At 38.2% G+C, this 445,166-nt stretch overlaps 3 protein-coding genes across 3 annotated transcripts; all 3 read left to right on the forward strand.

Moving 5' to 3' along the window:
• Positions 1-10,636: 10,636 nt before the first annotated feature.
• mRpL38 (mitochondrial ribosomal protein L38) lies at positions 10,637-106,118 on the forward strand. Its single transcript, XM_090380865.1, has 8 exons — positions 10,637-10,777; positions 14,133-14,288; positions 27,616-27,824; positions 32,395-32,513; positions 55,002-55,160; positions 84,246-84,382; positions 88,964-89,051; positions 105,812-106,118. Exons 1-8 carry the CDS (start codon positions 10,642-10,644, stop codon positions 106,116-106,118), a joined length of 1,311 nt encoding a protein of 436 aa, XP_090236991.1. The 5' UTR covers positions 10,637-10,641.
• Positions 106,119-118,790: 12,672 nt separating this feature from the next.
• On the forward strand, positions 118,791-146,206 carry LOC150080958 (general transcription factor II-I repeat domain-containing protein 2B-like). Its single transcript, XM_090380866.1, has 2 exons — positions 118,791-118,977; positions 145,722-146,206. Exons 1-2 carry the CDS (start codon positions 118,791-118,793, stop codon positions 146,204-146,206), a joined length of 672 nt encoding a protein of 223 aa, XP_090236992.1.
• Positions 146,207-147,909: 1,703 nt separating this feature from the next.
• LOC150080959 (adenylate cyclase type 2-like) lies at positions 147,910-375,666 on the forward strand. Its single transcript, XM_090381289.1, has 25 exons — positions 147,910-148,202; positions 205,681-205,899; positions 239,829-239,969; positions 240,676-241,041; positions 244,922-245,077; positions 247,324-247,466; positions 253,579-253,690; positions 262,649-262,776; positions 282,105-282,263; positions 285,084-285,222; positions 285,340-285,450; positions 285,740-285,798; positions 292,419-292,502; positions 299,803-299,970; positions 301,409-301,514; positions 306,153-306,293; positions 311,714-311,812; positions 314,198-314,367; positions 315,833-315,917; positions 316,281-316,442; positions 318,741-318,890; positions 320,938-321,051; positions 363,671-363,797; positions 368,863-368,987; positions 375,144-375,666. Exons 2-25 carry the CDS (start codon positions 205,771-205,773, stop codon positions 375,276-375,278), a joined length of 3,309 nt encoding a protein of 1,102 aa, XP_090237415.1. The 5' UTR covers positions 147,910-148,202; positions 205,681-205,770; the 3' UTR covers positions 375,279-375,666.
• Positions 375,667-445,166: the final 69,500 nt, after the last annotated feature.

The following is a 445,166-nucleotide window of genomic DNA, read 5'->3' on the forward strand; positions in this document are numbered from 1 at the left end:
CAGTTTATCTCTAGTTAATTTATACAGTAACCGTCATGGGTTAGCATTCCCAGATTCCTGAACAAATAAACGCCAGTAGAAGTAATGCAACAGGAAGATAATTGAATGGGAGGGATTTGTCACCCTTTTTAGGAACTGGCTGGATATGAACAAATTTCCAAGCAGAAGGAAAAACACCTTATAAATAATATTGATGATGGTATATCAAGCTTAATGTCCAAGTTTGCAGATGATACAAAGGTTGGCAGGGTTGTTACGGACACTACTTACGCTATGCTGCTACAATAGGATCTGGAAAGGTTGAGAAGATGGCCTGAGAGGTGGCAAATGAAGTTGAACATTGACAAATGTAAAGTACTACATATGGGAAATAGCAAACCCAGAGAAACTGGGTTTGCTATTTCCTATCAACTCTGTGGTACTACACTGACGGTAGTAGAGAATGAAAAGGACCTGGGGGTAATTGTGCAGGCAGATATGAAGTTCTCTGAGCAGTGCAGACGGGCAGCAAGAGTAGCTCATGGTGTATTGTGAATGATATACAGGAATTTTTCTAGCAGGGGCAGGGAGGTGATTATTCCCTTGTATAAGGCAATGGTCAGGCCACAGCTTGAGTACTGTATACAGGTCTGGAGGCCTCATTTCAAGGGCCGACCGGGCTAGCCGAGTGGGTAAAGTACCTGCCCGGCAACCCCAAGGTCGCGGGTTCGATTCCCGCCTCGGGCTTGGATCAAAGTACTGCAAAAACCTTGGGAGGTGCAATATGGCCACAGAAGCCGATGCGCCAACAACTACCAAATCAAAATCAAATCAACCTCATTTCAAGAAGGATGTAGCGCTGCTGGAACAAGTACAGAGAAGGGCAACAAGATTAGTGAATGGAACAAAGGGTTGCTCTTTTGAAGAAAGGCTTAAGTTTTGCAAATTACAGTGTCTGGAGACTAGGCACCAGCAAGGTGATCTGATAGAGGAGTATAAAGCCTTGAATGGTTTGAACATGCTTACAGCTGATGGGATTCTTCCTCTTGCTCAGAATAATCACCTGAGAGGGCATAAATTCCAATTGAGGAAAGACAGATGTAGGATATATGTGCGGAAATTGCCATTAGCCAGCGGGTAGTTGGTTGGTGGAACAGACTTCCGTCCCTTGTTGTGGAAGTTGATAGCCTAAATAAATTTAAGGCTCAGCTGGACAGGTATTTCGAACGAACGGAGGAGTTGAAGTGGAAGTTTTTTTTGGCTGTTGCTGCATTAGCTTGCTTTCTTGCATCATATGCCTCTACTAATGCTAATGCCATGCGGCATGCTTCCTATCTGCAATTTTCTTCCTGTATGTTGGCTTCATGCAGCCGAATCACTAAAAGACAAGTTTCTCTGACTTTGATATCGGTTTACAGAATTTCGAAAAACAGTTAGTTCTCTTGAACACCATGAAGGATATTTTGAAATAATAACTTTCGTTTTAGCAGATTTATAAGCTGTTCGTAAAATCGATGTTTCTACAAAACTCACTAACTCAACTAGAGAGATTTCTACCAACTGATTTTGCTTATACATAGGAAAATCAAGACGAATAGAATCATCAAATGAAGAACCAATGAATTATCTTAATTGAGAACCTAATGAGTTCGGGTAGACGGGACTGCCCAACTGAAGACTGTGAAAAAATATAAAATAAAATAGTCAAATGGTCACTCGACGTCCAGTCCGCTATTGTTCGCCGATCTCGTACCTGCCGTCTCAGTCCCCCAGTTATTATGGTTACATCAACATTCGGCTCTCCCTTTGGACCATAGAATGTAGACATTTAATTAGGTGTATTAATCACATGTAGATTGTAATCCTAATTAATTCTTCAAGTCGTAAACTATGCATATCCGTTATTCGGATATGCCATAACTTTACTTTCTTTGCATTGGCAATAACAGTGATAACAATATTGCTGGACCTGAAACAACTTAATGCATACTCCAAATTAACCCAAGCACGGTACTAAGTACTATAGGTTCTAATACCTCTCGTGTTTGGGGTTCACATAAAAAAAAATAAATAAAAAAAATAATTAAGTGAATCATTAAAGTCCGTTGATGGAGCACAATAAAATTATATTAAGTAAAATGACAAAAAAATTGACCGTATCCATTACACAGGCTGAACAACAACAACTACATCCATATCCTGATTTATAATTACTATTCCCGCCTTAGGACCTGATTTATAATTACTATTCCGGCCAGGAAATGGAGAAATCATACTGTTCTGATGAGGAATCTTGATATCAAACTAAATTCCAGAAGACTGCTCGGTAAAAAATTATAACGATGACATTACTTTTAATTGATGACAGCAATTTTTTCTTGAACAGTTTGTATTACTCTAGAGAACAAAAAATAACCTACTATCTTAGTTGATTGATCGAATACAGCTCTTGCAGTGTCACTATATCAGGGTATCCTCCTCAAATCCTTGTACAAAAGAAGACAGATTAAAATCTCTGGCAGACATTGCAACTCAAATATCTAGGAATGTAACTTTTGACTCACATGTTAACATTCTTACCTCATCTTAACTACCTCTCCAAGAAAATACAGTCTGTACCTCGTATAGCACGATAGTTGTGTTCCTAGAAACCCTCGTGCAATGCAAAATCGTGCAATATAAACAACAGGCCCTATGGGAAAAGTGGGGTTAAGTGCCGACCCCCAATATTGAACACACATTTGGAACCAAAACATTACCAAACACAATAAATAATCGGGTAATTTTAATCGTTATAAAATACTTACGTATTTTATAACGATTAAAATACGTAATAAAAAATAATATTATAATATTTTTTATTTTTATTATAATATAATAAATAATAAAAAATATTTATTTTTATTATAAAAAAGTATTTTTTACGAATAAAATAGTCGAATATTACGAATAGTCGTAATAAAATACGTAAGTATTTTATTACGACTATTTTACGCATTACGCATTACGCATTATTTTACGCATTTACGACTATTTTACGTAATAAAATACGTAAGTATTTTATTACGTAATATTAGTAAATTAATAAGAGGAGTTTACCTCAATATAGTACGTGGAACACTTCCTATGATACCCTCCAGAAATTAAAACAGAAAAAACGAAAAAATCGCCAACTTACCGGTACATTAAAGTAAAATATAAATAATTAAAGTAAAATATAAATAATTAAATAATCAATTTAACACAATTCAAAACAATTAAAATTCAAATTAACGCAATTAAAAGAATCTAACGAAAATATTCAAAACGATTTTTCTTCCTGAAGCTTTTTATTTAACGAGGCCAAAATACTTAACGTTCAACGTTTTTATACGCGACTATTAATTGCAGAAACCGTTGAAATTAAATTACACGAGAATTCTGTTAATGTTCGGCGGCCATATTTGATCTCCGATGCGTGGACCTTTACGCGCATGCGCGAAGACACATAATCACTATTTAAGTTGCAGGTTTAGCCTGATTCGGTAATTTTCATTCCTGTGATCACGACAGTCGGTCGAAAAGCTTTGTCAGCTTCAGGAAGAAAAATCGTTTTGAATATTTTCGTTAGATTATTTTAATTGCGTTAATTTGAATTTTAATTGTTTTGAATTGTGTTAAAATTGATTATTTAATTATTTATATTTTACTTTAATTATTTATATTTTACTTTAATGTACCGGTAAGTTGTCGATTTTTTCGTTTTTTCCGTTTTAATTTCTGGAGGGTATCATACGGAAGTGTTCCACGTACTATATTGAGGTAAACTCCTCTTATTAATTTACTAATATTATTATCAACGTAGAACATATTGAGTATTACAGCTCTGATTCATACTATCAAATTTATTACGTAATAAAATATTGCTAATGCTTTTGCTTCTATCGTAAGCAAACTTGTTTTTTGTTTGATTTTTTATCCAAACAGATGACAGCCGTTCCATCTCTTCCAATTCTTGTCTTAATCTAATGGATTTTAATTACACTTTGAGTTGTTCCCGCTATGAAAGTTGTTTTTATTTTCTCCGCATTCTTTGTAATTCTCGGCGTTGCCTCATTTAGGTCTGTAGCACGTGCAATATCACACGGTCTTTCATTTCGCTCAAAGCGTTTCACAATTTCATATTTTTTCTCTATCGACAGAGGCGGTCTGGCCATAAGCCTTACCCGGGAAATCCCGGTGGGCCGGAGGCCGGTGTGATTTTGGCCATAAACCGTAGTATGAGGCCACTATAAATTTTCCCGGGTAAGAATTTTTGATCCAGTCCGCCTCTGTTTATCGATGTTTTGCTTTTATTTTTCCTCTCTGAATATGCAGTGTCTTCACCAGGACGCTTCCTTTTCACACCTTTTAAGTATTTTACTCATTTTTAGGGAATAAAGCACAATCACAAAACGAGGAGGCACGCTTGATACACATAAACAAAGCTGCGCGCGTGTAGCAACTGAATAAACAACACGGTAAAGGCCGAGATACGCTATTAACACCTCACATTTTACTAAAGCACATTTCTGGGGGTTACTACCATAAAACAATAAAAACAATTTCCAGTTGCGTTTCTGCTAGTGGAATCTGTTATAACCTGGTAGTAAACTCCATCTAATTGCATTTGCGATTATACCGATAGCTGAATTGTGTTAGTTTTTACGTTATTATGGTGAAATGTGTTTCCCCTTCGCTGATAAAAAAACAAAAAACAAATACATTTTCAGAATCTTCTTCATTCCTATCGTGTTGCGTTCAGTTGGGGTGATTTCGCATTTGACCGCCATTTCTTGTAAACACAAAGGCGAATCGTGCATAAGTGAATTCGGTTCGTGCTATATAAGATAACGTTCCCCTATTTATAAATCGTGTATGATCGAATTCGTGTGATGTAAACACGTGTTATACGAGGACCGACTGTACTTAATTATACCATCATGATCGTCAGAATAAGCCGGACTGGGGATTGGAGAGGGACTCCATGCCTGCTATACAAAACCATCTTCTTACAAGCTGTGTGCTGTGGAGCAGGCATATGCTTCCTTCGTGCCTTATTGCTCCTAATAAAGCAAAGCTGCATACAGCACAATGCAATATCTTACTCACTCTGACCACAGCGTCCCTCACGGTCTGTAATCCTGCTCTCCAGGTCTTAGCAGCTATTCTCCCTCCAGACTTGGGAGATAATCCACCATGGCCTTGCATACTGCATAAAGAGAGGAATTCCCAGCACCATCTTGGACATAACGCTTGACTTAGCTAATGATGTTAAAAACGAAATGAAACTGATTGCCTCAAAGCTCTTCCAACATTGGCAACGATCTTGGCAGCAAACACTCAAAGGCAAGATAAAAAGATTTCTTCCAGAAGTTATGATCACTGCAACTGAACCTCTGCTGTGGTACTGATAAGGCCTTCACCTCTCGTCTCGTTCTTCTTTACTGGTCATGAATCATTCTGAGCCAAGCTGCATGCCCTGGATCTCACCAGTTCCCCTCTCTGCCCTTTCAGCAGCTATGAAGACTAGAGTCATCTCGTGTGCCCTCTTTATGATATACCTAGAAGTCTCGTAATTTCCAGAACTAGAAATATATCCCGCGGGTAGGAAAATCTTTATGTTATCGATGAAACTAACTAAAAAGCCTTCACTACTTTTGATCAGACAGTATTTGAAATGCGTCAAGCCCACCTTCAGCAGGCTATACAGCATACTCCCATCTTGTAATGGACCTAAACCCCACTTACAGAACATCTTCTGAATGGAAACAAACAAACTACTAACAGGATACTAATTTTATCTTGCCACAGTAGCAAACTCTTTCTACGTTCATATAAGGAAATAATCTTACAAGCCTACCAACCCAGAAGGACTTCTCTACAATTGGAAACAAGAACTGCAAACAATCCTTGAGTTTCAATAATCTCTGTGCCTCTACTGATCCTCTAATACATTGAGAAGATCACTGAAATCCCCTCCTCAGTGAGGATCACTGCTTACTGCCCATGAATTCCCCATGGCTGACGAAGATTTATTGCTGACACTGGGCTCTTGCCCTGTTTGAGATCCATTCACGTGCTGGCGCCTCTACTTTCGAGGTGCGGGATAATATCTGCCAACTCTCTCAGGGTAGGATCTTCTTACCTGAATACTCCTCCGGGGGGGGGGCAGGTATTGCTGTCATTTGGCTTCGACAAATGCGGGATCATGCTACTAGGCTACCTGACTTCACAATCGTTCCTCCTTTCCTGAGGCTGATTGGGTTCCCTATCTCAGGAACCTCATCTTTATTCCCTATCTATCTTCCTGTAACTGGAGGATACAGTTACAGGAAGTCTTTCCTCATCCTCCTTCCACCCCCAACTCGACTTTTCACTCCATCTATCTCCCTCATTTCCCACCCACCTGTTCTCTCATAGGATGCTTTCCTTCTGCATACGTTTTTTCCCTTTACCATAACTCCAACTTTTAAGGCTGTCACTCCTTACTCTTCTTTTAATTTTTATTTATTTTAGTTTATTATTGTTTATATTTTTTTATTTTAGTTTATTATTGTTTATATTTTTTATTTTAGTTTATTATTGTTTATATTTTTTTATTTTAATTTAGTTTTTTTTATGGGCCTCCCTGGGAAGCTCAGGCTAACCCTTGGGTTGACAGCCAGTTTTCTCCTACAGCTCTGGTCCGGCATCTTGTGCCGGTGACTAGTGGTCTGTACTGCTCCATGAACTCTAGGCTAAGTGGCCATATGAACAAGATAACTCACACTAAGCAAACACGAACGTACAGAATGGCCATAATTACAGTATCCCTATTCAGAGCTCTATGTAACTCTAAGTAATAAGCGGAATGCTACAAAAATTAGTAAGTAAACTATTCAAGGCATGGGGCATCAATCTGAGTTAATTTAATTTTCCCAGCAGCAGAGAGCTGTAAAGACACAATGTGAACATCGTAACCAATAGTGTTACCAATGCGTCTCACTCTGCCTGATGCTTTAATTGCGAATTCTTCTACGTTAATGTATGCACTGCATCACCCGTCTGCGTGAATTCAGATTCTGTAAGAACTCATGTCAAGGTCCTTTATCAGCTGCGGAATTTAGAAGGATAATTAACAAATTTGGGGAAACTGGGTCCTTTGTTGTTAAGACGTGTAGAGGAAGGAAGTCTGTTTCAGGTAGCAGAGGAAGTTGCAATGACTATCGTTGACCGATCCATGGATACAGCTGCTGGAACTAGTAGTAGCGCACGGGAAGTAGCGAGGCAATTGGATGTCCCATATTCCACTGTGTGTAAATTCTTCGGAAACTAATCCACTATTATCCAAAAAAGATCAGTTGCCAGCAGCAGCTGCAAAGAGATGATTCTGAAAAACGAATGGCATTTGCTCTAACATTTTTGGCCAGAATGGAAGTGGATGATGCCTGGCCATGGAACATTATTTGGGGGGGATGAGGCCCATTTTTATCTCGATGGGACTGTCAACACTCAAAACTGTCGAATATTGGCTTCAGAAGCACCGCATGCTCTTCAGAAAATCCCACTGTACTCGTTGAAAATCACCCTCTGGTTTGGTGTGACTTCAAATTTCATCTTTGGGCCATACTTTTTCATGGAATTGCACCCAGCAGGAGCAGCCGCCTGTTCCGTTACAGCACAAAGATATCATCACATGCTGAGTAGTTTCATTATTCCTCAACTGCAGCAAAGAGGATGTCTGGATGAGAAAATTTTTGTGCATGCTGCTGTACTGATCTATTGCACGACCAGTACAGCAGCATCTCCGGCTCACTTTACTGCAGAAGAGTCATTAGTCGTTTGTTTCCCATTGCATGGCACTACGTTCGCCTGACCTTACACTGTGTGATTTTTGGCTGTGGGGTCACCTCAAGACCAATGTCTATCAGGGAAGTGTCCCTAACCTGGCTGTCTTAAAGGACAATGTAACGCAGCATGTGGGGAACATTACTCTGGAGATGCTGCATTCTGCAGTGGAGAACACTGTGCATCGAATTCAATTTCTGGTCCAGAAAAATGGTAATCACATCGAAAACTACTCCACCATCAGCCACATCATCGACCATCCAGAGTAAAATTCCTCTGCCAATTTAGTTCAGTTTGTTTTTCTTTTTTTGCAAAGAGGACAAATAAATTTGTAATTTCATTAAGGTTTGTCTTAGTTATTTATTTGTTGGTACTTTGTCATGCTTTTCCTCTTGCGCCATATTATCCCCTATCGGCAGAGTTTGGAATTAATTTTTTTTTCACGGGATCCTTCTCCCCATGTCTTGAATAGTTTACTTACTAATTTTGGTGCTTATTATTTAGAGCTACATAGAGCTCTGAATAGCGATACTTTCATTATGACCACCCGTACATTATCTGGCCTTGACAGCATTAGCATTAGTAGAGGCATATGATGCAAGAAAGCAAGCTTATTCAGCATCAGCCAAAAAAAAAAAAAAAAAAACACACCACTCCCATTTCACCCCTCCGTTCTCTCGAAATACCTGTCCAGTTGAGTCTTAAATTTGTTTAGGCTATCAACTTCAACAACAAGTGATGGAAGTCGGTTCCACCAGCCAACCACCCGCTGGCCAAAGACAGAGTACTGTTTTGCTTCACAAGAGATCCAAAAGCTGAGTTGTGGGAAAACACGGGCGCCTCTTGTCAAATAACACTATGTCACACTATGTTATTAGTTGAGCAAGAAATGAACATTGGGAAAGAAAGTGTGGCAACAAGACAGTATGCGACCAGTTTCAAATAACATTAAATACGCGCCACTAGAAGATCGAAACGAAGTTACTGTTACCCCCTCTGCATATAAATATTTAATACAACAATTAAAGATTCATATGCCGAGATTTAATAAAACAGTTCGTCCAAACTTTCATTAAGAAATTTCTTTCTTATGCACTAAATGCACAATATGCATTAATGCACTAAATTTCCATCGCTTTCTTAAGAAAAAATCAAAGCAAGTAATTTTTGTTGGGTTTTAAATCCGAAAGCTGTTGTTAGACTCTTAGAAGAATCCATGAACGAAACTTAAAGTAACCGCTGAACTTACTTTAAAAATGTAGTGCGCAATTTTTTCTGGTGAAGTATATTGGAAAACAAGGATGAAATATGTGTGTGTGTTAAGGTACACTTCTTGCACTCTTATCTCAAGTGTTTCCCAGAAAATGTAGGTAGTCTAATTGATGAGCAGCAGGGGAGAATATTACATCAAGATATAAAATATATAGGGGAAAGAGGTACCAACAGGGATGGTATGTCAATATAGTAACCGACTACTACTGGATTACCGTTGAAAAGAAAAATTCGCCGAAACTAGCTGCGTGAGGAAGTCAAAAATTTTCAAGTTTAACTCAGTTTAGTATAAGAAATCTATACCTGACAGGAGGCCGTAACCAATATTTTCGTTTTTTCTTACATTTGTAAAAAATTCTGATCTGATAGAGCATATTTAAATCACTTTCGAAAAAAACGTAGTTCAGATTTCTTATCAGTAAAACATCAGAGAATGTTTCTTAAAATGCAGATCGGTGTTATTAATGATATATTAACGATTACGAAATTACCGAAGCAACACAAATTGAAAAGCCAAGAGATGCTAAGTTACTCGGCCACTCACCGATTTATTACCCTCTTTCATGCAAATAGAGCGAAAAACAGTATAATGTTTTCACTAATGAATAGCTTTCGAATGCTTATTTTTTATTTACCCAAAATAATAATTTATTGATTTTCGAAAGTTCGCATGATATAGCCCACTGGAAATCGTAAATAACTGGCATTTTGACCTCAGCTACTGGACTGGCTTGTAAAATACTGCTCGCTGAGTTGGGTTTCTTAATTACCATGGCAAGCGTGTTTGGTTATGATCCAGGCATTCATTAAGTTCTACATACAGTGCAGACAGGCGGGCCTATGATATCACGTCGATTTATTGAACAAACTGCAATTGGAAGATTCCACTTTTAAGACACTCGTTAAACTGCATTTGTATCATTCTGTCTGAAGATTTGTATTATTAACCATATGGTGCAAAGAAGACTGAGGCTTATGCACCAGCCAAAAAAAATTTTCTGAATTACCCTGTGAGAGAGAGAGAGAGTCAGAAGTAGAAGGGAATCACCAAGAAAGGGAAGAATGATGACATCCAGCTCAGGACCCTGGGTGTGCCAAACCCATACTCACTAGATGTAAGCCCCTGGGGTTAAATGTGGAGGCGCTTCTTCAAAATTTTTAATGACAGGCATAGCGCTTGATGCGATTGTCAATCCTTGAAAGACACAGTCCAATGATCCTAAAACAAAGAACTGGCAGTTCACCCTCATAACCGCTAGCCTGACTTGTAAAATGATAATCGCCAAGCAGGTTTCTTAGTAGCCATGATGTCCGCATTTGTCGAGCTCTGCTAATGCGAGCTCTCTTAGGGTAACTCGGGGAAGTTTTTTTTTTTTTTTTTGGCTGATGCAGCATAAGCCTTGGGCTTCCTTGCACCATGTAGCTAATAATAATAATAATAATAATAATAATAAAAAGCTCCTCATTTTGTCATGTTATTTGTGTATGCTCTATGTTTCATACTACCCAATACAGATGGCGCTTCATTGCAATAAACTAAACATGGCCATATGGTTGCGGATGCTTATATCGAATTTGAATAAAAATAATGCTTTTTGTGCTTGTAGGTTGTCTCATGTTGCTGTGGTGGAGGTAAAACCCCCTGGAGAGGAAAGAACTTTTGAACAATTAATCGATGGTGAGGAGAAATTTATGTACCATGTTAAAATTTAGCTTTATTGGCTTTTTTTTTTTGGTTACATTCGTGAGTTAAAAATGACCTCGTGCAGAAATGTATTTATTGTTCAACTAGTAAGCCGTAAATCGCAACATAGTAGTAGTGGCATGTGATGCAAGAAAGCAATTGTATGAGCTTATGCAGCATCAGCCATAAAAAAAAAAATATATATATATATTACACCATTTCCTCCAAATGCCTGTCCAGTTCCTCCTTAAATTTATTCAACCTATCAACTTCCACAACGACAGATGGAAGTTTTTTCCAGCAATTAACCACCCACTGGCTAAAGGCAAATTTCCGCACATCTATTCTACATCTGTCCTTTCTTAATTTGAATTTATTCCCCCTTAGGTTCGTAATCTGAACAAGTGGAAGGATCCCATCAGAATTCAGCGTGCTCAACCCATTCAAGGCCTTATACGCTTCAATCAGATCACCGCGCAGGTGCCTAGTCTCCAGCCAATGCAATTTGCAGAACTTAAGCCTCTCTTGATAAGAGGATCCCTTCATTCCCCTCACCAATCTTGTTGCCCTTCTCTGTACACACTCAAGTAAATCTACATCCTTCCTAAAATGAGGCCTCCAGACCTGTACGCAGTACTCAAGGCATGGCCTGACTGTTGCCTTATACAGAGGGATAATCACCTCCTTTTCCCTGCTAGCAAAATTCCTATATATCATTGACAAAACCCTATGACCTGCCCTGGCAGCCTGTCTGCATTGCTCAGAAAACTTCATATCTGACTGCACAATTACTACCAGATCTTTTTCATTTTCTACCACCTTAAGTGTAGTACCACACAGTTGGTACGTTTCTCTGGGGTTACTTAATGCAGTTCTTTGCATTTGTCAACTTCAGTTGCCACTTCTTAGCCCATCTGCCCAAATTATCTAGATCCTGTTGCAGTAGCACACTGCCATTACTGTCATTAAGTACCCTGCCAACCTTTGTATCATCTGCAAACTTCGATACTAAGCCTGATATACCTTCATCAATATCATTGATAAATATACAAAACAACAGTGGACCCAACACCGAACCCCGTGGGACTCCACTAATAACATTAGTCCACGAAGAGCAGCACCCATTGATTACCACCCTCTGTCTTCTCCCACTTAACCATCCTTTTATCCATTGTAGCAACTTACCCTTAATACCATTCTGCTCCAATTTGTACAATAGTCTTTTATGCGCAACAGTGTCAAAAGCTTTCTTGAAATCCAAATATATGATATCAAAATTATTTTTTGCATCCAGTTCCTTTGTAACCACATCATAATATCCTATCAAATTTGTCAGACAAGACTTTCCCTTAACAAACCCATGCTGTGTTTGAATTATTGCTGCAGTCTTGTCTAGATGATCCTGCAATGCATCTTTAACCAGCGACTCCATTATTTTACCCGGAACAGAAGTTAAACTAACTGGTCTGTAATTACTCGTGTCACCCTTCGATCCCCCTTTGTGAATTGGGGATACATTTGCACATCTCCAGTCTGTGGGAACCTCCCCTGAGTCCAAGGATGCTCTCATAATTATGGCTAAGGTTTTGCTTAGTTGCTTTCCCGCCTCCTTTAATATAACTGGATAGATCCCATCCACCCCAGGTGCTTTTCTTACGTTTAACTTCAACAGTTTCTCTTCCACGTTGCTCCCAGTTATTACAAAATCATTAAGTATCCTGCTACAATTTGATAACCTTCTGCCATTTTCAAACCTTAATAATTCCTCACGTGTGAATGTAGATGCAAAATACTCATTGTTTGTTTGCTATCTGAGCAGGATCATCAACAGTCGAACCATCGACGATGTGAAGTGGACCAATCAGATTCATCCCCTTCTTGTTAGAGTTTATATAAGTAAAGAAATCCTTGCTGTTTTTCTTAGCATCTTTTGCCAAGGATTTCTCGTAATCTGCCTTCGCCTGCCAAACCTCCTTTGTGACCTGATTACAGATTAACTTATATCTGCCATAGGCTTCTGAGCTTCTTACGTATACAGTGTATCAAAAATATATGCACATTGTGTAAAAAATAATAAAATTAATTACCCAAAGAATTATTATTGGATATGTACAGAAGCAACAGTCTGTGTCCAGTAGGATTGAAATTTTAAAATCAAAAAGAAAAATAATGATAAAAAAACAGAAAAGCTAAATTTTTCTTTTCTCCACTTGAATTGTCAAGATCCAATCCACACAAAGATTAGATCTGGACAGTTCAGTCTTGCTAGAAGAGCAAGAATGCAAAATTTTAACTTGCTTGAAACATCTTGAACCTTTTAATGATTAGAGGTAAGCATTCGTTGAAGAATTTAAATTGCAAGTACTGGAAAAATGATGACAAATGCTTTATTATTGTTTAATGCACTAAAAGCAGTTAACAGCTCATTGAATGAGAGAAAGTTTTTTTAATGCTTCTGATCTGTTTTTTTTTTTTTTTTTTTTTTTGTAAAAGAGCATCAAGTCATTCACTAATGCATTTTGATTTTTAAAAAAAAATGTTTTGGAACGTTAATTATTTTAATGAATTAATTATTGTGATTCTGGAATACATGTTTCTTTTTACTTTTTTTCGTATGTACAGTAAATAAGAAGTAGTAAAAAATTCAGAGCTACAGGGCTCAATAACTTCCACAATATTTTAATATATTAAAATATATGCTGCGGTGGTTTGATGTGCTTCGGGGTCGGGTTGGGCTCTCATCTTTCGATTCTGTTGTGCTTCGGATTTGGTTGTCTCTCTATGAGACAACCAAAGGGAATTCATTAATTAGTGAGGGAATTCATTAATTAGTTGTTTTTTTTCATCTTATTTCATTCATTACATTTGGGAAAGAACTGACTTGAAGCATTCCACGAAAAAGATTAAGGCAATCTCTTATTTTTTTAATATAGTAAATAAGAAGAACTGGAACATCAAGAATTCCTGAAAAATTAAAAAAAAAAACTATTTCCAATACCCAAGAGTAAAAAAAGACACCTTGTAATCCAAACCACTAGAAAACTGTAAATGAAAAAGAAAGGGGGAAAAAAAAACAAACAAACCATAATGTTAACCCCAGGTGTTAATTCCATACACATCTGGTGAGTGTGGGCTTGGCACACCCAGGGTCCTGAGCTGGATATCATCATTGTTCTCTCTCAGGGTAACTCAGAAATTTTTTTAAATTTCTCAGTGGCTATTTATTAATAATAATAAATTTTGGCCTTTTCAAAATCTGAATGTTAAAAGTGATGTTTACACAGTTTATTGTATTTATCTTTTTTGACATTTGTTTCTTCTTTACTTTGTTTTTTGTGATTGAATCTAGAATTAAAATCATCCGAGGATTCACAGTTCCGTGCTCGTGTGGATATCGGATTGCCAAAACCGAAAGATTTGATATTTGGACATAAGGAAAGATTGGAATTTAGAAAACAGGAGCATAAAAGTCGTGAGCTTGCAAAGAAAGCTATTCAAAGGTCATGTAAGTATAATTTATCAGATTTTGAAGTAATAGGTTTTGATATCAATTCATCAGATAACAGGGCGCCTCCGTAGGCAGGTGGACTACGGAGGCGCCCTGTTATCTGATGGAATTCGCGGGTTCGAATTTCACCTCGGGCTTGGATCAGAGTAGTGCAAAAAAACTTTGGGAGGTGCATTATAGCCACAGAAGCCGATGCGCCAACAAAAAAAAAAAAAAAATACACACTAATAAAATAAATGCAACAAGGCATAATATTGGTGAAGCTCTATTGATACTACTTTCGTAGTTTTTTCATTACGGATAGATATATGGTGATATTTCACTGCTATCTTTATAATATATATATATATACAGGACGACCATTACTAATCCGGCCACTAGTAATCTGGTTCCACCGCTAATTTGGATATAAGTCGGCACACCGACTTGCCACTACTGTTTTGGTGGAGTTGGTTGCAGCATCAGCTGTTGTCGGGAACTCATTGGCACGAAAACACTGGCAAGCCATTCCCACTTGTTTTTCTGCATTTATTATTATAACCTGCTCACATTTAGCCGCAGCCATGGTTCCAATGCATAAAGGAAGTGCCTCTCGTGGTGGAAAGCGCAAACACCGTACGTTGTCCATAATAGATAAAGTTGAACTTCTGAAAAAACTCGACAGCGGTGTGTCTGTGAGAAGTTTAACTCTGCTTAATTGTAAATTCGAGCAATTTCTCTCAGTTCCTCTTATTTTAGTAATTTTCCTTTAGCCATTCCTTTTTTTTAGATTTTTTTTTTTTTTTTTTTACAACACACTTGTACAAACTTGTGGAAAAACACAACACAATATGATGGATAATACAGCGCCCTAACAAACTTGTTTTCACAAAATCTCTAACAATACTGACAAACTTATTGACATGTTTGAGAGTTTATTTTATCATAATTAGTTTTATTGCAGCGCTTGCTGCGTGTGCAATAAACTAATCACAAATGACCTTTATATGTATGCCGTAAAAGCATCATACGTACGTGTCCGACACAGCTTCTCAAGAAATAACGTAACCAACATATGTGACCATGTTGGCCACATATATGTGATATAAAAAAATACTTTTTTTTTTTTTTTTTTATATTTTAAGCGAAAAAACGACAACACTGACATTACAATATTTATTTTAGAATTACTAATCAAATTATTTGCTGGGGAATTTTTTCTTAAACTAGCTTGGCAGTCAATGTGTTAAAGGTAGGAGGAGGTGGTTAGCTGTTAGGTAAACTGTATGTGCTAAAATAACCACTGGTGATCCAGCAAACTCGTTAATCTGGTACCCCACAGGTCCCAGCGCTGCCCTATTAGTGATGGTTAACCTGTATATATATATTATAAATATATATAGCTTCCATATAGCAAATTTTTCTATGTAGCAAACATTTTTGATTTCCCCTTGGTCATTACATTGAAAACAGTTTCCGTTAACAAAGAAAACTTCCATATAATGAACTGATTTCAAGGGACCTGGGTACGCATTATTCGCACCTCTGGCCTTTAGGCAATAGAGCTGATGCTGTAGAAAGCACAAATTAAGAGGATTAAGAAGCAATCCCTTTAGCTTTTAATAGCTAAAGGTGTTAATTCCACGAATTAAGAGCTAAAACATTTTTTAATTTAATGGTGGCTATAAAACTCTGAAAAACCCTGTAAAACCCTACTGGCCAACCACGGCGTAGGATAGAAAAAGATGGAAGGTTCTGGGAGAGGCCTTTGGCCAGCAGAGGGTCAGAAATGGCTAAAAAGAAGTAAAACCCATACAACTTATACACTACTATACAAGAAGTCCTGCCGGTCAGCTATGCACAGCCATTGGCAAAGATTAAGGAAAAATTCCAACGCGGGAATTGGCTCTGGTCAACCTATTTTCTACTGTAAGCATCCTATTAGAGAATTAGGAGAGATTGGATCTGGACAACCTATTTTCTACCGTAAGCATTCTATTGGAGCAGAGGTTCCCAACCTTTCTCGGTTCACGGTGCCCTTACTGTCCCAGTAATTTTTTCACGGCACCTCTAGTCCAAAATAAATACCTAACACAGTGGTTTTCGACCTTTTAATATATACCTATGTAATGATTTTATTCTTTATATAGAGGTACTAAATAAAGATCAATTATAAATCACCACAAAATTAAAAAGATAGGTTACAATGGATATTGTACCGTACCCTTTATATTGTACCCTTTTTTATAATGAAATAAATATATAAATTTCAAAAAAATAATAATAACTTTAAGTAACTTAAATCCAAATTATACGGCACCCCAAAAATGTTGTTGCGGCGCTCTAGTGTGCCGCGGCACTCCGGTTGAAAACCACTGTATTAGAGAATTAGGAGAGAGTGATTTTCCTGTATCTTAGAAATTCATCTGTTGTTTCAAAGAAATGAATCATCCACACTTTCACTAAATTTCACCTGTCTCTGTTTACATGACAGCTACAAGTGGTCCCTAATTTCAGCTTTGTTTTAACTGCCATGCAAGTAACCTTACAGTGTCTAAGAGGAAATCCTTGGAGTGTAGTGTGAAAAAGTGGAAGTGCTTAATAGTGTAGATCGGAGTGTTAAAGAAAAAGAAATTGCTTTAAAATTTGGTATCACTGCCAGTAGTGTATCAACCATTCTGAAAAACCGTGTTTCGATTTTCAAACTGTTTGAAGAAACTGGACCCAGTCGGAAGCGTGTGAAATTATACCTGTATGAAGGTGTAGATGAAGCAGTTTTAAGTGGATGAGATTCGAGACCAAAACATGCCAATATCAGGGCAATTAATAAAAGAAAAGGCTATGGAGTATGCATCTTTTCTGGAGCACAAAACATTTCAAGCCAATTCTGGTTGGCTGGGCAAATTTAAAGAGCGTCATGGCTTACTCGAAAAAAAATTATGGAGGACTGCGAGTCCAAAGACATATTCAATGTTGATGACACATGTCTATTTTTTAATGTTTGCCAAACAAGACATTGACTTTTAAAGATGATAAATGTTTAGGTGGTAAAAATAGTTAGGAGAGAATTACACTCTTGGTTGCAAATATGGCTGGTAATGAAAAACTGAAGCTTTTGGTAATAGACAAAAGTAAATAAACTCTATGTTTCAAAGGAGTAAAGTCGTTAGAATTGGACTACAACAAAAAATCTTGAATGACAAGCAAAATTTTTGAGCAGTGGATTTTAAATTTCGAGAGAAAGATGACAAAAGAAAACAGAAAAATTGCACCGATTGTCGACAACTGCCCTGCCCACCTTCACTGGGTAATTAGTATTAGTATTAGTAATGGCCACATGGTGCAAGAAAGCCTATGGCTTATGCTGCACCAGCCAAAAAAAAAAAAAAAAAAACCGAACAAAACAATGATAAAAACAAAACAAAAAAAATAATAAATAAATAAATAAAATAAATAACTAAATAATAATAATTAATAAATAAAATAAAGTAAAATAAAAAATAAATAAAAAGAAAATTAAACCTATCATCCTATGCGCTTCCCTTACCTGAAAGTACTATCCAGATGACCTTTGAATTTCCCCAAACTGTCGGCCTCTACCACCCATGAAAGCAACTTATTCCAGTAATTTATAACTCGCTGGCTAAAATAAAACTTCCTGCAGTCCAATCTAAACATTTCCCCCTGTAACTTGAATTTATGTCCCCTAGTTCTAGCATCATTTATAATCTTGAAAATTTTGTCCTCATTCATTTTACTGATACCTCTCAGCCTTAAACACCTCAATCAAATCTCCTCTAAGGCGTCTAGTTTCCAAATTCTGCAACCCACATATTCCAAGTCTTTCTTCATAAGGACGCCCTTTTGCCGATCTCACCAGGCGAGTTACCCTTCTTTGCACCCTTTCAAGAAGCTCGATGTCTTTCTTTAGGTGCGGTCTCCTACTTGAACACAGTATTCCAAGTGTGGTCTAACATAAGCCTTATATAATGGGATTATCACGTCCCTATCTCTACTTGCAAAAGTTCGATAGATCATCGATAGGACACCATGGGCCTTCCTTGCAACCTGTTTACAATGCTCAGAGAATTTCATGTCTGACCGTATCGTAACACCCAAGTCCCTTTCCTCCAGTACTGGGTTTAGTTGAACTCCACCGTTTCTGTTTCCCAGGTGTAATACCTTACACTTTGTTGGATTAAAGCACAGCTGCCATTTTTCTGACCATTCTTGAAGTCTATCTAGGTCTCTCTGAAGAAGCTCAGCTTGACAGTGATCATTAACTACTCTACCAATTTTAACATCATCTGCAAATTTAGACATCACGCCCTCTATCCCTTCATCAATGTCGTTTATGAAAATTAAAAACAACAGTGGTCCTAATACTGATCCTTGGGGAACCCCACTTCTTACATCAACCCAATCTGAGGAATAGCCATTTATCACAACGCTCTGCCTCCTGCCATGAAGCCATCCTTCTATCCATCTAAGGATTTTCCCAGTGATTCCAACCTGTTCCAGCTTATAAAGCAACCGCTCATGTGGGACTGAGTCGAAAGCTTTGCTGAAATCTAGATAAACAATGTCGAAATTATTCCCTAAATCCAACTCGTGAGTGACCCTTTCGAAATAGCGAACCAGATTTGTTAAATATGATTTTTCCATATTATTTGTAATGTGCTTGTGCAATATTTGTAATGTGCTTGTGCCAAGAGAGAGATTAGAAGTCAGGGTAATCCCCAAAAGAGATATATCATTTTGCCTGGAAATCGGAGTGTCACTGAAGATAAGAATAGGAGCAGAAGAATCTGTTTTGCGAGATATAAGAGAAGACTGAGTTTTAGAAGGGTTGAAATCAACTAAGTTGTCTTTGCCCCACTGGAGAATTACCTGAAGATTGGCATTTAAGGAACTGGTAGCAGATTTTCGAGAAGTTGAAGCTGATTGAGCAGGACAAGGTTTCTCAAAATGGAAAGTGGAATGCAATGTGCTATCATCGGCAAAACTATGGATAGGATTTCCAGTCAATGGAAGAAGGTCATTAATATACAAGAGGAAAAGAGTGGGGGAAAGAACTGAACCTTGGGGGACACCGGCATTAGTGGAGAAGTTAGAAGACAGAGAGCCATCTACCATCACCTTCAGTGAGCGATCAGAGAAAAAACTGGATAACCAATTACTAAAAACAGTTGGAAAACCATAAGATGGAAGCTTTTTTAGAAGACCTTTATGCCAAACACGATCGAAAGCATTTGAGATGTCAAGAGCAACTACTTGGGTTTCACCGAACCTTTCCATTGAATTAGTCCATAAATGGGTAACATAAGCCAGATTATCACCAGTGGATCGACACTGACGGAATCCATACTGGCGATCGTTGATCAGACGGAAGGTTTCTAGGTAGTTTAAAATTTGGCGGTTAATTGATTTCTCCATTACTTTAGAAAGAGTAGAAGTAATTGCAATGGGATGATAATTGGATGGGAGGGATTTGTCACCCTTTTTAGGAACTGGCTGGATATGAGCAAATTTCCAAGCAGAAGGAAAAACACTTTTGGAATAAGAAAGTGAAAAAAGGCAGCAAAGAATAGGAGTAAGTTCAGGAGCACAGGTTTTGAGAACAAATGGAGAAATACCATCAGGACCTGGAGCTTTCTTAGCATCAAGATTCATCAAAATCCTTCTGATATCCTTTTGATGGAAGACCACAGGAGGCATTGAATGGAGCGTGTTGGGAATAGTGGATCGTTAATGCATGAGTTGAAAGAAAAATGGGATGCTAGCAGGTCAGCTTTATTCTTGGCTAAAGTGACAACGGAACCATCGGTTTGGACAGAAGTGGGAGCAGAGATGGGCAAAAGTTGCAGCCAATAGCTTTGGCAAGAGACCAGAATGCTTGGCTACCATTAGGGCAAGAAGCAAGTTTTCTACTCTTAGCCTGTTCAAACTCTAGTTTGGACTGGTTAATAACTGCTTTACAATTATTGCGAGCTTTGGTGTAGGCAAAAAATGAAACTGAAGAATTAGAAACAAGCCAATTACGATATGCTACATTCTTCTCTTGAACAGCCTTAGCACATTTATTGGAAAACCAAGGTGGTAGTAGTACTAGCAGTGACATTTAATGCAAGAAAGCAAGTGTATGAGCTTATGCAGCATCAGCCAAAAAAAAAAAAAAAAAATCACACCATTCCCTCCAAATGCCTGTCCAGTTCCTCCTTAAATTTATTCAACCTATCAACTTCCACAACGACAGATGGAAGTTTGTTCCAGCAATTAACCACCCGCTGGCTAAAGGCAAATTTCCGCACATCTAATCTACATCTGTCTTTTCTTAATTTGAATTTATCATTGATAAATTCAAATTAAGAAAAGATGTGCGTAATCTGAACAAGTGGAAGGATCCTATCAGAATTCAGCCTGCTCAACCCATTCAAGACCTTATATACCTCAATCAGATCACCGCACAGGTGCCCAGTCTCCAGCCACTGCAATTTGCAGAACTTAAGCCTCTCTTGGTAAGAGGATCCCTTCATTCCCCTCACCAATCTTGTTGCCCTTCTCTGTACACGCTCAAGTAAATCTACATCCTTCCTAAAATGAGGCCTCCAGACCTGTACGCAGTACTCAAGGCGTGGCCTGACCATTGCCTTATACAGAGGGATAATCACCTCCTTTTCCCTGCTAGCAAAATTCCTATATATCATTGACAAAACCCCATGACCTGCCCTGACAGCCTGTCTGCATTGCTCAGAAAACTTCATATCTGACTGCACAATTACTCCCAGGCCTTTTTCATTTTCTACCACCTTAAGTGTAGTACCACACAGTTGGTACGTTTCTCTGGGGTTACTTCTACCCATATGCAGTACTTTGCATTTGTCAAGGTTAAACTTCATTTGCCACTTCTTAGCCCATCTGCCCAAATTATCTAGATCCTGTTTCAGTAGCACACTGTCATTAACAACCCTGCCAACCTTTGTATCATCTGCAAACTTTGACATTAAGCCTGATATACCTTCATCAATATCATTGATAAATATACAAAACAACAGTGGCTCTAACACCGAACCCTGTGGGACTCCACTAATAACATTAGTCCAAGAAGAGCAGCACCCATTGATTACCACCCTCTTCTCCCACTTAACCATCCTTTTATCCATTGTAGCAACTTACCCTTAATACCATTCTGCTCCAATTTGTACAATAGTCTTTTATGCGCAACAGTGTCAAAAGCTTTCCTGAAATCCAAATATATGATATCAAAATTATTTTTTGCATCCAGTTCCTTTGTAACCACATCATAATATCCTATCAAATTTGTCAGACAAGACTTTTCCTTAACAAACCCATGCTGTGTCTGAATTATTGCTGCAGTCTTGTCTAGATGATCCTGCAATGCATCTTTAACCAGTGACTCCATTATTTTACCTGGAACAGAAGTTAAACTAACTGGTCTGTAATTACTCGTGTCACCCTTCCATCCCCCTTTGTGAATTGGGGATACATTTGCACATCTCCAGTCTGTGGGAACCTCCCCTGAGTCCAAGGACGCTCTCATAATTATGGCTAAGGGTTTGCTTAGTTGCTTTGCCGCCTCCTTTAATATAACTGGATAGATCCCATCCACCCCCAGGTGCTTTTCTTATGTTTAACATCAACAATTTCTCCTCCACTTTGCTTTCAGTTATTACAAAATCATTATGTATCCTGCTACAATTTGATAACCTTCTGCCATTTTCAAACCTTAATTATTCCTCATGTGTGAATGTAGATGCAAAATACTCATTCAGTTTGTTTGCTGTCTGTGCAGGATCATCAACAGTCGAACCATCGATGACAAGTGAACCAATCAGATTCATCCCCTTCCTTTTAGAGTTTATATAAATAAAGAAATCCTTGCTGTTTTTCTTAGCATCTTTTGCCAAGGATTTCTCGTAATCTGCCTTCGCCTGCCTAACCTCCTTTGTCACCTGATTACAGACTAGCCTATATCTGCCATAGGCTTCTGAGTCGCTTCATAATTTATATGCATCCCATGCATTTTTCTTCTCTGTTACGAGTCTCATGAGTTCATTTGATAACCATTTAGGCCTAAACCTTGAACAATATTTCTTAATAGATACGAAACTTTTAGTAGCATCCACGATTAATTTCTTGAATACTTTCCCACTTAGAATTTACTGTTGGTAACATCGTCAGTTGATTCCACTGTTCAGAATTTAAAACTGTCTGAGACCACTGTACTCACCTTTACGGAAGCAAAAACCCTTTCCTTTACCCCTGATGGTAATTATATTTTTAAGTAAATCCCACATCAGTACACTGTGATCACTGCCACCTAGTGGTTCCTTTATCTGCAAATTCTTAATACACGAATGATCACTGCTGATAACCAGATCAAGAGTATTACTCTCTCTCTGGTTGCCTCTCGAACATGCTGCTGCAGAAAACAATCATCCAATAAATCCACAAAATCTGACTAGTGTGTGAGTGACCAACACACAAATTCCAGTCAAGATCTGGGCAATTAAAATCTCCCATTATAAGACTCTCTGATTTACTGGTCCATTCTATTTCCCTGTGCAGTATCTTATTATACTCATCAGAGTCATTAGGCCTATAAAGCACTCCTACTCTTATTTTTGCTTTTGCAAAAATAAGAATAGTCATTGTTATATATTGCATCCCATGTTTTCCTGACATTTAGATCACATTAGACCAACTCAGTAATATTTTGGCACTTCTCATTTGTAGAATATATTCTTGAATTGATATGGTTTGCAATTATAAACTTCTCTGTCTTCCCTGTGCAGATTGTATTACTGTATTCAGATTCTGCATCTGGTATATGAGAATATCACTGTTTCTGATATTACTATTGTATTGGCATTAGTTGATCAGAGTTAACAGATGAGTGATTTTTCATTCTCAGGGCCGTTTTGAAGTCGGGGGGGAGCATGTTCAAGTTTAGCTTAGAAAACAAAAGTTTTAATTAATCATTTATAATATTAATGAAAACCACTCAGTATAGCCCCTGATATTGATTGAAAAAATTACAATTCCTTAGACATCCAAGCCTATCCATCTTCCCACCACTAGCAGAAAGATGGATTGATTCAGAGGTGATCCTTCACCCATTTGGTTAGGTTAGGTTTACAAGTCAGTACAGCCACTCCCTGACTTTGATTGAAGCAAAAAAGAAATGTTCGAAGAACGTGTAAATAGAATTATTTATTAATTTTTTTTTTATCTCATGTGCTGGAAAAATTACAAAGTGTACAAAATTACAAGTGTGCAATTACAAAAATTTCAAAATTATAAAATTTCAAAAAAAGAGGGGACAGGCAGAATGTCAGCAAGTTTTAACTTTTGAGCATCATTGCCAGAATCAACATCTCCAGCTGATAAGTATGCCACTGTGGAGATTTAGAAGGGGTTTTTTCCAACACATCACAAAATTTCTCTGCAGCTGCAGCTGCAGAATCGGCACTGGTGACTTCACTGCATGCTTTATGTGTTGTGAAACCAACACGACGCTTGAATCTATTAAACCACCCATTGCTTGCCACAAACTTGGCTTTGGGTTTGCCATACTTATCCTTAATATCTTCATAAATACTTCTTGCTTTTTCTTGAATGGCCATTAGACTCAGGTGTACTCGCTTCTGAATCTGATTTTCCATCCATATTATTAATAGCTTTTCCATCTTCAATATAGCACCTGACACTCTTTTGTGATCACTGTTGATCTTAAATGTATTGATCTTTTAACATGTTCTTTTCTACATGCATTGTCCTTTAAAATATTATTCACTGTTGAAACAGCAAAACCTAATTCCCTTGCAGTAGATGACAAACTTTGTCCTGCTTCGTACTTCTTAATAATTTTCATTTTCATTTCTAAATCAATTTTGTTTCGTTTCCTAGCATTGCCACCACTTGCACTTTCTTTGGTCGCTTTCCCTTCATTATTGTAAGTAAATAGGAATGAAGAGAAGATTCTGAATGTCTATATATGTTTTTTCTTTGAGTGAAGATTTCAGTGAAGGGGAAACACATTTCACCATAATAACGTAAAAACCCACACAATTCCAGTTATCAGTTTTATTGCAAATGCAATAAGAGATTGAGTTTACTACCCATTTATAATAGATTGCACTAACAGAAAAGCCCAATAAACTGGAAACTGCAAATTGTTTTATGGTCATGACCTCCAGAAATGTACTTTAGAAAAATATCACAGAGGCATTCAAAATTGATTTTTATAACTGAACATATGATAATGATGAAAGTATAGTGCAATTTCCATTATAAATATGACCTTTTATAGAGATAAATAGCTTAGTTATATAGCGAAAATTTCAACTTCCAAGGTCTTGGAATTACCAAAAAAACAATGTGTTATTGGGTTCACATTATGATATTTTCACAATACCTCCATTTATACCTATGGGATGCAAAATACGTTTCAACAATTTTTTTAAGTTTTCGCTGGCCGGCAAAAACCTATGTAAAGTCAAATTTATCTAAGTTGAGTATTACGCAAGTTGGGGAGTGCCTGTTTAACCTAATAGTGACGTTAGGGTGGTGATGTTCCTGCTGGAAGGAGGATAATTAACAAGTACCTGATAGTCATTTTCTTATGCATTTTATGTTTGGTCAACCCCAAAAGAGTATCATGACGATATGCTTCATTTATTTTATGTTTTTATTTGACAGATGAGTGTTATTTATATAGGTATGTTACCTGCACTATAACAATAATGCTCATATGACATTATTTTTATGGCTGCCTATCCTATTAGAATGTAATGTCAGGCATAATGTGAAGTTCTTAGCCACACTAATGTATATGCTGTGCTTTCATTAGGCTTAATTTTAAAATACTTCTTTTCATTCTACTTATCACTGATTGTGCTTTTATATCATAAATTATTGAAAAGCCAAAGCTCTTACTCCTTCATAGGTACTTTACAATTTTCACTTTTTTTTCTGGTCTTCTACAAATATCTAGTTTCTGTTTTAAAATAAACACAACACATTGGTGTTTTTCACCACGTTTCTGATCCTCTTGTACACCATAATAAAATAATAATAATTATTATTATTATTATTCACATCCATTTATTTCCGCAGAGAAACCACTCCAGTGTTATATACATTCCAGGTCACAAGGTACTACTGGCACAGTGGGCTACATATACTGCATATATAGGTTCTTTCCAAAATACTGCATAAACAGACTTTATGTTAAATATATATTTTCCTATTATGATATAGACGTATTAAGAATATATTTACACCTATTAATGAATGCATAACTACATTATTTTTCTTAAAGTAGGAATTTTAAGTTCATGATATTTGAAGTACAGTTTTATTCTGTCGTAGTTCAATTTGGTATATTGTCACAGTCCACTTAGATTATTATCAAGTCTATTAGAATTCTGGAAGAGCTCTTCTTTGCTTTGCATCTTTCAAGAATTTTTCAGCATCTATCTGCACGGAGTTGAACATTTTTATTACATTTTACAGTAAGAATTTTTGAAGGCCTATGAGATTGTTAACAATCGTGTGAAGTGGGGGATTTGCCCCACGATTTTGTATATCTATGGAATGCAGTTTAGTAACATCTTCCAAGACTGGCACATCTAATCTCCCCGTGAGCATTTGTGCAATTGTGTATATTTCTATTGATTATCTTTGCATCCAGATTTTAATGCTAAGGTTTGAGATAGTGAACAGGTAGCCAGCAACTCTCTTAAGTTATTTCAATCATCAATACTTGATCCCAAGGATGGTCTTACAATGCAAATCAGGAGCAGAGGACCCGATTTGAGAGGCATACATCAGAATAGGAAGGATACACTTTAAAAGTATTGGGTTGCTAGGAGCAGATACCTAATTCCTACAAGTCCTTGTCTAGTAACCCATAAAGTAGCATATTTTTGGCTTTGTGTGGCATACTATCCACTAGGCTAAGAGGTTGATTACCCAGCGCAAACAACAACACAACTCAATACTATATTGCATAAACATATTCACTATATTGATTAGCTTTTACTAGGTAAAGTACCTTCATATGAATACAGTGGAGTTTCTGTATTCTGGCTCAGGAACGAATGAACGAACGAACACACACACACACACACACTCTCTCTCTCTCTCTCTCTCTCTCTCTCTCTCTCTCTCTCTCTCTCTCTCTCTCTCTCTCTCTCTCTCTCTCTCTCTCTCTCTCTTTGCTACCAGTTAGTTAGGTGGTACAGCTGTTCTTTTTTTTAATCTGTGATTCTTAAAATGTGCTGGTTGCATGAGCTTTCCAGATGGATGGAAAGTTAGAAGTTTATGCTACACTGTGTGTGTTTACACATATATGTAAATTAAATTAAGAATGTTGTTGTTGTTTGGTTTTTAGGAGCATTAGCAACTAAGGCCATATTGCTCCGGTGATATGCGGTGGTCATTCCCTGACCTTTCCGTATTTGGTGGGCACGGGCTCGAACCCCGGTCTAATCAAGAAGTGTGTGCTATGCACTGCTGCTCCTGCCCACCTGGCTACGGAGGCGGCCTAAATTAAGAATAGGCAAGAAGAGGGGGTAAGCCAAGTAAGATGCAAATATAATGAAAACCACTACCATATAGAAACAGTGAAGAAATGGGGAGGGGATAAATTAAGAATAAGGGTATTTAAGAGGGAATATATATCTAATATCAATTTAGAGTATGCTAATGGAAATGCTAATAGAGTACAGCAAATTTAAAAACAGATTATAAATTAAGACTAGCATCCCATGATAATGCTGAAGCTGAATTTGTGAAATATCACTATTAATGATACTAAAAACCAACTGCAACAGCGTGACTAGTGTGTGAAAAAAATAAATTAAAGTGAAGACAACAATGGTTACACCATTGTAGTTAAAATGTTACATATCAGTATCACTGCAGTTGACAAATAATCTAATCCGTATTCTGAATAATCTGATAACCTAATTGTTATCATAATCATGTGTCCTTGTGCAGTGATTTATTCTTAATTTACATTGTGACAGTATGATCGAATATGCTTTACAACCATCTTTTCTTGTTTGCTTTCATTCCTTTTTATTATTTATTATTTATTATTTTTTCAAGTTAATTTAAATTTTTGTGTGTGTGTGTGTGTGTGTGTGTGTGTGTGTGTGTGTGTGTGTGTGTGTGTGTGTGTGTGTGTGTGTGTGTGTGTGTGTGTGTGTGTGTGTGTGTGTGTGTATAATATATATATATATATATATTTTTTTTTTATATTATTGTATAAAAATAATAATATGTAAAACTTATTATTATTTTTAAAAAAATAAAGTAAAAATACCATTGGATGATGTGAAGAAGGAATGGAAAAAAAGCATTGGTCCAGCACACATTCGAGAAGTTGCAGATCATTATGGAATTTTTATAGACCTTTATAAACATGGATACTTTACACCTTATGTGGCGTTGGATGTGCATTATGATTATGATGAGGAAACCGTTACTCCAGTTCACAGGGGGAATGTCATTCTTCCATCTGAGGTAGGGCATTTTTCATTCGATTGTGTGAGAATGCATGTGTTCACTTATGTGTTTTTATATAAACTTGTAAGGTATACATAAATTTTGGCAGCCAAAGTTGTAACTAAGCATTTTGCAAGAGAAGTTTCTGGGATGACAGTTTTTTTTGCAAATTTATTGATAGTGAATTAATTTCGATATCAACAAATTGGTTACATCATTGTAGATACATATGGTGATATACTGGTATAATAAGGCAAAAAAACCCAAAAAACATCACCTTTGTTTTAGTGTAATTTTTAAGTGTTCTTCACTTTGACTACGTGTTTGAATAAAGGTAATGAGTCGTCCAGCAGATATGTCCTCTAAAAGTATGCCCAAGTAAAATATTGCCAAATAAAGTATTGCCTGTTAAATCAGTCCCGACTGCCAAGCGAGTGACTAGAGATTCCTGAGTGATTTTGAAAGCGATTTACTTAAAAGAGCGATTGATTATAGTATAACATTATTTTTGTAAAGTTATTTAATTTTGCTCTTCTAAAGTAAAGAAGTTAGCTCAGTTAACAGAAAGGCAAGACACCTTTCTTTTTTGTATATAGGACTAACTTGTTAACACACTAACAACTAATCTTCCCTTATTGCTTGGTCACTGGTGGCACCACTCCTGACTCCATGTGGTGGGGCTGAAAACCTGGGAGAAGAAATCCACTCTCCCAGAAGTTCTTGAAATATATGATTTATCGCTATAAATGGATGTTTTGATCGAGGATTCCAGAATTTTTGGATGGCATCTTCAATGATGTGTTGAAGTTGTAAGTTCATTTTGTTTAAGATGTTTGAGTTCAGTCATTAGGTCTTTTGGTTGGGAATGTATATCAACATTTTAGCAGGCAGGCATTTAAAAAAAAAAGAAAGAAAATCCAAGAGAAGGTGCACAGTGTGTTTAATGGTGATTTGTTCTAAAAAGATATGCAGGATTCAAGCTTCCTAAGAAAATAGTCACTGGAGATGAGAGTTGGGTGTTTGCTTACAACCCAAGAACAAGATGGAATCGTCCAAATGGCAAATAAAAATATCCCTATGGCCCACAAGGTCTTGTGCAGCAAAATGCAGTTAGTTATGCTGATAATTTTTTACAATGATGAAGGCATAGTTCACCATGAATTTGTGACTACAGCGCGAAGTATTACTGCTGCTTACCACACTGAGGTTTCGACATATATGTGTGGGAATGTGAGGTGAGGACTTTGCTTACAACCCAAGAACAAGATGGAATCGTCCAAATGGCAAATAAAAATATCCCTATGGCCCACAAGGTCTTGTGCAGCAAAATGCAGTTAGTTATGCTGATAATTTTTTACAATGATGAAGGCATAGTTCACCATGAATTTGTGACTACAGCGCGAAGTATTACTGCTGCTTACCACACTGAGGTTTCGACATATATGTGTGGGAATGTGAGGTGAGGACAACCTCAAAACATGGAAGGGATGGCTGGATCTTGAACCTTGGCAATGTGCCTGATCACACGACAATGGCAGTTCAGCAGTTCTTGGCTGCAATGAAAACCACACTTGCGCAGCAGCCGCCCAGCTCCCCGAACCTTGTATTATCTGACTTCTGGCTGTTCTCTAAACTGAAAATGGAACTTTTGGGCCATCTTTGTGCCCAGATGATATCAAAGAAAACACTATGTATGCTAAAAAAACATGATTTTTAATAATGTTTCAAGGCTGAACATCATTAATTTTGTGCATGTGGATAACAGGCAAGAAATATATTGAAAATAGTGGCTTTATAATTTTATTCTGATACTATATTGGATAATAATATATTTAAATGATATCTTTAGTGACAGCAGTCTTGTTATCCAGATTATTTTCCACTTGCACTGTGTCCTCCAACACAGCAATGCAGAAGAAGAAAAACTGAGCTGAAACCAGAACTCTGTGGAAATTCAACATGGGATGAATTTGTGGCACATACATCCACTACTATGTTAATAATGCAGATTGAAACCCTATACAGTATTGTACTGGAGGAATACCGAAATTAGCACTAAGGTAATTCTATTAGCTTTTTTTTTTAAGAGGATACAGCAGTGTGCTCACTCTGAGGGAGGGGGCAATTCATGATGCATAGTGAATAAACCCCAAAATTGTCCATAGATTTCTGTTAAAAACCTTGGTATGAATTATATAATCTGACCTAGTTAGAAGAACATCAAAAAATGGTTACTGATTTTTAAAAATGAAATCAGTTGTTTTATGAGTTTGAGGGACTGATGGAATTTGTTAAGATTATCCTCATTGCATTTTCAGATTTAAAAAATATTGTCCACTTAGCAGGTGGAAGTGATGGCTTCTTGAAGTGTATGGTCTTCGAACACTGACATAAACACATTTGTAAAGAAAAATGAAAGTGAATTGCATTCTCAAACCCAAAATTGGCCAACAAACTGTTCATAAAAAAAAAGAAAGAATGCATGTCCAAGTGTGACTGGCTGTCATCCCATTCTATTCACTATATTTTTTTTGTTCTGCAATTTCTTTATGCTATCTCAAGATTATTTTCATGCCTTTATGGAGCAAGTGTGTGTGTGTGTATACAGTAAACCCCCACTATTCGCAGTTTCGTGTATTCACGGTCACTGATTTAATATAAAATGAAACCTAAAAAAATGTGAATTTTAAAGCGCCTTGAACATTTTCCGCCATAAAAAAACATGAGCGTGGCTAAAATTATCTTTCCCAGTCAAAACAGTGCTCAGTGGATGGGGGGAGAAAGGGGTGACAAAATCGCGAGCGTGGATGTTTCTCGCTAATTCTTGTTCGGTATGTGTTATGCGCTTGTCATGGAAGGTTTTGTCGTTTGCTTTTAATTTATATGCTTATAAATTGAATAAATTTATCAATTTATAAATTGATAAATTTATAAATTGATATGCTTACAAAAGTGATAAATCTACAGTTTTGCAGGGTAAAACAGACTTTTTCGAGTGTGTTAATGGAAGAAAGTGACTTTATTGTGGACAAGTTCTTTCTAACCCGTACAAAAATATGGCTACGAATAACAAGGGAAATGTGAAAAGGTCAAAGAAGGTGATGACATTAGCGAATAAAATTGAGTTATTAGATAAAATTTCTAATGGTGAAAGTGTCTCCTCAGTGGCAAAACATTATAAAATCAATGAGTCAATGGTACGATCAATCAAGAAATCGGAAGAAAAAATCCGCCGTAATGTCCTTGAAAACGTGTTAATTGCTTCAAAAATTTGCTTTGTAACTCGTGATGTTAAATCAGAAAAAATGTAAAAGGCTTTAAATCTGTGGATAGAAGACCGAACTCAAAATAAAATTCCGTTAAGTTCACTCATCATTCATGAAAAGGCAAAACTCCTTTATCAACACTTTAGCAAAACTGGTAATAGCACTGGCGGGATAAGTTTTTTAGCTAGCAAAGGTGCTAGTTTGATAGATTTGTTTGAAATTTATTATAAATATTATATTTAATATTAAATTGTTTCTTATTTTCATTTTGATTCCATATGCTTGCATTTCACTATGTACTGTCTATATACATAGTCATATTATGAAGGTACATATAATACATACATAGACAATAATATAATTTTAAGTATTTTTCACCAACCGTATGTTGAAATGACAAAATAAAACGAAAGCCAAAGTTTTTGATAACTTTATAATTAAGCTTACGATAAATTACTATTTACAGTGGATATAAAACACTTAAAATATCATAAAATACAATAAAATATACCAGGTTAAAAGCTATAAAATATCCGTAAAACAAATGAAGTATCATAAAATACAATAAAATATACCAGGTTAAAAGCGATATAATATCCGTAAAACAAAGCCTTCGAAAGCTTCAGATATTTTATCACTTTTAACCTGGTATATTTTATTGTATTTTATGATATTTTAATTGTTTTATATCCACTGTAAATAGTAATTTATCATAAGCTTAATTATAAAGTTATCAAAAATTTTGGCTTTCATTTTATTTTGTCATTTCAACATACGGTTGGTGAAAAATACTTAAAATTATATTATGAATATACCCAACCCCAGAGGCCTATTTGGAGCATACATAGACAAAATTTTAGACTAGTTTTTCTTATATATTTCATACTTTGGAACGCAACCCCTTTATTACTATGGGAGCCATAACTCAGTATTCGCGTTTTCGATATTCGTGGCATTTCTCAAGAACATAACCTCTGCGAATAGCGGGGGTTTACTGTATTTTCTAATTTTTAGTATAGCCTATATCATAATATTAGAGTTATCTTTCTGGATCTTTACTTCAGTTACATATAGGATGATAGGTTTCATTTCCTTTTTTTTTATTAATTATTATTATTTATTTATTTTATTTTTTATCATTGTTTTGTTCGGTTTTTTTTTTTTTTTTTGGCTGGTGCAGCATAAGCCATAGGCTTTCTTGCGCCATGCAGCCATTACTAATACTAATATTGTTCTCTGAACATTTACTAAGCAAGAGTATAATGCATCTGCTGTGCTGTAGCTCTTAGGTAATTAAATTTTTCTTGTTACTTTTTTTTAAGGCCCAAAATGCCCCTTGTTTTATTTTTGAAAGTAAGCCTGAAGAACTGTGGACACTCACATTGACTAATCCTGATGGTCACCTTGAAAATAGTGAATTGGAATACATACACTGGTTTGTGTAAGTATATGATGCATTTTATTACTAGAACCACAGACTCTCGTTGCCTTATTGTATAACGTAATTTGATTTACCCTTTAATTAAATGCTCCAAGTGCCATTTGATTTTTGTGATAAGCTGCTGTTGGCAATTTATATTAAGCCTGTTTGTACAATAAAGACTGGGTGACCACAATTAAAGTTTCCTTATTTAGAGCTGTCTGGAGCATAGTCTAATGAAGGAAATGCAATCAAATATGGCAGGTATGTTGGAGAATGTGGAAGAGAATTACACGAAAAACAAAATTAGTTGCAAACTCACTACCAGGATGTGAAAAGCGTAAAGATTAACCTGTTATGTGATCTCTATGAGTCTGCATTCTGAAAATGAAGAACACTCTGTTAACACTGGTATAGTAACAGTCTCATTATATCTTGACATTTTCATGTAGCAGCATTATTGGCAACATGCATGAGTAGTATGATTGTTGTCAAGGGCATGATGTGATTTTACATGAAGTGCATGGCCTTAGTCTGCACATAGCATTAAGCAAGCAAAGTTTACTATGTAGCGCATCAAGCTCATATTGTGGCAGCACTCTTCCATGAGTTGCCTTGATATTGCACTACTGTAAATTGAACATTTCTCTGGTGGAGAAGTATGCTGTTTTATTTAAAATGTGTGCCCTTACTGGACTTAGGCAGGGAGTCTATAATTCTGTATAGTGATGGAGAGCTATTTGTGGCCATACTTTAGGGAGTTGGTCATACAAAACATGAATATTTTATTATGTCATTCTTTCATAACTCTTCTATGAATTATGTGCTGGCTCAGTACTGGATTGTTTATTTAACTCACGCGTCCTTAATGCAGGTATCATACTGCACCCCCCTATCATACACTAATATTTTTCAGTTCCGTTGCCAAAGGAATTTATTGCAGGTTTTTTTTTTTTTTTCTGATAGTTCACAAAAAATTAAAGCATTTCTGATATTTTCCACTATTAAATCAACATATTGATAACCAGTGGGATGGTACACAAAGGTACAGTGTACCGACACCTTTATTAACAGTGACGTGTGACATTTGGATGCAATGCACTTTGAAATTTGTAATATTCTGTAAATTTTTTTTAAGTTTACCTACTATTCAAATAAGCTTAAAATGATTTAACTAAATTTGCATTTTTTACTGTCTATTATTGTTAAGATATTTTCTATATAAAACTATAACCATTTTTATAATTCTAAATTACTCAGTTGGACCTCTGTTAAATTATTTTGAATTACTCTTGGAAGATACATTTAAAATAGTTTCCGTTGTGCGAAGAAAGTTTTCATATAGCAAACAGATTAGGAGAGAATTAACTCGGTATGCACCGTTTGCATTTGTGGCCTTCAGGCAATTTAGACAATTAGTGCTACTGCGCAAATTAAGAGAGCTAAAGGGATTAGCATTCTACAACTTAGTGGTCCCTGGTAAAACCTATCCGACCACCTGTCCCACATACGGAGAAGTCATGCTGGTCAAGAGTGAGCAGATCAAGGTGTATTCCCAATGGGTTCTGGCCCACCTTCTACTGCAGCGGTGTCCAACCTTTTCCCATATAGGGGCCATATTCAAAAAAAATTCAAAGTTAGATTTCTTTGGTGTGTTACATTTTCTATATCTTGTTGCATGTAAAAGTAAAGTTGAAAATATTAAAAAATTTTATTAAGTACAATACACAATTACATTTACTGAAAAAAACATTTAATTAGAAAATGTTTTTGATAATTAACAAAATTTAAAATGTTTTAGTTCACTTTCCTCGCGGGCTGTAGGTTGGACACTGCTATGAATCAGCTGTAAGTGCCCTGTTCGAGAATTAGAAAAGTGATTTTCTTTTACTGCAACAAATAATCATCTGTTGTTTCGCAGAACTGCGTTATCCACATTTTACCGTAAATTTTCCTTATCTCTGTTTACATGGTCACAGCACCTGAATATCCGAATGACACCAATATTTTGGACAGTTTCAAAAAGAAGAAAAAAAAAAAAAAGAAAAGAAAAAATTCAAATTTAAGAACTAGTGTCAATACCGATGATGAGAGAAGGACAACAAAGGTATTAATCCTTCTAAACATGAATTGTTGGCATTTCGTGAAAATGAAGTTAGAAAATTGTCAATTACAGTTAAATGCAATTCGTCGATACCTAATTGATAAGAAGGTTTTGGAAGAATTGAAGCATTTGATGAATGCTCTGAGCACGATACCAATTTCACCGAGTGAATGTGAACGAGGATTTTCACAAATGAATCTGATCGCCAGCACTTTATTGATGACAAAACAGTTTCTTCACTACTGTTTCTTAAATCTGTAGGCCCACTGCTGACCCGTTTCGATCCAGTAAAATATGCCGATTCGTGGCTGCTTCGGAAACTTCATTCAGCAACCGACACACAAAGAGGAGGAAAAGAAGTCGGCATAGGGTGTTGGATGAGAACTTAAAATAAATTTTCTGTTTATACTCCGGAACGACAACCAAGTCAGTAGAGTTTACAATAAATCGTCAATACAAATATTTATCGTATTCAGTAGTCACGGGCTTGAACCCCGGTCCACTCAAAGAACTTAATAAAAATTGGAATATTCTACAAAAACTTTATTATGAAATTATTTTTACTTATTTTACTCAGTTTACTTATTTTTTTATATACTTGAATAATAAATTTATGCTTAATAAACTGTGTAAATATACTTAATTTCTTGTTCTTATTCTAAAAACATTACTATTAAAGTAATATTAGGGGAAAAAATTTTTTGAGTACTTTTCATATCCTTTTAACCATATCCCTGTCCGTTGGGTTACTTACCAGCCCCAACTGGGTTTAGCAAGTTAATTCTATAATTTTTACTCTAATTACAGAGCTGAAACTCGCTATAGTTGGAGCCAGAACTGTTTTCTTGAATTTTCCCACTTAAATTTTCAAAACCGTCTATTGAATTTCACGCAAATGACAAAAATGTGACATCAAGTATGCATTTTTTTAGGCCTTTTCAATTAATTTTTTTACCCCCGCCCTAACCAGCCTAGAGCTTATGAAACCAGACACTTGATTCGTTTCTTGGTGTAAAGTGCGCAAATTTCTTTTTACAGAGAGGAGCAGTTCTGATAAACAACTCCGCCTGAATACGAGCGAAGCATGGGAAGTATATATCACGTCACCCGTACCGCTACATCGAGACGGAAAGGGAGAAGTGTAAATAAACAAAAGACGAACAGGAGCTACTGTTTTTGACATAAGAAGCAATAAAGCGATACAGTAGCAATAACAGTTTATGGAAGGTGAACAGATCGTATATCCTATCTTCAACATGTATTGCTCCTACGAACAGAAGATCAAGGAAATTCATCTGTTGGAAACGGGAAAAACTGGTGTAAAACTGATAACACTGCAATGCGCATTTGATAAAAAAAAAAAGTTTGCTTTATTGTAATTGTTTTTAGTAAACAATATCGGAACAGCAGTTTCCTGGGTTTGATCTTCTAACCAAATTTCGAGAAAATATTTCTATTTATAGTTACGTTATAAACTTCGAAACTGGTGCATCAAAAGAAAGAAAAAAAATTATCCGCTATGAATAACGTTCTTTCTTGAAGTGTGTATTCTTCACATAACTGCAATATTTCTAACAATACAAAGCTAACAGATTGCGACTAACGGCTGCTCAAAAAGTATCGTTAGAAGATATTTGCTTGTTACGCTTTGATGTCATCGCAAAGGGAGAAATTCTGTTTTAGTTCAGAAGCCGAATAAATTCACTATCCACGGTCATAATGCTGTTCTGAGCTGCAATAAACAGATAAACTCCACTGACAAATAGACTTACTCCCCATCACTTTTATTGTTTTACTGTGGTTTTTGGCAGATGAGTCGGTGACTGCTAAATGCAGTGCGGTTTCTTGTATTCTCCTCTTTCTCTATTTCGGGATCTCTGACCGTGTGGTCATCCCGGAGTATAAACAGAAAATTTGTTTGTCGGAATGCTGCCCACCAATTATCAACCCTTTTACCGACCTTCTAATGTATGTTGTGTTCAAATAATCCACTTTGCGAAATTCGAAAGTGCTACATCAATTAGGAGCAAAAACGGTTTTCCCCCAACATAATGAATTACTTTATAGGTATAATAATGACTTTACTGACTGGAAGAAAGTGTCCACAATAAAACAATTGTACAAGGCGAAAACATGCGGTCACTCAAAGGATAAGCAATACAGCGATGTTTGAAATTTATAATGCAGTTCACTAGCTAATATTTCCAGAGCAATTATTCTGGATTTTTTATCAAATGAGTGCCAGACCAAAATCAGGCTAATTAGTACTTCCGCATCCTAGGATGAACTGACTAATTAGAACTCCAGAATCTGTGATGAAACGTCATGCACACCGATATCGTTTGCTACAGCAATAATGTAAAGAAACGAAGCAAAATATTGTAACAGAGCTATAAAGCAAAATAATGTTAGAAAGTAAAAATGCAAAATATTGTTCTCTAAAACAATTGCAGTTTCGCCATCCTAGGATGAAGCTGACTTAGAGCTGCAATGCTATTTTTTTTTATTATTTTTATTTATTATTATTTTTTTTTTGTGTGTGTTTTTGTATGGGCGGCTCCTAGAACAAAAGTTCATCTCCGCCTCTTTGCTCTGTTCAGTTTTTGCGCACTGTCAAGGTAAGGCCAGTGTGTGTGTTGTGTCGTGAGAAACAAAAAAAAAAAAAATCATCCCGCTTAGGAATATCCCATGTTGGATGAAGACAGATGAAAAGGAAGGCGAGAGAGAGAGAAGTTTTTCATCCCGCACGGGAGAAAGTGACAGGAAAAAAAAACTGTGTTTGTGAGCTTATGTGTGTGTTCTGTATTGTGATGTGATGTTATGTTTTGGCATTTTGGCTACCTGGAAGCAGTGATCACCTGAATGACTGCCTCCAGGTACTGCTCCCTAGCAGGAGGGCAAAGCCTTCCCTACTAATCTGCACGCCCTCCTCCCTGGGGAACGAGTTTCCCAGGGAGGAAAGAAAAACTTGTATAAGATGAAGAGAGGGAAGGAGAAAAGAGAAGAACTATCCCGGCCCAGGAAAGCCCCAATCCAGGATCGAGTGCTATAACAACACAAGAAAAAAAACAATTAAAAAAAATAATAAAATAAATAAATAATAATAACAAATAAAACAAATGAAAGTTAGTGCACTGGACCTTTGACAATCTCTTGGCCTTCTCCCCACCAAAAGGGTATTTTTTATTTCTCTCTCTCCACGGTCGGACTAGAAAGGGTGGACTCCCTCCCCTAAGGAGTTTTTTTCCCTCAAGTGAAAGAAGGGAATTGGAAATTTCCTGAAAATGAACCCTGTTTTTCTTCATTCGGTGAACGGCTACTCTGTCAGCGCAAGAGAAGTGAAATTACATTTGCAGCTCAGAATGGAATTCAAACATTGAAACACATGACATTTTATGGTGAATTTTTTGGGCGTTGTGTGATAATGAAAATTCAATTTTTCTCTGGAAATTTTTTGATGGTATCAAATGCATATCAAGGAAATATCGAAGTATTCAATAACAATTACTTAAAATTTCCCAATCCCTCACTACGAGTAACGGATTGTTCTCACAATCTGTTACTAGCTGTGCATTTTTTTTTTCGTTTGTACACCAGGTGAGATGCATGTGAAGTTCCTTCGATATCAGTTTTCAAAGTTTATAACACAGCTATGAATAGAAATATTTTCTTGAAATATCGTAAGAAGATCAAATATACATCCATGAAACTGCTGTTCTGATTTAGTCCTCTAGAAACAATTACAATAAAGCGAACTTATTTTTTTTTTATGAAATGCGCATTGTAGTGATCAGTTTTATGACAGTTTTTTTCTTTCCGTTTCCAGTATAGCTTCCAGTAGATGAATTTCCTTGATTTTTTGTTAGTAGATAATACATATTGAAGAAAGGAAATGCAATATTTTAGTTTTTCAAAACCAATTTGTTGCAATTCTTTCGTACAATTAGAAAAGCAATAAAGCAACTGTTGTAAGTGAGCCATGCAAATTAGTGTTCGCAAGTAATGATGCTCAACTGTTTGTTTTCCATGAAAGTTGTTTACAGTTTCATTTTCTTCTTGGATCACCTTGGTAACGCTAATGATGTAAGCTTGACCAGTCAATTATCTCTCTGCGTGCGTTGATTCGTTTTAGCCAGAGGCACCGAGCTGATGCGCAAATTTTTGAACTAATGCTGTAACACGTTTTATTTTCAAAGCTTGGACCTTGTTTTGCCAACATCAAAATTTAATAAATTGAAATGTGATCGTACATTTTTGCTGTTTTAGAGTGAATTAATAGTTTTTGCTGAGCGCTAAAGGTAGAAATCAAAGAATATACTTCTGTTTATGTATATTGAGAGTTTCAATTTTGTAAATTGAGTAGAAATTATGAAAATTATTAGTTTTCTTCGGGGGGGAGCAACTTTCAAGTTAGGGTTAAAAATTAGACAAAAACAGGGCGGACTTAGACCGGGTTAATTTTCAATTTTTTCTGATACCAAAGAATGAGTATTGGCACCTATTATTTTACAAAAAAAGCACTGCTGATAACCAACTTTAAATAAAGGAATGGTTAACAGGTAGAAGACAAAGAATGGTTATAAATGGGTAATGCTCAGATGGACTGATGCTAGTGGATCATTAATATTAGTCTACCTGAGTCCAGTTAAGCTTCATGTCAATGATATTTGACATGAATCTTAATACAGTCAGTCCTCGTATAGCACGATAGTTGTGTTCCTAGAAACCCTCGTGCAATAGTTGTAATAAAATACTTACGTATTTTATTACGTAATAAAATATTGCTAATTCTTTTGCTTCTATCGTAAGCAAACTTGTTTTTTGTTTGGGTTTCTATCCAAACAGATGACAGCCGTTCCATCTTTTCCAATTCTTTGTGTCTTAATCTAATGGATTTTAATTACACTTTGAGTTGTTCCTGCTATGAAAGTTGTTTTTATTTTCTCTGCATTCTTTGTAATTCTCGGCTTTGCCTCATTTAGGTCTGTAGCACGTGCAGTATCACACGGTCTTTCATTTCGCTCAAAACGTTTCACAATTTCATATTTTTTCTCTATCGATAGAGGCGGACTGGCCATAAGCCTTACCAGGGAAACCTCGGTGGGCCGGAGGCCGGTGTGATTTTGGCCATAAACCATAGTATGAGGCCACTACAAATTTTCCCTGGTGAGAATTTTTGATCCAGTCTGCCTCTGTTTGTCGATATTGCTTTTCTTTTCTCTCTGAATCTGCAGTGTCTTCATCAGGACGCTTCCTTTTCACACCCTTTAAGTATTTTACTCATTTTTAGGGAATAAAGCACAATTACAAAACGAAGAGGCACGCTTGATACACGTAAACAAAGCTGCACGCGTGTCAACTGAATAAACAACACCGTAAAGGCAGGGATACACTATTAATACCTCACATTTTACTAAAGCACATTTCTAGGGGTTATTACCATAAAATAATAAAAATTTCCAGTTGCGTTTCTGCTAGTGGAATCTGTTATAAACTGGTAGGAAACTTGATCTAATTGCATTTGTGATTATACCGATAGCTGGAATTGTGTTGGTTTTTACGTTATTATGGTGAAATGTGTTTCCCCTTCACTGATATAAAAACATAAATACATTTTCAGAATCTTCTCTTCATTCCTATCGTGTTGCGTTCGGTTGGGGTGATTCTGCATTCTACTGCCATTTTTTTGTAAACACAAAGGCGAATCGTGCATAAGTGAATTCGGTTTGTGTTTTATAAGATATCGTTCCCCCATTTATAAATCGTGTATGATTGAATTCGTGTAGTGTAAACACGTATTATATACGAGGACAGACTGTATTACAAGTTTCATATCAAAATATAACTGATGACAGTAAGGTGGGTAGGGTTATTAACAGTGATAATCAAGGAATATATTTCTACAACAAGAATTAGAAAAAATTTACAACAAATCTAAAAAAATAACTCATTTACTAGTGTTATTTTTAACACTAGTAAATGTTCAGGGACCCCAACAAGTCCATACTAGAAAACTATACCAGTTTCAAAGAAATGTTACCTCAGCAAAAAAATAGATCCAGAACCAAAGCCATATCAGGTACAACACCTCGGTGTGTGACAGTATGACAGAAAAATGGTTTGGAAGGCCTGGTAAGCTTCCCATAAACAGTCAAACTGCTTTGTGCTGATGACATCCTTGTTGACCAAAAACGATAAGAATTTAGAACAGCTTCTGTGAGCAACATCTATTGGGATAATTCTGATTCTAGTAACACCCCACAAGATACTAAACTCATCCCGAGGTGTAATCTTGGAATGGAATCTTCTCTGACGAGGATATCTGTTCCAAATTAAAAACTTTGAGTGACAGTTGCAAAACGAATATTTGTATATAGAGATGGGAACATACACCTGAACTGCAGTGGATACCTGTGCGACAAATTGGAGCAGCAGATTAGGCTGCAGAAAAGATGGCTTTCTTCAGAAGTGGTACAAGTGTTTTTCTAGAGGATTGGATGTAAGTTTTGACCAATGCCTACCAGATTATCCTGAAAGAGGCCTCTGAGGTCGGGAAAACTCATGTCTAAGAATATATAAATTCATACACCGACCATTGAATAAAATTTAAAATTTAAAATTTTATTTTAAATTTTAAATTTTATTCAATGGTCGGTGTATGAATTTATATATTCTTAGACATGCCTACCAGATGTTGGTAGAAATATACCTGGAAAGGTTGAGACTGTCATACTGGCCAAAGGTGACCCTACTGTGTATTATATTTTTGAATTAAAAGCCAAAGTCCTTTTTTGCAATAGCATGTCTGAATACTTTTGGTCATATGAAGTGAACTGCAGCTATTATCAACCCACTGCAGGATGGAAGCCTCCTCAGCAATTCATGTTGAGGGAAATGGACCATAATCTGCCACGCTGGTCCAGTGTGGGTTGGCAGATCAACCATATTTAGCAATTGGGCTTGAACCCCAGTCTACTCAAGGAGCATGTGCTACTGCACTCCCGCTCATGACCACTCAGCTACGGAGGCTCCTTTGGTCATATAGTATACTTCATATATTTTTTTGTTACATACACATACTGTTTTGTTATTTTGTATTACACTTCAAATTTTTAAAACAGATTGCCATATTTTCTAAAAAAATTAAGAGTTTAGTTTGGTGTATTTAGCCAGAAAATTATGTCAATCGTGTTTATGAAAAACATAATTATGAAAATTATGTTTTTGGAGAACTGAAAATCAGTTCTCTAAACTTTTTGGAGAACTGATATTATGAGAGTTTAGAATTGATTAAAGGGGTTTTTTTTTTTTTTTGAACAGCCACTTAATTCTGCTAATTTTCTTAGTTCCAAAAAATTAATGTTTGGAACTCAGAAAATTACAAAAATCGCCAGAGCACTCATGAGAAATGAGTTAACATAAGGTGTTATAATTTCATTTCTTTATAAACTAAAGAAAGTACAGTTATTTTAAAAAATACTATGGGCTAAAAACTATTTAGTTCTCTCCTTTACCCTCCGTGTGTGTGTGTTTTAACAATTGCAACTCTTGCATTAGCATTAGCAGAGGCATTTGATGCAAGAAAGCAAGCTTATGCAGCATCAGCCAAAAAAAAAAAAAGTAACATAAATAAATAAAAATAACCACTTCCACTTCACCCCTCTGTTCGTTCGAAATACCTGTCCAGCTGAGCCTTAAACTTATTTAGGCTATCAACTTCCACGACAAGGGATGGAAGTCTGTTCCACCTACCAACCACCCGCTGGCTAAAGGCAAATTTCCGCACATCTATCCTACATCTGTCTTTCCTCAATTTGAATTTATGCCCTCTCAGGTGATTACTCTGAGCAAGAGGAAGAATCCCATCAGCATTGAGCATGCTCAAACCATTCAAGGCTTTGTACACCTCTATCAGATCACCTCGCTGGTGCCTAGTTTCCAGACACTGTAATTCGCAAAACTTAAGCCTTTCTTCATAAGAGCACCCCTTTGTCCCATTCACCAATCTTGTTGCCCTTCTCTGTACTCGTTCCAGCAGTTCTACATCCTTCTTGAAATGAGGCCTCCAGGCCTGTATACAGTACTCTAGGTGTGGCCTGACCATTGCCTTATACAAGGGAATAATCACCTCCTTATCCCTGCTAGAAAAATTCCTATATATCATTGACAATACACCATGAGCTACTCTTGCAGCCCGTCTGCACTGCTCAGAGAACTTCATATCTGCTTGCACAACCACCCCCAGGTCCCTTTCATTCTCTACCACTGTCAGTGTAGTACCACAGAGTTGATACGTTGCTCTGGGGTTGCTGTTTCCCATATGTAGTACTTTACATTTGTCAATGTTAAACTTCATTTGCCACCTCGAAGCCCATCTGCTCAACCTTTCCAAATCCTGTTGCAGCAGCAGCATAGTGTCAGTAGTGTCCTTGACAACCCTGCCAACCTTCGTATCGTCTGCAAACTTGGACATTAAGCCTGATATACCATCATCAATATCATTTATAAATACAGAAAACAATAAAGGACCCAATACTGAACCCTGAGGGACTCCACTAATAACATTAGTCCACGATGAGCAGTGTCCATTGATTACCACTCTCTGTCTTCTCCCCCTCAACCACCCCTTTATCCATAGCAGCAATTGGCCTCCAATGCCACACTGCTCCAATTTGTGCAGCAGTCTTCCATGTGCAACAGTATCAAAAGCCTTTCTAAGATCCAAGTATATAATATCAAAGTTATTCCCTGCATCCAGTTCTTTTGTGACTGCATCATAGTATCCAATCAAATTGGTCAGGCAAGACTTCCCCTTAACAAAACCATGCTGTGTCCTAGCTATAACTGAAGTCTTGTCTAGATGATCCTGCAGTGCTTCTTTAACCAGTGCCTCCATTAATTTTCCGGGAACAGAAGTTAAACTCACAGGTCTATAATTACTTGTGTCAGCCTTTGATCCCCCTTTGTGAATTGGGGTCACATTTGCACATCTCCAGTCCATGGGTACCTCCCCTGAGTCCAAGGAAGCTCTCATGATTATGGCTAAGGGTTTGCTTACTTCCTTTGCTGCCTCCTTTAATATAACTGGATAGATCCCATCCACCCCAGGTGCCTTTCTTGTGTTTATCTTCAACAATTTCTCCTCCACTTTGCTCTCAGTTATTACAAGATTCTCTAGCTTACTGCTAGAGTTGAATACACCTCTGGCATTCCCCTCGCTGAATAACTCCTCATGTGTGAATGTCGATGCAAAATATTCATTTAGTTTGTTAGCTACCTGAGCAGGGTCATCAACAGTTGACCCATCGATCTCAAGTGGACCAATCTGATTCATCCCCTTCCTTCTAGAGTTTACATAACTAAAGAACTCTTTGCTGTTTTTCTTCGCATCCCTTGCCAAGGATCTCTCGTAATCTGCCTTCGCCTGCCTAACCTCCTTTGTAACCTGGTTACAGATCAACTTGTATCTATCATAGGCTTCTGTGTCACGTGTTAATTTGTAAGTATCCCATGCATTTTTCTTCTCTGCCATATGCCTCATTAGTTCATCTGACATCCATTTAGGCCTAAACCTTGAACAATATTTCTTAGTTGGTATGTAAAGCCTAGTAGCTTCCAAGATAAGTTCTTTGAATGCTTCCCATTTTGAATTTGCTGTTGGCAATATCATCAGTTGATCCCACTGTATAGAATTTAAATACTGTCTCAGTCCATTGTAGTCGCCTTTACGAAAGCAATACCCCTTTCCTTTACCCCTAATGGTAGTTACCTCTTTGAGTAACTCCCACTTCAGCACACTGTGATCACTGCCACCTAGTGGTTCATTTATCTGCAGATTCTTAATGCATTAAGAATCACTACTGATAATCAATCAAGAGAATTACTCCCTCTAGTTGCCTCCCGAACATGCTGATGTAGAAAACAATCATCCAATAAATCCACAAAAGCCTTGCTACTGTGTGAGTGACCAGCCCCCAAATTCCAGTCAATATCTGGGAAATTAAAATCCCCCATTATAAGACTCTCTGATTTACTGGCCCACTCTATTTCTCTGAACAGTTTCTTATTATACTCATCAGAGTCATTAGGCCTATAGCACACTCCTACTCTCAATTTTGATCTCCCAATGCTTATGTCACACCAAACTGACTCGACACTGCACTGTCCAGCGATGTCGACTGGCTTCACTTCCTTGGATTTTATGTGTTTTTTAACTAATAGCACAACCCCTCCTTCCTTCCTATCCTTTCTGTAGACATTGTACTCCCCAAATTCCAGTTCTGCATTCCTTATATCTGTGTGACACCATGTCTCTGATATCCCAACAATATCTGCCTTTGATGTTTTGAGCAATACCTCAAATTCATCAAATTTATTTACTAAACTCCTAGCATTAGTGTACACGCAAATATACATGCACCTGTTCTTTTTCTTAGCTACCCTAACACAACCCATGTGTTTACTTGTACCCCAATGATTCCCAGCAGTCTCTGAAATATCCTGCATCTTATTTTCCAGGCTGCGGCTCATTTCAATAGAAGCAGTGCAAGAATCAGTTTCACCTCTGCCAGTGGCTACTGTTAATCTATTAGTCCTTGTATCCCCCCAATCTAGCAGCTTTCCGACCCACCTAACACTGCCTCGATAGCATCAGCAAACATTGTTGCACCCTTTCTATTTAAGTGTATCCCATCCCTGTAGAAGCAGTCTCTCCTGTTAACAAGTACAGACCAGGCTGAAAAAAATTCTACCCCTTGAGCCCTGCACAATCTTTCCAGGGCCGAATTGATTGACAGGGCTCTCATCATATACTCCCTCCTATCGTGTCTGGGCAGAATTGCAGACACTTTCAATTTCAACCCTAATTTACGGCTTTTTTTCATCAGTGACCTGTACTTGTCAAGTAATTCCGCCGGTCTCCTACTCTTTATATCATTAGTGCCAACGTGTACAACTATATCACCTTTTGTGCCCTTAAAAGATGATATCCGCTCTACAACGTCATCAACTTTTGCCCCTGGCAGACATACCCTGGTCCTGTTCCACCTATCCTTTTTACAAAGCACGTTTCCCGTTTCCCTGACAATAGAGTCACCAACAACTACTAGTTCCTTTGGGACCAGCGCATTCTTCCTTGGGGGTTGCCGCTGTGTTGCGCAATGACCAAGTGCAACTCTGGCATTGGTGTGGGCAGCTGAGAGCTTGATGGGCCCCTCACTTGTAATCCTTCGAGGGCATCCACCCTGTCCTTCAAGCTCTCATATAGGCCCATAACAACGCTGAGTTGTCGCCTGATCTCCTTACACTCCTTGCATCGCACACATACAAAGACATCCCCCATGGCAGTATCATGTCCCATACTTGACTGCTCCGCAAACATCAAGCAAATAGTGCATCTTAAAAAGCTGTGATTCAGAGGACAACTGCCCCCCCCTCAGTTCTCCCCTGGGCCACAGCATTCCCATTAGCTTGAGCCTTTTGCTTTGCTGCTCTGGTTTGAGTCATGATTTAGATTTACTTTCAATAAAATTTCAATTTCTGTACAAAATTAAATCGTAAACTTGTATCCAAACACAGTTATAACGCTATATTTATGTTTCAGTAACGAGTGTTATCTACGAAATATTTACGTTTCAGTAACGAGTGTTATCTATGAAATATTTATGTTTCAGTAACGAGTGTTATCTACGAAATCCCTTTATATAACTTCCGTATCAAGTTATGTATTAATTATTTATTTTTACTAATTATTTATGTTACGTAACCTAAGTGGTTATATGTATAGTTAAAAGTACAATTTAATTGCCAATGAAGTTCGACAAGATTAATAGATTTTACTGATTAATTTTCCCGTAACAATGGCGGATATTTACGAACGGTAAACACGTGTATTTGATACCCTTTCCGATACTAAGTAATACCTACAAAATCTCTAAGTTACTTTAAACTTAAGTACCGTAATAGGAATATAAAGCTACTCTAAAAAATAAGTTAATATGTCAATTTAAACTAATAAAGCAGAAAATAAATCAGAAAAAAACTTCTCTGTTCCGAGAGCAGCAGAAAGGCACGTCCGCACTGGCAACCTCGTCCTCAGAATATCGTCCTCAGAGCATCTAGCAGCATAGCCAATTCAAGAGCACAACCAACCCCCTGGAGCTGCAAATTTTATATTACATAAAACTAGAAGTGTAAATAATTATGATAGTTACTCTATATTGTTGCAGATAGCAATGTATGTAGTAAAATGTATGCACTCTGTATCTTACAATGCATTTCCTTATTCATGCATTGTAAGATATAAACACTAACAACAAGTGTTAAAATTGAGATACTTATTGACTTTGCTGTATAAACTTACCATGTTTCAAATATCTCAATACTGCTTGGTGTAGTTGCATTGCTGTAAATGGTTAATTATTATGAATGCGTTTCTGTAGCTATATTTTACAGTTACTGATAAGCACTAAAAGATTTTAAATTCTATGAATAAATTATTTCAGAAGTGAAAGTTTTTGCAAAAGAGCTTGCAGATGAGCCCAGAAGAAGCAATTTTCACATCAATTAGAAAACGAAAATGTTCACATTCCAGAATAAAAATTTTAACTGGTTTCATTAATTTAATTTACACGGGTCAGTTTATATTGCCAATAAATAAAGTTTTAGCAATTGCAAATGTGCTGCAAAAATTTTGGCTTCATGTTTTGTTTCAAATCTCGAAACTAAAAGATATGCCTGGCCAAGATCTATTAAAATATTTCAAAATTTGCAATTATTGTTATTTAATAAACAAGATAGGCATGCAAGTGATATAAATAAATGCTCTTTATTGTTATGCAGGGTGTCTCAAAAATATTGGTTCAAACATTTAGGGGAGGTAGGTAACATCTAAAGGAATGTGAATCGCATAGGAACCCATAACCGGAAATGTCACCGTAAGCCAGTAGACGGTGCGGTAGTCGCCACATGCAGAGCATGCATCGATATACAAACTGTGAGCTGGCAGACATGCATCTAGTGTATGGATTAGCAGGAGCAATGGATGTGCCACTCAACGAATTTATGGAGAACACTTCCCAGACAGACATGTACCGGACCACTATTTGTTTGTGCGTGTGCATCAAAATTTGTGCAATTATGGGTCATTTAGAGGTAACAGGAGTAGTGCGGGCTGACCACATTTGACGCAAACTCCCGCCATGGAAGAAAGTATGTTGAAATCCGTCCAGAATAATCCTACTACCATCACACGTGCCGTTGACTCTGCCTTAGGAGTGTCTCGTTGCAGTGTACAGTGTATCTGGCACGACGATTCCTTACACCCCTTTCATCTCCAAAGGGTTCAGTTACTGCTCCCCCCAATCATCCAGCACGTGTGGCTTTTTCGCAGTGGTTTCTCCAAGAAAGTGTTCAAGACTTGAATTTTCCATCCTATGTTTTGTTCACTGATGAGGCTTATTTCACTCGGGAAGGCTTATTCAATCAGCACAATGTTCATGTGTGGGCTCATGACAACCCACACGGTGTGCACCCCCATGCGGCACAACATCTCTTCGCAATAAATGTGTGGACAGGTATGGTCGGTGACTGCTTAGTCGACCCATACCTGTTACCATCCCTCATGAACTCTGCTAAATATCGGATCTTTCTTGAACAAGTTCTACCAGTGTTACTTGACGATGTTCCAGCAAATGTGAGACACAACATTTGGTTTCAACATGATGGGGCGCCTGCCCATTATGGAAGGTGTGTTCGTGACCATTTGAACAGGCGTTTTGGGCATCGATGGATTGGCCGTGGTGGACCCATTGCCTGGCCCCCACGCTCACCTGATTTATCGAGCCTTAATTTCTTTCTGTGGGGGGGGGCCCTCAAATCTATCGCCTGTGGAGATGGAAATGGATCTCATGGCGAGACTCGTCTGCACTGCTGCTACTGTCAAAGAAACTCCAGGTGTGTTCGACCGTGTCCGCCAATCCATGCTGCGTTGGTGTCATGCATGCATCGCGTCTCATGGTGGAATCTTCGAGCATCTGTTGTAACATCATGAAATGCATCCATCTCGTACTCCATTGTTAATATTATGTCAAATAAATGTTTGCTACTAATTACTATCTTGTGTCATTTCTGCTTCTTGTGCCTCTGCTACTACTTTCCCGTGATGTTTCTGGTTATGGGTTTCTATGCGATTCGCATTCCTTTAGATGTTACCTACCTTCCCTAAACGTTTGTACCAATATTTTTGAGACACCCTGTATAGACAACAAATATGTTTACAATAGCAGTAGCAGTGCACAATCTTGTCACAGCAAAATTGCTGGGAGTTAATATAGTCATAGAGATTACAAATACAATCAGACCTCTCTTTAACAAACTTCCATATAGCAAATTTTTCTATTTGGCGAATTTTTTTGATTTCCCCTTGGTCATTACATTGAAAATAGTTGCTGTGTAACAAATAAAATTTCCATATAATGATTTCGAGACACCTGGGTACACATTGTTCGCACCTCTGGCCTTTAGGCAATACAGTGGACCAAGGCATGATGCTGTACATAGCAAGAATTAACAGCTAAAAGGATTAAGAATTAATCCCTTTAGATTTTAAGAGCTAAAACATTCCACAATTTAGTGGTGCCTGTAAAACCTATTAAACCACCGCCACCTTAAAAACAAGGTGGCAGTGATTGTATAGGTTTTACAGGCAACCGCGTCTACTATATGGAAAGGTCGTGCTGGTCAACTGCTATCTATGTGTCCACAGCCGTTGGCAAAGATTAAGGCATATTCCCAACTCGGACATTGGCTCTGGTCAACCTATTTTCTACTGTAAGCACCCTGTTATAGAATTAGGAGAGAGTGATTTTCCTTTATCCCGGAAATTCATCTGTTGTTTGGCAAAAATTAATAATCCACACTTTCACTAAATTTCTCCTGTCTCTGTTTACATGGCAGGTACAAGTGGTATCTAAATCAGTTTTGTTTTAGCTGCTGTGTGAATAATCTTACAATATCTAAGAGGAACTCTTTGAATGTAGTGGAAAAAGTGGAAGTGCTTAATAGTGTAGATTGGGGCATTAAAAAAAAAGAAATCGCTTTAAAATTTGGTATCCCTGCCAGTAGTGTGTCAACCATTCTGAAAAACCATGTTTCAATTTTCTCAAACTGTTTGAGGAAATGGGACTCAGTTGGAAGCGTGCAAAATTATGCATGTATGAAGATGTAGATGAAGCTGATTTTAAGTGGGTGAAGTTGATTCAAGACCAAACTATGCCAATATCAGGGCCATTAATAAAAGAAAGAGCTATGGAGTAAGCATCTTTTCTAGGCCATAAAACATTCCAAGCCAGTTCTGGTTGGCTGGACAAATTTAAAAAGTGCCAAACGGAAAAAGTTTTTTCTGGTGAAAGTGGAGTTGTAATCAAAGAAGACTGTACCCATTTAAAAGAAACAGTTTTAAAAAAAATTATGGAGAACTATGAGCCCAAAGGCATATTCAACATTGATGAAACAGGTCTATTTTTTAAATGTTTTCTGAACAAGACACTGACTTTTAAAGGTGATAAAATAGTAAGGAGAGAATACAGTCTTGGTTGATGCAAATATGGCTAGTAATGAAAAACTTAAGCTTCTGGTAATAGGCAAAAGTAAACAACCGCGATGTTTCAAAGGGGTAAAGTCATTAGAGTTGGACTACAACTATAAAAAAAACCTTGGGTGACAAGTGAAATTTTTGAACAGTGGATGTTAAAATTCAATAGAAAGATGACAAAAGAAAATAAAAATTGCATTGATTGTCAACAACTGCCCCACCAAACTTAATTTACAAGTGTGAAGCTTGTTTTCTTCCCCTGAATACCTCGTCTAAACTGCAGGCAGTGGACCAAGGCATTACCAAGAATTTGAATATACACTACCTAAGTTACATAATAAAAAATTATGCTGAGAATAGAAACCAACCAACCAACCAACCAACCTATAGATTCTATTATAGATTTGCAGATGTGCATATTAGAGTTGACAAAGGTGTAGGGTCAAGATGTGACAGAAACAACAATTAAGAATTGTTTTGCTAAAACGACAATTAACAGTGATGAACTACTACATGATATTGAGCAATCTTGGGAAGAACTCCAAGTGAGAGGTTTGATCAGTGGAGAAATTGTTCTTGACGAATTTTTAGTAGTTGATAATGATCTCATAGTAGCTGAATATCCAAGTGACTCCAACATTTTGGAGAGATTCAAAGAACTAGTGACAATATCGACGATGAGTTGGGTGAAAATGAGGGCAACCTTCCAAACATGAAATGTTGGCAGCATTTGAAACTTTGCATCAAGGCCTTCAGTGTGAAGAAAACATGCCAGAAAATATATTTGAGTGTTTAAACAAATGCGAACATTTTTATAGACGATGAAATATCCAGTGTACAACAAAAAATAACCAAATATTTTATGAAATAATTCTTGAAAGTGTACTAATATATTGTGCACATCATCTAAGTGGTCATTTCTTATGTATGTATTAATAAATTAATTGTTTTAAAATGTTAGAAAATTTATTCATTCCTAATTATTTCTAATTTATTTCCTATCTTTTACTATATTTCTGAATATTAACAGTTGTTGTAAAGGTCATATTTCTTTATAATGGAATTTCTGTTTAACGAATTTTTTCAAGCGAATGATTGATTTCGTTATATAGAGGTCCGACTGTATATAGAGGACCCACTGGCTAAAGGCAACAGTTGTCTGGCTACAGTTGTCTTTCCTCAATTTGAATTTATGTCCCAACAGATGCGTAATCTGAGCAAGAGGAAGAATCCCATCAGCATTGAACTTGCTCAAACCATTCAAAGCCTTATACACCTCATTTAGGTCTCCTCGCAAGTGCCTAGTTTCCAGACGCAAGTCTTTCTTGGTTAGAGCAACCCTTTGTTCCACTCACCAATCTCATTGCCCTTCTCTGTACTCGTTCCAGCAGCTCTACATCCTTCCTAAAATGAAGCCTCCAGACTGGTATGCAGTACTTAAGGTGTGGTCTGACCATTGGCTCATACAAGGGGATGATCACCTCCTTATTGCTGCTAGCAAAATTTCTGTATATCATTGCCGACCGGGCTAGCCGAGTGGGTAAAGTACCTGCCCGGCAACCCAAAGGTCGCGGGTTCGATTCCCGCCTCGGGCTTGGATCAAAGTACTGCAAAAAACCTTGGGAGGTGCAATATGGCCACAGAAGCCGATGCGCCAACAACTACCAAATCAAAAAAAAAAAAAAAAAAAAAATGTATATCATTGACAAGACACCATGAGCTACTCTTGCAGCCTGTATGCACTTCTCAGAAAACTTCATATCTGACTACACAACTACCCCAGGTCCTTTTCATTCTCATTTACCTCAAGTGTAATACCAAACAGTAGGTTACTGCCACCCACATATACAGTACTTGACATTTGTCAATGTTAAACTTACTTCAGTTGCCGCCTCTTTAGCTCATCTGCTCAACTTTTCCAGATTCTTTTGCAGTAGCGTACTATCATTACTGTCATTAACAACCCAGGCAACCTTCATATCATCTGCAAACTTAGACATTAACCCTGATATACCTTCATTAATCACTCTTCTTGATTAGACTCGGGGTTCGAGCTCATCACCACCAAATACGGAGGATACGGAAAGGTCAGGGAATGACCACCGCATATCCCGGAGCAATATGGCCTTAGATGCTCCTAAAAACCAAATAACAAACAATAACAAACCTTCATTAATATCATTGATAAATACAGAAAACAACACTGGGCCCAACACCGAACTCTGGGGGACTCCACTAATACATTAGTCCACAAAGAGCAGTGTCCCTTAATTACCACTCTCTGTCTTCTCCCACTCAACCATCCTTTTATCCATTGCAACAACTTGGCCTTAATTTTTTTTTTTTTTTTTTTATGAAAACCCCAAACACGAAAGGTATCAAAACCTATAGTATTTAGTACCGTGCATGGGTTGAAGGAGAAGTATGGGGGGAGGGGGATGCTGGAAACTTTGCTCTAGAGACTAAACATGGGTTTCACCACTTCAAGCCTCCAATAAGCAAAGTGGTGGTATTTCACCGGTTGATGAAAGTCATCTACCACCTACAAATACCATACTGCTCCAATTTGTACAGTAGTCTTCCATGTGCAACAGTACCAAAAGCTTTCCTAAAATTCAAATACAGCAGACTCTAGATTTATTGGGATCAGATTAACTGGGACAGTTCAAGACTCCAAAGTAAAAAAAAAAAAAAAAAAAAAAAAAAGATCCACCGGAAATCATAAAATTCAAGTAATAAAATTCAAACAAATGTTTTCCAATTCGTAAATAACCGGTGTTATAAGTCGTGATCGGGAGATAAATGTACCTATTATCCTGTAACCCCCTGTTGTCCTCACACCCGCTGCTCAAAAAAAAAAAAAAAAAAAAACAATAGAAAGAGAACAAATGTTTAGTTTGTTTTAGTGCGTTGTGTGGATTGTTGTGTTCATCACACTGCAAAAAGACAAATTTTGTTTTGCCGTTTATGTCGAGAGTATCAAATTTTTTTTGTAGTAAATATTTTTTTTTTTTTTTTTTTTTTTTTTATAAACCATGAAAAGATGGATTCAATTTAAAGCACAACTCTCTTGCGTTTTCAAGAGAGTTGTGCTTTAAATTGAACAAAAATGTCAAATTATTCAAAAGTTTGAAAACAGTGTGGTATGTTTTTTGTTTTTTTATATATCACCATTTAGGTATGTTGCTGAAATTTTTCGATATTTTTGAATTAACCAGGAAATCGATTATCCGGGATTTTATTTTTATCATCTATCCTGGAAAATCGAGGAAAATGATATGAAAATTATTTTTTGTATCCAGTTCCTTTCTGACCACATTATAGTATCCTGTCAAATTTGTCAGACAAGACTACTCCTTAACAAATCCATGCTGTGTCTGAACTATAACTGCAGTCTTGTCTAGCTGATTGTGCAGTGCTTCTTTAACTATTGACTCCATTATTTTCCCTGGAACAGAAGTTAAACTAACAGATCTGTAATTACTCTTGTCACCCTTTGATCCCCCTTTGTGAATTAGGGGTGCATTTTCACATCTCCAGTCCATGGGGACCTCCCCTGAGACCAAGGAAGCTTTCATAATTATGGTTAAGGGTTTGCTTACTTACTTTGCTGCCTCCTTTAATATAACTTGATAGATCCCATCCACCCCGGGTGCCTTTTTTATGTTCAATTTCAACAATTTCTCCTCCACTTTGCTCTCAGTTATTACAAAATCATTTAGCTTCCTGCTAGAGTTTGATAAGCTTCTGGCCTCCACTTCCCTGCAGACATTCCTCATTTGTGAATGTAGATGCAAAATTCAGTTTGTCAGTTACCTCAGCAGGTTCATCATCAATTGAACCGTCAATATTAATTGGACTAATCTGATTCATCTCCTTCCTTCTAAAGTTTATATAAGTAAAGAAGTCATTGCTGTTTTCTAACAGCAAAGGCTTCTCTTCTTTTCTGTTTTTTTTTACAGAAATAATGTTAATATTTCTTATTTTTTTTTTAGAGTTTATAGTGATCTTGACGTATCCAGCTTATCAAGTAGGCATGTTACGTACAAAATACGTGCCATGCCTACTTGGTAAGCTTCACCATCACCATTCAGTTTCATCTTTTGGATACAAAAACAGGAATAAAGCAATCAGTTTGCAATAAAGAGATTGTTTGTTCTTAATTTAATTTTTCATGCAAATTTTTTTTAAAAATAAAGTTAGTCTGCTCAAAAAAAAAGTTGAGTTTGGCATATTTTTTGCATGAACAGTAAGAGAACTTAGTGTTTTTTGGCATACCTCCCAAAATTCAAAGTAAAATCCAAAAAAGTGCTCAGAAGGAAAAATAGGTGGACATGTTTTCATTTGTACAGATAAGTATAAAAAAATTATTATTTTTTGTGGTTAACATATATATGCTGAACCATGATGTAAAATGCCAGAAGGTGGATACCATACAGGAAAGAGAGATGACCAAGTTAAAGAGGGTTGGTCAGGCATAAATTAATATAACTATGCCACTTATGTGAAACTGTAGCAAATGAGGATAGATGGCTGACGTTGAGGGTAGCCAACTTCACAAGTTTTATTATAAATAGGAACTTGAAAAATCTGATTGAATTACGAATACTGTGGGTCTTTCAAAAAATTAAGTTGCTTCTCTGATATTGATAACTTTCTGCACTATTTTTCTATCTGTTAGAAGAATGATATCTTGTTATTTATATTTTACTAAACATCTCATTGTAAATAAAATGAGTATCTTGCCCAAAGCAGTTTCTTTTGCCAGAGTATACCATAAAGACTATATATCTAATATTTATTTTAATGACAGTGGAAACATAAAGGGAAATAATATCAGCAGTGGACAGGTCCTCTATGACTACCTTCAACCATTTCCTCCTTCAGGTACAGGCTATCACAGATATATCTTTATCCTTTACAAGCAGAAATGTGAAATAGATTTTTCTGCATTCAAGAAAACTCTCCCTTGGTAAGTAATTAAATCATTTGCACTTCTATTAGTTGCTGACAGCCTGAAACAAATTATAAGCAGTTAATTGCTTAAATATAAGGAAATTTAGTTTAGATGTAGTACATATACATCATACTAAATGTAGCCATAATGGCAATCCAAATTTGCACAATAAAGCTTCATACATCTGATGTGAAGCAAATCACAACAAATTACCTCACTCTTAACCTTTGAATAAATAGTGCTTCCCCACAAAGTGAAGTATATTGCCATTTGGTCTCAGTGAGCAGTTAATACCAGATGGATAATTTCAAAGATTATGGTTTCCGTATCTATCAGTAACTGGGCATCTTCAAAGTGTAAGGGCTGACAACACAGCTCTAATGTTTCCACAATATGATGTATGATGCCTTTATGTAAACTTTGGTTGGATGTTATAGCTGTGCGCAGAATGATGCACTTGCATTATACATATAATAGTTATATATCTTCCAAAGCTTGAATAGGAGTAGTAGTAGTGGCATGTGATGCAAGAAAGCAAGTGTATGAGCTTATGCAGCATCAGCCAAAAAACAAAAAAAATCACACCATTCCCTCCAAATGCCTGTCCAGTTCTTCCTTAAATTTATTTAACCTATCAACTTCCACAACGACAGATGGAAGTTTGTTCCAGCAATTAACCACCCGCTTGTAAAGGCAAATTTCTGCACATCTTATTCTACATTTGTCTTTTCTTAATTTGAATTTATGCCCCCTTAGGTTCGTAATCTGAACAAGTGGAAGGATCCCATCAGAATTCAGCGTGCTCAACCCATTCAAGGCCTTATACACCTCAATCAGATCGCCATGCAAGTGCCTAGTCTCCAGCCACTTCAATTTGCAGAACTTAAGCCTCTCTTGGTAAGAGGATGCCTTCATTCCCCTCACCAATCTTGTTGCCCTTCTCTGTACATGCTCAAGCAAATCTACATCCTTCCTAAAAGGAGGCCTCCAGACCTGTACGCAGTACTCAAGGCGTGACCTGACTATTGCCTTATACAGAGGGACAATCACCTCCTTTTCTCTGCTAGCAAAATTCCTATATATCATTGACTAAACCCCATGACCAGCCCTGGCAGCCTGTCTGCATTGCTCAGAAAACTTCTTATCTGCCTGTACAATTACTGCCAGGTCTTTTTCATTTTCTACCACCTTAAGTGTAGTACCACACAGTTGGTACGTTTCTCTGGGGTTACTTCTACTCATATACAGTACTTTGCATTTTCCAAGGTTAAATTTCAGTTGCCACTTCTTAGCCCATCTGCCCAAATTATCTAGATCCCGTTGCAGTAGCACACTGCCATTACTGTCATTAACAACCCTGGCAACCTTTGTATCATCTGCAAACTTCGACACTAAGCCTGATATACCTTCATCAATATCAACGATAAATATACAAAACAACAGAGGACCCAACACCGAACCCTGTGGGACTCCACTAATATAACATTAGTCCACAAAGAGCAGCACCCATTAATTACCACCCTCTGTCTTCTCCCACTCAACCATCCTTTTATCCTTTGTAGCAACATACCCTTAATACCATTCTGCTCCAATTTGTGCAATAGTCTTCCATGCACAACAGTGTCAAAAGCTTTCCTGAAATCCAAATATATGATATCAAAATTATTTTTTGCATCCAGTTCCTTTGTAACTACATCATAATATTCTATCAAATTTGTCAGACAAGACCTTCCCTTAACAAACCCATGCTGTGTCTGAATTATTGCTGCAGTCTTGTCTAGATGATCCTGCAATGCATCTTTAACCAGTGACTCCATTATTTTACCTGGAAAGAAGTTAAACTAACTGGTCTGTAATTACTCGTGTCACCCTTCGATCCCCCTTTGTGAATTGGGGATACATTTGCACATCTCCAGTCCATGGGGACCTCCCCTGAGTGCAACGATGCTCTCATAATTATGGCTAAAGGTTTGCATAGTTGCTTTGCCGCCTCCTTTAATATAACTGGATAGATCCCATCCACTCCAGATTCCTTTCTTATGTTTAACTTCAACAATTTCTCCTCCACTTTGCTCTCAGTTATTACAAAATCATTAAGCACCCTGCTACAATTTGATAACCTTCTGCCATTTTCAAACCTTAGCACATGCTCACCTAAGCTTAAACAACTTCTTGCTCAGTCCACCTACAAATAATATTTAGTTGCCTGTATACACCATTTCCCACCATCAGAGTACTATGGTGAGAGCGGAAGGTGAGCTGACAGAGGAATTTATGATAAGGAGAGGCGGTGCAGTTTATCTCCATTACTGTTCAATCTCTATTCTGAAAAAATTTATGAACAAGGCAGTAGAAGATAGAACAGAAGGAATTGCTTTAAATGGAGTAGTCATCAATAATATATGCTATGCTAATGACACAGTCATCATTTCAGGAAGTGATTCTGATCTTCAAACACTCATTGAGATAATTAATGCAGAAAGTAATAAAACTGGTCTTCAGATAAAATCCTAGTAAGACTGGGATTAATTACCATCCATTTACTAGTAATACTAGTAAATGGATGGTAATTGGCCCCAAGAATTATACAAATTTCACACTTATGGTCAATGGGAGACTGATTGAAAAAAGTCAACAGTAATGACATAGGGGATTCAACTGAAATTAAATGAATGGTTAAAATTGCAAGGTCGGTCTTTTGCAAAATGAAAAGTATTTTATGTAATCTGCAATTGGATCTAAATCTTCGATTAAGAGTAATCGAGTGCTACATCTGGTCCACACTACTCTATGGTGTAGCGTGGACCAGATGTAGCACTCAAAACTTGGACATTAAAGAAAGCAAAAATCAAGAAGTTGGAGGCATTTGAGATGTACATGTATAGAAGAATATTACGTATTCCATGGACATCTAAAGTTACAAATGTGAAAGTGTTGAGATCTGTCAGCAGAGAAAGGAGACTGCATAAACAAAAAACTTCTTTTTTTGTTTATGCAGTGCAAGAAGAATATGCAGTTCCACAAATCATTTTGACTGGAAGAATTAATGGTGAGAGGAAGAAGAAGAATATCATGGCTAGATAATTAGAAGGAATGGACAAGCAAAAATGTAGAACAATTATTTCATGATGTTTTCAACAGGTGCTGATCGCCGACACCAAGCAGTATGGGATGGGATGGCAAAATACCATCATAGGCTGCCGTCCCATACTGTTTTAATCATTAAAATATATATAGTAGACTAACTAAAAGTTGAAGGGAGAAGAAAGAAAATAACTTCAGGTTACTGAAAATTTAAAATATACTGCTTTTCTGTTAAAAAAATAATTGCTACATACAAAAAACAGCAAATATTTATCCTCCATACTTTCTACAATGGAACTTTCTATTGGAAATTCAGCTGACCTGAAACAACTTGTATTTTCACTAAGAGTGTGCTGTGCTTTTCTTTCTATTCTCATAGCTTGTAGTCATTTAATTCCAAGAGCATTCCATCCTCTGTCTCAAATTCACTTCTGTATGACTTGCTTACAATGGAACTCTCTAAACCAGTGGTTTTCAACTCGGGTGCCACGTAATATGGGTTCAAGTTACTTAAACTTATTTTTTTAAAAATTTATATATTTATTTCATTGTAAAAAGATGTACAGTTTCTTTTTAATTTTGTGGTGATCTAAAATTGGTGTTTATTTAGTACCTCTATATAAAGAAAAATTATTTATATATATATATATATAATTTGTATTATGAATTGTAATTTTGTTTGTAGTTATATTATTGTAATAACTATTATATATACAGTGGATTCCGGTTATTTGGGCCACCGGTTAATCGCGTCAGCCATTTATTTGGGGTAAATCTTAAAAAACAGAACCCAATCGAGAAAATAGCCAGGGTTTACTTCGCTTAATTGGGATAACATGGTGTTTAATTGGGGCAGGAGACCGCAGCACTGGAAATTACCCTACGATTGTCTCCGACCGAACCACATGGTACGGTCGGATTTCTGGAGGTCACAACCATAAAACAACTAGCAGTTACCTGTTTATTGGGCTTTTCTGTTAGTGCAATCTATCATAAATGGATAGTAAACTTGATCTTATTGAATTTGCGATAATACCGACAGCTGGAATTCTGTGGGTTATTATAGTGAAATATGTTTACACTTCCATGGAATCTTCAATCATATAAAAAAAATTAATTTTCAGAATCTTCTCTTCATTCCTATTTTTAAAGCTTTGTAACTCATTACTCCGTTCTCACTTGCACGTATCATGTTACTTGCAATTTGTGTGTGCCGTGTTCTTTGTTATTGATTGCTTATCTTTTTACTGTTTTAAATTTTACGCCCCCCCTCCCCCGCCCACAAATGTCAACTAGTTCGTATGTACATATTACAGTACGTATTAATTATTCCAATTATCACATATATTCTTCTTCCGATTTTCACATATCATTTAATTTTTTAATTGGTAAAGTAATAAAGGGTAAATCTCTGCTTAATATATCTTTTCTTTTATAGCATGTGGATAATATTCCTATTTTCACTAATTAGAATTGCTGTTTAATATAATTAAAATTCAATTCACAAAAGTGATCACAATGACCGGCGCTTACTACACATCGTATAGTGAATGGTATTTTACTATGGTGAGTCCATTGTAACATGATTTTATTGTACAGTGAACCAATTGTAAAGCGGGAGTCCACCGTAGTTTTAACTATTTACTTAAAACTTCGGATAATTGGGGCAGCTGCTTAACCGGGCCAAAATGCACTAGCATTAGCATTAGTAGAAGCATTTGATGCAAGAAAGCAAGCTTATGCAGCATCAGCCAAAAAAAAAAAAAAACCACTTCCACTTCATCCCTCTGTTCGTTCAAAATATCTGTCCAGCTGAGCCTTAAACTTATTTAGGCTATCAACTTCCACGACAAGGGATGGAAGTCTGTTCCACCAACCACCCGTTGGCTAAAGGCAAATTTCCGCATGTCTATCCTACATCTGTCTTTCCTCAATTTGAATTTATGCCCTCTCAGGTGATTATTCTGAGCGAGAGGAAGAATCCCATCAGCATTGAGCATGCTCAAACCATTCAAGGCTTTATAAACCTCTATCAGAACACCTTGCTGGTGCCTAGTCTCCAGACACTGTAATTTGCAAAACTTAAGCCTTTCTTCATAAGAGCACCCCTTTGTTCCATTCACTAATCTTGTTGCCCTTCTCTGTACTCGTTCCAGCAGCTCCACATTCTTCTTGAAATGAGGCCTCCAGACCTGTATATAGTACTCTAGGTGTGGCCTGACCATTGCCTTATACAAGGGAATAATCACTTCCTTATCCCTGCTAGAAAAATTCCTATATATCATTGACAATACACCATGAGCTACTCTAACAGCCCGTCTGCACTGCTCAGAGAACTTCATATTTGCCTGCACAACGACCCCCAGTTCCCTTTCATTCTCTACCACTGTCAGTGTAGTACCACAGAGTTGATACGTTGCCCTGGGGTTGCTGTTTCCCATGTGTAATACTTTACATTTGTCAATGTTAAACTTCATTTGCCATCTCTCAGCCCATCTGCTCAACCTTTCCAGATCGTGTTGCAGCAGCATAGTGTCAGTAGTGTCCTTGACAACCCTGCCTACCTTTGTATCGTCTGCAAACTTCGACATTAAGCTTGATATACCTTCATCAATATCATTTATGAATACAGAAAACAATAATGGACCCAACACTGAACCCAGAAGACTCCACTAATAACATTAGTCCACGATGAGCAGTGTCCATTGATTACCACCCTCTGTCTTCTTCCCCTCAACCACCCCTTTATCCATAGCAGCAATTTGCTTCCAATGCCACACTGCTCCAATTTGTGCAGCAGTCTTCCATGTCCAACAGTATCAAAAGCCTTTCTGAGATCAAAGTATATAATATCAAAGTTATTCCCTGCATCCAGTTCTTTTGTGACTGCATCATAGTAATCCAATCAAATTGGTCAGGCAAGACTTCCTCTTAACAAAACCATGCTGTGTCCAAGCTATAGCTGAAGTTGTGTCTAAATGATCCTGCAGTGCTTCTTTAACTAGTGCCTCCATTAATTTTCCTGGAACAGAAGTTAAAATCACAGGTCTATAATTACTTGTGTCAGCCTTTGATCCTCCTTTGTGAATTGGGGTGACATTTGCACATCTCCAGTCTGTGGGTACCTCCCCTGAGTCCAAGGAAACTCTCATAATTATGGCTAAGGGTTTGCTTACTTCCTTTGCTGCCTCCTTTAATATGACTGGATAGATCCCATCCACCCCGGGTGCCTTTCTTGTGTTTATCTTCAACAATTTCTCCTCCATTTTACTCTCAGTTATTACAAGATTCTCTAGCTTACTGCTAGAGTTAAATACACCTCTGGCTTTCCCCTCGCTAAATAACTCCTCATGTGTGAATGTCAATGCAAAATATTCATTTAGTTTGTTAGCTACCTGAGCAGGATCATCAACAGTTGACCCATCGATATCAAGTGGACCAATCTGATTCATCCCCTTCCTTCTAGAGTTTACATATTGCTGTTTTTCTTTGCATCCCTTGCCAAAGATTTCTCATAATCTGCCTTCGCCTGCCTAACCTCCTTTGTAACTTGGTTACAGATCAACTTGTATCTATCACAGGCTTCTGTGTCATGTGTTAATTTGTATGTATCCCATGCATGTTTCTTCTCTGCCATATGCCTCATCAGTTCATCTGACATCCATTTAGGCCTAAACCTTGAACAGTATTTCTTAGTTGGTATGTATAGCCTAGTAGCTTCCAAGATAAGTTCTTTGAATGCTTCCCATTTTGCATTTGCTGTTAGTAACATCATCAGTTGGTCCCACTGTATAGAATTTAAATACTGTCTCAGTCTATCGTAGTCGCCTTTACAAAAGCAATAACCCTTCCCTTTACCCCTAATGGTAGTTACCTCTTTGAGTAAATCCCACTTCAGCACACTGTGATCACTGCCACCTAGTGGTTCATTTATCTGCAGATTCTTAATGCACGAAGAATCACTGCTGATAATCAAATCAAGAGTATTCTTCCCTCTAGTTGCCTCCTGAACATTCTGATGTAGAAAACAATCATCCAATAAATCCACAAAAGCCTTGCTAGTGTGTGAGTGACCAGCACCCAAATTCCAGTCAATATCTGGGAAATTAAAATCTCCCATTATAAGACTCTCTGATTTACTGGCCCACTCTATTTCCCTGTACAGTATCTTATTATACTCATCAGAGTCATTAGGCCTATAGCACACTCCTACTCTCAATTTTGATCTCCCAATGCTTATGTCACACCAAACCGACTCGACACTGCACTGTCCAGCGATGTCCACTGCCTTCACTTCCTTGGATTTTATGTATTTCTTAACTAATAGCATAACCCCTCCTCCCTTCCTATCCAGTCTATCCTTTCTGTAGACATTGTACTCCCCAAATTCCAGTTCTGCATTCCTTATATCTGTGTGACACCAAGTCTCTGATATCCCAACAATATCTGCCTTTGATGTTTTGAGCAATACCTCAAATTCATCAAATTTATTTACTATACTCCTAGCATTGGTGTACACGCAAGTATACATGCACCTATTTCTATTCTTAGCTACCCTAACACAACCCATGTGTTTACTTGTACCACAGTGACTCCCGGCAGTCTCTGAAATATCCTGCATCTTGTTTTTCAGGCTTCTGCTCATTCCAATAGAAGCAGTGCAAGAATCTCTTTCACCTCTGCCAGTGGCTACTGTTAATCTATTCGTCTTTGTCTCCCCCCAAGCTAGCAGTTTTCTGACCCACCTAACACTGCCTCGATAGCATCAGCAAATATTCTTGCACCCTTTCTATTTAAGTGTATCCCATCCCTGTAGAAGCAATCTCTCCTGTTAACAAGCACAGTCCAGGCTGAAAAAAATTCTACCCCTTGAGCCTTGCACAATCTTTCCAGGGCCGAATTGATCGACAAGGCTCTCATCATATACTCCCTCCTGTCGTGTCTGGGCCTAGTCCCGATGTGTCCCAAATAACCGGAATAAACTGTATATACACAGAGAGAGGATCGGATCTAACAAGCAGAAAATTGAGAAAATTGGGTCCCATTATTAAAAAAAGGTTGAAAACCACTGCTCTAAACAGTGGTTATAATGTTAATTTCTTAGCTATTTTTAAAAAATAAAAGCTGTAAGACAAAGCCTATTGAACTCTTTACAGTCAAAAAATTTAATTAAAAAAAAAAAAAAAACATTTCTTCGAGCCAGAGCTTGATTGTATTACAAATTTAATACAAAAGAGAGGTTGCCACTATTCATTATTGCAAAGATGTTTTATAGGTCCACTCATTCTATAAATTTAAGTAGATGAGAAATAACATTGCTCACAAGTCTGTAGCAGTGTCTGAAAAATCACATTGAATGATATTCTTTAAAAACTCTAAAAAACGGGTTTATCTCTATAAACACAGCCTTTAAAAAAATACCAGTAGCCAAAAATATTCAAGAATCAAGTCCAGAAAATGTGAATGTCAAGCACTGGAGAAATTCCTACAAATCATTTTATCAGGTGCGAATGTTTCATACAATAGAGGAGAAAATGATCAAGCGATATGTGGTGGCATTCCATTGTGAATGAAGGTTGTCTTGAAGGCTTTGCCATTCATGTAAATGCAATATAGTCTCCTCTTGTAATAGTTGTGGATTACATTTCATCAGAAATGGAAGGGGGGAGATCTGGCGATAAATGAAGCAGAAAACTGTCCCAGTCACTTTTTGCAGAATGGAGAGAGAGAGAGAGAGAGAGAGACATTCTACAAAAAGCTACCCCTTTCAATGAAAAATTGCTTCATCAGTCCAGAACATGTTTTTGCTAACCAGGATGTCGTCTTATATTTCCATTTTATTCAGCACCCATTGAGAAGTAAAAGAGATTGGGGCCTGAGGAATCTCTTTGGTCTACATCTCAGTTTAGGGAAGATAACAGTTTGTGGAGGTAAATCTGTTTGTTGTTGGTGTTTGAACCTGGCTGTTTTGGAGGGCCCAGGTTCAAACATTAATAGAAACACTAGCAGATTTACAGGCTATGGAACACAATGTTGCTTCTCCTCTCCAAGTTATCCCACTGCTATGTGGGTGCCCTAGTATGACTGCCTGATAACTAAAACGTCTGCTGGCATAATAAACATGCCAGCAGTCATTCTTGTAGACCATGTTTACCAGTGAAGTGTATTTTATGATTGATTTGCTTACACACAGATGGTAAGGGAAGGTGAAACGAGAGAGGGAGTATGTTTGTAGATTCCACTCATAACAAAAAAATTTTAAAATTTATAAAAATTGGTATCCCAATTAAATACTCAAATCATGGTTATATCATGGATGAACAGTCACCTTGAGAACTACCGCTATACAGGTCTGTCGGGTGACCATAATTCTTTGTTTTACAATCACTGGTCTGCATTTTGCAAGGATTGGGTTTTTGACATTAAAAACGAAAAGCATTACATTACCTAGAAATCGTCATGAAACCCAATGCACATGTGTTGTACTTGTTGCTGCAGTGACACAACAAGTACAATACATGTACCCAAGAAAACTCAATTGTATGCAACAAGTGCAGTGACACAACAAGTACAATTGAGCAGTGACGTGCTATGTTATATCAGCATAATGATTGTGCAAGTGACTGTGCCAAAATCTACAGCCCAGGGTTCGAAGGAATATCATGAAAGAAAGAAAGGGAAGTTGGACGGAAATGTGAATCCAGATGAAATTCAAAAAGAGTGTTTCGTTATGCCTGCGAGTTCTCAAACTGCACCCAAAAAAATTCAAGCTGAAATAATGAAGGAATATTGTGAATGGAAGAAAAGGAAATTAGAAATTCAAACTATTCCGAATCATAGTGAAATTCAACCACAGAGTTCTACTATGCTTGATACGTATCAGGAATCTAAAACTCCAGCAGAACGAATGAAGGAATGTCGTGCATGAAAAAAAGTGAAATTATACAAAAAAGTATACAAAAACCCATTTGGATTTAGTTGTAATGTTTGCAATTGTTTATGGTTTCAATTAGATTTGAAACCATTTCTAACAACTTCTTATGAATTACTTCAAAATGAATTTCATTTACAAGAAGTGAGTACTTTCATGACGTGTAATACATTTCATACTTCATTAAAAGAGGGATGGATACAAACTATAGCCACGTCAAATGGATTTATATATCCAACATATCCTACGCATTTTCCTCCACTGGATATTGTAACTGAGCATTTGATATCACCCTTTATGCAAATTTGTCATTTATGTTATGAACATGGACAATATGGGATCATTGGACAAGAAATAAATGTACCATTTAATGTAAATAGAGAATTAGATGACGATTATGCCATTAATGTACATATAAAATTAAGACTCATACATAAATCATCATATCTACAAGGATGTGTGCAGAAGAAAATAGTGAAAATATGGTTATGGTATTTGATAAATTCACCTTTGTATAAATTAAAAGTGAGTGACTATTTCTTGGGGACAAATGATGATAGTGAACAGGAATTCAGATGAAACTGTGTAACCTTGTCAGTAATGATGATGAACTATTGTTAATTCAACAACAAACATTATGGTCTGAAGATAAATATTTCTCTATAGCACCAGGTCAGAAATCATCTCCAAATATGAAACCATATTTGATATACATGCAGAACTTTCTTTTCCAGCTATTTATATGGGACATGCACGAAAATTTAAAAATGAATTGAAAATTACTCCCTTTATGATGGCATCGAGTGAAATTCATAGATCTGATCGTCATGGAGTAACTTCTCAACATATGCTATATATGGCAATGAAAATTATGTGAATGCGTATACCGCAGAAAATTTGTAAATTGCATTTGAATCAGTAGGAATAACAGCTAACATTACTCGTTCTATATTGGAATCGAAAGAATTTATAAACAAGTCATTAGAGTCTAACTTGGCATTTCTAAAATCAATTCCCAATTCAGCATATTATTAGATTCAACTTAAATGAGATGTGTTTGCCATGATTCGTCAGTTAGGAAAACCTACAATGTTCTTGATGTTGAGTGCGTGTGAACCAACGTGGCCCGTATCACTATGTATGTTATACAAATTCAGATATAAATGAGAAATTACAATTAACGAAGTTATGGATCTACCTTACATGGAAAGAGCTACATTAATAAATGAAGACTCCGTAACATGTGCCATTATACTTTAATAAAATTGTTGATAGTATACTCAAAAACCTAGTCCTTTTGGGAAATATGTTGTGAATTTCTTTAAACGCATTGAATTTCAGCATCAAGGAAATTCACAAGCACATATATTATTATGGATGAACAATGCACCCTCTGCACCATTAGAAGAAAAAGAAGATGGAATGGAAGAAGCAATCCAAATGATAGATGCATTATGTTCTATAGAAAAATTTCAGATTATTCAAATTTACAGCAACATAACATACTTTTACCTGTTATAAAAATAATAACGCGAACTGACGCGAATGTCGATTTGAAGCGCCTTTTTGGCCAATGTCACAAACTCGTATATTGATACCGATGGCCACAGATGACAATCAAAGATTAGCTTATCGCAAAAAATATCGTAAAATGCGCGACTCATTAGAATTGGATAATTGTGTTAATTTCGAAGAATATCAGAAGAAGAATATCTAAATATTTTGAGGGCTGGTATCAAACGACCACGTGTATTTCTTAAATGCAAGATAGAAGAGAAATTTATGAATAATTACAATCCTTGGATTTTAGGCATGCTCAAGTCTAATTTGGATTTACAATTTATCATAGAAGAATATTCATGTGCAGCATATGTAGTTGAATATGTGAATAAAACTAACAAAGGAATAAGCAACCTGCAAAGGAAAATTATAGAGCTACAAGAAAAATATCCTGATATGGATATAACTGATCTAACACGAGCATAAAGTGTAGCGGTACCGAATTCTGTGGAGATGAGTTCACAAGAGGCAGCTTGGTATTTATTACAATACCCAATGTCCATGTCTTCAAGAGCAATTGAATACGTGCCAACAGTATGGCTATGTGAGTGTCAGAAATTATGTAAATGAAAAGCTGAACTGGATGAACAAGTTGATAGCAAGTCTTTGGATACACGGAAAGATAGTATTTTTGATAAATATGAAAAACGGGGCGAAACATTAAAAGATATATGTCTTGCACAATTTACTGCTCATTATCGAAAATGAAATGAGGGATAGGTGAAAAGACAATTTCCTAAAATAATTTGGTATCAGAATTATAATACAGCGTCTTCATGAACATATACACGAAATGGTAACTTTATACATACCATTTATCAATGAGGAGAATGAAATTTTGAACTTTATGAAACCAACAAAGGGATAATTATAATACAGCCTTGAGAAGAAGAAAAGAGTTCAAATTTGATATTGAAAAGATGCTAGCAATTTGAAGGCAACTTTGTATTGAACTTGATGAGAATGATGAAAATAGACTGGCAATGAAAAAAAAAATGAAGAATTTCTTAAATCAAAAGAAATTGATGAGGAGATGAGAATGGCGATGATGGATAAATTATTATCTGTTGTTAGGAAGTGAGAGAATGTCTTACCATCTGAAGAATACTGTCGTTTGATGAGTAGTACTAATAAAGAACAACACACATTATTACTTGAAGCTATCTGTCAACAAATTGATAATCAGATACATGAACCGATACAAGTATTTCTCACTGGACCTGCTGGCTGTGGAAAGACATTTACTCTTAAATTATTGATGGAAACATATAACTTTTGTAATGTATGAAATATTCACAACACATATGTTACTTGTGCCTCCGTGGGCAACGCCGCTGTGGCAATCGATGGTACAACAGTGCATTCTGCTTTCCGTATATATATGTCTATCAAGTAATCTTCAACTTAGTAGTGAAATTCTTCAACAATATAGAACTGCATTTGAACATGTATGTACTATTATAATTGATGAAGTTAGTATGATTAGTGTAGAACTATTATCAATTATAGATATGTGTTTAAAGCTGATAACTGGTGTTCATGAAATACTATTTGGAGGTATGAATATATACTTCATTGGAGATTTACTGCAATTGCCTCCAGTGCATGCTACACCTATATATAAACTCCTGAAGAACTCATTGATTGCTCCAGAATTACAGCATTCACTACAATTTCTTGAATTAGTACAAGTTGTCCGACAGTCCAATAGTAAATTTTCTAAAATTCCTACAAAAATAGGCAGTGGAGAAGCGCTATTACCAGATGAACCTAAAATTATAGAATCGAGATTTGTTACCAAAGAAGATGCTACTAATTTATGTCCGCAAGGGATTCGACGATTTTTAAGAAAGTGATGTAAATGCCTATAATACAAATGCTTTAGTTTCAGATGAAACCCATGAAGTGGTTGCACAAGATTTATACCACGGATATCATTCTGAATAACAATTAGCAAGTATGCGAAATACAATTCATTAAATGTCAGTGACTGAAACTGCAGGACTTCCATACATTTTACAATTATTGAAAGGAAAACCGTACATGATTACTACAAATATAGATGTGGTCGATGGATTGGTAAACAGTGCAATTGGTACTTTAGTATATTTCGAATTTTTGAGGACGACGAAACAGTTAAACGAGTATGGATGAAATTTTCTGAGTCAAAAATAGGACATAACCTTCAATCTCGTTATAGATATGCATTTATATTTTGCCATTTAGATCTCAAGTGTTTATTGTTCACATATAAACAATATGTGAACAATAAACATTTACCTAGTCAATCCGTATCTATTATAAAACGATCAACTAAGATTCCATTCAAGAACAATAGGAAATTAACATGTAGAAGTACACAATTTCCTTTAGTATGTGCTTGTGCTTTGACCATACATAAATCTCAAGGAGGGACCTTCGATAAAGTTGTATATAATTATGAGAAAGATCATCAACAGCAACTTATATAGGTCGCGTTATCTCGAGTGACCTCATTGCAAGGTTTATATACTGTATTACGAATCCCCACGGCAAAGCTACTAGTAATGTAGAACTTCATGCTGAACCAGATCGCTTGGAAAAATAATAAGCTCTATAGGATGAACTGCAAGATTTCATACAAAGTGGTACATCTATATTGTCAACGGACATACAAAGTTTACGGGCCCATGTTCGAGATATCGAAATGGACACGATCTTACAGCAATCCAAAATATTGATATTAAGTGAAACATGGTTGGATAATGATGAACGTATATTACTTAAACCATTCCAATGTGTGACTCAATTTAAAAGGTTGGATGTTTGGTGTGGTGGTGTTGCGATATATCAACATGAAGCTTCAACTACCATCAGTGCACCACATATCATTGCACAACACAATAGCAGCAATGCGACAGGTTTTTTTTTTGATAGTTGCCGCATCAGCTTCTGTGGCCATAATGCACCTCCCAAGGTTTTTTTGCAGTACTTTGATCCAAGCCCGAGGCGGGATTCGAACCCGCGACCTTTAGGTTGCCAGGCAGGCACTTTACCCACCCGGCTAGCCTAGTCGGCAATGCGACAGTGGTATCAGATGAAATTAGAGACATTTGTGGATCTTTGTGCAAATTCAGTAGTGAATCTATTTTCATTGTTGCCATATACATCACTCCAGGGATGTCATTAGATATAATTCAAAAATTCATAAACAAGAATTTGATGCCATATTCCATTGAAGGTGCAAAATTATTGGAAGAGCCACTGGATCGTATACCTATAGTTCTCACTGGTGATTTCAATCTAGAATTAAATTCTATTCTGAGGCTGGAAAGAAGTTTTGTAAATTTATGAAAGATGTCTTCAATTTAGATATTAAGTCAAATACTTTAGTAAATACTACATAATGGAATGACAATCGATGGATAACTGAACCCTTTCATCTCCAAAGGGTTCAGTTACTACTCCCCCAAGATCATCCTGCATGTGTGGCTTTTTCGCAGTGGTTTCTCCAAGAAAGCGTTCAAGACTTGAATTTTCCAGCCTATGTTTTGGTCACGGATGAGGCTTATTTCACTCGGGAAGGCTTATTCAATCAGCACAATGCTCATGTGTGGGCACACAACAACCCACACGGTGTGCGCCCCCATGCGGCACAACATCGCTTCGCAATAAATGTGTGGGCAGGTATGGTCGGTGACGCTTAGTCGGCCCATACCTGTTACCCTCCTGCATGAACTCCGCTAAATATCGGATCTTTCTTGAACAAATTCTACCAGGGTTACTTGAAAATGTCCAGCAAATGTGAGACGCAACATTTGGTTTTAACATGACGGGGCGCCTGCCCATTATGGAAGGTGTGTTCATGACCATTTGAACAGGCGTTTTGGGCATCGATGGATTGGCCCTGGTGGACCCGTTGCCTGGCCCCCACGCTCACCTGATTTATCGAGCCTTGATTTCTTTCTGTGGGGGGGCCCCTCAAATCTATCGTGTATGAATCGCCTGTGGAGATGGAAATGGATCTCGCGGCGAGACTCGTCTGCGCTGCTGCTACTGTCAAAGAAACTCCAGGTGTGTTGACTGTGTCCGCCAATCCATGCTGCGTAGGTGTCACGCATGCATCGCGTCTAATGGTGGAATTTTCGAGCATCTGTTGTAACATCATGAAATGCATCCATCTCGTACTCCGTTGTTAATATTATGTCAAATAAATGTTTGCCACTAATTACTCTCTTGTGTCATTTCTGCTTCTTGTGCCTCTGCTACTACTTTCCCGTGACATTTCCGATTATGGGTTCCTTTGCGATTCACATTCCTTTAGATGTTACCTACCTTCCCTAAACGTTTGCCAATATTTTTTAGACACCCTGTATATATGAATTATTTCATTGTACACCAGTACAATGAAAAATTCTATTCATTGTACTGAAATTATTTTTTCAATAAAAATAATGCGGCAATGCTTTTTTTATTTGTTTTACTGTACCAGTTTCATAATGATTTCCTGCAGTAAAGATGTTTTTAACGGCTGCCGCTGTGACATTATCAGTGACACTATCAATCACAGAGTAGAGTGGCAGCAATTCATTATGTACCTGGTACATAATTTTTTGGATGGGATGGTATTTAAAAGTGAGTGGGGCTTACATTTTTTTTTTTTTTTTTTTTACACGGTACAGTGCACTTTTGTTATTGGTGCTGAATTATCAGCAGCATTATTTTACAGATTGAACCAGTAATGTTTGGCTTTCTTCAGGATAGTGACAAATATTAAAGTTAAATAGAAATTATTTCATAATTAGTTTCTTATTAAAGAAAGAAAGCAAACATTAATATTTCCACTTCATTGTGTCACTCTAATTTACTTCCATTCCAAGTTTTTTTTTAGTATGCCTTCACCTCCAGCTGGCAGCTAACTTTTAACAATGCCATTTAGATCTCGAGTGAATTTGTTGAGGTTTAGGTTGTATTAATCAAAACTTTTACTTTGGAAAATTTAAAAAATACTAATGGCTTTTCTTCAAATAGGCCTCTGGGGTTGGGTATACTCACACTATGATTTTTAGTGTTTTCCACCAACCATGGAATAAAACGAAAGACGAAAAACCCAAATTTTTTAAAATATTAATATTTACAATAAATTATTTACAAACAAAATATTACTGATAGTAATTTTAAAATAAAACAACTGTGATATACAGGATAATAATAAAATGCCGAATTTAAAATGCAATAAAATATACTGGGTTAAAAGCGCTAAAATACTAACTGAAGCTTTCAAAGGCTTCTGCCTTCTTTCTCAACAGTGTAATTTCTGTTCTGCGGTGCATCATTAAATACCAGCAGGTTCACGGTGCATCTCACGTGAACGTGTACTGTTCCCGTCAGAACCGGAAGTGTTTCAGGCAAAAACGTTCATCCCCTCCAAGGATTACCGCCTCAAATCTCCCCTGATGAAGCGGTCATCACTGATCGGGCGCATAGATTTTGGGACCGCAAGTGGCTCAAGAGCTTGCGAATTAGTTCTACTGAGAAAAATATAAATAGAGATAGGGGCACACGCATTCATCCCCTCTTTGAGGTGGTAATCCTTGGAGGGGATGAACGTTTTTGCCTGAAACGCTCCCGAGCCACTTCCGGTTCTGACGGGAACAGTACACGTTCACGTGAGATGCACCGTGAACCTGCTGGTATTTAATGATGCACCCACCGCAGAACAGAAATTACACTGTTGAGAAAGAAGGCAGAAGCCTTTGAAAGCTTCAGTTAGTATTTTAGCGCTTTTAACCCAGTATATTTTATTGCATTTTAAATTCGGCATTTTATCATTATCCTGTATATCACAGTTGTTTTATTTTAAAATTACTATCAGTAATATTTTGTTTGTAAATAATTTATTGTAAATATTAAATATTTTAAAAAATTTGGGTTTTTCGTCTTTCGTTTTATTCCATGGTTGGTGGAAAACACTAAAAATCATAGTACTAATGGCTTTATTCCAGTAAAAATTGGTATTAAAATTGCTGTTTGCATATTGCTACTTTCTTGGTTTATATTTATCACAGAAGCCTTTCAGATAAAACATTTCATTTGCTCTCTGAGACAAGGCTTATAACTCACTGATTATACAGACATTTTAAGTAGGTAGCCTGGGGAGTTCTAACATTATGCTGCAACAATTACGTTGCATAAATGTAGGTATGCCAGTACATGTATCATGGGCCGACCGGGTTAGCCGAGTGGGTAAAGTACCTGCCCGGCAACCCAATGGTCGCGGGTTCGATTCCCGCCTCGGGCTTGGATCAAAGTACTGCAAAAACCTTGGGAGGTGCAATATGGCCACAGAAGCCGATGCGCCAACTACCAAATCAAAAAAAAAAAAAAAAAAAACCATGTATCATGGCCAGGAAGTGACATTTTTCATAATTTAATATGGATGCTGAACTTGCCTCATGGCACATGAAGCCTGTCTTACAAAAAAAAAAAAAAAAAAAAACCCTTCTTTGAAATACTTTATATAACCATTATGTATATAAAATCCATTGAATATTACTGTTAGCAGTTAAGCACAGACAGTATATTAGTAAGGCTAAATGATGCAAAAAAAGCAAACTTGTTTAGTTTGTGCTAAATGTGATAAGGAAAAATCAGTCATTATTTCAGTGTATTTTATTAATTGTGAAAGAGGTAGTTTTTATTTTATCTCTAAATGCTATTTAAGGATGTGTCGCACAGTAGACATGCTGCTGAGGAAGGAGACTGCTGCCTCCGAAAGCTACAGCAAATTTTTATCGCTTTTAAAGATTTTAATATATTTTATCAGTGTTATTTGTATATTTTTAATTTTTATTGTAAATATATATTTTATACTTATTTTATTGTAAATAAAGTTTTTAGTTACAGTATTCAATTTATTTATCTTCTGGCTGGTGTGAAGCTTAATCATCAACAAAGTTTTTATTTTATCTTCTGAAATTATCCAAGTGTTAGATTTAGAGTAAGGAAATTTGCCAAAATCATTCACAATTGAAGCATTATGTTTTGATGAAATAGGTAGTTTTTTTATACATATAATGCAGGGGGGTTGAAGGTAATTCTTCACACTGCTAAATTGAACCAAAAGGCAAATCTCATGGCTAATTGGAACCAGAAACGTCCATATTATAGAGTTTTTCAGGAAGTGCAGAGACCACTTTTCACAGATGAGCTACTTACTCAGGCAGTTTCCATTTCTTTACTGAATTAATCAGTTTATTTTGATCTAGATGGTAGGAACAATAACTCATTAAAGGTTGGTTCTGTTTCATTATGTGACTTAAGTTTACTTCTGTTCCAGAAATGTGTGTTTTTTTTTAGTATGCCACTTATCAACTAAAACAATAACCTTTAAACATTGGTTGATTGGGTATTTTATGGTGCAGTTACATCTTATGTTATATTCATATTGCATCAGCTCTCAGAAATCTCTGTCATTTTTTTTTTTGTTGTCTAGCTATCATCTTTATGCAGTTAGATACATAAAATTTAAGTTAGTTATAGCATGTATATAGGGTTGTTCTCAAAGGCATCTTCAGGAGCAGTTTTGAGTAAAAAGAAGTTCATGTGAATATGGTTTTAATTCTGAATAATTACAGAGTCAGGTGACATTCAACACAAAGTGTTCCTAAACTTTCCTAAAAATAACAGTGACACATAAATTAAAGTTTTATCAGTTAATGTTAGTCTATTGTTGTTATTTTTATTTTATATCACAATTGTTTTGTTTTTTCCTAAGATTTAAATAGCCACAGCTCTGTTAATCTTTCAGAATCAGACTCTTGTTTTTATGCATTTTTTAACTAAAAATTGTGCAGAAATCAGCTCCTGAAGTTATGGCATATATATATATATATATATATATATATATATATATATATATATATATTAATTACCCTGTATATGGAATCAAAGACTGCTACTACCTGTTCATCATCCAGATTGTCTCAAAAACAATCTGGATGATGAACATTTGGAACATGACTTTCTAACATAGGAAACATTTTCTTTCTTTGCCTTTCATATGCTGAGTTCCATTAGGTTGGTGATGATGTCTCCATTCTACTTAAACATATGGAATGATCTGTTTCTAAATCACCTATTCATTTTGTGTATTTTATTCCATATATTTTGAGTGAGTACTGTACCCAGTAATTCACTCCTAGTGTTGGTAGTGTTCCTCCATCCACCAAGACTTTGAATATAATGGCAGCCAGGTTGAAATTTATGGATTCATTTGTCTGCTTTATTGCTTGAATAAGAGTGTCTCAGACTGATTTTTATTGCATGGCTCAGTTTAATTTTAATCTAAACTGGCTAAAACTTTTCCCAGTTTGCTTTATTCATCTTTGGTGGCAGTTTTTCCTGGTTCTGCAGGAAACTTAATTGTATGCACCTTCAGTGACATTCCAAGATAACTGTAGAAGAAAAGGGAGAGGAAATTCACATAGTGTGGTCACTTGCTGGTTGTGTAAGTGAAGAAATAAAAATGTGTGCATGCCATTATTTGGGGGTGGGGGGGGTGAAGAGAAAGAGAAATTGTATCAGTTTTTGTGATTTTGCCCTTTTGTTTGGTTTTGTTTAATTGGAAATCTGAATGGATTTCCCATTAACATCTTCGGTGCCACCTAAATGTGAGTAAACTTGTTCAGTTGCTGTAATATTTTGGAATGTTGGGGAAAAAATCAACATCTGACATCTCCATCATTCCAAAAATTCTTACATAATGGTTGAAAATTAAAAGTTTGGAATTCATTGCTAAAAGTGAACACTTGTGTTGAGCCGTAAATCAGAACAGATCTTGAATTTTTATAAAAGGTTCATTTGTGTACATAAACTAACATCAGCACAAGCAAAAAACAATTAAAATTGTGTGCAAGTCTATAAACAAATGTCAAGCATTAGTGCAACATGTTCAATCAGTGTTGTTAATTTCGTATATCTTTATGTTTATGTTTTTAAGCAGCCACTTGCTGAGTGCCTGCTTAAGAATGACTGCATTCAAAATGCTTGAGTGCATTTTGAATGCAGTTATGCATTGAGGAAACCAATGTGTTAAACAATTGGTACTGGAAGTTAGAGAATAAGTGTGTCCACCTCAGTGTATGAGTTATGTGGTTCTGATAGAAGGTATATTGGACAGGTGATTACTTAAAACTGGTATCATTCTTATTATCTCTAAGTTACTGTCTAAAGGGATTTGAATTTTAAATCCTTTCACCAGGGGTTTCTGGCCATATGCATGATGCAGAATATTATTTCTGTTTCTGAATTCCAGAGAACTTTAATTTTTTCTTGAAGCTAGTTAAAACAGTCATACCATCTTGCACAGATGATTTTCAAAACTATTCTAAATATAAAAACAGTTATAATTATATATAATATAATTATATGTATTTATATATAATATACGTACTCAGTGTAGTTATCAAATTAAATGTAATTTAATTTGATACTACCCAATATAGTATCAAATTAAATGTAATTTGATACTATATTGGGAACCCTGACAAAAAGTATGTGCATAGTTGTGAAAGGATTAAAGGTATATAAATAGCTTCTAGAGGTATTTCTTCAAGCATTTTCTATTTAGCATTTTACTTGTTATATTTACCAACTGTTCCCATCAAATAAATCTCACATAATGTCAGAATTCCATTGTAAAAGTTGAAACCTCTTCATGCACCTGTGGACAGTAGTCATTTCTTTAGATATATCCCACATTAATATGCTGTGATTGTATTATTATTATTAGCCATATGGTGCAAGGAAGCCTGAGGCTTATGCTGCACCAGCCAAAAAAAAAAAAAATTCCCGAATTACCCTGTGAGTGAGGAAAGAGAGAGAGTTAGAAATAGAAGGGAATCACCAAGAAAGAGAAGAATGATATCCTGCTGAGGACCCTGAGTGTGCCAAGCCCATACTCACCAGGTGTAAGCACCGTTGCATGACCACAGTTGTGGATATAAATGCAGCAGAACAACCTTTCTAGTTTCAGTTAAGCGTACAAACCGTAGCAAGAATGGGGAAAAGGAGTGTTCTAATGGACTTTGAACGTGGCATGGTAGTAGGTGCAAGACGTGCTCGACAAAGCATCTCTGAAACAGCAGTTCTGCTGAACTTTTCACGCACCACAGTTTCATGGATGTATCGAGAATGGTGCACCAAACAGAAAACGTCCTCTCAACGGCACTCCTTTGGAAGAAAATCGCTTGTTGATGAGAGAGGTCAGAGGAGTATGGCTAGAACTGTGCAAGCAAACAGACGGGCCACAATGTCGCACATCACGTCAGAATACAACCTTGGTGTGCAGAACAAAATATTGCAATGGACCACTAGTCGCACTTTGTTGCGAATGGGCTACAACAGCCGACGGCCATATCGTGGACCTTTGTTATCAGTGAAGAACAAGAGAACACACCTCCTGTGGGCACAGCGACACCTCTAGCACTGGACTATAGAGGATTGGAAAACAGTTGCTTGGTGTGACGAGTCAAAGTTCCTGGTGCATCATGTTGATGGAAGGCTCAGAATTTGGCGAAAACAACATGAATCCATGGACCCGTCATGTCTGACGACTACTGTGCAAGGTGATGGGGCAGTGTGATGGTGTGGGGAATGTTTTCTTGGGACACGTTGGGTCCAATGATACCTATATATTTGTGTCTGAATGCCACATCGTACCTAAACATCGTTGCTGACCAAGTGCATCTGTTCATGTTGACAGTTTATTCTCAGTCAGATGGTTACTTCCAGCAGGATGATGCGCCGGTGCACAAAGCCCGAATCACTATGGAATGGTTCCAGGAACATGACAATGACTTTTCTTTGCTGCAGTGGCCCGCTCAGTTCCCTGGATCTCAAGCCTATTGAACATCTTTGGGATGAGCTGGAAAGGGTTTTCGAAGAGCAACTGTTTCGTTTATCCAGCTATTCCACCTCATCTGCCTCGATTGGATTTAGTGACAGGGGGGCTCATTTCTCTTCATATACCATTCATGCAAATTAGAAGACTAAGACATGGTTTCGGCCAATAGGAATTTTGGGCAAAATTATAAATGTTAATGCGATTATCTATTATTTCCCCCTGAGAATAGATGACGATTATTGCGTTAACGTTCATATCAAACGTAAGAAAAAATTCAGAAATTGGGTAATTTAAAGGGCTTGGTTCGTAAATGAGATTTAAGGGTTATGTGAAAGTATCTACTTGTATCGTCTGTATGATATCAAGATTGGCGAAACATTCTTCGATGAAGACATGGAACACCATCATGCTCTTACACGTGGTGAATTGAGTGAAACTGTACCTATTGAAGAAAGTCCAAACTCATAAACATACTTTTACTTGTTTATGAGTTTGGAGTTTTGAAGCTCCATTTATGCCATCAGGATCCACGATGATTGTAATTCCCATGCCAAAAGTGGACACTCAACGAGTCAAATATAATGCTGAATACAAGAAATCGTGGAAGAATCTAGAGGACAACGAATATACTAGCATTGATCACTTCTTTAAAGAAAATCGCATTCATTCAGAATTATAATATATCGATTTACTTCGAGCTAGCATCACTCGGGCAAAAGTCTTTCTGAAACGAGAACCTCATCAAAAATTTCATAACCTCTTCAATCCTTTTATGTTTATCGTTTTATAGTCTAACATGGACATTCAATTCACCACGGAAGAACATTCTTATGCTGCTTATTTCGTTGAATACGTAAATAAGACAATCGCGGGATTAGCAATTTGCAACGTAAAATTATTGAAATTATAAATGAGTATCCTGAGTTTGGAAACGAGTATCCATCATTGAAATTACAAGAAATTAAGCATTGATATGCGCTCAACTCTGAGCTTATTTTGCTTCCTCAACCGATTGCTGCTTCCTTTACTTGAAAATTTTAGATATACAGGGTAAAAACAAAATGATACAATGGTCTACATTTTAAGGAAAGTTCTGAGGTTTTACTGTTGATAAGAAATTTGAACTACATGTTTATGGGAATTTTGAAAGTTACTTAAATTTTTCTCTATCGCATCAGAACTTTTTACAAAGAAAAAATGAAAATATTAGTGGAGGTGCACCTGGTTTATTTTGTATAAAAATACCAATGAAAATATGTAAAAACATCAAAGTGAAAAAATGAAAATATCAAAGGCTGACCTGCTGTCATGCATAATGGGCCCTACTGGATTTTTTATACACTAGACTTTTGATAACAACTACATGGAAATTTTGAAAGTTACTTGAAATTTGCTCACATCAGAATTTTTTACAAATAAAAAAATTAATAGAGGGCCTTCTGGTTTCTTCTGTATTTTTACAGATTTCACAAATGGGTTATCTTTGTATGAAAATATATAAAAACAGAAATACCAAAGGCTGCAAACTAGTTGTCTTATAGACTAGGTTAAACTTGCAACTTTTTGAATTTCTGGTAACTAGCTTCTGATGGGATATGAAATATGCCATCTGGCTTTGCAAGGCAAGTTGTGTAGTGATTCTTTTCTGTTGAAAAAAAAAAAGAGTTGTATGTTATGAATAGGAAGTGATTGTAGCAAAATTGATAATGTATACCACTGATATTTGCTATTCAAAAACCTGTATTCATCTCCAAATAAAATTATTTGGATTTTATAGATAATAGGGAAGTGATCACTACTCTGTGGTTCATTCAGTACAGACCACTCCATACTTGGATATGTAGAGAGTATAATGAGTTCCAAAAGAAGAGGTGGTACTTGTTGGTAAATTAATATAGTTATGAGATCTTGTGTTCAGCAGCATAGGTTGGTAAACATCAAGAAACAATTCTATTAGCCAGTTCCTGCTATTCATATAAGAGAATTCTGTGACAGATGATGGTCATTCAGATCTCCCAAGGTACACAGCAGAAGTTGAAGGTCGGGTCACCACATAACCAAAATCAGAACATGAAAATTTTGCGGAATGTATATAGAAGCCAGAGTTAAAGTGATCCAAATAACAATGCATAGTGCCATTACATCTAACCAAAATAAGAACTCCTTTACATGACAGTAACCCTGTTGCATCTTTAAATAGTGCAATCTGAAATTTCGGAGGTACCTGAGATTTTAGTACCACAGGGTCAAATTAGATCTAATTTGTCTCTATTGCTGGCAAGCCATGCAATTTCATCTTATCAAGGTCTGCATTACTTGATTTCCGTTTTGTTGTTATATGATGTGACTGTGTTGTAGAGGAAGCAAGTTTATATTAGTCCTATTTTTCTTTGGTCTTCATATATTTTGATTCTTTACACTGTTAATTTCCATATTGGTGGAATGCAATTGTTTTTTGTCATTAATGACAGTGTTCCTTGTTTTAGTCAATTCTCATGAGGTTGACTGTCAAGTGCTACAGTTATCCTGGTGTGCATTTTCTCAACTGCGTTTGAGGATATTCTTGTCTTGATGGAAGAAAGTACATTGGGCCCACAGCAGTAGAGATGTTTGGAGAAACTAGGACATCTGCCTGGCTAGCAATTCTTCTGTAGTTGCATATGAGGGGCAGGCATACTTCAATGGTATTTTTTTTCTTGTTTCAAGATACACATTACTTTGGTTTTGACTGTGTATTGGGGGGGGGGCAAGTTTCTCTAAGACATATGAATTATGGATAATTTCCTTCGCAATTTGGACAGAGAGAGTTGGTGGCAATACTCTATGTTCTTTGGCTCTCTACAGTGAAGGCAGATTGCATTGCCTTGACACGTTACTTGCAAATGGCCATTTTTTTTTTTTTTTTTTTTTTTTACATTTGTAACACCTGCAGTGTTTGGTATGTATGAATGGATTTGACATGACAAAGATTTTGCTTGAACTATTTGTGGTAGAATTAAGTTGCTAAAAGTATAATGCTCAGTGTAGGAATAAGGTTGTCATAATATGTTTTGCTTGCAGAACTTGCTGGTCTCTAAGCTTTGGGGCTATTTCTTCCTCAAAGATAGTTAATAAATCCCACTCCATTTTAAAGGGAATGGGCAGGATAGCACGAAGAGAGACTGTAATTGTGGGTGTCCATAAAGGTTGTTTGTTTTAACACCTATTCTGAGTGTCTTGGTGAGATGTCTCTATCAAAAGATCCATGAAACCTTTTAACCATTTTGGAAAAATCTGCAATTGTCTCAGTACTTTTTCTTAGGAGGAATGATGAAACCATGCTTAAAGATTGGATCTCAAGTGATTAATAAAAGATGGGATGGCTTTTTTATATATATATATATATATATATATATGGATTATGAATACCCCAAACACGAGAGGTATTGAAACCTATGGTACTTAATACCTGCACGGGTTGGAGGTTGAAAGAGAAATTCGTTGATCAGACTTGAACTTCTGTAGATTGCAATTTTCAGAAAATACATATGAAGAAGGCTTGTTCCAGAAAACAGAAGTTGAATGAATAAATGAGGAAGAAGAAAAGTTGGTTCTCTGAGTTTGAAGTTGGACAGTAAAAGGATGTTGACTGGTTGTGGCATGTGTTCGGACTGCTTTGAAAGAGAGAGCGAATAATAGATGCCAATTCAGAAGAATAGTGCCCACTTTGCTATTGCTCACTAATCTATAGAAAAGGCATGCAACAGAAACAGAACATCTATGAGACAGAAAGCGGAGAGACTCTGTTAGAAATAGTCATTAATTAACCTAACTGCCCTCTTTTGAATGGAATCTAGAAGGCTGAGAGAGGTTTTGGGGGCATTGTCCCAGATGTGGGAACAATATTCCATGGTAGGGCAGATTTGCGATTTGTACAGAGTAAACAGCTCTTTGGAAGAAAAGTAATGCCGAGAGCAAAAGAGAAAACCCAGATTTTTAAATACAGAGGAAGCAATATTTTTAATGTGCTTATGCCAAGAGAGATTAGAAGTCAAGGTAATCCTAATAGAGATATCTTGCCTAGAAATCAGAGTGTCATTGAAGATAAGTATAGGAGCAGAAGAATCCTTTTTTGCAAGATATAAGAGAACTGAGTTTTAGAAGGGTTGAAATAAACTAAGTTATCTTTGCCCCACTGGAGAATTACCTAGAGATCAATATTTAAGGAATTGGTAGTGGATATTCCAGAAGCTGAAGCTGTTTGAGCAGGGCAAGGTTTCTCAAACTGGAAAGTGGAATGCAAAGTACTATCGTCAGCAAAACTATGGATTGGATTTCTGGTCAATGGAAGAAGGTCATTAATATGCAAGAGGAAAAGAGTGGGGGAAAGAACTGAACCTTGGGGAACACCTACATTAATGGAGAAGTTAGAAGACAGAGAGCCATCTACCATCACCTGCAGTGAGCTGTCAGAGAGAAAACAGCTTGTGAAAAAGTAATTTTTAATCCTTTTGGGTTGAGAAAGTTCATGTTTTTTTCATTGGTGTCACGATTAGAGCATTCTAGCTGTATTCATGGAATAGTTGTGTAGTCAATTTTTATACTCCTATTTGTCCTGAGGGTTAATTTCCCACCTGATGTCATTACTCCTGCCTTTGGGAGGCAAAAGTAATACCATCAGTGGCCAAGCAATGTTAAGTTAGTTATGTTAGTGAATTCAGTCTTGTAAGTAGTCACTTATTACGTGTAAGATTGAACTTCATAACTTAATGAACTAACTATTAAATTAAAGAGAAAATGCTTTAGAAATTACTTTAGATAATGCACAGAGATTGGAATGCATGTTATCTGGGGGCTTCACAAGAGTTATAGACGCTTATGAACATATCAGCAGGATTTGATTTGGTTCTGAAATTACAGTGTATACAATTACTTTATCACTTTTACAAATTTTGATTAATAAAAAATATATGCATAATAAAAGCTGAATCTTATTGGTGGCAGAGCTGCATTCTTTGTCATACATGAAGAAGGCAAGGAAACTGTTAGTGAACCTGAACAACATATGGAAATTACTTGGACAGATAGAGATTAGAAAATCTCTATCTATCCAAGTTTATTAGATCTATGTTTATTAGAAAAACTTTGAATCTGAAGGAAAGTCCATATGGAGTAGATGATATATGTCCAGACAGCATGCTTACTCTCAGAATAATGGCATATGCCATTATTCTGGGAGTAAGCATGAAAATTCACTAATTGAACAAGAGAAGATTCTCTTGGATTGGAGATGCCAATCCATAAAAAATTGCCAGTTCATAAAAGTGGCTCTAAGAATGAAGTAGGTAACTACAGACCAGACTTCCATATCATAAATTTTTCCACAAAAAGTGTTTAATGTGAGTTTTTTGTTTCCCCAAAAAGGAAATTCATTAAAAATAATTATGAAAACTGGATGACAGAAGTTAAAGAAAACTGGGACAAAAATTTTTAAGGAATAGATATTGATAACTAAAGTCAACACAAAGACACAAGAAAATTTCTCTTTAAATAAACCTTGTTGTTTTATTAGTAGGGAATAACCTCATTCAATACATATCAGTAAGCAAACCTAGTTTTCTAATTGATACTTAGTGCATCAATCTCATATTTAGATATCCTGTGCCATGAATTCTTTAGTACATATTGCACTACTGTAATAAAAAAATAAAAAAATACTGCCCTGGTGGAGAGGTATATTGCTATTTATTTAATGTGTACACCCAGACTTCAACCTTTTTTTTGTGGGATATTATCACTGGGTGAGTAGATAACATATGGACCTGAACAATCCAGGTCAGATATATTCATAATGTGTAAGATGCAATATAGTGGAATAGGTAAAATAAACTAAAATAAAAAAAAAAAAATTGCAGAAGCTCATTCTGTAGGGTAATACTCGTTGCTACCTACAAATGCATATTGCATGACATATCTCACTGTTGTTAGGGTCCTCAACAGTGCCTACTTAACCACCAATGAGACTCCAAAAAAAAAAAAAAAAAAAAAAGTAACAGCATATACTTTAGATAAATAACAATATACTTCTCCATTGGAGGAGCACTTTTTTATTTAGAGTGGTGCAAGTCAGGGCAAAGTAACAATATGAGATAGAGGAACTAAGGAGCAAACCTACAAAATGGGGCTTTTGCCATAAATTTACTTCAGTTTTTAATCCTGAGAAAAAGGATTAAAGTATGAGAAAAAGATTTGTCACTTTCTTTATATGGTTCCCTAAAAAACAGTTCACTAGAGATTTAAATCACACAGACCTGCCCCCTCTACAATCATTTTAGGTAAATATGAGAAGTCTTTTGTTCAAGTGATAGAATTTGAAACTAATATTTCAAAGCACTTATTTTTTATACTATGTATTTTTTGTTACGATGACTAAATTTTGAGTAAAATAATGGGGGAGGGGCTCAACCTGAGGTTTCTGTGGTTTACAGAAGTTTCCTACCAGAATCACTAATGCAGTCTCATTAAATAGCTGCAAAACTTTAAACATAGTTTAACTTTAGATTTCAGTTTTTATTTAGATTATAAATAGATATTTCATATAAGCAAGGAGAAGCTGTGAATGAATAAAATGAATGTTATAGTTCTGCTTTTCCCTTCACAGTTATAACCTAAAAGAAAGAACCTTCAACACATATAACTTCTTTGAAGCACATCAAGATGTTCTGACTCCAGCTGGCTTGGCATTTTTTCAAAGTAAATGGGATGACAGCTTGACGAAATTCTTCCATAATACACTTAGTAAGTAATTTTGTTCTTGTTTTTATAGTATGATTTGCAGTGAGCATTTTTATTAAAAAATATAAATGGATATTACGTATATAAACTTCGAAAGTAGTGTAGTGTTAATTTAATATTAATTGATACCACATAGTTGATAGTAGTAATGAAAATTGATACTGGTATCAGTTAAGTATTAATTGATACCACATCCCCTTTCTTAATTGATATGTATATGACAGCAGTTCATATTATTGATGTCATTTATTTTTTCATGTTGCCACAAACATGAAAGGCATGGGAATCTTCACTACTGTAAGTAATATGTGTGTGAGTTTGAAGGATTGAATAAGATAACTGAATGTGTACTGTAATTTTCAGGAAATACATATGAAGGAAGATTGTTCCAATGAACAGAAGTAGAAGGGATGAGGAAAAATAGGTGTTCAATGAATTTGGATTTGAACTGTGAACTAGTTATTGCACATGTTTGAACTGGTTTGGAAAAAAAGAGGTGAAATATTAGTATTGGTAGTGGCAAATGATGCAAGAAAGTAAGATTACCCAGCATCATCTGAATGGGGGGGAAGGAAACTTCCCACATAACCTGTCCATCCACTCTAACAGCATGTGATGGATGTGTTCCAACAATCAACTATCTGCTGGCTGAAGGCAAACTTCACTACATCTGTTTGAGCTTGCTCAATCCATCCAAAGCCTTAAACACCTCAATCAAATCACCTTGATGGTGCCTAGTCACCAGCCACTGCAATTTGCAGAACTGAAACTTTACTTGGTAAGAGCATTCATTTGTTCCCCAAATTCCTGTATATCATGAACAAAATCCCCATGAGCTGTTTTGGTGGCCTGTCTGCACTGCTCAGAAAATTTCATATCGGACTGTGCAGTTACCCCCAGGTCGTTTTTTCATTTTCCATTACCCCAGTGCAGTACCTCTCATATTCAGTTGCCATTTCTCAGCCTGTCTGCCTAATTTTTCTAAATCTTTTTGCAGTAGCAAACTTTGATGGCTGTCATTAATGACCCTGCAAACTTTTATCAGTGATCTGTCAATATTACAAGCTGAGCTTACTACCTGGGAGTCTAATGGAACTGATATTTGGGTGACACATAGGTCAAGTGGTCCAAATTTTGCCAAAGTCCAATCATTCTACAACATCCAAACACTCTGCTTACACCTTCATGTTAATAACCCTGAGTATCCCCCCCCCCTCATGTAAGCTCCATATTAAGCATTCCACATTCAAATGCTTCATCAGAAAGAATTTTCAGCTTAATGAAAACTGCTTTTCGGAAAGAGAGAAACCGTCTTTTATTAGAAAATTTAGAAGCCGAATTTATGGTGAAAGAAAACTATAACATCCTGTTCAGAATTTAAAACTTTTTGAAATTTTCGGAAGGAGAAGAAATTTTAAAACTAGTGAAATCTGAAGAAAAATATATAAAGTAAAAGTAGTCTTCCTTGCTATTTTTAAAATAACTGTTATAAATAATATTATAGTTTATATAAGACAAATACATATTAACAACAACCATATAACAAATAAATACCATGATAGATTGATAAAAAAATATATTTTAATTGTAATTTTATATTTTTCTTTTACTTTTTGAAGGAAAAAATGCTATACTACACCTTTCGTTTCAAGTTTTACTGCTTACCAATTTTCAAAATATGGCCACCCTGCACATAAGTTAAAGATAATTTTAAGTACTATTTTAGAATTTATAATTATTTTACTCTGCCTATGGGAAACATTTTTAAACTGAGGATTTCTAATTGCTTAACATTCTGTTCATTAAACTCATTACCAAGTTGGAAGAATGAGCTCCTTTGGAGTTTCAACATAACTTAAAAGGTCACAATTACAATAAGACATAGCAACAATCCACTAAGTAATTCCAAACTGCTCACAACCATCAGAACTTAATGCTTAACGTGGTCTACTTATCAAATTATGGATATCGATGAAAACAATTGCAATATGTCACTTCCATTACATCAAAAGGTTTTAGTGCTGAAAGCCTCAGACTATGGAAAATTCACTAATCGCACAAGTTAGTGCCAAGCGTCATTTCAGTATGTAGAAAATCACCAAAGTAGGTTAAATGGCATCATTTTTGTGATATCTCATATTGTGAATGCCTTCACAACAAGTTTCCTGATAATGAACTACCTCGAATAGGCAACACTTCGCCAGTAGATTCTCAGCAGATACCACCACTCCTGGGTGGTATCTGCCGAGAATAAATAACATTAGTCTTCTCCATTGACAAAACGTTGCTTATTGGAGGTAGTGTAATATCAGGGCAACTTGTTGTGAAGGCATTCATAATATGAGATAGTGTATATCAAAAACGATGTTATTTCATCTGCTTCGGTGATTTACTGTGAACTAAAGTGATACTTGGCACTAACTTGTTCGATTACTAAAATGTTTATATTGTTTAATATCTTTTTAATATTAAAAATAAAGAATTTGTATATTTAAAAAAATGTATTAAGTGGGAAAACATCATTATAATAATACACTGTGTATTCTTTATCATGAACTTTTTATGTAGGAAAACCTTTTACCCCGGGAAACTTCTTATGCTGGAAAATAATACATTAAAATATATAGAGTTGAAACTGTGACTTAAGAAACCAAACCTAAACAGGGGAAAACTTCTTATCCGAGTTCTACTGTATATCATTAAATCAATGACGATGGTGCATTACCATGTGCTATGACATATCTATTCTACACTAACATGTACTGATCAGTCTGTTGAAAATTGAAGCCTTTGTTAGAACCATACTTTTCTGATGATGATTATTATTAGGATTCTTTATTGTCAATTTGGCATAACAAATAGGAGAAATTTATTTATGTGTATGCCAGTGTCATCCTTCCCATGCATGTCTAAAACTCCATAATGTACCAGAGGCAAGAAAATAAATAAAATATTATCTACCAGAGCAACAATTTTAGCATTCCGCAATTATTGCAATTGTTTTGTTAATGAAGAAGTTTGGATTTCTGTCCAATTTTGACAGCGTGCTATTGTCAGCAGCTTTAGAAGCAGCTTGAATAGTTCATGAGTACAGGTCGACCATCACTAATCCGGCCACCTGTAATTCGGACATAATTTAAAATATCCCGGGTCGGCACACCGACCTGCCGGTACTGTTTTGGTGGTGTTGGTTGCAGCATCAGCTGCTGGCACGAACTCTTAAACACTGGCAAGCCATTCCTACTTCTTTTTCTGCATTTATTATAACTTGCTCACATTTAGCCCCAGCCATGGTTCCAATGCATAAAGGAAGTGCCTCTTGTGGTGTAAGCGCAAACACCATACATTGTCCATAGCAGATAAAGTTGAACTTCTGAAAAAACTTGACAGCGGTGTGTCTGTGAGAAGTTTAACTCTGCTTAGTTGTAAATTCCATAAATTTCTCTCAGTTCCTCTTATTTAGTAATTTTCTTTTAGCCATTCCTTTTTTTAGATTTTTTTTTTTTACAATAAACTTGCGGAAAAACAACACAATATGATGGATAATAGAGCACTAACAAACTTGTTTTCACAAAATCTCTAACAATACTGACAAACTTATTGCAACGTTTGAGAGTTCATTTTATTGCAGCGCTCTTTGTGCGTGCAATAAACTAATCACAAATGAGCTTCATATGTATGCCGTAATAGCATCAAATGTATGTGGCCGACATGGCTTCTCAAAAAATAAAGTAACCTACTGAGCCATGTCGGCCACATATATGCAACATAAAAAAACTTTTTTTTTTTTTTTTGATATTTTAAGTGAAAAAACGACAACACTGACATTACAATATTTATTTTAGAATTACTAATCAAATTATTTGCTAAATATTTTTTGGCCCCTGGTAAATTTTTTTTTCTTTAACTAGCTTGGCAATCAACGTGTTAAAGGTAGGATGAAGTAGTTAGGTAAACGGTATGTGCTAAAATAACCACCGGCGATCCGGCAAACTCACTAATCCAGTACTCTACAGGTCCCAACGATGCTGGATTAGTGACAGTCAACCTGTACCAATAATGAAGAATGCTAATGTGTATCATTTTCATAAGTTTTCACAAGGGGATGTTCAATATATAAACAAATCAGGCAACCAATAATAAGGGAAACAAAGTTTTGTTTTCACAAGTGCTGCAATCTGCTATCTCAGCAGTACAAGCTTTAGCTATGTATATTAATTCCCCTAGCAACAAATTACATCATGCTCAAAGTACAATGTACTTGTCCCAAGGGTTTTATTTTAAAAATATACATTGTTGTATATATATATATATAAAAAAATGTTCACAGTTGTATTTAAAACAGATTTAAAATTTAGGGCAACATTAAAAAGTGAACAAATTTGAATTGTTTCTTGCCAATAAAAGCTTCTCATAAGGTACTGCTTGGGGTGGGTGGGGGGGAGGAATGCACACTCTCTAATGTTAAAGAGTGTAGAGCCAGTTCAGGAGTTAATGATGTCTATTATACTAGATTGCAAATTTAGTTTTAAGTACAAACACAGTTTATTTCATTCCTTTGTATGTTATTTTTGCCATCATTAGATATGAAAGAACCTGTTTATGAATATATACAGCCTGCGCAGTATTTCAGGCCAGAAGAAAAATATCCCAAAAAGCAGCCATTCAATCTGTAAGTACTTAAATTTTTTTGAGGTAAGTTTTAATTAATATACACTATATTATTCATTGTATTGCTTTGTCTATTGTGTTAGGCTTCTGAAAATTGGATCATATTATTTTAGATCAGTACTGCACATGCATGCATGCACTTAAACAGCCACCAACTCTCTTGATTTACAATGGAGAATCAGGTGTTTTTGACTATTTAGCCCAGTGGTTTTCAACCAGGGTGCCACAGCACCTTAGAGTACTACAACAACATTGCAGGGGTGCCACGTAATTTGGGCTTAAACTTATTATTTTTTTAATTTATGTATTTATTTCATAAATATTCCACCTAATATCAAAAGGTTCTGCAAATCACACCAGGCACAAATATCTCATTAAAAAATTACAAAAACCAAGTGTTTAAATACCTTCCATTGTATGGTATCTTTTTAATTTTGTAGTGATCTGTAATTGATTTTTATTTAGTACTTCTATATAAAGAATAAAATTATTATCTAAGTATATATAATTTGTATTATGAATTGTAATTATGTTTATAATTATATTATTATAATAACTATAATATAACATTTTTTTTAATATTAGATATACGGTAAGCACTGGTTATAGTGATCACTGGTTATTAGAATCAGCCACTCAATAGAATCAAATTTTGAAGAACCGATCCAAATGACCGATCCACTTGCAGTCTGCCAAATCCCATATACTTTTTCTGACAGAATCTCAGTTATTGGTTGATTCAACTACTGCTCACATCTCAGATGCCCAAATTATTTGCTGTACGATTCCTTTCGCCTCAAAGGTGGTACTTGTGCATATGTCTGTTCTGATATTCCCTGTCAGAGACTTGGCAATTTGGAATCTCCTCTCTTTGATTTCTCTGGCTTAAAATCTCTCTACCTCATTGTATCAAATTCATCTGTTGTCTCTACCGTTCTCCCAACTCCACTAATCACTTGGAGCTCTTTGACTTCCTCTCTTTGCAACTTGACTTTCTCCAGTCCAACTTTCCTAACAGTTTGGTGATTTTAATGCTCACAACTCCAGCTGGCTTCCGTTTTCTAGTCACACCGACCCAGCTGGTTGAGATGCTGAGGCTTTTGCAATTACTTAATGACCTTGAACAGATTGTTCATTTACCTACAAGAATACCAGACAATCCTAATCATACAGCCAATAGGCTTGATCTTTTTCTCACAAACAATGTGCCTAAAGGACCTCTCACGGTCGAAGTGAGAAGTCCTTTCAGCACTTCAGATCACAACTTAGTGTTTGTCTCTCCTCCAATGGAACCTTTATCTCGTGGCTATTCCCAACCTCGTGTTGTTTGGCATTACAAGAATGCAAAATGGGATGACCTGCGAGACTTCTTTCTTCTTTTCCCTGATCGGATTACTGTTTCAAAACTTCTGATGTCAACATTTGCTCAGATCATGTCAGTGAAATTATTCTTGCAGGAATGGAATCCTTTATCCCACACTCTACTTTAAAATCTCGTCCTTTATCTAAACCTTGGTTTTCCAATAAATGTGCTAAGGCTGTTTAAGAGAAGAATGTTGCATATCGTAATTGGCTTGTTTTTAATTCTCAGTTTCATTTTTTGCCTACACCAAAGCTAGCAATAATTGTAAAGCAGTTATTAATCAGTCCAAACTATAGTCTAAGAGTAGAAAACTTGCTTCTTGCCCTAATGGTAGCCGAGCATTCTGGTCTCTTGCCAAAGCTATTAGCCGCAACTTTTGCCCATCTCTGCTCCCACCTCTGTCCAAACCAGATGGTTCTGTTGTCACTTCAGCCAAGGATAAAGCTGACCTTCTAGCATCCCATTTTTCTTCCAACTCATGTATTAATGATCTTGGTAAAACACCTCCCACCATTCCCAACACACTCCATTCAATGCCTCCTGTGGTCTTCCATCAAAAGGATGTCAGAAGGATTTTGACGAATCTTGATGCTAAGAAAGCTCCAGGTCCCGATGGTATTTCTCCACTTGTTCTCAAAACCTGTGCTCCTGAACTTACTCTATTCTTTGTCGCCTTTTTTCACTTTCTTATTCCAAAGGTGTTTTTCCTTCTGCTTGAAAATTTGTTCATATCCATCCAGTTTCTAAAAAGGGCGACAAATCCCTCCCATCCAATTATCGTCCCATTGCAATTACTTGTACTCTTTGTAAAGTAATGGAGAAATCAATTAACCACCAACTCTTAAACTACCTAGAAACCTTCCGTCTGATCAATGATCACCAGTATTGATTCCATCAGTGTCGATCTACTGGTGATATTCTGGCTTATGTTACCCATTTATGGACTAATTCAATGGAAAGGTTCGGTGAAACACAAGTAGTTGCTCTTGACACCTCAAAGGCTTTCGATCATGTTTGGCATAAAAGTCTTCTAAACAAGCTTCCATCTTATGGTTTGCCAACTGTTTTTAGTAATTGGTTATCCAGTTTTCTCTCTGATCGCTCACTGAGGGTGATGGTAGATGGCTCTCTGTCTTCTAACTTCTCCACTAATGCCGGTGTCCCCCAAGGTTCAGTTCTTTCCCCCACTCTTTTCCTCTTGTATATTAATAACCTTCTTCCATTGACTGGAAATCCTGTCCATAGTTTTGCCGATGATAGCACATTGCATTCCACTTTCCATTTTGAGAAACCTTGTTCTGCTCAGTCAACTTCAACTTCTCGAAAATCTGCTACCAGTTCCTTAAATGCCGATCTTCAGGTAATTCTCCAGTGGGGCAAAGACAACTTAGTTGATTTCAACCCTTCTAAAACCCAGTCTTGTCTTATATCTCGCAAAAAGAATTCTTCTGCTCCTATGCTTATTTTTAGTGACACTTCGATTTCTAGGCAAAATGATATATCTCTTTTGGGGATTACCCTGACTTCTAATCTCTCTTGGCACAAGCACATTACAAATATTGCTTCCTCTGCATCTAAAAAACTTGGTTTTCTCTTTCGCTCTCAGTGTTACTTTTCTTCCAAACAGCTGCTCACTCTGTACAAATCGCAATTCCGCCCTGCCATGGAATATTGTTCCCACATCTGGGGTGGTGCCCCCAAAACCTCTCTCAGGCTTCTTGATTCCATTCAGAAGAGGGCAGTTAGGTTAATTAATGATTCATCTCTAACAGAGTCTCTCCACTCGCTTTCTCATAGACGTACTGTTTCTGCTGCATGCCTCTTCTACAGATACTTCCATGGGCACTGTTCTTCTGAATTGGCTTCTATAATTCCCGCTCTCTTTCAAAACAGTCCGAACTCGTGCTGCCACCAGCCAACATCCATTTACTGTCCAACTTCAAACTCACAGAACCAACTTTTCATCTTCCTCGTTTATTCATTCAACTGCCGTTTTCTGGAACAACCTTCCTTCATATGTATTTTCTGAAAATTACAGTCTACAGAAGTTCAAGTCCAATGTCAACAAATATCTTCTTTCGTCTTCTCAACCTCCAACCCAAGCATGGCACTAAGTACTATAGGTTCTAATACCTCTCTCTTGTTTGGGGTTTACATTAAAAAAAAAGAATAAAATGCACTACACTTTTATCATTTACTATAATCACATTTTTGGTTATAAGAATCAATTTTGAATGCTTCTGTGATATTTTTCTAAAGCACATTTCTGGAGGTCACAACCATAAAACAATGAAAACAGTTTGCAATTTCCGGTTTATTGGGCTTTTCTGTTAGTGCAATAAACGGGTAGCAAACTCGATCTTATTCATTTGCGATAATATAGCTGGAATTCTGTGTTTTCACGTTATTACGGTGAAATGTGTTTCCCCTTCGCTGAAATCTGCTCTTCATTTCTATATCTAAATTTCATCTCATTTGCGTATGTCATGTTAGTTCCAATTTGTGTGTGCTGTGTGCTTTGTTATTGACTGACGCTTAATTTTTTACTACCAAAAAAAAAAATGTCAGTGAAAAGAAAGAGTGAATTCGAGTGTAAAAGATAAGTTATGAATTATAGAAATGTACAATAAATTAAACAAGCAGCAATAAAATTAGGAGTGCCTCAGTCATCTTTATCAAAATTGTTAAAATCACGTCACACATTAAACACTAATGTGATTAGTGAAACCAGAAAAAGAAAGCAGTGCCTCCATAGCCAGGTGGGAAGGAGCAGCAGTGCGTAGCATACGCTTCTTGATTAGACTGGGGTTCGAGCCCGTCACCACCAAATGCGGAGGATGCGGAAAGGTCAAGGGAATGACCACCACATATTCCCGGAGCAATATGGCCTTAGTTGCTAATGTTCCCAAAAACCAAATAACAAAAAAAAAAGGTAGCGTGAATGGAAATGCCAAACAGTAGATAAAGCTCTGTTAGTTTGGTTCAAACAGGCCAGATCATGTAATGCACCTATCAATTGTAGTATTCTTCTTCAAAAAGCTAATGATTTCGCTGAAAAACTACACGAAGAGTTTAAGGCAATGGACGGATGGCTGACAAGATGGAAGGAGAGGCATGATATTGTTTACAAAAAACTTCACAGAGAAAAACAGATTCTGATGGTTCTGCAGCTGACACAGTGTTGAAAACCTCTTGGCAAACTGTGTTAAGCACTTATAATCCCGAAGACACACTTAATACAGATGAAACAGGGTTGTACTACAGTGCTACCCCAGACCACTGCATGATTTTTAAAAATTCCTCTGTGTCTGCAGGAAAGAACATCAAGGACAGGATTGCAGTTCTTTTGACATGCAACATGACGGGAACAATCAAGATGAAGCCATTAGTTATCGGCAAGAGTACATCACCTAGATGTTTTAAAGGAGTAAAACAACTGCCTGCTGAATGTGCTAATAATACCAATGCTTGGATGACAGCTTCTTTATTTGAAGATTATCTTTGTAAATGGGATTTGAAATTGGATAAGAAAAACAAAAAAATTGCATTGGTTTTGGACAACTGCCCAGCTCATCCAAAGTTAACTTTCAAAAACATTGAATTAGTTTTTCTACCTTCAAACACCACATCACTGATTCAACCTCTCGACCAGGGAATAACATAAACCTTTAAGACCTTTTATAGATTGGATATTCGGTAAAGAATCATCCAGTCAATAGATGAAGGTTTGGGAACATCATCCAATATCACAAAGCAGATAACTGTTCTAGATGCACTTCATATGACAATGAGTGCCTGGAATGAAGTTTCCAAAACCTGCATTAGCAACTGTTTCAGAATATGTGGATTAATTATTCATGATGAGCAACTAAGTCATGATGCTGATCATGTTGAAAAGCTTGAAGACAATGGGTGAACTGGAGTTTAATGACTGGGACTGAATTCAGATCTCTTTACGGCACAGTTTTGGAAAGACTCTTGACAACCAAGTCCAAACCACCAATACCTTTAATTCAACATTTCTGAAGAGGTGCAAAGTCTGCTATAGTACCTTACTTTAAGAAGGCAAACACTAATAGTGTACCAGACAGAAAAATGTTAGGTAAGGTAATGTTTAGTATTTGTGTTAGTATTATCCATATAGTGCAAGAGCACAGGCCTTTTCTGCACTGGCAAAAAAAAAAAAAAAATAAATAAATAAATGTACACAGTAGATAAGAAAAGAGTCAAATGATGTACTTTCCTACTTATGTAGGTAACTATCCAGATGACCTTTGAATTTCTTTAAACTGTTAGCCTGAACTACTACCTGCAGAGGCAACTTGTTTCAGATCAACAACTTGTTGACTAAAAGAAAACTTCATGTGTAATTTGAATTTATGGCCTCTAGTCCTGGAATTCTTTATAACAGTAAAATTTTGCCTTCATTCGTTTTACTAACCTGTCTCAAAGCCTGATAAACCTAAATGATCCCCTCTAAGGTGCCTGGTTACCAAGCCCTATAGCCCACATAACCGAAGTCTCCTTTTATGGTTGCCCTTTTGGTGACCTCACCATGAGAGCTCATTTTTGGCCCATTTCCAGAAGCTCAGTGTCTTTTCTTAGATGAGGTCTTCATACTTGGACCCAGAATTCCAAGTGTGGTCAGTTGATATAATTACTGTCCTCCCTACACCAGGTGAATAAGAATTGAGCAAACACCAGACAGGAGTTTGTTCCAACAATTGACTATCTGCATATCTGAACTGCAACCATCCTTCCTTAGTCTGAATTTATGCTCCTCAAGCGTATAGTCTAAGCAAGAGGAAGAATTCTCAGCATTGAGCTTACTTGATCCATTCAATGTATTAAAACCTCAGTTAGATCCAGAAGTGTGTAGTATCCAAGCGCTGCAGTTTGCAGAACAGAAGCCTTTCCTGGTAAGAGCACTCTTTTGTTCCTCTCAGTGAAGGATGCAAAGAAAAACCATGTAGACTTCTTTACTTTTGTAAACACTAGAAGGATGAATCACATTGGCTTGCTTGTTAATGATCCTGCTCAGGTTGCTGACAAACTGAATAAGTAATTTGCACGCACACAAGGAATTCTTTAGGGAAGTGGATGCTAGAAGTTATCAAATTCAAACAGGGAGCTAAATGATTTTGTAGCAACTGAAAGGAAAGTGGAACAGAAATTGTTGAACATAAGAAAGGCACCTGGGGTGGATGGGATCAATCCCAATTATATTAAAGGATACAGAAAAGGAGGCAAGCAAACTCTTAGCCATAATTATGTAGACATCAGGAGAAGTCCCGCTTGGACTGGAGATGTGTGAATGTTATTCCTAATTCACAAAAGCAGTTAAAAGGGTGACACAAGTAATTACAGAAATAAGTAGTGCTGTTATACTTCAGTCACAGCATGTGCTTGTTAAGGAGAAATCTTGTCCGACCAGTTTGATTGGATATTATGATGCTGTCACAAATCGACTGGATGCAAAAAGTAATTTTTATCATATATTTGAATTTCAGGGCTATGACGTAGCCGAGCGGTCAGGAGTGCAAGTGCAGTGGCACGCTCTCTTTGAGTGGACTGGGCTTCAAGCCCGTGACTACTAAATATGATAAACATCTGCATTGACATTGGGTGAAGGAAACACCAAAATAAAAAACCAAGAGTGTCAGGCCTCGCTTGTAAAAAATTTGGTTAGACATATCAAATATGGAGGAACAACAAGCATTCCATCCATGTTGCTGACCCCTAACCGGGACAAATAGTGCAGATAATTTTTTTACTTGGATTTTGGGAAAGCTTTAGATACAGGTGGGTATTAGTGACAGAGTGGGTATTAGTGACAGAGTGGGTATTAGTGAACATTGCTTTATGTGGACTAATGTCATTAGTAGTGCCCCCGTGGTTTGGTGCCGGACATATTATTGCTTTTTGTATTTATTGATGATGGTAGATTAGGCTTAGTTTGCAGGGAATGTGTAATATTCTTCTATAAATGTACCTTCTTGATTGTTTCTTTCTTAATGGCCAAGTCTCGCAAACAGAGTACAATGGACCAGACGTAGTACTCCATTTCTCTTAATCGAAGATTCAGATCCAATTGCAGATTACATAAAACACCTCTCAATTCGCAAAAGGCCCATCTTGCAATTTCAACCCTTCTTTTAATTTCAGTTGAATCATCCTCTTTGTCATTAATTTCTCTTCTTAAATCGAAATAACTGTTGACTTTTTCAATCAGCCTCCCATTGACTAAGTGTGAGATTTGTATAATTCTTGGGGCCAATTACCATCCATTTAGTCTCACTGGGATTTATCTGATGACCCATCTTATTACTTTCTGCATTAACTATCTCTAAGAGTGATTGAAGATCAGAATCACTTCCTGCAATGAAGACTATGTCATCAGCATAGTGTATATTATTGATGACTACTCTATTTAAAGCAATTCCTTCTGCTCTATCTTCTAATGCCTCCTTCATAGACACAGCTGAGTGGTCATGGGAAAGAGTGCAGTAGTGCACACACTCTTTGAGCGGACCAGGGTTCAAGCCCGTGACTGTTAAATACAATTAATGTTTGTATTGATAATTAATTGTAAACTCCTCTGACCTGGTGGTCATGCCAGAATATAAACGAGAACATTTTTTTCAGAATTGAGATTGAACAGTAATGGAGATAGACTGCACCCCTGTCAAACACCTCTCTTTATCATAAATTCTTCTATCAGCTCATCTTTCACTCTCACCATAGCACTCCAATTATAGTAGGTTCTCAATTATTTGGATGTCTTTGCTGTCTATCTGGTGCAGGATAGCAAACAATTTTCTATGCTGAACTTTGTCAAATGCTTTCTCGTAGTCTATGAAACAAGCATTGAAATCTTGTTGCATTTCCAGACATCTTTCTATTAATACTGAACATAGCTTCTGGTACCTATACCAATTACCATCCATTTAGTCTTACTGGGATTTATCCGAAGACCCATCTTATTACTTTCTACATTAACTATCTCCACGAGTGTTTGAAGATCAGAATCACTTCTTGCAATGATGATATAGTCATCAATGCAGGAAGTAATTCTGATCTTCATTGCCTAAATCCAAACTGACTCTTCCCTCTTTTCCTTTACACATTTATCCTGGATGCAAAAATAAATTATTCTTAAAAATATCTTTAGTGTATGACTCATAAGGCTGACTGTTCGATATTCTGCACAATTCTTTGTATTTGCCTCTTTTTTTTTTCTTTTTTTTTTTTACCAAAAAAAAAAAAAAAAAAGAAAAAAAAAGTGCAGCCATTATCAACCCACTGCAGGATGGAAGCCTCCTCAACAATTTATGCTGAGCGAAATGGACCATAATCTGCCACGCTGGTCCAGTGCGGGTTGGCAGATCGACCGTATTCAGCAGTCAGGGGCTTGAACCCCGGTCTACTCAAAGAGCGTGTGCTACTGCACTCCCGCTCCTGCCCGCTTGGCTACGGAGGTTGTCTTTTTTTAGTAATGGTACAAAAAATTTGATTTCAACCAATCCTGAGGAATCTTCCCTGAGTCGTAAACTTTGTTGATCAGATGTGTCAGAGCCTTGATGCCATTTTCACCCAGCAATTTTAGATATTCTGTCACTATTCTATCCTCTCTAGCAGCCTTATCACTCTTTGCCATTTTCATCACCTCTGAAGTATCATTGGGCTTTCAAGATCTATTTCCTTCACACTTCCTTTTTATCTCTTCATCCTCTTTGAACAACTGTGCTATATACTTTTCCAAGATCTGTTTCCCCCCCCCCCCCAAATGTAGTCATCCAGGCATATTAACTTTTCTGTCTTCCCTTTTCAAAAGGTTTTTCTCTGCTATCATAATGGCTGTCTTCATGTTATCCCACATCATTTCAGGACTTTTTCATTTACTTCTCTGGTTCTATTCTGATTCCAAATTTCTACCTGCGTTTCTATGACTTTTATAAACGTCTCTGGCTACCACCTCATTGTTCAGCATTCTTCTGCCTGTCTTTTTGGGACCTTTTAGCCTTGTTCTCTACTGTCTACTTGAATTCCAGAATTAAGATAGATGGGTTATGGTCTTATGCAAAGATAAAATATCTGCTCCTGGATGTCTTTGCTGTTAATACACTATTACGTAATCTTTTGTTAATCGTTATATAATTATTTGATTTCATATTATTTTGTTTTCTGTGTCTTTTGATTTCCAAATATAGTAGACTGTCAAAATAACAGAACATTTGAGCTAATGGAACATTGAGATCGGATGTTTACATATTGCACAGATGCCTTGCAGTGCTGAAAAAAAAGAAAATGGCAGGTCACATAAAGATTTCAGGAAAGCTTTTGACACTGTTGCGCATGGAAGACTATTGTACAAATTGGAGCAGAATGGTATTAAGGGTAAGTTGCTACAATGGATAAAAGGATGGTTAAGTGCGAGAAGACAGAGGGTGGTAATCAATGGGTGCTGCTCTTCTTGGCCTAATGTTATTAGTGGTGTCCCACAGGGTTCGGTGTTAGATCCACTGTTGTTTTGTATATTTATCAATGATATTGATGAAGGTATATCAGGCTTAATGTCGAAGTTTGCAGATGATACAAAGGTTGGCAGGGTTGTTAATGACAGTAATGGCAGTGTGCTACTGCAACAGGATCTAGATAATTTGGGCAGATGGGCTAAGAAGTGGCAACTGAAGTTTAACCTTGACAAATGCAAAGTACTGCATATGGGTAGAAGTAACCCCAGAGAAACGTATCAACTGTGTGGTACTACACTTAAGGTGGTAGAAAATGAAAAAGACCTGGGTGTAATTGTGCAGTCAGATATGAAGTTCTCTGAGCAATGCAGACAGGCTGCCAGGGCAGGTCATGGGGTTTTGTCAATGTTACATTATCCCTCTGTATAAGGCAATGGTCAGGCCACGCCTTGAGTACTGCGTACAGGTCTGGAGGCCTCATTGTAGGAAGGATGTAGATTTACTTGAGCGTGTACAGAGAAGGGCAACAAGATTGGTGAGGAGAATGAAGGGATCCTCTTACCAAGAGAGGCTTAAGTTCTGCAAATTGCAGTGGCTGGAGACTAGGCACCTGCGCGGTGATCTGATTGAGGTGTATAAGGCTTTGAATGGGTTGAGCACGCTGAATTTTGATGGGATCCTTCCACTTGTTCAGATTACGAACCTAAGGGGGCATAAATTCAAATTAAGAAAAGACAGATGTAGATTGGATGTGCGGAAATTTGCCTTTAGCCAGCGGGTGGTTAATTGCTGGAACAAACTTCCATCTGTCGTTGTGGAAGTTGATAGGTTGAATAAATTTGGAGGAACTGGACAGGCATTTGGAGGAAATGGTGTGATTTTTTTTTTTGGCTGATGCTGCATAAGCTCATACATTTGCTTTCTTGCATCACATGCCACTACTACTACTATTATTGTATTTGTTCATGTTCACCATTTTGAAAGTGAATTCTGTACTGATATCATGGATTATACTGCTGCTTTACATTTATTTTAAATTAAAAACCCCTCACTATGGCTCCTAAAGTTAATAAACCTCATACAGAGAAGAAAAGAAGAACAACATTAAAGCTTAGCAACAAACTAGATATAATCCAAATTACCGTATTTCTTTGATTCTAAGATGCCATCGATTGTAAGAAGCACCTTAATTTCAGTACCTTAAAATAAATCTAACAAATATTTTTATTATAATAGAAATCAATTTACTAACAACAATAAGTACCGGTATTTATCAGTAGGTATGTTATTCATCACTTTCTTGTGAGCCGTCGATATCTGCATCAATATCAGAGTCTACTTCACATTCAGGGTCAGATTCTTCTGAGCCTTCGAGATGCAACATTTTTTAAATGAGTGCTTGACTATTCTTTCTGGGATCAGCTTCCAAGCTGTTGATACCCATTCTGCCAATTTTGATGTTGGAACTTCCTTAATATTTCTGGAAGGCGTCAACGGAAGGTTGTCGGCCAACAGCCAGGATTCATATTCCTTTCTCAAGTAATTGTGGCCGCAGTTGGCTAGTCATGCCACCAAGAATCACAACCAAGTCACCACGTTTTTGCATGATTTTATTTTTGACCTGTTCGGACAAAGGTCCACGAAATTCATCAAGTACTAGCATGCTAGGTGGGTTACGAAGACTTCCAGGACGTCTGTTCCACACAATATTTTAGCTAGTCTTCCATAAGCTCTGCCGACATCCACCCATTTTTTGTGCACGCACAATAACATCTTTGGGGAAAATTTCATTCTTCGGTATGGTTTTTCGATTTAAAATTAAATATGGTTGCAACTTTCGACCATCAGCGGTGATGCATAGCATCACAGTGATATGCTGCTTTTCGTAGCCTGTGCTTATAATCTTGATTTCTTTAGCATTGACCGTGTAATTTCGAGGCATATCGAAGAAGACCATCAGCATTTCCAATTTGACTAAACTCAGTTTCTTTTGTCCTTAATTTCATCACCTGTCGCTGAAAGTTAATCAGCTTCTCTTGAAAGTCTGCAGGAATTTTTTGACAGATAGATGTTCGGCGCCTTAACGATAATCCGCTACAATGCACGAGTCTGTCGCACCAGCAGTGACTGCCTTTAAAAATTATTTTCTCTATTCCGAGGGACTTGGCAATTGCATGATGTCTATTTTCTATTTCTCCATTCCACAATGTTTTAAATTTCCAGATCCCACCACTTCCACAGATTAGGTCAATGAATTGTTCTTACAGGGATGATTTTCATTATTTCCTTTTGAACTCTTGTTCTTTTTTCAAACTATGGTTTGTCAAAAATGTTCAGGATAAGAATAAATATTATAACTAGTTGGTGTTAAAATTGTAATTTTCTACCTGTTGTCCAAATGTTAAAAGAAACTTCTAGGGCCTCTTGCCAAAGCCATTGACCACAACATCTGTCTATCCATACTTCTACCTCTGTTGCATATTTATAACAAAATAAACTTATTACTTTAACTCCTACTCTTACATTGATGATGTTAGTATATCTTCACTTGTTCTTAAAACTTGTGCTTCAGAATTAACTTCTGTTTTAAACCATCTTATTCCACTGATATTTTTATCTTCTCCTTAAACATTTGCATAGAAGGGAAGGAATTGAGCCCATTTTTAAATGGCTAATATGAGCAAATTTTCAAGAAGGAAAAACACAAGTTTCTCTAGAGTGGTAGAGATTTAAATTAAGATTTGGTAGCTTTATTTGGCACAAAGGTTGAAAAACCATTAAAACAATATTGTACATCAGTTATTGCTGCTGCTACTTTTTTACGCTCAATTATTGACTGTAATAGACACTTATGAACAAGTGCTAATACTGCATTAAAATTAATCTGGATTGCACCTATAGAAAAATATTTCCCGAAGATTATCCCTTCCACTACAGCAGAAAAAATTTGTCCTGAACATTAAAATTGTGAGGTGCAGATACAAAAATGAATTTGCTTAGCAAATTAAGGTCTATCTTTTTCTTTTTTGCATTTTTCAACCAGTAGTATTTCAGCTATCATAAATAAATGCTTATAATTTTATAATACTCAAGATGGAACAAAATTTTTTTAATCACTAGTTACCTCTAGAAGCACTACTTTTAAACGAATTATATCATCAAAAGGCCAATCTGTTATTGTTATATATATATGTAATCATTATTGTTTTTTAATATAGGGTATAGATATAGCGAGTGGTGTACTAATTAGCCTTTGTATATACATGTACATACTAGGGACTGCTGTTTTGAACTCGCTATATATAGCTTACGCCTTAGAAAAGTGGTACCTATATGGGTTCTTTACAGTAGGAATGAATTCTATATTATACTAGGATTTCTCTTCTACATCTGAGTATTATTGGTTTTGTTTTCTCTATTATAGAGGGCGCTATTATGCTTTTGTTCATCCAAAAAACACCGGCTAATTCTTGACAAATCTTAGGTGGCGCATGACGCTTTGTAGTTATATAAGTCTAGTGAGGTTGCTGCAGGCGTTTTGTTTTTCCCGCCTTGGGCTACGGTAAAGTATGCTTGGTAGATTCCTTACGGGGTTTTTACCATGTCCCCTCTTTTGTTCTCTAAGCATTACTGACAATCCGACCTTATCTGACAGGTTCCGTCTTTCGTTCTCTTAGCATTACTGACAATTTGACTTTATCTGACATTATTTATGTCCTACTTAAAGTAAACTTTATTAGGAATTAGCCATTCCGTTTTTTCCTTTTTCTTTTTCTTCTTTTTCTTTTTATTCGATTGATATATTTTTACAGGCCTTTACTACCTAACCAGGATCCCTACTTTTAGGGTCGGGAAGTTACGCTCCCGGTTAATATCCGATGTACTATCGATAAATTGACCTTTTCTTTCTTTTTGCTTTTAGCTTTCCTCTTGCCTTATTTTTCATACCTCGCGAACTATTAGAGTAATTCGAGGGGGAGTGAGGTACTATTGCTCTACTATACATTTTTCCGTTCTCCTTCGGTTAGCTTTATTAGCTATTTTCTGCAAAATTTTATGCTAAATTGTGTTCAGCAAAAATTTTAATAATTACTCAGTTGTGCTTATAATGTGGTAGCGATCGGTCGGGCTAAATATCATCCAGCCTGTATCATTTATAAATTGTTGTTATGTATTACGGTACGACACTTGTTGTTTTGGCATTCTAGACTTACATTTGTCTCAAATCTTACGTTAATGTTATACTAAATTATTCCACATTTCCACTATTATATTATTTTGGCTTTAGTATACAGGCAGATGATAACAGAAACCGATGGCTCAGTCTAGCATGGGTTGGTTATTTTGTAAGGGTTTAGCCCTCGACAAAGTTCCTTGCAAAATAATTTTCCTGTGTTGGGCTTATTATTTTATTATTTTATTAATTTACTTAATATGATTTATATTTTGGTTTTCATGTATACTGGAGATATGGCAGGACTATGGCTATATGGATTTTCAAACTTTAAAGATATTAACTTTACACTATAACGTATCTATTTAGTATATATATATATATATATATATACACACACACACACACACACAGGGTGTTTCGAAAGTGATCGTCAATAATTTAAAGGTGAACTGTAGAGACTAGTAAACATGGGTCCTTAAGTGAATAGTTTTTGAGATGTTGCACATTTCTAGTTGGGATCCACCACTGACTTGTTTGTTTAGGTTAGGTTATGTTATGCTCATTCTCTTCCTTTCACCTCTCTTAATGCTCTGAGACGTAGGAACAGCACCTTAGATAGCATGGGCGCTTCGCACATGGAGTATGAGCAGGTAGGCCAGAAGCATAACACCTGATGTTGAGGAAAGGGTGTTAGAAAGAATAGAACAAAATCCAGGAATTTCAACAAGGAGGGTTTCTCTGCACGAGCATATACTGAGTCATAGCAGTGTGTGGCAAATTTTACATCGCCAATTACTGTATACTGTACCCCTACCATATCCAGTGTGTATAAGGTCTCACCAATAGACTACCCTTCCAGAGTGAACCAATAGATGCAACAACAGTGTGTCCTGAACCCCAATTTTTAAACAACATTTTGTTCACTGATGAAGCTTGGTTTACTTGTGATGGTATTTTTAATTTTCATAACTGTCATGTTTGGTCTGACGAAAATCCTAATACAGTTCTCAAGTCACGACATCAGCAACGTTTCTCGTTGAATGTCTGGGTCTACTAGGAGACCGTCTAATTGGATCACACTTTCTGCCAAAGGCTAACAGGAAAGCTGTACCTTCAGTTCCTGCAGAATGTTCTTCGAGACCTCCTTGATGATGATAACATTCCACTTCAGCAATGCCAGAACATGTGGTTTATGCATGATGGCACACCAGCACATTTTGCTCAAGTTGGCTCGGTATCTAACTAGAAGGTATGGTCAATGGTGGATAGGTAGAGGTGGGCCTGTAATGTAGCCTCCCAGATCACCAGACTTAAATCCTATGACTTTTTGTATCTAGGATCATGTAAAAAGCTTGGTGTACACTTCTGACATTAACACAGTTGAGGAATTGCAGTGTTGGGTTGGAGCCTTTCTGAAAATCAGAAATAACCGAGAAATGCCTGAGAAGCTTTGCAACTCAATGCAGAGAAGACTACAAAGCTGCATGCGGATGCAAGGACAGCATTTTGAACACCTTTTGTAACATGTAACATTTGTAAAATCCTGTGGTGTTGAAACCAAAAATTAAAAATGTATTATCTTATGTTTAATAAAACCACCCTTAGCAAAGGATTCACAGCTAACTAGTGCTCCCATAGTCAGTGCACATATATATATATATATATATATATATATATATTTTTTTTTTTTTAAATAAGATGCTGCTATGAAATTGTTTTGAGACTTACCTAATGATAATTCAGATAGGGTTGTTTTATTGTTCACAAGTTGTGAGAGCTTTGCTAATCACAGCACTCACTATGTGATCAGTAAGCTTTGAAACAGTTTCAGTAAGTTTCCAGTATTTTAAAGAAATAACAGAATAGCCTTTCAGTGATGTTTGTTTTAAAGTAGATTCTCATGGCAGCTCACAGTTAACTTGTGAGCACTCCTGCTGATTAGAGTAAAACAAGAGCTCATGCATTAGAAGTTTGCTCATGGTATTTCCTTTTCCTGCTCTATTTTTTTTTTTTTTTTTTTTAAATCATAAATTGAGTTTTATATAAAGGTTAAATTCTGCTCAGAATCTGACTGGTAGTCCCTATATTCACGTTCTTCATTGTCGCAACTATCATCATTAGAAAAAATCCTTTTCTTCCCTTGCTGTACAAGAAGGAACTATTTCTTCCCATTGTTGCTCTTCATACATCATTCTGTTCATTTCAGTCCATTTCTTACCACAAGATATCATTCTAGGGATAAAGGAAGAAAAACCTGTCAACAAAGAAAATACTGAAAGCAGAAAGAGTGGAAATGAGTTAAAATATGACTTACCTTTTCAGCAACACGAGGACTCGTGCAATGAGAAAAATGCTCAGAGGCAGAAGGTGGGTGGAAACCCTCTCTAAGGATATGCATGCAGTACTAATTGTAAACAAATAACAATGTCTGGTAGATGGAAGTTTAAAAGTCAGCTAGAAGGTGTCCCTGGCTTCCTTCCACTTCAGCTAAATTAATTTTCTTAGAAAAGCATGATCAAAATGCTCATAGTGCAAGTACCCATGGGTTAGGAAGGTTTGTTCCATCTCTAATATTAAGACCATAGCAAGTAAAATCCTGTCCACAAAATACACAGGACAAGATAATAATCAAATATATCTTATTTCATAGATCATATAGCTTTTGCTTTATTAAAATAACCATTGTTTCAAATTTATGTAATCAAATACTTAACTCCATTTTTCCCCCACCTCTTCTCCCCTCCCAGCTATTTAGATAGTTATAGACACCCAAAAGATATTAGAAAAGAAGTTGTTCTACAGCGGTTAAGATCAATTTCGCCTTTCAAAGAAGAATCCCCTATGCCAAAGTATCCTAACATTTATAGAGCACCAGACGTTCCTTCCTGGATGAAAGCTAATATGTGGAAAGAAAGATATCGGTTAGGGAAATATAGAGATCTCCGACCATATACTTCTTATCCTGAGTCAGAAGTAACTAATCCACTTCATGAGTACAAAAAAAAACAATTAGAAGAGAAAAAACTGGAAACACTAAGGAACAATTCAGATTAAAAAATTTTTGCAAGTTGTTTCTAAAGTTCTACAATGAACATCTCTTAATTCCTAGAATTTGTTTCTCTTAAAATACATTTATCATCTCCAGCTATAGTTTATGTGTCTGTGTGTGTTGTATTTCAAGGCAGATTTTATCCCCAAATCATTTATGCTATGCCTTAACTCATTTTCAGAATTTATGTATATGTTTCATGATCTTTTAAATTATAACTATGGCCCACTCACTTTCTCATGTGATTGGGCCATAGTTATAAGTGGAGCCCTTGAGGTTTTGTGCTAGGGCTACTATTGTTATTCTCAGGAATAATAACATGAGAATAGCTTATGGGATTGAGATGAAGGGTGTAAATGAGGAAACAGACTTAGGTGGTTTAATACACTGAGAGATGAAGACTAGTATGCTGTGGAAACAGATGTACAGTCTTTTATCAATAATTTACCATGCCTTTGCATGTAGAGAGAAGAGGGGTTTCAGTTCTGTTACATAAGTCAATGGTGAGATTCGGGCTTAGAAGCTTTACTTAAGAAAGGACAGCAGCAAGCTTCTTGACAAGGTCTGAAGACAGCCAACTTGTCTAGTGGGAATAGCAAAGGAGTATCCTTATGAGGAGAAAGATTACAAAGGTGGATTATGGATTCTGGAAATAGGCATGTCTTGAGGGGGGATTAAAGGATAGTAGAATTTTCAAATCAAAATGGGACACAAAAACCAGGGGCATAAATACAGGATGGTGCAAAATAAGCTGACCATTTAAAAAAAAATCATAACTTTTTTAGTTCTTTTTAGGTTTGTAATTTTTTGGGTTTATTTTAACAAGTAACCCTTGGAGAATTTAATTATGGAGAGGTACGCAATTGCTCGGCAGACCAAAATAATGCAATGAGCATATAGACAATTTTATAACATTCGCGAGGCACCAAGTAGGAACACAATTTACACTGCGGTTTGAAATTTTGAAGAAAAAGGAACTGTTGCTGATGCCAGACACACTGGAAGACCTCGTAGTGGTAGATCGGTGGAAAACATTGCACGTGTATGGGAGAGTGTTGCAGATCAACCCCAAACATCGACCAGAAGATGCTCTGCTCAATTGATGATCTCTCGTCGCTCCCTGCAGTGAATTTTGTGTAAGGACTGGCATCACTTTCTGTACAAGATTCAATTAGTCCAAGCCCTTCATCCCGAAGACAAGCAAGCAGTCTGGAATACACTCGTGCCTTCATAAACTTCACAAGAAATGATAAAAATTTCATTTCAAATTTGATGATGAGCGACAAAGCACATTTTCAGTTAAGTGGCTTTGTTAATAAACAAAACTGTCAATTTTGGGGCAGTGCAAACTCAAGAATAACTCACCAGAGACCACTGCATTCAGCTAAGGTAAGGGTCCGTAACAGCCAAACGCATCATTGGACCTTATTTATTCAAGCATGATTATGGTGTTGTTCAGACGGTCAATGGAGAGTGCTATAGAACAATGGGTAAAAAAAAATTTTGATGCCACAGCTACCAGAAGACCACAATATGTGGTTCCAACAAGATGCCACCACAGCTCACACCGCTCGAGCCACAATGGACCTCCTAAGGCAGCATTTTCCCAATCACATTATTTTGAAAAATGGTGATGTGAGATGGCCACCGCACTGACCAGATTTGTCCACCCCAGACTTTTTTCTTTGGGGCTATCTCAAGGATAAAGTGTATGCCAATAACTCCAAAACCATAGAGGCCCTAAAAGAGAATATCCGGCATGAGATTGCCGTAATATCTCCTGAAACTCTGAGAAATGCCATGGAAAACACAGAAGAGCACATGTTTGCGAGCAAGAAGGGGGTGGTCATTTGGCTGATATTATTTTTCATGTATGGTGTAAAATATTTCCAAGAATAAAGCTTTCATTCACCATTTAAATAGTTCATTTTTTTACATTTCGTTCTAAAGTTACAGAGAAAACAAACCGTTCAGCTTATTTTGCGCCATCCTGTATAAACTGCTGTGGAAAACAGACTGTACCTGTGGAAGTTTAGTCATTCATATTATTTTCATGCTTAAAAAACTGTGTTATCAATGTCTAATTTTTCTTTTGCACTAGATGAATTTGTTTAATTGGCTTTTTATCCTTCCTGTATTGTGGAGGATGACAGTTTATTGAGGTTAGTTCAGTATCTTCTGGCGGTGTGAAAAGCATGACAAGAGGTATATAGGTTGTGTAGACTTTCCACCTCCCCCTTTCTGACTGATGCAGAAAAAAAAACTTAGTTTCCTTGCACCCTTTGGCCTTAGCTAATATTAAATCAGTCCTTCAAGACTATCTTGTTTCCTGTTAGATCTTTAATTATAGTCAGGGCAAGCCCTCTTTCTTATAATGCTTATTCAATCTGTCTCTAGGTCTGTTACCATTTTTTTGAATTGAATATCTGTTTAGCTAACCCTCTTTTCCCCATACCACACCATCTTAAGTTTGCTTCATTTAGATTTGATGGGATATTAACTACCTCAAGATATTTTCCAATATCCCTTATTTCTAATATGGTCTTACCATTGCTTCCATACATTAGTCATATTATTCTTAAGACTCATTTCTGTTCTAAACCTTTATTTCTTACTTAGCTGCATATGCTTAAAAACAACTGATTTTGTGTTTTAGAAAATTTGTCTTTTGCCCCAAATGAATGTTTAACTGGCTTTCTATGGCTTCCTGCTTTACTTATTCTATTTATTTCCATGCAGATGATAAAAAAGTGAAGTGAGCTAAGATGTGCAAAAATTATAAGTAGTCATACACGACAAGAATAATGTAAAAAGAAAGAGAAATATTTTAGAAATATTTCTATTTTTGAACAACAGGAAATTTTGGATATTATTTCTATTATTGAAGCAGAAAAACTCATGGAAAATGCCAAGTATGGAAAGGCAGCACCTGTAGCATGAAATTAGACCTGAAAGTTGAAAGTAAAATAGGATGACTGGCTATCCAGAGATTGTTTTCCAAAGGAGAGGTTTCAAAAGATTGGTCCATGACATTAACTGTACCAATATATGAAAAGAGGAATAAAGTTAAATGTAAAAATAGAATATTTTTACTCTATTTACTCCTCTGTAATTTTCATGTAAAACCTGTACAAGAATCTTAGACAAGTGGCTGGAAGTACTGTCAAATGTAATTATGAGGAAAAACAGTCAGTGTCAGGCAATGCCAGCATTAAATATTTGCACTGAGATAAATTATAGAAACGTCATGGGAATATAACAACTACTCTATTTAGTATTGTTAACCTTAAAAGAAACATAAAAAAGCACCTGGAAATTTGCTCTTTCAAATTTTTTCCATTAGGGATGCCATGCCTATTGAGATGGTCCTGTATCATATCCTTAACTACAGGCTCAATGATTTTTGTATTCACATACAAAAAGAATCCTTTGAACTTCATTTTCAGCTCTTGCCTGTCTTATCCATCAGTGGTTTTCTTTACATATATGTTTATAATACTCATATTAAACAGCATCTTTCAATGGTCTATAACTAGACCATGCTTTTTGTCTCATTCAATTAAACTCTTGTCATTCACTTTTTGACAGCCTGATTTTGAGTAATTTTTCTCCACTGGAAAAATATATTTGTGGCTTCCAGAATAAATCTCTTGAATACTTCCTATAATGAAGTCACATCTAATAGCATATAGTTCTCTCCTGTAAAAGCACAAGAAATACCCTGATCCACCATAGTTCCCTCTTGAAATTGAAGCCCTTGCCTTTTCCTTCAACCACAGAAATCTCCTTTGGTACCACCCAATAGCCCACTGTTGGTTACTACACTGTTAAATTTTGAATGTAGATTAGAGCCTTGGTGAGAACAAAGTCCAATATTTAAACTCTTTGTACTATCTCTGACATGAAGAAATTTCAAATTTCATAAAATCAATGTTGGATAACTGGATAAAGCTAAACAGCTTAAGATAAAGCTGTTTAGGTTGGATAAAGCTAAACAGCTTAAGAGATAGTACAAAGTCTGCATAATGCTGACTACTTCTGGCTGTGAAAATCATAATTTAAAACAACAAAAAAAAAAAAAAAAAAAAAACACAAAAATAAAATTTTGTATCATTACTTTTCACATTATAACTGGATTAATGAAAAAAGAACTTCAGCGCCACCCAAGATTATATGAATTAGCTCTTAGTCTTATTAGATTAAAAAAAAAAAAGGTAAAGTGCAGCATTATCAACCCACTGCAGGATGGAAGCCTCCTCAACAATTCATGCTGAGGGAAATGGGCCATAATCTGCCATGCTGGTCCATTGCGGTTGGCAGACCGCCCGTATTCAGCAGTCAGGGGCTTGAACGCCGGTCTACTCAAAGAGTGTGCGCTACTGCGCTCCTGATCACTCGGCTACGGAGGATATTGGATTATAAAATTAATGTTTTTCTTTTGCTTATTACCTATTATTCTACACTTAATGGTCAAAAAATTAGAAATCTTTTGCAACTGGAATAATAGATAATTAAATGTGTGATATGATCACAAGTTCTTTGGTATCAGATAAAATACTCTATGGTTTTCTGGTCAATCCCGTTATGGGGAAGACAGGTGGTTTTTCCAATTTTTAGACAGGTATTATTGTTGGAGAACATTTAGCAGGAGTCACAATTGAGAAAATAAAGGAAATCACTGGCATGTCAAAAGCAACAATCTCAAAAGTATATAATGAGTCAGGTCAAAGGAGAATGCAGCTCTAAAATGCAAGAAATGTGGCAGAAAACTTGGTACTCCCATAATGAGACCTTGGGAATTTAAAATTGTGTATCAGAATAGAAAGCATCGAGTGTAGGTGTGTGAAAAATGATTGAAAAATTCAGTTGAGGCAAAGAAAGGCTCATTTCCAGCTTAACTATGCAGTTGGCATTTAAGTGCCTCTACAAAAGCCACATCTTTCTGTAAAAAATTGAGATTCAACCGGAGTGGTGCCACCAATGCCAAGACTGGACTGTGGAAGATCATGTGGTGTGATAAGTCTTGATTTCCACCAGTAGTAGGATGAAAGCAAGGCATGAACCTCATGAAGCCATGCATAGAGACTATCTCATATCTACCACTCAAGTGGCTGGGGGTGGTATGGTATGTGTATTTTCTAGTGGTACAGCCTGGGTCTACTTATACTGTTAGGTTGTGTTACTTACAGTGCTTCATTTTTACCAGAATTGTGAAGGATTCTTTCAAAGCAACAACACAACTATTGACCATGTAAAACTTTTACCTGAATGGTTCAAGAAACATTACCATGATTTCTTTTTGCAACAAGGACTGTGGAAAGGAATTCTCCAAATCTGAATCAAACTCAGAATGTCTGGGATACTTTGGAAAGGGCAGTTTAGCTTTGCAGTTCGCTGCTGATTACAATACAGTAGCTGACAAATATCCTGAAGGAAGAGTGGTCAAATCTGGAGCTACACTCCCTCAGACACCTAGTGGAATACAAATTGCATTTGGGTAAAAAGGGTCCCTACTAGATACTGAATAAAGGTTTCTAACTTTTTGACCAGTGAGTGTGTTACACACTGAAAAAACAGAATTCATGGGATACTTGGTTCTAGCCAACGCGATGCTGTCTGCCCTCTCGCTAGTTTTTTTTTTTTTTTTTTTTTTATGAGAACCCCAAACACGAGAGGTATTAAACCTATAGTACTTAGTACCGTGCTTGGGTTGGAGGTTGAGAAGACGAAAGAAGATATTTGTTGATATTGGACTTGAACTTCTGTAGATTGTAATTTTCAGGAAATACGTATGAAGGAAGGTTGTTCCAGAAAACGGCAGTTGAATGAATAAATGAGGAAGATGAAAAGTTGGTTCTGTGGGTTTGAAGTTGGACAGTAAATGGATGTTGGCTGGTGGCGGCACGTGTTCGGACTGTTTTGAAAGAGAGAGCGGGAATTATAGAAGCCAATTCAGAAGAACAGTGCCCATGGAAGTATCTGTAGAAGAGGCATGCAGCAGAAACAGTGCGTCTATGAGACAGCGAGTGGAGAGACTCTGTTAGAGATGAATCATTAATTAACCGAACTGCCCTCTTCTGAATGGAATCAAGAAGCCTGAGAGAGGTTTTGGGGGCACCACCCCAGATGTGGGAACAATATTCCATGGCAGGGCGGATTTGCGATTTATACAGAGTGAGCAGCTGTTTGGGAGAAAAGTAACGCCGAGAGCGAAAGAGAAAACCAAGTTTTTTAGATGTAGAGGAAGCAATATTTGTAATGTGCTTGTGCCAAGAGAGATTAGAAGTCAGGGTAATCCCCAAAAGAGATATATCATTTTGCCTAGAAATCGGAGTGTCACTAAAGATAAGCATAGGAGCAGAAGAATCCTTTTTGCGAGATATAAGACAAGATTGAGTTTTAGAAGGGTTGAAATCAACTAAGTTGTCTTTGCCCCACTGGAGAATTACCTGAAGATCGGCATTTAAGGAATTGGCAGCAGATTTTCGAGAACTTAAAGCTGATTGAGCTGGACAAGGTTTCTCAAAATGGAAAGTTGAATGCAATGTGCTATCATCGGCAAAACTATGGATAGGATTTCCAGTCAATGGAAGAAGGTCATTGATATACAAGAGGAAAAGAGTGGGGGAAAGAACTGAACCTTGGGGGACACCGGCATTAGTGGAGAAGTTAGAAGACAGAGAGCCATCTACCATCACCCTCAGTGAGCGATCAGAGAGAAAACTGGATAACCAATTACTAAAAACAGTTGGCAAACCATAAGATGGAAGCTTGTTTAGAAGACCTTTATGCCAAACACGATCAAAAGCCTTTGAGATGTCAAGAGCAACTACTTGTGTTTCACTGAACCTTTCCATTGAATTAGTCCATAAATGGGTAACATAAGCCAGAATATCACCAGTGGATCGACACTGACGGAATCCATACTGGCGATCGTTGATCAGACGGAAAGTTTCTAGGTAGTTTAAGAGTTGGTGGTTAATTGATTTCTCCATTACTTTAGAAAGAGTAGAAGTAATTGCAATGGGACGATAATTGGATGGGAGGGATTTGTCACCCTTTTTAGGAACTGGCTGGATATGAGCAAATTTCCAAGCAGAAGGAAAAACACCTTTGGAATAAGAAAGTGAAAAAAGGCGGCAAAGAATAGGAGTAAGTTCAGGAGCACAGGTTTTGAGACATCCTTTTGACGGAAGACCACAGGAGGCATTGAATGGAGCGTGTTAGGAATGGTGGGAGGTGTTTTACCAAGATCATTAATACATGAGCTCAAAGAAAAATGGGATGCTAGCAGGTCAGCTTTATCCTTGGCTGAAGTGACAACAGAACCATCTGGTTTGGACAGAGGTGGGAGCAGAGATGGGCAAAAGTTGCGGCCAATAGCTTTGGCAAGAGACCAGAATGCTCGGCTACCATTAGGGCAAGAAGCAAGTTTTCTACTCTTAGCCTGTTCAAACTCTAGTTTGGACTGATTAATAACTGCTTTACAATTGTTGCGAGCTTTGGTGTAGGCAGAAAATGAAACTGAAGAATTAGAAACAAGCCAATTACGATATGCAACGTGCTTCTCTTGGACAGCCTTAGCACATTTATTGGAAAACCAAGGTTTAGATAAAGGACGAGATTTTAAAGTGGAGTGTGGGATAAAGGATTCCATTCCTGCAAGAATAATTTCACTGACACGATCTGAGCAAACGTTGACATCAGAAGTTTTGAAACAGTAATCAGACCAAGGAAAAGAAGAAAAGAAGTCTCGCAGGTCATCCCATTTTGCATTCTTGTAATGCCAAACAATACGAGGTTGGGAATAGCCATGAGATAAAGGTTCCATTGGAGAAGAGGCAATCACCAAGTTGTGATCTGAAGTGCCTAAAGGACCTCTCACTTCAACCTTGTACTTAGAAGGGTTGTTTGTGAGAAAAAGATCAAGCGTATTGGCTGTATGATTAGGATTGTCCAGTATTCTTGTAGGTAAATGAACAATCTGTGCTAGGTCATTAGTAATTGCAAAAGCCTCAGCATCTCGACCTGCTGGGTCGGTGTGACTAGAAAACGGAAGCCAGCTGGAGTTGTGAACGTTAAAATCACCAAGGAAAATTACCTCACTGTTAGGAAAGTTGGACTGGAGAAAGTCGAGTTGCAAAGAGAGGAAGTCAAAGAGCTCCAAGTGATTAGTGGAGTTGGGAGAACGGTAGAGACAACAGATGAATTTTACACAATGAGGTAGAGAGATTTTAAGCCAGAGAAGATCAAAGAGAGGAGATTCCAAATTGCCAAGTCTCTGGCAGGGAATATCAGAACGGACATATGCACAAGTACCACCTTTGAGGCGAAAGGAATCATACAGCAAAAATTTGGACATCTGAGATGAGCAGTAGTTGAATCAACTGATAACTGAGATTCAGTCAGAAAAAGTACATGGGGTTTGGAAGACTGCAAGTGGAAATGGACATCGTTGAGATTAGAATTGAGACCACGTATATTTGTGAAATGAATTAGGAAGTCCTTGGGAGGTTTAGATCTTTTCGCAGATAAGCTTGCTCTATTATTTTGACAATTCATGATGTATTCAATAGTAAGAAAAAGTGGGTGGGACATGCTGTATGAAGTAATGAAATTTTTGGATATGGCGTACATGTGGTAAAAATATACCCAGATCCTTGACATAACGTGGCCTCGACAATGCTCCCCGCATACACACTACTCGGACTCCCTCCAGTCACTATCTGGCAGAGTAGAGGTAGCAAGATTATACACTAGCTGATCCGGAAGCTTCCTAGAGAGTTACCAATAGGTTCAGTCCGGTGTACTAACTAGCGGCCGGCCTGCGAACACCGTTTTAGAGCTGTACCCTCGAAATGTAAGGAATATTGGATCTCGCCACGACATTCATCATAACCTCAAAAATCATCAATCATACTGCATGATGGAAGAGATAGGGAAGGGTTGGCCGGAACTTAGCTCTAGAGACTAAACACGGGTGCCTCCAATAAGCAAAGTGGTGGTATTTCACCGGTTGATGAGAGTCATCTACCACCTAGTACTGCCTGGTAACATAGAGGGGCGGCGTTCCTCCATGTGGTGTGGGCGCCACACCTCGACCCCTGCTTACGTTGGTTCACACCTGGGTGGTCACCCACCATGTACTTGTGCATGAAGGTTATACCCAGGATTACTAACAGTCCCACCATCGTGAAGGTGCAAGCAGAGGATTTGGCTGTCATAGACCGTCCGGACTTCGCCGAAATTGGGTCCACTTTGACTTGAGTGTCACCCGAATATCAGTTCCATCAGCGTTTTAGACTCACAGGTAGCAAGAACAGCTTGTCTGGCATATCTGAGAGAATGTCTGTGACAGCCTCAAGGACCAAAGTGAGTGTGTTACACACTGAAAAAACAGAATTCATGGGATACTTGGTTCTAGCCAACGCGATGCTGTCTGCCCTCTCGCTAGTGGACGAACCCACTGCTTGGCAGGTATATAGGTACACTGCATTCATGTAGACAGTAATTTGATGTCAGTATGGATAAACATCGTGAGTTAACAGACTTTGAAATAGGGATGATAGTGGGTGCCCAATGCATGGGTCACTATCGCAGAGGTGGTACAGAAATTTCACTATCCCCCGGTTGACAGTATCAAGAGTGTATCGTGAATATGCCATTTCCGGAATAACATCTCATCGTGGACAGCGCTGTGGGCACAAACAGGTGGTGGATGAATGTGGCCATTAATGTCTGTCTTGCATTGTTTCAGCCAACTGGAGAGTGACAGTGGCACAAATCACTGCCGACCTCAATGAGGGAGGTGACAGAAATGTATCCACCAAGACCATCAGATGATCATTAACCACAAGAGGTTATGAGAGCCACCAACCCACCAAAGTCCCGTTTCTAACAACACAAGACTCTCATGCCTCAACTGGGTGAAAGAACATCGGCACTGGACCTTGGATGATTGGAGACTGGTCTCCTGGTCCAGTGAGGCCAGTTATTTTGAGGGGACGGGAGGGTGCGTATCTGGTGGAAACCGCATGAAGCTATGCACCCGTCATGTCCTGTTCAGGCAGGCAGACAGTCGGTAATGGTCTTGTGTGTGTTCAACAAGCATGCTTTGGGACCTCTGGTATGTCTAGATGCATCTCTGAACAGTCCAGGTTATGTGTCTATCCTTGCAGACAGTCTTCATCCCTTCATGGTCATTGTGCACCCACAGGGCAATGAACTCTTCCAGCCGAACAGTGTTCCTCCCCACAGAGCCGAGGTGACTAGAATATAGTTTGAAGAGCATTCTGCATATTTTACCATCATGGAACGGCCTCCTCTCTGTTCACTGGACATGTACCCTGTGGAGCATCTTTGGGATGCTGTGGAAAGGTCCGAGCTTCGGATCCTCCACCTAGGAATGCGATAGAATTATGGACAGTGGTGCAGCAAGCATGGGTGGGAATACCTGTGGACTCAATGTCTCACCATGTGACTACCCTTATCCAGGCAAAATACTTACCCGCTACTAGGTAAGTATCCCATGATTTCTGTCCACTCAGTGTATACTGCTTAACAATGAAATTGCAAAACTGAGAAATAGTAGACAAAAAGCCAAGTATGAAGCAAAGTGTGTTAGCTGTTTATCAGCACCGGGAGTTTCCCCGTCTTCCCATTGTGTACTCTAGAGGCCAGAGATTTAATAGTGTGTGGGGAGTGGTATGTCATGTTCTGTTGTTTCTCTGACCATTTAGCCGTTGGGACCCATCGTTGCCCATACTTTTTCCCCCAAGGAGGTCAGGCACCCAGTAAATTATTTTAGTGCTCTGGCAGGCCCTGCTATCTAATTTCCAGAGATTTCAGTGGCAAGGGCCTATTGTTAATAATAAAAAAAAAGAGGGGCGTGCTTTGGGAGTTAATTAGGGTGAACAGGTTTGAATTAAGCTGAAAGGTTAAAATTAAAGTTTGGTTGGGGTTAGGGCGTTCTCTGTGGTTTGGTAAGTCAGAGCGAGGGGAACAGGTAGAAATATGGGGACGAGAAGGAAGGCATCCCCAAGCATGAAGCAAAGTGTGTTAGTTGTTTGAAGGCACCAGGGGTTTCTCCTCATCTCTGCATTGTGTACTCTGTTTGTGTAGCACAGAATTCTGTGAAGGTCAGAGATTTAAAAAGTTTATGGAGAGTGGAGGTATGTGTAGTGTTGTGTACCGTTGTTCTTCTGACCATTTAGCCATTGGGTCCCCTGTTTGGACCCACCGTTACCACACTTGGCCCCGGGGAGGCAGGTCAGGTACCTAGTAGATTTTATTTTGTACTCTGACAGGCCCTACCACTTAATTTCCGAAGATTTCGGTAGCAAGGACCTATGTGAAAAAAAAAAAGAGGAGGTTAACTCTAGAATATAAAAGGCTGAGAGAGGTTTGTGTAAGCGCAGTTTAAATTTGGACATTATCAATTGATAAATTGTGTGGGGGTGTACACTGGGGGAAAGACAGAGGTATGGGGGGGGATGATAGAGAAAGCAACCCTAGAAAGTCAGTGAGGCAGGCCCATGCCTCACCAAGCAGAAGGGGGCAGTAGGGTGGAGACAGGGACTTGTCTCCTCCCCCGGCCGGGGAGGAGAGTAAAAGAAAACCAGGCTAGAGTGCTTGGTTTGATTGTCAATGTGGCTTGTGGCAGAGAAGCTGCTGGTGTCTCCAACGTCTGGATCTGGAGTCAGGTCCCGGTTGATTTTGCCTGCAGATTCAGTTGTAGGTATCAGCCCGACGGAACTTGGATGAAGGAAATGAATTTCAGTTTATTTGAGCTTTGATAAGGTTGGCAGTTGATGCTACTGGAGAGGAGTGCCCAGAATCTGTCTCAAGTTATTGGTCTTGGTGGTTTAATAGCTTCCTTAATGTTCTTTGTTTGTTGAAGGCATGTGCAAAAGTGGTGAAGTATTTATAATTGTCATGGGTATATGTTCTTGGTCCTTAGGCAAATTAGTAATCTTTGTGATCAGAATAGATCAAGTTTTCACAGTCAGGATAGTCATACACTATATGGTGCCCAGAGACGTTAATTTTTCTTGTATCGATCCATGGCCTGTTAGGAGGTACTTTAGTACAGGCCAGGGGAAAACCAGCTTGGGGCTTTTGAGAATGCAATAGATACTTCAAGGAAGAATTTCTTTGTAATTGCTGCCTTAGTGGATGTCGTCCATTTGTCCTGCCAGGCCTGCTGCAGGTGAGCAAGAAGGCACCTTTTCTCTGTCTTGCGATTGATTGTTGGGTTGGTGGTAGTGGAGATTCCTTTGGACAGATGATACAATGTGCTACATCTAATTATTTCAAAGTTTAGAGGGAGGATTTGGAGAGCAGGAGTGTTCACCGTGCAGCAGGCTCTGGTGATGGTAAGTAGTATTGCTCTTTGAATGGTGGCTAATTTCTTCTGATTTGTGACAATAGTTGCCCAGTGATACCAGACCCCTGCAGCATATGAGATGGCTGGAATTCCAAGTATGAAGCAATGGGTTGCTTGAGATATGCAAATAATTACAGTCCTGCAGAAATCTGCCACATGGTTAACCAGATAGGGGCTTTAAAAGTGGTTAGCCAAGTTGGCTGGCTGTTGATCCTGGAGAAGTTTGACTGCATTTTTTATTGTGGAACTGTGAAGTCAGACATACAAGACACTGCCACACAAATTGGCCACCATGCTTGATGCATCAAAAACTCCAGTGACACTGGTGCCTTTACCAAAAAGGAACTGGCCCACAGAGTGTGAAGATAATAGGATCCAGAGGATAGTGTTGCATGACCCATTTGCAATTCCAAGTACAGTCCAGAGTCAGCTACAGAGAACCAGTAGCACAGCTATGTTCATGCAAACCACTAGTCGCTGTTTGTATGATGCCAAACTACAGGCAAAAGACAACCAAAACATAAATTGCAATATTGTGATGTAGAGTTTGAGGCACTCAAAGCAAGAAAGGCAATTAGTGCTGTTCACTAACTAGTCTCACTTGTGTTTTTGGTGAACAACCATTTGAAGGAGTTCTAACCAGACGTGAAAGCATGCACAATGAGGCATAATGGTGTGCAGTTATAATGTATTGCAAATGAAAACTTATTCATATTCTAGGTACTGTATATCAATCTGACTAACTGGCAAAATACAGGCACAGAGGTTTCTGTACTTCTATTTTGCTGAAAATCGGAGAAAATTTGGCAACTTATTCATATCTTCCATATGATAGGTCAGTAGCTTGACAATCTCACTGTGCTATTCATCTTTCATTGGTTTCCGTTAATCATTACTGACAACTATATTATTGAATGAAAGCATCACTATTGCACAGCTGTCAAGTTTTTACTTGGAAACTGGCCATTTATAAGCAGGAGGAGAAAGTTTTTACACCCCTGCCCCTGCAAAAAGTAGAAATGCTTTCCAAAAAACAAGAGGAAAATAGGTTTTAGGGAAAAAAACAGTAGGTATAATTTTAAAGTCCACGCTGCACTAGAAATTAAGTTTTGTTGAAAAAAATACACATTTTATATTAAAATAGAGGTATAAGTTGTTTACCAGTACAATATTCTTTTAAAACATTAGCTTAGGTAATATTTTTATGTCTATAGATTTCTTTTGGATATTCTATTAGTCATCATTAATTATGATTGCTTCAAGAAGGGTACTGTTGAAAACTCTGCCCTCTTCAGAAATACTCAAAGTTTTGTTCATAACAATGGCCCTAACTGTTTAGACTTATATGTCTAAACTTATCTGTCCAGGAAGAAATCTGAACTCTTTTGAAAAGAGAATTGTTTTCATACCCTGGCTGAATATTCTCTCACACTTAGCACTGCTATAAGGAATTGTTAAAATGCCAAGCATGACTTGGCATAATGTGTTATATTTCAAGCTTTCTTGTGCACTAGTCAGTTCCCCAACCAAAGGCTGCTGGCTGTACATCAGTTCTTTCTTAATAGCATCTGGTAGGTTTGCACACTGAAACTACAGAACTAATATTTCATCTATTTCTTTATCCTTAATGAAACCAAGACAGAAACTAGTTCACAAAGAATTTCAAATTTCATAATTATGTGTTGCCAGTTCATGAAATTTTTGCTATGTCAGCATTTATATGAACAATTTTTCAGTTGGAACTTTTGCACCATGTAGTGACAGGCAGACATAAAGTATTTCCTCAGTGAGCAAAAGAACAGAATCTTCTCTTGTTTTGAACCTTCCACAACTTGGCAGTATAATTGCCTGTGATTAAGTCAGAATTATTCTTCTAATTTAGTTATAATTTTTTGGAAATCGATTGAATGATAATCGATTTCCAAAATGGAAGATTTGAAAACTGTTGGTAAAATAAATTTTCACCTAACAACATATTTCAACATATTTAGCAATAATAACTTCAGTACATGATGAAATAAACAAGCAAATTGTGCTGTTCAAGCAAGGGGAGGGGGGGGGGAGAGAGAGAGAGAGAGATATTTCTGCACAATTAAAGATATGAGCCTTCAACACGCTTAGAATTAACACTTGCTTGGCCTGTTTAGGATTGCTCTTACCAGAAGTTTGCAATTCCAAAGCTGTTTTTATTGAGTTCTTCAATATATCTTTCAAAAGTTTTATAACATGGACACCATTCATTAGTGATTGATCATTTCTTTCAATTTGGTAACTCTGAATAAATGCTCATATTGCTTTTCTCACATCCTCTTTAAACATACTCGTCGCTCCAAAATCTCTTTTACTTCTATTGTTTCTTTATAGCACTTCTATGAGGCTGTTCAATAATGATCATATTTTCTTCTGCAACATACCTTTATTAATTATCCATAAAAATTGTCTCCATTTCATGAAATGCACTTACTCCAACATTTCTGCCATTCTTCAAAAACATGGTGGAAGCCATTTTTTGAAAATCACCTCTGATGTCTTTACAACTTTTGACAACTGAAAACATTTTCTCAAAGCTCCTTCTTTAACTTTGGAAATACAAAAAAATTGCAGGGTGCTAGGTCAGGGCAGAAGATGAACACATTTAACATTAATGCTAAGTACTTGATAGTATGAGCAATGTGAGGTCTTGCACTGTCGTGATGCAGCATTCACCCACCTGTGTGCAGTTGTGGTCATTTGCAACAAATGTGATCCTGAAAAGTGTGCAGTACAGTTCTGTAGTCATATGATGTGGCATAACATGCTGGTAAACCATTCCTGAAGAAGCCACAACTTTTGCTTTTTTCAGTGTTAGCGATGATGTAGACTTCCAAACAACTTTGTTGCTTTCTATTTGGGTCAAAGTGATGAAGCCATGTCATTCACCGTTATTACCTTGTGTGGAACCTTGCCATCTTCAGTAACCATTCATTCAATTCCTGACAAACCTCCATGAGAACTTGTTATTGCTCAGGTGTGAGTAGTCTTGGAACCCAGTGTGCACAAACACATCATATACAAATGGTCACTGAGATACTGTGCTTGCTTCCTACTGATATTCTTAACATTTTTGCCAGTTACCTTACTGTTATATGACTATCTTCTCTCATGATCAAAAAAGCAGTGGTTGGAGTTCCAGAATCACTGATTTTTGTGATTGAATCATATCCATTTTTTTTTTTTTTTTTTTTTGTCCTCGCCTTTTCTCATTATTATATGGGGTCAGTGTTTTTATTGTTTTGGCATGCAATTTTTACGGCCGGATGCCCTTCCTGACGCCAACCCTCACCCTTTATTCGGGCTGAGGATATGCGGTGGTCATTCCCTGACCTTCCGCATCCTCCGTATTTGGTGGTCCCAGGCTTGAACCCTGGTCTATGCACTACTGCTCCTGCCCACCTGGCTACGGAGGCGCCAGATTGAATCACATCCATTATGAGATGATAAAACATCCATTAGAATTCATGAATTATCTGCTCTATCTCTACAGCAGAATCTATCTCAAAGAGCTGTTTCTGAACCTCTGGAACTAGGAAATCACACTCGCCTTTCCCAAAGAAGGAAAGGATCCAAAAATAATTATATTTTTAGATCTAAATAATTACCGTCCAGTAGCTCTGACCAGCTGCTTGTGCAAGATCCTGGAAAGAATGATCAACGCTTAACTTACATGATATTTAGATGCTAATGATCTCTTTTCCAGGACACATTGTAGCCTTCCGAAGAAACAGGTCAACACTCAATCATTTAATCCAACTGAAAACATCTATTCCTGATGCTTTTCTGAAATGCTATCACCAGGTATCGGTTTTATTTGATATAGAAAAAGCATATGGCATGCGGACTCAGAATTTTAAAAAGATATTTACAACTGGCAAGAATATATCAGAGAACTGTTTGATGACAACAGAAATGAAAAGTTTAACAGATCAGAAAATGTGGAAAGACTGAGTATCATGGAGGAAGAAGCAATCTTAGCCGTTAAATATGCTAAACCCAAAAAGGCAAATGGTCCTGACAAAATTCCCACAGAACTAATAAAGGTGGAGGTGTTTGTTGGTCTGCTCAAAAAGGTTTATGACATTGGAGAATGTGTGAAATCGTTGTTCATACCCAAGCTGAAATTTGCAAATAGTTCTCAATTCAGAAAAATTAGTTTGATGAGCCATGCATTGAAAGTACTTCTAAGGATTATACACAACCAAATTTATAAAAGATGTGAGGAAACACAGTGATTTTCAGTTTCAGAGAGAAAAATTAATTTACTCTATCGCCTATATTGTTCAATGTGTAGTGTATGCAGAATAAATTTTTAAAGAAGCTTCACAGAGATGTACAGAGGGGATAAAGATTAATGGCAATACAATAAATATGATCAGACATGCAGATGATACTATACTGCTGGCCAGCTCTGAGCAGGATTTACAAGCATTAATTGATACTATTAATAGAATAAGTCAACGTCAACAAAACAAAACTTATGGTAATCAATAAGAAAGAAGCACAAACAAAAATTACAATCAATAATGAAGAAATTGAAAGTTAAGTAATAGCTATCTTGGATGTGTGCTGAGCGAGGACTGGGACCATTCTATTGAAATACACTCAAGGATTGAACAAGCATGTGCGGCCTTCCTTAAAATGAAGAAGCTTCTGTACCACAGTGATCTTACACTTCCTTTGAGAATGAAAATATTGAGATGTTTTGTCTTTTCTGTCCTCATTTATAGAGCTGAGGCCTGGACACTGAAAAAGAAGACCCAGAATGAGTTAAATGCTTTTGAGACATGGTGTTACAGATGAATTTTAAGAGTGTTGTGGACTGATAAGATAAAGAATGGTGAGATGGATGAAGAAAAAGACAGAAATAACTAACACCATTAAGGAGAGGAAACTAAAATATTTAGGACATATGATAAGGAATGACAAATATAAGATGTTGCAATTGATAATCCAGGGATGGAAAAAGAAGTCAAGAGAAAACTTCGTTCGCAAACCTCAGAGTGGTATGATCAGAGTAACGAGGGTTTGTTTAGGGCTTCTACCCCACATTTGTCCATTATGAAGATGAATGCCAACCTCTGCAAAGAGACAGCACACTGAAAAAGATTTACAACTTTGGTCTTAGGGAACACATTGCCATTTTGATTATAAACTTCCTCTTAAATCAGTCATCCAAGTATAGGTAGGACTCTGCGATTTTGCTAAAAGGAGAGAATTCCTCAAGGATCAGTCCCAAGTGTGATCTTTTCACAGTCATGCATGAGAGGATTATCAAAAGGCAATTGCAGCATGCCACTGACCATGCCAACTCCTGAGAAATGGCTAAGGTTCAGGTTTCATCCCAAAAGACCATTTGTATCCACTTTTGTCAGAAGCGGAACCTTCACCCTGCACTAGAACTAAAGCTTGGATGATCCCAGTAGCACCTGAAGCAAAATTCCAGGCTTATATTCAATAAAGGTTGATATTTTTATAACACATCCGTCAACTTCGAACGAAGTCCACAAAGGACACCTGTACGTGTTATGGGCTATACCTTTAAAAAGTGGGGTGCAGATTGTTGCGTGTTACTTCAACTCTATTGCACTCATACGTTCTAAATTTATGGATCCCAGGTATATACATCGGCTAGAAACAGCATACTGTGAAGGCTTGACCTAGTCCACCTCATTCCTTTCATATTGCTACCGTAGCATTCTGAACATCTATCCAGAGTCTATATGTCAAAGCAACTGTGGGTGGGTGAGTAGGTAGGCAGGTACCTGGGTGTTGAAAACTCTCAGTTTAATAATAGTATATAACAGAGCTATGATGCTCAATACATTCTATGTTGGTATCAATATCTGTAGAAGAATAAGAGAAATTTACCTTAATATGATACGTAGAACACTTCAATATGATAATCTCCAAAAATTAAAACAAATAAAAGGTTAACGTAAAATGATTACAGTAAAAAATCAATTGAAAAATGTAATTAAAAATTCAAAAAACAATTAATTTAAATTTTGAAAAAGATTGGTTTATATGCTACTTGGATTGGTTTCAATGCTGCTTTGTTCCAGAGGTTGAAAAATATTGTAAAGACAGTGATGATCCTTTCAAGATTTTGCTTCTATTAGATAATGCTCCTGGACATCCTACGCATCTAGATGATTTCAATTTGAATCAGAGAGTCACATATTTCTACTGCCAAACACGACTTCACTCATCCAACCTATGGATCAGGGTGTTATTTCAAATTTAAAAGCATAGTATTTATGCACATTTGCTCAGGCATTGTCTGCAGTAGACGACGAGAACAATTTTATGTTAACAGACTTGTAAATTTTACAATATTTACCACACCATCTTAAACATTAATAAGGTACACTTAAATAGAAAGGGTGCAAGAATGTTTGCTGATGCTATCGAGGCAGTGTTAGGTGGGTCGGAAAACTGCTAGATTGGGGGGATACAAGGACTAATAGATTAACAGTAGCCACTGGCAGAGGTGAAAGTGATTCTTGCACTGCTTCTATTGGAATGAGCCACAGCCTGGAAAATAAGATGCAGGATATTTCAGAGACTGCTGGGAATCATTGGGGTACAAATAAACACATGGGTTGTGTTAGGGTAGCTAAGAAAAAGAACAGGTGCATGTATACTTGCATGTACACCAATGCTAGGAGTTTAGTAAATAAATTTGATGAATTTGAGGTATTGCGCAAAACATCAAAGGCAGATATTGCGGGAATTTCAAAGACGTGGTGTCACACAGATATAAGGAATGCAGAACTGGAATTTGGAGAGTACAATGTCTACAGAAAGGATAGACAGGATAGGAAGGGAGGAGGGATTATGCTATTAGTTAAGAAATACATAAAATCCAAAGAAGTGAAGCCAGTCGACATTGCTGGACAGTGCAGTGTTGAGTCGGTTTGGTGTGACATAAGCACTGGGAGATCAAAATTGAGAGTAGGAGTGTGCTATAGGCCTAATGACTCTGATGAGTATAATAAGAAACTGTACAGGGAAATAGAGTGGGCCAGTAAATCAGAGTCTCTTAGAGTGGGGGGGGGATTTTAATTCTCCAGATATTGACTGGAATTTTGGGGCTGGTCACTCACACACTAGCAAGGCTTTTGTAGATTTATTGGATGATTGTTTTCTACATCAGCATGTTCGGGAGGCAACTAGAGGGAGTAATACTCTTGATTTGATTATCAGTAGTGATTCTTCATGCATTAAGAATCTGCAGGTAAATGAACCACTAGGTGGTAGTGATCACAGTGTGCTGAAGTGGGATTTACTCAAAGTGATAACTACCATTAGGGGTAAAGGGAAGGGTTATTGCTTTCGTAAAGGCGACTACGATGGACTGAGACAGTATTTAAATTCTATAGTGGGACCAACTGATGATGTTACCAACAGCAAATTCAAAATGGGAAGCATTCAAAGAACTTATCTTGGAAGCTACTAGGCTTTACATACCAACTAAGAAATATTGTTCAAGGTTTAGGCCTAAGTGGATGTCAGATGAACTAATGAGACATATGGCAGAGAAGAAAAATGCATGGGATAAATACAAATTAACACGTGACACAGAAGCCTATGGTAGATACAAGTTGATCTGTAACCAAGTTACAAAGGAGGTTAGGTAGCCGAAGGCAGATTATGAGAAATCTTTGGCAAGGGATGCAAAGAAAAACAGCAAAACAGTTCTTTACTTATGTAAACTCTAGAAGGAAGGGGATAAATCAGATTGGTCCACTTGATATCGATGGGTCAACTGTTGATGATCCTGCTCAGGTAGCTAACAAACTAAATGAATATTTTGCATCGACATTCACACATGAGGAGTTATTCGGCGAGGGGAATGCCAGAGGTGTATTCAACTCTGCCAGTAAGCTAGAGAATCTTGTAATAACTGAGAGTAAAGTGGAGGAGAAATTGTTGAAGATAAATACAAGAAAGGCACCTGGGGTGGATGGGATCTATCCAGTTATATTAAAGGAGGCAGCAAAGGAAGTAAGCAAACCCTTAGCCATAATTATGAGAGCTTCCTTGGACTCAGGGGAAGTACCCGTGGACTGGAGATGTACAAATGTGACCCCAATTCACAAAGGGGGATCATCAAAGGGCGACACAAGTAATTATAGACCTGTTAGTTTAACTTCTGTTCCTGGAAAATTAATGGAGGCACTGGTTAAAGAAGCACTGCAGGATCATCTAGACAAGACTTCAGTTATAGCTCAGACACAGCATGGTTTTGTTAAGGGGAAGTCTTGCCTGACCAATTTGATTGGATACTATGATGCAGTCACAAAAGAACTGGATGCAGGGAATAACTTTGATATTATATACTTGGATCTTAGAAAGGCTTTTGATACTGTGGCACATGGAAGACTGCTGCACAAATTGGAGCAGTGTGGCATTGGAGGCAAATTGCTGCTATGGATCAATGGACACTGCTCATCGTGGACTAAAGTTATTAGTTGAGTCCTTCAGGGTTCAGTATTGGGTCCATTATTGTTTTCTGTATTTATTTTACCCCGGGGGCTCACATCTGGTGAGTATGGGCTTGGCAAACCCAGGGTCCTGAGCTGGATATCATCATTCTTCTCTTTCTTGGTGGTTCCTTTCTACTTCTCTCTCTCTCTCTCTCTCTCTCTTTCTCTCTCTCTCTCTCTCTCAGGGTAACTCGGGAATTTTTTTTTTTTTTTTTTTGGCTGGTGCAGCATAAGCCTCAGGCTTCCTTGTACCATATGGCTAATAATAATAATAAAAAATAATAATAATAATAAATGATTGATGATGATATATCAAGCTTAATGTCCAAGTTTGCAGACAATACGAAGGTTGGCAGGGTTGTCAAGGACACTACTGACACTATGCTACTGCAATAGGATCTGGAAAGGTTGAGCAGATGAGCTGAGAGGTGGCAAATGAAGTTTAACATTGACAAATGTAAAGTACTACATATGGGAAATAGCAACCCCAGAGCAACGTATCAACTCTGCGGTACTACACTGACAGTGGTAGAGAATGAAAGGGACTTGGGGGTAGTTGTGCAGGCAGATATGAAGTTCTCTGAGCAGTGCAGACGGGCTGCAAGAGTAGCTCATGGAGTATTGTCAATGATATACAGGAATTTTTCCAGCAGGGATAAGGAGGTGATTATTCCATTGTATAAGGCAATGGCCAGGCCACACCTAGAGTACTGTATACAGGTCTGGAGGCCTCATTTCAAGAAGGATGTAGAGCTGCTGGAACGAGTACAGAAAAGGGCAACAAGATTAGTGAATGGAACAAAGGGGTGCTCTTACGAAGAAAGGCTTAAGTTTTGCAAATTACAGTGTCTGGAGACTAGGCACTAGCGAGGTGATCTGATAGAGGTGTATAAAGCCTTGAATGGTCTGAGCATGCTCAATGCTGATGGGATTCTTCCTCTTGCTCAGAGTAATCACCTGAGAGGGCATAAATTCAAATTGAGGAAGGACAGATGTAGGATAGACGTGAAGAAATTTGCCTTTAGCCAGCGGGTGGTTGGTTGGTGGAACAGACTTCCATCCCTTGTCGTGGAAGTTGATAGCCTAAATAAGTTTAAGGCTCAGCTGGACAGGTATTTCGAACGAACAGAGGGTTGAAGTGGAAGTGGTTATTTTTTATTTATTTATTTTTTTTGGCTGATGCTGCATAAGCTTGCTTTCTTGCATCAAATGCCTCTACTAATGCTAAAATGCTAATGCTAAAGGCCTGGGCAGAAATTACTACAAGTTGTTTAAATGGTGCATGAAAGAAAATATGTCCAAGGCTTCGAAAGATTTAAAAAAGACAAATCACATGAAGAGATTACAGATAAGATTGTAAAGATTGCAGAGCTACTTCAGTTGGAGGTCGATGCCAAAGATGGAGGGGTTCATAGAGGAAGAAGGAATTATCTAACAAAGAACTTATTGACTTGGAGGCAACGAAAGTGAAAGAAGAAAATGCTGACCAAGCTCAAGATGAACCAAATGAGGAGTCGAGACGCTTCATCACCAGAGAGAGATGGCAATGACATTTCTTGAAATTGCATCAGCAATGGTGAGGTTTGAGAAGGTGGATCCTGACAGCGAATGATTCTTAAAAGTTAACAGAGGGGTGAATGATATGCTTGCTTGCTACAAAGAAATTTACGATGAAAAGAAAAAAGCCACTGTCCAGTCATCCATTAATATGTTCTTTTGTAAGGTTGAGCGGCCCACCCCATCTAAATCTCCACAGCAGTGTACCTATCAGCTGAAGACGTCTATTCTGGCAATGATGCTCGAGAGGTAAAACGTACCTGGTAAAAAAAGGAGATGCGTTATGCCTGTCTCTGCTCTTTTTTTTTGTAATTTTGTAAATTTGAATTTTTTTTAAATTGCACACTTTTTTGTAATTATTCCTGTGCATGAGATAAAAAATTGAATAAATACAATAAATAATTCTAATTACATGTTCGTTGAACATTTATTTTTTGATTCAATCAATTCAGCGAGCACAGTTGCTAGTACTGCATAAGCACGGGTGTAATTCCAACTTATGTAAAATCCGGCTTATGTAGTGTTCCGCGGAACGCAACTCTTACGTAAGTCGGGGAGTTCCTGTACTTATAATGCGCTTCAATGCCCGAGGAATATTCCTATTGTATATCAGCAGAGGTTCCAACTTGCAACACCCCTCGCCATCTGTTCTCTTATTTTCACAAAAAACTTGGCACTGCTTCCTCCTTTAGTGTACATACAGTCATGTATTTGTTTCCAAAAAAGCTAATTTAATCAATATTATATGCGAAATAACGAGTTGATTAAGCAAAATTTAAATTCAAATTTTAACATCGAAACTTTCAGCTTCAATACGACAAAAAAGGCCCAGACTGACGGCCTAAATCAGCGTTTCTCAAACTTTTTTGGTCACAGAAAACTTTATCTCAGAACATATTCAGGGAACATTTATGAAACACTAGTTTAGCGGGAGCCAAAGAACTATTTGCTAATATTTTATTACGTACGACTCACTGTGCATCAGGAGCACCTTTATTTCCAACACATGTAAAGCCGAAATTCAAATAACTCGTCATACTTTCGTTTTGGTCTTTTATTAGTTGGTTCCTGTTTTATCACTTCGGATTTTTGGGAACAAAAGGCTGCAATTGTTCACCCTCACTTTGAAGTGCGTTCATTTTCATCGACCACAGTTTCACTACTAGAAATACTTTGCTTCTCGTTTTAAAGCTCCTTTTTTCAACCACAAATCCATGGTCATTTATTTTAATAATATTTCGAAATTCTAATAATTATCAAAAAAAATTATACAAGGTAGTGTTTAGTTATGATATCGGCTCGCTTCCTCCTCTCTCTCAACCAGTGTACTCCAGGCTAAATCGCATACGAACGGCATATCAGATCACTACATTGCTACTTTTTGTAGATGTCATTACCTCTATGCAAAGCCCGCCAAAATAAAGTGTTCCGCAGTCTATTTGATTATTAGTCTATGCCAGTATATTAGTAACCGAAAAAAAATGTTAAATATTATAATGATACAAAAGTTGTGTGCACTACAAATATGCAAAGTTTATTTATTTTATTTATTTATATTTTTTTAATTATTAATTACGATTTTTCGTGGAACACTTGTTCACATCTCACGGAACACAGTGTAAGATATAGATCTTACAAATTTAAATAATATTTGGTTTTGCTAAAAGTAAGGTTAAAGTTTGAAGAACACTAGATTTAGTAATGGACAGTAGTGTGAGAATTAAGAATAGTAGCAAAGGGGTAAACAAGTAATTCAAATAATACGAAAGAGCAAACAGGGACAGCATGACTAGGTAAAAGGGTGCCATTTGAGAACAGGCGTGAAGAGATTGCTTAAGGAAGAACAATAGGATGTGAAACGGGATTATATGAAGCACCTCCTTTGATCTATGACACCATTAGAACCAAAACAGGAAATGAGTGGACGTCCAGTGTTCGCGTCAAAATAAAAACGGCATCAGGCAGACTGATTTTTGTGTGTTGGGATACTTTTAGAGAGAAAGGTGTGAAAATGAGTGTTTTTGAAAGTTGCTGGTGGACATGAAAGGGTCATGAGAACAGGCGTGAAGAGATTGCTTAAGGAAGAACAATAGGATGTGAAACGGGATTATATGAAGCACCTCCTTTGATCTATGACACCATTAGAACCAAAACAGGAAATGAGTGGACGTCCAGTGTTCGCGTCAAAATAAAAACGGCATCAGGCAGACTGATTTTTGTGTGTTGGGATACTTTTAGAGAGAAAGGTGTGAAAATGAGTGTTTTTGAAAGTTGCTGGTGGACATGAAAGGGTCATGCTACCTGTGAGAAAAAAATAAGAAGTTCTAGAAAAGGGTTGGTTTGTGCGCTGGGGAGCCAGCTTGGGAGAATTGTGTTAGCAAATAGGAAGGAACGGAAATTTAAACAGAAAAAGATTGGTTGGAGTCCTTGGGGGAGGCGTGCCAAACGTGTAGGGAAGAGTGAAGTTAGGGGAGAGAAAAATTGAGAGAGGAGCATTCTGTGTGGTGTGGTCAAAGGGGAGGTCATGAGTGCGGGTTGAAGTGGAGGTAGGCGAGTTAGGTGATGTAGGCCCTTGTAAAGAGAGTGAGCCAGGTGTGTACACCTGTGAATATATCGTCTACACAAGAAGGTGCGTCATGTCAAGAGTGCCCCAGAAGAGAAAGCATGCCTGTCAGTCTCGAAGGAAAACCGGAGTGCCCAAGAAACTGAAGTAAGCCTGTCAGCCACGTAGGAAACTTGAACGCAAGGACACTGGAAGTAGCGGCGAAGTCGGAATTTAAGTCTGTTCCTTGTTTCTTTATTGAATCCTGGACTCAAGGACTCGTAACCTAGCTCTGTAAACCATTGAGTCATAGTCCTTGTAAAAGAAAGGAACATTCCTGTTGTTAATGATATGAATAAATGTAAGGGTGGTACAGGAATAGTATAAGGAAGGTAATAATATAAAGAAATTATATTTATAAGGGTAGTACTGTAAGGATAGGTAACCTATGTCATTAAATTAGGCCAAGTCCCAAACAAGGTAACATATCAGAAGAGGTGTAAAGAGAAATAATTTTATTAATAAAACCTCATGTTTAAAGAGGGATGACTAAGGTGTTAAATTATATTAAGGTAGACTGGGTGACTTATAGGGAATGTTATTGAGGTAAGAGGGTTCCAGATGTAATACGCTTCATGTGTTAGAGATGTAGTAGTAGTGGCATGTGATGCAAGAAAGCAAGTGTATGAGCTTATGCAGCATCAGCCAAAAAAAAAAAAAAAAAAAAAATATCACACCATCCCTCCAAATGCCTGTCTGGTTCCTCCTTAAATTTATTCAACCTATCAACTTCCACAACGACAGATAGAAGTTTGTTCCAGCAATTAACCACCCGCTGGCTAAAGGCAAATTTCCGCCATCTATTCTACATCTGTCCTTTCTTAATTTGAATTTATGCCCCCTTAGGTTCGTAATCTGAACAAGTGAAAGGATCCCATCAGAATTCAGCATGCTGAACCCATTCAAGGCCTTATACACCTCAATCAGATCACCGTGCAGGTGCCTAGTCTCCAGCCACTGCAATTTGCAGAACTTAAGCCTCTCTTGATAAGAGGATCCCTTCATTCCCCTCACCAATCTTGTTGCCCTTCTCTGTACACGCTCAAGTAAATCTACATCCTTCCTAAAATGAGGCCTCCAGACCTGTACGCAGTACTCAAGGCGTGGCCTGACCATTGCCTTATACAGAGGGATAATCACCTCCTTTTCCCTGCTAGCAAAATTCCTATATATCATTGACAAAACCCCATGACCTGCCCTGGCAGCCTGTCTGCATTGCTCAGAAAACTTCATATCTGCCTGCACAATTACTCCCAGGTCTTTTTCATTTTCTACCACCTTAAGTGTAGTACAGTACCACACAGTTCATACGTTTCTCTGGGGTTACTTCTACCAATATGCAGTACTTTGCATTTGTCAAGGTTAAACTTCAGTTGCCACTTCTTAGCCCATCTGCCCAAATTATCTAGATCCTGTTGCAGTAGCACACTGCCATTACTGTCATTAACAACCCTGCCAACCTTTGTATCATCTGCAATAACTTCGACATTAAGCCTGATATACCTTCATCAATATCATTGATAAATATACAAAACAACAGTGGACCTGACACCGAACCCTGTGGGACTCCACTAATAACATTAGTCCAAGAAGAGCAGCACCCATTGATTACCACCCTCTGTCTTCTCGCACTTAACCATCCTTTTATCCATTGTAGCAACTTACCCTTAATACCCTTCTGCTCCAATTTGTACAATAGTCTTCCATGCGCAACTGTGTCAAAAGCTTTCCTGAAATCCAAATATATGATATCAAAATTATTTTTTGCATCCAGTTCCTTTGTAACCACATCATAATATCCTATCAAATTTGTCAGACAAGACTTTCCCTTAACAAACCCATGCTGTGTCTGAATTATTGCTGCAGTCCTTTCTAGATGATCCTGCAATGCATCTTTAACCAGCGACTCCATTATTTTACCCGGAACAGAAGTTAAACTAACTGGTCTGTAATTACTCGTGTCACCCTTCGATCCCCCTTTGTGAATTGGGGATACATTTGCACATCTCCAGTCCGTGGGAACCTCCCCTGAGTCCAAGGATGGCTAAGGGTTTGCTTATTTGCTTTGCCGCCTCTCAACTTAGAACAGATTTAATGCCTGCGGTTCCAAACTTATTGGAGAACAATGTAAATATCTTAGTTGAAGACCATTATAACTTTACTGCTCTGCAAACCTTCTCAAGATCAGTTTTCATATTGAGGACTCGGCTAAGAACTTCAGCTTCTTCTGGGAATTGACGTCACAAATGACCAAAAGACAAAAGGTTTAAGTGTAAACAGAAGATTTAAGTTAATTGTTATTGTGTTGACTTATATGGATTGTTATTGTGTTGACTTATATGGATTGTTATTGTGTTGATTTATATTAATTAATGTTGCATTGATTTTGGCCAATTTGACAAGATTTATGTCAATTGTTATTGTAAAGATTTGTTTCTGTGAAACACAAGGTTTGCGAGAATCATTTAGTAGCTATCTGATTGTGCTTGTCGACAGGTTTGAAAGTTCAAGCGAACAGAGTAGACAGTGTTGTTAATTGCCCATTGTATATTATATATTGTTTTCTCGGTTCTCAGTAATTCAGACTCTGAGCATATTTAAAAAATAAAAAAAAGTATTGTCTATATCAGTTTAATAGAATAATTATTGGGTGTAACTGAGGATAATTTGTGGAAGTTCTCCACTAGTAATTCATTTGGGGACACCCACTGGTACTGCACTACATACGGTGGGTGTAAAGTGTAAAGTGTATTGATGTCTAACGGCACCAGGGATTTCTCCCATCTCCGCGTTGCTTTCATTGTAGGTGTACCAGTTCACTGGGAAGGCCAGAGATTTAAAAGTGTGTGGATTTTGTATATGTGTAATGTTGTGTATCGTTGTTCATCTGGCCGTTTAGCCGCTGGACCCCTACTGAGGCCCAACGTTGTCCACACTTGGCCTCGTGGAGGCAGACCAGGTACACAGAATGAAATTTTACTCTGGCAGGCCCTGCCACCTAGTTTCCTGAGATTTCAGTGGCTAAGGCCAAAAAAAAAAAAAAAACTCGGTAGGGGTGAGCGCTGGAATTAGAAAAGCCAATTGAGGTGTATGCGATTTAATTTGGACGAAGTTAAGTTTTTGCAGTTTGTGTGGGGTTATACGCTGGCGTATTAGGCAGAGTAGGGGGGGGAGACTGGAGGCTGGGGGAAAAGACAGAAGTATGGGGACGATAGAGAAGACGACCCCAGGATTTTCAGTGAGGCAGGCCCAAGCCCCACCAGGAGAAGAATCAGGGTTGGCAGAGGTGGGAGGAGACAAGACTGTCTCCTCCTCCCCACCAGGGGAAAGGGAGTAAAGGTACCAGGCAAGGGAGCCCGGTACTGATCGCCACAGGCATTGACAGTTGTGAGCACGTGCGGGTCCAAGCGATCTGAACCGGATCTTCTTTGGTGTTCTTTTTCAATGTGGGAGTCAGATCCCAGTCGCAGGGTCATACATGAATCAAGTCCTCTGTCAGGTTGTCTCTGGTTCAGACGTAGGTCTTCCTGGTTGTCAGTTCTCTCGTGAACAAGGCTAAATGATGGTCATGTTCGTGGGTTATTTGGTACAGTTTTGTTGTGTATTCCGGTTTTCTCTAGTCCTGGTTTTGGGATTCATCATCAGCTTCTGGGTGCTGTGCATGGTGGTTTGCTATAAGTGCTCGCCTTCTAGCAAAGAGTTTCTGTGCAAAAATGGTAAGGGCTTTGTATTCTTGTTCCGAGTCGAGAAGATGCTGTTCCATGTTCTGTGGGAAGTAGGTGATAGCAGTGGTGAGCCTGCATCGCAGGTCCTCATACTGGTCGCAGTCATACATGAGATGTTGCCATGTCTCCTCGTGGCCACAGAGGCAACGGGGATCCTCAGTGATTCGGAAGCTAGATAGTTTTGCATTAAATGGCCCGTGCCCCGTAAGCAGAAAGGTGACGTGGACTCCTGGTTGAAACCAACTCGGGGGTTTTGGAAAGACTCTGTTAACGCTAGGGAGGAACTTCTTGGTGATTTCACCTTTAGTGGATTCTGTCCACCGATCCTGCCATTCCTGTCGGAGGTGGTCGAGAAGTCTGGTTTTTTCAAGTTTCCTGTTGTTGGCGAGATCCAACGTGAAGTTCAGGATAGTGCATGGTATTTCTTTTGCCATATTATATGTCAGGGCGCATCTGATGATTTCCAAGTCCAGCGGGAGGACTCCGGCCAGAATCTGGAGTGCGTGCGTGCTGACTGTGGAGACAGCTCGTGTGATTGTCAGAATTATTGACCGCTGGATGCTGTCCAAGGTTCTTCTATTTACCACTGTGGTTACCTTTTTGTACCAAACTGGTGAAGCATATGTGATGACCGGGATGAAGGTAGATTTATAGTAGAGGGACAGGGTCCGCTTGTTTAGCCCCCAGTCCCTCCTGGTCACTCTGGCAACCAATGCAGAATATTTCCGTATCTTTTGTTTAATGTACTTTAGATGGGGCTGAAAAGACAGATTTTTGTCAATGATGATTCCGAGATATTTGATTTCTGTAGCAAGTTTAATTGTGGTGCCTTGGATTTTCACTTGCGGTGGTCTGGCAAGGTCGCGGTCGGGATCTTCTTCTTATTAAAGATAAGAAGATCCCGACCGCGACTCACCATCTTCTGCGTGCTACTGGCTGCCAACTACCGCAATTCTACGGATTACCAAAGATCCATAAACCGGGTATTCCTCTCAGACCTATAGTGTCTTGCTGCAGTGCCCCAACGTATGAACTGTCCAAACACATCGCGAGCCTCCTCTCGCCTCTTATAGGTAATACATCTCACACCGTTAAAAACAGCAGTGAATTCATTAACACCATTAAGGACATTTCAATCCCTGATAACTCTGTCATGGCATCATTTGACGTGGTTTCTTTATTCACCTCGATTCCCGTCCAACAGGCCGTGCACTGCGCCAGAAGGCTCCTTGAGAGCGACTTAAGCCTCCAATCCAGGACGTCACTATCCACTGATGACATCTGTACCGCCCTCAACCTATGCCTCTCTAGCAGCATCTTCACCTTTGAAGACTCACTCTACAAACAAGTACATGGCACTGCTATGGGTGCCCCTGTCAGTTCCGTAGTAGCTAACATCGCCATGGAAGATCTGGAGAAGCAGATACACCAGAACCCACCTACAGCTATTACAACGTGGTGTAGATACGTCGACGATATTTTTACCATAATACCACGTGGTTCTGAAACCGTACTACTAGAATACCTCAACTCTCTATCCAATTTCATCAAGTTTACCGTAGAATCAGAGGTGGACGGTTCGCTCCCGTTTCTGGACGTGCTAGTGCATCGCGTAGGCCCACATCTAGAGACCTCAGTATACCGCAAACCCATGTGGTGCGGTCAATTCACCAACTACGGGTCCGGCCACGCTCCAAGCCATCTCAATAGCACTGCCCGCACCCTGTTCTCCAGGGCCTGGCGCCATTCCAGCACCGACACAATTAGACGTAACGAGATCTCCCGTGTGAAGGCGGACCTAACCAGATGCGGTTATCCATCCCATGTACTAAACAGATGCTTGTTACAGGCACAAGAACTTACTTCCAACCCAAGACCTCCGAAGCAAGTCGGCATATCATCCGCCTACATTCCGTACTATCCAGGAGTGTCAGGACGTATCTCGAAGATCCTGAGAAGTTACAACATCAAATGTGTACAATTACCAGGTAGGAACCTACGTTCACTTGTCTCCAGTGTGAAGACCCCTGTCACACCTGTCTTACGCAGCAATGTAGTGTACCGTATCACCTGTAGGGCCTGTAACAGTTGCTACGTAGGTGAGACATCGAGACGTCTCCAGGATCGCCTCACGGAACACGACAGAGCAATCCGGCTTGCCGAAACTGACCAGTCCGCGCTTGCAGAACATTTTTGGGCTACCAACCACGATCTTGACCCCAAGCGCGACTTTGAGATAGTGGACCACGCGCGACACTTTCGCCACCGCCTATGGCTAGAGTCACTAAACATAATGAACAACCCTAAGGCATTAAATCGCCAGAAAGGCATACGTATACATCCAATCCTGGAGACAACCATTTTATTGATGGATGATCACTGGCGCAAGGCAGCACACGTCCGTGCTACAACAATGACGAATGAGTAACGTGCCACACTCTGCTTGTAATGTATTCAAATTTGTCAGTTGACGAAGGGACACGAGTTCCGAAAGCTTCTGAAATATTTTATTTTATTTTATTTTATTTTATACTGGGTATACTTTAAATAAATATCTATTTGTTAAAAAGAATTACTAGCAATAGAAATAGCACCGAAAATATGACCGAATGCATTTTCAAGGAATGGGCTAATAACACTTTTGGTAACCTGCACGGACTGAATCAAATTAAAAACACTGATAATTGTAACAAAATTTTGGAATTCCTGAAAGATATAAACAAGCGAAACTATTCGGCAAGAGAGGAACCAACAAGACCTCCATTGAGTGAAATACAAATCACCAAAGAGAGCGTAATGAAAGCAATCAACGATCTGCCCAATAAGGCCACTGTTGGACCAGACAAATTTCCAATGTTCATCCTTAAAATAAGTAGCCCATTTATAATAGATCTATTACTGCACATCTATCAGGAAATCATCAGGTCAGGAGCTTTCCCGCAAGCTTGGAAAAATTACATTGTAACCCCAATACCAAAGATTAAACACCCAAAAGCGGCTAAGGATTACAGACCAATTGCTGTTAATTGCACCCTACAGAATGTTTTCGAAAAAGCAATGCTTCCCACCATCAATCAACACTGCTTTAGCAATAGACCACCACATTGCACTCAGTCATTTCGGGGAGATCAACAATAACAAACTTAGTGGAAACCCTTTTTCGCGTGCAGAGAGCACTAAATGAGAAAAAGCAAATTGATATTATTTTTTTGGATATCTCCGCAGCCTACGACAACGTCTCAACTCCAGCGCTCATTGCGATTTTAAGGAATTATTTTAATGTAAGAGGAAACTTGTTAGCTATAATAACCAGCCTGCTAGAACACAGAAAACTTACTGTTAAGCACCAAAAGCTACAATCATACTTTACCATCTCGCGAGGAGTGCCACAAGGGGGAGTTCTTTCGGCTACCCTTTTCGCGGCCGCCCTGGAGCTGTTTCTTGCACAGTACCATGACTTTATAACATATGCTGACGATGTAAAATTCTTCATCACTTCCAAAGACCATGAATCAGCAGAAAGTATTTGCCAGATGGCAAATAGCACAATCCGAGAATTTGAGAGCTACCTGGATTGCATTGGGCTCCGTATTAATGCACAGAAGTCTGCCCAAATGACCATAACTTACAAGCAGAATAAAAATGACATCTCGATCTCTGTGAACGGGTCTAGCGTTGAAAAAGTGCACTCTCACCTGGACCTAGGTCTTAAGTGGGATGACAGACTCACCTTTGCTCAACACTTCGCCCATATGAAGACAAAAATATTCGCCGCTTTATGGGCTACTAGACAGGAACTGGTAGGAATTAGTGATCATCATCTAGCGACCAAGTACATTGTAATGTGTGTCCTGCCAATTGCAATGTATGCCTCGCAAATCTGGTCATCAGCTCCAGATTCACATTATAAGTCCGTCCTTGGGATTGAGTACTGGTTCTTGCGATGGCTTAACAGAGTTGCTGGCCACCCTTTTACTATCTCAAGGGCCATTCTCTACTCAAACCTTAACATCGTACCCTGGATGCAGCGGACAATTAACAGGAACATACACACTCTCGCACAAATGCTCACAGGCAGAGTAGATGCTCCAGTCCTGGATAATATTCTAGTCAAACCGCGTGCCACTGCTAGACGTTGCGGGGAAGTAAATAATCCACTCCGTCCAGTCCTGAACAATCTTAGTAGCCTGCAAAGATTCTTCCCATCAAATACAGCGAAAATATTTAACTCACTACACATAGATGCTGAAAAACTGTGTGAAGATGCAACATACCGGAAAGAGATCTTCCAGGATTCGTACAGATTTACCGAAATATGAATCGGCTGCAAAGTACCAAAGAATTGAGAGTAAAAGAGAAACTTTCTATTTTAAGAACAATAATAATTGTTGACCGGAAAAATACACCTTCTGTAACAGTTATGTAAATAGGTAAGTTATATGTGGAATTATTAATGAATTGTAAATATATGAGCTGTATAATGTTTGTACACAATCATAAATGTGTAAATACTGTATGTATTAAACATAAAATGTGTACAAAATATTTTGGGACGAGACTACGTGTACAGTATATGTAACCAATTGCACGTAGTATCTCGTACCCTGATATGTACTTAGCACCCTCCTGGCAATTTGCCGTCCCGGGGTGGTTCCTTATGGAAATAAACAGATAATAATAATAATAATAATAATAATCTATTAAATGACGAGGTTACATATATTGCATTCACTCAATTTTAACCCCAGGCTGTCTTCACCACAAGACATGTCAAACTCACCGCTGCTAGGACAATCCAGTATACTTTCTACTCCCTACTAACTCCTTCGAGGGTAGGATAAATATAAATATGTGCTATGGAAACTATACTACAAACCCTTTATGGGTAGGATGCATGCTGGTACCCACTTCAGGGTGCAAAATCAGCACACAGAGTGCTTGACCAATGGCGTTCGCATAGGGGCGTCTGCTCCTGGGACTTTTAATCCCCTTCCCTACCCCCCCCCCGCTTCGCTTAAATCCATGGTGGACTGTCTTCACTATTAGTAGTCCACCTTTCTTTCACCCTACAATCTGGCCTGCTCCTCTCTTATTCCCTGTGAATGCTCTTCAAAAAAAAAAAAAAAAAAAGAAAAAAAAAAATTTTTTTTTGCCTCTGCCAGGAAGGAAGCTCAGGCGACCCTGGCACAACCCAAAAAAAAAAAAAAATTTCTCTGTTGTTTCTCTGGCTTCTTGCCCTGAGAACCAAAAGAGAGATCTAAATCTTGATTTAAACGAAATGATCTCCACTCATCATCTAGAAGATCTATTTTGTCTTCAGAAACAAGGTGAGGGAACTGCATTGCTAAATGGAAAATTGAGGATGGCGATTTGTTACGATCATGTATCACTGCTAGGTCAAGAACATTGAGACTGGTGATAATTCCATCGTCATTTAGAGGAAATTTTTTCTGATTTCCATACAAAGTTCAACAAGAAATTTTAAACAATCATTTTTAAACCTGCTTTCACTGTCACCAAGTGGTGTTGAATTTAATAAGGCCATACAACGGCTTCCCAAATATATTTTATTCAGAGGCTTATGATTTATTGCATTGCTTGGATCAATTTCAACCAGCTTGCACGAATAATGACTTCTTTTATGAAAAAACTAAGAATATTTTTATACTCAATTGAAACCATTGAATGAAGTAAGTGCAACCTGAAATGCTCAGATTGAAATTCTATATTCAGGCAGTTTATTTTCTCCAGTACATATCCTAAAAACAACATATGCTAAGTTCCTTTGGTGATCATAGTATTGTAAATATTCCCTCCACCGATATATTTACAATACTATGTATTGTAAATATATCTAAACCTTGGTTTTCCAATAAATGTGCTAAGGCTGTCCAAGAGAAGAATATTGCATATCGTAATTGGCTTGTTTCTAATTCTTCAGTTTCATTTTCTGCCTACACCAAAGCTCGCAACAATTGTAAAGCAGTTATTAATCAGTCCAAACTAGAGTTTGAACAGGCTGAGTAGAAAACTTGCTTCTTGCCCTAATGGTAGCCGAGCATTCTGGTCTCTTGCCAAAGCTATTGGCCGCAACTTTTGCCCATCTCTGCTCCCACCTCTGTCCAAACCAGATGGTTCTGTTGTCACTTCAGCCAAGGATAAAGCTGACCTGCTAGCATCCCATTTTTCTTCCAGCTCATGTATTAATGATCTTGGTAAAACACCTCCCACCATTCCCAACACGCTCCATTCAATGCCTCCTGTGGTCCTCCGTCAAAAGGATATCAAAAGGATTTTGATGAATCTTTATGCTAAGAAAGCTCCAGGTCCTGATGGTATTTCTCCACTTGTTCTCAAAACCTGTGCTCCTGAACTTACCCTATTCTTTGCCGCCTTTTTTCACTTTCTTATTCCAAAGGTGTTTTTCCTTCTGCTTGGAAATTTGCTCATATCCAGCCAGTTCCTAAAAAGGGTGACAAATCCCTCCCATCCAATTATCGTCCCATTGCATTTACTTCTACTCTTTCTAAAGTAATGGAGAAATCAATTAACCGCCAACTCTTAAACTACCTAGAAACCTTCCGTCTGATCAACGATCGCCAGTACGGATTCCGTCAGTGTCGATCCACTGGTGATATTCTGGCTTATGTTACCCATTTATGGACTAATTCAATGGAAAGGTTCGGTGAAACACAAGTAGTTGCTCTTGACAGCTCAAAAGCTTTTGATCGTGTTTGGCATAAAGGTCTTCTAAACAAGCTTCCATCTTATGGTTTGCCAACTGTTTTTAGTAATTGGTTATCCAGTTTTCTCTCTGATCGCTCACTGAGGGTGATGGTAGATGGCTCTCTGTCTTCTAACTTCTCCACTAATGCCGGTGTCCCCCAAGGTTCAGTTCTTTCCCCCACTCTTTTCCTCTTGTATATCAATGACCTTCTTCCATTGACTGGAAATCCTATCCATAGTTTTGCCGATGATAGCACATTGCATTCAACTTTCCATTTTGAGAAACCTTGTCCTGCTCAATCAGCTTCAACTTCTCGAAAATCTGCTACCAATTCCTTAAATGCCGATCTTCAGGTAATTCTCCAGTGGGGCAAAGACAACTTAGTTGATTTCAACCCTTCTAAAACTCAGTCTTGTCTTATATCTCGCAAAAAGGATTCTTCTGCTCCTATGCTTATCTTTAGTGACACTCCGATTTCTAGGCAAAATGATATATCTCTTTTGGGGATTACCCTGACTTCTAATCTCTCTTGGCACAAGCACATTACAAATATTGCTTCCTCTGCATCTAAAAAACTTGGTTTTCTCTTTCGCTCTCGGCGTTACTTTTCTTCCAAACAGCTGCTCACTCTGTATAAATCGCAAATCCGCCCTGCCATGGAATATTGTTCCCACATCTGGGGTGGTGCCCCCAAAACCTCTCTCAGGCTTCTTGATTCCATTCAGAAGAGGGCAGTTAGGTTAATTAATGACTCATCTCTAACAGAGTCTCTCCGCTTTCTGTCTCATAGACGTACTGTTTCTGCTGCATGCCTCTTCTACAGATACTTCCATGGGCATTGTTCTTCTGAATTGGCTTCTATAATTCCCGCTCTCTCTTTCAAAACAGTCCGAACACGTGCTGCCACCAGCCAACATCCATTTACTGTCCAACTTCAAACCCACAGAACCAACTTTTCATTTTCCTCATTTATTCATTCAACTGCCGTGTTCTGGAACAACCTTCTTTCATATGTCTTTCTTGAAAATTACAGCCTACAGAAGTTCAAGTCTGATGTCAACAAATATCTTCTTTCGTCTTCTTAACCTCCAACCCAAGCACGGTACTAAGTACTATAGGTTCTAATACCTCTCGTGTTTGGGGTTCACATAAAAAAAAAAAAAAAAAAAACCATCGATTTTGTCAATTTTTGATTGAGACTGAAAATAAAGAACTAACGCATCCCCCTGCTCAATAATAATTTTTATTACATTGCCACGGGATAACCAACGTGTTTGTGCTAATTTGGGGCTTTTATGCTTAGCAGTATCTACAACATCTTGAATCATTTTGAACTCGTTTAAATCTTTTACTACTACGGGAAAAATAACAAGAGATATCTTTTATAAATATTTCTAGATATGATGGTAGTACCTTGACTGAATGACTAGCACATAATGCAAAAGAATGGCAAACACATCCCATTATAAATACTGATGGTACATCCTTTTTTAGCAATGACTGGAACCCACTCTTAGTACCCATCATAGTGGCACAATTATCACTTCCAAAGCCAACGAGATTATTTATTTGAATGTTTTTTTTCTATGAAAAGATCTTTTACAGCTTGATAAAGCCCTTCTGAAGTACCATTTTCGACACAAACAGTGTCAAGTAACACATCTACAACATCAAGTTTTTGAATATCAAAATATCTAACAACAACAGCTAGAACTTGCGATAAAGATAAATCTGTACTTTCATCTATTATCATTGAAAACTTGTTGTTTCTGCATATGTTAGAAATTTATATTTTTTCATGATAGGCTATGCCATCTTGTATAAGATAAGAGACTTTAGTCGCCTTCGTCTGAACTTGTTTTGCAATATTGCAATCATGAAATGCTTTCTTACATGCTTCTATAAGGTGATCACATTGCGCAAATGAAAAAAATGTTTGCTCAGAAATGAGTGCAGCAATTATTAACTCTGCCTTTGCTATTAGTAGTAGTGGCATGTGATGCAAGAAAGCAAGTGTATGAGCTTATGCAGCATCAGCCAAAAAAAAAAAAAAAACACACCATTCCCTCCAAATGCCTGTCCAGTTCCTCCTTAAATTTATTCAACCTATCAACTTCCACAACGACAGATGGAAGTTTGTTCCAGCAATTAACCACCCGCTGGCTAAAGGCAAATTTCCGCACATCTATTCTGCATCTGTCTTTTCTTAATTTGAATTTATGCCTCCTTAGGTTCGTAATCTGAAGAAGTGGAAGGATCCCATCAAAATTCAGCGTGCTCAACCCATTCAAGGCCTTATACACCTCAATCAGATCACCGCGCAGGTGCCTAGTCTCCAGCCACTGCAATTTGCAGAACTTAAGCCTCTCTTGGTAAGAGGATCCCTTCATTCCCCTCACCAATCTTGTTGCCCTTCTCTGTACACGCTCAAGTAAATCTATATCCTTCCTAAAATTAGAATAATTCTTCATTCTCCGTAGGTTTACTTTTTGTGAAGAACGTGTCTAACGTTGAACTTGTCTTAGCAATATTTGCACTTTTTTTTATGTTTAACTGTATTTTTATGCGCTAGTAACATCGATTTATTGGCATTCTTTTATTTCATTTCACAACAAATACAGTAAGACGCACCTTTTTCATTACTGTCTTCTTTCAACTAATCCTTTAATTCTGGATCTTCTAACCATTCATTTCTAAAATTTTGAGTATACCACCGTTTACTCATCATTCTCTGTGGGGAACAAGTTTCAGACATTGTGGGCAATTTGTGGATATGGCTAGTTAGCAGTTATCTTATTTAAAAATGTTCTATAAAATAAAAAATAAAGCACTAATCCATTAACATAAAATAGAAATAGTCACTACAATTTAAATGTATTATATCACTGTATGTAGTACACGTATAAATGTAAAAATCACACCAAATAATGCAATAATACCACGAACGATCACGAAAGACTGTGCAGTAAAGACCGCCTTCCACCTGCTCAACAGGCTGCGCATACATGTTAGTAACACGAACGAAAACCATAGTGTACAACCCTGCGAAAACTTTGAAATTCTTTTACATTTGTAGTATTTTGTACAAGCACTTGAGATATTACAAATTATGATCAGTATTATTAGAATATACAATTAAGAAATTGTAAACTGTTACTAAATGTATTAAATTTTATTGTATTTACAAGAAATAAAAATAAATTTTGACTTAAAATTAAAAATTACCGAAAAAACCCAGATAATGAGATATTTTTGTGAAAAAAACCTATCAACTCAGATGACAATCAAAAAACCCAGATCTGGGTGGAAAAACCCAGGCATGGGAGCCCTGGTCCGAACGTATTCGCCCAAAACACTGATTCTAGGTATTGCGGGTTTTGTAGTGAAGATCTAAGACAAGGTGTTGCACTGCACCGGATTCATTCGGTTATATTACATTGAGTTCCATTGTCTACAATTTTCATAATGTAATTATGACATCGTATTCAATTACATATTGAATAACATTATATTTCACATACATTCATTCACACTATTAACATTTCAGCACAATTTTCACACTATTTGAAGAACAATTTTTAAATTGCTTCATCTATGATATTTTCGTTTAACATTCAAATAATCTTATTATGTTTCTTTCACCCCTCTTTTCATATTTGTTCACTTATGTGTATTTGCTTAACAATTGTTACTTTAGGTGTATTCATCCTAGTATGATAGTTGGCTGTTCAGGGCGCCTGTAATGCGTTTACTTATAGCTTTGCTGTGTGCATTTTCGTTGCGATTTTTGTCAATCCACGAACACAAGTTACTCCCATCTGAAAACTGCCTGGAGCGCACCTAAAGAAGTTTCACTTCAAAATAAAAATAGCACAGAAACGTAAAGTAAGCTCAAATAACAGGGAAACAAAAAATGTACAAAAGGATAGATAAAAGGTGGGGAACCTGCAGCCTTTTGTCTATTTCTCTCAAATGCGAAATTCACCTTTTATTTAATGACATAACACCAAACTCAAAATATTTTTAGGTAAATTTTATCTATTCTCTTTTTTATATATCGTTATTCTCCTTGTATACTGTGCTTCAGTTTACAGTTTAAGTTTAAGGAAATACAATATAAAAGAATACACAGCTGTTCTAGACTCCCTGATTGAAGAATATAATGAAAAGTTTGCTGATTTTGAAAAATATGATCTCACATTGAAACTAGCTTTTCAACCACACCTAATTAATGTTTCCAAAGCACCTGGCGACTTACAGATGGAATTAATTGAACTCTCAGAAGATAATATTCTTACGTCTCTATTTGAAGCGATGAAGTATCCTCTTCAAATATGGAAAAATGCTGTTGAATACCCACGTCTACGTCAACATGCTCGTAAAATGCTATCTTGTTTTAGCACAACCTACTATTGTGAATCAACATTTTCATATATGACACAAATTAAAACAAGCTTGAGATCTCAGATGATGGATATTCACTTGGAGGACCAATTAAAACTACGATCAACTATTTTGGAACCAAATATCAGACTACCATCTAGCATTAAGCAGTCGCAAAAAAGTCATTAAATGGGTTGTTGTCTAAGTTCGTCCATTTTTAGTTTTGTTATCATCATTGCTAAACAAATAAATGTCTTCGCTAATTTTTTGTTTAAAATTCCTCATACAATAACAGGCTGTAATTAAAATTTAAACATGCCTACAAAAATATAATTTTTTTGTATATACAGTATTACATTCTCAGCATGCGGCCTAATAGCATCTTGGTTAAATAAAATATGTCCTTACAATGTAAAAAGGTTCCCCACCCCTGGGATAAAGCATTAAAAAACAAACATTTAAGCGCTTTACTGTTCTCTATTAAAAAAAAAAAAAATTATGAACAGATAATAGACAGCAAGTTCCAAGTCTTTGTGAACTCCCATCAGAACTATATTCTGTGAGCTTCCAGGCTGATCTTCCTAACGCAGCAAGACCTGGGGTGCCTCATTTTCTGGCATCCACCTGTCAGAACTGGTTCATTGGGTAGATCTTCCTTAGATCTGTATTATGTATGATTTCTCGTTGAAGAATTTCTGGATCTAGGCCAAATACACTGAAGAACTTTTATTGTGTTCACAGGGAACATATTCTTGATGGCCTAGATGCTGAGGGCACAAATGGCAGATGTGATCTATTTGATTTCTCCCAGCTATTGTCGGACTATACAGACGATGTTCACAAAACTAGGAGCGTCAATTCGACCTATGTAAGTATATGAATGTTCCTTGATACAATTTGCTGTTTCCAGGTGGAGAATGTCTTAATTCGCATACAGTATTGCTCTAAAGTTGATAAAGGACTTTTTTAGACTATCCTGTTCATCCACCTGAGGATCCAGTATTCGAGACCTATAAACTCGTTTTAATATGGAGCAGTGACCATATCGCATACAACGAGATTGGATTATATTGGATTGGATTTCTTATATACAAAGCATTTTTGTATATAAGAAAACGTTAGCTTAGAATTTATTATTCCCACCAGCTCTGCCACATGGCTAAGTATGTTTTAGACCTAGTGTTGCAAAAGTGATACCGGAATATAATACCATCATCCCAGGTAAGGTCTATGTGGGAGTTGACCTTTTTTACTTTTAACCCATGCACGAAAAACTGTCATTTTTTATCTTTTTGGTATTGTTATTCTTGGTATTCGGTATTGTTATTTATAAAAATCCTTTCGAATACTAAACACAAATTCCGTTCAATTGCTTTTCACGTTCTGCAAATCCTTGAGGCGCTTCTGCTTTGTGCGTTAAATGGTAAAACGTATTTGCAGTTTAGATTTCTTTGCATGTGTGTGAACCAACTTGTCTGTCGCGTGGCGCATTTATAAAGATACCCCTCTTTGCCGTACTGCTGAATAAAAAGTAAGCTGCACAGCATACACGATGAAAAACATCACTGATGATTGTTTCCACCGTTGTGGAAAGCAATAAATAACTTTCTTTTTCATTGCTGACGCACGACTTCAGTTGTGTGTGTGTGTGTGTGTTCAACGAAGCTTGAGTTACGCTGCATGAGGACAGGAGCTTCGTTAAAATTCCCGGTGTTTATTGCCATGGCTACGTCATACTAGTTGCTACACCTTCCCTTACGAAATGCTCCGATTTTCTTGTCATGTGACCACAGGAGGGATTTCCTCGCACGTGATCAACTGTAGTTGTTACACAATGTAGGAATGCCACACTGCCGAGCGTGCCGACTAGGATATCGGAACATTTCACATCTCACTATCGGACTGCATGCATCCGAGATAGGGCAGTATCGGCGAAGCCACTGTGTTCGATAGCTACGGATGAAACGCCTTTCACCACGGGGTATCGCATTCTTTATCCGTGACACATATTATCACGGAATATCAGATGAGCACTAAACTGACATTGAATCGAGTGAGAAGCTGATCCTACTTGGAATTCGTGTCAGGATTGAATCGAGTGAGAAGCTGATCCTACTTGGAATTCGTGTCAGGATATACTTTTCCAGGATTAGAGGCTTACTGCTCCCATTCGTAATAGTCTGAGGTAAGTCACTGATACCATTTGCTATTTTTTATTACTGTGAGAATCCTTAGATTAAGGGACTTGCTACGGAACACCTATAATGCATAATTATTTTCAGAACGAGGATTTCAGGTCAATATTAATGAAAGGATGTCTGCATTTACAGGAACATATCTCCTGTTTCTCTGAAATTGAGTTAAACGACTTCTCTTTCTCGTTTCCCCCACCCACAACCCGATTGTTTTCGTAAAGGACTTTCTGACTTCTTCCACTTACTGCAAGACTCGGATTCTTTTCACGCTGAAAGCGAAATGATTTGAAAGTTCTGCCGTTTGTCATGTCTGCCACGCCTGATTGAAATAACAAAAAAACTAACCGTCATTAAGAGAAACGAAGCCAGTTAATCGGAACCACATGGTATTAGTGAAAATTGGTTCTACCGTAGACCCATTTTAAAACTAGGGCTATTGATTAACATTCTCTTTAACCTAAAGCTATCCGTTCTATTTCACTTAGAAAAAAAAACAGATGTTGAGAACTAGTGAGGAGGGTCAGTTATCACTGTAGGGCAGAGTGTTAAACCAAGGTCTCCTTGTATGTAAGGAAATTTACTTATCGACGAGGAAAGCTAACTAGCCACTTCTAATATATAATCTTCTGTGTGCCAGAGGCGAAAAGAAATCTGGTTGGAAATATCCATGAACTTGGCAGGTCTACATTAGATCTAATCTACCAGGGTATGTCTTCCTTCCTGGAACGAAAATTGAAGACGTAAAAAACAGGTTGTCAGTTTTTAAGGGATCTAAAGAGTATTATTATTCAAGTGGAAATTAATGACGTTAATCGCACACGAATTGATGACGCCTTTATTTATCTGGTGGATAAATAGAAGACCACGTAGAAAAGATGCCCCGAGTTAGGTTAGAATATATTTGCGCCTACAGTTTTATCGATACCGTAAGTAGGACTATATACTGAAAGCGTTATGGATTAATTAAATTTTCCTCCAATGGTTTTGGGGAAAATTTTTCTCAGCATGGAGAACAAGGTCATTGTGCATCGAGCAGTGAAGAAAAGATGATAGCGAGGGTGTGTTAAAGGCCAAAATGCGAATAGCATGATAAACGGCATTTTAAGCAATGAATGGAGAAGCAAGTATATGATTGCCTTGTTACTGGGAAATCATACTTACTTTTCTTTAACTTGCAAATATCCTTGATCTGATTTTCACCAAGAATTTGGACAGTATCAAAACATGGCAGGACAGCAACCGACATCGGGTAGTGTCCAAAGAAATTTCGTTGTCAAAGGAAAGGGTGGGGAAGTTATATGCAAATTGAGGTACTTTGGTTATATTAACTGGACAGACTGGACGATATACAAAATAAGAATGCATTGTGGAAGTTATGTTTAAGGGATTCATCCTGAAGACACTAACTCATTCAAATTCCAGTTAAGAAGTGCAGCAAGGAATAATGTCAAAATGGATGACAAGGGGGCTGAAAGGTTCAACCGAGGAAAAGAAAAAAGAATAGAATCTTTACTGACTGTTTCTCCTATTCAAGTAAACCTGAATAGGGGAAAATCACTGAAAAGAGCTAAGAACGAGGGCACTTAGATTTACATACGAGCAGTTTTCTGCTTGTATGTAAATCTAGTAGGGTACTTTTCAAAGGGACTGAAAGCACATTTGAACCATGAAATAGTAAGAAGGAGTCAAAAGAGTCCTACTGTTAAATAAAGGACATAACAATCTCTGAGAAACTGTTGGTTGATTTTTAAGCGAAACAACAACTACTTAGACCATATTGCGCCATTGTGTATTATGTCTTTACAGTGTTCACGGACTGATTTGCATGTTGTGAGGGCTAAAAAAAAAAAAAAAAAAAACCCGGAATAACTCACTTGGTAAATCCTATTCCTTCTGCCTCAGATCGGCTAACTACAGTCCCGATTGAAGACATCTTCAAAAATTCTCTGTCATCGAGAGTACTCGAACTCAGACCTCTCCAAACGAGTGACAAGTAGCGAAACCACTAAACTGTCACGGAGGATCTTTGAAAAGCGTCAATCACAAAAATCTACTAACAGGAGTGGAACTCGGTTCGGCAAGCATACCCCATCCGTGACAACGAACGACAATTGTGTGTTCTGAAATGGCTCTTTGATTACCACTGTTCTACGAGGGTTTTTTTTTTTTTTTGACTGACTGGCCTTTCTTTTACTCTGCTTAAGTCCTGTCAGCCTGCCTTAGCCTCTTGCATCAGCGAGCTGCATCCCACCACAGGATGACTTTTGACCAGATGTTATTTAGCTATTGTACCAATCTCCATACACCCGAGACACAGTCGTTCGAAAACCCCAAAAGGGCGAAGTTTTCAAGATATTCAAATAGGCAAGTCTGGCGCAGACTACATACCTTCAGCCAAGTCCCTTAAATCTTTCGTCTTGCCCATTCTCGCACGAAATTGTACACCTTCAGCATCCTGCCAACTTGCTTTCTACCGCAAGCACAAGTACTCGTATATATATGAACATGTGATGCTTTTACTGAAGGTCGATCTAAGGGCAATCCACTTCGTAGAAGGGGTAAGTGTACCTAATAAAAAGACTACTCGGTATATAATAACTAGGGTTCGGATTTTTATGACCTTAAAAATGTCAAAACATGATGAAAATATGTCATTAAATTTAACCAAATATAACCTTAAATATGACTAAATAATTTATCTTTACATACCGTATAAATGATATTTACTTTTTTTATTCTTTTAAAGTTGTTCAACGACTTGTTATACAAATTTCTAACAAGTAATATAATGAAAATATCACAATTTGCAAGTCTTGTTTTTTTGAAATATAAACATTAAAATACTTTTTTTTAAACATACAAAAACCAAAATGTATAGGCTAAGGTACAAGACTACTAACACTTAAGTTTCTAAGTACTTTCCATCAGGCGCCTCCGTAGCCAGGTGGGAAGGAGCAACAGTGCGTAGCACACGCTTCTTGATTAGACCGGGGTTCGAGCCCGTGACCACCAAATACGGAAAGGTCAGGGAATGACCACCGCATATTCCCGGAGCAATATGGCCTTAGTTGCTAATGCTCCTAAAAATCAAAAACAACAACAACAACAACAGTACTTTCCATCGCATTGCGATACCCGTATCCACTCCAAGTGTTTTGGAGTTAATCCCCTTCTATCATCTGCTAATATTCGCTTGTAAGCAGAGAAGGACCTCTCAACATCGCAAGATGTGATCGGGGCAAAATTAAACGCTTACTGACATCGGGAGCTAGAGGAAGTCCTTCAACGGCCGTATTCTCTAAAACTTGGGAAATTTTGCAAATGGGGAAAGCATGCCAAAGGAACCTCGTGAGGTACAGAAATGATGAAGGAAACAACACCGACACAACAACGGAAACAAAACGGTACAGAGGGACTTTTATTAAAAAATGGCAACATAGCACTGGCTGCCATTTTAGAGATGCATCACTGCGAAAAGTGAATCTAGCAACAGTTGCACGATTAGTTTTATTCAGAACCTTTGATGCAAGGAGATACGATTTAGATGGTTCATCTGAATCAAGCTTTCCGACAATAAAATTAGCTTTATCCTTCACAATCCGTGGTTTCATCAACTGAACCCCACACACAGCTGCTTACAATATCTTCGCGAATATTGTTTAGACATTGCAAATAATAAGTAAATAAATAAATTAATTAATTAATTAAAATATAGCCTGCACAGCGTTCAGTCTTTTGGATTTTATTAAATAATAAATTATTTAATAATATCAATGAGAGCATACCGATTTATAGCAGTCCTCGAGGTAATTTTTCTGTAACGTTGCTTCGTCAGGAATTTTTCGGGAGCAGTATTTTTTCAAGAAGCTTTTGAAGACTGGATTGTTCACTTTGTTCCGAGGAATGTTTGCGAAGTTACATTCGCCAGCACAAATTATGAAGAGAGAGAGAGAGAGAGAGAGAGCGCCCTTTGGTGTCTGTTAAAATTAATTGGTTAGACTACTGATGCCTGGCATAAATCGGCAAAGAATGAATCTGGTGTTTTTTTGTTTTCTGCAGTAATCAGCTGCTGAAATTCTCATTCTCCTAAAGCAGTAACGTTATGCTGTTGTAATTGGGATACTTTCACGCACGGAACCTTAAAAATGTATTTATACATTTATTTAAGATTATTTATAAAAATTATTATTATTTTCCGATTTATATGAAAAATTGTATGAAAAAACTAAATATGCATGGGCATTAAATTTGGAATGTCCATATATGGAAGCATCCAAAATTAAAAAAATTATGATAGATCTAGTACCAGGTAATTAATTAATTTACTTAAACTAAATGCAACAATGCATAATATTTAAGAGTTTAAGATTCTATATAATATTAGTGTAGATACACCATAGATAACCCTTAAAGAACAACTACGATAGTAGTGTGAAAGGCATCATTTCGTCTGTATCTCATACTGTGCTCTTCCTTCAAAACGAGTTGCCTATGTATTGCACTACCTCGAATAAGTAACGCTTCACTAATAGAGAAGACTGTTGTTACTTGTCTTACCACTACCCACCGATGAAAAGCCAACTAGCCTTAAAACGGTGTCGTCTGGGTGATGGTACTCACTGAGAATAAGTAAGAATAGTTCTCTACACGCTAAGGAGGAAATATTCTGTCTCCTCTAATTGCGCTTGTTTTTACAGGGGAACCTCGATTCTATGTATATTTTTAATGATTCCATCGAAAATCGGCTAAGAACAATATGATATTTTCCTTGTTAATTATATCCTGAGTTTTGCGTTTATTTGTGCTGTGTTATCATCGCCAGATTAAAAGTCGAATGAAAATTTCTATTTCAGCACTATCTCGTCAGAGATGGTGCCTCGGCCTATTGCGTCAACGCCAAAATCAGGCGGTTATTGAATTGATATTGGATTGCACCCATTGCATTAATAACATTTTAATTTTGACCATGAAAGACTATCTAAGAAGATGTTTTTCAGTAGTTTCTAAGGCCAGTCTGCTTCTGGATACGTACAGAAAATACGGGAACAAACCTACTTATTTAAAATTCACTTCAAAAGATAAATCGCATATCTTTTCCCAGCGATTCCTCTTGTTAGTGTCAGATTTAAGCAGCCTTGTCACACATATTCTTAGAAATCCCAAAAATAAGATCGCCGGAGCCACAGCCCAATAGTAATTGCGTCCGGGGCACAACCTCGGGGGCCATGACGAAGCTGCAGCCCGCTACCTCCCCCCCCCTGTTTAATTTAATCATTTGCTTTGAATTTGACGACTGTACTTGAAACGCAAAAGAACCGAGCAAGTTCTTATGTATTTAGCTTGCGCATAACAGGTACTACTGCACTTACCTCTATAGGTCACCTATGATGCTAAGTAAGAGGAGTTATTTTGATACAAATCATGTATTCTTTGAAGGAAGAATTGGATAGTGGTGAAACAAATGGCCACGGACCAGAAAAACGGCGATATTTTACTCCAAGACGAACACATTAGGTCGGAGAAGTTCACAAGATAGAGAAAATACAAGAACATATACCGTATTTAGTTAGTCAAGCAAGCTTGAACCATGGCTACTCAAAGCATGTTTACTTTTGTACCCTAGTGTTGACCACTCCACTGTCGAGGGCCATGTTCAGTAAGAAGATCAGTAAAGACTAATACCTTTGAATGAAGAGAGAGAGAGAGAGAGAGAGAGAATGTTTATTGCCTTTCACGCCCATAAGGCCAGGGATTTACAGCCTCCCGATACTTAAGGGATACTCAAACAATTATTTACAAAATGAAATAATAAAAAAAAAAAAAGGTAACTATAGAATTAAAACTGTAGCAAACTGGCACGAGTATATTAACCAGCTCAAAGAAAATTAAAATCCCTAACACGTGGGGCTGGGATCTACTTTCTAGCGTTATTCCAACATTATACTCAGGGCCGGATTTACGCATAAGCTAAACAAGCTACAGCTTAGGACCTCACATTACAAGTGCCCTTGCTCCATCTTAAAAAAAAATCCTTTTTTAAATATTGTCACAGGTGAACTGTAAGAGAGAGAAGGGCCGCCTACATCTTATAGCTTAGGGCCACAAGTTTAAATCCGACCCTGTTTATACTGATGAAGCCCCTTATCCTGCGTGAGAGGAGAGGGTTAGGACAACCCCAAGAAGAATACAGCGGTCACTTCTTTAAAAATAAATAAATAAATCTGTATGAAAATTTTCATCCAGTTTAAAGTCTCTTCCAATTGAATTCAATGTCATATCCAGTTTCAAGTGAATCTTACTTGACACAGTACAATGCAATTAGTCTAACCAATTAATTTTAACAGACACCAAAGGGCTCTCTCTCTCTCTCTCTCTCTCTCTCTCTCTCTCTCTCTCTCTCTCTCTCTCTTCATAATTTGTGCTGGCGAATGTAACTTCGTAAATTAAACTATGGATGTGAAAACACGTAAACACAGACTTAAGTAATATGTAGCTTTGTGGCTATTGTCTTTAATATTTGTATTTTTAACTAACTCTGTTTAAACGGTACAGTGATGTACGTAAAGGTAAAAAGAGACTTCATGAACAATATTGTCAACAGCACAAGCAAGTATTGTCACAAAAGTTAAAGACATAATTACACGTTCTACTGTCGCTATTAGCATTGTGGTCTGCTATGAAAACAGCAAGAAATCAGGAAAGCGGAACCTCGGCTTTTAACAAAGACTTCTGTAATCCAATACGATGTTCCGCGAAATTCTGGTGTGCCCAGAAATTTAATTGGGAGGGGGGTATATTTCGATTACAGCAGGAATCTTAAGGGCTGTTCAGGCCGCGTTAGTAGGCATCCAGCACGTACACACCAGTGTAGAAAGAAAAATTTGTTTCTTTTCTAGTGATGGAAAATGCCATCATCAGGTTCCAATCAGAGTATTGGAAACATCTCTAGCAGAAAGTGATCCTTAAAACAATTCACTAGTTTTCAACAAAGACAAATATTAGAAGAAAACTATCACGAATTCTTGCACCAGGAAGGGCCGTGCAATGATATCCCGTGGAAGAGGGTCTTGGTGCAATGCCAGTTTTGGGTCCCCCTTCTTTTATTATAGCTATGTTATAACCATTTGAGAAACTTTTCTGGGCACCCTTCTGTATCGAGGCCTGGTGCGTCGCATTCAGCGTATCCCCCATATCAATCAGTTATCCTTCCTATAATTACAATTATTATTACATAAATAATTCTTCTTCTCCTAAGATTTAACCCATCTACGTTGGGCCAGTTTGTTTTAGTCCTACCTCTCCATTGCTGTCTTAGGCCAACTAATGGCCTAAAACAGCAATGGAGAGGTTTTTTTTTTTGGTCTTTCTCTTCTTCTTCTTCGTACTCCGTCCGGATCTTAATTACCGGAGCAGTCTATGGTTGTCCTTTATGTAGTAAACCATTTTAGTCTACGTTCCTGCACTCTTTCCTCACCCCCCCCTCAATCAACTTTACACCTAGAGTTCTTCTGACGAACACACTATGTTTATCAGAGCAACTCGATGTGAGGTCCATTTCTCACTTTGTCCTTCCTTGTATCATCACACATTCACGTCAGCTTTCTCATCATGTATAAACTTCTTCCGTTGTCTCTATACCAGGGTTTTCCAAACTGTGTTCCGTGAAAAATAAAATAAAATAAATAATTCTTGCATATTTGTAGCGTACACCACTTTTGTATCATTATAATTTTTAACTAGATAGTATGAATCAGAGCTGTAATACTCAACATGTTCTACGTTGATAATAATATTAGTAAATTAATAAGAGGAGTTTACCTCAATATAGTACGTGGAACACTTCCGTATAATACCCTCCAGAAATTAAAACGGAAAAAACGAAAAAATCGACAACTTACCGGTACATTAAAGTAAAATATAAATAATTAAATAATCAATTTAACACAATTCAAAATCAATGATTTTGATTTTGAATTGTGTTAAATTGATTATTTAATTATTTATATTTTACTTTAATGTACCGGTAAGTTGTCGATTTTTTCGTTTTTTCCGTTTTAATTTCTGGAGGGTATCATACGGAAGTGTTCCACGTACTATATTGAGGTAAACTCCTCTTATTAATTTACTAATATAATTTTTTTTTGGTTATGGGATGGACTAATAATCAAATAGACTGCGGAACACTTTATTTTGGCGGGCTTTTGCATAGAGAAGTATGCGTGGAGGTAATGACCTCTATGAAAAAGTAGCAATGTAGTGATCTAATATGCCATTCGTATGCGATTTAGCTTGAAGTACACGGGTTGAAGGAGAGGGGGAGGAAGCCAATCGACTTCATAACCAAACACTTTCTTGTATAATTTTTTTTTTTTTTTGTAATTATCAGTATTTCTAAATATTATTATTAAAATAAATGACCATGGATTTGTGGATGAATAAAGGAACTTTAAAACGAGAAGAAACTACTAGTAGTGCAACTGTGGTCGATGAAAATAACACAATATTATCACACTCAAAGTGAGGATGAACAATCGCAGCCTTTTGTTCCCCAAAAATCCGAAGTGAAAACACAGGAACGAACTAACAAGACCAAAACGAAAGTATGACGACAGTTATTTAAATTTCGGCTTTACATGTGTTGGAAATAAAGGTGCTCCTGATGCACAGTGAGTCGTATGTAATAAAATATTAGCAAACAGTTCTTTGACTCCAGCTAAACTTGTGTTTCGTAAGTGTTCAATAAATATGTGTTCCGTGACTAAAAAAAAATTGGGAAACGATGCTCTATACATCGATGCTCATCTCACAACTGTTCTATAAAATGTTCTTTTAAACTGTACTGGCTGGTCGCACATTATTACATAACGAATTATAGCGCGCAAAATATATAAATATACAAGTTTCTTTCCCCCTTCTCCTCTCCCAGGCAATTCCCAGGGCTTTTCCGACCTGGAAAACCTAGAATGCTATGTAAAAAAGCCGCATGTAATACTGCGGCTTTTTACGTAGCACTTTAAACTTCCAATCTTTTATTTGAGCTTTTCATTAATTCTGAGTAGTCTAGGTATATCCCAGCGGTTCTCAAACTTTCTGAGCCCACACTTCCCTTGACCTGTAAAATTTTCCCGGCGCCTCTCTTGAAGTAAAATATCTATAATTGTGCAATTTCTTATTTTTAATATGTTAATACAATAATTATTAATACATGAAATAATAATCGAAATATTATTTTATTCTTAACATTAATGTGATGTTTGTGCTTGCTTTTTATTGCATAATTCATCAAACTTAGGCGTCATTTTAGAAATGGCGACACGTATTTCTTTTTCAACATTTAATTTTGATATGTACTTAGATTTAATGACTGCCAATGCCGAAAATCCAACTTCACAAGGTAAGAACTTGCAAATGGCACTAGTATTCGCGAAGCTTTATTGCTACATTCCGGGTACGTATTCGTGTTTTGCTAAACACCAAAATTCATATAAAGATAACGAGGAAAAGGGGACATGACGCGTTCTATTCGTCAAAAATTTTCTATAATTATTTACATTAATAATACAGATCAAATAGTAGTAGATATCTAATTGTAAAAAAAAAAAAATCATTCTTAATACATTTTTAATATTTGCCACGGAAATCTTACATAAACTATTACATCGTCCGCGACTTCCCTGGTAAATTATGGCGCCTTCCCAGGGCGTAGCGACACACAATTTGAGAACCTCTGCTATATCCTATTTATTACATTATTCATGTATTGGAAAATTACTTTACTTACTTAAGGCTTAATTGAAATGATTAATGGTAGGTTGTATTAGCTGCATAACCCTCCAAGTCAGCAAGATCGTTACTCGATATGGGAATATGGTTGGTTTAAAGAAGAATATTGTTAGCATTTTTCCCCCCCCTTCAGCGATGAGTTAATCTCAGATTGGTGTGAAAGAATTTTTTACTTTAACAGCTGGCAAACCGACCGTGGCACACAAGGCAGAGTTTTCGTACAAATTTTCTGAGATGGATGCTAGGCTAGTCCTACAGCTACAGTGCATTATGGTCTTAATTGCTACATCGACAAAAGACAACAAATAACCGCCCACGCTCTCAGCTGTCGTACAGTCGACTGATCTGAAGACAAATGCAAAATGTTTATTTTTATCTCCGAGGCCGAAAAGTTATTCTATGGTCAAGGTGAAGTAGAAATGCAGAAGAAACTTTCTCTTAACTTGGAAATGAGAGAGAGAGAGAGAGAGAGAGAGAGAGAGAGAGAGAGAAGAAAAGAAAAGAAAAGAAAGTATTCCGTGCGATTGCCGACTGCAATACAGGCCTGTAGAACAAAACTTAGGTACTTTTGGCCCTCAATCTGTAATATGAAGGTTACTATTAAATTTTAAAGGTTACTATTGAAGGTTACGGTTGAAGGTTACTATTAAATTTTAAAGAATCATATTTTTTTTTTTTTTTTTTTTTTTTGATTTGGTAGTTGTTGGCGCATCGGCTTCTGTGGCCATATTGCACCTCCCAAAGTTTTTGCAGTACTTTGATCCAAAGCCCGAGGCGAGAATCGAACCCGCGACCTTTGGGTTGCCGGGCAGGTACTTTACCCACTCGGCTAGCCCGGTCGGCTTAGAAAAGAATCATATAATAGCAGTTCCGGTACGAAAATACTGCCGCTGCTTCTAAATGAATGTTCCAATTTATTTACACTGTTCATGTAAATAAAACATGACTTCCCAAGAAACTGTATATTTATAACTACTGTAAGGTCGATTTCTGTTATTCCAGGAACATTACAATGAACTGTGATACTCAACGGAGTTCCGCAACCTTCTCAAAGGTATAAAGCAAGATTATGAAGTCCCCTTGGCTTCACTGCGTTGAGATTTGAAAAAAAAAAAAAAAAAAAAAAAAAAAAAGAATTCAGAAAGCTACGGAAGTACAAAAAACTTCGTCGAGACAATCTCGTCTCCCCTGCAAAGTGGTACTTTCGAAGGTTGCAAGGTTTGTGAAATAAAATAATTATAGAAGGAATAGTATATATGAAACGTGATAATACAGTACCAATATCTAAGTCTGAAACAGCCAGTGTTTCTAATATTTAGATGAACTAACCTACAGTTGCTCTTGGTTTAATAATAATAATAAATTTTCTGTTTATACTCCGGGACGACCACATGGTCAAAGGAGTTCACAAGATAGAGAGAATACAGGAACAACACCGTATTTAGTAGTCAGGGGCTTGAACCCCGGTCTAATGCAATGGGTAAGATGAAACTGACGAAGGAACTAAAATATGCCAAAATGAAAAACTCAAGAAGTACTTACAAGAGGTGCACCTTCAGGACAATGGCTTCAGTTAACATATTTCAGGTCCCTTTGTCTACTTCACTTACTCATTGCCTTAAACCAAACGGAATTGTAGGTGAGTTCATCTAAATATTGGAAGCAGTGGCAGTTTTTCATATAGTAAAGTGACAGCACTTAAGATAATTAAACAAAAAATTCCATTATCAATGTCAAGTTGCGAAATTCCGTTTCTCACTTTATGACGTAGCAGTATATTTCAAAAAGTAGTTCAACGATTAGTCAGAAGCATTGTGGCAAAATGAATTTCTGTTGTGCAATTGTTTCTTGTTATACGTGGTCAAATCTGACTGTAGACGATGTATATATATATATTTTAATTCCTTTGGAAAAAAAATTAAGTAATGTAAATGACAGATATAAATGAGGAAGCATATCATCAAGTATTTGGTAGTTTTACGCTACATCAGCATCTTAACCAGAAAGTTTGTTAGAGCCCAACCCTAACATGCCAGTTAGGGTTGGGCTGAAAAGCCGAATTCTGAATTTCTCCTCTCCCGCTTGAGATCGATTAACTACATCCTCGAAAGGCCTTTAAGAATTGCTCCATCTCCTATGGGATTCAAACCCATAACCAACCGAGCTACATCGCACAGCCCATAATAGGATAATAAAACTCACATATCGAGTGGTATTATCGTATTAGGGACTAAAGCAGTATTATTGTATAGGTTATATTATTAAAATAACTTCTGGCATGTTTCCAAATTGGCACTTTAAGAGAGTGATGGAGAAAGCAGCAGACCGATTGCAGGAAATTACGTGCTGTACCGGAGTGCGGCGAGTGCTAGCCGCTGTGACGTACACGTTATAAACAAACCGACATTCGATGCAAGTAAAGTTTCCAAACAGCAAAGGTAACTCACAGTCTGGAGGCGATTTTAGCTAAAGCTCCTCCTTCTTGACTTCATTGTCGAAGGTGCGACAGCAAAGTCAATAATTGAGGGTGACATACGCTGAAGACGAGTGAATACAGAAGGCTCCAAATGCCTGAAGCATCATTAATCCACGAATTTGCGTGCAACGTTGCAATTAGAAGAATTTAAGAAATCCATTCATATCTATTTCGGAGTACACGATCAACATAAAAGTACAGTATGCATTCGTATGTATAAGTATAGTGCAAAAACATCAATATATAGTATACATTCCTGTAACTTGGTTATTCTCAGCCCAATATTCACAGGCAGGGCCGGAAATTGAAGAGACGTCTCCAGAGCTGTTATAATCGTTAAATAACGTTACTTGAAGTTGGATCTATCTTCCTAGATCTGCATAAATAAAGTATTCATCTAGTTCTGAAAAGTCATTTCCACCTCTGCTCATAGGGGAAAAAAAATGAAGGTATCTATACAGGGTGTTTCAGTTAAACGTTTCAGAACTTCTAAGAGGGGTAGGGTACATCCTGACAACTCGAAATCATATAGCAATGTGGGGTCGGAAATGCTTTCCTGAAGCGGTGTTGTACACAGAAGCACCATAAAGAAAAGAGACCGTAAGTGAGAAATCGTTTTAATAATACATGAAAAGAAGCAAAAGGTACATGGATTAAAGTAAGTGTTCGAAGTTTCTTCCACGGGCTACAATGCACGCCTCACATCTCCGACGCATGGACATCCGAACATTCTGGAATACTCCAGGCGAATTTCGAATTTCTTCGGCAGCTACTGCGATTCTTGCAACCAGCTCCTCAGCATTGTCAACAGGGGTGTCATAAACTAGCGATTTCATATGACCCCAGAAATAAAAATCAAGACATGATAGGTCGGGTGACCGAGCAGACCAACGCACGGGACCACCACGTCCGATCCACTGTTGACCAAATGTGACATCCAGGTAGTTACGAACATCTCCGCTATAATGGGCAGGGGCTCCACCGTGTTGGAACCACATTGTCTGTTGCGTCGATGCAGAAATCTGTTCATCTCTCAAACGTTGTGGCAATACTTGCTGCAGAAAGATCAAGTAGATAGGTCCGGTTAGACGACACGGTAACAGGTAAGGTCCGATGAGGTGATCTCCCATAATACCGGCCCATACATTGACCGAAAATCGAATCTGTGCTGCACGACGTCGTATTGCATGCGGGTTCTCGACCGCCCAGATATGGTCGTTATGCGTGTTGAAAATTCCTTGTGAAGGATGCCTCATCGGAAAACAACACTTCAGCAGGAAAAAGGGGATTTGTAGCACTTTTTTTGCATCGACGCAACAGACAATGTGGTTCCAACACGATGGAGCCCCTGCCCATTATAGGGGAGATGTTCGTAACTACCTGGATGTCACATTTGGTCAACAGTGGATCGGACGTGGTGGTCCCGTGCGTTGGCCTACTCGGTCACCCGACCTATCATGTCTTGATTTTTATTTCTGGGGTCATATGAAATCACTAGTTTATGACACCCCTGTTGACAATGCTGAGGAGCTGGTTGCAAGAATCGCAGTAGCTGCCGAAGAAATTCGAAATTCGCCTGGAGTATTCCAGAATGTTCGGATGTCCATGCGTCGGAGATGTGAGGCGTGCATTGTAGCCCGTGGAAGAAACTTCGAACACTTACTTTAATCCATGTACCTTTTGCTTCTTTTCATGTATTATTAAAACGATTTCTCACTTACGGTCTCTTTTCTTTATGGTGCTTCTGTGTACAACACCGCTTCAGGAAAGCATTTCCGACCCCACATTGCTATATGATTTCGAGTTGTCAGGATGTACCCTACCCCTCTTAGAAGTTCTGAAACGTTTAACTGAAACACCCTGTATATTTCGGAAAAAGTTTCTTTATATATAAAGATTAAAATCAGATTGAATTAATAGAAACATTTTACATTTTCCTTCCCGCACCCTATACCTTTGTCTGTTACACTAAATTTCCCAGTCAAAATTTGCCTCTTCCCCTTTATTTGACATGCTAAATTAAAATTATTCTTTCTTCACATACATACTTTAGGTATATAGTATGAATCAGAGCTGTAATACTCAATATGTTCTACGTTGATAATGATATTAGTAAATTAATAAGAGGAGTTTACCTCAATATAGTACGTGGAACACTTCCGTATGATACCCTCCAGAAATTAAAACGGAAAAAACGAAAAAAATCGACAACTTACCGGTACATTAAAGTAAAATATAAATAATTAAAGTAAATTATAAATAATTAAATAATCAATTTAACACAATTCAAAATCAATTCAAAACAATTAAATTTCAAATTAACGCAATTAAAAGAATCTAACGAAAATATTCAAAACGATTTTCCTTCCTGAAGCTGACAATGCTTTTCGACCGACTGTCGTGATCACAGGAATGAAAATTATCGAATCAGGCTAAACCTGCAACTTAAATAGTGATTATGTGTCTTCGCGCATGCGCGTAAAGGTCCACGCATCGGAGATCAAATATGGCCGCCGAACATTAACAGAATTCTCGTGTAATTTAATTTCAACGGTTTCTGCAATTAATAGTCGCGTATAATTACGTTGAACGTTAAGTATTTTGGCCTCGTTAAATAAAAAAGTATGTTTTTCGTTAATGGCATGAAAGGCTAATTCTGACGCTGCTGAACGAGAAGCACGAACAGAGGCTTCGTGTTGATTTACACGGATATTAAGAGAAAACCGCGTGGAACCCTGATAAGACGAGTCGCAATCACCGCAAGAAATGTTGTATACTAGATCATTACAGGTGTACAAACAAATTTTTGGATTACCAATGGGTTTGAGCCTGAGTGGCTTAATGTCAGAGATCTATCTCTCAACGATTGAGCAGATACATTTGACACCTTTTCGTCCCCGTATCACATACTATGGGAGGTATTTAGACGATGTTCTAGTTATTACCGATAGTAGTACTATCCAAGATATTTTACATTCATTTAACAATATTCATTCTAGACTCAAATTTACATTGGAAAGGGAAGATAAGGATACTAAGTCATTAAACTTTCTAAATTTCACGCTTACCCGGGACTCGAACAAAATACAATTTAGCATCTATCGAAAACCCACAAACACCGGTATGCTTCTACATTATAATAGCTACCACCCGTTCACCTACAAAAGATCGATTATCTTTAATCAATTTCTAAATGCCTATAAATATTCAACGACGGATTCTGCTTTAGACTCAGAAATACAAATATTAACTAGCAGATTCTTGAACAGGGGTTATCCCATTAACACTATAAATCGAATTAGGGTACAAGCTAAGGATAGGATACAAAATACTGCACCAATCAACAATAGTAATATCAAAAAATACTTTATTTCTGTCCCATATGTTGAACAGTGGCACAAACAGCTTAACAGATTCTTTAAAGATACCGAATTTAAAATTATAGCTAGGCCTATACGGAAGTTACACACTATACTGAACAATCGCTCGGTTCTTTCGGCGTTCGCAACACAAATTAATGATCTAGTATACAACATTTCTTGCGGTGATTGCGACTCGTCTTATCAGGGTTCCACGCGGTTTTCTCTTAATATCCGTGTAAATCAACACGAAGCCTCTGTTCGTGCTTCTCGTTCAGCAGCGTCAGAATTAGCCTTTCATGCCATTAACGAAAAACATACTTTTTTATTTAACGAGGCCAAAATACTTAACGTTCAACGTAATTATACGCGACTATTAATTGCAGAAACCGTTGAAATTAAATTACACGAGAATTCTGTTAATGTTCGGCGGCCATATTTGATCTCCGATGCGTGGACCTTTACGCGCATGCGCGAAGACACAATCACTATTTAAGTTGCAGGTTTAGCCTGATTCGATAATTTTCATTCCTGTGATCACGACAGTCGGTCGAAAAGCATTGTCAGCTTCAGGAAGGAAAATCGTTTTGAATATTTTCGTTAGATTCTTTTAATTGCGTTAATTTGAAATTTAATTGTTTTGAATTGATTTTGAATTGTGTTAAATTGATTATTTAATAATTTACTTTAATTATTTATATTTTACTTTAATGTACCGGTAAGTTGTCGATTTTTTCGTTTTTTCCGTTTTAATTTCTGGAGGGTATCATACGGAAGTGTTCCACGTACTATATTGAGGTAAACTCCTCTTATTAATTTACTAATACTTTAGGTATATACATGAATTCGAGGTATTCATTTTTTTTTGTTTAATTCATTTATTTCAATTTACTTAATTTAATTATATACACTGCATTGGGACTACCTTACTTATGCTTTTGGAGGATCTATCTTTTACTTCCTCCCCTTTTTTTTTTTTAATATATATCTATATATATATAGATATATATATATATATTTATTTTCCCCCCTCCATAACTTTTAATCTTTCTTCCATTACCATAAGTTTCTTTAGAAACGAGTAGTTTGGTACCTAGTGAGGTGTAGTCCCCTGATGAAACATTGACCTATCTACCTGTTTTCCTTAGTTTGAATCAAACCTTTTCTTTCCCTTATTTTTTTTATTATCTTCCCACCCTCAATTTGATGATCACTAATTTTCTTTACTTTTAATCCTATATTTTAATTTTCCTTTCAGCTTCTCTACTTTTAATTGGCACTTTGATTCAGCCTTTAATTTCAGATAATTTAATAATTCTTTTGGTTAGGTTCTTAAAATTCTTTTCCCTTTTATATCTAATTTTTTTTCTTTTTCTTACTTTTCTTCTTTTATTAGTCTCGGCACACCTTGTGTTCTATACTGCTCCATATTTGTGTATTTTTCTATTAATTCAATCTAATTTTAATCTTTATCTATATAAATTTGTATTCTTTGTTACAGCCTTGCGCACTCGGGTACAATTTCCGTATTTTTCTTTATATTTCCCCTTTATATATAAATATATATATAAATGCCTACTTGCTTTTTTTTTTTTTTTTTTTTTTTTTTTTAGTTGTCGGCGCATCGGCTTCTGTGGCCATAATGCACCTCCCCAAGTTTTTGCATTTTACTCTGATCCAAGCCCGAGGCCTTTGGGTTGCCAGGCAAGCACTTTACCCACCCGGCTAGCCCGGTCGACTGCCTACGTGCTCTGGATTCATATTAATATTAATAATTTATTGTGCCACATAGCAAAAACGGAAAGAAAATGACAGGTTTCAGTTAAAAATACGTTGACGTTCACACGAACAAAAACACAAGTAAAAATAATACAGGAAAGTAATACATAGCTTCCGGGACTGGAAGGCGTCCTTCATCAGTTGTGACCGTTAACCTAAAATATAGAACTCTATGAGCGTGCCATCGTAGTCATGTAGGGTGAACTGCGTATATGTATCAATTAGCTATTAGAAGGGAAGGTTTTGATCAAAGAAAGTACATCACCCATTAAAATTGTAATTGTACGAATAACATAACTATATGGCAATATTTCTTACAGATTGCATCAGATAAGATTAACACGCGTAGGTGATGACGTAATATTGCATCAGCTGTTATTTTCAGCTATATAAGCATGCTCTGCAAGAGTTGCAGTCATTCCTTGCTTGTGTCAGGATGGCGAGTTACTTGCACTTGACACGAAGAAAGAGTGCTATTGTAGCTTTGCGTGAGGAAGGATGTTCTTTCCGTCATATTGCTTATAGAGTGTCTTGTAATCATAGTGGCATAGTGTTTTGTGGAAGGCGCCACCGGTGGTTTCCCACATCTGCACCAGTAGCGTAGCTGCCCTTTTTCGGGCCCGGAGGCAAAGAACATGTTCGGGCCCCTACTTAATTAATGAAAATTGCAAAAAACAGGAGACAGCCAAAGATGCCGGGCCCGTAAATGGCCCGGAGGCAATTGCCTTGTTTGCCTACATGGTATCTACGCCACTGATCTGCACCATGGTACTTTGTGAAGGATTACAGAATCTCTGTAAAAGCCAGAAAAAGTGTGGTGTCTGGTTTGTGACAGAGTAGTGCTATGTTCTGTTGTTCTGTCTCTGGCTGCTTAGCCGCAGGGCCCCTAAGGGAACCTCACGTTGCCCGCCACCACCACTGGGAGGTAAGCCAGGCTGCCCATTATACTCTGGCTGGCTTCCGCCAGGGTTGCCTGAGCTTCCTGACAGACCAAATAAAAAAAAAATAATAAAATAAATAAATAAAATATAAAACCAGGGTGGAGGTTCTGGGTGAGTTGAACTTATAGATGGAAGGAATCGTTTTGTGATGGCCCCTTTTGTTGTAGTGTCTCAGTCGTGTTGCCATATCTCTTGTAGATGCTGGGTTATCCGTTGTCTTTCCTGCCTGGTGCCAAGTTGAAAATTAAGCAGTTGGGTTGGAACTCCCTTCCTTAAAGGATAAAAAAAAAAAGCCCTCTTTAACCATTTCTAAGTATAGTGGCTGACATCCAGTTAATACCTGCAGATCAGGGGTGCTGACGGTGCGACAAGCCCTGCAAATTGAAAGGAGTATGAACCTCTGGATTGAATCCAGCTTACGTTTATTTCTTGCTAGGATGACTTTTCGGTACCAGATGGAGGCACCATAACACACAATTGGCACGTATACCGCTTGGTATATGAGAATAAGAGCCTTGTGCTTCAGCCCCCAGTCTGTCCTGCTGACCCGCCTTATCATAGCACTGTACCTTTGAATTTTGTTGGCTAGATACTTTAGGTGGTGGTGGAAGGTAAGCCCCGAGTCTGAGAAGATACCTAGGAGCTTGACTTCAGTGTGCAGTCGTATGGGTGTAAAGTTTAATTTTATTGTAGGTGGTCTTGTAAACAAAAAAATCAAATTATTATTTTAGGGTTGCCCGTAATTAAATACATTAACCCGTATTTGTGTCTGTAAATTGCGTATGTTCTATGGTTGATTTGCCTGTTTTGCTGGACGAAAAAACCCCAGTTACTGGGGAGAAAAACCTTGCTATCTACGCCTGAGACCAACTAACTCAGCCACGGAGTGAAAAAAGCCCATTAAAGTTCCTCGCGTCATCGACGGGATTCGAACCCAGGCCTTTTCCACCCGGTGTGGGGAGGACGGTGACGATACCACTGTGCTACTCGCGCAGACGGTCTTGTAATCAGTCGACAGTGAGTAGATTTCTTTCCAAACTCGAGAATACTGTTTGTTTGTTTGTTATTTGGTTTTTAGGAGTATTAGCAACTATGGCCATATTGCTCCAACGAGAATACTGATTCTGCTGATAGGCAGAATCAGTATTCTCGACTCTACGCCAAAACAGGACCGCGTTTTGAAGCGCTTATGCCTTAATAACCGTAAAGCTTCTTCGTCTGAGCAGAAAAGAGAATGGGAAGAACATACCAGAGTGGTAGCAAGTGTAGTAACAGTCAGAAGATTAATTTGGTGTAATTAAAATGTCAAATTCCATTTATTATTATTTTTTTAAATGGAATTTGACATGCTAATTACACCAAATTAATACAAGAGTGGTAGCAAGTGCAGTAACAGTCAGAAGATTAAGTTGGTGTAATTAGCATGTCAAATGGACCCCCGAGAGGTGGAAGTCAGTTATTTTCTCGGATGAGAAAAAATTCAACCTGCATGGCTCTGATGGGAGACAAACGATTCGCCGTAGATATGGTGGTGAAGAATACCATCCTAACTGTATGGTCTCTACAGTGAAATTTCCTACCAGAAAAATGGTATGGGAATGCATTTCGTATCGAGGAGTAGGTCACCTGCAGTTTTAAAAGGTTCCGTAAATGCCAATGGATACCTGGCTATATTGGAAGGCAAATTGCTGCCAACCATTAGAGACCATTTCAACTTGTCAAGTAACTGCATCTTTCAGGACGACTCTGCTCCTTGTCACCGGGTGAAAAGTGTAAGTAGACACCTGTAGTTACTTTAGTTTCATTTCTGTATTAGAGGTTCGACAGTAATGTGTTTACATTTGTTACAAGTGAAACAATGGGTGGAAGAACGGTCCATTACAACTCTTAGCTGGACAGGAAACAGCCCGGACCTGTATCCTATAGAAAACCGTTGGCATCGTTTGGAATCTGCAGCTGCCAGAAAGAAACCAAAGATCCTTCGTGAACTTCAGAAGCCATAATTAGGGTTTGGAACCACGAACTATCAGTTTATTATCTTCAGAAATTGATCTTGTTAATGCATCGACGGTGTGCTGCTGTCATCAGGGCCAGAGGTGGTTCAACTATATATTAGTTTGGACCTGGTGAACTTTTCATTTTGTTTTCCATTTAAAATGATAAAATGAAGCAAATTGAGGGCTTCAGAAAACATTTCAGCCATGATTGTCGTGTTTTACAAAATTGTTGTATAAAGGTTGCAAATGCTCATTTTGGAATATTTTGAGAGCACCTGTCAAATATCACTTAGCTTTGTCTTAACTATTAAAAAATATCTTTTGTTTATATGTCTATTCGTGATGCTAGTCATTAATGTAACATACCATCGCGAAAAAGGGTTAGAAATGTGAAATTCCCAGGTGATGCACTTTCTTTGAACACCAGTGTATATAGGGACTAATCGGCAACACTAGTGTGCAATATTAGTTGAACAATTAATTAATCAAGTTAATTAACGGATTAACTAACTGACATTATTTTGTGGAAAACACTTCATTTAATAGTATAATTATTCGTAAGTTTATTTAATAAAAACTAGGCTGAGAAAGTGCGCGCGCTCTCTCTCGCTACACAAACTTTTCATGACGTCAAGTAACAAGTTCTCCTGAATCACTGATTTCTTGTGGCTTCTTTTATTTCTGTGATATTCGAAGGGCAATCAAGAAATCAATTACTGTATTCTTGTATATTCTCAATTTGAAAGCCATGATCATTAAATATACACATGTATTTCCAGAAAAATGGTGGAAATCACAAAAATGAGCAGACAAACGAGGCTTTGCATCGAATAACAGATGCCTGCTACTTACGAGTGAATGAAAATATTCCAAAGGAAACAAAAGTCTGAAAACGAACAAAATTGTGCGTAGAAACCGGTGACAGCAGTTTAGAATGATATTTTACAAGGTAGAGTCAATATGTCAAAATAGGAAGGCGAAAAGTATGTTTGAAACTGACCTGAATAGCATTTATTTTTCAATATAATCACCGAAATCATTTATGCATTTGTTCCTCACCATCACAAAAAAAAAAAAAAAAAAAAGTTTGATACCAAGCTGTTATTTAAGTGTACAGACAAATGGAAACCGCTAAGTGACATCAGGGCTTTAAGAATCATGAAGTTCCACTACAAATAATTAACGATCTTTTGGGTTACCGTGCAACGGTACTTGATGTCTCTGAGAATTGAATTCTTTAAGAAAGTATGCAATACGATGCGTCATTCACAGTATCTCCAAGCTTATTAAAATGCAGTTAAAACTATGCTATCAACAGAGAAGGTTCCCGTTGATAGCACAGTTTTTTTATCTTTCTATGTTGGAGATGAACTCGGATGCTTCCAGTGCACTGATGCACGTTTGGTTCGAGTTGGAAGTGGACTCGCCTGCATCCATTTCTAATGACGCAGAGGTTAAATTATACAATGACGACGCAGATGATAATGATATCTAACTGGCGATAACAACAGCGTCTTTTTTACGAAGCAGCTTTTCAGAATTTGATAAAGCGATGGGACAAGTAATATGTACTCATGAGCCAAAACATTATGACTACCTACCTAATAACATGTTGGGCCGCCTTCCGCTGAGAAAACCGCTTGTACCCGGCATGGCATCGACTCCACAAAACCGTGGAGGGTATATCTGCAGGCATCCTGGACAAGCTGGACAGAAGAACGTACAGGCGTTCGGCAACGGAGCAAATCAATGGCGTGGACTTCAGAATGCTAAGTTCCACCGCATCTCACAAATGTTTTGTAGCATTGATGTCGGGGGAATTTAGCAGCCAGGAAACACAAAATGCTTGGACATGATTCTCGAACCATTCCTATGCAATGAAGGCCTTGTGACATGGGGCATTGTCTTGTTGAAAAAGTTCAGTGCCATTGGGATACACGATCACCATGTAAGGCAAAACTTGGTCCGAAAAAATGCTGAGATACGATCTGGCGGTAAGCGCGTGTTCAATGGGGATGAGAGAACCCAGTGATGTTCGTGAAAACATCTCCCAAACCAGAATACCACAACTGTCGATCTGTTTTCGTCCAACCGTACAGCCTGGTTGATGATGTTCACCTGTTTGCCGTGGAATACGCACCGGTCCATCGGCATGATGGAGCTGGAACCTTGATTCTTCAGACCAGGAGACTCTTTTCCAGTTTTTCAATGTCCAGGAATGGTACTCCCATGCCCACTGCAGACGGAGGTGCCGGTGACAGTCAACATGGCACATGAACAGGCCGCCCATTTCGTAGGCCTATCAGCAAGAGCGTCCGCTGGATGCTGCTGTGCTCGGAAATGTTTCTCTGTTTTAGTCTGCCATTAATTGAAAGATCATGAGCCGTCTGTTGTCCCGGACATCGCGTACGAACCGCCGTCCACCAATGGTGGTCTCCCCATCCTTTTTTGGACCATTCCCGTCACACCTTCACTACGGTGCCTTCGAACAGGCGAGAATGCCAGAGATTGCTGAGATGCTGCCCTCGCCTTTATAGCGCCATCAATCATTCCCGTCTAAACTTCGTCAGGTTCTTTTCTTTCCCCATTGCACTGGCAGGCAATACCGTGCTGTCACTATATATGCTTCGTCGGTCTATGACGTCACTCCTAGGTGCTGTGGGATGCATTCACTTGTGGAGACCAGTGCGGTCATAATGTTTTGGCTCATGTGTGTAAATGTTTTGGTAATTATGATAAATGCCATGTTTAGGTCAGTTTCCTGCCCTCCCTACTTTGCTGACTTACACGAACTTATAATAATACTAAAACTCGGAATATTACAAAAACGTTGCATCTTACTCTTATGTTTTAGTTTTAAAATGACTGTAAATATCCGTGCAACAAAACTTGCTGTTACCAATTGTTGTTATAAACTATTAAACAAACATTAAAATAAACTATTAAACAAAATCAGAAATTTATAAATTCCTGTGATTCGTTTTATTTACTCGTTTTTAGGAACCGTGTGAATAATTTTAAGTGCTCACAACAGTTCTATCATCCTTGAGAATGGAATACATCCATATAACATTTTCCACTCAAAATTCACCTAGTTAACAACCTCCTGGTTTGATCAACATATGACAGAACACCTTGCTCTAAAGAAGGGAATTCTTAAACGCACTTTCAATCGAGGCTACAGTTAGGCGATTTCGGACCGAAGATGTAGGGGATTAATTCGTGGGTTATTCCAGATTTTTCAGCCCACCAAACAGAAATCGGCATGCTAAGACACTTCTTATACAGACATAAATGCACGACGAACTTCACATTTAATAAATATGAACTTGCGCGCTTATTCCAAAGATTGCAATGAAACAAGGGAAACCCCCCTAAACAACCAGCTGTTGGGGGATAGGTTCATCCGCCAATGCAAACTTTCTGAAAATAACATCATCATTTGTAATTACAGCGATTTTAAAAGACCAAACAAATATAATTTTCTCAAAAGAACAGGATATATATATATATTTTTTTTTAGTTAGTTTTTCCCCACTGCTTAAATAAATATTATTAAGAAGAGCAGTGGTAAACTAGAACAATAAAACTGATTCCAGTTTACTATCAGTAATCATAATTGTAATTTTTTTGTTTTATTTCCTGAATTTCAAAACTAAGTTAAAGGGAAAAAAAGCTGCTGGCAATACGAGTTACAGAATGCAATAAAATAAATCAAGATTCACACAATTACCATTTTTCAATTTACCCGTAAATTCTACTTTCACATTTCTTTCATTCGCATATAAGATAAGTTAGAATTTTCTTGGCGAGAAGTCCTTGTTGAATATAAAACTAAAGAATTCTGAACTTTCTTAAAAACATTTTAGAAGGAAATACGCTGAAACAAACAATCCATACTACCTCCTTAAATCTGATACTTTCGCTTCCTGTGATATTACGAAATGATGCCTGAGAAGTGCAGTATCGGATTTTGTCTGAAGTTATCCTCTCAAGTACTTAGTACAAGTTAACTTTTTCCTTCGGGATATTTTCTCCCGAGAGCGAGTCCACAATCCTCGATTGCTCTTATTCGCAAGGTTTACGATTCAAGATTGTGTTGCACAATCCAGCACGTCTTGAAAACAGTCCAGTTAATAACAACACGCTCGCTAGTATGGTACATCTTGTTATGCATTACGTAGCTTCTTTCCTATGACTTCACACGAGAATATACTGCAGGCGAAGATCCATCGTTTAACTTGCTATTTTTCAACTTTCTAAGCCAATTTCATCCAATATCCCCGAAGTCGGTCGTCAAATGGAATTTAACCTTCTTGGAAATGCAGGTGATGGCCTTAGCGCTGCTGTAACCTTTGAACTTTATTTCCCAAAACAGTAGTGGGTTTGCTCTAAAGAGCAGTTTAGTGAATTTACAAGCGAAGTATGCGATCAGGCATTTTAATCAAAACGCTAGGAAACACCCAGATATGTATTGATTCTCACGTTGCGTATGCATTGTATATAATACTATTAGTTCTGTTTTCATACTTAACAAACAAACAAAAAAATTAGATTTTTTTAAGTCATGCAATGTGTTTAGTGGCTCGTTCAAACCTTTGTAAAATATTCTCCCGGATGCAATTTGCTAAAAGAAAAAATTATAATAATAAGCGGTGGATTACTCAGTTTGACTTCTTTGTTCCAGTGCCACGGACTCGCTCAGAAACAAGTTAATTTTTTGGTTGGATTGTGGGCCCGCTAGTAAGACGATTAGTTGTGTAATAAAACTGGTTTCAGTTTCATTCACTAGTTATTCCGCGATGCATTCTAGCTCCGTGCCTCTCGTGGTTTAATAAACCCCTCTGTTGGTGTAAGAAACGCATTGCTTACGTAAGTAAGCAGTGCCATGAATTACGTAGGTGAAAGGTATACGAAATGAGAGACGAAGGCAGATCACAAAATGACCTTCAACAGCCTATAGAATTTCTCTCTGCTATAGTGACGGCTGAGCACCACAGTGATTCGTACATGAAGCATTCGAATGAGATAATGCTTCATTAAAAGCGTTTGCTGTTTGGAGAACGTTCTTAGATTGTCTGTAAATAAAATCCGCACTGCAACTTATGTCTATATACCACTAAAAGAAAATTAAAGTAGACAAGAGGACTGTGGCCTTTCAAAACGCATTCACAGGTTATGATCTATTTGTGAAAAAAGGTGTATTGTCAAAGATGCTCGACATTGAGACTTCACTGAATCTACTGCGTAAAACTTTCTTTCCCCTTCCCAAAATATACCGTACGGTACGGCATATTTTGGGAAGGGAAAGTATAATATTAATTAACTTTACTTTTATTGTACTAGACATATACTGTTCTTTTTGGGGAACAGCATGTTACCTTTCTCTGGAGAGGGACTACACATATATACTATGAAAATAAATTGCATATAGAAATGCAGTATTTTTGGAGACTTTTCTTATGATTATAATATGTCCACCGGAAATCCAGAACATTTCAAAAATCAGCAAGGATCAGATCCCCAGGTTGTTGGATTTGAGAAAGTTGGAATGCTATCAAATGCTAAAATGACGTGATGGTTGGTACATAGCAAAAACAAATGTTTCTAGAAAAAAAAAGTTTAAAGTACTGTAATCCTTGTCCAGACACCTTTTATATGCTACAGGAGCTTACTGTAAACCTAAGTTGAGTCCAGCTATTGCCTCGTACGAGAAAGTTCTAGATTAGTATGTAGTTTGTATTACTCTTCATACAGCCATTTAATTGTTATTTATGGAAATAAGCACATTTTTAGTTTTGATTCTGCGTCAGAAATATTATCTTTATTAATTAAATAATTTATTGGGATACGCCTAGTTTTTTTGTATCCAATAAATTTCAATAAAAAACGCATTACTTACCCGATGTTCTTAATTGAATTGAATGTATTTTTTTCCTTTAAAATGTGTTCATTTTTTCCCTTTAAAATAAAATGTTCATTTTAGACAGATTAACGACAAGTATCTAAGAAAGTAAAATAAACAGTTCTTAAAAATAATTCCCAACTTAATATCGATTATGGATTGTTCTTGCAACGAGCCATTATTTCACATCACATTCGAAATGGTTTATAACTGTGTTGCTGAAGTTACAAAAAGTTATTAGTATTTGTTATTTTATTGGTAGTAATAGAAACATTCAGGAAGGAAAAACTGAAGCTCCAATTTAACAAGGGTACATCTGTTTTATCTGGATTATTCTACTGCATGGCTCACTACTGGTGAAAGCCTAAAGAAACCACGTAGACGTCTTAAGCTATACTGCGCTTTATGTGGAGGTAGACTATGCGACTAGAAGAGCAGCGCAGAAGAAAGATACCAAACATTGAAACGGATAAAGATCGGCTGACCTAGCTCTCTCCATGGCTGGGGAAATGGCTTTAATATGATAATGATGAATACTATCATAAGGTTAACTACACATAACCATATCGCCTTTAAGGCGAAGAACTATGTACCATTGCAAAGAGGCAAACTTGCCCTGGACACAATTGGATACAGTCCTAAACAAACAGGCGCGGAAGACAATGGAGAAAGATCACAATATCTTTTAGAACAATTTATCGATCCTTTATAAATGTCATTAAAATCGGACCAATAGAAATCCGTCAATTATTATTTTATCTATATTTTTTTCATACATATAACAAGCTATCCATATACCGTAGTTGAAGAATAGGATATTATGTTTTGTGCTATGCTCTGATTTGAGGAATGGAAGGGCAATATGGCGGATGAGCAGAAATGAAATGTTCTAGGTTCAGCCATAAAAGTCGTTGATTTTTTCTCCCCCCCTTTTTTCTTATAAATCATGAATTATTATTATTTACTAATCGCCTGAAATGTAATGCACTGCGTACATTAACTTATTTATATATATATATATATATATATATATACACACACACACACACGTTTCTCACACACAGACCCTAAATATAAAACAGTAATAATCAATAAAGAACTAGAATTAAAATCTATACGAAATTTACATTAAGAAAACAGAGTAAGGAGCAAATTCTTATAGATGGATGGATTAAGAGTAAAATCAATATTGTAGTTATTCATTACCTGAAGGAAACGAAACAGAGGACTACCAAGTAAGTGATGAGTACGAGGAACAGGCAGTGAGAAATTAATTTTATAACGAGAATTCAAACGGGGTATAGCGAAAGGTTCAAGAAGGGATGGAGAATCGATAACAAGTTTAGGATATTGTAGACAAAAAGAGACCCATGGAGTTGTGGTTTAGAGTGAAGCTGAAGCGACCACAAAGAGCGCCATAATTTCGACGGTGAAAGGCAATGTGATTTCGATAGCATAAGAATTTAATGAATTCAATTTGAATCCTCTCAAGTCTGTGAGAAAGATATTCCTGTTGTGGGGACCAGATAATATCACAATAATCAAAAATGGGAAGTATAAGCTGTTTGTAAAGAAGAATTCTAACTTTGTCACTCTTAAAAACAGAGGAAGAACGCTTGATTAATCCAAGAAGTTTAGAAGTGTGAGATATTACGTGATCAACTTGGGAAGAGGAATGAAGGCCAGATCGAAATAGCACACCTAAATCCCTTGAACGTATCAGTACTTACAATTAAAGAGTTTCCAATATAATAATCAGTAAGGACGGAGGGTTTAACTACACGATTCGAGCGAAAGCGACATAATTTACATTTTACAAGTTATAAAAATAACTTGTTTCTAACGGGTTAGAAACAAGTTATTTTTATTGAGCCAGAGTGAGAGGAAATCAAGACAGGACTAGAGTCCATCACTGTCAGTTGAAGAACAAATAACTGTGTAAAGTTTAATATCATCTGCATAGAGTTGCCACTCAGCATTAACGGACTGAAATAAGGTCGACTTGTCAATTAACATCAAGTTTTTTCTCGCTTTGCAATGAAGCGTCCAGCTGTCTTTTTTTTTTGAAAAAAGGTAAGTAATCGTGAAATTTATTTTTTAGATACTGGTAAATTGGGATATTTTTCTCGAATGCCGGCTTTGGCGTTCGCAAAGGATTTTGAACAAAAGTATTGTTCGACTATAAACACACGTTCAAACAGGGAATACATAGTAATGCCTCGTCACGAACAACCACTGTTCTGAATGCGGAGATATACACTATTGCCACCGATATGGGTTTATAAGAATTGCGTATGGTTGCCAGAATGAGAAATTAGCTTCTCGTTTTCGGTTGCGATAATTTTGAATCGCTTTGATTTTTGTAACGTAGTGTATAAAAGAAAGAGTTTCTGTATTATTATTATTAGCCATATGGTGCAAGGAAGCCTGAGGCTTATGCTGCACCAGCCAAAAAAAATTTTCTGAATTACCCTGAGAGAGAGAGAGAGAGAGAGAGAGAGAGAGAGAGAGAGAGAGAGAGAGAGAGAGAGAGAGAGAGAGAGAGAGGGGTAAAAGGGAATCACCAAGAAAGAGAAGAATTATGATATCCAGCTCAAGACCCTGGGTATGCCAAGCCCATCTCACCAGATGTGAGCCCCTGGGGTTAAATTCATAGGTCTTGTTGATGGAAGGACCATAATGCCGGTCAACCTGAGGGGCGGTGGGGGTAAGCTTTTCGTTTCTTCCTTGGGCGGAAGGACAGCAGCCAGTTAGTGGCTCCCACTTCTATCAGGTATGCCAATTGAAGGTCACCTCGAAACTGACCAAACTACGCCGTAGCCTAGTGGTCAGGCGCGCGGGTGCATAAGTACACGTGCCTTGAGTGACCGGGGTTCAAGCCCGTGACTGCTGAATACGGTGCTGTTTCTTGTATTCTGTCTATCTTGTAAACTCCTCTGACCATTTGGTCGTCCAGGAGTATAAACAGAAAAAATATTTATTTATTTACTCTTAGTGACAACACAGTTTTTTGAGTTAGTGTCAGTGCGAACCCGTATCCATGATTTTTTCACACACAACTTCTGAGGCTCGAGATGAACTCTCTTACGAGATCATTAGACAGCATGATTAATAAAATGACCTTCACTGGCTGCTTCAGAGTGTATTGCTCGAGGTGACGACATCCCTTAGCGAGAACACTTACGCTTCCAGAAAAAAAAGTAGGTCAATATCTCTGTCAACCGGTATTTAAAAGTAAGGAGCAATTCTTGTAAATAACCGAAGCGGATAAAACTATGCGAATAACCTCCAGAAGCGTAACACAGATGCCGTGTAAGTTGCAATCACTAAATATGCTATCACTAGGGGAAAGTACGAACAGGAAGGACTTTTGTTTGTTTGTTTTGCTTTTAACAAGTATTTAAGTCATTTTTTAATTTTGCACTTTGACAACCAATAAACTCCTTTTATATATACTTGAACCCTTTATAACGACCTCCCAAGGGAAATGGGGGAAAAGGTCGTTATATCGAAAGGATATTATATGCACAGTTCATAAAACCAGAAAAAGAACAAAGAAAAGTTTGAACGTTTGATGTAAAACACTGCTAATACAAAAATAGTCTAATCTAATTCAGAATATGCACTATATATTAAACAATAAAATTAATATTGTACATTTTGCATTGATTATATGGTGTAGTAGGATTAATTTGTAAATTTCGTATGCACAGTAATTACCGTATACATTAGTACATATGTATACAGATACAAACCAATTCTCCTGTCTATGGTTAGGCCTTGATATATATGGATGTTCACAGGAGAATTAGTTTCAGACAACAATCTGTTGAAATGCGCTGTTTCAGTGGCAGAGCATGTTTTAAAAAGAGAGTTATGAAGGGGCAAGATAGCGGTTAATACACTTTCGCAGTTAGGTTTCGCTTGAAAAAACGATGTACAAATTCTAATCCTTGATGAGCGTCCTTCGACAAAACTTCTTGCTCAACCACAGTACGTTCCTCTTCTTCATCATTGCAGATTTCAGGTTCCAATACGTCTCCAATGAGTTCCTCTACATTTGTTCTTATCTGAAACGTGCAATGTCAGCATTCACTTTGGCATAGTCTTCAAAACACGCTTCCCTCTAAGTTTAGGCAATGACAACACTTCCACAAAAAAATATTCCTTATTATCGGACTGTTCTTCGCGATTAATAGAGAAAGAAAATAATAGGGAATAATTCGTTTCATCATTCAATGGACAAATCCAGCATGTCTGAAACAGTTAGCGATCGCTATTTCGTCAACCTTATCCCATACAGAACCACATAAACATATATTTGCATGCAGCAGTTGATTTTACAGTTTCGCTTTCGAGACATTTTTAAATAGTATTCTTCGAAGCATTGATTATACCTTGATCAAGTGGCGGAAGAATTGATGTCATATCAGGTGGAAAGTAATTAACAGTGACTGCAAGTAGCAGGCCATTCACTTGGCAATGAGGGGTGTAGTTATCCGTAAACAGTAAAATTTTTCTAATCTTCCAGCACAATATCTTGCGAAGTAAGTCTCTGATCTTCGTAAATTTTTGTAACATCCAAGCCGATACATAGTTGGCATTGCTTTTTTATTTATTTATTATTTTTTTAATGTAAACCCCAAACACGAGAGGTATTAGAAGCTATGGTACTTAGTACCGTGCTTGGGTTGGAGATTGAGAAGACGAAAGAAGATATTTGTTGACATTGGACTTGAACTTCTGTAGACTGTAATTTTCAGGAAATACGTATGAAGGAAGGTTGTTCCAGAAAACGGCAGCTGAATGAATAGACGAGGAAGATGAAAAGTTGGTTCTGTGAGTTTGAAGTTGGACAGTAAATGGATGTTGGCTGGTGGCGGCACGTGTTCGGATTGTTTTGAAAGAGAGAGAGGGAATTATAGAAGCCAATTCAGAAGAACAGTGCCCATGGAAGTATCTGTTGAAGAGGCATGCAGCAGAAATAGTACGTATATGAGACAGCGAGTGCAGAGAGACTGTTAGAGATGAATCATTAATTAACCTAACGTCCCTCTTCTAAATGGAATCAAGAAGCCTGAGAGAGGTTTTGGGGGCACCACCCCAGATGGGGGAACAATATTCCATGGCTGGGTGGATTTGCGATTTGTACAGAGTGAGCAGCTGTTTGGAAGAAACAGCTACAGAGGAAGTAATATTTGTAATATTTTGTATGGCATTGTCGGTTTGCTCGATACATTTACATAAACCCTTAAAGCATAGGGGATTCTGGGCTCTCCCAATGATTAAGAGAGGAAGTTTCTCAGCCCGTCACACGTTTTCTACCAAGAGAACGGTAATCTGTTGTTTTGCCTTTTTTTTTTTTTCCCCTCTTTCTTTCGGCACTACATTTCTCATCTTTAAATTTAAGCGTTTTATTCGGTAGCAATTAAAAAAAAAAAAAAAAAAGTCCAGTGTCGTCATCTTTTAAACCAGGCCTGGCCAACCCAAATTGTTCTGCGGGCCACCTTGACGAACTAAATAAAAATTTTTTCCGCAGGCCGCACATAAAATAAAACAATCTCTTAAAAATAAAAAGAATCAAATGCCATAATTTATTTTGGTAGTTGCACATCTTAACTGATTTGTTATTGAAGCTCGAGATTTACTTTTAAAGATTTCATTTTTGAAAAAAAAATGTTTCACAAACGTATTATTATTATTATGTGGATCCGAAGGTGCTCACAATTTTTTGTGCAAAAAATCTTAATTTAGGATACTTTACCGCTGTCATATACGTGTTGTAAAAGTTGATTTTTGATGTGGCGTGAATGTGTTTTAATTCATTTTGCACTCTAAATCAATTACTTCCATCTGCAGTTTCCGGTTCGAAGAAGGAAATGAGTGAATGATTTCCCACTGATGTAGTCAGTAGTATAAAAATCATCTGACGGGCCGCAAAAAAAAAAAAAAAAAAAAAAAGTGACGGCCAGGCCTGTTTTAAACGATTCTCCTTCCAATAATTTGGAAAAATCTTAATTTCTGGAACCTCAGAAGACATGGAATCTAGTGAAATCCTCTCAGATCATGCAGCAATGCTGCATCACCTAAAGAAGCGAGGGAAAGTGGTTCGCATACTGCGAGCACAAAGGCATTTCAACTAAGGCCCATTATAATGATAGAATATACAATATTTTTATTTGCAGGAAAACATAAAATGCTGTTCTCGCACGATTTCAGGAGAAGTCTGGCACGTCGCTCGAACTTGGAGTGGTAGCACTGTAACGACCGTTAGTTTTTATTGGGAGTTCTCACCTAGTGTTTTCTCTGTTCGTTTGTTCGCCTGTCTAAACGAAATCAGTTTGAAAGAAGGTAATGTCAAGAAATGCGCTCAAAATCGTTTCCAATGTTACCAGTACATGTGTGATTAAAAGGTATAATGGTACAAGCGATGCCATCAAACTCTTTGCATGATGTAAAATTCACTTGAAATCGCGTATACTGTGATCTCATCATGAAGCGGCTAAGTGAAAACACAAAATCTTAGTTTTCCCATTAGAATTTTCAAAAATCCACGTTATCTTTCTCCAAACTATAGATAATAGTACAACACATTTAATTACAATTCATATAATGACACAAATTAATGTATTACAAACGCTGAGGCTAAGTCCATAAGGCGGGGGTCGGCAACCTGCGGTTCTTTAACTTTTAGCCCACATGAAGCACAATTTAAAATGGAGTTAAAGGACTTAAAAATCAAGGACATGTGGAATGCAAGACCAAAATGCTTTAAAACTGAAACTGAGGATTTGGAGAGACAAAGGGCTGCCCTTGCAATTCTACACAAATGGACGGCGATAGATGAGTTGAAAAAGCAAGACCAAATTGTGGTCGATGCGTGGATAGCTTACCGGACACGTATATAAATTTGAAAAGATTTGCGTTTGAACTTCAGTTTTTTGTTTGACGAATTTCTGCGGGAAAATGTTTTCGAACATGAACTATATTAAAAATAAATCAAGAAACCGTCTGAACAATGCGAGTCTCTCAGCATGTTTAAAGATGAAAATTACTGCATACTCGCCTGATGTTGAGAGCATACTCGCTCAAGACGTTCAGCTGCAAAAGTCACATTAATTCGTACCTAATTGGATGTTTATTACGTTTTTTGAAATAAATAATATTTCAAAAAATATTTTTATTTTAATAAAACACCTTCCCACTCTATTCCATTTCTTAAAAAACTCCCCCACCCCTCGCCCTCCTCCCAGCTTGAGCTGAGGTGCGGCTCTTCGGATTCCCCTTTTTTTTTAATTAGATCAAAAATGGCTCTTCACTCAAAAAAAGGTTGCCAACCCTTGCCATAAGGCATTGCTATAATATGTTTGTAACAACGTGTAAAGATCCGCCGTCAATACAGGATTCGAATCGAATCTTTTTCTACTGCGTGCAAGAACATCAATCGTAACTATTGTGCTAACCGCGAGGAGGAAAATTATACTACAAATATATTCTTTCTGTACTGTAAAAGAAAAAGGTGAGTGTCAAAACCACTAAAATTCCATTTGTTTATAAAATTTCGTATTTTTACTCCTTTGAGGCCCATAAAAGATTACTAAAGCAATGTTTGGAATTTCAGTCAGTATTTCTCCTTTCGCTTCGCTCAAAATATCTGAGCAATATCAATGGAGGGAAAAATTAACTTTCGATAGTTGCCAGTTCATGACGAAACATCCCTTGGGGCGTCTACAAGGCGGATATAAATATCTTTTGCAGTGCATTATGAATCTATCCTAGATAAACTGTTTATCTTCGAACAACATTTGGATACCGGCTGAAACCTACGTGCTGCGTAGAGACGTAAACTGTTCGAAGTTTATAGCTCTGTCCACAGTTATTCGTAGAACTAACGTGAGTAGTTCGGTTTACACAAGTATTCGGTTTACGCTGTTAAGCAGAATTCACTAAAAGTTAAATCAGTAACATTAAAATAAGAAATTTTTGTGGTAAACGTACTCCGTCCATCCTATGCTATCAAGATTATTATTTATATTAGAGCCACCAACGTCCGCAATGAATCTGTAATGAGAAAATTTTTCAGTTCTAGCACTCATCTTAGCAATTTACGTACGTATATTTACGTATATGGAAAAAAATAACAAGAAGTAAACGTGAATACAAATCAGTGAACGAGAGAGAGAAAACGGTTGCGTCGTTATTTAAAGCGTTTTCTCAACCATGCGTGGATCAGAGCAACCAAGATAAAATCATGCACTTTATCAATCAACTGATAAAATTTTTTAATAAAAAAATTAGTATTTATTGTTTACAATATCCGTAATGTCTAGATATTAGTCATATAAGCATTAGTCTGAAATCGAATTAAATGCAATTTTACTCTGAAATTTACTTGTGCAAAAAATAGATACAATACGCTGGGTAGCAAATTTATTAATAATGAAATAATTATTCTGTTTATACTCCGGGACGAAAACACGGTCAGAAGAGTTCACAAGATAAGAGAAAATACCAGAAACGGGACCGTATTTAAAAGTCACTGGCTTGAACCCCGGTCGCTCAAAGCACGTGTACTTATGCACCCTTGTGAATGACCACCTGGCTATGGCAGGTACACCTACCTAATCGCGAGTAGGTTCCTTCCCCCATTTCAGTCCTCAGAACATCTTGAATTCATTGTGGCATAGATTCAAAGATGTGCCGAAAGTGGCACAAAGAAGTTGGCCAGTGGCTCTTGTAAACCGAATAGTTGCGGATTTCTATTGACTCGGAGAGCTTCCAGCTCATCCCACGGGTAACTGGATTAAGATCTGTGACTGTGGCAGAGGGAAACATCAATAATATGTGGCTGAATTGTAAAGAACTAGTTCCAGGAACATGAGAATGTTTCTGGAACCAATTCTGGCTAATGAGAAAATGGCGCATTAACCTGTCAGCAGAACTCATTCGCAGATGGACACTCTGCAGTAATGACTGGAAACAATTTACAGAAACCCTGTATCATCCAAATGTTGCTCAACTGGCATCACGGGACCAAATGTGCACACACACACACACAAATGAAAAAAAAAAAAAACTCCCTACACCATTAAACTAGACTGCAGTGTTAACTAACACGTAACAGGTTGAATCCACGGACCTGTGCTATTTAAGCAGCAGGAACCGGGATTGGTTAGACTTGGCAACACTTTTCAAATTCTCCACTGTTCAACGTTGGTGTTCCTGAGCCCAAGGAAACAGTGGACTTCTTTTTTGCTGAGAGGAGTGAAACCTGGTTCAGTCATCAGCTGCCATATGCCATCCGTGACAAGGTATGCGTTGTTTGTTCTGAAATGCCTATCGCAGTTGGCTGGATGTTATTTGGTTATTGCATCTCAATATAATCATGCTTCACGCCAGCAAGATTGCAGTTTCCGAAATACTCATATCGGCATCGACTAACGTACCATGTTCAACGTCACTTAAATCTTTTGTCTTGCTCATTCTCACACTGATATAACATCCTTATGTCTGCCCACCACATGGTATGAACGTGTGATGCTGTTATTGCAGGTGAAAATCCATTTAATGGAAAGGGTAGGTGTACCTAATAATGTGGCCATTCAATAATGATTTAAGTGGCATTACATTAGTTAAATAGTAATTTTGATAATGATTGTGTAAACAGAATTCACTATTCTTTTTTTTTTTTTTTTTTTGTAGTTGTTGGCGCATAAGCTTCTGTGGCCATAATGCACCTTCCAAGGTTTTTGCAGTACTTTAATCCAAGCCTGAGGCGGGAATCGAACCCGCGACCTCTGGGTTGCCAGGCAGGCACTTTGCCCGGTCGGCTCACTATTCTTGGAGCAGTCGAGAAAGGAAATCATACCGTTAAAGTTATGTCTAAACGACTTTGATACTTCCCCTCCCCGTAACAAATAAAAATTATTTTCTCAGAGATATGTTGAAGAAAAAGGAAGGAGGATATTCAATGCCTTTTCACGAAGTACGTCACAGGTTTCAATACAAAATGTTTCAGGAGAACTATATTTTAAATTTACGAAATCTCTATTCGGATTGGAGCTATCAACTCTACTATGAAACTTTTCACCTTCTAGCGATAAGTTTTTATTTTATCAGATTATTACATATCACAGTAACACAGCCTTTGAAGTTAAAGAATGTGGTTGCAACAAGCTTACGTAAGTTCTGGGGCAGTATAATCTCCATTACAGTATTCTCTTTCACCTCATGTTATTCTGAACGGAACAGAACATATCAAAACTTATGACATCGTCAGTTTGAAATCCTTCAATTTTACCATGCATCAATTAGTTTTCAGTGGTCCATCAGGAAAGAAACAGTTAATTCAAAATCTGGAAAGGTCAGACCCTCCTTATGATCAAATAATTTACTGTTACATAATGATTAAAGCTTAATGGTTCTCGTGAATGGTTTTCGCCTTAGCCTCCTCCTTTAGAAAATCCTGATGCTCGGCACCATTCACAAATGGCACCCAGGGGCGGCCTATTTTCACCTCGCTGGGTTTATAAGGCAGTGTAGGCTTTTTGAATCTAGTGTTACTTCCTTCTGAAAGTAATTTCCCAAGCAGATCAGTCATATTTGGTGCTTCGCAATTAAACAATCTTTCATTTTCACACCTACATCAGAGAAGTAATCAGATACTGTCTGGCATTTTTTCGGATCCAGTTACACATTGTGACAAGTCAAAGCTGTTCATAAATCCTTCTTTAATTACTTCATCCCAATAAACACAGCAAACTTACGAAAATATCAAAGATTTGTTAACAAAATCGGTTGGTTCGTCCAGCTGAAGAGAGCATGTTTTTTTCCTATTTGTTCAATATAATTTCTAAAATTTCACGAACATTTTACTCATTCATAACGATGTATCTAGAAATAGTATCGTTAGAAAGAAGTTTTTTTATTATTTATTTATTTTTGGTAGCCTCCACTTAAAAATTTTTACTTTCAACCGTCAAATCAAGGCATAATTATTTTTCCCCATTACAGGGGAGAGTTTTTTTCGCCCATTGTTAATTTATACTCTAATATCAAAAACGATGCTTTAATTAAGCGCTGCTTGGCTTACACTTCCCTCCTCCAAAAAAGTAAAATGGCATCCCCATACACAGTCCATTGTATCTTCTCGGATAAACAAGCGACTCAAATCGGAATATACCGGGTGGTTATAAAATAAGTTTCCCGATTCAGGAGACGCTAATATCAAAAGGGTTAGAGTTAACGCTGCGAAAATCGGTGGGTATGTCACGTATGGGGAAGCGATTTGTAGAAGGGGGGTTGAAATCAGTTCAAATTTCCGCCACCAGGTGAAAAACGGCGCTGCACATATGTATGTCATTAACTTCAAAACACTGCTTACGTAAATGACATCCTGTTAGATAAAAGCAGAAAGGCCAACGCCACCGTCAATAACCATTATGGCAAGAGCAAAAGAAAAAGTAACGTGCTCTTTTAGTAACACTGTACTACCAGAATAATAGTAACGCTAATGCAGCACTACGTGAATAACGGAAACTTAGACTTGCGTAAAGGACCTTTGAAATTGTCAGTGGGGCTTCGAAAACTAATAAAGAAATTTGAAGTGACCGGGGAGTTAGGTGTAGTTCCAGGCAGGGGATGACCACGTATCGGAACGGAGGTAGTGGATGAAGTGGCAGTTGCAATGGCCTCCAGGTCAGAATGCGAAACAGTACCAGTCAGTAGCGCCAGAGGTGTCTCAAAAGACTTGAACTTTCCTCGGTCTACTGTACGTAAAAATTTTTCTTCGAATAATTTTTACTCTGGTTCCCGTACAAGATTCACGTAGTGCAAGAACTAAAGCCTTGTGATCAGCAACAACGAATAGATTTTGCTTTACGATTTCTGGCTCGTATGGAACTTGAGGATACATGGGCTCGAATGATCTTGTGGTCTGATCAGGCACATTTCACTCTTCATGGGGCTGTAAATGCACAAAACAATTATCGCAATGCAACCTGATCCTCGGGAGGACAATAACACCCAATAGATATATCACAAACCAAATGTCATGGACGAAGTAAAAATAAAGGAGAGACACAGAAGAGTCAAAGCAAGAGCAAAAGAATAAAATCTCAGCATGAAGAAATAGACACGCAATTTGAAATTCAAGAGACCTGCGCAGGGCTGCTCCTCCTGGGAGAGACCAAACCAAGAATCCTGCGGCCGACCATCTCTGACTTGATACAAACGCGCCACAACGAAGTTCCTGAAAATGATGAAAACTGGAATGACATCAGAACTAGAGTGCCATCTGGCTATCAAATCTCGCACCTGCGAGATTTCTTTAAAACCCTAATCCCTGGTGGGGGGGAGAGAGACACACGCTCCATTCCCCCCTTGCAAATCCTATTTCCCTCTGGTGAGCCATGGGCATGCCCCACTGAAAAACAGGGAGTCACCTTTCCTATCGATCCCTCTGCCTCCTATTTCACCCCCAGCTTTTTTCCTCCCCACCCAAATCTGTCATCTCACACAGCGATTAACCCTACATTAAAATTCGAAGCCACACCAAAATTCTTTCCCGGCCCAATTAGGCTTTATCAAAACCTTCAGCGTAAAACCCCAAACAGTGCTCTTATAGCAAAAACCCAAATTCGCAATAAAACATCCTAGCGACTATTTATTTTCTAATTTTTATTTTATTTATTTTGATCCTAGCCACTGAAATCCCAGGAAAGTAGGTGGCAGAACTTGCCAGAGTACTGATCCAATCACTGGTAACATCTGGCCGGCCTCCCCGTGGCTGGTATTGGTAACGTCGGGCCCCACTAGGGGCCCGGCGGCTAAGAGGCCGGATGAACAGTGGGCACAACATACTACATATCCCACACACTTTTAAATCTCTGGCTTGACCGTTACAGAGAACATACGCGGAGATGGGAGAAATCCCAGGAACCGTTAGACCCCCAACATACCAAATACCTTAGTGCTTCGTATTCAAAGGTATTCAAAGAAACGCGTATTAACTGTTTTAGACACATTAAATTATAGGAAAATACACCGCAAATAGGTATCCAAGTTATTAAACAAGAGAATTTGAGTTCTCCAGGCAGAAGAGCTGCCGAGACCTGTTACAGAAGAGCAGTTCAAGATTTTTTTTAAAAAGGTCCGATAACAGATGATGAGACCTGGATCTTCCATTATGACCCTCCTAAACCCAACTATATAGAATAGATACGTACATAATTTCCAGTGAGGGAAAAAGAAACTCGAATTGCCGGATCATGACGAAGAATTACGACCACAGTGTTTTGGGAAGAAGGCCCAATTTTGGTCTTTTTTTAGAGAAAGATCAGACTATAAATAAACAAAGATATTGCCAAACGCTTGATAAGCATAATGGCGCCATAAAAAAAAAAAAAGGCTCTACAGTACACCAAATAATATTACATCTTGATAATTCCCAATTTGACTCAGTTAAAAATACAGATATAGGTTGAGTGTTTTTCTTCATCCTATATATAGAACAGACTTGGGGCAGTCTGATGGGTTCCCCTTCCCCCATTTGGATATATGGGATGATATGTTCGTGGAAAGTACTTTTTGAGCGATGAGGAGTTGAAAAGACAATGACAGCTGGCTTCAACAACAGGGTCTATTCTTTTACTATAGTGCGTATGTGAGTTCGAAAGAACAGAACACTTCTTTTGATAAAGTAAAATAAAATACAGAAGCTTTCGACACTGTGTGTGTCTCTTCCTCTGCTATGAATACATAATAAGTTACGTATGGAAATCAAGCGCCAAGCTAAATGGTTTCGAGAGGACGTAAATTTATGCGATTACTGACAGCCTACACCGTCAAAAATCGACCATCGGTGAAGGCATCATGAAACGGAAATATGACTGTACCACTAGCGTCCAGCAATGCATAAGACCATGGAAGCTCAATCCATGTGACAAAGTACTCGGAAGGGTAGTCAACAATCTTATTAGACATCCCTAATAAACATCAGCCAGGGATTTAAGGCATTAACAGCGGCCGAACTCTGTACAAACACACAATGTAAGGAGCCCCAGAACTTTGGTTTTCATGGGAGAGTCAAATATCACGAACCGAAACCAGAGGTCTCAACTTGCATGTTGCAATGAATGCCGTAATTAGTCCAGAGAGCAGAAGAACTTGATCACATGGAAGGTTTAATCTCGCCATATTCTATTTCGATCAGATGGGCAAGTGTGGTCTGCTGTCGGAGTGCACTGTGCCAACAACACAGTTCGGAGAAAGTAGGGTTATGGTGTGGAACTGTTTTGTATAATTCTATGCTCCCTACCATCCGCAGTTCTGTGGTACAGACCTCACGTTTCTTTTAAAAGGATAATGCCTAATATCCATACTGCCGGTGCTGTTCGAGGATGATTCATAAACAAATAAAATCCTGTGTATACTCCAGGAGAACAACATACGGTCGGAGGATTCACAAGATAGAGAAAATATAAAAACATCACTACTTAGCGGTCAAGTGAACTTGAGCCACGGTCAGCTCACGTGGGTAAAATGTCCTTCCCGTTCGACTACTTGACTAGTGGCAGCTTAACACGAATGCACAAAGGTTGGAATTTCGCAGAGTTCTGGTTCAAATCAGGACTCTCCAATCAATTCCATTTGATATGAAATTAACTGAAATGTCGGTGAGAGCCAGGCCAATATGTCCCACATTAGTAACTCAACTGCTCATTTGAAAGAATGGAGGGCTATATTCGCTGCAGTCTGTTTTTTGTTAGAGGAAAGCCTATCCAGGAGGTTGGAGTGTGTTACAGCGGCAGTGGGGGGTCGACACACTACTTAAATGAGTGGTAGTGACATTGTGAAACCAACGCGTGTCCCGATACTTGTATATTTTTATGAAGTCCGGTCTTTCAACAAGACGGAACACCACAATACTGCAATCAGTAGGTGCGTGCTTCCCAGACTGAATCGAAAATGAGTCCGATCCCTTGGTTTCCTGTTCGTCGAAGATTACATCATTATAGTTCTGCACGGCTATGCGAAGGATAGAACTAGTAGCAGTGGCATTTGATGCAAGAAAGCAAGTGTATGAGCTTATGCAGCATCAGCCAAAAAAAAAAAAATCACACCATTCCCTCCAAATGCCTGTCCAGTTCCTCCTTAAATTTATTCAACCTATCAACTTCCACAACGACAGATAGAAGTTTGTTCCAGCAATTAACCACCCGCTGGCTAAAGGCAAATTTCCGCACATCTAATCTACATCTGTCTTTTCTTAATTTGAATTTATGCCCCCTTAGGTTCGTAATCTGAACAAGTGGAAGGATCCCATCAGAATTCAGCGTGCTGAACCCATTCAAGGCCTTATACACCTCAATCAGATCACCGCGCAGGTGCCTAGTCTCCAGCCACTGCAATTTGCAGAACTTAAGCCTCTCTTGGTAAGAGGATCCCTTCATTCCCCTCACCAATCTTGTTGCCCTTCTCTGTACATGCTCAAGTAAATCTACATCCTTCCTAAAATGAGGCCTCCAGACCTCTACGCAGTACTCAAGGCGTGGCCTGACCATTGCCTTATACAGAGGGATAATCACCTCCTTTTCCCTGCTAGCAAAATTCCTATATATCATTGACAAAACTCCATGACCTGCCCTGGCAGCCTGTCTGCATTGCTCAGAAAACTTCATATCTGACTGCACAATTACTCCCAGGTCTTTTTCATTTTCTACCACCTTAAGTGTAGTACCACACAGTTGGTACGTTTCTCTGGGGTTACTTCTACCCATATGCAGTACTTTGCATTTGTCAAGGTTAAACTTCAGTTGCCACTTCTTAGCCCATCTGCCCAAATTATCTAGATCCTGTTGCTGTAGCACACTGCCATTACTGTCATTAACAACCCTGCCAACCTTTGTATCATCTGCAAACTTCGACATTAAGCCTGATATAACTTCATCAACATCATTGATAAATATACAAAACAACAGTGGATCTAACACCGAACCCTGTGGGACTCCACTAATAACATTAGTCCAAGAAGAGCAGCACCCATTGATTACTACCCTCTGTCTTCTCTCACTCAACCATCCTTTTATCCATTGTAGCAACTTACTCTTAATACCATCTGCTCCAATTTGTACAATAGTCTTCCATGCGCAACAGTGTCAAAAGCTTTCCTGAAATCCAAATACATGATATCAAAATTATTTTTTGCATCCAGTTCCTTTGTAACCACATCATAATATCCTATCAAATTTGTCAGACAAGACTTTCCCTTAACAAACCCATGCCGTGTTTGAATTATTGCTGCAGTCTTGTCTAGATAATCCTGCAATGCATCTTTAACCAGTGACTCCATTATTTTACCGGGAACAGAAGTTAAACTAACTGGTCTGTAATTACTCGTGTCACCCTTCGATCCCCCTTTGTGAATTGGGGATACATTTGCACATCTCCAGTCCGTGGGGACCTCACCTGAGTCCAAGAATGCTCTCATAATTATGGCTAAAGGTTTGCTTAGTTGCTTTGCCGCCTCCTTTAATATAACTGGATAGATCCCATCCCCACCCCAGGTGCCTTTCTTATGTTTAACTTCAACAATTTCTCCTCCACATTGCTCTCAGTTATTACAAAATCATTAAGCACCCTGCTACAATTTGATAACCTTCTGCCATTTTCAAACCTTAATAACTCCTCATGTGTGAATGTAGATGCAAAATACTCATTCAGTTTGTTTGCTATCTGAGCAGGATCATCAACAGTCGAACCATCGATATCAAGTGGACCAATCAGATTCATCCCCTTCCTTTTAGAGTTTATATAAGTAAAGAAATCCTTGCTGTTTTTCTTAGCATCCTTTGCCAAACATTACTCGTAATCTGCCTTCGCCTGCCTAACCTCCTTTGTGACTTGATTACAGACTAGCTTATATCTGCCATAGGCTTCTGAGTCGCTTGATAATTTATATGCATCCCATGCATTTTTTTTCTCTGTTACGAGTCTCATTAGTTCATTTGATAACCATTTAGGCCTAAACCTTGAACAATATTTCTTAATAGGTATGAAACTTTTAGTAGCTTCCACGATTAATTCCTTGAATGCTTCCCACTTAGAATTTACTGTTGGTAACATCGTCAGTTGGTCTGTTCACATCTATTCTACTACTGTAGAAATTCAAGCAGTTGGCATTAAGAGCAAGTTGCTACAATGAAAAAAGGATGGTTGAGTGGGAGACTCATCGAGGCTCAGCTGCTTTACCGCAGCTGAGCCTCGATGCTAGGTCATTGATACAAAATCAGTTGAAATTCGATTAGATTTTACTTGTAACTCACAGTGTGTTCACTTTCAAGTTAGGAAATTTATTTTTGATTTCCTTTCAGATGGCTATAAAAATTACCTTCAACTTGATACCACGAATATATAGGATATACTGTTCTTCTCTGCTAAAAATTTCGAAGAGTTGCTAATATTATCATGCCAAAAGTTATGCGACTCCTGTAGTTTGGTGTAAAGATCATTCAATAAAATTAATAGCATGTTGTCCAACCTTTGGCCGTAATGGCTGTATCAATGCCTCGTGAAAGAGTTTCTGGTAAAAGGTTGGTGATAATATTGCTACACTCCTCCTTTAACGCATTCGCGAGCTCCACTAATGAAAAGAAGCTGTCTTGGTCTTTCCCTAATTCTGTGTTCCAGTTTATCCCAAAGATGTTCAATTAGATTGAAATCGGAGGTTCTGTGCTGGCACTGACACGTTTTGACGTTATTCTCTTCAAACCACACGTTCACAATCTTTGCTTTGTGACATGGAACGTTGCAATGAGGAAAATATAAGGGACGCCTCCAAAAATTCTCCACAGCATAGGACACCCACAATTATTCACATCATCTTTAATTTCATTAAAGGGTGTAATTTTAAACGCTACAAAAAAAAAAAAAAAAAAAAAAGAAATACCCTGGATATTAAGTTTAGTTTCCTTTAATATGCAGTCGTACTGATGAAGAGCTGGTGTAATTTATATCTAAATATGTGAAGTATGATTTCACATATTTCTCAGAACGGAGTATGGGAATGAGGCGAACATTTTCCCCCTGACTAGTTCCACACCTGGGAAACTGACGTATCTGACAATCTTGTAAATGCTGTACCGCATTACAGATAATTTTAGATTATGCATAAGAATTGCAATTTGTTTGGACAATTTTTTTTTAAAGCTGAAAGATCCTTGGACATAGAAACAACAAGATAAAGTGTAAACATCATAACTATAAAATATTAACGGGGGGGAATATTTTATAGTTATGATGTTCCCTCCTCGTTCTGCTCAGGGAAGGGAACGTACGCCCTCCTGTTTTTATCAGAAGTGCACCTTCCCTATGCACAGCTGGGAATTTTTTGTTTCAGGTTGTCCTAAATGCAACCCGACTTCAAGGAACAGATTAAAGCGTAACATAGCCAGTGAAGCATGTTTTAAGTAACTCAGTGGAAAATAAGACAGCCATAAATAGAACAATATATTACCGTAATTTGCTTTCATGCTGCTAGTATTAAACAGGAAATTGCAGTAGCATTCACAGAGAGCAATCGGAAATGGTAATCACCGAATTCCCTGAGCGCCAATTGTAGTATATCAATAAACATCACTGATTTGGGCATCATTATTTTACTCTGCATTCATGAGCTATAACTGGTTCCTTTTCGACACAACTAGAACATAAACTTTGAGGATTTCTTCGTTTAAATTTCTACATCAAGGTTAACACATTTTTCATAGGTGTTCATTCTCATTTAGTCCAAGGGCCCATGAATCGAACAACCGTCGTGACCAACTACCACGCTGTTGGAAGGGGAAAGGGGAGAAGGTACAGTGGGTAAATTTAATGGTGATGCCACTTTAAAAAGGGGGCTGATTTAATTCTAACAACAAGTGAAATATGTTTGAATGTCATAATGAGGTGTAATTAATTTCCTATTCCTTAGCATGAAAGCAGGTATGGAAGTAGCATCATTTTTACATTTACTAATAGTTTTGCGTTTAATTGCTTTACCATGCATGTTAAGACTAGAAATTGGTGACTGAAAACTACCCCAACTACTTCACGAATAAAATCTTGCAAGTTCAATCATTTTTAAAAATCCTGGTAACAGAATTTACAGCCTCTTATGGGGAAGAAAAGTTTTTTTCCATAACAGGCAGTAACAAGAAAATGACTATCAAATAAGCAAAATGAATAATCTCGGACGATTCTACAATCACATATTTATTCGCTATCGCACTGTCACCTGCAATCCACGTTTTTCTGATTTCTGTACTGCCTGGCCACTTTATTAATACAGCGGACTTTACAAGTTATATAAAAACAATTATGCAATTATGCAATAAAGCAAAAATAAGTAAACTGAAGAGGTCACATGGTGTGTGTGTGTGTGGGAAAGCGCTATAAAGGCGTTTGATCCAATTAGTATAAAAGCCTTCGCCAAAATGGGAAACCACTGGAGGGTACTGTGAACACAAAAACATATTTAAACATCGCTGCTGATCAGTTACATCCTGAAAGGTTGCTGTCTACCCCTATGGACGGAGACGCTTCCGAGATGCCAATGCAGTCATCCACATTCCCAAATGTGTGACAGTGTCGTTTCGGGAAAACGTGGGGCGACTTCATGCATCTATCCTGGCCAGATTAATCCGCGGCTCTCAATCTCATTGAGCATCTGTCGGATGAAGCGGGAAGGCGTATTCTTCAGCACAATCCTATCACTCCCAAGAAATGAGTATAGTATAGTTTGGTTGCATGAATGGTCCCGTGATCCTTGTCACTTTTTGGTACCTTGTTGACGTCAAGTCTCGACGTATTGGAGAGTGATTCGGGCCAACACGCTATTAGCTCAAACTTTTTTTCCCCCTCCCCACTAGGATTATTATTATTTGCATACAGACTTGTCGGAACAATGAGGTCCGTGCCGCTCGCAGTACGCTCGTTATATTTATGATTTTATTTCCCTTCTCCGACTTTGGCTTCGTAAGATTTGTCGTGCTGACATCGCGAAAATTTCCACTTCAGCTGCCTGTCCGACAGCATGTATTTGCGCTTCACAAGGGAACAAAATGCTAGAAAACAAAATGATAAGGAGCAAAAGAAAAGCAACTCCCCACTTTTGTGATGCCTTTGTTGGCATACTTGGGTCACATGTCCTGAAAATATTTATAGAAAAGTTATAATGAAGCATCCCATTTGTGCATCCTCTTCTTGTTATAGTAATAGCCAGCATATGTCTTCGCAGTATGACTTTCTGTCAGTTCGGATCTCTCCAGCACAGATTTTCTAAAAAATCTATGCAAAAAGAAAAAAAAAAACCTCAAATCAATCCGAGCACTGTTCACTTCATGCATGATGTATTTGTTGTATGTTATGTTATGAATAAGTATTTTATTTTCGATTTTCCCCTCCATACGGGCTCCCACTATCTAAGTAAAAAATACGTACTGCCATAGCCTATAGTTTCCCCTTAACTAAAAAAAAAAAAAAATTCTTGGATAATTTAAGATCTCTTTTTGGGAGCCACTCTGAATTTGAATTATCCAAGTTTCTCTGTGCTTGTTTACCTCGTTAGAGTATCGGAGTCTCGTTCTATTTTCCGTGAATTCATAAACAGGAAACAAATATCATTTTACAATTACGTTGATGTCGTCCTTTCATCCTACTGGAGTGAAACAATAACGGAGGATCAGAAAGCAATTACTCTCCACGAGCTCTCCGCCGTCTTATAATTATCCTTTTTCGACATTAGTTATATTACACAAAAAGTGGCGCATTCCTAAAAATTATCTCACTCCGCACCAGAAGAATAATGGAACTGCAAAAACTTCCCATTCCTCCATTGCTGCAGCGCCACAATATACTACTGACGTTTGCAACATCATCATTACAAGCCTTCCTGGAAAGAAAGGGCCTCCCATCCATAGAGACCAGGGGTCGGCAACCTGCGGCTCTTTAACTTTTACCTCATATGAAGAATAATTTGAAATGGAGTTGAGAGGACTTAAAAATCAAGGCCATGTGCAGTGCAAGACTAAAATGCCTTAAAACAGAAATTGAGAATTTGGATAGGCAAAAGGCTGCTGCTCTTTTGCAATTCTACACAAATGGACGGCGATAGATGAGTTGAAAAGGCAAGACCAAATTGTGTTCGATACGTGGCTTATCGGACACGTATATAAATTTGAAAATATTTGCGTTTGGACTTCTCAGTTTTTGGTTTGACGAATTTCTGCGGGCAAGATTTTCGAACAGAACTATATTAAAAATAAATCAAGGACCCGTCTGAATAATGCGAGTCTCTCAGCATATCGGCATACTCGCCTGATGTTGAGAGACTCGCTCAAGATGTTCAGCAGCAAAAGTCATATTGATTCGTACCTAATTGGATGTTTGTTACGTTTTTTCAGTATTAATATATAATATTTCAAAAAAAATTTATTTATTTTTTTTTTTTTAATAAAACACCTTTCCACTCGATTCCATTTCTTAAACCTCCTCCTTCCTCCCGGCTTGAGCTGAGGTTCGGCTCTTCGGATTGTCTTTTTTTTTTTTTTTTAATTAGATCAAAAATGGCTCTTCACTCAAAAAAGGTTGCCGACCCCTGATACCCACGAACCAGGTAGTCACCTAGACCCTAGAGGACCAAGTTCGAGGGAAAAAAAATCGAGTTTAAAAACAATTAGGCCTGACGTAGCCCAGTGGTCAGGAGCGAGAGTGCATAGCACGCGTTCCTTGAGTGGACTGGGATTCAAAGCCCGTGACTACTAAATATGATAAATATTTGTATTGACGATTTATTGTAAACTGTACTGACTTGGTTGTCGTGCCGGAGTATAAACAGAAAAAATAATAATAATAATAATTAAAATGAAAATATTTTAAAAAATTAATGATATCATTGTTTCAATTCTTTTGCGGGTGGAAAGGGAATGTGAAAATTACTTCCTCTGTCTCTAAAAATGTATTAATATTTCAAATCTTTTATTTACTGCGAAGGTAAATATTTTAGCAAACTGGATTGTGAGTTGTGACGTCAAGGCAACCCACTGAAGTTTTGATAAGCAATAACTCAGCTATAATAATTCAAATTAAATTAAATTTAAGAAACTTGAACCATGAAATAGAATATAGCAAAATAATTAATGCTATTTATAGAGTTGTAGGTAAGCAAAGATGCTATTCTGCTCCTATAAGGCTGTCTATACCAAAAAAAAAAAAAAAAAAAAATATAGAATACTACATATAATAATCTAAAGAAAAGAAAAGGAAAATAACCAAAGCAACGCTCACCCTCGGCTGAGGGGGGGGGGCGAAGCAAGACCCCTCGCACAAAGAGAAACGTCTCCATACCCTGAAGAACAGGCACAACTAAAATGAAAATAAAACAAAGAGAAACGAAGATCCCACAACCAGTATCTCTTCAAGGCCACCCAGCACTTTCGAAATCCGAAAAGACTACCTTTTGGGCTCTGTTTCATTTTGTGGTTTTTGTTGTTGTATTGCTCCGTGTATACTCTCTGTAAATTGCGTGTGTTCTGTGTCGATTTTCTGTTTGCTGGACCAAAACCGATGCTAGCCTCGCCTGAGACCGACTAATTCAGCCATGTTGTGAAAAAACCCCATGAATATTCTTCACGTCATCGAAGGGAGACTCGAACACAGTTGCTTCCACCAGGTGTGGGGAGGACGGCAATCCTACCAACTGTGCTACTCATGAAGGTTTTGTGGTTTTTAGTTGCATTCGTGTGTGTCCGCATGCTAAGCTCGAGGTTCCCAAACTTTCTTGGTTCACGGCGCCCCTAGTGTCTGTAATTTTTTCACGGTGCCAAGCCCTACAGGAAAAACCACAAAATTCCCACCCACTTCTCACACAAATCAGATCACAGTTATGTCACCTCAATAAAAATAAGCTGACTGTCACGTTCTGCTGGATACCCAGTCACGTTAGAATTCCAGGAAACGAATGTGCAGACGAAGCAGCAAAACACCCTGCTTGCTTCGATCCCATCCCAGTTCCTTTTTCTGATTACAAGCCAATCATGCGGAGGATATGTACAGAGGTGTGGACTGAAAAGTGGCATAATCAGATATCAAACAAACTCCTTGAAATAAAACAAAACCCACAGCTATGGAGATCTAGTTCCCGATTAAACAGGCACGAAGAGGTCGTGCTTGCAAGAGTACGAATTGGCCATACGCACCTAACGCATCTTTTTTTACTGCTAGGAGAAGAGCCTCCTCTCTGCTCGCATTGCAGTTCCATTCTTACAGTAAAACATTATTATTGAATGTGCACACTGTGATTCAGCTAGAATTGAATGTTTCAGATCTTTAATCGACTCACAAAAACCCTTGCAACTAGCTCATATACTTGGAGATGATGCCAATCTATCAGAGCTGTTTAAATATCTAAAAATGATAAACCTATATAGTCACTTCTAGAACAATTCCTTTCATATATTGACCAACAATTTTAAGTTATAGCAGCCCTTGCGCCAATAAATTCTACTTCAACAACAACAATACCTAACAGTTCCGCTTATTAAGTAGTTAGGTCCAAACAACTTAATAAATAATGTTGAATCTGTGAACTACCTAGAGCTAATAGTTCGCGCGGTGTCCGACAGATGTCGAGTATCCTTATGTTTCCATCGAAATTTTAAAATAACCCGCGGCGCCCACTGTCAGTTCGCTGCGGCGAGCTGGGACGCCGCGGAGCACAGTTTGGGAACCGCTGGCCTATTGTGTTCTTGTTAGTCCGCATGTGTAACAGGATACTCCCAGTGGTCGGATTTTCATGAAATTTTGTATTTAGGCTTTAAAAATCTGTCGAGCCAAAGCAAATCTCATTAAAATCAGAAAAATATAAATCCGACAAGTGTATATATATATATATATATATATATATTTGTCTCCTTTGTACTGAATTTATGCCCCTATCCTAGTGCTGTGATGGGCTTGCTGTAGTTGCAATAAATGAAAATTTATTTAATGTAATTTTAATGCAATATTGTTAGCTTTAGACAGTCTGCCCTTGATTCGTGTATGTTGTTATGCAAGACTCGTGAATGTGGTGTAGCTTGTGAAGAAATATATATGTATAGAGAGAAAACAGACTTTAAAAAAAGCAATACGGGAGGAGAATAATAAGTATTATACAGTTCTAATTAAACTAAATGGCAAAATTTACAGAACGTAAACATATAGTTTTATTAAGTATTCTATCATGTTATAATTTTAATAATTAATTGATGAGGAGATAACTATATTTACTTTTCATTTCTATTAATCACAAAAAAAAAAAAAAAAAAAAAAAATTTCTGTACCAGGTACGTAATGTGTGTCCTGTCGCTAGCATATTCAACATGTTTTATATTCAAGAGTGATTGGCAGTCGTTAGAAACGTTTTAATTTTCAGATATTAATAAAATTCATGGATAATTATGTAACGATGTTTTTATTTTATTAATAATAATTACATATCGGTTACTGAAAGTATTGGTCTGTGATGACTAAAGTAGGATACATAATTTTTACATTTAAGAGATTTTAGCTCAAGACTAAATATATAATCTATAGTTGTTCCATTACGTATAGTATTTATCGAAAGATCTGATGACATGTCCAAGTTGAAGAATGTTTACATAAATGTGCAGACCTCTTTTCCAGCCTCAGAGTTTAATTGTAAAGAAAAAAAAATATATATATACATTCAATCTGAAAACACCTGATGACTTGAAACGAGATGCGTTTTCGAGTTAACTCATTTCCCAGTTTCCGAAAGTTTTTTGTATCTTAAAACAAACCTTAATATTTATGTTTCTAAATTCCTTAGCTTTCCAACGATATGCTATATGTCCACATTATCCCGTTTATTACATGAGAAAATTTCCTCGATCACATGTTTATATTTTCCACTATCCTAGAAAAACTACTGCAATTTTCAGAAGTTTGAAAGTTTTTCCTCTACTATAGAGTTAAGATGACGCTCCGTGCAAAATTTCATTGAATTAGTCCAGCAGAAGATAAATTATTGTTGCCATCAAACAAGTATGATTGCAACAATACAAGTTAAAATAATTCGCTTCTGGCGAACTGAAGATGGCGTCACTTCCGTAACACTTTTCGCATGACGGTTTTTCGTTACAAAATTTTTGGAATAACGTCAGTAAAAATGTTTTAACGTCAAAAAATAATTTTAAAAAAATAATTCAAAAAATAAATAAATAAAATAATTAAAACGCAGTAGGTGTCACCACTGAGTAACTAATTGTAACGCATTACGCTCGTTCTTTGGGTCGCAGGAGTATATATATCTCTTTGGGCGAGGAGTCGTGTGTTTGCTTCCCCGAGGTTGTTTGTTTTGGTGCTTCTTTTCATTTTCTATATACAGTGTATTATATATTTTTATTTTATCCTTTTTTTTTAAATCTGGTACGATGGTGGTTAGATTACAAGAAGTATAATAGTTTTACCTTGCCTTACCCACACAACCCAATCAACAGCATTAATTACGTTGCTATATTTATTTCGCGGTTTCAAGCATTTCTTAAATTTAATTTAATTTAAAATGATAGAACCATGTTTTCGTTCCCCAGAATAAATCGTTGCGATTACTCAGTCGCTCAACAAAATGTTTCCCAGTTTTCTAAAAACTTTAAGCCTACATTTGCCCTTGGGGTTTTTGTGGAAAGGAGGGACGCTGATATTAAAGTTCACCTAGGGTCATCCCTGCTGGAAAGTGTTCTCGCAGATAAAAATTCTACAAACAAGAATTTACTCTGACACCAACGCCTACATCACCGGTTCTCATCCCTCCATTCCGATAGCAATATAGAAAATATTTTCAGACAAAATGAGAGCAAAGCCTGTTATATGAATGAACGAAAGGGGGGGGGGGAACCATACACACGCATGAAGTATTAAGACAACGCGAGATAGCAGAATATTGGCTACGTTACAAGGCACTTTTGTTCAGGGTCATTGTTATTATTTACACTGAGCCTGAGAAGAGCCCGTCATAGCTTAGATCCTACAAACTTGTTCGCTGTTCCGCATATAGGAAGTCTTCCAATAGGTATGAACTGTCAAGAGCAATATTTAAATAAAAACTTCTTTAGCGGAACTTGAGGTAATCCAGTGGTCAGCGCGGTGCATTTGTTCGAGTCCGCATGACTGCTAAATATACGGTAAATTTGTATTCACTGTAAAAATGATTAATTGTAAACTCTTCAGATTTATAAGGTGGCACCGAAGTATAAAAAGGAAAAAATAAACACCCACAGTCCGACAATTAATATCCGAACAAAAAAGAATATCTGAACTTTTTCCAGATTTTACAATACAAAGTAAATCGTGTGAAATCTGAAATTTTACGTGGTATTTCGTTGGCACCGTACTGAAAGACGGTGCCAACGAAATACCACGTTAATAAGCTTCGTATCACATAAGTCCGATGAAATATCACACATCACAGAGAAAAACTATTATTGCGCGTTTATATTTTGCAACGAGACTACCATAGCACATGACGGCCAATTCATTATAACGTTTTCAAGAAGAATGGCAAAATAAAAAATAATAAAAGGAGAAAAACGGAGTTTCTGAAAAAACACGGAGACTTTGTCAACAACGGAGAAGAGTCAAATCGATTAAAAAAGATGGAGTCCCGAGAGTTGGCTTCATAATGCCTTTCCTTCAGAATCGTGCAACTCGACTCCAAATTTGTGGAGGGAATGCGCAAGCAAGGGTTAACGAATAGCGATTCCCCCCCCCCCCCACCCCGGCGGGGTCATTGGGAGATTACCGTTATGAGCAATGCAAATCTCGCCCACACAATTCATTCCATGTTATCCTGCATCAAGTATGGACTTGTCTCAAGCAATTTGGGCTAAAAATCAAGCCATCTTAACACTACTAGTTCCTGGTTACTGAAAGAGCCAAAATGAAAATCAAAGCTTTGTTCACTTTGCTATACTGTTCACAACGTTGAACCATGGCCCGTGCGGACTCTATGCAGTTTCTGTGGGTCCTACAGTTCAGCAGAAACTTAGGGAAACACCTCTGTTTTTTTTTTTTTTTTTTTGTTAGTACAGCAAAACCTGGATTTTTTTTATTGTACAACCTTCTCTCATCGGACAGAAACATGCTTTAGCTTGTCTGTTGAATTGCTTCAGATGAGTGGGAAATTGAAATCAGTTGCATGTTCTCCCATCTCATACTCTGGTTCTCCTGAATTGTTTTCATAAATAATGTCTTCTTATCTAAACTATGTTCAATTCGAGCAACCTTTTCACCTTCTAGAGTACCTATCTTTATCCTTATTTATTATTATTATTATTTTTTTAAACTTGGTTAATACATACATGCGTGCGTGCACACATGTACAGACTAGTGACGGATGGATATACTCTAAATAATTGAGTATGCCCATCACTAGTCTCGATTATATTCTATAAATATTGAACTCAATTTGCATATAATCAATTATATGGTAACCTGAGAGAGAGAGAGAGAGAGAGAGAGAGAGAGAGAGAGAGAGAGAGAGAGAGAGAGAGAGAGAGAGAGAGAGAGATCGAATGGAAAGAATGCTACATCGGTCGCTTCATTTTCTTTTTCCCCTCTCTTCTTCTTTGAATGCTGATTTACATATAACCGATTATGATCATTAGATTATGCCCATCACTAGTAATATACAAAGCAACATGCACTTGATATACATTTAGCTAAGATATTTTATATGGCAGTGCTTATATAAGAACATCCGGCTTTTTGTAAAACTGAGGACTGTAATTATTATCAGATTTCAAATTGTTCCCTTGGGAAGTCAGAGAATGAAATGGTGAACAAAGACTCCCATATTTCGCGTGCCTGTCATCATTTTTCTAAAGATTGCTAACAGGATTTCCTGTTGCCCAGTATTGTACCGCATGCTTTAGAACGATGGAAGTTAGTCTTCCTAGTCCTGATTATGCTGAAGTGGTTTTCATACAATTGCCAATTTCATAAGCACACAACCTTTATCTGAATTAAGTAAATATTCTTAACTGGATGAGTATTTATTGCAGGCTAGATATGAACAGAACAGACGAAAAATTGTGATGCTGTAAAAGGTTATCAGCGACATGTAGCGCGACAAATTAATCTTCACAACTGCTACTTTCTTCAAAGAGGAGGCTTGAGAAAGGGGTTTGTACAGCGAAGTTTGGTTTCAAGAAACTAAGCTGATATCTCACCCCCTCCAACGTCTATATTTCACAAAGTAACCTATGAACAGAAACATGTTATAGCTCCTGTTTTTAAAGCTGCTGTGCTAAGTTGGACCATAAAGTAAGAGATAAACAGATAAAGTGTGTATTTTCAGCAAAATCGCTGGGATGGATTCTCAGAGAAATCCGTTCTCATTGGCTTCATTTCTCATGGCACTTACTAAAGAATTTTCTATTGGTTCGTTTTCTGTCAGAAATTTCCTGGCAGCAAATAAACTAATAGAAAAATAGAATATTAACACTTTGTCATTAATGGGAGAGCACGATGTCCTTAATAGTAAGAAAATAAGATGTTTTTTTGCTCAAGGTAAAAGATCCGTGACCTACTTGAAGCTTGTGGGGTTGTTGCCATAAAGATGACTTTAGAAAAGAAGGCCGATGAAAACCATTAGGATGTTCTTTCATTATTAGAAATTACCGAGCACGTCGCTAGAAATAAACTAACAGTAAGGATGGAATTTATTAAAAATAACGAACTGAATTAAAATTCGTGTGACCTAATAGAAAAGTTAGGTCTAAATGCCATTGAACTATAATTACAAGGACACGTAACTGGAAGTTGGCCAGGATGCACAGCACGAATACTAAAAATACTCAAAGGCAATAATAGATTTATCATATGTCCTTTAGAGAGATTTTGAAAGAAACAGCAGTGCTTCTGCAAAACGCATCCTTGACCTCATCATCTGAGTCAAACCACAGCTTTATATACTTTCATTTAATTTCTTGAAACACTGAAGGTGGACTATAATGGTGTCTGAACCCTCTTGAACTTTAAATGTTTCAGTTATTACTGATGAAGTGTCCACTGTAAGTCCTGAGGTTCTGCCGCTTTTCACTCGTTTGGGAAGGTCCGCTTCCCAAGTTCCACCATAGACCGGAAAAAATTTCTGAAGGCCTCTCCAAGAGAGCTAAAATTAGTAAATCTCAGGCGGAAGGAGTAAGTGTACCTCTCCTCACCCCCCTCCCGATTTACGGATCGATCTATAATGCAAATCGGTGCGTGAACATAACCAATCTACACACGTTACACAGGGCCTATTTTGCGGCATAGCCAAAAGTAAATGGCGGTTTGATACTGTTCTACCAGCCTACCCAAAGACAGCAAACATGTACCCACATGCTTCAAAGCTTTTCCACTTCAGTGGCAAGCATTTACGGTAACTGTTTCAATCTAACTTTCCTTTCAGCACTTCTTTCTAGATAATAATAAATGTCGCTCAAATATTCACCCAATTTTAGAGGAAGGCATGCAGATCCTTTTTCAGCACAAAAAATAATCAGACAAGGACAGCCTATTTCTTTGAAAATGTCTAATATTATATCGCGTTTTCCTCCATTCTAAAACTGAAAAATTACATCTATTACAGTGCACAAGGAGACATGTTACTCACACCCTAGTTTAATACACGGAATATCTTGGTATCTCTACACAATATTCTTTTGGCATCTTACTGAAGGACACTAAATAAAATTTAGATTCGCGCCGCCAGGTGGGCAGGAGCAGCAGTGCACATGCGTCCTGATTAGACCGGGGTTCGAGCCCGTGACCACCAAATACGGAAGATGCGGAAAGGTCATGTGTTTTTGTAAAGGGCGGCTCCTAGAACGCGAGTTCATCTCCGCCTCGTATCTCTGAAGAACAGTATCACTACAAACGGGCCAGATATGTGAGTGACGTAGGTTTGTGTGTATTATGTGTGTGTGTGTGTGTGTGTGTTCTGTTATGGCCTCTTGGCTACCCAGAAGCATCAGTCACCTGGACAGATGATTCTGGGTACTCGTCCAGATGATTCTGGGTACAGTCCCAATAGAGCACGTACTGTCTCGATACGAGACTCTGAACCACCTGATGTTGCCAAAAGGTGGGCCAGATTTCTCTGGGGGCTCACTCCAGAGAGGGGGAAAAAGGAACACCGCATATCCCCGGAGCAATATGGCCTTAGTTGCTAATGCTCCTAAAAACCAAATAACAAACAAACAGATTCGTGCCACACATAAGATAAAAAAAATGTATTTAGTAGTCACGTGGGCTGAGCCACAGTCACTGATCTTCGTTTCACATATTTTATACACCAGGCTAGCACACCTGACAGCCATTCTGTTAATTAAAAATGAATAATAACAAAATTAAGCAGCAATTTGCGGAATTATTTTAAAAATTATGAATTTAAAGCGAAATCATTGTTTTTTTTTCTGTTCACAGCTACACTGGCATTTGCCAAAACTTTCTTATTTCCAACGTTTCATTCTTATCTGTTTTATTTTGTCATAGTAGCCAGAGTATTGGCGATTCGATAAACTTAGAGGAAGGAGAAATGAAATGATCTTAATATTTCAGTTTTAGAACAGAAAGACGAAATTAAAATGGTGGTGAATTTGTCCATGCTGGAATATTTTTGCTGAACACCTCTCTAATCATACTACGTTAACTTCAACTCTTAAAGAAGAGGGGGTGGGGGGCATAGTAATCCGTTTAGTCTCAAACATTAGTTCAGCAATGACGGATCTATGGTACCTGTGCTCGATGGGAACGCACTGGAAAATATACATGCAAGTGGTCACTCAAATAGCTCATAATATAAAAACAGTATCTTTTTATTTGAAGACAAATTTTTTCACAGTTTATTAACCGCATTTGGCGGTGAAGACTATAACCGTGTGCAGGATTATACAACAAAGTTCTCGTTAGAAACTTTCAAGTACTGTTATCTTTTTTATGGCAATAAAGACCGTTTACTAATTTTGGGTAGTTTTTGTCTAATGCAGGCAACTATTGCTATAATTTTTTTTGTTTCGGCTTATTTCAAAATTTGGCCCACTATAAACATCACAGCTGATGCGCCACAAAATATTAAAACACAAATAGCTTATTTATCTAACTGCCTTAGGACTTTTCTAACAGTTATCTACATATTTTTCAGGTGGCATATGTGGAACTCCAATTTTCCATTGCCAGACAATGAACGTGATATCAACAACAGTACTGTGACACCGGCTCCCAAATCCAACAGATGGCAGGACTGGACCTTGTGGCCAGAAAGAGTTTGGAGAGAGGAAGCGAGTCATCCGTCCTGATTAGCGAATTGTTCCTGAAAGCTGCCTGCTCTGATGACAACGACTGGTCTTGGAGACATGTCATGGTAAAGTGCAAGCCATTTCAGCTACTTTATTAAGAAAGTTAAGATAAAATTATTTAATCTGCTGCGAAGAAAATGAATCAGTAGGCCAGTTTTTTTCCTTCTATTCCTTCTTACAAAAAAAGGCAGGATACTATCATATCTATTATTCAATTTATTCTTTATCCTTCGTTCTTTCAACTTTTTTGGCAAAATTACGCAGTTATAAATAACTATTATATTTACAAACTATTAAGTTAAAATTAGAAAATAAAAATGTTCTGTTTATATGACAGTACGACCACATAAGCCAGAGGATTTTACAATTAGTCATACTACTTTAATAGAGTATTATCATTAACTGTATTTAGCGATTGCGTGGGCTCGAACCACGGTCGATTCATACGCGTTGCCCACTCGACTATGTCAGGCCAATATTCATAATATGAATAACAACGGTGAATATATTCTGTACAGAATAAACAATAGTAGAATGATCCTGCTCAGGTTGCTGACAAACTGAATGAGTATTTTGCATCTACATTCACACATTAGGAATTCTTTAATGAAGAGATGCCAGAAGTTTATCAAGCTCTAACAGGGAGCTAAATGATTTTGTAATAAATGAGAGAAAAGCGGAAGAAAAATTGCGGAAGTTAAACATAAAAAGGTGCCCGGGGTGTAAGTCGGTCTATACAATTATATTAAGGAAGGCAGCGAAGGAAGTAAGCAAATTCTTAGCCATAATTGTGAGTTCATCTTTGGATTAGAGATCTTTATTGCAATAATAATAATGAAAATCGATGCATTGCAATATTGCCCTTCATGGCCACCAGGCCAGGGATTCAGGGGAGGTAACCCATAGACTGAAGATGTGCGAATATATCCTCGATTCAAAAAGGAAGAGGCGATCAAAGGGTGATACGAGCAATTACAGACCTGATAGTTTAACTTCTGGTCCAGGGAGATGATCCTGTATTTCTTCTTTTACCAGTGACTCCAATGGTCACTGGTAAAAGAAGTAATACAGGATCATCTAGACAAAACCGCAATTATACTTCAAGCACATCATAGGTTTGTTAACGGGAAGTCTTGTTAGACCAATTTGATTAGTTACTACGATGTGGTCACAAAGGAACTGGGTGCAAAAAAATAATTTTGATATAATGTACTTGGATTTCAGGAAACTTTTGATACATTTGTACTGTTGCACGTAAAACACTGCTGTACGAATTGGAGCAGTGTTGCATTAAGGAAAAGTTGCTGCTATAGATAAAGGGATGGTTGGGTGGAAGAAGGCCGAGTGGTAATCAATGGACATTGCTCTTCGAGGGATTAATGTTATTAGTGGAGTCTGATAGGATTCGGTGTTGGGCCCATTGTGTTTTCTATATTTATCAATGATATTGATGAAAGCATATCAGGCTTAATGTCCAAGTTTGCAGATGATACAAAGGTTAGCAGGGTGGTTAATGACAGTATGCTACTGCAACAGGATCTAGAAAACTTAGGCAGATGACGTACCAACTCTGTGGTACTACACTCAGGGTAGTGGAAAATGAAAAAGACTTGGGGGGGTAATTGTGCAGCCAGGTATGAAGTTCTCTGAGCAATGCAGACAGGCTGCCAGAACAGCTCATGGGGTTTGTCAATGATATACAGGAATTTTGCTAGCAGGGATAAGAAAGAGATTATCCCATTGTATAAGGCAATGGTCAGGCCACACCTTGAGTACTGCCTACAGGTCTGGAGGCCTCATTTTAGGAAGGACACGGAGCTGCTGGAACGAGCAGAGAGAGAGAAAGGCAACGAGATTGATGAGTGGAACAAAGGGGTGCTCTTACCAAGGAAGGCTTCAGTTCCTGCAAATTGCAGCGTCTGGAGACTAGGCACCTGCGAAGTGATCTGACTGAGGTGTTTAAGGGTTTGAATGGATTGAGCAAACTCAATGCTGATTGGATTCTTGCTGTTGTTCAGACAACACACATGAGGGGCCACAAATTCAAATTGAGGAAGGAGAGTTGCATATAAGATGTTCGTGTTTGCCTTTAGCCAGCGAGGTGTTGATTGCTGGAACAAACTTCCATTTGTTGTTGTGGAAGTTGATAGTTTAAATAAATTCAAGAACTACACGGACTATTGGAGGGAATGAATAGGTGTCGTATGTTGTTGGGTTTTTTTTTTTTTTTTTTTTGGCTGATGCTGTATAAGCATCAGCTTCTTGCATCACTGCGAATGCTAATTATGTGTGAATGAAGAAGTTGCGAAACTCTTTTCATTCAACAGTTTCTTAAGGTCATCGGTAATCCCGAGAGCTTCCTTGTAATATAACTTGTTAGTAAACGTAAGATAAAATAATAAATAAATTTTCTGTTTATACTCCGGGACGACCAAACGGTCAGGAGTTCACAAGATAGACAGAATACAAGAAACAGCACCGTATTCAGTAGTCACGGGCTTGAACCCCGGTCACTCAAGGCACGTGTACTTATGCACCCGCGCGCCTGACCACTAGGCTACGGCGGCCTTTCAATATTTATTTCGGAAATATAAATTCCAGTAACTGTATAATACCTGTATAATAAACACACATAACATTTTCCGACAAATGCCCCCCCCCCCTCCACCAAGGCACGAACTGCAAGATTACACCAGAATAGAATAGAACAGAGGACAACACGTATGATGAATAGGAACGCCGTATTGGTGTTCCCGTCCATTCCGAGCCGATTTTTTTTTTTATCCCAAAAAAAAATAGAAGATGGCACACAACCATTTAATGCACTTCTCAGATGGTGTATCGGCTCTTAATAGAAGCAACGTGTGTTTTAAGGGAAAGAAGGCAATGACTATTTGTCAGTCGCAATTCTTGAGCATCTAAAAAATATCCTTCTTAACTGCATTTTTTCCGGAATATGCACAATCAATAAAACTTTTGACTTTAATACTGCTCTTAAATGAAAGGGTTTCGTGTGTTAGTCATCAAATAAAATTTGATATGTTAGATTCATCAAATAAAATTTGATATAATTTACCACACAAGAATAAGCATTGCATTACGGGATCAATGCCAATTCTTATGAAACGTGAGTGGAATCGCATTCAATCGACGGATTGGCATAGATCCCGTAATTTCATCTTTACTCATTTGGGAAAATTCATCCCAGAAGTGTGATTATTTGTAATAACGTGGGTACTGTGCGAATTAAACGCACTTTTTATTTTATTTTACTGAAATTTTACTTTTCTATAGCAAACTTGTTTATAGGCACATTAAAGCTTCTATTGCTTATTTTAATTTAAGTTTATTTATTACAACTATAAGATTTAAACGTTAAGTACGAAGGATCGTCCAAAAAGTAATACATCCACATTTAAGAAGTAAATCGGGTACGCTTAAATATTGCGAGTTGAACTTTCCTCTTCTAGTAGCAGCGTTTCGAAACATTTCTACGGATAACGCAAGAGTAATTAGTCGGCAAAATGTCTTTTAGAACACTTGAAGGCGTCATTTTAGTGGATGTCATGCAGAAAAAAAGGCAATGAACTATGAGGCGTATAACAGTACCTTAAACTGAAGAAGCGTTTAAGACAAGTTTACCATAAAAAAAAAAAAAAAGTATCTGAAATGACAATGCACTTCCATAAGCGTCTGAAGACCAGAGAAGAAATCGCAAACTTCAATATATTTTGTTATTCCTTTCACCGAACGGATCCTGCGCTATGAAAAAGCAAGCGTACGCATTACTGTTTCAGTAATGTTAATTTTCGGTTAGTTTCCTTTTTTTTTTTTTTCCCCTCTTAACTCCAATAAAAATTCAACCTTTTTTTTTTTTTTTGAGAAAACTTTTATCTCTCTCTCTCTCTCTCTCTCTCTCACACACACACAACTTTATCTCTTCTACTTTTCGACAGCAATTAAATATCATTTGTTCCCTTTTGTAGTAGCTTGTAGCAATTATTAAAGTTTTAATACACAGAATTTTGCTATTTATTTTTCATCATCTCATCAAATATCATTTATGTAAATGAAAAAGGATGAGTTTTGCGTAGCAGCTTAGATCAACTTCAATATTGATATACATAACAAAGATATTAGGCCATTAAATGTAGGCTGCTCATAACTTTAATTTATCCAAGCTTTCAAAGCTGGTCTAGTCGTGTGTTTTTTTTTTTTTTTGCTGGCCACACTGCGTCATTTCTCATACAGTTTTATAGTTTTGCCGAAAATCAGTCTGAAAATAGTATGTGTATATGTTCTAAAACTGGTTTTAAGAAATTAAAAACCGGGGGGGGGGACTTCAATTTCACCAATGACCATGGTGGAGTTTGAACTCTTCCTTTCGATTATAAAGCGTATATTTACGAACGAGTTGTGTTTCACCTTCTTCGAAGTCTTTCTTTCTTAGTTGTCCGACAGATGTTCTTTGGAAAAAAAAAAAAAAAAGGCCTGTCCCACAAAACCTACGAAGAATATATTCGTAGCTTTACCGGAAGAAGGAAATATATTGGCGGAAGGAGGAAGCAAATCGACTTTATGAGTAGAAGGAAATCTATTCTTTCTTTCCATAAAACCAATCTGAATGAAATATTTACTGTTTCTTATTCACTGTTAGTTATAAAGTCTTCAGCAAATGCTTGTACGAGAATCTTTTGAGTGCCCATATTTCCATCATTTCTCATGGGGAATTCCACTGGAATTGAGTTGTGCCCCATCCCATATTTGATTGGAAACAAATTCAATCTCCTCCTTATTTTTCCCTCCTCTTTTAATTATTATTATAATTTCATATTAATGACCTTACCACACTTACAGCACGGTTCTTTTGCGTTCAGCCGCTCAAAAGATTCTCATACTAAAATACCGAAACTATAATACTACCTGGTCGCCACCTCGGTGGGTGAGGAGGGGGTAGATTGGTTTAGAATGGTTATTAAAAAGCACTCAGGGTCAGAATTTATAGTTTCGCTACCGTTCGCACAGCTTCCTCTGTTCGTATAATGTTTAGAATAGGGAATAGTTAATGAAATGAAGATTCTCAATAAAGTGAATGCTATTCAGAATTGAGAAGAAAAATAAAGCAGCTTTCTGAGAGATCTGAAGATTAATTTTTGGTGGAAGACTGCATCAGAAAATAGACGTGGAAAGGGGGAAAACATTTTCTTCTTCAGAAAAAAAAAGTTGGTTATAGTTCAACACCGAAAGTACGCTGCCTGACTGTTGCAAGTCCTGTAGCGAGAAGTGGGCCAATTATAGATATCAATACAAAGTAACTATGCTCTAAGAATAATCTATAAAGTCATTCAACAGAAACAGGACGTCTTTGTGACAGAATAAATTGTGGGGGATCATTAGTTACAGTGCTCTCTTTGTTCAGACCCCAAGATCATTTCGGGCGCCACCTCAGCTCTGAGGCAGTTTAAGAAAGATCACATTCGTACAAGATTTTAATTGTCGAGATGAGAAATAATAAGAACAGAACAGTAAATTATGTTGGTTTTCTCTCCCTCTCAAATTACGACCCATACATACAGCTGTTGTTAAATTAACAACAGCTGTGATGTATGGGCCCTCGCGATTAGCGAAGTGGTTACAACTTCCGTTCTTTCTCGCTGTGTGAAAAACAGATCGTAGCTGAAATAGTGACAGAAGCTCAGATTTTTTTTAATATACTTATAATAATAAACCTGTGCAGCGGCTGCCTATTTTGCCAGATGAAACCTTAGTCTCTGGGGAGAAGGGGGGCATTCACACTTCGACCGGGACCGACTAATTCAGTCAACTTTGTGCCTATAAAACTTCCTTCAACCAGACTCGAATCTCCCCAAAAAGAAATGCCAGACCTCTACTGAAGGACAAGATAAACCACACAGAAATTCTGTCATCAACCAATAAATCAGTGTTAATATTATCAACAAAACTTTAAAAATGATTTCCAGTTCGTGCAACATCTTATATGCTGAAGGCTGTTTGAAAAGTTCTAAGATTGTTAAAACTCTAGCGCCTTAAGAGGTTCCTACAGACAAAGTCAAGTTACAGTATTACCGAGTTAGTTACGTATGATTGGCATGAAACCTAATTGTCTGTGTTTGCAATGGCGTAGAAACTAAAGGACGTTTCGTTGAGCCAAATGTAATCACTTTGTACGCTTTAAGGAAAAGTTGTGCGATTGAATGAAGCCGGGGAAAAAAGTATTTAGCTTTTAAGTATTTATCAAATACAGAAAACGCTGACGCGTATCCTTTTGATATCGACTGGATGCATTCACGGACCCAGCGTTACGGTGGTAGAATCATTTTAAGAACAAGATGGCCGCCAATTCCTTTCACAACTTTTTGCAATACTCGGTTTCCTTTACAAACGGCTAGTAGTCAGAGGTGCATTGCTGAAAAAAAAAAATAGTACCGGAACGCTCGTTGTCCAGAAAACTATATGATAACGCCACATCGACTGTACAGTAACTGAATCAGACTTCAGACTCACGGTTCACAGAACCAGTTCTAGCGTTCAGCTCATGGCGAATCAAAATGCAGCGTTCGCACGCATCACAGTATATCTCATTCGTTGGATCTCTTTATCTAACACATTGTACTTCAGTAAGAAACGTTCAAGTTTCATTGCGAAATTTATATTTTTGTTTTTAAATAAATCTATTAATTTTAAAGATTACTATTAATATATATTTTTAGTAGCAATGGGTAAAATAGATATTTCTCCCTCCCCTTTGATTATGCCATTGTTTCATAATATTAGGTGTATAAATTTAATGATTTTCTATTATGACATTTAGAAAAAAAAAGGACTGGAACGTCGTTCCGGCCCGAATACACCACTGCGAGTAGTCACTATTATTTGCAGGTGCTATAGTGATCGGATATATGACAGAAATTAGGTTGCGAAATGGAGGAAGCTACGGCCACTATACGGAAAAGCATATCGAGGAACGACCTGTAAGGTGTTTGAGGAATAGATAAAAAATGTCACAAGAAGAGTATTACATTTGAAGACGCTATTCGAGAATTAAACTGTTCCTAGTGCTTCAGATAGGTCCAGTTTCGCAGAAGTTCTCTTAAAAAACCGTGTATGTGCCGTGTACTCACGAAAAGATGTTTTATTTTAAGTGAAAACACCTTTGACGAAAATCAAAACCGTTTAAATTTTTAAAAATAGAACAGCTAGAACCGAAGTTATTCATACGTTGTATGCTCACGGCCGCTACTTACTTTACCGAATCAACGTTAGTGACTGAGTTAGCGTCATTTCCGACTCGCATTTTCGTTACCAATCGGTTTTAACTTTATTCCGAAAAATTAGTAGGTGCCGCCAGAGATATTTTCACATATTGAAGAATATTAATAATGTACACATTTATCATTAAATAAAATAAACGTTTTGAAAGATTCAAAAACTTTATTATAAAACTTAGTTTAACAAAATAAAGTAAAAAAAAAATACTATTTAAGATGGGGCCAATAAAATTATCACAAAATAAAAACAATATATAAAAATGTCTACAAGTACGAAAGGAGATTAATGGAAATTAAACAGCAAGTCTGATTCTTCAAATGATATTTCTTCTATCTGCAGATAAGTAACTGAGTGGCGTAAGGAGACTAGAAATTTATGTCGGCAGAGCATCCTGTATCTCCTCAACGAAGAGGAAGATATGGCCTAAATAGTCCTAGTGCCAGAAACTCTCATAACAACCTCCTCAATGAGATCTGTAGAACTCTGTGTCCAATCTTCTCTGGAACTATCCCAGATGTGAAAAACGTGAACCGGTTGCGCTCTATGGTGAGAAGATAATTATCGCCCATTAAACTCTTAATAAGTATATGGATCAAAAATTGTCTTGATGCCATAGCAGTCAGTTCCTCTCTCGCCTGTATATGCCTTCAGATCATCTCCAACGCAACTGTTCCTTTCCCAGATATTTAGAAGTTGGTATTGAGTCTCTCTCTCTCTCTCTCTACGTCAAGAGTTGGACCAACACCGGATCCAGGAGGAAGTGATTACCTCTCCTCTAGAGCCCGAATAAACTGAAACATTATTTGTTTAGCTTCAGATTATTTATTTATTTATTTTTTGTATACCATCATCGTTACATCATTCATTGCTTACTATTTTATAGAGTTCTCTATATCATCAACGTGTAACAAGGCGGAGTTGAACTGACGTTTAGGGGGCCGCGTTATATAAGACAACATATATCCCACACACACATTATCATCGCCCCGTCCCAAAAAAAAAACAAGTCTGGATCCAACCCTGAATCGGACTGCAGACCAAATCTGGACTCATCCATGAACATAAAATTGAAGACTTCCCCCCGTCTGTCTCTCCGCATCTTTCGGGAAACATTTTAATTGGAAATTATCGCCCATCTGCTGTTGAACCTTTTAAAGCTCTTCAAGACGCTTTGTTGTTTTCACAATCAAGAAACCAACTGGGTGGGCAATCAAGACCCTTGCTATCTGTGCCTATAACTGGCCAGCTTCTATCCTACCAATCGTTCTCCACTGTAATGGCTCACAGGTTCTCCGTGTTATTGGGCATAAAACATTACTGAGAATTTCAGAGTCCCTGATGTACTGCTGTCATTTCACAAATGGACTTGGCGCATTAGCCGCTCATGCGCCATAAAAACCAAAACCAAACCAATCATTCCACAAACAGACAAACCAAACTTAGAACATCGGGCTCCGTATTAATTCACAGAAGTCTGCCCAAATGACCATAACTTACAAGCAGCATAAAAATGACATCTCGATCTCTGTGAACGGGTCTTGTGTGGAAAAAGTGCACTCTCACCTGGACCTGGGTCTTAAGTGGGATGACAGACTCACCTTTGCTCAACACTTCGCCCATATGAAGACAAAAATATTCGCCGCTTTATGGGCTACTAGACAGGAACTGGTAGGAATTAGGGATCCTCAGCTAGCGACCAAGTACATTTTAATGTGTGTCCTGCCAATTGCAATGTATGCCTCGCAAATCTGGTCTTCAGCTCCAGATTCACATTATAAGTCCGTCCTTGGGATCGAGTACTGGTTCTTGCGATGGCTTAACAGAGTTGCTGGCCACCCTTTTACTATCTCAAGGGCCATTCTCTACTCAAACCTTAACATCACACCCTGGATGCAGCGGACAATTAACAGGAACATACACACTCTCGCACAAATGCTCACAGGCAGAATAGATGCTCCAGTCCTGGATAATATTCTAGTTAAACCGCGTGCCACTGCTAGACGTTGCGGAGAAGTAAATAATCCACTGCGTTCAGTCCTGAACAATCTTAGTAGCCTGCAAAGATTCTTCCCATCAAATGCAGCGAAAATATTTAACTCACTACACATAGATGCCGAAAAACTGTGTGAGGATGCAACATACCGGAAAGAGATCTTCCAGGATTCGTACAGACTTACCGAAATATGAATCGGCTGCAAAGTACCAAAGAATTGTGAATAAAAGTGAAACTTTCTGCGTTAAGAACAATAATAATTTATTGACTGTAAAAATATACCTTCTGTAACAGTTATGTTAATATGTAAGTTATAGATGGAATTATTAGTGAATTGTAAATATATGAATTGTATAATGTATGTACAGAATCATTAATGTGTAAATACTGTATATATTAAGCATAAAATGTGTATAAAATGTATTTCGGGACAAGACTACGTGTTCAGTATATGTAACCCACTGCACGTAGTATCTCGTACCCTGATATGTACTTAGCACCCTCCTGGCACTTTGCCGTCCCGGGGTGGTTTCCTTATGGAAATAAACAGATAATAATAATAATAATAATAACATATGCAATTTACAGAAAAAACCCAGTAAAGCTTCTAGCGTGAGCTACATTGAAGCTAATCTACAACCAAGTCAACCCATCCTAACGAATGAGATATTGAGTAAAATGTTAAGATCAGAGATTAAAGAACATGCTTCTTACAGTTATCGTAATCAACCTACATAGCTTTACTAAGTTCGAGACGCACTGTCGTATTCTTCAGTACAATGTGCAATTATCTCTTTATAAAATAAACAGGTTCTTTCTGCTATTCACTTTATTAAGGAGCTGGCTTTGAGACCACTCAAGGAGAACCACTGTTTTGAATTACTCCTTTTAGTTTTTCTCAGCTATCATTATACGATACAGCCATCTTATGTAACATCAACTTGACTAAGTTGACGAAATCCCTCTTCACAATAGCTGCGCAGACCGACACGAAATCTCGTATCCTATCGTTCGACTGGTTGCTAGTCTAAAAGTGTGATTTGGTGCGCGACACTTCAAAATATCTTACACAGTTTTGTATTTTATCCTTACTCCGGCACGACCGCCAGGTCCGAGGATTTCACAATAAATCATGAATGCAATCGCTAATCGTATTTAGCAGTCACGCGGTCTTGAATCACGTTCCACTTTTAAAAGAGCATGTGCAACTGCGCCCTCACCACTCGGCTACGTCAGACTTGCGGTAGCTTTCTGCCTCCGTAAATAAAGTCTGATTTTAATAAGAGGTAATTATTGCTCCTTTACTGTGGAGATGTATGATGAAAGACTTCGTATTATTAAAGTTATTAGCAAATAATGAGATGATTGTTTCGAAAGTTTCTTTATACAAATCTGCTGTCCCTGTGTTGTATCTGCTCACCAACTTGCAAGTTAGAAAAAAAAAAAAAGAGAGAAATATATATATATATATAGAAATTTTTGAAAGTGGAGGTAAGCAGCACTTAAGTTTTTATCCGATTTTAAGGAATTGAGTATTTTATACCAAAGATGACGTGCATTGATCTGCTTATAATTCATTTTACATTTATTAGGAATTGTTGTATTTTTACAGTTTGCATACTAAATGTTTGCTAATATTGCCGATCCATTTTTGGCAACAAAACCCTGACAGCTAAAAATTTCCACTGTAATTTTCAGTGTTTATCTTTCTATATAGAGCTTCAATCACGCAATTCGCTTGTTAAGTTAGTCAATGATGCTACACTTATCAATTCTTATAAATTGAATTTATTATTTTGGAGGTAAAATTCAATTCCCAATGTGATAATACTAGTCGGAAACAATAATTTTAAAAAAGTTATATTAAGTTGGACCACGCAGCGATATGTAAACCAAATTAAAAATGTGATCAATATGCTGGCAATTTATAACAAGCACTAAGCACTATCTAGCTAAGATCTTATGCTATCGTGCAAATGTCTTAGTTGTGTGTGCTGAAATCTGCAGTCTATAACGATTAACACCACTGTATACCCCTGAAGATTATTTCGGAAAAAGATTATTGAGGTGGGGGAAGAGACAGTAATAAACCGTACAGATAGTCATAAAATGAATTCATTATGCTGAACGTTTACAAAGTGTACTAAAAACACCACAATTTATCAACTTCCCAGTGGAAACGTTTCTGATTATTGTTGCTGTGAGGGTTTAATGGCAGATAAGCTGCTTTGAATATAATGCGCCGAAACGTTTCTGAATATCTGTATCGTGTAATTTGTAGTGGAGTTCGTATCTTTAGATGCAGTTAAAACAGAGAAGGCTAGCCAACGTAAATATTTCCAGCAAACATAACTGATCCCCGATACATCCAAAAGCCTAATTTATTACGCAAACACTAATTGATTGCGCCATCGTGTGCATAGGTATGGTTTGGTTGAGCTGATCGATGAAACTGAAACACTTTCTCCAACGTGGGCAAGGCTTAAAGGATATGACACGTGTAAGTTTGTATTTAGGATCGGGTGTAGAAGTTCGTCCGTCAACCACCCCATCCCCTTTCAGACGTGCAAGAAATCAGAAGTACATCCTCATTCATATTAAAATGAAATTTCGCAAAATTACAAAAGACAGTTAAATTAATAATGAAATTCGTGAAAATCAAAGATAATTTTAAAAATAACTATTTACAATCTAACACAAAATATAAATAAACTAATAAATAACTGTAAAACCACAAAGATTGCAACCCAACTAGCTTTGCTGAACTCGCTTATTTTCAAATGCAGGACCAATGGCTATTTACATAACAGCCAGTAAAGCATTGCCTCAATAAAATTCATTAATAAAAAGAAAAGTAAAGTCATATTAAAATATATTTCATAGCAGCAATTAACCTAAATTTTAGGTTATACACACTCAGTTTATATATATAGTTCATTATATTAACCAAAAGGTTTATCATTTTTACTTTCTTTCACAATACAGCTTTATCAACGTACTCACCAATTTGTTTCCTGTAAAATCAAAGGGTACCTCGAAGAACAGGAACCACATCGTGTAGAGTGTAAATATCCAAACACAGTAAAACGTTTGATGTTAATAAATAGCAAATCGATGTATCCTTTTAATTTCTATTTCATTATCTTCGCTATCTGTAATTTGCAAAAATCACGGATGTCAGCATCATACATTATCTGTTTAAACAGCATCAAAAACACGAATTTCACTACAATATAGGGGATTACATGTCGGAATATCTAATCTACTATTACATGATGTTTCACTTGGGCAGGTGAGGGGTGTGGCTACAACAAAACCAGACACATTTAACATCATAACAAAGAAGGGGGTTAGAGGTATATTCTCACTAAAGAGATACCTTATCCTCACACAACATAACTACTTACAAAATATACCTCATAGTTATCCTTATATCACTTTTACAAACATACCTTATAGAAATATATTATCCTCACTACATAATCAATTATCATAAAACCAGAACTAACTAAAACCGTGCAGTACTTTAGGGTAGCGAATTTCTTCTGTTAAATTGTAATGACTCGGCAGGGACCAACAGCACCGCTTTTGACTAAACAAAACAGAACAGCTGCACGTCGGATTCATGTAGAAGTTATACAAACGCACATAAAGCTTTTAGCAAACAGTTTTGTAATTCCAAATCCAATAAAGCAACACAGCCTGACAATAGCCAAGAGAGATACAGCCTTCCAAACAAACTACCAAAGTCACGCGCTTGCTTATTAACCCTTTCTCCCTCGGTTAGTGAAACCGCTAGTTCCCAATGTTCAGATAAATCGGAAATAACATAGTCCGTTATAAACCTAGCTACAAAATCCCCATTAAAAAATCCAATCAGAAAATATAATCCCTCTCACTCACATCATGACAGGTTGAAGTTCACCTTAATGCCCAGTCAGAGGACAACCCCACTTCAATATCCCATGGTCAGAGGCAAAACTACAAATGTGCCCCACACACTTTAACAACCATATTAAACAATACTATTGGGCCCCTCCGATAGTCCCCACACCGTAGTGAAAGATCTTACGGTAGTTTCACCACTGCCCATGGTTATACCTAAACCTGACGTATTACCTTCGGAGACATATTTTATCTCTCCCTTTCTTTTTTCATCGAAGAAAGGAGGGAGGTAAAATATATTTTAATAAAATTTATTATCGCTATAAAGCAAACTGAAGAGGAGTGAAAAATAAAAGTAACTACTTTAATTACCTATAATTTAAGGAAGTACAGAGAGCAGCCAAATTATTAAAATTACTATACAAATTTCAAATTTTTCAGTATGAAATTAAACTTATTTTTCCTCCTGAATAAAAAAAAAACTGCTTTTTATATAGTAATTCTAGTTTTTTCGCCCACTATAGAATACCTTTTTAAAAAACCAGAGGAGACTATAATTTCTGCTTTCTTTAGGATTACATTTTTCATTATCACAGAAATTGATTGAGTTAAGGGGTGTGGAGAACATTAAACTGAAACGAAAAACAACATTCACACTCATTCTCATTCTAGCAGATAAGTTTTCTAGTTCCTAGTATCACCTAACGTAACTGTACGCTAACGTTTAGGTATGTAATGATTCAGCTAAATTATTCCGTCGCTTAATTTCTTGTCACTGTGACGTTTCACAGCATGCGAGCTAGTTACATGGGAAAAATCACAGAAATATCCCTAGAATGGCAAATAACCATACTACTGCAGCGCAGTTCTATGAAGCAGAGCAGAACGAGCTAAGGTCGACCACTTTTGCTGGCTAAAAGATGCGAGATTTCCTGCTGATCCGACCTTCTTTTCCTTTCTTTTGATCAAGAATGTCAGCCATCATGAATCGTCAATCTATCAGAGCACTATGATGCGTATCTGTTATCGCATATACGGGCTTTCGCTTTCAGGCATTCCAACGATGAATAGCATAAGAAAACACGTAAATGTGCAAAAAATCTTTTTAGATAACGAAAAAAAAAAAAAACCCCATTAAAATACAACTGTTATGATAAAAAATGGAAAATAAATTGTCATTTTATAATTTATTTTTTATGAATTTTGAAAAATGAAAACCATGTCTATCAGATCACGAAGTTTGTGTTTCCCCAATAACTTTCATGTTTACAGTACATCATATTAGCATCTGACAGAGGAAGACAGCGTACTTACGTTTCCTTAGGGCAGTGTTAACTTTTATTATTATCTCTATTTTTTTTATTTCTTTTTCTTTTATAATTACTATTATTATTTTAATTTATTTTTATTTTTAAATTAAATTAAATTATTATTTTATTTGTTTAATTTTAACAGGATATATATATATATATATATATATAATATTTTAATAAATATAAATATAATGATGGAAATGTAAGTTACACAAATTGCCTAAAGCTGAAAGAAAAGAATAAGTAATTAAAAATAAGTAATTAAAAGGAACAGTAGGGAAAAGGAACATCAGCAAATATGCAAATAAATCTGATATCAGCAAAATAAAAGTTGATACATGATCAGGTATTTCATCAGGGGACTACACCTGATCATACATCAAAGGACTGCGTTTCTATACTTGTCCATAACTATGGAAGAGAAAATTTTAAGAAAATAAATATATAGGATCGAAATCAGAAAGCAGTAATAAAACAGTAATAAAACGCAGCGACTATAAAGAAAATCAAGCTAAAATAAAAATTAAAAGAATTAGTAACAGCTGAGAAAGTCGCATAAAGCGAAGATCTAAAGACGGAAAATAATACCAGAAAAATAAAGAAGAAAGGCCTGGAAATGACAGCGTGAACGTACATGGTCGAGACGAAAGAAAAGAAGAAATAAGAGACCTCTATAGTCAAAAGCTAAAGTCAAGCAGCAATAGCTAAACCTTAAATTGAAATAAGGTATAATAAAAGTGAGTTAAAACAGGAAAGGTGCAGAGATAAAAATAAATAACTAAATCGGATATGACAAATACACCAAAGCACGCGAAGCACCACAATTTATAGCCAAATTTACCGACCTCTAGCTATTGTTCCCTTTTAATTACTTATATTTAATTATTTATTCTTTTCTTTAAGCAATATGTGCAACTTACATTTCCATCATTATATTTATATTTATTAAAATATGATATATATGTTGTACATTTAAATCCTTTGCTGCTGCTTTGCGCGCTTTTGTGTATTTGCCATATCCTATTTATTTATTTTTATCTCCTCACCTTTTCTGGTTTTAATTCACTATTATCGTAATATATCTTATACAGGGGTCTCCGAGTATTCATTATCTGAGTCCCCGCAGTTAACGAGGATTTGAAAATTAAAGAATTAAAGCGCTTTCCATGGAGAAAATTGACTACGCACTTGAATATTTTTTGTGAGAACGATCTTCATGATCGTGCAACAAATGTTAAGCGCGAAGTTAAAGACATAACTAAATGCTACGACACAATTTTATCAGAAAAAAAATATGACAAAAAAAAAAAAAAAAACCACTAACAACTCTGGATTCATTCTTTATTCGTGCAACTGAAAAATAGCTTAACTTCAATAAACTTTACTTAACCTTACGTTGTGTAACATATTATAATAAAAAATGTCCAATAAAATAATTTTCTAATTTTTCAGTTCCTTCATCAATTTTTTACTATGTACAAGAACATAATAAATATTATTATATAATATCGGTGTAGATACACCATATCTACTCATCCTTCACAACGAGTTGCCCATGTATTGCACTATCTCGAATAAGTAACGAAAGCTACACTTGCAATACCAGGGTACCTGCTCACCCTCCGATGAAAAGCCAACTAGCTTTAAAACGGTGCCGTCTGGGTGGTGGCGCCCACAGAGAATAAATTACGATAGTCTTATCTATTAGTGAAGCATTACTTATCTTATTCGAGGTAGTGCAGTACATGGGCAACTCGTTGTGAAGGATGAGCACGACATGAGATACAAATGAAATGAGGCTTTACACACTACTATCATAGCTTTTCTTTAAGAGTTGTCTATGGTGTATCTACACCGATATTATATAGATATAGAATCTTAACCTCTTAAAATATTATGCCTAGTTGCATTTAGTTTTATTTAAATAATAAACGTTACGAAAATTGGTCCCCATTTTAAGTGGAATTTTCTGGAACCAATTATCCTCGGATAACGAGGATCTCCTGTATATATGTAGTGGCGGACAAAAAACCTACATCACCTTAAAAAAGTAACATTTGTAGTGAAACGTATAAGATATTTTTGAATTCGTTTATCGCAAAGCAAAGGTATTGCGTCAGGTAACACTTCTATTGTATCAGATAGTAATTGCAAGGTATTGCATCAGCTGTTTCTATAAAATACGGCGTTGGCATACACACAACGGTATACACACTCATTAGTATCCTGTTTCGCGGAAGTGTAACCATGGCTCCATATGTTCAGTTGACACCAAGAAAAAAAAGTGTAGCTGTTGCTCTGTCCCAGGAAGGGCTTTCTACGCGTGCTATCGCTGATAAAATAAGCTGCCACCAGTCAACAGTATCCCGGCTGCTGAAATTAAAGCGTGAAACCGGTGATGTGAAGAGAAGACCTGGACCGTAAGAGAGTGACTACGCATTCCCAAGATCGATATTTGAAACGGCTATGCCTTCGTAATCGCCATGCTAGTGCTACTGATCTAAAACTGGACTTTGATATGGCCTCTGGTGTTGAAACAAGCACGAACTATCCAAAGATGGCTTTCGGATGTGATCTGCATGCCTATCGGCCCAAGAAGAAACCTTTATTGACCTAACAAATGAGGAAGAAGCGACTTTCTTGGGCTAAAAAGCATGTTTCATGGACAAAAGAGCAATGGGATACCGTCACCTTTTCTGACAAATCGAAATTCAACCTGCATGGCTCGGACGGGAAGCGATGTCAGAAGACGAAATCGCTCATACAATCCTTACTGCATAACACAGACTGTAAAATTCCCCGCTGGTCAGATGGTCTGGGGATGCATAACAAGCAAAGGGGTGGGGCGAATTAAGTTTATTAACGGAACGGTGAATGCAGAAACCTACACCGCTACCTTGGAGGAGTGCCTGAAACCCGTCATTAGGGATCACTACACAGACTTCCAAAACTGCATTTTTCAACAGGACTCAACACCTTACCACACAGCAAAATTGGTAATTTTATGCTGTTTAGATTTAAATGCTGAGTTTTGTCTTCTTGTCTCATAAGGCTAAAAACTTATTTAACAATGTTTTTCCTCGTTTTTCTCCCTTAAGGTACAGTCATACCTCGGAAATGCTGGCATTACAATGTTGGACTGGTCCGGCAACGGTCAGATTTGAACCCTATTGAAAATTGCTAGTACATAATGTTCTCTCAAATTGCTCAGAAGAAGCCAACAAGTAAGATTCGGCTGCAGGAGAGCATTGTAAGGGTGTGGTACCACGAAATTGGGCAACCGTATATCCAAAAGTTGAGTAACTCTATGCCAGATCGTTCCATCTTTTTTCTGTAGTTGCAGCTCGAGGAGGGACAACAAAATATTGAGGACTTATTTTGCTGATTTACAGTACCTGACTGGTCCTTAAATTTTGCACACCAGTGTGCAAAATTTAAGGACCAGTCAGGTTTTCGCCTGTAGCCTCTCATAGGAGTGGCCTGGATATGGGAAAAGCATACCAAAGGAACCTCGTGAGGTACAGAAATAATGACGGACACAACAACGGAAACAAAACGGTACAGAGAGACTTTATTCAAAAATGGCAACATAGCACTGGCTGCCATGATACAGATGCATCACTGCCAAAGATGGAACAAAGGGATTAGGTGGTCCTCAGTAGGAGATATGGCAACCCCTAATGTCGATGCAGGCTTTGCACCGCCTGTCCATACTTAGAACAATGTTGTTGATAAATTCTTGCGGTAACATCGTCTATTCCTCTGTCAGCGCCATCTTTAGCTGGTGAACATTTTCTGGTGGGTCTGGACGTGCCGCTAGGCGTTTCCTCAAAGCGTCCTATACGTGTTCGATGGGATTTAGATCGCCGGAAAGGGCAGGCCAATCCATACGAAAAATGTCCTCACTTTTCAAAAGCATATCAACAGCTGCAGTGCGATGGGGTGTGGCGTTATCATCCATAAACACGAACTCGGAGCCAATGGCATCTCGGAACAGACGCACACGGGGAAGGATTACCTCAGTACAGTAGCGTGCACCGGTTACAGTACGCCTTCATGTATCTGGAGTTGTTTACGTCCATTCAAGATAATGCCTCCGCAGACGAGAACACTTCGACCGCCATATCGATCCATTTCAGTGATGTTTTCGGGGTGATACCGTGTGCCAACCTCTCGCCAGATTAGCTGACGTCCAGAATCGCTGCTGAGACTGAATCTACTCTCATCAATATAGAGTACATTAAGTAAAGATTTTGTGGTTGTATTCTTTAGAAATAGTGTTGGTCCTTAAGTTTTGCATACGAGTGTATTACGTTAACTTGTCATTTCAGTTTGTACACGTAAATGCAATAAAATGTATGTTTGGGTGTCATGATTGCCATTTGCATGATTTCTCATATTTCGATTAATTACGGATTTTACGCTTTTGGAAGATATTTATGGCAATTAAGCATATCAGGTGGAGTCTTTTTATTGGATTTCATTCACAGAGATATGTATCCCATCTAACAAATGCATTTCGAACATTTCTGCAACCCATAATGCAGCGCAAAAAAAACATTATTTGCAAAATTCATATGTGATGCAGTTTTTTTTGTCCGCCACTGTATACTGGTGTGCAAAACTTAAGGACCAACACTCTTTCTAAAGGTTACAACCACAAAATCTTTACTTAAGGTACTCTATATAATATTGGGGTGAATACACCATAGAAAACTCTTAAACGAAAAAAACTACGTTTGCAGTGTGAAAGGGCATCATTTTATCTGTATCTCATATTGTGCTTCTCCTTCATAACGAGTTGCGATGCATTGCACTACCTCGAATAAGAAACGCTTCACTAAAAGAGAAGACTATTGTTACTTATCCTCAGTGGGCACCGTTTCAAGGCTTGGTTGTGCATGTGTGGGATAATAACTCTGCTATCCACTTGTCTCTATTAGACTTAGAAAAGCAAAAAGTAGAGGGAAAGTTAATAGTAGGAGTGGAAGAAGAAAAGAAACGGTGTAGAAGAATGAAAGGGACAGTAACTCCAACTCATACCTCTCAAAAATTCCTCGAATAGGCAACGCTTCCCCAGTAGAGAAGACTGTTACTACTACCTGATCTCGGAAACTCCGTAAATATCAGTGACTTATTCATATATTTTCCGGTGATTATTTTATATATTAATTTTAGCCCTAGTTGCGTTCTTCTTCTTTTCTGGAGGTTGTTTAAGTAACATTTTGTTAAAAAATGCTCGCAATTGGCTGATTGATAATTACCAAGTTTAACCTTTTCAATGAAGTAGTTTATCATTTTAATCTGGATTTTTTCTAATTTGTTGTTTAGGAACACGTGATCCCGGGATCAATGAGGACATGCGCATTCCAATAGGGGAAGCACCAGAGTGGTGAATAAAGTTTAGTTATAAAGAAGAACAACGCTTAATAAAACCTAGTTTCTTGTATGCCTGTTTGGAAATTGTCTTTGTGAGATGAGAAGGAACAGTTGTTCGAAAATATAACGCCTAAATCCCATATTTCATTGGTGATTAATAACTTTTGGTGTTCTACACTGTAATCAAATTGTATGACTTTCTTACGAGGATCTTTTTTTAAGAAACCACTTTGGTTTCACAGCTCACAGTAACCAGATCCCAAATTGACCGGCCAGCTAATACTAGTATATGGGCAACATCAGGTCATTCGTTTTTTAAGAATAATAATATGATCATAAACTGACCCTCCTCGAACACATTAAACAGATGAGAACCAACTACCACAAAGCAGTATAAGTATTTGTTGGACTTGCAATTGGCGTCCAACGCGATATTTTATACTATCGCATTGGACGCCAACTGCCACCCCTTTGGAGAAGTGTGGGTTCGAATCGTCTTATATACTGGAGGAGCAGTGGGCTGTAGTTGCCTGATATTGCTCTACTTTCAAAAAAGTGAGCCACTTTCGGGACTCGCTGTTTCCTTGTCAGACAGCAGGTAGTGGTCATTTTTAAATAAATAAATGACAGAAAAAAAACGAACAGTCATTTGTTTTATACTGCAATAACAGGACAACTCGTTTCAAAGGCAAAATTTCTTCTGCCATGAGCGATGTATTATTAACTAGACAATTTAAAACCTGCTTGCAAAGCGAAAATGAATGATGTTTATAAAGCAAAGCAAAACTGATGTATCTGCTTCCAGAAGTTTCTCATTCAAAAATACCAAGGACTCACCGAAGATATGCATTGGTATACAGTAATATAAAAAGAATTTTTCGGGATACTTTTTGTCCATGGAAACTTATATAATACGGCAAAAAGTAATTAAAATTCTGCTAAACACTGGATGGAACCACTAATGATGATTTCTCTTTCGGAATTTTATTTTTAAATATGCTCAGCAAGTTGTGATACACAATGATTTATTTATTTACAAACTTCTCACCCACAGGGTACGCAGACCATAGATAATGATGAGAACGCTGAGAATTACAGACAACCAATACAAAATTAGTATTAAAATATATACAAAATTTGGATTATCAAAACAGAATAAAGAGCAATTTCTTATACATAGACGGTTTAAGTGAAAATCAATATTGTGATTATTCAATACCTGAAGGAAATGGAACAGGGGCCTGCCGAGTCAGGGACATGCAGTGAAAAATTAGTTTTATAAAGAGAATTCAAGGGGAGTATACTGAAAGGTATCAGTTTAAGAGGAGATGGAGACTCGATAACAGGGTTTATGATATTGTAGACAATAAGAGACCCATGGAGTTGCTTGGAGTGAAGAGGAACGATTCTGAAGCGCCGATTTCAAAGAGCTTCATAATTTCGACGATGAAGGCAAGGCGATTTTGAAAGCATAAGAATTTAATGAATTTAATTTGAATTCTCTCAAGACTGTGAGAAAGATATTCCTGTTGTGGGGACCAAATAATATCACAATAATCAAAAATTGGAAGTATAAGCTGTTGCAGATAAGAATTATAATTTTCTCACTCTTGAAAATCGAGGAAGAACGCTTAATTAATCCAAGAAGTTCTCACCTCACCTCCAACTCCGCTTGGAGCTACTGCATTAATTAGAATGAAGTGGAAAAAAGAAAGAAAGAAACTGTCGAAACTGAAAAAAACATTTCCCCTGAAGGTGCACAATTAAGCCTACGGAAACGATAGTTCCTTCACTCCCGTAAAGATGCATCTTCGTGGGATGATAGGTTTTGATTTTAACCTCTCCCTCTCTCCATCTTAATTAATGCAATAAACAAAGATGAGATAGAGATCCTAACATTAGAAGCGTTGAATATTTGATATATAAATAAGATAAATAAACGAAAGCGATATTAATGTTATGGATAATCCTTTAATTCCGAGGTGAAATGACAATAAATAGATCGAAAACCTAAATCGATATTATATGCTTGAAATAGTATATCGTCATTAACCAACCTTTGTACCATTTGCAAACTTACACATTAAGACTGATATGCCTTCATCAATATCATTGATAAATATATAAAACATTAATGGGCACAACACTGAACCCTGGGGAAATCCACTAATAACGTTAGTCCACGAAGAGCAATGCCCATTAATAACCACTCCATCTTCTCACACTTAACCATCCCTTAATCCATACCAGCAACTTGCCCTTAATGCTACACTAGTCCAATTTGTACAGCAGTCTTTTATGTGCAACAGTAAAAGTCCTGAAATCCAAGTATAGGATATCAAAATTATTTTTTGAATCCCGTTCCTTTGTCACCGCATCGTAGTATCCAATAATTAATCAGACAAGATTTCTCCTTAACAAACCCATGCTGTATCTGAAGTATAACTGCAGTTTAGTTTATTTTTATTTTTTAAAAATTTATTTGGTAGTTGTTGGCGCATCGGCTTCTGTGGCCATAATGCACCTCCCAAGGTTTTTACAGTACTTTGATCCAAGCCCGAGGCGGGATTCGAACCCACGACCTTTGGGTTGCCAGGCAGGCACTTTACCCGGCCGGCGTTTAGTTTTGTCTAGATGATCATACATTACTTCTTTAACCAGTGACTCCATTATTTTCCCCGGAACAGAAATTAAACTAACTAACAGGTCTGTAATTATTCGTGTCATCCTGTGATCCCCTTTGTGAATTGAGGATACACTCGCACATCTTCTTCGCTTGCCTAACTTCCTTTGTGACTTGATTACAGACTGGTTTATATTATCAAAGGCTTCTATGTCGCCTGATAATTTATATACATCCCATGAATTTTTCTTCTCTGCCACGAGTCTCATTAGCCATTGAACAGTATTTCTTAGTTGGCATGAAAAGGCTAGTAGCTGCTATGATTAATTCTTTGAATGCTTCCCATTTAGAATTGCCTGATGGTAACATCGTCAGTTGGTCCTGCTGTACATAATTATGTACAGTAGGACAGTTTTTAAATTATAATTTAAAAAGCGGTCTCAGACAGTTTTTAAATTATAATTTAAAAACTGCCTGAGACCACTGTAGTCACCTCTACGAAAGCAAAAACGCTTCCCTTTATCCTTGATGGTAATTACATGTTTAAGTAAATCCCACATCGATCAATGCCCCTAGTGATTCTTTTATGTGCAGATTCTTAATACATGATCAAGAGTATTACTCCCTCTGGTTGCCTCTATAACGTGCTGCTGTAGGATACATCATCAAATAAATCCACAAATTCAAGTCAATATCTGGGAAGTTAAAATCTCCCATTATAAGACATTCTGATTTACTAGGCTACTATCTCTGTGTAGTTCGTCCTTAGTTTGATAAGATTTAAGTAAAGTTTATGTTTTATAGCAAAATGTGTTCAAGGAGGGGAGCCTCCAAGTTTCAGGCATTGTTCTAGTGTTTTTCCTTAAAAATTTTAAAACATTTTTCGAATGGTTACCCCTGGTGTGCTGTGCAGAACAGTATTGTTTTCTCGTGTATCTTGAATTCTTGGTACGTGATCACGAAAAACTTTCTCCTAGGCAACAATCCCTCTCCATTGGCGGTCTGTTCGATCAAGTGACCGAGCGAGTTAATCAGTTCCTCTAGAAATGGAACGATTCTGAAAGTATCACTGCAGTCCGGAGTCGGATGTTTAGATTTTCCACTTCAGCCACTGCAGTTTGAAATTTGAGTTCACGGAGAAATGGTTTAAACTGATCGATGAACCTGATCACAGCGATGTTGGTGTAACACTTCCTGTTGACAGAAAGTGAAGGGCAGCCTCGTAATAATATTCTTGCCCCTATTGAACAGTTTTTTTAATAAAATAATAATATAAATCAAGAATGAAATATATTAAATAAACGAAACCAGTTAAATAAGAATTGATAAAACAATACCAAAACGGAGGAGCTTTCAAGACGGAATTGCTCCTTTATGTGAATGCTATAGTGTCAGTTCAAATCCTCATGTGACAGAAAACGGACGCCAAAGCATATTTATTACGTTTGTAATTGAGTGTATTTTCTAGCACTGGAAGGAATAGCACCGGGGTGTATTTCTAGCACTGTTTACTGGACGAAAAACTTGCTTTTCCAGAGAACACAATTATACAACCTTCGCCTAAGACTGACTAACTCAGCCATGTTGTGAAAAAGTATATGACAATTCCTCGCGTCACAGATATTATTCAAAATTGGGCCTTTTCCACCTGGTGTTGGAAGACTGTGATTATAACCACTGTGTTACTCGAGGGGAAGGGAAAGGGTTGGGGAAAAGGAGAAAAAACGTAAGGAAAAGGGGTTGGGACAATATATATACAGTCGGACCTCTATATAAGGAAATCGATCGTTCGCTTGAAAAAATTCGTTAAACAGAAATTTGTTATAAAGAAACGATATTCTTGATATAAAGAAAGATTCTTGATCAAAAGAAAGGGAAAGAAGGTCAGGTCAGTAGGAAATCTCGCATCTTTTAACCTTTTCAACAATGAAAAATATTGCAATTCAGCATTCAAAAATATAGTAAAAGATTGGAAATAAATCAGACAAGTGGGAATGAATAAGTTTTTTAACATTTTGAAAACAATTAATTTATTAATACATACATATTAAGAAATGATTACAATATATTAGTACACTTTTAAAAATTATTTCGTAAAATATTTGGTTACTTTTTGTTGTACACTGGATTTTACTGTACATCGGTCCTAAAAATTTGTTTAAGCACTCAAATATATTTCCTGACATATCTTCTTCACACTGAAGGCCTAGACGTAAAGTTTCAAATGATGCCAACATTCCATGTTTAGATGGTTTAAATTACCTTCATTGCCCTCATTTTCATCCAGTTCATCGTCGATATTGCCACTGTTCTTTGAATACTCTCCAAAATGTTGGACTCACTCGGATATTCAGCTGCTATGACATCATTATCAACTCCTAAAAATTCGTCAAGTACAATTTCTCTACTGATGGAACCTCTCGCTTGGAGTTCTTTCCAAGATTTCTCAATATCTTTTAGTAGTTCATCCCTATTAATTGGAGTTTTAGCAAAACCTGCTTTTTCAAAATAATTCTTAATCGTTGTTTCCGTCACATTTTGACTCCACTTTCGCCAACTCTGATATGCATATCCGCAAATCTATAACAGAACCTATAGGTTGGCTGGTTTCAATTTGCAGAATATTTTTTTTCAGTATGCGCCTTCGGTAGTGCATTTTCGAATTCTTGATAATGCCTTGGTCCATTGTATGCAGTTTAAATGAGGTATTCAGAAGGAACAAAACAAGCTTCATACTTGTAAGTTTCGAAATTACCGAGTGAAGGTGGGCAGGGCAGTTGTCGACAATCAACACGAACGATTTTTCTATTTTTCAAAAATTTCACTTGTCATCCAAGATTTCTTGTTGTAGTTGTAGTCCAACTCTAGACTACTCCTTTGAAACATCGGGGTTCTTTACATTTGCCTATCGCAAGCTACCAAAAGCTTCCGTTTTTAATTACCAGCCATATTTGCATCAACCAAAACTGTAATTCTCTCCTTACTATTTTTACCACCTAAACATTTATCACTTTTAAAAGTCAGTGTCCTGTTCGGCAAACATTTAAAACATAAACCTGTTTCATCAAGGTTGAATATGTTTTTGGGCTCGTAATCCTCCATAATTTTTTCAAAGCTGTTTCTTTCCACTGAATCTTCTTCTTCGATTACAACTCCACTTTCACTAGAAATAGCTTTTTTGAGTAAGCCGTGGCACTTTTTAAATTTGTCGAGACAACTAGAAGTGGCTTGGAATGATTTAGTCTAGAATCAACTTCACCCACTAAAAACGGCTTCATCTTCATAATTTTGCACGCTTCCTCAAACAGTTTCAGAACTGAAATACGGTTTTTCAGAATGATTGACTCACTGCTGGCAGGGATACTAAATTTTAAAGGGATTATTTTTAATGCTCCATTCTACACTATTAAGCACTTCTACTACACTCAAAGATTTCTTCTTGCACAACAGCTAAAATAAAACTGATTTAGAGACCACTTGTACCTACCATGTAAATAGAGATAGGTTAAATTTAGTGAAAGTGTGGATGATTCATTTTGCTTTTGCGAAACAACTGATGAATTTCCAGGATAAAGGAAAATCACTCTCTCCTAATTCTCTAATAGGACGCTTACAGTAGAAATCTGGTTGACTAGAGCCAATGTTCGCGTCGGGAATTTGCCTTAAACTTTGCCAATGGCTGTGGATACATAGATAGCAATTGACCAGCGCGACTTTTCGGTACAATAGAGACGGTAGTATAGGTTTTACGGGCACCATTAAATTGTGGAATGTTTTAGCTTTTCATATGTGTTCTTAAGAATTAATTCTTTTAGCTCTTATAAACTAAAACGATTAATTCTTAATCCGTGCTTTCTACAGCCTCAGCCCTCTTGCCTAAAGGCTAGAGGTGCGAACAATGCGTACCCAAGTCTCTCGAAACCAGTTCGTTATATGGAAATTTTCTGTTATACGGAAACTGTTCTGAAAACAGTTTCCGTATAACATATGTAATGACCAAGGGGAATTCAAAAAAATTCGCTATATGGAAGTTCGTTAAAGAGAGATCCGGCTATATATATACACAAAGGGAGTTTCAAAAGTGATGGTCAATAATTTAAAGGTGAACTGTACAGACTCCAATATGCAAAAAAAAAAAAAAAAAAAAAAGCCTAGTAAATATGGGTCCTTAAGTGAATTGTTTTCGACATATTGCACATTTCTAGTTGGGATCCACCACTGACAAGGTGAACTGTACAGAGTTGGGATCTACCACTGACTTGTTTGTTTAGGTTAGGTTATGCTCATTCTCTCCCTTTCCCCTCTCTCAATGTTCTGAAACGTAGCAGGCATACTAGTACTTGTCATAGGACAGTCAGCATAGAAAGAGGTTACAGCAACGAAGAGTATGCGGACATGCACTTCATGTATCGTAAAGCCAACGGCAGTGCACTCGAGGCTGCACGTTTGTACCAAAAGCATTTCCCCGCCGAAGGTAGCCCAACAGGTGCGTATTCATCAGGGTGCATCAACGCCTTAGAGAACATGGGCGCTTCGCACATGGAGTACGAGCAGTAGGCCAGAAGCATAACACCTGATGCTGAGGAAAGGGTGTTAGAAACAATAGAAAATCCAGGAATTTCGACAAGGAGGGGGTTGCTCTGCAAGAGCGTGTACTGAGTCATAGCAGTGTGTGGCGAATTTTAAATCGCCAATTACTGTACCCCTACCATATCCAGCGTGTACAAGGTCTCAGCAATACAGACTACCCTCCCAGAGTGAACTTCTGCTAGTGGATGCAACAACAGTGTGTCCTGAACCTCCAATTTTTAAACAACATTTTGTTCACTGGCGAAGCAAGGTTTACTCGTGATGGTATTTTTAATTTTCATAACTGTCACGTTTGGTCCGACTAAAATCCTAATGCAATCCACGAGTCACGACATCAGCAACGTTTCTTGTTGAATGTCTGGGCAGAACTACTAGGAGACTGTCTCATTGGACCAAATTTTCTGCCAAACAGGCTAACAGGAGAGCTGTACCTTCAGTTCCTGCAGAATGTTCTTCCAGACCTCCTTGATGATAATGTTCCACTTCAGCAACGCCAGAACATGTGGTTTATGCGTGATGGTGCACCGGCACATTTGGCTCGAGTTGTGACTCGGTATCTAGCTAGAAGGTGCGGTCAACGGTGAATAGGTAGAGGTGGACCTGTAATGTGGCCTTCCAGTTTACCAGACTTAAATCCTATGGATTTTTGTATCTCGGGTCATGTAAAAAGTTTGGTGTACACTTCTGACATTAACACAGTTGAGGAATTGCAGCGTCGGGTTGAAGGAGCCTTTCAGCAAATCAGAAATGACTTAGGAATGCCTGAGAGGATTCGCAACTCAATGCAGAGAAGACTACAAAGCTTCGTACAGATGCAAGGACAGCATTTTGAACCCCTTTTGTAACATCCTGTAACATGTAACATCTGTAAAATCCTGTGGTGTTGAAACCAAAAATTAAAAATGTATTATCTTATGTTTAATAAAACCACCCTTAGCAAGGATTCACAGCTTTTTGCTAAACTAGTGCTCCCGTAGTCAGTGGGGGATCTTAACAGAAAATGTGCTTTATCTCGAAAACGGTTCATTTGCGGCCCAATGTTCACTGGGACTTTTTTGCTTATTTTAGTTTGTACTTTTCACCTTTAAATTATTGATCATATATATACTGCTGTGCAAAATTTAAGGACCAGTCAGGTTTTCACCTGTAGCTTCTCATAGGAGTGGCCTGGATATGGGAAAAGCATACCAAAGGAACCTCGTGAGGTATAGAAATGATGAAGGACACAACAACGGAAAAAAACGGTACAGAGGGACTTTATTCAAAAATAGCAACATAGCACTGGCTGCCATGATACAGATGCATCACTGCCAAAGATGAAACAAAGGGAAGAGGTGGTCCTCAGTAGGAGATGTGGCGACCCCTAATGTCGATACAGGCTTTGCACCGCCTGTCCATACTTAGAACAATGTTGTTGATAAGTTCTTGAGGTAACATCGTCCATTCCTCTGTCAGCGCCATCTTCAGCTGGTGAACATTTTCTGGTGGGTGTGAACGTACCGCTAGGCATCTCCCCAGAGCGTCACATATGTGTTCGATGGGATTTAGATCGCCGGAACGGGCAGGCCAATTCATACGAAAAATGTCCTCACTTTTCAAAAGCATATCAACAACTGCAGTACAATGGGGTGTGGCGTTATCATCCATAAATACGAACTCGGAGCCAATGGTACCTCGGAACAGACGCACATGGGGAAGGATTACCTCAGTACAGTAGCTTGCACCGGTTACAGTACCGCCTTCATGTATCTGGATTTGTTTACGTCCATCCAAGATAATGCCTCCCCAGACGAGAACACTTCGACCGCCATATCGATCCCTTTCAGTGATGTTTGCGGGGTGACACCGTGTGCCAACCTCACGCCAGATTAGCTGGCGTCCAGAATCGCTGCTGAGACTGAATCCACTCTCATCAGTAAAGAGTACTTTAAGTAAAGATTTTGTGGTTGGAACCTTAAAAAATAGTTTTGGTCCTTCAGTTTTGCACACGAGCGTATATATATAGAGGGACAAGTGATTCCGCAATCAGAAACGGCACACTAGCATATATGATCACCAGAAAATCCAACCCACGTAATATACCAACTTACTATCGGAGCAAGTTGGTATATTAGGAAAGACAAAATGATTAATGAAACACAGGCTTATTTATAATCAACTTAACAAAAAAAGAAAAAGAAAAAACAACTGTCACTTGACTACATAAAAGTATCTATCAGATCCTTAATTAAATTTACTCAAGTTTTCTAGAACTACATGCTTATATGGATAGATGGTCCAAGAGTTAATAGCTTTTTGGCTGAAATAAAATTATTTCCGCGTTAAGTTCTTTCCCGATATAGTGCCGACTCTTCTTTAAAGATTGCAGAATTCTGCCAAAGATCATGCCCGCAATAAGATCTTAGTAACATTTCGTCTGCACGCTGTGCCAATACTGACAATTTAAGAGAACTTAGTAGCCGACTTAGGGGCTTAGAGGGGAACAGGCATCCTGTTTGTTATCGGACACTCAGTCTAAAACACTGATGGATCCAATATCTTTCTATTTCAGAAGATTTAGGAGAAGTCCAGTTGGCCTGCCTGCCTACTTAAAATCCACTCATGCATACCTTCTCGTTGGTAAGCTCTGTTACGTCACTTTAGAATTGGCAACGAACGTGTATAGCGGTTCTCTTCAAGACCCCGCTCAGCATGAACAGGAAAAGCCCAAACTCTCCATGACTTTATGACAACACGACGAAACAAATGGCCTTCAGTCCCCAGCAGCTTTCACTCTCTCTCTCTGACGGCAGCAAAAGGATAAGAGTGGAAGCAGAGGGTGCTAAGAATCTCTGGGTAATACGACCAGGCTGCCATGCCCGGAAACTCAACTTGGCCTGTTACAATGTAAGATCGCTCATCGGTGAGGATAGGGTATTAGAGCTGGAAAAGGAATTATAAAGTATGAATTGGAATATCATCGGCTTGGCTGAAACAAGAAGAAGAAAGGAATCACTTATAAGTTTATCAAGTGTAAATCTACTGTATACCAATGGGAACAGTGAAAGGAGTGAAGATAGAGTGGCTTTTTGGTCCATAAAGATATAAAAAACAACATTTTGGAATTCAAAAGTAGATCACCAAGGGTGTCAAGATTACTAACAAGGATTTATAAAACATAACTAAAGGTTATAATGATATATGCACCAACATCGAGCCATGATTATGAAGAAGTTGAAGAAATGTACACCGAAATTGAGAGATTTGTAGATGAACAGAAAACTTACTACACCATCATTATGGGGAACTTCAATTCTAATGTTGGAGAGAGACAAAACAGCATATAAATACAAACTATAGAAAATTTAGGAATTGATGAAAGAGGTGAAAGACTTGTGGAATTTGCAGAATCTCTAGGAATATCAGTAATGAACACTTTTTTTTCAAGAAAAGGGTGAACAGAAAATGGACATGGAAGAGCCCAAATAAATTAACAACTACCGAAATTGACTTTATCCTCACTAACAGAAGGTATATTGTAAGCGATGTTACCGTCCTGAACAAGGTAAATGTTGGAAGTGATCACAGAATGGTAAGATGCACACTTGATATAGATTCAATAAAAGAAAGGAAAAAAAACTGACTCGAGTTAATAATAATACGAAGGTCTTTGAGATAATAGAAGAGGAGAAAAAGCAATACGTACTGAACTTAGGAACAAGTTTAAGCTTCTGCAGATCTTTCAGGACTAAGATATCAACGAGGAATACAACTTTCTGAAATGGATAAAAGCCTGAAATGGTAAAAAGAAATCAAAAGAAGAAAAAATATTAGTCAAGAAACACTAGTCATGATGAAGCAAAGACGACAAATGAAGAGCAAGATAAACACCGACAAGGACAAAATTGAGTATACCGAGTTATGCAAAACCATTAGAAAGAGACTCAGAGAGGACATAAGATTTAACACAAGAAAAGTAGAACAAGCATTAACCGAAAAGGGACTTAAATCAGCAGTCATGAGCAGTACTACAGAAGATAAATGATGCTAAATCTGAAGAATAGTGATGGTGTACTTTTAAATAGCAGAGAAGACATAATTCAAATAGCAGAAGACTACTATAAAGTATTATATAAGGAGCAATGGAACGATGCAAGCAATGGGGAAAATGAATCATAAATTTACAACACATACGACATACCCGATATCCTTCCTTATGAGATAGAACATGAATTGAAGAAAATGAAGAATCAAAAAGCCTCAGGTGAAGTTACTGTAGAGTTGTTAAAATTAGGAGGAAGAGACTTGACACAGAAACTGGCAAGACGCTTCACAAAATACATTAGGAAAGGCGTGTGACCCCTAAGAAGTGGAATAATGCAATCATAATTTTGCTGCATAAGAAAGGAGATAAATCATAAATTATAGAATAATTAGCTTGTTGTCCCACATCTGAAAGTTGTTCACAAGGGTCATCACTAACAGATTAGAAAGAATCCTTGATGAGAATCAACTGAACGAGCAAGATGGCTTTAGGACAGTATTCTCAATTATGGATCACCTTCACGTAATATCACAGCTAATGGAGAAAGCAAATGAATATAAAACACTATTCTGCCTGGAATTTGTGGATTATGAAAACGCATTTGACTCCACACGGAATAAGGCAATGTTTCGGGCATTGGAAAGACAAGGCATAAATGAATGCTACATCCTTTATTAGCTAGAGTCCAGCGGTTCCCAACCGGTGGTTCGCGAACCCCTGGGGGCTCGCGAAAGTGCTCCAGGAGGTTCGCACTAAAAATTCTATAATGGCGTCTGTTTAGATTTACATAGGTATATTATTGTAAATTACAAAATATAACTAATAATAAAGTAAAATTAAATTAAATAAAAAGTAAAGAATTGCCAAAGAAAGAAAAACCACATTCCCACAATTCCTTATAATTAGTTTACTATCTTACAGTACATCATGTTAAATAAATATGTTATCCATACTAAATTTTTTTAGCATGAAATATTTTATAATAAAAATTCAGAAATATTATAAGATTTCAGAGAATATAGGCTTAGTGGTTCACTTTAAAAATATTACGTTGAAAGTGGTTCGCGAAAAAAAAAATATTATGTTGAAAGGGATTCGCAAGTCAAAAATGGTTGGGAACCGCTGGACTAGACAAAGACAGTAGCAAATTTAAAATTGAGAAAGGAGTTCGACAAGGAGACACAATATCTCCGAAGTTGTGTACTGCTGTGCTTGGGGAAGCTTTGAGAAGATTGGACTGATCGCAGAAAGGAGTCAATGTGAATGGAGAGTACCTAAACCATATACGACTTGCAGATGACATTGTGATCATAAGCCATGATCCCGAAGAATTAGAGGAAAACCTTAATCAGTTATGCAGAGTTAGTAAGGATTTCGAAATAAAGATGAACATGGCTAAAAAAAAAAGTAATGATGAACAAGAATGCCACAGAAAGGGATATAATCGTTGAAGGAGTAGAAAAATTGAAAAGGTGGATACTTATCTTGGACAAGTATAGCTGTAACAATGATAAATGATAAATGGCTGGAAGTTAAGAGAAGAATAAATTTCGGGTGGATAGCATTCAGAAATATAGTTACATACTGAGGAGCAATAACCCAATTTGTCTAAAATGTAAAATAATGAACCAATGTATACTCCCCACCATGACTTATGGAAGTTAAACTTGGAAACTCACCAAAATAATGGAAGAGAAGCTGAACACTACACAGCGACGAATGGAACGAATTATATTAGAAATCAGACTGTTGGATAAAAAGAGAAAAACATGGATTAGGCAGCAAACACAAGTAAAGGAGATTCTTATCAAAACTAGAGAAATGAAATGGACTTGGGCAGGACACATAGCTTGAAGACATGATGAACTAAGAAAATAACAGAATGTACCTAAGAGGAGCTAAAAGAAAATCCAGAAGTCAACAACGGAGATGGACAGATGAAATTCAAGAGTTCGTGAGTAGTAAATGGATGGTCATTACACAAAACAGAAGGAACTGGAAAGTTGCTGGAGAGGCCTTCATCCTGCAGTGGATTGAAAATGGCTGATGACAATGAGTAGCTGATACATGGTTTTATAAATTTGTTTACAAGCAAATAACTCATAAAATCCGATTTTAAGCAACTAAGTTCCGGTTTTGTAGGTCTGAAAAAACAATCATGAAAATCACAAACGCTTCATCTTTCCAATAAATTTCATTCTTCTCCACAAAACTTTCCATAAATTCATCACCCATCTGAGCGCTGTCATCCATAAAAAGGAATAACCTGCACCCCAGAAAAGGTTAGGGTATCAAGATTCCATAAGTACTGATAATCCGATTCGAGCAACGGCAGCACCACCGTACAACCACTAAAGTTTCGGCCGAACTGCCGGGAGATGGCAGGTGGTGCACGTACAAGAATATTTTTACAGAGGTGATTCCTCAAGATTTGTGGGAAAATATAACAAAGTGTTATGCTTTCCCGCAAATGTTAAATTCTTGGTATGGAATCACGAAAAACGTTTTTGTAGGCAGCTCCTCTCCCTCAACAAGTAGACACTGGTAGTATCCGCTTGTTGGGGAAGAGGAGACTGCATAGGAGAAAGTGTATTAATTGTAGTTACTCTCCTATAATTTATTTCTAGAAGGATGCGAAACTTGCATATTACGGACCTTATTATGGGAGTTTTGAGTATATCTGCTGAAAAAGCAAGTGCAAAATTTATATTGTGGTATATATTTCTCTCTATATATTTTTTTTCCTAAACGGTGGAAAGCGCTTTGTCATAAATTCATACGTTTTGCATATGAATATATGTATTTATGACAGCGGCTTGAATTCAGGCAAAAAAAATATATATAATAATAATAATAAAAATCATGTAAATACACAAATCAATTCGTTTCCATTACAGGAGCAGTTCCGTCTTAAAAATGCAGAAGGTCTGTATCAAAGGTATCAAGCCCGTATACAACATGCTCTGTTTATGGTGGCGCTTATGTTGAATCTTTTCTTTGGTGTGATATCCATCATCTTATTCCTGGTTTTCTGTGAAGTAAGTACGCCATTATTTGTCTGTATAGTTGAACAGTCGAACCTTTCAAATTAGGCAATCTTGGAGCTGATCCTTGCGGAGCTTAGAAGTTTCAGGATTTTAGGTGGTCATATTGTAGTCATAAAAAAAGTCGGAACTTACTGATCACAAATTATTATACACATTTCTATACAAGAGAAATGTGTATAATAATTTTTCCAGAGAAGAAAGGTAAATTACATCCTTTTAAGGCAACAGTCCTCTGGGCTGCTTAATTGTTTTAGGCGGCCTATGGGCAAATATAAATGGATGAAAGTTCCTGCGTCAGCAACAACTTTCATTCACTTGAATTTTTGGTTGCCATTCTTTAAATGGCAAAAGAATTTTCCCATGTCGCTGGAGTGTGATAAGAATTTATGACTCTGGAATAAAATCTACACCCTGTTCAATCAGCTCTACCACACTACTTGGACAATTGGCCAGTTCGATAATTAAATTTGCCCATTCTCCGATGCTTTGCCGGATTTGTCCATGTCCATAAATATGGCCAGAAAATGAGTGGTGTCGAAATAATGCATTGTCGAATTTGCGGAGGTTCGAGTGCATAAGTGTATAACCAATTTGCTCTTCTAAAAGGCATGGCAATACCCTCAGTTGTTATTAGCGTTAAGTATAAAGAAAGTAATCAGGCATGCAAACAAATTAGATTCTTGTATTGTCTCCTTAGAACTACGCCTCCATACTAGTTCCCTTCACCATGGGCTGCGCTGGATTCTCTGTCAACCTTGCTGTATTCATCTTAGCCTATAAGGAGTCGTGGTTCCGATCCGACATAGTCCGACTGATCGTCTCATCCATTATTCTATTTGCTATGCTGTGTTCCGAGCACGGTAGCAGTATTTACCAGCTGGCCGCCAACAAACCGGAAACTGTAGGAATGAGGCCAACATTTTATGTCATCATTATAGCTTTCGTCCTGCTTCCCTTTCCTCGAATGTGTCACGCGGTTATTGGAGGGGCTGTGGTTATCCTGCTTGAACTCGTTCTCATGGGTGTGTCTTCAGTAGCCCGACAAGGGAAGGTACTAAAAACAGTGAGTACAGTCGAGTTTTCAATTTGTCTCTGAATGGATGTGCATGAACAAAAACGCCAGCAGAAAACTGTAGAAATTGGGAGTGGGGGGAGGCGATATAAGATCCTAACTGCAAGCTTAGACAAACTTCGAAATGGTCTATTTGTCTGTGCACATCCATGTTCACTGATATTACACCAAAAAGTTCTTGTTTTTATCTTTATTAGGCATTTTTTTTTTTTTACAGCAAAGGCACACTTTCTTCTAATGCACTTTTTTGTAAGAGGAAAGAAAACGTATAACAGAAAAAAAAGTTCTGTTTATACTGAGGCACAACCACATAACATAGGTCAGAGGAATTTACAACTAATTATTTCGTTAAGAATACAATCGATCAAGACGATCATTAACCGTATTTAGCGGTCGCATAGGCTTCAACCACGCAACTCAAACCCATGTGCAGCTGCACACCCACGCTCACCACTCTGATAGGTCAAAGAAAGTTGGCGCTTTGGGTATTAATGGATACGCAGGAGACAAACTCACAATCTAGGGAAGATTGGAAACAGTGGGGACTAGGGCTGAAAATATGACGAGTAAAGAATCTCGAGGACCTCAGTGTACCGATGACTAAGGCCGGCAGAAACCGCCTCTGATTGCAAACCTCATTCCCACATTAACTGATGTTGTTGCTGCTGCTGCTGCTGCTTGTTTGAGCTTAGTGACGCATAATGCGTCTAATCTGTGGCGAAAAAGTAACATAAGGTTTCTTGAAAGTTTTTGACTAGAATTTAAAGTGCATTATGGCATCGAATCCGTTTGAGATAGGTATATACTTTGGCTACATTCGGTGTATCTGCTAGCAGTCGGGCTAACATGAGAGGCATACTTATGGCAGAAAAGGGACCAATGGTCGCCCGTTGTATATGGGACAATCTGTAAGTATATACTGAACTGTGAGCTATGTATTACAGTTCGGACATCCTGGAGGATCGGTGGCTTTAAGTAGATGAAGATGAGTTAGATGGGTGTGACCTGTCCGCTGTCTAGCGAATATAACTTCTTGTCTATTATCTCTGATGCTGGATTTCCATGCTTTCTTTATACAGAATAACTTGTTGTTAGTTTGGTTTCCCAAATATGTTGCTTTTTTTTTTTTTGCACATCGCTGCTTAATAATAAACTTGTAGTCCGAAAGGTGCATTAAAGGAAGGATCAATAGTGTTTGTTGCAGTTTTGACAGCTTAATCTGCACGCTCGTTTCCAATACCGCTATAAACAGGGATCCAGCAGAAGATGCTCTGCCTATTTTCATTTAATTTGGTTAGAATATCCCAGATATGTCTGAGCAATGGTCTGTCATTCTTTTTTTATCATTTTTATCAGCTTGAACTGCACTATCTGAATCTGTGTATATGATAGCGGTATGGTTGTTGACATTGTGAAGTTTAAAGCTATGATGATTGCATAAAGTTCCGCGGTAAAGCTGCTGGAAAATCAGTTGTAAGTTTCTTAGTTATGGTGATATTCGGAAAAACTGCAACCGCATCAACATGACTGTCAGTTTTAGATCCATCTGTCACACTTGAGTGAACTGTGCATATTGGGTTGTCAATGATGCATGCAATATGTTCCGTCGGAACCGGAATTTTTTCAAATGTTAAGAGTATAAATGGCATGGCGGCAAGTGGTACATCCAGGGGGAAATTGCACAAAGGACAGCAGATACTAACTCGTTAAAGTTACGTTGCCAATCAGTAAGTGTGGACCGAAGGCGTATCCTTGTTGATGGTTAGGCTTTGTAAATTACCCAATTTAGGGAAAAAAGTAGTTTCAAAAAATTCGGTGATTTAGTTGTCCTTTGCATTTCGCTGTATAGTTTACTAAGGGTTTTTCTGCATAAATGTAAGGGAGGTTCATTGGCTAGGTCTGCATGTAGATTACATTTCCTACAAAATGTATATCCCAATGGTCTTTTGAGATGAGAAGCGGAAGCTATTGTTTCTAGTCCATGTAACAGGTTTTTTCAATCGATCTTGTAACTGTCCCCCATTTACATATATAAGAAATGGCAGGAGACACTGAGGTTATCTGCATACAGATTAGTAGATACCGTTTTTGGTATATTCTGTATTATAGTTTATTTTTATGATAAAAAAGTGGCGCTAAATACTGAACCCTGCGGGACCCTTTCCTCTTGGATAAGTTAACAAGATGGTTATGGAGTCGAACCTGAAAAGTCCGTTTGTAGAGAAGTTTCTGGCGAACAGTAGGAAATTGGGAAGCAATCTCAGGTCTTATAAGTCCTCCTGCAATATATATCATGTCTCCATGCAACGTCCAAGGATTTTTTTATATCAAACAGTATCATAACGTGATGTTCTTTTCGTACAAAAGGCAACGCAGATGTTTATTGCGGACTGAATTAGCAGATCGAGGGTAGATTAATGAAAACCACACTGCACAGGATTAAGGAGGTGATACTGCACTAGGAACCAAATCAATTGAGAATTGACCATTTTTTCCATGACCCTGCTCATACAACTAGTCAGAACAATGGGCCAGTAGTTTTGCAGATTGGTAGGGTCTTTTTCATGTTTTGGAAAGGTAGAATGTAAGCATGGTGCCATTTGTCTGGGAAGGCATGTTCCATGAAATCTAGATTTCTAGAATGACCCCCCCCTCCCTATACCACGTGAATATTAAGATTTATTTAGCTATTAACTAAATCCCTATACATTAAGGTAACGTTTCGGGAACCTTGCCGAAACCCATTCTCATACCATACATAGGCTGTTTTTTTAAGGACAGAAATCAAAAAGAATAAACTAAATTACTATTACGTTAAAATTAATATAACAAAACTTCTGGTGGATAATTATTATATATGGTTATATAATTATATTATATAAATTATTATATAGTTATATAATTATATTATATAATTATTACATAGTACATTACTATTATTTATTACACTATATATTATCAGTTTTTACCTTTTTTTATAATTTTAATAGTATAAGTATAAGGATAAATAAAATAAATTTCTTACCTGTTGTCTCCGACTTGCCGAATGTTTCAATTCCGACTGCGTGTTCTGGCAAGAGGTCTACACTTAGAAACTAAGCGCTAAAATGTACAGAAAACTAAGAATAGAAATTAATTAATTCCACAAGGTGCTTTCTAGCACCTCGTGGATTCTATTCCACGAGGTGCTAGAAAGTGCCATGACACAACTGATGTCATGGCATTCGGTTGGCACAATGTTTGTTGCCCTCGTGGATAGCACAGTTGGTATAATCACCGTTCTCCCCACACAGCATGGAAAAGACCAGTGTTCGAATCCCGTCAATGACACGAGGAATTTTTATGGGCCTTTTCACAAAGTGGATGAGCTAATGGTCTTCGGCGAAGGTAGTATGGTTTTTCGTCCAACAAACCGGCCAAAGAATACATGCAGTTTACACACACATGTATGGTGCAATATGCCCTAAATATAAAACAACAACAATGCATAATAGACCTGGTTTAATATGGGCTAAGAAGCATAAAAATTGAACTGTTGATGATCGGAAAGCTGTTCAGCGAGGGAAGGTTGAATGGATTTCTCTCTTCCCAAAAACTCCATTTTTCATGTAGCGAAAGAGACAAACCGAATATACTAAACATGCAATTTACAGACAATATAGTGATGCTTCAATTAATACAGAGGTACAAGGATAAATAAAAATATGAATAAAACTAAGTACTGGCTTTTATTTATCTAATTTTTACTTGTGTATAATCTTTCAGAAAAGCTTTCTACTTCGTTATTCTGGATACTACCCAATAGTTCTCTCGTATTCTTGTACTTATCGACTTAAATGCTGCTACTTAAAATTTTGTATTTTGTTTCCAGCGTCAGATGATAGCCGATATCATCCTCAACGTCATGGCTGCTGCAGTGGGTCTCTACATCCGTTTCCTAGTGGAGTTCACAAACCGACGAGCTTTTCTTGACAGGAGAGAATGTTTCGAATCCAAGTTCAAATTAGAAAGTGAAAAGGAGCAAGAGGTAAGACAGATAAAAACAAAGCCAAGTTTGCAATTTCTTACATGAAATTTAAAAGGATTTGATAATCTTTTATCAATTAATTTTCGAATGTTCAGAAAAGAGAATTATAATCAGAACTTATCGGAATAGTCCGAAAAGTTCATTTTTAGTTTCATTTGTTGCCCACTTTTGTTGTTAGCATTAAAATGCAGGAAATGGCCTTGTACTCTGAACAAGCCACATCCACGTGCAAATTAATGTAATTAATTTGCACGTGGACGTGGATTGATGATGAGGAGAAATTACATAATTTCTCCTCATCATCAATATAACAGTTCCAAAATGTATCATGGCCACTCACTCGAAAAAATGCTTAACATGTTTTATTGGGGAGGGGGAGAAGAAACAGGATCAGAGCGGTTGCTCTAATCCTCAGCTCCTTCACCCTCTGACCTCGTGAAAGCTATCAGTTTTTTTTTTTTTTTTTTTTTCAAGTTTCTTTTAGGGTTGGGAGGGCAATGGATCACAGTAACAACCACCCTAGGTGCATCCTGCTATACGGTAATCAGTATATATCAATACGAATGAAAAAATGAGGCCGAATGAATTCGCGTGTTCTCCACAACTGGTAAGACAAGAAGAAAAGCCAATTAATGTGTGTGTGTGGCCTGCTGTACGTGACCAAACTTCTTGTAAACGTTGAAATTCATAGAATTAGCAACATTTTTATGTTTAAATAAATCCTGCAAAGTCATCTTTTGATTTGCTTAATATACACAGCCCTCCAGAAAAAAAAAGAGGTATCTAGATACATTTCGGTTTCACAATGACCTCATTGCCACACACTTCGATAGCATGTTTGTCCCCTTTGGTCGCTATATTATACTCCACGCTCCTGGTTCAGCTTTTCGCCAATGAACAACAGACTGCAGCGTGGGTCAGCTACCGATGTGGGACGCTATATGTTCCAATTCATTACAGAGGATTCAAATCGTAATAACTGTGCCAGCCATTCCAGTTTTTGTGCCCTACGCTGCAGTGGGGCTATACCTTCTGAAGATTTAAGAACAGGTGAGCTACCGATGTGGGACTCTAGACGTTCCAATTCATTACACAGGATTCAAATCGTAATAACTGTGCCAGCCATTCCAGTTTTTGTGCATTTATCCATCAACCACTGCCAAACAGCATTAGCGGTATGCCATCTGATATTATGCGTCTGTACCGAAGCATCATCATAGGAAGCATGGAATTGTCCAAAATGTTACGATAGGCATCGACGTCCATGGTTCCCTACACAATAACCAATTTTCCTGTGCCATACCATGTATGTATAGTATCTTATGTAGGACGGCACCTGAACGAAAGTTCAACTCATGAGAAAGAGCGCCACACCCAACCATAATCCTACTTCTTTCGAAGTTCGTTGTTGGCGCAATGCACTGCGGAAGACGTGCATTGCGCCAAGAACACACAACCTCCCATCTGCTCGGAATGGAGTGTAGCGAGATTCGTTACTTCACAGAACTGATCTCCACAGACGTAAGGATCAATTACCGCGTTAGTTGTACCATGCAAGTCGAAACCACTGATGATGCTTATGCGCCCCCGCTCTCCCATGAAAACTGAGTACGTAGCGTATATTTCAACTCTAGACCCTTGTTGATACCTTAAACGTGTGGTCAGTCCTACAAGGTTGTCATGATACTCTTCCGAGTATCATCTGGTCAACAGGAGTGAACTTCAGCAGTCTTCTTGTGCATTGTTGTACGGTTGTAATACCGTCATATTTCCATTCACGATAATATTACTGACGGTCAACTTTGCTCTCAGCAACTGCATTAATGATAAACCAGCGAGACGACATCTGACAAAACACCTCTCTCTAACTCATTCAGCTGGGCTCTACGTGCCAAGACGACAGCAACTGACTTTTGCGGGGTTCTTATGCCCTCTTTTTATTCCATTCCCGTGTGAGTCACTTGTTTATCCGAGAAGGACTATGAAAACAGGGGTGTCCGTATACTTTTTGGAGGATAATGTATATCATAAAAGATAGAAGCATCTATAAACAAGGAAAGTATTTGACTCCTGTCGAGGAGAAATAAATTATATGACGCCTGTAATTCATCTTCATACAAGAAACTTAACTCTTGATTAAGTTTCTTGTATCAAGAAACTTAACTATATTAACTCCTGTATCTCGTTCGCCGTTATTTTGTATTTCATTTCTCATTTTATTTATCTTTTATTTATTACATTTTCAGGAGCAGCTCCTTCTCAGCGTGATTCCTCGCTATATCGCACGTAGGGTTCGAAATGATATCCGAGAGGTTATTCGCCATTTGGATGACGCTCCAGTACCTCAAAGACCCACTGAACTCTATGTAGAAAAGCACAGCAACGTCAGGTATCTCACTTTCTTTTTGAATCACTTATTGTTTTATAATTTAATTTATTATATCATTCATTACACAGTGTAAGAATATCGGAAAAGTTGCCGTAATTCGTTGAATGCTGTTTTTTTTTTTTTAAATTTAATTAGTCTAAGCCTATTGCCTCAGGTGTTTGAAAGCGCTTACTCAAAGGGAAGCCAAAGTTATATGTCACTGACCTTTTTAGGAAACGGCCATCACCTACCTTGACTTCCAGCAGCCTTCGATACCATCCATATCAATTTCATGGAACAATATTTTGAAACACTCTTAGAACAATATTTTGAAAACCATGGGGGTCTTGTGGTTTACCAGTGCCCTTCTTCGCAATAGAATCATAATCCACCAGGCTAATGATCGTACGATTTCAAGAACCATTACCACAAAGGTACACAAAGGGGAGGGGGTACTTTCTGGAATTTTATTCACAGCCATCATTATACCTTTCATTGAGAACAGGCTCAACGTTATATGATTTGAAGATACTGACCCTAATCAATCCAGGATACAAGGTGACAGATATTAACGCTAACATCAGTAGAAATCTCAGCGACCTTGAAAACTATCTCAAATGCTTCAGACTCTCCATCAACGCATCTAAATCAGCCCAGTTACGATTTCACAACCATATCGAAGGGGGGGGGGACACTAAGTTCCGTCGAGTGCCAACTTCTCCACATCCGTGAGCCTATGTTAGCTCGAAAATACTTAACTGCCTTCCTCTATCCTGTACGAAGCCGAGGAACACTAGTTATTAAAATGGGCCACCAACAAATTAAATCTCCCCCACTACACTGGACAACAGCAATGGCACAAAAATTGAAACTAAGAAGGATACCAAAACTGGTTGAATACAGAAGACTTGCATTCGCTGCTAAAGTAGTCACCGGCATTACATCGGAGCCAATATATGGGACATGTTCATGACGCTTCTACCCTACACATCTAAGATCTAACAATACTAACTTTAATTGTGCATTCCAACACAATTAAAGCCTTAGCGAACGATAGCGTGGACATACAGACTGTTCCGTAAGATCTGGGATGAGAGACAGGTGCCGAAGGAATGGAAAGAAGGTTTGATCATCCTGTTGTTCAAGAAAGGGAACAGGAAAAAGTGTTCCAATTATAGAGGCATCACACTGACATCACATGTGAGTAAGCTGTATGAGAGAGTGTTAGAGCGGAAGATAAGAGGAAAGATTGAAAATAGGATGGCCGAGGAACAGTATGGCTTTAGGCCTGGCAGATCGACGGTGGATCTAATTTTCTGCATCAGGAAACTGATGGAAAAGTGTTATGAACACAATAAAGAATTATGGATGGCACTTTTGGATATAAAGAATGAGTTTGATGCCGTAAAGAGAGAGAAAGTGTGGGAGTGAGAAACCTAGGGATAGAGGAACATCCTGTGGCGAGAATTGAGAATATGTGCACCAATACAGTGAGCAAAGTAAGAACAGTGATGGGGGTTGACGGAGAGCGCTTCGAAATAACATCAGGGTTGAGGCAAGGAAGCGTCCTGTCACCACTACTATTCATAGCTGTCATGAATGATGTGCAATGTAGAGTGGTGGAACAACTTGGACAGGACCAGATGAAAGTCATGCTCTTCGCAGAAGACCTCTGCATATGTGGAAAGAGCAGGAAACAAGTGTAACAGCAAGTTGATATATGGGCTAGTATGGCCAATGAATTTGGAATGGTTTTCAGCCAGGAGAAGAGTGACGTAATAGTTCTAAAGAGGAGTGGCGAGCTTGACGGATACATTATAATGGAAGGGAAAGAGCTAAAAATGGTTAACAACTTCAAGTACCTATGAAGCACCATTACAAAGACTGGAGTGATAGACGAAGAAATAAGTAAAAGGGTACAAGAGGGCGGGAATTTCTACAGGCAGACATGAGATCTGATCTGGAACAGGAACATACCACTGAAATGTAAGAAGGCTAGGCCGCCGTAGCCTAGTGGTCAGGCGGGCGGGTGCATAAGTACACGTGCCTTGAGTGACCTGGGTTCAAGCCCGTGACTGCTGAATACGGTGCTGTTTCTTGTATTCTGTCTATCTTGTTAACTCCTCTGACTGTTTGGTCGTCCCGGAGTATAAACAGAAAATTTATTTATTTATTTATTATATATCATGCCTATTACGTACCATTTCTGACGTTTGCATCTGAAACTTGGACTATGAGGAAAAAAGATGAAAGCAGAATTCAGGAGACAGAAATGGATTTGTGAGGAGCATAGCCGGAAGGACAAGAAGCGACAAAATCAGGAATGATGTGATTAGAGAGAGAATTCAGGTTGAAAAATTCCAGAATAGAATTTGAAAGGTCCCGTTTGTAAAGGTTTGGACATGTCAAGAGGATGAACGAGAGGGGTGTGCCAAGAAGAATGTTTGATTTACAATTAAGGGGAAAAAGACCAATGGGGAGACCAAGAATGAGATGGCAAGACATGATAAAGACCGATGTCATTAAGAGAGGAGGAAACTTGAGTGAAATCAACGACGGAGAGAAGTACGCGGACAGAGTATGGTGGCGAGGCTTCATACGTCGACCCCTGGAATAGCGGAACGATAACAGATGATGATGATTTTTCTACACACGTACCATTTTTTTCTATGAAATATCCATTTACTTTGTAAACCCCTTACAATTTGCCATGATGGGAATAAAGGTTATTTATTTATATATATTTCCCTAAATTATAGTAAGATATACGTATTAAGATAATAATAGTTTACGTATACAAAAACCTGTATATGTATGAACTCTGATGTGATATGATATTTTAAAAATACGCATAAATATTGATTGCGAACAGCTGAATATTAGTGGAGGTAAAAATCATGTCCGCCGGTATTATTAGTGGTGCGAAAAATTATATTGTTTCGATAGTGGTACTACAGTTAAAAATAAGTTTGATAACCTCTCTATAATACTCTAAAAACTGTTTTCTTCTTTCAGGGATACAGGACGATGTAGAATTCACAAGTATATATTTTTCTATAACTTATGTCATACAGAAGGTTTATCTCATGCATATCTTTGGATATAAAATAGGCATGTCAAAAGGATTTTTATGTATCTTTGGATAAGATAGGCTTTTCTAGAGGATTTTTATATATCATAATTAATGATGAAATGATGCACAGTTAAGCTTCTCTTAGTACCATAGTGAAACGGAACTTCCGGAAAGTATTCTAAGTCGTCCACTTTTTAACTTTATGCTTTAAAAAAAAGGGGAGCTGGGCTTTTTTTTTTCTTAAATCAGGAATATTATAATTATGATAAGACTCATTAAGGCCAATTTTTCCCGCCCTGAATACTTTTATTGCATTCACCATATTTTGGCGGAACCATTTTCCATATTCTTTTTTAGCCGTGTTATAACAAGAAGCATAAATAAAGAAATTTATTTAAGATATAGAAGTTTCCCAAATCGCAACGGTGCGATTTGCCTAATCCTTTGTGGTTTTATTTAGGATTCTGATTCCTTCGCCATAAAAAAACATAAAATGTAACATTAAACAGAGGAGCATAGCAACGCTGATCTCACTGAATTCATTTAATTCCTTAGTCTCAATTCTTGCGCCATTGCCCATTGTAGTGGGGGGAGATTTAATTTGTTGGTGTCCCATTTTACCAACCAGTATTCCTCGGCTTCGTACAGGAGCTATTCAATGAAATCAATGAACTTAGAAAAGTTTAAAAAGTGAGAATTTTTATTTAGAAAATTTATATTTAGAAGCTGTATTTACAGCTACTTTTCTTTTTAAGCATCTAGCAGTTATCTCATGACCCAATCATGTTAATACAATACTTTCTAGCTCAATGCAGAACCGTTAAATTTCCAATAAATATAGCAGTTCTCTTAAAGTGGTAGCGGGTTTAGGCGCCTGTGCGATTTAGGGAACTGTTACTTATTTATTTATTTATTTTTGTTTGTTGTTGGCGCATCAGCTTCTATGGCCATATTGCACCTCCCATAGTTTTTGCATTTTACTGTGATCCAAGGCCGAGGCTGGAATCGAACCCGCGACCTTTGGGTTGCCAGGCAGGCACTTTACCTACCTGGCTAGCCCGGTCGGCATCTTACTTATAAACTATCCCCTTTCCAAGTCTGCGAGGGTACCACAGTGGTATCGTCACCGTCCTCCCCACACCGGGTGGAAAACGCCTGGGTTCGAATCCCGTCGATGACGCGAGGAACTTTAATGGGCTTTTTTCACTCCGTGGCTGAGTTAGTCGGTCTCAGGCGTAGATAGCAAGGTAACTGGGGTTTTTTTCGTCCAGCAAACGCAATTTCGTCCAGAACATACGCAATTTACAGACACAAATACGGATTAATGTATTTAATTACGGGCAACCCTAAAATAATAATAATTTTTTTTAATCCCCTTTCCAAGACTTCATCTCTATTTTGTCCTCCTTAGTATCTCCACTGCTGTTCGATTAATGTTGTTTTCTGCGCTAACTAATAATGGCAGACTGCTGATCAATCCAGCACAGAAAATTTAGAAATTCTGTTCTTATTTATTTATTTATTTATTGTTATTATTTATTATTTTTAAAATTTTTCATTATTATTATTATTTATTGTTATTATTTATTATTTTTAAAATTTTTCATTATTATTATTATTTATTGTTATTATTTATTATTTTTAAAATTTTTCATTATTATTATTATTTATTTTATTTTTATTTTTTTTTGCATTTTCATTCGAATGCAATGATGAAATACAATGAGATACCTTTGCATTAGGAAAACATATCTCTTCCATCTAGTTCTGCCACCTTGAGTGTGCAGTACGAACTGGACACATCGCGGTATAGAATCCACGAGGTGCTAGAAAGTGTTCAATGTACAGTGCGGTAACCCACTATGCTGACTATACCGCAAACCCCTGTTGCAAGTTATACGATGGCGCTTCCAGGAGACAATCGATCTGTTCCACGACGTCTGCACACTTGAAATGGGCTGAGATCGGCGAGTTTGACGGCTATGGGAGGATGCAGAACTAATCGAAATGCTAGTAAAAGCAGTCAAAATGCAACTGCAGCCAATGACACAGACTGTTGTCTTGTTTAAAGATACCTTAATATTTGGGATGACTGTCACCATAAAAGGGTGCACAATGTCAAATGTGCCTGCACTGAGGTCCATTGAGGCGCTGATCGATAAGTACCAGGGGAGTCCAGGTCTTCCATCCAAACTTGCCTCAGACCATTACATTACCTCCACCGATTTGTGCATCTCCCTTTTATGCAGTGGAGTTCGAGAGCATCGTTAAGTAAGCTCCATCCGCCCGTCCACATGGTGCAGCTGGAAACGCGATACATCCGACCAGACAACCCATTTCCAGTGAAGTGGGAACATGTTGCTTAGCCAATAGTGCATTATGACAACAGCAGCCGATGCATTAGCAACTAACAAACAACATAGAGTTTAGCTAATGGCGGTCTGATTCCACGTCCACTGTAGACACATTTACTTGCTACAGGTTGCCGGCAGGAATACTAGGGTGGATATTCAGTTGCAATAGCCGAACTGTGCTAACGTCCGAAATTGAAATTGGTCGCGCCACCGTTTTGTACTACGTGGTCAATTGTTCCAATGTGGTACGACTCTTCCAGTGGACATCACGAGTCTCCTCTTGCCTCTTTGGTCAACAACGTGTGGTTATCCTGAATTAGGCCGCTGACTGATGTTTCTTCCAGGGCTGGTCCCTTCTTGATATATATACGCGAGATTCGGCTATTTGGGAACACAGAACGAAGCCAACTGTGCTCAAAATACTCGCCCCACGCTAATATGGTCCCAGTGACAATCCCCTGTTGACACTCGGTTAGGCCAAGTTTTTGGTCCATACTTTAAGCAGACACCAGTCTATTGAATGTTGATAGTACTCTACGGAAGAGTTGCATATGACGTCACAGTTTGGGACTGTTGCCAATACAAAGCTATCTCAGGATGCGTTCGGTATAGAAATATCATTCACAAATTGTCATGAAATTCATTTTCTTGTGCTTTCATATGTTTAAAATAGTTAACGAGGAATTTTCTTTCTTTTTTCCCTCAGCATTTTGTATGCCGATATCGTCAACTCTATGCTGCTTACAGCAAGCCTAAACGTTAGTGAACTTGTTGAGACTCTTAATGAATTATTTGGACGATTCGATGAATGTGCAGAGGTAAGATCAAAACTAAAATGGATGGGACAATACTGATTTTAAAAGTAAAAGGGTTTACCACATTTAGATAACTGTTAAGATAAGTATCAGAATGAACTGTGTTTATTTTTTATACCGCATGGCCACTTTATTAGGGACATAGAGGTTTGTGCTACATGCAGCAATCTAAGCAAAACATTTAAATTGAACAGGATACACATGGTATATGACATGGGTGGGATACTGCTATTTAGCCCTGCGTCCCGATTAGTACCTAAATTAGTCCAATGGATGGGAAGCGAACAGTATTTCGCCGACTTCCAGAGAAGTATGGGCACATTTAACAGGTATTACAGCAGAGAAGACTGCAGCACTTGTCGCCTGGTAAAAGAGAAGTATCATTCGAGTTTTTAACAAATTAAAAAATGCACAGAAAATATCTGTTAAATCCATGAACAGAAACGCAACTGCGGCCGAAAATTCAAGGTAACAGAGCAATGTGTTCAATGTCTGGTCAAATCTCCAAATGACGGAACAATTTAATAATAGAATGCGAGGCATACCAGCACCATGCGAAGAATCCTACGAGAAATGCACTATGAGAAGGAAACCTTCAGTAAAGTCACTGATCTTAAACACCTACCGGAAAATTCGGCTGAGTTGGTAACGGGAACTCAAAACTTGTGCTTGCAGGAGGACTGGAGGCAAGTCATATGATCAACGAGTCCCGATTTGGGTTTCAGCACTGATGGAAGAGTGCATGTACAGAGGAAACCACGCGTGACATTGGAACTATCCTGTTATATACAAAGTATAAGCTGCTGGAAGAGGTATAATGATGCGAGGCATGTTTTAGTAGTACAATCTCGGTACTCTGATCCCGCTGGAGGTCACTGTGAACGGCAAAGAATATTTGAACATAGTCTCAAAGCAGGTGCACTCGGCAATGTTGGGTGTTTATCCCTATGGAGGAGTACTCTCAAGATGACAATCCAACTATCCACCGTACAAAATGCAGTGAATGGTGGGAATTCTTGGGAACAACTTGTCGAATCCAGATGCCTGAAATACACGAAGGTTTCAAGTATGGATCTCAATCCCATTTAATTGGGAAGGCAGATTCATCAGCACATTCCTCAGTTCTGTCAGTTCAATTGAGGAACAGATTTTCTATATGAATGGTTTAATATTCCTCGTGTCGCTTTTACACACCTTGTTGACCATGTCGTAGAAGTAATTCGGGACAACAGCTTATTAGCTCACGTTCTTAATAAAGCAGCCATACAGTGTATAAGGATTCTTCAAATGAACCGTATAAGCAATGAACAATTGCAAATTGGATTGGCGTACTTAATGATTTATAAGAATTAAAGTATGATAAGCCAGGGAAATTTACTGTAAGTAAATTTTATATATACATATAGTTTTCCTTTATTAATGTATTGTTATTTTCAAATGGAATTCGACCTCAGGTATTTCAGTGAAGTCAATTTCTTGTTTATACTCATATACCCTAGAACTTGCAGTCAGGTAATATAGAACTTGTAATATATAGCTGGGGCTTCGATATTATAAGAGGCCACCCCACACACACACACACACACACACACACACAGGAGCGTAGCTGCTGTGTCAGGTTATAAAAAGGTAATAAACAAATACAGTAATAAGAAGAATAAAAGTAAACAAATAATAGTAACATGTATTACGTTTGCAAGGGCGTAAAACATTGTGAAAATTATGTTAGCTGTGTAAATCATACTGCACAATCACTTGCTGATGGAAGGGTTTTTTTTTTTTTTTTTTTTTGTAGTTGTTGGCGCATCGGCTTCTGTGGCCATAATGCACCTCCCAAGGTTTTTGCAGTACTTTGATCCAAGCCCGAGGCGGGATTCGAACCCGCGACCTTTGGGTTGCCAGGTAGGCACTTTACCCACCTGGCTAGCCCGGTCGGAGTGATGGAAGGTGTGCACAACACGGGTGCTTGACTTGCTGCATCATATTATTGCTGGAAATGAATCATGGTAGCACCGTTACGAACCAGAAACAGAGGCATATAAACTTGCAGAAGTAAGGTTTCCTGTCATGACCACGAAATGGTCAAGTCTTACTCAGTTTTTTTTCGATGGCCAAGAAAAGACAGTTATTCAATGTTTCTGTTACCATGCTGAATGTCTGTGTGCGTGTCATACGCCAAAGCAATTAAGGCTATGAAGCATCAGTGTGTTGTGTCTGTATTAGTGTTAATGATTCAGTCGGTTTACCTTTTGCTGGACGAAAAACCAAGGTTTCGGACAATAAAACTCTTCCCTCATACCAACTAACTCAACAACAATGTGGAAAAAGCTGATAAATTTTTTTTTTATCAGCTTTTTCGTCGAAATGGGATTCAACATCGCGCGTTTTCCGCACAGTGTGAGAGGTCAGTGATCGCAACAACCGTACTAACTGCTAGGGCTCACGATGAACACTAAATGCTACTGCGAGCCCTACTGCACTGCAAACAAAAGCGAAAAGGGGATGTGCATTATTATGTAGTAACTAATACAATCGTTTAATATGCTCGGAGGGCATATTAAACGATTGCGTTAGTTATTTATATTAACACAATCATTGTGTTTGTTACTACATAATAAGGTGCACCCGCTCCCCCAATGGCAATGGTTACAAAGGCATACTTTTGAGCAACCCCCAACAAACACACACACACCCACAAAAGATGTTTTTGGGGCAGTGCTCACCATATCCTCTCTATGATTCTTCGAAAACGCTCCGAGTAAATATTCCCACGTGGACAATAATGTGAAGAGTGCAATAGTGAGATGATTTTAAAAGTTTAGTTTTAAAATGATTATAGGTTTTGCATAAAATGCAAAACCTATAATCATTTTATGCCTCATTTGAACAATCCTAATAGTTTTGTATTTGCACTGTGGTGTACGACTGCATATGACTGGCAGAACATCCTTCTGTTGCAGCAAAGACCACCTAGCAAATGGAAGTGTGCGAGATAAGGCAAAAGTCGTCTGGTATTTGCATTGACATATTGCAATTCTTGCCGCACTGAGTTTTTTTTTTTTTGTCCTCGCCTTTTTCCCATTTTATATATGAGGTCAGCGTTTTTAGTGTTTTGGCGAAAATTTTTACGGCTGGATGCCCTTCCTGACGCCAACCCTCACCCTTTATCCGAGCTGGGGATATTCGGTGGTCATTCCCTGACCTTCCGCATACTCCGTATTTGGTAGTCACGGGCTCGAACCCCGATCTAATCAAGAAGCGCGTGCTACGCACTGCTGCTCTTGCCCACCCTTGCTGCACCGAGCTACCTTGGTATTATACGATAAGCAGAAACTCCCTATTGACAAATCCTGCTAATTATAAATAACCAATGCTGTATTATAGACTTGACTTTTAACCTCTTTTCTTCACAGTGAATGACTAGCTGTTTGCATGTCATTGTTCGTCGCAGAAGCCTTCGGTTTGAAGCAAGGTTTCAAATGGTGACAAGGTCGTTTCTGGTTTTAGGTTTCAGTAAATTAGTTCCGTAACTTAAAATAGATCTGCAAGTATCACAGATCTTTCAGAACAACGTCTGTTGTTCTGAAAGAGGCTGTTATTATTTAATTAACGAGAACAGTTTCCCAACATTTCCCATGTGATATTTTATATGGTCCTCCTGGTGAAAAGGGAAAATAGAAAGTTAGTTTTTTTTTTGTTTTTGTTTATTTGATTTGATTTTTTATTGCGCATGGGCAACTTGAGTGTGGAGTGAAAGATGTATATTGATCCTGTAGAGGTGCTGAGAATGCATTTATACAAGCTCAACAATTAACGCTTTCAAAACACAAAATTACAGTCATCCATTTTATTTAATGTTTTTTTTTTAAGTACTATGTGTTATCCAAGTGGTGCTAGAGGTGCGGTAGGTACGAATCACTCTGCACCCCACAGGTGCCAATTATACACGATGATACTAGCTCCAAGCGTCAAACGCTTGGAGCTAGTATCATCGGCCCAACATGTTCAAATAGGAAAGTTCTCCTATCATTTCAGCCAAACGAGTTTGGCTGCAATGAGAGGAGAACTAATGAAACATTATTAAACTGATACAGATCAGATATTTTGCATAAACAATAGTTACACATAAAAATAAAAAAAAAGTGGGTTTAGATTCGAAGTATTTAACAAGAAAGTGAGTACACATTCTAGGAACGGAAGTTTTCTAGTTGTTCCAACTAGAAAACTTCAAAGTGAGAAATCGAGGGAATCGTGAGAATCACACAGACAGAAATTAAGAAAATAAATGAAATAAAAGGTTTGGGGAAAATCAAAAGAAACTTTGTCACATTGCAGTAAAAGGGGAAAAAAATAATATATATTTTATCTCTATATTTTGCGTAAGAGTATTCAAGTCGATACACGTATTGACTGAGGATGAAGAGGTTAAAAAATACATTTGTTATGAGAAACAAGAGGTTAAAAAAATAAAGAACGACATTCCAGTCATCAGCAGTTCCGAAATTAAGGTTCTCCATCGCAACGGTCTTGGGCTATCAAAGGACCAAAACCTCACTCTACTCCCCCCCCCTCCACACACACACTTCAAGTATTCTGTAAAAAAAAAAGTATTTCTTGCTAGGTGGGCGATTAGGCAAGGGCCAGCTGGAGTTTGTAATCAGATTCTAATCGTTCAGCTATGCATTGTCCTAGCCATCATCCTCCACATCAGTAATCTGATCATCTTCCGCCCTTATCTCCTTTATATCTTAAACGCTATCTTGGATGAGAATACTGGTACTAAAGCAGTTCGTACTGTGCCACAAAGGATCCCTTTATGGTCTCCAAGGCCTTATCTTCTCGAACCTGAACATCATATAGACACTTCATCGTTAAACGGATATCACTATCCTAAGTCAGCTGTTCACATAGACTTTGATTGCCACCTACGTCTGTATACAGCAGAAAGAAAAGAAGACCACAATTCCAAATCAAACACTTGCAGAAGAGCATTTCAAATCTACGAGTAACACAAGCTTCCCATCCAACACCATCAACTTCTGCAACGCCTAAAAATAGAACTAACAAAAAAAAAAGTTTTATTAAATTGTTCTACCGAACGCAAAGCTTGCCTGAAAGCTTCTCATAATTCAATTTTAACGCAGTAAAAAACGCTTTATAATAATAAAAAGACCTAATTTCCCTACAGCAATGAAAGAATTCCATGTCTTCAGCCGCCCACGCCAGTTCAAGATGAATTGTCTTCTTTGGATTGGCATGGTCACTTCCTGTAGTGAAATTCGGAGCGGTTCCACAAATGACAGACGTTTCCTGATAATTGCATTCACTCCTTTTGTATATTTTAATATGAATCTTAATTTACTGTTATTGTTGTCCCCCCCCCAATTATACACCGTTTATCTTTTTAGTTTTATATCGACATAATTTAAACCCTGTCCAGGTGTGAGGCAATGATCTTAAATAGAAGAAATGATAATAAAGAGATGATAGGCAAATATACATAGGTGAGTTCGACTTCGGAAACGAGCAAGATCATGAAATTTGCAGTAATGAATACAATACAGGACTATCTGGAATAGGAATATCTTTAATGAATCATAGCATAGGTTCGCGAAGGGGAAGTGTTCCCTGACAAAATCACTGTAAGGAGGTCGTAAAACAAGACAACAGGACGCAAGAAGCAACTTACCTTGACTTTAGTAAACATTTTGATACAGCCCCGCATGAAAACTTATTATATAAGCTGGAACAAACTGGTATTAACCGGTACGCTCCTTCGTTGGATCAGAAGCTGGATAAATGAGAGAGAGAGAGAGAGAGAGAGAGAGAGAGAGAGAGAGAGAGAGAGAGAGAGAGAGCGTGCGCGCTCTTCAGGACACAGTTCTGGAATCCATCCTGTTTAGTCTTCTTTACTCATTGACAAGAATATGTAAATGTACAGGCGGAAGCTTCAGAGTTTACTGATGATTTGAAGGTAGGAAGAGTGGTTATCGTCCAGAACTAGACCATTTTGTTCCAAAATAACTTGGATGCTGATATGGTCTGAAAAATGGTAACTAAAGTTTAATGTTCTAAATGTAGGATTTATGCCCGGGAAACAAGAAACCCAAAAGATACTTAGAAGCTGTAGAGGGGGCGATATTAAAAGTGGTTAAGGGGAAAAAGGCTTAAAGGTTATGCAATGGCGTACCCGCACATTCTGCTTGTGTCTGTGGGGAAGGGGAGGGGAGAAATCGTACATTCCACATTGATAGCTTTTAAAAGCGTCAATACACAACAGTACGATTAATATAACATAATAAATCAAGTAATATTACATAATGTAAAACATTATAATCATTGGGGGCTTGTTCTCCGCAGCTCCCAGTGGGTGGGCGTATGGGATTATGCTACAAGGCCAATGGAAATCAGATGGCAACCAAATCACCTTGAATCCATTATATGGATTAGCCTCGACAGTTCTAGAGATGTTTCAATCCACTTCAGGATTGGAACATGCTCTTACAAGCATTTTACGCCGTTATATTTTTATTATAATTTTCAGTAGAAATACAGCATTCATTCTTTTACTATAATTTTCAGTAATGCCTTTGGCATTTTTGAAGTGAAACTTCTTAGGCACGCTCCAGGCAGTTTTCAGATGGGAGTAATTGCGTTCGTGGATTGACAAAAAACGTAACGAAAATGCGACCGTTGCCATAAGTAAACGCCTTATAGGCATTCTGAACAACCAACTATCGTACAAGGCTAAATACCGCGGTTGGCGTACGATCACCAAAGTTAGGCCTCGTTAGTAATTGGGAGGATGACCACCTGGGAATAGCGGGTGTAAGTTGCCTTCGTTCCTTTTTTTTTTTTTTTCTTTTGTTAACCTGTGGAAAATATTCTTCCGATTTTCACGTATCATTTAGTTTTGTTAATTGGTAAGGTAATAAAGTGTAAATCTGTGCTTTATATCTTTACTTTTATAACCAGTGGATAATATTCCTATTTTCGCTTATTAAAATCGCCGTTAATAGAATTAAAATTCAATTCGTAAACGTGATCACAATGACCGGCGCTTCCTACATATCGTACAGTGAACGGTATTTTGTTATGGAGTGTCCATCGTAAAGTGATTTGATCATACAGTGAACCAATCGTAAAACGGGGATCCAATACAGTGAGCATTGTAAGGCGTGTATAGAGCACGTATACGTGCAATGCGACCAATGAAACCACCTCCATGGAGTACAGAGGAGAGATCTAAGCTATATTGGCAGCGGAAGAAATTACAGCGTGCGATAGAGTTGAACAAAGAAGTCAGAAATGGTCCATCCACATATTCAGAGCCTTACATCTCCCCAGAAATGTTAGAAGTGAATTTAGAAGAAGTCATGGAAGTTGATACTGTAAATGAAAACGATGAAGATTCCTCGAAGCCAAAAAGCGTAAACAAAAAGCGAAGAAGCCAAAACCGACTGCCAGAAGTACTCCATCAAATCGTTCAACACGTGGCGGGTGTAATAAACAGCAGGAGCTTGATTTGATTTGATTTGGTAGTTGTTGGCGCATCGGCTTCTGTGGCCATATTGCACCTCCCAAGGTTTTTGCAGTACTTTGATCCAAGCCCGAGGCGGGAATCGAACCCGCGACCTTTGGGTTGCCGGGCAGGTACTTTACCCACTCGGCTAGCCCGGTCGGCAACAGCAGGAGCAGCAACAGGAGAAACACCGAAACATCCTCGCACAGTTTAAACGTACATTCCTGGATAATGATTTCGGTACAGTCTGTTCTGTGTGTGATCGGCTTTGGTTCAAGAACGATGTAAAGATTGTAGCAGTTCGAGATCACGCTCTTCTTCAAAGAGCATTTCCAAATGAGGATGCAATTCAAATTTCGGTCTGTAACAGTTGTCGTGGCTCTCTCAAAAAGAAAGTGATTCCAGCTTTATCGAAGTCAAATGCTTTTAAATATCATTCGATGCCACAGCAATTGCCGAACCTAGATTTGGGAACGGAACGTCTCATATCTCTCAGGTTCTCATTCATGCAGATTCGTCACCTTCGCAATTCATACGGTCAATACGGGATCCTCGGTCAAGTGATAAATGTTCGCCTAAAGAAGTTTTGCTTAACTTCCGCTATGCATGCTCGGCGTACACTTTAATATTTATAAATGTTATTAGACTGAAATTTAGTATATTACTGATAATTACATTCCTGAAGGAATACGGTATGACCAATGCTATTCTAGTTAATTGGCAAGGATCGTTGACTGAAAATGCCATTTGATTTTTTTATTAAGAGAAAAATCACGAACGACCAATGTCACTGCCCCTTGGAGAATGCTAAATATCCCAAGTGGGATAATTATCCAAAGCTGAAATCATTACTTAAAGCAAAAAAATGTGAGTATGATTGACCATATATAGTACAATCTTGGAGATTCAACACCTTAACAACATATTTTACTGAATATATTAGTTGCTAAATCGATGCCTCAGCTTTCTGCAGCTCGAAGCGCTACAGACAAGACACCCTGAAAGAACTGTACAAAGTAGAACTAATGGCTGTACTACCTTCACAGTTTTTAAACTTCAGTGTTATAATCATGTCAGCTTACTTGTAAATACAATGTGTGTTCATATATTTTTTAAACTCAATGTGTTTATATATTTATTATAAAATTTATTATGTACACCCTCTCTAGCCGAATCAGGCCGTTCCGGGGGTGCCCACTGATGTGGAAATAAAAATATGTTAATAATAATAATAAAAATCTGAGCAAAGATTCAAAATACAATAAAATAATAATAATAAAAAAAAAAAACGGCGTACAGATCTGGAAAGTAACTGAATTCACAAAGATTAAATGTTGTATCGAGGTCAGATGCTACTATTATTTATTTAACAATAATCAAGTTTACCTTCAAACTAAATTCATGTCATTCTATTAAAACATAACTTTTCGCCTTCACAGAAAAACTTCTGCATGCGAATTAAGCTACTCGGAGACTGTTATTACTGTGTTTCTGGAGTTCCATTGAAAGATCCTCTTCATGCTGACCACTGTGTGCAGATGGGACTCGATATGATTGAAATAATCAGGTAAGCAACCCTTCCTTTCTAATCTAACTAGACACAATGAAAATCACAAAAACGGTCGTTGTTCCATCCCGCCTCCCCCAGGATTGTTATTCAGAGTTGAGTGAAATATTCCTGATTTAATGTAATGGAAATAGGATTGTTAATGTTTCTAAGGATAATACATACACTGTGCTGCCACTTTATTAGGTACACCTACCTGTGTAGCGAGTTGAGCCTCCTTTAACCTTCAAAACAGCGCTGAATTCGTCTAGGCATGGATTGAACAAGATGCCGAAAACGTTGTGCAGGAAGGGAATACCATGCAGACATGAGTGTCTGCATGGTATTCCATTCACGCAGTTCCTTGAGATTCGACGAGGTGTAGGCCTGCAGCGAACAGCCTTTCCAGCTCATCCCAAAGATGTTCAATAGGATTGAGATCCGTGGACTGAGCGGGCCACTGCAGCAAAGAAAAGTCGTTGTCATGTTCCTGGAACCATTCCATAGTGATTCGGGCTTTGTGCACTGGCGCATTATCCTGCTGGAAGTAACCATCTGACTGAGGATAAACATGAACAGATGCACTTGGTCAGCAACGATGTTTAGGTACGATGTGGCGTTCAGACGTGAATCTATGGGTATCAATGGACCCAACGTGTGCCAAAAAAACATTCCCCACACCATAACACTGCCCCCACCGCCTTGCACAGTAGTTGTCAGACATGACGGGTCCATGGATTCATGTTGTTTTCTCCAAATTCTGAGCCTTCCATCAACATGATGCACCAGGAACTTCGACTCGTCAGACCAAGCAACTGTTTTCCAATCCTCGCTAGTCCAGTGCTGGTGTTGCTGTGCCCACAGGAGGCGTGCTCTCTTGTTCTTCATTGATAACAACGGTTACGCGATGTGGCCGTCGGCTGTTGTAGCCCATTCGCAACAAAGTGCGACTAGTGGTCCGTTGCGATATTTTGTTCTGAGCACCTAGGTTGTAGTCTGATGTGATGTGATGTGCGACGTTATCACCCGTCTGTTTGCTTGCACAATTCTAGCCATTCTCCTCTCACCCCTCTCTCATCAATAAGCGATTTTCTTCCACAGCAGTGCCGTTGAGAGGATGTTTTCTGTTCGTTACACCATTCTCGATACACCCTTGAAACCGCAGTGCGTGAAAAGTTCAGAACTGCCGTTCAGAGATGCTTTGTCCAGCACGTATTGCACCTACTACCATGCCACGTTCGAAGTCCGTTAGATCACTCCTTTTCCCTATTCTTGCTACGCTTAACTGATACTAGAAAGGTTGTTCTGCTGCATTTCTATCCACAACTGTGGTCATGTGACTTGTGGGACAAACCATTTGTATGCACAACAGGGGTGTACCTAATAAACTGTACGTGAATAATCGAAGACATAGCTCTGCATGTCTTCGACTATTCACGTACAGTGGATTCTACTAGAGATTAAGCTTTGTATGAAGATTCTACTACAAATTAAGCTTTGTATGAAGTAATATGGTAATCGTTATATGAAAAAACTCTTTACACCAGGCGCCTCCGTAGCCAGGTAGGAAGGAGCAGCAGTGCGTAGCACACGCTTCTTGATTAGACCGGGGTTCGAGCCCGTCACCACCAAATACGGAGGATGCGGAAAGGTCAGGGAATGACCACCGCATATCCCGGAGCAATATGGCCTTAGTTGCTAATGCTCCTAAACACCAAATAAACAAACAAACAAACAAACAAACAACTCTTTACATCAGAGAGTTTCCAAATTGTGGGTGCCCCATTAATTCATGATAACTAGAGGAGGATTTGGAAAATGTTCAAGAATCAGATATTCTTGAACAGTCTTGACTGCGAAAGTCGCAGGTGGATCCAATTTTAAATAGCAAGAGTACCAACGCCTCAAAAATTCTTAAGTCCACTGCTTCTCACTACATAACCACTGCTTCATTTAACTATGTTTGAAGTTCAGACACTTATTCCAGTTGTTGCAGTATATCAAATGAAAGTGTATAAAAATCCACAATTTAGTCTACCATTCTTCAATACACGATAATTTTAATATTGTTTTCCACTTTCTTTTGATCCTAGTGTAAAATGTATAAAGTAATGAAAGGAAATAACCAAATATACAACAGGTAGTCAGTATTGTGCGAACTGAAAAGTCAGTATCAACCTGTAACTGATGTATGCTCGTTAGCCATGCATCAGCTGACTCGATGAGATGTTTTAAGTCGTATGACATTCCTCATCGATTGTGTTAATCCGAGCAAGGGAGGAGTTAATTTCAAAAGAAATCTCGTAAAGAGAGTGTCAACGAAAATAAAAAAAAACTTGGATCTTACTATTTTCCCCATTCTCAGCAAGCCGTAAATATTTCCCTTTCAATTAGCAAAACTTTATATACAGGGTGGTCCGTAATTCGTGGTACAACCGGCAAGAGGCTGATTCTTCATGAAAAAATAAGTCGAAATTGCATAATAAATTATTTTCATATGAGGCTTCGTTTTTGAGAAAATCGACTTTAAATATTAGTTGAGTACGCGTGCACTTGACTAAGACACAGTTGAGCGGATCTCGATACCGATTTACTCTTCTGTTTACAGTGTCCAGTGCGTACTTTAACTTAGGATATTTAAATGAGACAAGATATTTCCTTTTGATAATTTCCTTTTATTAGTTTCGGAATTGTTGGAAATGTTGCCCATTCTGTTGCATACAAAACTGGGCTCTTCTCAATAGATTATCTTGACGCCATTCCCGTGTGTTTCGAGTTTTTAACGTTTCGAACGCTAGTACAATCCTTTCCTTAAATTGTACAAGACTGAGATGTTTTCGGAATACACGATTGCTTCGATATGACCCCATAAGCAAAAGTCTAAAGGTGTCAAATCCGCGACTGTGGTGGCCAAGCGATTGTTCCGCCACGACCCCCTCGACGTGGGCACCTGTACGTGGTGAGGGGACCTCTCAGTGATGCTGCTGGTCTTCCAGATTAGCATCACTGGGTTCCAAGGTTACATCATTGGAATCCGGCGTGTGCAGCCGTGCGCCGCGACCCGTGGAAATTCCGAAAGAGGGATCCTGTTGGTTGAGGGGCTCAGCCTTGATATACCACTTTGGTCCCTGCTTCGACAAGACGGGTGGTCCCGGACCGGCCCGACTGGGATCAATCGGCGGGTGGTTCTTACTGCTTGGGTCCACTGCATTCCAATAAAATAAAATAAATAAATAAAAAAGGCACAAAACAAAGCCTGAGGGATATTCCGACGATATCCCACCACGGCCCACCTTATAGCCTTTAAACGCGCACGAGCCAAAGCACGCTACATCCGCCGTCAGAGTCAAAAGGAATCGTGGATCCGTTTTACTTCATCAATTACTCAGTCCACTAGTACTAAGTTGGTCTGGGACAAAATCGGAAAAATGAAGGGAAAATATACATCCCACAATTCTTCAATCCTAGATTATAATGAATGCACTATTGCAGATCCAACTGCAATAGCCAATTCTCTTGGGGAAACAATCTGTAACATCTCTGCGACATCTTCGTATTCCCCAGAGTTCCTGGTCCTGAAACATAAAATCGAAAAACAGGCACTTAATTTTAAGTCTAAGAGCCTTTATCCCTACAACGGGCCATTCACTATACAGGAACTGAAAAGAGCTCTCACTCTTTCCAAGGCAAATGCTGTTGGACCAGATGGCATCCATTATGAAATGATTAAGCATCTTTCACCAAAATCTATGGATCACCTGCTCCTTCTATATAACAGAATCTTTAATGAAGGACAGTTTCCGGATTCCTGGCACAAGGCAATCGTTCTTGCCCTTGCTAAGCTAGAAAAGGATCCTAAAGTCGCTACTATTCACTAAAGGGCAGCGCAACAACGTTGGGGCGTCATTTTCGACTCCAAACTATCTTTCAACGATCACGTAAACCTCATATAGTCGAGGCTGAATTCACTACGCTGGGTCGCCAAACAACAGCTGCTCCACACCACCGACCCACAACTGGTAAAAAGATACATCGTATGAATCCTTTACCCGACAATACTGTATGCTTCAGAGATATGGGCCTCGGCTGCCGAAAACAACGTTAAAAAAATATTCTCTGCCGAATTCTGGCTTCTAAAATGGGCCAACAGCAAACCCCACCTTCCCCCAGCTCTCAGATCAACGCAGTTAGCAGAAGCCCTTCAACTACGCAGGCTCCGATCCTACATCGGAGAAAGAAGGCTGCTGCTCACCATCAAGATGGCCACCGGTAAAATTACAGAGCCGAATTTCTGGGCTCACTGCTCTTGGCGCATTCTCACCGGTCTTCAGCACAGCAGCTAGCAAACCCAAACCGGCAGATTCCTGCCAAAGCAAATGCTGCTCTCACTGCAAGCCAATCGACGGGGACCTCCAAGAAGTGGTCAACAATAAAAAATACAGGAAGGGAATCCTCGTCGAACTGAAAATGTAAAACTGTGCTTTGTTGCCTTCCAATAATCTGATGTGACTTATATGTTTTTCTCATGTGTATCTCTTTTGTAAATATGTTTTTTTAAACCCCTGGCACCACCATGCCGTGACGGGACTAATTGTATGTATATCATGCTGCAATTAAAGATCCTATTCTACTAATTGTCGTCCTATTGCTCTGACTAGCTATCTGTGCAAAATCCTAGCGAGAATGGTTAATTTTCGTTTAATTTGGTATTTAGAATCGAATGACCTTCTCTCTAACATCCTGTGTGGCTTCCGAAGGAACCGGTCCACTCTGGACCATCTTATTAGATTGGAAACATCCATCCGGGATGCTTTCCTAAAACGTGAACATTTGGTGTCTGTATTCTTTTACATGGAGAAAGCGTATGACACAACTTGGAGATTTGGCATCTTAAAAGATTTGCATAGCCTTGGTCTTAGAGGGCATCTCCCCATTTTTATTAAAAATGTTTTAGCCAATCGATCTTTCCAAGTTCGTGTGGGATCCTCACTCTCTCGTTCCTTCTGCCAAGAGGAGGGAGTACCACAAGGATCAGTATTAAGTGTCACGCTTTTCGCCATCAAAGTAAATTCCATCACAGAACAACTTCCTCTAACTGTAAAGAGTGCCCTCTATGTTGATGACTAGCATATTTTGTCAGCCATGCAACATGAGGGTTATAGAAAGACAACTGCAAAAAGACATTGATCGCCTAAATTCCTGGGCTCTGTCTAATGGATTCAGGTTCTCGCCGCAGAAGACCGTTTGCGTACACTTTTGTCGTAAGCGTAATCTTCATCTTGAACCTGAATTAAGACTCGGACAAAATGCTATTCCAGTAGCGGCGGACACAAAATTCTTGGGACTCGTATTTGATAAAAAGCTGACCTTTCTGGATCACATCCGTCAACTCCGCACAAAGTGCACAAGAGACCTGAATATTCTGCGCTCTCTCTCCTCTACATCTTGGGGTGCGGACAGATTCGTTTTTGAGCCACGATGGGAAAATTTGTACAACACCCGTAAGACTGCCAATCGTCCTTTTGGTATTCGTCTCCAAGAGCTACTCAAAGAACATAAAATCAAGGAAGACAAGGTTGCCCAAACACCAAAGCAACCCCTTTCACCCTGGCATGCTCACGTTCCAGCATGTGACATCTTCCTTAAAAATTGGGGAAGTCGGACACTCCATCATCTGTCTACCTGCAGCTTTATTCAGCACACCGAGCTGAATATTCTGACTTTGCGCCAGTTTATACAGAAGGCTCGAAGTCGGAATCATATGTAGGATCTGCTGCTGTCTTTCCGGATACCACCATATCACAGCAGATTCTCTCTGAATGCAGCATATTCACTGCAGAGCTGCACGCTACAGAGTTAGCCTTGGATCACATTAGTAAATGCCAATACCAACGGTTCATTTTATATTCTGACTCTCTCAGCGTGTTACAGGCTTTAATATCTGTGAGATATAATTCTCATCCAGTTCTGTCTTGTATTCAGTAGAAGATTCACTCTCTCCATGAGCGTGAATATGATATCCGCTTCTGCTGGATTCCCAGCCACACTGGGATTAGGGGAAATGATTTGGCTGACACCGCAGCCAAATCAGCAATTCCCAGTAATAATCGCTGCCTGTCAGTCCCCTATACAGACTACAGGCAAATAATACACCAAAAGATATACTCCCAATGGCAGGATTTGTGGAATAGACAGACTACGAACAAATTATATCATATAAAGCCTGTAATTGAACCGTGGCAGTCTAGTCTGCGCAGAAATCGTTAAGGAAGTTGTTCTTGCCCGGACCCGCAGAGGACATAGTCATTTGACACATTCGTATTTGCTAAGGGCTGATGATCCTCCTATGTGTGAGTCCTGTGACACAATTTTATCAATCAGACACATTTTAATTGACTGTCCAGATTTTAGCAATATCCGTTTTACCGCATTTAATCATCTGACTGAGCCGTATACACTCAGTCAGATTTTATCCGACAATGACCATGTGTCTGCTGTTTTTAGCTATTTTAAATCAATAAAGGTTTTTACTTGTATTTAAAATTTACATGTTATTGTTTTTTCTTTATTGATTTATCTTTTCTACATTTTATACCTTTGTTATTTTATATCTTGACATGGTGACCTAACTAATTAGGTCACTGAAAGCTTAAATTTTTATAATTTTAAATTTTAATTATAAATTTAAATTTTAAATTTTTATATATCACTTGGTTTTGGTGCATTATAGCCTTAGTTGCTAATGCGCCAATAAAATCTAAACCAAACCCAAAACCCAAACCCGCCATGATCGATCCAACGTTCGTATCGCTCATTTAAAAAGTTCCTCACTTCTCGAGTAAAATGAGCTAGAGCACCATCATGCTGGAAGATCATAGTTCTTCTAGTATCCAGAGATACATTTTCTAATAGTTCGGGTAATTCGTTGCAGAAGAAAGTAGTACGATGCACCCCTTAAATTATCTGGAAGGAAATAAGGTCCCACGATTTCGTTACCGATTACACCAGACGTTCACGCTCCACCTTTCTTGAAAATTCGTTTCAACAATAACGTGAGGATTTTCAAGTGCCCGCCAATATGTATCATGTACGTTGAAAATTCTGTGTCGTGTAAATTTGGACTCATTAGTCCATAAAATTCGTGATAAAAATTGTGGATGCATAAATAACCAATGGCAGAAAGCCATTCGTGGAACAAAATCACGAGCTCTTATTCCTTGCACTCTCTGCACATGAAACGGATGCATCCTGTTCTAACGTAGTACGCGAATAATTGTCGACCTGCTAATGTTATGCCGAGAAGAAAGATCTCTCGTACTAAGACGAGGATTATTATTGACATGCGTCATAATGTCTTCTTCTGTATGATTAGGCAGTTGTCGACAACGTTCGCGATTTTGATGCAGAGAATGGAACAAACCACAGTCGAACGGCGTTTGCTCTACTCTTTGAATTACTCGCCTATCTGGATGACGACAATTGGGATATCTCTCTCTCTCTCTGTAATAATTTGCTACAGCAGAAGCGTTCCCAGCACATGCTCCTAATGCAAGGAGCATGTCTGTGTATTCGCGATTACTGTACCTTGCCATATCGATGGGTTGATAGAAACTGATAGTGAATACTGATAATAAGTAAGATACTAAGACTGGTGATAACAAATGATGACATTGTATCGTAAACACGCCAAGTTGTGATATTGTATACAAACAGAAGAGTAAATAGTGGTCGGTATAGAGATCCGCTCAACGGTGTCTTAGTCAAGTGCATGCGTGCTCAACTAATATTTAAAGTCGATTTTCTCAAAAACGAAGCCTCACATGAAAAAAAAATTATTCTGCAATTTCTACTTATTTTTTTATGAAGAATCAGCCTCTTGTACCACGAATTACGGACCACCCCGTGTGTGTGTGTGTGTGTGTGTGTGTATATATATATATATATATATATATATATATATATGACATGTGATAATTATATGACGTGACCACAGACTATATGCACTCAGTGTTTCAATGCATCTCAGTGGGCTGTTTGAATAGAGGCCTCGTGTGGGCCACTGTTCGCACGGATAACATCCGCTATTCGCCTAGGCACTGACTTCACTAGAAGTATGAAGACGTCCGTAGGGATCTTTTACCATGCTGCCTGCAAGGCATTCCATAGTGTCAGAATAGATGACGATTGTGTGTCCATACGCCTCATTTCAGGTTCCAAAACATCCCGCAGTGTTCAACTGTATTGCGGTCAGGCGAATTTGGAGGCCAATCAAGATAAGTAATATCTTCACTGTGTTCCTCGAACAGCTCGTACCCGATGACAAGGCGTATTATCGTTTTGAAAGATCCTCTTTCTATCCGGAAATAATGCAACATAGCAGGCTGTACAAGGACTCCTAAGATCTGCCGGTAAACCTCATCAGTGAAACGTTGGTCCATACGCACCAGGAGGTCTAGTTCTCCAGAAAAACATGCCTCATATTAAGCAACCACCGCCACCTGGTGCCCACTATCCTGCCTGGATAGTGGGCACCATGCACTCGTGTTGCTTGCGCCACACACGAAGGTGTCCGTCGGTGTGTTGCACCAGGTATTTGGACTCATCTGACCAGAACACTCGTTTTTAATCCTCCAGTGTCCAATCGGTGTGTTGTTGACACCACTGCATTCGCGACTGACGATGATCAGAGATGAGGAGAGGATGTCTCTTGGTTGTTTGCTGTGGAACCCCAGTCTGAGTGTGCGGCGCATCGTCGTTTGGGATATAGTTCTTGCATTCTCTATATTGTACTGTGATGTCAACTGTCGCACAATGACCTGCAGTTCAACCCGTACAATGAGCTGCACTCACCACGAACATCCACCTTGTCTAATCCTTTACAGTTCTGTTGGGGGATTTAGCTCGTTCGGCACCGTTGTTTGTACACCTTAACCACAGTGGGCCGTGAGCAACTGACAAACCGTCCGTTTCCCATGTTGAAGCACCCGATCACTAGCCCCCACAATCATGCCCTTTTGAAATTCCGTGATATTTTTATTACCTCCCATAACTGCTGCTTTATCACTTTAACTTGCACGACCAGATGCAAATTACCACATATGCGGCATAGTCCATTATAGACAGGGTGGCCACAATTCAATGATCACTGAGTGTATAGCCTGTGGTCACAGGCACACATATAATTTAACAATAAGTATACATTTGAAATATAAATTCATTCAATAACTATTTTTATTTTTATGTAATTATCGTAACAATACGATGACCGTCTATAGTCCGTATCGATGCGGATTTACAATGACTTCGTTGATATACAATGTACGCATAGTGCTGCTTATTACAATAATGTTAGCTGCCATGTTAAAAAAAATCATACATAATTAAACAAACGAAATTTTACATTATTAAATTTAAGTAAGTACATACAGCATAAAAAAAAATAAAAATACTAGATAACACACCTTCCTGAAAAGCTTTTTGGAACACAGGGATATTGCACCCAAGCTCGTTCCAGACTGGGAATGTTTCGAACTTCTGATACCTCTAAAAATAAAAATAAATGTCACGCTAGGGTCACCAGGAACATTAGTTCAACTACCAAAGTGTATGTTCATGAATTGCGTGTGTTTTCTGGTCGATTTTCCTGTTTTGCTGGACGAAAAACCCGGGATTTCAGATCCCGAAAAAATCAACCCGGGATTTCAGATCCCGGAAAAACCAACCGGGATCCCGATTGATTTTTGCGGCGGGATTTCCCGGTCTGAATTACTAACTTTAATAATCAATACTTATAGTCTGATACAACAGCAGTAAACAGACGTATCACACAAAATTCACAGATCCAACCTCCTAACCATCACTCGCGCTTGCCGCACGGTGAGCACCCATGCCCTGCAAGTGCTCGCCGGCACTCTCCCGCTGGACTTAGAAATCATACAACGCGGCCTACTGTACTACCTGGCCTTTGCGGACGACCTTGTCCTGTTGGTGCGTGCGGACACTAGGTCGTCCTTGGAAATTATTGCAAATGCGGCGCTTGTGAAGCTCCAGAACTGGGCAGCCTTGCACAACCTTACCATCTCGGCAGAAAAAACAAAATCCATTCTCCTCAAGGGCAGACTACAAATTAGAAGACCACCTACGATGAAATTAAACTTCACCCCCATCCGACTGTACACAGAGGTTAAATACTTAGGTATTTACATTGACTCAGGTCTTAATTTCCATAACCACCTGAAATATCTAGCCACCAAAATCCGGAAGTATGCCGCCATGATCAGGAGGGTGAGCAGAGCCGACTGGGGCCTGAAGCACAAAGCTCTGACCCTCATATACAAAGCAGTATATGTCCCGATTGTCTGCTATGGTGCCTCCACCTGGTATAGACAAGCTACACTATCAAAAAACAAACAGAAGCTGGATACAATTCAAAGGTTCATGCTGCTATCAATTAGTAGGGCGTGCCGCACTGTTAGCACCCCTGCCTTGCAAGTTCTAACAGGTTGTCAGCCACTCTACCTAGAAGTAGTCAGGCGAGGCCTATATTACCACCTTAGGAAAGGAACACCAGCTGAAATAGTAAATCTCCAGCTGGATCTTGCAAATGACCCCAAGATAGAGAAGAGGAGAATCACCCAACACCTACAAGCGATATGGCAACAGAGCTGGGAAACCACACAGAAAGGAGACATCACGAGGCGATTCCTCCCAACTATAAACCATACTCACCCAGAGCCCCCTCCATGGTTCTCACCTGGTCTGCACATGACGTTTATCATTACTGGACACGGCCCCTTCCGTCAGAAACTCACAGCTATGGGGATTGAAAGAGACCCGCGGTGCCATTGTGGAGAAGAAGAGTCCTGGGGGCATCTCATGTATGAGTGCCCTGCCTATGACAACAGTAGAATCAAGTTTGCTACCGCAATTCAAAGGAATCCACGAAACCAAGAGTCCTCGCTGTTGCTCGATGAAAACACATACAGGGCACTAACTGTGTATGCGCAGGAAATCTTCGCACTGAGGCTAGCCAAGATTGCTGAAATGAGAACAACATTGGATCATGCTGCCCAAGGCCTGAATCAGACTGGCGTGGGTTAGCTCCTTCTCCGCTAGAGGACACTGCCTTGACAACTTGCAAATCCTTTAAGGGTAGGAACACTGCTGGTACCATTCTGGTGCGGGACTGCTGGCACTCATCGAGTGCGGGATATTGCTGCAAACCCCTTATAGGGTAGGATCAGCCAGCACCGTTCTGGTGCGGGACTGGTGGCACTCTGGAGAACTCCTGAGTGCGGGATACAGAGTCCATTGGCCTCTGGTGATCATGCAGGGGCACCTGTCCCCTGCTACTTTAACTCCCACCCCCAGATCCCTATTTTCACCTCACAAAGAGCGGACTGCTCCTTAACTTCAGTCCGTCCTCCTTTCCCTCTTTCTGTTCCTTCTAACTCGTACTCCTGCTCTGTTTTCCTCCCCCCCCCCACTTTTTTATTTTTTATTATTATTTTTTTTTATTTATTTTTTTTAAAATTTTTTATTATTATTTTTATTTATTTATTATTTTTTATTTTTATTTTTTTATTTATTTATATATTTATTATTTTATTTTTTATTTTTTATTATTATTATTTATTTATTTTTTTTTTTTATTTTATTATTATTATTTTTATTTATTTATTTTTTTTTTTTCACTTGACCTTTGTCAGGAAGCTTAGGCAACCCTGGCAAAGGCCAGCCAGAGTATAATGGGCAGCCTGGCTCACCTCCCAGTGGTGGTGGCGGGCAACGTGGGGTCCCATTAGGGGCTCTGCGGCCAAGCAGCCAGAGACACAACAACAAAACATAACACTACTCTGACAGAAACCAGACATTACACTTTTTCTGGCTTTTACAGAGATTCTGTATTTCTTCACATAGTACCATGGTGCAGATGTGGGAAACCACAGGTGGCGCCTTTCACAAAACACTATGCCACTATGTACTACCTAGACTGGGCTTTCTGGTGTTTCTGAGTTGATCAATTATCTGGTTTAAAATATGGATAAGAAGAAAAATCCTAGAGGTGGGGGAGGAAGAAAAGAAGAGCCTGGCACTTTTCCCCCCTCTCCTCGCGAGTTCCCAGGCTACACGGAGAGGTGGTGTACTACCTAGACAAAGGTACCCCACAGATTTTTCTGGGGTTCACTATTGACCTAACCAGCAACAGAAATGTGGAAAAGAAGAGGATACAAACTCATCTGCAGCAGGCATGGCAGGAAAGGTGGAGCAACTCTCAAAAGGGAGAGATCACAGAGAAGTTTCTACCCAATAATGAACAAAACTACCCAACCTCACCCAACAGGTTCTCCCCAGGTCTACAAGTAACGTACCTCTTAACTGGACACGAAGCGATTAATGCCAAACTGTCTCTTATTGGGATCCAGGATGATCCGACTTGCACTTTCGGGGGGCTGGAGAGCTGGCATTACCTCATGTATGACTGCAGGCTCCATGAAGACACCACCTACGTGGTGTTTTATTCATCAGAATACACTACTTACCACAGGGACATAACCTCCTAGACACGAAGGAGGAGTATCAAGCCTTCTCGGATTAGGCACAGGCACTGTTCGCGAGGAGAAGAAACCAAATGGCCGCAGCCCACAACCCACTACCATTATAACCACAGAACATCTGTTCTTCAGCTCGCTTCGACTGGGACGCCAGAAATGACTCACCCCCAAGAATTAGAAAACTCAGGAAACAAACTATACCAAAATAGACTAACATGGACAGGACCCATGTCCCATGAAAGACAAATGGAGATGACTACCAAACTTAAACACCCCACCAGCTGGGTCTATGTGAACAAGACGCACTTCCTGAGAACTGGAAGGCTTAGGAAATAAACCACACCAAGGTAAAGGACTAACATGGACGGGACCCAGGTCCCAAGGATGACAACTCGGACATGACACCAGATTGGACACCAACAGGGTCATTGTATCGTTTCCTGCAGACGCTTGTTGGCGATCGCACCGGGCTTCCTTGCCTGGTGCCTTTCACCCCCTCCCCCAGGCGCCTCCGTAGCCAGGTGGGAAGGAGAAGTAGTGCGCAGCACATGCTTCTTGATTAGACTGGGGTTCGAGCCCGTCACCACCAAATACGGAGGATGCGGAAAGGTTAGGGAATGACCACCGCATATTCCCGGAGCAATATGGCCTTAGTTGCTAATGCTCCTAAAAACCGAAAAACAAACAACAAACAAACCCCCTCCCCCTGCGCCGGTGGTGGGACGGTCCCCCCCGGCACCCCCTACTTTCTCCTGGTGAGGCATGGGCCTGCCTTACTGACTACTGGAGTTGCCTACACTATCATCCCCATATTTCTGCCTTAATCCCCCAGCCTTCAGTCTCTCACCCACTCTATCTTTATGCCAGCCCCCACACAAAAAAACTTAATTATGTCAAAATTACCGTTCGCCTATTTTTTCGGCTTTTATTATGAAAGCATTATCCCCCTCACCTAACGATCATCAAACCGACGATGATGGATATATGTATCGCATATATATGGATCTGTCTGTACGTATGTGCATATAAAAGAGCGCGCGCGTTTTTTTTTTTTTTTTTTTAGGTCCTAGCCACTGAAATCTCAGGAAATTAGGTGGCAGGACCTGCCAGAGTGAAACTAAAACTACTGGGTTCCTGGTCTGTCTCCACGGGGCGAAGGTGGGGCAACGTTGGGCCTCAGCAGGGGTCCAGCGGCTAAACGACCAGATGAACAACGGTACATGACACTACACATATACAATATCCATACACTTTTAAACCTCTGGCATTTCCAGCAAACTGGTACGCCCACAATGAAAGCAACGCGGAGATGGGGAAACCCTTGGTGCCGTCTGACACTAAATACACCTTACACCTTACACACATTATGTATATATATATGCGATCATCGTGTGCTGGTATGATAAATAGTTTCTTCATAATTTGAGATATCGTCAGCATTAAAAATGTGTATTATTTTAATTTAGAAAAATATTTATTTTCATACATTACATCTGCAATATATATATAAAGCAGAAAGCGAAAGGCCAGCGCTTTCTTACATATCTCTGTAATGTCATCGTCGTCATTTCTCGAGTCTCGACTCTTCTCGACTGAGTCAACTGAGTCGACTCGAGCTCTCGTCCACGTTCACGATTATACATGTCATTTGTCCTAAGATCCTCTTGCAGTTAAGACGCTTTATATATATTTTATTGTTTTAATATTTTGTGACGATGGAGAGATCAAAAACATTCGTTTGGCAGTACTTCATTAAATGCAATAATAATGAAGCAAAGTGTAGTCATTGTGGTGCAATACTGAAATGTAGAGGTTTTTCTACAAGTGGCTTGCTTCGGCATTCAAAAACAAAACATTCTATTGAAAAGCCGATGTCGGCAAATGATTGTAACCTCAAACGTTCTGCAGGGGATGAATCTGTAGAAGCTCTTCGAAATGTTTAAAAAGTGTTCATTCTCAGCCAACATTGTTTAGTTTTTAAAGAAAGAAACAAAAGAAGAAATCATTGCAAAGCTTGTAGCTGTAGATGGATTTCCTATCAGTGTCATATGTAAAAGTGAATTTATTCAGCAAGCATTCAGCGAAAAAGGTTTGCTTCTTCCTAAAAATCCCAATCATGTTATGCAATTGGTGTACAAACAGTATAATATTATAAAAGAAAATATAATAAAAGAAATTGAACAATCATTAAAAAATGGTAAGAGATTCAGTCTTTCTCTAGACGAATATTCGTCGTTTAAAAACAAACGTTATTTAAATATCAATGTTCATTGCTATTAATGGTAGAATAAACGCCGAAAAAACGGTTGAAGAAGTAAAACAGAAGTTACTGGAGTTTAAATTATCACTAGAGCATCATACAGTTGCGTGCGTAACGGATGGGGCGAGTGTTACGTGAAATAGTAGTAGCAGTGGCATGTGATGCAAGAAAGCAAGTATATGAGCTTATGCAGCATCAGCCAAAAAAAAAAAAAAAAAAAAAAACACACCATTCCCTCCAAATGCCTGTCCAGTTCCTCCTTAAATTTATTCAACCTATCAACTTAACGACAGATGGAAGTTTGTTTCAGCAATTAACCACCCGCTGGCTAAAGGCAAATTTCCGCACATCTGTTCTACATCTGTCTTTTCTTAATTTGAATTTATGCCCCCTTAGGTTCGTAATCTGAACAAGTGGAAGGATTCCATCAGAATTCAGCGTGCTCAACCCATTCAAGGCCTTATACACCTCAATCAGATCACCGCACAGGTGCCTAGTCTCCAGCCACTGCAATTTGCAGCACTTAAGCCTCTCTTGGTAAGAGGATCCGTTCATTCCCCTCACCAATCTTGTTGCCCTTCTCTGTACACGCTCAAGCAAATCTACATCCTTCCTAAAATGAGGCCTCCAGACCTGTACGCAGTACTCAAGGCGTGGCTTGACCAGAGAGACAATCACCTTATACAGAGACAATCACCTCCTTTTCCCTGCTAGCAAAATCCCTATATATATATATCATTGACAAAACCCCATGACCTCCCCTGGCAGCCTGTCAACAATCTATCAACTGTCCATTCGGACAGTTGATAGATTGTGAATATCAGCTTTGCTATGCCCACGGTATATACCTTGCAATATGCGACATTCTATACAAGAGACGGAATGATTCGGAAGGTGTTATTGAGGTAGAAACAACTGAAGACAGCGAGGAAGATTTAGAAGAGGATGAAACAGAAAATTACAATTCAAATCTAAGCTTCGAAAACAATCCTGATAAGGAACAAAAATGTGATTTCAGAGATGACCTATTCTCCGGTGCATTAAACATAGCTAATATCATTAATAAAGTTAGAACGATTATGCGAATTGTTCGAAAGTCTACCTTGAAAAATGATACTCTTCAGAATTATGTTAAATCTTCATTCAAACAAGAAAATTTAAGCCTAGTACTCGATTCTAAAACTAGATGGAACAGTTTGGTAGCCATGTTAGAACGAGTCTTACAGTTAAAATCACAAATTGAAAAACAATGATTGAATATAACATGAAAAATCCAATATGTGAAGCAGAGATTATCAACGCACTGCAGGACGGAAGCCTCCTCAACAATTCATGTTGAGGGAAATAGATCATAAACTGCCACGCTGGTCCAGTGTGGGTTGGCAGATCAACCGTATTTAGCAGTCAGGGGGTTGAACCCCGGTCTACTCAAAGAGCATGTGCTCCTACACTGCCGCTCCTGACCACTCGGCTACGGAGGCCGCTTGAAGCAGAGTATACAGCTCTTAATGACCTTGTGCGTGCGTTGAAACCCGTCGAAATCGGATCGCAAAACCTTTGCAGTCGTGATGCGACACTTCTTACTGCAGAGGGAGTTTTTTCTTTCATCATACAAGAACTTTCTGAGCAAAATTCTATCTTTTCGAGAAAAGTTCAGGAAGCACTAATTTTAAACGAGAGAAGGCAAAAAGCTTTGGTTGGATTATTGAAGTATATAAAAACTGGAAAAACGTATTATAAAAGAAATAGAAAAATAGTAGAAACCGAGTTGCAACCATTTCCAAGCAAGTCAGCCTTGTTGGTTACAGCAAAACGAATAATAACTCGTCTTGGGTTTTCCTCTTCTGAATCATCGCAATCTGATTCGTCACATTCCGACTCCGAGAAAGAGTGTGACAGTGAGAGCGAAAGACAGCAGACGCTTTGTGAGAAATTGGCGCGTCAAATCAAAAAACAAACTGAATGTGTTTCTAAAGACCCTCAACGTGAAGCTGAAGGTCAATCACGTTACAAAAAATATATCCAAGGAGTTCGAAATCATTGAGGCAACTGGTGAAAAAACAACAAATGTATTAAAATTAATGGACGCTCTTGAATCCATACCACCAACAAGTGTAGAAGCTGAAAGGTCCTTTTCGCTGCAGCACTGTTTATAACCAAACTTAGAACTAGACTCAGCGATAAAAGTGTAAATTCTCTGTGTTTCTTACGTTCATATTACATATCAATTGCCAAATCAGTTTCAAAATAAACTAAAGTGAAATAAATTTTTGTTTAACAATGTAGTCACTAGTCTGTCAAGGTTTGAAAAGAACATGTTAAGTTTCTGAAAAGTAAGTTTTGAATTCGTTTCAATTTGTAGTTTGTTTATATATATATATATATATATATATATATCCAAGTATGTAAAAAGAAAATAGGATTGTTAATTTATATCTATTTTATAATATTATTTCTAATCTGCAATATTATTTTGTCACAGATCTGACAAAATAATTTTTTATATTTATGGCCCTCTATCTCATTAATTTTAACTATCATTCGGACAAGTTATGCTGGACGATGACTACAGAAACGGATAGCTCGTTAATTATGGTTGATACATTGAAAGGGTTAGCCCTTGAAAAAGTCCCTTTCAATGTATCTCATCGCCTATAATTAACTTTTTAATTGTACATTTGTATTGCTTATTTTATGTTATTTTTGGCATATATGTATTTTTTCCAGGCTACGTTTAGCACCCGTATAGGTTTTTGGTTTTTCTTGAGTAGCTATTTTACTAGCCATGTTATACATTACAACTTAACTATTCATGTTACACATTACAACTTAACTCAAATATATATATATATATATATATATATATATATATAGATATAGATAATATTCAGGATAATAATAGAAAATAATAGAAAAGGTAAATCAATCAAATCATTCAGGGATTTAGGAAAAACGCTAAGGATTAAAAAAAAAAAATAAAAAAATAAAAAAATATTATCGCTTTTTACCCAAAATTCAGATGACTTCAACTAGGGCCACCCACCCACCCAGACTGAAGGCAAAAAACGACAAGAAGTTTCTGTAATGTTCAATATATGCTAAGTAATTTAAATCTAAACCAAATATAGTGATTAAAAATGGTTAGGAAATTGACCCATAAATATTAGTTACAGTCGTTATAATTATTAACTTTTTTATTACTAATATATATATATATATATATATATTTTTTTTTTTAGTTTATATATATATATATATATATATATAAACTACAAATCCGGGAAAAGACAATCCCTAGTCTTTTCCACCCGGTGTGGAAAGAACAGTGAGGATGCCACCGTGCTACCGCGCAGCCTGATACCCCTAAATGGCCTTAATATGAAAGACGATCAGGAACAGTTTGGTCGAGAGGATTAACTTGACTCATGTGTCCATTTCTGGCTTCCTGCTTAGTCCTCAAATCCATGTGCCAATTCTAAACGTGATGTGACCTTGGTGTTAAAAAGTCTCTCTCTTTCTCTCGTTGTTCACATTATTTTGTTCTATGAAACTGCTGACTATTCACATTATTTTTCCTTATGTTATAATTTCCCCCTCCACCCTCCCCAGCAAATGCTGCCGTTTCTGAGACATGCTGCTGTTTCTGTGTTTAATTCAGATTGATTTAAATTAAATAAATAAATATTTACATATATGCATACATTCAGTATATTAGGACAATCTTAAAAAATCGAGAAGACGTCTAAGCAACCCTAAGATAGATTCGGGGGACACGTAATGATTTTTTATAGTTAAAAAAAATTACTGTAATTATTAATCCAAAACAAGAAATCACATTAAGAGCAGTAATACGAAATAACGTTATGTTTGTGAGATAAACATAGCAGACTGAGTGCAGCAGATCACAAGGCGAAATTTTTTACACACCAGGTGGAATGTGAGGCGGCTTAGGTGTGATTCCAAACACCAGTTGAAGTTGGAAATATGTCCTGTTAGGACGAAAAAAAAAAAAAAAAAAAAAAAAAAAACAAAATGGGTTTTTGCTCATCGTAACTTCGTTGGTTTCGGACGAGGGTACATGGTTTTATTCCCGGAAATTCCCCCCCCCAATCCTCAAAGCAGTCGAATAGACTATGGAATGCACACAAACTATAGACATGGTATACTTAAAGGCTTCATATCCCAAAATTATCAGACGAACCATTCATTCAAAGTATTTCACGGCATTCACTATAACTTGTCTGATGCGAGGTAATTTTACGGAGGATTCCAATTTCTTTCAATTAATTGAATGCTGGATTAGTCCGTATATCTTCTGTCTCTCTCGCGTTAGTCAAAATGACATCTTATGAGACAATGGATGCTACCAGTAACTAATGAGTAAGTTTCGACTGAGTGGATCGTTTCTTACGCTGGACAAAGTACAGGGAGTTTGTAATTGTAAATGTTTATTGCGCTGTTACAACTCCGCAAATTGTATTTCATAATTTGGTGTTAACTTTTTGTTCTAAATACTCTTTTGTAATTTTTTTAAGGAATTTTCGCAACGAGAGCCACGTGAACGTAGATATGAGAATTGGAGTGCACAGCGGGAGTGTTCTTAGTGGATTGCTAGGATTACGAAAATGGCAGTTTGATATCTGGTCCCGTGATGTCACAATTGCTAGTCGTACAGAACAGGCTGGTAAACCAGGGTAAGTAGAAAGCATCAAACAAACATTCCTAGTAATACTGTATATCCATCATACTATTTGACGAATGGCCGTAGGTAATGTGACATTTCACTAGAAGAAATCTAGGTATTTCTTATCTCAGTCTACCTCTCACTGCCAGTTTCTTAGGCTGCTCTCTTAAAAAATTTCTCAAAACCAATGCTGTCGCGTGGCCCCTAGAATGAACCACTATTTTCAGAACTTTCTGAGTCCTAGTACATGTTTAGTGTAGCATATGCCAGTTTATCTTACAACTTCCTGTAAAATCTCTTCCCTTTAAAACTATCAGCTGAACGCTGACAAGTGACTATTTGAAAAATAGTAATGTCATCTATATCTACAGACACCCCCCCCCCTAAAAAAAAATTAGAAAGTAAAAAAAATCTATTATTTTATTTTAAAAATTACGAGATAAGAAAAGCAGCTATGAGATTGTAGTTTATTTCTGAACGTAATCGCCATAAATATTCAAATCTTAATGTTTGAGATATTCGAAACGCTTGAATATCGCTTGAACCCCGATCTACTCAAAGAGCGTGTGCTACTACACTCCCGCTCCTAACCACTTGGCTAGAAGATCAACAACTCGCCGTTAAGTGTATTCTCTAATATTTTGTCAGGGCAGCGCAGTATTGAAATCTAGGATTTAAATTCTCAGGAATAATAAACAGTATAAAGGAATTTAATGAGTAACCTCGGTTAAAGCTGTTTTTATTGATTGACAACCCTCTAGATTTAAACTATTGGTTAACGAAACATTATTAGTCACATGTGTCACCAAAGAAGCTGTATATATTCCCTGATCTCAACGAATTTAAGCTAGAATCGTACTATAGTAGATATTGGAGCTGAGGAAAAATCCCCGTCTTGTACACATAGCTCTTCTTCACGATATTAAAGTAAGCTTTTGGTGGGCTTTGAGAACAAAGAGAGATTGTCAAGCCTGTGGTCTTTAACATTAAAATTAAATTTAAAGCCTGTGGTCTTTAACATTAAAATTAAAACGGTTGATTTAATTCACGTGAGTGAATTAAATCAACCGTTTGTGTCTGTGTAATGTATGATTTCTCATCACAAAATTTTCCTATATCCGTACCGCTGACCGAGTGTTCAGAGCAAAGAGGGGTAGCTAGACGTGAGTCGAGTTGATTTCTCTCAGCTATTTTCGGACAAGAGGCGGTGTTAACAAGACTATGAACATGTTTGCCCTGTAAGGAATTATACAAATGTATGTATGTTCCTTGATGCGAATTGCTGCCTCAAGAGAGGATATCTAAATTCGCCTGTGGCATTTCTATAGATATGGTATACCCTGTTCATCCATTTAAGGAAACAGTATTTGAGACCTATAAACCTTTTTGATAGGCAGATGAGCAAATCACCGGCGCATACAACGAGATTGGTACATGACATTTCTGTACATAAGAGAACGTCAGTTTAGGATTTATTATTCCCACCAATTCATCCACATGGCTGGGTATGTCTTAGATCTAGTGTTGGAAAAGTCGTACTGGCACGTGAGACCATCATCCCTAACCTTTCCTAGACCTGCGTTCTTAAACTTAGTTGCCACACAGCAACAAAGGGTTTGTGATATTTGTAAAAAATTAGCATCCATTGTGCTAACCTTGCTATAAAGATTTATTCCATTAAGTGCACATAGGCAATATGTACATTAATGGAATAAAAAGATTTCAGTTCTGGATATTTAGGTATGCAGTGATTCTTTCAGAACCATAAATTTGCGAAAGCTGGTCAGGGACAGCTATTTGATGAGCTGCTCTAAGGAGTAGCTCATCATATTGTGAAATCTACTTACTTACCAGTAAGCAACTATCATATAGTGTGCACAGTGTTAGGGTCGGGCCCTGTGGTTTCCCACATCTGCGCCATATGTACACTATGAAGAAATACAGAACACTGTAAATGCCAGAAAAGTGTTGTTTGTTGAATGCGTAATATTATGTTGGGCTCTGTTGTGTGTACAGACATTTGTCCGCAGGGCCCCTGATGGAACCCAACGTTGCCCGCACACACCACTAGGAGGTAGCCAGACTGCCCATTATTTTCTGGCAGGTCTCCGTCAGGGTCGCCTAAGTTTTCTGAACGGAGACCAATTTAAAAAATAATAATAAAATTAAATAAATAAATTAAAAAAATAAATAAAATAAATAAAAAATAAGGTAGAGTGCGAGAGTACAGGGTGTACGGAAGAAGATGGGGGTGAATGTAAGCGTAAGGGGATGTAGAAAACTATCAATGTAAAATCGCTGGCATTTATCATATCTGGAATATATCCTGTTATAATTTTTTTTCTTAATAATTTTCAGGACAATAATTTTTCGCTGTGCGAAAAATATGCTCCAAAAAAGATAAACGCATTGGAGACATCCACAAAAAAAGCTGGAAATTGCTTTTTCATAAACTGAGGATTGGTATAGAGAAATTGCAATCTCTGTTGTTTATCAGCAAGATGGAGCCCTCTTTTCCAGTTCAATATCCACATTCGTGGAGACTTAAATGCTGCTTCCAAACAAACGAAGTAGACGTTTCTAAAAAATCTCCAGTTCCTTTATCTTTTCAGTGAAATATATATGTAAGGTTTTCACTTCACAACAAATTCGTACTCCACAATGCACGAGATATTAAAATTTCAAACACCGGTATTCTTTTTATTGCCCTGTATTTATAAAGAACAAGGTATCCTTTAAATAAAGTTAATTTAAAGTAATATTTATTCTAGTGATTATATATACTAAATATGGTTTAGAGTGTTATTCTGAAAGTCGCTCCTTTAATCAGATGTGTCCATATCACCTTGGCTACCAAGAAGCTGTTGGAAGGCACTTACGACATTCAACCAGTTTATCGCCAGATATTTGACAACAATCGAAACGATTCAGAAACTGAAACTTTCTTAATAACTTCCATGAAAGCCATGGTAAGTAAAATTCAAAGAAAAGAAAATTTTGCGGACATGTTACTTAAATTTTTTACTTTTTTTTGTGTCAAATAATAACGAAATCAGTTGACATGATTCTCGTTCTTCGTTTTACAGGAGCCAAAAAGAGAGCCCCTTTACCAAATGAGTGATAAAGTATACAACCAGTCAACTAAATTATCAGCACAGTCTCTTTCTCCCGTGCAAAGAGAATATACTAGGATAAAGGTAAATATTACATGAATTTTCACAATGTCAGGATTTACAAGTAAACCCTGACATTCTTGTAAATACTTGTGAATTTTACGAAATTACAGCCGTTGATGTTTTCGATTAGGTGGCGCTTTCTGATCATTATAGATTTGTAGAAAAATGTTTTTGGATCTGTACAATTATTATTAACACTCATTCCTATAAGGTGACTGTAGTTAGCTCTAATCCTTAATAAAAAATAAATAAACTGTAACGGTCGTCTGACATGCTTTTTTTTTTTTTTTTCTCTTTCTTTCATATTAAGAGGCAAACCAGCGTTACGGAGGTGCTATCATCCCGCAGAAGAACAGTACTGGGGAGCAGGTGAGCAGTACACTTTATTAGTGATTTCAAACATAGTATCATATACAGAAAATAAATTTATTTCAACCACTAGATCAGGAACAACCATCGATGGAGTATTTCAACGACTCTTACAAACTTCGAAATCTGAAATTTATGCATCATATTTTAGCTATCATAAGTCAATTGTATCGATGTTACCATATTAAACCTGTAAAAACTTTGTAATAAACTTGTAAAACAATTGTAAAATATTAAACCACTGTAGCATTGAAATAACAGTAACACTATAACGTTCAACATAAATGTTTCAAAAGATTCTAAAGAAATTTCATTAAACTTCCGCTATGCGTGCTCGGCACACACACATTTCTTTTTTTCTTTTTTTTTTTTTTTTTCAATCCCTCTACTTACCAAGACTTTGGATGTAATGAGAAAGGGGTTGAAGTTTCCCATCAAAGCTTTCCTGGATGAATGAAGGTATTTTTACCATGTTTTAATGCTCCTTCAACTGATTTTTGTTATAACTCGTAGGTAATACAAGAAAAACTTTTCTAGGTATGCGTTCTTTAATTTCTGGGGGATTCTTTTGGTGTTGGAACGAGGTTTGTCTATCAGTGTAGTGATAGACAAACTGAACAGTGATCCCTGCTGTCTAACCCTTAAATGACATACCTTGATATCGTCAGAAGTGGAGTACAGGAACTCCCGACTTACGTAAGAGTTGCGTTCCACAGAACGCTATGTAAGTCGGAATTTCCCACATGTTTGTGCAGCACTCGCAACTGTGCTCGCTGAATTGATTGAATCAAAAAAGAAATGTTCGACAAACATGTGAATACAATTATTTATTCAATTTTTTTAACTCATGCACAGGAAAAATTACAAAAGCATGCATTTAAAAATTGTAAAATTACAAAAAAAGACAGGAACAACGTCAGTAAGTTTTATTTCTCGAGCATCGTTGCCAGAATCGACGTCTTCAGCTGAAGTTCGCCGCTGCAGATGTTGAGGGATGTGGAGATTTAGAAGGGGTCGGCCAATCAACCTTACGAAGGAACACATTAATGGATGACCGGACGGTGGCTTTTTTCTTTTTATCGTAGATTTCATTGTAGCAAGCATATCATTCACCCCTCTGTTAACTTTTAACAATCGTTCGCTGTCAGGATCCATCTTCTCAAACCTCTCCACTGCCGATGCAATTTCACGAAATTCCATTGCCATCTCTCTGGTGATGAAGCGTCTCGGCTCCTTATTTGGTTCATCTTGAGCTTCGTCAGCATTTTCTTCTTTCACTATCGCTGCCTGCAAGTCAATAAGTTCTTCGTTATATAATAATTCCTTCTCTTCTTCCTCTATCAACTCCTCCACGTCTCTGGCATCAACCTCCAACTGCAGTAGCTCTGCAACCTTTACAATCTTATCAGTAACAAAAGCATGCATTTAAAAAATTTTAAATATTTTTCAAACCCTTCGAAGCCTTTTACGTGCCGAGGGCATATTTTCTTCCACGCGCCATTTAAACAACTTTTAGTAATTTCGGCCCAGGCTTTATTAATGTTTAAGATGGCGTTGTAAATATTGCTAGATTTCCAAAAGTCTCTTAACGTAAAATTTTTCTCATCGTCTACTGCAGACAATGCCTGAGCAAATGAGCGTAAATAGTATGCTTTTAAATTCAAAATAACACTCTGATCCATACGTTGGATGAGTGAAGTCGTGTTTGGCGGTAGAAATATGACTCCCAGGTTTGAATTGAAATCATCTAGATGCGTAGGATGTCCAGGAGCATTATCTAATAGAAGCAAAATCTTGAAAGGAACGTCGTTGTCTTTACAATATCTTTCAACCTCTGGAATGAAGCAGCATTTAAACCAATCCTCAAAGAGATATTGTTATCCACGCTCTCTCGTTCGATCGGAAATGCACGGGTAGGGTGGCTTTATTGATGCTCTTAAATGCACAAGGATTTCCAGAATGGTATACAAGCAGTGATTTTAATCTGTAATCTCCCGATGCATTAGCTCCAAGCAAGAGCGTGGCCCTTTTGACGCCTTAAAACCTGGCATTGTATTTTCCTCTTTGGCAATGTATGTTCGACCCGGCATTTTTTTCCAATAAAGAGCAGTCTCGTCAACGTTAAAAATTTGCTGCATTGAATAGCCGCCTTCATCAATAATTTTTTTCCAACACATCAGAAAATTTCTCTGCAGCTGCAGAATCGGCACTGGTGACTTCACCGCATCCTTTAAAGTTGTGAAACCAGGGCGATGCTTGAACCTATTAAACCACCCGTTGCTTGCCACGAACTTGGCTTGGGGTTCGCCGTACTTAATATCTTTATAAATACTTGTTGCTTTTGCTTGAATAGTCATTGGACTCAGGGGCACTTGCTTCTGAATCTGATTTTCCACCCATATTTATTAACAGTTGTTCCATTTTCGATATAGCAGAACGCTGTTTTATGATCACTGTTTATCTTTAAGTGTTCTTTGACATGTTCTTTTATATCCTTTGACATGTTCTTTTATACGCGCACTGTCCTTTAAAATAGTATTCACCGTTGAAGCAGCGAGACCTAATTCCCTTGCAATAGATGACAAACTTTGTCCTGCTTCGTACTTCTTAATCATTTTCATCTTCATTTCTAAATCAATTTTGTTTCGTTTCCTGGCACTGCCAGCATTTGCACTTTTCGTTGGTCCCTTTTCCTTCATCATTGTAATACAAAAGAGACATTTCTGAAAATTTGTTTTTTTATATGATTGAAGGGGAACACATTTCACCATAATAGCGTAAAAATCCACACAATTGCAGTTATCAGTATTACCGAAAATGCAATAGGATCGAGTTTACTACCCGTTTATAATTAGATACACTAACAGAAAAGCCCAATAAACCGGAAAATGCAAATTGTTTTTATTGTTTTTTGGTCGTGACCTCCAGAAACATGCTTTAGAAAAAATTGATTCTTATAACGGGAACATATGATAACGATGAAACGGTAGTGCAATTTCCATTATAAATATGACTTTTTAGATAGATAAATAGCTTAGTAATATGGCGAAATTTTCAACTTCCAAGGACTTGGAACGATTACAAAAAAAAAAAAAAAAAACGCAATGTGTTATTGGGTTCACATTACGATATTTTCACAATACCTCCATTTATTCCTACGGGATGCAAAATACGTTTCCACGATATTTTTAAGTTTGCACCGGTCGGCAAAAACTTACGTAAAGTCGAATTCGGTAAGTCGGAGAGTTCCTGTACATTAGCAGAGAGATACGAAAATCCCAAGCTGTGTCCATTTAGATCTCCCATTAAACCAAAAGGGGGAAAAGTTTGTCCACATTCCACATTAGTATATGGAACATCTGGCTGCGGTAGAAAATATACTGAATAGTCACTTGAAAAACTAACTTGAAGTCACTTGAAAAACCTAACATTATTGTTATAGCTATTACTTCTAATTCTTTAAAAAATTTCTTGCGCTTGGGAGTTACTGATTAGGGTGAGTATTCTTCCATTTCATATCCCTTCTTTTTGCATGTCTTTTCTATGGGATCACGTCAGTTCGTTGCACAAGACAATTTGTGGCTACGACAATTCTGTGAATTCTTTTAGAGGATTCAATGTATGCAAGACATGTGTAAGCAAGGCAGAAAGTACAAACTTTTAACATTCCGTAATATAAATGGTAAATTTAGTGATCACGATACCGTTCTTGAATATCTTATATTTTTGATGAAGCGTCCACCTGTGTTGTTTTTTTTTTAATGCACATTCTACTATTTTTTAAAGAAATAATATTAAAAATGTGCCAATAGACAGGTTAAAGATTGGGATACAATAGAAGGTTGTTCTCACTTTAGTTTAGTTTAACTTCTGTAGGTTACATTTTTTAGGAAACACGCATGGGGAGGAAGAGTTTGTTAAAGAGACAAAAAGTAATGGATAGCAGCTGAGTAACAACTATCACAGTGATAGCCTTCATTTCTGTTCCATTCACTGGCTCCCATAATTTTATTCAGCTTCCCAACCCTTAACCAATTCATGCTCCTGCTGGAAAAGCATACGACTGAACTGAGTATGTTAAAAAAAATAATAAATAATCTTATGTGGATTAAAGATGTCATTACAATATGGAAGGAGTCATGCTGAAATAGGCATACTCACATTCCAACCTGCCTATGAGAAGGATCGTCGTAAATTTTTTTAGAGTACGGAATATTAAAAGTTTGCATTTTCTATCTTGCTTTGCTACACCGAATTCTCCCAAAGTATTCACCGAATCGTCGAGCTCACCGAATTGTCATATATAGCGAAATGTCACTAATCGAAATAAATGGATAAAAAAATATTAGTGTACCTTCTTTTTTATAAACTTCTGTATTCCTCCTTTCTAAATCGCCAAAATTCCTCTTGTTTCCTCAACCTTTTACTTCATTGATTTTGTTAATTTATGATCTCTGTGTGATACACCGAATTTTCATAGCCACCAATTGTCTTTCACCAAATTATCACATACAGCGAATCCTCACGCACTGAAATGTCGTATAACAAATTCTCTTGCAACGAATTGACGTGGGCCCCTTTTCTATACATTGCATAGTTTTGTATCATAGAAGTACATAGCTGTCAAAGATAATTTTCTGGAGACAGATTCAAAAAAGGTGTATGGTTTGTGATTAGAAACTAGAAGCTATCATAATTTGCGCGCAGTCCTCGGAAATTACATCGGAGAATGTGATCCATTAATTTACGGGTCCACATGAATTCGTTGCAAGAGAATTCGGTGTACGAGACAATTTGGTGAATGACATTTCACTGTATGTGACAATTTGGTGAAAGAAAATTCGGTGAACATGACAATTCGGTGTAATCACACAGAGATCATAAAGTAATAAAATCAATGAAGTAAAGGTTTAGGAAAGATATCACGCCGATTATTCTCATAGGCAGACTGGAAAGCGAGTACTGTACGTACCTATTTCAGCCATATTATAACACTTTTAATCCAGAAAAGATTACTTATTAATTTTTTTAAGTACCTACTAGGTTCAATCGTATGTTTTTCCAGTAGGAGCATGAATTGGTTTAGGGTTGGGAAGCTAGAAGAAAATTACGGGTGCAGAAGCGAGATAAAAGGCACAGAAATTAAGATTATCACTTTTAAAGTCGTTACCCAGCCAGCATCCAACTTCTGATCTCAACTTCTGGTCTCTGGAATAACTGCCCCTCTCCATGAGTATTTCCTAAAAAATGCAACTTACAGAAGCGAAAGTAAAGTGCGAACATGGTTCTCTTGTATCTCGATCTTTAACCTCTCAGCGGCATTTCATTTTAATAAGATGAGAAATTTTGGCGACTAGGATCCCCTAAGAAATTTTGTATCTACAAGGATCCCCTAAAAAGGTAGAATGTGCATTAAAAAACTAAGGTGGATAGTAGGCTCAATCAAAAATATAAAATATTCAAGGACATGATCACTAAATTCCCCATTTACAGCATGGAATGTAAAAGTTAGTATTTTCTAACTTGCTTTGCAGTACACCAAATTATCCCAAAGAATTCACTGAATCGTCGTAACCATCAATTGTCATTCACCAAACTGTCGTACTACGAATTATCTTGCAACGAATTGACGTGATCCAATTATTTATTAGCGTCTTCGGAGGAAGATATGAGTCTGTTTGTTTTTGACTTCTTTTTTGAAAAGGATTCCTATTTCCACTTCCTCTTCAGCAAATATCTATATGATTGTGTTGTTTGCCATATTTGACTTTCCTATTTCCATTTTTTCTGTGAGGTTGAGTTCCATTTTTTTTATGTTAATCTGTGGTATGTTGCTTTTGCATAGATCTACGGGGGATTGTAACTGTTATGTTTAATCATATTTTTGCATTTCAGTTGAACCAAAAATTGACTTCACACGGGAAGAGAAAATGACACCTTATGGCAGGGGTCGGCAACCTGCGGCTCTTTAACTTTTAGCCCACATGAAGCACAATATGAAATGGAGTTAGAAGACTTAAAAATCAAGGACATGTGGAGTGCAAGACAAAAATGCCTTAAAACTGAAATTGAGGATTTGGTGAGGCAAAAGGCTGCCCTTGAATTTCTACATAAATGGATGCCGATAGATGAGTTGAAAAAGCAAGATCAAATTGTGTTCAATGCGTGGTGTAGCTTACCGGACACGTATATAAATTTGAAAATATTTGCGTTTGGACTTCTCTTAGTTTTTGGTTCGAAGAATATCTGCGGGCAAATATTTTCGAACATGAACTACATGTATATTAAAAATAAATCAAGAAACGGATTTAAATATCCTTTAACAACCCACTTGCTCGCTCTATAAATAAATAAGTTATAATATAAAATGATATTATTAAATAATTAAAATTTCAATTAAAAGCTACAGACATTTATTGTAACAATTCATATAGTATTTTTAAATGAATTAAAAAATTTAGTTATTCTGAGATTTTTTTTAAGTCTGTACGGTGCCCATGGCTGGGGCCACATTTACTGTATCCTAGTTATGGCCTTTGATGTTCATCGGTTAATAATATGCCACGTAATTTACTCATCATAATCTTAAAGCTCTTATTCTTTTATTTTCATCTATTTAGTTTGCTCCATTATCACCAGATGGTGGCACAAGTCAATCAGTTCATGGAAACAGCGATAGATGAGATGGCTCTAAGCAAAACCGAGTAAGTCCGTTTCTTTTGCTTTATTTCTTTGTGTACAATGTTGACATAACGGTTTAGTTTATATGATTTTTATGTCATGTAACTCATAAAATTCAACATTAAAAAACGCAGATAATTTTAATTAAATGTAAAGTTAATATAACAGATATCGATTTTCTGTTAACCCTTCCCCGCCCAACTTCTGAAAGGGAAAAAAATTAAAACTTTTTAAAAAGATCTTTAAAAACTTTTTATATAAAAATGAGCGAATTTCACCAGAGAGCTAAGAGGAATATTATCCGGTAGGTTTCAGAGAGATTACAATTCCATTTTTAACTTTAGTTCGGTCCTTCGGGTTGTTCTGCAACAACCAAATCCTCTATTTGCAACTTCACGATGGTTGAACTGTTAGCAACCATGGCTATAACCCAGTGTGCAAGTCCTGAAATACGGCAGCCCTCCTTCCCCATCATGCATTATTATTGATATCTTTTGAGATTATGATAAACGTCATGCGAGATCTAATCAATCTTCCTTTCATTTCGAGTGTACAGCTGTAAAACGGTTTAAACTTCACAGGCAGGCAGCTAGATAGTCCATAAGACCGAAGTGATTGATGACTCTCTAGGAGGCATCTGAATCAGTTTGTGTATAATCTCGCTGCCTCTATTCTGCCAGACAGTGACTGGAGGAAGTCCGAGTAGTGTGTATACGGGAGGAACACTGTCGATGCCACGTTACAGTAAGGAATTGCATATATTCTTGCTGTATGTGTTCACCATATTCAAAAATTTCATTACTTCATACAACATGCCTTCCCAATCTTATCTTTGCCTGAATACATCACAAATTGCCAAACAAATAAAACACACTTATCTGCGAAAAGATCTAAACTTCCCAAACACTTCATTCATTTCACAAATAGTCGGAGCTGCGTTATTATTAATAGTAGTAGTGGCATATGATGCAAGAAAGCAAACTTATAAAGCAATCAGCCAAAAAAAAAAAAAAAATCCCACAACACCTGTCCATCCGCTCCAATAATTTGTTTAGTTCTTTCTTCAATTTATTCAAACTGCTTACTTCCACAACAACAGATGGAAGTTTTTCCAACAATCAACCACCCGCTCTCTGAAGACAGACCTCCACACAACTGTCCTGAAGCCATCCTTTTCCATCACGTGTGCAGTCAGAGCAAGAGGAAGAATTGCCATCAAATGCCTACTCTATAGACGCTGCAATCTACAGAACTGAAGCCATTCCTGGTAAGAGCACCCTTTTGTTCCTTTCACCAGTCTTGTTGTCCTTTTCTGCACATATTACAGCAGATCCTTCCTAAAATGAGGACTCCGGACTTGTACGCAGTACTCAATATGCAACTTATTCATTGTCTTATACAATCGGATAATCCAGATAATCTTTGCTAGCAGGGATAAGGAACTTCCTTATCCCTGCTAGCAAAGTTCCTGTATATCATACACAAAATCTCATTAGCTGTCCTGGCAGCCTGTTTGTACTGTTTAGAGAACTTCATATTTGATTGCATAATTAATCCCAGGTCTTTTTCATGTTCCACTACCTAAGTGGACACACACACACTCGGTACGTTAATCTGGGGGTTACTGCTACCATTATGCAGTATCTTGCATTTTTCAATTAGACGGCCATTTTTCAGCCCATCTTCCTAATTTATTATTATTTATTTTATATTTTCTTGCAGTAGCCTACCTCCCTACCAACCTTTGTACCTTAAATCTTGGACATTAAGCCTGATATACCTTTATCAATATCATTAATAAATACAAAAAACAACCACGGGGTCCAGTACTAGGGAGAACCCTCCGCTAATAACATTAGTCCATGAAAAGCAGTGTCCATTAATGACCATATCTGTCTTCCCCCACTGAACCATCTCTTTGGCAATAGTAGCAACTTGCTCTTAATGCCACGCTACTCCAATCTGTACAGCAGTCTTGTGTGCAATAGTATCAAAAGCTTTCCTGAAATCCAACTATATGATAACAGAATTATTTTTTTTATTCATTCCCTTATTACTGAATCATAAGTAACATCCAATCAGATTGGCCCAGACAAGATCGCTTAATAAATCCATGCTGCAACTGCATTCCTCTCTACATGATCTTGCATTACTTATTTAACCAGTGACTCCATTATTTTACATGGAACAGAAGTGAAGCTAACAGGCCTGTTACTCATGTCAACTTTATACTAATTACCCATGTCAACTTTTGATCTCCTTTGTAAACGAGGCATGGTTTTGAACTGGCTAAGAGTAGAAAACTTGCTTCTTGTCCAAACAATCGTCCAGCATTGTGGTCTCGTGAAAACTATTGGCCGCGACTTTTGCCCATCTGTACTTTCACCTCTGTTAAAACTTAATTGTTTTATTGCCACCTCAGATAAAGATGGCAGGTGGCGCTCTGTCTTCTAACTTCTCCACTAATGCTGGTTTTCCCCCAAGGTTCAGTTCTTTTTTCGACTATTTTCTTCTTGTATTGACTGGAAATCCTACCCATAGTTCAGCTGACGACAGCGCATTACATTCCACTTTTCAGTTTGAGAAACCTTGCACGGCACAGCTTCAATTTCTCTAAGCTGTTTGTGGAGTGCACAAACAGCTGAGAGAAGTTGAAGCAATTCCTTAAATGCTGATCTCCAGATTTTTCCAGTGGAGCAAAGATACCTTAGGTAATTTCAATCCTCCTAAAACACAGTCCTATTTTATATCTCGCAAAAAGGATTTTCTACCCAGGCTCGTAGTAAGCTTTGAAGGCTCCCTGTGCGAAGCTGGGTGGCTTTGCGCAGCTAAAACACAATAAAATATTTTTACAAAAATTTATACGCCTCTATCTCATTTTCCTAACAAAGACTACAGCTTGAACAACTCATAAACTAAATATTTTAATAGATTCATTAGAGCATGACTAGATTAAAGACATCGGAGCATGTGCCTGAAATAATTAAATTAAAACATTTAAAGGAACAATTAAAAAAAAATTTAAACATTTTCTGTAAGTTTTCCTTTAAAACATTTAAAGTAAAACTTAGAGAAACAATTTTATTTGTTTCTGTAAAAATTACGAAATTAAGAATATTTACTAGCTTTATCACCGTTCTTTCTTCTTCGGATTCTTATGCTTATTAAGAATAAATGAATAATGCACCTGAATCACTCACTGTTATGCGTGTTGAGAGCTAAAGGCGTGAGAAACTGATAGTGTAGTCATTTTCGGGCTCATAAGGACTCAAATTCAGCGCCTACGGCTGAAGCATGCTACAGTAAAATACTGGCAAGTTCGCCCGGCCATCCATCTTCATTAAAATATTAATTTTTACTTTTTATACTTTTTTTTTCCTTCCAATTTACTCATGATCAGAATGGCGCCCTGTGTGCTCGCACTGCTCTTACTCACACGATCATGGCCTTAGTTGCCCTTACGCCATAAAACCGAAACCAAACCAAACTGCCCTTACTACTGTCCTGCTTCTGCTCATATGCTTATTTTCAATGACACTCAGATTGCTAGACATGATCACATATCTCTGTTAAAGATTATTCTGACTTCCAATCACTCTTGTCATGAGCACATCACAAACATTGCTTCCTCTGCACCAAAAAAAACAGGGTTTTCCGCTCTCGGTTACTTTTTTTTATAAAGAGCTAATTACTTTGTACAAATCTGAAATCCGCCCTACTATTGATTATTGTTCCCACATCTGGGATGGTGTCCCCCATAACCTCTCTAGCTTCCAAAGCTTCTAGACTCCATTCAAAGGAGGACAGTTAAGTTAATTAGTGACTCATCTCTTACAAAGTCCACTCTGCCTCACAGACGTTCTGCTTCTACTGCATACCTTTTCTAGGTTCATTGTTCTTCTGAATTGTCTTCTATAATTCTCCCCCCCCCTTCCAAACCAGTTCGAACATGTACCGCAACCAGTAAATATCCATTAACTGGCCTACTTCAAACTCACAGAACTAACTTTTCTCCTTGCATAGTGTAATGTCAGCAAGTATCTTCTTTCATCCTCTCAGTCTTCAACATACACACACATGGTACTATACGTTGTAATACCTTTCGTGTCTGGGGTTTTCATTTAAAAAAAATAAATAAAGTTAAAGCTGCACAGTATGAACTCATCACGCGCGTTTCAACTACTAGCAGAACACATATCAAGAGTGTCATCAGTACGAAAATAACCGCATTAGAGACCTACGTATCTTCTAAGTCTTTCTTACACTGTATACGCCCTGAAACCAAAGGGCTGCTTAGCTCGGCATCTCCCTTGGAAGAAACAAAATACCTGTGACATTTTGTTTCTTCCAAGGGAAATTCCAAATTATCGTTCAAGAAGCTTCTAACCAAACGATAAAAAGTACTGCACACTTACATATGGAACTGCAAACAACAGCTTCTCCACGTTAGGGATTCAGCTATAATCAGAAGATACATACATTCCGATATGCGTGTATAATACTCAGCAATCCTCTACCTCTGAACTGTAGAGGTAGCATCGTCGACGTGTGTCATCGGTCACTCCGGAATCCTTGGCGATGCATTTCGTGTAGTTCCTGGTGTTGATTACCTGGTGGGCACTCGAATCCTTCGGTCTCGGTGAAGATCCTCTCGCTCGTGAGTCATGCTTTCAAAGCCATCTAATAAAGCTATGTAATAGTAATAGCCATATAGTGCAAGGAAGCCAAGTTGTCAGGCCAGTGCAGCAAAAGCCCTTGACTTTTGCTGCACTGGTTGAAATAAAAAAAAAAAAAAAAAAAAAAAAAAAACGAGTATATAAGAAAATACAAATTATTTCCTCTTCACATAAGTAACTATCTAGTTAACCTTTGAATTTATTCAAAGGTCAACTGTATTTGAATTCAAAGGCAACCGGTTCCTACAATCAACGACTTGCTGGCTAAAAAAAAAAACTTCCTGCCTGCAATCTAGTGTAAACTTCTACCCCTGTAATTTTAATGTATGCCCCGTAGTTCTGGAATTCCTTATAACAGTGAAAATTCCGCCTTCACTCATTTTACTAACCCCTCTCAGAGCCTTATAAACCTCAATCAGGTCACCTCTGAAGTTCCTGGTTGCCAAGCTCTACAGTCCATATAATCCGAGTATTTCCTAGTATGGTCGCTATTTTGCCAATAATCACCATGACAGTTGCCCGTCTTTACATCCTTTAAAGAAGCTCAATGTCTTTTTTCAAATGAGGTCTCCATACTTGAATACAGTATTTCAGTGTGGTCTTACAATTGCCTTGTACAGTGGGACTATGACCTCCCTTATCTCTACAGGATAATGTTCGATAAATCATCGAACATTATCCTGTTCAGTGATATATCGAACGGGACAGGACACTATGGTGACCTATCGAACAGAATAAGACACCATGGTCTTTCCTGGTTGCCTGCCTGATTACATTGCTCAGAAAACTTCATATTATAACTCCCAGATCCCATTCTTCCTCTACTGTTTTTAATTCAACTCCACCAATTGTATAATTTATTTTGAGATTGCTGTTCCCCAAGTGTAAAACCTTGCATTTTGCTGCATTAAAACATTGCTGCCATTATTCTGACCATTCTTGTAGCCTGTTGTCTAGGAGTCATCCTGAAGGATGACTGATGATTAACTATTCTACCAATCTTTAAGTCGTCTTCAAATTTTGACATCACGCCTTTTATCCCTTCGTCGATGTCGTTTATTAAAATCAGAAACATCAGTGGTCCAAGAATCAATTCTTGGGGTACCCCACTTCCGAATTTACACAATCTGAAGAATGTCCATTAATCACAATCCTCTGCTTTTTGCCCTACACCAACCCTGCAATCCATCTTAGAATTTTTCCAGTAACTCCAACTTGTTCCAGCTTACACAGTAATCTCTCATAAGGTACTAAGTCTAATCCAAAATAAACTATGTAGAAATTGTTACCTACGTCCAGCTTACATATGGACATGAGTCACTGTGTCAAAATAGTTTACTAAATCAGTTAAACATAATTTTCCCTTAGCAAATCCATGTTCAGAATGCCAGTTATCTAAATGTCCCTGGATTGCACTCTTAATCATTTCCTCTAAGATTTTCCCTACCACAGACTAACCGGTCTGTAGTTACCGGCCACCTTCCCTCACCTTCAATTGTCTACTTCTTTCAAGCAGGAATATTTATATTTGTAGATAAAATTTCTATCTCCGAAAAAAAAGTAGATGGGAATTATTCAAACGGTCAGTCGCTCTTTAACTAGAGAAAAAAATTCCGATATCTATTCTACAATTATCACCTCTACAATTTAAATGTATGCTTCCTTGTGTGTGTCAAGTGACAGTATAAAGATACCTTGCGAGTTTGCTTTATTCAGCCCTTCGAAAACTATTAACTATCCCAATGCCACCCCGCCAACGTCTGGTTTCCAAACAATGTAATTTTCAGCACTGAAGTCTCAGAGGCATGGTCCATCATGCCTGTAAACTGAGTATTTTCTATAGGTCATTTTGCTGTTTTGCGGAATAATAATAACCTTCTCGTAGACCATCCTCGGCCAGGTTGTGAAAATGGGCCTATAAAAGCCTTAAGACTTGCAGATGAGTATTACAGACATATTTTAGTTCTCTTGTGGCCAGAAATTGGACATTTTGCTTAAATAACACAACCCCAACCCAATCCTTGAGTAGAACAGGAAAGCTGCGGAGAGTTTCGAAGGCAGGGCTGCACTGGAAGAATTCCAGTATCAGCCCTACATTCCAATAAATTTTTATGGCGTACATTGCCAAAGTTGTACGACTGTTGTGTAACTTGTGAATGTTAACTGAAGGTGTGGAAATATTTTTCTTCCCAAACTAAGGAGCTAACTGCAAGCTGTGGCAGACAATGTTTCTAAGTTGTCTACAACTGTTTGTGGTACTGTTATACATGTATGAGAATATGCCCAAAATGAAAATGATGAAGATGGTTAAAAGATGGACTTTGCTTGCTTGCTGCATATGGTTCTCGATTTTAATTTTCTATTAACAATTAAAATATCGCGGATTTTAGGTTGCAATGCTACTTAACTAAATGGGTACCAATATTTAATAAAATTAGGATGTTTCTGAGATAATTATTTGTACCAAAACTATTAGTGCCACACATGTCAAAAGTTTCTTCCTCATCAAAACAGTTCTGTACGTTTCATTGAGTGTTTTGTATTTTTTTATAACTTGGAATTAAACAAGGATTCTTAACTAAACAGCGTTAAGCATATGTCGATAATTTTTATTTTATTTATTTATTTTTTTTTTCACTTTGGCTAGCAAGTGGTTCCGGCCAGAGGGCATTCAGCCTTTGCTACTTACTTTCGAGAAACTTCAATTAGAGAAGCCATATCTTCAACAACCAGACCAGCTATTCAAATATTATCTCATCTGTGTCCTGTTGCTATTCATTGGCCTATCTACCATTCACCTTCTGATCATGCCAAGGTAAGTAATGAATGCAGTGAATAAACTTCAAATATTATTTCTTGCAAAACAGAACACATTATACTGTCAAATTTACTTAGACACCAATAGTTCAAAAAATGGATGCTCCTACAAAAATATTAATAATGTGCGGACCGGTCTGGGAATATTTTCCTCCCCTCCTCCTCCTTCAAAGCAGTCATCGTTTGCATAATCAAAGAAGGTCGTGTTACCCGCTTCTGTGTTCAAATTTATCCAAAGATATTCCATGGGATTCAGGCTGGGAATGTATACTGTATTGTCTCCTCAAACAAGAGGTCCATAAACTTGGGTTGCCGCCCGTAGCGTTATCACGTTGGTAATAGTTTCTTTCCATTACATTGCACGGCGTGCATGTGCGTAAGGAAAGAAACTATCGTTACCAACGTTATCACGTTGTTAATGATATCTCAATCTCTTGCACAGAATCTCCTTCCATTGCTCCAGACTCCAAGAGCAATGGAGCAACACACCACAGCAATCGATTGACTTTCGTTGAGTTGGGTTGTGTTGGGCTTGTTGCGCTGCAGCTTTGACACTGAAATAAGACTGTGCTACTCTCCAAGGATAGCAGGCGCACTTTCGGTCATTGCTGTTGTGGATTTTCAATTAGAGATACCAGTCGGTGCGAGTGGCAGCACAAATTGTCAGAAGCTGCGCCCGCCCACGACACTTTTAGAGCTGCTGCTGCTACTTCTTTGCATAGGAAGTCTACTTGAGTGGTACAGGAGGAAGCGTACGAATATGTTTTAATATAAATGCCAGCAAATTATTTTCTCAACTCTGAAGCCTGCATGAGTCAGATTTCCGATCAAATGAAGAGAAATAAAAACAGAAGCCTAACTTCAACCCAGTAACTGCAACTGAAAGCCAAATGTCTGTTCAGCAAATTTTTTTGTTAATTCATATGTATAATTCCTATGCACTGTTAACATTTATATGAACTCTGCTATGTATTCAATTATTTTATTTCCTTTGTACCACTTTATCTGCCCCTAGCCATGTGCTGTGATGGGCATGCTGTATTTGCAATGAATGAATATTTATTTATTTATATGAATATAGAAGAAGCAGCACAAAAAAAAAAAAGATGATATTATGTTTTGTTCCTAATATTAGCAAACATGTGATCCAACTGCACAGATTCAACGAAAATCCGTACCGAAGGTACTCAACAAGACAAGTACTTATTTCCTAAACAAACAAAAACAATATTTCCGAAAAATTCTAAGCTTTCTTGGCATCGAAATGTATTATAATTGAAATAACTCTGTGAAAAACGCAGTCGTTACATTTTTTTTTTACCCCTTTCTCCTCTCTCTTTTCTTCATCAACGTCACTCCTTTTTATTACTTACAATTTCATTCATATATTAGTTATTTATTTCTCCCTATTAATTTATTTTATTTCTTTCCCATAGGAATCAACACTTTTGGGTTGCATACTGCATTACGTTTGTTGTAGTGTTACCAACGTCGATGTGCGCCTGGATTGGATATTTATTCAGCACGCGGAAAATAAGTGAGGTTCGTATTTTAAAAATTCGTGTTTTTCATATTCATAAAGTAATTATGCGATAAAACAATGATAAACAGAATAGCAAGGAAATTATTACAAAACATTAAAATGGCCATGCTGGCCTCAGTCAGTCAGTATAGTCAGAACCCAAATTACTACCATAAAAGACTGTACGATAATTTAATCTTCAGTTGTGTTCAGAGATCTTAACGCATAAGATCATGATCATATATCTTAAGACTGGCGTGAGCAGAGCGAAGACAATTTAAGATCTTGAACTTCATCTTAAATTACATTATTTTCTACCTTTTCATTATTTCTGCTTTGGCCCTGCATTTTAAGGTTCTCAGAGGGTCGAGTTAATACAAGTACAGTATTTAAACATGTATATGTAAAGCTGTTATCTCAAGCACAAAAACCAAATCCATCCACTTAAAAAGAAAGTTAGACATAAGAAGACGGGCTCAACTAAATATTGCAGAGAAAACAGTAGCCTTGACAACAGAGTTAAAATATCTGGGAGTCAATTTTGACTATAAACTAACCTTCTTCCCTCATCTTCCGAATGTTGGCAGCAAAGTGAGAAGCTACGGTTACGCTGGCATGATAGCCAGTTATCAGAACTGACTTAAAAAGGAAAACATCTGCAGTCATATACAAGGCTATCTTCCTCCCAGTAATAACTTACGGGGCTGGAGTCTGGTAGCCTAGAATGGTGTTAGCCAACAACAGAACTAAACTAGGATCTATCCAACTTGTCATTCTACTCACAATAACCAGGGCATGCCGCACTGTCAGTACTCCTGCCCTGCAGGTCTTGGTTGGTGCACTGTCACTAGATTTGGAAGTAATAAGAAGAGGCTTGAACTTAGAAGTTTCGAAGACAAGTCCCTGCCAACATGTTGGGAATTAATCTTGACTTAACAGCTGATACCAAACAGAGGAAGAAGCGAATACTGACCTGTCTATACCTGCACTGACAGGACAGGTAGGATCAATCAAGCAAAGGGGAAGTCACTAGAAGGTTCCTGCCACAGGTAACCTGGTCTTCCCCAAACCACCACGACCACCATAGTTTACACCAGGCTTATATTATACACCACGTTTTTGCTATCGGGCCAGGGTTCCCTGAATGCAAAACTATGTCAATTAGGCCTCATCTGATGAGGACTGGGCCCATGTCTTATTTGGCTGTCCCAATTATCATCCCCCACAGACGTATATTAACTAGCAAAATAGAACCTATAAACCATGAAGATGAAAAATTGCTCATCTCTCATGACATGCATTACATGGCCTTCTCTGAGTTTCCTCAAAAGGTTTTGAGACTAGGAGAAGAAACCATGCTACAACTACTTAAAGTGAGAACCCCCTCCCCTCACTTACTTGACAAGTAAATCCGGCAAGCACTTGACAACTACTTACTCGATTATGACTTGAACTCACACGTGTCTAACCTGCTAGAATGTGTTTCCCAAATTCATTTTTTTTCTTCAGTGTATCATATTATTTTATATGTATGCTTTTATTTGTATGTTATTTATTATCCTATGTATGAATGTGAGTAAATATGTATATTACTAAGTATGTATATAAGTGTGTATTTGTGTAAGTATATCAGTGCATGTAAGTGTGTGTGGTGAGTTTGGGTAGGTGTACATGTATTTGGTATGTGTGTATGTCTTCAAATTAGTGACTGAGTAAATTTGGTGTTTTGCTTCCATATATGTGTGCATAACTATATAATATGCTGGGTGGGAAACGAGTCCGCTTAACCCAGAGGGAGGAATCGTAAAGTGTATGTGATAGTCCTATTCAGGGTACTGTTCTGAATGAGCTGAATATGCATAAATGCGGATTGAATGAGAATGTCCCATACATGTTGACTGTTGTATCCTGAATATATATAAAAATTTAATGTTTTTTTTTTTTTTTTAATCTTCGGTTTAAATAGTACAAATGAGAGTGTAAAGGCTGGTCAATTGTGTGCACTATACGATGACTGTGTGAATGCACTGTGATTTGCTCAAAAGAAAAAAAAAAAAAAACGTCCTGCCTTGGTATATGTCTTCATTTAGGTGGCACTTGTGTCCTGTCTGAATGTGTAATGATGGATGAAACAAGGTAAGTGTTGAGTACTGTTAGAAAGCAGTATGTTCCTTAAAAAAAAGTGTACTTGTGTGATTGTTAGTATGATAGCTGTATATTTAGTAGAATAAACGATTAGTATGTGTCGTTCCAGCAGGTCCCCCCCCCTCCAAATTGGACTACAGCGGGGGCAACCTACGTGGACCCCATGCATGGCGTGGCATGGGATATGCTGACACCGGCTACAGCTGGTCTGGCTGTTGTGGGATTATTCATAGGGAACCACTGTCCTTAGTGCGATCTCTGCCCAACATAGGGAACCACTGTCCTTAGTGCGATCTCTGCCCAACATAGGGAACCCTAGCCCTATGCTTTATTCCCAACTTACCCATACTCCCATTCCTATTTTTCGGCTGGTGGACCCTACCACCACAAATCTTTTACTTTTCGTGTCTGCCCCCTCCCCTCGTGTGGATGATGGGTTTCTTCCACAGGTGTGCCCTCTTTTTAACTTCCTACTTCTTGGTGGACAGCGTTCCTATCATCCACCCTATTGGCGCTAATGCAGTCACTAACGTTGATTCAGCAGAGTAAGTAGCGGACGTGAGAATAAAACGTTACATCTTTCATAACTTCGGTTCTAGCTGTTCCATTTTAAAACGGTTCTGATTTTCGTTAAAGATGTTTTCACACAAAACATCTTTCGTGCGTACAGAGTACACGCGCGCTTTTTTTTTTTTTTACACTGGAGTCCTCCCTGGAAAGCTCAGGCACAGTCTAGGGTTCGCCCCCGCTAGCCAGAAGCTTTCTTCTACTGTACCCGGCTGATTCCGCGAGGCGGTGGTGGACGGAAACGCGGAGTTCCACTAAGGACCCTGGCAGCTAAATGCTGGAGGAACAACAGACCACACTACATTACGCAAACTAACACAAATACTTACACTATCTCGCGCATTTACAGAGTTTGTACTGCTTCACAAAGCACACTCCGTAGTTTGTAGTGGAAACCCTTACAATCCAAATTATTACGCACGCAGACTAACACCAAAACTTACACTACCTCTCGAATTTACAGAGTTTGTACTGTGACACAGAGAATACTACGTAGTTTTAGAGGAGACAGCCAGCGCCACTTGACAATAAACACTATACCCAAATTATTCAGAATACAGATGATTCACCTCGTAGGCCACATGCAAGCAGAAAACTGGGAATCGTTTCTCGCTATGAAACGGATAAAAGATGCAACAATATATACATAAATAATTTCAGTAGGCAAAACCTTATTTTGGCAATAGTACCTATAAATTAACTGACAAAACAATATATTTTACGTCGATTAAGACAGGGTTGTAAATTAGGGAAAAAATGGTTCTTTCTTTTTTAAAGAAAGATCATCTCTTTGCGATAACAATGAAACATTTAGTTTCAAAATAAACTCTTAATGTAGGTTAATTTATAGCTTTCGCTACCATTCCCAAGTAGAACATTAGATTTCATTAGAAATAATTAAGTTAGGGATGTACGACTACTGGAGTACCTTGCACGTTTTTATTTTATTCATTTATATATATTTTTTTTTCCCGAAATGAAACACGAAGGGTGAATGGAATAAAACATGTCAGCTTGCATTCTATGTTTTCAGAACATTACTGGCAAATCGTCTTCTGCTTTACGTGGAATTTCTGTAGTTGCAGCCTGAACCATTAAAGGCTCTACCTGAACCATTCAAAACGCATCAAAAGCAGAATTCTTAAAAATTGGACGATATAGCTGTTAAACTTCGTGGCTGGTACTTTGGCTATGACTGCTCGATTCCCATCTTCAATGAAACTTTTACGGCTTTTTTTTTTTTACACCCGATTCGATTGCACGGTCTCAAACAAACTTTAGCTGCCTTAACTCTTAATCTAAACCTAATCTGTCCAGCATAATCCTGTATAGATGATAGAATCCCTTACTAAATTGCACATTCTTTTTTCGGATGCTGTCTTAAAATTAGCAGGATTTTGTTATAAGCCCACTATTGGGAACACTGGTCTGTTGAATTAAAATCAGTCTCGATTCTAATTTTTTTTTTTTTTTTGTTAATGTTAACTTCCTTCCACGGTCTACTTTTATGAATAATTGGGGGTGGCACGCTACTGCACTTACTTACTGCTGTGATATCGCTGCCATTTTACTGTTCTTTTAACTTACGAAGAAGTGCATTAATAAGACCCGTACTACAAAACAAATAATTTAATTCACAAGCATTGTTGTTTTATAATAGCACGTGTATATACAGTATATAAAAAAAAGTTTTCTGTTGCAAAAGTTCCTTGCGCTTTCCTTGATGCTGATAATAACGTTCGCTTCCGAGGGCCCGATCCGCCTCCTACAAACAAAGAACTGACCGTTCCTACTTATAACTGCTTAAATGTGGAGAAAAAGATTCAAGTTTATTCTTGTTTGACCACAGGATGTAAAAATTATCACTGTTTCCTGAATATTTTTAGCTTGTCTCAGTTCGCTCCTCTCAAAAGGCACATACAGTATTTTTTTTTTTTTTATTGCAGAAGAATACCAGCGAATCCTTCGATGCCGTGAAGACCTTTTTCATAAAAGTTTCGACAACCATCAAGAATAGCGTCTGCATGCGCGTTCTTCTGTGCCTCATGATATCCGTGCTTATGCTGAGTTCTTCCATGTTAGGACTGGTAAGTAACTCCTAGATAGGTTATATTTGATTGAAAATTATACCGAAAGATAATTTTGTCTAATTTGTTTATTTAAAGATTTATTTTTTTCACCCACAGAATAGACAAATCTAGTACTGTACTAAGGTGCAGAAGCATGGTAGTAATATAAAACAAGCAAAGACCCAAAAAAAAAAAAAAAAAAGCTTAAACCAGGGTGATGATAAGTGTGCAACAAATGTGATGCTTGTTATCTATCTGCAGAGAGAGAGAGCTAACAAAGGAATAGTTCGCTAAATAACAGCTGGTGAAGAATAGCAAGGATTTCTTATCACTATGCAGTAATAAAAAACAGTTGCCGTTTTTGTTACTTACATAGCGCATTAGTATCTAAAGACATGTACTGTGTATACAGTAAACTTCAGTTTTTTCGCTTCATTGGGATCCTTAATGGGGCCGAAAAACCAAAATATCCAGATATAGAGAATTTATATTTATGAATTAACCCAACTTACAATGAACCAAAACTAAGCTTTCAAACAATCAACAAATACCCGAAAACACCGTATTGTGCTCGAAAAAATCCCTATGACCCCCAAGCATTGGCCAGTGATGAAGCAACTTCTGAAAGTTTCAGCTTAACCCCAGGGAAGGTTCGTTTATACAGGAGAACTGGGCGCTAGCCTAGGAAGCAAATGAGAGATCTAAGAACACTTAGGGCGCCGCACAATAAAGCTCTGTTCTCCAAAGGCGCTGATTTCATAGTTCTCCAAGGGTGCCAATCTAACCGTCGTGCGTAGAATATGTAAATAACACTTTATTCCAATAATGGAAACCCTGATACAGCCGGCAAGCCCAGAAGGGTGAACAGATAGTTATTAGCAATGTGGAATACGTACAATACGTCTGTGATATTATTTATTTCCTGTACGCTGTCATTACAAATTTCTCCGAAGTAATATTTATCTTTTTAAATATAAGATTCTGTTAAGACACTGTGTTTCTCAAGGAAATCCTCACAGGTAAGCATGAGTCAACTTGTCTCTTCATTTTTCTCCGTGGGCCATAAATGCTTTCAAGGGATGGAGAATCTTTGTAATTTCGGATAGCTCTTAGAAATTAGGTAAGTGGTCCTCACTCTTCAGGGGATGAGATTAAGGTTGCAAAATAGGACTACCATAGATTTTATAAATGGTTCCTTTGTCCGTCATCCACCTCATTAGCCAATATTCAAGACTCATGAATTGTTAGATATAACTACCCAGAGCAGTTGCCGTCGACGCCTATATGGGTATCAGAAAACACAAGATTGGACGTACAGCATGCAGAGACCACAGTTTCTGGCGCCAACAAACTCGTGCCTGATGCCCCACATCGCAGCACAGATTTTAGCTTTGGTCTTGGCAAAGTGTTGCTTGAATGTTAAAAACCTCATCCCATGTAAGACCAGGTCGGTATTAGAGTCAATTTTAACCATAGTAATACCATTAATATGTATCGTCACATCATTTTCTCAGGGTTTATACTCAATCCAGCAGACTGATGACAGTACTCTTCAAGATCTACGAGGTCACTGGCAGCTTTTAACTATAACCTCTAGGAAATTTCTCGTGTCTTTTGATTCAATAAAGTATTGAGGTCGTCTGCGTATGACGAAAACTGGTTATTTTGTCAAAAATGGTGGTTCCAGCGATGTTGCAAATATTGTAGTAATGAAGATAATACCCCCCACCCCCCTTGTGGTACTTCTGTTCGTATAATGGATGCAATTGTGGTTGCGATTTTTGATTTCTAAGTTTCTGCATTTTGAAATTAGCCTTTACCCAGTGTCCTTTTAGTCAAGACAGCTGCAATCTTCATTAAGACTTGTTTCTGTGCATTAATATCATAGAATTTTGACGAACCAATATTGTATTCTTTCAGAAGAGTTTCCTTGTTATATTTCTTTTCGGGCTCTCCCCCCACACACCAAAAAAAGATAATGTAATTGACCCTCGATCGGAAGTTATGGGCCCTGACAAATTACGAGCCCTGGACAACTGTCTAATTTATCTAGGCATAAATTTAGCTCCGAATGTCATCACGCTATTTATTATTATTACTATCAGTGTAAATTCTATAGATTCTAGGTAATGCATGATAACTACCAGCAATTCAAATCCAACCTCTCCAGGCTCAAACAAATGGACAGAATATTCCCCAGTGCATCCCTTCGCCTAATAAATCAAAACAACATTGATTGCAACAGGTTAATCAACTCTGAAGCCTACAGGAGTCAGATATCCGATAAAATGAAGAGAAATAAAAACAGCACCCTGCCTCCAACCCAGTAACTGTAACTGAAAGCTAAATGTTCTTTTCTGCAAATTATTTTTTAATTCATAAGTATAATTCCTAGTCATTGTTAATGTTTATATGAAATCTGATATGTACATATATTCGATTATTTTATGTTATTTTCTTTGTATTATTATCTGCCCCTAGCCATGTGCTGTGATGGGCTTGCTGTATTTGCAATTAATGTATGATGCATAATGCGTGACTAATGTATGATGACTTTGGTTTCAGCTACAGAAGCCGATTCATCGTGGACGCTGAATGAAGTTAAAGACTTAGAATGAGTGAATTTATAGATTATTTAAAAAATATGAACATTGTTATTATCTAAGTCAATTATCAATAACAGCCTCTCGTTTTTTTTCCGAGGGTACCATCTTACAAATAATTTTTTTTTTATAATTTAGTTATTATCATTAATTCAAAAATAGTACATAATATGATAATATATTTATTAGAAGATGAAATGCACACGGCATAATTTCTTATGGGTTTAGGTAATTAACTTGTATAATATCGGTGTAGATACACCATAGTTTAACCATAAATTTGAACTACCTATGTAAACGATGCCTTTACACTACATACGTAGTTCAAATTTATGGGTAAACTAAGGTGTATCTACACCGATATTATATAGATAATATATTTATGTAAAAGAAACATTTCAGATATTTGGCCATAGTGTCAAATTTCTAGTTACGCTTCTGTGTTTGACAGTCGGAGTTACAAAAGGTTAGTGTATTTTGTGCCATACGTAACAGCTTAGTATTCACGATACATCGCCAAATGCCACCTTTTAGAGAGGTCTGGGTTCGATTCCCATCGATGGCTGGAGGAATTTTTAGAAACTCCTCGTCAATCGAAGATATAGTTAGTCGATCTCAGGCAGAAGGAGTAGGATTCCCCCCGCCCCTAGCTATTCCGGGTTTTTAAGCTCGCACAAAGTGCAAATTGGCCTGTAGAAAGCGTTTCGTGTTCTATTGTGTTTTATCCTTATAAATAAGGCACAAAATATTAATGGGAGAAAATAGTGGCAAAGCGCCAGGACCGCTGGAGCGAAGAATCGCGGACCCTATGCATGGTTTTAGTATGGTTGCTAGAGAGCATGGCACAGGCCTTTATTTTTTTATTTTTATTAATAACAAGATACACAACAGGTAATCATTAACAGTGTATCTGGGATCAGAACAATGAACGCAATAACAATAATAAGAGATCCAACACGAAGATAAACATTGATATAGATTAAAACATTAAAATCATATGTACAAAAGAGGATTGCATTAAGTTAAGTTACCGGTAAAACAAGTAATAATTAATCAGTTAGAGAATAGAAAAAAAAATAATAATAATAAACTACAATAATTAGATCAGAGCTAGTCACTTTGCAGTTTAAGAGAAGAGGCAAATTTGTGAATGGAGTTCATCGGTGGTTGGGAGTTGTCAAAGAAGTCAATGAGAAAGTGATTTGCTGATTCTGTTTAGTGGACTGAACTTCATAAAGTCCGTGGTGGCAGAGTCAAGGCGAAACGGTGTAATGTTCCTGACTTGTATACAAGGAGCACTGAAGTTGATTTTACTAAGGATATCAGATACTTCATAAGTTCCAGTGATTACTTTGGCTAGAAGGGTGATGTCAGTAATAACTATTCTAGTGCACAGAGGCCTCAGATGAAAGCAATCACACAGCGATTCATAAAAAAATGAGTGATAGAATAGAGGATTACGGTACATAAGGTAACGGACAAAAATTTTTTTGGACTGCTTCAATTTTGTTAGTTAAAGTCTGTATGAGGATTCCAGATGGTTGAACTGAATTCAAGGATTGGCAGAACAATCGTTTTATAAAGGATAACCGCATATCTGTAGTTTTTTAACTCGTAAGTGTTCCGTTTGATGAATCCCAGTGTTTTGAATACTTTGCTGGTGATTTTAAGAACATGGGCATCGAATTTAGCAATGCTGGAGAAGAGAATCCCCAAGTCGTTAACTTGGCCACACCTTTCGATGATCTCAGAGTTAACAGTATACTCTGTATTTATTAGTTGTAGAGATCTGCCGGATGAGAAAGAGATTACTTTGCACTTCGAGGGGTTAGCAGGCAAGCCATTCAGAGATAGCCACAGATAGAATTTATTGAGAGCACATTGAAGCTGTTGAGAATCGGTAATCTCTTTCACTGCTGAGTAAATCTTAAGATCATCTGCATAAAGAGCAACTTGAACGTTGGAGGTGAAGATGAAAGAAGGAAGATCATTTACGAAAACAATGAAAAGTAGAGGACCTAAGGGGGGGCCTTGAGGTACTCCACTTAGTTGTATAAAACAGTCTGAGTTCACTTGATTGATGATAACTCTCAAGGAACGATGCATAATATAGCTGCGTAGCCATGAGAGCAAAGGGTCAGGGTTACCATATAGCTTAAGTTTTTCCAGAAGTTGTTCGTGCGGGACTTTACCAAATGCCTTAGATATATCTGTGTAGACTGCATCAACTTGAAGGTGGTTATCAAGAACTTCAGAGGTGTATTTCCTTTGACTAGCTTGGTGTGCGCATTACTTTTGTTGACCAGTTTGTAGCCTATAGCCATAACACAGGTGAGTAACACTCAATAATACATGTATAGCAGACAGCCAGTAAAATGATAAAACTGACGGATTCGTACCAAAAAATAGGGGGGGGGGAAGGAATAGGTCGATTATTTACACACCCTCACAAGAAAACAGGAAGAAGAATATTAGGTACTCGTAGGAGGCGAGCTAAATTTGTCTACTAAAGGCCGTTTAACTGATAAATAGAGATCGATTTCCAGAAAATAAGTCGTCTAGTAATCAACGTTATAACTCAAGAAAAATTATTTTTGTTGGGTATTAAAAACAAAAATTCCAGCTAAAAGCAGGAACATAAAAACAAGCCAGGTTTACGATATCACACAATACGATTTCTTAAAACTTATTTTTTTGGGCTTCGTAAACGCATTCTTCAAACTTTTATTTATTATTATTATCATTATAGAATTTAACTGGCCTGGTTATAATACCACTAACACAGATATAAATTAAATGCTGATATTAAGTTTCTGAAAGTTATTTACTTTTCAGGAAGAATGTAATTCAGTGCGCTTTAACACTACCAATCTGGGTCGAACAGCGCCATCTATTCTAATGAGTGATGAGTTCCTTTCATGCAGGTATCCCTGGGTGAGTATTTCTACGTGCAGTAACACTAGCGAACATTATTGTTAACTCCACCAATACAAATCTATATCAGTTTTTTGCAGTCTAATTTTATGGGTAGATTTCGAAAATAATTCTTAAAATTCCACATTGTATTAAAACTTCTACAGGCGCCTCCGTAGCCAGGTGGGAAGGAGCAGCAGTGCGTAGCACACGCTTCTTGATTAGACTCGGGTTTCGAGCCCGTCACCACCAAATACGGAGGACGCGGAAAGGTCAGGGAATGACCACCGCATATCCTGGAGCAATATGGCCTTAGTTGCTAATGCTCCTAAAAACCAAATAACAGTAAAACTTCTACATATACAGGTTTTTGTGTATACCAATAAAGCGTATATTTTACTACAATTTAAGGAAATAGATATTATACAGACGCACCAGGGCCCGATCTAGGGGGGCCCATTCGAGGAAGCCAGCAAAGTCTCAACATAAATAAACGAGGCCCCTTGACCCCATTTGCGTCCGGGCCCCCAAGTACCTTTGCACAGCCCTGGACACAGATCTGCTATATTACTTGCAAATAATGTCTGCATGTGCTCATGGATGGCAGTAATGGTAGGAAGGGTTAACATGTACACCTTGTCTGTCTCATTCAGTAATGGAAAGACTTGTTTGTTTCTTCTGTAGCATTGAACCATCCTAAAAATTTCTGCTACGTGGATGGTTTACAACAAAATTAGAGGAAGAAAATCTACAATATTACTAAACATTCATATTCTTTTGTTGCACGATTAAAACGGTTGCATTTTGTTGCAAGATGAAGACAAAACTTGGATTTCACATGTGCTGTACTACCTACACCACAAATCTAAGAATGTGACTACCTGGTAAAATTAAAAGTATGTTTTTCCTATGGTGTGGTAAAAACCGCTCAACCACAATGACCATTGCTATTTCTGCATGACAAAAATATCAAGCACAACTCCTTGGTTCTAAGACACAACAGTAGAAGTTGCGTAATGCCGAAACCAGAATTAAATATACTGAAAACGTCACAACTTGTCTTCAGAATATTTCGTTATAGAAGATAAGTATTAGTGTATAAGAGGTCTTCTGAACAAACTGGGTAATGACGCAATCCTAATGAATGGCGTATATTTATTTAAAATTCAAAATTAAACTTAAAAGCAATTTTTCTGCACAATGTAAATGCATTCCCATTGGATCTTGGACATGTTTCTTCGAAGCCAACAGCACGAAGTAGAGGAAACATACGAAAGTATGTCTAAGATCCTGAGATGCAATAAAGTACCATGATTTCGCTTGGAAAGTGTTTTGTGATCTTGGAGTAATTGGATTACTCTCTGGTCTACAGGAGGTTTCAGAAACCGCTGTTTTCTGTTTTGTGGGCCAGTCGTGCAACAGAAAAGCATATGTGCAGAAATGAGGGAGGAATTTTTGTCAGGATTAAATGATAGAAAATGTTCCACTAATTGAACCACAAAAGGTTCTTTTCCACTTTTGCTTGGAAAGAAATGTTTTTTCCCAGAACCAATAATATCAAGAATATGAGCAGAATCCGTTAATCCCAGAAGTACGGTACGGAAGCGTATAGAGCGTCACATAAAAGGCTTTCAAAAAGAATACAGGAGCATTCCACGGATGTTCAATTTGAGAGCGTGAATAATTCAAATACAGCTCTTTCCAAGACGTAGCCGAATGGTCAGGAACGAGAGTGCAGCAGCACACGCTCTTTGGTGGAACGTGGTTCAAGCCCATGACTACTAAATACGATTAAGGATTACATTCATGATTTATTGTAAATTCCTCCTCTGACCTAGTGATTGTGCCAGAGTATAAACAAGAACAATTTTTGGAATTTTCCTATAGTTTCCCTGCTGTCTACTGACCAGACTTACCAGGTGTGATTCAAAAAGAATGCGTTCCTTATCAAATACTATAGGGACATTTCTATTAACATAAACTAAGGAATACAGTTCGGTCAACGGCACTTTAATGTGCTCAAGGATAAAGACATGTCAAAAATCAACATAAATGCATCAAGCCATACAAATACATCAATCTCCAGGAGAAGAATGGAATGCCACTGACCAAGACGGATTCTCAAATCGTCGAGAGAGAGAGAGAGAGAGAGAGAGAGAGAGAGAATGGTGTCACCAACCAAAAAGAAATTACAAAGCAGCAAGTTCTCAGTCACAGTTATAACCTCAGAAGCAAATCCGAGAAGTCCCTTCAACAATTAGATAGCTATCGATGTATCATTAGTTTTGGGTGTTATTTTACGCTAGTTTGTATTTTATATGTCATAGTGTTACTGGTGTTTAAGCATTTCAACCATTACTTAACTGCCGTTTTTTTTTTCTTTTTTTTTTTTTTAAATGTAAACAGTACTTCACCTTCTGCGGGGTTCTGGCTATGATGACATCTTCTCTGTTTCTTCGAGTTCATTACCTCTTGAAGCTGTTAATCAACGGTACTGCCTTTGCTGCCTTCAGTTTTATAATCTTGAATGGACAGTATGAAGTCTTCCGTCATGATGATCTCCGTCTTACTGATTGGTAATGTTCTTACGTGTTTAAAATTTCATTTATACAGGATGATTCAAAAGTCTCCATATATAGGTCATTTTTTTTAGCAAACTGTCAGTTTATTCACAAAACATGCTCTACATGGTTGCCATTCTTTTGAAAACACATACGAATGAGTCTCTCCCACTCATTGTGAACTCGCGTTAACACATGGTGTCAGTGGCGTATCCAGGTATCATCGTAAGAGGTGAGTTACGGCAACCAGGTCCAGGTAACATCGTAAGGGGGTGGGGAGGGCATGGCTACCAGGCTTTTGAATTTTTTTTAGAAGGCCTGCTGCATTCTGTTTCTCTAATTTCAAAATTTTGGTTAAGGAGGCATATGTCCCCTGAATACGCCCCTGTCTGGTGTTATGCGCGTAATTGGATTTCGAATGGGTTCCTTTAGGTGATTCATGTTTTGTATCTTTTCATGGCCTTTAAGTGCTCCCACAATAAAAAAATCGAGTGGGCTGAGGTCTGGGGACCTCGGAGGCCACCCCACGGGACCACGGCCACCAATCCAGGAACCTGGAAACTGTTGAACCAACCATCGGCGCACGCAGATACCGTAATGGGGTGGTGCCCCGCCTTGCTGAAAATACGCCGGAAATCCTCCGTCCGTTAGCAGGGACGGCATGATCGTGACTTGCAGCATGTTTAGGTACATTTCAGCATTCAGATTTGTGTCAAAGAAAACAGGTCCGACAATTTTGTTTCCTCATATCCCGCACCACAACATCGATTTTTCCGCACCTTGAATCTTTGATGGACTCATCCAGTGCGGTTGGTATCACTCCAATTACGTAGGTTTTGGCGATTAACTTCTCCGTCAACGTAAAAATTGGCTTCATCAGTAAACAAGATCCCAAATGAGAATTTTGCGTCACTGTCCAATTTGTTTACTGCCAATTCGCAAAATTACATCCGCCTATCCGTGTCATCTTCACTAAGATGCTGCAACATTTTATTTTGAATGGATGCATTTGTGCTTTTTAATGATGCGGACGATACTCGATTGGCTGACACTGCTTTCTGCAGACAACCGTCGTGAGGGTTTTTGGGGACTCTTTGCCAAAGCTTCCAGCATCATGTCGGTTGTGCCTTCTTTGGTGAATGTTCGTAGACGACCGCTTCTCGGTTGGTCAGTAACACTTCCAGTCTTTCTGAACCCAGTAAGTTTGACAACAGTATCGTGTGTGATGTGCTTGATATGCCTCCTGTTAAATTTCATTGAAATCTTGCGAAAGCTTCTTGATCCGGCCATGAGAATGATTTTTATACGCTCTTCTTTAGACAAAGGCATTTTACAAGGGTACCTAAAAACAGAAAAAAAAAAAAAAAAAAAGAAACATTATTCCCTATATATAGAGACTTTTGAATTTCCCTGTAATGTACAGTAGAATTCTGGAAAAACCGAAATTAGGAAAAATAAAGATTTTTTTTTTGTTTTGCAGGAAAAGGCTGAATACTCCTCATGGTATGGAACATTGCTGGTGTTTGTTTGTCGCATGGATCACGCTGCACGTGGTAGACAGACAGGTATTATTTTGTTTCACTAGCAATAATAACTTCCTTGCGTCAAGTAATCTTATGTCTAATGCTGCTGAATATAATCGTATGTGTAGGAGAAAAAGGAATTAAAAGATGGTACAAATGGTCCTATTGTTCTGGTGTACAAGTAATTTAGTTTCGTATGTATTTTCAAATTCTTCAACAGTGTCATCATTTCTCTGCATAATAACAGCCGCTGTAATCGAACTTTTTCCGATCAACTGGGATGGGATATTCGCAGTATTATAGGGGTAAATGAAATGAAACTCTTAAAAAGACATCTTAATAGAGTTCAAATAATTTCATAATAAGGAAAGGCTAAATAAAAAAAATATATTATTTTTTTTCCAGGTGGAATATGTATGTAGACTCGACTACCTGTGGAAAATCCGGCTGTGTGAGGAACAGGAAGAAACTCGTGCAATGGGACTAGTAAACCGCATGCTCCTTCTGAATATACTTCCAGGTCATGTAGCTCAGTGCTATCTGGACAGGGAATCGATGAGGCTAGAGGTATGGATGCACTCATGAATGATAGTTGTAAGTGGTGGAGATTACAGGCAGCATGTTTCAATTACAGGGCACTGTCTCGCTCGCTGAATTTTAAATTTCGCTATTTGTCGTCTTATCCGTTCTTGTCGTATTTGGGCAGAAATCTCAGAATTTGATGTTAAATTCGGTCAAGGGTATTAAATTCTGTTTAGATTTTTTTTCTTATCAACTGTCTTTTTTACTATTTTTTTTTCTCCTCTCGATCTCCACTCTACGTTTAGTCTAAAAATGTCATAAGTGTACTTCTGAAACGAATATAAATCAATTTTATTTGAAAGCGCGCAGCGGTTGGGATGTATGTTCTCTACCACGCGCATTTAACTGTATGAGGGCAGTTGGTGTCGTATCTCGTTATGCTCACAACCGTTGTATTTACTTACAAGTATTTCATTTTCCTCATTCAAATAATATCGGTTTACGTTAATTTCAGAGGTATGCCGATGGCGTTTTTTAACAAAAACGAGGACGATAAACAACCTTACTATTGAGAAAAAAAAAACAGTTGATTAGGGCAAATTTTAATTTAGAAATCAAGATCTGAACGGTAAATACTTAGTCCAATTTTAACGTCAAATTTCTACTCAAATACGACAAAAAATATCCAGAAGACAAACATATTAAACCTAAAAATAAGCCAGAATATGTACACGGTGTCCTTTTAACTGAAGCATCCTGTATATCCTGTAATGCCATTTCTGTGCTTTACTGTGTTCTCCAAGCTTGAAAACAAATACAAATAACAAGTGAACCTTTAAACTGGCGTATAATATTATATTAATGTATTACAGAGGATTACAAAGAAGCTTATAGTAATTTTCTGCTATTGTAAAAGATGGATTAAAATGTATGTTTTTTTTTTTTTTTAATTTTGAAGTATATATCCAGCAGTCATTATATAATATATACCTAATGCAGGACACACACACACACACCTCAATAAATTATGACCATCCACCTAATATCGCACAGATAACAGCTGCTATTCGCCTAGGCATTGACTCCACAAGATGTCTGAAGACGTCCGTAGGGATCTATAGCCATGCTTCCTGCAAGGCTGTCCAGTGTCGGAATATATATATATATATATATATATATAACACAGTACTACGAAATCCTATTAAATTATATTGCACAAATGCAGGGGGTCACAGAAGCAGAGTACTGAAAAATCACTATAATGATGTGATATTATTGCAATATAAGGATGCAAATTATGAGAGTAAAAAAGTCATAGCACTTATTTTCAGTCCATGTACTTTAGATAATCGGGGCCCTTTTATACGGCATCATTTATCCGAAGTATGTGGACTGAGCATAATCGAACACATGGTTAATACGAAATTACTTCTTTGTGAAATATTAGAAAATCTGCAATTGCTATTCTCTGGCATAAAAAATCTGTAAATCGTTTTTAAAAGAAACGTCTTACAATTTTTATGACCATTATGGTTTATATGGGCTCTCCTGAAAAAAAAAATCACCAGCTTTTGGTCTAGCTTTTCGGTTCGCCTAGCAAAATAGGCGAACCGAAACTTAAGAATACGTGGGATTTATAGATACTGATGCTTCATGGCCTTAGTGCAATTCTAAGAAACCTTAAGATTTTCAAAAACTAATTACAGAGTTTTGTAACATATCTGTAATGCCATTTCTGGCTTCCCCTGAATATAACTTCGATATATTCAGGGGAAGCCTGAAATGAAGCCAACAACGTTGGCTTCATTTTTAAAGGAAGAATAAGGGCAGTATGCTAGCGACTTATAACCACCAAGTCTGGATATCCGAAGAGGCTGACAAGACTGCAGTTTGGGTAGTATATGAAAAGTATAAAATTTAAAAATACAAAATTAACAATATTTTTAAAATTCTCCTCAAATAATAAGCATTGTTACTTACATTGATATGATTATTATCACATACCTTAAAAAAAAAAAAAGCCTTATCATCGTCATTAGTATTGCTTACCTGTTTGCGAACGGTTCGGATTCAGTTTAAGGAATAATGAGACCTTTTCGAGCAGAACCGAGTTATTGAGGTGCAGAATTGTTACCTGGATTTCATCTGGCCACCTGTAAATACACAAAAATGGCTAAGAACACACAGTTTTCAGGTCCACAACAAAAGTTCTTAATTTCCTTCGCGGTAATTCAAAATAACTGTAACCAGTCACTAATATTATCATTATTACTACAGTATATGTAATAGAAATAATGCTTGCAACCAATCTGATTCTTAAACCATTTCTGTACCGATTCACAGCTCGGCAACTACCATGAAGAATACAACTCAGTTGCAGTGATATTCGCTTCCATTCCGAATTATATGGACTTCTACAGTGACAACATGATTAACGACCAAGATATGCATTGTCTGCAAGTGCTTCACGAAATCATCTGTGATTTCGATAAGGTAAACTTTTATTTACTTAATTTGTATACGATATAAATCTTATAACAATCTTCCAAACCAACTTTTTCTCTTAACATGCAGCTTTTATTATCTATTTCACTATTTTCCTCATATAAAATAAAACCTACAAAAAGTGATTATCATATAGCCTAAAATGATCACTGTGGCAGCCAATTATACATGGGGGTTTTTAATTTTCACGCAGAAAGTGATTTTTAGGACTATTATAAGGTCAGGAAAGAAGAACAAGTATTATGCTAAATTAATATAGTATACGATTTACCTACCATAAAAGCATGCAATTCAAATATATATATATAAAATAATATTCAAAAAACACAAAGCTTCAGGCTGTATTTCTACAGAATAATAAAAATAAATATTGTAACCAGTTCTGATACTTCCTTTATTTCGTTATGAATAAGTATATTGTGTCTGTAAAAGACGACAATATTGTCGTCTTTTACAGACACAATATACTTATCTTTAATCCTATACTGAGAAGCAAATACTGAAAACAGCCAACAAGTTATTTAAATGTTTTAAGCATTATGTAAATGTAATATTAACATTAATAAAGTAACATGAGCACGGAATTGGCTTTAAGAATTAAACTGTACAAATCATACAGGCAACCACCACCCGGTATAATTAGTTGGGAAGCTTGTTTGTTTGCTTGCTTAAGAGTTTTGTGGCATTAGCATCTGTGGCTATAATGCGCCCATTGGGAAGCCTTAATCGAAAGGTTCCAGAGCTGACACGACCAATGCACGGTAGTACGCCCCTGAGGAAACACCACAAGCCCTCGTGAGTAGCACAGTGGTTATCACCGTCCTCCCACACTGGATGAAGGCCTGAGTTCCAATCTCGCAAATGACACGGGAATATTTAGAGGCTTTTTTCACAGCGTGGCACCACGTTCCACAACTCTTCTAAGTCGTTTTTCACGACGTAAGGCGGATCTACACGGCAAAAAATTTAGAGTTCATTCTTGCAATTAACACCTTTCTGCCGCTGAAGCAATTACGCGACCTTGGCTGTCGAAAGACGGAGGGAACGGAACGCTAATACATCCCGTCGTACATTTCGGGGAATATGGTAGTACGCCCCTGAGGTAGTACGTCAGTAGCTGTTCATAAAATGTCTGTGAAACTGACAGATTTGGATCTCCTGAGAATGTTTTATTGTCTAGAAAAAGAACTTTTAAAAAGGAAAAGTAAAAATGAAGCAAGCATTGGTTACTGAAAAGGACTTAGTAATCCCGCGCGAATTAAGTGAATCAACAGGTTGGCATAACTTTACGCGCATGGTAGGCGCCTCCGTAGCCAGATGGGCAGGAGCAGCAGTGTGTAGCACACGCTTCTTTATTAGACCGGGGTTCGAGCCCATAACCTCCAAATACGGAGGATGAGGAAAGGTTAGGGAATAACCACCGCATCTCCCCGGAGCAATATGGCCTTAGTTGCTAATGCTCCTAAAAAAAAAATAACAACAACAACGCGCATGGACGAAAATGATTATTTATAATTGTTATCTCCATTAATAAAAAAAGAAATGAGGCGTCAATATATTGTGTCTGCAATTGCGTGTACTGTATTCTTAGGATCGGTTTACTGTCTGCCTTTACGGGAGAGAAAAAAAACCATGTAACCCTTGCTTGAAACGACCTAATTCAGCCACATTGTGAAAAAAGCCAAAAACATTATCTAGCGTCGCTGACGGGATAGAAACTCAGCCTTTTCTTGTTGAGGTTTCAACACTTTTACCAACTTTATTACTAAAGTGGACAAATTAACATTTATAAAGACTTGAATCACAAGCTGCATGAAGTTATTTATAAACATAAAAATGGATGACAATACACCTATGCGATCAGTAATCTTTTCTGATCGAACCAGCTCTTGACACAGTAGTGCGCCTAGGCCCAATGTTTGGGGTGCCCAAAATCTCCATAACAATGAACTTATTCACTTATCTCCAGATTGTGCGCTTCGTGCGTTTATCCGTACTTCTCTTTAAAACGTGTTTTTTTTGTTTTTTTTTTCAGATGCTGTATGAAGCTCGCTTCCTGAAAGTGGAAAAAATCAAAACAATAGGCAGCACTTATATGGCAGCTGCAGGTCTTCAGCCAGGCAGGAATTCTAGCAGGTCATCGAGTGAGGTAAGAAATTTAAGATATTTCCATGTACAAACTAAGAATCGGGTTTTAAAGAAAGCAATATCTACAAAGATGGAACTTGCAACAACAGCAAATGCTTTGTGAAGCTTTGGTTTTCAAACAATTTCTGTATAGCTAGGATCCAACTTATTGAATATACTTCTTTCTACTTCTTGTTGGGATACTCATGCAGCTCCTAATTAATGATTAGCCTTAACAAAAAAAAAAAAAAAAAAAAAAAAAAAAATTTTTCGCCCTACCAATATGATATTGAATCTATTTTCTTGTAATTACTGTGTACTGATAATGTTTTAAGTAATACTGAAAAAGTTAACTGTTGTGGGCTTTCCAATAATGCATTCATAATTTTATAAGAAGTTGGGAGCGAGGCGTAGAACTTCGAGTGACACTGAAAATTATATTTCTTTTTTAAATATGAAGTAGATTTTTCTTTTTTCCATTCCTTTGTACGACTAAATATGCTTGAGCGGAGTTACCAAACAACACTCCATATACATATGATGTGTCACAGGGTGAAGTGAGTTAGACTTTGTGTGTGAATACATTCCGCTTTAAAAAGTAGCTTTTCTAATATAGGTGATGTATCGTACGGTGCTATTCACCGTAGGCCATGTAGTTTGAGTAAGCAGAATATCAAGGTGGTGGTAGTCATGGTGGCTGAATCTTGTTCTGGTGGATATAAAACTGCTCCAAATGTTCTATTTCTTCGGGCACTTTGATTTTAATTATATGTAGCTGCAATTTTTCGTAAAATGTTCTTGTTTACACTCCCGCACGACCACCAGATCAGTAGAGTTCGCAATAAATTATCAATACAAACATTATTTGTATTTAGCAGTCACAAGCTTGAACGCCGGTTCACTCAAAGAGAAAGTGACTCTCGATCCTGACCACTCGGCTACGTCAGGCCTGGAGTTACCATATCACTAATTTCGTGTAGCAATAATATTATTTCATTATCGAATATTATTTCTAATATCCGATAATGAAGTATTGTAATATTGAATATTATTTCTATATTCAATATTAGATTACTTCCTTTTACTTCTGCCTCTCTTTCTAGTATTGACTTGTGCGCTTAGGTACAAGTATTAACGCCGTGTGTTCGAATCCACTGCAAAAAAATAAATAAATAATAAATAATAATAATAAATAACTAGAGGTAACCAGAATTTGCGGCTTCCAAAGTTGTAAGGATATCATCAAGATCGAAAACCTGGTGGAATTCTAGCCTAACTGCATTGTTTAAACTAAAGAAAACTCTGCACAGAAAATGGAAACTGTCAAATGATACACAAAATAGAGTTAACTACTCGAGGGTCAGAGCAATATTTAATAGGGAAAAATCTAAAGCAATCAACCGCTACATGAAAGACACACACTTGACTGGGGAAAGATGCCTCGTTGTACACATAAAAGCGACACAAATCAGGGACTTGACAAAGAAGCGTGGATGGACCACATCAGCAGATTCTCCAGCATACATCATGAATCACAAGTCAGGGAATTTGAGTGGGATCAATTAGTTGACAGTGAGCTGGAGTCTGTTCTTATCACTAAAGAAGCACTAATACAGAGTATTAACTCCCGCGGGGCAATTAAGACAGCTGGAGTTTCTCGAGTCTCTCACTTCATGGTAAATTGAACCCTCACCTAATTGGTTCGGAAGCTTATGATTAATCTGGTCACACAATGCACACTTGGAACCACTCCAAGCAATTTATAGCTGTATCCTTGCTCACACCGAGTTTTCCCTGAGTACTGGAATAAGTACACTGTAATTCCAATGCCGAAAATTACAAAGCCTAACCTCGTGGAGCACTATAGGCCTATATCCACTGTATCTACCCTGTTAAAAGTACTGGAGAAAGCTCTATTGCTAAAGTAGTCGAATCAGATAGTGGCCGGGCAGCCTCAACAAATTCATTAGTCAATAACTAAAAGATCAACAATTACTAACCTTCTCACAGTTCAAGCCGCGATACTAAATGCTTTCCAAGCCGGAAATGAAATTGCAATAATATATGCTGATATAAAAGCAGCCCTCGATAGTCTGAATGTACATGCCCTACTTCATCTGCTCCAACACGCCTTCGTAATAAAAGGAAATATGCTGAAGTTCCTACAGACCCTACTTACTTGTCGGTCCATTTATTACTATAGAGACAATCAAATCCTCCAACGCCAACACCATGCAGGAGTTCCACACGGTGGAGTCTTATCTGGACTCCTCTTTACCGCCATGATGATCCCATTCTGCAAGGGTAGGGATGATGTATGCACTTACGCAGACGATATTAAGATCCTAATGTCCAACCAACCAGCCATGAACAATAGTGCATTGTGTGAGCAGATTAATCATAAGCTTCCGAACTTAGTCGTGTACTTAGATAAATTTGTCTTGGCCCTAAATCAGCAGAAGACTGTAATCATTGTGTTTTCGCTCAAAAAATCGCCTACGCTCGTATACACAAAACTAAATGGCAAACCTATCCCAATCATACAAATCAGGGAGTAACATTTTATACTAAACTTACGTTTAAATGTCGTATATTGACCTGATTATAAAGAAAATGAACTACTTACGTTGGGCAACCAAACAGTACCTCTTGCACGTGAAACAGACTACAACAACCGCACGATATTTAAAAACCAGAGTGTATTCGGCCATATTGTATAGCGCCGAATTGTGGGCGTTTGCCACCCCTACCCACATTAGGAGAATATATGCGAGTGAGTATTAATATATATAATTAACCACTCTTTTACCACGTGGAGTTTTTAATATATATTTTATTAAGCATAGCCTGAACTAATATATACAGTAGTGTGACGTTTCGGGTGTCTTGCCGATACCCATCATCAGACCGTTCTGCTGGCCGCCCTCAGAAGTGAAGATATAAAAAAAAGAGAAGAGAAAATTTTCTCTTCCCATCTGAGGGCGGTCAGCAGAACGGTCTGATGATGGGTATCGGCAAGACACCCGAAACGTCACATTATTGTATATATTAGTTTAGGCTATGCTTAATAAAATATATATTAAAAACTCCACGTGGTAAAAGAGTGGTTAATTATATTTTTTTTTGTATTAATAATTCTCAATGGATAACAACCACGTAACGTCCTTCCCCAACTATATTAAGGCCGCCGTAGCCTAGTGGTCAGGCGCGCTGGTGCATAAGTACACGTGCCTTGAGTGACCGGGGGTTCAAGCCCGTGACTGCTGAATACAGTGCTGTTTCTTGTATTCTGTCTATCTTGTCAACTCCTCTGACCGTTTGGTCGTCTCGGGGTATAAACAGATAATTTATTTTTATTTATTACATGAGAATGAATTCTGGCTGCTGAAGTTGGCAAACCTTAAACACCATCTCCCTCAACAGTTAAGCTCTACGCAGCTTTCTGAACAGCTTAAACTACAGCGTTTACCAGACTTCATTGCCTGGAAACGATTAATAACTACAATCAAAATGATGATCGACATGATATCATCACCATGCTTCTGGCAGCTTTGTGAGTGGCACATCCCGTCATCTGCCTTAAGAGGCACGAAATCCTTGAGAATGAAGACCAACAGACTAAAGATGGCCAACAGGTTTATACCAGCCAGTGCGTTGGAATCAATTCAGTGCTTAACACATATTGTAATTGACCTACAAAGGCTCATAGAAGATCCGGAATATAGGAAACAAACTGCAGGGTGGTTCGCTGAGGCTACTCTTGCCTAGTAGTTGTGGGCATTTCTCTCAAGAACTGTGTGTACGCAATTGAACAAGTGTTATATCTCGCACAAGTTGTTTCAGTGGATGTGATAAGATGAACTTTTGTACTACAATTGCCAGGACTCTAGAAATGTAGAGTCAGAAATGTAGTGATAAGTAATTCAGTTCATATTTCAGCTTTACTTGTATATTTTAGCCATTCTTTTATTTTAATTTTATAGTAATCCCCTGACATTTTCTGCCGTGAAGGGAATTTGTCGCTTACCAATGTACACCTATATTTTATTTTTGGTAGGGCAAATAAAGATTATTATTATTATTATCATGCACATTCATTTTAATTGTCCAGAAATATTTCAATCTGTTAGGTATCATATAAAGCATCCCATAGATAAAGTACAAGGAGTGAATTTTCAATTATACTGTACTTCATACATAACATTACGATGTGATTTTTATATTAATCAATTACTGTCTTAAGATTTAGTAATTTAAATATTTTTTAATTTACTATCAGTCATTTTATATTCACTAGAAAAGGATTAATAATATTAGGTTATTAATCCTTTTCAAAGCCACCTTACAAAATAATTTGTTTTTATAGTGTTACTTCTGAAGTGACAATAATAGCTCAAATAATGTTTATCAAGCAGTTAATCCTGGTAAGCCATTATAATTACTACAATTAATCTGAAGGAATCATTGTAAGCTGTAGTAATAGTAGGGTTTTACCTCCAGAAAAGAATCAAATTCGGGCCTTTCCATGAAAGTGTGAATGCCAATCGAAGTTACTTTTTCTAGCCGTAAGGACTTGTATTAACATATTGTCAATTTAAAGATGGGCTGTTGGCTAAGGAGACAAAAAATGAGAGGAAAATATTAAAAATAAATGGCTTTTTTTTTTAAATACTTGCTCTTTCCTACGCATCTTTCAGAAATCTATATGTGCCATTAGCTTATTTATTATTCTGCTATAAGTCACACCTCCCCAGGCTTCAGAAAAAGCATTTGAACGTGGAGAGAAATCTAGTTCAAGACCATATTCCTGTTTTCGGTTAAGATGTTTTAAGTGGCCACGTTTTTCTTGTTTTTCGGCGAATGCATTTCGCAGCCAGCCACAGATCTGGGTGGATTAGGGATGGTCACAAGTTACATGTGGCTGAACAAATTTTAATGTCCTGTGTTATGAATTCAAGATTATTTTGGGCAGTTAATATTACCGTATGTATTAGGGTGTGTTTTAAGAAAACACTTGTCACTGATATAAAAATACCGGTTATGTAGAAATAGCACAAATCAAATTGTCTTTGCAAGACATGTTTGATATCTAGTGTTCAAATAACTTAATGAAATTGCAAAGCTAGGTGGTTTGCGATATACTGCGTAATAAAGGACAGCTAATGTTTATACTCGAAGGCAGCATAGAAAAAGATGCTAGCATATTAGGTACAACAAATATGAATACATTAAGATACACTAGATACCATTCTATTGAAACAAGTTATTCCAAACTATCATCCTGTAAAAGTTGGTTATACTTTTATGCGGTAGGTTTAAGTAGTCATTTGCGATTGGTTCTGCTTACACGGACATATTCAGTGTTTGTGGCTCACAACTGCGACAAAACCTTTTTGGAGAAACGACGTAATATATCTTAGATGTCGATCATTATAGTTCTTTACCAACGCAGGTATTAGGGCAATTCTTGGCGGGAGTAAAGTGACAGCCTTCCAGACTTGACTTAACATCTGGATCATTTTATATCTCTCTTATATACAAAGTAACCTAACAACGGAAACAAAAACAAAGTGGCAGATATTTCGGATTGTGCATAATATTGTGAACTTTCAGCGTCAACGGCTGAATAGTCTTTCATAAAGTTGGAACTTGATGTTTTAAAAGAAAACACACACATCAACTATAGATCAATAGATTTCATGCGGCGGTGAAGTTACAAATGCTGTCCCCTCCCCAAAGATTAACGAATTGCTTTCTCCCTCCCGTGCTCGCAACCGTCATCACCACTACCCGGTGGTGGCGGACCTAGCGGTACAGCAGTTTCTCCACTGATTTCAAGTTATTTGTGTTCTAAGGGAATTTATTTTACTGCTTGCGAGAGGGGTGAGGGACGAGTGAAGGTCCCCGGAAGTAAACTACAACCTCTAAGTAGCGAGTAACAATTCCTCGAGGGGATAAAACGATAACAACGAGGATTCAGCCACGAAAGGTCCAAGTTCTTATTATTCTCATACACCCATTTACTGTAATTAAATCCCCTTAAACAGCCCATAGGTTAGGAGGGTGTACAGGTAATGTACCGGGTGGTTATAAAATAAGTTTCCCTATTCAGGATACTCTAATGTCAAAACTGTTAGAGTTGCGCTGTGAAAATCGGTGGGTATGTCATTTAGGGCATGGGGAAGCGATCTGTAGAAAGGAAAAAAATTAGTTCAGATTTCCGCCACCAGGGAGAAACGGCGCTGCACATATGCATGTCATTTACTTCAAGACGCTGCTTACTCAAATGACATCCTGTTAGTTAAAAGCAGAAAGGCCAACGTCAATAACCATTATGGCTCTTACAAAAAAGGAACGTGCTCTTTTAGTAAAACTATTCTACCAGAATAATAGTAACGCTAATGCAGCACTATATGAATATCGGAAACTTAAAGGTTTGCGTAAAGGACCTTTTACATTGTCAGTGGGGCTTCGAAAACTAATAAAGAAATTTGAAGCGAGGGGAGTTAGGTGTAATTCCAGGCAGGGGACGACCACGTATCGGAACGGAGGTAGTGGATGAAGTGGCGGTTGCAATGGCCTACAGGTCAGAATGCTACTACTGTTCAGTACCAGTCAGTAGTGCCAGAGGTGTGTCAAGAAAATTGAACCTTCCTTGGTCTACTGTACATCTACTTTACGCTGGTTCCCGTACAAGATTCACATAGTGCAAGAACTTGTGATCAGCAACAACAAATAGACTTTGCTCTACGACTTTTGGCTCGTATGGAACTTGACGATACATGGGCTTGAATGATCTTGTGATCTGATGAGGCATATTTCACTCTTCATGGGGTTATAAATGCACAAAAGTGCCGAATATGGGGAATTCTCGTCCATCTGCTGTGCACGAAAGACCACTACAAAGTCCATACGTTACAGTATAGTGTGGATTCACAATGGGGTTTATAATTTGAAGAGTCTACACCTCATAGCCCCCAGGAAGGTGTACGGTAACTAGTGTACGGTACTGCGCTATTCTAAGAGATCACATTGTTCCCCGCTCTGCAAGAAAGGCAATGCTTGGAGACCGTAGTGTTCTTGCAAGATGGTGCCCCTCCCCAAGTTGGTCGATAAGCGAAGGAACTGCTTCGTTCAACATTCGGAAATGATCGCATCATTTCTAGAGACTTTCCGCAGTTTTGACCAGCCCGATCAGCAGATCTCAATCCCTGTGATTTCTGGCTATGGGGATACCTGAAAGACAGAGTTTACCGTGGCGGCATACAGAAGCTTATCGATTTGAAAGCAAGCATTAAACAGCTGTTTGTTTGTTTGTTGTTTGTTATTTGGTTTTTAGGAGCAATTAGCAACTAAGGCCATATTGCTCCGAGGATATGCGGTGGTCATTCCCTGAACTTTCCGCATCCTCCGTATTTGGTGGTCACGGGCTCGAACCCCGGTCTAATCAAGAAGCGTATGCTACGCACTGCTGCTCCTGCCCACCTGGCTACGGAGGCGCCCGCATTAAACAGCATGTAGTCAACATCCCGAATGAGATGCTACGCGATACGTCCTGATGCTACGTAGAACACTATCTGTAGATTTCTAAGTTCTGATTTTAAAAACTAATCCTGAGTTAAGTATTCCATCTCATGTTTACAGTGCCAATTTATCCCCTGGTGGCAGAAGTGTGAACTAATTTTTCTTCACCTACAAATCGCTTCCCCATCCCCTAAATGACATACCCCCCGATTTCCACAGCGCTATCTCTAACCGTTTTGACACTAGGGTTTCTTGAATAGGCAAACTCATTTTATAACCGACCGGTACATATAACTAATAATTAGATATATTAATACATAGAAACATACTAGATACATATTTATTACACAATCAGGAAAAGCATGACAATGACGTTGCTGTCTATACAATTTGATAAACAAGTGAAAAACACAATCGACACTGTCACCAATTTTTGCTTTGGATCGTCTGAAATATTAAATTAAAATGAGTTCAAAAACGATGTCCTGCATACAGCCACAACTGGAAGCAGTAAGAACGGGTTCGTGTGAAGGACATCACCAGTATGGTAGACATTTGTACAGGACAGTGAGAATGTGCACGGTACTGCGAGAAATCTTTTAGCAAAGAAAGGCAGCAAAGAGTTCTTTACTTATGTAAAATCAGATTGGTCCACTTAACATAGTTGGTTCGACTATTGCTGATCCTGCTCAAGCAGCTGATAAACTGAATGAGTATTTTGCATCTACATTCACACATGAGTTATTCAAGGAGGGGAATCAAACTCTAACAGGGAGCTAAGTGATTTTGTGATAACTGAGAGCAAAGTGGAGGAGAAATTGTTGAAGTTAAACATAAAAAAAGCACCTGGGACAGATGGAATCTATCCAGTTATAATGAAGGAGACATCAAGGGAAGTAAGGGTTTCCCCTTAGCCATAATTATGAGAGAATCTTTAGAGTCAGGGGAGGACCCCATGGACTGGAGATGTGCAAATGTATCCGCAATTCACAAAGGGGGTTCAAAGGGTGACACAAATAATTACAGACCTGTTAGTTTAACTTCTGTTCCTGGGAAAATAATGGAGTCACTAGTTAAAGAGGTGATACAGGATCACCTAGACAAGATAGCAGCAATAGTTCAGGCACGGCATGGGTTTGTTAAGGGGAAGTCTTGTCTGACCAATTTGATTGGATACTACGATGTGGTCAAAAAGGGACTGGATGCTAAAAATAATTTTGATATCATATACTTGGATTTCAGGAAGGCTTTTGATACTGTTGCACATGGAAGACTGCTGTACAAATTGGAGCGTTATGCCATACCGCTCCAATTTGTGCGGCAAGTTACTGCAATGGATAAAAGGATGGTTGAGTGGGAGACGGCAGAGAATGGTAATAAATGGACACCGCTCTATGTGGACTAACGTTATTAGCGGAGTTCCCCAGGTTCGGTGCTGGAATCATTGTTGTTTTGTGTATTTATAAATGATATCGATGAAGGTATATCAGGCTTACTGTCCAAGTTTGCAGATGATACAAAGGTTGGCAGGGTTGTTCTTCTTCTTCTTTGGTCCTTAGCTGGCAGCTGGGGGAGGCGGTTGGCCACGCAACCAGTATGCTGCTGTAGGTGCCGCAGGGTTTCGGACTTGCTCTGTGATGTTCTTCCATACCTTACGATCCATGGCTTCAGTCCTGGCCTGGTTAAGGTCGAGACGTCGGCTCTTCAAGTCATCTTCCACTTGCTTGGCCCACGTTTTCCTAGGCGCGGTCCGTTGGATGCTCCATTGGGTGAGTCGTTGTCTCCAAAGGAGTGTGGATGGTATTCTGTTCGTGCCCATTCTACATAAGTGGCCAAACCATCTGAGCCTTCGCTTCTGGATTTGGTCGGCAATGGTTGGTTGCTGTTGGCATCTGGCGCGGATGGTATCATTAGTGATGCGGTCGCGAAGAGAGATGCCCAAGATCTGCCGCAGGCATCGCATTTGGAATACCTCAAGTTTGTTCAAATCTAACTTGAGACAAATCCATGTTTCCGATCCGTAAAGAAGAATGGGCAGGATCAAAGTCCGGAAGAGTCGGATTTTAGTCTTTGTGGAAATGTTGGTCCTCTTCCATAGACACCATTTGAGCGAGGCGAACGCAGTGGCCGCCTGTCCAATTCTGCAATTCTGCTGTGGATTTCCATGGTGGATGCAACTTTCTTCTCCTGGACCAGCGACCCAAGGTATTTAAAGTCCTGCACTTGCTCGATCTGGACGCCTTCGAGATAGATGGTGGTTTGCGACCCATCTGTTGTCAGGGCCTTTGTCTTACCAGCATTGATCTTCAAACCGTATGGCCGGGCAATGCGGGCAATGTCGTAGAGGATGTCCGTGGCTTCAGCGTCGTTACCGGCAAGGATAGCACTATCATCAGCAAACATCAGGTCAGTCACATAGTGATGACAGGGTTGTTAATGACACTAAAGACAGTATGCTACTGCAACAGGATCTAGAAACGTTAGGTAGATGGCCTGAGAAGTGGCAACTTAAATGTAACATTGAAAAATGCAAAGTATTGCATATGGGTAGCAGTAACCCAAGAGAAACGTACCAACTCTGTGGTACTCAGGGAGGTGGAGTATGAAAAAGACCTAGGAATAATTGTGCAGTCAGATATGAAGTTCTCTGAGCAGTGCAGACTGGCACAAGAGCAGGTCATGGGGTTTTGTCAATGATATATAAGAATTTTGCTAGCAGGGAAAAGGAGGTGATTAAACCTTTGTATAAGGCAATGGTTATGCCACACCTTGAGTACCGTATACAGGTCTGGAGGCCTCATTTTAGGATGTAGAGTTGGTAGAACGAGTACAGAGAAGGGGAACAAGATTGGTCAGAGGAACAAGATTGGTCAGAGGAACAAAGTGGTGCGCTTAAGAAGAAAGGCTTAATTTCTGCAAGTTGCACCATCTGGAGACTAGGCACCTACGAGGTGATCTGATTGCGGTGTATAAAGCCTTGATTGGTTTGAGCAGGCTCAATGCTGACGGGATACTTATGCTTGCTCAGACTAAAAACCTGAGGGGACATAGATTCAGAGGAAAGACAGTTGTAGAATAGATGTGCGGAAGTTTGCCTTTAGCCAACGGGTAGTTGATTGCTGGAACAGACTTCCATCTGTTGTTGTGGAAGTTGATAGCTTAAATAAATTTAAGGCTGAACTAGACAAACATTTGGAATTACTGAATGGGTGAAATGGGAAGGTTTTTTTTTTTTGACTGATGCTGTATAAGCTTGCTTCCTTGCATCATATGAATACTAATGTTAATGTTTTCTGTAGGGCATTTCCGAAGAGAACTGCTAGAGATCGAAGGTGCACGTTTTAAACCTGGAAGTACAGAGATCAGAACTCTAATTTAAAAAATAATAATACATAAAAATAAAACAGTTCAGAACGAATAAAGTAATGAACTCGCTGGAGCGTTCGCTAGATGGTGTTAGTCAAGAGTCAATGCAAGTCGATTTGCAGATGCACATGTTCCATGATTTGCTTCCTGTATACTTTGATTGTATATAGGTATACTTCCTGTTTGCCTATGTGCAGCCCTCGTGGGTAGCACAGTTGGTCGGACCGCCATCCTCCCCACACCGGGAGTCTTTATGGGACTTTTTCACAACATGGCTGAGTTAGTCGGTCCTATGAAGGAGGACAAAGGAGGACCTACTTCGTAGGTTCTCCTTTTGCCCTCAGTACAGCAGCTATGCCAGCTATGGAAAGGCATATCAGTACAGTAGATATGAATTTCCATAGTGTCCCACAAGTGCTCTATGGGATTGATATCGGTGGAGTTCGGAGGCCAATCGATATGCTGGAAGTCAGAACTGTGTTCCTCAAACCATTCCTGCACAACAAGTGCCCGATTGCTCGGCACATTGTCATCTTGGAAGACACTATCGCCATTCGAGAAAAAGTGTAACATAGCGGGGTGTACACAGTCAGAAAGCAGTTGGCAATAGTGGAGACCACTGATACATTGTTCCACATGCACCAGGGGTGCAAGTTCCTGCCAGTGAAACATGCCCTACACCATACAACCGCCTCCACCAGCCTGCAATTTTGATACCATGCATGATGGATCAAGAGCCTCATGTTGTTGACGCCAAATCTGTATATGACCATCCACGGTGTGGAGTAAATAACGTGACTCATCTGACCAGCACACCTTCTTCCAGTCTTCTAACGTCCAACTTGCATGCTCTTTGCACCAGGCGAGTCTTTTACGCCGATGAACGCCCATGTTAGGAGAGGATACCGTATGGGTCATCTGCTGGTATAGCCCATACGTGCGAGCGTGCGACGCATGGTCATGCTAGATATTGTTCCGGATTGGCCCATGTTGTATTGGGTAATCAACTCTTCAACAGTGTTGCGCCTGTTCGCCTGTACGAGTCGTCGGACCCCGTGCTCACCTCTAACTTCAACCTTTCGCTGATCTTTGCAGTTTTGCCGTCGGGTCGTTCTTTGACCATTCTGACACCAGTCCTGGTAAACTTTAACTACAGCGGCTCTCGAACATCCCACCAGTTCAGTCGTTTGGGAAATTAAGGCACCAGCTCGTCGAGCACCCACAATCTGTCCTTTATCAAAGTCCGATAAATCCTTTCTTTTACCTATCACGCTCGGAATTTTACTACCTACTGGTTCAGTCCATTTGCATATAGACTGAACTAGTGGTTCAGTCCATATACAAATGGGCTGAACCACTGACACCTTACCTATGCTACGTAGGTCGACTAACTGCGCACTCTCGTACCTCACGTGGTCAAATTGCATTCAGTTTTCATAGGGGTAGTCATAATTCAATGATCACTCAATGTACAAAGGGTACTAGGAAAGTTTTGCAATATGACGCAACAATGAATCACAGGAAGCTGCTTGTTGCTGCATGTTGAGACATGTTCATACGTGCATAGTAGCCGCCGCGCCAAGTCGATGGGTTCAGTTATTCATTAGTAGTGAGAGTGTAAAGTGCTTGCGATGGCATCGTGGTCACGAAATGAGATAAGGACAGTTTTGCGGTATAATTTCGTGCGTGGTTTAACCATAGACCAGTGCTTAGAAGAAATGACTCTTGCACTAGATGATGATTGTCCACATCGTACAACGATATTCAGGTGGTATAGAGAATTCCAAAGGGGAAATTTCACTCTGGAGGATTCTGAGAGGCCGGGAAGGCCACGAACGTCAGTTACGGAGGAAAACGTTACTGCTGTGAGGAAAATGCTTGACGAAAACAGGCGAGTGACCTACCAACAGATAGAGGATACTTTGGGCCTAAATGCACCAGCAATTCGTTCGATTCTGCAAGATCATTTGCACGTGAAGAAACTTTGTTCTCTCTGGGTGCCGCATCAACTGACTGAAGAGCAGATGACACGACGTGTGACTTGGTGCCGGGAGATGTTAAAAAAGTTTGATAAGGGACAATCTCAGTATGTGAACAACATCGTGACAGGTGACGAGACTTGGCTGTACTATTACGATCTGCCCACCAAGGCTCAAAACAAAGTTTGGGTCTTTGATGATGACGACACACCCGTAATTGTCAGAAAATCCCGATCTGTAAAGAAGAAAATGATAGCTGTATTTTTCAAATCGAGTGGAATTGTGGAACGTGTCGTTTTGGACACGCTGAAGACAGTCACAGCTAAGTGGTATACTGAACAATGCCTGCCTAAAGTCATTGGATCTGTGAAGAACCTACGGCCAAAGTCAAGAATGGACACCTGGTACCTCCATCACGAAAATGCTCCAGCTCACCGTGCCAAAGCCTGCACCGAATATTTGACCACGACAGGACTGAAACTTCTCGAGCACCCTCCCTACAGGCCAGACCTTGCTCCCTGCGACTTTGCACTGTTCCCGCATGTGAAAATGAAGCTAAAAGGGAGGCGGTTTTCCAGTGATGAGGACCTTCTACGGGCTTGGGACAACGAGTGTGCTTTACTCCCTAGTGAAACTTGGCAGAACTGGTTTAAAGATTGGTTTCGGAGGATGGAGGGGTGTATTGAATGTAGAGGAAATTACTTTGAAAAAATTAAATAAACAAAGCTGTATTGCAAAACTTTCCTAGTACCCTTTGTATATATCTAGAAATGGTGAACGATAATCCTCCGATCCTGTTCAGTCATCTCATGATCCAGTAGTCATTACCAAGGAATGTTTTTAGAATACTAAATGGGGGTGAGCACCATATCTCAGAGGAATATAAAGGAATGGGTGTGAAGCACTTTTCAATATATTCATATATCAGTGATATATATTGGAATCCAATTAACTCCGGGCAGATTGCATAGAAAGCTACGAGTTTCCTTTTGTTAGTGCAGATGAAATGCTCCATAAATGTAAGGTTTTCATCCCATGTAAGACCAAGATCCATATATGGGATGAAATGTTTTAATGCCATTTATCAGTGCATGAATGTCATTTTTGATAAGATTTTTTGTAACGGAATTTTGGGAAGAATTTGCTCCATTTAGTTGTAACCATGACATTTCTAAATAATCGAAAGTAAGGTAATTTGTGCAGCAGTATTTTGATTTATTTCTTCATTGGTTTTGGAATCATTAGCAGTAGCAAACAACTTCAAGTCATCAGCGTAAGAACTGAAATTGGTAAACTTTACGAGAAATGGTTCTAGGACGATTGCAAAGAGGGTAGTGGATAACCAACCTGCTTTATGGTTTACTTCTTTTTTAAAGTAGTTATAGTCTGATAGTTGCCATGCGACATGAATAGAGATTAATGAGAACAGAGATTAATGAGTCGCTTGCCTTGAAATAATTTTTTAATATATAAACAGTGCTTGAATTGACATTGTCGAAAGCTGAATTTATGCTGACGGCATTTTTGAATCCAAAATAACGTATCAAGGAGGTTTATCATGACACATCTTTGCTGCAGTGATGTGTGAAGATGTGGTCGACAATTGTAGGGAGTATTAACTTTTCAGTATTTTCAGCGGACAGGAAATCTGTTGGTAACTTTGGATATTTGTTTTTTGGGATAGGTTTCATATAGTAAGTCCTCCAAATAGCACCAGCACCAGTTTATAGTATACGTTAGAAGATGAGTAAAAGGATATATATATAATATGAACTGAACATTTTGACCGTTGGACACAACAGCAGCCATATTATGTAAGCTGGTAATGACTTTAATTAGATGCTCCTTTCTAATAGTCATTTCATTCATGGCCTGTGAGACACTGATTCACTTTATGTAGAAATCTAGTGGTTATTGGTTTCCGTTGGCCTTTGAAAGCCTGGTAAACCAAAATTCTAAAGAGCTCTTCCTCCATATCAAACATCCAGTCTCATTGCACAAATATTCTTCTTGACCATTTTAAACGGGGAAATGATGAAATGGTGCTATGATGAAATGAAGTTTTCTGAGCAATGCAGACAAGCTGCCAGAGCAGGTCATGGGATATATTTTCAATGATATACAGGAATTTTGCTAGTAGGGAAAAGGAAGTGATTATCCCTTTGTATAAGGCAATGGTCAGGCCACGCCTTGAGTACTGCGTAGAGGTCTAGAGGCCTCATTTTAGGAAGAATGTAGATTTGCTTGAGCGTGTACAGAGAGGGCAACAAGATTGGTGAGGGGAATGAAGGGATCCTCTTACCAAGAGAGGCTTAAGTTCTGCAAATTGCAGTGGCTGGAGACTAGGCACCTGTGCGGTGATCTGATTGAGGTGTATAAGGCCTTAAATGGGTTGAGCACGCTGAATTCTGATGGGATCCTTCCACTTGTTCAGATTACGAACCTAAGGGGACATAAATTCAAATTAAGAAAGGACAGAGGTAGAATAGATGTGCGGAAATTTGCCTTTAGCCAGCGTGTGGTTAATTGCTGAAACAAACTTCCATCTGTCGTTGTGGAAGTTGATAGGTTGAATAAATTTAAGGAGGAACTGGACAGGCATTTGGAGGGAATGGTGCGATTTTTTTTTTTTTTTTTTTGGCTGATGCTGCATAAGCTCATAACACTTGTTTTCTTGCATCACATGCCACTACTACTACTACTACATCCTTCAGCTCGCTTACGCAGACGACCTAGTTATTCTGATTTTTGGTAATTCCCGCCGGGAGCTTGAGCACAGAGCAAATGAAGTTCTAGAAGACTTGAATATCTGGTGTCAAACATAAACTTCAAATCTCGACTAATAAAACAAAACAAATGTTGCTAAAGGGCTTCCTTGACGTGAATAGACCACCTGTTATTAAGCTAAATGGAGAAATGATTAGGAGTACTAGCAGCATACTTAGGAATTTATTTGGATTACCGTCTTAATTTTAATTATCATGCAAAATATGTACTTCAGAAAATAAAAGCTATAACCTATAAAATTTTAAAATTACCAAGAGTACTTGTGGTGTAAAGAAATCTTCTATTAAATTATACTACTCTTGTATATTTATACCAATTGTGTGTTATGCAGCTGGGACCCTGGGGATATAGAATTGGTAATTCCCTTGTTCAAAAATATCTTACTCAAGTGCAAAGATTTTTTCTTCTCGCTGTAAGTAGAGCTTGTGGAACTGTTTCTACAGCTGCTCTCCTCAGTCGTCGATTGCCAATTCAATATGAAGTTATACTATATTTTATATTGGAGAAGAAAAAATGTTCCTGCGGTTGTATTACTTATAATACTGGCTTAGAAGAAAACGTAGACATTAAAAGAATAAGAAATGAATGTTGTAGAGCGTGGCAAAATACTTGGTCTGCTCCTACCTTGAGTACGGAGACCTTTAGTTTTTTTCCCGAGGTTGTTGATTATGATAAGAAAATGGACTGGTTCAATCCTGGCCTATTACCGTTACGTTTCTATATACCGGTCATGGCAGTCTTAACTTTAAATTGTTCTCACTAGGATTAAGTAACACTTCTCTCTGCAGTTATGGTGCTCAAGAAACAGTTGAGCACCTCGTCTTTCATTGTCCTCTGTATGATGATTTAAGACTGGACTTTCAACTTCTCACAAATGTATTCGACTGCTCTGAACTGCCAAGATTAGTTAACTGTTCTGAGTTATTACACAGCTTTCTCCACCTATGCGGAGAAACTGTTTAAACGGAGAAAAATAATTCTTACTCCTGAAGTTCAGTAAAATACTAACTTAATGTTAATTGATAGTAAAAGACCGCCGTCTCTCGGTTGGTTGGAAAGACTTTACTGGTTTTTTGAATTTTAGATGGAAGGGTTTACTGCCCTTTCTATTGTTTGGAAACCAGTAATTGTGACTATTCTTTTCTTTTGAAGTATAAATCTTTACATTGTAACGCTCAGCTGGTTGCTGGGGACTGATCACTTTGGCTTGTATGTAGATTGTTTCTATTTTCTTGGATTTCCTTGCCTGATGTACTGATCAGTCTGCAGGACTCCGAAGGCCAGTGTTTATTCTGTATCATTATCATTGTATATAGTCTATGTATCATTAATCATTGTATATAGTCTATGTGTCAGGGGATATTTCAGGGGATATTCATGTGTTGTTGTGGTGGATCCCAGGGTTTCCCCCATAAGCCGCTATTGTACTTCTTGTGTTGAAGCGTATGCCAAAATGTTGAAGCTTAGTCTATGTATCATTAATCATTGTATATAGTTGCTTTAAATTGTACACAATGTACACTGTCACCTTTTAGCGGCGGATAGGGGAAACCCTGGAACCCGCCAAAATATAATAAAATACTTTTGAAACAACCTCCTGTGTTGTCGAAAGGGCCTGGGGAATGAGCAAATTTTGCTCCACAAAGGAGGATCAGCTGATTGGCTTGGCAATATCAATAAATTGCCTCAAGTCGTCAAAGTTTCTTCTCAACATATCCAGGTTTTCCTTTCATTTTGTTCTCGTAGCCGCTAGTTTTCCAATAGTAGCTCGGCGAGAAGGAAGGGGGGGGAACTTCTCAGTAAGGCTTGTCTCAATATTCAATAGTAGTGAGATGAAAGCAAACAGTGTTCCGACAGCGAGTGATTGACTATTATGGAGATCCGTAATCATCCGCTGTTAGCAACTTTTGTCGATTATTACTTATAAACTGTTTTAATAGGTCTCCTTGAAATGCACCATATTAGGAGACTGCACCATTAGGTCAGTCTCCTAACCATACCCGGGATGGTTAGGAGACTGACGAGGTAGTCGGTTAGAGCCGTAGTTGCTTGAGAAATTTGATAAGCAAAACAGTTTTGTCCGCTGGTGATGAGTCAGGCGTGGAATCTTGATTTTAATCTTGTGATTTCAGCATTACCACAGGCAACCTGAGTCAACTTGAAATTGAGTACTAGTACCCGATGTATCCGAAAATAGTGTATAGTCTTGTTAGAGGCTTCATTAACTTTTCTTTGGGGCTCAAGATCTTTTTTTCTCCTATAACGAGATCAATGCCATGACTTCCGACACAGATTCCCAAACCTCCTTAGGTCTGAGGAAAAACATTCGCTGTCGTATGTTTTGAGACAGCAAGTGCATTTTATTGTGTACTTCGGGTACATTTCCACGTACAGTATTTTATTGTTTATGTGATCTTGATTGTCAGACATTTCTAATTTGCTAATCGGAGTTTAAAAATAGGACCAGTGATAGGAAGAAAGAGAATAACCCTAATGGTATTGTTTTGTCGGTTGACCTATATTCCCCCCCCCCTGACTGAATTAGGGGCCGATCGCTTGACCTTGACACTATGCGTATACTGAATGGCTGGAATATCTAAAGTAATAGATTTTAAAATTTGGAAAGATATATTTACCTCGGGATTGTATAAATGAGAAGTATATCTTCTTCCACTAAGGAGTTTTTGGTACCAAACTGAATACATAAATATGTGATATTATTTATTTTTCAATGATTAACGAAGAGCACGAGAAACATGCGACCGAAGCAACGCTAAAGCGATACTAAATTGAAAACAAAAGCAACCGATGACAAGTAATAATGTCTGAATTCCCTTAGTGGTACCTCAAACACTCGTATTCGTCCCTCAGTTCCATTCCCATTGAATAAATCAGCACACTTCACACTCGGCTAACGATACCGACAAAGACAAAATGGGAAGCCAAGGCTAATGATACCGACAAAGACAAAATGGGAGGCCAAGGCTAATTATACCGACAAAGACAAACTGGGACGCCAAGAACAGTAGTCCCGTCTTTTCTAAGCGCAATTTTATTTAGAAGTTACATGAAAATTTAGTTGTACGCAAGCAATTTGTAAATTAGCTTTCCCCCCCCCCCTCCAATTTTATTAGACGTTAGTCACACAACGGGAAATACTATTTTATGCGGTTGGGATTAAAACATTCTTGCATTTGTAACATTCGATTTTAAAAGTAAGACGTAATATATTGATAACATTTGGGGTTAAAAGTGTTCAAAGAAAATAATCACAATAAAATAGCTGTGCCCAATAGGGAACAGATATTTTATTATTGTGATTGCACGAGTTTACAATGCACTACAACGTAAGTCAAAACAGCGAAGCATCTGTGACAGACAATGAAGGTTTCTAAATCAACATGTGGTAGTTACAAATGCTCGCGATGCGCTATGCAGTCTCGCCAGTCGCACTGACGGGTTGGCAGTGTCCCGTTTGTTGTTTTTTTTTATTTTTTTTTGTAAATCTGGTCTCCCTATTTTAAAGCCTTAAATACTTCATTTAGGTCACCACGAAAATGACTTTCATTTACAAAACAATCTGTTGGTAAATGTCTTTTTGTACTCCCAACTAATCTTGTTCTTCTCTGTACCCTTCCCAACAGATAAAACCTTCCTGTATTTAGTATTCAAGATGTGGCGTAACCCTTACTTTATGCAATGAGATAATCACCTCTTTGTCCTTCACTTCTCAGAGAGCTCGTAAGGCTTTTTCATTATTAGCTTCCCTGAGTTTCGTGCTAACCAAATAGTGTTATTCTGGGATTACAGCTATACAAATACAGCAAGTTTAACATTTGTCGATGCTAAACCTCAATTGCAATTTTTAGAGAAGTTTGGTAGAAAGGCTTCAGCTTATCTACATAAGTTTTCTAAATACTGTTCAAATAGTATACTGTAATATCATTCATCACCCTGCCCACCACTGTATTATCAGAAAACTTAAGAGGCTGAATCTGAAATATATACATCAGTATCTTTAACATTAAAAACAGGAAGAAGGCCCAAGGCCGCACTCATAAATAAATAAATAAATAATAAATAAATTTTCATTTATTGCAACTACAGCAAGCCCATCACAGCACTAGGCTAGGGGCATAAAAGTCAGTACAAAGGAGACAAATATATATATAAAAAAATTCTATATATACATTAACAACGAATATGAATTATAATGATCAAAAATATATATTGCCGAACATCACATTTGGCTCTCGGATGTAATTACTGGGTTTCAGGCAGGCAGCTGTTTGTATTTCTCATAATTTGTTTGTAAATGAGACTCCTGTAGGCTTCAGAGTTGAGCAACCTCTTACAATCAATGTTGTAATAATTTATGAGGTGAAGGGATGCATTGGGGAACATCCTGTCCATTTGTTTTAGTCTGGAGAGTTTGGATTTGAATTGTTGTTGGTTTCTTGAGTTTTCTCTGTTGGTGGGAGCTATTATGTTCGATAGGTTTGGTGAATTGGTTGCAGTAGTAATTAACTTTGCAAGAAGCATGACTCCAGACTCGTTGATCATCTGTAACAGAGACTTTGTTTTTAAGTTTTTATCAAGCTGTTGCCTGGATATTGTAAGTGTAAGTGTAAGTGTAAGTGTATTTAGGGTCAAACGGCACAAGGGGTTCCCCCCATCTCCGCGTAGTTTACATTGTGGGTGAACCAGTTGACTGGAAAAGCCAGAGATTTAAAAGTGTATGGACTTTGTATATGTGTGATGCCTTGTACCGTTGTTCATCTGGTCATTTAGCCGCTGGGCCCCTACTGAGGCCCAACGTTGCCCCACTTACGCCCCGTGGAGGCAGACCAGGAACCCAGTAGTCTGTTTCACTCTGGCAGGTCCTGCCACTTAATTTCCTGAGATTTCGGCGGCTAGGACCTTAAAAAAAAAAAAAAAAAAAAAAAAAAAAAAAAAGAGACAGAAACGCGTCGACGTAGGGGTAGAATCGCTTAGTTTTGCTAGGCCAAGTTATGGGCGTAAGGTAATTTAGATATGTTAAGTTTTTGGGTAGGGCTTTCGCTAGCTTATAGATAGAGAGGGGGGGAGGCAGAAGGCTGGGGGGAGAAAGACAGAAATATGGGGCCAATAGAGTAGGTAGCCCCAGTTTTCAGTGGGACATGCCCATGTCCCACCAGAGTAGAAGATATAGGGTGGAGAGGAGAGGAGGACGAAAATGTCCCCCCTCCCCCCAGGGAAGTAGGTTTAAAGGTGAAGGAGGCTAGAGTGCCCTCTTCAGATCGCCATATGGCTATTGGCAGCTATTGTTTCAAGTTTCTTTATTCATGGGGCAAGCTCTGTCCTTGTGCTTGTGACCCTCATCTTTAGTTGCAGCCTTTACATTGTGCTGGCTGGTGTCTCAATAGTGGTACTTGATGTCAGTCATTGTAGATGGTGATTAATGTCCTTCTCCTGATGAAGAGGTCTTGTGCGAACTGGGATAATGCTCTATATTCATCCTCAGTATCTATGAAATGGGATTCCAATCCTTTTGGTAGGTATCTTATTTTTGTTATAAGTACTCCTCTGAGGTCTTCATATTGTGGGCACTCGTACACTATGTGATTCCAGCTTTCTGTCTCCCCGCACGTACAGTTTGGGTCCTCAGTGAGTCCGAATCCGTGCAGCTTCTCATTGTAGGGTCCGTGTCCTGTTATTAGAGATGTCAAATGGTATCCTGGGAAGTACCAGGTCGGCTGTTTTGGGTAGATTTTCTGGAGGTCAGGTAGATATCTTCTGGTTATCTCACCCTTGGTGGTCTCCGTCCATCTTCTCTGCCATAATTTTAGCAGGTGGTTCTGTAATCTAGTTTTTTCCGTTTTTAGGTTGTTCGCTGGGTCAGTTGTGTAGTCCAGATGTGTGGCCGCCACTCCCCTGGATAGCAAGTATAGCAGACCTGTGCGAACGACCTCCAGGTCCAAAGGAAGCGCTCCAGCGAGTACCTGTAGTGCTGGAGTACTCACTGTACTACACGCACGCGTCGTAGTTAAGAGTATGGTCCTTTGGATCATGTCCAGAATTCTTCTATTCACTGCCAGTGCAGTTTTTGGGAACCAAATTGCTGAGGCGTAAGTAATTGCTGGGAGAAACGTTGTCCTGTAATATAGCGTCAGGGCTCTTTTTTTGAGTCCCCAATCTTTCCTAGTAACTCTGGCTACCAGTGCAGAATAGCTCCTGATTTTTTTTCTTATGTACTTTAGGTGCAGCTGGAACGAGAGGTTGTTGTCCAGTACCACGCCTAGGTACTTAAGTTGGTTTACAAACTTAATGGTGACATTGTTAATTTTTATTTGCGGTGGTCGTCGCAATTGCAGGGTTCCTTTAAGCAGGATTGAAGAGGTCTTTGTGGGTGAAATTGTTAGCTGGTGTTTTGCGGCCCATTGCTGGAGTTGCTGCAGTGCTTGGTTTGCGTGGGTTTCCAACTGGGCCCGGGAATCCGCTCCCACGGTCAATATCAGATCATCAGCGAATGCTTGTGTCCTGACGGGTCCCAGATCCATCACTAAGAACTCATCTAACACCATATTCCACAGGAGTGGTCCCAGCACCGACCCCTGCGGACAGCCTCTGTGTACTTCTCTTGTGACCTTATGGTATTCTACATTGATCTCCACTCTTCTATGGGATAAATAGTTTTCCATGACCTTGAATAGGTTTGTTGGCACCCGTGCCTCCCTCAACCTCGCCAGGACGCTTGGCCACCAAAGTGAGTCAAACGCCCCAGCAAAGTCAACCGAGATGAGAAGCAGGTACTTGTTTCTACATTCTTGTACCGTCCTGAGTAGGTTTCCCAGTGCGTCCACTGTCGAGGTCCCTGGCTTGAAGCCATACTGATTAGCGGCATGGAGTCCAGCTTTTCCGTAGTGAGCAATTATTCTTCTGTGAAGTAGTCTTTCGAATACTTTACTTACCACCGAGAGCAGTGCGATGGGTCGATATGCATCTGGGCTTTCTGGGTTTTTTTGGGGTTTTTTTGGAATTAGTTTTAAGTTGGCCGTTTTCCATGCCTTTGGAAAGTGGCCGGCTTCCAGGCATCTGTTGTATAGGGTGAGCAATAGGTACGGTGCGTATTCAACAGTTTTCTTTAAGATTTCCGGCTCAATCATGTCGAGACCTGGGCATTTCTTGCTTCTTACTCGACTAGCTGCCACGCTGAGCTCGTCATTGGTAAAGGGGGGCTCCATTGCCTGATTGGTGTAACTGGCATTGCTCTCGCATATTTCTCTCTGTGCTGTTAGTATCGGCATCGCTGGTTTCTGGTAGATTGTGTCCAGTATATTGTCCATCGACTGCTCCCAGGTCGTGGTAAGGTTTCCCTGCCGGGTCCTGGTTGTGGCATTCACCTCCCCTCTGGGCATTTTGTTGGTGGTTACCTTATAGACTAGGCCCCAGGGGTTAGTGTTTCCTTCTGTGGATACTAAGAGCTCCCAAGAGCGTCTTTTGCTCTTCTTAATGGCATCAGTATAGCGGTTTCTTATCTCCCTATATTGTTGTCTCAGGACTTCGACTTCGTTTGCAGGCCATGATCTGCGGGCCCTCTGAAAGTCCTTCCTTGCTTTTATCGTTTGCCGCCGGAGCATGGCAATTTCTCGAGTCCACCAGGGTACTGCCCCCAGTTGGGGGTGTTTTTTTCTTATTGCTTGGTTACTGATAGTTGTCATCAGTTCCGTAGTAACTTTCTGCAGGTCGTCTGGGCTGTTCAATGGGTTCAGGGTTAGTGGGTTACTGTTGATCGCTGTGGTTAGTAGTTCTTTGAACAGCGGCCAGTCCGCTTTGGCAACTGCATATCTATGGCATCGTTGGTTGATTGTTGTTGCTCTTGTCATTGTTCTTGTTATTGTGCAAGTTATAACTCGGTGATCCGAGGTGGTCCAGGCTTCCTCCACCCTCCAGTCGGCCACGTGGTTCGCCAGGTTCCTAGTGGCTAAGGATATGTCGATTGTGGCCTCCCAGAGGGTGTTACAGAATGTCGGTAACTGGTGTGGCTGGTTTAGGACCGCTAACTGTGATCCTGTCAGGTAATTCTCAAGCTGCTGTCCGTTTGCTGTCCCTTTTCTATCATCTGTAGCGCTATACCATAGCGGGGAGCGGCAGTTTACATCCGCGCCTATTATGATTCTTTCGTTTGGCAGGATGTTCTGTAGGTAGCGTAGGTAGTTGATGGCGATCTCTATTTCTTGTCCCGGTCTACTGTATAGAGCCACCACGTAGAGGGAACCCAGTGCTGTGATGAGTTGGGCACAGGCTGCCCAAGCCGTGCATAGTTGCGTTATTCTTGTTGCGGTAATATTCTTGTTTCTGACCAATACCGCCGCCCACGGGGTGTCTTCTTCTGTGTGGATCACTTTATATTGTAATGGGTAGCCCGCCACCCGCCTTGCATGGACATACGGCTCCTGTAATATAATAACGTCTATGTTCTCTTCATCGGCCTTGACCCGAATCTGGTCAGCCACCGCTTTTGCTCGCTGGGCATTTGTTTGTATTATTTTTATCATGGTTGTGTTATATTTCTTAATTTTTGTACCCATAATCGATTCTGTTTTGGTAGGTGCTCTTGGCTTTTATATAGATTGGGCAGTTAGGATCCCTGATTGAGTGTGTATATTCGAGTTTCATTGTTTTACAATTTGCGCATGTGGCTTCCTTGTCTTTGTGTGGGCATTCTTTATATTCGTGTCCCTTTTCAGTGCAATGTCCGCATGTTGGGACTGTCTGGGAACAGACGTGGCTGGAGTGGCCGAACTTACAGCATCTAAAGCATTTCGGTACTGCCACTCGCTCACGAAAACGATAGCTTCCCCATTCTATGTAGACCCTTGTCCGGTCCTTTAGGACTTGCCACGCTTCCGGGATTAGTTCCACACTCCAGCTGTTTTTTAAGCCTCCTCTCGCCTCTATGTGGAACTTTGGTGTTATCACTTCTTGTGGCTGCTTGTCCGGGATCTCGCGTTGGAGGTTTCTGTGGTAAAGTTCTTCAGCTATCTGGGTGGCTGTAATTTCTGGGCTAACGTCATAAATTATTATATTTGGTCCCTTCCTTTTGGGCGGCTGGGCCGTTAATCCAAGGGCTTCAATCTTGGGGTTTTCAATGATGCTCTGGATTTCTTGCCTCGTCTCTGTCTCTATTACCAGCCCTACGTCTCTCATCTTTCTCATCCCTTTTATTCGTGTTAGCTTCAGGTCCTCCTTCATGTTATTTATTACTTTTGCTTTGAGGTCTTCGCTTGTGGGAATTTTTCCTGTTTGTTTCGGTCTAAGTATCACCAGGTTTGGTGTTGGTAGTAGCGTCTTCCTCTTCTGGTGCGTTGTTATTGTCTGGTGCGTTGTTGTCTGTTGCGTTTCCGTTGGGGTCCTCAGCGCTTCTGTATATGTCGGGGCGCGCTGTGGCATTTGTCTTGCCCCGCATTCGATGTAGGCGTGTAGCCGTGTGATGGCTCTCTCGTTTTCAACATGTGTGTCATGCAGGATTGTCTCCATCTTGTGAAAGATGGTGACAATCTGTGATCTCAGGCCAGACGATATCCTACTGGGATTCTCCTTAAAAATGGTTTCGAGGGCCGTTTTCAGAAAGAGAGTTTTCTCGTATACGGAGCCTTCTGGTATGGTATGGTCCAGACATAGTTCTTGTTGTTTTTCATCATTTCTTTCTTTTTGCGATGCATTGGCTTCTGGCTGTTCCTTTGTTTCAACCCGAGATCGTGTTTCGCGTTCCGGTTCGGGAACCAATCGCTTGCGGGTTTTCCGCTTGGTTGGGGGGGTCCCAGGTCGGGTGTCCTCTATATCCTCCAGTTGATCAATAATGATGGGATCATCATTTTGTGTCTCTGTCAGGGAATGTTTGTGCTTATCTTTCCCCTCCATATCCGTGGATTCCGGATTACCGGGACTGTTCGGTTAATCGGGTTCACAATGTTGGGGTTAGATGGTTTGTTAAAAATGATGGCGATTGATGCCAACCACAAGTTCGTGGGTGTATTTGAAGGCACACAATGGACTGTGAAAGTTTTGGGTCTCCCCACAGCACTTTGAGCGGGGGGAGGGGAACGCCGGATATATAAATTCTCCTAAAAGGACGGGATTACTTTCCCAGCGTGATATCTAGTAGCGGCGAAGACGTTCATGGCATTCAGGTTTCTGGTAGAAGCACAGGTGCGAAGATAGCCTCTCTCTCTCTCCGTGGAGAGTTTATGGTGGGGGGGGGGGGAAACGCCGGATATAGAAATGCTCCTAAAAGGACGGGACTACTTTCCCAGCGGGATATCTAGTAGCAGCGAAGACGTTCATGGCAGTCAGATTTCTGGTAGAAGCACAGGTGCGAAGATAGCCTCTCTCTCTCTCCATGGAGAGTTTATGGTGGGGGGGGGACACATTAAATTCATATTTCTTTGGTGATATTATTCGGTAAAGGCACAGATTGATAGAGCACAACAACTGCTCAGTTTGCACTAGTTGGGGCACCTCCCCAGTCAAGGTGTCAGGTGGAAACGCGGCCGCCGTGTTATATCGGCAGCCTCTCTATAGCCCTGTTGTCAGCGACATGGTGACCATGCGGTCTGGCAACAAAGGATACAGATAAATAACGCTTCAACCTGACCAAATTCCCAATATATAGGCAAAATTTTCTCACCAGTAGAATCCAGTCCAGTTTGTCTTCAAGTGAGGATACATTTCATGGCACTGACAGAAGTAAAACACATATTTTAAACTGAAATTAGCGGAGCGATGAAACACACGTGTGTTCACAACGGCAGCCATATTGGCGATGCCTGGATATTGTATGGGGAAAACGAAGTTTATTGTTCAGCCATTTAAGAACCCAATACTCTAGGGCAAGGAATTTTTTTTATGGTAACTTGAGGAGCGCCAGACCAGATTTCGGAGGCATAAGACAGAATGGGAAAAATACATCTCTGAACATGGTTTAGAACTGTTTTTCTATCTTGAATCGCCGCTGTTTCTTGCTTGATCAGCCATTTTGATTTTTGAATTTTTTTAGCAACATATACATAGTGAGAATTAAATGAAATATTTTTGTCAAAAACAACTCCTAGGTCTTTGTGAGCATATACGTTGGGAATTGAAACATTTGCAATTTTAATTTCTATGTGGTTGGATTGTTTCTGAAGGGAATAAGTAATTTGAGCAGATTTGCTTGCATTTATAGTCAGATTGAGATTCTTCAGATATTTGATGATTCCGCACATCTGTAAATTCGCATCATGGCTAACCTTGGAAATGTCATCACAGGATTTGGAAATAATAAACAACTTTAAATCATCGGCATAAGCCAGCAGATTTGGATTTTGGATTTTCTTGTAGAAGTGGTTGAAGAGATGCTGAAGATATAGTACTGGAGATAACACCTCCTTGAGGAATGACTGTTGTGGTTTTGACGAGAATATTATCAGTATTAGTGGGGAAGATGAAATTTCTATGATTTAGGCTGTACTGTAGATAGGATATAACCATTGTGTCAATGAGGAAATGATTTTTCAGTATTTCAATGGCTTTCTTGTGATAAATTTTGTCGAAAGCACCTTTGATGTCTAAGTAAAAGACATCGCATTGTACTTTATCCTGAAACGCAGTTTGGATGCGCACAATGGTGTCAGCTAGGCTTGTTGTTGTGGAGCGCCCTGTAGGACCAAAATGCATGTTGACAGGTGCGTTAGCGAGGATTGCATCCTGAAGATATGGCAGCATGATCTTATCAATAATTTTAGCGATTATTGACGATACAGCAATTGGACGATAGCTTATATATTATTATTACTACTAGCCTGTTTTGGAATCAGGGTAATTCTAAACGTCTTCCATAGTCTTGGAAGGAATGGCTGGGAGATGCAACTGGAAATAATATGAACTAAAGAATCAATGATGAATGCACTGGACATTTTAATAATAAAACTAGGGATGCCGTCAGGGCCTTCACTACTATCAATTCGTAATTGGTTAATAATTTTCTGAACTGTATTCTTGTTTACAAGTTGGTTGATTAGCAGGGCTTGACTAGGAAGCATTTCATGTTGAACGCTATTTGCGTGTTTATAAGAATTGAATTCTTTAAATCTGTTTTGCATGTCTTCATTGCAGATATCAAAACTGCATGTTTCCATATTGAATTTTATCTATTCCAGAGTCTGGTCATGCTGTGAGGTAGCTCTTGTTTTTGAAGAAAGTGCTCTTTTATTATGTTTGACCCTGAACGTTAAATAATTTTTGTACGCCTGAATTTTTTTGAGCTGAAACAATGCTCTGCTCTTTTTATACTTTATGTATGTTGATGAAGTGCCGTACTTCTTCTACTGCGATTTGAACCACGGTTTGGATTGAGAAGAAAGTCTTACAAGTTTGGATGCTGACTCTGTTTTTAATTGATTTAACCATTTTATTAGTAGAAACGTGGCGTCCTGAATAGGTATATTTTTCAGAGAATCCCATGGATAGTATTTTAAGAGCTTCAAAAACTTTTGAATTTAATTGATGATATTCTTTTAGTAATTTCTAGAGGGGGGCGAGGATTCCCACAGCAAATTGCTGCTTGCAGTTGTATACATTTGTGGTCAGATCTAAATGTAATGTTGCTGCTACGTTTTTCTTGAAGTTGAAGATTAGAGTAAACTAGATCAAGCGCTTGATTACCTCTTGTAGAAGGGACGTTGATATTTTTAGCTCCTAGAACTAATAAGGAGTCAGACAGCAACTTCATTTGTAAATTATATTTGGGCAGGGGGAGATTAAAGTCACCCATTATAATTATGTTAGATTGAGACTTATGAACAGTGATGATCGAGGTTATTACTTCGTTAATAATATCATCAGTAGGTCCAGGCGGAATATAAATATTATATATTTGAAGTAGTGAATCTTTAACTTGGATCAGAAGAGAAATTCCTTCAAAGTTGTAGGAACAGGAGTTGTAGGTGTTAATAATTTTAATGTTGGATTTTAAAATAATTGCTGACCCTCCACCTCTTCGATTAATCCTAAATGTCATGCATGGAGTGTAGTTGAGATTTTTCGGCAGTAGAAAAACATCCTGAAGAGGCTCCTGCATCCATGTTTCAACTAAACAAATTATGTCATGAGTTTCTTCAACTAAAAGTGCTATAAGCTTAGACAGTTTATTTTTTACGCTTCTTACATTCTGAAGAAAAATGCTGAGATTAACATAGGTGTTAGAAGGATGTCCGCAAGTATTAGGAGATTAGAGTTTATGAAAACAGTGGCAATTAATAATCGCTCCCTGTTTTCTAGTCTCTTTTCCTTAATGCCACATTACTTCAATTTATAAATCAATTCATCATCAGGTGGAAAAACAGTAAAGGCTTCAACGAAATCTAATATATTATGTCAAAATTATTCTTTATTTTAAGTTCCTTCGTGACGAACTCATGCAGCTAATCAAATTGGTCAGGCATGATCTCCCCTTAATAAATCCATGCTCTTATCGCCTTAGAGCTCCATTCCTACGGAGCTGATCTTGCATTACTTTTCTAACTACTCACTCCCTTCTTTTTCGTGGCACAGAGGTCAAACTTACGGTCTACAATTACTCTCTTCACCTTGCGATCTCCTCCCCGTAAATGAGTGTGTGTTGTTGTTATTTGGTTTTTAGGAGTATTAGCAAGGCCATATTGCTGCGGGGATATGAGACTTGGAGCTGCAGAAAATATTTGTAATGACAAAATGAAAGGCCGCCGTAGCCTAGTGGTCAGGCGCGCGGGTGCATAAGTACACGTGCCTTGAGTGACCGGGGTTCAAGCCCGTGACTACTGAATACGGTGCTGTTTCTTGTATTCTATCTATCTTGTGACCTCCTCTGACCGTTTGGTCGTCCCGGAGTATAAACAGAAAATTTATTTATTATATGCGGTGGTCATTCTCTGACCTTTCCGCATCCTCCGTATTTGGTGAATCACGGGCTCGAACCCCGGTCTAATCAAGGAGCATGTGCTACGCACTGCTGCTCCTGTCTACTTGGCTACGGAGACGTGTGTGTGTGTGTGTGTGTGTGTGTGTGTGTGTGTGTGTGTGTGTGTGTGTGTGTGTGTGTGTGTGTGTGTGTGTGTGTGTGTGTGTGTGTGTGTGTGTGTGTGTGTGTGTGTGTGTGTGTGTGTGTGTGTGTGTGTGTGTGTGAGAGAGAGAGAGAGAGAGAGAGAGAGAGAGAGAGAGAGAGAGAGAGAGAGAGATATGAATATCTCCAATCAATGTGTTGGGAATTTTCCGAATCCAAGGATGCTCTCAGTATTACAGCTAAAAAAAAGAAAATTCTGATACTTTGGGGCGGCCATATAAGGAGAGGAATTTACAAGATAGCGAATACAATTACATAATATTTAGCATTCACGTGGGCATGAAGCACATTTAACTCAAAGGAATGTACCTTCGCGTTTCCCCACTCAGCTACGTCACGTTTGACTATCTCTTTTTCCTGCTTCTTTTAATATAATTCGTTATAACACATCACCCTCAAGTCCCTTGTTTTCTTTCAGCAGTAATTTTTTCTTCAGTTGTGTCAGTGAAATTTGTACCACAAGAATAGAAAAAAGTATTTGTTAGACCCTATTGTTCTTACGGCTAAATCACTATCAAGTGAACTCATTTTCAAGAAATCTATTTCTCAAAGCCAAAAGCCCAGTTAATTAGGTGTGTGTATCTCCTATGAATTTTGCATTAACTTGCTCGAACAAACCTATGGCACAGGTCATCTTTTGTAATTTCTCAAACAACAACCCGTCTCCCTCTTCTCCTTCACACACCCGACCCGACCATTCCTCATTTCTTGATCCAGGTTTTATAGGTGATCGTAAGAAGTTCAATACGCTGCCACGAGAAGTTTCACTGCAGCGGGACCACTTACCCACAATTTTCAAGGCATTACAATTAGGTCATGTTAAAGGAATTGTTCTTCACTGCTGGCAGACTTGTGTATACCTATATAACAACATCTTAATCTCTCTGTATTAATGAATACAAATGCTCGAAAAAAAAAATCCTTTCTGGATGTCATTTAAGTTAAACCAATTAGGTGGAAACCTTCACAAAGGATGTCCAACTGATGTGTCCGCGGAGTGCATGAAACCCTCCAGTCGGTCCCGCGTGGCCGGCAAGAATATTCTTCCATTTTCAGAAAATTATGGCAACGTTTTCTTACTCTTCAAAAAAGGCAGTGATTCTTGTCGAAAAACACTTTACGAGAAGTGCTTAGTAAATATTGATATTGCGTTGTAATTTTTCAAGTGGTTTCATACCATCTAGTAAATAACTTTTTTGTCAAGCAAATTCATTATTTTTTTTTTTATATTTGATATCTAACTTTTATTGCATGTTATATTTAAATATATGATTTTGAACCTTACTGTTTAATTCTCATTGTTTTTCATGAATCAAAATCATTGCAGGGTAGGTATATGTCCTTGAGGTTGTCACAGACATTCTCTCAGATATGCCAGACAAGCTGTTCTTGCTACCTGGGAGTCTAAAACGCTGATGGAACTGATATTCGGGTGACACGCAAGTCAAGTGGACCCAATTTCGGCGAAGTCCGGACGGTCTATGACAGCCAAATCCTCTGCTTGCACCTTCACGATGGTGGGACTGTTAGTAATCCTGGGTATAACCTCCGTGCACAAGTACATGGTGGGTGACCACCCAGGTGTGAACCAACGTAAGCAGGGGTCGAGGTGTGGCGCCCACACCACATGGAGGAACGCCGCCCCTCTATGTTACCAGGCAGTACTAGGTGGTAGATGACTCTCATCAACCGGTGAAATACCACCACTTTGCTTATTGGAGGCTTGAATTGGTGTAACCCATGTTTAGTCTCTAGAGCTAAGTTCCGGCCAACCCTTCCCTATCTCTTCCATCATGCAGTATGATTGATGATTTTTGAGGTTATGATGAATGTCGTGGCGAGATCCAATATTCCTTACATTTCGAGGGTACAGCTCTAAAACGGTGTTCGCAGGCCGGCCGCTAGATAGTACACCGGACCGAACCTATTGGTAACTCTCTAGGAGGCTTCCGGATCAGCTAGTGTATAATCTTGCTACCTCTACTCTGCCAGATAGTGACTGGAGGGAGTCCGAGTAGTGTGTACGCGGGGAGCATTGTCGAGGCCACGTTATGTCAAGGATCTGGGTATATTCTTACCACATGTACGCCATATCCAAAAATTTCATTACTTCATATAGCATGTCCCACCCACTTTTTCTTACTATTGAATACACCATGAATTGTCAAAATAATAGAGCAAGCTTATCTGCCAAAAGATCTAAACCTCCCAAGGACTTCCTAATTCATTTCACAAATATACGTGGTCTCAATTCCAATCTCAACGATGTCCATTTCCACTTGCAGTCTTCCAAACCCCATGTACTATTTCTGACTGAATCTCAGTTATCAGTTGATTCAACTACTGCTCATCTCAGATGTCCAATTTTTTGCTGTATGATTCCTTTCGCCTCAAAGGTGGTACTTGTGCATATGTCCGTTCTGATATTCCCTGCCAGAGACTTGGCAATTTCGAATCTCCTCTCTTTGATCTTCTCTGGCTTAAAATCTCTCTACCTCATTGTGTAAAATTCATCTGTTGTCTCTACCGTTCTCCCAACTCCATTAATCACTTGGAGCTCTTTGACTTCCTCTCTTTGCAACTTGACTTTCTCCAGTCCAACTTTCCTAACAGTGAGGTAATTTTCCTTGGTGATTTTAACGTTCACAACTCCAGATGGCTTCCGTTTTCTAGTCACACCGACCCAGCAGGTCGAGGTGCTGAGGCTTTTGCAATTACTAATGACCTAGCACAGATTGTTCACTTACCTACAAGAATACCGGACAATCCTAATCATACAGCCAATACGCTTGATCTTTTTCTCACAAACAACTAGGGCTTGCATAAAACCGAGAAATTTCAAAACCGGCTTTAACCGAAGTTTACTCTTAAAACCGGTTTTAAAACCGATTTTCTCAGACTTAGGGAAAATAATTAAAAGCTTATAACACAGGTATTTTTTTTTTTTATCTTGGGTAGATTGTACAAATCGTAATCAAATCTTTTAAACAAAATCTATCACCTCTTATAGAAAAAAAAAATAATAATAAATTAAAATGCTCCAAAAAAGTAACCGGCTTGAGATTATACAAAATTACAAATTGTATTCAAATCCTTTGAATAAACTATCTTCTCGTATAGTAAACAAAAAAAATGATAAGCCCAATAATAATAATAAATAAATAAAAATAATGTGAAAAAAAACAGCTTGGGGAAATTACTTTACTATTTATTGCTCAGCTTTTTTCTGAAAATGATCCTTTAAAAAACACAGTATATTAAGCATTTTTCCTGATAGACTTGACCTTATTTTTGTGTTAAAGAGACCAGTGATCGAAAACACTCTCTCAGATTGGACACTTGTTGGTTTAATGGTCAGCAGTGCGCTATAAACTTTCTCCAGCTTTTCACTTCTACTGCTAGTTGCCTCCAAAAGTTTAAATTCTTTGCTTATTTCCAATTCACTCGGATATTTTGAAGGCTCTTCAGTTAATCTCTTTATTACACTATCATACCCTCGCATGAGTGTATCTCCAACATCGGAACTAGACGAGTCTTTGTTTTCTTCTTAAAGAACAGTTCGTTTATTTTCAGTTTCTTCATTCAACGCTAAGACTCCTTCGGAATGTTTTGCAAATAATCTCTGATAAATCTCTTCAGCGTGCTTTTTCAAAAATTGACTTGGAAAATCAAAAGTTCTTGAACCTGAATCTTCTTTCTTAAACTTTTTGGGGTTGTGTAGATAGCTCAGCAAAGCCACAGTTTGGCAATTTCGTCTTGCTTTGTAACGCTGCAAAAGGTTTTAGTGAAACTTTAAAGCAAATCGGTTTTCTGCTGTATGAAGCTTAGCAAGCAAAAATTCTATTGAAGACTGCTTTAAGTAAGTCTGTATCTTCTGAGGTTATAGCCTTTAGAATCATTTCAACTGGTCGCAAAGTTCACATAGCAATTCAAGTGTTTTCCAGTCATCGTCAGACACAGCTTCAGTTGACAGTACTGCACATAGAGCATTTGGAATGCAATTTTTCAATTTCAAAAATCTCTCAATCATATAGAATGTGCTATCCCATCTAGTCTTGCAATCTAATATAAGTTTATATTCTTTCCCATTAAATTTTTCTTTAACAAAATTTTGTAATATGTCATTTTTGGTAGGCGATTTTCGAAAAAGCTTGCAAATTTTTCTAACTTTGTTAATAGTTTGTGCAATATTGGCCATTGGATTGAAGAAATAAATGAGCTTATTAATAAATAAATGAGCTAGAAAGGTTAAAAATCCAACTGGAAGTACAATCAGCTGAAAATTACTGAAAAAGGAATGTGAAAGGATTTTCTTAGAATCTCAATGATAAAAGCCGATTTTCTTAGCTTTGTATTTGTGGAGAGGCACACAGCACAGTCAGGAGTTATTTTCACACAATTATCATTCGACATGGCACGCATAACTCACTCTGAATGACCGTTTTCAAGCTGGTATAAAATCAACAGTTCGAGTTACCTTTTCCGTAATTTTTTTCGGTTGTTATGTTGGCACCCTTATTTGATGGCTTCCTGCACTTCATCGTCCGTTTGGATGACTGATGTTTCTATTCTATACTGCATCGTTTGCTTACCATTCAAAATGTCTGAACTATGTCTCATCTAGTCACTATGCGATCCAAGTGATCATTTCCTTCCTTTACATATCGCATTAGGTTCTACAGACATTCTCATTCGCAAACGTTTTCTGCTCATCATTGAGACGCTAGGGAAGCTCAACTCCGCTCAGACTTTCCGGTACTGTCACTGACACGAATTACAGTGTAAGCTGACCGGGAAACTTGGTCAGCTTACCCTGTGGCCAAGGAACTGACATTCCGTTCCCTGGCCACAATCACCAACTGTATCATACCGATCCGCGCCGATGACGACAATATCGAAATAAATAATACAATTTCCTTCCGTGTCAGCTTCTCCTTGGTAAGAGCCATCCTCCAGATTTTTAATTCCTTCACAATATTGATTTGCCTATTCGTATACTTGAAGGTGTAATGTTCATTGTCAAACGTACACTTTTTCCACACACAAACCGGTGAATTTCTGGAGTGACACCCACTGCTGTAAGAAAATGAATAATCCTGCGTTGCACTAGCCTGGACGCACCATTCGTGAACTTCATATTGTCTCGGCTGGTGCGCATCACTCCCGCGAATACATGATAGCCAACGCGCCCTCTACTTTAGCAGAAGCACAGTCAGTTCTGCTATAACACGGTACGTGTTTTCATACAAATCTCCGCGTTATGGTATTTCGCGCATTAAAAAAAACAGGGCTTATGAGTAAAATAGGGATAGGGACAGAGCGCAAAAAAAAGTTCAGTCTGGTAAGTAAAACACTAAAAAAAAGTTAGAAACCCAATAACACAAGTTTTTAAATTTCTAATAAAATAAATAAATATTACAGTAAATTTAGCACTGTAATATATACATACTAATTGATATTTCTATTCACTGATATTTTTTTTATTGTCAAATTTAAAACAGTAAAAAAGATAAGCAATCAATAACGACAAACACGGCACGCACCAATTGCACAAGTGAAATAGGGAGTAACAAGTTTATGAAGCTTAAAAAATAGGAATGAAGAGAAGATTCTGAACATTTATTTATGTATTTTATGATTGATGATTTCATGGAAGGGGAAACACATTTCACCATAATAACGTAAAAACTCATAGAATTCCAGCTATCAGTATTATCGCAAATGCAAGATCGAGTTTACTACCAGTTTATAATTAGATTGCACTGATAGAAAAGCCCAATAAATCGGGAACTGCAAATTGTTTTTATTGTTTTATGGTAGTGACCTCCAGAAATGTGCTCCTCTGCTCACGCTATCACACCTCACGAAATTTATGTTCGAACAGAAAAATGTGAGCTCCTGAAAACATGAGTCAGCCTGCGATATCACCTGTTATCTTGTGAATACAGCGGATAACAACAGTGTGTCTCTTACCGATACTACAGTAAATGAGAAATATAGCTCTCACACATTTTAAGTTTGACATTTTTTAAGCTTCGTCAACTTATATGTATTGCTGTGCTACGTTCAACTTTGTGCCGGGTTTTACGTTCACTTGGTGTTACTCGCAGACGAAATCGTGCGCATGAGCCAAAGCAAAAATCGCGTTATACTCGCATTGTTCCTTAATATATCAGTCGCGTTGGAGCAAATTCGCGTTTCTAAAATGCGCGTTATAGCAGAACTGATTATTATCAATCCTTAAATTTACACCTCAGAAAAGCATTTGAATCTAGATAATAGAAATCTCGTTTTCAGTTGGCTCATCCTCGTATATTCAGCGGAAAAGATTACGCGCTGTTATACGAGTATGAACGTTTTGGGTTGTTCATGTTGGGTCTTAATAATGAATTTCATAAAGCTTTATTCATCTAAAAACAAGGTTACTATCAACCTGATTCTCTGGATTACGAATTGAATTTAATTTTCAATTAAAGCGACGTATAACAGCAAACGTGTTTCTATTTTAACAAGCGATTCTACCAAACACCAAAAATATCAGAAGCTAGTACTGTAGAGAAGATGACTCAAGTGTCATAATATAGAACTCAGAACAATGAAATTATATTGATTGAATAGCTACGATTTATATCTAATTTTTTTTTTTTTTTTTGTACTTCTTGTTCATTCGTTACAAACCTATTCACAGACCGCCTCACTGTTCTGCTTGTCTATTCACAAAAGCACCAAACCTCCCTCCAAATTTGCGAAGGATTTATTTTCATGTATCGCTTTGTATTCGAAAGAACTCATGAGTGTTCGAAAGTGTTTTTGTTCGTAATCTGTGACGTCGAGTACACTACCCAAATACGTTTATTCGCATGAGTCCGCGCAGTCTAATGCAGCTTCATATTTAACAGTTTATATTTAAATAAAGATCATATTTCTGTCAAACGTCGATACATTTGGAAAGCAGCTACTTGTGAAAATTTTCTACACTTAACAAGAAGACAAAAGCGATTAAGTGCTCGTAAATTTATATCAAAGACACTAAAACAAAATCTTTCCAAGGATCACGTGTGGGCGCGTGATCCTCGGACAGATTTTGATCCTGGACTTTCACTGCGTCTTCAGGGAGTTTGACGCCTCTTATAGCGCGAACGTAAAATCCATTTGTGAGTAAAATAAAAGTATGTCAACTAGAGTCGGCCTCTAGGACAGCATGTGTCTGTACTGGGATTATAGGTTTATCTGTGATCTTCCTAATTTTAGAATAGACAGGTCTACGACCTTCACCTATCCTGCCATCTATTTATTATTCCGTTATTTTCAGAAACTACGATTCTCTTAATTGAACTCGTAACGTATCAGGAAAGCTAACTTAGATTCGATTAACTTTTCTGCATGGTCTGATTTTGGAGTGTTTTAATTTATGAGCCGTATCAAATTATGAAAATATAAACATGCAACGTTCTGTAATGGTGTACTTTGCAAGATACTATTAAATCAATGGAATGTTTCTTTTTGCGTTAGAAAGAATTCGTTGCTTTCTGTTGACTTTTATGAAGTTCCTTGATTTTGTTAGAACGGGTTATTTAAGTAGGCGCCTACCCATTTAGGATTATGAGGCGTCAGCATAATGTCTGTAAACTGCATGCAAAGTGAAACCCATTTACTCTCCTTACTTTACACCACACACTTGATGTATTTGGGTCAAAAATGACTCGCATAAAATATGAATGATAAATATGCTTCTCTGAAACAAGTGCAATTATACAATAAATTGTTTATCAAAGTAATATCAGTTCACATAAAAGTTTAGCAAGCATAAGAAATTAGTTTTCTAAGGAATAAACATGAAATAGGTAAAATGTCAATTAACCAGCATTATAATTTGTGAAAATGATTGTGGTTACAGAATGGTTGGGGTCTTTTTTTTTGCATATTATGAATGAAAATTTTTACATATTACGAAACGAAACTTTTCACAAACAAAGTTTGTTTCGTTGTCACTTTTTGGACAAAAACTGCACCGTTCTCTTTTGGTCCTTGTTTCAATAGTTGGAATAACATGCAGGTTGCAGAGTCTGTTTCCAGATACGGCTCTTGAGAAACTAGCTCAGGTCAGAAAATTCTGTTTTCGATATAAGCTTCAACGAGAGAGACCATTCAAGAACTTACACATGCAATATATGTGGAACCATCCAACTATTTGGGGAATCTTTTTGTTTGCCTTTTCGCACTATTACAAGCTGTCAGTTTATCCAATATATCTGTAGCCCCTGGATAATATCGGCTTTATTTCGTTTGTAGCAGATCTGGTGGGACTGACTGTTTATTATTATTTTTTTCTTATAATTCCTATCATTGTAATGTTTCTCTTTAGAAGCATTTTGATCCAGTTCATGAAAAGTAAAAACGTTACTATAAGTGATGTAGAAGCAGTAAACGAGGCAAGAAAGCAAGCATCAGCCAGCATGATAAAACCAGCATGACTCAGACCCTGATCCCCCCCTGCTTTTAGGAGTTTGTCCGGATTGTACATCACTGTAAAGCTATTTTTTCAAACGTAACTACTTGTTACGTCGCATAAGAGCCAAAACTTTATGCTCTTTTTTGCAAGCTTAATTTGCTAATCCTCCTAAAAACCAAACAAACAAACAGCAACCTTAATAAGGCATATACTGGATTTTAAAAAGGGCTTTGATTTTATTTTATTTATTTTTTTTTATATTGCACAAAGCAAAAATGGCACCTTCCTCTGAAACCAAAGTTCTATTTATACTACGGCACGACCATATGTTACAGTTTACAACTAATCATTTTAACAAGAATACAGGATCAACTCAAACGCGTTTGCTACTGCACTCCCGTGCTTGACCACTCGACTATATTGCTCGTCCACAGCCACAATTACACTTGCATTGAATACATTTGGTAAGATTTCCAACCCTGGTTAGAAATCTTACTAAATGTACTCCACAGCTGGGCAACTGCTGTGCAGTACATTTAGTAAGATTTTATCGTTAATACTGCAAATTTATCGTTTATAGTTCGTTCACTACGGATTTCATGAGGGGCGAATCGCATAACTTGATATGTTTTGAGCATTTTTTAGAGGTATGGCAGCTGGAAAAATAGGATATCCTATTTCAGCATTCCATAAACTTTCATTTGCTTTTGTGTTTAGACTTCTACATGTCAGCCAACATCAGCATACAACAGTGTGTGCTGCCGTTGTATATCTGTGAAATTAAAGATTTTCCATTCTTTACTGTACACTCAATTAGCTTCGTAATTTGTATTGTCAAGTATAACGTGCATTACATGAGGTCGAAAAGCAGGTGATCAAAAAAAAAAAATCTTAAAAAATGAACAAAAACACTTGGTCCCCTATTATTTATAATCATTTGGCAAAGGGGGGTAGAACTTCCTAATTTGTATTAGCCATATGGTGACAAGGACGCCCGATGCATCTGCTGCACCAGCCAAAAATTAAATAAATAAATAAAAATAAAATAAATTATATAAAAAATAACAATAATAATTCATTTTAAATAATAATAGATAAATAAAATAAACTACTACATATCTGAATTCCTTCTCAATTAGGTGTCTATCCAGATGATCTTTGAATTTCCCCAAGCTATCGGCCTAAACCAACCCATGAAGGTAACTTATTCCACTCATTAACAACTCGCTGGTTTAAAAAAGAGAACTTCCTGTATTCCAGTATAAGTCTCTTTACCTGTTATCCATAATTTGAATTTATGTCCCCTAGCTTTGGAATCAAATACTAGCAATACCAAATATACTAGGGGTCGGTGGTGTTCCAAATCTGCGTTTCCCTAGGGAAACGAGGAGTTGAGAGAAACTCCAGGTGTCACTAGACAATATACACTACACTAGCAATACAGCTATATTCCACCAGACAAGCAAAATCTATTGGTGAAGTGGAAGGCTTCGTTGTATAGCACAGGTTCATGAGATGATAAATTAATTATGTGTTCCTTTAGGCACCTCCTTAGCCAGGTGGGAAGGAGCAGCAGTGCGTAGCACACGCTTCTTGAGTAGACTGGGGGTTCGAGCCCGTGCCCACCAAATACGGAGAATGCGGAAAGGTCAGGGAATGACCACCGCATATCCCAGGAGCAATATGCCTTAGTTGCTAATGCTCCAAATAACAAACTAACAAACAACAGTGTTCCTTTAGTGTTGTTGTTGTCGTAAACCATTTTTCATCGTACATCAACAACCGTTCATTATTGTGAAGCGAAAACAACGACAAGCAAATTGATATCTGTGGAGTTTGTTGTCTTTTTATCAGTTTGTGCACCTTTTCCAGGCGATACAAATGCTCATCGCTCATATTGAATCTTACTGAAAGATTATCTAATACATCCTTGGCTTCAGTCTGACTTAATGGCAGGCTTCAGTTCGTCATTATTAATGGCGGCCGGTCGTCACTCGTGGGGTACATCAAGTGACAGCCAGTTTTTCGTCAATTTTCACTATTTTACCAGAACTGCACTTCGCGCTTGTTAGATATCAACTGACTTATATGACACATACTTTCTGACATGTGGAGGCATAATCGCCATCTACAGTGGTGCCATATAATTTTGTCAAAATATCAACCTTTAAAAAACCAGTTAACTGTTTTGGTCACCTGATATTTGAGAAGGTATTCTGCCATGTTGCCGAAATAAAGGTTCTAATAAATGTTGAATAACTTAATTTTTCGATAATTTTAAAACTGACATTTCCACCTCTTCTAAATCAACATCAGAAGTATCACTCAGTTTGTAATCAATAACTTTCATATTCATCTTTTACAGCAGCCAAAGGTATCACCACCAGATTCATTGAGTCATCAGGCGCCTCCATAGCCAGGTGGGCAGGAGCAGCAGTGTGTAACACACGCTTCTTGATTAGACCGGGTTTCGAGCCCGTGACCACCAAATACGGAGGATGCGGAAAGGTCAGGGAATGACCACCGCATACCCCCAGAGCAATATGGCCTTAGTTGTTAATGCTCCTAAAAACCAAATAACAAACAAACAACTGAGTCATCATTTGCCACTACTAAATATTAGTATTGTAAAATATTATTAAATATTATAAAATGATGCTCAATGCATCACCAAATGCACTGAACTATATTTAGTGGTATTAGTAGTGGCAAATAATACAAGGAAGCAGGCTTATACAATGTCAGCAAAAAAAAATTATTTTAAGTTTGTCCTCCTCTTATGTGTCTGTTGTCTGAAAAGCAAGGATGCTGCTACCAGTTAACTCAATCCATTTAAAGCTTTAACTACTTCACACGTACCAAGTTGGAAACTTCGTACGTGCAAAGATGAAGTCTTTTAAGATATGAGTACTCTTTTGAGTCCTTGATTAATCTGGTTGCTCATCTCCGCTCCCATTCCAATAGATTCACACCCTTCTTAAAATAAGGCTTCCAGACCTGTGTGCAGCACTCAAAATGTGGCCTAACCATTGCCTTATACAATGAAATAATCACATCTTTTCCCCTCAGTAATATACACAATTTCTGTGTATATCACTGAGAGAACCCTATGAACTGTTCTATCAGTCATCTGCTACTCAGTTACCCCTAGTAACACCTTCAGTGTATTACCACCCAGATGGTATGTTATTCTAGGATCACTGCTGTCCATATGCAGCACCTTACATTTACTGATGTTATACCTCAATTACCACTTCTCAGCCCATCTGCCTAATTTTTCTAGATCTTGTCGCAGTAGTGCGACGTGATTCTTGTCATTAACCATCCTGCCAATCATTGTATTAACTGCAAATTTAGACAATAGACTTAGTAAAGCTTAGTACGGTTTCATTAATATCAATAATAAATACTTAAAGCAGTAAGGGCCCAACACTGAACCCCAAGGGACTCCACTAATAACAAGTCCAAGAAGAGCAGTAACTTTACACTAATGACACATTGCTCCAATTTGTACAGCAGCTTTTCATGCAGACGGAATATGAATGTCCATCTGCATGTAAATAACTCGACTCCTAGTTGTTAGAGCTTCATAAAATTTATTATTTGACTCATTTAGATAGATTTATCGAGGAATTATTTCTTTTTTTCATACATATCACAGAAGCTATCCCGCATACTGTTGCAGAAAGCTCTGGATATTATGTTTGTTGCCGTAGGCTGATTGGAGGAACGAGTGGGCAAAGCTTTTTATGCGCAATCCAAGAACATTTTGCAAAACGAAATAAATAAATTAATAAATGTTCTTGGATTGTTCATAAAAGTCGTTGCTCTTTTCTCACCTTGTTATAAATCATATGAATTATTGTTTGCTGTACCTGAAATGTAATCCACTGCATAGATTAAGCTAACTTTCGTTATTTGCTAACGCTCCTGAAGTGTAACGCACTGCGTACATTACCTAACTTGTTAACAATATGCCTCTGAGACCAGGTAATTAATAATCTTTATACAAAGCAACGCTCGTAAAATAGCCCCTCGTACCCTCAATGGCCAGAGGCCCATTGTTAACAAATTAATTATAGTCCCAGGGAAAGAAACTGAGAAGATAAATGGTTCTCAACTGAATGGTAATAAGACAACCGTAGATGAAAGAATACCCGAAGTACTAATGCCTCGAAAACTTCACTGGCTATTAACATGCATTCAACATTTCCTGAAGTTTGAGACCCGCTGAAAACCACAGGTAGGAACACCAAATAATTCAGGCTATAATCAATAGCTTGAACTTAGGAAATGTCCAACACATATTAATGCTGATTAGTAATAAAATTATAACACTTGTAACATTCATAATGTTATATTGCGTAAACATTAACTATTATATTTATAATTATGTTTTTTATTGTTTTCCTAGAGTGTTATACTACAAGGAGATCCTGTGCAGAACGTCTTTCTATTAGTCAATTTTGCTTTTTCCATGATGGAAACATTACAGAGGAGAAACAAAGAATCCAAAGATCAAGAGTTCCATCTAAGAATAGGTGAGTCGGTTCTTTTTATTTCCTGACTATTTATTGATAATAATTGTGATTAATATTATCATCAATTATATGCAGTAAAGTTGCATTTAAGAAAAGTTAAAAGTAATCTATAAAGATAAGCCGCTGTTATCGGAATGCCCTTCGGATCACCTGTAATTTGCTGATGTTTGGTTTGCTATTCAGCTTAAAACTATATATAAGCACGTTTCAGCTGGCAGTAATAGTGGCATGTAAAGAATTACTAGAAATACTGAAGCTGTAATATATAATAAACATTCCCAGTCACGGTGCATCCTGCCTTTTAATTTAATAGTTAAAGCAGGTAACAAAAGAAGCAGCCTCTAAATGAATTATTGTATCTTCGTACACCAAATTCTGTTCCACCCTCAAGAAATACTTCAAAGTTATAGAAAAAAATCACAGAACCTGCAAAAGACAAAGCACTATAAACTCATTTGCTAAGTGCAAAAAAAGCCTGACCTATCTTTTACTTGCAAAAAAAAAAAAAAAAAATTACGAGTCTACAAGACGTATATAAACATGGCAACTACAAGCCACCAAAAGAATATTTGCAAGAAAAAAACTTTGCACTAACTAGTTCGCTGGGGGGGGGGAAACTCTTGTGGTATCTCAGTGTGGTATCCAATAATCAACTAAACACAACACTCGTTGCTAGGTGCGCCATGTTGCTGAAAGCTCACAAAACAAGTCTATATGTCAACGAAATTATTTTGTTCCCATAGCATGCAATTGTATAAGTTCGGCGAGTTTCAAATCATTCTATTTCATCTCAGAATAATACATTAATTTCTATCTTAGAAAGGCCAAAAATATATTCTTGAAATTTCATATAAACTACTTAGAAAAACAAAGAACCGTACGTATTCGTTTTCCACACCAGTGTCTCTCTCTGCCCCCTCCCCATTTTCCGCAATCTCCTTCCGACCGAAGCAAATGGAACGGTAAACTCAAAAAAAAAAAAAAAAAACCGGTGGCGTCTTTACACTTAGTCATGACCCGCAAAAGGGCATAAATTAAGAGGGCGATAATTGTAGAAGAGACTCCCGAAAATTTTCTTTAGTAAAAAGAATGGCTTCGCCGTTGAAATAAACGGCGAATCATTCCACCTTCAGATAAACTTCTGGAGATTAGAAGGTTGTCTAAATTTTATCTAGACAAATACTTGAAAGATATAGTTAAATGAAGCGAAGAGAGAATGGCACTAGCTACTCTTTTTTTCTCTTTCTCTCTCTCTCTCTCTCTCTCTTTTGCCAGATGATACATTAAGCTTGCTTCTTTGCACACACATTCTGATACAGTAGTACTAAATTCCTCGATTTTCTAATTTATTCTGATGAAGTCCGTGTTAAGACTAGTTCCAACGGTGCACCGTGACAATTCAACTCTGACTGTATCAACAAGTACCTACAGTAGTTCTGTACATATGCCAATTTTTTTCGGTTTAATCATGGAATCTATGGAAGTACAAATACGTAACTTTCTCCTAGGCATTATCATCAAGATCTCTAAAATGCTATCAAAGATATTCAAATTAGGTCTCCACACTAGGTCCTCGGCATCATTTTAAACTCAAGCCCGTCACTCGAAGATCAAGTTCGGTATGCTTACACAAAAGAGTTCTGATGCATCAAAACATACCTGTGTAAAATACCTCGCATAAATACCTCTTCCCACTTGACTAATGGGAAGAAAGCTGATCAGCAACACTTCACAGTACTCTTTAAAAAAATAAATAAAAATAAAAGAAATATATGGGATTAGAGTTTCGGATATTAAAGAGGACCAACAACTGGTGTTACTTGTTGGCCCACGTTACAACGGAGGTATGCCAAAATTTCAACTACACTCTTCAATACCCAGGATATAAATCCTCAAACTGAAGGCACTTCTTAACTTTATTTAGATGATTCACCATCACCTAAATATATAGAGTTTAGTAAATAAATTTGATGAATTTGATGTATTGCTCAAACATCAAAGGCAGATATTATTGGGATATCCGAGAGATGGTGTCACACAGATATAAGGAATGCAGAACTGGAATTTGGGGAATACAACGTCTATAGAAAGGATAGACAGGATAGCAAGGAAGGAGGGGTTATGCTATTGGTTAAGAAACACATAAAATCCAAGGAAGTGAAGCCAGTCGACATCGCTGGACAGTGCAGTGTCGAGTCAGTTTGGTGTGACATAAGCATTGGGAGATCAAAATTGAGAGTAGGAGTGTGCTATAGTCCTAATGACTCTGATGAATATAACAAGAAACTGTACAGGGAAATAGAGTAGGCCAGTAAATCAGAGAGTCTTATAATGGAGGATTTTAATTTCCCAGATATTGACTGGAATTTGGGGGTGGGCACTCACACAGTAGCAAGGCTTTTGTGGATTTATTGGGTGATTGTTTTACATCAGCATGTTCGGGAGGCACCAAGAAGGAGTAATGCTCTTGATTTGATTATCAGTAGTGATTCTTCATGCATTAAGAATCTGCAGATAAATGAACCACTAGGTGGAAGTGATCACAGCGTGCTGAAGTGGGATTTACTCAAAGAGGTAACTACCATTAGGGGTAAAGGGAAGGGTTATTGCTTTCGTAAAGGCGACTACAATGGACTGAGACAGTATTTAAATTCTATACAGTGGGACCAACTGATGATGTTACCAACAGCAAATTCAAAATGGGAAGCAATCAAAGAACTTATCTTGGAAGCTACTAGGCTTTACATACCAACTAAGAAATATTGTTCAATAATTAGGCCTAAATGGATGTCAGATGAACTAATGAGGCATATGGCAAAGAAGAAAAATGCATGGGATACATACAAATTAACACGTGACACAGAAGCCTATGATAGATACAAGTTGATCTGTAACCAAGTTACAAAGGAGGTTAGGCAGGCGAAAGCAGATTACGAGAAATCTTTGGCAAGGGATGCAAAGAAAAACAGCAAAGAGTTCTTTACTTATGTAAACTCTAGAAGTAAGGGGATGAATCAGATTGGTCCACTTCATATCGATGGGTCAACTGTTGATGATCCTGCTCAGGTAGCTAACAAACTAAATGAATATTTTGCATCGACATTCACACATGAGGAGTTATTCAGCGAGGGGAATGCCAGAGGTGTATTCAACTCTGGCAGTAAGCTAGAGAATCTTGTAATAACTGAGAGTAAAGTGGAGGAGAAATTGTTGAAGATAAAGACAAGAAAGGCACCTGGGGTGGATGGGATCTATCCAGTTATATTAAAGGAGGCAGCAAAGGAAGTAAGCAAACCCTTAGCCATAATTATGAGAGCTTCCTTGGACTCAGGGGAGGTACCCATAGACTGGAGATGTGCAAATGTGTCCTCAATTCACAAAGGAGGATCAAAGGCTGACAAAAGTAATTATAGACCTGTGAGTTTAACTTCTGTTTCAGGAAAATTAATGGAGGCCCTGATTAAAGAAGCACTACAGGATCATCTAGACAAGACTTCAGTTACAGCTCGGACACAGCATGGTTTTGTTAAGGGGAAGTCTTGTCTGACCAATTTGATTGGATTACTATGATGCAGTCACAAAAGAACTGGATTCAGGGAATAACTTTGATATTATATACTTGGATCTTAGAAAGGCTTTTGATACTGTTGCACATGGAAGACTGCTGCACAAATTGGAGCAGTGTGGCATTGGAGGCAAATTGCTGATATGGATAAAGGGGTGGTTGAGGGGAAGAAGACAGAGAGTGGTAATCAATGGACACTGCTCATCGTGGACTAATATTATCAGTGGAGTCCCTCAGGGTTCAGTGTTGGGTCCATTATTGTTTTCTGTATTTATAAATGATATTGATGATGGTATATCAAGCTTAATGCTCAATGCTGATGGGATTCTTCCTCTTGCTCAGAATAATCACCTGAGAGGGCATAAATTCAAATTGAGGAAAGACAGATGTAGGATAGACGTGCGGAAATTTTCCTTTATCCAGCGGGTGGTTGGTTGGTGGAACAGACTTCCATCCCTTGTCGTGGAAGTTGATAGCCAAAATAAATTTAAGGCCCAGCTGGACAGGTATTTCGAACGAACAGAGGGGTGAAGTGGAAGTGGGGTTTTTTTTTTTTTTTTTTGTCTGATGCTGCATAAGCTTGCTTTCTTGCATCAAATCCTCTACTAATGCTAATGCGAGAAATTGTAAGTTGGAAAACTGCGCACGTGATTTCATCTCAGAACCACAATATCTGTTCAAAATGGAACAGACTCATCTTTTTCAAGAAACATTTTCTCAATGTTATTTTAAATATTCTTGAGAAATTTCAAGAATATGCAAAGAGCTGGCCATCGACCTGTGATTAATGGATCGGCACCATGTATGCGTGCGCACACACACACGCACATTGTTGTAATGGAAGTTCGCATGACACAGTTCGTATTAAGTACCTCCGTTATAGAGATTATAGCTTGTACCTATTATAAATGATTATGTTCAAGTTTTGAAGAATACTTACTCAAACTAGCGAATCACTAGCGGATTGGAACTTTGTCAGACTATTTGCCTATCATGATAGTTAAGGTAGAGTTTGACAAATTTAAATGCGGAATTGAACAGTTTTTTTTTTCTTTTCTGGTATTGATGCATAAAGTCTTTGCATCGTTTGGCTAATTAACGGACTTTCTTTCCCACCCTATATCTCATACTTCAAGTTTTGCATTCATGTAACTAGCTTCTTAAATGAATAATGCTGGAAGAATTCTAGCATTCTTGTTGTCTACCTTTTGTAGAAGCCCTTACTATTACTACTAGGTCAACTGCTACTGTCTTGCTTATAACCTCCTGATTTATAATGTAAACTTGCGCAAATGCATCAATTCTCAATTTCGTATTTAAAAATCAATTCGCTTTAAGTTCTGGTTATTATCATCAACTCTATCCTTTGTTGAGATTATTCGAATGATATACGTACCTAATTCCATGAAAAAAGCGTATACCATGATTAACATATACGGATTTATTTTATATAAAAAAAAAAAAATCACGAAATTCATCCTGACTCTCTTTTCATTCCAGGTATATCTTCTGGGCCAGTAATTGCTGGGATTGTAGGAGCCACGAAACCACAATATGATATTTGGGGAGATACGGTAAATTTGGCTAGCAGGATGGATTCTACAGGAGTTACAGGCTGTATACAGGTAGGAATCAACTCCTAATCCTTTATTTTTCGAATCCCCATTATCGAAAGGGACTGTTCAGCCACTCCCCCCACCCACCCACACTTTTCTCAGAAACAATGGAAATTCAAATATTTTGAATTTCCAATATTTCTTCTTTCTGTCATTATTTTTGTTGTTATGCCAAGAATAAACAATTTCTCTGCATCCAGATACGTGGAGAGATTTGAGTACATCGTATGAGCATATGTACAGGGTATCTATGAAATAAGTACAAAAAATCAAAGCGTGTGTGCTGTATAGACCAAAATGGAAAAAAATGTTATATAAAAACGAGTCCGACAAACCAGATAACAAAAAGGGGCTGTTAAAGAAATTATTTAAACAAAAATTGACTGAATATGCACTTTACAAAACAGAGTCCTATGCTGTTCCAGTAACAGAAGGCAGCAACTGTTTGGCGGTATTACAATAGAAGCAGAGGTTACAAATCAACTAAGGCACTGAAACACTTGACTGTATGCACAGTACACGGAACACAGTACACTGAACTCCTGTTTGCTGGTATACATGATCAACTTCCTGTCACTGTAAACATGATCTACGTTTTGTTGCTGAATGGTGGTAGTAGCAATTCAGTATTCGCATTTTTACACTTAACTCCAATTCCCTAGCATAGATTGCTCTTGAAGCTAAGTTCCAGTATCCTACTGTTGTGAAAAAAATTCGAATAGCTCTAATTTCGTAAACATTTCTGGACCCACGTTTATATATAACATTTTTTCATTGTTTTGGTCTATAGAACATGGCCTCCAATTTACTGTAGCTATTTCAAGGAAACCTGCATAACTGTTTAGCTAAGCTTTTTTTCAAGCAAGATAGCGCATTATGCGCTGGCGCTGATATGGAAGGCGCCTTTGTGCAAACAGCTTTTCGGCGCCCCTTCAATGACCTAACTGTAAATTTAAGCCCTTAGCTCTAGAAACAATATAATAGTCACCGTTTACGAAGGACAAAAAGGTAAAATGAAAGATGTTGATGATGAAAGAACCTTTCACTACATAAATGCTTTAATAACAAAAATAATGAATAGTTACAAGAAAAATAATATAATTTTTTATATTATGATTATAAAGTTATTTCTAACATATTTTTAATACAATATTGTAACTTTTCTGGCCTTTAAACTAGCAAACTTTTTAATTATATTACTTAAATCTAATTCTTATAATACTTCACTTTCTATAGAAATTGTTGATAAATTAGATAATCTCTCTTGAGACATTGAGGATCTTAAATAATTTTTTATTTTCTTCAATTTTGAAAAACTTCGTTCGGCAGTAGCAACTGTTACCAGTAATGACAAATATATTCTTAAAGAAATAGCAATATATGGAAAAGAATCAACTAAATGATTATTATAAATAAAATTCAAAACGTCCTTGGGTGTCATGTTTTTATTTAAGAAAAAAATTAATTGAAAAGATTTTATTTCTTCGAATAGAGAGAGATACACCATCTATATCACTATTCTTATTTGAGTAATCTGTTAGTTTTAGTTGTAAATCTTTACAGTGTTAAGATTTCACTTTCATCCCAATCCGATAGTGTACTTAATTTCGATATAACTTTAAACGTGTCATTATATTCTTCTTATATTCGTTTAAATCGCTCACACAATGATATTAAAGCATAATCTATTAATACTAAAAAAAAGGATGTTTTAAAATTTAATTTTGGATTTATGATGCATTCGTCTGTTGATTCGTAATCAAAATATATTTTCTTTCCTCTTTGTCTTGTATCGAGAGGAACGTTGGTTCGATATCTGTCTTCTGCAATTTGAATCGCACAACTTAGGATTCAAATGATTCATCTGTTCTAAATTCGTTTAAATCATTTTTAATTTTTTTTTAATTTTCGAGAGCTTCGCTCAAGTTAAAATCGGGGCTCTAGCATTTTTCTAACGACATTAATTTTACTCAAAATATCATGCCACACAATAACAGAACAAATAAATTTAAATGATGTTAATTTTGATATCATGTGTTAGCCTGAAATCTTGTGTCCATATCTTTTGTTGAATCATTTGCAATTTATTTTAAAGCAAGATATATTTCTTTGGTCTGTAATTTTAAAGGTCTAATTACTTCGATTCGACCTTCCCATCTCGTATTAGATAATGGTTTTAGTGTTAGTTTTTTTTACATATTTAAGTAAAATACTCCATCACTTCGTGGATACAGAAAATAAATTGTAAAATTCTTTAACTACACTTAAAAAATTAACAGTTTCAAACGAAATTTTTGCAGCCTCATTGACGACTAAATTAAGACTATGGGCTGAGCAAGGAACGTAAAAAGCTCTAGAGCTAGTTTCGAATGTTTTTTGCTGTAATCCGTTGTATTTACCCCTCATATTAGCGGCATTATCCCTGTCCGCGAAGATTTTGAATGTCCAATTTTAGTCTATAAATATGACTTAAAAATAAATTCCTACAATCCCTGTGTCATCTACAGGACAAAAGCCTAAAAAATGTTCTCTGATTTCATTTGTGCTTGCTTCTTCACTATAATGTACGAAAGAAACAGATTATAACTGCCATTTGTTCGATGCAATTTACATCAGGGGTTGTGTCCAAAATAATGGAATAATATTTTGCATCTTTGACCATTTCTCTTATATTTTGGCTAATAGCATCAGAAAGTAGTTCAATTTCATTTTGAATTTGATGTCCCAAATAATGAGCGATGTTTTTTGAAGTTGAGCTTTGAATACGGCGTAACTACATCAAATTTTGAAAAAGTTTGTATTAATTTCAAAAAATTGCCATTTTTATTTTAATATAACTGTTCAGATGATCCGCGGAAAGCTATAGATTGTCGGGCTAAAAATTGTATTGCATGAATTATACGTTCAATTACCGAATATACTCATATAACTTCTGTTCTCGAGAATCAATTGTGATATTTTTTGATAAATTCGTTCGAAGTTTATCAAAACTACTACTATTTTTGATATGCGATTCACTTTTTTCATGTTTGCTTAAAATATGTGACAAATGTTGCCAGTCTTTGCATTCAAATTCATTATTAAGTTGCGATTTGCCATCTCCGAAAAGTTTGCAATACAAACAAAATACCAAATCTCTAGAAATTGAGTATACTAGCCATAATCTCAATACTTTTTCTCCATTTGGCTATAATAAGAAGTGGAAAATTTCCTTTCTAAATTATCTCTTGGAAAATCCCATTTGACTATTTGAGAAGGAGGAAGATCGACTAAATAGTTTCTTTGTTAAAAATTTTGGCCACGTACCTGGATCTTCTAATTGGGAGAAATTTTTAGAAACGTCATCAATTTCTGTTTGTTTAATCGATTCTGGAAGAGTAGCAGTAGATGTTGATGGTACACTCTGTTGTATTTGCGTTCTACTTGTTTTTTCTGGTTCTGTGTGATCAATCAATTCTGAAGGAATAACAGTGGACTTTGATGGCGCACTCCGTTGTTCTTGCGCTTCTGTTCCACTTCCTCCTTCAGACGATTGAAAAAAATTCAGAACATGGTATTGATTTTTCAGTCTTTCTTATTTCTGAGGTTCTAAGGACTTGCTTAAAGAACCAGACAATTGGTTGCACAATTCCTCTCGTGCGGCCTTCCGTTTTTTTTTGAGCACCACATAATTTTGTTGATTTTTTCTCAGACATCTAGGTTAAATAAGAATTAGTTTATTATTCAATGAGCAGGAAATTGGAATTTTTTTTTTCGCACGAGAGAATTCATAGCTACTCAAGATGAAAACGAAGGGATTATAGTCATTAAAGTAAATTTAATTTTTAAATTTCGAAAATTGAAAATTGATCTGAATTTCTGAAAAATATGTTACTAATTTGACAATTTTCGTTATATTAAAAGCACTAATTAATTTTCAAAATTTAAAAATTGTCAGATTCAGAACTACAGTAATTCTTTTGTTATTATTTTGAGTCGAATTGAATTTCAATTCTTATAACTAATGAGAGAAACAGAAAAAATTATAAAATTTTACTTATCGTGAGGAAACTGAATAGGAATTCACATAAACAACTATAAATATTAAATAACAAAAACAATAACGCTTGATAAAGAAAATTTCTGTATGTTTTTACTCCAACAACTAGAAATGTCGAGTAAGGACCTATATATATATATATATATATATATATATATATATAGAATTGCGGACCTATATATATATAAAATAGATCTTTAACAGATTTCTGTTCTCGGAAAATAAACAATTAGTGCTGATAACAAGTTGCAATTCTTTTTCTACGAATTTCTGCCCAATAATTAGTAAATATTCTATAAAATTGCATAAATAATGTAAATTAACATAATTGTTTAATTTAATGTATTATTAAAAAATAATTTTATTATTATTATTTTATAACATTTTTCCTACGACGGCGTATAAAGTACTATTTTAGTGTGTAAAATATCACTTTTTGATAACAGTGCCTAAAAAAGTATTTCACGCACTGGTTTGTGTGAAAAAAATCAATATGGCCGCCACAAATGTCAAATTATATGAAAAATCAACAATTTAACTGATCAATTTGTATTGATTTAAGTTTTTTTATTATTTTTGGTTAATACAAAACAAGTTTAGTACAAGATTTATTATAATTTGTAAGAATTACTGAATCTAATAATTCGTTTGACATGTTCGCATTTTTATGAAACCAGCATACAGTTACCAAAAAATACTTACTATCAATTGCCAACTCTTATTAGTCGTGCCAATTATACATGTAATTATAATTTATTATCAATTGCGATCGTAGAAAAAAATTTGTATGTAATACGTGTGCAAAAGGCTGTTTTTGATCTCGTGCTACCGTTTTCGTATTCGACTAATGCCTCACGTGTATACCTTCGCACTCAATCAAAAACACCTCCTTTACATATTTATGACATACATAACTATTTCAGATATTTCATACGTTTATACTTTATATATTTATATTTTTTATATATTTACATTTTATTATTATCAATATTTAAAACCAAATTTGGCGGCCCTCTTTAACTGGCGCCTTTGTACGGTGCACAACCTGCCCCCCCCCCCCCCCGTTCGCGCGGGCCCTGAGCGCATAACTTAAAATGTTTTCTTTTTTAGTAAGAAATCCTGAAGAAATGTTTAGTTGGATTTTTTTTTTACCTTGATTTAAGATTAAACTGTTTACAGGATCAGAATTATTTCGTTCTTTATTAATGCATCCAAAAAACAAAACATAATTAGTAAGAAATGTTAGAGAAGCTGTCTAAATAAAGATTATTACTGTTCCATTAGTCACGTGAAACAAACAAACAAACAAAAAAAAACTGGATGGTCTTCATCTGTTTATTTTCGTGAACAACACCAGAGAAAAGCATCCCGCTCTATAAAACCTCCCTGACGTACAGCTAATATGCATTATCGTAATGAACTCGTAATCGTAATGAACATTATCGTAGTGATTGCAGATCATCACTTTTTGTCATCAAAATAAACTGATATGAACTCGTACGGTTGTAACCGAAGAGAGACTCAAAAGAATCCATGGTATTGGTACCATATCATTTTGGACAAATCAGTATAATCTGAAATCTAAAATAGTGTGTGAATTTATACAAAACTTTTAGAATACTTCATTTCAGCTCAATATATAACGTAGCCAGAAGTAAATATATTAACATTTGGCAAAACAGTATAAAATATATGAAACTATGCTTCATTCTTAAGATGGCACGGGTTCTTATGACAGAAAAGAGGTGTGACGCCCGACTGATAACTTAGTATTAACCATCAAAGAGGCAGGTACATCACGTTTCGATGTACCTCTCATAGGGAAATAAGCACTGTTTATTTTGCAGTTGAAACATCAGGACAACTTGCTGACTATCAAACCTTATCTTCTGGTACCCAAATTATTTTGGATTGACTACTAACCCGAATGTAAAATTTGATCTAGAAATGAAAGTAACAAAATTTTAATACATTTATAATCGTAAAAAGCTCTCAGTTTAGTTTCAGGCCTTTGATTCAATATTAAGCCAAATTACTTTTTTCAGTTTAACACCCGATTTTTCTTGTGTAAACTTTAAATAAATCCGTAGAAAATAAGTTCTCTTATGTGAACTTTTTCTTTGCAGGTCACAGAAGAAGTCGCAACAATTTTGTCCGAAGACTGCAAGTACGATATTGAATGTCGAGGTGATATCTTTGTGAAAGGTAAAGGTTGGATGACCACATATCTGGTCCATCCTCCAGAAGTGACCAAACTATAGTCCTGTGAATCGATGTCGTGCTAAAATGCCAATTCATTTAAGCAGCTTTATGGAAGTGAAGAAAGTGGCGTGTGTAGATTCAAGCCGCCCCTCGCCCGACATTCTAGTCACAACTACTGGTGTCAACAAACTCCGAGCTGCAGGTACATCCAAAGCAGATCATAACTCGTCAAGTGACTATTCACCCCTCCTCCTCCTTTATTTATAACAAGAAAATAAAAAAAATGGCCGGCTCTTGTTTTGCGGAATATTTATAAGTGTAGCATTGAAAACAGTCCCCACCAAACTGGTGTTCTCTTACCTCAAGCTTCACTTCGTGAAAGTGTTTACTGAAGGATTGTGCACAGAACCGAAATACTGTGTAGGACAGAAGGGATTTAAATTTTTGTTAGTCCGTCAATATTCGTTGATCTAGACGTGTAAATAAACTACATTTGTGTTAGTTGTTTAGCAATAAATCATAAGAAAGTGCAGAATTATTCATCTGTCATCTTTTATTGACAGAACACGTCCCAAGATCGGTATAACTGACCTTGGGACCTAGCTAACCTTAAATCCTACCTGAGAATTCCATATTGAATGGAGCACGCTCAACACAAAAGCAAAAATAAAAATCAATATGGGAAAAAAAAACATCAAATATACAAAAAAAAAAAAAAAAAAAAGAAAGTAGAAATAAATTTCTTGTTTCACTTAAATTCTGCCTTGATAACAGTTTCCCCACATCAGCTGCATTTTATACTTTTCGACCGGAACGCCCAAAGATTCTATTTGCTGTTCATAAAAAAACTTACCCATTTATTAAAGACTGAATAACATCATTAATTCAGAAAATACAATCTTCTGAATTCAATTACATAGGCTGGTCATTTAATTCGCGGAATAGCAAAGCCACCGTATGCAGCAACTCACGTTTCGGTGAACTGCCAGTAGGTGACAGGATGGTGTATGTCCACTAACGCAGTTGCAAGTCAGAACATATTGTCTGGCAGCTGAAAAGTGGCCTTGAGTTACGTGCTGTATGAACCGTTTTGTGAAGTGTTTCCGGATCATAATGACTGACCCATACCTCATCACAGTTACTATGCGCGTAAGAAATTCTTCATCGTGTCAGCATTTCTCCACACCTTTTCTTCTGGCTTTGTTTCTAATTAGGTGTCAAACGGAGTGGAATCCAAGAGCAGATCCAGGCTGTGCGTCGGTAGCCACAGATTCTCCACCATCTTTGATGTGCCTGTGGCACTCTAAAATTGCAGTTTACTTAAAAAAACTTCTCAGTAAATCTCTGATATTTCTCTCAAAGTTTTCTTATACGTCAAATACAACAACGTATAAGAAAACATTCTCCTACCTTCCACTATTCAGCTCACAAAAAGTTCGATCTTATAACACATAACTTAAGTCCACTTTGCAACTACAAGACATGTCAAATCTTGCAACTGTGTCAGCGTATTCTTGCACATGCCCCTCTCTTTCCATCTACCAGCAGTTCGCCGAAACTTGAGTTGTTATAAGGTGATATGGGACCACTTCTGTTTGTCATTTTCCTTAATGATATTGATGAGGAGGTGCAGGGGCAATTGTCAAAGTTTGCGGATGATTGAAAAACCCTCAAAGCGTAACTGGGTGATATCTTTTTTTGGCGATAGGGAAGCTAATTTTTTATTACAATTTATTTTTCATTTATTTATTTTTTATTTTATTTATTTATTTATTTTTTTATTTATTTTATTTTATTTTTTTTTTTTTTTTGGAACATGGAGAAAAGTTCACTTCCTTGATTCTAAATGACCGCCGTAATCAAGTGAAAGTACATTAGTGCACGCGCTTGAGCTGACCGTGGTTGTCTAGCCTGAGCGACTGCTGAATGAGTTAATATTCTTGTGTAATCTCTATCTTGTGAACCGACTCCATCTGCCGCCCAGAATTATAATATATTTTTTTATTTAAACAATATAATATTCTATATCGTGGAATGATTGATATTCGTATGTGGCATGTGTTTAGGCATTAGTTAATAACAGCTGTAAATTATTTTCATAGTTAAACTTTTTTTACAGACATTATTCTGTAATGTTATAGATAGCTCAAAGTGCTGGACGTAGACTTGAAGATAATGCACACTACTTAAAAGAGGCGCGTGTGATAATACAGTACTGAAATAGGTAATAACTTCAAAATAGCAGCAGACAAGATTCAACTTATTGCATGCAAATCGGACTCTGAACGCAAATATGCTCATGTTCATATTAGTATGCATTGTGTTGGCGCGAGCATGATTAAATAAATCTATCATAGCATATTTTTACCATTCTGTTCCATGTTTTTGGTTTAGAAGAATTTTTTTTTCTTTTTTTTTTTTTTTTCAAATGTGGGTCAAAATAAGAATACATTATATAAAATGAATACATATTCTTTAAAAACCTGAGAATTTCTTGGTATATTTAGAATGAGAACCTAATAACCAAGGGCGAAGAGATAATATGAATGATGTGCAATGTAGAGTGGTGGAACAACTTGGACAGGATCAAATGAAAGTCATGCTCTTCGCAGATGACCTCTGCATATGGGGAGAGGGCAGGGAACAAGTGCAACGGCAAGTTGATATACAGGCTGTATGGCCAATGAATTTGGACTGGTTTTCAGTCAGGAGAAAAGTGAAGTAATGGTTCTAAAGACGAGTGGCAAGCTTGACGGATACATTACAATGGAAGGGAAACAGCTAAAAATGGTTAACAATTTAAAGTATCTAGGAAGCACAATTACAAAGACCGGAGTAATAGACGAAGAAATAAGTAGAACGATACAAGCGGGTGGGAATTTCTATAGGCAGACAAGAGATTTGATTTGGCCCAGGAACATACCACTGAAGTGTAAGAAGGCTATATATCAGGCCTATTACGTACCAATTCTGACATATGCATCTGAAACTTGGACTATGAAAGCAGAATTCAGGAGGCAGAAATGAGATTTGTGAGGAGCATAGCCGGAAAGAGAAGACGCGACAAAATCAGGAATGATGTGATTAGGGAGCGAATTCAGGTTGAAAAACTCCAGAATAGGATTGAAAGGTCCCGTTTGAAATGGTTTGGACATGTCAAGAGGATGAACGAGAGGCGTTTGCCAAGAAGAATGTTTGATTTACAATTAAGGGACAAAAGACCAAGGGGAAAACCAAGAATGAGATGGCATGACATGATAAAGGCCGATGTCATTAAGAGAGGAGGAAACTGGAGCGAAATCAAAGACGGAGAGAAGTACACGGACAGGGCATGGTGGCGAGGCTTCATACGTCGACACGTGGAATAGCGGAATGATGATGATGATGATTTAAGGACACCTAAACATAAATAAAACCATTTTTTTACGGAATTTACAGACATGTCGAATTTTAGCTCTCTTTTACGTAAGTTTACTGTTAATGGATTTAGAAGAGGCTAGAAACCCTAAAAACCCTGGTTTGGATAAAACGCTTAGTTTTCACGACAGATAAAGTCTGCTTCTATCTTTCCCAAATGCGCTCCTAGCTGCTTCGCTGTAACTGCAGAAAATTTACACTACATGTCCACTTTATTAAGTATACTTATAATAGAGGTAGGTCCCCTTTTAACCATCATAACAGCTTGGATTAGTCGTAGCAAGGACTTAACGAGATGTCGAAAGCGTGCCACATGGACGCTGGTCCATGACCTAATTGCTTTCTACAGTTGCTGCATGAATCGTTACAGACCTCTACTCCGAAGAGCACGTTCCACCTCGTCGCACAGGTGATATCAATTGAATTGGGATCCGCCGAATTCAAGCTCAAATTCACATTTTCATGTTCCTCGAGCTGGTTATGTACACATGGCTGTGATGAATACACTGCAGTCATGAAGAAATTCGCCTTGTTGTTAACTTTCAGATAACCTGTGGCATTCATATTTCCTTCCACTGGAATCACGGAGCGCAGAAAGTCAATATGCACCACAAAAACACTGTCACCGCCATTGCCTGCCACTAAAGCCTGCACTGTTGACATCTTGTGTTTGAGTCCATGAACTCATATTTTTTCATATTCTTGTCCTTCATTCAAGGTGAAATTGCAGAAACCGAGATTTTTCGGACCAGGCAACGGTTTTCCAATCCAATATTGTTCACCGTTGGTGCTCCCGAGCCTACTCTAACCATATCGTCTTGTTATTTAGTTGACTGGAAAGGAAGCCGGTTTGGTTGTCGGCTGCGGTACCCATCCACAACAAAGTATGACCAGCTGTGGTTCTGATATGGCCTCTCTTTGGCTACTGACTGTTGTAACGGGTTGTCATTTGATTGACTATAGCTTTTTTTTTTTTTTTTTTGGTAGTTGTTGGCGCATAGGCGTCTGTGGCCATAATGCACCTCCCAAGGTTTTTGCAGTATTTTGATCCAAGCCCGAGGCGGGAATCGAACCCGCGACCTTTGGGTTCCAGGCAGGCACTTTACCCACCCGGCTAGCCTGGTCGGCTTATAGCTTTTCTGTTATCCTACACAACCCTTGCGAGTCTCTATTTGCCTTTCACATTAACGAGATGTTTCCAACCACAGCATTACCGTTGGCTGGATATTATTTGGTTATTGGACCAATATGGGGTCCAGCGGCTAAACGGCCAGATGAACAACAGAACACAACACTACACATGTACAATACCCATACACTTTTAAATCTCTGGCCTTCCCAGTGAACTGGTACACCCACAATGAAAGCAACGCAGAGATGGGGGAAACCCCTGGTGCCGTTAGACACTAAATACACTTTACACTTTACTTTATCGATACAATCAAGGCACAGTAGTAAGCGAAAACACCACCAGCAAGACTGCAGCTTCTGAGATATTCATGTCTCAGAAAGTGCAGCAACTGTAGAAACTTAGATATTCCCTCTCGCTCTGAACTGGACATATATAAAGCACCTGATGCTGTTTTCAATACAACAGAAGCGCTCCATTTCATGAAACGGATCAGTAAATCTTATAAATCTTATAAATGACATGATAAAGGCCGATGTCATTAAGAGAGGAGGAAACTGGAGCGAAATCAAAGACGGAGAGAAGTACACGGACAGGGCATGGTGGCGAGGCTTCATACGTCGACACGTGGAATAGCGGAATGATGATGATTTAAAAAAACACAACATAAACTCGGTTTATGTTGTGTTTTAAGGCACATCAGTACCTACGACAATATTGATCAATATTACACTAGCGTGCAAAACTTAAGGATCAACACTATTTCTAAAGGTTACAACCACAAAATCTTTACTTAAGGTACTCTATATTGATGAGAGTAGATTCAGTTTCAGCAACGATTCTGGACGTCAGCTAATCTGGCAAGAGGTTGGCACACGGTATCACCCCGCAAACATCACTGAAAGGGGTCGATATGGCAGTCAAGGCCTCCGTAGCCGAGTAGTCAGGAGCGGGAGTGCAGTAGCACACGCCCCTTGAGTAGACCGGTGTTCAAGCCCCTGACTGCTAAATACGGTCGATCTGCCAACCCGCACTGGACCAGCGTGGCAGATTACGGTCCATTTCCCTCAGCATGAATTGTTGAGGAGGCTTCCATCCTGCAGTGGGTTGATAATGGCTCCGGTTTACCATTTTTTTTTTTTTTTTTTTTATGGCGGTCGAGGTGTTCTCGTCTGGGGAGGCGTTATCTTGGATGGACGTACACAATTCCAGATACTGGAGGGCGGTACTGTAACCGGTGCACGCTACTGTACTGAGGTAATCCTTCCCAATGTGCGTCTTTTCCGAGGTGCCATTTGCCCCGAGTTCGTGTTTATGGATGATAATGCCACACTCCATCGCACTGCAGCTGTTGATATGCATTTGGAAAGTGAGGATATTGTTCGTATGGATTGGCCTGCCAGTTCCGGCGATCTAAATCCCATCGAATACATAAAGGACGCTTTGAGGAGACGCCTCAAATTTTTTCTGGTGGGTCTGGACGTGCAGACCCACCAGAAAATGTTCACCAGCTAAAGATGGCGCTGACAGAGGAATGGACGATGTTACCGCAAGAACTTATCAACAACACTGTTCTAAGTATGGACAGGCGGTGCAAAGCCAGCATCGACATTACGGGTGGCCATATCTCCTACTGAGGACCACCTCTTCCCTTTGTTCGATCTTTGGCAGCGATACATCTGTATCATGGCAGGCAGTGCTATGTTGACATTTTTGAATAAAGTCCCTCTGTACCGTTTTGTTTCCGTTGTTGTGTCGGTGTTGTTTCCTTCATCATTTCTGTATCTCACGAGGTTCCTTTGGCATTATTTACCCATATCCAGGCCACTCCTATGAGAAGCTACAGGTGAAAACCTGAACTGGTCCTTAAGTTTTGCATACCAGTATAGTATTGCATAAGTTTTGCATACCAGTATGGTAAATGATGCAAGAAAACAGGCTCATACAGCATCAGCCAAACGATTGAAAAAAAAAAAAGAAAAAAAAAAAAAGATAAATCAACACTCCCCGTATCACCTGTCCATTCCCTCTAACACTGTCTGGTTTTTCCTTGAATTTATTCAAACTACCCACTTCTACAACTTTTTCATTTTCATTCATTTATTTATTTACACACAATTTTATGTACATTTTCAAGATTTATACATTAATTTATATGCAAAAGATTTATATACAATTTTAAATATATGGGAACATCTGTATGTGTGTGCATATGTGCGTTTCTAGGTGGCTCCTAGGCTAAAAGCCCATCTCCACCTTGTCCTCTGTGTTGGTACAGGAACTCTTTATAGCGGGCCTCGAAAAGTGTAAATGTTTGGGTGTGAGATGTTAGTGTGTGTTCTGTTTTATGTCAGGCCACTTTTCCACAAGGGAGCAGCCAACAGCTGGGCAGCTGCTGCCTGGTGCCCAACCTGGCACTAGGATCCAGGCCTGGGTTTATTATGACGTGTGATGTGCAAATAAGCACTAAATCCCGCACCCACTGGAGGTAGTGCAATACCAGTGGGTCCACCTCTACAACAAAAAAAATCAAATTATTATTTTAGGGTTGCCCGTAATTAAAAACATTAACCTGTATTTGTGTCTGTAAATTGCGTATGTTCTATGGTCGATTTGCCTGTTTTGCTGGACGAAAAAACCCCAGTTACTGGGGAGAAAAACCTTGCTATCTACGCCTGAGACAGACTAACTCAGCCACGGAGTGAAAAAAGCCCATTAAAGTTCCTCGCGTTATCGACGGGATTCGAACCCAGGCCTTTTCCACCCGGTGTGGGGAGGACGGTGACAATACCACTGTGCTACACGCGCAGACCCACCTCTAACAACAGATGGAGGTCTGTTTCAATAGTCAACTACCCGCTGGCTGAAGACAACACCAGATGAAAGTCTATTCCAATGATCAACTCCCGCTCGCTGAAGATAAATTTCCACATATCTAACCTGTAACCAGAATTTAAGCCGGCCCATGTGAGTACTCTGAACAAGAGGAGTGATTCCACTGGCAGTGCTAGCGGTGTGTGTGTGTGTGTGTGTGTGTGCGGGAAACATGTGGTCTCACCTGGGCCCTCCGGCCAAATGCCAGACCCCCAACACAATACTGCACACACAACCACACTGTTCTGGCTTTTACAGTCGTACTGTATTACTTCACAAGAGTACTTATGGACAGATGTGCGAAACAACTAGTGGCGCCTGACCTGCACACTATGGCAGTGAGCTTACTCGATCCATTCAGAGCCTTAAACACCTCAATCCTTAAACACCTCCTTGCAGGTGTCCAGTCTACAGACGCTACAAAATTGAAGCCTTTTCAGATTTCTTAATCTTCACCTAAATTTCCTCCACCAAACGACTGTCAGCCGTTCCCTCCGAACAACGTTATCATACAGTAAACAAATCGATCGAGGGTTCTTATTGATTTCATAAGTATATCCGTCATGATCATTCAATTTCTTGGACCTTACGGTGCGTGAGATTCGAGAAATACAAAGGGTACTAGGAAAGTTTTGCAATACAGCTTTGTTTATTTAATTTTTTCAAAGTAATTTCCTCTACATTCAATACACCTCTCCATCCTCCGAAACCAATCTTTAAACCAGTTCTGCCAAGTTTCACTAGGGAGTAAAGCACACTCGTTGTCCCAAGCCCATAGAAGGTCCTCATCACTGGAAAACTGCCTCCATTTTAGCTTCATTTTCCCATGCGGGAACAGTGCAAAGTCGCAGGGAGCAAGGTCTGGTCTGTAGGGAGGGTGCTCGAGAAGTTTCAGTCCTGTCGTGGTCAAATATTCGGTGCAGGCTTTGGCGCGGTGAGCTGCAGCATTATCGTGATGGAGGTACCAGGTGTCCATTCTTGACTTTGGCCGCAGGTTCTTCATAGATCCAATGACTTTAGGCAGGCATTGTTCAGTATACCACTTAGCTGTGACTGTCTTCTGCGTGTCCAAAACGACACGTTCCACAATTCCACTCGATTTGAAAAATACAGCTATCATTTTCTTCTTTACAGATCGGGATTTTCTGACAATTACGGGTGTGTCGTCATCATCAAAGACCCAAACTTTGTTTTGAGCCTTGGTCGGCAGATCGTAATAGTACAGCCAAGTCTCGTCACCTGTCACGATGTTGTTCACATACCGAGATTGTCCCTTATCAAAGTTTTTTAACATCTCCCGGCACCAAGTCACACGTCGTGTCATCTGCTCTTCAGTCAGTTGATGCGGCACCCAGAGAGAACAAAGTTTCTTCACGTGCAAATGATCTTGCAGCATCGAACGAATTGCTGGTGCATTTAGGCCCAAAGTATCCTCTATCTGTTGGTAGGTCACTCGCCTGTTTTCGTCAAGCATTTTCCTCACAGCAGTAACGTTTTCCTCCGTAACTGACGTTCGTGGCCTTCCCGGCCTCTCCGAATCCTCCAGAGTGAAATTTCCCCTTTGGAATTCTCTATACCACCTGAATATCGTTGTACGATGTGGACAATCATCATCTAGTGCAAGAGTCATTTCTTCTAAGCACTGGTCTATGGTTAAACCACGCACGAAATTATACCGCAAAACTGTCCTTATCTCATTTCGTGACCACGATGCCATCGCAAGCACTTTACACTCTCACTACTAATGAATAACTGAGCCCATCGACTTGGCGCGGCGGCTACTATGCACGTATGAACATGTCTCAACATGCAGCAACAAGCAGCTTCCTGTGATTCATTGTTGCATCATATTGCAAAACTTTCCTAGTACCCTTTGTATGCAGTTTGCCAGGCTTGCTCTAGTATGAAAATCACCAGAAGCTTTTAGAGAGCAAATGAATTCCCTCTTCCCTTTCGTTGCACGATTTTATTGCTCATGCTGGATGTGAGTAAAAATCTAGGCATACATAATTTTTGCAAATGTCCGCAAATTTTAATAAACTGTTTCGTGTTCCTGGAATAGCAAAAAAGATGCACGAACAGCAATACTGACTTTAGTAAAAATCCGAAGCACTGGACAGTTATATTGTAAGTGTGGTCTTCTACTTCAAATAGAAAGTACAGGTAAAGGAAATGCACTCTTGCCTCTCTCCCTTCCTTTCCTTTCTACTCAGTTTATATATAGGCTTCGTGGCTTGACCGACACTAAAACATTGCTGTCAGTGGGGAGTTCCAGATATGAACAGCGCTTCCTTCCCCTACAACCACATACATAAATCACAGCTGATAGTGTAAAGCAGGTTAAAAGCATTTGATGGCAAATAAGGTTCTTAGGATGAATTTATGCAAACGTCGCTCTTCTACGTGTGTGTGTGTGTGTGTGTGTGTGTGTAACCTTCACAGTAAGGAGCACATGCATAACTTAGAGGTCACCGACCAGAAACAAATACAGATTTCGGCTTCCTTGACGAAAAATCTATCAGAATGGGATTAGTAGCCATTCATAACATTTGTCCTAAAGTTTTATAGCGTCCCTAAATAAACGCCTTTCAACTGCTAAAACGAAGAACAGTGCCCATCCCTCCTCCCCTCCATGCCGTCAACTCACACAAAGGTGGAACTTGAGGTATGTTAAATAAAGGATAGTAGTGATATTCTAGAAACTTAGAAAAGCTTGATCCTAACAGATAAGGAAAGATGAAGCGATAAATAAAAGGGAAGTAATTCACATTTCCCAAACATTAGGAAAATCTGATAATAGCAGATACAACATCTGAATAATAAGCTCTGCTCTAAGTTGTTAGAAAAGGTTCAGTCTATAGCAAATAAATATACTGCTTCAAGTAATTTTTCTTACCGGTCTTCGGAAATTAATTACATTAACAAAAGGCAACAGACATAAGTTAGTGCATTTGTTCATTTTCATATGCAGTATTTGGTATTGGTATTGTTATTTCTGGCGCAAGGACTACTAGGGCCATATTGCGCCTACCCTTATGCAGTTGAACCAACCAACTTATTCTCAGTGAGTACCACCATCTCCAGACGGCCGCTTCAGGGCTTGTTGGTGCCTCACCGGTGAGTGGGTATGTATCCAATGGCATAAAAGCTAACAACCCAGTTTTTCGAAGTATAACAGATGACGAATGGTGTACAAGTAAGACATAAGAAATTTAGGGATAAAACGCATCAAAATGCGTAAAAATTCAACTGATAAATAAGCTTAGAGATGAGGATGTATAACTTCAATTTATACGTCAGTTGAATTTTTAAGCAGTATGAGGCTTTAGTCCTATTTTTCTTAGAAGCAAACGGTTATTACGAAATACATATAAATATTAAAATAAATATAATTATAAAATTAATAATAAGTCATCCTGGACTATATTCCAGGATGACTTATTATTATATTTATATTCCAGGATGACCACATAGATCACATGAATTTACAAAATACAGAAAATACAAGAACAGCACCATATTTAGCAGCCACGGAAACTTGAGCCTCAGTCAGTTGAGCGTAAAAATCACGAATGACCACTCGGCTGCGGCAGCCTTACACGTAATTGATTTTCTGCTAACGTAGTAGCAGAAATCAATTACGAGAATACAGTGCGATTCCCTATCCATTTCCTACATGGATGACGGCAATCACACCTTACATATAATAAATATGCAATACTGTCTACATTAATCAATTCCTTAACGGTAGACAATATTAATGATGGGAATTACTCATCTGTGTGTGCGCACCTGAATTTGGAAGGAAACCAAAAAAAATTATGATCAACAAAAAATAGATTTCAGGAAAAAATACAATTTAGTTTTATTTAACAATAAAAATGTCACATCGTTGAATAGAATTGACATTATGAATCCTGTTGTCTCGAAACTTTATACTAGACGTGTTGGACAGACAACTTGTGTGATCGTTTGTTATTTGGTTTTTAGGAGCATTAGCAACTAAGGCCATATTGCTCCGGGAATATGCGGTGGTCATTCCCTTGACCTTTCCGCATCCTCCGTATTTGGTGGTGACGGGATCGAACCCCGGTCTAATCAAGAAGTGTGTGCTACGCACTGCTGCTCCTTCCCACCTGGCTACGGAGGCGCCTTGTGCGATCGAGACCCGCTAATAAAATCTTTCATAGTGTGGGCTGTGCTCGAGAGACTGTTTCTACATGGATGGGATACACTTAAATATAAAGGGTGCAAGAATATTAGCGGTTCTCTATCACATAAGTTGTCTGTCCGACATATCGTTGAGTAGAACTGAAATTTTAATAAACAAGTATAGAGCAATGTTGAGAAAAGGTGCAAATCAGGACTGAAACTGAAAGTATCCGAGATTCTGCCCAGACATGGAGGGAATATATGATGAAAGCCTTGTCAATTAATGCGCTGTGAAGGCACTGCAAGGCTCATAGTTGAATCTTTCACAGCGTGGGCTGTGCTCCAGAGAGACACAGATTCTATTCAGACAGAGTTAGTGGAGTCGGAAAACTGCTAGCCTAGGGGGAATACACTGTCTAACAGATTAACAATCGCCGCAGGAAGAGGTGCAAGCGATTCGTGCACTGCTTCCACTCGAACATGCAGTAGCCTGGAAACCAAAGGCCTGCCGTGGTTCCTCGCAGAATACGTATTGCTTGTTCTGCGAGGAACCACGCAGAACAAACAATACGTGGTTCCTCGCAGAACAAGCAATACGTATTCTGTATTAATGTTGTTAAGAGTAAAAACAGTTTCATGTACACTAATGGTAGGAGCATAGTAAATAAATTTAATGAGTTTGAAGTCATCAAATGCAGACTATGGGGTTACCAGATACACAGTGTCACTCAGATACAAGGGATACAGAATTTCAACATGGATAGTAGTATAATGTGTTTAGGACAGACAGGATGGGGTGATATGCTCTTAGATAAAAAGCACATAAAATACAAGGCAGTACATCCAGTGGACATGGGGGGGGGGCAATCATTGTGTCATTTTGGTGGGATATAAGCACTAGCAACAAAAAATAATAAATAAATTACAGTAGGAGTGTGTTATAGGCCTAATGGTAGTGATTTGATAATTGTGATGAGTATGACGAACTGTACAGACAGACTGGACCAGTAAATAAGAATATCTCATAAGGAGGGATTTTAACTTTCCAGATGTTGACTGGAATTGAATTTGTGGGTTGATCACTCACGCAGTAACAAGACTTTTATGGATGATTGTTTTCTACACTAGAAGCTAGAGAGGTAACAATAGGAAGCAATATTCGTGATCTGATTATCAACCTTCCATGCATTAAGAATGTACAGTTAACACACCCAGAAGGTGACAGTGATCATAATGAGTTGATGTAGGGTTTGTTTAAAGATGTAGCTGCTGTCAAGGGCAAAGGAAAGAGCTTTCTCTTTCGTAAAGATGATTTCAGACAGTTTTTAAAAATTCTATGCAGTGGGACCAATTGATGAAGTTTTTATAAACAGCATTTTCTAAACGGGAAGCATTCACAGATGCAATCACACAAGCTACTAGGCTTTTTATACCAAATAAGAGATGCTGTTCCAGGTTTACATCTAAACCGATGTCAGGTAAACTGATGAGACTTGTGTCAGAGAAGAAAAATGCATGGGATGTATAAAAATTGTCAGGTGATAAACTCGTCTACAGTAAATAAAAACCAGTCTGTAATAAAATCACAAAGGAAGGTAGGAATGCTAAGGAAGATTGCGAGAACTTTCTGGAAAAGAAAGCAGTGACAAAGACTTCTTTATTTATGTAAACACTAAAAGGAAGGGGATAGATCACCTTGGTCCACCAGATATTAATGGTTTAAAAACTGATGATCCTGCTGAGGTTGCTGACAAAGTGAATAGGTTTTGTACATCTATTCACACGAGAGGAATTTGATGGGGATGCCAGAAGTGTGTCGAGTTCCAACAGGGAGCTGAACGATTTTGTGGTAACTGAGAATAAAGTGGAGGAGAACTTGTTGAAGCCAATGATAAAAAATGCACGTGGGTTGGACTGGGATTTATCCAATTATATTAATGGAAGCAGCAAAGCAGGTCACCGCTAGCCATAATTATGAGAACAAACCTTGAATTCAGGGAAGGTTTCTGTGGACTGGAGATGTGCCAATGCATACCCAATTCAAAAAGGGAGAGATCAAAGAGTGAGATGAGTAATTAAAGCCCTGTTAGCTTGACTTCTGTTCCAGGAAAATAATGAAGTCATAGTTAAAGAAGTAATGCAGTTATACTACAGTCACAGCATGGATTTGTTAAGGGGCGATCTTCTCTGACAACCTAACTGGATACCATGGCACAATAACAAAGCAACTAGATGCAAAAAATAATTCTGACATCGTATTTAGATATCAGAAAAGCTTTTGATACTGTTGAACATAAAATAATGCTATACAAATCGGAACAGCGTGGCATTATGGGTGGCAAATTACTACTATGGATAAAGGAGTGAATGAGTGGTAGAAGGCAGTGAGTGGTTATCAATGGGATGCTCTCTTTGGACTAATATTATGGGCAAATTCTCCCAGGGCTCAGTGCACTGTTTTCTATATTCATTACATACGGAGAATATCAGGATGATGGAGGCAGATGATAGAAGTTTGGAAGGGTGGTTAATCACAGTAATAGGAGTATGCTACTGCAACAAATTAGGCAAATGGACTGAGTTGGTTGTTGTAGGGATTTTAGGCGCATAAGCAACTTAGGCCATATTGCACCATATACAGGGTGATTCAGAAGGAATAGTAAATATTTTGGGAGGTTATAGTATCGATTATTCTAAGTAAAAAAGTTCATGTTAACATGTGTCCAATTCTCAATGGATACGGAGATACAGCTGTTTGAAACTGGCGCGCACAAAGCCATTATGAGAGGTAATGACTTATTGACACAATGACTTATTGTTTGTATTTATTGACTTTTTGAATGATACAAAACACAAATAATTGACCATTTTTTTACAGTTCACAATAAATGTTCGAAAATCCTACCCCTAGCCTCAATGCACTTTGAAACTCTTGTGATAATATGACATGTTGTTCTTTTGAGGTGGTCTTGGCGTTCCTTTAGGAGGGCAGCAGTACCCAAAATGCGAGCGAGAAATTCGTTTCTTGTATTCACCTTTTCTTTGTATACTACGCTTTTCATCCAACCCCATAAACAAAAATCTAATAGAGTGAAGTCTGGAGACCTTGGTGGCCAATGAACGGGGGACCACCGCGGCTGATCCATCGTTCAGGGAAAGTTCGATTTAGATAATGTATCACCAGACGAGTATGATGTGCAAGAGCTCTATCATGCTCAAAGTACATACCAAAAGGGAACATCCTCCAATAGCAGTGGAAGTTCGTTTTGCAGAAATTCGAGGTAAATGGGCCATGCAAGACGATTTTGTAACACAACAGGCCCAATCAACTGATTGTCGATGATACCGCACCACATGTAAGCGATGTTGAAAATTTGTTTCTACAGTGGCATGTGGATTTTCGCCTGAAAGTTACGGGTGTTGTTGATACCGTCACGGGTGAAAGTAACTTCATCGCTGAACAGTATTAATGGAATTAATCGGCGATTAGCATTTACCCACCGACAAAATTACAATCGCTGGGCGTCGTCTCCTGGTTAAAGGTATTGCACCCGCTGTATGTGAAATGGATACAAGCCGTGCTCACGTGTTGTTCGCCATACTCTTGTCTGTGGAACACCGATACGCGTAGAAATTCTTCGAGTGCTAATAGTAGGACTACGTTCTACCGACTGAAGAATGTATTCTATTTCATCCACATTTTGTTCATTTGCACATTCAGAAGAAATGTGAGCGCTGGGAGATGTACCAGTCTCACGCAGTTTTGTGTAAACACAAGTAAACGCTCTTGAATCCGGTATTCTGCGGTTAGGAAACCGTCAACGGTATTCTCTACGAGCAGCAGTAGCACTTCCACCACAAAAGCCGTAGACAAAAAAAAACCATATCGACATACTCAGCATGTATGAAGATGTGCGGCATTCTTAACAACACGTCTAACGCCAAACAGCATCAGGTTATAACTGCTTCTTGGTCACTTCTGATTCAAGGAGCTGTGCGTGTCATTTTCAAACAGCTGTATCTCCGTATCCATTGGGAATTGGACACATGTTCATACGAACTTTTTTACTCAGAATAATCGATACTATAACATCCCAAAATATTTACTATTCCTCCTGAATAACCCTGTATATTGTGTTTGTAAGTTGCGTGTAGTAGATTTTCTGTTTGCTCGATGAAAATTCCCAGTGACAGTGAGAAAGGACCCATGCTATCCTTGCCTGAGACCGATGAATTCAGCCACGTGGTGAAACAGGCCCATAAAAATTCCTCCCGTTATTGCCGGGATTCGAACTCAGGTCTCTTTTACCAGATGTGGGGTTAGTTGTTGGTTGGTTTGATTTTACTGGCGCAAAAACGACTGCGGTTATACTGGGCCAAGAAAACCGACGTAGGGAGGACGGTGATTATACCAACTAAACTGCCCGTGAGGACTGATCAGCGGAGAACTGGCAATTGACGTTTAATATCCACATGTGTAAGGTACTTCATATGAGGAGCAGTAATCCCAGTGGAGAATGAAGACGGCCTGGGCGTAATTGTGCATTCAGATATGGTGGAGTCGCACTAGTGTTCAGAGAACATTTTCAACCCACTAAAACTAAAACCAGCCAAACATCTAACTTCGAATCTCTTTCCACAGTGTTATCGTTCAGTGATACCCAGATTCAAGTCTTTGTAATATATTTTCCCCCAGATCATACTGAAGATTCAAGAGTGGAGCTACACAACTGGATAGCCACGAACTTAGAAACAAACCTCAAAACCATAGTGACCGGTGACTTCAACATGCCTACACCACGCCATGAAGAAGCCAGGAAAGAATTGGACGCCATATTTGTTTCCCTGGGCCTCGTGCAAATTATTACGAGCCCAAGCAGAGGTAATAGCACACTCGACCTCGTATTCCATAATCTTGATAGCATCTCTATGATCACCTCTTCTTTTAAATTCTACTCTGACCACAATCCTATCACATGTGAAATCACCTTACAAAAAAAATCACAATCATCACTTGCCCAGGAAAGAAAACCAACCTGAGAGAGAACTAACCTTTTCTACAAAATTCCTGAAACCAGAAATCATCCTCAGACGTCTCAGAGAATTCAACTGGACACACCTGTTTACTGTCCCTCCTGACATAGCCCTAAGCCACCTAGCCGAAGAGCTTTATGGAATAGCCAAAGAGAGAGCTGCAAAAGAAATACACATCATCTTCAGAACCTCTGTATGGTTTAACCAAACAATCAAGCAAACTTTCCTCCAGAATCAGAAGGCTTACCGACGGTGGAGAAAATTAGCTGACGCCGAAAACTTCAGCGCCTATAAAAAGGTAAGGGCTCTCGTCTTAAGACAAAAACGACTTGTCTGCAACCAATTTGCCCTGGATAAGCTGAAAAGATCTAAAAGACTCCAGAAACAGAGCCATAAGCAAATCACTATGAAGGAAGAAATATTAAAAGAATGGACTGAGCTCACTTTTCAACAGACCGACCAGTCACATGCTCCACCCCCTGTTACACTTTTTGGCCCTCCCTGCAAACCTCCAATATCACTCATAACCATAACCCGAAACCATCTGAGGGAGATCGTCAAAAAACTTCCACTGAAAGCTGTTGTGAGTCCCGACCAGTTTCCTCTGTTTCTAATCAAAATCTGCAGTTCGTGTATTATAGACCCCCCTAGTCCAAATTTTCAATAAAATCTTAGAAAGTGGAGAGATTCCAAATATCTGGAACACATGCTTTGTTCGGCCAGTTCCTAAATGCAGGGACCCCAAGCGGCCTCAAGATTTCAGGCCTATTGCCATCGGCTGTGGGTTCCTCAAGATATTTGAAAAAGCAATCCAGCCCACCACTGCAGACCACTCTTTCAATCACATGCCTCCGTATCTCCACACCGTGATTAAGGGGAGATCTACTAACAGCAACCTCCTAGACACCTTTACAAGAATTCAGAAAGCCCTCAACAACAGGACACAGTTTGATGTTATTTTTTTTACATAAAAGCGGCCTATGACAAAATAGACATAACAGCTCTAATCACCATTCTCCAGCAGTACTTTAACATCACTGGAAGGACTCTCAATATCATTAAATCAATCCTGGAGCATAGACATCTCATCATCTCACATCGCAGATTTCAGACAACTTGCATTACTAATAGGGGTGTCCCACAAAGGGGAGTCCTATCACCAACCCTATTTGGCGCAGCGCTGGAGCCCTTCCTGGTATCCCAAACTGACTTCCAATCATACGCTGATGACTTGAAACTTTATATCACGTCTTCTGACCAAACTCAGGTTCTTAGCACTACATAACCACCAACACTATTTGGCTTCCACTGGACTACAGATTAATCAAGCAAAGACAGCTCAAATGGCCTTCACCTGGAAGAAGTCGCGCAATTACATTAATCTTACCATCAGTGGATCACCCATTCAAAAAGTTAAAACACATAAAGTTCTCGGATTAGTATGGGATGAAGGGCTGACATTCCAGGCTCACCTCCTGAACACAAAAACAAAATGTAGTAGTAGTAGTAGTAGTAGTAGTAGTAGTAGTGGCATGTGATGCAAGAAAGCAAATGTATGAGCTTATGCAGCATCAGCCAAAAAAAAAAAAAAAAAAAAATCACACCATTCCCTCCAAATGCCTGTCCAGTTGCTCTTTAAATTTATTCAACCTATCAGATTCAGATGGAAGTTTGTTCCAGCAATTAACCACCCGCTGGCTAAAGGCAAATTTCCGCACATCTATTCTACATCTGTCCTTTCTTAATTTGAATTTATGCCCCCTTAGGTTCGTAATCTGAACAAGTGGAAGGATCCCATCAGAATTCAGCGTGCTAAACCCATTCAAGGCCTTATACACCTCAATCAGATCACCGCGCAGGTGCCTACTCTCCAGCCACTGCAATTTGCAGAACTTAAGCCTCTCTTGATAAGAGGATCCCTTCATTCCCCTCACCAATCTTGTTGCCCTTCTCTGTACACGCTCAAGTAAATCTACATCCTTCCTAAAAAGTATGGGACCTCTACGGGCCTTCAGACCTCTACGCAGTACTCAAGGCGTGGCCTGACCATTGCCTTATACAGAGGGATAATCAGCTCCTTTTCCCTGATAGCAAAATTCCTATATATCAGTGACAAAACCCCATGACCTGCCCTGGCAGCCTGTCTGCATTGCTCAGAAAACTTCATATCTGTCTGCACAATTACTCCCAGGTCTTTTTCATTTTCTACCACCTTAAGTGTAGTACCACACAGTTGGTACGTTTCTCTGGGGTTACCTCTACCCATATGCAGTACTTTACATTTGTCAAGGTTAAACTTCAGTTGCCACTTCTTAGCCCATCTGCCCAAATTATCTAGATCCTGTTGCAGTAGCACACTGCCATTACTGTCATTAACAACCCTGCCAACCTTTGTATCATCTGCAAACTTCGACATTAAGCCTGATATACCTTCATCAATATCATTGATAAATATACAAAACAACAGTGGACCCAACACCGAACCCTGTGGGACTCCACTAATAACATTAGTCCAAGAAGAGCAGCACCCATTGATTACCACCCTCTGTCTTCCGCTATGTGGGCGATCCGCCAGGAACTAACGGGAATTCATGACGCCAACCTGGTAAAGAAATATGTTGTCCGATGTGTCTATCCCATACCTCTCTATGCCGCAACCATTTGGTCCTCTACTCCCACAACACACTTCAACAAGTTCCTCAGCCTGGAATACTGGCTCCTGAAATGGCTCAACTAGCGGACTGGCAACCAATACACCATTTCTAGGGCTCAGTTCTATATAAATCTGGATGTCACCCCATGGAAACAACAGATTGTGGCAGCAAACCTTCTTACACTTGCCAGACTAATCACAAGACGACTCGACACCCCTGACATTACTGATCTAATAAAAACTCCCCGCATTGCCGGAAGGAATGAAATGGACCCAAAGCTCCCACTCACAATCAGTTTGAACAACCTGAAAAGATTGAGACGCATGTTCCCAGGAAACACGGTAGATTTGATGAACAATCTAACCATTGACCTGGATAGATTCTGCGAGCAGCATACATACAGACGTCAGAAGCTAAAGGACACATATGCAAACGTACACTTATGAGACGCCACGAAGGAAAATGCCACCACAATGCATCCCGTTAAAGATAGGTGAAAAGGAAAATAAAGAGATTTCATGGTTTTGTAATTTATAGCACTTTTGAGAAAATAATATCCTATAATTCTTTCAATTATGTAAATTAATAAACACTAAGTTCTGTACCTTTCGGGTTAAGCATACATGTGCCCCATGTAACCTCCGAACACATGTCCCTGTCTTAACCTCTGTATGTAAATATCACCCCCCGCCTAGCTTCCTGCTGTCCAGGGGCGGCTCTTCGGCAGAGCAATAAACAGATTTAATAATAATTAATAATAATATGAAGTTCTCTGAGCACTGTAGACAGACTGTCACGCTAGCTCATGAAGTTTTGTCAACGATATAGAAGAATTTTGTCAACGGCGATAAGGATGTGACTATCCTATTGTATAAGGCAATGGTCAGGACACATTCTGGGCACCGCATATAGATTGGAGGCCTCACTTTAGGAGCTGCAAGGCTGGATGTCATGCAATTGAAACATTGGCTCACGTTATCCAACGTTGTCATCACTCCCACGGTGCTCGGATTAAGCGGCACGACGCGATAGTTAACATCGTAGCTAATAGACTCCAACAGAAAGGTAGACATGTAGACATGTAGACATGTATAGTATCTTATGTAGGACGGCACCTGAACGAAAGTTCATCTCCGTCTTTGTACACTGTGATGGTTACAGAAAGCACTGTAACAGGCCAGAAATGTGTGTAACGTTATGTTCGTGCAGTGTGTGTGTTGTTGTGTTGTTTAGTTGTTTCTGGCCGTTTTGTCACCAGGCAGGCGATCACCTGGAAAGCCTGCCCAGTGTCCGTCTACACCACGGGGAGGTAGGCCACAACTGCGCAAGAACCATGGCCAACCTCAACAGTCACGTACTGAATGTCCAAAGAGGATTTGGAGCCATTCAAAAGAACCCCGCGCCAGCAAGCCGGCAACAGCGCGCGCACGCACACACACACACACACACACACACACACACACACACACACACACACACACACACACACACACACACACACACACACACACTCCCAGGAGAAAGGACAGCAGAAGACGAAGAAATAAGGATGAGAATAGCATAAAGTAAAAAAAAAAAAAAAAAATAAAATAAAATAAAATCTTTATCCATTTCTTGCCCACATCTGTATGCAGTGCTGCCCAAAGTGGTCCACAAAGAGAAAAGGTGTATTGTCAAACAGAAGTTGTAATGTCATTCAATCATGATCGGCAGGAACAAGTTCTAGATATAATTCTGAATTCTGTTAATCTGGAGTGGTGTCAGAAGTCTCTGGTAGATGACGGTATCACTGAGCAGAGGTTTAGTTGAAGAGAGTCTTGATAAAGGATGAGTCAGAGAAGTGCAGCATCTGTCAAAATCTTTGTGTGTTCTTGAAAGCCACAACAATTTTGTATATGACGTCATCAGGACGACGAGGCAGCGCACAGTTGTATTATGATTTATGATGCATTTTCAGTTTCATTTCTTGAATTAACATTGAGGTTGAGAGCCTTCCTGCGATTAAAAGCAGCATTGCAGAAGGTTTGAAGGGCCTGGAAATTGTTGACAGAAATGAGTATCTTCTCACCTCCGGGACACAAGTTTGGTACTGTTGCCTTAAGAGCCGATCTTAGATCATCGTAAATGGAGCATTCAAAAAGTACGTGAGGAGAGTCTTCCGGTAGCCCACATCGACAGGAGACTGTATTGGAAAGTCTGAATTGGTAGAGTTTTGCGTTAAGCGAACCATGCCCAGTTAGTATGTAGGAGGTAAACAGTGAGGGTGAAAACCATTTTCTGGTGGATGATGCAAGTAGTGCAGTTACGTCGGGAACGAAGTTTTTGGTGATAGCTCCTTTTTCGGTAGAATTCCATCTATTCTGCCAGGTATTCACTAACAAATTCCAGCATCTGGTTCGCTCAGTTTTGGGATCAGTCTGAGGGTTAACAATGATTCCCTGAAATTCCACGGAAATGCCTTTGCGGATGTAAAAGCAAAGCCCTCTAAACACAACATGCAAGTCAAGTGGTATGGTGCCTGCAAGAGTCTGTAAAGCTGGAGTTGATACTGTTCGGCAAACGTGAAGTAGGCTGAGGAGAAAGCAACGTTGAATAGTGGATAACTTGGTTTGTACTGTTTTGAGTGCAGTACGTCTAAACCAAAGGCTGGCAGCGTAGGTTGTAATTGGGATTATGGCAGCATTGTAAAATAGATGTAGGGTTTTAGTGTTCAGTCCCCAGTCATGTCTGGTAATTTGGAGCAGCATCGCGGTAAAACTCTTAACTTTGACAGACAGATGTTGAATATGCTCAGTAAAGGAAAAGCGGTCGTCGATGATGACTCCTAAAAATTTGGTGCTTCGGACAAGTGGAAGTGATTTCTTGTCAAGTTTTACAACTGGTGGTCTGCGATAGTCTAATTTGTGTTTAAAAATCATGATCTTCGATTTTGTTGGGGATAATTTTAATTTGTTCTTAGAGGACCAGGACGATAGTTCAAAGAGTACTTTATTGGCATAGAGTTCTAATTCAGATCTTGAGTTTCCATTCACTAAAATGATAATGTCATCTGCATACGCAAGTTGTCGCACATTTTGAAATTCAGGAGTCCTAAGCAGCCAATCATCGAGAACTAGGTTCCAAATCAAGGGACCTAAAATAGATCCTTGGGGGCAACCACGGGAGACAGATCTGTTAATCTTCGTGCTTTTAGTGATGACGGTGACGGTGCGATCAGCAAAATAGTTTCTAACAAGTTTATAAAGCTGAAGAGAGCAGTGATTGGAACGGAGTCTGCTGAGGGCACTTTCCCACCATAAATTATCAAAAGCGCCCTCAAAATCGATAAAGATTGCCATAACGTACTTGGAAGTGGAGCAGTCAATGAGGTGGTGGAGTTCTAATAAGGCGTCTTCGCATCCAAGCCCTTGCCTAAATCCGTATTGAAGAGAGGATGTGGAGCTTGTGGCTCCCTGCAGTGTGGTTATTTTATTGGCAATTAATCTCTCTAACACTTTTCCCAGGTGAGAGAGCAAGGCTATGGGGCGGTAGGATCTCGCATTATCTAGTGGCTTACCAGGTTTATGTAAAATCTTAAGAATGGCGTGTTTCCACGGTTTGGGAAACGTTCCAGTATTTAAGCAGTTGTTGAATAATTTAAGTAGAACTTTGGGCCTTAGGTCATAAAAGTGTTTGATAAATATGTTGTCAATCAGGTCATCGCCAGGACATTTGTTTGACTGAATTTTATTCAAGATTGAAGTAAGTTCTTCTGCAGTGAATGGACTTGTTTCTTCTAAAGGAAGGTATTTTTGGTTTAAATCACGAATAGATAGATGGTGTGAAGTGTCAATAGTGAGATCATCGTTAGGCAGCAGTTGGTCCAAGATGGCATTTATGGAGTCTGTTAGTGTAATAGTTTCCATACTGTTGGAGGTAACGGAGTTAAAAATGTCACCCAAGATCATTTTATTTTTAGCAATTTTATAGATGACAGAAAGGTAGGCGTGCTCGGCAGAACCCCACTATAGAACACCTGATGGCCTTAGAAATCCAGATATGGTCAGTTTTTAAAGATCTACTGGATGCGCAAGTCGTCGGACAGGGTTATGACCTTAATGTGTCCCATTGACTCAAAAGAAGATACTATGACTCAAACATCAACACGAAGAATCAGATCAGAGCAGAATTTGGATACCTACCAGTAGTCTCAACAATAACGATTTCATATAAAGGCATCTGGAATAAAGCCTCAGCCTTCCTACTGCAGACAATGAGACTTACAGCTTCCAATATCTGCCATCCGTGCTTTACAAGAAACTGTGTCGTGTTGGCGATTCCACCAGAACTTGTTATGTTGTTTGATTTTGCAGGCTACCATAGCCATTATAATTATGGGAATTATAATATAATAAAAAGGCTATAAGTTGGTATCATTAAGTATATCTCATATTGTGAATACCTTCACAACGAGTTGCCATGATATTGCAATACCTCAAATAAGTGACGCTTCACCACAGGAGAAGACTATCGTTACTTATTCTCAGCGGATACCATCACCCATACGGCAGTTTACTGGCTCCTCATCAGTGAAGTGCAGGTACCGTAGTGTTGTAATGATGACAACCCAGTTGCGAAGTATAAATACACAATATGAGAGATGCCTGATGGTGTGGAGTAATTCAGATTACGGTATAGTTTAGGGCTAAAGCCTCAGGTTATGTAAAGAGTTTAACTAATGTACAAGTTAGTGCAACTGCATCATTTCAGTACATAGCCAACTACTTAAGTAGTTATAAATTGGCATCATTAAGCAGTTGGCTATGTACTGAAATGGATGTGACTATCCTATGAAGGAGGTTAATCTGTTAAAACGGGTACAGAGAAGAGAAAGAAGTTTCTCTCACTAATCTCGCAAGAAGTATGAGATTAGCGAGAGGAACAAAAGCTTCATTTCTGCAAACTGCACCGCTTGGAGACTAGGCACCTGCGATGAGATCCGTGAGGTGTTTAAAGCTTTGAATGGATTGAGTAAGCTTAATGCTGATGGCATTCTTCCTCTTTCTTAGTAAGAAATAAACACATGTAGGGGCATAAATTCAAACTGAAGAAGGCTAGTTGCAAATGTAGATGTTTGGAAATTTGCCTTTAGCCAGGGAGTGGTGGTCGATTGTTGGAACAAACTGGTAATGTAGAGTTGGGTAGTTTGGATAGATTCAAGGAAGAACTTGAAAAACTGTTAAAAGGAATGAAAGGTAATACGTGAAGTGTTTTTTTTTTTTTTTTTGGCAGATGCTGTATACGCCTGTTTTCTTACATAATTTGCCACTCTTAATTCTAATAATTACAAGAATGCGTTATTTAGGTATTCTTGTAAATATCAATTAGGGAATTAGGAATCATATTTGATAAGCGGAAGAAACCAATGTGCATTTTTCACAGAATAACTTAGAAATAGTGTTTGTTAAATTTCAACAGAAAAAGCTGTAACGTCTTCTTCTTTTTTTTTTTTTTTTATAATCCAGTTGTAAGATAAAGATTTGCTCATCTAAAAGGTTTAAGACAGGGCTCGCGTGCCACTTTTAGCCTGCGCAGCTCTTGTTAGTGGCTCACCTCCCAGTGTGAAAAAAAAATTAATAAAATAAAATAAAATAAAATAAATAAAATAACGTAAATACACATATACAGTAGGCTTTCAGAATAACGGCACCTTCGGAGATTCAAGATGCCGTTATTTCGATTTTGTCATTATCTAGAAAGTTTTATTTTTAATGTATTTAATGCAGAAATAATGCGGCTAAATAACAAATAGAGAGATTAAGAATGCAATTTTATTAACTGCACACAAAAAAACATAAATATGTTGACGATCCAATGTTATATTCTGCCATTAATACACTCCCACTTACGCCCGTTCTATTTTTCTATTATTATATCAAGTTTCTCACTAAGCTTTAATGTTGTTCTTCGTTTCATCTCTGTATGAGATTTATTAACTTTAGGAGTCATTGTGAGGGGGTTTTAATTTAAAATAAATGTAAAACAGCGTTATAATCCGTGATATTACTACAGAATTCACTTGTTTTTTTTTTTTTTTTTTTTTTTTTTGGCACTGCAAGACATCTGCGCTGCATGTAAACATTCGATCCCAATATGCCGTTAGCTGGAATATTCCACTATTTGGAGTGCCGCTATTTCGACAGTCTACTGTACCCAGTTTGAAAAATTCGACATAATTTGTGGTACGCTGCAGGAAAAGGTTGGCCACCCCTGGTTTAGGAAGTTGATCTGAGATTAATGAAAAGCGGGACAGTTTACTACTGATGGTTTTTCAGTCATGCAGGCCAACTGTTTGTTAAAAGAAAAGCTTTCTTAACACAAATTACGATAAAGAGAAAATCCAGTTAATCTAAATAACGATAAAGACGAAATCCAGTTAATCTAAATAACGATAAAGACGAAATCCAGTCTTTGGAAACTTAAGGTAAACACTTTTTCTTTTCCTCTATCAATCTTATCAGTAGCCTCATTATTAAAGCTTCACTATTCTGATGTAACGTACTCTCAGGAGGAAGAAAAAAAAGTAGAATTGTTCTTTGACCTTAAAATAACCTCAGCTTTCTGATATCAATAAAGTGAATGTGTCCTTAACATAATTTAAATTTCCTATCTAAGTTCTAGATATTCTTCAAAATGTTAAATAGAGAATTAGTTAACTCACCTTTAGACGTTGCTAAAAATGGTTTGGTGTGAAAATTATTCAGTCTTATCCATATTACATACAAGTTTACAAGTTTCCCCTTAAGATTTTTCTGTTTCCTTTGTTTTCGGAATTTTGAAATGATCACTGGGAAGCATGTTATGGAATCGAATCTGTAAGCCCGCCAAAAAGATGGACGGTCCATGGTTAATTGAGTACTGTTATACAGGGATACCCAATTAAAATGCAACCCATATTTGAGAAATACCGATATTGTACTGTGTTATATTACTGTAATGAAATAACTTTACAGTTAAATGTTGCAATAAAGATTACTCCCTATCTTTCTCTCAGCTTAAGAGAGAGAAACATGTACTCTGAACATTGTGGATTGAGTATTTCTGTGTGATGAAATAACATGTCAAGAAATTTCGACGACAGACAATAAATATCAATTTATTCCAATCATTTATTCTCCATCTTCCGTGGAGACTATTTCCGTAACCAGATTAAGCAGCACACTAAAAAACGTGACCAATTTGCGACTCGCTTCACTTTCTGGGGATAAGTAAAAACTCCTGCTAAATTTATCAGTATCATACTTGTTATATTTAGCTTCCATATCGGCATTACTGTTCGAATAGCACGGATACTGTTTCATAGATTATCAGACTGGGCCGACATAATTTCAGCAGAGAAGCTATCTAAACACATGTTAATTTAACTAGAAATAGGCATATACTGTTAGCCGAGATATAATCAGCTCTCTCTCTCTCTCTCATGACCTTGATAAACTGTCGCTGACCAACGAGATTAAGGTACGTAGCGTGCTTTGGCTTTCAGATACACAACATTCCACTTTGTATGCTGCATTGTTTTCTCACTGTTTGAGTGGCTTTCCTGGTAGTTGTATCGCTTCTCCTGTTTTTCTATTTCACTTTATAGCTGGAAGGTAATACAGTATTGATATATTGAAGGAAATCTACAGAGGAAACCTTCCAGCCATCATACAATTGAACAGTTTGGCAGGTTTATCACTGAAAGATTTTCTGACAAATGAGGATCTAATTATACTATTACATCTGGCTTCTTTTGGGAATCTTTTAATTCAATAGCAAAGCATTCGTTAATTGCAACATAAATCTTAATAACATTTAAACATAGTTTAAAAACAATACTTAGCTCCGACGTGCTTTTTACGTTTTACTTTAAAATAGAGGAAAAAAATATTGAGGCTGTTTCGTTGCAAAATAATTTCAGAATACGAAGTTCACTAGATAAGAGACGCCTCTCAGTATTTAATTTTACAACGAGAATATAAAGTTCTGTAATACAATTGCAAATCTATTGGTCAGTTCGACACAAATATTTCAGGATATGCTTGTGTCGAAACAAATAGGCATGAAAATGGTAAAGAGTGGCGCTTGACAATGACTATAAAACGTAGAGTAGAATGCTTGTTATTGACCCACATGTCATACATTTATTTAAACGTGTTACGCAAACCGGATTGAACACCATCAATACTAGAATATTGGTGCAACTATATCTGACTAACACAAGGTCGCCGCAAGTGGGTGGGCGAGGCAAGCGTCGCCTACGGGTGGCAATTCAGGGAGGCGCCAAAGCATTGCAGGTGAAGTTGGTAAATTATCTGTACACTCACTGGCTAAAATATTACAAAACTTTATTCATTATCTAGTAGCGCCACCTTTTGCACAAATTACAGCTCATACACGTCGTTCCACGAAGTCTGAGGGAGTCGACCTCTACTTTTGACCATTTTCCAAAAGATAATTATCACCTGCTGTATTGTGTTCTGTAGAGAACTGCGAAGCAGAGCTTCCCTTTTCAACATATGCTAGACCTTCTCAATGGGACCCAGATCTGAAAATAAGGCGGCCGGGGTAGTAGGGTTTTTTTTTTTTTTTTTGTAGGGTTTTAGAATCATCGGCAACTTATACGCCTGTAACCTGCGTGTGTTCTGTGGTCGATTTGCTATTTTCTGCACGAAAAACCCGAGTTTCCGGAAGAAAACAAAACCGTACTAGTCTCCTCTGAGACGACTAACTCAGAAAACAAAACCATGCTACCCTGTGAAAAAAGGCCCATAAAATTCCTCGCGTCACTGACGGGATTCGAACTTTTTCGCCTGGTATGGGGAGGATAGTGATTATACCAACAGCTGTGCTACACACGAGGGCCCAGGGCAGATGTTGGAAATCGGAATGTTCTTCGAACCATTCAGATGCAATTTTTGCTAGGTGGCATTGTCGTCTTGAAAGAATCTATCGCAATCCGGATAAAAAATAAAGCATTGCAGGGTGAAGTTAGTCGGATACGACAGAAAGACATTCGTTGGAGGTTACACGACCTTCTGACACTATGAGCAGACCCAGTCCATACCAACTGAATATACCCTATATCATGGGTTATATTCCGTTGGTATAGACTGGGTATATATATAACACTTCCAGCTGGAGTCGTAGCACAAGAATCTGACACTGCTTATGAAGTTCACGCCACACTTTCACACTATCCACTGGCGCAATAAAGTGTGCGTCGAGACTCGTCAGTCCACATGATCTTTTTCCACTATAGTTTAGTCTTAGCCTTGGCGACACCACTCCAATACAAGCTTTCGATTTTTTTACAGAAAAAAAGTGACTTTTGTATAGGCACATGCAGGAGAAAGTCAGTACTCCCTCTGCATAGTTCGGCTGAAAATGGGTTTTCCTTTTCCTAAATGAATTTCAATTATTTACTGCACACACTGGACCTTCTATAATCTGACGCACAATTCGCTTTAAATTCCTGCGATCTCATTCTTGGAGTACCGACTTTCTGCTGCATTTCTTCCTTTTAGAGCTGCATGTGTACTTTAGAGATGTTTGCTCTCGACACACAGTTATTTCCTTTGTTTTTCTCAATCGTGGCTGCTGCTAAACATGCTCTAGCAATGTTCGTTGAAGGTAACACGACCTATGAGCAGACCCAGTCCATAATAATACTTTTTTTGAAAATAGGAAAGCTCACCTGTCTTCCCCATGAGTCCATAGCTGAATTGACGATTATTATTATTATTATTATTATTATTATTATTATTATTGCTCTTATATTATTTCTCCCTGATTGGGGGTCCACCTCGCGACGGGTATTACTACCAAGTACACAGGATGGTTGTTCTTATGTCTGGTGCTACTGTTGGTCGAGGAACTCTGACTATTCTACAGGTGTTCAGGATTGCGACTTTCTGGAGTTCTTTGTAGGTGTTCGCTGGGAGACCTACTGTTGCTAGGCTGTTATGTAGGGTATTTGGCACCATACCTGTGGTTGACACGATGATCGGAATGGTCGTTACTTGTTGCATATTATTATTATTATGAGCCATATGGTGCAAGGAAGCCTGAGGCTTATGCTGCACCAGCCAAAAAAGTAGAAGGGAATCACCAAGAAAGAGAAGAATGACGATATCCAGCTCAGGACCCTGGTGTGCCAAGCCCATACTCACCAAATGTGAGCCCCTGGGGTTGATATCGACCTATTACTGAACCCTCGTTTCGAGCTGATCAATAGGTTTGTCATTTTTGAATGTTAATGAACTTGAACCACCCTGCAAGTCAAAAGAAGTTAATATATTTAAAAAAGTTTAGCCACATTACATTTATTACTGTTATTAACATCATTTCGCACACAACCAGTACTGAATTGAGATCTGTTTTTTCGAGGATTTGAACCTAGAACTCTGGGAGCAAACGCTATTTCTTAATACACATGCATATTTTATGTTTTAACTACGCCGAGGGGAAAGTCACTGCAAATACTCCTGGATTCAGCATGGCCCATTAACAACTAATTAAAGCCGCTAACTAGCATATCTCGCAGAACTTATAAATATTTTATCACGTTGAGAGGTTGCTCCAATTTAAAAATAGAATGCCTACGTCTAATATTTACAGTATTTTATCAAGACGCCATTCCAACCCTTTCCACCGGGGGAATTTTAGGTTAAGGCTTTCCCGCAGTTACTTCTTGATTAGACATCACTAATCAAGAAGTAACTGCGGGCAATGTCAGCCATGACCGTTTATTTCTCACTAACCCAAGGCAGCCAAAATAAAATTAAACTGCACATCTTTACGAGGACCGTGTCTATCCACGCTGGTAGCAGCCAACTGTTGCTAAAAGAGTTGCGAAAATTTTCTGGAAGTAGGGCATTTGACAGCGAAGGATCAATTTGTAATATGCGAATCAGATCTATAACACCACCCAATTAAAACAGCTCAAAAATAACTTCTTGCGCGAATTTACCTCCGTTTCTGTAGGAGGAAAAACGTTAAATAGGAAATGGAAAATGGTCATATGATTATGATTCCTTAGCAATGAATTCATTAATAATTAATTTTCCTATGCTCAGAAGCTTATGAAAGTTATTCAAATAGAGTATAACCTATTGATTCTTTCTTATTAAACAATGATAAAACCTGGCATGAAATACTTGTACAAAACCCTGCTTTATTAGTCCTCTTTCTCGATTCCCCCACAAAACGCACCCCAGCTTTTCGAGGTTCTTTCAAAGGGAATCCATACTGGCGATGGTTGATCAGACGGAAGGTTTCTAGATAGTTTAAGGGTTGACGGTTAATTGATTTCTCCATTACTTTAGAAAGAGTAGAAGTAATTGCAATGGGACGATAATTTGATGGGAGGGATTTGTCACCCTTTTCAGAAACTGGCTGGATATGAGCAAATTTCAAAGCAGAAGGAAAAACACCTTTGGAATAAAAAAGTGAAAAAAAGGTGGCAAAAAACAGTAGTAAGTTCAGGAGCGTAGGTTTGAGAACTAGTGGAGAAATACCATCAGGACCTGGAGCTTTCTGAGCATCAAGATTCGTCAAAATCCTTCTGACATCCTTTTGCCCGAAGACCACAGGATGCATTAAATGGAGCGTGTTGGGAATGTTGGGAGGTGTTTTACCAAGATCATTAATACAGGAATTGGAAGAAAAATGGGATGCTAGAAAGTCAGCTTTATCCTTGGCTGAAGTGACAATAGAACCATCTGGTTTTGACATGACACAGAGATGGGCAAAAATTGCGGCCAATAGCTTTGGCAAGAGACCAGAATGCTCGGCTACCATTAAAGTGATAACATTATTCGGGGATCACAAGCGGCGTATATTGTACGTATATTATAAAAGGATTATAAAATGGTATAATGTTGCCTTTAAGATATTAATAAATAGATTACAAATGAATAAGTATGAAATAAATAAAAGACGACATTCTTCAAGTCATAAGATCGCGATGTTATTGAAGGGAACCCGCCATATCTATAAAAAGAGCACTAGCAACCAATTCAAATTATAAACTTCGCCAATAGTGGGAACATCTATTAACATGAGATTTTATAAAAATAAACTGGGAAATTGTTGTCATGATAATAATAATAATAGTATTAATTGTAAGGTACAAAAAATCGAGATTTTGTAGGGAGTTAATAAACAGTATTTCGTTGCTACATATTTTGGCAATTCTGACAATGTATTTCCAATATACTGTATATAGATTTTAACAGAGATATTCGGGTTCCAGGCGTCAGATACATTTTTTGAAGTCAAAATGTTGCCTTTTATTATATAATGGGTTGAATTATCTTTTAGAATAATATTAGTCTAGAAAAAAATGGCATTTTTATTCCATTATTTTCTTTAAGTTTTAAATCCTTGGGGGCATATAAGTTCTGAGATAGTTTTAAAGGTTGTGTTGAAAGTCTTAAGATCATCCACATATCTAAACAGCAATCGTAGATAAATGATTGCTAGTTAAATATAAGTTCTCACAAAAATGAAGGAATAAGTTGGCACAAAGAGAAAAAATTTTTGCACTGCATGGCTTAAGCGGCCGAAATAATTATTGAATATGCACAGGTCAACGTAGTTATTCCAAGTGGAATTACTAACACCGATTTTAGTGGCTCCAGCAGAATTGTAGTAAACAGGTTGGTGAAATAAAATAGCAACATACCTCCCCATTGAAGCAGCGCGTTTTACTTAGAGTAGTGCAATAATTAGGCAACTCCTGGCGAAGGTGCCTCCAAAATACGAGATCAATGCGCTAAGTAGCAAACTTAATTTGCTCAAAGCTACGTAAGAAAAACAGCCCTGGCTATACCACTTAGAATAATACTTGATAGCGCCGGCTTTCGCCAATCACTTAATATATAGCTTTATAGCGCCGGCTTTCGTATCCCATTTTCGTCTTGAGTTTCTGTAATGATATCCATAATCCAAGTGCTATTTCTTAATGCTGGGTTGTCTGCAGATCGAAGGACAGAAAAGTAATCACACATATCAAATTTCTTGTGATAAGAGTTGTTCTGCTTCCAATCAAGGGACTTTTTTAAATAAAATTTGGACTGTTTGGATGTTGCTTGTTTGGTTATGTGGGTGAATGTGCAAAACCACGGAAAGTATAACACTGATAAGCATTCCTGGAATAACTTTGCCTTGACTCAATACTCCATCTCAACGCCTTTAGGCATTTTTCAGGTAATTGGTTCGAAATCCACAGTTTATGTAATTTCGTCATTACTAGCTGAAGGCCGCGAGGGTTGACGACCACGGTCGGTACACATGGGGAGGATGAGGAAGTCGGGGAAAACAGGATGTATGCAGCGAAAGGTCAGGAGCATCTTCTACTCTTGACCTCCTTTGCGGACATTGCTCCGCGCTGCCAAAAACAGGTTAAAGGCCATTAAGGATTGAACGCGTCAGGTGCATCTTACTGTTGTCCACGCTACTGCGCAAAGGTCCTGACCTATCTTGAGCAGGTGGGTAGGAAGCAGTAACAACCGATTATTCGCTACCTCAAACGAAGACACCATATAGCGCCGAGATTAAATATTTGCTAGTCTTGGTGACCTATATCCGACGAGGTCATCCGTACTTTCGATAGCCAATGACGCTGTTAAAGAAACCGTTGCCATTCGCCACGGATGAAAGGGGTCGGACTGCCAAAAATACACGCGCGTTTTTCGCTAACTATCGCTTATTTTTTTTATCGGTTCCGAGAGATATAAAGCAGGTGAGGTTCAATGCAATGCAATGCAATACAAAGTTAGTTTCAGTGACTGACACATCTCTATGAACTTTCGCATGAACGTGAGAAACACTAACTTCTACGGAAGCTACAAAATTAGGTAGCTTTAAAAAGAGTAAACTGGAGGTACAACGGAATCGTTTCAAAAGCTTAGAAGAGCGCTGTCGAGAATTAGGTGTTATATGAAACAGGTAAGGATCAGTTCGCAGTCAAAACAGGGACTATATAGTATGTTACGGTGTTTCACAGAAACTTATTTCAATTATTTCTTGATTTTCTGTTAACAAGCTTTATATAATTCGCTTTGTGGTGAATACTGCTTATTAGTTGGTAGAGAGGTTGTACAGAGCTATTCATTTTATGGGAATGAACGAAATAAGCTGCACTAATCTACCAAGTAAAAGCTGTTTTACTGAAAATGTTGCAGACCCGAATACAGAGAGTCAAAGTAACAGTTTGGTGACGTTTCAAGAAGTCGGTTTCTCATCCTCTATTTTGTAAACATAGAGGTTTACATTTCTCATCCTCTATTGGCTATTTTATAAACCACTCGGTTTATAAAATAGCCAATAGTATGAACCTAGTGGTTCATAAAATAGCCAAAGTTAAAATTAATTACGATGAATATAATTACATTTATTTTTATGCACATTTATTTTTATGTATATGTAAATAATCAGACTAATATGACAACGTTAATGAAATGATTGGGTTACCCTTCTGAGAGATGTGAGAGAATTGGGGATGAAAGGAGATAACCAGCATTAGATTTTAAATTAAATTTTAACATTTTCAGTCTTACAAAATTATTTTGTAAGGCTCTGAATGAAAGGAAAATTGTAATAAGAATTAAAAGAAGTAATTACAAAACACAGCAATTTACAGTGATGAACGGTAATATTAATAATCTCCTTGAAATACGGACCGAAAAAAAAAAAAAAAACATATTGTGAAGTAGTTACAGTATAGTAACCTCAGAAAATACGGTGAAGGCCAACCCACTGGACTGGCTCCCAGAATGAACTACTGGAATCTGAAGTTATTCAGATGTACTTACTTCACAATAACTTTCCACTTTTTTCGGAATTAAGCTCAAGGAACTCATTAACTGTACTGTTTCGCTATAAATTGCCATTTTGTAGTTATTTTTTTGTAGTTCTTACAGCAATTTCTGATAATTTCAGTGTGTTACGTATTTAATTTAACATGTGGAGAGATCTAAAGTATCTCCTTTCACCCCAATCGCTCCCAAAGGGGTAACCCAATAATTTCAGTAACTTTCAGTCACATTAATTTTATTTTTTGTAATATTATGTAAGTGTAAATAATCATTTAATTATATTCACCTTAATTAATTTACACCTGTTTATTATTTTAATCCACTTGCCTGACTGACGACAAAAAAGAGTGACTTCTCAAAGCGTCACCTAACCGTTCAAGCGTTTCTATTCAATTTATAAAATACAGCACCTGACGTTCAAGATTGAGGCACTTATAGTAATTTGCTTCACATTAGAACTACTTGATGCGCGTAGTTGGCTTATAGTTATGTATTTGCACTATTTGTATGTTATAGACTATCAATTAAAGCCTGTAGCTCAAGTATTAAGTATGACGTGAAAAATTACTTTGAGATATTGTTGGGATCTTTTTAGAAGAAATTATGAGTTTAGTGTTTGAAGATGACAACTTTTTTTTCTGTTGTTACACCAAATAAATAAATATTCTCTTTATATTTCGGTACGATCAAATAATGTCAGAGGAGTTCACAAGACAGAGTACAAAAATATCACCGTATTTCGTATTCAAGTCCGCGTGACTACTAAAAAAGTCTCTGCCTTAAATACATATTAGCACTCAAAATACAGATGCAGTATACTTAAATTGTAGTACTTACGTTAATATATAACTTTTAACAATATGTTTTATTAAAACATTACTTAACTTTTTAGAATGCGACCGACCACGAAGAACCGCAAGGGAAAAATAAACCCAGTTCCACACGAACGAATTCGACAGCAATTTTGAAGATTAATAAAATCGAATGCAGCTATAATTTCATTTACTGAATGGGAGTTTTCGTACGGCAACATGCGACAACGCCATACAGCAAAAATGACCTATATGGTGTTCAGATTTCAGTAGCATCTCAGGAGGGAATATGACCAGAAAAATGGATGAAAATTTCGTACAAGCGTTAAGAGCCACTTGGTATTTAATAGAGCTTTAGAGACAAACGACAACTTCTGTTAATTAGCTGCTCAGGTCAATCACAAAGATCCCCCACTCCTAGAGTAGTTATATTAGTGCAGTTGAGAAGACTTGCGAATGACCCTGAGCCATCAAGTTCATCAAGACATCAATTATTACTACGTACTACTCTCCAATAATAATAATAATAATATCCGTATGAAAAGTTCATATGAGATTTCATATGAAAAATTGTGGTCTTCTAAAGGCCTAATGCGAGCAGACCATCCTGGAGCCTACGGGATGGTCTTCTCGTAAAACGTCATTAGCTGACTCTCTGGCTAATCACAGCAACATACGCATTATCCAGACTTAGGTGTTGATAATAGCGCTCCGTGAACATTGTGCAAAATATTTAATATTAATAAACAATATTTGTAAAATAATAAGAGAAGTTTACCTCAATATAGTACGTGAAACACTTCCGTATGATACTCTCCAGAAATTAAAACGAAAAACTTACATTAGAGTAACAAATAAACAAATAATTAAAAAACATTAAAGTATCATACGGAAGTGTTCTTCGTACTATATTGAGGTAAACTTCTTTTATTATTTTACAAATATTGATATCAACGTAGAACGCATTGAGCATTACAGCTCTGGTTCATACTATCTAATTAATATACAATATAATTTGGGAATGACGACATGGGGCGATTTTCCATCGATTAAATAATCTACTGAAATACTCTTATACCATGTGACATAATGCCTGTGACTTATTTACATTAAATATGACACAAAAGTGACGTTTCGGAGCAATTCCAGATACTGTCATCATCTCATGCATTCGTCTGATGATAGTATCGAGGACACTATTATCAGACCAATGCATGAACTGATGACACGAACCAACAAGGGTGCTGAAACCTCACCTTTGTATGAGACTGGGTGTGATTAAGCCACAAATGGTATAAGTGATTCATTACATTATTTAATCTATTAATATCCACACGAATTTTGTAATACTAATAAAAACTTATGTTAATTTTTGGTGGAGTGTTTTATTTTTTATTTTATTTATTATTATTATATATTTTTTGCAGCTGTATTTTTATCTTGAACTATATAATATTGGTGTAAATACACCACAGTTTACCAATAGATTTAACTACATAAGTAGTTAAATTAAATTTACCCATAAATTTAACTACATAAGTAGTGTAACGGCATCGTTTGATTATATCTCATATTTTGGCTACCTTCATTACTTACTACCTTCTAACATCCTTCTGTGGGAAAATAAGGGGAGATATTGAGCAGAGGCGATTTACCCAAGGTCGTTAATACATGAGGTAGAAAAACGAGTAGGATGTTACTAAGTCGGTTTTATCTTCGCTGAGGATGCAACAGAGCTATCAGGTTGTAACACATGTGGGAGTACAGATTGTAGCCAATAGCTTTAGGAATTGACCAGAATGCTCAACACACATTTGGACAAGAACCAAGTTTGACTCTCTTTGCCTGTTCAAAATCAAGTCTGAATTGATTAATAACTGTTAACAAATGTTGCGAGCTTTGGTGAAGCCGACGATATAAGTACAAGCCAATTGCTATGTATGCTATATTCTTATCTTGAACAGCCTCAGCACATTTATTGGAAAACCAACGTTAAGAAAAAGATGAGATTTTACAGTGGAATATGAAATAAAGAATTTCCTCCCTAAAAGAATAATTTCACTAACATGATCAGAGCAAATATTAGAATCCCAAGATTTAAAACAATAATCCGAACAAGGAAAAGAGGAATATAAATTACGCAAATCATGCTATTTCGCATTTCTGTAATGAAAAACAATACGATGCTGAAAATGGCCATGATAAAGAGATCTCACTGGAAAAGTGGCCACCAAGTTATGATTTGGCACCAATTAACTGTGTATTTTGAAGAGTTTTTGATGCAGAAAGGATCGAGAAGTTATTAAACTTTGGTACAAAGTCTACATAAGAAGGCTTCGAAAACTGCGCCATAAATTTAAAACTATGGGCAACTGTATATAACACAAGCCGCTTGACCTGCAGAGTCCTCTCGGTTATCCTTTAGAATATTGCCCAACGTCGCCTTGTAAAGGAAAGAACAAACGGCATCAACTGGAAACTAATTGTCACCTAATGAAGTTCATAAATTAAAGCATCAATTAAATGGCTGGATCCAGAGAATGGATCCACTTTAATGAGCAAAACAAACAACTTCAACGCTTTAACAGGAGATGCACGGAGCAGAGGAGAGGAGAGGAGAAGAGAAGCCAGTATATGAAGCAGTTGCCTGCCCGAGCTCTCTAGGAGCAAATCAACTTGCAACGTGAGACCAACTTGCATCCAACGTGAATCAACTTGCATCCGATGACCAACAGAAGTCGCCGTTAAGCAGTCGAAAAGGACGACTGGATGTGACCTAAATTTTCGGTAAGTTCACTGAAATTATTGCTATGTTTGGGAGTACGTATAGGAGAGTGAATGTCGGTGATAATGCAAATGGGAAAGAAAGCGATTAAGTCGGGATGAATGTATATGGGTCGCCTCAGAATTACTGTTTCTGAACCTTCAACAACTAAGTCCCGTAGTTTTGAAACTGTCAGTACTGTATATTAAAGTCATTAAGTGATTCACACTGATCGGTGAGTGATGCTGGAGGACAGTTGACCCACTTTTCCCTTCGATGAATTTCTCAAAAACTAAACACAGACTATTATAACTATCTAAATTAACTACGGCAATCTTTAGTAATTGGAAAGGTATCATAAAGTATTATGTAATACCAAAGTCGTTACTGGTCAGTCTAAAATAAGTTATATCCCCCCGCACCTTTAGTGTCCATGTCTCTCGCATTCACAGAGATGACGGAGAACACGACGTCCACACCCACAGCCTCAGTTTCGCCGTAAAGAAACGTTCTTTTTATTAAGGATTCAGAATTAAGATCAAAATAAGTTAAGAATTGTCCCTTCCCAGGAGAAAATGATGTTAAATGTAACTGTGAATCGTTATGCAGTACATGAAGCTATTGAGTACAACTGTCTACATGAAAGTGCGAGGTAACTTTATCTAGATTAACCTGTGAATATGTTTTGTTTGCTTTAAATGTCTGATCTTGTCAACGTTCATCATCAGACCAGTAATTTAATACGCCTTTATAAATAATCCAAACTTAAGTTACGTAGTTTACACTCTAGTGTTTTAGGGAAAGAGTTATTGCTAATCAAGAACTGAATAGAATTTTACAAAAAAAAAATTGAGCAGTTCACAAACCTGAAAAAGTAACTTTCTTGCTGCAGCTCACTGGGTGCACAAAATAAAGCTTCTTTCTAATCCGAGGGTGAAAGACATTGTCCTACCATACGCTAAACGACTAGACTTTTTTTTTCTTTGAGTTTAGGGGGCGCAAGGAAATCAAAGATGCAAGAAAGGCCATGAAATCTCAACAATATTCCTGAGGACTGCAGTTCCCCGATTCCAACGTAACAGTTTTTAGAGATAAATTATACTTTTAATTGCATAGGCCATTTTATTGATTAATATTTCTTCACTAATTAAGATGCATTAATATTCTTCCATTAACAGAACCCTAATATTCTCATTTTTATTTTTCGAAGATAGCTCTTCCCTGCTTGAATCTGCCATTCATCATTTTATTTCCAAAATGAAAAAAAGGACGTCATTTCTTTGGAAAAATTATTTTGCTCATTTAAAATATTTAAAAAATTGAGTTTAATCGTTTTAATTTTAGTTAGTTAAACTAACACTGGGGTACCACTGAACAGTCTGGAAGGTAGCAGTTTCACACAACTGTTTTGGATCTTTAACAATAACTCTTTCAATACGGTTCAAAATTAATCAAACACAGATCTTATCTCCTGAAAATGCCGCCCCTATTTTGATTTCCCGTATTTTGATTTCGCTGCTTATGCCGCCCCCTTACGGTGCCGCCTGATGCGGCCACCTCTCTGTATCATAGCACGGCACGGCCCTGTACTGAAATGTCTCATTGATAAACAGTGTACATCACGCTATTATACATGTAACATATAAATCACAGGTGCCTTATTTCTTTCAAAGTTAGGGGGGAAATTGTTTAGCTGAAAAATGAGGATTGTATAGTGGTTAGCATATAAATTTCATAGAGAACTCGTTACAGTTGTAAAGAAAAGTATTCATACAATATTTGTTATTTAACCGTTGCTGTTATTTTCAGCACTATCTTTTGCAATGAAGACGTCACAGTTACTTCTAGTGGTTCTCTTGTCAACCTTGCTACTAAGTTCAAACTTTGTCCAAAAAGTAGAAGCTCTCGGAAAGAAAAAACTAATGAAACTGCTTCTACTCAAGAAACTAATGGAATCAACAAAGAAAATCATTCTACTTCCAATACCCATTGCAGTATCGTGAGTATCGACTTTTTCGAATTCAAAATTAACGTTAAGAATTCAGATTCATTTTTAAATTCAGTGTATGTAAAACTATTATAGTTTTTATAAGCAAAGCTCTACTTTTAAATAGCTGGAATCTGGACACCTTAGAGAATTGATTGAGGTGAATAAGGCTATGAGAGTTGAAAGCAGAATGAACAAGAGTGAAAATTTTCACTGTTATAAATAATTCCAGAACTAATGGCCATGAATTCAAATGACGGGGAGAGGTTTAGACTGGATATTATTATTTTTATTTTATTTTCCAGTGCAGCAGATGCCCAGGGCTTCCTTACACTATGCGACTAATACTAATAGCTCAACGCCATTATTATAGTATTTATAATATTAAAGAATTCACGCAATAGTCAAGTGCACAGCGTAAAGCAAGAAGCAATAGTTCGAATAGTTGACAGAATAATCTGCTAAAAAAAAAGCTACTGATCCGATTATGCTGTTTAACCCTGAATACAGTACCAGCTGGCACGTTATCCTCCATATGGGTAGCAATAACCCCAGAGTAATGTACCAACCGTGTGGTACTACACTCAGGACAGTGGAAAATGAAAAAAGACCTGGGGGTAACTGTGCAGTCAAATATGAAGTTCCCTGAGCAATGCAGACAGGCTGCCAGGACAGCTCATGGGATTTTGTCAATGATATACAGGAATTTTACTAGCAGGGATAAGGAAGCGATTACCCATTGCTCAATACAGTGGTCAGGCCATATCTTGAGTACTGGATACAGGTCTGGAAGTCTCATCCAGGAGGGATATGGAGCTGCTGAAACGTGTACAGAGAAGAGCAACGAGATTGGTGAGTGGAACAAAAGGGGTGCCCTTGTCAAGAAAGGCTTCAGTCCTGTAAATTGCAGCTTCTGGAGCAGGCATCTGCGAGATGATCTGTTTAAGGCTTTGAATGGATTGAGCAAGCTTAACGCTGATGGGATTCTTCTTCTTGCTCAAACCACACCCACATGAGGAGACACAAATTCAAATTGAGGAAGGACGGTTACAGAATAGATGTACAGAAGTTTGCCTTCAGCCAGCGGGCGGTTGATTGCTGGAACAAACTTCCATTTGTTGTTGTAGAATTGACAGTTTAATAAATTCAAGGAAGAAATAGACAAATTATTGGAAGGAATGAATTGGTGAAATGTAAGGTGTATTTTTTTTTTTTTTTTTTTTAACTGATGCTGTATAAGCTTGCTTTCTTGCATCATTTGCCACTGCTAATGCTAATACCAAGGATGAACCTGCTGCAAATACCAGAGATGAACTTTATGGAACGAGATCATGAGCGTCAGCAAAGAATGCGGTAGTCCGGGAAAACAAGTACGGCGCAGCGTCATAGTGCCGATGTGTGCCAAAGTATTTGAGCAGATATCGAAAAGCGGTTTGCTAAAAGATCTTTGGAGAACTGTTAAATTGCACATAACCAGCAATTTCGCATTGGCTTGGTTACACATACAATGGTAGCTGTGAAACAGTTAAAATACAATGAATGTCACAATTAAAAGAGATTAGTTTAATATACAGGGTGATTCACTACCAGTGCGACAAACTTGCAGGAGGTGTAGGGGGCACAAAGACGAATCGGAATCACATAGCATTGCAGGGTCCGAAATGCCTTCGTCATGCGGTAGAGGACGTTGAACGGGAGGTCGCGTGAATGGCGATTTGAAATAACTATAATTTCTTCTGTGATCGGCGTCACCCCAGCTCAAGCAAACTGTACCATTTCAATACTCCTGTCTCTATAGGAGCATTTTCACATCCGGTATTTCCCCACCTCATGTGACCTGGGGGACCCAAAACTTCAAAACCTCGTTGCTGCGTCTCCAATTTTACTCACGGACTTGTGAAAGTTGACGTGGAAAGCTCTTGAAGTCCCTACAAAACGGATAAACTCTTAAACTCGATAATCCGAAATATATGTGAAACGAAAGCAGAAGACAGAAATAATGAGCAACAGAAATCAAACCCAGCCAGACCTTACTGATAACCCAAGACATAGACATTAATGAGAGGGCAGAAAACCTAGAAGAATCAAACAAATAACAATGGGCAAAAGAATAAAACCAAAACTTATTTCGGCTAAACCAGACCAAGAAACAAGAAGCACCAGCAAGGCCAAGGCCAAGGGTGTCCAGGAACCTAGTAAAGGAGCAGAAGAGCAAAAACAAGAGAAGAAAGGCCCCCCCTTGAGCCCACCCTCCCGCAGAGAACAGTACTCGATCAAAAGCTGGTACTCAGAGCGACACTAGAAACCATAATCAGAGACAACAGCGGCAGAATTTCCTCTGAGATTAGAGCTAAAATAGTCCTACAATTCTACTGCAAACCAATGTAGAACATCAGAAAGCTATTACAGCTCTCGAAACATATAAGGCTGATGGAGGCATTCAAATGCAACAGCGTGCCCCATCCTATGCCAATGCGCAGAGGAGCACACCGCCAGAGGTAGAAAATACAACCAATGTCCAGACTCAGAAAAGAAAAACGCTATTACAAACACCAAACCTAGTAATCCTACAACCCACGGAGGAGGAAAACAACACCAGTGAATAAATTAAGCAAAAGGTGAAGTGGAGACGACACGAAGAGAGAGAGATTTTGAAAATAGAAGTATTAAGTCAATAAGAAAAACTAGAAACCTCGGGATATTAACAGAAACAGCAAGTAAAGAAGAGGCCGAACAGATCCTAATAAATACCAAAACAACAACGCTCGGGTTAAGGGCGGAGATCCCAAAGAAAAAGGGTCCCTCCATAGTCGTGTTTGACGTTGACTCAGAGATGACAGCTGAACAGAGTGTAGAGTGTGTTTAGTGTCAAACAGCACCAGGGGTTCCCCCCATCTCCACGTACTATACATTGCGGGTGTGAAGCAGACCACTATCAATGCCAGAGGTTTAAAAGTGTATGGATTTTGTGCATGTGTAGTGTCGTGTACCGTTGTTCCTCTGGTCATTTAGCCGCTGGGTCCCTAATGGGACCCAACGTTGTCCACACTCTGCCCCGTGGAGGCAGAGCAGGTACACCAGTATTATAGTTATTTATTCTGGCAGATCCTGCCACCTATTTTCCTGAGATTTCATAAGACCTAAAAAAAAAACAGTTATAGATAGGGATCAGTCAAAAGGAGTACTAGTTATGCGATTTGATGTTATTAAGTTTTTGGGTGTAGAGCTCAAGTAATTTAGAGATGATTCGGGCACTAGTAGTTGTAAGTTAGAGAGAGGGGCGGAGAGACTGAAGGCTGGGGGGGAAAAGACAGAGATAAGGGGTCCATAGAGAAGATGACCACCAAATCAGAGGAGCAGGCCCATGCCCCACCAGAGGGAAAAGAGGGGCAGCTAGGGGGGAGACCAGGAGTCACCTCCCCCTCCCGCCGGGGAGTGGAGGCAAAGGACCACCCAAGGCGTAATGGCAGCATCTGAGCTGTGCTGGTGGTTGTGTCACTCCTGGGACGAACCAAGGAAGGAGTTGTATGGCTCTATTCACGCAGAGGGTTTATGGTTGAGATAAAGTTCTTTGCCCGGAAAAAAGGTCTTGGGAAAACTTGAAAAAGGCGCGGTAGTGTTGCTCGTGTTCCAGAAGATAGTTTTCTTGATCCCGCGGAAGATAATGAATCTGTGTAATGAGAATGCGTCGGAGATCTTCGTAAAGCAGGCAGTGGTACATAAGGTGGTCCAAGGTTTCCTGGGATCCACAGAGGGTTGTCTGTTATATGGAAGGAAGTCAGTTTTGCACGAATGGAACCGCGCCCTGTTAGAAGGAAGGTGGTTTGTAGGCCTGGAGAGAACCATGTCGGGCATTTGGGATAAACTGTTTGGATTGCTGGAAGAAAATTTTGGTTATGGCCCCCTTTGTAGACTGCATCCACCTAGTCTGCCAGACCTGTGGTAAATGGGTGATAAGTATTTTCTTCTGCAGTCCTGTTGTTGAATGGATCACAGGTGAAGTCTAATATTGTGTCTTATTTTCTTTTAGAGAGTTGATAGAGTAGACCTGTGCAGACAATTTCTAGGTCTAAAGGTAGTACACCTGCTAGAACTTGCAGGGCATGGGTTGAGACTGTGCGACAAGGTCGTGTTATTGTTAGGAGGATAGAGCGCGGGATGGTTTCTAGCTTTCGGCGATTGACGACGGTCTGCGTCTTTGCTAACCACACCCCAGAGGAGTAAGTGGTTGCAGGGATGAAAACTGCCTTACAGAAGAGTGCCAGGGTGAGCTTTTTGAGGCCCCAGTCTCGCGGGGTTATCCTGGCTACTAGGGCAGCGTAGTTTGTGAGCTTCGTATGTAGGTTGACAAGATGCAGTAGGAAAGATAGATTTTTGTTGATGACTACTCCAAGGTACATTTAGGCTTGCAGTTTTATGGTAGTGCCATGGATCTTTATCTGCGGCGATCTGGTTGGTGCAAGCGTGACCCTCAGTAAGACAGGGCAGGTTTTAGCAGGTGAGATGTTCGGTTGGTTAGGGGTAGCCCATTCTTGTAGCACTGTCAGCACACGATTTGCATTTGTCTCTAAGAGCCTTTGGGGTCTGCCCCCAGCATCAAGATCAGGTCACCCGCGTACGTTTGTGATTGGGTTTCTCCAAGGTCGATGTTCAAGTCATCCAGGATGTAGTTCCAGAGCAGGGGCCCTAGAACGGAACCCTGCGGGCAGCCTCGGTATATATGTCTTGAAATGTGACTGTAGGGGGTCTTCACCATGATGTTTCTATCTGAAAGATGGCTGGCTACTGATGCAGTTATAGGTTCTCCAGGATCGTGGCTCGTCTGAGTCGACCCAGGGCATTCGGCTACCATAAGTCGACCCAGGGCATTCGGCTACCATTTTACGCTGGTGGGAGTACAAGTCGGAATTCATGAGAGTGACAGTTTGGAGGGCTCTAGCATAATCGCGTAGTGTGTCCTTGAACAGTGGCTAATCCACCTTTCGCACTGAGTAACGGTGAAGTATCAACCTGGAAGAGTTTGTACGATGTAATGTTCTCACCATGTTGAACGTGATGGCACGGTGGTTGGAAGTTGTCCACCGCGCCATCACGAACGGCCCAGTTTGTGATGTATCCCACAAAGGATCTGGTGGTGAGTGTAACCTCCATCGTCACCTCCCAGAGCATACTGGAAAAGGTGGGAAGATTATTAGGTCTATTAAGGACTGTGAAGTTGCTATTGGTCAGGAACTCCTCGAGTCTGTGTCCATTTCGGGCTCCTCTACGTTCGGGTGTTTTGCTGTGCCAGATGGGGGGAGCGACAGTTTACGTCAAATCCTCAAAATCTTTGCTCCACGGAGCACCACGCTGAGATTGTGCAGGTACTGGATGGCAGGGATGATATCCTCTCCTGGGCGACAATACAGAGAGAGACCACATAGAACTCACCCAAAGAGCTAATTATGTGGGCGCAGGTCGCCCAGGCCGAGCAGAGATAGGTAATTTTCTTCACTGTGAGGTGAAAGTTACGCATGATTACTGCGACCCAGGGAATTTCTCCAGCTGTTTGAACTATCTTATAGGTTAGGGGATAACCCCGTACCTCATTAGCATAAGTGTAGCATAAGCATAAGCTCTTGAATGAGATAGCTGAACTGAACAACTAGCACAAGAGCTCTACAAAAAGAATCTAAAACATGAGATCCCAGACTAAGAGGCCAGCAGGACAGTCGAGCTGGCCCCAGTTGCCTGGAAAGCGATCAAAGCACAATCAAGGATCTTCATTGAGTGAAGCTGTCTGTGCTACAGGGAGCACGTGGCCATTCCAAAGTGCTTTCGCTGCTGTAAGTTTGGCCACACGACACACATCTGTTCCTAGAAGGAATCAACCTGCGGCCAGGAGTTTAGAAACTGCCGAAATAAACCTAGCGAACCCTGCGTCAACTGCAAAAGCCTTACGTTAGAGAGCATGTGCACTCCTTAAGAGACCCGAAATGTCCAACATACATCAGAACCAAGGGGTTCTACCAATCCATTAAATATGGGTTCGCTCCCTAAACAAACCTTCAACACCGAGATTCTAAAAATACAACAGCTTAATGCGCAGCGTGCTCGGGCAGTGGTCAAGCAGATCAGAAAGAAGGCAGACGAGGAAAACACTCACCTCATACAGGAACCGTACACCCACCAAAAACAGGTGAGAGGATACCCAAATCCTACAAAATTGTGCACTGCACAGAGGATACGCCTTGGGCAGCAATAATCGTAAGGAATACGGATATAACTGTTACAAAAATCCAGCAGCTCTGCACGCCTTGGGCAGTCTGTATCTGGTTAATCACCTCGATTGGAACCATTTACGTCATAGCCCTCTACTGTAGACCTGGCATAGAAATTGGCTGTCACAGCGTACATAAAGAACGTACAATCAATCTTAGCCAGACACAAGATAATTATTGGGGCAGACGTGGACTGCAGATCACCACTGTGGCATAGCCGCACTCCCGATCGCTGAGGAACGGCTAATGGACAGAAGTTGGAAGACTTCCTAACAAACTCGATATTCACTGTTATTAACCAACTCTTCTGTCTCCCAACAATCTGCAACACGCTTTGGGAGGCAACCATAGACGTCACTATGGTAACAAGAAATATAGAGAACTACAGACTGGACAGTCCAAAGTGATTGGTCAACATCTGACAACATAGAACAATTACATACTCCATAAAAATAAACCCACAAAGAACACTGATAATAAGGCAGATGCAGAGTAGATTCAATGTTCGCAAAGCTAACTGGGACGTATTTAAAGAGAATCTTCGTAACCAGGAGCAACTCTACATGGAAACGCACAGAAATCTGACTCCTGAGGTAGAAAACCCGGAAACGCTGCACCGAAATTATTACCACGGCAGCCGAAGTAGCCATGAAAAGAAGAGTACCCAACACCAGAGCAACACCAGAGCTCCAAAGACTAAGAAAGATAGTACAATGGAAACGAAAAGAATTCCAAAGGGCAAGAAGAATATGGCCGGCGGGGGAAGTCGCGGAATTGATAAACCGATATCATCAACTCAGAAACCAATACACAGACAAAATCATAAAGAACAAAATGGAAAGTTGGCATAACTTTGTCCAAACAGGAAACACTTACCCCTGAGGAGTGGTGTACAAAATCGCAACCAGCAGGCTCCTCAGAGGCGAAGAGACAACTGCAACCAAAACGCCGCAAGGCATGATGACCACAACATGGAAAGACTCAGTAACAAATATTCTTGAAACAATCATACAGGAACCGCCAACAGTGATGACATTGGAGCAGACAGAAATATGTCTGCTCCAATGCAAACCCAAAAAGAACCACCATTAAACCTGGAAGAGATAGAAGAGGCGAGGAGCAGAACAAAAAACAAGCGATGTCTGGGTTCAGATCTAATCGAACCAGAAATTACTAAAAAGACAGCAGAATATGTTCCCCAACTCCTTCTGCAACTCTATAACTGCTGCTTGGCACAAGGCCACTTCCCAACTCAAATGAAAACATCTATACTAAAATTGATACCAAAAAGCCGAACAAAACTAGTAGAGTTACCAACATCTTATAGACCGATAGCCCTACTATCGACAGTTAGCAAGATTTACGAAAGACTAATTGTACAAGAGAATCGAACACTACTACACAGAAGCAAATCTCAGCACTCCGAAACAATATCGCTTTAAACAGGGTTCTTCAACCACAGATGCGATTTTGGAGCTTCTCAACAAAGCCACACAATGCACCAGCAAGTATTTTCTAGTGATTGCAGCAGAGGCGGATTTAACGGCGGGCGCACCGGGCGCGCGCCCTGGGCCCCGACTTCTGAAGGGCCCCGAAACCCCAACTTTACACTTAACGATATCTTATATAACACGAACCGAATTCGCTTATGCACTATTGGCCTTTGTGTTTACAAGAAATGGCAGTCGGACCGGAATCATCCCAACACGATAGGAATGAAGAGAAGATTCTGAAAATGTATTTATGTTTTTTATATCAGTGAAGGGGAAACACATTTCACCATAATAACGTAAAAACCAACACAATTCCAGTTATCGGCATACAGTAATCGCAAATGCAATTAGATCGAGTTTACTACCAGTTTATAACAGATTCCACTAGCAGAAACGCAACTTGTTTTTAATTGTTTAAAAACGGAAATTGTTTTTATTGTTTTATGGTAGTAACCCCTAGAAATGTGCTTTAGTAAAATGTGAGGTGTTAATAGTGTATCTCACCCTTTACGGTGTGTTGTTTATTCAATTACTACATGCGCGGAGCTTTGTTTATGTGTATCAAGCGTGCCTCCTCATTTTGTAATAGTGCGAGCGATGAATATGTTTAAGGACAATGCAATTGTCATATTTCCATGAAATCCTCAAGAGGAGGCAAATTGTCATTGGAGAGGTTCTTTGTTAAAGTCGCACAAAACGAAAGAGTCAACAGATAGCAGTGATTCCGTTAGTGACAGTGAAAGTGGTCCTACCATATATCCGATTGCTTTACGTATATTAAATTTAAATATTAAAAATATGAAAAGGTATGTATGTATTTTGTATTAATCATTTTTACAGTATATGAATATTTTCGAGTTTTGGAACAAATCAACTGGGTTTCCATGATTTCTTATGGGAAAATTCGCTTTGATATACGAGTGGTTTGGATTACGAGCACGTTTCCGGAACGAATTATGCTCGCAAACCAAGGTACCACTGTATATTGCATATTGTTGAAATTATATTAAGATAAAATTGATTCCTGTTGTTACATCAGCGCCTGGATTTTCGTAGTTTATGAATAATTTTTGAATTTAATTAATCATTAATTTATTGCACTATAACGAAAAATCTTTTCTCTAGTATTCTAATCATTCAGACTATTATGACTTTTCATTGGTAGCCTACCAATGGTAGCTAAAAAAAATGAAACGACATCTATCAGGGGCTAAAAAAAAGACGCCAGCAAGTTGCCAACCAACAGAAAGGAGCATTGGACAAATTTATAACTGGCGCTGGCCATTCAAGCCATCATAATTCGAGCAACAATGAAGATGAAGAACAAGGAACTTCCATCATCCAACAAAAGGAGTTAGTTCAAGTTGAAAATCAAGGTATAGAAGAAAGCAACAATGATGAAGAAGATGAAAAACCAGTTAACCGTCAACCAGGTGAAAAACCAGTCGAAAAAAGTATAGAAGAAAGTCCATTAGAAAATATTGAAACGCAAATGGAAAATATTCCATTCGAAGTTACACTAAAAGATATTGCTCTGTGGCCTAACGTTTTATCTAATGAAATGGTCGAATTTCTAATTTCAAATAAACCAATAAATATAGGCGATATAACTACACTTAAATCGGTCTATAAACACGGTGATCGCATTTACTACAGAGGCTTGTGTAAAGACCATTTTTACAGAAAAATTTCGAATGGTGAAAAAGAAGAAAGGACGTGGCTAATTTTTTTCCGAAACATCCAAATCAATTTATTGTTACCCATGCAAAATGTTTTCGGGATCAAAGTCTAAGTTGACTACAGGGTTCCAAAATTGGAAAAATATTGGAATAACTTTGTCCGAACATGAAATGTCAAAAGAGCACATCGCTTCAATGTGTACATTATACAAGCGCTCCTCTACGTTAAATCGCGTTGACGTTCAAAATCTGCAAATTACATCGCAAAAAGAAAATTATTGGAGAGAGATTCTGCGAAGAATTGTATCCACAATAAAATTCCTCGCAAGTTTGGGCATTGCTTTTAAAGGCCATAACGAGAGTGCAACATCTTCGAGAAAAGGCAATTATTTGACTAGTTTAGAGTATTTGAGCGAATATGACGATTTTTTAAAGTTGCACTTACAAAAGTATGGAAATCAAGGTAGCAGACATGTAAATTACTTATCGCATCAGACGTGTGATGAACTTTTGCAAATAATTGCCGATTATCTTAGGGCACACATTGTGGAGGAAATGAAATGCGCAAAATATTATAGTATTATTTTAGATTCTACACCCGATGTTGCGCATGTGGATCAACTTACTTTTGTAGTGCGCTATTTATCAGAAAATGGGAATGTTAAAGAAAGATTTTTAAAGTTGTTCCCTAAGAAAGACACGATGCGGAGTATCTAGAAGAGACAGTTTTATCTACCTTGCAAAATTTGCCAGTAGATATAAAATATTGCCGTGGACAATCGTACGACAATGCAGCAAATATGTCGGCCAAGTACAATGGTCTGCAAACAAGAATAAGCCAACATGCTCCATCAGCAACGTTTATTCCGTGCTCCAGTCATTCACTTAATTTAGTTGGTTATGTTACTGCAGAGAGTTGTAGTAATGCTTCCAGATATTTTTTATTCGTGCAAAATTTGTTTATTTTTTCTCTGCATCAACGTTTCGATGGAACGTGTTACGCAATAAATTGGATAAAGGTTCTTATACATTAAAGAAATTGTCAGATACAAGGTGGTCTGCTAGGGCTGATGCAGTTTTAGCGTTAAAATGTGGCTACAAAAATATAAAAGAGGCATTAGATGAGATATGCAATTCCACAAAAGAAAAAAAAAATTGTTATTGAAGCAAAATCATTACTTAAAGAAATGAATGATTATGAAACTGCTGTAAATGACAGTCCTATGGAATAAAATTTTGCAAAGAATCAATGCAACAAGGAATCTTTACAATCTATTGTAAAGATTTGTGCAGTAAAATCTATTGACTGCACAATTGTTAAAGGTGCGTCATTATTAAAAAGTCTAGAAATTTTTATTAATGAAAACATAAGACATAATTTCAACGAAATCGAATCAGAAGTTAAAGAACTAACAGATAAAACATTCGAAGATGATCCCGAGCGAACATCTACAGAAAATCGAAAGGAATTTTTTTTACATAATGTACTCTACGTAATATGCGATCATTTAACAGCAGAACTGAACAGACGCGGAAAAATCTATGAAAATGTTAAGTAATTTTAGAGTTTTTTTCCTGTTTACATTGTGTGTAGAAGAAAAGAAAAAATGCGTTAATAATTTAATAGAAATTTATAAAGATGACCTTGATTCCAACAATTTTAAAGATGAGTTGGAACAGTTTTTAATCTATTTAGATGAAGAAGACAAGCGATCAATTAATAATATATACAAAAAAGCATTAGATATGAAAGCAACTTTTCCAAATGTGGAAATTATTTTGAAAATTTTGTTAACCATGCCAATTTCAAACACATCGGGGGAACGCTCATTTTCTTGTCTAAAAAGAGTAAAAAATTATCTAAGAAAATCAGTTTCAGAGGAAAGACTAAATAATACGGCTATTTTATATATAGAGAGCGATTTACTTAAAATTACTGATTGTGATGAGATAGTTAATAAGTTTGCAAAACGAAAAGCAAGAAAAAATTTATTTAAATATTTTCACATTTGTAATTTTAATTTCAAGTAAAATTCTATGATTTTTTTTGTTCAAATTTCTGATTGTTACTCCTATTATACGTATACCATCATTAATTATACTCTTACATATGTTCAACTATTAGTTCAAAACTTTGTGATTATTATTATGCTATTATTAATTATATTATACATATATTATATTCAAATTTTATTGGAAATAAAACATTAATAGTACATAATATTTTTTATTAATTTAAAAAAACAGTTAACATGTACTTTTTTTTTTTCCCTGTCTCTCTCTCTTTTTTTTTTTAAGGGGCCCAAAATTGTCTTCTGCGCCCGGGGCCTCAACCTACCTTAATCCGCCTCTGGATTGCAGAGGACTTTTCTGGGGAGTTCGACACCCTCTGATGGCCGAGCGTCCTGGCAAGGCTCCGTGCTGCTTCTTTGCCTCAAAATCTTTATGATAGCCTAAAATTCTATCTCAAGAACAGGGAAGTGCAGATCCTCACGCCTTATGCTAGCCTCCCCGTCTTGTTCGCAAGGGCTGCCTCAGGGATCGGTCCTGGGCCCGCCCCTGTGGAACATTATTCTAGATGACTTTCTCTGCAAGGACCTGGGCGACGTGGAGGCACAGGCCTTTCCTGATTATTTCATCTTATCCACAGCAGCGGACTCTTGAGTCCGCTGCTGTGGATAAGAGTCCTGGAAAAGCAAGCAAACAAAGCACTCCAAACCCTACAGGAATGGGCCAAAATAAACAATCTAAAAATAGCACCGGAAAAGACCAGCTCTGTCCTTCTTAGAGGAATGCTTAAATTAAACAGGCCGCCACAAATCAAAATAGAAGGTATCACCGTCAGACTAACCAATCAGATAAAGTACCTAGGGATAATTATAGATAGCAATCTCTCATTTAAACCCCATCTAAATTACCTCAGGAAGAAAATACGCAAATACACAGGACCCATACTAAGAATAACGCGAAAAGACTGAGTACTAAACAAGCTTACCCTCTCTTTATATTATAAAGCCTTATTTATACCGGCAATTACGTATGGCTCACCCGTTTGGATGACACAGACCAGCACAGCACAGCAACAAATAGGAAAATACTAGAAACAATACAAAGGAACATACTACTGACCATCACTAGGGCAAGCAGTACAACTAGTACGGCGGCGCTTCAGGTCATTGCTGGTGCACTGCCCCTCGACTTAGAGGTAGTACGAACTGGATTAATGTATTTTTACAAAACGGCAATACCAATCATAATTAACGGCTTAACCCTCAATGTTACCAATGATTGGAAGCAGAAGCAAAAAAGAATTGATGCCCACCTAACTCACATTTGGCAGACAAGGTGGAATGACACCACCAAAGGAGCAATAACACACAAATTTCTTCCCCTAGTAACAAAAATGTACCCAAAAGCACCAGCATGGATCTACCTGGGGCGCAACACACTACCTACTTATTAACAGGCCATGGCCCGTTCGAAGATAAACTAAACACAATAGATGATAGGAATTGTCCATGTGGAGAACAAGAGACTTAGAGTCACGTCACACATGACTGCAACAACTATGAAGATATAAGAGAATTCAGTATAACCCAATCCACCAAGAGTCCCGACTATTGAACACTCAGGAAGCGTACATAGCACTAACTAACTTCGCAATACAATTATTCACAAGGAAAACAATTATCGCAATGCAACCTTATCCTCGGGAGGACAATAACACCCAATAGATATATCACAAACCAAATGCCATAGACGAAAAAAAAAAAATAAAGGAGAGACACAGAAGAGTCAAAGCAAGAGCAAAATAATAAAATCTCAGCATGAAGAAATATACATGCCATTTGAGCAACAAGAATCCTGCACAGGGTTACCAAAGCAAGAATCCTGAGGACCGACCGCCTCGGACTTGATACAAACGCGCCACAACGATGAAGGTCCTGAAAATGATAAACACTGGAATAACATCAGAACTAGAGTGCCATCTGGCTATCAAATCTCGCACCTGCGAGATCTCTTTAAAACCCTAATCCTTGGCGGGGGGGGGGGGGGCAGACACGCGTCCCCTTTCCCCTTGCCAACGTTATTTCCCTCTGGTGAGACATGGGCATGCGCCTTGAAAAACGGGGGGGTAACCTTCCCTATCGACCCCTCTGCTTCCTATTCTCCCCCAGCCTTCTGCCTCCCCACCCAAATCTGTCATCTTACACAGTGATTAGCCCTACATCAAAATTTTAAGCCACACCAAAATTCTTGCCCAACCCAATTAGGTTTTATCAAACCCTTCAGCGTAAAATCCCAAACAGTGCTCCTAAAGCCAAACCCCAAATTCGCAAGAAATCCCAGGAAAGTAGGTGGCAGGACCTGCCAGAGTACTGATTCAATCACTGGTAACATCCGGCCGGCCTCCCCATGGATGGCATTGGTAACGTTGGGCCCCACTACGGGCTCGGCGGCTACCAGGCCAGATAAACAACACACAACATCCTACATAGTACATATCCCACACCCTTTTAAACCTCTGGCTCGACCGATACAGAGACCATACCCGGAGATGGGAGAAATCCCAGGAACCGTTAGACCCTCAATATACCAAATATCCTCCTTGCCACCCATTCCTTCCATTCTAGTGGGGTATGTGCATGCCCCACTGACCTGGAGTCGCCTTTCCTACTGACTCCATATTTCTGACCTTTCCTCCATTCTTCAATCTCCCTCCCTACTCTGCCTAACTAGCGAACGCCCCACACAATGTCAAAATTTTTAAAAATTGTCAAAATTCCAACTGCATACGAAAAGCCCTGTCGGCCTAACCTTTCAGCACTACTTCTCAATACTATTAAATCATTTTTATTTATTTATTTATTTATTATTATTACTTTTTTTTTTTAGATCCTAGCCACTGAAATCTCAGAAAATTAGGTGGCAGGACCTGTCAGAGTGAAAACTTAAAATTACTGGGTGCCTTGTCTGCCTCCACGAGGCATAATGTAGAAAAGGTTGGGCCCCTGCGGGTACAGCGGCTAAATGGCTAGAAGAACAACGATACATAACACTACACTTACAAAATCGATACACTTTTAAATCTCTGGCTTTTACAGTGAACTGTTACACCCACAATGAAAACAACGCGGAGATGGGAGAAACCCTTGGTGCCGTTAGACACGAACACACTATACTCGGGCGGTGCCATTTGACCTTAAATACACTTTACTCGGGCGTCTAAAGAACCATAAGAACAACGGTACATGGCATCACACATATACAAAGTCCACACACTTTTAAATTTCTGGCTTTTCCGGTCAACTGGTTCACCCACAATATAAACAACGCGGAGATGGGGGAACCCCTGGTGCCATTTGACCCTAAACACACTTTACTCGAAACTAAATTTAAACTAAAAAATCACTTCTAGAGTTATAACAAATATGTTACCTTTTCTAGATTTTGTTTGTTTGTTATTTGGTTTATAGGAGCATTAGCAACTAAGGCCATACTACTCCGAGAACATGCGGTGGTCATTCCCCGACCTTTCCGCATCCTCCGTATTTGGTGGCCACGGGCTCGAACCCCGGTCTAATCAAGAAGCGTGTGCTACGCGCTGCTGCTCCTGCCCACCTGGCTACGGAGGCGCCCCCCCCCCCTCTCTCTCTCTCTCTCTCTCTCTCTCTCTCTCTCTCCCTCTCTCTCTCTCTCTCTCAGGAATTCTTTTTTTTTTTTTTTTTCTGTTTCCCCTTCTTTTTCTAATATTCTCCTACTTATACTTATTTGGTATAAGTAAGATATTATTAGAAATATAAACATTATGGATTCAAAAAAAAAAATACAAAATTTTAAATACACATAAAATTGGATAGCAGTAAGGATCTCAAATCTCACAACGCCTTAAGAAATCAACTGAGCCACAGACGCACTGTTAGTTTTGATCAAAGCCTTTTGATTTTTGAAAATGTGATATTTTATCAATGAGCATTTCGTTATATAAAATTGTGTTATACAATTTTATGTACGAAGTTGTATAATTCTTCTATAGTAAAAAGTATAATACAACTTTACTTAGGGGTCAGCAATTCTTCAAGGGGACTCGGCCGAGACCGTAATATTACACTTATAAATAGTTAAATTCATTTTACAAATGGCAAAAAAACTTCTACAAACTAATAAAATATGTTTTTATCCATTTTTTAAATCTTATTTTTTTTTATCTTGTTGCTTTTTAACATTTTTAACCTCCATATCTACATGTGGTCACAAACACAACGAGGGGGCGCAATTTGCGCCGCATGAGCTCTGGACGCTCCAGTCTATCAGTTGGCTCAATTAAAATTTAAGCAATTTAACAGTAATATATACTACAGAAATAACATTTAGTGACATCCTCTTGTTTATAAAATTAAAATTCCTAAATAATTCGAAACATGAATCATGAGAAACTCAATAAAATTCATTCTGCCCTTGAAAGTTGAAATATTTACGGCATATAATGAATTGTTCACCGCAGACTTGTCATGCATCTTACCTTGAATTTCTTTAAGGAAAGGAAAAATAGTTCTTTCCACAATAGTATCCACAATACATCTTCTCCCTATGATGAGTACATATCTGCATGTCCTCAATCCTCCTCTTTGCTGCAGTACAGAATAAACTTTTCTTACCAATAGCAAACGAACCGATTCCTATTACAAATGAACTGCCTCAGTACTAATTCGCGCGTCAAATATTACAGTATGATGTTTTATCACTGCTGGTTTAGTCTTCAACCACATAATAACGTTTACAGCTTACCCTACAAAGGATTAATGCATAACTGGAATCCAAAAATCAAACATATTCCAAAAAAAAAAAAAAAAAACCTACCGGCATAACTAAACATAAACCATCTTTCATCTACTTCACACCGCCTAAATCAAAAGGCGCGGTTTACAATCTTTTGGCAAATAAACAAATCATTCTTTCGTCGCCAACATGTGCAGAAAAGTGTGCACAGCAGCGCCAATGTGTGATAGGCGCTAACACTTCATTTGTTTATGAAAAATGTGTCAAGAACCGTCAAAATTTAGCAGTATTTTAATTAAAATCAAATATAAATTATTATTTTTAATAATCTTTGCTTCTTTTCTTTGTTCATTTTATACTAATCAGTATATTTTCATTATATATGGAAAGTGTACTGCTCAATATCGACACTACGGATATCAGCGAGAGTTAGGTTATTTGTGTGCACGCAACGCATCCAGAAAGAAATCTTGTAGCCATTTATTTAGTTTAATGCATCCAGAGAATAAGCAAGAAAGTAATAATATAAATTAATATACAGTGTGTGTGATGAAAATAATCAAAGAAACCATTGTACATTGTACATTTAAAAAAAAATATAATATTATGGCCCCCTGTAAACGATTACAACTATCCATTTATTTATGTGTCTGTAAATTGCCTGTATTTTCTGGTCGATTTGCCTGTTTGCTGGACGAAAAAACCCCAGTTTCTGGGGGTAAAAAACCTTGTTATCTATGCCTGAGGCCGACTAACTCATCGACGGAGTGAAAAAAGCCCACTAAAGTTCCTCGCGTCATCGACGGAGTGAAAAAAGCCCACTAAAGTTCCTCGCGTCATCGACGGAATTCGAACCCGGGCTTTTTTCCACCCGGTGTGGGGAGGACGGTGACGCTACACTGTGCTACACGAGTAGACACATTGTACATTAATAAAAAGAATCACGAATAATTAAAATAAATTAAAAATTATAAGAAAGAAATAAATAGAAGTTTTTGTCCACTTTCGGTAACCATCGCTGGCATTGATAACTTCATCAAATAGCTGGAGCTATTTTGTTATTTATTTATTTATTTTTCTTTTTTTAGGAGCATTAACAACTAAGGCCATATTGCTCCGGGGATGTGCGGTGGTCATTCCCTGACCTTTCCGCATCCTCCGTATTTGGTGGTCACGGGCTCGAACCCCGGGCTAATCAAGAAGCGTGTGCTACCACTGCTGCTCCTGCCCACCTGGCTACGGAGGCGCCAGCTGGAGAAATTGGCGTTGGTTGCTGTTGATGTTGTTGTTGATGTTGAGACTTTTGGCGCAGAGGCCACTGCGGCCATATTTTTCCTTTTAAGTTATTAATATAAAAGTTTCAATTTTGTAAGTTTTTAGTGGTGAGAGAAAGAACAACTTATCTTCTTTAGGAAGGAGAGGAATTCATCTAAGTTTGCTTATTTTCCCAAGATTTGCTTCATTGTTAGAGTTTCCTATAAACTTCTGAGAGATAGAAATTTTTCTAGCATTTGAATAATTTTACACTGGAGAACATTATGGCAATGAGTGGACGACTTTCGCTTATGATTTATAGATAATTTATAGATGAGCTATATGACAGTGCCCAGTACGTGCTCTTGCAAACTGCTTCTTCATGTCTTACTCTCCTGGTGCTAGAAGTCCAGAAGGATGGCCTGTCTTAATTTCCATAAGTTTCTGTGTTTTTGCCATATATTTTGCAAATGTGAGTAAGAGGTTTGCATAATGGATTTGTTGTCTTGAACAGGGGGTCATCGTATCAATTACACTTTAATTTATTTTGTTGTTTTACTGCCTGATCTGCGTTTTAATTTCCGAGTATTCCAGAATGAGCTACGATCCAGCAGAATACCGCTGTATGTTGTTTGTGTAGTAGTTTCAGCAGGTGTGTTTCATTATGTATTGAGTTGATAAAACTTAAAGAATCGGTATAGATGATAAGGTGTATTCTGGTTTCAGAACCTAAGTATTTGAGAGCTGTTTGAGAATCGAAGTATTAAAGTTCGTAGAAATTACTGAACTCTGTTGGTAAAGAAGTAAAAACTGTGAAAGCAGATAAGACGGCTTCAGGATCTACTGTTCTGTTTGATTTCCATCCGTCGGCCTTTATTTGATTATATTGAGTATAACTTTGGATGTGGACAGCATGAAGTTTTCCTTCTGAAATGCAATTGTGGGTCGTGAACTTCTATGTATAAGCTTTGAGCTGGGGAAGTTTTAAAAGCTCCAAACGCAATTCTGACAGCATTGTGCTGGATAGGTTCAAACTATGCTAGTGCCCTCTTCCTGGCAGTAAACTGGAGAGCCACAGTCTAGACGTGATCTGATTAAAGCTCGATAGAAAATAAGAAGGATAGCACTATCAACACCCCAGTTTTTGGCAGATATTACATATGTTGCAGTCGAATATCTTCCTGGAGTCTTGAAACGTGTTCCATTTTGTGACTATTGCTTAAGTGTTGAAAACTTTTTATTAAGATGATCCCAAGTTTCCAGAGTTCGTTTTAGTGCTTAACTTTTAAAAAATATATCAAATCTCCGTAAAATACTAATAAATAAGCCGAATTAAAGATTTTAGATGCGAATCTGGTGCTTTTAATCTTCCTTATATAACCCTTTATTGAAATGTATTATACCTTCTCTAACAACAGTTTTCTGTTTTTGCAGAATGAAGAAACTGATGTCACTCAAAGGTGGTGGAGGAGGAGGAGGAATGATGGGATACATGATGAGCGGTTATGGTGGAGGAGGATATGGTAGTGGGGGCATGGGAAGTATGGGAGGAATGATGATGGGGGGTTATGGAGGTGGAGGAGCTGATACGATGATGTGGCCATCGTATGCAATGCCTGAAGTAGCAAGTGATTGGTAGAAATCGCAGAATATATCATCAACCCATTCGTTGTGATATTTTGAAGTTTCAGTTGTGTCCTTGGTAGCAAAAATAATAGCACATACTTCAATGGAGAATCTGTAACATCTGACCGCTACTAGAGCGGCTATTTTCAGTCATGTATAAGAAAATAAAATGAGGAGTAGCAAATCGACCGCTACAGTATTTTGCATTAGGAAAACCAGTTCATGTGCGCGTCACTACCAGGAGATTTATGTAACTGCATTGAAGATTTCGACGGTAGATAAAAGAGAACCAGGGCAACTAGGTGATAGTGGTAAATTACACGAAATTGCAATTTACAGCCAATTTACTGTAAGATTATTCCTGAAGTGTACATTATGCAGTATAACAGCAGCATAAGCAGCTAACTGTACATATGTTCAAATGTTATCACTAAAAATATTTGATGTATTTTCAATAAAAGTATCATTTCTATGATATTGGGTCAAGCTTTTTCTGGTTCTTTTTGTAAATTACAGTTATTGTCATTATATGAATGAATGAATAAACAATCTTTGTTATGGACTAATTGGAGTACAGAAAGGTGCCAGTGGCTTGAAATAATAGAGAGAGAGAGAGAGAGAGAGAGAGAGAGAGAGAGAGAGAGAGAGAGAGAGAGAGAGAGAGAGAGACTCATTGCTTGTACTCAGATTTGGAATTGCAAATAAGATCAGTGTTTAAACAAATAAGACATCATCTATTAATAACCATAGATTTTTTCATTTTCATATTATAGGCTAATTGACTTAATTCACCATTTAGAATACTAAATATGCAGAATTTAAAAATTCTTATTTTCTAAAAAGCTGCCTGGCCAATGTATCATAAAAATGAACAACAGTATCTTGTGAGATCTCCATGTGTTTGAATCACAGACTAAATTCGTCGTGGCATGGAATCAAGTAACAGACGAAACATGTTTAGCGTAATTTCAAGTCATTGTTATGGCAATAATCCCTTTATTTCCTTCTGTCATGAGATAATAGTCTGTACGCCCATATATCGCCGCTGTCTACTTTGCGGTAAAATCATAGAATTATAAGCTGAGCGGCCAGTTTATTATTCTTTCATAAGTGGAACACTCCTTCGGTAACAGCGTAATGGGAATGTATCGTGCGATATAAAGCAGATGCGATTATCTCTTTGTAAAATTCAAGCAAGAAGGGTCAAGGAAAAAGATTCAAGTGGCTTACAATGTGGCATAGTAGCACCAGACGCGGCAGTATGAGTATCTCGAAACTGCAACTCTCCAGGGGTTTCAAGCTTGGTGGGTTCAGGTGTACCATGGTTAGTCCAATTACCGAAGATCATCAGACAATGGTTATCCGGAAGTTGGAAACAGCTCGTTGATCCGAGAGGCCAAAGGAGGCTGACAACATTTGTACACGCTAACAGAAAGGCTATAGACAGATAAATAACAACCCAGTACAGTAGCAGTTAAATAAAGAAGCATTTCAGAACAAACCACTCATTGTGCCTCATCAACAACAGAGAAAAAGTATTCGTTAAGTTATCAAATGTGGTCATTATAGGGATATCATAAATATGTGCCACGCATGAAAGAAAGCGCGATATATGCATATGATTAAGAAGCACACAGAATCTAAGACCGTGCATCCGATTGACGTCGGCATACAGTGTAGTGTCTATCGACAATCTCTTGGAAAATAAAAATGAGATCAGGAGTATTTTATAGTCCAATTGACTATGTAATGAACAAGTATACAGACAAATAGATAAATCAGAATGCCATGAATCAAAAAGGAAAGTTAAAATCTCCCATTTTATAAGGAATGGATTTTAATTTTCCAGATATTGACTGGAACTTGGTGGTTAGTCACTACACGGTAGCAGAAGGTTTATAGATTTATTAGATGGCTATTTTTAAACCAGCATGGTGCAGAAGAAATAAGAAAAAGCAATGCCCTAGATGTGATTATAAGATTCTTCATGCATTAAGAATTTAGAGATAAAGGAAACACTAGGTGTCAGTTATCTACAGTGTATTGGTGTTGAATTTAGTATTAGTATAAGTAATGGCAAATGATGCAAGAAAACAAGCTTATACAGCATGAGCCAAAAAAGACCTCCCCACATCACCTGTCCATCCCTTCCAGTAGCTTTTCTAATTCTTCCTTGAATATATTCAAACTGTCAATTTCCTCAACAAATAGACATTTGTTCCAACGATCAACCAGCTGCTGTCTGAAAGCAACTTCCGCACATCTATTACGCAACCGCGCTTCCTCAATTAGAATTTATGCCAGCTCATGTGTATAGTCTGACAAAGAGGAAGAATCCCATCAGCATTAAACTTGCTCAATCCATTCAAAGCCTTAACACCTCAATCAGATCACTTCACAGGTGACTAGTCTAAGATTTGAAATTCTGCAATTTGCAGAACTGGAGCCTTTCTCGGTAAGAACACCCCTTTTGTTCCCCTCACCAATCTCGTTGCTTTTCACTGTACCTGTTTCAGTTCTATATCCTTCCTAAAAATGAGACCTCCACACTCGTATGCAGTACACAAGATGCTACTTAACCATAGCCTTATACAGTAGGATCCTTCTCCCTGATAGAAAAATTCCTGTATGTCATTAACAAAATCCCATGAAAACTGTCGTGGCCGCTTGTCTACTCTGCTCAAAGAATTTCATATCTGACTGTACAATTACCCAAAGTCTTTTTCATTTTCCGCTACTCTGAATGTACTACCACAAAATTGCTAGATTATTCTGGGATTACTGCTACACATATGCAGTACCTTTCTCCGCCCATCTTCATAATTTTTCTTTTTTTTTTTTTTTGCAGTGGCATACTCTGATTATTGTCATTAACCACCCTGCCAACCTCTGTATCACATGCAAACTTAGACATTAAGCCTGATATACCTTCATCAATATCATTATTAAATACAGAAAATAAGAATGAGACCAGCACGGAACCCTGGAGGACTCCACTTATAACATTCATCTAAGAAGAGCAGTTTCCATTTGTTTAAAGATATAACTGTTGTATTAAAGTAAGGGACTTTGCTTTAGAAAAGACAATGAATACAATGCATTTAGACAGTTTTTGAAACCTTTCAGTGTGACCAACTGATGATGCTACCAATAGCAAACTCTAGCAGTTTGTTTCCACTGGTCAGAGAATTTAAATTTGGCTATTCAATTACCACTACATCTTTTTTTCATACTCCACTACTTGCAGTTTGCTAACAGCCAAATGATGTGTTACTGCTACTTCGGAATTACTGCTAATAAATGCAGTGATCTTGGCAAGCAGTACTTTGCATTTATTACTTATTACATTTGTTAAATCTCACTTGCCATTTCCAGTTCATCTGCTTAGTTTATCCACTAGATAAATTAAGTAGACTTGGATTTGGATAAACACTGCTTAGTGTATACAAGAGTGTATCGTCATTAAACTTAGATATTAAACTTGAAATGCCTGTATACATTAACATGATTAATAAAAATTAAAATCACTAAGAATTAAGCCATTTACAATTACTCTTTATCAACTACTGCTTAACGATCCCTTTATTCGTAGCATTAATTTTCCCCTTATGCGAGTTGCTCTAATTTATACAACAATTGTATATAGGATAGCAAATCAAACGCTTTACTGAAATCTAAGTATATACATCATTACTTTTCACAATAGGCAGAACAAAATTTATCCCAAATATATACAACTGATACGACAGTACTCTACTATTATAGTATAATTATTCTATAATAGCAGAGTGTTATTCGGAATTGCATACTAATACAATTCGGAAGAGTTTGTTTGCATACTGGTCGAAATATATGCACCCGTATCTGAACGGATTATAACAAAAATGGACATTTGTGCCGGTTAGCGATGATGGCCCGTGCTTGTTGGTTGATTGTAGGGCGCTGTTCTTACAACATCCGGTGGTAAAAACCAGGTTGGAATCCCATCAATGAGCGAGGAATTTTTATGGTATTTTTTTCACAATGCAGCTGAGTTAGTCGGTTACGAGGAGAGTTAGGTTCAACTCTCGGGTTTTCCGTCTAGGCAAATCGGCAACAGAACAACAAAACAATACACCCATTTTAAAAACTAAATAAAATTTACTTTTTGAGCCTTTGTCTCACCATCATTATGGTCAATGTTAAGCTGAGCTTACTAGCCATTTCGTTGTTATTGACAAAATTACTAATGATGAGTAATTTCGTTAATGTAATTAATGAGTAATTAATGATGTCATTGGGAAAACCAAAAGTACACTGTGCTGCCACTTGATTATGTACGCCTACCTAGTAGCGTGTTGAGTCTCCTTTAGCCTTCAAAACAGCCTGAATTCGTCTAGGCATGGATTGAACAAGATGCTGAAAACGTTGTGCAGGAATGCAGTACCATGCAGACATGAGTGTGTCATGCAGTTCCTTGAGATTCGACGGTGGTGTAGGCCTGCACCGAACAGCCCTTTCTAGCTCATCCCAAAGATGTTCAATAGGATTGAGATCCGTGGGCTGAGCGGGCCACTGCAGCAAAGAAAAGTCATTGTCATGTTCCTGGAACCATTCCATAGTGAGTCGGGCCTTGTGCACAGGCGCATTATCCTGCTGGAAATCGTACCGAGCATAAACTGTCAACATGAACGGATGCACTTGGTCAGGAAAGATGTGGCATTCAGACGTGAATCTATGGGTATCAATGGACCCAACGTGTGCCAAGAAAACATTCCCCACACCATAACACTGTCCCCACCACCTTGCACTGTAGTCGTCAGACATGACGGGTATATGGATTCATGTTGTTTTCGCCAAATTCTGAGCCTTCCTCAACATGATGCACTAGGAACTTCGACTCGTCAGACCAAGCAACTGTTTTTCAATCCTGGATAGTCCAGTGCTGGTGTTGCTGTGCCCATAGGAGGCGTGCTCTCTTGTTCTCAATTGATAACAAAGGTATGCGGTGTGGTCGTCGGCTGTTGCAGCCCATTCGCAACAAAGTGCGACTAGTGGTCCGTTGCGATATTTTGTTCTGCACACCAAGGTTGTATTCTCACGTGATGTGCGACATTGTCGCCCGTCTGTTTGCTTGCACAATTCTAGCCGTCCTCCTCTGATCTCTCTCTCTCATCAACAAGCGATTTTATTCTGCAGGAGTACCATTGAGAGTATGTTTTCTGTTCGTTGCACCATTCTTGATACACCCTTGAAAATGTGCGTGAAAAGTCCAGAACCGCCGTTTCAGAGATGCTTTGTCCAGCACGTCTTGCACCTACTACCATGACACGTTCGAAGACCGTTAGATCACTCCTTTTCCCCATTCTTGCTACGGTTTGTACGCTTAACTAATACTATAAAGGTTGTTCTGCTGTATCTATATCCATAACTGTGGTCATGTGATTTGCAACATTGTGGGACAAACCATTTGTGTGCACAGCAGGGGTGTACCTAATTTGATTTTGATTAATTTCAATTTTGAGAAACTGCTTTTGGCACTGATACCATTACTGATGAGGTTAGTAGAATACATAGCATTACCAATATTTGGGAGGATATCGTTTATACATGCAATACAATACAGTATCGTTTATATTTTATCATGAATTAATTTAACCGCTTCTCTTAGCAAATCTTTCTCAGTATGTAGTGCGAAACGAAAAATTTTAGTAGTTAAAATAGAATGTAATAAACCTAGAAATTTGGAATCCATTGACTAATTTGTTAGGCTCTATGATCATGCCCTATAATCTTGAGAGAGGCGGCAAGCGAGTGCATTGAACCACTGAGGCTGGTTATGCGAGCATCACTAGACTCTGGGGAGATTCCCTTGGATTGGAAAAGTGCAAATGTATCTCCCATACATAAGGGTGGCTCTAAAAGTGAAGTGGGAAATTATCGACCTGTCAGTCTGACTTCAGTAGTAGGGAAAATCATGGAGGCATTGATCAAGGGTGGAATTCAGGATCATTTGGATAGAATTGAAATTCTCAAGGATACTCAGCATGGTTTTGTAAAGGGAAAATCATGTTTAACAAATCTGGTTCGTTATTTCGAAAGGGTCACTCACGAGCTGGATTTAGGGAATAATTTCGACATTGTTTATTTAGATTTCAGCAAAGCTTTTGACTCAGTCCCACATGAGCGGTTGCTTTATAAGCTGGAACAGGTTGGAATCACTGGGAAAATCCTTAGATGGATAGAAGGATGGCTTCAGGGCAGGAGGCAGAGGGTTGTGATAAATGGCTATTCCTCAGATTGGGTTGATGTAAGAAGTGGGGTTCCCCAAGGATCAGTATTAGGACCACTGTTGTTTTTAATTTTCATAAACGACATTGATGAAGGGATAGAGGGCGTGATGTCTAAATTTGCAGATGATGTTAAAATTGGTAGAGTAGTTAATGATCACTGTCAAGCTGAGCTTCTTCAGAGAGACCTAGATAGACTTCAAGAATGGTCAGAAAAATGGCAGCTGTGCTTTAATCCAACAAAGTGTAAGGTATTACACCTGGGAAACAGTAATCCCAAAATAACTTATTCACTTGGTGGAGTTCAACTAAACCCAGTACTGGAGGAAAGGGACTTGGGTGTTACGATACGGTCAGACATGAAATTCTCTGAGCATTGTAAACAGGTTGCAAGGAAGGCCCATGGTGTCCTATCGATGATCTATCGAACTTTTGCAAGTAGAGATAGGGACGTGATAATCCCATTATATAAGGCCTATGTTAGACCACACTTGGAATACTGTGTTCAAGTATGGAGACCGCACCTAAAGAAAGACATCGAGCTTCTTGAAAGGGTGCAAAGAAGGGTAACTCGCCTGGTGAGATCGGCAAAAGGGCGTCCTTATGAAGAAAGACTTCGAATATGTGGGTTGCAGAGTTTGGAAACTAGACACCTTAGAGGAGATTTGATTGAGGTGTTTAAGGCTCTGAGAGGCATCAGTAAACTGAATGAGGACAAAATTTTCAAGATTATAAATGATGCTAGAACTAGGGGACATAAATTCAAGTTACGCGGGGAAATGTTTAGATTGGACTGCAGGAAGTTTTATTTTAGCCAGCGAGTTATAAATTACTGGAATAAGTTGCCTTCATGGGTGGTAGAGGCCGACAGTTTGGGGAAATTCAAAGGTCATCTGGATAGTACTTTCGGGTAAGGGAAGCGCATAGGATGATAGGATTAATTTCCTTTTTATTTAATTTTTAATTTCATTTTATTATTTTTATTTCTTTATTAATTATTATTATTTATTTATTTAATTTTTGTTTTTATCATTGTTTTGTTCGGATTTTTTTTTTTTTTTTTGGCTGGTGCAGCATAAGCCATAGGCTTTCTTGCACCATACGACCGTTACTAATACTAATACTAATACTAATACTAATACTAATGCTAGCAGCCTCATGAATCAACTCAAACACCTTTAACTGATAAACGTTTTTTGTTTGACTACGTATAGCTTTTAGACTATGAATCTGATTTTCCTGTGCACATTAGCATTAGCATTAACAGAGACATATGATGAAAGAAAGCAAGCTTATATAGAAATTTCCACACACGTATTCTATAACTGTCTTGCCTCAATTTGAGTTTATGCTAAGAAATAAACTCCTCTTTCTCAGATTAAAAACCATAAGGTTTTTAATCTGAGCAAGAGGAAGAATCCCATCAGCATTGAGCTTGCTCAAATCATTCAAGGCCTTATACACCTCAATCAGATCATCTCGCAGATGTCTACTCTCTAGACGGTGCAGTATGTCATTAGCCCCAAGACCTGCTCTGGCAGCCTGTGTGCACTGCTCTGAAAAATTCATATCTGAGTGAACAATTACCCCCAGGTATTCATTCTCCACTACCTTGAGTGTAGTACCACACAGTTGATACGTTTCACTGAGGTTGCTGCTATCCATGTGCAGTATTTTGTATCTGTCAGTGTTAAACTTCAGTTGTCACTTCTCAGCCAATCTGCCCAACTTTTCTAGATCCTGTTGCAGTAGCATACTGTCATCAGACCACGCCAATCTGGTGGTGCAAGTGGTGTACCGCACCAGAGGGACAATGACTAAGGGGCGGCAGAGACAGCGGCAATAAAGACCAATGTTCTGTAAACACTAAAAGAGACGGCAAAGACTAAGGAGACTAAAAGTTCGATGCATCGAAGAATGTGTTTTGTCGTATTTTATATTAACAAATAATGAATTTTAAATTTTAAACTTTTGTTTTCAATATTTCTCAGATGTCCGAGGAAGGAAACGACTCTCTGACTACGAATATATAAAAAGAAAAGAAAAAAAACTAAAAGCGACCAAATAAAAAAGCAACAAGTTCGATTACCAGGTTTCTGGACATCCAGCCACAGCCAGGTCCATCGACTTAGATTTCCTCCAGCTTTACCACTTTTGATGAAGCAACTGAAACACGTGAATTATCACTTGTCCAAGATGTTGACATCCCAATTCAGCAAGAAACACTAGGTGCAAGTGAAGCAAATTAGGATGAAAAGGAAAGTGAAGATCACAATAGTGGTATACAAGATCAACTAATTTCACTTAGTGATTCCGGTAAATGGCCACAAATTTTAAATAATAAAATAAGAATGATGTTAGTTGATAACAAACCAGAACAATTAAAAAAATTTGATTTTCCAAAAGATAAAGATAATAACAGAAGAAACTTTTCTATTGAATGTTATACTAAAAAATTACAAAACAGTGAATCACTTTCGTGTAATTAATTACTGTATTCGATTTCGCAAAATGCTGTCGTTTGTTATAATTGTAAATTGATTTTAAACAGTACTGTTTCAGTTCCACCTGTAAATGGTAGATTCAAAATTTGGCAACATTTAACAGGGCATTTGAATATTCACGAAAAAAGCAATATGCACACTGAATGCACTAACAAATTAATTAATTTGCGTAAAAACTTAGAATTGCGAAATACAGTAGATGCACATCATCAAAGTCTGATAAATCGAGAAAAAAATAAGATGGCAATCAGTATTAAAGAGAATTGTTTTTTACCTTCAATATTTGGAAAAACAAACTTTGGCTTTAAGGGGTACTAATTCAAAATTATTCGATAACGATAACGGAAACTTTTTGCAGTTAATACAAATGATTGCCAAATTTGATTCTACTTTATCAGAACACATCCCACGTATTCAGATTGATAAACTTCACGTACCACATTATTTAGGAGACAAAATTCAAAATGATATTTTAAATATAATAGGAAATAGTATAAGAACAAAAATTTTAGATAAGTTACAGGGAGCTAAATATTATTCTTTGATTTTAGATTGTACAACTGGTGCCAGTCATCAGGAATAATTTACAATTATTTTAAGATTTGTAATTTATAATGATGAAACAGTAAAAATTGAAATTAGGTTTCTGTGAAACTGAAAACACGACTGGTAGTGAGCTAACTACATTCATTTTAGAATGAATTTTTGGAAAAATATAACATTAACATGTACCTTGCGCTGCACATACTTTGAATTTAGTGGTGAATGGTGATATTTTGAGACAATTGGTTTTTTTTGGAATTAAACAGAAGCTTTATAGTTTTCTTTCTAGCAGTACTAAACGGTGGGCAATATCAAAAAACGAAGTTTCAAATCTTCCTTTGAAACTTTTATTGTCTGCAGCCAAAGCAAATTAATGTATTTTCATTATTTTATTTTAAACGTATTTAATTCATGTATCATAATATCTGTTATTTTGCTTAAAAAATAAAATTATATATTATTTTGGAAATATTTTTTTTTAATTCCAAAAATAAAAAAATTGATATAAGAAAAATGACCGTGTGTGGAGAGAGAGAGGGTAGGGTCGGCAATAAGAAGTTTGCACCAGGGCGATTATATAGCCTGGCGCGGCCCTGACTGTCATTAACAACTCTGCCAACCTTTGTGCCATCTGCAAACCTCGAAATTAAGCCTGATATACCTTCATCAATATTATTATTAGCTATATGGTGCAAGGAAGCCTGACGCTTATACCAGCCAGAAAAAATTTTCTGAATTACCCTGAGAGAGAGAGAGAGAGAGAGAGAGAGAGAGAGAGAGAGAGAGAGAGAGAGAGAGAGAGAGAGAGAGAGAGAGAAGAACAAGATTCAGAAGTAGAAAGGAATCACCAAGAAAGAGAAGAATGATGATATCCAGCTCAGGACCCTGTAATATCATTGATAAATATCCAAAACAACAATGAGCCCAACACCGAACCCTGGGGGACTCCACTAATAACATTAGTCCACGAAGTGCAGTGTCTATTGATTACCAATCTCTGTCTTCTCCCACTCAACCATCCTTTTATACATTGTAGCAACTTGGCCTTAATGTCATACTGCTTCAAGTTGCACAGTAGTTTTCCCTGTGCAACAGTATCGAAAGCTTTCCTGAAATCCAAATATAATGTATCAAAATTATTTTTTGCATTCAGTTCCTTTGAAATCATATCATAGTATCTAACCATGAAAGACTGCTGTGAAAATTAGAGCAGTGTTATATTAAGGGCCAGTTACTTGCTATGGATAAAGGGATGATTGAGTGGGAGAAGACAGATAGTGGTTATCAATGGGCTTGATTGGTTGATTGTTATGGAGTTTTAGGCACATTAGCAACTTAGGACATATAATGTCTGTAAAATGTGTGTGTGTTCTCAGGTGGAATTTCTGTTTTCTGGACGAAAAAAAATCCCAAGTTTCCAGGATAAAAGCCACGCTACCTCTTCCTGAGACCGACTAACACATCTATATTGAGAAGAACAAGGCTCATAATAATTCCTCAAGTTATTGACGGGATTTGAGCTCAATTATTTTCCACCTGGTATGCGAAGGACGACGATTATGCCAATTGTTCTACTCACTAGTGACAATTGTTACTGCTCTTCTGGGTCAAATGTTATTAGTGGAGTCCACCAGGGTTCAATGATGGACCCGTTGTTGTTTCTAGTAGTAGTAGTAGTAGTAAGGTTTTAAGCCCATCAACAACTTAGGCCATATTACTCGTATATAATATATCTGTAAATTGTATGTGCTCTGTGTTTGACTTGCTGTTTGCTTGAGGAAAAAACCTGATTTTTTTTTTTTTTTTTTTTGGAGGAAAAAATGATACCCTCGCTGAGACCGAATAACGCACTCATTGCGAAAAAAACCCACCATAA

The sequence above is a fragment of the Mastigoproctus giganteus genome, chromosome 9, assembly GCF_048544385.1.
Source record: "Mastigoproctus giganteus isolate SK-2022 chromosome 9, ASM4854438v1, whole genome shotgun sequence".
In the NCBI taxonomy this organism is placed as follows: Eukaryota; Metazoa; Arthropoda; class Arachnida; order Uropygi; family Thelyphonidae; genus Mastigoproctus; species Mastigoproctus giganteus.

Excerpts from the sequence above, each read along its gene's own strand:
- mRpL38 (XM_090380865.1), top strand. The coding sequence starts at position 10,642 with ATGGCCATATGGTTGCGGATGCTTATATCGAATTTGAATAAAAATAAT. Across the intron at positions 10,778-14,132 it reads TTTTGAACAATTAATCGATG|AATTAAAATCATCCGAGGAT; the intron begins GTGAGGAGAAAT and ends GATTGAATCTAG. Across the intron at positions 84,383-88,963 it reads ATTCTTCCATAATACACTTA|ATATGAAAGAACCTGTTTAT; the intron begins GTAAGTAATTTT and ends TGCCATCATTAG.
- LOC150080958 (XM_090380866.1), top strand. The coding sequence starts at position 118,791 with ATGCTTGATGCATCAAAAACTCCAGTGACACTGGTGCCTTTACCAAAA. Across the intron at positions 118,978-145,721 it reads CATGCAAACCACTAGTCGCT|TTTACAGTTTAAGTTTAAGG; the intron begins GTTTGTATGATG and ends ACTGTGCTTCAG.
- LOC150080959 (XM_090381289.1), top strand. The coding sequence starts at position 205,771 with ATGGCAGGACTGGACCTTGTGGCCAGAAAGAGTTTGGAGAGAGGAAGC. Across the intron at positions 205,900-239,828 it reads GGTCTTGGAGACATGTCATG|GAGCAGTTCCGTCTTAAAAA; the intron begins GTAAAGTGCAAG and ends TTTCCATTACAG. Across the intron at positions 306,294-311,713 it reads GTTCTTCCATGTTAGGACTG|GAAGAATGTAATTCAGTGCG; the intron begins GTAAGTAACTCC and ends TTTACTTTTCAG.